This window comes from Pieris napi, chromosome 4 (genome assembly GCF_905475465.1).
Source record: "Pieris napi chromosome 4, ilPieNapi1.2, whole genome shotgun sequence".
Taxonomy (NCBI): Eukaryota; Metazoa; Arthropoda; class Insecta; order Lepidoptera; family Pieridae; genus Pieris; species Pieris napi.
In genome coordinates this window covers 11,079,586-11,582,879 of record NC_062237.1, presented here as the reverse complement: position 1 = coordinate 11,582,879, position 503,294 = coordinate 11,079,586, and the positions used below count along the sequence as shown (strand labels likewise).

Here is a 503,294-nt window from a genome sequence, read left to right as displayed (position 1 = left end):
TATTTCTATAATCTATGTTTTAAAATGTCTTCCTTTTATCAGTCACGATGACGATTTTGCATTTATTTTTAATAGATATAGGTTGTGATTTGTTTGTACTGTGGAAATTACTTTAATATGTTATGTTAATTATAATAAATGAGGATAAGCTTTATTAATAATTGGTGCCTTTATAAATTTAACTAGCAAATAATTATATTATTCATGGGACAATATTATGCCAGTGCTTAAATTTGTACGTAAATTTTATACTACGGCAAAAGACAAACTTACTGCATCTCAAAAAGTTTTACACACTTTTTTATCTGTGGCGTAAAAACCGTTGTGATTGGTCAAATACAGTTTGTGTCTGTGGACTACATATACTGTTGACCAATGACAATCAAACGATACGCTCTATCGGGCGTCTCTATCTCATAACCCAGTAAGCATAAAGACATACAATTTGACATAATATGTGAACGATTTTTCTTAATTTAATTTAAATGTGGAATTATTTTAATGTTAAATCTATAATTGTTTAATTGTACAATTCATTTATTCGAGCATTTTAATAAAAATTTAATTTAAAGTAGTATTTTATTTTAGTTGTAAGTTCCTTACATTGACGACTGATACGTGGAGTGAAGATGGGACAGATTCTGGTTTGTTGGTAAGTGAATCAGCAGCGATAGGATTGTAAGACCATTAGCCTTTGAATTGCACTAATGTCTTGAGTTACTAAATTAGGTATACACTAAAAAATATGCACCTTTTGTATACACCTAAATTCAACACCAATTACAGAGGGAACAGCTTTATAGTTAGGGCGGCGAGTAAGTTTACCAATTGTTGATATTGACCTGTTCGCCTCGAGTGTGGTGTCGGCAAGGAGAGCTCTCTGAGTTCCTCAGTGGAATAAATAGTGTATCACAAGTTTTTATAAGTGTATAAGTTATACTTCTCTAAGTGTTCCTCAACTAAGTTTTACTTAGTTAATTGCTTTCTAAAATTATTTAATTATATGTAAAGATTTATTTAATGGCGTAAACAATCTTTATATCGACGTAGGAAAGCATATTTGCTGTAAGTAGACAAAATACCTAAAGTGACTTTTTACTGCTATTAGAATCAGAAAAAAAAACCGCATCGAATGTCCCGGGTCCTGTGCCTCTACGATGAAAAAAAAATTACATACGCGGTTGAAAACGCCCGTACTTATATTTTTTTTAGCAAGATTAAATGCTGTATGTAGACCAAAATCCAGTCATTTTAGACAATTTGTACTTACAGAAAAAGAAAAACTGCATTTTTTTCTTTACAAATACTTCTTCCCATTTAAAAACTTAACGCTACTTACAACATTTCTGCGGCGTGTGATTTTTACATTCGTTTACTTACAGCAGTTTTTTTTTTACCATTTACGACATTTTATTTCAACCAAACATTACCAATCATAATTATAAACTAATCTTACATCTTGAATTGCAATTGAAAGTACCCAAATACATAAATGTACTGCATACAGCATATTTACCGCCTGTATATTGATAATATTTCCGCGCGTACATTTTTCTTCCTTAGTTACAGCGTTTTAAAGGTTTGTGATTTAAAAAACTGTTTGCTGTAACTAGCCAAACACGTACTTATAGTAACTTTGGATAAAAAGTTTACATTGCAAATGGTGACTGGCAGTTAAATAAATATATGTTTCAAAAATGGTAGCAATATCATGGATAGGTTCGACACTATTAATTTTTTTCCGAAATTAATTAAGTTTTTTGGCTCTGCTGAACAATTGCAATATGTCTACTTACAGCAAATATGCTTTCCTACGTCGATATATAGTAAGTAAGTTATAAGTTGTAAATCTTTCTCAATAAATAAAAAATTAAATGTCGCGGTTTAAAACCTCCCAGTAATGGAATCGCTATTGGAGTTATTGTACCAGCCCTGATCTCGTTAATAACATGAAAGGAGTGAAGCAATACGTAGGTATTTTTAAAAGCACACCCTTATACGGTGTAAATAAAGACACTAACGAAATAACAAAATAAAGAATACATCAATGGCGCTACAACCTTTTTAGGTTTCAGATTTATGTATCTGTTTCATCATAATTTTTAATATAATATACAAGTAGCTGATCACGCTTCTGTGCCTGAGGCACGCCGTCGAGTTTTTAGGTCTAAGGCAAGCCTCCTCACAATGCTTTCCTTCACCGTTCGAGCGAATGTTAAATGCGCACAGAGAAAGAAAGTCCATTGAAGCACAGCCGGGGAGGGAACCTACGACCTCAGGGATGAGAGTTGCACGCTGAAGCCACTAGGCCAACACTGGTGCAACGAAATAACTAGCTACATAAAAAGTGATTTAAAAAATAAGGTTGTCTAAAATTAATTTATGAATCCGTACGATCCTTTCAGGCCATTTTAACCCTCCTATAACCTCGTTGTTGATAAAACTAAATGCCTGAATCTATTAATTTAAAACATAAAAGATTTTTCATATTGATATGGTCACTACAAGATGGTGTTAGATTAGCTAATTACGTAATAACTTAAGACAAAGGGTCCTTTAAATAGGGACTGAATAAATTAACCGACTTGGTATTACATAGATCTCACTACTTTTTACTGTAAGAACTGAGTTGTGAGACTGTACATGTATTTGATGGCATTCAACTTTTTAATAGTGGTAACAAACTCGCGCCCATGTATTACTAGGATATGTCTACTACGTAATAAAATGACCATAAAAAAATATAATCCCCATAACAAAAGACCTTTACGAAGTCAAGGTGGTACGATTACAATGGGCCATTGAGAAAAGATTCGCCAAAAGCTTCCCACAAGATTGCACTTTTTTTCTAATTTTATGGTCAATCCAAACAAGATTAGCTTTGAATTCTATTGATTGATCGGAGTTTATTAAAATTATGTAACTAAATGTTTATTCAATGACCATTAAATAGATTTTAATTTTATTATTGTTTCTAAAATTTTCCTCAATTAGAGTTGTGAAACCTTTACAGGCAAACACGTTTTGTGATTTTCATTCTGTCAACGAATCAGCCTTCTGTGCCTGATAACACAGAATTGTTATATCGCTGGGATCCCAACCTAGGACCTGTGGGTCAAATGACCATAACGATTTCAAAACAAAATCTGCAATTTGTACATAATTTGGTACGAAACAAACGACATGAATCGAATTGGTTGCTATTGTATCGTTACTATTCGGAGTAAGCTTTAGGGACAGTAGTCCCTCATTTCGCTACTCTGCTTAATTTTTTTTTAATTACTTAGTAGAACTTCTTTTAGAAGAATAAATAAAATTTATATTATTAGACGGAAATACGATCATGCATATTTTCCACGTTCAACAACGATCGGTCAATTAATAACCTCCGTCGGTTAAAAATTAAATTCGTCGCAAAAATTCACACGGGCTCTATTAAAATAAAACTATCGAAATGCAGAAAAGAGGTCATTCCATCACGCAATAAAAATTGCATGCCCTATTCAATTGAATTAAGGTTCAATTTCGTGTTTCATTTTACTCAAAAGCACACCTGTCGCCCCAGAGTCGACCGTGAGAATATAGGGCCCTAGTCCTCGGAGGAAGGAGTCGTTTGATTTAATAAATACGTATGACGTATTGCTTAACGGGAAACACCTTATTAGTATGAATGGTTTTTTTTTATTTATATGCAAAAAAATATATATCTATCTCCATATTATGTTTCGAAACGGGGCATTTTTGAGATTAAAAATTCAAAATAATTTATTAATTTAGGTAGCACAATGTACACTTATGAACGTGAATAAATAAATAAATATTAAACGATTCTAATTTTACATTTACTGACAGTTCTCTAATCAAGGGCGTAGAATGAGAAGAACTGGCAATAAACTCTCCGCCACTCTTTTTAATCGCCATTTTACAAAAAAATTGTAAGGAGCTGTAACGATTACACCATGTTCCAAATAACATATTTAAGTAATTAATATCTCATTTATTATAAAAAAAACAAAGATTTGTCATCTATCAGCAGTAGGCATGGTGAAATAGGACGCACTTACTGTTTTGTTAATAATTTTTTTTTGGCAAGCACATGATCCAATCCAGGACACTTTCGATCAGTTAAGCACTAAGCCATGAAGGTGTTTATAATGATAGTCAGTAGCAATATTAGGGTAACATGTGGAGTTCGAAAGCCGATTATATTGTCTTCCGACAACATTAATTCGTCGGAGTAAAATTTTATTTATAAACGTACGTATGTAAAAAAAGACGAAATTCTGCTTAATTTAAAAAATCGTATTCTATAGTCGAGAAACAGAGATTTAATGAACAAAAAACATCTCCAAACCCCTCACTTACTTTCCTTCATCTCATTATATTTTATAAATCCCATAGTTCCCATAGAAACAGGTGTTTACAAAAACTAGCGCCCTATCAACTCGTTTTTATAACGTCGCATCCGCAGTTACATCCGGGGATGGCTTCCGGATAGCTTCAATACAATCAATATTTGTAAATAAAACGATAAAGTTTGTAACTAGGCGGATATGTGGAGTCCTTGAGTGCGATAAGAAATAGTGGGCAATAAAATAATATTTTTTCTATAACACTTTTCAGGCATAATACTATTTACGCACTGCGTTCAATATACTACGTGAAATAGTGGGACAATATAGTTTACTAGGTATCTATGTATTCTATTTAGCTATTACATATTATTAAATGAAATACATAATTGTAGTCTGTGGTTCGATCTTTAAGCTGTCAAAGTACCGCCTTTTGAGTAGAGACTCCTTAGACCACCGTTTTTTTAAGTGCACAGGCGATAATTTAAGATTTCTAGGCTAGATTGACCGGTTACACCAGAGCTGGTGCTTTCCTCGCTCAACGAATAAGTATCGCAATGCAGCGAGGATGCTGCTTTAGTGACCACACTGTTTAAATTTGTTTTAGTTTTCTTTATCAATTTTTAATTATTATTATTATACAGCTTAAGAATCTCTATATTTGTGTGTTATTGAATAAAAGAGAACACAAAAAAGACTTAAATTACTTATATGCGCCATTTACGCGTGTCTTGCGCATTCTGAATATTATTGCGATGTGAGACGGATATATTTAGTTGCATACTGGCTGAATTCACAAAAAATTGCATTATTTATAATTACATAGTTCAAAATAGGTTTAGGTAATTTATTTTTTCTATTTTATGTTTTTAGTTTAATTTAAATATAATAAAATTTTCTATTGTATTAGTATTAAGTTACTGTAAAAATAGGAAATAAGGAAATAAATAAATAAACTACACATTGTGGGAAATATGTGAAACAATAAGGCACAAAACTCATATATTATCACGTAATAAAAATGGCTCTTTCTAATTTTTGTGTTCACCTTAAATCAAAGTCAGTCGAAGATGTATTTTTATAGCTTAAAAGAAATCGCTTAAGCGATTGCAAATCCAAGGGTTTATAAATCTTCAGTCTGTCACTACAGTATCCACGCTTTAGACACTTTCTACGACATTTTGAAACTTTTATTTTTTCTACGTACCTATGAAACTAAAGCTAAAGTAGGTTATACTTTAGATAGAAATTATCGACTAAACTCTATAGTAAACGCATTTTTCGGTTATGACATGATGTTTTGGCAATAACAAAATATTATTAATTTAGACTTTTAAACTATATGACAAAGTCCAGTCTTGTAATAAATTTGTATTCTTTGGTATGAGATAAAGTAAAAATTAAAAAAAATATATTTAAAATGTATTTAGTTAGTTAGTCTAGCCCAGTCGAACCAAAGAATGTTTTTTCCTATTCAAATAAGTTCTTACGGTGAAAAATAATTTGTTAGGAAGCTGACTTCTTATACAAATACAAAAATCAATGTCTATAAATAGATCAAGGTAACTTAAGCATGCAGGATATTCCTTGACATGGGAACTCGGCTATAATCAAGGAAAGCAGGAACATTTTCACATGGCGATCGATTAAGTTTACAAATAATAGTAACAAAAAATAAAATTAACTAGAATTCTTTTATTATGTAAAACAAAATGCGGTGTATTTAATGGTTTGCAAATATAAATCGAAAGCCGTGGAAATGTTTATATGTTGTCGTATTCCTTTTGATTGTATTGTCGCCCTACGGTAGTCCGGAAGAACTAGGGCGAGATTAGTTCGATCTGTCCGGTTCACACGACCCTTGTAAGATATATTGTGAGAAATTGTTTTTATAACAACTTGCATTTTCGATTATACGACGCAGGATGCTTTTTATTATTGTTTTTGTTTCCGTTCTTTAATGAATTTAAATATGACTTGGTTATGTGACATCTTTCTTATCGTATAAAAGACTAGTCCATTGAAATATTACATTTGCTGAACATTTGTTAGAGGACGCAATTTTATTTATGGAATATGTAGGGTGGGTCAATACAAGCTTAAAGCCAAGTTTGTGGAATTAGCGCCATTGTCCCCCCCCGGCCGCCATCTTGGACAAAGGGGCGAAAGCACGATTTTGGCTATATCTCCTAAACTATCCATCGCACGAAAAATTTGTAAAGACATATTTTGCTCTCCGGTTTCTTTCTATTGATTTACGTAAAAATCTTAAGGATTTATCAAGGCGTATTTTTTTAATTTTGTCTATGTTGTGCCTACAGCTATTACATATTGAGAAGGGATGAATAAAATAAACAAACCAAGTATCTCTACAGAAATTTGAAACCCACTAAGTATTTCATAAGAAATAATTTCGATTAACGATTTCTTTTCCATTCTTACACGACTTATACAGAACTCACGAAACACGTATTAAAGAGTTACCCATATAAACCTAATTATTACTGTGCTTAAACGATTAATAAAATCTTTTTGCTTAACAAAATGCCATCTCAACAGGTGTTCTCTGTCCTAAATAATAACTTGCAAATAAATTTAATATAACGATTTTAATTTTTTACAATATTCTTAACCTGCATCGTAATACAGTCGACTCTCGATAATTTGACACTCGTTAAATTGAATCTCTCGTTAATTTGAATTTTTTTACTGGTCCCTTGAAAAATACTCGATAAATTGAATAAAATCAATGATAATTGGTCCCTTCGGTAATTTGAAGTTGAAAAAGTATTATCTTGCTCGCCAACATGCGATAATTTGAAATCCGGTCTTCTCTACTCTCTATAAATTGAAGCGTTTATCATGCACATACCTGTCGTTTGTTTACATACATGCACATACTTGTCAATTGTTTACATAAATAGGTGACAACTGACAAGTGACGATTGCTTTGCAGCTCTCACCACTATCGAAAATTCATTGGACAATCACTCACTCAAAAAAAAGATTACAGACTTCTTTTAGAAATAAAAAATTGTGAATAATTGTTATAATAATTGTTAACACGTTCACTGCGGCAAGTAAAATGATAACTTTTCATCAGGTGCGGCGGCGGGCCAAAATGCGCCCCCAATGATATTTCCGCCGGTGCGTGGCAGGTCTTTCTAGACCCAACAGCACTAGGATAGATTAAATTGCTATAACTTTGTGGAAACATAATGTATAAATTTTTTTTTTATATTGTTAGAATGACCTTGAACCCATCTTCCTTAGGTTTGATTCGCCCCGGGATCTGGCAAACAGGAAATGAGAAATAAAGCAGGAAAAGCGGCAGGCCGATATCGACCTGAACCGCACTAGAATATATTTTTAGTAGTGATGGGACAGAGAAATATCGAAAATAAAACAGAATTATCGTAAAGGAACTGAAAAATGTATTTATTTACTTATGTATGCCTGTCTTGGAAACAGAAATACTTTTTATTTTTCTTAGTGGAAAATATTTCTTCACTGCTGTCACTATCACTGTCAATAACTGCAAGGCGAATTACTTTATTTTCCAAAAAAAATATTTTTTTTGTATTGCTTGCCATCGTTGATAATATCGAGGGCTATGTTAGATCAGTTAGATAGCACAACACTAACTGGTCGGGCGCGCGCTCTGTGCGGTATCGGGTCGCTAGCTGCCTGTTGGGAGGGCGGGCTGAAATAGGCCCACTGCCGCACTCAGCGGATGCAAAGCAGCGTCAGTGCGTGGTAGGTCGATAAAAGCCTGCCGTTATGTTTTGATGGGGAAAACCTACAATTTTGACCGCAAGATGAAATATATATTTGTCCCTGTCGAATTTTTACAAACACCTGAGATAATCGTTACGCACCAGCGAGAGGGACATAGATTTCTTCGTCCGCACCAGCGGAAATACCGCGGCAGGCTGATATCGGCCTGTTACGCAGTGAACGTGTTAATACATAATAAGAATATAGAAATAATATGTAACAAATTTTTATCAAATTCTTATTTCCTTCAGTCGTGGTTATTCAAACACTTGTTATTTTGAACTCTTGATAATTTGAAATTTATCTCTGGTCCCATGAGTTTCAAATTATCGAGAGTCGACTGTAATAATAAACAAAACTGTGTGCTTATGCAACAGAGTATCAGGATCATGAATCGACCCAGAGCTAAAGTAAACAGTTACCAAAGATAATAATCTAATATATAAAATTCTCGTGTCACAATGTTCGTTCCTATACTCCTCCGAAACGGCTTGACCGATTCTTATGAAATGTTTTATGCATATTCAGTAAGTCTGAGAATCGGCTACTATCTACCTTTTAAACCTCTAAATGTTAAGGTTCTAAAATTTTATTTTTTTGATATTTTTTTTTTGTTTTTATTTTTTTATGATATAGCATACAAAAAAACATACAACGCCTTTTTATATTCGTTAATTATAATCTTATGGCTTGAACTCTGAGGTTTATATAGAGAAAAATTAGCAAACCACAATTAAAAAACCGAACAGTCTCTGGGGTAGCATAGCAAAATGTTCTATGTTGGTAGGTATGTACTAAAAAGGTTGGCTAAGTAAAATCACATGAAGGAGAAACGAAGTTCGCGGGGACAGCTAGGTATATTATATTAAAACAAATTTAAAAAGTTTGGTTGGTGACAGTGTATCTTTAATGCCGACAACATTTCGTCGCTGTATTGCGATACTTATTTTCATTTTCTATAGTTTATACGAGTCCAAATTAGAGGGATGACTCAAACCTACCCCAATTTAAAATTTTATCTCATAATTAATTTTAGAATATTCCCATCCCATTAGCACGTCAACGACATATGTCGGTTCGTTAACCTTTTGCGATTTCATCACGCGACTGCGTGAGTCCGTCGCTTCAATGGACGAAAATTCTATTCAAAATCGTAAGAGAAAGAGATCGTGTTACGTATTTTTTTGTTATTCCCAAGGTATATGGTGTCAATCACTGCGGAGTTACTTTTTAGGCACAAAAAAGATTGGGTCGTTTCTTTGTTTAACCAAAAAAAATGTTTCATTAGATTTTATGAGGATTTCTGGTATTTTGCGACTTCGATAAGAGAGATAGGAATTTAAGTTTGAAATAGCCTAGGAAAAAATAAATTGACCCAGATTGGTTATTATAGAGAGTCCCACTGGCGAAAAGTTTCGCTTAGAAGGCTTGACCTAAAAGAGCTAGGTAACCTGCCATTCCTACACGTTGTATTAATTGCCTAAATATTTTTTTTTTTTAAGACAATTCACACCAATTGACCTAGTCCCATGCTAAGCTGGTGAAGCTTGTGTTATGGGTACTAGGCAACGGATATACATACATATTATAGATAGATAGACATCTAAATACATATTTAAACACCTAAGACCTAAGCACAACACCAAATGCTCATCATATCGATGTTCGTCTCAGCCGGGGATCGAACCCGGGACCCATGGATTCGCAGTCAGGGGTACTAACCACTAGACCAATGAGTCGTCAAATTGTTTACGGGAATGAAACGCATGACCTCTGGCAAGCTTAACCATCACAGTGCCACATACATACTTTTCTTGGCTGGTAAGAGCGTTATTTAAGCTGGTAAGAAATTAACCATTATAAGAGGAATAATTTGAAGTCATGCAACTTAATTATTTATTGAAATGTCTTAATAAAATAATGTATACAGCTCTAGGAAAATAAACATGACTCAAACTTAGGAACAATTGACATGATAGGTTTTGTTACCTGTAATATTTATTTTATTTACTATACACTTTTACACAAGACATCATTACTTACACTTACTTACTTATTTAATGACGTGGAATAAGTGATACATGTATCTTATGTTCCATAATAAACATATTTTATTTTATTTTTGTTTACACTACTAACTTTTTATATTATTTTTTCTACTTATTACTTTCTTTTTTTGCGACTGAGGCGCAAACTAGCTGTTGTGGTCTCTGGCAGAATGACCAGCGCTGTTGAACGTAGTGCTCGTCAGCATAATACTGAGCCAGGGCACACACGTATTAAGCACTTGAAACGAACCGAATGGGAAAAGGGATTTTTTTTTAATATCTCTCATTATATTTTTTCTTTGATTATTGTTATTTTGTGCGTTTATGTGTGTGTGTTTTAGTAATAAATGTTATGTCTTTGTCAATTGGCCAAGAAAAGAAAAGCATGTGGCACTGTACAAGCTTTTTTATGTACCAACTTGGTCTTGGGTGCGTTCGAGAAGGTCAATTCAGTTCCACAGATTAAATAATAAAGTTTATGAAAACTAGGTTATATAGGGGAGGACCGTGAGAATTGAAAATTGAATATTAAATGGGACATGTTTCGGTATGTGGGGAACAAACAGAGCCCACCTGGGGTCCGAGGGTATGATAATTAGGGTCATTATTGATGGTTGATATCTAATATTAACTGATAATAAATTAGACACAATATGGGAGTTTATGCGTAACTTTTAAAATACTTTTCTCGTGAAAATTTGTCTTTTATATATGCTATGTTTTATGAATATTAAGAATATTATTATTATTATTATTTAACTTAACACACTGGCAGCTTTTAATAAGCTGATACGCGTGTATTATGAGATTTGGAGAAACTTATCCAGTCTATTTTATAATTTATATCTTAGTAGTTTTTTTTTAATTTTATTTATTAAATAGCCTTTTTGCCGAAGCCGTAGACAGAGACCGCGGATCTCCATTTGCTACAGTCCTGACATACCTCTATCTCTCCATCAACTTTCACAGCATTCGCGCATGCTCGTTGGTTATGCGAACTTTTAACTAGTACCTCTTGGATTTGGTCCAGGTCTTTCTGACCAGACCAGTGATGGGTAAAGTACAACCTGCGGGCCATTTTCGGCTCGCCGAGGTTCCATCGACATGGATATGGCCCTTAAATAAAACAATTTTAAAAAGGAAAAAGGTTTGTATCTACTTCATGGTGAACAACAAAAATTATCATACTTTTATATAAACAAAATCTTATTTGTGAAAAGAACTTAATAACATTATATATAATTTGTCTTCCATATATGTATATATATTTTTTCAGATATCTTGTATATGTGATGTTTTCTTATTGAAATTTTTTTTAAGAGTTATATACTAAAATGAACTAAAATATTGTCTTCTAAATGTTACGATTAAATATTATACTAGTTCTAGTCAAATAATATACATTTCTTAAAAGTCCTCCAAATAAATATAATCGAAGTCCTCTACCTTAGAATTTCAAATAACAGTACATATTCATACAAGTATGAACAAATAATTACAAAAGCAACCCCTTACACCTTGTGAAATTCCCACACATCGTGAGAAACACACCCTAGAACGAAACACGCATAAAAACTGCCTTCACGGTACGGTGCGCGCATGAAGTGTCGAGTTTTGTGTATCGTATTGCAAGTAGTTTTAAGACGCTGTTTCTGGTACTTTATGAAAAATATTTTATACAATTTTTAAAGAGCACATTCCCATGGATTGGGGTTGGTTTATAGTTTACCTAGGTGATTAATTAGGTTATATCGAGGAAATTATTTATTTTAATTTGAATTACAGGTTATATAGCGTAGTATAGTAATTATTTATATTAATTTAATCAACAAAATAGTAGGTATTTCTGGGTAAATATTTCGACAATTAAATATTTATTTCTACACTTAAGAAGTATTAGTAATGTTATGTTGCCTTTGAAAAGTTGCTAAGAAAAAGTAAGAAACACAGTTTCACAAATTACAAATTCGCGTTATTAATTTTATAGGTTATAAAAAAAAATTCACAGCCTCTTAAGAATGGTCAAAACTCAGACAAGCCTTTCAATACAAAAGATTTGTCCATTATGGAACCAAACTACCAAATCCATTAATCACCGGCCAAGCCGCGTTCATTCACTAATATCAAAGTACAGGTTTGCGAGCGACAGAGACAGCACCAAAACAAAACATTCCGATACATTTCCCACCACTTAAAACCCTTAGTTGGAGCGAGATAGAATGAGTTGTTAGTTCAACTTTAAAACAGGATGGAAAAGGACATAGGGTCTTGCTCCTGAATCGAGTACTATATGAGTTCATAAAGTAATCCGACGTTGTCAAGGAAGGACGTGTGTATAGTGACTTAAAATGCAGTACAGTGAAGACGATGATTCTCAAAATGGGTTTTCGGAATCGACTCAAGGATTATCTAAGGCAGAGTTGAGAAAGGTGTGTTTAAATTGTGATATTTAAAAAAATACGGGAACATTAAATGTTTAAAAATGTGCGTCAACAAAAATCAATAATATTTTAAAATAAATTAGAAAGATTATGTGAAGTTTAGTGTTATTTATTGGCTATTTTTTACAGACAAATAAGCCAATAATGGAAAAGAAGCGGCGCGCGCGCATCAACAATTGCCTCAATGAACTGAAGGATTTACTACTGGACTCTATGGACAAAGACGTAAGTATTTGTGTCTGTTTTAATTAATATTTCGTTAATAATAATACTCATATTTCTAACAGCTATTTGTTTTTATTCAATACATTAAAAGAAATGCAAATTTTATTTTATTTATTTGTATAGTTGATATTACTTATAACTACTTTATCATTGGTTGCTTTATAATTATAATAATTTTAACTGTTGTGTGATTAAATACAATTAAAAACAATAACAGAGTATAGCATATATTTACCAAATATTTTTATTTTTACAGCCAGCACGCCATTCAAAATTAGAAAAAGCGGATATTTTAGAAATGACAGTGAAGCATCTTCAGACTCTTCAAAGACAGCAGCTCGCAGCAGCAATAGCGGCCGACCCGGGAGTCCTTCATCGCTTTAAAGCCGGCTTCGGTGACTGCGCAGTGGAAGTCCGAAGATACCTCTCAAGACTAGCAAGCGTTCCAACTGGACTCCGCTATCGACTAGGAAACCATCTCAACTCATGTATCTCCGGAATTGAACACCTACATCCCTCTGAATATGCGCCCCTGGTACCAGACCCTTTAAGACTCGACGATGAAAGACCCAGCGCCTTCCACTATGTCAAATCCACGCGACCAACCAGCCCACCATTGAGCCCCTTGTCGTGTGACTCAGCATGCGATTCCTCAACAGAACTAGAAACTCCTCCTCGCCCAGTTAAAACATATCCCTTCCCAACACCACCCAGCCATTCGGCGTCAGACCAAGACACAAGCCCTGAACAAAAAGCAACGGTGTCCTCAACTACAATTTCCCCAGAAATGCTAAAACAAGAAGCCTTAAGGAATAAAAAGCTTATGGAACCACTGTCAATAGTTATAGATGTTGAGAACTACAAAATCGGGATAGATGCATCACCAAAACGCGCTGTGGACTACTCAATCAGACACAAATATAAACGTCACGCTGACAGTTTAGGACCGCCAGCTAAAGTCTTGCGGTTGGATGAAAAGTCCACGCCACAGAAGAGAGAAGAACATGCAACCTTAGAATCGTTCAGAAGAGTACCAGAAAGGATATTGCGTACTGAAAAGAAGTTATCGCTACCGCAAAGTATTCCTGTACCGATGGAGGTGCCATCTCAAAGCCGATCTGTTATAAGCCATACTGCGGAGTCCTTGGCTCAGTCCAGCACGAGTAAGGTGGAAAAAGACAAGGCAGAAGCAGACACAAGTTCGAAATCTCCTGTTCAAGGCACGAGTACTGAGATGTGGCGGCCTTGGTGAAGTGTTAATAAGATTCCAATTGGAATGGTTTACAAATATGGTTGTTACTTGTGGTGCTGTTTACACTGTAACATGAAAGCTTTAATGTATATTATATAGAGTAAGAATTTATAAAAAGAGAGAATTTACCTATGTGGTATTCTTAGTAAAGATATTATTTTTATTGTTCGCATTTTTTGTTGGCCGTGTATCAAATTATTCTTAAAAACTGACAATTCCTACTGATTGAACTCAAATAAGATTTAAAAATATTTTTATGCTATACAGGCTGCCCCCGCGATCTTCGGTTCGACTTAATATTTTTTTTACTTAGCCTAGGTTTTAGTAGTAACATACCAACATATGGAACATTTTGCTATGCTACACTATAGAAACTGTTCGCATTTCCAGAATAAAAACGAGTTTATAGGTTTATTGTATAAAAACGTACCTCAGAATTCAGAATAAATTTAAAAAATATATTCTAATTGGTCCGCTATCTTCGAGCTTAGATTATTTTGCGTTTAATTTGTATTGAACTAGCTGACCCGGCAAACGTCGTTTTGCCATCTATTATTTCTAGGAAACATTTTTTTAGTTCAATAAAAATAACTATCTAATTCAATTCAATCAAAAAATAACTATCAATTCAATAAAAATAATACAAAATAGGGGATCGATTGAAATTGATCGTAGAGGGATGACAATTAAGGGTTGTATGCTGTATCATAAAAAACAAAAACAAAAAGTTTTGTCTACATAATAAAAATTTTGGGGTGTCCACCCTTAACATTTAGGGCGATGAAAAATAGATGTCCGATTCTCAGACTTACTGAATATGCATAAAAAATTTCATAAGAATCGGTCTAGCCGTTTCGGAGGAGTATGGGAACGAATATTGTGAACGCTAAAACCGAGTATTTAAGCCGTTTTAAATTTCATGAACAAAGCGACCGAACTCCTAAAACAAATTTGATTACCAAAACATTCTGAAAAAGTCATTTACTATGTAGTTAAGATTATTAAATTATCAAAAATGCCTCACTAATTTAATCATTCAAAATAAAATACAAACATATTAAAAAGCTTTATTAAAATAAATAACCACAGAACTTAATAAATTACTTCACACAATATTCACACTTAGTTTCGGACGGAATAATATCATAATTTCATATTTATTTCGATTTGAGAAAATCTTTCCTCTGTTGTTGTAATTTTTGTTCCAGGAGAGTCACCTTCTCCTGATATTTAGCACTTTCTCGAGTTAAGGCCTGGATAGCGGAGTCTTTTCTGGCAACTGCTACTTTCACCCTGCAAAGAGAGATACCCATAAAGGAAGCGTTCAAGTATGTATTACGTCACGGAATTTTTGAAGATTATTGAAACCCCCCCCCCCATGTATCGCGACGTAACGTTTTTCTGTACAGTATAGTAAAATGTTTCGTGACCATTTAGTGACTCTTTACCTAAAAGTTACCATTATGTGGTATAAAGTACTCGAAAGTCGAAAATAATATTAACAATAATGCGTAATTCAATCCCCGCCACGCATCGTAACGTTTTACAAAAAGACCCCCCCTCCCCCAAAATTCGTTACGTAATACTTGAACGCTCCTAAAGGAACAAAAACTAAATTCTTAAAATATTTAAGTACTTTATTATGATGTGGAAGATGTAATAAACTAGACCAATATGGTTCCTATTAATTAAAAACTAACTTGGCATAGAGCTGATGCATCTGCTCTTCGTGTGTCCTCTTCATCTCTTCTATCTCTCTCTGCAATGCTTCTACTTTATTCTTCCAAGCCTCTTCGCAGCTCGACTTTATTTCTTCAGCGCGTCCTTCCAATTGTATATTTTTCTAGATACCAAAATAAGAAATTAAAACAATACAATATTTGAACCTTCGATATAATTAAATTCTAATGACCAGTATCTAATTTATTAAAAATAAATAGCCCAAATTTAACCACCAAAATAAAATCAGAAAAGATATGGTAATATTTTTTCTAAATTTTTGGATTTCTTTACACTAAAACAATTAAAAGGAACATATTGAATATTGCATTATAAAACCTTTCTCATTTTATACAAAGTTCACGCTTAACAAATGTCGGTGAATTTCTATGAAGAAAGCGAAGATTTATTAAAATTATTTCATACCTCTGTCAAAACTCTATTTCTGGTTTCTAATTGGCTTATTTTCACTTCCATCTCAGCACCTAAAACCATACGTTAATAATAAAACCGTTTTTCTTTTGATCTTAATAGTCGAGTATTTAAAATACAATTTTTCGAAATTAAAAACATATTATAATTACTATTTCCGATATATTTTTTTATATGGACTTTGATATAGAACAGGAGTCTTCAATGGGCAGCTGGTTCCACATAGTGGTGGGCGGTGAACTGTGTGTGGCATCATAGATAGATAGATTCAGAGGACTTAATAAGATATTTTCAAATAAATTGTGATAGATTCTCTATTTAACTTAATTTTATGACTTACATTTATCTTCCTGCAATCTAATCCTGGCCTGGGCATCTTGATAACGCTTCAAGGTCGCTGCTTCAGTCTCTGCCAATTCCTTCAATTCAGTCTCATAGTGTTCTTTGTTTCTCCTACAAAAAAGGTCTTTAAGAAATCACGGTTCGTTTGCTCTGGTACTATATTAAACAAAGGTACAAAAGAAGACAATTAGATCTGAACAATGCATAGAGAAAAATCAGAGAAAAAAAGAAAGAGAATGGAAAAATATGGAGGAGGCTTTTACCCTAAAAGGGGCCATACAAATACTAGAACACTAAAAAACAAACTTAAATTTTACAACTTATACTAACGCAACTAATAACTCATATTAAGAAATGTTATCTAACCAATTTTTGTATGGATTCATTAATAAAAATTAATAAAATAAAATGGAAGTCAAATGCCGCTCGAATACGAATTATATCCGAAGAATATTTCCTCAGACAGAGAAAGATTTGTGAACTGTATAGTGTATATTCAGCCTAATACAGAAAAGTGAGGGTAGGATTGAAAATCTAGACTAACCACGAATTATGACTTCCGTCAATAACGTTGGCTAGGTGAGGAGGCGACATCGCCCGCCATTACTAGTCGTACCTTCAGCGAAAACTAAGCTCTCGAAAAGGGCACACATTAGGTACACAATTTATGGAAATAACTAATGAACTGAATAGATTAACAGAAGTTTTAAGCTATCGCGATATAATAGATTTTATCGCGGGCTTTGAGCGCGGACGACCGTATCAAGAAATTCCGTAACGAAATAAACCTAACACACGATGACGTAATATAGGTGCGGCCAATACGCGTTAGAGCGGGACATAACGTCTCATATCGGTTAGCGTGATCGGATAGGCGTGTTAGTCTCAGTCTGGTAGAGTGGTAGATTGAATTAATATCAAAGAAAAAAAAATACTGCAAAAAATAAACAAATAATTATATTGCCTAAGTTGATAAAAAATGCTATGCAATAGCTTTACCGCGGCAGTCCCCGAGTGCCACACGTATTTTTTAACTGTCCGTTGAGTGAACTGACATATTCAGTTCCTATATTGTAAGTAATAGTTAGTCATTTTGTAAATATTTTAATCTATTACTGTTTAATGTTGTGTTGTTTTTAAGTGAAAATTTCTTTAGCATCGTTGTGATTTGAAAGTCGATGAAACGAAAAAGCGACAGTAAACAAAGACAGACATATATTCATAAGATTTAACAAAGGAGAAAATGAGTTAGGAAACATTATACAGTGTATAAACTTTAAATTCGTGAGATTAGCTTTTTAGTTTATTTTATTACTTTTTTTGTATTATTTTAGATTAAGGTTGGTGATTCTTGCACTTTACCTATCATATCATTTTTTTAGTTTTTCCCTTACTCTGCCTGGAAGAGATCGCTTGTCATAAGTCCGCCCGTTGCATCCCTTATAATTTTTATGTATTATGTTATTTGTTTTTCTATAAATGTAACAAAGTGTAAATAAATAAAAAAAATAAAAAAATCGTAATTACTATGATACATTTTTCAGTTACCTTAATGCATCTTGCAGCTCCTTTCTTCCCGTCTGAGCCTCCGCTTCCAAACTCTCTATGGCCTTCTCGATCTCTCTATCTCTCTCCAACTTGTGTTGCGCCGTTAGCTCTGTCACTCTCCTCTTGAACAATACTTGCTGGTCTGCTTCGAATTCTCTTTTGTGTTTCTCAAAATCTGCGTCTAGTTGTAAGCGTTTCTCGTTCATTTGTTCCTGAAATTATGAAAATGATATTTTGACACTTCACAGACGTTTCGCAAGTTATATAATCCAGTCTGAAGCTTGACAGGTGCTAAGATAGCTTTGCATCTGTCATTTCAAAAATAATTCAGTTATTACATAGATTTTTATAGTTATAACTAGTGGTCCCGACAGACGTTGTCCTGCATGATATTTCAAGCGATTAGTAAAGCAAAGTATGAAAGTACCGACTGCAGCGCCATCTGGCGGGCTGATTTGTGAATCTAAACCATTCCCAGATCCCCTTGAACACACACAAAAATTTTTATCAAAATCGGTCCAGTCGTTTGAGAGAAGTTCAGTGACATACACACTCACAGAAGAATTATATATATAAAGATTTAATTGCATAATCTGCCTCTTTTCTCCACAGCGTCATCACAATTTTATAGAAAGGGACAAACAATCAATTAATCAAAATATGTTTATTCAGTTTAGATCCGTCTTAGGGCATGCTTATGAATGTCAAAAACGTTTACAAAATTCGCGAAAGAGCAAGACTACGCCATTCGTTCGCAAAACTACCAGGTCTTGTTCTGAGAAGAACGGGCAAGAAACTCCGCAAGTTTTACCCTCCCTCTACATAACAATTCTTCAAAGGAAAATGTCCTAGACCACAAATTCATTAAAGTTATATAACGAAGAAAGACTGCTTCTGTTAAGAGTGAAATTAAATAAAAGAATTATATTTACCTCAAGTTTTTCTTTTTCCTTCTTTATTTCAAGTTCTATATTTTGCTTCTTTATTTCCAATAAACGCTCTTGCTCCTCTCGCCATTTTTCTTAATAAAAAAATTAAAACTTCAATAAATTCAGTTAAATATCCAAGACAGCTTGGGTTTTAACAAATTTCAGAGATTCATAGCTAAGTGTAAAATTTGCACAAACGCAGATGCGTAAAGTATGTATTAATAATCCAAAAGGGTTCGATTCCCGCCGAAACATTTATTGAAATTTAACTCTTAAACATCATAACTGATTTAATGTTATGCAGGTCGTGGTCATTGAGCGACTGTCACATAAAGTTGACATAACTATTTTATTGCTAAAAATGCATATTAACGCCATCTATTGACACAAAGCGGTATGTCTAAGATCAAATCTCGAAGACGGTTGGATCAATTCGAGTAATTTGTTTTTATTTATTCCTTTAACTCTAAGAATGCAGAGGACAATTGCATGGAAAAACCTAAAAACTAGTTTTTATTCCGGAAAAGCATACAGGTTCAAAAACTCTATGGGATAGCAAAATGTTCCTACTAAATGTAGAATGTAGCTACTAAAAGGTAGGCTAAGTAAAACAATCATATTAAGGCGAAACGAAGTTCGCAGGGCAGCTTTAAATATTATAATTATTTTTTATAATATTTATGCCCCCATTTAGTTTTAAATATAATCAATGGTATAAATACACATTTAGATTTGTATTTTATTTCATGATTAGATTAGACTAAATGACCCGGTGAACTTCTTTTGTGTGTCAAAACTCAATACAAATTTTTTGAAACAGACCAAAGAGATCGGACCTCATACTTCAGCTATTACACACACATTTCTGAAGGCATCTTTAAATATATGAGAAGTAAATGACAAATATTTATTTCTAAACACACATCAAATATTTTCCAGCTACGAACAATTTTTATTGGAAAATTCAATTGTAATTTTTAGTATTAATCGTTACTTATTATTTATGTTTTCCACCATTTAAATCTTCCCTGAACTTCCACAAACATATCAAGATCATATTTAGCCAAATTGGTCCAGCCATTTTCGAGTTTTAGCGCGACAAACGAACATAAATTCATATATGTATAAATAAGCAAATAAAACCTGCAAGTAGACTGTTGCTACGCACAGAATGATAATAAAAAAAGACAAAAATATTTGCCACAAATGTCTAATTCAACTCACCAAACTCCTCTTTCTGTAGTCTATCTCTTTCACTCAACTCGTGCGCAACTCGTTCGTTCTCAGCGCGCAGTTCCGCGACTAATCTCGTTCTTTGCTCTTGATACGTCACTTCTAATTCTAGTATTTGTTTCTCCATCCTTTAAAGACATCAGCAGATTAAAACAATTTTTACTGTCGATTTTTATAATATTCAAAAGTAATATAAATGAATAGGCATTAACTATATGCGTTGCGTAGAGATGTGGGGTCTCTCTGCATCTCCTACCGCATATATCATGGGGAGTGTTCTTGTTAGGAATTTAATTGTCATATAAATATTAAGTGTCGAAAGTTAATACAATAATTAAAAAAAAAAAAATTATTACTTCGATAATAAAAACACTTGACAAAACAATTATTTTGCATAAAATATAAAATACTAATATTTCATAAATTCTCTTTACGAAATTTTAGTTTTAATAATAAAATTTCTATAAGGTGATTCACCCTTCTCACTCTTTCTCAATCGATCTCAATCGCTCTCTTCCTTTTCTTTGACAAAAACGCTGCACATATTCGTGACGTTCCGTAAAAATTTTACCCTCTTGCGCCTAAAGAAGTTTTACTTCAAAAAAACTCGAACCACGACTTAGGAAAAGAGTGAAGTACGAAAAGTTCCTTCAAGAAAAAAGTGTACCAATTCTTAAAAAACCATCACATGGGTATCACTTAATTATAGGGCCTGCTGCCCTGCCTGTTATATAAACAAAAAATACGGACCTGGTACTAGCTAGCTGTCTCTCTTTAACAAGGGCCTCTTCCTTCTCTTTCTCAAGAGTACGCCTAAGTTCTTCCATCTCGTTCGCACATTGCGCTTTAAGTTTACCAATTTGTTCCGCATGAAACATCTTCAAATCCGACACTTCTTTTTGTTGCCTCTCCGCCATTTCTCTTAATTCTCCTTCTAAACCTTTTACAGTTAGTTCCTGAAAGTAAAATTATTTAATTGTTAGATATTTTCAAACGGTTTGAGAGAAGTATATTTGTTCCCGTTGCAATATCAAAGAATAATATTTACGATTTAAATTCGGCAGTTCTTTACTAATACATGATTTTATGCTAGCAACTTGTGGTTTTACTATCGGTTATATTACCGGATTGGGCAAATCAGAAGTTGCGCTCGCACAGCAGACGCTCATGATGGAGACACGGATTAAGGGAATCTGTTACCGCGACTCCCGCCCATAGCGAACGGATGGGGCTGTTGGGTTTTAGTGGGTAGGGGTCCATTGCGCCATTGCGGGGGTCAGCCCCATTCCCCGCGTCACTTTTAATCGTTGCCCCGGCGCGGGGATCAATAAATTGATTTCCCAACAATAAAAATAAATATAGATAGAGAATAAATATAGAGAGCTCGATACAGAGCGCCCCACGCTTTTTCACAATAATACCAGTATTTTTTGTTTATACCATTTTCAGCCTAAATTAGGAATTATTTTTCACTTTTTAGTTTGATGTGCTTTAAAAGCGTAGTTTTTTTTAAACTATATTTATTTTCCACTTTTTAGTCCTAGTATATCCCTATGCATATGATATACGTGTTGTCTCAATTTAATCGTATTGCTTTGTGGACTTTAAAAAAAATTTCATTGTTTTTTAGAGATAAACCTATGAAATTATTATATTGTCGCTGATTCTTTATAAGTGTACAAAGTTTGAATTAAATCTGTCTTTTAAAGTGGGTCAAAATCGAGTCCGAAGGAGTCGGTTACATACATACATACATACAGGTGAAGCTAATATAAAGCGTGTAAAAAAAGAAAGGCAGGGATTGTTTTACGCCACGACATGCTAGCGAGCTGTATCTGGTGGTGCTGGTAAGGCGCGTGCGGGGGAGCATAAACGGCATTCGGTAATAGCGGGAAGGCTGGATTGCTCTTAAATGCATTTACTCTTTTTAATTGTATGATTGAATATACTATAAAGCTAATTAAAATTTAGGACTATATTGATAATCATATGAACTTATGATTGTTTGCTTAAATAAACAAATTATTATTAAAAACGGTAATTATAAAAAATCAAATAAAATGTGTTTATTATGGAACATAAGATACAGGTATCACTTATTCCACACGTCATTAAATTATTAATCCCTACTCATCGGCAAAGAAGACAGAGGGTGTAGGCTGAGAGAAAAAGCCGAAGAGAAGGGGATGACGGGTCTGGGCGTTACTGCATACGATTTTTTGCATTTTCTGAGAAGATTTACTATGGTAATATATATATTTTTTTACCATAGGAAAGTAGAGATTTCAACGAACTGAAAGCACACCAACTTTTTGTAAAAAGCTGATATTTTGACGGGTGAATTTTCGATTGAAAATTAGGGTGTTTTTTCGATATTAATTCAAAATAGGGTGAAAAAATAAATATTTTTAGTCAAAAAAGTTACAGCGTATTTGGGACATAGAAAGGTAAGTTTTCACAAAATTTCGTTAAAAAAAAAGAAATTTGTAAAAGATAAAAATACCAAAAACTTCGTTTTTTGAATTTTTCACATAAATTTTGAGGTTATGTGAAAAATGTGTGAATACAAAAGTTTTAGATCTTTTTATTACCTACAACTTTGCCATTTAACTTTCTTCGATAGGACTTTTAGTTTTGCCGGTATCGAGATAAACCGTTTTTTACCCTTAAAACTCCCATTCCCGACCTCAGATCGCCCGTAAATTATTTTTCCTTTAATTTTTATAATATTATCCTCCCTTTCCAATAGGTTTCATCCTACTATTATTTTTTTCACTTTTTATTAATTTCAAAGGCTATCTGCACTGGTCTATTATAGGAAATCCGATATTGTTTTTATGTCACATCATTCATTGAAGTATTTCCGAACCAAATCGACTACTATACATGAAAACAGGTGCCGAATTTTATAAGGCCGTCACTTACGAGCCCCTTCTGGCCTTATGAGTGACTATGAGCAGCGTCACATCAGCGTCCTGCCCATTTGCCCCCTGTAAATGAATCATGCAATTATCATTTTTATCGGATATTTCGTATGGAAATTTATACCTTGATTTTTTCCGCTTTCTGTCGGACCCAGCGTTGTCTAGCCACCTGCAAAAATAAATTTCACTTATTACTTATCTAGTTGGTGCATTCTAATAGCAATTGTTAAAACCACGAGAATGTAAGTGCGTGCTCCTATTTCACCATGCCTCCTGCTGATAGAGGACAAGTCTTTGTTTTTAATGTATGTTATTATTATTAATTACTTAAGATGTCATGTGGAACATGGTGTAATGATTGCAGCTCCGTACAAACATTGTGTAAAACAAAATACTTGGCGATTAAAAAGAGTGGCGGAGAGTTTATAACCAGTTCTTCAGTCTCTTCCGTTCTACGCCCTTGATTTGAGAACTGGCACTAAATGTAAAATTAGAAGCATTAATATGTATTTTTTTACAGAGGAGTCATAAGTTATGTTACCAATATGATTAAATGATTTTTGACTTTGAATTTGAAAAATGATTTGGTACAAGTCTGGGACTTTCAAAAAGGATCTCAAGGGGGCAACGGAATAAACGCTACTTATTCAGAGCTTGATAATTGGGTTAAATATATCAGCCCTATCTATTTAAAATTAGCGTTATTGAGCGCCTATCGGGTACCAAATCAGCATAAATTACTAGTAAAAACTAAAATGTGTAGTTCCTACTATTGTGTAATATTTTTATTATTTTTTTGTAAAATTTTTTGTTTACCGTAATTTTCATGTATTTTAGAATAGTTATTTTGTAACATATACTGTATAAAATGCATTATATACTCGTATGTACTTTATTAAATAAAAAAAGAACATAGGCCAAATGACAGGCTTATCTGATTAAGTGATATACCACCCATGGACAATCAATGCGAAAGGGCTCGCTGCGTTGCCGGCCTTTCAAGAATTGATAGTCTTTTCTTGAAGGACACTAAGTCGTATTGGTTTAGAAAACAAACGCAGTTGGATTCACATGCGTGTTTTTAGACCTTTTGAGTCTGTAATATCACTGCTTTACCTGTTGTGCGGCGGCCATTTTGTCGTGTTGGTTTTTTAGCTCCAGTTTATATCTCTCTTCGAGTGTTTGCGCAGATCTCTTCCATCTTTCCTCTAGGGATCTTCGTTCGTCAACCAACTCCTCTATTCTGTGGTTTAGTGTTTTCTTGTCGTTTATCAACTGAAAATTCAGTTTTTTTACTTAATACTTTAAGAAGTGAATCTTTCCCTGATTTTGCCTGAAGCAAAGTCCGCGAAAAGCCGAAATTATAAATTTAAAAAAAAATGATTAATGTTGCTTAAACAAAAAATTGCAACCTTAACCAAATCTATCCAAGAAATCACATATATAATATACTAATGATGATACCGTCATTAAAATAAGAACAAAAAAGACGTGTTTCCTAATGTAATTGCAAGAAAGAACTACAAATACTGGATTTTTAAATTAATTTACATCTAAAATTCAAATCCATTGGAGCAGTGTTGGCCTAGTGGCTTCAGCGTGGGACTCTCATACCTGAGATCGTAGGTTCGATCCCCGGCTGTGCACCAATGGACTTTCTTTCTATGTGCGCATTTAACATTTGCTGGAACGGTGAAGGAAAACATCGTGAGGAAACCGACATGTCTTAGACCCAAAAAGTCGACGGCACCTACTTGCCTATTAGATTTAAAAATGATCATGAAACAGATTCAGAAATCTGAGGCCACGATCTAAAGAGGTTGTAGCGCCACTGATATTTTTTTTATTAAAATTCAAATGACTGACTCTCCCTCTACTTCATCAAAATCAGTTCATGCGTAAGCACTTAAAAATTTTAACTTTGTATATATAAAAAAACAATTTAATTTATTGTTTATAAATTACGTAATTTTTTCCATTTCCACGCGTGTCACTTTATTTTTTTTTATTACATTTATTTGAATAAAAAGAGTATTTTAATTACCTGATCAATAAAATTCTGGTGTCTTTTGATGGTCTCTTCACACTCCTGCTTTACCTTACCAATATTGCGATGCGACTGCTTTTCAAGATTACTTATTTTCGAAATCATCTGGAAATAAACGGTTTAAATCAGAAAGCAGTTTATTTGTTTATTACTTCAACGCGAAATGTATTTAAATGTATGTATAATTTTGTGCAAAGTCAAAAAAGCCAAAAATTCCTCGCCTACGCTAGTAAGAAAAACGAAGCTATCCTATTATATAATATTAATTAGATATTAACAGTACTTTCAAGTTTCAACGTTAATATTAAAAAAATCACTAAACATGTCTTAAATTGTAATCAGCGCCACCTGTTGGCAACTAAACATCAACTCTAAATTTGTTTATTTTCACCTGAGTAGAAACAATTTGGCAGAGACGAAAGATTACTTTAGAAAGATTATAATACAATTTAATAAAGTGAATGAATCTAAACAATCTTCAAACATATTGTTAGAACCAATTTATTTCTTTAGATAAAAATGACTTGACACAACAACTGGGTCGTTTTGTTTCGAACGTGACAATGTCAAGAAGATTTTATATACGTTCAAAGACAATTTAGAATCAAAATCATAGCTTCGTTTTTATATGATTTATATTTAGTTGTTTTTGTTTTACTGTCAATTAAAAGAATACCATCACATTTATGATGAAATAGAACTTTGGTTATAAAGTGTTTAAAAATTATTATGGAATAAACTATTAACCATTATTAAGGAAGAGCTGGAAACACAGGTATTTTTTACTTAAAACGATTCCAAAATCTTACACATTGTAATGCATAAACACATTTTTATTTAATAAAATGTCTGTTTTCACAATTTCTGTTCTCTTTAGAACAGAAATTTTACCTTATGTTTAGATTGACATTGAATTTAAAAAAAGTTAAGTAAGTAATTGTGCAGTTCCAACTTCGAAAAAAAAATATGCTTGTCAAAAGTGACAATTGACAAATTGGCTTTTCTATAGATGTTTTAATCAATGGGATAGAACTAAAAAACAACTTTATAAAAATCATTGGCATATCTTGGTATTCATTAATTTGAAATCTGGGTATAGGTCGGTTATCGAAAGCTGGCGCGTTCACAGTACTCACACTAATGCAATTTCACTATACAGTATGTTTAAAAATATGTCTTTTTTGCCAAGCTATATATTTTAGTCTACTCTGGTTTTAGTAAGGTTGGGTGGGTTGTAAATAAATAAAAATGTGTCAAATACATATAAATATTATGTGCATACGTGATACGATGGTGGATCCCAAAGTTGTAAGCCCGACCAAGAACGTAAAAGAGTAGTTTGTGTAAATAATTTTTCATTTTTCGACATAAGCTCCATCTAGCTCAACACACTTCACTTTTACTTCACTAACTATTCTTTCAATACTCCTCTTAGAAACCCCAGTCGCATCTGATGTCAAATTAAATATAACATTTTTTCATTAAACTGTTTTTATTAAGATGCTTAAAATAATTAAAAACATTGTGCACCATTTTACGAGATTGCCCTGGTAATGTTTAAAAAAAAGATCAACATGTACAGTAAAGATCAACATTTTAGTTTGACATCACGTCTCGCGCTTATTCACAGACACTACACAAGCACAAAGTGTAAATGTGTTGAAGCCGCCAGCTTTAGATAACATACCTATAATGTGCATATTATAATGTATGCTGGAAGAAAACCGTCGTGGGATTTGGGCGCAGTGCTAAATGACTTTTTTATGATGACAACACTACGTCATATACTTCGACGGTATCATTTGATACTTAATATGGAAATTAAAAGTATACTTTATAAAAATCTATTAAGAATTATATAAGTTCACGTTACTGCCACGCTCTTTTCTCATACCCTACTCACCTGTTCTTTATGATTCGTAAGGCTTTCCTGCAAAAGAGCAATACAACAAGACCTTTCTTCTAACTGTAAAGAGGCCGTCACTAAGCGCTGAGCGAGCTCCGTTTGTGGCAACTTGAGTAGTGATTCCAGTCTGGAAAGATTCAAGTATTCCACTGTAAAGGTTTCAGAGACGAGATTAAACGTTTGTATCGGAATACAAACATAGACGCTTATTTTGACGTCCATATGTTTTTATAGAAAAGGGGGCAAACGGGAGGCTCACGCCCACTTAATGAGATACTGCCGCCCATGAATACTTACACTGCCAGAAGGCTCGCAATTGCGTAGGCGGCCTTTTAATAATTTTTACGCACTTTTCTTAATGGATTCTATCCAATTATTATATTATTTCCCCCTGTTCTATAAATAAAGGAATGACGGGAAAATGCCAAAAATTTAAAATAAAATTTTCAAAAACAATTTAATAGAACAATACTTACTTAGGCATTGTCTGAGGTGTTGTAGTTGTAACAACGGATAACGCGTCGTTCGCACTTTGTTCAACTTTCTCCAAAAACTGGAATATTTCCCTGAAAGCATAATGTTACCAGAATAATCTTTGAACGAACTAGCACGCAATATATCTCAAAAAAAAAACACAATTACGCAGAGATAAAAAAAAACATAGGTAACATCTTATTATTTTTACTATAGAAATAGAATAAAAAATAGTGCATGGAGTCCCTCCGCGCGGAAGAAGTGAAACTTCTTAATGTAGAAATGAAAATAGGAAACATTCACTCTCGCTCTGTCTCTTTCTATTCCCCCTCCCCAGGAGCGTTAAACATTTAACGCAACCTTGTTGGAAGTTGCATTAGAAGTTCGACTTCAAAAAGAAACTGAAAATGAATTAATCTGGTCGCGGGACACATACTCATGCCCATGTCCCTATAGTACTGGATCCCACTATCTGTTTTGTTATTAATTTACGTCATTTTAAAAGAAATGAAAAAAAAAAATTCAGTACTCAGTCAGCCGCAACATTTTTCCTAGTAAGTATATTATTGGTAGTTATAATTTTAGTACAAAATCAAAGTGTTATAATTCCTATTTACGATAATGGTTGATAGTTAAAATGGCCGCAGAGGTTGCTATGCTTTCAATAAACGATTCTGGCTACTATTATATTTGTATGAAAATAAGTCGACACGAACTGTCATTTTCATACAAATTTTGTTTTCGACTTTCTACATACACTACTGTTAAGGCATCTTGACTAAGCCCCCAGGTTAAGGTGTGAGCGCAAAAGCGTTAAGCGTTCGCGGTATAAATAAGGACAATAGCTACTTTCACAGTTTACGTAAACATATGGTTGCAATTTCAACAAATTTATTGCAGATAATTGCAGCTAATTCTTTATAGGAAACCTATCCCTAATCCATTGTATACTTTCTCAACATTAATTTAAAATAAATTCCATCAGAAAAACAGAAAGCTGCACAATCCAGTAGTGGGATCTTAGACCACTAAGTTTACTTCAATAGTAAAGCTCAAACAGCAAGAACTTACATAAAATTATCCTTTGGACTAAAACTTCTTTCTTCTTCTTTAGACTTCTGCGTATCAGCTACTGAAGTCACTGGGTTGTCACCATAACTCTCTATTTCTTTAAGCATTGAATAAATATCAAGTACTGTGGAATTAGCACTTAATTCCTTTGACTTTTCAATATCAGTATTAATTGGAGTTTCAGTCTTTTCTGCATCAATTTCTTTGGTTAGTGGACTTTTTGGTCTTTGTGCTTCTTCTTTATTCTGTGTTATATCTATTGTATCCTCTTTATCTAGCTCTAGGAGTCTCGGAGATGAAGCAGAGAGTGACATCCAAGATTCTATATCTTTGTCTGTTTGTACACTGTCTATTCGCGCACTTAATGGAGTGCGTGTTGTAAAACCATTGCTCTGTGTATTTGCTGATAAATTTTTCTCTACATTCTTTGCATTTCTGTTATTCCAAAATCTTTTGTAGCCCGAATTTTCTTCATTCTTAGACTGTATATTGTTAAATTTCTTATCGAACTTTTTTGTATTCCTTACGTTTTCCGGTTTATAATCACTCTTCACCTTTAGGTAATTTTGTATTAACTCCTTAGTTGAAACCTTTGCTATATCACTGGTCTTTACGTCTAACAAATTCTTATCAATTGCTTTAGAATCGTCATTATTGGAGGTTGAATTGTCGTTTGTGGTAGAATATTGGTCAAACATTTCATTGATGTTGAGAGGTGTAGGTGAAATTGCGTCGGTTTTTATATCTTTTAAAGTAAGCTCGTGCAATGTATTTATAGCAGCTATTTCTTTTTTGTAATCTTCAATAACTTTAGAAGTGTATGCTTTAGTAGAACTATTCAGGAGATATGATGGATATTCTAAATTAACATTATCATCTAATTTTGAGCTAGTGGAATCTTCACTTGTACTTGGTGCATTGTCTTTTTTAGGTGTATTTTGTGGCGGTAATGCTAAATTACCTTCTTTCTTAAGAAAAAAATCTTTGTATAGTAATCTACTGTGGTTTAAAGGCTCCGCCCATTTATCTGAATTTTCTTTACTATTTTCTTTAGATGACGCACTATCAAAGCTTCTTGGTTCTTTGATTTCCTGTGATATCAGATTGAAGGATGTCGAAGGCAGTGAATAATTTTGATAATACTGTTTATCTTCTTTGACAGCACTCTCTGGGTAACCAGAATCCTTAGAAGAAGAATCTGTGTGAACTCTTGAGCTTGTTTTACTTTTGTCAATTAAATTTTTATGGAAATCATTCAAAAATGCTCTGTAAGTGTGTGATTCATTTGTAAAATCTTCTTTCTCTTTATCACTATTATCTAAACAGTTTGTTGTAAATTTAAAATCATTACTGTCATTTTGTTTTAAATCCTTATTGTCTAGACAACTGTCACGTGGCAAGCTAATCACATTTTGTGAAACATTACTATCGAGATCTTGTGTAGATTCTTCCTCCACTAAAGACAGTTGTGGTTTTGTTTGCATCTGCCGACGGTCAAAAACATCCAATGCATTAGCCTCATCTACACTCAGGGAAGATGTATAGTTAGGCACATAAGTGTTTTTATTGTTTTCATTGAAGGCTAAAAAATATGAATCATATTGGTTCTTTAAAGGAGGTGAAAATGATCTATGTTGATATATATCCCTATATCTAATTGGTGATGTCGATCTTGGCCGTTCTGTAATGGTTATTTCCATTCCATAATTGTCTTTAGTCAAACAATTATTTGTGTCATCCATAATTTTGTTTTTCTTAGCTATGCTTCTGTATCTTAAAGCGTTCTTTGGATTCGAATTTCTGTTCTTTGGTCCTGATTGTGCTTTGGCTTTAATTTTAGTACCTAAGCTTATAAATGTATCCTCTGAACCAATATCCGAGGCATTGCTACATATCTCCTTATTCTTTTTAAAAGCATTTTTTCCAAATGTTTTAGAAGTTCCTAGCAATTGCTCTGTGGGTGGCAACACTTTTACAGTAAGTGGGGAATCTGAAAATAAAATAGGAAGTAACATAAATAGTTACAATGTACAAAAATATAAGGTACTACAGATTCTTCTAATTATTTTATGCCAGCAAAATTTTATCCATACAAGTATACAGTTTCGATTTTATTTTGTTGTGACAGCATATATGGCCTTTTATTAAATTTTAAATAAATTAACTGATTTGATCAATTGCTCTTCTGGTTAAAAACTAATTCCAAAAACATATAGTTAAGACTAACAATGTTGTCATGCAAAAATCCTTTTTAGAAAGCTTACTTAAATTACGGTTTCTTTGAGTTTTATAGCAAATATTATCAGAACAATAAATTATCTTCAATAAAATACAATAATTTATTAATATTCTTTTATTGAACTTTAAAAACTTACTACTGTATGACTGAAGCAGTTCAGCACTAAAAGCCTTGAAAAAAGACCTAGTTGTTGGTGCCCTATCCTTTGTGTCAGCAGAGAAAGGTCTCTTGTAATGTTCCTGGTTATCCTGTAAAAGAAATTAATTAATAACCCTAAGGGTTTAAATAGATTATTCGTCGGATATAATAGCATTATTTATTTACCGAAACAGAGGAATTTTGTAGAGCTGAACGGGGCCGGCCTTTATTATTCTTCTTATCTTCTCGCTTTTTATTTCTATATGATAAATTAACAGGTGAACCAAGTAACCGCAAATTATTATTTTCTTTCGACATTACAAACTCTAAATCGTTATTTAATAAAATTTTCACCATTCACATGTTCAATAAGTGTTTTTACAAAATACTCGCAAAGACCAAAGTAACGATTTTATATTTCATTTGTTTGGTGTTTATCGAAGTAAAATATTGTTTAGTTGCTAAGCAACCGTTCGCAGGACACAGTATCACTGTGAACTGTCAATTTGATACTTTGTTGACATTTACGTTCCGTTACGTCGTAGATAGAATTTATAATTTTCAACATATCATATTCAGTCGTATATTCAATACAAATATTAACTTAAAATATAACGATGAGCTATTATATACTACTACTATATATATAGTGGTTTGATTTATAATACAATACCTATTTTATCCGTTAAAACGAAACGTTTTTAGGAATGACGTCAGAGATAAAAATAACTGGAATTGATCATCTTGGTACTTGCCCAACTTGCCCGGCTCGTCCTTGTGGCTTGTGTGTTACTCAGTCAGTGAACAAATAGTGCTCGAATTCCATACTCTGAAGGTTAGGGATTTATTTTTGTAAAATCTTAACTAAGCGTTTATTATAACTTATATTAATTTGTGTTGATTGTGATTTTTGCCCAGGCACAATTCTTTAAAACTAGAAAAATGTTCAGCGGAATCGCAGGTGAGAAATGTTTAATTTTAATATTGTTTATTCGATTAAATTGTATTTCATGCAAATATTGATTGAAACGGTGAGTTAGCATGAATTCTTTAAAATATAAATACGTAGTTAATTATAGTAATTACTGGTAGTAATAACTTTAGAAGTAGCCACATTTTTCAAGTTTGAAATGCATGTCAAATATGTAAATATTTCATAATAACGATGTCATGCAGACTCATATTTTTATTTTATTAACGCGAATAACTATTATACCTTTCGTTACAGTTGTAACGAATTTTTACTTTAAAATAAGCTAGGATTAAAGATAAAAGTTTAACACATTTCGTAAAACTGCGACATACTGAGAAGAGACTAGTTACAATATACGAAACTTAAATATTCCTAGCAAAAGTATCATTAGCTATAATTTCTAAAGCATCTCTATCGGGAACTTTTTATATTAACTAACCAATTATGACATCTCTTCTTCTTATTTTACACTTCTACGCAGACAAATTCGTGGACAGCCAATAAAAAACACATCATTTTATCGGTAATTAAGTTTTAATAGGTAGATCAAACTATCATGCCCAGTTTACGTGACAAACTAACTATTAATTAATTGATATTTACGATGTTTATAAATAATTTTATTATTATCCCATCATACTCATTATAGAGATAACGCGTGAATTCATACTTACACATCTGGAATTCTATAAATAAATAAATTTTATGTTTAGGTATCACATGTTAAACTGATTTTTTTTCGTAATGTTTTTCTCTATGTCGTTATAGACAATTTTGTATAGCTATACTATTTAAAAATATTCGTTTTTTTTATTCGTAATTGTTTTGTTTACCCACCGGCTGTGATACTATTTCACTTTAGCTCTTATTCCTCTTATAAACAATTGCGCAAAATGTAAATATGTTGTATCTATTTTTAAGTCAATAGTGAGTGGAGTGATCCTTGAAAATAATTTCGGTTTCCACAGACGCGAGCTTTGGTATTCTGAAACGCAATAACCCATTTGCGCAGTAAAATTACAATTAATGAGTTTATATCAACATAATACAGCATTCGGATATATTGTTTAGAAATCAGCTTAAAAGAGTTAAATACATAATAAAAATTCATATGATAATATTTCGAAATTAATTTACCGACATATTTAATATTAAAACATTAGTCGTAAAGATAGCATAAATTAGGTATATCTAACTCTATATATTGTAGTTTTTTTATCGACAATCAGGTTGATATATTGCCTAAAATATATATAATAATCCTACTTTAAGAAAATTAATAATTTTATCGTTTTTCTAATGTAATGTGGAAAACCATAGATTTTAAACAATTACTGTTCTGCTATTTAAAATCAAAATATTGGACTCTACACTCTATTCTGAGTGAGGTAACGCCAAGGTCGCCCAGTCTATGAATCACATAGCTATATCCTTTTCGAACTTATAGTGTAAGAACGAGATGGGCTATTTAATTATTAGGTTCGTTATGTATACTCCATACTTTACGGTTTATGTTAATGATTAACGGGTCGTTAGCTGGAATGTAACCTATTACCGAACATTCTTGACTCAGTGTAGCTGTATGCAGTTCCAGCGTCAAATATCTGTTATCAACAGGGTTAATGTTAGTGCAATTTAGCATTTTTGCTTAGGGAGCGTTCAAGTATTACGTCACGCAATTTTTGGAGATTATTGACCAATGTAACGCGCCGTAACGTTTTTCTGTACCCAAGTATAGTAAAACGTTTCGTGACCACCCAGTGAGTCTATTCCTAAGAGTTACAATTATGTGGTGTAAAGTACTGAAAAGTCGAAAATAATATTAACAATAACGCGTAATTCAATCCCCGCCCCGTATCGTAACATTTTACAAGAGAACCCCCCTCCCTCCAAAATTCGTTACGTAATACTTGAACGCTCCCTTTTCAAAAGAAGGATTTTGACAAAAGAAGTTAGTGGAAGTTTCTGGCAAAAAGTATGTTAGTAATTATAAACAGAATAATTTAATACCAGATTTGTAATCTGTTATTTTCATTCGCGTGTTTATAGTCTATTGGTCGCAGGTGACTCAGAATTATTTTAGCAGCTGACTACGACCTTACGAGCAGTGTTGGCCTAATGGCTTCAGCGTGCGACTCTCATACCTGAGGTCGTAGGTTCGACCCCGGCTGTGCACCAATGGACTTTCTATGTGCGCATTTAACATTTGCTCGAACGGTGAAGGAAAACATCGTGAGGTAACCAACATACCTTAGACACAAAAAGTCGACGGCGTGTGTCAGGCACTGGAGGCTGATCACCTACTTGCCTATTAGATTTAAAAATGATCACGAAACAGATTCAGAAATCTGAGGCCAAGACCTAAAGAGGTTGTAGCGCCACTGATTTATTTTTATTTATTGACTACGACCTTAGATCTTGGGCCATAGATTACATACATCTTTGACTAAATTAGATGTGCCTTTAAATACAATACAATTGTTAATTTAACACTTCGTTGGGTAACAGAACTACAATGAGAAAAAAAATACTCCATTAAAAATAAATACGCTACATTAATAAACCGTCATAGTCGTAGAATAGTGACGGATCTGACAAATAGTAAACTTTACAGGGCAGCAATTTAAAAATAATATAACCATTTTAGTTTTTGTCATAATTATTTTAATTCATATTCTGTTATTATGAAAATTGGCATACAAGCAAACAAATGGGTTTTTTTTTAAACAAAATAAAAATAATAAGACTAAATTACTTAGTTTTCTAGAAAAATCACATGTTTCTATCAGCCGTTTATAAGCCGTCACTTTACCGACTGATTAATTTGAAATTTAAAACACAGAATTTTTATGTAGACGTAGTAATGTTTAGGCAATGTAGTATCTAAATATGATAAAAAGTGGATTTTGGATTTTTTTCAAATCCGACGTTGTTCTAAGATCATGACGAAACGTTCTATAAGCGTCAAATACATAAACAGTGTTTTTCCTTATCACTCTTGTATATGAATAAATGGAACAAAACAAATTAAGGCTAATGATGTTTAAGAATAAGCATTAAATTCTAATTAGCTTAGTCCAAATAGCCTTATTCATTCTAAATTTGGTCGCCATTTCGTTTCTCCGCTGCACAAGCTATTAAATTTCATACTATACGTATATGCAGTTGTTTTTTTCATATCACGAATTAAATAAATGAGGAACAAAATTATCTATGAAACAATGTTTTTGGTTATATGTAGTAAAATAGTATGTACGAGTAAATAAATATTAAACAATATTCATTTAGGTAACACAATGTACACTGACATTAAATATATATGAATAACTTTAATAATAAAATAAATAACTAACCTTAACATAAACTAAAATATATTATTAAAAGGAGTCCCTTTAGGTAAGGTTCCGAAGATACTGGCAGCGTTCCCCCTTTGAATCACTAGACTAATTCTTTGTCCGAGGTAGCTAAACAAAAATAAAAAATTTAAAAATATGATTATATTTTTTTTGTCAAATTTTAAACAATATTATTTAAATTAACAGAGCAGTGTTGAGCCTAGTGGCTTCAGCGTGCGACTCTCATCCCTGAGGTCGTAGGTTCTATCCCCGACTGTGCATCATTGGACTTCTATCAATCGCTCGAACACTGAAGGAAAACATCGTGAGGAAACCGGCTTGCCTTAGACCCAAAAAGTCGACATGTGTCAGGCACAGAAGGCTGATCACCTACTTGCCTATTAGATTGTCAAATGATCATGAAACAGATACAAAAATCTGATGCCCTTAAAAGGTTGTAGCGCCAATGATTTATTTATTTTTATACGAATACTTGGCAAGTTCTAGAACATTCATGATTCATGACTTAGCGATAGTAGGGCCTTCCCAATGCGCCTATTGCTGTAATTACTTCACTAGGTTAATATTGACGGTATTATTTACAAAATATATTTGGAATATTTTGATTGTGCTGTATTAATAAAAAATAACAATGGCGCTACAACAATTTCTCTTGGTCTGATATTTCACTGTGTTTCTTGTTATTTGTGCTGGACCGTTGGATGTAAGGGTCTAAAAGCATGCCGGTTTAATTACGTTTTCTTAATACGAATGTTAATTGCCCACATAGAATGTCCATTGGTCCTTGATTAGAACGTTCGACTTCAAAGTTGACTTTATAGTCAGCCAGTGTTTACTTTTGTGCCAACGCGTACAACTATTAACATACATAATTTATACATAAAAAAATTGAATTATTCACTTGATAGATTTTAGGAAGATATTACTAGGAAATTGTTATCGAAACAATAAGTAATGAAAAACTATAATTCAAATTCCAACTAATTTTAATAAAGATTTTCTATATTCATTTAGCTTGAGCTTTGAGATCCTTGCGCTTTATGCACAGAGATCAGTCTCAAGTATCTACGTTGTGTTAAATCCAGCTGATTTCGATTGCCCCCCTTAACAATCAAATTGCCCCATGGCATGGGCCCCACGTTGGGGAACACTGCGCTAGGCCATTACTTCTGCTGTACTTTATCTATTTTTCTTCCTATGACTACACAATTACGCAGTAGGCGAACCAAGCTTCCTAATGGCCGAATGACATCATTCACGTGTAGTCACTATTTATTAACCTAATGTCTTTATTGTTATTTATTACATTCTTACTTATACACCTAACTGAATTATATATACCAAAAATAATTATACTAAAGCCAAAGAATACATATATATATATACAAAAAGGTTCATTTATTAACGTTATATATTTTGTTCGTTGTTAATAGTTATTGTGAGTTTTACAATTGTATTTTATATAACGTGTATTCCTAAACTTTATTAAGAATAACTAAATTGCTTATTTTTTTTCTGTTAAAATGTATGTATGCTGTAATGTAAGGAGACATAATATATATGTTCTTTAATGAAAACTGTAGAATTCATTTTCATTAAAATTTTCTCTAGAATAAATACAAATAATTATTTATGATAGACTATATTTGCAACATAGCTAACAGCTATGGCGTGGAATTCCTAGAACTGAGGAAACACGATCGATATTGGAACTAGACCAACTGGGTCATAAAATCGCCAGACAAGGTGACGACAAACAATTTGAGAACGTTCGCGTCAAAAACAATTGAATAACGAATAATTTTTTCTTTATGCTGCTAAAAACAATTGAAAAAGGTATTGTTTTTGAAGTTATACTTCTTTAGGCGCGTTATGAAAAATTGATGAGAGTGAAATTGTACGATGCGCGCGCACCGTAACACAAAATTAACAGAATGAAGTTGCTTACGGAAGATGCTACGGCATTGGCATTTGAAAACAACATTCGAATAATAATAGAATTTATGTTACACTTAATGTAAGAGAATAATAATAAAAATTTAATTTTTCAAATGTAAACTGAACTTTATTGACTATGACTCCTTTTCCAGTCTTTGATTATTTAATTGTAATTAATTATTTGCATGCAATCAAAAACTATTTTTAATAATGCCAAAGAAGTATAACTTCTTACGCGCGTACATAAGTACACGCACCCTTTTTTTCTAGTTGTTTAGCCTCTTCCATTTGACATATTAATGATTTTTCTTAATGGTAATTGACTTAATAAATTTTACATAACACTTACAATTTTATAATTGAACTACTGATGCACAAGATACTTTTTGTGCATAGGACAGGTTGAGAAGATGTTGCTTAAAATTGTTAGTGAATGTCGAAAGTTTTAAATTAAGAAACTGGTTGAACGAAAGGGCAAAGAGAAAAAGCATTGAGCGAAAAAAGTGCGTTTTTTGGCGTATTTTGGTATAGTTGTCGAACCGTTGCTCAAGTTTCATCGTACAACTTTGAAGTTTAGTAGCGAAAAGGTTTCATATCATCTTAAGGACATCTTAATGTCATGGTGTAATGGTTGCAGCTCCTTACAAACTTTGTGTAAAAAAAAACATGGCGATTAAAAAGAGTGGCGGAGAGTTTATTGCCAGTTCTTCTCTTCCATTCTACGCCCTTGATTTGAGAACTGGCACTAAATGTAAAATTAGAAGCATTAATTTGTATTTCTTTACTGACGAGTCATAAGTGTACAATGTGCCTATAGGATTAAATGATTTTTGAATTTGGAATTTTTAAGAATGGCGTGATGGATCAGAACAGAAGAACTTTTCAATTCGAACCAGTTTCTTTAGTACAAAAAATCTAACGCTGAACGGTAACTTGTGGGTTAATCATTTATTCAAAGAATTTGCAATTATTCATGTGAAATGTATCAATTGTTATGAAACAGGAACTCTGGTATCATTTTACACGCAATAAGTAAGCTAATACACTGTTTTGCATTGACTAACCTTCGACTATTTTATTTATAAACTTACATTTAACTAACTTACAATTAGATTTATAAATTTTCTGTAATTAACATTTGGCAAATGTAACTTTGTTGTAAGTTTATTATCAAAATATTAAATTATATCAAAACTGTTTTGCGCATTCAAGTAGGGACGCCATAAGTATTTGATAACGTAATAAATTATATATGATAAAGTATTAGTCTCACTTGATTTAGTCCAACGGTTTCTGGTGTACCATAAATTGTATGTCTCAAAATAGACTTTTCCTTTTGGACTTTTGGTGTTAGCCTAAAGATACCATTTGATAGCGACTTAGATGATACAAAAATAAATATTAAACTTTTAAATGAGCTTGACAATATATAAAAATCAATATTATCTGTTTGTACTTCGTTACGTAACGTAAATACAAAGCAGGTAATATAGTTTATTAAGCAACGACCTTATTGCTAACAAACAATTTCTTCTAGACAACCCTAGCAATGGGAATTAAATACCATTACCACTCATAATAATATTAATAAATCGTTACAAAGTCATAATAAAAATAGTTAAAAATTATTTAAAAGAAAATCAAAACAAATTTAAAAAGTTTGGTACCTGTGGCAGTGTACCTTTAACGCTGGCAGCATTTCCTCGCTGTATTGCGATACTTATTCGTTGAGCCAGGAAAGTGCCAGTGCTCTGGGGTCACCGGTACTATCTACTAGGTTAAGAAAATTGTAAATAATGTATACTTCATTGTAAATAAAATAAATAATTCAACATTATATAAATTGTTTATTTTCAAAGAAAGTGGTACATTTAGATAGATTGATTATAAAATCCGCACAATCAGCCATATAAAAATAGGCGTGCAAATGTCATATTAATTTTTATAATAATATTAACATAATGTCATAATAATAAATATTTATAATTGTTACCAAACTACTCGCCCACGCTATAAAGGCACCTTGGGATAATTAATATACTGTATAACCAAATTAGCAAAATATAAAATTATAAGTAACACTAGAATTATAATATACTAAACTATATTATAAAAAAATTATAATAAATAAATTTAATCCTAAGGATACTGAATCAAATTAATATAGTAAGCTAATTACAAGGTAGCAAGATAAATGCCCAAGTATGAGATTCTTTAAACAATTAAAATAATTAAATTAAAATTATTAATAAAAAGCGCGAAAGCGATTGTATATTATATTTAGGCACATAGATCCGAACTCACTTAAATTTTACATGTACAAGCCAAGGCAGTACATGGCTCACTCAGGCTTTCTTAGTTTTATAAGCGTAACTAAATCATGGGAGTTACGCCCCGAGAGTATAGCCAGTGGCGTAGCTACCAAGGGGCTAGGCGGGGCAGTGCCCCGGGGCCCTCAAACTCAGGGGGCCCTCGAATCCTCACCAGAAGTTCCGATCATTCTGAACTTTTGGAAATTTCTCCCATTTTCAAAATAAATATGACTAGTTGCAACCCCACTTTAATCAAGACATTAATTTGAGAGAAACTCAAAAGTTATGCCTAGTGATATGTGCATTTTATTATTCTTCGATGTTCGTTTAATAAATCGTGTAAATCATTTTTAAAGTATTTGTATATTTCATATTTTTATTTGATTAAACCTAATAAACATTGATTAAACATAGCAGTGGGCCCCCATTTTTTAATTTGCCCCAGGGCCCTTGGTCACCTAGCTACGCCACTGAGTATAGCCTGTTACATTGCATTCATTCGTTACATAGCAATTAAAATTTAATTAATTCGCTTATATTCAATTGTACGCGAGTGCTTTATATAGAGTAAATTTAAAATCCTCTTATCTAAACCACCCGATGACCAAAGAACCGTACACTACAAATAAAATAAAAACATGCATTCGGTTTACGCAATATTCAATGTTTAGGAACTTACAATGTTCCTGTATACATTCCAATGAAATGAGTCGGCTGTATTTATAGTATAGTTCGAGTGGCCTTTGATTCGGGCATATGTTATATATAACGGACGTTAATGACTATATAATTGTAAAAAATTCTATTAATTTAAAAAACAGTAGCGCTCCAAACTTTGAGGTCTGGGCCTCACACGCCATCGACTCTGGGTCTAAGGAATGAATCACGATTCCTTCGCCGTTCGAGCGAATGATAAATGCGCTCATAAAGAAAGTCCATTGGTGCACAGCTGATCGAACCTACGACCTCAGGGATTAGAATTGTGTAATCATTATGCCTACACTGCTCGGACTGCTATTTATAATATATAATTACGATTATAAACGTTAGAAGTTATATAATTTTATTTTCCAGTACCTCATAGTTATGAATAGGTATCACTTTCTAAGTCTACTTCTTTCTCTAATATATATACATAGCCTTCTGTGTGACACATGACACACACATGTTTTTTTATTTATTGGTGTTATAAAATATTTTGACGAATTATATACACATATAATTTATACGAAAAGAATAGCCTTTTTTCTTTCCTAACCTTTTTTGTGCCATGCCTTACCTATTATACGTATGTAACATACATAATTTATATATATAATAATACTAGCCGTTTCGCGCCCGCTTTGCTGGACGAATTAAAATAAATTTTATGTTTCATTATTTTATTTTTTTTCATATTTTTATTATTCTTCTTTTTAACTTCCCGCTAAGAAAATTGAAATATTTCGAAAATCGAGTTTTTAACAGATGTTGACGTTTTGCGGTTCTAGGAAGCCTTATTTGTTTTTATTAGCGGGAAAAATTTTCATAAAAGTAAAACAGAAATAAAAAAATGAAAGAACGTTGGAATTAAAAAAATAAATAGCCATAACCCATCTAGGAAAAATTTCGCATCGAATGGTGGTAGTTTCATGTCGATACGATCAGTGGTTTAGGCGTGAAAGAGCCTCAAACGTACACCATTTTCTTTTTATATATATAGATATATAGATAAATTAAATTGTTCACTTAAAACATTTAAATGATAGGTTTAAGGAAGAAATCACTAGGAAATTGTTATACATATTTAGTAAATTTTCAAAACATTATGAAAAACTTCAAATTTTAATAAAGATTTTTCTATATTAGTTTAGTGAGATGCTTGATGCTTGCTGGACAGAAATTTAATATTAGGTTACAATTTGGTTAGCTTCAGTCTCAAATCTCCACGTTGTTTTATACCCAGCTGATTTCGAACAATCAAATTGCCCCCCTGTGGGGCGTGGGCCCCACGTTGGGAAACACTTCTCTATAGCATATATGCTACAGTCACATTACCTCCTTAGTAAACACTCTCCTAGAATAGAAAATTAATTCGCTTTAAATACTCCTTAGGGAGCGTTCAAGTATTAAGTAATGAATTTTGGAGGGAGCCCCCTCCCTTGGTGTAAAGGCCTTTTGTAAAACGTTACGATGCGGGGAGGGGATTGAATTACGCGTTATTGTTAATATTATTTGACTTTCCAGTACTTTACAAAACGTAATTGTAACTTTTAGGTATAAAGAGTCACTAGGTGATCACGAAACGTTTTATTATACTTCTTACAGAAAAACGTTACGGCGCGTTACACGGGGGGGGGGGGGGGGGGGGTTGTCAATAATCTACAAAAATTACGTGACGTAATACTTGAACGCTCCCTTATTCATAAAATATGAATAATTCTAATTACCCCGTATAAAGTATGCGTCGTATTACAGCGTAAATACAATTTGACAAAAAGGGACATTTTAGTTTGGACTTTTCTTATAAAAACTTTCATTGTCAACAATATTTTGCTACCATGTCGCCCCAAATTATGCTTATCTCTGAGTAATCTTGGCTAAAATCAAGGTCGGCTTATTAAAAACTGATTATGATAGATTATAATCATTGTTAATTTGTCAGTTTTTGAACCGTCTCCGTGTCATGGTTAACGCACATGACGTCATTTTCGAGTTAACTAATAATTATATTAAAATAAATTCAGTGGCGTTACAACCTCTTTAGGTCTGGGCCTTAGATTTCTGAATCTGGTTCTAGATTTTTCAATCTAATAGGCAAGTAGGTGATCAGCCTCCTGTGTCTGACACACGCCCTCGACTTTCCTCACGATGTTTGCCTTCACCGTGCGAGCGATACTTATATTAATAATAATTAAGCCTCATTAATTCCTTGAAAAATTTACATTAAATACGCATAATCTTAATATATATATTTCTTGTGTGCGTGTGTATGTGACTGAACTCCTCCTAAACGACTGGACCAATTTTGATGAAATTTTTTGTGTGTCTTCAAGGGGATCTGGGAATGGTTTAGATTCACAAATCAGCCCGCCAGATGTTAAGGGTAGTCCACCCCTAAATTTTTATTTTTAGTTTTTAGACAAAATTTTTAATTTCTATTTTTTTATGATACAGCATTAAAAAATACATACAACCCCTAACTTTCACCCCTCTACGATCAACCCCTATTTTTTTATTATAAATGATATACATGGCGAAACGACGTTTGCCGGATCAGCTAGTATATATATATATTTTTCAAGGACCTCTTATTGAGTATAGGCCTCCTCCAATTGGCTCCATCTCTCTTTACTTAATTACATACTGCCTTTAACAACAAACAAACTTGCTCTTCTACTGTAAAAATAAAACCACTTCCATCAGTCTTCCCAAACTGCAATTCCCAAACTGCAATATATCCAGAACTGGATATATTGCAGTTTGGGAACCTTTTTACATACTCTATGTACAATGAAATGAATATTTACTTTGTAAAGTATTACTTATACTATTTTTAATTATTGTGAATGTGAAGACTACGTGGATCATTGTTTTTTATTTATTGTATCCTTTTCTCAGTTTTAGTCATAGTCTGACAGTTTGAGTAATTTATGCGGCCTACCCAAATGTCTTGTCTTTGGACTTGACAGGTCCACTCAATCTGTGTGGTTCTTTCCTCAAAAGACCATTTCAGACTACAATCTACATGGTCTTCACATAATCTTGTTAGTTATGTCTGGACTTTAAAAGAGACTGTGACCTCTGAGTTTGTTTCGGCGTTTCTTCTCAGAGTAGTCAGATAGGAAACGTCGATCTCATCTAGTTTAAAAAAAATGTTTGACGTGTAAAAGTGTTTGTAAAAACCTACTTACAGAAATAAATCATTTATCTGGTGGAAACAGATAACAACGAGCGTATTCGGAATCGGTGACTGCTGACGGAGGGCATTTTGTGAGCTCCACTGAGCAGATGCCTTTGGGATCTGAAACACTTTTCAGCCGCATTGAAGCAATCATTTCTTAGAGAGAAAGGATTACCGCCTACTTGCTTAGAAAATCAAACAAACTTCAAATTTGTAATAATAATAATAATTTATTTTTTGCAAGAATATGGTACAAAATGTTAAGGTGATACAATCGTAAATCGTTCACATATTCTGCCACACACGATGGCGCGCAAATTTGTCTTAAAGAATTTCACATTATTATTCAAAGTCAATTCTTATATTAACTAGTCTATTATATTATATACATCATTGGCTTTATATCAATTACAGTGTTTCATGCAAATAATCATTTATTGAATAGTACATTTTTTCTAAAAGTAGTTCACTAAGTCGCTTTTTAAAGAATCTAGACGGAAGATCTTTTAATTCTTTTGGTAATTTATTGTAGACTTTAATTGCCATACAAAAGCTGTTTTTCCGAAACAGTTCCAGATTGATTTTTGGCACAGCCAATTTCTCCTCATGTCTACTTCTTACTTCAACTTCTACATTCGACTTAAAAATATGTATGTTTCTGTGCACGAATAAGGATATCTCTAAAATATACATGGAAGAGATAAAATTTTGAGCTTCTTAAATAAAGGTACGCAACTATCAAGACAGTTTGCTCCACAAATTGCTCTAATACATTTCTTTTGAGCCTTAAATACCCTATTTACTTCGATATATAGGTACTATAATATATCGAAGTAAATAGGTATAGGTACTCATTTTAACATGGTTTTAAAGTTTTAAGAGCTTTTTTATGACATACCTAAACCTAATTGAATATTTTCGATGCGGAAACTTATTTACAACAGTTATTGAATTAGATTGATCTATTTTAACCAAGACAATCTAGATCATTGCACTAGTATGACCGGTCACTGGTCCATACTGATCTGCGTAGGTGCAATAGGAAGAAACCAATAAAATCTAATATCACAGCCAAGAATCTTGCGTCGCTTAAAAATACAAATAACCTGATTAACTTGTATTAAATAAGTAAGTTAAATAAGTCTGTTCGAAGTATTTTACGTTAGTGCTAAGAATGATTGTATCAAAAACTTATTGGTATATGTTTTTGTTCACTTATTGTTCACTCTTGTCAATTTATGGTCGCCTGTTAGGGCAGGAGTGTTCTTATAAATAAATAAATAAATAATAAAATAAAAAATGTTAAGCCACAAGCTAATTGAAATTTGGCAATGGGCTTGTCTTGTAACATTAAAGACAACACAATGGAGACCACCCCTGAAAAGAAGAGTGAGAAAAAAAGGTGGACTTGATAGAAATAGCAGGAAAAGACTGGCAAACTATTGGCAAAGATAAGAGATATCTGAAAAGGGTTGGAGGAGGCCTTGACCCATGAGGTTTCCATATCCACAGGCGACTAACATCTATCTCTTTCAGCAGAGCGTAAACACTATTTGACAGAAAGAGAAAAAGAGCAATTAGAGCGATACACTATTGCTAAATACATTATTAATTAGGTATGTCCCATTTATGCCAAAATTTTAAAAATAAATTTCCACCCGTGCGAAGCCGGGACGGGCCGCTAGTAAATGATATTTTAATTTGATATCATCAAAACTCTCTCATTATTAGCTCTGACAATATATTTTTATATAAGGTTTGCGTCTGTTATTACGTTTTTTACGCTTTATGAACACAATAACGTCAATAAAAATTTAAATAGTATCGTTGCATGCTTTCATATCTTAGAATAATACCATAATAATATTTACCACTGAAGTTTAATCAACAATAATTATTGAGTAGTTTTAGTGCTAGTTAGATTAGTAACAAATCATTATTTATATATTATTAAACTCACGTAATCATCATAAGCTCATAAAAATCAGGAGAAACACGTGGAAAACCAAAACAATCATAGTATAGTGATACCCCGACGTCCGGCGTTCCAGAACAGCCCTGCGATTCTGTAACTCACTCTCACTCACAAAGCGACCGCCGATGCGAAAACCGCTGTGTGAGTTCGAAAAGTGAGTTACAGAATCGCAGGGCTGAGCGTTTTAGCAATTTTTGCCGCCCACCACCATGTGGAACCAGCTACCCGCTTCGCATCGCTTCAGCATTAAGGCCCTATCCCAGCACGAATTGCTGTGCCAGTGTCTCGGGGTGGACAGCGGTGCGCAGTAGAAAGCTGGAGCACTGAGGCGCGCCGGCCCGTAATAACAATTAGTTATGTAAAACATTAAATTAATGTGATTTTATCAAATTTTTTAAATGACATGGATACTTGGCTTGCGATAAAATGTGTCGTGTAAATTTCTATATACATTTTCGTCATAAAATGAATTCAAAGTCTTAAGAATTGGCTATGTTTGGATTTTTTTTCTATCGAGCGAAGTTATATCGTGTATCGATCTTTCAAAATGGATAAATAAATTACTCAACTCCACCATATATTTTTTCCATTCGCCCTACTTCAAGAAACAATGACGAAAAATGGAAAGAAACAATGTACTTTTTTCGAGTTTGGCGACCGGATAGAGCCTTAAGGCTTAAAAGTTAAATCTATGTCACTTTGAAATAAGACATTTAATTAAGGCAATTAGACGACAAGTCGTTTTAAGGCACGTAGTTGCTACTTTATCATAATTCTCACAAAGTAGATATCGTAGCATGATTCATATGGCATGGTATTTAGACTTAATAAGAATATAATTAAATTATATTTTCTATGTTTCAATGCTGACAGACAAGAACCTTGGTGAGTGCGAAAACCAGTATTTAATTTGTTTGTCTCCTTCTTCACCACCAATTTGTACCATAAACCTTGAAAATAATTATGATAGTTAAATGGTAACATTATTTCCTGTTTCAATTAAACGAAATCTTTATATATATAATTCTTCTGTGAGTGTGTATGTCACTGAACTTCTCTCAAACGATTGGACCGATTTTGATGAAATTTTTTGTGTGTGTTCAAGGGGATCTGGGAATGGTTTAGATTCACAAATCAGCCCGGCAGGTGGCGCTGCAGTCGGTACTTTCATACTTTAATATCCTAATAGCTTGAAATATCATGCAGGACAACGTCTGTGGGGTCCACTAGTAAATTTATAATAAAATAATTTTTGCGTAAACATGAAAACTGTTTCTTCTGAATTATTTTTTTTTAGGTTTACATACAAGAAAAAGAACTCGGATTTAATTGTTCTTTGACTTTCTTAAAAGGATCCAAATAGAATGCATCTTTTGGATGTTAATAATCAAATCAGGGCCAGTATATTGATATTAAATCATATCAGAGGGCTGGATGAATCTATAAGTGTGAGATTCTAAACGAAACTATGATTTAGATCCAATTATAGTATTTTCCAATTCGACTTAGGGTCAGAAAAGAGCGTACCAATTCTTGTAAGGCCGGCAACGCACTTGCGAGCTCTCTGGCAATGTGAGTGTCCATGGGCGGTATCACTTAATCAGATGAGCCTCCTGCCCGTTTGCCTTAAAACCAGCATGACTACGACCTGAAACAAACTGCGATAGGCGTGACGCCAGACGAGTTCTATTGCTCAGGTGCTGCGTGAGCTTATGTCATTCCTATACAGGTAGTGCGTCACGCCGTCAAAAACAGGTCGTCAGGGTCAATGTTTACTGAGGTTTCACCGATATGGAGGTACGATTTGAAAATATCCCTTCTTCGATGAAAGAAAATACTGAGCATAATTTTTCCACACTGTTCATGTATTCTCAATAAACGATCGACTTATATTTATAAAACCACTATCAGACCGGCCAAGCGTTGCTGTGGCTAAGGTTTTAGTTATATTCGATAGTAGTAACGTATTCAAGGGAAACGGTAGAACACCAGTCATGGGGACCACCATGCTTTTTTGGTGGTTATGCCATTAAATTGTAGCTTATGTGAAACGTTGGTACTTTCTACACAGCGCCATCTGTTAGAATTGTATCAAATAATAAACAAATACTTGCAATCAAATAATATTGCGGGTATAAATTAAGATGTAAAGGATAGCTTAAAAGGAGATCTTTTAAGGTAACTACATACGGTGTGCAAATTTGATTGATATCGGTTCGGTAGTTTAGGAGTCCATAGCGGACAAACAACGTGACACGTAATTTATATATATTAAGATATACCTCATCTTAAACCTTCAGGGTTGTGTTACCAGGGCCTCAGCAGTACAGGTGAACCATTCTATTAATAATCACTAACTTATTACCTAGTCAATATAACAGAGATAAATTTTGTGTAAGCAATTTAAAACTAAAAAAACATGTCCCAAAATACATTTTTGATATATACGAAGCCTTTTAAGTCGGTAGCGAGTTCGTAAATGCCTGTTTTTACTGACAATCGCAAGTCACCTTGACCGCTTGAGGTAATCGATAACCTGCACTGTCTGGGAGACTTATATACACTTGTATTTTTATTATTATGATTGTTGATGTGGAACATGGTGTAATGGCTGCAGCTCCTTACATTGTGTAAACCAAAAAACTTGGCGATTAAAAATAGTGGCGGAGAGTTTCTTGCTATTGTTCCATTCTACGCCCTTGATTTGAGAACAGGCAGTAAATGTAAAATTAGAAGCATTTAATATGTATTTCTTTTTTGACGTTCAGAAGTCTTTGTGTTACCTATATGAATAAATGATTTTGACTTTTGATCATATTTATTGTATTGCGAGTAACTTCTTTTGGTTTCCTCTCCGTAACTGGAAGTTGGCCGTCTCCCAATTAAATCTTAAAATGTTACTATATAAATAAAAATGATTCGCAAAATATGTTGCTGTTCAAAACTCGTAGACGGCTGGGCCAATTCGAGTATTTTTTTTTATTCCTTGTATTCTGAGGATTAGTATTCTGAGTGATACAAATTGGAAAATCTTTGTTCCGGAAATAGAATAACCTCTATGGGGTAGCAAAATGTTCCATATGTTGGTATATTGTAACTTCTAAAAGGTATGCTAAGCCAACATATTAAGGCGAAACGAAGTCCGCGGGGGCAGGTAGTGCTCCTATGTAATTTTATGTAATAGATCTCGGGTATTATTAGAAATATAATCATATAATCGTATTCTGTTAATTTAATAGCATTATATAATTTAATTAATGAAGTTGTATTATAATTATTTTAATAAAACATAGGATATAATCAAATGCGCTATATAATCTTTAGAAATAAATATTAGAACAATTTTTTGGTACTTACGTATTAATGCCACCACGGCGAAAATTCTGGTATTTTTTTGGTTAGGTTAGTATATTAATATTTTACTTAATAACTGTTTCCGGATACCAGAATTTTTGCCCTACCCAGTACCCATTTTTTATTTAGATACTTGTTTCATCATATATATAACTTCTAGGTGCGTTCCGAAGCATCGGAGAGAAAACAGCATCCCTCTTCGAGAGGAAGAAGAAGGATGCTGAGCAGCTCGCCCAAGAGAAAGCAGCTGAGGCCGCCCACGTTGTCGAAGAGCAGGTGAAGAAGACTGGTGAACTGATCGCTGGTGCTGAGAAGAGCGCTAATGATGCTGCTAACTCAGGTATCTGTAGTAATGTAATAAATTTCCATACAAACATTATATTTATTATTCATCCCAAAACTTCACCTGCATTCAATTCATCAAAATCTTAACGGTTTTCTGATAAGCTCCGCTGGCTCTTTGACCAAAGATGTGTCCTGGTTTTCGAAACCAGAAACTTTCCCTTTACTATAGGATTTTCGGCCAGTTCTTGGCTTTCAGCTGCATCAAGCTCTCCTCCATTTGATCCAGCGATAACATATAGCTTTATATGTGTTTAATTTTTTAATTGTATAAATTCCTTATCCGTTTAAAAAATCACACCGTTATTTATTAACAACAGTCTACTGATATCCGTGGATTAATAAGCCATTTTGAACTGTATTTTGATTATTATTACGAGTTTATAATACTTCGGATTAAACGAAAATCTCACGATTTCTTTTTTAGGTATGCTAAAAATCTATGCAGATTGCTAAAAGTAGTAATGTAAATAATGTATTTATATTCGTTAGTCATATAATGAGTTTAGTGTAATAAGAAGTTCCAATGATAGTTTTGTTTAATATTAAACATATATTATCATAAATCCTGTCTACGCTATCTATAGTTGTATTATTCCATATTTATTTCGTAATGAGTAACTAATGTTGAGCAATTATCGGTGACACCAAATATTATGATAATTCAAAAGTGTATTAACACGTTCGTATGTTTTTAATATTCATATTACGAATAAAACAAATGAGTATTTCATTATAGTAAAATAGTACATTATCTTCGATGTTCCGATTAAAGGTATAAATATTAAACAATATTATTATTTAAGCTTATTTACCGGAAACAGTCTTACAACAATTCTTTTAATTAAGTGTTATTTCGTCTCTTTCTGGTGTTTGATGTAAAGAGGAACGTTATATACACAAGCTTTTTTCTTATGGTGCCTCTATTACTGAAGTCCGGCTGTCAGTCTCGTGAAGCGTGTCTTGTCCTGTGCCAGATGCAGCAACTCTTCTGCAGTCGCAATACCAGTAACATATCCTTCTAACAACACGCCGTTTAGGGAGCGTTCAAGTATTACGTAACGCAATTTTTAGAGATTATTGACCCCCCCCATGTAACGTTATTTAGTACCCAAGTATAGTAAAATGTTTCGTGACCACCTAGTGACTTTTTAATTACTATTATGCGATGTAAGTCGAAAAAAATATTAACAATAACGCGTAATTTAATCCCCGCCCCGCATCGTAACGTTTTACAAAAGGACACCCCCCCCCCCCCTTCCAAAATATGTTACGTAATAAATGAACGCTGTCTTACCCTAGATTTTACCCATTATAATTATTTGAATGGGGTGGTAATGCATGGCGTAATATATGACACATAAGGTTACAGTTTATTAAATGCCATTTTCTAGAGATCACGTAATAATGGGTGAACCGAGTTTGGGATTACCCATCCATATCGTTTTATAAAATTACTAGTGGACCCGACAGACGTTGTCCTGCATGATATTTCAAGCAATTAGTAAAGCAAAGTATGAAAGTACCGTACATCCGGCGGGCTGATTTGTGAATCTAAACCATTCCCAGATCCCCTTGAACACACACAAAAAATTTCATCAAATCGGTCCAGTCGTTTGAGAGAAGTTCAGTGACATACACACTCACAGAAGAATTATATATATAAAGATTATGGATTAAATACAGCAGCTGATAAAGTGAGACATACTCGCTAATTACAAACATTTCCAGCATCTGAAACGAAGCAATCGGCTATTGATGCTCTTGACAAGGAGCTGTCGAAGGTGTCCTTAGCTGCTGGTGAGGCCAAGGACGCGGCAGCGAAGGCAGTAGCTGACGGCAAGAAGGTCGTTGACACCACCAAAGGTAATTTAGGATATAGGTTGAAATACATTCATTCTAATAGGTTATATGTTATGAAATATACGTAGTAATATCGGTTTGAAAGTCAGGTCTCAAGCATGGAAAAATGTACTGGGTTAAATTGTGAGATATAAGCTGGGGTATTGTAAAAATGATTATAATAGGTTGGGGAAAAAGATTCTTCGCATTTTTTAAGAAAATTCAAAACATTTTTTAATATAGTTTATTTACATTTAACTAAAGTATGTAGGTACCATTTTGTTCGATAACTTTTTGCCATTATTTAGGTAGGGACATGATCCCATTGCTATATAAATTTTGGGGCTTCTGATCAAAATACTGCGATAATTGGTTTTGGCAGTCCTCTCGTGATGATAACCTGACACTGCCTAAAGAATACTGAAGAGACTGAAACAGGTGGAAATCTGAAGGTGCAAGGTCAGGACTATACGTCGGATGCATTATCACCTCCCAGCCAAGCTCTCTTAGTTTTTGCTGAGTGGCCAAAGATGTGTGAGGTCTAGCGTTATCATGATGAAAAACCACACCCCTTCTGGTGATTAATTCTGGCCGCTTTCGCTCAACTTCTTGCTTCAATCTCATCAGTTGTTAGCAGTAGAGTTCAGAATCGATGGTCCTGCCTGGTGGTAACAGCTCATAATGAATAATGCCCTTCCAATCCCACCACACACACAGCGTCACCTTGTTGCGAGTTATGCCGGGTTTCGCCACAGTCTGTGAAGCCTGACCGGCCTTTGACCACGACCTTTTTCGCACGTTCTTGTCGTACGTGATCCACTTTTCATCATCAGTTATCAGCTTCTTCAAAAATGGTTCGGTTTCATTAAGTCGTAATAAAGAATCAAAAATGAGTACACAGTTCATTAGGTTTCTTACAGTGAGCTCGTGAGGTATTGAGCTTTTTTGTGTACCCAGTTTTTTTCAAATGCGCCAAAACTGTTTTGTGGTCAATTCCCCGTTCTTCAGCTACGTCGTAACTACTGATATGCCGATCTTGCTCCACTTTTTCAAAAATTGCATCCATTTTATCTGTCATAGGGCGACCAGAGCGACTTGGATCTTTGACATCAAAATTTCCGGATTGAAAACGCTTAAACCAAATTTGTGCTACTCTCACAGACACTGCACTAGGTCCATAAACATCGCAAAAAAATTTGCGGCTTGTGTTGCATTTTGACCTTTTTTGTAGTAAAATTTTAAAACTTATCGAATTTCTTCATTCGATTCACTCATCTTGACGGTTAGAAAAATAAATAAAAAACAGTCATTATCCTAATTTGATTTTGAAATTATCTTCTTTAAAATCTCAACTTTCCTTGATAACAAAACCAGCCAGATACATATAGTATAGCCAAAGAGATTTTCATACAAGTTCATACATACTATAATGCGAAAAGACTTTTTCCCCAACCTAATATATAAAAATAAATCGGGTTTTCCTTCCTGACGCTATAACTCCAGAACGCACGAACCGATTTCCACGGTTTTGCATTCGTTGGAAACGTCTCGGGCTCCGTGAGGTTTATAGCAAAGAAAATTCAGGAAAAATTTCATCAGAAAAGCGGGTTCACCAAACGAAATGTTACATAAAACGAAGCCATCTGGAGGCGAAACGGAGTTCGCCGAGTTTGCTAGTGATTATATATATGTTAACGTAAAATTGTAAACACCGTTAGATTGTAATCTATCTCGCGAGATTATAAACTGTCGAAAGATTGTGAACCTCAACGAACTGCTTACAATTTAACGTATTATTATTCGGTAGATTGTACTACACTAACTTAGTTATCATTCAAACTTCTTTGGTCAATTACAGATTAATTTTACTTCCCAACAATTTCATATAACTACCGAATAATAATACGTTAATTTGTAAGCAGTTCGTTGAGGTTCACAATCTTTCGACGGTTTACAATCTCGCGAGATAGATTACAATCTAACGGTTTTTACAATTTTACGGTGACATATACAGAGTTTTATATGTGGCTATTTGATGTACAAACTTTTAGATGTACTATAACTTTACGACAAGAAGTGTTGGTTAAAACAGTGTGGGACTTGTGACTAAACGATTTCTTCAGGGTCTGTCACCGCTGGAGTATAGGTCTCGATTTCAGATATATTCTTGATCATTCAATTACTTGACATAGTGCGCGGACAATTAAATGTGTTCGCTTTAGTAGCGGAAGCAGCATGAGTTCGCGAACAACGAGTGTGTGCGCGTCGACACGAGTCCACTAGTGCCGTGTGCGCGTACATAAGTTGACAGCGAATATTTTAGCAAAGTTCGCGCACTATTTGTTATTGTTCGCTTGAATGAGTCGACCAAAACAAACATTTCGTCATAGTCGTAGAATCGTGACGGATCTGACAAATAGTAAACTTTACAGGGCAGCCATTTCAAAATAATATAATCATGTTAATTTTTTTGTCCTCACCGTTTAAACTCATATTCTGTAATTATGAAAATTGGCATACAAGCAAGCAAAAGGAATTGTTTTGAAACAAAATAAAAATAATAACAAAAATTACACAGTTTTTTTAGAAAAATTACATGTTTCTATCAAATACGTCACATTACCGACTGATTAATTTAAAACACATGGATTTTTTAAAGTAGCCGTAATATTTAGTCAATGTAGAATCCAAATATGATAAAAAGTTTTGTTTTTTTTTTCAAATCCGACATTGTTCTACGATTATGACGATTTGTGCCGTACGAATTACGATGTGCAACAATGTGCCGCACAGTTTAGCATTAAGGTGGAATCGTACCGTTAGGTAGAATGCCTAGAGCGACACCTGACGGCTTTTTACAAAGCTTTGAGTGGATTTGCATTTGATAGGTACCAGTGAGGTTCTACAATTCTCTATAATGTTGCTGTAATACATAATTATGTTTATTACTTAATTTAAATAGCATAACCATGGTCCAGAAACGAGATGCTGACGATATAATCGATTGGTAAATCAATTTATTTACTCACGGTAATACCATTTGTAGAGTGATTATTAATGCTTTGTTTTATTTAGCTATTATCGCACCAATTATTGAGTGAATCATTTTATTCAGGGTCAATTATTAGAGAGATTTACAATTTATGTTTTCCATGCACCATTTTTTTATTTCGCTTATTTCTTCCTTAGATACGCTAGCAACGACAGTTGATAACACAAAGAAAGCAGCGGAAACAGCACTGAACACAGCAAAAGGTAAGTACTTAAGATATCATTTAAAAAGCGCTATCTTTAAGGATTTTTCCTATAGACCTATAGGCTAGGAGCCGGATTTGTGCAGGAAGATAGAAGACAATTTGGGTTACCTATAAATTGACACCCTTATTCAGTATAATCCTTTATAAAAGTTGAAAATAAACTGTTATTATTAATAAATAAAAGCCATTAATGCATCTTAAATTAAATGCTTAGAAAAATGAATATGCCTGAATAATAAATTAAAAAATATTAATATTTAATATCAATCTTTAATTTTATTATTATTATCAACATCAACTAAGGCCCATATCCTAATTCGTATGACAAGTGACAACCTCGACTCTCTGTCAAATGTGTCAAACTCATACTGAAAAAGGCTTGACAGTACTTTGAAAGACCAAAATAACCACTAAGTAAACCTCTTGCTGCCTGAAGGGCTACACCATAGTATAAATTCCTTTCTAAATTCTTTATATCTATCGGCTACGGCTATTTACAGCTTGCAGCAGCTCAAAATTTTTCCATTCTTGGCGTACTCTAGCGAGGCGAATCGGCATAGGATACGCTATTTTTGTTATATCGTTCTATGCCTTCTATAAAAACTTCTGCGCAAATAAAGCATTATTTTACTAATAGAAGCTTTCGTATCAATTCAACTACGTCGAATTAAATATATATTTTACAATAATAACACCATTAAAATCAAAAAACTAAATATATAAATATGAGTCAAAGGAAAATTACCGGTTAATTTGGTCCTTTGTGGAGATTTTTGTTGTGATGACAAATTTATAAATAAGTTCATATAGATAACGTGTGTTTAAATTGATGTTTGTGTACAGACCTTGAAAAGTTAGCGCTTTTTGACCTTGTTTATCATATAGGACCTAAAAACAATGCATGTATTGTAGATACGCTCAGTAGCACAGTAGACACTACTAAGAGCACAGCACAGTCTGTTGTGGATACGGGAAAGAGTTACGCAACTGGGGCAAAAGGTATTTCTATATAACTAATTATGCTTTATATAAAAACTCTTTGTTTAAGCTATAAAGTTCGATTTTCAAACATTTCTATAACTTGCATGACTCTTCTTTCTTTTGTTTTATACTTCCAAATTTGAAATTAGCACAGTATAGTAATTTTTTTTAAATATTACGTATTATTTGTAATCAGATAATTCTACTGTCTGAATTGAGCTATAATTACAGAATAATCTGTTTTTATCGTTATCATAATCGAAACAAATCTCGTTTGGCCCAATCTATATTTAAAATTGAATACATGGTAGAAACAGGCAGATTGTCGTAAAGATCGGTCGTGATATATTAAAATAAATTAGTATAAAAGCAAAATAGTATTTTAATTTGTATTTTATTGTAGAAAGTTCTGATAATTCAATAGAAATGTCCAAGGAAATTGGAGATTCGTTTTTAGAGACAACTAAACAATATGTCTCTAGTGTTAAAGGTAAGAAAGAAATAATTATTTATTACCGAAATTTTACAATATCTAGATTTTTGAGCCACAGTTTTCCAAAGCTTATGTCAATGACTTCAGATAGCCATTTCCATCCGTCTAAACTTTTCAAAGAATTTTCTTTTATACACATTTAAAATTAGTAATACTATATAAATGATACTCATATTTTTATGTTGAACATGAATACTTCGGTTTTGCGTTAGTTTTAGAATTGTGAAGTTTTTTCTAACAAATTGATATATGTATAAATATTTTAAATACAATTGTAAATAAAGTAGAAGACAGGCAGAACACTGCACAAACGGTATTCGAAACTTTACAAGTCTTAATACGTATTTAATATAAATATTTTCATATATGTACACATAACTCACATTCTTAACAAACATAGTAATAATAGTAAAAATTAATGGTCCCTGTGACAGTGTAGCTGTAATGCTGGCAGAATTTACTTGCTGTAGTGCAATCCTTTTTGTTGGACGTTGAAAGCACCAGCTCGGGTCACCGGTATTATCTACCAAGCGCCAACTTAAATCTTTAATTAGCACCTGTACACTTCAAAGGGAACAAAATCAAAGTTAAAGGAAAAAAACATATTATTTTTTGCCCGCGTCAGCTTTTGTGCTTGTCCGGGAGAGCTGAGACGGGTCTAACCGGGCCCGTTTTGATATTAAATTTTATACGCAGTAATTAAAATAATAATATACATTTTTATAAAAAAACCATTAAAATATATTTAGTTGGTACATCATATACAGTGAAAAATACTAAGGATGATAATAAAAGTTATTTTGATACTGCTAAAGGTATTTCCATAGCATATTGAACTTTAGCAACAGAAAGATAAAATAAATATAATTAAGTAATCTTATCACTTAATTATATTTAGAATTGATGATAAAGACAGACAGACAGACGGGTATGCGGGGTCAAAGGTAAATAAATATAAACAAACAATGTTTTGAAGTTCCTATAAATATAAATTCAATTTATTTATTGTAACAGTTGACGATAACTGCGGCAAAGGTTACTTAGATAGTGTGAAAGGTAAAACTTGGAAAGTTATTCAAAATATATACATAGTGATAGAATTTAAAATAAATTTATTGAAGTGAAACTTCTTTATCGGGGTTGGAAAAAAATTTAGTGTAACATTTTTCGGTTACGCGTCACATGTTTCGGTTACGCGTCACATTTGACCGTTACGCGTTTCTTTTTCTCGTCGGTTGATTCGAAGAGATTCTAAACCATTAATAACAAAAAATTATAATAACTATAACAATGATACTAAAAATGATATTACAATTTATGAAATTCTGTAATAATCTTAGTGGTAATAAGGTAAAATGAAATAATTGTATATTTGTATTCAAGTCTGTGATATTAAAAGCCTTTTGTTAAACTTTATCTAATTTAACTTTATTTAACCAATTTCTGTAAAGTTAGTTGCATATAGATAATTTTTCGAAAAATAAGGTCATAAAGAAGTTTCACTTCTAACGTGTGTACACTAGTACACGCACATTTTTTATTATTTTACATACATCAAGTACTATAAAAGTTGCTCAAAATACTGTCCACTCGGTGTTTAATACTAGTTAAAGTTACTTAGGTCCGAATACAAGTATAAAATAAATTTGGTTGTCTGTTAATTCGGTTTACGGACGATAATTTTACGTAATAACGTCAATTTGTGCCAAAAATGAGGTTTTATTAACGGTACGGTGGTATATTTATATTTCCGGAACGAAGTGTGAAATATTTTATAAGTGTTTGTGCTGTACTGTGCTAATATCAAAATCCTGTGTCTTTATATAATCCTAATGCGTGCTTTATACTCTTTTACTATCCTATCCTAATAAAGGTACGGTGATTTTTGTTAAGCGTTTTTTCACCATAAGACCATCAATATTAACTGTTTAAAACGATTCTTGTATCGCTCCATAGATTCTGTATCAAGTACTGTAGATAGCACAAAGATGTCCGCTCAAAGTACCTTAGAAACAGGGAAATCTTACTTCGATTCCACAAAAGGTAACACAGATTCTATTTACATTTCCATTCATAAACTTTTTAACAATTGGAACGGAACTGGAATTAACAGAATGAAGTTGCCCACGGAAGATGCTACGGCATTGGATATAATTTAAAAACAACATTCGAATAATAATATAATTTATGTTACAATTAATGTAAGAGAATAATAATAAATATTTATTTATTTAATTTTTCAAATGTAAACTGAACTTTACTGACTATAATGACTCCTTTTCCAGTCTTTGATTATTTAATTGTAATTAATTATTTGCATGCAATCAAAAACTATTTTTAATAATGCCCAAGAAGTATAACTTCTTACGCGCGTACATAAGTACACGCACTCTTTTTTATATCCAGTTAGAGTAGAATACCTAGTTCTATTATGATTAATGTGGGCAATGGCCCGATTAACACTAAGCTTATCACACACAAAGACTTTCTTCTTTACAAAAATTTCAATAGTAGAATAAAACAAAATTAATATTTTTTAGACTCCGTTACAAATACTATTCAATCAACGGTAGACACGACAAAGCAAACGGCTCAATCAGCCGTTGATACGGGAAAATCATATGTCACTAGTGCCAAAGGTAGTTATTACACTTATCCAAAAAATAGTAATAAAACCATAACATATCTAAGTAATTATGTTATTCTAGATACATTATCAAGCACAGTAGAAGCTGCACAAAAATCAGCACAATCTGCTTTTGATACTGGAAAGAGTTACGTAGATACAGCTAAAGGTAATACAATATAAATGAGTTAATAAACAAAATAGATTTGTTTATAATAATCGAATCTTTTAAAGAATCCGTAGGGGTGAACAAAAATGCAAGCGTCGAAGCAAGCAAATCGTATATAGATTCTGCCAAAGGTACTGTTGAATGTGGAAAGTAGTTTTCAATGCATCTAACGTAATAAGTTTTTGCTGTATCTTAACATGTTGATGGAGCTAGTATAAAATAGTGATTTATTGTGTAACGTTTGGTTTCTGCTGCTAACAATATTTATTAGGCACGCTAATTACATTACATATCACAGTTGTCGTCTAAATCAATGCCAAAGTCATCTTCTAACATAAAAAAATCATAAAATAAACACCGACTCCAATTGTTTTTGTTCTAATTTACCTTGAGTGTTCTTTTGGCATATTGTTTTATATTTTGCCATTTATGTTATTAATTTTGTTACATTTTCGTTGGCAATTCTTAGAGATATCATTTCTTATGTTGCTGTAGATACTGTTACAAGCACTGTTGATAGTACAAAGAAAGCTGCTCAAAGTACAATGGAAACCGGAAAATCTTACGTTGACTCTGCTAAAGGTAATAAACGTACTTAAGAGTATCTTGTTTCATTCAAAAGCTTGCTTAGGCTAATCCATTTATGTCTCATAGATACCGTTCAAAGCACATTTAAGAGCACAGTAGATACAGCAAAAAGCACAGCCAATTCTGTAGTCGAAACTGGAAAATCTTACGTCGATACAGCTAAAGGTAACCTGAAAAGACGATCATGTAGTTGCCATATTAGAATTAGAAATTAAATATCAATTAATTTTCATAGACTCTGTCACCAGCACTGTAGATTCTACCAAAAAAACGGCCACGTCAGTTGTCGATACTGGGTCATCATACATTGGTGCAGCTAAAGGTAGAGTCGACGTAAATTAAATGTTTTAAGCAAATTGTTCATTACGCTTTATCACGTCTTCATTTTAGATACTGTGACTAATACCGTACAAAGCACATTTGATGTAACAAAGAATGTTGCCCAAGCCGCTGTTGAAAAAGGCACTGCTCTTGTAGGCACCGCTAAAGGTATTTTTTTGTGTGCGTTTGATTAAACTCGATCGCTAGCCCCTAACATTTTATGTTCGCTTTTAGACACCGTAGTACATGCCGTAGATACGACAAAATCTGTCGCACAAGGCGCAGTAGACACAACTAAAACTGCAGCACAAAGCGCAGTGGACACGACCAAATCTGTAGCACAAAATATTGTAGAAAAGGGCACGTCATTAGTAGGCACTGCTAGAGGTATTCGTGTGTGCTTATCTAAGTTTTTGCTGTTTCAAAATCCATTTATTTTGCCAAAGCATTAAGTTTTATTATTAATTTGTAGACACCGTAGCAAGCACTGTTGATTCTACCAAAAATGTAGCAGCATCAGCAGCTGATAAAGGATTTGGCTTAATTAATAGTGCTAAAGGTACACATTATATTTTAGTTTTTTCTTCCTTTTTTATTATTTGTTTAGTTTTTTTTAAGATTTATCAATTATTTATACTTTGATTTTTATTTGTAGAATCAGTTACAAATTCAGTCAATTCTACTGTAGATACTTCTAAATCAGTAGCAACATCTGCGTACGATAAAGGAACTTCATATGTTAGCTCCGCGAAAGGTACACTCAATTATGAAACTATTAACATAGATTCTCAAGAATATTTTATTCATGTATTCTCATTATTTTTAGACACAGTATCTAGCACGATAGATAGTACTAAAAATGTAGCAGCGTCAGCTGTCGATAAAGGAGTTTCTTTAGTAGGAAGTGCTAAAGGTAGATATTTTATAGATTTCGTTATTTTGTTTTATATTTTTTATTTCACTTTTATCATTTTTGTAGATTCAGTTACAAATACATTGTACGGTACAGTAGATGCTAGTAAGAACGTGGCTTCATCCGTTTATGAAAAAGGATCCTCATTAGTTGGTGCAGCAAAAGGTAGCTGAACATTTTATATGTCGTATATTTTTGAAGTGAAACTTCTTTTGGCGCATGAGGGTAAATTTTTTACGGATGAAACTCAATAGTAATATTAGCTTCAAGAAGATGTGCATGTGTCGAAGAAAAGGGAGAGAGCGATTGAGACCGATTAAGAGAGATATAGCCATGGAGCGAGAGTAGGGAGCGAGCCAGTGAGAACGATTGAGAGAGAGAGTAAGGGAGATCGAGAAAAAATACACGCTCTTGGTTGATGTATTCGTTTAGTAGTTACATATTAGAACTTTAGATGGCAATTCCGTCGCATAACGTCTTGTGCAGTAAACGCAGATTTGTTATTTATTCATATTAGCACGTATACAGTGTGAATATAGATATACAAATACATGGAGTGATCATATACTGGTACATGATCATCTATTGGGGCTTTTACCTTAGTAATAATTAATTTACAACGAAGTTTCACTTCTGACATGTGTTCTTTTTTCTATCATATGCTTATTAGTTAATTCATTTGTAGATACGGTAGCGAGCACTCTTGATACTACCAAAAACGTAGCGTCATCGGCAGTAGAAAAGGGCTCTTCTTTAGTTGGTAGTGCAAAAGGTATCCAATTTGCGTTAAATCGTCGTTTGTTATTAGCTCAATAAAAACCATATAATTGTTTATAGATTCAGTATCAAGCACAGTTCAAAATACAGTAGACACTACCAAGAATGTAGCTAGCGCAGTTTACGACAAGAGTGCGTCACTCGTTACGGGTGCAAAAGGTATTTCTTTGAAACCGTTATCAGGTTCTTGTTCCCCACTTTGCACAATGATAAACTTAGTGTTTTTATTTCTTTTCCTTTTATTTATTTTATTATTCTTCTGCATGCGATCTAATTAATGCTAACTCTTTATAGATACGGTCTCAAGTGTGGTGTCGGGTGATTCCAATGGTAAGGTTTTGGTTTATTTTAAATGTATTAACACAGGTGTCGCTGTTGGCTTTATAGTGTCTAACCCGATTTGTGTCAATTTTGTTGGAATTAGTGTCTCTAAAATTGTGTCCAGGTACGCTTAGTGTGTAGGAATATCAAAGAAGAGTGAAAACTCTATGGTTTTATTAAATACCGATTGTGTTTTATTTCTAACATTGTATGTGTTTGTGTATTTGGGTGCATAATCGTCGCTTTACATGTAGCTAAAATTTTGTGACGTTCAATAGATACCATTAACACGACGGTAGATCACACCAAGAAGGCTGCTGAAGATGCAAAAGAGAAGGCAAGGTTGGCTGCGGAGGCAGCAAAAGAAGAGGCTACACGAGTTGCTAGTAAGTTTTATGTGCTAACAATGAATGTTGCTGTCTTGGATTTTCTGGAAATGGTCATTGGTTATATAATTAGATATATATATAGGGTCAGGTGGGGTAAATGCGAGTACCATAACTAGATTGACTTGTTATTTTATGGTCTTTTACAATTTACAAATAATTTTTACTGTGAATATTAAACATGTTTTAGGCTTTTGTTTGATGTAATTACTTATATTTAATTATGGATGATTACAGATTAACTCTCTATTGCATTTTCCCGGTGTAAAGGGGTAAATGTAAAAAATATGTTAAAATTCTAATAGTGTAGATAGTTACTAATAGCAATAAAATACGCAAATTGAAATATACTTTGGTTTTTATAGCAACGAGATTGGTGAAAATCTGTCAATCCATCAGATTCAATAAGTTGTCAGAGTGTAGTGCAAGAAGTACTTTACGTGTATAAGAGATGCCAGCACTAGTTTCTTTTCTGTGAAAACAGTTAAAGTTATGGTATTACATTTGCCCCGTTCATGCATTTACCCCCACCTGACTATAGTTTGTTTGTTTTACTACATTTTTTACAATATGTTAAATAAAATTACTATAACATGTGCCCCTTGCCCTATTATATCTACCTATTCCTAATTCAAAGGACGTTTGCTTTCATATTTGTTTAATCGGTAGCAAATAACGAAATAAAACTTCTCTTTACCTAACGTCAAACTAGTCGCTGTCAAACAAATTTTTTGTCTATGACGTTTGACATTTTTGACAGCTACTTTGTCTAAAGGTTTTAATTTAGATGTCAAATTTTTGTTCCAATTTAACAAACTGGAGTTTAGCGCTAAAACTCAACTCTACCAATCACCCTAAATGTTGTCTTAATGTGTGAAGATAATATAGAAACAAGTTAAAAATTCTTTCCTTATATAACATCTACTAGCACTCCTACTCAAACGAGACAATTATTATACCATTACATACCATTGAACCAGATGCAGCAGTAGAAGAATCCAAGAAAGCAGCAGAAAAGGCTGCAGCAGATGCAAGCAATGCTGTTCACAGTACTGTCGACAACACATTAAAACGTATGGAAGCAGCCGCTGATGAAGGACTGAAGAATGCTGGCCACGTCGTTGATGGGAAACTTAAGGATGCCGACAAGTACCTCAATGAGAAACGTGAAAATGTAAGTATCAAATGTATGACGGAGGTTAAGAGGATATGTTCCTAGACAAAAAGGTTCTATAGGGAAACTAATTGTGGATGATTTCCTTTTAATCTGCTACTGTATATTAATTACATTATTATAGTTATGTTCCAGATTTTTTAAACTTACTTTATATTAAACCGCGTTATGTATTAGGGGCCGTTCAAGTATTACGTAAGCAGATTAACTGCAATTTATCCCCCTCTCTTGTCAGCAAAAGTAAGCAAAACTCTCAAAAATAATAGTACATAAATGTACTAATTTTATTAGTACGTATATTGTAGTAATCCTCGGAAATGCATTTCGTTTTCAAGCATAGACAATGTGTCGGTAATATGTGTAATGCCAAATAAGAAAAACAAAAAATTTGTGACAAATTGGTCTATAGCTTATAAGAGGTCCAACGCCCATGATAGCCCTAATACATTTTTTCTGAGTAATAAAAACTTAACTCACATTACCGAATTTCCCCATAAAAGGATACCATAGCGCAAAACTGAGGCAACATAGCCGTGATAAGCAATAATTGCCGCGTGTTTTGAAGCCACTTTGCGAGTTCGACTCAAAGCAAAAACAAATTTATTTAGGCGCGTGCATATCGTTAAAATGTGTTGTTTCCAAAGACCCACTTGCCCCTATAGTGCTTACGTAATACTTGAACGGCCCCTAACCCGGTGTACTTGGATTCGATACCAGGCAGAGTTAAAATTGTTTCGGATTGGCGCTGCTGCGCCATATATCTATATAACGTCTATAAAACAAAAATATTTGATAAATTTCAAAACCAAAAACCTTGTAAAGCTATAAATTTCGAAATAAACCAAAATTTTACATTTCCTATTACAGCTGGTCTCAAACTTGACATCAACAGCAAATGATGGCGCCGACGCGGCAGCGGGACTTCTTAGCAAAGGCCTGACTCAATTCTCTAAGTAAATCTTGTACTTGTAATCTAAATGTATTCCTTTGCTATATTCATTCGGGAAACTGACAGACTGCATTGTAAATAAAAATAATTATACACAGATTATATATAAACCACAGAGGCCCGCACGAACGTTACGTCAATACGATACTGTCAGTTTTTGACAGCTCGAAATCTATCTTACAATTTTCAGTTTCTATACAATAGCTATTCGATTTTGCGTCAGTGATGCCAACTTGAGGGTTCCCACCAAATTAAGGGAAATCCAAATGTGTTTTTTAGGGGTTACATTTATTTAGGTTTAAAGAATATGTATTTCTTTAAACAAACGATTCTATGTAATTTATTTAGCCTCGAACCCAATCAATAAACTATATTATATTAAAAAACAGCTATTTTATACTATTTAAATGTATTTTTACTCAAAGCACAACAAAAACTTTCTTTAATATCTATTAAAAACCTCTAAAATACAACTAGTATTTGAAGTTCTAGGGGGGAACATTCTGTAGAAGTTTGCATCACTGTTTTGAGTATTGTTCTTGCCTACAAAGCACAAAACCTTTATAATAATTTATTATCTGTTAAAGATACTTCAGACAATTTAATGTTGCAATTTGTTAGATTTCCCTTTGTGTCTCAATTAATTTAATCTCTACGTGTTAAACATTAGTTACTCAGTTTTGGCCTAACATATTGACGATTAAACGCTGTCAAGTCATATTTTAAGCTAGTTATAAGAATCTGTAAGCATTTGTATGCATTTTATCCATTTGCTTGGCTTAAGAAATGCCGTCCAATGATGCCTTTCCGATAATTGCACAATAGTCATAACATACAAATTACAAAATATGAAAAAATAAGCTAAGAGCTAAATTACTGTATCATGCTTTAATCGTGTGAAATTAATTTTTGATATTGAAACATTTCGCAAACTATATATTACCTATATGCGTCTATATCTTACTATTTATGCATACAATTATGTATCTTATGTTAAATTTATATGTTATATATTTTATTGGAAATTATTTAAGCTAAGTTAAGCAAATTTCATTGATCTTTGTTGTTGAATAAATCATTGTCACCCCAATTTAGTTTTATTTGTAATTATTCTGTTCGTAGTGGAGTTTTTAAATGAAATATATTTCCTAAGGTATTGTATAATATTATGTCTGAAAATTTGGATCAAAATTTAATAAATAATTATAAAAAAACATCTGGATGAACGAATATGAGATTTTTTTTTTAAATTTACTTCAAATTAAAACGAAGTTTTAAAGATGTACATTTCTGTCATACATGATGTTTGCATACGTAACTGTTTACGAAGCGCAGGCAAGGGAAGCCCAAATTGTTGATTTGGTTGTTGCATTATACTCAAAAGATTTTTTTTTCATAATATTTATTTCCTTATTTTCTATTTATACAATAACTTAAAGCTAATACAATAGAAAAGTAACATATAAAAATTTCAACTAAGAACAAATACAAATTACATATAAACAAAACAAGAAAACATAAAACCTAATGCAATCTTAAGAATTCACTCAGAGTTCAATAGGTCAGACTCACATCACACATGCATAGGATTGATCCTGTTAGCTCACTTCCGCTGCGAAACTCAAACTTTGAAACCGCATTACTTTCGCGAGAAACTTATACCACCAGTCAAAATTGACCAGATTTGTATTTACTTAATCACCCTGATTACAAAAAGAACACAAAAAACTAAGATTCAAGAATTGTTTATATTTTTTAAATAACATTTAAGTAAGATTAGTTCCGACTCCGAAAGCGACGACATTTTCGATTGTTATTTCTCTACTGGTCCGTCCTGGAGGTTACGCTAATAGTTTTGCGTAAATGATGTACTGTTGCACAGCGACTCTCGCGCAGCGGTTTCGCAGCTGAGGTGTACCTACAGCATGAGGGTGCGCAAGACGCGCGTAAATGGTGCTTTCCAAAGTAAATTTGTACGCGCTCGCGGCACTGCTAGCAATTGCGATCGCTTACCACGCCGAGTGTGGTTATTTGGTATTTGCAGATCCAGTCTCCAACATTTCCCCATAATATACCTATATACACCACCTTTAAGGATCTGAAACAAATATATGTGATACCTCTAACTATCACCTCTAACCTCATCGGGTAAGGATGAGTGCACCCACACTCCATACAACCTCACGGAATGAAGATAGCGTAACCTAATATACCTAACGTAAACTCAAAAAAAGATTTTCTATAAAATGCTAAAAAAATTATCGTTGGCTTCACCGCGTTATTGATTCGGTGTATTGCAAGTCACATGACAGATAGGGATTGCGTTGCATTTCCCCCTATTCATATATATTTCCCCCTTAGTTTGGTGGTGAAACCGCAAGTTGGCGATCTGTTAAATTTAGTAAATTTTTCGCCGCGGGACTTCTTTAGTGGCGCGGACCAGGGTTCACAACCTGAAGCCAGGCAGTTATCGTACCAGGGCCGTAAAATTATCGTATATGTGATCCATATACGATAAATTATCGTACAGTCAGGAAAATGGCTAAAAATACTTTAAAAAATCATATGAAACGTGAAAATAAAATGTTGCAAACGATTTATAGTTTAAATCTTGTAAACTTGTGCTTTTCAAATTGAAAAAAATAATAATAATTAATCTCTTCCGTCAAAGAGGAACAAAAATACGCAATATTTTCTCGTTGAACAATATGGTGTTCGCTCTAAATATACCTATTGTCTGTAAACATCGCATATTATTTTTATCACTTAAAATTCGTTAGGTATTAAAATATTATCGAAGACTTCCAAATCTGCGTCACCATACAAATCGTGAATTTTTTGGCTGTGCATCTGATGCGTTTTTGTGTTTTTACTGTGTACATTAACGCTTTGTTCATCTGCTGTAGTTGCCTTGTGACAGCATAAGTTCCTAATAGAAAAATAAGCCAATAGATGGCACTGATACTAAAAACTGTAATTGTTATTGGGCTATCTGTGTAATCATCAAATTTTTTATCAGACTGGAAATTATCGTACAATCTGCGTACGATAGTCATGTACCATCGTACATCGTACGTATAGTCCTTTTCATGAAAGAAGTCCCCCAGACGCGGCGCTGCAATCGCATAACGTAATGTTGCCATTTATGAGTAAAAAATATACCTATTTTATTTACATTTAGCAGATGTAATTTATCAAATATTATTTTCTATATACTTCGATGAAACAATATTTCTGTTATGTAAAAAGCATATTTTCATTTACATATTATCGGTGTTCTTTATATTAGCGGTGTTCTACCTACTTACAGGGAAAAGATGAGAAAATAGGGTAAAGAAAAGCAATACAATTTTTTATTCAGAGTTTTATTGCATAATTGTTGGGTTACAATTTTTTTCGAAGTACACGCCGCTATTATACCTTCGTTTATAATTCTTGTTACAGTTTTCTCTGACGCACCTGCAATTAAATTATGAACAGTTAAAAATAATAGTAACTTTAAGTTTATAATGCATATGTAATAAGTATATGTTTTAATTTCAGTTACCTAGTTTCATCACGTTATGTATTTATTCAATTTTGTCGCAAAAACGAATTTATATCATAAAAGTCCCATTAATACAGCAAAAAATTATTAAATGGCAACTCTAAAAAGTACCCGTTATGGCGCCGACTCTCTTCCGAACATTGTTTAGTGGTATTAAAACACCTTGATTCTTATGTTCCGCTTCACAGAACTCTTTCACCTTTAATATCATTTCTCGAGCCGAACTTATTACAACTTTTGGCATTGTAATCAATCTTTAAAATGCACTAAGCTAGTTAAAAATTCACAAAAATCTACCACAACAAACGAACTTCATAACATCGACGAATGACAACATTGCCGACCTGTCAAATTTAGTTCCAAAAATCACCGCGGGACTTCTTTCATGAAAAGCACTATAGTTATGAAATTATCGCAAATGTACGATAATTATCGTACGGTTGTGAACCCTGGCGCGGACTCTAATCAACGTCATTTACAATAATAAACCACAGATGCGATAAGCGGTATGACAGCAGACAGCCCGTAAACATAATTCAAACTTCAATTTAAGATTTTGAATCTGATAAACTTGTACAATTATAGTTCTTGGTATTTTTTATTATCTTGTTGAAAATGTCTTTACTATCAACTAAAGCATTTTCTATTCTTAAAAATGCAGTGACTTCTCCCTACATTCGAGCATTATCAGTGACTAGTAAATTAAATATAAAAGAACGTAAGTTGCAAAAATTAAAACCTATATAGTTGTGTAGTAAATCATAACCTTATACTTTATCATTTCTTGCAGTACGTGAATACAAAGAGGGAAATAAATTAATTATTGAAGGTGTAAGCTTGCCGTCACCGAGATCAGAACTGTTAGTTAGAGCAGAGAAGATTCCAGATTTAGTACCGACCAAAGACAGTGAAAAATCCTTATGTTACATGTGTAAATTAGATCTGGATGTTAAACACACAGATGTTCTGATACTTAGCCAGTTCGTTCGCAGTGATGGATGTATGTTACCGCGTCGAATTACTGGGTTGTGTCGTATGCAGCAGAAAAAAGTTGGCAAAATGGTTACAATGGCTCAAAAAGCAGGTTTGTTTTAAAACATTACCAACATGTAGAGGTTTTTCAAGGGTTGATGTCAGACCTTGATGGCCTATTTTTAAGGAAATATCAAAATGGAAAAGCTTAGTTACTATACACTTACAGTGGTAATAGTAGTAATAGTTTACTTATTTATTATTGATTTTTTCAGGTCTTATGATTAACCTTACACCATCTTATTGCAAAAAAGACCCGAGAAAGAGGTATGGTTATAAAAAATTTAATACTTACTATGACGAGAAGACCATTTTTTGGAAGAGAATTCCAAACCAAAATGACAGGTTTAAGCGTTAAGGATAGAAATTATTGTATGTAATAACTATTTAGTTAATTAGGATATAAATTATACAGAAGATATAAAAATGTATGTAATGTGTCATTTACAGCCTAAAAGAAAGTGTTTGAAAAAAAATTTCTTTAGATTTTAGTTTAATTTTGTTAATTCTTTATGCACTTGAGCTTTACTCTCTGTAGGTGTTTCTTTTTTATTGTTCCATATTAGGGTTGCCTGGAAGAAAGCGCTTGTTAGCTATAAAGCCGCCAGTTGCCTTATAACTTAATATGTAACCTGCTTCCTTTATACGTATGTTTTTGTATAAGGTAATAAAGTGTAAATAAATAAATAAACGCTTGGTAAATGAAATCATGAGAAAACTGGCAAGTCAAAGATCAATATAAACAATATCTCAGCACAGAAGTGATCATCCCTTACATACATTTAAGCCATAAAGGGCATTCCCACTTGATTATTACTTAGAGTAATTAAAAGTTTTATCAATATCAACTATTTGTTGGTAAATAAATTTAAAAAAAAATCAAATTTAAGACAATAATTTATTTGTTGTTTTTACATACGATTCTGAAGTTAATATAGGCAAACTTTATATAAATAAACCTATAAAATACAGTTATACAATTCATGTTAGTATTATTATTTAAAAGCTCAAAACTTGTGACAACTATAAGTATCAGACTTTTCAAATTTAATTTTATTGCCAACTTTTGTAAAAAAAATATAGATTCCAGATCACACTAGTGGCATATTTTTGCATAAGAGAAACAAAAATAAATATTTTTAACTCATAGAAAAGACTAAAGTACATACAAATAACAGAGCAAATGGATAAAAACAGTTGAAAATATATTAATAAGTACTTTGGTCACAGCACAACCTAGTAATTATCGGATCTCTTTCTTTCACATTGTGATTACGCTGTGATGACAAATGACACATGAGTACTTTATTTAAAAAGGTATAGTATACTGATTTAGTATTTATGAATACGGGGGTAAGTATATTACTGTTATAGTTCACATTTAGACCATGTTGGATTATTGGACCTGTTATTTCAAGTTATACAAAGGATAAAATTTTGTTTATACAATGTAGTGTAACACAATGCAGTGATACCGTTAGAGGCAAAAAAACATTAGAATTTATTAGTATTTTTATTTTAATACACAAATGCATTATAATTGGCATGAGTCAATTTTTATACACATAGTAAAAACGTTTTTTTTTTGCAATACCAGAGACAATACTTTACATGACTGATTTGTATCATAGCAGCACTGCAAGTAGATTTATAAAAGTTAAACATTTTTTTGGCAGCGTCAAGTAGAATTTATTTTTACATTTGTTCCCAACACTGAATTTTATGTCAATCGAATTATGACATTTGAAGAATACTAGACGAAGCGATTGTCTACAGATAAATCACTTCTGGAAAATAAATTCACATTTTTGCCCATTTAAGTTATATTCAAATGCGGTTTTTGATCACATCATATCACTTAAGTTAAGGCTCAATACGCTGGTATAGATAAAGATATCCAAGATTTTTGGGTGCATTCAGTGACAACTCCACCTGGTGAAAGAAATATAATTAAAAAATATAAATGTTCTTCTGTTCTCAACAGATTAACTGAATTTGCATAATTGTGACTTGATTGATTTATTACAATATGCTTTTAGATTGTTGAATGGTTGTAAAATAACATTATTAGGGACGTGACTATTACTAGATTAACTAACTTATTCGCCTACATGAAGTCCCGGGTTCAAAGCCTAAGGTAGAAAGTTAGTGTTTGTTGTAGGTCGGGTGAGCACGTTAATACTGCGGCTGTGTTCAATATTATTACTAGTCCATATTAATAATATAAATGATTTTTAAAGCACAAACTATATAGTAGTTTTAAACTTAAACAGAACCGAATTTAAAAAAAATGTTTCTTTAAACTAAATTATCATTTAACATGGCTATAATGAATAGGAGCTAATAATATTTTTTTTTTAGAAAAAGCAGGGAAAATTGCTTTTGATTGCTTTTGATAGCTTTCCTCAATTTGAATGCGCTTGCTGGGTAGTTTAATTAATAATGAAGTCGTATATGTTTGTCTATGGTGCCATTATTAATTATTCCTTAACTTTTTATTTGTGTCTATTGTTCTTTTTCTTACAATACACATTTTAGATACTTATTGCTTTTTTTTCTTCAAAATAACATCACGCCTTGCTTTCATTATTAAGATATAACTATCCCAATCTTTCAACAGCTTTATGTAAATTTAACGGTTAAACTGAAGATACTTGCCTTATTGTCATTATATATAACCCATGCGTCTTGACGTAATATATGACATACGTAATGGCCGACAGTTGTCGATGTGCCCATGTGAGATATGAACGCCACCAGTTTGTACCCTTAAAGATATAGAATACATATAGTCAGTCCGGATTGAGTCATGAGTTATAATAATAAAAATTAGAACATCATTTATTCATATAGGTCAATTAATTTATATGAATCTCAGTAAAAATTACATTAAAAATTTACCGCCAGTTCTTAAGAGCCGCAGAGCGTAGGAGAAGAACTGGCAATTAATTCCCCGTCACTCTTTAAATTGCCAAGGCATTTTACAATGTTAAATTACTGTGCTAAATTACTTTTTTATGTTCTGTTACGTTATTCGACATCATCTTGGTACTAAATATGAATAAATGAAATGCCGGGTAAATAAGAATATAGTTCATGATCTGGTTATTTATATAGAATAGTAGTTGACCTAGCAAACGTTTTGAAATGTATATTATTTCTAGGAAGGATTGATCGTAGAGGGGTGACAATTAAGGGTTGTATGTATTTTTGTATGCTGAAATGTTTTGTCTAGAAAATAAAAATGTAGGGGGATGAAAAATAGATGTTATCCGATTCTCAGACTTAATATGCATAATGCATACATATATGAATGTTTCGGAGGAGTATGGGAACGAACATTTCGACACGAGAATTTTATATATTAGATAGATTATGAAGAAGTGATACCACCCTGGTTCTCTTTTTAGGAAAATCGGAAGTTTTATTAAGAAATGTAATCAAATATACATTAATCCAGTGTTGCCTTTAGCGCTTCTCATCCTTGAGATTGTATGTGTGTAATGAACTCTCTATGGGCGCATTTAAAACTAGCTCATACAGTGAAGGAAGATATCGAAGAAAATTCGGCTTTCCTTAGAGCCAAAGAGTCGCCGTGCAGGCGCAGAAGGCTAATCACCTACCTACCAACATTAATATGTATTGGTAAAAAAATTAAGACAATTTTTTTTTTAATTCTCTTCACTGAGACATTGGATATTACAATCTAGCCTGACTTAGTAATTAAACCTAAGTCTGTAAACAAAATTACTTATACTTTGATTGTTAATTCCATAGAATTCTGTCAGCTATCATTTTTGAAATGTCAGAGATGGCAAACCTTTTTGGCCGGTCACATTTTTCAATTTCAACACTACAATAGTCTGAACATCTGAGTCTATACATACATTTTATTTGTTAGTGAATGTATCCATTTTATTAAGTGCGGTGCTCCACATTAAAGTGGTTTTACGGCGACTGATAATTACGTCCCTTTTCATCACTAACAGTAAAAAACGCACAAGCTAAGATAACATTTTGTTTTATTAAAAAGGACCTGGAATTAGTAGGCCGTGATGCCAGCTAAAGAAACAAATAAAGAAATTAAGTTAATTCGACATATTGTTCGTGATATTGAAATATTTGTTATTTTTGTATAATGTCACATTTTTTTTATTGCATTCAAATAAGTCAAATTTTTCCCTTTTTCGGTGAAGAACTTTTTTCACTAGCAACACTTATGAAATGTCAGAATTCTATGGAATTAAACATCGTAGTAGTGATTAAAAGATCTTACTCGCTTCACCATCCCTGCATCCGAAATTATTGTCTTTCGGGACACTTTCTTCGTCAACATCCAGTTGTTCTGCCCGACTGAAGATCCAGTCCAGAGCTCGGCCAACGTCCCCTTCCGTGGCCTGGAGAGCTTTGGCCGCTTGGGCTGCTGTGAAGCCCATGCCAATTATCTGTTCCACGCTCGCTGGGTCCACTGTCACCGCATTGTCTATGAGTCAAAATAATTGTATGTCAGTCTCGACTCTCGAAAACGAAGTGCGATACAAAAAAAAAACGTTTTTCAAAATTTAAAGATAAAGAACGAAAAAGTCGGACGATTTTATTTTATAAGTTAATAGGCCAAAAATAAGCTACAAAAAAAACTTATTTTCCGAGCTATACAAAAATATTATTTATTAACTAGCTGACCCGACAAACGTTGTTTTGCCATGTATATTATTTCTAAATATTTTTTTAAGTTCAATAAAAATAACTATCTGCTATAATAAATATAGGGGTTGATCGTAGAGGGGAGAAAATTTAGGGTTGTATGTATTTTTGTATGTTGTACCATAAAAAAAATAAAAACAAAAAAATTGTCTAAAAATTAAAAAAGTATTTTTTTTTGGATTGGACACCCCTCATCACTAAGGGGTTTGAAAGATAGATAGTAGCCCATTCTCATAAGAATCAGTCGAGCCGTTTCGGAGGAGTATGGGAACGAATTACACGAGAATTTTATATATTAGATTGCCATATTACCTGATTTAAATCCGGGCGGCTCAAACTTGTTGGCAAAGTCCCAGTCAGTCATATGTTCCATGAGCCAGTTAGACGCAGCCTCCATGCCGGAGTTATTTGTAAAGTAGAGGGACTTCTTACACGCCTCTATTGGGAAACCCATGTCCAACTAAAAATAATGAACACATTAAAATCTAAAGAAAACACTTTTTTACCGGATTGAAGTTAAGTATTATTTGATGTAGAGTTGTGGCTCACGGTGTCCTCCATTTCTGCCAAAACCCTCCATCTTTTAGTCGATACCAACTCCGGGGAAATAAATACAGATAATGCCACTTTTTCTACAGCTGTGATACTTTTTGACATTCAACACCTTTTGTCTTCAGTCACCGTGACCACGCACGCTCTAAAGCACGCGAAACGTCGGTTAAATTTAAAATTATGTAAAATAATTGTAAATTTATAATAATACATAACTTCAATCCGGTAAAAAAGTGTTTTCTATAAATGTGTAATGGTTATGTCAATAAAAGACAATACTATATTAAAATCTGAAAAATTTATTTAAAAAAAAACAAATTGGCTTTTATTAATACGTCAGGCGTTACTAGGTTTAAATGTTAATAAAAATATAATCAGATAACATTTACGCGTTTCTTGCGCACACTGGCTGAATTCACAAGAATTGCATTATTTATAATTACATAGTTATAAAAAGGTTTAAGTTTTTACTTGTTTTATTTACATTGTGTTTAGTTTAACTTTTACATTAATAGCTTTTAATTGTATTAATATTAACCTTCATAAGGTCTTTAAACACACGTTGCTATTTTTTGGGTCAGATTTGACCCTGAAGAATTATACTGAAGAATTTAATTATACTAAAAGATATGTTTTTATGGATTTATTTGGCATGTACAATATTTATTTCCATAGAATTACTTTTTATGTTTATATGAATTATAATTTTATACATCTAATAAAAAAAATCAAGGTTGTTAAATTACTGTAAAAATAGGAAATAATGAAAATAAATAATATTGAGGAAAAGAAATTGAATTACTATGACCAGTAGGGCTGGGCTAACTTTTTAAAGCCCGTATTCCAATTGGCATCTCAAGTAAAAACCGTTTGGGCAATGTCAAAAAATCTCTTAAAAGCACATTTAAGTTAGGTTGATGTGCCTTAGTTCATGTGCCATTTATGACCACAGGGGGCCGTGATTTAAACAGCTGATCGCGTGGCGGAATGAGGTCAAGGCCTCAGTCACCGTGTCCTGCCTCGGGCTATTTCTGGTGGAGCCGTGGGGAAACTATCACTAATTCTTCATACTCACTAACTGTGCCAGCAAAGCTTCATCGTAGACCGGCGCGGGAGTGTCTGGACTCGATTCCGGTAAAAGGGTCTCATCTGGCTGTGGTCCATGACCTCGCAAACTCTTTAGGTCTATCTAAAAACATTAACAAGGTAATTATCTAAAATTAAAGGCAATTTAGTGGCACTTTCAGGTTATAGGCCAAAAACTACTTAAATTAGGCTTTCGCTACCCAATTAGAAAATTGTTCGATAAAACAAAACTTCTAATATTTAACGCCTACTTTTGGAAACATCCTTTTTGAAGTTATACTTCTTTAGGCGCGTTATGAAAAATTTATGAGAGTGAAATTTTACGATGCGCGCGCACCGTGACACAAAATTAACAGAATGAAGTTGCCTACGGAAGATGCTACGGCATTGGACATAATTTAAAAACAACATTCGAATAATGATAGAATTTATGTTACATTTAATGTAAGAGAATAATAATAAATATTTATTTATTTAATTTTTCAAATGTAAACTGAACTTTATTGACTATAATGACTCCTTTTCCAGTCTTTGATTATTTAATTCTAATTAATTATTTGCATGCAATCAAAAACTATTTTTAATAATGCCAAAGAAGTATAACTTCTTACGCGCATACATAAGTACACGCACCCTTTTTTTTATTATACTTAAAATCAATGGCTGATATTCGGGGTATAACGGGGTATCGTTATTACATTTCCGCTAAACTTTTCTGCTTTTTACTAGTGTATTGCATTTTTTAATTTATTAATATTTATTTATTTCTTGAAGTTTACCACATAATACTATATTTACATTATATGTTACAAGGTTTATTTCTAAGATATATGACAACTTTAGTAAATATAAATGTTACAATAAAAACATTAAAATTATATATAAAATGAAAATACTAGTAACTTAAAAAAAACCCAAATGAATAACAGATTAGGTACTAGATAGGCACTTAACAATGCTTTCTTTAAAACCGATCAGCCTACTACCGAATATATCCAGCTCCTGATAAGTACTGTTTAATTCGTTAAAATCCTGTGCCTCCTAGTTTTTTAAAAATTCTATCAAAAATATTTGAAATGTAAATATATTACAATTGAATGGTTATAATATCAGGATCTAATAAAACTACACTAACCAGTGCATACAAAAATTACCAGTATTCCATAGCATATAATACAAGATGACCTAGTGAACTTTGTATCAAGAACATAATTTGATTTGTGTCAAAACTTAATGATTTTTTTTATAACAGACCAAAGAGATAGGACCTCACAGTATGGATATGAAACACAAATTTCAAGGCATCTATAAATATATGACAACCAAGTAACAATTTTTTATTTCTAAAAGACAAATAACTAGATCTCTTTACTTATTATTTTTATCCATTTAAACCTTCCTTGAACTTCCACAAATATTTCAAGATCTAAATGAACTAAATCGATCTAGCCATTCTCGAGTTATAGAGAGACAAACGAACAGCAATTAATTTATATATAGTTAATTAATTTAATTAATAAATTACCTCCCACGGCATATCAACTTCTACATCAAGCTTTGCGGGCGTCCAGTCTTCTTTGATAGTGAATTTCTTCAACTGAATCCACAAGAAGTCCGGGAATGTCCCTAAACGAGTGATCCTGGAAATATTTTTGAAGTTATACTTCTTTAGGTGCGTTATGAAAAATTGATGAGAGTGAAATTTTACGATGCGCGCGCACCGTGACACAAAATTAACAGAATGAAGTAAGTGGCGCATGTTGGCACGCCACCTCTGTTCACTGTGTATTTATATTTATAATATTTATCCACATGGTTTGAGTTTCTACATTTAAAACACGTGTTTTCATTTTGTTTTCATTATACCTACAAGTGCGAATTTTATATGTGCGTCTGAATTGTAATCAGAAGTGATTTAAATTGAATATTTAAATCAATACTAATTAATATTAGAAAATATTTGTGATAAAACTGTGCTCATCAACCTTCCTAAGTGCTTCAATACAATTGAGATTAACTATCCGCATGTATTATTAATAATGCCATTGAAGTATAACTTCTTACGCGTGTACATAAAACTTTATGTTTGCTCTCACACACACATGTTAAAATAAGGACAATCAAATACAGTGTAAACTCTATCTCTCGCATATTTTGATGTTATAAAGAGTAGTCGTTAAATGGAAAGAAGAAAAATCTGTATTGGAAAAAGAAATTTTTTTTTCACACTAGTTTTAGTTATTATATAAAAAACAGTTCTTATTTGAACGCTATTTGCGTGTAATCTGATATTTTCGCCTGACGGCTTTTGCTGCACCAAAAATTATGTTGAATTTTTTTACTTATTTTATTCATTTTGCGATATCAAGGCATCTTCATGATAAAACCCGTGCAAGTAATACCAATTAAAATTGAAATAATTTAAAAAACAAAGAATTTTGGCACATATAATGCCGATAGAAAATAAAGAGACAAAATAACGTACACAGCACTACAGTTGTAATCTTAAAATTAAATATATTTATTTTTGTGTAATGTAAGTTTTTTAACAGAAGGCAACCAGGCAGGAGGCTCATCTGATGTTAAGTGATACTGCCCATGGAAACTCACACCGCCAGAAAGCTTGCAAGCGCGTTGCCGGCCTTTTAAGAATTGGTACGCTCTTCTCTTGTACGTAAATAAAATATGGATAAATAATAATTTATTTAAACAGATTAACTAATCATAATTGACTTACTTCTTAGCTGTGACCTTCTTATTAACAGCGGAACTGAAGAATTGATCAATGGACTCTTCCCTCATGAAGCTGTCGAGGCAAGCCTTGAACGGGATGTTCGGACGGACTGTTTGTGATGGGTCTCTGAAATAGTTTATTCTTGAATTGTGGATTAGGCGATAAATATTGGACCTTTGAAATGTCCAACCCTAAAAATCACTCTCGAATTTCTCTGATAAATTTTCTGGAAATTCCCTCATACATCTCAAATTTTTTTGAAGTCCTTTTGAGTCTCCGATACAGACCCATGATACCAACTCCGGGGAAATAAATACAGATAATGCAACTTTCTCTACAGCTGTGATATTTACATCCAACACATTTTGTCATCAGTCACCGTGACCACGCACGCTGTAAAGCACGCGAAACGTCGGATAAATTTATAATTATGTTAAATAATTGTACAATAATACATAACTTTAATCCGTTTAAAAAGTTTTTTTCTTTAAATATGTAAAGGTTATGTCAATAAAAGACAATACTAAGCTACCCTATTCTAGAACGTCAAAAACAACTTAAATCTTGTTAAAAGAGCTGTCAATTTTTTTTTCTGTATGATGTTTGACATATTTAACAGTGCTCGAATACGTATTTGAATATAAGATTAAACATATTGGTTATTTTAATAGAGAAATACTCATAGTTGTTTACTCTTTATCCATATAGTAGACAAAGATTAAAGAGTTTTTTTAGTACATATGTTAATAAAAATTAAGAAAAAATGCTAAGTTTGCTTACAATCTCTGTCCGCTAGCTTCTGCCTCCACCCGTCTTGCCTCGTATTCCCTTACTTGAGCGGCATTAGTGGCCGCCGCGACTGGAACGGGCAAAGGCAAATAATGTTCCGGTCTTCGAACGTACTTCACGTTGAGGGACTCCGTACATTGTATGCGTTCCTCGACGACTAACTTGAGACAGTCGGAGGGGTTTGGTTTGTGCCTGCTGTTGCGCTGTAAATAGTTATTTTAATGCTGAAAAATTCAGTAGCAATGTTTCTATAGATTTAATATTAGTAAAGTTATCAAAATCAATAAAATATATAAGCCGTGTGTCCCAAACCTATTTACATTCCCCTGTTTAAGTTTATTTATGTTAAATAAAATAAAAAATTCTATGTGTTTTAAATTTCAAATTAATCAGTTGGTAAAGTGACGGCTTTGATAGAATCATGTGATTTTTCTAGAAAACTAAGTAGTTTAAACTTATTTTCTTTCAAAATAAACCCTTTGGTTTGCTTATATGCCAATTTTCATAATAACAGAATATGAATTAAAATAGTTATGACAAAAACTAACATGATTATATTATTTTGAAATGGCTGCCCTGTAAGGTTTACTATTTGTCAGATCCGTCATCAAAGGTTATGTGTACATTAATTCAATTTAACTAAGGTTCAATTTGCTAAGCAGTTTAAAATTTAGTTATAATTATCAAAGATTTTGCCCAATCGACTTGTAGCCAGATCAACAAATTAAAAAGAATCTATGGCGTGGTGGTCTGTGATTGCATAAGAACACTCGAAACGTCAAGTTATATAAATAATGTTGACGTATCCACAATAAATTTTTAAAAATCGATTTCTAATGTCAATTCACCACATCGCAGTAATTTTAATATTTTAATTTAAATATTGTAAATTTACAATTTATTCAAGTAATGCCCCACAAAAGCTGCAATATTTGCGTAAGCATAGAAAAATCGAAATATTAATTGAATTATAAATATAATAAAAACAAATCAGTTCAATCAAAGCACTGTTTATTTTTCTTTTCATTACGTAAATTGAAAGAATAATTGTAATTTAAGTAAATCTTCTATTTGTATAAACATTAATTGCACATTAATTAAACTAACTGTTCGTTAGTTTCGCTAAAACTCGAGAACGGCTGAACCGATTTAGCTAATTTTGGTCTTGAATTGATTGTGGAAGGCCAGAGAAGATTTAAATTAGTAATAATAAAGAAAAATACTAAAAACTACAGTTGAATATTCCAATAAAATCTGTTCCTATGTATTTTTAGAAATAAAGAGGTATCACTTGGTTGTCATATATTTATAGGTGCCTTCAGAAACAACAGACACAAAAATATGAAGGTGATACGAAGTTCACGAGTTCATCTAGTTTTAAATAAATTGTTCCGTAACTTTGAAATAATTGTATGTGGTATTACCTCCAATAGAGTAAGGAAATGTAGATAGAACTCGTGCGCATCCTGTTGCCTCTTGGTCATAAACTCAGGGTGACCTTTGCCAATAAGCTGTCTGAACATATGGAGTGATATTCCTGGCTGGAACCCGCTATCATCACCGGGAAAGGAATACCGACCTGATATCAGGCCTACGCCAACTTTTGCCCTAGAAATTACGAAACATCAAAATTAATCTCCAAAGTGATATTGTTGCAATTGAAAAATATTTATCTATTAGGCGAGTGTGACGTGTATGTTTGTTCATAATTACTCGTAAACTCGTGTTGTGGTCTCTGGCAGAATCTCTCTGTGGAACACGTCTGCTCCACAGCAATGCTGAACCAGGGGTTTTGTAATGTGTGTTACAACACACACACACACATTACACACTTAAAATGTACATTATTCCTTTTTTTTCATTTTCTTTTTTGGCTACTTTTTTGTGTGTTTCTGTATGTGTGTTTCGTGAGTAATAAATGCTATGTCTATGTCTAAACTTAGTCATATAAAGATCGTCGATTGATTAGTTTCCAATCATATCTTTATAATATAAGTATTAAAATTATATATTTCATAAGATAAGCCACAGTCGCGTAACAATAGGGTGATAGGGCTGGCAAATTGCCACGGGCCCCCGACCCAAGAGGGCCAAGAGATATTATGTTCTATGGATGAATGTGACGTCTCCAATACGCATTGGGCTAGCGTGGGGACTACAGACCATTCCCTCGCCTAAGAGAGGAGGCCTATGCTCATTAGTGGGACATATACAACTATATACAAATCTCGAAGTTTATTGAAGTTAAACTGTGTAGGGACGATTTTTACTCATAGGGCCCATTGCCCAATCATAAGAATTTCCACGGGCCCTAGATGGTATAGTTACACCACCGATAAGCCATATGACTAGAATATTTAAAAAAAATTACGCATTATTTAGTTTTAAACTATGGTATGTTTTGTAAATTGTCAAAATTTTTGACATTGACATTAAGACAATGACAGGTTTTAAAATAACGTGAAAAACAACTAACGTCTGTACATTGAAGTCGTTGACTGGATCTTCGGGGAGATTTGAGAAAATATCCCCAACGCCATCTACGAAATGTTGGACGAAATCTGGCATCCGGAATAAAACCTGGAATTAAATAATGATCCAGCGTTACACATTAGAAGATGTTATTTTCCAGTTAATAGAGATATATATCGCCTGTCTATGGTCCATATTCTAATTCGTATCTCAAGTCACAATCCCGTCGTCAGCGCCGTCAAATATGTCAAAATTTACGTTTTATAAATTTGCCTGTAAACTGGTTTTTTTTTCGATTCGGATACCAGTACGGCCGAGATTTTACCTAAACTACTTTTGAAGTTATACTTCTTTAGGCGCGCTATGAAAAATTGATGAGAGTGAAACTTTACGATGCGCGCGCACCGTGACACAAAATTAACAGAATGAAGTTGCCCAAGAAAGATGCTACGGCATTGGACATAATTTAAAAATAACATTCGAATAATAATAGAATTTATGTTACACTTAATGTGAGAGAATAGTAATATATATTTATTTATTTAATTTTTCAAATGTAAACTGAACTTTATTGACTATAATGACTCCTTTTCCAGTCTTTGATTATTTAATTGTAATTAATTATTTGCATGCAATCAAAAACTATTTTTAATAATGCCAAAGAAGTATAACGTCTCACGCGCGTACATAAGTACACGCCCACTTTTTTTTTATAGAACAGAGGATAACGGGTAGGGGAATCCAAAGTGCTCGCAAATGCGTTGCCGGCCCTTTAAGAATGTTTCCTTTTCCCAAAGGACCCTAAGTCAACTTAATATAAAAGCAGCGATTTTACAAGAAGGTTTTTTGAGTACGCTTAGATATTTTAAATATCTTAAATTTTGTTTAAAAAAAAATACATAAATTGTTACGTATAGGTCGGTTATCGAAAGCTGGCGGGTTCACAGTACTCACACTAATGCAATTTCACATACAGTATGTTTCAAAATATGATTTTTTTGCCATGCTATACATTTTAGTCCACTCTGGTTTTAGTAAGGTTGGGTGGGTTGTAAATAAATAAAAATGTGTCAAATACATATACAGTCAAAACCGGTTATAACGACATTGAAGGGACCGTATAGTTGCCGACGTTATATCCGATAGTCGTTATAAGCAATGTCATATATTATATATACACAAGTATAGTTCATATGTATGTACAATACATACAAGTTATATTATCATAGTTATCGATCTAGAATAGGTAGGTATGGGTTATAATATGGTATGTTAATATTATAATATGTAAACGAGTTAAAAAAGAAACAAAAATATTTATTACGAAATAATTAGGTATTTCATACTCCTCAAGGTATGAGTATCACCAGTATCAAACTGTTCGTTAAAGGCAACAAAGCGTTAGGAGCCTCCGAAATTGTTGTTGGCTGAAACTGTTCGTTGGGAGAAAGTGCGTAGACAATAATATGCCTAAATATTCATTCAACGTCCCTAAATAAGATTTAAAATCGTTTGTATTGTTTTGTTTTGCTGAGACAAGAAGCGTTTGGTCGTTATAGCCGATGAATATCGATAACATTTCGTCCTTGTAAGCGATATGTCGCTGTATCCGATGTTGTTATAAGCGGTTTGTTTACTGAATAGTTTACTGGGGATTCGGACGGGACCGTACAATCTGGTTGTAATAACCGATAGGTCGTTGTAAACGATGTCGTTATAAACGGTTTTGACTGTATATATATTAGGTGCATACGAGGGTGGATCCAAAAGTTCTAAGCCAGACCAAGAACGTGAAAGAGTAGTTCGTGTAAATAATTTTTCATTTTTCGACATAAGCTCCATCTAGCTCAACACACTTCACTAACTATTCTTTCAATACTCCTCTTAGAAAACCCAGTCGCATCTGATGTGTAATTAAATATAAAAATTTTTCATTAAACTGTTTTTATTAAGATGCTTAAATAATTAAAAATATTGTGCACCATTTCACGAGATTGCACTGGTAATATTTGAAAAAAGATCAACATGTATAAAATAATAATAATATCAAACAGTAAAGATCAACATAAACAGTAGCAAAAGAAAAACAATAACTGTCTCATTTATACTCATAAGCTTGACCGAGCGCGAGAGAGACGGACAGTCTTTTCATGATGTATTTGTGATTGTATTTCAGTTTGACATCACGTCTCGCGCTTATTCACAGACACTACACAAGCACAAAGTGTAAATGTGTTGAAGCCGCCAGCTTTAGATAACATACCTATACGGTACGTTTCTAAGCCGAAGCAAAAAGTTTATCGTTCGAATCATTCGTTCACTCACCTGCATCACACAGTTGATATAACACGAATTTCCCAGGTTATTCAATCCGGTTAGAGCTGGCCCGTTCAGAGGTTGCAGTTCACTCCCACTCTCTTGAAGCGTATTCCATTCACCGGTTTTCTGGTTCAATTCTAATTCCAATTCCACCATTGATTTCTCAGTCTGAACAGAAAACGTAAATATTTAAATGTTGATGTGTTATGTTGCTAAAGTGACCCATTTTTAAGTTGTTTAGTTTTTTTTTTTTTTCAAAAAAAGTATCAATTTAAATCTCATTTTTCACAATATTTTTTTATCACAAACAGTCATCTAACGGGAATACATTATAAAAAGGGCTAGAGCAGTGTTGGCCTAGTGGCTTCAGCGTGCGACTCACATCCCTGAGGTCGTAGGTTCGATCCCCGGCTGTGACTTCCTTTCTATGCGCGCATTTAACATTTGCTCGAACGGTGAAGGAAAACATCGTGAGGAAACCGACATGCCTTAGACCCAAAAAGTCGACGCCGTGTGTCAGGCACTGGAGGCTGATCACCTACTTCCCTATTAGATTTAAAAATGATCATGAAACAGATTCAGAAATCTGAGGCCAAGACCTAAAGAGGTTGTATCGCCACTGATTTATTTTTTTATGAAAAAAAGAGCTATTGAGATACTGGTCGAGGATCTTCACTTTAGGGTGTAGAAACATCACACCAGTGGCTGTATCTAATATGTCTATGGTTTATATTTATTCAAACATACCTTCTGCAATTGTTGTACATTAATACCGAAGTGCTTCAAATGATCAGCCAAGTACGGGTCTTCCACCATATCATCTTCAGCATATGAAAACACATCTCCCTTGCCATCTATTGTTATAGTTCCCAATTTGACCGCTAGAGGGTAGCCGGTCTTTCGGTAATGCTCCACCTGATCGATAAGCACTCAATATTTATAAGGAAATCACTAACAAGTACAAGGAATTTAGTGAATTAGTTTTTATTATTAGTAAGGTGTAATTTGTTTTTTATAGTCTGTGAATTGTGCAAACTCTATGCTCTGTGAAGTTTGACAGTTGGAAAATTATATGTCGGAAGTGAGTGTGAATATGTGTAATTAAAAAAAATATTGGTTGTTTGTAAAGTAGGTTTACGATCGAGATGTTTACGTGATAACGTCTTATTGGTGATATAAGTTTTTGGGAAGTAAGGAATTAATGAAGATAACAATTTTTTCAAATTTTAAATTACATCTATCGTTTTATTCACACTTTTGATGATAAATTTCGGGTGTAAAATGACAAGTTTACTTATTCGACTATGATATACATTTTTCTTCATACATTCACGGAATGACTGGCAGCGCTCGAGATGAGACGGGAGATCGGTCCGTCTCTCTCTCTCGTTATACCTGCGATCGCGCTCGTGAGGTTTTGGTGTGACACAAGTTTCTGAACATGTCACCCGACTAAAACGATTTTAAAGACGTTATCACGTCAAAAAATGTTTTAAATATCAAATAGCAAAAAAGGAGTTTTTTATATATACGTATTTCATTCGGTCAAGTTTAGTAGGTCCTTAGTGAAAACTTAATAAAAAAAATTGACACCTCATTTAAATCTAGAGTAATAGTAAGCTGTGATGCCAAAGAAATACAATTTTACATGAATAGCATCAAGGATGTCGCTAGTAGATTGTCAAGGCCAGTAAGTAGGTATAGAGAAGAATAAAAGTACGAATTCAAAAAAAAATAAAAAGTGTCCTTGACAATCGATAAAATGGAGCGTTCAAGTATTACCGAACGCATTTATTGGAATTTTTTAAGCCCCCCTTGAACCACGCTGTAACGTTTTTCTAAATCCCCCTCCCCCCAGTACGTTACGTGCCCACCAAGTGACCTTTTTTACCTTAGTCACGTCACAATTATACGCGTAAGTCGCTAAAATAACTTTGTTATTACTTTAATCACGTTAATCTTATTAAAAACATTTAATTAACACGTAGTTTAAAACCCCCCTTCCCCCTGTAACGCTTTACATGACTAGAAATTCGTTACGTAACACTTGAAAGTAGCGTTAAAACTCACTGCGTGGTCATTTCCGCCGGAACCGTCAAAGAATCTTCGGCCACACAGAATAGATCCATCTGTTAGATTTAGCCACAAATTGGTAGTGAGGTCACATTTTTCACACTTCCAACCCGACGGTGGTATCTTCACACCGTTGTCTAGCTGTTTGAGGTTGACTGAGTGTCTGAAATTGAAAAATTATATGAAATGGTTGGCTATTGGCTAAGCACTGGTCGAATTATGAATATAATATAAATGTATATATAGAAAAAGTTATTTCACTTGACTCATGTTTTAGTGGGTGCGTTGCCGGCCTTTGCGGGTGTACTCTATATTAAAGGATTACGTCATAGACATTTTAAAACAAATTAAGTCAACAATTCCATCACATTTAATTGATAGTCGTATTGATTCCTGATTTTATATAGCATCCAGAATAAAAGTTGTTCAATCCGAACTAGTAATCCCTAGAAACTTCTACTTCTTAACAATTATTCTTATTTTTAACATTTAATTTAATTTACATTTTTATTAATTTTACTATACACCTTTACACAAGACTTCATTATGTACACTGGTAACTTTTTTTTTCTACTAAGTATTTTTTAAATCACTTTTCCTTCTTTTTTTGCGACTGAGGCGCAAACTAGCTGCTGTGGACTCTGGCAGAATGACCAGCGCTGTGGAACATTCTGCTCCTCAGCATGATGCTGAGCCAAGGCATTACACACTCGAAACGAACCGAATGGGAAAAGGGATTCTTTTTAAATTAAAAAAAAAATTTTTGATCTCTTTTTTTTTTTTTTTTTGAATATGTGTTTGTGTGTTTGTTTTTTTTTGCAATAAATATTATGTCTTATGTCTGTCTAGAAACGTTAAGAAATTTACTTACACGGAAACCTCTCTTTTCTCTCCATCCCAAGTGCCTTGCAATGCAGCCATTTCGGCTATTTTGAAGGGAGATTGCGCATCTATGATTCCTTGAACCGACATCTTGACCTGAAGATTATGGCTATGTTCAGATGGCAAAAACTTGACGCGCGTTTTCAAATCGCGCGACTAGAGATTATAGTATTTTCATACAACTGTTCACATGTACGCGCGTTAACGCGCGATAACGCGCGTCAACGCGGCGCTCAGAGAAAAAGTCTCTAGACGCAGGTGATCGCGCGTTGACGCGCGCTTTGATATTAATGTAATGTCCGTTTGCTGTTCAGATGAGCGCGCGCTTTCATCGCGATCGCATGTAATTTTCTTAATTTTCGTAATTATATTTTGTTTTCGCTTTTAAAATGAGTGAAATTGAAGATATTGACATCGACTTACTAATCGATGAAGTAGAAAAAAGGTCAGCAAGTTGGAATATAGCAAATTTGTATAAAAAATATAATATAATTTGTATTTTTTTTCAAAATTGGATGAACCATTGGGTTCATCCAACATACACATTGGTGTACGTTTTCTTTTTCTATATTTTTCTTTATAATATAACCACAAAATAATAGCCTCTTCCACGTCCATTTTCTACGTTCTACCGAACTAGACTGACGAGTACTCTCGCAACGCGCGTTAGCGCTCATCATCTGAACGCTCTTCAAATTTGATCGCGCGTTGACGCGCGTTAACGCGCGTTACATGTGAACATAGCCTATGTTTAGTATTTTATGCCGTCCGCACATAGGTTAATTTTCAAGTACATAGGTCACATAGTTAATTTAAAAAGTAGAATACTATAACAGTTGCATACATATTATATACATATATTGAGTACATAGTTCTGAATTGGAATTCTTATAACCATTCAATGGGATTTTTGATAAATATTACTTGAAATATTATTGCTTGAACATAAGCACATTTTGACGTGACAACGTCTTATAATTCGAAGGAGCCGGCTGCACGCACTAAAAAACATGACGCATGCGGCGTTACCTCGCTCTGAGGCGTTCCATTTAAGGCTTGAAGTGCAAGCGAGAGCGCGAAACAAGCGACAAAGAGGCACAATCGGCCTCCGCGTTTGGCAGCGTTCAACATCTTTAATGTATATAAAGTATATATCGTATTACATCAATTATATCGTAATCGATCAATTCAATTGTGATTTCTCTTTACCTTCTTTATATCCATACAAAATATCTATCAAACAAATAGAATTAATATTTTATTTTAATAATACAACCATTCCATCAGTATTTTCTTATGACGTTGTCACGTTCAACTATCGTAAGTAAACCGACTTTACAGAAAACCGATTTTTTTACCCAAGTAATAGCCCTGTAACTACCATTACAGTACTATTACAGTTTACTGATAGTCTTTGGACATGAATAAATTGTAATTATTTTTTAACTTTCTCAAAATTTATAGTCCATAAACAAGGGCATAAACCGGCAAAAAGAACTGTTTGTTTCGAGTAGAATATATTGACCAGATAGTGTCAAAATATTAAATTCCTTAAACTTATTCCGACTTCAACATGCAAAAAGATATTAAAAGTTTTTATACTAAATGAAACCTAGCCTTCCGACTTACCACTTCAGGTAATGCATCATTAGGCCACGGGAACACGTGGTAGTCAGGTAACACCACCACATTATAGTGGTCTGTGTATATGTACTTCCGTTTTCCATATTCGGGGTCAAAACCTCCTTCAACACCAATCGCGAGTCGAGTTATTTTCTTCTCAGGTCCATCGCCTGTTTCCTCTGCATCCTCATGAGCTGCTAGAGCCTGAAAAGTTGTGGAAATATTAATTTGTGTATCTCGTAGTCACGGTAGAACTGCCCCGAGGTCTCTTTGAGGCAGTCGTTTTGGTATCTAAGGGTGTCCAGAAAAAGGTGAGCTGTAGTTGGTGTCAACCCAGTTTTCTGAGTTGGAGCCGTTCAAGTATATAGGGGGGAGGGGGAGGTCTTTGATTTTCTTATTTGGTGTTTACGTCAACAGTAATTAGGTATTTACTTTTTAACATATATTGTCATACGTTTATGTACTATTATTTTTCAGTACTTTGCTTTTTGCTGAAAAGAGGAGGGTGGGGGGGGGGGATAAAATACAGTAAAAAAACGTCCCGTTGCCGAGTGCGTGTCTCTTTTAATACGAGGATACATAATCTATAAGTTAGCTTAGTAACCAAAAAAAAATCTAGTAACTACACATTTCAATATTTTAAATTGAAATAAAGCAATAAGCAGTCATTGCCCAAAAAATATCGTTTGAGAAATCCAGAACCTCCAGCTGAAGATTATTGTAATAACAACAATTGACAGTTGTGATATGTGGTAGTTCTTTTAAATTATGCATTCTAATAGACAGTAAAACAATGTGTATGTATTAAATTATATAAGGGCCAGCAGCAGAGAGGTGTAAAGATTGCATCAAAAGTTTTAATTGATATGTGTCAGGCACAATAGGCAGATTTGAAGCCCCATTATTTTATTATTATTTTAGTATATAGCATATTAACATAAAGGTAACAGGAGGTACTATGTATTTCCAATTTGATGAAATATAAATGTGTACGTAATTGTATAAGTTGATAGTTATAAAAATTGACAGTTTGTGTTGTTACTTACTTTGCTTCTAGTAATATGTAGGAACACAGCATTTTTCGTCTTCTGATAGTAATGATCCACATAATTACGACCAAAGCCAAGGAAAGATGTCAGTGAAACGTAAAGTCCTGTTTCAGACTCCTGCAATAATAGAAATAAAATTTGAAACAATTTGAGAAAATATAATATAACAATACCCTACGATTCTGATGTTGTCAGACTGAATTTAAAAGCAATTTTACCAAAATGTGTGATAAGTAACTTATTCATTTGAATAAGGATTAATACGACTTGAGCTTAAATGTAAATGAGTAATTACTGGTCCGGATCACAAAAGAACCCAACAACAAAAACCAAGCCAAGCTTATAATAGAATTCACAGAATAGAGAGAGACAATAGAATCCTGCAATGTTAGCCAGTGGTTAAGTTACTCTTAAACCTATAAGTTGAACTTTGAGTGTACATCGGTAGATTTTCATTGTATGTGAGCAAAAAACACTTGCACATATGGTGAAGGTAAACAGTAAGAAAACTGCCTTGATTTGGCACTGATTGCATATAAATTATCAATTAAATAGATGCAAAACTGTGTCTGCCCCTTTTGGTATTGTTATTAAGGGGCCTTGTACAATGAGACAAACTCCAATTTAAAAAATTTGAATGGCCTAATATACTCTTGCCACTTGAATTAGGCCATTTTAATCAAGTTTAGTACAATTTTTACCATACAAGTACCATAAAACTATTAGATATTCAAGTAGAAAAAGTTACTTGATGATTCAAAAAAGCCCCTATAATTTGCATACTGATAAGCTTATCACTGGCAAGAAACTTTGCAAACTATGGGGGCTACTGTCGGCATATTTAAACAAACTGTCACATTAACAACATGTTTCAATCTGTTGACTTATATCTAGGAATACTTCTAATTTTAAGTGGTGTTAGCATTGCATTATTGAATTTAAGAAGAGTGTTAAGAAGAAATGGTAAATTTTACCATGTGTTACTATCACAAAATATTATTCTTATCTGTATTGGATTGGCATTTTTATGTCGGGCAGTCTATTCTCTAGAACCAGCAAATTTGAACATGGAAGAATTTGATACAAGAATGCTGAAGCCATCACATACTGAAAAAATCCCATGTGGATTCTCGGCTTTATTACTTGGCTATGGACCTTTGGTTACATCTCTGGTGAATAGTTTTTTGAGCCTTGTAATTGATAACTATATGCACTATCAAAACTTAAAAGAAGAAAAAAATAGAGATAGTGTTCAGGATTTAAGAGAAGATTCAAGAAGTCAAAACACAAATTTAAATTCAGTTATAACATTTGTGAAATCTAATTATACCTACATAACAATATTTTTACAATGGATCCTGCCTATAGTGACAGCATTAATGTTATACCCAATGAATGCTCATGAAGTATCTCTGAATAAAATGAGAAACCTTCATGATAACTGTATTGCATTATTGGACCTAACAAATGGGGACTGTGAATCAAACTATACTCTACCTATTCATAAATATATTCTAAGACCAAATATTTCACAGGCGCTGGATCTAGAGTTTAACAAAAATACAACAGGTGAAATAGATGTAGTATTAAATAATGTGTTCAACATATTAAACAACTACAATAATAATTCAGATTTTTACTATGCACAAATGAAATCAGCAAGAATTCCAAAATCTGATGAGTGCATGAGAATTTGTATCATTAATAACAAGAATATTCTTCTATACATGGTAATTATATCTTTTATATGCTTTTTTGTACCAATTACTATATCTTTAGTAATTTTGACTAAAATACATACAATGAATGTAAAGAAAGGTGCAGTAAAAAAATATGTGACTCAAGATATACTGTATAATGTGCTTTTTTGGTCACCAGTGATGTTTGATACATTTTTGTCATTGATATTATGTTCATTTTCAATGCAAGGTACCAGGACTTCTTTATTTAATACAGTTGCAAATTTATATCAAGCAGTGAAAAATTTTATGAACACTAAACATTTTAATGATAACATCATAGTTCCGGCGTAACAAAAACAAAACTTACGGTACAAATTTAATGTAGTAGGAATATTTATAAGAAATAAAGATGTATTTTTCATGTTAACACAATTGTAGTTTGCTTTGGTTTATCTAATTCTTAAAATAGTATGTCTCGGCAGTTACTCATGTATTTGGATATAATAATACATATATGTAATTTGTTTTTCAAACTAAAACTAAGGAGGTTAGAAACAAAATGCAACTCACCGGGTTGTCGAACGAAAGAACACATTCATCTTTATAGACTAATTGTTGGGATGTTGGGATTTTTATTGTGGACAAATGCGGAGTTAAAAGTTCTATTGGCACCATCCTTTCTTCACAAGATTCATACATAGGCCAAATATAGAGCAATAATGGTAATATTAATTAACAATAAGAAATGAGAATACAGTAATTGTAATTTGTGAATTAGAATTCAAATTTGACAGTATAATGTATATAGAACTTAGAAGTGACAACAACAATTTATATAAATTTCGTATAGTGATGTGATGATCAAAAGTCAAAACTGACTTTCAGGTTGATCGAATCCATACAGATTCGAGCGATCTGTGCGATGAATTAAAAATAAATGGTTTGAAGTTTGAACACATTTAATATGTAGGCTTTAGGTACATTACAATCAGTTTTAATATATAGTTTGTTTGTAATGATATATTATAATTATATACTATAATATTATATACGAATGAAACAGAAAAGTAATTAGATTTATAATTTGTGGTGTAATGACGCTTTGACGTTTATGATGCGCAAAAATTAAAAAAAACTAACTAAACTTTTCTGTCAAAACTGTTAAGTATTTTTGGTTGGTGGTGGATTGTTTACACATAGAGCCATTTGAATTTGACCTCTTCAGCGTATTCAATGATGAAAAATTCGGACATTTACTGCACGGCTAAAATTCTCTAGCATAGTTATTGTTACAGGGTAAAGTCTAGACTCTAGGGTACTGCTGCGGGTGTTCAATCCATATTTATGCAGGCTATTGGAAGAATTTGTTGTTTTATTCACTCATGACTCTCGAGTCGATTTCTATTACTTTAAGGAATTAAACATAATGAGGTAACATGTAAATACATATTTATATTTATTAAAAAATTTATTATATGTACAGAATGTAAATAAATGGTTTTTAAACAAACTGTGCTATTCACCTGTATAGGTAATATACGGAACCTTTCAGAAACTGCTAGTATATGTATTTAGAACCTTTTTTTGATATTAATACATGTACACATACCTTTGTAAATTAATTAATTTAGATAAGACTATGCTCGTACCTTAATTAACACTGTATAAGCCATCAATCTTTGTAAATAATTTTTTATCTCGAAATTGGTGTTAGGGTAAGGTCATTTTGTCAAGTTCTTTTAGGTTGCGCAGTGAACTCGACTATACCCCAAATTCAGTTCGGATCTGTACATCACTAATTAAAACACAATTGTCATTTCCCATATGTCAGTTACTTAGAGTCCGTGCTTAGCGACATACAACGGTACAAAATGTTCTGTGGACATACTTTATCGATGAAGCTAGCGCCACTCAGCGCCAGACCATAATAACCTTTAAATCAAGAAGACGTAGCTAAGAACAAGATTTAAACCATGGAAACGGTGTAGAGATAAAGATTGGTCGCTATTCTATATATGATTGTTCATATTCTTACGGTCAAAATTAATTATGTATCCTCAATCTAAGATTATGAACAATCTTGGATTGATTTATATCTAATAATAATCTTAGACCGATCTCCAAATTAAATTAGTGGTCGTAAAGTCATTTATCAAATTCTGTTGCTTGATGCAATGCCATTGCAATGTAAATATTGCTTCATTTTCACGGTGACAGAGAAATGTAACGCTCAGAAGTTCAGGTTAGAATGAGCAATGAGCATTTATTGATTTTTGGTGGATGAAGTCAAATACATACTCGTACGCCTTTTTTGTTTCCTCTACTCTAGAGACAATGCTGACGTTGAGTGAGAACGAATGGCTATATTTAGAATTAGAATAAATTTTTCCAGCTCAGTATCATGTTAACAATTTATGAAAACAGTTCTTGCGTTAGTACGTAAGATCAAATTAATAAATAAATAATAGTTTGTTTATTTATTAATTTTTTTACGACTTTTGCATCTTCCCACAACCACAAGTCACAACCCACCGCTACTTGGGTCTTGGGCAGCTGACGGTCGGTTCGCTAATCGCTTATAGACCACAAGCCCATGAACAAAAAATACCTGTGAAATGACCCAACCTGAATTACGCTTAGAAGGCTGTTACTATATCTGAAAATAGCTCTGAGCACTATGCCGTCATTTCTGAGCGGTACATGTGAGTACGTGAGTGAATGGACTTTCTCAGGTACAATGGGGGAATTTCGACTAATTATTAATGTACGGCTTTGTTATAAGTGTATAGATGATTAAAAATAAATGTCGAAAAACATAGTGCCGTACAAAAGTGATGGTGCCGGAAGTCGGTGCAAATTTTTAATTCGACGACAGTTGCAGAAGCAATATAGGTCATTTATTACTGTACGGCATTTGTGTGATTCCTTTTGGACACATATACAGATACTTTACCCGTAAACGCCGTACATATTCCCAGCGGAGCGGTCGAAAGCCAAGGGTCGGAACCCTACCCCTACACCCATATACCCTAAGGTCATTGTAAAATGTACGGCAACATGTTCAAAATATTATTTAACACGGACAATAATGTTTTATAATTATGCCGTCCAAATATTATAGTTAATATTTGTGTAATTAAATATTTATCGAAATTTCAGGATTTACCAAGTTCTTACTGCTGTAAGATCAGAGAATAATGTACGGCAACTTGTTTTTTTACATAATGTTACTAAATATTACCGTTGTACATTATAGCCGTTCATTATAAATGGTAACAAATAAAAATATTATGATAAAAAATATATGAAATTTCCGAAATTTAGATGACTTTTCAAATACTCCTAGAGTGATATGGGGAGTAATATTTTCAAAGATTATTGTTAATTTATATGTAACAAATATAAATAAACAAAAAAAACCAGATGCCGTACATTTTACTCCAGATTATTCTTTACAGCTGATAAAAACTTCGACGACGTTTGAGGTGTCCCTTAAGGTCATTAATAACTGTACATATCTGAGTATACTACCATAAGGCTGTAAAGTATATTTACAGCCTTATCGTACTAGCAGAGAGAGGTAAAGGAAAAATATTTTTTACAAAAATAAAAATATAATACAGGGCGTCCCAAAGTTATGGGACATGAAGGGAAAGTACCTTAAATATCGCAGATAGGGTATTTTAGTAAAAGAAGACTTTATATTATTTTTAAAAGTTAGTAATTCTGCATTCAAAGATTTTTTTTTAACTACTTGCCTCGTCTGGAAATCGAACCGGCTTAAATTAAAAAAAAAAAACCCTACTTTTATGATGCCAATCGAAAGAATGGCCAAAACCTAATAACTTTTCTAAAGTAACAGACTCGTAGGGGATTTTTTTAGGCCGAATACGATAGATAATGTTTTTAATTTGATTAAAAATATATATTCACGCTGTTACTTTCTTTTAAAATACTATGTTACTTAAGAAGAGTTATTAGTTTTTGGCCATTCTTTCGATTGGCATCATAAAAGTAGGGGTGTTTTTTTTTACATTTAAGTCGGTTCGATTCCCAGACGAGGCAAGTAATTTTTAAAAAATCTTTGAATGCAGAATTAATAACTTTTAAAAATATGATAAAGTCTTCTTCTAGTAAAATACCCTATCTACGATATTTAAGGTACTTTCCCTTCATTTCCCATAACTTTGGGACGCCCTGTATTGGTAGGCGGTGGTAGCGGACTATCGAAAGTGTACGGCATTTATCTTTTATTGAAGATTGTCTAAAGTATTAATAACCTGTGTTATTGCCGTACAGATAAAAGTCACCGGAAAATGACTCTTTTCTGAGGAAAGTAATTTACCCCATACACCTATGTGTTCCACAAAAAATGTACGGCATGCTGAAAAATGTTATCTATTTGTGAAGTACTCTCAAGATCATTTAATTTTATGTTGTTTCATATCATCATCACCTATATGCTAATCAGACATATGTTGCGACCCTTGGCTTTCGACCGCTCCGCTGGGAATATCTACGGCGTTTACGGGTAAAGTATCTGTATATGTGTCCAAAAGGAATCACACAAATGCCGTACAGTAATAAATGACCTATATTGCTTCTGCAACTGTCGTCGAATTAAAAAATTGCACCGACTTCCGGCACCATCACTTTTGTACGGCACTAGGTTTTTCGACATTTATTTATAATCATCTATACACTTATAACAAAGCCGTACATTAATAATTAGTCGAAATTCCCCCATTGTACCTGAGAAAGTCCATTCACTCACGTACTCACATGTACCGCTCAGAAATGACGGCATAGTGCTCAGAGCTATTTTCAGATATAGTAACAGCCTTCTAAGCGTAATTCAGGTTGGGTCATTTCACAGGTATTTTTTGTTCATGGGCTTGTGGTCTATTATTACAACTATCGATGTCAATATCAATTATCAGCCGGCTGACGCCTGACAGCTGACTATGACTTTTATGTTTGCAACGCTACTGTCGCCACCTCCCGGACTATACGTAATTTGAAACACGACAAGCATAGTTTAAACTTTAAACTTTGAACTTATATCTCGTTTTTACAGCAATAGAGAATAAAGTATAAATATCACCATATTTTTTGGTTTACTAGTTTACCGGTTACTGATAAACTAGTAGTAAAGTTTCTAAGCTGTTTTCTTAATTTAAATAAAAAGTTGTATAATATTATAAGTAAAAAAAAAGCAAAACATTAAAGTTTAAACACAAATATAATATAATGAAATTAAAGTTGTACTATGATCTTATGTCACAACCATCTAGGGCTTTGTATATTTTATTAAAAACATCTAAGTGTAATTTTGAACCAAAATGTTTAGATCTGCGACAAGGTAACGTTTAAAAACAAGTTGCAGTGTACTCAATGTATCGAAAATATATGTTTAATAAATTAAACTATACAAACAACATGTGTTTCAGGCCAGCACTTCACAGATGAATATCAAGATATAAATCGATTCAAAAAAGTTCCTGTTATTGATCACAATGGCTTTATACTAACAGAAAGGTTACAAAAACTAAAATTATTCATAATACTAATTACTTAACGATTTCGATAATAAATTAAGTGATCACTACTTGTAATATCAACATTAGCTATATTATAATGTTTACAGTGTGGCAATAATACGGTACCTAGCTTCTGAAAATGTGATACCAAGAATGTTATATCCAGAAAACAGCAAAGCCCAAGCGAGAGTGGATGAGTACTTAGAATGGCAACATATTGGATTAAGATTACATTGTGCTATGTTTTTCAGGGTTAAGGTACAAAGTTTATATTTCTTTATTTATTTTTTCTTGAGTTTAGGAGTCTATCCTTAACCTCACACTGGCAAAGGGTCTCTGGGTGTATGTATTCCTCATTTTTATTTAGAAAATTATCAGCCTTCTATTTCCTCAAAAAAAAAATTAATGCTCAGCTGCTGAGTCAGGACCTCCATGTTATTACTTGTACTATGATATAGAGAACTTGAAGACTTGTACTTTTTTAACTCTAGGCTTATTGAATTTTATATTTTTTAGTACTTAAACCCAATAATAACAGGCAAACAGCCAGACCCCAAGTTAGTTCAGAGCTATGAAAAGAGAATGATAAATGCTGTTGAAGAGTTGGATACTCTATGGCTAGGACGGAATCAGTTTGTAACAGGAGACAGTATTACTGTCGCAGATCTTTTTGCAGCAGTTGAATTGGAGCAACCAAGTAAGTATTGGGCCATTACATGCAAGAAATATAATAATAATTGATTCGCTGACATGTGATTTATAAACAGACAAGTGGAATGAAGTATTAATAATTGTAAAGTAAAACAACTAAAAAACTAAACTAAATGTGAAATTACTTTGCAAGTTTAAACTTATGTTAATATATTTTATGTCATAGGAATGGCTGGTTTTGAACCAGCTGCTAGATACCCGAACATCGCAAAATGGTGGCCAAAAGTCAAACAGCATTTCAATCCATATTATGATGAAGCACATGTTATTTTAAATAAAATTGTGAAGAAAAATATGTCTAAATTATAAGTATAAAGTTATTTTTATATTCCATTAGGTATGTAAGAAATTAATAATTATTTTTTTATGATACAGGTGTAATCAATTTTTACAAAATTATATATTTAATGGTTGTTGAATAATGCATTTTTCATTTACCACTTACTGTAAATTGCAACTTAATATAAAATTTTTGCAAGTTAATATAGAATGAAGAAAAACCAATTGCGATTGCAAACATTGGTGAAGCTATTAAACACGTAGTCTTAGTAGGTTGGTACATAGTATGTAAGATTATAAAGAACCCTCCAGTTTATTTATTATTCTGTCTAGTAACCAAATGTATGCTCTTCCATTAAATGGAAAGGTGTAAGAGCAGATGAAACTGTAATAAAAACATATTTATAGTTTCACTATCTGCTCCTGCAAACTTCGTTCCTTCTTAATGTGATTTTACTCAGACTATCTTTTAAGTACACCAACATGGAACATTTTGCTATGCTACCCCAGACTATTCGGTTTTCCGGAATGAAAACTTTTAAGGTTTTTCGGTGAATTTATCTCTATATAAACTTCAGAGTTCAAGTCATGAGTTTTTAATTAACAAATAAAAAATAGGGGTTGATCGTAGAGGGGTTAAAATTAAGGGTTGTATGTATTTTATATGCTGTATCATAAAAAAAATAACAAAAAATTTTATCTAAAAAATAAAAATTTAGGGGTTGACCACCCTTAACATTTAGTGGTTTGACAGATAGATAGTTATAGTCGATTTTCAGACTTACTGAATATTCATATAAAATTTCATAAGAATCGGTCGAGCCGTTTCGGAGGAGTATGGGAACGAACTTTTATATATTAGATGTGCTCTTAAGGTTCTCATGCGAGAATTTATGCTATGTACGACTAATGGGAGCCATACATATAACAAAGCGATACGTCTTGAGTCTGAATCTTACCCCTAGCCCCTTGGGGCTTTTAATGAAACTGTCAAGACCGTATTCACCAAAAACCTGTCATTTAAAAAGAACGTGCACTGCAATTTATTGATGAAATTGGTGATATAATAATAAGGGGAGGAAATGGAAAATACTCCGTCAAATTTTTTTAAGTTCTCCTTCCTTGTTCAATCTGTACATTAATGGACTGATCAAGGAGTTCAGTAAGCAGCATGTTCGCTGTTACATAGACGGTATTTGTTTTAATAATATAAGCAAGTGAATGACATGGTGTTTTTGAGCGCCTCGGTCTGTCAGCTTCTCTTGAAAATATGTGAGATACCGCTACGGAGACGGCTGATCAATACAATGGTAACAAAGACAGTAGGTACAGTACCGTACAGTAGACCTACTAATATAATTTAGGACAATATTGTAACTAACACAATAATGACTTAACGGACTTTAGTTTTTTTATTTATTTAATCTCCTCTAATGTACTAAGTAGCTTTATATGATAATAATAGTGGCGTTACAAATTTTGAACTAACTTTTACTAGCGAGAAATACAAAGTTAAAGTCTCCGAAAATCTATATGCTGATGATAGCTAATTTAACGCAAGAGGTATTACATTGGGGTATTACCTGTTTATTGTCTACTTTAAATTTAATTGGAAATTATATTTATATGTAATCTATAGATAAATATATGTAGGAATGTTGTAATTAATATTATCTATAAAAAAACAACCGATAGTTTCAAACAAATATTAGGTATCTGTGGGCCTAAATTGCAATGATTTTTTTAAGTCCATAGTCCATAACTCCATAGTTCCATACTCCATAAGTGATAAGTCCATAGTTCCAAACTTGAACTTTTTACTTCTTAGTTCTTACTTCTTACCATCTTCTAACTGCATTTAACTTTTTATTTCAAAATAGTTAATATAAAATGAGTTTAAAATTGTACTATGATTTTATGTCACCACCCTGTAGGGTTTTGTATGTTTTGTTAAAAACATCAAAGTGTAATTTTGAACCAAAGTTGTTAGACATGGGAAAAGGTAATCAGAACCTTTATATATCATTAAAGTTTATTTATTTTAATATCTAATTAATTTTATTTAGGACAGCAATTAAAGCCTGAGTATGAAGCCATAAACCGGTTCAAAAAGATTCCTGCTATTGATCACAATGGCTTTATTTTAATGGAAAGGTATTTTTTTACTTCTATATTAATATAATTTAATTGCTTTTCAATTTTTAATAAGCAGCTTGCAATTTCAATAAAAAAAACATTAAGTTCTATGAATATGATGAGGTTTTTGATAAGACTTATTAAGAGGATCTTAAGAACTAAATTGGTATAACAGAGTCCCTGTTTATAAAGAAAGTTAGATTCCAGAGAAACAATTAAAAGTGAAAGTCAAATCAATTTCAATTAGGCCTCTTAAAAAGGCACTTTAAAAGTCAAAATAACAAGTTAAAAAACTTAAAAAAGACTAGTTGCCCCTTCCAGAAGGTAGTAAGGTAGCCCCTTCATATTATGGAGAAGAATTGTTACATGTTGCTAGATATAAAAGTCTAGTCACCTAGTACTTAATGTCCCAAAAAATATTAATAAACAAATGCAGATATATACCAGCCGTATTAAAATGTTAGAACTAAATTACTAGATATATTGTTTTTGTCCAATCTGTTGACATACATCAGCTTATTAAGCTTCTAGCATGTTAAACTACATAATAATTTCTTACAGTGTTGCCATAACAAAATATCTTGCTAGAGAGAACATGATATCCAAAACTTTATATCCAGAAGACAGCAAAGGACAAGCAAGAGTGGATGAATATTTAGAATGGCAACATGTTGGTTTAAAATTACCTGGTAACCTGTTCTTCATGACTTCGGTATACATTTGAATTATTTCACTATATTTTATGCATTGGCTTTTTTTTTATTTGATGCATTTTTTAGTTTATAAACCCACTTATGACCGGGAAAACTCCAGACCCCAAGCAAGTAGACAGCTATAAACAGAAAATGATAAATGCCCTAGAAGAGTTTGATAAACTATGGCTTGGATGCAATAAGTTTGTGACAGGTGACACTATTAATGTGGCTGACCTCTTTGCTGCAGTGGACCTAGAGCAACTAAGTAAGTCTCAGAATAGGACAAAATGTTTTAGGTTATAAGCGGTAGTATATTAGTGTTGTTCTAGTGTTTTAAGCATGCAAATCTCAGATGCCTGAATTTTTTGTTCAAATTCCAGCTGTGCCAGTAAATTTGTATGGTTAACTTTGTAATGTCCCTAAGGCATGCATTAGTCTGAAATACACAATATTTTTAGAATCAGGATACTTGTCCATAATAATTAATATTATCAAATAAATTTTAATCTAATCATTATCTTTGGTAGTTGGTTCAAAAAGGTGATAAATGATATTATACACAAATGCTTTATAGTTTGACTTACACCTACTTACTATAGGTACTTCATTTCTTTTTACAGAACTACCTGATTTCGATCCGACGGCGGACTTTCCGAACATTGCAAAATGGTGGCCTAAAGTTCGGGAACATTTTAATCCGTGTTATGACGAAGCACATGTTATTTTAAATAAAGTAATTAAGTTAAATGCTTCTAAGTTGAATAAAAATATAAAATGACCTGTTAAATGAGATAGATTGATTATATTTCAAGATAATCTAATATATTTTTTTAAATGTTATATATTTTATTAAAGTTTTTGGGATTTAATCGTTTTTAATTTGAAACATTACTAAAAATTGTCGCCTGCAATTTTCTGCTACAAAACCCAATACATATTTGGGTTTGTTTGATCACAAAAATAGTCGTGCCACGCACTATAATACGTTAATTAAACTTAAATCTAGTTTCAACTTTCAGCAACTTTCAAACCATTTTATTGTATGAAATTTGACATAATGACAGCGCTCAAGACGAGATTTTGACATAATAATTAGTATGTGGACCTAATGTTCATGTGGCTGAAAGAACCGTAATATGTTTGACACGTTTTTGTCTGTTTCATTGCTTAATTTTAGTTCAAGTGGGCGGGCTTACTATTACCAGTTATACTATTTTAATCAGAGGCATCCATGTCCTAATTTGAAAAAAATCTTTACACCAGATTTTATTAGATTAAAATTGGTCGCTGACCTACTAATTAGGTCTTTTAACAACAATATTTGAATATGGGTCTGACTTTTAAATGAATTTGCCCTAAGAGAGCGTTCAAGTATTACGTCACGCAATTTTTGACAATTTTTAACAATAACGCGTAATTCAATCCCCGTCCCGCATCGTAACGTTTTACAAAAGAACAAAAATTCGTTACGTAATACTTGAACGCTCCCTAATCCAAATAGACGCATACAGTAGAGAGGAAAAAGAAATAATAAGAGACACTACTACTATTAATCTATTTCTACAAATTATAAACTACCTACGAGTCGTTGATGTGCTACGACGGACGCTACGAAAAACTTCTTGACTGTATTTTCATGTTTGTAAGTATTACAAGTTAGCCAACCTACACCTTTGATGTGGACACTTCAGTATCCATTTTTTCCATATTCCAACTGACTGTTGGATCATTTGAACTCAAATGATTGTTTATTTTTGCCTGACACATATTTCGGTCACCGTGACCATGCACGCTGTAAAGCACGCGAAACGTCGGTTAAATTTAAAATTATATAAAATAACTAGCTGATCCGGCAAACGTCGTTTCGCCATGTATATCATTTATAATAAAAAAAGTAGGGGTTGATCGTAGAGGGGTGAAAGTTAGGGGTTGTATGTATTTTTTAATGCTGTATCATAAAAAAATAGAAATTAAAAATTTTGTCTAAAAAATAAAAATAAAAATTTAGGGGTGGACTACCCTTAACATCTGGCGGGCTGATTTGTGAATCTAAACCATTCCCAGATCCCCTTGAAGACACACAAAAAATTTCATCAAAATTGGTCCAGTCGTTTAGGAGGAGTTCAGTCACATACACACGCACACAAGAAATATATATATTAAGATTGTAAATTTATATATATAATCCGGTTAAAAAGTGTTTTCTTTTAATGTAAAGGTTATGTCAATAAAAGACTACATATTTCGGTTTCAAGACAAGTCAGTTTTCTCACGATATTTGCCATCAGATTAGGTGCAAATATTAATTGTGCACCTAGAAAGAAAATAGTATGACCGTCGAATTCAGAGACGCACTATGTCACTGGGTCAACGCTGTTCATTGTGTCAGGAATGTCTATTATCGTTGAATTTCAATCTTATTGGATTTGAATGATAATATCATAGTAATATTTCCTAAATTGTGTTTAAACTACGTTTAAATATGTATTTTGTTTAACGACAAGTATGCCATGTTTAATATACATACAGTCAGTCGTTTCTGCAGTAATTTCTTATGCGATTGCAGAATGTAGAATATTACTTTGGTCCATCTGAATGTCCTGAAACTTAAGCATGGGATTGAGAACAATATTATTAGGCTATAATAGTATCTATCTATACTTCGTCTATCACATCTATAGGTACAATTTTTCTATTTATCTCTAGCTCACTCTAGCTGTTATGTAATTCTATTGAAATCAATAGCTTACATTCGCATGTATATAACATTGAAAATAAAAACATTTCTTGGAATGGGTTGGGTGTGAGAGGCGTGGCATTGAATGGGCGTGGTAGCTAGCCACGCCTACGTGTGGATTTTCATAATCTGAAAACTGTTATATACAATATATATATGTAAGCTTTTACCAAGAAATGCTTACAACATTAATCAAAAATCAATAAATGGCGCAGTTGGTATATCGTTATATATTTAAGGGTTGTTGCATATTTTATATTACTTTGTTCACGTATAAATAATGTAACAAGACAAGATACATTTCTGCATTTCTTTGACAAGCAACTGATCAGTTAATCTGTCAAGATAAAGTAGTCGCTGCAATTGCGAATATCGTGTTGTGTGCAACAAGTGCTTTGAATGATACATTTTATCTATATATTTAAACTAGCTGACCGGCCAAGCGTTGCTGTGCCTAAGGTTTTTGTTACATTACATAGTAGTAAACTATTCAAGGGAAACGGTAGGAGAACACCAGTCATGGTGACAACCATGCTTTTTCGTGGTTATGCCATTCAATTGTAGCTTATGTGAAACGTTGGTACTTTCAACACGCCGCCATCTGTTAGTATTGTGACTATCAAATAATAAACAAATATTTTGCAATAAAATAATATTGCGGGTATAAATTGAGATGTAAGCTATCCTATCTTTTAAGGATCAATAAATGTGCAAATTTGATTGATATCGGTTCGGTAGTTTAGGAGTCCATCGCGGACAAACAACGTGACATGTAATTTATATATATTAAGATTTATTAAAAACGTAACAAAATGAAGTACAAATTATACATATTGGATATCATATGTATAATTTGTACTTGATTTTGTATAATACTCAGTTTCTTTTAATGAAAAGCCTCATACCAAGCGATATATCTTGGAAACCATTAAAAGGTATACGCTTCTTCAATAGATTTTCGTACACCGACCCTTCTAAAAATATACGTGATTTATAGACGATTTGTTTACACAATACTTTTTCCTTTTCCCAATCTGACACGTTCCGTTTCCATGGTGTTGTAATTCCTACTAATTAGCTATCCGCCATTACCAGTATCGTTAAATATTTTGCTGTTGCTATGTTTTAAAAATCTTGAGAAATCAATACTATGATTGTTTTGATTCTATCTGTTTTAGTTTTATTGTAATGGAAGTTTAAAGTTTTAGAGAAATTACCACTGGTAGCAAAAGACTTGCAACTCAGTAAAGTATATATTTTATAAGAAATTATATTTTAAGGTTATTCTTATCTCGCAAAGCGTTATTTCAAAAGTGTGTTAACCTTTAGGATTATATTATCGCTACTTTGGTATATCATATATAAGTAAACTTTTCTATTTAGAGTCCATTAAGCGATGAATTAATCAATCAAGTTATTGACGAAAATGCTAATATTAAATATGCAATCTGCATAAATGTAACAGATTTAGAGAAATTATCGAATTGTATTGTCTTTTATTGACATATCCTTTACACATTTAAAGAAAACACTTTTTAACCGGATTAAAGTTATGTATTATTATAAATTTACAATTATTTAACATCCACGCACGCTGTAAAGCACGCGAAACGTCGGATAAATTTAAAATTATGTTAAATAATTGTAAATTTATAATAATACATAACTTTAATCCGGTTAAAAAGTTTTTTCTTTAAATTATTGAATTGTAAAATGATGACTAGCAACCCTATGTCCAGTGGGTGTATAAGGGTGGCCACCCTGAAATCTGGGTGCAATGCTACAGGTTGGGCGTGTAATTACCTCATCCCTCCATAGATGCAACTATAAAAGCTAGCTTTGCCCGGTCTCCCGCCAGTCTATCACAGCTCCTCAGACACCAAACAACTTATTACTGTCAATAAGTCTCCTTTGTTCCAAACTTTGTACCCAGTGAATATTAATTTTTGGAATTGAGCTAACTATTTAGCTATTTCTAATTCATATTATTGTGCGGCCATTTTAATTTTGCGGCGTACAATTTTGATAATATTAAAGAAATCAATTAATCCCGCGTAAGCTTTTGTGAAATAAGTTCCTGGGATCAAGTGGTAAGTATTTTCCATTGACTTATTTTAATAATATTATAAGTTGTGTTTATTTCTTTAGCGTAATTTTTTCCTTTCTTCCTTTTGATTAAAAGCTTAAAATTTTTTGTTTTTTTACAACAGCCTTTAATTTATTCTATTATTTTTTAAACTGTTTTTTTAAATATTATTTTAATTTTAGTAAAATTTATAAAATGTTAAGTTTAGAAAAAAAATTATTTTGCGTCGATTTAAGCGAATAATGTCGCATTAACGTTCAGTTTCTTTTAAATTTGTGCTTTTTATTTGAGTGAATCCAAGACTTTGAACCTAGATTATTCATCACTGAATAAATAAAAATAAAATCTTGCCTCCATTTTTTATTATATCCTATTTCGTTTTTTTTTATAAATTTGTTACGACTATTTTGATTATAATTGCGATTCAAAATTACAGTTAATGAGTAACTATCAGCATAATTAACTAATAAATATCGAAAAATCGTCAAATAAAAAGTTTATCGAATAATTCCCAGCAATCAAACAGGCAATCACTATTCACTCTCAAAAATCTTCTTTGTCTCGGTTTTTGGGTCAGCGCGTAAAACTCAAAGGTTGGGTTTGGCTCCCGACAAAACAATTTTTTCGTATTTTTTAAAAAGTTAGTTTTTATTTGAAAATAGCAAAGATTGTTATTGAAGTGAAACTTCTTTATCGACGTATGGGAGAAATTTTGTAGAAAATCGTCACGTTTTTCGGTTACGCGCCATGTTATTTTTGAAGTCAAACTTCTTTATCGGCGTTGGAAAAGAATTTACCGTCACATTTTTTGGTTACGCGCCATCTTTTTCTTGTCCCTACCACGGTTGATCCGAAGAGATTCGAAGCCATTAATAACAAAAATATATAATAACTATGATAGAAATAATTCTATTACAATTAATGAAATTCTGTAATAATTTTAGTAGTAATAAGGTAAAATGAAATAATTGTATTTGTATTCATGTCTATGATAATAAAAGCCCTTTGTTAAACTTTATCTAATTTAACTTTATTTAACCAATTTCTGTAAAGTTGCATAATATAGTAGATAATTTTTCGAAAAATAAGGTCATAAAGAAGTTTAACTTCTTACGTGTGTACACCTAGTACACGCACACATTTTTTTGAAGTTGTACTTCTTTTGGCGCGTTAGTAAAATATGATGAGCGTAAATTTTAGCGATGCGCGCGCACAGCGTCACAAAAAACCGACACCCTGAAGTTAGCATAGTCGACATTTTAAAATAAAAAATTGCCATTTCTTTCATTATGTAGAAATATTTTTTTGTGATATTTAAATAAACTTTATTCAACTAGATAATGCGTTATAATAAAATTTTCAATGTATTAAATACTTTTTTTCTATTGTTAGTGTCGTTTTTACTACAAACGTAGTATAAGGCGAAAGATAAAAAAAATTATCTTGGTACGCCAAAGAAGTATAACTTCTAACGCGTGTGCGTTACATATACACCCACATTTTTTATTACGTTTAGTTTGAATTAATTTTTTTATTAGTATGTAACCGTAATTATTCTTACAGGTTCGGCTGCTAAGGATGGAGCGAACTAGATACGACATTGCTAGCATCGAGCGAGAACAGATGATGGAACTAGCTCTGTTTCATCGTGCGTGGCTGACGTTTTATTCAGCATATATACCTTTTGTATACCTTTTGTATACACCTTTTGTATACACCTTTATGTATACACCTTTTGTATACAGGTTGTATACCTTTAACGACACTATTAATATTATTATTTAAACGGTAAGTTTATAGAAGAAATTTTGTTATATTCGACTTCTAAAGTAATATTATATATAAAACCTTTTTAAAATATTGTTAGAAAAAGTAATTATTTCGTTTTATACAACTAAAGATAAGGAAAGTGGCAGCTAGGTGAGGGGTACCGGGTTCGATTCCCGGTTCGTGGGCAAGTTTTAATTTAAATTTGTTCTCGGCCTTTGGGAGTGTTGTGCGGTACCGGGCGAGTGCCTAAACCGTACATGGAGGACACTGTCGAATTTCTAAAGACAAGCGCGAATTATAAAAAATCCTATACTTGACGCTGGCTAATGCACAAATCGTGCCAGAGCCATAAAAAAAGAAGATAAGGAAATAAATTGTTATTAACAGGAACAAATAAATTAACGTTAACAAACTCACAAAGTTTTGCAAGACTGAAGTTTACCAAGATCTCATATGAAAATAGTTGATTTAAAAACAATTACTACAATAACATTCATGTATCGTCAGAGATTCACGTACTCGTATTAATATTGCGTGTTACAAATATATAAGTTAGTACATTAAAATATATTAGTAGCTGACCCGGCAAACGTTGTTTTGCCATTTATATTCTATATATTATGCTAATTTCTAGCAAACATTTTTATTATTTAAAAAAAAAATAACGATCTACTATAATAAAAAATAGGGGTTGATCATAGAGGGTTGATAGTTGTATGTATTTATGTACGCTGTATCATAAAAAAAATAAAAACCAAAAAACTTGTCTAAAAAATAAAAATAGGGATGGACCCCTCTTAACATTTAGGGGGATGAAAAACAGATTTTGTCCGATTGGCAGATCAAACCGATATGCACAGAAAATTTCATGAAAATCGGTTGGGCATTTCGGAGGAGTTTAATTACGAACACAGTGACACGAGAATTTAATATATTTAATTAACATATTATAATTTTACAGGTAAACAGTGACGGAAGAAATCAGGTCAGTACACATTTTTATTTTCATTAAAACCCAAGAAGATGGCCCGAAGGAATTTTAATTTAAGTATTACCAAATTTTTTAATGTTTAAATATTGTCTAGGCGTTACTATTAGGAGGTGCGCTCGCGCATATAATGTTATTAGCTTAAATATAAGACAACGTAGCCTATCTTTCACCACAACTTTTATAAAATGAAGAATACCGATTTTTTTGTATATTTCCAAAATTTTTGAATCTATAAAAAGACAATTTTTTAAATTTTTTGCTCAGGTAATAATGCAAGGTAAGCTGTCCATTCGTCAATTTTAAGGTTTTTAAATGCTTCATGCGCCGTACGCGAGCAAGCAAATCGCATATATAGAAACTACAATTTGTTAGAATCACGTGTTTATCCACTAACACTGTACCATGTAAAAACATAGTCAAGAAGAGCACATTAACAGGAAAATGTCTTAATTTAAGGTAAATAAAAATCAAGGTTGGCAGAAAAAAATAAACTCGTATAAAAAAAAGTCATATTTAAAATTTATGGTCACGATTTTTTTTTTTGAACAATTCACACCAATTTTTTTAAATAGTTAATATCCTCAAGTGATCGCCGTGATCGGTAACTTTACGTCCACGATAATTTAGGAAATGTAAATAAATTATTATAAATATATTATGTGGTATGTACAATAAATAATACGGGAAAAACAGGAGCTTAGTAGAGTAGACGCACGTGCATATCGTGTATAGTATATGTGTAATACAGTAGAATATCGTTACTGCGTTTTATTGTTCCGTTCATTAATTTTAATTACGAACATTAATTTTAATGATTTGAAAATGAATATGAAATAAAAAGGTTGCGTAATTTTTCGGCTGATAATATTTTTTTTCTATTTTTTCATATAATTCTTACGGTGAATTTATAAAACAGTCAAAAATCGGTTCAAAAAAACATTTCTTAGATTGCACAAAACCAAGATATCCAAAACTTTAATACTAAAACATTATCAATTAAATAAACACAATAATCAAAATTATGAAATAGTATAAATTATATATTAATTGTTGAACTTTATTTCTACAGACATTATTTTTGAGCCACACAAAGCTTTCTAATCTACGAAATTATATTACTCTACGCTGCTACGCGCTACGCACATACTATAACTACTACGCCGTAGCGATGTATTATGTGCGTAGATGAATATAAGAACGACTTCAATGTTTTAATTTTTTTTACAATTAATAATGTAGTAGCAACAATAGTTTCATAGGATTTTATTTTTACATTTATTTTGTTTATAAAATGTGTATATAAATATAGTTGTGAATTGTATATAAGGCACTAAAGGACTTATGGTGCTCTTGCTTAGCTTGCTATGGTATTATTAAATTATAGACTGGCATTTGCGAACAAAATCCATTTAACGCTTAAAAAACAATTCCACTCCTGCTCAACGCTATTTCTCAAATGTACTTTTCAAGGTATTATATAAACATCAGTTATTGAAGAATTGGTTAGATAAAAAAAATAATATGAACGAGTTTAGCAGTAAAATCCAACCAATACAACCGCTACAAATTAACTGCGCATTAATTCTTATAATAATATGAGTAAACCTAAAATTACATATAACAAAACAAAATTTTAAGTTCAAACAAGGTATTAGGGTAAAAAATATAACTTTATCAGTACCAAAAAGTCATCTTTAGATTAATATGCTCATATTGAATAGTGGTATTATATTCATGTAAATAATTATAAAAGCTTCCGTCAGTTCATCTGTCATATTTATTAGGAAATTAATTCTGACATTAAATGTGCGCGCTAAATACCGACAATTATTTTCTAATTAAATTTAAAAATTAATGACCACATAATGCAATTTATTTAAAAACCAAACTTACGGCGTTTCAAGCTTTGGGCCTCAGATTTCTGTTTGTTTCGTAATCATTTTTCTAATACTACTACTTCTAGTAGGGGTATATATTCTATGCCTGAAATATACCGTCAACATTTGGGTCTAAGGCATGCTGATTTCCTTCACCCTACGAGTGTTAAATGCGTATATAGTCACAGAAAATCAATTACACCCCATCGTAAATAGACAAAAATTCACAAAAGTAACATTAAAAAATTTAGTTAAAACATAAAAAAAATCTAGTTAATTAACTATATATTATTCATAAACTATTTTTTATTATATATAGTATTTTAAAGTAATTAAACTTGTTACAAACAGCAGTTAGAAATTTAGTTTTTTTAAAGATATAATCGCGATTTTTTTACATCACTTACATAATCCTCTCGCTTATCTGAATTGCTTAAACCCACAAATATTAAGTTATGTATCAATGTTTTTTTTGTCGCATCGTGCTATCAGTCTTCTGACTATGAGCAGATGAGTTGTAGGATGATTTGCGGGTGTAGATATTCCTCATTAGGAATATCTACCATAATAATATTAGCTCAGTCAATGCTGCTGAGCTCCAGGGCGATGTCTATCCATGTACCAATGTAATAATTTTATTACAAAAACAGTATTTTTCAACCAATAAAACATAAAAAAATAAAAATGAACATAAACACTGTAAACTCTGAGCTCAGCGTGAATTATTAGTTAATAATTTAGCAAATATAAGATGATGTCAGGATTAACTTACATAATAAACCATCTGTGCGTGCACTCGTAGGCTATAGGTTGTGAATGTATTGAATAAATGGCTGAAAAAGCATTATCATTTGGCTGTGATTCGCTATAGTAAAATTATTGTACCTCAGTACAACTATTCTTTAGGATTAGGCTTTGTATAAATGCGTGCCAGTACATTGTAACTTGCAATAGCGACTTTTGATTTCGTGCATTCTATTTGCATAGAAGTTATACCGGCGTGGGAGTTATTGGGAATACTATTGTCTTTTATTGACATAACCTTTACACATTTAAAGAAAAAACTTTTTAACCGGATTAAAGTTATGTATTATTATAAATTTACAATTATTTTACATAATTTTAAATTTATCCTATCAAATTAACATCTAGTATAATAGAGATAACCGTTTTTCTATGAATAAAACCCAATGGTAATAATTACTTTGCAAATATAATGTGTAATTGGAGTAAAATAATTTTACTCCAATTACACATTATATTTATATTTATTTTGTTACCAAAATAATTTTTATACTTTTGAATAAAAGGGGAAAAGCTACTTGGAATATACGCTTTAAGATCTAATTAAATATCTATCATGACGAATTCACACTTATTACGTCACCGTCTGTCGTTCCACAGTTGTTTTTTAATTCAACACCTCAAAAGTTTCCTTTTTTTAAACACCCGCGTTAAATCTGAGTTCTTGCAATAACTGTGTGCCAAGAGGAAAAGTACGAGACACAATAACATACCACTTTAATAAAAGGAATGAATTTAGGTTATTTTTTAAATATTGTATCGTAATGTTATTTTGACAAGAATTAATATTGTTAATGTAAATAAAAATTAAAATGGTCAAGCTTTAATTTCGTTTAGGTATCATATTATAACTTAATTTAGATGCTATAAGTCACAATAGATTTGTAAAGAAAATATAATACTCAATAGTAATTACATATAAGATGTGATAATAAATGAAGATGATCACTAGATGTGTACACTACATAAAATAAAAACACAATAAAAATTACAAAAAAAAACAAAACTACAATAAATTAATAAAAAATAACAAAAAATAAAAAAAATTACAAAAAATATATAATAAAATAATATAATATATAAAAATAACAAGAAAAATATAGTCCGTAGAAGTTATGAGCTATCTTGTATATAATATTGCAAAAAACAACAGTACCTCCTAAGAGTGACCAATACTCCCGGGGAGCTTATTCTATGGTTGAAGCTCACGTTAGGAAGCGGGACGCGAGCTTCCTAAACCTTCTCATGAGCTATTTACATTGAGTTCATGAGAAGGTGGTGTATATGTCACCGTAAAATTGTAAACACCGTTAGATTGTAATCTATCTCGCGAGATTTTAAACTGTCGAAAGATTGTGAACCTCAAAGTACTGCTTACAATTTAACGTATTATTATTCGGTAGATTGTAATCTATCGAAGGGAAACCGTCAAATTACTATCTTAAAATTGTCAAATTGTTAATTGTCTGAAGGCTGTCCCTGATTGGTCGGCTTTATTGTAGACCGTTCTATGTCCATAGAGTTAGGAATGAAACACGGGTATCAGTCAAATAAACTAAATGCACTTCAATAATTATCAATAATTCTTCAAAAAAAATCAATAATTCTGACATCACATGGTAAAAAAAATTGTATCAAAATAAAAAATCAGAAACGTAACAATAGTTTCTCCTCTAACAATTTTCTTTCACTTCATTTCCAACACTAACTTAGTTATCATTCAAACTGCACTTCTTTTGTCAATCACAGATTAATTTTACTTCCAGACAATTTCATATAACTAATTCTAAAGCTGTGAATTACTTTCAACACGACATCAGTTTACATTCATCAAAACAATCAATTTACATTCGACTACAAACGAATTAACAAACAAATATGGTGCGAACAACCAATCAGCGCGCGAGGTGCGATTTGTTCATGCATAATTTGACGGTTTCACTTCGATAGATTACAATCTACCGAATAATAATACGTTAAATTGTAAGCAGTGCGTTAAGGTTCACAATCTTTCGACAGTTCACAATCTCGCGAGATAGATTACACTCTAACGGTGTTTACAATTTTACGGTGACATATATAAGGTCACTTGTATATATCGGTAGAATTCGTTCAGTTTCAAATAATAAGCATTCGAACTAAAATTGTGATTTTAAAATTTAATTAATTTGATATCCAAGAATGATAAGAAAGAATGAAGAATTTATATACTAGTTTAAATAAGATTAGTGGTTAATTTAGAAGATAAACCTACACAAAATATTAAAAAAAATATAAAATACAAAACAAAAAAAAATATACAAAATCATTAAATACTAAACCAAAAAAAATATAAAAATCTTCATTACCTAAAGACTAAATATCTTACCTAATTCCAGCTTTGCATACATGGTTTAACAGCTGTAAATATTGCATGAGCTTAACACAGTTGCGACGTGAAGGACAAAAAAAAAACCTTAATTTTTAACTCATGATAGTAATTTTGGTTGGAGTTCCCAGTAAACGAACGATGAAAATTTGGCTCATTACATCCCTCATATTTGACATAATAATTTTCACCTATAGTAGAAGACGTGTAAATAATCATCATACATTCAATCATAATATTATGTACATAATAGGATTTAGCTTGAAAATTTATCTAAAGTCAAAAACACTGTGATATTATATTTTAATCCGTTTATTGTAAATTGTAATTTTTTTTGCCCCTTTCGAATTAGAACTAATTTAAATCTTTATATATATAATTCTTCTGTGAGTGTGTATGTCACTGAACTTCTCTCAAACGAGTGGACCGATTTTGATGAAATTTTTTGTGTGTGTTCAAGGGGATCTAGGAATGGTTTAGATTCACAAATCAGCCCGCCAGATGGCGCTGCAGTTGGTACTTTCATACTTTGCTTTACTAATTGCTGGAAATATCATGCAGGACAACGTCTGTCGGGTCCACTAGTATATTTATAATATTTTAACGACCAGTGTACTCGTACATATGTTTTTTATTTTTTTTATCTACAGAAGTGTAATATAGTTACAGTGCTTTAACAATTGTACATAAAAAGTTAATTTTGGTATATGCACTTCGTAATACACTTTCTATCTTATACTAATATATATGTATATTTTTTTCATTTTGTTTCTATTTCTCATTAAAATTGCTGATCGATAGAAATAGGTTCATTAATATGTGTACTAACTTTTGGAGTACCTCTGTCTCTGTCGTCAGCCGTAGGTAGTATGTTGGCACATATAAAAATGCTTGTAGATATTTGTCAAGCGATTAGCGTAGTATCTAAAAATAAAATAGGATACTTTAAATTACAATTAGCTAACCTCTCAAGAACTGCCTAGAATTTTTAATTAAAATACTAATTTTAGCTCACTTTGTATGGTCCATTAGGAGTAGCTCTAGATAAACATGTGATCGTTTTAATCTATTCTGTAGTCAAAAAACGATAGTCATTTTTTTTGTTTAATTCCACAGATTCTGTATATTTTATTAATAAAAAACCAACGTTATCTTTAGTTACCGTTGGACACGTTATTCATAAAAAACTATATCAGTCAAATTACACTTATGTATTTTTAACTAAAGTACACATCTCTTACTATCTATTTATGTTTAAGCTGCAATGAAAATGCAAATGAAAAGAGATAGATGCTACAACGTTTCGGTTGATTGATTTATTTTTTATCAATACGGTGAAAATTGTCAGAATGGCTATTTGATTTTTTTTCTTCATTTAAACCGTCTTGTCAGTTCTCATACATCAAATAATAAGATGATATGCATTTTAAAGCAATTATAGAAAATAATGTAAATTTTCGGAGATCATAATTAAAAATATTTGAATTTGAATTTTTAATTTTATATTAAAACAAATAATCTTTAAATAAATTTTGTAATAAAATTATTTAGGAAAGTTTAGGTTATTAAATACCAGTTGTATCGATTGTGCTTATCCACGAATACTGTACTATGTAAAAAAATAGTCAAGAACAGCAAATTAACAGGCAGATATTTTAATTTAAGGTCAATAAAAATTTACTTTATTAGTTGGCAGAAAATTTTTATAAAAATATGGTAATTCAATTAATAATTTAGGAAATTAAAATAATTGTAATTTTTATTTCTATTTAATTTTTTTTTTGTGACACTTATGCTTACATTAATTGTCACACATTTTAGATGCGAGATTTTTTGTAAAATAATTAGTAATTTTAGTACTGTGTGTGATGTTATAAGCTTAATGGATGTGAATGGATGATCCATGTATTATGGATATAAAATGTGTATATAAATAATAGTTGTGAATTGTATATAAGACTCTGAAGGGCTTCCTTATGGTGCTATAGCTTAGCTTGCTATCGTATTATTAAATTAAAACTGGCATGGGCGACCAAAATCGTTTTAACGCTAAAAAAAAATCCACTCCTGTCCAACGCTTATTATAAAATTTACTCTTCATATAAACATCAGTTATTGTAGAATTGGTAAGATAAAAAAAATAATATCGTAAAATCGATAGTAAAATCCAACTAATACAACCGCTATAAAATAACTGCACATTAATTCTTAAAATAACATGCGTAATAGTGAAATAACATAAAACAAAACAACATTTTAAGTTCAAACAAGGTGTTAGGTTAAAAAATATAACTTTATCAGTACCAAAACATGTAAATAATGCATTCGAATTAAAATTGTGATTTTAAAATTAAATTAATTAGATATCCAGTGATGAATTTATATATTAGTTTAAATAAATTTTGGTGATTAATTTAGAAGATAAACCCATAGAAAAAAAGAATAAAAAACTAAAAAAAAAATACAAAAACATAAAATACTAAACCAAAAACTCACTTGTAAATATTAGTATAATTTGCTCAGTCTTAAATCATAAGCATTGGAATTAAAGTTGTTATTTTAAAATTTAATTAAAAAAATATAGGTATCTATCTACCTATATTTTTGTTTTCTGCAAGTATTTGCAAAAAGCCCTAAGGCTATGAGCGAGTTTATTCTGTGGTGCTGTCATGTAGATAACTATCGTAATAAGATTAATGATTAATATAAAAGATAAACTCCCAGAAAATACAAAAAAAATATATAAAAAAAAAACAAAAAAAATAAAAAAAGCTCGCTTCGCTTAAATAAGGGAGAGCATTTTTAAGGGAGTAGATTAAGTAAGTATTGAGGAGGACTCTTTGCAGTGCTTTGGGATGGGGTTCACTGTGGGGGGCGAGGCTGGGGCTCCCTATCAAGTTTAATGAGAAATAAAGGCACAATTATTTCATTAAAATATATATTATATACTAAATTATTCAACGCTTTAACACGATATATATATTTAAAAATAATTTTTATGAAATTGGTTATTTGCTTTTCTTGATACACTTACATATTTTATAATAATATATATCTTAATTTATTGCATCGTGTTTCTAATTCTCATTAAAATTGCTAATAGATAGAAATAGAGTAATGAAAAGATAGAATATACATATAAATACCATTCTTTGTAATTATAAATTTTTTTTATTTATTATTCACTAGACTGCGAGTATAATATGTGTATGAATTAAGAAAGGTAGCTAAAAAGAAAATCTTGGGTAAATCTCACTGATCACTGTGTAATTGTGTATATGTTACTGTAAAAGCTGGAACTACGGTTAATCTTAAGATTTAAGTGTAAATCTTAGGATTTACCGACATGAGTTGGTAAATGTAAGTATTTCTGAAAGTACGACGATTTTTTCGAGCTTTTACCATTACATTCGAATTCAGTATATGCTAGGTTTTACCACTGTCAGCTGGTAGATGTTGGTTTTAGGAATAAAACAATGAGTAATTCTTAATTATTTACTTTAATGAACTATTAGACAAAACAGGTACATACTATTATTCAGGTATCATATGATAGTAATAAGTACAAACTAATACCAACTTTTTAAAATTATTTTGAAAAACACAACGTATATCTCTGAATATCTCAATCTCTATCATATCTATCTAACTGAATCAGTATTTCTCTATTTGGAATTTAACAACGAAATACAAACATAATGCTTACATAAGCAAGTCTAACTTAATAATTATTTTTCTTATTATTTGGTTTAGAAGTAAAAAAAGACAATCAAATGTAAATAAATTTTTTAACATTTACCGTGCCATTAATGTAAATCCTAAGATTTACCAACGGAATGGTGGTAAGAGTTCGATCCCAAACCTTTTGTGACATTTACCATTAGGAATTGGTAGATCTTAGGTTTTACTGGAATATCTTAGGATTTACTGCAGTTCGAGCTTTTACAGTAACATATATACATAAATAGATTAGTGTCGTGGAGGATTCATGATATGTTGGTTGGAATTCACTGTGAGGGGCGGTAGACGGGGCCCCTTTGCAACCTTTATAATACCAGTTATCATTTAACTTTGGCGAAAATTGTTGTCAAAATTCATACCCAGTAATCTTTTTTTTTTTTAAAGACAATTCACACCAATGACCTAGTCCCATGCTAAGCTGGTGAAGCTTGTGTTATGGGTACTAGGCATCGGATATACATACATATTATAGATAGATAGACATATAAATACATATTTAAACACCCAAGACCTAAACACAACACCAAATGCTCATCACATCGATGTTCGTCTCAGCCGGGGATCGAACCCGGGACCCATGGGTTCGCAGTCAGGGGTACTAACCACTAGACCAATGAGTCGTCAAAACCAAATCTGTAATCTGTAGTAGTAGTGTATCAAAATCTGTAGCAAAACTATACATATATTTCCTATGTATAAAAAAATAAAAGAAAATGAATTATGTAAATAAAGTTTACTCTATAATTCTTTAGGATTAACAGGGTTTTAAACTTTGTAATACCTTAAAGATAACTTAAGCGTTGCTTTGCTTATGATTTCACGCTGAGTATGACTCATTTGTAGCGGTTGGCGAGGACCAAAAATTTTCTGCACTCTTGCGCTTACGCTTTAAAAGTCGTAACACAAAGTTAGTACAAGATCAATCGAATTTGTTTTAAGATTTAAATCATAAACAATCATCTTAATCGAATTTTAGTTTCCGACCAATTTGCTGATTACACTTACGAAATCGGTTCGAAAAATAGCAGTCTTAGGTCAGCAACGAAGCATCTGGAACGGACTATAGTTTTACACCGCTTTCTGTCCAGCGCCTCTCTTATGACAGAGTACAGATTTGAGGTAGATGAGTTTTTCACTTGATCGGTCCATCTGGTTGGTGAACGGCACGTGATCTTTTGATTTATGTGTTCCAACCACGATCAGTTTCTTCAAGTTCTCATCGCCCCTGCGAAATTGTATGGCCGAAATAAGATTAGTCTCTCTATATTAACCTCTGTCTCTGTATGAAGTTGTCTAAAACGCAGTCTATCCGTCATCCGTAGATAGTATGTTGGCACATGAAAAAATACTTGTAGATATTTGTAAATCGTAAAATGTCTCATAACTAAAATAAAAAATAGTATATAGAAATAAAATAGGATATTTTAAATTCCGACTAACCAATCTCTTAAGCACTGCCTAGAACTATTAATTAAAATACAAATTTTAACCCACTTTCTAGGAGTAGATCTAGGTAAAAATAAAATGTCAAAGCAGCAAAAGTTGTATAATCTGTGATCTCTATAATCTATTCTGTAGACAAAAAACAATAGTCATTATTTTTGTATATTTTTCAAACTTAAATCCATTTCTATTTATAGTCTCGTTACCTGAGGCTGCCGTTGGACACCTTTCTTATAAAAACTATATTAGTCTAATTGCACTAAAGTATTTTATATATAAAGTACTCATCTCTTTCCATCTAATTGTGTTTACGCTAAACAACAATGTTTCGGTTGATTAATTTATTTTTTTATCAATACGGTGGAAATTGTCAGATTGGTTATTTGATTTTTGCTTTTGCCTTTATAACTTATTCTTGTCAGTTCACATACATCAAATAATAATATAATATGATAGGTATTTTAAAGCAATTATAGAAAATAATGTAAATTTTCGTAAATCATAATTAAAATATGTGTTGTAATATGATTATTTGTATATTTGTAATTTTATACAAAAATTCGGTAAAAAAACCATTCTGTCTTTTAGTTTGTGTTATTCGTTAAAATACAAAACTTTTCTTTGTAGATTGCAAAAAAAACAATATATTCAAAACTTTAATACTAAAACATTTATCAATATTAAATAAACACAATAAACAAAATCGTGTAGCTTAACTTTCAGACAATTTATATTAACTTTCTTTCTACAAACATTCTTTTTATTCTTTTTTAGCCACACAAAGCTTTCTAAGCTACGACATTACGTATATTACTCTACGTTGCTACGAGCTACGCCGTAGCGTAGTTTTAAGTACTTCAATATTTTAGTTTTTTTTTTACAATTAATTTTGTAATAGTAATAATAGTTTCATGGGATTTTATTTTTGCATTTATTTTGTATATAAAATGTGTATATAAATATAGTTGAGAATTGTATATAAGGGAGCTTTCTTATGGTGCTGTAGCTTGCTATGGTATTATTAAATTATAGACTGGCATTTGCGACCAAAATCGATTTAACGCTAAAAAACAATTCCACTCCTGCCCAAGCTTATTATAATTAAAACTAAAAAAAAATATAAAATTACAAAAACCACCACCAAAATTAATAAGAAATTCCTTTAAAAAAAAACTGTTTATTCATTTTAAGGTCATATGTTTAAATATTCAGTTATCGGAGCCCCATAAAAATATCAATGCAAAATTAAACTTGAATTAGGAAATTTTAATTGAATTGGTTTTGTTTTAATTTTCAATACATACATTGTCTGAAATGATTTAGTTTTATAAATTTTGAACATACAATTGATAATTTTGTGATAATTTGTGAGATTAAAGAAAAATATAGTCCGTAGAAGTTATGAGCTATCTTGTATATTGCAAAAAGCCAACTGTACCTCCTAAGAGTGACCAATACTCCCGGGGGGCCCATTCTATGGTTGAAGCCCACGTTAGGAAGCGGGACGGGAGCTTCCTAAACCTTCTCATGAGCTGTTTACATTGAGTTCATGACAAGGTGGTGTATATGTCACCGTAAAATTGTAAACATTGTGTTTACATTTTTACGGTGACATATAATATAAGGTCACTTGTAAATATCAGTAGAATATGCTCAGCCTTAAATAATAAGCATTAGAATTAAAGTTGTCATTTTAAAATTTAATTAATTAGATATCCAGTGAAGAATTTATAAAGATTAGTGATTAATATAGAACATAAACTCACAGAAAATACAAAAAAAAAAATATAAAATACTAAACCAAAAAAAATATACAAAAACATAAAATACTAAACAAAAAAAAAATACAAAAACATAAAATACTAAACCAAAAAAATATAAAAAACTTCATAAACTATAGACTTAATATCTTACCTAATTCCAGCTTTGCATACATGGTTTAACAGCTGTAAATATTGCATGAGCTTAACACAGTTGCTACACACAAAAAAACAATAAATAGAACCTTAATTTTTAACTCATGATAGTAATTTTGGTTGGAGTTCACAGTAAACGAACGATGAAAAGTATGGCTCATTACTACCGTCCCTCATATATCAATTAATGCAATTTTAACTATAGTAGAAGGTCACGTGTAAATAATCAACATACATTCAATCATAATAATATGTACATAGGATTAACCATAGCTTAAAAAATTATCTAAAGTTGACTGAGTTGTTTAACTGTGATACGCAATTTTTTCCGTTATAGTAAAATGTATTTTTTTTGCCCCTATTGAGTTTGACCTGATTTAAATATACGACGTCCAGTGTATATACGTTTTTATTTTTTTGTTTGTCTACAGAAGTGTAATATACTTACTGTGCTTTTTAAGGTAAAATATTAATTTAGTATTGAGGAGGACTCATCGTAGTGCTTATGGATGGGGTTCACTGTGGGGGGCGAGGCTGGGGCTCCCCTATCAAGTTTAATGAGAATTAAATCCACAGTTATTTCATTAAAATATATATCATATACTAAATTATTCAAAGTTTTCAACATGATATATATATATTTAAAAATAATTTTCATGAATTTAGATATTTGCGTTTCTATGTATAGTGTATCAACATTTATAATAATATATATCTTAATTTTTTTCATCGCATTTCTAATTCTCATTTAAATTGCTAATAGATAGAAATAGGGTAATGAATAGATGGAATGTTCCTACACATAAAATTAATTAGATATATTAAAATAATCATAAATAGGATTTAAATGATCACTGTGTATATACATAAATAGATTAGTGTAGAGGAGGATTCATGATATGTTGGTTGGAATTCACTGTAGGGGCGGAGGACGGGGCCCCTTCGCAACCTGTATAATACCAGTTATCATTTAAGTACCTAATGTGCAGTGTAAATAAAGTAAAGGGTTAACAAGGTTTAAAACTTTGTCATTCCTTAAAGTTAATTTAATTGTTGCTTTGCTTTTTTTTACGCTGAGTATGACTCATTTGTAGCGGTTCGCGAGGACCAAAATTTTTCTGCACTCTTGCACTTACGCTTTAAAAGTCGTACGACAAAGTTAGTACATGATCTTTTTTGGAATTTGTTGAAAGTAAAGTTTAGGCCACGATCGACTTAAATTAAAAACTACTGAACCGAGCTTTATTTTTTATTTAAATCATAAATAATCATCTTGATACGAATTTTAGTTTCCGACAAATTTGCGGATTAAACATATATACACTTACGAAATTGGTTCGTGCTTATCGCCAGGTGAACATTTCAAAGAATGCAAATCCAAAGTCCTTTATACAGATCTATTATTTATCAATGGCAGTGATAGGCGTCTCGCGGTCCCTCTTTCATTGGCAGCTCATGTCTGAGCGTCGTGGTCAGCAACGAAGCATCTGGAGTGGACTATTTGTTTTCACCGGTTTCTGTCCAGCGCCTCTCTTATGACACTGAACAGTTTTCACTTGTTCAGTCCATCTGGTTGGTGAACGTCACGTGATCTTTTGCTTTATGTGTTACCAACCACGATCAGTTTCTCCAAGTTCTCATCACCTCTGCGCATTGTATGACTGAAATAAGATACGTCTCGCGGTACCTGAATCCATAAAATCAGAGTGTGATGATTCAAACATTTACAATTAATTTATTCGATGAAATATGTACTAACTTTTGGAGTACCTCTGTACCGTAGATAGTATGTTGGCACATACAAAAATGCTTGTAGATATTTGTAAAACGATTAGCGTAGTATCTAAAAATAAAATAGGATATTTTAAATAACAATTAGCCAATCTCTCAAGCACTGCTTATAAATTTTTAATTAAAATACAAATTTTAGCCCACTTTCTATGGTCCATTTGGAGTAGCTCTAGGTAGCTATTCTGTAAAAATTACAGCAGTATTCTGTTAAATAGCACAAGAGGTAACGCGGGTAGCGCCGGTCAGCGGGCCCCGACTCGCCTATAAATATTATGATAATATTTCCGGAGTAGTTGTCGCCCAGGCCCGGCGCGAGACACCAACCCTTTAAGATAATAATGTCCCTTTTTAAGAAAGGGGAGATTTCGACACTCCCCTGCTGCTAAGCCACTCGGTCACATATCTGCTTGATTGCGTGTCTGATAGGCTAGGATGTAGCCTGTATATATATATAAAAAAAAAACTATTCTGTGGTCAAAAAGCGATAGTAATTTTTTTTTGTTTAGTACCATAGATTTTGTATATTTTATGAATTAAAAAATCCTTTTTCATTTATATTCTCGTTGCCTTTGGCAGCCGTTGGACATCTTATTCATAAAAACTGTTTCAGTCTAATTGCACTAATGTATTTATTTCTATGTATTTATGTTTACGATGCAATTAAAATGCAAATAAAAACAGCGATATTAACGTTTCAGTTGATTGATTGATTTTTTATCAATACGGTGGAAATTGGCGGATTGGCTAATTGATTTTTTTGTCTGCATTTATAACTTATTCTTATCAGTTCTCATACGTCAAATAATAATATAATATGATGTGTACTTTAAAGCAATTGTAGAAAATAATATAGATCATAATTAAAAATATTTGAATAATTTTATACAATAACAAAAATTCTTTAAATAAATTTAATAATTATTTAGGAAAGTTTATGTTATTAAATACCAGTTATATTGATTGTGCTTATCCACTTACACTGTACCATCTAAAAAAATAGTCAAGAATAGCATATAAATCGGCAGATATAATTTAAGGTCAATAAAAATCAAGGTTGGCAGACAAAAAAGATATATATAAAAAAGGCAATTCGAGGCATATTTCAGATTTATGGTAAAAATTTTTTTACCAGGAAATGTAAATAAATTATTAAAAGTATATTGTATGGTATGTACAATAAATAATATGGGAAATACGGGAACTATAATAGAGGCTCTGGCATTTGGCTGTGATTCGCTATAGTAAAATTATTATGTACCGAGGTACAACTATTACATTGTAACTTCCAATAGCGACTTTTGATTTCTTGCATTCTATTTACGTAGCGCTGTTACCGTTAACAAATATCGTGGTACAAAATTCAAAATGGAATTTGGTGTTACTATTAGGAATTATACCGGCGTACTTATACTTATATATATATATATACTTAGAAATGTTATTTATTTAATTATTTTTTTAGCTTCTCAAGTTTTTTTTGGAACAACTACCGAATTTTAAACCCATGAAAAATAGGCACAAGGTCAAAATATTTAAAGAAAACCCTTTTTACCGCATTTAAAATGATATAAAATAATTGTAAATTTATAATAATACATAACTTCCATCCGGTAAAAAAAAGTGTTTCCTTTAAATGTGCAAAAGTTATGTCAATAAAAGACAATACTCTGAGGTCAAAATAATTTAAACTAACTGAATTTTTTATGTAGATCCAATTAACAGCTAGTACATTATTGATAACCTTTTTTCGATGAATGATGAAACGCACACGCACATACATTATAAGGAAAAGGGGAAAAGCTGCTTTGAATATACGCTTTGAGATCTAATAAAATTTCTATAATGACGAATTCACCCTTATTACGTCACTGTCAGACGTTCCACAGTTGTTCTTTAATTGACCGCCTCGCAACGTTTGATTGTATCGTTGCGAAACGTAACGACTGGCCGTGTCGCGTAATTGGGGGATTATTGACAAGTCACAATGAAGTAAAATTCAAAGTATACCTTTTTTTAAAACTCCGCGTTAAATCTGCGTTCTCGCAATAACTTTGTGCCAAGAAGTAAATACGGTGTTCAATAACATACCACATTAACAAAAGAAATGGGTTAAAGTCAAGTTTTTAAAATCTTATGTATTGTAATGTTATTTTAAATAACAATAATTATTGTTGTAAATGTAAATAAAAATTAAAATGGTCAAGCTTGAATTTTGTTTAGGTATCATATAATAACTTGATTTAGAGCATCTAAAGTAAGTAAGTAAGTTACAATAGATTTGTAAAAAGAATATAATACTTGATACTAGTTAAATGTAAGATGATTACCAGATGTGTTCACTACATTAAATAAAAAACAAAATAAAAATTACAAAAACATAGTAAAAATACAAAAAAATATTGGCTCTTTACTACCGTCCCTCATATATCAATTAATGCAATTTTAACTATAGTAGAAGGTCACGTGTAAATAATCATCATACATTCATGTACATAATAAGATTATAATATATAATAAATATAAACATAGGAAAGCTGATGTTATGTGCTTTTCCCTACTCTGATACTCTGTCAGAGGTTGAAAATAATCATATTTTTAAATTGAATAATACTATTCACATGTTGACATGTCGTCATAGTGACAAATTATTATATTTTGACACTAATAAGTTTGTTAGTGGTTCTAAGTTAACTCAGAGAACTTTATCTCTGTCTTTGGAATGTAGACGGTTGATTGCTATGTTAATAGCATACAATATTAACAAGGTTATAGCTAATATAACAAATTCTAGGATTAGTGACGAGACTGTGTTGCCTAGTTACACTAACAACACAGTGATTGATAATATATCTTTATGTTGTACGAAGGAGGGTCCACCTATAATACCAACATACTTGCAGGCCAATACCAGTCAGATAGAGTATACTCTTCCTGCTGGAACACATACCTTAGGTTATTCTACAACTATAGAGGTCACTCCGGATAGTACTTTAAACTAGGCTGTAAGACAACAGAAGTTAACCGTTTAAATAATCAATTATTATTTGTGGATAATAAAAAGGTAGCTTCTGGCAATTTAACATGTTTTAATAAACCAAAAGGAAAGCAACATACTTTAAGATTATTTCATCAGAATATTCAAGGTTGCTCTTCCAAATTACTGGAAATAGAAATGTTTTTAGAAAAAACCAAGTTCGATATTATTTGTTTAACTGAACATTGGTTAAATGATCATCAGATAATGTCTATTAATTATGAAAATTATTGTGTAGTTAGCTATTTCAGCCGGAAGTGTATGATACACGGTGGATCATTAATATTAATCAAAAATTCTGTTAAATCTAAAGAAAGTAAAGACATTATCAGATTGTCAGTTGAACATTCTATAGAATTGTCCTGTGTCGAGCTCGATAAGCATGTTGTAGTATGTGTTTACAGACCTCCGGGCTATCAGAATCTATCTGTATTTGATTCTGTAATGGAAGATGTGTTAAAAAAACTTAGTACTAGTAGTAAATCAATCATCATAAGTGGTGATTTTAATATTAACTTATTAGAAACAAACTCAAATAGTATCAGATTAATAAGTCTTTTTAAATCATTTAATCTGTCTAATGTTTTTATGGAACCAACTAGAGTGACAGCTTCTTCTGCCACTTGTATAGATAATATTTTTTGTAATTGTGATTACTTACATAAAGAAATTGTTAATAAATTGCCTTCTGATCACAGTGGACAAACAATAACGTTTTGTGCCTACATACCTGTACAAAAAATTCAAATAAGGTATAGGCCAATTACATGTAACAATTTAGAGAAATTAAATAATACCTTGACCAGTAAATTGTGTGTTCAAAACTTTAATAATATTTGGGACCCTAATGAGTTCTATGCGGAGTTTTTTACCTTGTTAAAATCGCAATTTAATGACATTGTTCCACAAAAGACAAAAAGTATTTACACCAAGTTCTTATTTAGTGATTGGGCGACTCCAGGTATTCGTAAGAGCAGGGATAAACTTTTTGAACTGTATGGCCTAAGGCAACATGTAAAAAATACAAACTTTCATCAGCATGTTGCGAAATATTCAAAAACTTTTAAAAGTGTGTGCAAAATTGCTAAAGCACTGTATATTAGTAATAAAATAAAATCAGCGGATGACAAAATAAAAACTACCTGGCAAATAATAAATAATGAAACTGGTAGAAAAAAACAGCGTAATACTGAATTTAACTTAGAGACTGCACATGGCCCAATAAACTCAAATGCAGAAATAGCTCAGGAATTTGAAAACTTTTTTATCAATATTCCCTTTAAAACTACCGAAGCTTTAAGTTCATCATCCGCACTTTCTTTTGCGTTACTTACGAAGAATGTAAGGGCATGCCCTACGGAGTTTCGATTTCAATATACAAACCCCCAGGCTGTTATAAAAGCTTTTAAAGATCTTAAAATTAAATCTACAGAAGATCTTTGGGGATTGTCTGTAAAAGTCTGTAGTTCTATCATCGAAACTATTGCGCCTTATTTAGCTTTCATATTTAACACCAGCATAGACCAAGGAGTCTTTCCGGATCTCATGAAACACAGTAAAGTAGTTCCGTTGTTCAAATCCGGTGATAGTAAAGAACCCAATAATTATAGACCTGTGTCAATTCTGCCAGCTCTCAGTAAGGTGTTTGAAAAGTTAATGCTCAATCAAATGTTATGTCACTTTAATAAAAACTCCATCTTTCATGAACAACAGTACGGTTTCACCAAAGGGCGTTGTACAACTGACGCCGGTGTCTCCCTAATCAAGAACATTTTTAACGCTTGGGAGGAAGCACAAGATGCCATTGGAATCTTTTGCGACCTTTCGAAGGCGTTCGATTGCGTAGACCATGAGACTCTTCTGCTGAAACTTAATCACTACGGGATTAAGAACAAAGCTCTGGACTTACTAAGATCTTACTTGAAAAACAGACAGGTTAAAGTTCAGGTTAACGGCATAAACTCGTTAGGGTCTGAAATTACAATGGGCGTTCCTCAAGGTTCAATATTGGGTCCATTCCTCTTTTTAGTATACATAAATGATTTACCCCAATTAGTTCAGAATAAACCGAAGATGGTGTTATTTGCAGATGACACATCATTGATTTTTAAAGTAGATCGACGGTCACAAAATCGTGACGACGTGAATAACTCTATTCTTCGGGTCCAAAATTGGTTTACGGTAAACAATTTGGCACTGAATGATAAAAAAACTAAATGTATTAGATTTACGTTGCCAAATGTTAAAAGTAAGGAATGTGACATAATGTTGAATGAAGGAAAACTGGAATTTATTAATCAAACGGTTTTCCTAGGCATTACGCTGGACGAGAAGTTACAAAGGGGACCTCATATCACATCTCTTGCGGGGCGGCTGAGCTCAGCCGTTTATGCGGTTAGAAAGATAAGATATTTAACCAATGTAGAAACTGCGCGTTTGGTCTATTTTAGCTACTTTCACAGCATAATGTCTTACGGCATTTTACTGTGGGGTCGGGCTGCTGACATAGAATCCATTTTTATTTTGCAAAAGAGAGCGGTCAGAGCCATTTATAATCTACGTCGTTGCGAATCACTCAGGGAACTATTTAAAAAGATTAATATTATGACAGTACCTTGCCAATTCATTTATGAAAATATTATGTATGTAAGAAAGAATCTACATCTTTTTTGTAAAATAAATGAAAGACATAATTTTAGTACTAGAAATAAAGATAAAATAGCTCAACCATCTTTCAGATTAGCCAAAGTTCAAAATTCATTTATGGGGTACTGTGTGAAATGTTACAATAAAATACCTTGTGACATTTTAAAACTAAATGAACGAAAATTTAAATGTTTTATTAAAAGTACACTTTGTAAACAAGCATATTACAAATTAGATGATTATATTCAAGATAAGAATGCTTGGAAACATGCTGGTCCTGCTCCATAGGACAATCCTATGATTGGCTCTATAGCCTGGACAAAATCAAATTGGTTGCTGATTTTTTGCTTTAATGCTACAAATGTAATTATTATTATTATTTTTTTTTTGTATCTCACACACTGTTTTGTTGTGTTTTTTTTTAAAATATTTTTATTACTCTTTAATGTTAATATTCTACGGTTTCGATATTTGTAAATATGTGAGGAACATGTATACTAACTTTTTTAGTATAGTAGTTTATTCTAAGAGTACATTGTCTTCACATATAATTATTTAACAAATGTAACAAAATATTGTAAACCTATTTTAAAAGAGTAAGTGTGGAGTTTCTTGCCCATTCTTCTCCACACGAAACTACCTTTTGGAAGGGGCAACTAGAATCATCTTTATATTTTATTTTCTTTTTGACGTTCAAAAGTGCCATTTTAGATGGTCTAATTGAAATAAACGATTTGACTTTGACTTTGAATATATATAAAATATGATAAATACTAAAAAACATACAAAAACTAATAAAAATTACAAAAACCACCACCAAAAATGTAATAAAAAAATGAGCAAATTTAATAAGAAATTTCTATAAAAAAATCTGATTATTCCTTTTATGTACTTACATATGTTTAAATATTCAGTTATCGGAGCCCCATAAAAATATCAATGCAAAATTAAACTTGAATTGGGAAATTTTATTTTAATTTTCAATACATACATTGTCTGAAATGATTTAGTTTTATAAATATTAAACATACAATTGATAATTTTGTGATAATTTGTGAAATTAAAGAAAAATATAGTCCGTAGAGTTATGAGCTATCTTGTATATATATATTGCAAAAAAACAACAGTACCTCCTAAGAGTGACCAATACTCCCGGGGGGCTTATTCTATGGTTGAAGCTCACGTTAGGAAGCGGGACGCGAGCTTCCTAAACCTTCTCATGAGCTGTTTACATTGAGTTCATGAGAAGGTGGTGTGTATATATAAGATCACTTGTAAATATCAGTAAAATTTGCTGTATTATTTAAGACAAAAGCATTCAAATTAATATTGAGATTTTAAAATTTAATTAATTAGATTATATCTAGTGAAGAATTTATATACTAGTTTAAATAACATTGGTGATCAATTTAAAAGATAAACTCAAAGAAAATACAAAAAAAATATATAAAATACTAAATACAAAAAAATACAAAAACATAAAATACTAAACCAAAAAAAAAAATCCAAAAAAAAAAACTTCATAAACTATAGACCGAATATCTTACCTAATTCCAGCTTTAAATACATGGTTTAACAGGTGTAAATATTGCATGAGCTTAACTCAGTTGCGACGTGAAGGACAAGAAAACAATAAATGAAACTTAATTTTTTTGAATCAATTAATGAAATTTTAACTATAGTAGAAATTCACGTGTAAATAATCATCATCCATTCAATCATAATAATATGTACATAATAGGATTTAGCTCAAAAATTCATCTAAAGCTAGAAAAAACTGTGATACGCAATTTTAATCCGTTATAGTACTCGTAAATTGTATTTTTTTGCCCCTATTGAGTTTGATCTGATTTAAATATATGTAGTTCAATTAATTTATAATATTTTGACGCCCAGTGTACATACGTTTTTATTTTTTTTGTCTACAAAAGTGTAATATACTTACAGTGCTTTAAAAATTGTAGAAGATTAGGTTAGTATTGAGGGGATGGGGTTCACTGTGGGGGGCGAGGCTGGGGCTCTCTATCAAGTTTAATGAGAATTAAATCCACAGTTTTTTTATTAAAATATATATCATATACTAAATTATTCAATGTTTTCAACATGATATATATATATATATATATATTTAAAAATAATGTTCATGAATTTAGGTATTTGCGTTTTTATGTATAGTGTATCAACATTTATAAAAATATATGTATATCTTAATTTTTTTCATCGTGTTTCTAATTCTCATTAAAATTGCTAATAGATAGAAATAGGGTAATGAATAGATGGAATGTTCCTACACATAAAATTAATTAGATATATTAAAATAATCATAAATAGGATTTAAATGATCACTGTGTATATACATAAATAGATTAGTGTAGAGGAGGATTCATGATATGTTGGTTGGAATTCACTGTGGGGGGCGGAGGACGGGGCCCCTTTGCAACCAGTATTATACCAGTTATCATTTAAGTACCTAATGTGCAGTGTAAATGGTTAACAGGGTTTAAAACTTTGCCATTCCTTAAATTTAATTTAATTGTTGCTTTGCTTTTTTTTACGCTGAGTATGACTCATTGGTAGCGGTTCGCGAGGACCAAAATTTTTCTGCACTCTTGCGCTTACGCTTTAAAAGTCGTACGACAAAGTTAGTACATGATCTTTTTTGGAATTTGTTGAAAGTAAAGTTTAGGCCGTCATCGAATTAAATTAAAAACTACTGAACCGAGCTTGATTATTGATTTAAATCATAAATAATCATCTTGATACGAATTTTAGTTACCAACAAATTTGCTGATTAAACATATATACACTTACGAAATTGGTTCGTGTTTATCGCCAGGAGAACATTTCAAAGAACGCAAATCCAAAGTCCTTTATACAGATCTATTATTTATCAATGGCAGTGTTCGGCAGCTCATGTCTGAGTGTCGTGTTCAGCAACGAAGCATCTGGACTATCTGTTTTCACCGGTTTCTGTCCAGCGCCTCTCTTATGGCACTGTACAGTTATGAGGACGATGAGTTTTCACTTGTTCGGTCCATCTGGTTGGTGAACGGCACGTGATCTTTTGCTTTATGTGTCCCAACCACGATCTGTTTCTCCAAGTTCTCATCACATCTGCGCATTGTGTGACTGAAATAAGATACGTCTCGCGGTACCTGAATCCATAAAATCAGAGTGCATGATTCAAAATGATTCAAACATTTACAATTAATTTATTCGATGAAATGTGTACTAACTTTTGGAGTACCTCTGTCTCTGTATGTAGTTGTCCAAAACGCAGTCTATCGTATGTCGTCAGCCTTGGATAGTATGTTGGCACATATAAAAATGCTTGTAGATATTTGTAAAAGGATTAGCGTAGTATCTAAAAATAAAATAGGATATTTTAAATAACAATTAGCCAATCTCTCAAGCACTGCCTATAAATTTTTAATTAAAATACAAATTTTAGCCCACTTTCTATGGTGCATTTGTAGTAGCTCTAGGTAGCTATTCAGTAAAAATTACAGCAGTATTCTGTTAAATAGCACAAGAGGTAACGCGAGTAGCGCCGGTCAGCGGGCCCCGACTCGCCCATAAATATTATGATAATATTTCCGGAGTAGTTGTCGCCCAGGCCCGGCGGGAGACGCCAACCCTTTAAGATAATAATGTCCCTTTTTAAGAAAGGGGAGATTTCGACACTCCCCTGCTGCTAAACCACTCGGTCACATATCTGCTTGATTGCATGTCTGATAGGCTAGGATGTAGCCTGTATATATATATATAAAAAACTATTATGTGGTTAAAAAGCGATAGTATTTTTTTTTGTTTAGTTCCATAGATTTTGTATATTTTATGAATTAAAAAATCCTTTTTCATTTATATTCTCGTGGGCTTTGGATGCCGTTGGACATCTTATTCATAAAAACTGTTTCAGTCTAATTGCACTAATGTGTTTTTAACTAAAGTACTCATCTCTTTCTATGTATTTATGTTTACGCTGCAATTAAAATTCAAATGAAAAGAGACAGATGTGTTTTTAAAGTACAACGTTTCAGTTGATTGATTGATTTTTTATCAATATGGTGGAAATTGTCGGATTGGCTAATTGATTTTTTTGTCTGCATTAATTCTTATCAGTTCTCACACATCAAATAATAATATAATATGATGTGTATTTTAAAGCAATAAAAATATTTGAATAATTTTATACAATAACAAAAATTCTTTAAATAAATTTAATAATACAATTATTTAGGGAAGTTTATGCTATTAAACACCAGTTATATTGATTGGGCTTATCCACTTACACTGTACCATGTAAAAAAATAGTCAAGAACAGCAAATTAATCGGCAGACATAATTAAAGGTCAATAAAAATCAAGGTTGGCAGACAAAAAACATATAAAAAAAGGGCAATTCAAGGCATATTTCAGATTTATGGTCAATTTTTTTTTAATAGTTTATGTCCTCAAGTGATCGCCGTCATCGGTATCTTTACGTCCTCGATAATTTAGGAAATGTAAATAATTTATTATAAGTATATTATATGGTATTTACAACAAATAATATGGGAAATACGAGAGCTATAATAGGGGCTCTGGCATCTGGCTGTAATTAGAGATAGTAAAGTTATTATGTACCGCGGTACAACTATTCTTTAGGATAAAGCTTTGTATAAATGCGTGCCAGTACATTGTTACTTCCAATAGCGACTTTTGATTTCTTGAATTCTATTTGCGTAGCGCTGTTACGAACAAACATATTGGAAATTATACCGACGTATTTATACTTATATATACTTAGGAATATTATATATTTAATTATTCTTTTAGCTTCTCTAGGTTTTTTTGGAACAACTATCGAATTTTAAACACATATATATCAAGGACAAGGTCAATATAATAAAAACTAACTGATTTATTTTTATTCAGGTCAAATTAACCGCTAGTACATTATTGATAACCTTTTTTCTATGAATGATGAAACGCACACGCACATACATTATAAGGAAAAGGGGAAAAGCTGCTTTGAATATACGCTTTGAGATCTAATAAAATTTCTATAATGACGAATTCACCCTTATTACGTCACTGTCAGACGTTCTACAGTTGTTCTTTAATTGACCGCCTCGCAACGTTTGATTGTATCGTTGCGAAACTTAACGACTAACCGTGTTGCGTAATTGGGGGATGATTGACAAGTCACAATCCAGTAAAATACTAAGTTTCCCTTTTTTTTTAAAATCCGCGTTCAGTCAAATATTTAAAATTTTATGTATTTTAATGTTATTTTAAATAACAATAATTAATGTTGTAAATGTAAATAAAAATTAAAATGATCAAGCTTTAATTTTGCTTAGGTTTAATATTATAACTTGATTTAGATGCTGTAAGTTACAATAGATTTGTAAAAAGAATGTAATACTTAAGTATTACTACTAATACTACTACTAATACTGGTTAAATGTAAGATGATTACCAGATGTGTTCACTACATTAAATAAAAAACAAATAAAAATCACAAAAATATAATTAAAACAAAAAAAAAATATAAAATTATAAGAACATAATAAAAATTACAAAATCCACCACCAAAAATGTAATAAAAAAATGAGCAAATTTAATAAGAAATTTCTTTAAAAAAAAACTGTTTATTCAGTTAAAGTACATATGTTTAAATATTCAGTTATCGGAGCCCCATAAAAATATCAATGCAAAATTAAACTTGAATTGGGAAATTTTATTTTAATTTTCAATACATACATTGTCTGAAATGAGTAAGTTTTATAAATATTAAACAAACAATTGATAAATTTGTGAGTTTTCAGAAAAATATAGTCCGTAGAGTTATGAGCTATCCTGTATATAATATTGCACAAAAACAACTGTACCTAAGAGTGACCAATACTCCCGGGGGGCTACTTCGATGGTTGAAGCTCACGTTAGGAAGCTTCCTAAACCTTCTCATGAACTGTTTACATTGAGTTCATGAGAAGATGGTATGTATATATACGACCACTTGTAAATATCAGTAAAATTTGCTCAATCTTAAATAATAAGCATTTGAATTAAAATTGTGATTTTAATATTTAATTAATTATATATCTAGTGAAGAATTTATAAACTAGTTTAAATAAGATTGCTAATTAATTTAGAAGATAAACTCACAGAAAAAAAAATACTAAACCAAAAAAAGAAAAATACAAAAACATAAAATACTAAACCAAAAAAAAAAAATACAAAAACATAAAGTAAAAAACCAAAAAAAAAACTACCTAAACTACAGACCAAATATCTTACCTAATTCCAGCTTTGTATACATGGTTTAACAGCTGTAAATATAGCATGAGCTTAACACAGTTGCCACGTGAAGGACAAAAAAAACAATAAATAAAACTTACATTTTTTCCGTATTTGCCAGGAAATGGAGAACTCATGATAGTTATTTCGGTTGGAGTTCACAGTAAACGAACGATGAAAAGTTTGGCTCATTACTACCGTCCCTCATATATAAATTAATGAAATTTTATCTATAGTTGAAATTCACGTGTAAATAATCATCACACATTCTTGTACATAATAGGATTATAATATATAATAAATATATATATATATATATATATATAATACAAAAAAAAATTACAAAAACATAATAAAAATTACAAAAACCACCACCAAAAATGTAATAAAAAAATGAGCAAATTTAATAAGAATTTCTTTAAAAAAATCTGATTATTCCTTTTAAGTAGGTACATATGTTTAAATATTCAGTTATCAGAGCCCCATAAAAATATCAATGCAAAATTAAACTTGAATTAGGAAATTTTAATTGAATTGCTTTTATTTTAATTTTCAATACATACATTGTCTGAAATGATTTAGTTTTATAAATATTAAACAGACAATTGATAATTCTGTGATAATTTGTGAGATTAAAGAAAAATATAGTCCGTAGAAGTTATGAGCTATCTTGTGTATAATATTGCAAAAAAACCAACTGTACCTCCTAAGAGTGACCAATACTCCCGGGGGGCTTATTCTATGGTTGAAGCTCACGTTAGGAAGCGGGACGCGAGCTTCCTAAACCTTCTCATGAGCTGTTTACATTGAGTTCATGAGAAGGTGGTATGTATATAAAGACTCTTGTAAATATCAGTAGAATTTGCTCAGTCTTAAATAATAAGCATTGGAATTAAAATTGTGATTTTAAAATTTAATTAATTAGATATCTAGTGAAGAATTTATATACTACTTTAAATAAGCTTGCTAATTAATTTAGAAGATAAACTCACAGAAAATACAAAAAAATATATATAAAATACCAAATCAAAAAAAAAATACAAAAACATAAAATACTAAACCAAAAAAAATAATACAAAACAAAAAAACTTCATAAACTATAGACCAAATATCTTACCTTATTCCAGCTTTGCATACATGGTTTAACAGCTGTAAATATTGCATGAGCTTAACACAGTTGCGCAAGAATGACAAAAAACAATAAATGAAACTTAAATTTTTTGCGTATTTGCCAGGCAATGGAGAACTCATGATAATTATTTTGGTTGGAGTTCACAGTAAACGAACGATGAAAAGTTTGACTCATTACTACCGTCCCTCATATATCAATTAATGACATTTTAACTATAGTAGAAATTCACGTGTAAATAATCATCATCAATCATAATAATATGTACATAATAGGATTTAGCATAGCTTAAAAATTCATCTAAAGCTAGAAAAAACTGTGATACGCAATTTTAATCCGTTATAGTACTCGTAAATTGTATTTTTTTGCCCCTATTGAGTTTGACCTGATTTAAATATAGTTCAATTAATTTATAATATTTTGACGCCTAGTGTACATACGTTTTTATTTTTTTTGTCTACAGAAGTGTAATATACTTACAGTGCTTTAACAATTGTACATAAAAAGCATTCAATTTTTCAAAAGCATTTTAAGGTAGAAGATTAAGTTAGTATTGAGGAGGACTCATCGTAGTGCTTATGGATGGGGTTCACTGTGGGGGGCGAGGCTGGGGCTCCCCTATCAAGTTTAATGAGAATTAAATCCACAGTTATTTTATTAAAATATATATCATATACTAAATTATTCAACGTTTTCAACATGATATATACAATATATATTTAAAAAATAATTTTCGTTTCTTGATACACTTACAATTTATATCAATATATATCTGCATTTTTTTCATCGTGTTTTTAAATCTCATTAAAATTGCTAATAGATAGAAATAGGGAATGAATAGATAGAATGTACATACACATAACATAGTTTGTAATTATAAAAAGGTTTTATTTATTATGCAAAACTTAGGAATTAAATGATCACTGTGTATATACATAGATTAGGGTAGAGGAGGATTCATGATATGTTGGTTGGAATTCACTGTGGGGGTTGGAGGACGGGGCCCTTCATAACCTGTATAGTACCAGTTATCATTTAAGTAATGTGCAGTGAAAATAAAGTAAAGGATTAAAAGAGTTTAAGTATTTTAACTTAAGTACTCGTCCCTTTCTATCTAGCTACAACGTTTCGGTTGTTGATTGTTTTATTTTTTTATCAATATGGTGGAAATTGTCAGATTGGCTATTTGATTTTTTTCTTTTTGCCTTTATAACTTATTCTTGTCACTTTTCATACATCAAATAATGATATGATACTATTTTAAAGCAATTATAGAAAATAATCTAAATTTCGTGGATCATATTTGAATAATTTTATACGAAAACAAATAATCTTTAAATAAATTTAATACTACAATTGTTTAGAAAAGTTTATGTCATTAAATACCAGTTGTATTGATTGTGCTTATCCACTGTACCATGTAAAAAATAGTTATGCTGTTCTTGACTATTTTTAATTAATTAACAGGCAGATATTTTAATTCAAGTCAATAAAAATCAAGGTTGGCAGAAAAATATTGTCTATATATTCTTAAGTATTCGTCATCAAATCGGTATTCTTTAGAATGATGAAATTAGGTAAATTGTTAAACTATTAAAAAAAAGATATTTCTTTGTTTAAACAGGCTCTGATTGGTATTTATAATAAAAGTTATTGTAATTAATGTGTAATGTTATACTCTTATAATATGTTAACAAAATTAATAACTACATTCTCCTTTATTATTTTGTATAATTAATAAACCTATTGTGTTAGTTCTAAGTTATAAAAGGGAAAAAGGACTTTAAAGTTCGTTAAAGTTTTGCGTTACCTACATCTAGTCTAGAATGTAATTTGGAGTTAGTGTCGTCATAATGACATTAAAAGAAGTTGAATCACCATTTAAAATATCTCAAAGACCGAAGACTATTTCCAATTTTTGATGTTACTTAAATTATTGTCAGAAAATGTACGGTCATTGTAGTCTGTGACAGGAATAAATAATATTGTTGTGCTATCACTTAAATGTATGTTATATATTGTGATTTTCATAATCATGTATGTGTTTCTAGAGTAAAAACCTGTAATCCTTTAAAGAAAACACTTTTTTACCGGATTGAATTATGTATTATTATAAATTTACAATTATTTTACATAATTTTAATTTTTTCCGACGTTTCGCGTGCTTTACAGCGTGCGTGGTCATACGATAACTTCAATCCGTTAGTTAATAGTTCAATCCGAAAGTTATGTCAATAAAATCTGTAATCCTGTCATTTTAACAGCACAGATAAAATACTTTTTACTCTTGTTTTTATTGTTGTAAATAAATAAATGTTGTGTTGTAATAAATAGATGTCACCAAAAATTTGTTTTATTTAATATATTTTATTGCACCCATTATTTTTAACAATTTGCTGTCCCCGCAAATTTCGTTTTGCCTTAATATGATATGATCAGCCTTTTTAAAAAAAATCTCCCATTAAAAATCTTCTGCAGAGTCCAAGAATTTTTAAAATGTTAGTTCAGCCATCTTTGAGTTTAGTGCTTAGCAATAGATGCCATGCCAATAAAATCTAAGTATTGGATAAAGAAAGGTATGCTGGATGTTTTAATTAAATATTTTTGCTCTTTGAATCTATACCAACATAAACCTAAATAAAATAAAATAAAATATGTTTATTATGGAACATAAGATACATGTATCACTTATTCCACGTCATTAAATTTAAATTTGTAGGCAACCCTACTCATCGGCAAAGAAGACAGAGGGTGCAGGCCGAGAGAAAAAGCCGGCGTAAGAAACTCTCGGTACTCTTTTAAAATAGCAATATACTATTATAAAGAGATATGAATTTTTGTATGTTGGTGTAAAGAATAAAACAGTACCGATTAAAGAAAAAAGCTAAACCCTACCTTTTCTATTGTTGCATTATTTTACAGACGCTACATTCACAATAATATAACAAAATCTTAATACTTAAAAATATACAGTAAAAGAAAAGCAATGTTAGAAAAATATAAATGCTTTTTTGCCCCGTCTCACCTCCCTCGGACAACGGACCTCGGCCGCGGAGAAGGCGGAAAATAATAAACGGCTCGAATATAAGAGTCCTTTAACTTCGATTTTGTTCCCTTTGGAGTAGAGATTCTTGGGCCGTGAGGTTCAAGTGCACAGGCTAATTAAAGATTTAAGTCGGCCCTGGTAGGTAAGTACTACCGGTGACCCCAGGTGCTTTCCTCGCTCAACGAATAAGTATCGCAATACAGTGAGGAAATGCTGCCAGCGTTAAAGATTTTATTTTTATTGTTACTATGTAGGTTAAGAAAATATTAGGTTTGAATAAACATTTACTATTACATTAATATAAAAACATTGCATACATCTGTGTGAAATGATGTGTATGCAAGTGTGTGCGTGGTAGTCCCTCAGTATAACTCAGTATCTATCGAGGTCTGATGGCAAGCAGTTTGTCATTTCCAGTACTTTGTATCTCCATAATTGAACCACCTTGGATACCAATAAGCCCAATTTAAAATTTTGTTAAAAAGGGGACTGTATGAAGTGGATAATGAGTCAAAAACAGCTGACTAATTAAACATCAATCATCAAGACAACGCCTTGGTAAGTACGCCGATAAGCTATCATTTTGGTACCTAATTATAAGGTCGTAAAAATTTAATATACATAACGTAAAAATTTAATAACAAAGAATTATTTTTAAGAAAACAATTATTTTTTAAAATAATTATTTTTTAAGACAACAATTATCCATATATATTTTAATCATAGAATTTTTAGTAAGTCTATTTTGTGTCAAGTCTATACGTTAAGGGAACAATAACTGCCTTAAAATATTAATAAACGTTTATATAGGTTTAATGATATAAATACGTCATCCCACGTGGACCTGAATTCCCGTATTGAACATTCTTTTTTAGATATCGACAGAAATTCTAGAACTCTAATTATCCCCAGTACTCCGCTTTGAGCACAGGATGTTTATTATTACAGGATATGATTCACTTTTGCAGTGCAGCCTCCGGCGGAAGCTTTAAAAACATTTTACCAGCCGTCAAAACATTTCAAGTAACCGTACTGTACCGACAAGCCACCCGAGGGGCGGAAGGGTGGCGAATGGCACCTGTTGATATAAACTTTGCCAGGAAATTCAGGGCAAGACGTACTTATATTTAAGCTTGGATTTTAGTATGGCTTCTTCACTTGGTTCGTTGCATTTTCTTAGTTAAGTTTAGTAGTTTGATTTTAGAAATGTATATCTTTTTACACGACTTTTAACTCAACTTTTAACACAACTACTATTTCGATTTCGTTTGACAACCCGATATAATGATCGTGTTAGCATAGTCTTGAAGATATCTTTATAGTTAGGTTCTGCAAGGAAATCTTCCAGCATTAAGGATACTCGTTTATTGATTTTTTTTTTTTAAAGACAATTCACACCAATTGACCGAGTTCCATGCTAAGCTGGTGAAGCTTGTGTTATGGGTACTAGGCAACGGATATACATACATATTATAGATAGATGGACATATAAATACATATTTAAACACCCAAGACCTAAGCACAACACCAAATGCTCATCACATCGATGTTCGTCTCAGCCATTCATGTTCATTTTCTCTTCAGTAAATGTTAATCAGTTTTCATTGATTATTTATACTTTAAGCATCTTGTGCTAATGATTATAAAATTAAAACTAAATATGGGATGAAAGGGAAGAGAATATCATAGGGAATCCACGAGATAAGTCCGTAAATCTTATACGTGCGTTTTTGTACATTCATTCATTGTTCTCATTTATCCATTTGTACTTAGTCTGTAGCAAAAGTAAATATTTTACAACCATTTTATATAATTTATGCTATATTTCGTTTGCACTTTGTTTTGAAATTGGAGGTAATTTGAAGTTTGGAATTTGTAATTTGCAATTTGAGGTCTTTTGTTTTGTGATCCCATAGTAATGTTTGTCACTATGGCCTCATTGATTGTGAACATTGGTACGCTGTCCGCATCTGTTATCGAGAACATACAATGGTTGCAAATTTATAATTTCTATCCTGTGTTTTGGCGTACGTTGTTAGCACGGCTATTTGTAGATAAATTAATGTACAATGGCCTTAATTATTACGCTTTCCTGGACTTAATTTAAATTTATGCATAGAAAAAATATTCTGCGACAAAGTTACAAAAAAGACGTTGCCTGCAGGATGCGGCGGCTTCCTGTAAGGAAAAGAAATAATTAGAAAAAAGCTAGCTAATTGAATTAAAAAATATTGACTGCGTTCGAGTCCATTTTTTTCACAGCCCTATACTTCTACGTACAAGCATCCTTCCGGATATTTTTTGAAAACGTATTTCACACTTTTGTTTTGGTTGAACGCGCTGATTTCATGAATAGATTTTATTAATTATTTCGACTATGTGTTTGCGTGTTGTTCCCACGAGAATGTAAGTGCGTGCTCCTATTTCACCATGCCTCCTGCTGATAGAGGACAAGTCTTTGTTTTTTTTAATTTATGTTATTATTATTAATAACTTAAGATGTCATGTGGTGTAATGGTTGCAGCTCCTTACAAACATTTTGTAAAACAAAAAAATGGCGATTAAAAAGAGTTGCCGAGAGTTTATTGCCAGTTCTTCTCTCCCGTTCTACGCCCTTGATTTGAGAACTGGCAGTAAATGTGAAATTAGAAGCATTAATATGTATTTCTTTACTGACAAGTCATTAGTGTACATTATGTTACCTATGTGATTAAATGAATTTTTACTTTTTACTTTTACTAGAGAAACCTGCCATCACACACAGAGGGCTACTAAAAAAAAAACATAAACCTATACATATCTATTTATATACATATATATATTACGTGAAATAAATTTATTTAAATTGGTTGTCTATGTTATTTTCGTAAGTCCCATTCCTATCTATTAACAGATCAAACTGCCTCGGAGCTTTGTGGTTTATATTTTCGTCATTATGGCAAAATCTATTTTTCTAAGAATAATTTTCACAGTTTAGAAGTTTGATCCACGGTACTCGTGATACAGTAACATCCCTCCCATACGGACTTTGATTTTATTATATATAGAGAGCATTTTTATTGCTACGCACTTAAAGACACACTTACACACTTACGCACGCTCTGGGCCTCAAGTTTCTGTATTCGTTTTGTGACTGACACAAGTTAAGTGCCTGACACACGCCGTCTACTTTTTTCTACACATTACTGTCGACACGGTCTAATCATATCGATTTAATCACGATTTTTCTTACCGTACTAGCGACTGTTGAATGCTCATAGACCTAAGTACCATTGGTGTTCAGCCGGGGTTTGAACCTACGACTTCAGGGATGAGAGAGGCTGAAACCACTAACACAACATCGCTATTAACACATACAGACATTATCTATATAATAAATTCAAACACAGGGTATATTCAGAATACTAAAATATGAAGAACGTATCTAAAAAACGTATAAAGAGAAACAAGAAAGGTAAATTACTGTCTGGCTTGTTATACAACTCATTGAGGATGTGTGCGTTTATATCTCAAGATCGCATTACGCTATCAAATTTACAGGAAACTTGTTCGAACAATTTCACGTAGTTTCCAGCATTTGCAATGCCAGCGAGTTAAGGACGTCTTATTTCAATGAGCACTGTTTATTTCGTACTCCTACAGATAACTGTATGAAACAAAAAACAATTATACTAAAGATGGATAATACAAAAAGGTTCAAACATTTAAAAAACTTAGGAAATCTATATATATAAAAATGAAACCCGTTTTCCGTTGTCACGACATAACATGAAAACGGCTTTACCAATTTGTCTGATTTTTTTTTAATAATATGCCTTGAAGTACGAGGATGGTTCTTACGGAGAAAAATTTAAAAAAATTGAGTAAAAAAGGCTAAAAACAACACTTTTCTATATTCCCATACAAAAGATTCGTAATAATACTTAAAAGTCAATTTGAACTTTAATACCATATCATAAAGTTTAAGTGTTAGTGGTGGGGTTCCAGGAAGGTACATTTTTATTTTTTGACATAATGTATTTGTTGTCTTATCAACTTTTTTTTTATCTTACTAGCTAGACCAGTGTCCCGAATAGCAGAATAAGTATTTTAAAAAAAAATAGAGAATCGACTGTTAGGCGGTACGATGTTCGCCAGGCCAGCTAGTAATCAATAAATATTATTAAATACATTCAACTAAGTATCGCTATAGCAAATCTAAATGCGGTTATTGTAATATCAATGTGACCACAAAATTTTGATACAATAACTGACTGATCTGCTAACGTTTAAACTATTTCTAATGACGGAGATTATTATAGTACTAATATAAAGCGGGGTGTGCGGTCGAGGTAAAAGTTTAGGATATACAGTCAAAACCGTTTACGACGACATCGTTTAGAACAACATACCGATTATGTTGACCAAAATCAAAGGTCCCGGCTGAACTCTATTGTATTAGGTACTTAATAACAACTTCATCGGCTGTTACGACTATCGGTTTTAACGACCAAATTTGAGTAGTCCCTTCGATGTCGTTATAACAGATTTTGACTGAATTTTTTTTTGCCAAACCATAAAGAACATTGTCTAAAAAAATCGAGGTGAGCCTATTAAAGATCTTCCTACTAGAGATTTTAAAAATCGACTTAGACATAGACATTTCATTTATTGCAAACAAAAACACACACACATACACACACAAAATAACGATACTCAAATTACAGATATAATGAGATATATATTTTTTTTTCCTTTTCCCATTCGGTTCGTCTCAAGTATGTAATGCGTGTGTGCTGTAATTGACTTAATGGAATAATACTTGTGGAAAAAATATTAATCTATAAATGATTTGTGTGAAACATTATAATTCATATTAACTTGATAACGTAATAACTAACACTACAAATAATATAGGAATTGACAAATTGATAAGCCTCATAATGTATGTAAAATTACTATTAAGACAAATTTGCACGCCATTATGTGTGGCACAATATGCGAACTTTCAATTGTAACACCATAACATGTTTGTACCATATTCTAGCAAATAAATTATTATTATTTGGAATATAAAAATCACTGTTTTGGATGTGTATAACCATACTATATAGTATACCATACTTTAGTAACTACAAATACTGTGCCACAAGAATGTATGGTTACTATAACAGACAAAAGGATCAACAGATATACATTTAAATTTAGCATAAAGGTAAGTACTTAGAAGCAAAGTCGATTTTATGGCTTTGATGCCAGCTTTCCAATTAATGTTTTCTTCGCTAAACGAAGCATATTAATTATCGCTATATACATATAGCAATATATTGTTGCATATCCGGAAATCGATCGCACACCCTTAGGGTAGAAATTTTTGGTAGATAGACATTGATGACGTGTATAATACAAGTGATATGATATGTTGTAAGTTTAATGTTTTTCTTAAATATGTATACTATTTACCTTTTTACACCTATATTACTATACTATACAATCCGCGTGCCGTCCATAAAGAAAAGTACTTCAAGATTGTAGACGATTTGATTTGATCCCTTAAATTCATATTTTCTTTTATAAGTTCTATCTATATGTGGATATAATGTACACACACCGCAAACCCTTGGGGTTGAAAATTACAGGCTGTATTATTAGACTGTTATATTAATAGCAAGACAGTCCGCAATCCAAAATCAAACATAAAAGTAAAATCAATTTAGCGAGCTGTAAATTAAATGACATTTTTAATCAATCGAATTTGTTTAATTAAAATTTCATGCAGTCTGATTCCACAAATAAGCCCACACATCCTTTGTTAGAAAACCCCTCACATTGAGATAAAAACGAATTGCAAAATGATCACTATAATTATGCATTCATTTCGGTTGTTTGGGCTTCGTAGCCATTGTGAGGCGTAGCATTTCGTAGCTGATGGCACTAGTCATTGAATGCCGATCGATTTTCGTGATATATCTAGAAATGTAAAACATGTTATGAGAAGGGAGTCCCGTATTCGTTAAGTAGCAAATATGTTATATAATACAGAGACTTAAAGACAATGAAAATGTTACTTTGAGACCACGATACTTAACAAGTATAATAAACGGCTTAAATATAAGACTCTTTCCTCCAACTTCGATTTTGTTCCCTTTGGAACCCTTGGGCCGTGGGTTTCAAGTGCACAGGCGCTAATTAAAGGTTTAAGTTGGCACTTGGTAGATAGTACCGGTGACCCCAGAGCTGGTGCTTTCCTCGCTTAATGAATAAGTATCGCAATATAACGAGGAAATGCTGCCAACGATAAAGGTACACTGCCACAGGGACCAAACTTAGTAATTTTTTTTTCATTAAATTTCAATAATTTTTATTATTCCTATGTATGTATGTTATCTATGTTAAACAAATTGTAAATTCTGTATATTTGATTGTTATGTTTAGGTTTTATTTAAATAAAATATAGTCGTACCATTAGTTACAAAAGTAATCAGATACAAACAAGCCTTTAGTTTTACTTCAATACGTACCCGCATAACTAATCACATCAATAAAAAATCAGAACGAAAGAGGGTTACAAAAGCATAACGCATTTAGAACAATAGAGTTCAGGTGCGAGAAATAATTGAATAGGGCACGTCTCTAATACGTCTGCGATAGTTTTTGTTAGTTAGACTTTGATGTAATTGTAATATGTACATTTAAATATAGCATAAAGGTAAGTAATTAGAAGCACACGTCAAGCAAAGTCGACATATATATTTTCTTCGCTAAACGAAAACGTTTTGCATATTAATTATCGTTATATGATATTGTTGCATATCCGGAAATCGATCGCACACCCTAAGGCCCTTTCTCCACTGCTCCGGTCCGGCGTCGGAAACCGGAATCAGTCATAAGAAAAATATCGGAAGGCCGGATTGTGCTTCTCCACTTTATCCGACAATAATCGATCAGTCATTTCTAATATGAATTAAAAATACGTTGAAGTAGTAAAAAATAGCTGTTGTATTTATGTGAGTACATATTTATATGATATGTTAATCAATGACCGAATAATATTAATGAGATGAAACGATTCTTATTTTTTATTTCTTAACATTTCTTTCTTCGAATTCAGTTTTTCTTAACGTTTCTTGGCAGACAATTTTTGCCTTTTTGTCATTTTCTTTTCATACATTATTTAGCCATTATTCGTTCGGATTAAATTATTGTTTTTCTTATTTATTGGAGTTTATATTTGGTTTAGTTTGTTCGAAGCTTAATATAAATTGTATAGAATCAAAATCCCCCAAAATAAAAGTAACCCTTGAACATCTTGTTTCCCCCTAAATTTGGGGGAAAACACCCAAGTTGGCATCACTGTCGATCACTTCGGACCGATAAAACACCGCGTTCCGATCTAGCAAATTATTGGATCGTTAAAAACCGGATGCCGGACCGGAGCAGTGGAGAAAGAGCCTTAGGGTAGAGGTTTTTGGTAGATAGACTTTGATGATGTAATAATACGAGTGACATGATATGTTTTAAGTTTCATTTTTTTTCTTATATGTGTGTATACTAGTTAACTTTTTTAAACCTATATTACTATACCATACAATCCGAGAGTTGCATTTACCTTTAAGAAAACTTCAAGATTGTAGACGAAATTTGATTTGATTCCCAAAATTCATATATTTTTTTATTAGTTCTCTTGTTCTATTTGTGGATATAATGTATTAAGTACTTATTGAAATCATGCTTCAATTAAAAGAATTTATATGTAACTGATAAAAAAAACAGTGGCGCTACAACCTCTTTATTTTTTGGCTTCAGATTTCTGAATCTGTTTTATGATCATTTTTAAATCTAATAGGTGATAAGCCTCCAGTGCCTGACACACGCCGTCGACTTTTTGGGTCTAAGAAATGTCGGTCTCATCACGATGTTTTCCTTCACCGTTCGAGCAAATGTTAAATGAGCACATAGAAAGAAAGTCCATTGGTGCACAGCCGGGGATTGAACCTACGACAGGTATGAGAGTCGCACGCTGAAGCCACTAGGCCAACACAGCTCATACGTAAATGATACGTGAACTTTAATCAAAATACCAATACTTTACCTCATATAAGTTATTTTACAAATGCATTGAAGCGGAAACGTACAATGAAAATATTGAAAACATTTTCCCTTTAATATCGGACAAAATTCATATTCAATAATGGAGTGTACAATTTTATTAATAGACTGAGCTCACCCGCTCACAAGGTCCGGGCAAATGCATCCCAGCTGTTACCATGGCAACTCCAGGCTACGAGCGTACCTGCCTCCCCATTCTAGGAACCCTGGATGTAGTTCAGTACACAACCGTAATCCTTTATTACAACATTGCCTACATGCCAGTCTCGCCTTTATTATTTACGCTTTAAGCCTGGTTTCGTATGCGGGTATTCGAGTTACAAATTTCACGTAAATCAGGACTGTCCAATATTGTATTTGATGAATACCTTTGTATAGATTAATATTTGCACTGGAGTTTCGGGGTATGTCAATGACGTTATTAAAGTTTACCGGAACTGATAAATTCATTTTAGAGTGTTGGGGAAATTAAACATTTCATTAATGTTAGCTATCAATTTGATATTACAAACAAAGGATTGTCTAAACACGAGTCTTTGTGTTTATAATAGTGGTCTGAAACTACTCAAGGTAACATTTAATTCCATCTATTATATTGAAGATCTCAAGTCTCTTTTTGTCTCTCGTTTTCATTTTAGCAATTAATTTCTAGTAGTACAATTTACAAATAAAAGTAAAAAAAAACGTTTGTATAAAATAATATAAAAGTTGACAAATGGGTCAATTTAGTTACCACATTTATAAATATTCAGAAGTGTGATTCAAAAATGTGTCCAAACGTAGAACGAGCCAGTACCAATTTATTAATACATTTATCAAACAAGACGCAAGCAGTTTGTTTGTTAATTAATTGACATATGCATTTAATATGACAAAACTTTAATTCTATGAAAGCAAAGCTTTGCTATTACGGCTTGTTGGTGTGGAGCTTAAATACAAAGTTTGTTTGATGTACTCGGCTAAAGTAACAAAATCAAATAAACTAGATATGTGGTAGTTGTGTAAACATATGGAACACGGAATGCGGTGAGCGAATACTAAATCAATATTGCGTACTGTAATTTTTTTGTGAATGTTAATGAAAACTCCAGTGAGGGGATTTTCTTTTAATTAGAATTGATTTGGTTCGATGTTCACTGCTATAGCTTCGGCCGGCGTGGGTTTTGTGTACTTCAAGGCAATTTGCGACCTCTTTAATGATTTTGAATTCCTAAATCAGCTTTATTTGTGAAACCCGTACGAATATCATTCGCATAGGGGATATCAATTTGTATTGTGTAGGGCTCGCGTAGCAGTGTGTTAATTAGGGTCGGAAATTATTTAGGTACTATAATGTAAACTAAATTGATACATCTATCCAGTATCTTTTACTAATCCTATCTCTTCATACTTAACCTCAAATGTATCCGTGATAATTTCTTTATAGGTTAGTAGATCAATGCCAGACATGCGTCGCCCAATTTTTGATGTACGATCAGCAGGTCTTCTCACGCATATGAGAATTTTCTTTGTCTTGTGAAAATTCTATTGGTGGTGGTGGAATAGTTTCGAATTTTACATACAAATCCATAAATTTGTACCCATTAGACATCAATAATATACTTTCAACATTTTATCAACATAATTTTAAAGCGAGTTGGAATTTAAATACCGGCCCAATAATTCCATTAAACAACTTAATGTACTTATAATAAATAAGCGGATGAAATATAGTTTTAGTTCGGAATATTAAGGTTTTATAAAATATCATTCCCATCACAGGCTTTTGCTAGGATATTGCACAAAGAAATTTAATTATGGCTTGTATTAACAGGAGCTAAGTCATATTGCAAAGGGAGGGTATTTTTGATTAACTACAAGATTGTTCGCGTCAAAACTTAAGAATCTCTTATATTACAGCGAAAAAATCATTTGTTTATGTATTAAATAACATAAATGGTACTGCTTTTTAAAGAAATTATTGTCAAAATTGAAACATCAAAGTTTGTGATCGTCTTTTGTCTGTCTTTAAAACGCGTGACTAAAAACTAATATATATAATGTATAATAATTACGATTAGTGTGCGACGCAGAGCAGTGTTGGCCTAGTGGCTTCAGCGTGAGACTCTCATACCTGAGGTCGTAGGTTCGATCCCCGGCTGTGCACCAATGGACTTTCTGTGTGCATTTAACATTTGCTCGAACGGTGAAGGAAAACATCGTGAGGAAACCGACATGTCTTAGACCCAAAAAGTTGACGGCGTGTGTCAGGCACTGGAGGCTGATCACCGACTTACCTATTAGATTTTAAAATGATCATGAATTCTGAACAATCAATCTTAGGCCAAGACCTAAAGAGGTTGTAGCACCACTGATTTTTTTAGTGACATAGAAATTAACTTGGAAAATAAGGAACTGCGGTAAATATACTGTATATTATCTACTATATAGTTCAAATAGCATACAAATGCAAATGTCCTTATGTTGAACCTAATGTCACCCGTAAAGGTGGGAACTGACCAACGTTACGAGGCGTAATGTAACATGTAATGTAATGTTACACAGCGAGCATTTCTGCAGTCAGTACGTCGTGTTACGGGGAAACCAGCGAGCAACGAGCCGCTCGTTGCTCGCTTTAAGGTGGGAACTGACCAACGTTACGAGGTGTAATGTAACATGTAATGTAACATGTAATGTAATGTTACACAGCGAACATTCGTGCATTCAGTACGTCGTGTTACGGGGAAACACGACGTAACACGACGTACTGACTGCACGAATGCTCGCTGTGTAACATTACATTACATGTTACATTACACCTCGTAACGTTGGTCAGTTCCCACCTTTAAGTGCTCCACCCGGCTGTCGGTTTTTTGGCGAATCCTTTGGGTGGTACGCGGTTCGGTCAGTACGCTCTTTGTCAAAAGTCGTCCCGAGCGCACGCGCGTCGCGAATAATCACACGTCAATCAATCAAACATGGAGTGGAACAAAGAAAAATCTCTGTATTTTTCTATAAAATGGAAGAAAAGAGGAAGTGTTGTGGAACCCAGCTCATCCAGAGCAAATAAATTCAACAGTTCTTCAAAATCGATCGGAGACATGCGTACAAAGTTTTTATACTGTCCAGTAATCATTTGGTTTTTCAAAGTTGCTATCAATGACAAACCACCACATATGCCTCTGTTTTTAAATAAGTTTGATCTCCAGTAACGTTTTTTCTTCTTCTTAATTTGTATGAAACAATAATTAAGTAGAATCAAAGATACCAACGCGTCCTCGCTGTCGGCCATCTCGTGAACACTGGCGGCGAAAGCGGAGCACAGACGTTTGACGAGCATGTTACGCCGATTTTAAAACACAGCGTAACATGCTCGATGCGTTACACGCTCGATGCGAATGCTACATTACACATCGTAACTTTGGTCAGTTCCCACCTTAAAGGTGGGAACTGACCAACGTTACGAGGTGTAATGTAACATGTAATGTAATGTTACACAGCGAGCATTCGTGCAGTCAGTACGTCGTGTTACGTCGTGTTTCCCCATAACACGACGTACTGACTGCACGAATGCTCGCTGTGTAACATTACATTACATGTTACATTACACCTCGTAACGTTGGTCAGTTCCCACCTTTATGATTCAATTCATAGTGTAACAGACTCTATAATCTATATTTTCCCCATTAATTAAACTGCTACGTACACTCAGATCACTAGCAACCTAAAGCCGACCAGGAAAAACCTAAATTGAAAATCGAATTTCACTTCCAATTAGCCGACATGATAAGTCAATTATTCTTTTCGCTCGCGGGTGTACCGCGCAGAGTCCATTTCGATACCCCATGGTGGTCTCGTCAGCTTCAGCTAAAATCCAGTCAAGTAATTAAGTCATGGCTCATACACAGTATGGCATCGTGTATATTATTAAAGCAAATCCTCAAAATAAGTGTAATATTTAGATATTTGTGTACGCTCGAATATAAAGAAATTGTCAAATGTAATAAAAACTATATATTCCTTTGTATTCTTAGAAGATAATATATAATTACTAGCTGACACGGCAAACGTCGTTTTGCCATGTATATTATCATTTATAATAAAAATAGGGGTTGATCGTAGAGGGGTAAAACTTAGGGGTTGTATGTATGTTATAATGCTGTAACATAAAAAATAAAAAAAAAAATTATTTAGGGGTAAAAAATAAATAATAAATTATTTTTGACTACCCTTGACATTTAGGGGGATGAAAAATAGATGTCCGATTCTCAGACATACCCAATATGCACACAAAATTTCATGAGAATCGGTCAAGCCGTTTCGGAGGAGTTTAACTACAAACACCGCGACACGAGAATTTTATATATTAGATAGATTGGCAATAAGGAGGTTTATAATACTGTAGAAAATAATGATTTTATTTCGGTATAATGTTATGTTTTAAATTAATTTGAGTAAGTAAAAGTCAGTGAATCAAATACGGCACGCAAACGAGAAAACGGCTGGTATTTGACAAAGGAGACCGGAAAACGAATGATTTTTAATAAAACGGATTTGGAATCCTACTAAGTTTAATAAGTTCTTTACTGCGTCCCTGCTGTCTATGCGCCTTTTGATATCATATTTGACGTATTTCACGTTGGCGTTACATGCTAGGTGTAACCTAATACCAGCTTTAATGATAGACTTACTAATTAGTTAATGGCCGAGTGTCAATCACAGTAACAATGAACCTTATAACAATGGCGATATAGTTCTTCTAATATTAGTAGATGTCGCTTGAAAATATGCGCTACAAAAATCGATATTAAAATCGGAATCGCAACGGAAGTTATGTAGCTGGCTGGTAAATACAAAAAAAAAGAAATATCGGATAAAGGAGAATGTATGTTGTAGAAACTTTTTACAAAAGCACATGTATTCTGTGAAAGCGTTCCTACACGTAACAAACAGTTTTATCCTTATTAGAGTCGCATAATTTGAGTTCAAATATTGCATTCGCGAGAGTGAATTGAAACGCACTTTATAAAGGCACAAAGGGTGGGGTGGATTTACAGGAAAGGGTAGCTGATATCTCAATTATGAAATGAAATATCATAAGCTGGTCCAGTTCAACGCGGCAACACCCCGACAAAGCTATGGAGCGAGCGATTTAGCATTTTTGAAGTTATACTTCTTTAGGCGCGTTATGAAAAATTGATGTGAGTGAAATTTTACGATGCGTGCGCTCCGTGACACAAAATTAACAGAATGAAGTTGCCCACGGAAGATGCTACGGCATTGGACATAATTTAAAAATAATGATACGTTGATAATCACGTTGTGGTTTATGACATTTTCCTTTGAATAATTGTAATGTAAAGGGAGGGCAAAACTTGCTGAGTTTCTTGCCCGTTCTTCTCAGAACAAGTCCTCCTGGTAGTTTTGCGAACGGATGGCGTAGTCCTGCTCTTTCGTGAATTTTGTAAACGTTGTTGACATTCATAAGCATGCTCTAAGAAGCATCTAAATTGAATAAATGTATTTTGATTTGATTTGATTTGATTTGATAGAATTTATGTTACACTTAATGTAAGAGAATAATAATAAATATTTATTTATTTAATTTTTCAAATGTAAACTGTACTTTATTGACTATAGTGACTCCTTTTCCAGTCTTTGATTATTTAATTGTAATTAATTATTTGCATGCAATCAAAAACTATTTTTAATAATGCCAAAGAAGTATAACTTCTTACACGCGTACATAAGTACACGCACCCTTTTTTTGTGTCTCTGTCTGATGTCTTGACTTCCTATGATATAAAAAAAGAATTGGAGGTTAAATGTGCGTTTCTTAACCTTGAGAAAACGTTACAATATACGTAAGCATTTTCAAATTAATTTTTTTTATGTTTCATTAAGGTTGCCTGAAATTATATAGAATTCGAGAGTTTTAGATGTATAGAACTCATTGATTTAATATGTAGAAAGTAGAATTAGGTATTTAATATTTAGGTAATTAGCAATTATTTCATATTCGCGTGTTTCATAGCCGCCTAGCAAAGGCTACACTTTGTAACAATAATGAGACATGTACGCTTGTGTAAAAAGCATATTAATTTTTGCAAAATGAATTTTACAAAGTTACAATATAGCTTTGAAAAAGTTTTTGTAAATATTGTCAGTCACTCGTAGAATCGAGATACTTGTTTTATGTATTCTGTCTTGTTTGATTCTGTGAATATGTATGATATACTGTGATAGACATAGTCGAAAACTGAATTACATAATATGAATGTTTGTCGACACGAACTGTCATTTTCATTGTGTTGCCATATACAGATCATTAAACTACTAAGATCGCTATTAAAATAGTTGCTATTAACAAATTCGCTCATTAAAATTTCTATAAAACTAATTTAAAACAATAAAAATAAACAAATCAGTGGCGCTACAACCTCTTTAGGTCTTGGCCTCAGATTTATGAATCTGTTTCATGATATTTTTTTAAATCTAATAGGCAAGTAGGTGATCAGCCTCCAGTGCCTGACACACACCGTCGACTTTTTTCGGTCTAAGACATGTCGGTTTCCTCACGATGGTTTCCTTCACCGTTCGAGCAAATGTTAAATGCGCACATAGAAAGCAAGTTCATTGGTGCACAGCTGGGCATCGAACCTACGACCTCAGGGATAAGAGTCGCACTAGGCCAACACTGCTCAGAATTTAATTTAAAACAATACCAAATGTTTAAAAACAATTCAAAGTATTCCGCATCGCATTTGCTCCGTAAATAATTCTTGTTTGGAGTTCTTTCGCGGATGGCACAGGCAAGAAGTTGTAAACTAGAGGGAGCTTAAGGTAAGTTCAGTTCGAACTTCCGCTTGCTTCCTTTGTAATCATTTTTTTTTCAGTTTCTTTGAAATAAGTTCCTGGTTATGAATTGTTGGTGAGCTTAGACATGCATGTCAAGTTTCATAACATATTTTTTGTTTTTAAGTCATATATTGCAGCTAGGTGAGGGGTAACGGGTTCGATTCCCGGTTCGAGGGCAAGTTTTAATTTAATTTAAATTTGTTCTCGGCCTTTGGGAGGGTTGTGCGGTACCGGGCGAGTGCCTAAACCGTACATGGAGGACACGGTCGAATTTCTAAAGACAAGCACGTTATAAAAAAAAATCCTATACTTGACGCTGGCTAATGCACAAATCGTGCCAGAGCCATAAAAAAAGTCATATATTAATAAATCCCAAAAAAATATCGATTTTAGTTAATATTATAGCCAGTATTCAATTGTTTTTATAATTCACAAGAAATACATTTAAATATATACTTTTTTAAATAAATTTTTGATGTTTCATTTTGTGAATATTTTTGTACAAGCCTTAAAAAATTATAATTCAAAATGATCCACTATTGCACAATGTATATGTATATAGGGTCACCCCTTCCACTTCCTAACAGGACTTAACAATAGACCCATAAAAAACTAGAAAACATACGAAATCGTTTTTTTATTTCTAATGAATAAACTTAAAAACTACTGGATCGATTTCAAAGATTATTGTACTGTTAGGATACTACATTAGCCACAACCCTAAGAATTCGTTATTTCAAAAATTCTTTTTAAAAAAGCCGTGTGAATCCGCTACAGACCGCTAGTATAACCAAGCTTTCAATATATGGTCAACATTTCAGAATCAACATTTTAAAATACGTTTTATATTGTTAATTGCTTTTAATTAAAATGTTACGATCAATTAACTACATATCATGTGCTTTACAGTGTGAAAGTTTCATGCTACATTTGTATTCCATCGATAAATATTATTGATATGTTTTTGTTTGATATCAGTTTTAGATAGAGATTATAATAATTTTTTTGAGGTGAGCGGCTGAGATATTGGAGATCAAGTCTAGGAATAATATTGTTAGAAGGTTTCTTTGTTAGACCTGCGTCGTACCTGTCTACGGAGGCCCTTAACATCTCAAACTTCGATCGTATAGCGTCAGACCACAATTAGTATAATTGTCTCACTTCGATTTCATGCTAATTATAATACGATTTTCACGGTACATTGCACAGACTAGTAATATTGTATTAGTTTCACGATCATTACTACATACTATGCTATTCTTGAAATATTAAATTATCATTATTAGGTCTTCTTTACAGTTTTTTTTTTTTAATTTATGGCTCTGGCACGATTTGTGCATTAGCCAGCGTCAAGTAATAGGATTTTTTATAATTCGTGCTTGTCTTTAGAAATTCGACAGTGTCCTTCATGTACGGTTTAGGCACTCGCCCGGTACCACACAACCCTCCCAAAGGCCGAGAACAAATTTAAATTAATTTAAAACTTGCCCTCGAACTGGGAATCGAACCCGGTACCCCTCACCTAGCTGCCACTTAATAAGACCGCTAGGCTAACAGTTTTAGTTGTATGTTATGAAAGTAGCTTAAAGACATGATAGTAAAATATATAAACGTTGAAACATTTTTATATTTATATAAACGGACTTGTTTACGTTATTTAATTAACTATCTAAACGTAGTAAGCGAATGACACATCAAGTTCACAGACTATTTTTTTTTGGCAATAGTTTTAAGTTTATGCCAGTTTCAAGTAAAAGGTAGGGAAATTACACGCGAAAAAAAATAGACAAATACATCAAAAGGAAATTAAGGGATAAGCTAACAAAATAAGTACATAAACATATTAAATCCAATCATTATTACTGATTATGAAAGAAAATAATACATTATAATACAAAAAAAGGATAAAGCAAAAGGCAGGATTTTAGTTGGAAGTATACGTGAACGTTTCTTATAAAATGCGTTATCTTCTGGTGTAATTTTTGTCAAAATCCATTGGTTAGTTTTTGAGAAAATTACGTTTATGTACATATTTCAGTCACTTATCGTTACAAATATAAGAAGTATACATGACAACGTTTCTTATAAAATGCGCTATCTTTTGGTGGAATTCAGAAAGTAGGTGCGGTGCGGTCATATTGGGACCAAGAAAAGAAAATATGGTCGATGTCACCAATATCTTCTCCACAATCACACTCAACAAAACGAAGCCTTGCTAAATGATGAGGTGTACACTGTACATACATGTCCTAAAGTTCACAGACTATTCGGCAATATGATTAAAGCTTGTTAAAATATAGCCAAATTGTAAAGTTGCATATAGCAACCTCGCGGCAATAGATTGCGTTATGCCGACGGACTTGTATCCATGTAAAAAAGACAAAATCACCGTAGCGCAAATTCGTAATGTTATTATTGTAGTAAAATCGCTACATAATATATTATTTACATAGCCAATCCTTTCAGTAAGACTGTGTGTGTCTGTGACGGTTATGAAAAATAAGGTTTTTCAAGAAAATACCTCTAAATGGTACTTTCCGCTCTTGACGCTCTGGAAATTGTGGCCGGAGATTAAAACTATTCCTACAAATCTATTGACAAATAAGATTTCACATCAGACATACATTTAACTAGATTCCGCCGTAGCTTTCATGTAATCGTTTATTTTAGCATAAAATATGATTCTGCAACCTCTTCAACAAAAGTTTTAAAATTCAGTCAATTTATATAAGTATATTGAATTATATGTTACCCGTTCTCAGAAATCACACTATCTATGGTGAAACTATACTAAATCCGTTCAATAGTGTTGGATTATATCGCGTTTATAGCCAGACGCTATTGAGGGACTTATTTTCCAATTTAATTGAAGGTAATAACTCCTATTTTTATCAATTCAAAGAATCTTATACATCGATCGGGCACCTACGCGCCAATTATAAGAGGATTTGAAAATACTTTTATGTCTTCGTCTGTAAAAATGATCTCCCGTCGACGTTAATTAATTCACGATTCTATTTTGTTTTCTAAACAAATATTTTTTTCAGTAATTTGATTACACAAAAACATTTTCTTGAATCAAAACCGTCGGCACGAAGGGTTATTAAAATGTTATATCTGGGTCCTATGGAAGAATTTTTGCGCTTCCTCAGACCTAACGGTATGATCCTCGATCAGCCTACCAGACTCAGGCCTAAGGATCCTTAGCGGTCGGAGTAACTTTGTAAGCGCGTTTCAGGGTCTAACGTTATACCAGTGTAGCCGTAGATGCAGTAGGTGTTGCTTCAGTTTTAACTGCACCTATTTTTTTTTTTTATATAATAGGGGGCAAACGATCTTGACGACCAAAAAGGGCAGTCTGCGCAGCCCATAGACACCCATGTTTAGTGGGTGCGTTGCCGGCCTTTGAGGGAGGAGTAGATTCGCTTTTTGAACATTTGGAGGTCGTATCTCTGAGGGAAGACCCCCCGGGAGCCGATTCCACAGTTCGCTAGTTCGCAAAAGAAAATGCCTTATTATTTTTAGTGTACTCCTTAGTGCAGGCCCCCAAAGCGCCACCAACATTCGCTCTAGGCAGGATGCGCTAGCCATATCCGCTTTTATTACACGCCCTTCACTTAGACAAAATATGTACTTAAACATCTGTATGTTGTACAGATGAGTGTAAGTTTCACTAATGACGCCAGTATGGACAACACAATGAAAATGTTGTTGTCGATAGATCACTATGTAATTTGAGAAATTTCAAAAAGCGAATACGCTTTTATTAAAACCCTAGTTCACAGAATTCCCAACAAATACTAATTCAATATTCCTCTTTGTAAACGGATTTCCAGGAAATCTGTCCTTTGTGTTTTATGCAGTTTCCGCTTCGTGGAAATTCACGTGAAACGCACATCAATTTTGCTTTGTATGATTTTAATAAGTTCGACGAACGCCTAGATTAATTTACCAGTCGCCATCCCCAAACAATTACACTGGATGTCACCCACACTGTCCATTTAATAATTTGATTTTGACGTTACTAAAACAGATCAGACGGAAATTGAAAATTAAATAGTAAAAATAGATGAATTTTAAGTAATGTTCAGATTTCATTATTTGAACATTAACAAACTGCTGACATGGATCCGGTGTTTGCTAAATATTAGCAGCTGAATAGCAATTTTAATTATATTTGATTTAAATATTGATCAGCTGCTGACACGGCTCATATGTGTTCCAAATTATAATAGCTGAGGTTGCGGGATACACCAACAGCTCACTAGGAAAATATCATGTATGTGTGAATAGGTGTAATTAGTATTTAAGAAATTGTTTTATAACAATAAATCAGATTTGAATATTTACTCTGCCTTACGTCTCACCCTCTCATATATTTAGTCATCTAGTGCAGCTTGCTCATACATACATTACATAATATACTATTCAGATACTCCTGACATTGAACACATATACTGCTCAAAACAATTAGCGGAACAAGATTTTTCTCCTTTCTATTGCTTAAACTAAAATTAGATTTAAATTAACTTGTACAATATTTTTTACCTTGTTAATTTGTTAATTACTACAATTAATAAGCAATAGAAAGGAGAAAAATCTTGTTCCGCTAATTGTTTTGAGCACTATAAATTTTAAACACACTTTTCACAGTCCACTAACTAGCAAGCTGTTCAAGTAATATAATAAAACAAGTTCGTATCAGAAATATATTTATCCCATAAAATTAGGGCGTCCGGAACGAAATTCGCTTATAAATCTAAAGTTTTTCATTTTTAACCGGAATTTCCCCTTCTTCTTCAGTCGACCCATGCGTTGGAGAGTACGTATTGCTGGTAAGAATCTGTATAAGGCATTCATTTCGTCTCCCATACAGAATAGGAAGGAGGATTCGATGTAAGCTGAAAACAATTGCTATCTATACTAATATTATAAAGAGGAAAGGTTTGATTTTTTGTTTGTTTGAAATGAATAGGCTCCGAAACTAATGGACCGATTTTAAAGATTCTTTCACCGTTGGCAAACTACACTATTCCTGAATAACATAGGCTATGTTTCATTTTCAAAAAATTAGGGATGCTTACTAAAACTTGAATAATCTAACCCAAGGTGTAAAAAAATAAACAAAAAACTTCCTTTAATCGTGTGCGCTGCGAAATCTATTAATGATAGAACAAAATGATGTATTAAAATTTTTCAGGACACATCGCTTATCTATAAAAAATGTCTCGACAGCATGTCTCTATCTTTTATAGTTACGTCACAATAAGCGTCCTTTTATTATTATTTTATTACAAAAAACCACCGCTAGAAAAGGCTCTTTATTCGTGCCTAAGTATTGATTCTTATCAAAATAATTACCAACTTTCACATAAACTACAATTTAATGGCATAACCACCAAAAAAGCATGGTGGATTGGTGTTCTCCTGCCTTTTCTCTTGAATATTTTACTACGATGTAATATAACAAAAATCTTAGCCACAGCAACGCTTGGCCGAGTCTACTAGTCTACAATAATTTGTCTAAACCTTGCCATAGTCTTAATTTAACATTTCATTCATTTTCATATTATCTTTATATTATATTGTTAAATGGACTACCGAACGTCATAAAAGGCGTGCTATTGCGAGGGATATTTCATTACAGGCCGTCGGGCTGTGCAAAAAAATAGTTTCGGAAATCGTGTAAAATGTTCTGTAGGATAGATTTTTGTGCTAGCCGTAATAAAGATCATTTATCAAGTTTAAATGTTTGTGGTTGTAGTAACACTTAGCTACTGAGAGGTGAATATGACCTCTTGATACAGCTTAATATAGGCTTAGAACAGATCGCTTAATTTCAATAAGAAAGTAAAGTAAAGTAAAAAATCATTTAATCATGTTGGTAACATAATGTACACTTATGACTCGTCAGTAAAGAAATACATATTAATGCTTCTAATTTTACATTTACTGCCAGTTCTCAAATCAAGGGCGTAGAACGGAAGAGAACTGTGGCAATAAACTCTCCGCCACTCTTTTTAATCGCCATATTTTTTTACACAACGTTTGTAAGGAGCTGCAACCATTACACCATGTTCCACATGAGATATCAAGTAATTAATAATAATAACATAAATTTAAAAAGAAAAAACAAAGACTTGTCCTCTATCAGCAGGAGGCATGGTGAAATAGGAGCACGCAGTTACATTCTCGTTGAAAACCCGTTGCACCATGTAATTCAACAAGTGCTATGAGAAGAAACTAAAGAAAATTCTCGTTTCACAATGCCTCCGAAACGGCTCGATCGATTCTTATGAAACTTTTTATGCATATTCAGTAAGTCTGAGAATCGGCTACTATCTATCTTTGAAACCCCTAAATGTTAAGGCTGGTCCACCCCTAATTTTAATGTTTCATTTTGAAATACATTTTTTTGTTTTTATTTTCTTATAATATAGCATACAAAAATAGATACAACCCTTAATTTTCATCCCTCTACGATCAACCTAATTTTTATTTGTTAATTAAAATCTTATGACTTGAATTCTGAGGTTTATATATAGACAATGCACAGAAAAGCCTAAAAAGTTTTCATTCCAAAAACCCGAACAGTCTGGGGTAGCATAGCAAAATGTTCCATGTTGGTCTGTACTAAAAAGGTAGGCTAAGTAAAATGACTTTAAGAAACGAAGTTCGCGGGGGCAGCTAGTCTGTGTATAGATAATTCTCGACAACAGTATTTCAACCAAACGTCTTAGCCATTACCTAACTCGATTTATTTCCTCTCTACCACTTACCATTTTAACAGTGATAGGTATTAGAAGTGTAATGTACTGTATATGCCAAAAGAAAGTCAGTGGCGCTACAACCTCTTTTAGGTCTGGGCCTCAGATTTATGAATCTGTTTCATGACCATTTTTAAATCTAATAGGCAAGTAGGTGGTCAGCCTCCAGTGGACACGCCGTCGACTGTTTGGGTCTAAGACATGTCGGTTTCCTCACGATGTTTTCCTTCACCGTTCGATACTGGTCCTGCTCCATAGGACAATCATAGAGCCTGGACAAAATCAAATTGGTTGCTGATTTTTTGCTTTAACATATTTTTGGTATTTTTTTTTTAAATTTATAATGCTACAAATGTAATTATTTTATTGTATCTCACACACTGTTTTGTTGTGTTTTTTTAATATTTTTATTACTCTTTAATGTTAATATTCTACGGTTTCGATATTTGTAAATATGTGAGGAACATGTATACTAACTTTTTTAGAATAGTAGTTTATTCTAAGAGTACATTGTCTTCACATATAATTATTTAACAAATGTAACAAAATATTGTAAACCTATTTTAAAAGAGTAAGCGTGGAGTTTCTTGCCCATTCTTCTCCACACGAAACTACCTTTTGGAAGGGGCAACTAGAATCTTCTTTGTATTTTTTTTTGACGTTCAAAAGTGCCATTTTAGATGGTCTAATTGAAATAAATGATTTGACTTTGACTTTGAGCAAATGTTAAATGCGCACATAGAAAGAAAGTCCATTGGTGCACAGCCGGGGATCGAACCTACGACCTCAGGTATGAAAGACGCACACTGAAGCCACTAGACCGACACTGCTCTATATGCCAAGCCTATACTTAAATAACCAAGAACATTTACAAATAACCATTTAATAATGTCGTATCAACAAAATAACCAGTCATTACACGTAGTGGTCAATAGCAGCTTATATTTGTTTTCGAAGCGTTTGATGTTACTATAGTTATCGATGTGTCAAATTAATATCCGATATTCTACCTTTGACGTTGACATGTTACAGGGAGCTGGGATTGAACGATGTGTCAACATGGTTTTGCCTTCAGGCACAGTATCGTGTAATAGCATGGGGGATATACAAATGGTATGAGAGGGTACTATGAATTAAATGCAATTAGCGAATAGAAAAACTAGTATTTTATGTAATTTATGTTGAAAGTTTGATGAATTAAACAATACAATTGGTATAGTATGAAACCTACATCAACAAGTTATTATTAATATTTAACATTTAATTTAATAAATATGACTTGTCTAAATTAATTAATCATCTAGGTTTGTAAATAGTGTCTTAATAATAACACGTTTTCTTAGATGTTTTGAAGAAGTCTATTATATTATTTTTGCATTATCCCTGTACAATTATAATACTAGCATACCATATATATCTCTTGTATCATACGGCTTTGAGATAAAACATCATAACTATATGTTTGCACCACTGCATTTAGCCAAAAAAGGGTTGTGATGGAACTTTTCTGTTTGTCCTTTTGTAGCTGCTACCTAATAACCACCTTCATGATTCAGTGGTTTCACATTGCATTTTACCTGCGTTACCGTAAAATTAGTTTCGGGTAGGTATAACTGCAAATAGGTCTACACTTGGCCATTGGGTAAATAATAATCATCTTATAAAATCACAAAGTGATGCCATTCACCTACAGATTAGACTACAGACTATTGATTTCTAAGAAACTTTGCGAAAGATTTTGTCGTCTTGTTACTTATTTTTATTTTCAGACTTGAACCGCCTACGCTTTATTTTGACTAAATTACCACGTATTCTATTGTATTAATAATCAGTAGCGCCACAACCTCTTCAGGGTCCACAACCTCAACCGCCTCAGATTTCTGAATCTGTTTCATGATTCATTCGAATAGGCAAGTAGGTGATCAGCCTTCTGTGACTGACATACGCCTTCAACTGTTGGGTCTAAGGCAGGCCGGTTTCCTCACGATGTTTTCCTTCACCGCTCGAGCGAACATGCGAACATTAAATGCGCACATAAACAGAAAGTCCATTGGTGCACAGCCGGGGATTGAACCTACGACCTCCGGGATGAGAGTCGCACGCTGAAGCCACTAGGCCAACATTGCTCATTCTATTGTATTATTATTATATAAACGCATGTTAGCAGCAGTATTATCCCAGTGGCTCGCAGCGACCCCTTAAACTGCGCGTCCGAACACGGCGTTGCACTAATCTAATTGTCTATATGCGCAATTAAAACTTGTCGGCGTATCTCAAAACCAAAAATTTACAACATGTGTGAGGCACGGAAGGCTGATCACCTAATTAGCCAGCCAAATAGGGTTGTAACGCAACTGGGTTATTTTTAAAATGTTTTTAATTCTTTTGTAAGTAGTGTTCGTGATACAGGTGCAAAAAGGTTAATATTGTTTAAGAACCTTCTAATTACTAACTGTTGAGACTAAAAAGTGATATTTTTAGGTCTCCAACGTTTTTGGAGAAACTTTTAACTGAAGTAGAGAAACATGTGCACGTACAAATTTTTCTCTCTTTTTTAGCTCTTTTCTTGTCCCTAAGTCAAATTGGTTCGAAAATACTTCAGTGGGCAGCTGGTTCCACAAAGTGGTGGTGTGCTGCAAAAACTGCCATGAAAAACGTCCAGTTGTGAAACGGCGGACGTCGAGATGATACGGGTGGAATTTCGTACTCTGCCTCGACGTCCAATGACGAAACTCAGCTGCAGGTATTAATCCGAACAACTCAACTTCAGTCTTGCGTCATTTATATAGATGTGTCTTACGCACACTGACTAATATTGTATGTGAGATGGATATATTTAGTTGCACATTGGCTGAATTCACAAGAATTGCATTAATTATAATTACAAAAAAGGTTTAGGTTTTATGTAGTGTTCCTTTTATATTCTTGTATTAATAAGTTTTCTATTATAGTTACTGTAAAAATAGGAAATAAATAAATGTATTTCGATTTTTACAGATAATTAAAGAGGTACGGGGGTTTCAACATTTTATCTGAATCTCTTTGAATTTAATTATTTTTATGTGTGTAATGGATAGAAAGAAACGGTCGAAAATAGGACTATGTCAGAAGACATCTTGCCCACAAAACTGGTTGGTAAAAAATACTGTCATTTGTTTTTTACATGTTCTTTGTCTTATAAATAAAGACTTCATTCATTTGTTTTTGTAAGGGATAAACTTAAAAACTCCATTATCCATGAGTTACATGAACATAGTCCTAAGTATAATTTTATCGGCATCGGTTAATCAGTACAGTGCCACGATTTTATAGCACCACGAGGCGAAAACTTTGCATTGTTGCCGTCCTTTTAACCGACGAGCCTAGGCGTTAATTTAGAAAATATTCTATGTTATAATATTCATATATAATGTCTATGATCAGCAGGAATATTTTCTAAATCAACGCCTAGGCTTGGTCAAATATAAGGTAAATTCATAATAATTACATTACTTATTTAGCATGAATTTTGTAAATAAGAAGGGTTAATTACAAAGAACTCTACTGATGTAAAATCAGCAACTATCAAAATATAATTAAATATTATATTACTAAAGGACTATTCTTGTAAACTTAGTACAAAAGAAATCCCCAGTAATGCAGCTTTGCCTTTGAAAAATTTAATCAGCGTTCCTTTGAAGGTGTTATGAACAAGAATTATTTTTATAGAATTTATAATACATTAACGTCAGGTATATTTTGTCTACAGTAATCACTGAATCAAATTTAATTTTCTCTTACAGTTCCAAATCAATTTAATGTTTTTTATCGCGAGTAATGCCTTTGTGTCTGCCAACACGATGTGGCTCTGGCCACGACAGCCCTGCGATTCTGTAACTCACTTTTCGAACTCACACAGCGGTTTTCGCATCGGCGGTCGCACGACTGATTTGAGAGCGACCGCCGATGCGAAAACCGCTGTGTGAGTTCGAAAAGTGTTACAGAATCGCAGGGCTGCAATCAAAACATCGAGGTATATTTGCGCTTTAATACCTTTGTAATTCACCCTTTATAGCCTAGCGGTGTCATTAAATGTCCGCTAGGTGAGGGTATCGGGTTCGATTCCCGGTCGAAACGCAAGATTATTTTCATAAATTTATTGGTACCGCATTTCTAAGGCAAGCAGGGAGTACTTAAGAAAAGACTGTGAGGTTTAGGTTGCATGTTCTAGGCCGAGGATGGAAATTGCAAGTGGTAATTCAACATTCCTTTTTTAGGCGCGGAAAAGCGGGAGCCAAATCTACCATATCACGTTATATGTGCGAGCGACTACATGCCGGCGGCACTCTGTGCGGAAATGCATTCCCCTCAATAAAAATAAAAGAAACGTACTGTATACGTAGTATAATAGCAGGTGAATTGGGCGATGATAAGATAGCAAACCTATGGTCTTAGACAGTTAGACAGTGTTAGATATGCTTTTAAGACCTAGTATGTAGTTACACGCTTCTTTCATTCACTGACTCACTCACTCACTTACACATTTGCAACTACACACTCACTCATGCGCTCAGGCGTGTTGATAACAGTTGAAAAGTAAATTAAATGAAGGAGTAATTGGATTATATATAAATATATTTTAAGGAATTTATATTTAAGTTGTTATGGAAGAGCTGGGAACCCTGACACAGGTATTTCTTAGATACTTTAAAATCTTACACATTGTAATGCATATCTACTTAAAATGAATAAAGACTTTTGTATGGTAATTACATGATTTGATATAACTGATACTTACAAGAGCTATGTGAAGTACTACTTTTGTTCTCCCAAAACATCTTGCATTGTGCGACATCCATGAAACAGTGGTTTTTGAACATCAGGGCTGGTTCCCTCGCCATGATGCCGGCTACACCACACACGGGAGCATAGGTGTCTGGACATTTCTGGAACAGAAATCTTATCACTTAATTAATATTTAATATACATATATTCACAAAGAATTAGTCTAGCTATTCAAAGGGGGAACGCTGTCAGTATCTTCGGAACCTTGCCTAAAGGGCAATTTTTATTAATATATTTTAGTTATTATATGTTAAGGTTAGTTATTTATTTCAATGTATAATGTATTAATTAGTTATATATTTTCTATATTATATCAATTTAATTTCGTGTGGTAATAAAGCATTATATTATCAAATCAATGTATATATATTAATATTTATAATGTTCCGATCATTAATCCATATTTTGTTTTAAGGTATTTTTATCTAATATCCGGCAAAACCGGCAGGAGGCTCTCACATTGCAAGAAGGCTCGCAAGTGCGTTGCCGGCCTTTTACGAATAACAATTAAGTCTGAGTAGCGTATATTAGTAATGTCTAGTAAACAAAAGTACTTATGTTGGAGGATGTATTATAATAGAGTTGTATGAATGGTCGCGTCTGAAGGGTGTTATTATATATATAGAATATCAGGTCTCATTTCTATATTTAGAATTTAATACGATTACTTCGGAATCTTTTGATGAAGAATATACTTTTTGATGCCGTGGTAATTAAGAAATGGACGATTCAATCGTGATTTCTAAGAAGATTGAAGTTTCTTTTAAATATAGATTTTGACTTTTGAATTTGAAATTATTAACGTGAGTTATTGATTCGCTAATTCGTGATTCTGAGAGAGGAAAGACTGTACGTGTTTTTGTTCAATAAATAATATCCAAAATAATAATACCACGGAGAGTGTTCAGAGGAGATTTGCAGATAACCTGCAGCTGAGTTTCATCATCGGACATCGAGGCAGAAAACCAAATTCCACCCGTATCACCTCAACGTCCGCCGTTCCACAACTGACCGTTCTTTAAGGCAGTTTCTGAACTAACTGCCCACTGAACCAATTCGACTAGGGTCCTTCAAGAGAAGAACGTACCAATTCTTAAAAGGCCGGCAACGCACTCGCGAGCCCGCTGACATTGATGTTGTCCATGGGCGATGGTATCACTTAACATCTGGTGATCCTTCTGCCCGTTTGCCCCCTGTTCTATAAAAAACCAGCTTCGAGGTTAAGATGGTTTTAATACATCAATATTTAAATTTTAATCATCCCTATTAAATTTTTGTTTACCAAACGATGTGGTTGTGTGTTTTTTTGGTGCCTAATCATTCAAAACGTCGAGTTAAATACTTTTTCCGCGTTATACACATTTATAATTATGCCTTATTGATTTACTTACAGTAGGACAAGTATGATAGCACGTAGAAAGTGTTGGGCGATGGTACGTATCATTTTTCTTCTCCTTCGGTATCATGATCAATGGTACAAATATTTTTACAGGACCTGCGTTCTTTATTAAACGTCTCCTTGTGTTAAACGGATCCATTTCTTTCACAGGCAAATCAAATACATGGGTAGCAGCGAAGAAGCTATCTATACTTTCATTGACATTATCTGTACCTAACATACCACCATTGATTATAACTAAATTCTTTATATCATTAATTTGGCTTTCTCTATTATCAATATCATTAATTTGGTTTCCTCTATTATCAATATCATTAATTTGGTTTCCTCTATTATCAATATCATTAATTTGTTTATCTATAAGTGCGGATTCACAAATGAATAGTTCTGTCTCTGTATATTTTATATTCGTTTTGCAGTTGTGTTTATGCAGCTCGCATCTATTTGGAAATCTTTTTACTATGTATCCTTCCCCTTCTTCCCGTATGGCGCAAATTTCTGTATTATTACATATTAAATTTACATCGCATTGGTGATTGTCGACAGTCAATTGTTTTATATTAAATTCGTTCAGCGAGTTATTTGGTAAGGCATTAGAACAATATTCCATATTTATAACTCCATATGCTGTAAAATATTAATATTATAATATAATAATCTATATTTAAAGTTTATTATTAATGTCCAATCCAACCAATCATTCTTATAATACAACATAATATATAAGATGCATTATCGTGTGTGTAAATATCGTAGATCGGAGATCTCTAGCCGTTGTTCTTATACAAATTGTAAAATGGTCAAACAAAAACAAACAATAAAAAAGGGTGCGTGTACTTATGTACGCGCGTAAGAAGTTATACTTCTTTGGAATTATTAAAAATAGTTTTTGATTGCATGCAAATAATTAATTACAATTAAATAATCAAAGACTGGAAAAGGAGTCATTATAGTGAATAAAGTTCAGTTTACATTTGAAAAATTAAATAAATAAATATTTATTATTATTCTCTTACATTAAGTGTAACATAAATTCTATTATTATTCGAATGTTGTTTTTAAATTACGTCCAATGCCGTAGCATCTTCCGTGGGCTACTTCATTCTGTTAATTTTGTGTCACGGTGCGCGTGCATCGTAAAATTTCACTCTCATAAATTTTTCATAATGCGCCTAAGGAAGTATAACTTCAAAAATAATTGTTAAGTGCCTATCTGATACCTAATCCGCTGTTGGTTGTGTTAGCAATGTAGCTAGTAAAAGCAAAAAATTACTAGTAAAATCTAAAACTAGATGTTTAATGTTTTTATTGTATTTTTATTATATTAATTTTTTATAACATTAAGTTTACCACAAATAATAAACTCTCCGTCACTAAGTCACGTCGCCAAGTTTTTTGTTTTACACAGCCTTTGTTAAGAGCTGCAACCATTACACCATGTTCCACATGACATCTTAAGTAATAAATCATAAAAAAAACAATTAAAAACAAAGATAGCTTAGGTTTCCTTACAACGCTTACCGTTACAGCACGTCTCAATAGCGCACATAAAATAATATTTATTGGTTAAAAGCTAAGGTTTAAACGCACGAACTTATGGGACCTCAGACCTCCTTATAATGTATATAATAATTATATATATATATATAATAATAAAAGGCCTTTATTTACAGACAGATATTACATTACAATTATGTGTTTTTGTCCCTTTTACACTTGACAATTCAATACAATGTAAATAGGTTGTTACCGTCGCCTACCCGTCGCTTTCAAAAGGATTCCGACCGGATTGTATAAACGCCAAATCAATAATGATACTGATAGATGGACAAAAGCAATAAAAATGCTATTCCTTTTTTATTTACGAATATTTGAAGTTGTGTTAATAAAACTGTGTTCAAAAAAATTAAGTATTTAAATCTACATACGATTTATATTAATTTTAATCAACAAAATAACATTCGTGCAGACCAAATAATATTTTTTATATCTTTTTTCCTTTCGAAATGAAACCATAAACAGTTAAGATAAATTAAACAATACTAAAAAAAATTGTTTGAAGCTGAGTGTCAACTGGCTTTAGTCGTTTATACATGAACTTATAACTAACATAAAATTAGGGGTATTGGGGTTGCGACGCTGGATTAACAAAAAACTAACTTGACTTATTTAAGGGTTCGTAAATCTAAGTAACACTTCTGTTATTGGACATTATCGGAAACAAGTATGATATATTACAATTTATGAATGTTGGAAAAACTTAAGGGCACATTTATTACCTACTAAACTAACGTATTACAACTTATTGGCAACAAGTGTAAGATGATTGCTTACATTTGGTTTGCGCTTCTAATTATTAAAATAAATAAATCAGTGGCGCTACAACCTTTAACCAGATATTTAACCAGATTTCTTTATTCCCCACGTTTTCCTTCACCGTTCGGTGAATGTTAAATGCGCACGTAGAAAGAAGTTCTATTGGTGAATAGCCGCGGACCGAACCCACGACCTCAGGGAAAAGAGTCGCGCTGAAGCCTCTAGGCCAATACTGCTCTTCTGATTATTAACTAAAATATATATATGTAACTTAACTAATATTAGGTTACATAATTTCTTACACATTTGCGTTGCCGACCTTCTAAGCTGACATTTCTTCTTAAGGATGGAAAGTTACATCGCCCACGAACACTCAAGGTAAGAAAGCTTGTGAGTGCGTTGCCTGTATAAATATATAGATACATATATATTTATCTGCTCCACTAAGAACTGTACCCGCAGTTACCCATGTTTTTTCCGTAGTGTTATAGTGATTGTTCGATGAATGGACAACACAAAAATAATTTAAATATTCAACTCAAAAGTTCTTGAAATTTGAACAAACAATTGAAGATCGTTTTTGCTAAAGACGATTTTCGTGTGTCCAAAATCCGGATTTGTCAAATCACTTAGCGGTAAGTCTAGACTCTCGAGATGTTTATTCAAATAAAATCTAATATTTCACTGCATAACGGTTCAGTGATTTTCCTTGAGTATTTATTAGATTACCTGAAGCTTCGACAAGGGATCACAATTAATAATTGAAGTGCTTGAAGCGTTATAATGTACTAGTAGACTCGGCCAAGCGTTGCTGTGGATAAGATTTTTGTTATATTACATAGTAGTAAACTATTCAAGAGAAACGGCAGGAGAACACCAATCCACCATGCTTTTTTGGTGGTTATGCCATTAAATTGTAGCTTATGTGAAACGTTGGTAATTATTTTGATAAGGATCAATACCTAGGTACGAATAAAGAGCCTTTTCTAGCGGTGGTATTTTAATTTAAAAAAATAATGATAAGACGCTTATTGTGACGTAACTATAAAAGATAGAGACATGCTGTCGCGACAATTTTTATAGATAGTGGTGTGTCCTAAAAAATTTTAATACATCATTTTGTTCTATCATTAATAGTTTTCGCAGCGCACGCGATTGAAGGAAGTTTTTTTTGTTTATTTTTTTACACCTTGGGTTAGATTATTCAATTTTTAGTAAGCATCCCTAATTTTTTTGAAAATTAATGTATGTCACTCGGAAATAGTGTAGCTTGCCAACGGTGAAAGAATTTTTGAAATCGGTCCAGTAGTTTCGCCTATTCATTTCAAACAAACAAAAAATCAAATCTTTCCTCTTTATAATATTAGTATAGATAATATTATGCCGTAATGTGTCTATCATTTTCTGAAAATGATTTGAAAACTCCTACACACGTGTACATCCTTTGATAACAAATAATATTTCTATAATAAAAGTCTAGAACCCGTGGGTAGATTTAATACGGCGTAAGTAAGTATTTTATTAGATATTCAGGTTGCTTGTGGAACATTTCTATTTCTGTTACATTCATAATTTTGAGGCAAGCGTTCCGATATATCGGAAACTATTTTATTTATAAACGTACCAAGTTTACGCCACGTTTAGCAATTATTTGTAAAGGTTTTTAAGTAAATAATAAACAATAGTAACAGAATAAGCTAGTAAAATTATTAATTTATTTTAATATTATTTATGGTACAGACCTAGCTTCGAGCAGTGTTGGAATAGGGGCTTCAGCGTGCGACTCTCATCCCTAAGGTCGTAGGTTCGATCCCCGGCTGTGCGCTAATGGACTTTATTTCTATGTGAGCATTGAACATCAGTGAACGGTGAAGGAAAACATCGTGAGGAAACCGGCTTGCCTTAGACCAAAAAAAGCCGACTGCGTGCGTCAGGCACAGGAGGCTGATCACCTACTTGTATATTTAATTAACAAATGATCATGAAACAGATACAGAAATCTGAGGCCGAGGCCTAAATATTTTTTTATAGGCCTAGGTATTTAGGAATCACGGCTGTGTACTGATGGAGTTTTCAAAGACATTAACACTCCGTCATCATGAGTACGTTAGACCTAAAAATCATAGGCTTATATCACAGACGCTTGGCCTACTAAAAAAAGGGTTTTATTTTTATTTTTTATTATAGTGTTCACAAAAAAGAGTGCGACTTTGCATGAATAGCAATCTAGCCTATACAATAATTATTGCAAATAAGTTATTATCTTGACTTAATTTTCTACAATATTAGTAAATAGCTTAAACTAAGGTAATGATGACGTTAACAGTCTTAGTGTTCTATAATGATTAGACACTAGTATGTTTGTGTGTCCGAGATACCGCACTTGCACTTTTATTCTCTACACTAGGTTTTTTAACACAAAAGGTTCAGTTCTCTTTGTGCGTTCTATTCCTATTGTATCAAGAAGTTTATAGCAGCATTCACATGGCTAGAGTCTGGCCGAAAGAAGATAACGAAAAAGCGCGGCAACTTAAAAAAAAATAGTATGGTATCCCTAAAAGTTTTATATATTTTGTGGATTAAACTTACTTGATTTTATTTTATTATTTTTTACATTGATAGTAACTGTATAGCCTGTTTAAGTGAGCTAAATATTTAAGATATTTAATTAGGCCGTTATGTATACATATATTAATATAAATCAAAATACAAATTATTCTGAAGACTTGTTGCTCCAAAGCTTCTTATCTCGATAACTTTAGCCGATAAAAGCTTTTGTTATTCTAAGAAATCTTCAATATTGTTTTTCTCGTTTATGATTTCTAAGAGCCGCTCTAATTAGTCTGAGTGTCTGCGATTATTTTACAAGATTTATATACTATTATTATGTTTTATTGTATAAAAGATTTTTTAAATATGTATATATATATATATATATATATATATATATAAACTCAAATGTGTTGGAAAAATACTTACTTTAAGAAACAACATTTAGAGTTTGCTATTTCAGTTGAAAATCACTTCCATCCTATCTCTCTTATAATAATCAATTATAAATTTACTCACAACAAACACTTCGTATTCAAATTAAAAATGACACATACATAGACAAACAAAACTAATGTCTTTTCCACGGACTTACAAACAAAACTAAATGAACATTTATAAAAACAAAATAGAAAATGAATAATCTAATTTAAGAAATATAATTATTTATTTACATATATATCTAAAGGCCGATTTACATTATCTTAGTGTTTAGGAGAGTGCTTTAGGATAGTACTTTAGTTGAAACATGTAAACGCTACTTGCTTTAGTAAACGCTACGCTAAAGAACTTGCCTTTCAAGTTGTACTAATGCACTCTCCTAAACACTAAGATAATGTAAATCGGCCTTAATAATTAGTGCGCAAAAGTTTAATGTCTACTTAAAAAGGTAGGTGAGTCCAGTGCCTGACACACGCCGTCGACTTTTTGGGTCTAAGACATGTCGGATTCCTCACGATGTTTTCCTTCACCGTTCGAGCGAATGTTAAATGCGCACATATAATGAAAGTCCATTGGTGCACAGCCGGGGATCGACCCTACGACCTCAGGGATGAGGGTCGCACGCTGAAGCTACTAGGCCAACACTGCTCTACTACTTTAACACTATAAAAAAACACGTGCAGATTTTTTGGTAAAATAATTACTTTTTTCACCATATTTGTAATATGCATATTTAAAAGTAATTCGCAAGATATGCTTTGACTAAAGTTTCTGAAGTATTTCCACGGAGACAAAGTTCTATGCTAAAGCTCTAGCTCCAGCATAAAGTTTACAAAAGTTGGTAAGTCACCGAGCTAAATAATTCAGTCAACTGAGTTCGGTATATAGGGAAGTATTCAAACCCTTCATATATGCGAACCCTTTAAAGATCAAAGATCCATAATCTTGTCCGCTTATATCGAATATACTCAAATAGTACAGGACTGGTTTGAAAATTCTATACCTGACTAACATAGGTTATATTTATATCCTGATTTAAAAAAAAAACAAACGCCGTTACAGGTGCTTGTTGTATAAACAATATATTTTTGAAGTGAAACTTCTATAGGCGCAGGAGGGTAAATTTTTGCGAAATCGTCACGAAGATGCGCAGCGTTTTTGTTGAAGAAAAGAAAGAGAGAGATTTACACTGATGGAGAGAGAGTGAGAAGGGTAAATTTATAGAAAGTCTATTTTTTTAAATTAAAATTTCGTAAAGAGAATTTATGATATATTAGTATTTTATATTTTATCCAAAATAATTTATTGAAATCTCAAATGACAAATTGTAAATTAAAATGGCACGTGTTTTTATTATCAAAGAATTTTATTTTTATTTTTTTATAAATTTTCGACACTTAATGACAATTTAATTCATTAAATTCCTAACATATCTACCTTTTCCCTCTATAAGTCTCGGATAATCCTTAGAGGAATAATTACCGTGCCTGATATACGCATGTCAAACCTGGTCACTCACAAATAAACAAGAAAACAAACTAAGAGTATGTCAGAATAGTATCGAAAGGAGTGTTCTAGGTCTTAAATTGAAAGATAGAGTTAAACTAGAAGAAATAAAGGACATGACAAAGTTTAGAAATGCTGTTACTTCTAGTAAAATATTGAAATGGAACAGGACACATTATGAGAGAATATAAAGATAAATGGACGAAGAAAGTGACGGAATGGCTTCCTCTCTATGACAAAAGAAAACGAGGAAGACGAATAAAAAGATGGGAAGATGATGTGGGAAGAGTAGCTGGCCCTATGTGGCTACGTAAAGCTAGAAACAGAGAAGAGTGGAAGCCCTTAGAGGCCTATGTCCAAGATCAAGCTGTAGAACAGAAACCAACCAACCGGCTTGCCGATTAATTATTAGTATTTTTATTTTTAGTGTTAATTTTTTGTATTTCACATTTGTATGTACTAGTAGGTATAAGTAGTTACAGCAATAAAGGCTTTTATTATTATTATTAAGTCTCGGAAATCTAAAGTTTTAGATTTGTATAAATATGAACAAGACTTAACAATTAGTTTGCCAAAGAAGTTTCCCTTCTGCCATGTGTACTATTTTTTAAATTAATTACAGATTAAAATTTGTACAAGTAAGTATGAGTAACGTATTTGCGGTATAGCATTTTAATCTTCAAAGGGGTTCTAGTTAGCTAAGAGACATGAGTACGCCGTATGATACAACCGGAAACAGGAAGTTGTAGAGTTAATTTACCTAGTGCTACTAAGTAGTCGTAGCTGGTTCTATGTATTTGTGATCCACCTCAATGGGATTAACGTTTCCATTATATTAAAATATGTCTGGAATACTGTTTTAATTAGATACGTATCTAATCTTAAATATATAAAACAAAGTCGTGTTAGTTACACCACTTATAACTCAAGATCGGCTGGACCGATGTTAGTTATCTCTTTTTTGGTGGATTCTTCTCCGCTTCGAATAGCAGAATACGTATTGTCGAATCGAAATATCTGCGAACCTGGCTTAATGACGTCATACAAACTGGAGAGATAGCAAAAAAATTGAAGATGTAAAAATAAAAAATATTTTATTTGTGTACTTATTTTTATTGATACTTATTTTTATTTATACTTATTATTTACATTATTAAAAATTCAAATTATTTACAAATTTACAAATAATACAAAGAATCGCTTCCATACTCGCATTCCAGCGAGGTTCGCAGATATTTCCGACGGCTTGTAAAATATCGGATATGTTATCGAATAACAATAAATTAATTTTACGAATGCAAACAACATGTGCCATCTATTGACAAAATAAGAAAGTCAAATTCCATCAAATATATCTGCAAATATGTCACGAAAGGGAGCGATATGGCGGTTTTTGGCATCCAAACCTCTAACGCAAATTTTTTTTTATTAATGTTATTACCATATTGAAATCCTAAATTAAGTTTAACTAAAGTTAACACGATATTATTAGACTGTTCGGCGGAACGAAGTTCGCCGGGTCAGCTAGTTTGTAATAATGATAAGTTAATAAAAACATTATTAAATATTTTTTTATATATGGGGTAACGAGCCTACGCGACGCCGAAAAAGGGCAGCCATCGCAGCCCATGTACACGAATTTTTAGTGGGTGCGTTGCCGGCCTTTCATTGAGAAGTACACTCTAACTTTGAATAGTTGGAGGTCAAATCTCTTAGGAAAGAGTCGGAGTCGATTCCACACATAGATCGCAAAAAGTGCCTTGTGGAACGGACCGTGGAAGACATCCAGCCAAGGTGATGATGATGAAATTTTGAATTGATACGGCTCGTACGATCTTGAAACGAGGCACGAGGGATCAACCCAATTCTTCAAAACACTCACCATAGTACACTTTGTAGAAAACACATAGATGATAGAGGAGCAATGTCTCTGCGTATACAGAGAATCAATCCGATCAGTAATACATTAGATATTGACAATTCGACAATCCCTTTGCTAAATATGGTCAAAAGGAAGAAACTGGTATTTGGGAGCACCAGCCCAGATATGAGAGCACCATATGAGGTCGTACTTGAGCATTAGGCTCATAATACTTAGCCTATTACTATAAATGAATACTATATTATGAATATATAGAAGTAAGATTTTATTGAAAGAAAAAACTTTTTAACCGGATTACGGATTTGTCACCGTGACCACGCACGCTGTAAAGCACGCGAAACGTCGGATAAATTTAAAATTATGTTAAATAATTGTAAATTTATAATAATACATAACTTTAATCCGGTTAAAAAGTTTTTTCTTTAAATGTGTAAAGGTTATGTCAATAAAAGACAGTACTAAGATTTTATTTAGCATATAGCTATATAGAATACAGTAGTCATAGTCGTAGAATAGTGACGGATCTGACAAATAGTAAACTTTACAGGGCAGTCATTTCAAAATAATATAATCATGTTAGTTTTTGTTATAAGTACTTTAATTCATATTCTGTTATTATGAAAATTGGCATACAAGCAAACAAAAGGGTTTGTTTTGAAACAAAACAAAAATAATAACATTAAATTACACAGTTTTCTAGAAAAATCACATGTTTCTATCAAATCCGTCACTTTACCGACGGAATTATTTGAAATTTAAAACACATAGATGTTTTTTAACGTAGCCGTAATATTCAGTCAATGTAGTATCCAAATATGATAAAAAGTGGATTTTGGATTTTTTTCAAATCCGACATTGTTCTACGGCCATGACGCAGTGTTACCTCGACATACGAGTTTAATTCGTCCCGTAACATTGCTGGTATCTCATAGCAATTTTCCCCATTGAAATGTCATTAATCCGTTCCAGCACCCAAAACACCACCATTTGTTTTTAAGTGCTTTTGAATAAGAAAACGATTTCACGCTTTTAATCAATAGATAATATGTCCTTCTTCCAACCCATGGTTATAAAAATAAATATGATAAAGTTTTGTAAATGTACAAAAAGAAAAAAATGCTTCGAAAACGAGGGAAACAATTAAACAGATTGAGGTCTAGTCTAGTGGGAGAAAATCTTTGTGTAGAGTGCGATTCCCCGCATCTAAAATCTTGCTCTCATGTCAAAGCAAAATATCGTTCGATCGACTGCACTCGTATATCTAGGTTTCACATTTCGAGTGCAGTTATGGTCAGCGACAGAACATATTATATTCCCTGCAATCGAACCCGAGACATTCAATATTAGGTTAAACCGAAAGAGTGATTACATCTGTATTTAACAATTAGCCATCAATATAAAAACTGTTACTAATTAATGTGCTAATTACCTAATTGTTGGGGCGGCCGCAGAGCTGGCGGAAAATAATAAACGGCTCAAATATAAGAGTCTTTCCTCCAACTTTGCTTTTAATCCCTATAGAGTATGGGGTTCAAATGCACAGGCGCTTGTTAAAGATTTAAGTTGGCGCCTCGTAGATAGTACCGGTGACCTCAGAGCTGGTTCTTACCTCGCTAAACGAATAAGTATAGCAAAACAGAGATCAAACTTTTTAAATTTGTTTTAATTTTCTTTTTTTTAATTTTTATTATTACTATGTAGGTTAATGAAATTGTAAATATTTTATATTTGATTGTTATGATTACGAATAAAGAAATATATTGTTGCATTGGTGTTAATTCGTTCGGGTTTCATGTGATATTTCTTAATAGCAATAAGGTCGTAATTTTGTAGTAAAATGCTAGTACACTGGAAATTCATATAATAATATGCTCAGTTAAAATATTAATATATTATCCTACCTTGGTCCTCGGTAACATTACATCCATAACGTAGTAAGTGGCACTCGTCTTCAAAGACCTTTAATCGGAAACCATCACCTTCCTCCCTAACCCCACAAACCCTTTCGCCTGTATATAAGCACTCGAGATTTCTGCAAAATAATATTTTCTCAGAATCATAGCTTGCAAGTGATGTGGATAGGAATAGAATAAAACGATGCATGTAATTGAATTTTCTGCTTGAATGGCATTTACAATTTATGTTTGAATGCAATATTTAATTATAAGATGTTTACATCTGCGTAAAATTTGCATATATGAATATAATATGTATAAATAATGTGTTTAAGTTTTACGCGAAATAACGTATTACAATTCGTATATTATAGAACTGAACCCTATATATAATAAATATAGTTTAATTGAAAAATTCTAAAAACAAATGACTCCAGGCTTTACTCTAAGCAATATTTATTTCTATTTGCTGAATAATACTTATATTTTTTATTTATATAATTTAATGAAAAATACAATTCCTTTTAGTCTAAATCTTGTTAAGATTTCATACTACAAAATTACTTTTAAAATTTTGGTCACGATAAATTTTCCCCATTGGCTTTAAAACTCCCTCAATTTTGAGAGAATTTCTCATAGTCTGGCAGCATTGTGCACAGACTTGACACTGGTTTTTGACGACTTGTCTGGAGAGGTTGTCAAATCAAAATCACATGACATTCAATTTAACGTCAACTGTCAAAAAATGCTATTTGTCAATTGTTGTTGCAATTAATGTTGCTCAGCTGCTGAGTCTGTCGTCAGTAGTCAGTGCTCCAGTGTGGCCAGATCAGAGGATTTCCCCCTAGATTTAGGGGGTTTTCAACCACGTTAGAGCAGAATAGGAGGAATGAATATTTGGGGGTTTTTAGGGGAAATTTCAAAAAACACGCCAAACACAGTTTTTTGCTATTGTATATAACGTTCCTGATTTTGGGACAAAATTGAAGTACGGACATATCGTAAGAATAGGATCCGTGTGGCTAATCTTACTAATTGTAAATTCGTTTGGGCTGTCAAAGAACGATGTGATTTTAATTAAATAAAAATTCTGAAATAACATGAAAATTTAGTTATTAATTTATTATTAACACTATACAAGAATTATTATTTTTTGTGTTTGAAGGAATCCTAGGATTCTTAGGGGATTTCTGGGGGGAAAGCAAATTAGTTTAGGGGTACGTCGCCGAGAGCATCTCGCAACACTTTGATTTGTAGCGGAGCCGGTTGCCAATGGACTTTGTATCCGGCTAATAAATAAATTTAAAAAAAAAATAAAAAAATAGCGGAGCCGGAGGTTATGTTTTGACTTTTGGCCTTTGGGAAATGGGAAGTGGAAGGTGGAGCAGCGTTGCCAACTCTACGTCTTTTTACGTAGATCTACGTATTTTAGGCCTTTTCTGAAAACCTACGAACTTCAGTCACAGAATCTACGTATTTTTAATCAAATTGAAAATTTTGCACAATATCCAAATTCATTAGGCTGAATAGGCATAATATCTATTACTTTCGAAAAAAAAAAGTTAAAAACAATCAGACCGGGAATGGAGAACTTTAAGAAACACATTCTACCATTTCAAGAGGATCAGATATTCAAAGCAGATGACTTTTGGCGTCATATTGCCAAAATAAAAAAAATGAGATGCAACTCAGCAGTTTCCCCTCCTAGCCCAATTTACACAAAAGTTATTAACATTACCTCATAGTAGCGCAAATGTTGAACGACGTTTTTCTTTAATAAACTTGATGAAAACTAACATCAGAAACGGACCTCAGTCTACTGAAACCCTCACAGGGTTACATTTTACAAAAAGTGATCTGAAAAGTAATCCTGGGCCAACGCAAGATCATATTAAACTTTTTAATAAAAACATGTACAAATTTAATTTACCAGAAAATAATAATGAATATATTTTTTTTTATTTCCATTTCAAAAAAATAACACTCTTTTTATTCAGTTTTACCAACCCTACCCTCTTCATTTCACTCATAAAAAAAAGTACGTAGATCTACGAACTTTTCCTATACAATTTTTGCTAAATCTACGTAATTGTTTAATCTGACCTACGTAATTTTCAAAATCCGAGTTGGCAACACTGAGGTGGAGTGTAAAAATTTAAGGAAATTATTTAACAATATTAGAATTTAGAAGACATCAGCAGAAGACAGGGAATGTACATTACGACCTTGATTAATTAAATAACTGTGTGTTCAATTATTGCATTGCATAATATATTGTCCAACATTTGATTTAAATTAAGTGATGTAATTATATAGAAAATGTCTTCTAAAACAGATTCAATAAAACCAAAAACGGTCCGAGTCTTTGATTTAGACGATTACGAAAAGCTACTTAAAGGCATACAGATAGCATCATGCATGATAACGGAGTCACACCAAATTGGTAAGGGATTATCTTATTAGCACTCTATAGTCCATATGGTGAATGATAAACCTATTGAGTATTGATTATATATGGAGGGTGACATACATGTAACTATTGATTCTTATTTCATTTAAGTATACTGTCCCGAGAGACGGCTATGATTCACAGTCAAGATTTATACTAAGTCTCTAAGTCTAAGTCTAATCTGAGGGTCAAAGTTTGGTTTTGTATCAGTTTTTAGCGTAAGAAATAAATATAACTAATAATATAACAATTGTAAATGACAATAGTCACAATTATTAGTCACCAGTGATAATATCAATTATTGATAAATGTTATGAAATTTTCAGTTGATGAACAGAGTGTTTTAAAGCGTCTCAATGCCTTAACTATTAATGGAGCTAGTGATGGGAATTGTTGTTCATGTTGTGGCGTGGGTCCATTTGAGACAAGAGCCCAGCAGACTGCACATTATAAACATCACTGGCATACACATAACTTGAAAAGGAAGTTATTTGGAAAGTCTGCATTGTCACTCGGACAGTTTAATTCACGGCAAGGTAGAGTTACTGTTTATCAAAACATAAATAAGTAGATACACATAATAATAATTTTAAAAAAAATGTGTGCGTTCAAAGTACACGTGTCAGAAGTGAAATGGCAAATTAATTTTTAAGTATTGTTCATATTTATACAAATCTAAAACTTTAGATTTCCGAGACTTAGAGGGAGAAAACAAGATGATATTTTAGGAATTTAATTGTCCTGAAAATATTAAAAGTGTTGTAAAATTAATACAAATTATAAATTTTATTTTTTTCTTTGATTTTAAAAACATGTAGCATTTTAAATTACAATGCGTCAATTTGCAATTTCAATAAATTATTTTAAAATACTACAGTTTGATAGATACTTCATAAGAACATGTAATTCTATACTAATATTATATACCAAATAAGTGTTATATTATTATGGATATTGTATTTAATGAGTTTATAAAATTTATTTTAGATGACTCCAGTGTATCAGGCAGTGATTCCGAAACTGAAAGTACAAACTCAAAACCAGCTAGTGATCTGTTTGCAGCAGCAACAAGGCATTGTAAAGCATTTTTTACCAACAAAGCTGGTCAAGTTTACTGTGTATATCGATGTATATTGCATCATAAAAAGGTTGGTCAACTTTACATTTAGTTTTTGCAAGCATTGATCTAGTTTATATTGTCTTTAAACCAAATATTCTTTTGGGTTAGCAATTATTCAAGCCTGATCAACTGATGCTGTTTGAATGTGTCTGTGAAGTATAGACTGACATAATTTCAGGAACAAAGTAAAACTATGTTGCATACCGCGTTTTTATATAGAGATGTGTGCACTCACTCACACTCCGCTGGCTCTGCAACACAGAAAGTGTCTTTCCGAAATGAGAATCTTCCAGCGCTCTCTGTGCCACCAGGCTTACAACAGTATTGTATATACGAATTTTCTTGTTTCTGCTTAGAACCTTGGATACTAAGACCTTATGCAGGGCGGCACTGAATCGCACGGTATTTTGAATGCGGATGTCAATTTCGTCTTCTCTACTGTTGTCATCTTTTATGGTGCAACCCTAATACCGAAAGCGGTTTCTTTATATGTAGTACTAGCGACCCACCCCGGCTTCGCACGGGTGCAATGCTGATACTAAATACACTACAGAAAAACTGTGCGGCCGGCCGGTACCGCCGCAAACGCTACGTCCCGCAATTTTTAAATCTGTAATATCTTCGAAAATATTCACTTAAATCATACGGTGTAAAGAGCCATATAGATCTATATTAAATGAACAATGTATTCAAGGTATTTAATTGGTTAAGGATTAATGCTGTATTTGTTAAAATTGCTTTGAAAATTAGCCATTATTTGTCGTAAAAAGAAAATGACAAAAAAAGTTATTGTGGCTTATCCATAAGAGATAGACATATACCATCATGGACTTTTCTGTAGACCTTTTCAATGTGTACAATACTTAGTACATTATTTTGATAAAACTCGTAGGGTTCAGCCTGCGTTTGCAATGTAAGCGGAAAAAATGTAATTATTTACGACATCACATTAGAAACCTCAAAAATAACAGTACTTCTCCTCTATTTAATGGATGTTATTATACATATAAACCTTCCTCTTGAATCATTATATCTATTAAAAAAAACCGCATCAAAATCCGTTGTGTAGTTTCAAAGATTTAAGCATACAAAGGGAAATAGGGACAGAGAAAGCGACTTTGTTTTATACTATGTAGTGATTATTGTATCGTTTTATGTGGAGATTCGGTTTTTGGTTGATCCTGAGTCCGACTTTGCGTCTACTTCCAACACTAGCGATCTCCCGGTTTCTCCACCGTTATCTCCTAAAAGAGCTTGATCGTCTGCATAGTCCACCACCTAGTTTTACTCCTTGTGACGAGGCTTTCGTTAAGACGTGTTCTAAAACCAAGTTAAGGAGCACCGGCTATAGTGCGTCCCCTTGGTAAAATCCAGAGATAACTCACCCCCAACTATCACTTGCATTTTGCTTTCTGATGTGGCTACCATGAACATCCTTACTAAGTATTTGTATGTGGAATCCCCTCAGGATGTTGTATATCGCGTTTGCTATGCTATCATAGGCAGTCAATGCCAGTCTTGGAGAAGTCAACTAACAACGAATGAACGCTTTGGAACGTATTCCTATTTTTTCCATGATCTGATATTTTATTACTTATCCTAAATGTATTTTAAATAGACAGTTACTATTGCTCAATAAATATAATTATACTAGCTGACCCGGCAAACGTTGTTTTGCCATGTATATTATTTATAGGAAATATTTTTAGTTCAATAAAAATAACTATCTACAATAATAAAAATAGGGGTTGATGGTAGAGGGGTGAAAATTAGGGGTTGTATGTATTTTTGTATGTATCATTAAAAAAAAAATTTATGGTTGACACCCCTTATCACTTAGGGGTTTGAAAGATAGATAGTAGCCGATTCTCAGACTTACTGAATATGCATAAAAAATTCATAAGAATCGGTCGAGCCGTTTCGGAGGAGTATGGGAACAAACATTGTGACACGAGAATTTTATATATTAGATTAAATTAATTTTAGGAAGATTTGTCAACTGATGGCGAAGGTTATGCCTGGATAGAGCGGTGTCAACGTCTAACAATACCAGGATACCAGCGCTGGGCCGTGTTGATGGTATCTGGTGGACATTTTGCTGGGGCTATCTTCTCTGCGGCTGTTCCAGTGGTTCATAAAACACACCATTCGTATGTTACTAGACGTGGTCAGGGTCAAGCACAAAGTGCTAGAGATCAGCATGGGAATATGCCTAGATCTGCTGGAGCAAGTTTGAGGCGGTATAATCAAGCCCAGTTCTTGGAGGTATATTGTTTGTCTCTTTTTTTTTATAGAACAGGGGGCAAACGGGCAGGAGGCTCACCTGATGTTAAGTGATACCGCCGCCCATGGACACTCTCAATGCCAGAGGGCTCGCGAGTGCGTTGCCGGCCTTTCAAGAATTGGTACGCTCTTCTTGAAGGACCCTAAGTCGAATTGGTTCGGAAATACTATAAATAAATAAAAAAAAAAATAATAAATAAAAAAAAATCTTATTTAAATTGTATGATAACTCCAAAAAATATGTAATTTTTATAAAAATAAGAAATTTAAAAAAAATATTTTTTATCACCTGGCTGCAAAGAGGTGCGGCCAGGTGGGCAACGGCAACCGTAATTTTTAGAATCTTTATATTAATTACCGTGATGTAGACGTTATTTTATTTAAAAAATAAATAAACGAAATTTTTTACCAAAAATCAATTAAAAATAATGGCGGCCAAATTTTGATAGGCACCCTTGTAAATATATATTCTCTTAATTATAAATAAACATAAAAATTTGGTTTTAAACAAAAAGTCGATGAGCACACCAATCCTGCAGCGGGATCTTAGACCATATCTTATTACCTACCTTATAATAATTTCTTTATCAGATGAAAGTTGATAATAGTAATATGATCCTAGCTTGTACATTTAATTCTTTATACAGAACAAATTGATAAATTTATTTTGTCTACTTGTATGAAGCTTTGATAAAACCTCACTCCCAAACAAATATATTGTGAAATTCATAAATTTCGCATTTCAGCATGTGCAAGAAATAATAGCGAGCTGGTCAGAAGACCTAATAGGTTGTTCTCTAGTCCTATACAGGGCTGTGGGCTCAACTAATCAAGCAGCGTTATTTGGCAAGAACTCACCGCTTAAGAGAGAGGACCTAAGGGTTCGGGCTTTGCCCTTCCCAACTCGGAAACCAACATATAAAGAGGTCAAGAGAGTCCACGATACAGTTGCCAGTATTGAGGTGTATGGTAAGTTGTACTGTGTATAATTCTAAAGATATATGGCATGACACTGTTTAAATATAATATTAATGTTGTTGATAATATCAAACATAAAAAAACACAAAATATGAGGTACTTCCCTAGTATTAGTACCTCTTAATTAAAATATGGTAGCTAGTGTATTGATGTAGGTTATATTTCTTGGAAAATAGAAAAGCTACAGAGAACCAAAAAAACTAAAATATATTAGGCGCGTCCACACAGAGCGAGCAGCCTCGCGAGGAAACTTATCGGGAGGTGGCCGCGCGCGGCAAACCCGAACCATTTTGTTCGTTCGTTTAGTTGGCAAATAAGACATCACGTCACCACACGTACGTGTTGCGGTAGCAGCTCTTGCATTTATCCTTATAAATAGGATTATAAAAAAAGAAGATAGCAAAAACTTAAGCGAAGACGATATTGGATCCAGACAATATAAAAGAACAGATTATTACATAACGGAAAGCCAGGTGTTAACACCACAGAGAGATACATATTAATTTCAAACACTGATCTTTATTCATAATTCGTAATATGCTCGAGCGAGGCACGAAACAGAATACGTGAGCGTCCAGAGTGCGCCCGGCAAACAAATGAGGCGCCTTTGAGCAAATCAAAAAGCCGACACTCGATGGATCGGTCGCTCGGTCGCTCTCCCGCGGAAGCGTGCGCGCTTGCCTCAGCCGAGGCGCGTCCACACTGACCAAGCTGCTTCGCGCAAATGCCTCGCGAGGCTGCTTGCTATGTGTGGACGCGCCTACTGAAAAATTAGCTTTAAAATAAAAGTTAAGTAGGAATTCTATGAGTATTGTTGTATTTATATGTAAAATACACTTTCCAGAGACCATGGAATTGTTCCAAAAGGCGCTTATAGCGGCGTCGGGCAAAACTTCAAAGACGACCGACTCGACAGTTTCCAAAAAGCCGCAAAAAAGTCCGGGGAAGCCCATAGATAGGGCGAAATCGAGGGAACGAATTCCTCGGGAGCTTCCAACTCAGATGATGTCAAGTGAAGACGAAGGTCCGTGTTTCATTGATTCAGAAACTCCAGTAGGTATGAAATTTGCTTTTTTGATCGGTGATGGTGTGGTCTTGTTTTAATTGTTTTTTTTTTTTTTTGAAAATCACGTTTAGTACTGAATTTAAGTAAAAATATGCAGTATTTTTTTTAATTTTTTTCATATTGCATGTATGTATTTATGTGGCTTACGCATTTAATATAATTTAGGTTTATCCTTGATGAAAAAAATAATACCAAATGCCGAAAAATAATTTTGGTAAAAAAAAATGCTTTTTGGTAGCGACATCATAGATAATATAGTTTTCTTTGAGCTTCGTAGCAATTGTGTATTTTTGTACTGTGTAATATAAAGTACCAACAAAAGTAGAAACCTTAGGAGGTTATCAATTTGACTATTACGAGATTAGATCATTTCTCATAGATTCATTTTTGTATAGGCTGGATAAAAGCGCTATCGGAACAAAGCTCGAAAGGTATTCTAACGAATTCTCGTAAGGACCTGCTTATTGACAACAATTCAATCAGTGCGCGCAGCTCCTGCAGCGAACAAGGCGTATTAGAAGAAAAGAAGACAAAGAAGAAGAAGAAAAAGAAACCAGAGGAGAAACAAGAGAAGCTGAAAAAAAATGAAGTTAAAATACCAGCGAATGTTAAAAAGGTTTGCACTAACTCATAAAATATATTCTGTACATTTACGAAGAGGCGACGTCTATACCACGACTTATATTTCGATTCCACATTTGACATTAGCTACTGTCATTTTGTAATAATGATACCACATATAATAGTGTAGTGATGAACACAAAAATTGATAAACAATCACGATTTATGTTTATGTAATCATAACATTGGGGTGCCAATTAAAAACTAAATTATTGATTTTTATTTAAATAAATACATAATTATTTATTAATTAGTAACCGCTGCTTTATTTTATAAAAAGTTAATATTTTTCATGTTCCTTCATGATCACATTTTTTTATTCATTTCACACACAATTATTAAAGAAAACTCTCAGATCCTTAATAAAATTAATCGTCATAACGAAATTATCCGTTCAGTATTATTTAATTTCCTAATATACTTAGTTTCTATTAAAGTAGTAGTTCTTTAGATATACTACCATAAAACAGAGGAATCGATCCGGAAATATTCGGTTTCCGTATCGAATAATTTCGCAACGTCACTATTTAGTACTTGTCATAACGTTGCAACACTGAAATTGTCAAATCTGGAATCGAATTAAAAGTTTTAGTATAAATGATGACTTCTCTTATATATACGTTTGAACGCGTTTAATATCCGCAAAATTCAATAAATAATATCTTTTATTTATATATCAAAAAATTCCTTTAAATTTAGATTTACTCCAATCAAGGATGTAGAAAACATGACCATTTTTTTACATATTTGTGAGAAACCATACACCATCATGCTCCTATTACATCTTAAAGTACTAATTAATTATGATAATAAAAAATATATAAGAAAAACAATTGTATCACTATCAGCAATAGGCATGGTGAAAGTAGCATGTACATATATTACTGGGAACAACACGCAAATACATAGGTAGTGAATTAAAGCGGAAAATAATTAATATATACCTCTATATACCCAGATTCAGGTCCAACCAGTAATAAGTAGTATGATTACTCATGTATGTATGTATGATTATGACTCACCATTTTCCAATCCAATTCCAATTATTACCTGTATTTTGTCATATTGTCTGCCATCACTTAGAGGTGTCAAACAAAAAATATGGCTCTCATTTTATTTCCTTTTACTCAGTTAATACATGCACATCATTCTTAAACGAAAAAAACTTGATGGGGATTTAAAAAATAATAATTACATATTTTTAATTTTAGATGTGGAAAGCAATATCTGGCAATGAACAGAATTCACTAGAGACAATAATTGAGACTTGGGAAGGTGATTTAGAAGAGGCTTGTAACACTCAAGATCCGACTGATGGCAACACAGCCCTTCATAAGGCTGCGATCGCTGCCAAACCGGATATGGTTACGTAAGTTATTTAGCTGGTCTATTTTATGAGACAAATTTTATATTTTAATAAAAGGATATATTATTTTCTTTGCTATCAATTGACTGCTTTTCGGCGATGGACTAGTGACGGAAAGAAATTTAATTTAATTATTTAAATCAAAGTAAAGAAAATAAAAGATTTTTTTCTTTATTATATTTTTTTACTGGCAACTTAATGAACACGTTTCTTTGTAAAATTTCCTTTTATAGACAAATTTATCACCTAGATCAACCTTCTGCAAATATATTGAAAAATGTATAGTTGTGATTCGAATTCACGAATGTTACCTACATGAAAAATATACTTATGTACAGTACCTTTAGATTTTAATAGTAATATCTTTATAGATTTATTTTGTATCAAAAATCTTTTAGTCAAATCCTGACAGCGGGTGGTGACCCGTGTATAAAGAATCATCAGCTACAAACTCCATACGCGGCGACACCGCATCACGATACTCGAGTCGCATTCAGAATGTTCCAGGCTAATTATCCAGAGAAATATAATTATAATAAGGTATTTAATTATTTTTTATTTTAAGGTAACGTATATGTATGTCGCAGATTCAACGCGATTAATAATTACAAAATTGGTGTCACTACCGTCGTCCGACATTATTACTTAATTACTTATATATAAAATTCCCGTGTCACAATGTTAGTTACCATACTCCTCCGAAACGGCTTGACCGATTTTTATCAAATTTTATATGCATATTCATTAGGTCTGAGAATCATGAGAGTGTTAAGGGTTGTTGTTTTGGATAAAATATTAATTTTTTTTTTAATGTGCCATACAAAAATACATACAACCCTTAATTTTCACCCCTCTACGATCAACCCCTATTTTTATTATAGTTGATAGTTATTTTTATTGAACTAAAAAAATGTTTCCTATGAATAATATACATGGCAAAACAAACATTTGCCGGGTCAGCTAGTGTAATATAAAAATATATCTTTCTTTATTTGCAGTCACAAATACCGGGTCCGTTAACACCTGAAATGTTAGAAATAGAGAAAGAGAAGAAGTTACAACAGAAACGCGCGAAGAGATTAAGAGAGAAAGAGAAACAAGTGGAGAAGAATAAGACTAATCACTTTTTACATTTAACGGACGCCCAGAAGGTATGTTGATATATTTTTTAAAATTATAAGTACAAAGCTATACATTTCTGCTTGCTTAGATTATCTGTATACAGTACGTTATAAAACTAACAAAATGAAGTACGAGGAATTAGAATTGTGTTTCACTGGAATTATTGAGTAAAATTTATATCATCTGTCAAAGTATACATTTCGGTCCTTCGATCCGGATTTGAACGTGTCTATCGATCCATATCTTGTGTCCTCAATGTCCTCTTATATATATGTCGTAGCTGGATAGTTGAATTAATCACTTCATGATATGGCCAACTATTTCAAAGACCAGGCCAAAAATCGGGGAAAGTAATTTGATTTGATTCTTTGAAAACAAATTTATTTGGCATCTTGTATATATTTCGATTAAACGTGATTATTTTTAAGTATAATATTAATAATTTCTTTTAGCGGTTTTCAATCTCTTAATAACTTATGTTTTTCCATTCGTACACGGTATCAGTTATGATAATTGTAATAAATTTAACTATTACTGATGATTGCGCCATCTATGGTTAGAATTAGCTAACTTGCAACAAATACAGGCGACATCTGGTTTCAAAATTCAGTTTTGTATCGCGCAGCCCGGACATGCAACGATTAATATTTTAGCCTTGCCTTGTTTAAGCTTTCGCGGGATATGGTTTCAAGGAGTATTAAGAATATTCGCTGTAGATGATAACCTCGTATGTCCAGAGAACCAAACATAAAACGATAAAAAAAATCGTCAATGTTCGTTAAAATATTATTGTTTTTGTTCATAGTTTTGGATGGTAAAAAGGACTTATTTATTAATAACGTAAATAAGTCCTTATAGTCTAGTCGACAAGTTAAAAATGGAACAAAATAGAGATACTACTCCTAAAATTATGTGCGATAGCTCATTGGATCCGGAATGACGTCTAGAAAAATGTGCTAAAAGCGTGTATTAGCACATAAAAAATTGCAAAAGTTATAGACCATTAAAGATGAAAAAATAATGGCATTTAGTTTTTTGACAATATTTAATAAACTATTAATATTTAAGAAATTTCAAATAAAGATTCTGAAAGAAGAGGAAATTTCTAATAAAAAACTCCTGACTCCCAGAACTCTATCTCCATTATTTATAATGTTAATTTAACGCTGAAAATAGGTCTGCGGGTGACATTTTTAGGATTCGCGCGTGGCGTCAAAAGCGACTACGGCACATTAATTAATTTATTTAAGGTATTGAATATTTTTTTTTAAATTTGAAAAAATTATGGTGTGTTCTGAACACTATAATTAATTTATTCCCGTTGAAAATTTTACTTAAAGTTAATTTTTCAACAAGTTAAATAATTGTTAACTAACGAAATTTTCTCGAACGACCGTCTTAATTGTAAGTGAAAAAAAATGTTTAAATAATGGTCGTAAAAATATTTCGCTTCGTAGAGCCTTTCTTACATACATACTTAACAAGATCGTGCCATAAAAGTTAAAAAAATATTTATACTTTGTTTATAACAATTTTTTTACTTAAACAAAAACTGAAAAATCCATGTAATGATGTTAAAAAAATTTTTTTTTTCTCAATCATCATATAATCGTTTTTTTATTAATACAAGATATTTATTAATTTGCAAAAAAAAAACTCCCGCCATTTGTTGATAAATTTTTTTTAAACAAATTGATTAAATCAATATTTTTTAAAAAAAATTTAACTCAACTTTATTACATTAAAAATTTTATGATTTTTTAAAAAAAAAAATTCCTTAATAAACAATTTTTAATTGTTTATAATCGTTTTTTTTAATTTTCTATTGTTTAAATAATTAGTTAAGAAATTTTTTTTTTCCTAAAAATCATAATTGACAGTCTTCTATAAAGTAACAGAAAAAAAATTTTTTTTAATCAACAATTCTATTGTTTATTAACTTACCAATTTGTTATAAACAAATATTCAACTTTTGTTTATTTTTTTTTCTAAAACTTCTAAAATTAACAAAAACAACCATATATAACAAAGTATAGAAAAAAAAAATTTAATTTTAAATAAAAGTAATATTCATGATAATCAAAAAATTTACAAAAAAAATTTTTCTATACTTTGTTATATATGGTTGTTTTTGTTAATTTTAGAAGTTTTAGAAAAAAAATAAACAAAAGTTGAATATTTGTTTATAAAAAATTGGTAAGTTAATAAACAATAGAATTGTTGATAAAAAAAAAAAAATTTCTCTTACTTTATAGAAGACTGTCAATTATGATTTTTAGGAAAAAAAAAATTTCTTAACTAATTATTTAAACAATAGAAAATTAAAAAAAACTATTATAAACAATTAAAAATTGTTATTAAGGAAAATTTTTTTTTTAAAAATCATAAAAATTTTAATGTAATAAAGTTGTGTTAAATTTTTTTTTAAAAATATTGATTTAATCAAATTGTTTAAAAAAAATTATCAACAAATGGCGGGAATTTTTTTTTTGCAAATTAATAAATATCTTGTATTAATAAAAAAACGATTATATGATGATTGAGAAAAAAAAAATTTTTTTTTACATCATTACATGGATTTTTAAGTTTTTGTTTAAGTAAAAAAATTGTTATAAACAAAGTATAAATATTTTTTTAATTTTTATGGTACGATCTTGTTAAGTATGTATGTAAGAAAGGCTCTACGAAGCGAAATATTTTTACGACCATTATTTAAACATTTTTTTTCACTTACAATTAAGACGGTCGTTCGAGAAAATTTCGTTAGTTAACAATTATTTAACTTGTTGAAAAATTAACTTTAAGTAAAATTTTCAACGGGAATAAATTAATTATAGTGTTCAGAACACACCATAATTTTTTCAAATTTAAAAAAAAATATTCAATACCTTAAATAAATTAATTAATGTGCCGTAGTCGCTTTTGACGCCACGCGCGAATCCTAAAAATGTCACCCGCAGACCTATTTTTAGCGTTAAATTAACATTATAAATAATGGAGATAGAGTTCCGGGAGTCAGGAGTTTTTTGTTGGAAATTTCCTCCTCTTTCAGAATCTTTATTTGAAATTTCTTAAATATTAATAGTTTATTAAATATTGGCAAAAAACTAAATGCCATTATTTTTTCATTTTTAATGGTCTATAACTTTTGCAATTTTTTATGTGCTAATACACGCTTTTAGCACATTTTTCTAGATGTCATTCCGGATCCAATGAGCTATCGCACATAATTTTAGGAGTAGTATCTCTATTTTGTTCCATTTTCAACTTGTCGACTAGACTATTACATCATGATTATACCAGTTAAATGACATAGAATAAAAAATAAATGGTTTTTTGACATACAAGGTTATTATTCTACAGTGACGATATCTTGATCTTATATTATTATGTAAAATAATTAAATAAAAAAAAAATTGAATCCAAATTAATCATAATTATTTGTAAATACCGTGAAAATACCTTAAGCAATTTTAGATTATAACATATACAAAAAAATATATAAAAATATTTTTGGTCAAATGTATTAATGCGGTTTCTACTACTTTAGTATTGGTATTTTTTGTCTTAAATATGATGATAGACTCAGGATTTTTTGACAGGTCAAAGCTGAGGTGCCAAGATGTTTTCTCTGTGCTTCAAATCTTCCAAAGGTGCCGTTTGAGTATGACTCATACAAATTTTGTACAGTCAAGTGCCTTCAGAATCACAGAAATGTGCGACCTCTACATAAAAGTGCTTGAAAATATATTTTTTTTATAGTTTTGTGTTTTATTTGTGGTTAGACTAAAACATTGCATGGAACTGTTGTAAGAAGATAATAATCAAATAATGAAAATAGCTTGTATTTGAGTACTACATATTATTTAGGATTTTATTATGGTAACATAATGTACACTTATGAACGTCAATAAACAAATACATATTAAATGCTTTTAATTTTACATTTACTGCCAGTTCTCAAATTAAGGGCGTAGACGAGAAGAACTGGCAATAAACTCTCCACCACTGTTTTTGATCACCAAGTTTTTTGTATTACACAACGTTTGTAAGGAGCTGCAACCATTACACCATGTTCCACATGACATCTTAAGTAATTTAATTCTTCTCGCACGAATCATGTTTCTTTGTTTTTAGTTTTTTCTTTAACTAGGGTTGCCTGGAAGAGATCGCTTATTAGCGATAAGGCCGCCCGTTGCATCCCTTATTATTTTTTTGTATTGTGTTTGATTTATTGTTTTTAGCAACGAAGTGTTAATAAATAAATAAATAATTTAGAATAAAAAAAAATTAAAAACAAAGATTTGTTATCTATCAACAGTAGGCATGGTGAAATAGGAGCACGCATTTACATTCTGTGGCAACCAAATCATAGTCGAAATAACTAACATCACCGCATACACTACCGTCCGATTCAAGTCCGACCAGTCACCACAAGCACCACCAGTTCATGAGTATGACGCACTCCAAATCTCTCTCAGCATCGCAACCATTTTCCAATCCTTCTTCGCTATCCCTTTTATTTCATCTTCCCAGGTTTCTGGTGAGCGTCCTCTCTCCCACAGAGCGTACCCACATTTTTATCTGTTCGAAGATATTTTTCATTACTATTCCTATCGTACATTCCTTTTAGATCATATCTGTAACTATTACCAATCCCTTTTCACCATATTTTTTGTCAAGCGAGCAGCACTTATTATTATAGGGATTTTCAAAAACTAATTGGAATCTTAAATTCTGAATACCTATGTTACAAGCTTGTCTTTACAGAAGAAATTTAATGAAATACACAAACAGACATTTAATTAGGAATAAGCTAATGTTAAAAAAACCTGTGTAGATAAAAAAATAACTACAGTGATAATAAATAGAACTTTAAATAGAACGTTAGTTCACTCACACTTTTTACAGTGAAAAATAATATATATATAGGTAAACAAGTACACTTATGAACGTCAAAAAATAAGTTAAATTAATTGTAAATCTACATTTACTACCAGTTCGCAAGTCAAGGGCGTAGAGCGGGCAAGAACTGCCAAGAAACTTTCCGCCACTCTGCAATCGCTAAGTTTTGAGTCATACAAATTGTTTGAACTGGAGCAAATCAATACCAAGGATTAGGATCATTTAAATATTCGTTTCTTTTAAACGAAGACGTGAAATCTTTATATATTAAGATTTGTACGGATATCCGTCTCTACCAAAGCATCGCAAGAACAGGTGTAGGACAATTTAACGTGTTCATCTGAACTATTTTTCTAATACGCAACATTTCAGAGGGATTAACCTGGGATTTGAACCCAAGACCTTACCTTCTGCTATCCCTATTACTTTAGCAATGAGCATGAGCTTCTAAATGAACTATTGATATCTTATGCAAAAATGGTTTTATAGACATGAGAATAAATGTGACTCGGGCCTAAATGAGAGTCTCAACGATCGATAATTTAAACATTTTTACATTTTTTGTTTTTTATTATACATATAGACCACAAGCCCATGAACAAAAAATACATGTGAAATGACCCAACGTGAATTACGCTTAGAAGGCTGTTACTATATCTGAAAATAGCTCTGAGCACTATGCCGTCATTTCTGAGCGGTACATGTGAGTACGTGAGTGAATGGACTTTCTCAGGTACAATGGGGGAATTTCGACTAATTATTAATGTACGGCTTTGTTATAAGTGTATAGATGATTAAAAATAAATGTCGAAAAACCTAGTGCCGTACTAAAGTGATGGTGCCGGAAGTCGGTGCAAATTTTTAATTCGACGACAGTTGCAGAAGCAATATAGGTCATTTATTACTGTACGGCATTTGTGTGATTCCTTTTGGACACATATACAGATACTTTACACGTAAACGCCGTACATATTCCCAGCGGAGCGGTCGAAAGCCAAGGGTCGCAACATATGTCTGATTAGCATATAGGTGATGATGATATGAAACAACATAAAATTAAATGATCTTGAGAGTACTTCATAAATAGATAACGTTTTCCAGCATGCCGTACATTTTTTGTGGAACACATAGGTGTATGGGGTAAATTACTTTCCTCAGAAAAGAGTCATTTTCCGGTGACTTTTATCTGTACGGCAATAACACAGGTTATTAATACTTTAGACAATCTTCAATAAAAGATAAATGCCGTACACTTTCGATAGTCCACTACCACCGCCTACCAATACAGGGCGTCCCAAAGTTATGGGAAATGAAGGGAAAGTACCTTAAATATCGTAGATAGGGTATTTTACTAAAAGAAGACTTTATGTTATTTTTAAAAGTTATTAATTCTGCATTCAAAGATTTTTAAAAAATTACTTGCCTCGTCTGGGAATCGAACCGACTTAAATGTAAAAAAAACACCCCTACTTTTATGATGCCAATCGAAAGAATGGCCAAAAACTAATAACTCTTCTTAAGTAACATAGTATTTTAAAAGAAAGGAACAGCGTGAATATATCTTTTTAATCAAATTAAAAACATTATCTATCGTATTCGGCCTAAAAAAATCCCCTACGAGTCTGTTACTTTAGAAAAGTTATTAGGTTTTGGCCATTCTTTCGATTGGCATCATAAAAGTAGGGGTGTTTTTTTTTTTAATTTAAGCCGGTTCGATTTCCAGACGAGGCAAGTAGTTTTAAAAAAATATTTGAATGCAGAATTACTAACTTTTAAAAATAACATAAAGTCTTCTTTTAGTAAAATACCCTATCTGCGATATTTAAGGTACTTTCCCTTCATGTCTCATAACTTTGGGACGCCCTGAATTATATTTTTATTTTTGTTAAAAATATTTTTCCTTTACCTCTCTCTGCTGGTACGATAAGGCTGTAAATATACTTTACATCCTTATGGTAGTATACTCAGATATGTACAGTTATTAATGACCTTAAGGGACACCTCAAACGTCGTCGAAGTTTTTATCAGCTGTAAAGAATAATCTGGAGTAAAATGTACGGCATCTGGTTTTTTTTGTTTATTTATATTTGTTACATATAAAATAACAATAATCTTTGAAAATATTACTCCCCATATTACTCTAGGAGCATTTGAAAAGTCATCTAAATTTCGGAAATTTCATATATTTTTTATCATAATATTTTTATTTGTTACCATTTATAATGAACGGCTATAAGGTACAACGGTAATATTTAGTAACATTATGTAAAAAAACAAGTTGCCGTTCATTATTCTCTGATCTTACAGCAGTAAGAACTTGGTAAATCCTGAAATTTCGATAAATATTTAATTACACAAATATGAACTATAATATTTGGACGGCATAATTATAAAACATTATTGTCCGTGTTAAATAATATTTTGAACATGTTGCCGTACATTTTACAATGACCTTAGGGTATATGGGTGTAGGGGTAGGGTTCCGACCCTTGGCTTTCGACCGCTCCGCTGGAAATATGTACGGCGTTTACGGGTAAAGTATCTGTATATGTGTCCAAAAGGAATCACACAAATGCCGTACAGTAATAAATGACCTATATTGCTTCTGCAACTGTCGTCGAATTAAAAATTTGCACCGACTTCCGGCACCATCACTTTTGTACGGCACTAAGTTTTTCGACATTTATTTTTAATCATCTATACACTTATAACAAAGCCGTACATTAATAATTAGTCGAAATTCCCCCATTGTACCTGAGAAAGTCCATTCACTCACGTACTCACATGTACCGCTCAGAAATGACGGCATAGTGCTCAGAGCTATTTTCAGATATAGTAACAGCCTTCTAAGCGTAATTCACGTTGGGTCATTTCACAGGTATTTTTTGTTCATGGGCTTGTGGTCTATATATTAATATACGGCAATTGTTTTATATTTGAGAACAATTCGCTATAGTCGTAGAATTGTGACGGATCTGACAAATAGTAAACTTTACAGGGCAGCCATTTCAAAATAAAATAATCATGTTAGTTTTTTTGTCATAACCTTTTTAATTCATATTCTGTAATTATGAAAATTGGCATACAAGCAAACAAAAGGATTAATATTGAAACAAAATAAAAATAATAACATTAAATTACACAGTTTTCTAGAAAAATTATATGCTTCTATGAGCGTACCTATCAAATCCGTCACTTTACCGACTGATTAATTTGAAATTGTATTTAGTCAATGTACCTAGTACCTATCCAAATCTGACGAAAAATGGGTTTTGGATTTTTTCAAAACCGACATTGTTCTACGATCATGACGAATTGTTTGTGACGTAGAATGTAAAAAGTTCAGAATAATTGTTAGATATATGACTGTTATTAATAAATGTTATTAAAAGTTTTAAAAAACGTAAATTTTCGGCGATTAAATTTAACGAAACACCTAGAGAAAAGAGTACCTACCTAAATTCTTAAGTTTAAAAGTGCGTTTTGGTCTTGCTAAAGCTATTGGTCATAGTTAGTACTTCCTGCTAAATAAACGACATAATATCGTATCGGGTACCCATCCAGATACTAGCCACATACAGAGTTACTTAACCTCGCTGATCTGTCGATGTACTGCACTTACCATTTAGCCCTTTTGATGAATGTTACTGATTTCACATTAATTACTACTATCTAATGTTTTTAAATCGTAACCCGGGGCAATGGTGACGGTGTATAATTTGAAGGCATATTCTACACGAACAACATCATTTAAATTATAGTCATTATCTACTCATTATTGTTTATGCTACAATACGGAACATCACTTATTATATATATACATAATATATATTATAAATAAATACAATTTAAAACCAAGCGACACTATAATGTATGTGTACCATGGTGTGTTCTGAAGCATCTGTGTTCTTGCCTCGTTTCAATACCGTACGAGCTGTATTCAAAACTTCATCAGCATCACCTTGATGGCTGGAAATCTTCCACAGTCCACTTTACAGGACACTTCTTTTGTGAACTAGCGAACTGTGGAATCGACTTCCGGTGGGGGTGTTCCCTGAGAGATACCTATGACCTACAACTGTTCAAAGTAAGAGTGTACCTGAAAGGCCGGCAACGCACCCACAAATAATGGGTGTCCATAGGTTGCGACGACGTCTTTTTTTTGGGCCCGTAGCCTTGTTTGCTCCGCTATTCAATAAAATAAATAAATAACAGAAAAATATTTTCCTGTTAATAAGTTATACCTAATTTTATAGTTAGTTTTTTAAACAATTTAATTCTCCGTGCTTGGTAATTATTGTAATAGAAAATATAAATACATATAGGCCTTTGATTTTTTAACTTCAAATCTTTTTTTTATGTATTCCTACAAAGAACTCAAACTAACGTGATTTATAACTTAAACATTTAAATTCCTTACAACTGCGTAATCTTTATCTGTCCTTTTTTTACCGCACTCATTGTTTTTCCGATCACTAACAATACCAACAATAGAACGTGCTTTTCTATGCGCGTACGCTCTACAAAGCTACGAATTTACCACTAAAATAATCGCAAAACTTCTGAATTTATATTTTAGCCCGTATTGCGTTGTAATAGAGTTCAATAGGCCGCCGGGCGCCGGTAAGCGGTAAGTTGGGAAAGGCGCGTTTCGGTGCGCTGCACATGGAGTCGGCAGTCGCGAGCCCATTGAGTGTGGTTCCGGTGGGGTCGATCACCACTGCGTCCTATACGCTATTTCAAACTTACTCGCGTTCTAATAGAACGCTTACGCGCGAACTAAATTTAAAAATATATAAAAACTTTTTCGAAATATGAGTGTGACATGACAAGTAAATTAGATGTCATTTATGGCGGCAATTTTTTTATGTGAAGTGTGAATAAATTTATTGCAAAAATGAAGAATTTAAACTGTGACTGTTTTGTGCGAGGTTTTATATTTTTCGTGAGCGCATTTGGAGTTGGTATGTATTATTTAGATTTAAACATTAATTAACGTAAATTTAAATTAATTACAGAGAAATTGTCATATTTATGGTCTTAAAATTAGGATCTTTTTACCAGCCATCGTGTTAACTCATTATTTTCTGGTCAAACAAAAGTAATTATAAAATAAAATGCTGAAATTTTTAATTTTAATTTCAACTAACCGAATTAAACATTTTTAATTAATTCCACACACAGTAGTATATCGAGCGTTAAGGTTCGCTTAAAAAGTGTTATGCTTATGCTTAAAAAATTCAAAAGTAAAGTATGCATATTTGTGACAATTTTATTTACTAGAATATTTTCCTGTTTAATAATTTTTTCCGTTAAAATATTACGAATGTAGAAAATACAATATATTATAGTAAAATCGTAATTAAAATAAAACTGTTTACTAGCTCCTACAATATTACTATACTATAATATAAATAATCATAAGATATATATACATGTTCATATTATTTAATGACAATATGCCGTTTCGTAACATTATGTCGAAGTTCACATCGGCTTTTGTTACCTTTCGGGCACATACTCGGCTTCTCAGACGGTACTATAATTATCCTTAATTTGACCAAATGATATTTTTTGTATATTTTTTCTATAACGGAGCTACGGGCTATTAAGCCGAAGTTCCGCCATACACATATGGTTCCGCTTAAACGAGCAAAAAATTTAACAAAAAAACTGTGGACTGCCATTTGGCAAATACATCGGGTACCATTTTATGACTATACCTTTCCTTGTGTTTGAGGTACAGCCTCCCAATGGAGTACAACTTTGTGTCTGTTTTGTTTATATGAATTTATGGTTACCCGCGATTTATGATAACCGAAAACAATGTTTATATTGCTGGATTGTTTTTAATTACATCATCTGTTACATTACGAGTTTACTACATCGTTCACTGAGGAAATGAGTATATGGTTTTATTTAATACTAGCTGATCCGGCAAACGTCGTTTTGCCATGTTTATCATTTACAATAAAAAATAGGGGTTGATCGTAGAGGGGTGAAAATTAGGGGTTGTATGTATTTTTTAATGTTGTATCATAAAAAACTAAACAAAAAAATTTTATTTAAAAATTAAAAAAAAAATTAGGGGTGGACTACCCTTAACATTTAGGGGAATTAAAAATAGATGTTATCCGATTCTCAGTTATACCCAATATTCACACAAAATTTCGTGAGAATCGGTCAAGCCGTTTCGGAGGAGTTTAACCACAAACACCACGACACGAGAATTTTATATATTAGATATATTTTTAATAAGAAAATTATATGTAAGAAAATATAAAAGGAAAAAAGTCCCTAAACACTATAGTAGACAGGAATATAAGAAAATAAAAAACCTTGAGGTGGAGTGTTCGAATCGCGGCTGTGCACCAGTGGACTCTTCTGTCTATGTGCGCATTGCTCGCACGGCGAAGGAAAACATCGTGAGGAAACCGGCAAGCGTTAGACCTAAAAATCGACGGTGTGTGTCGGGCACAGAAGGCTACATACTTATTATGAAATATAAATACAATTATCACGAAACAGATACAAAAATCTGAGGTCATAAGAGCTGTAGCGCCACTGTTTTGTCTATTCCATTATGATTGTTAGTATATAGATAGATATCAGTTAAATTCCTACTCGCGTTAACATTCTTTTGTTAGCTGTTTCATGAAAATTGCTGGAAACTTCCGCAGCTGCTGCTTCTGTCTAGAACGGAAAACCTTGACGTTTAGTGCAAGAAGATTGTTCCACTAGAATTCGTATTTTGACAGCAAAAGGCTTACCTATTATACCCCACCACCCCAAGACTAGACCATAAGTAATCGCCACCCGTAGATTGACCATAAACCAAATTATTCTGTAGACATATATTTTTCGGCATGCGTCGACCCCTATCGTTATAAAAAACTATAGCTTGTTCTTGGGATTATATTAGTCGCCGAAACTGAAGCCTATTTTGTGGCTAAAGACAAATCGTACTATAAAAATGGTATCGTGGTATCACTCTCGAAGGCATGTATTGAATAATCAAATCAAATTCTATTGAAAATAGTTTTTCTATGTTAGCCTACGAGCCTACCTGGTATTAATACTAAACGTATTGAAAATATTTTTGTTAAAATAATTAATCTATATATATAAAAATGAAACCCGTTTTCCGTTGTCACGACATAACATGAAAACCGCTTGACCGATTTGTCTGATTTTTTTATAATATACCTTGAAGTACGATGATGGTTCTTACGGAGAAAATTTTAAAAGATTGAGTGAAAAAGTCTAAAAACAACACTTTTCTATATTCCTATACAAAATATTCGTAATAATATTTAAAGGCAATTTGAAATTTAATACCATAGCATAAAGTTCAAGTGTTAGTGGAGGGGTTCCGGGAAGGTTAATTTTAATTTTTTGACATAATGTATTTGTTGTATTATCAATTTTTTTTATCTTACTAGCTAGACCGGTGTCCCGAATAGCAGAATAAGTATTTAAAAAAATAAAGAATCGACTGTTAGGCGGTACGATGTTCGCCAAGCCAGCTAGTAAACTATAAAAAAGTAATTTTTAAATTTAGAATAACGTTTTAACGGCACACAATTTATCTATTCTTCCTAAACGTATTGCGAAAGACGTAATTCGCATAATTTCGTCTATAAATACGCAATTACTACGGTACATGGCCAAGCGGGGCGCGTGCACACCTATTGTTTTATCCTACGATTTGTTAGGGTCACCAAAATCACCATATATCAAAGAAAAATAAATATTTCGTGGATAGAAGAGCCCAGAATTGTGATTGTAACAAAGTTATTTTATTGAGTAGATAGGGTGATATTCAAACATGAGATTGTACATCAAAAATGTATTGGATTTTGACGTACTAGATATACTATAGTTCGCATATGTATGCGTCATAAGAGTGGGATATATGTACAAATTTTTGCACCCGAACTGCCAATAACCATTGTTACACAACTTTTAATTAACTACTGTATGACCCAATAACTCGCCTGCATAGATCAATCCCTGTAGCTTTATTTCTTTGTATTCGTTTTTAATAATTGTATTATAATGAGTCGTGGTGAAGATGTATTTTATAGTATAGAGTTTTCCTATTAATTTGGTAGCCCTAGATAACATCGTGGTTAAATTGAAGCTCCAATGTGCAGTTATTTTTGAATTTTGGAACAATACACAATCGAATGATTGTTATCTATGCTTGAACCGGCTCTAGTGTCGATGCCTGATAGCATCATCGGATAAATAATTACGAAATATATTACCTGCGGAATATATGGAATATAAAAACACTTTTACGAGTTGAAGTTTAATAATTTATTTATATAAAAACTAGCTGATCCGGCAAACGTCGTTTTGCCATATATATAATTTATAATAAAAAATAGGGGTTGATCGTAGAGGGGTGAAAATTAGGGATTGTATGTATTTTTTAATGTTGTATCATAAAAAAATAAAGATTAAATTTGGTATCTAAAATTAAACAAAAAGAATTTAGGGGTGGACTACCCTTAACATTTAGGGGGATAAAAATAGATTTTGTCCGATTCTCAGACATACCCAATATGTACACAAAATTTCATGAGAATCGGTCGAGCCGTTTCGGAGGAGTTTAACCACAAACACCGCAACACGAGAATTTTATATATTAGTTACTTATATTACACTTATTATAAATACCAGCTTTTGCCTTTTGACCAAATTCAGCGAAGGGCTTGTCGAATTGTAAATCTCCAACGTATTACTGATCGGCTTGATTCTCTGTCTATGCAGAGACATTGCGGCTCTATGCGTATTCATCTATCACCTTGGCTGGAGGTCTTCCACGGTCCGCTTCATAAGACAGAACTAGCGAACTGTAGAATCGACTCCTCCCCTGAACCCCCCGGGATATACGACCTCCAGTTGTTTAAAAAAATGTGAGCCGTCACGGGACGCCTGGCAGATGTGAAACATCGACATTATTTTGTAAAAGTAATATGCAGAAAAGAACACTGTGATAGGAACTAAATATGTCATAATGATAAAATAAAATATTACGATTTTTTTCCAGATAACAATGACTATTTATTGAATAAACATTTATTTTCATTAAATACAAAAATTTACGAATTTATTTCAAATCGTGACTACTTAATTTGTTTAATCAGTGACTTCCGTACACACTACTGCATATTGACTGTATACATATACCATCCTATAGCGTGGCGACGCGTCGCCACGGCATGCGTCGCCACGCCAGAAATCGGTTTTACGTGCGGCTATAGATGTTTCACATCAATAAAACGCAGGTTATGTGTACCGTAGTAAACAACAACTGAAGCGAAGCGAACTGAGCGAGAAGCCACACCGTACACTCTACTACATATAAAATATATATATGTATATGTATACCTCAGTATAGCGTGGCGACCCGTCGCCACGGCAAGCGTCGCCACGCCGACAATTCGGTTTACAAGTGAGCCTATAGAACATCAAAAAAATCTTCCTCAAAGACCAGCAACGCACCCACTAACAGGGTTTCGTAGTCTCGTTTGCCTTCCTATTCTATAAAAAAAACTCTGGTCATAAAGACAATACAAAGTTAAGCTATACATAATGCCATGAATATTAAACTAAAAGAAACAAGAGAATATTGCACAATTTATATAAGACGACCTTCAATTTGTTCTTCCAGTTACTTCGATATCTCGTCGAAATGCTATTTCAGATATTGAAGTTTACAGTTTCGACTTCGTTCGACAAAGTTCTTGTGATCCTTCTTCATTTTCGTGATTTATTGACTTTTATTTATTGCTTTCTTAATATACTATAGACTACCATACATATGGTCCCGCATAGTTAACACTTATACTTCAGCAAGAACTGACCTTGTTTAATCTCTTCAAACACGATTAAAAGATTTTCTAATTGGACTCATATGTGCACGTAGATTTCTAATTAAGATTTAATTTTAATTTCTGTAAGTGCAAGCGTACGTGAACATGTCGACAGCAAACCGGCATCTCTTTAATGTAAAAATCCAATGTTTTTGACATACTTAGCGCTAAATCCCAACCCCTAAATCCAATAAATTACGTGTATCAGGACACATACTTCTTGACCGAAAGTGTACAAAACCATACCAAAATTGTATCACAAAAACTGTTAGTAATTAGTGCTTATTACTAATAAAAATTATGACTATTCCGCGTATTAAGCAAAAACTTCCGGCCACATAATCATGAAAGCAACATAATAAAGTTAAACTCTAATTAAAACACATCGCACTATGATAATTTTATTCAAAGAACATTATCTGTTTAAAAAGTCTAAAGAAAATTCTAATTATACAAATGTACTGAGGTGAGGTTTTATATTTCTCAATGTGACTTTCACACATGGAGCACGTATTTGCAGTGAAAATCTTTTGATAACCAGTCCGGTGAAGACTTTCCATGTCCGTTTCTGTATGGTTTAAATTATCGTAACGAGTTCTTTGAATTTTATTATCTATGTTAACGTAAAATTGTAAACACCGTTGGATTGTAATCTATCTCGCGAGATTATAAACTGTCGAAAGATTGTGAACCTCAGCTTACTGCTTACAATTTAACGTATTATTATTCGGTAGATTGTACTACACTAACTTAGTTATCATTCAAACTTCTTTGGTCAATTACAGATTAATTTTACTTCCCAACAATTTCATATAACTACCGAATAATAATACGTTAAATTGTAAGCAGTTCGTTGAGGTTCACAATCTTTCGACAGTTTATAATCTCGCGAGATAGATTACAATCTAACGGTGTTTACAATTTTACGGTGACATCTATACTAATATTATAAAGAGTAAAGGTTTGTTTGTTTGTAATTAATAGGCTCCGAAACTACTGGACCGATTAAAAAAAATTATTTCACCGTTGGCAAGCTACACTATTCCCGAGTGACTTTATAGTTTCGTCACAATAAGCGTCCTTTTATTAATTTTTTTTTATTAAAATACCACCGCTAGAAAAGGCTCTTTATTCGTACCTAGGTTTTGATCCTTATCAAAATAATTACCAATGTTTTACATAAGCTACAATTTAATGGCATAACCACCAAAAACGCATGGTGGGTGGATGTTCTCCTGCCGTTTCTCTTGAATAGTTTACTACTATGTAATATAACAAAAATCTTAGCCACAGCAACGCTTGGCCGAGTCTGCTAGTAAATAATAAAATTGTCTACTTTCTTCTCTTGTAATACAATTTTCTCAAATATTATTCTAAACTAAAAGAGCAGTGTTTTCCATCTTGAGTCATCTCTGAGGTTGTAAGTTCGAACCCCGGCTTGCCACTAATGGTCTAAGTGCATATTTAACACTCGCTCGTACGGTGATGAAGAACACGCGGGGATAGACATCCTGACCCAAAAAGTCGGCGGCGTGTGTCAGGTACAGAAGGCTGTTTACATACTTGCCTTTTAGAATATTATCACGAAACAGAGACAGAAACTCTGAGGTCCAGATCTAAAAACCGACGTCACTAGACCAATAAGACGACTCATTGGTCTAGTGGTTAGTACCCCTGACTGCGAATCCATGGGTCCCGGGTTCGATCCCCGGGTGAAAAAAAAAATAGCACACTGGGTTTTCTAAGCTAAAGCTATTTTACAATAATTTAATCACAAACACAATTTAATTGGAACGGGGATTATGGTTTTCAGTCCTTAACATAGTGTATTTTTATGCTAACCGGATGGCTCCATAATAGTTATGTCATTCCGGTAGCGAGATTTTTGATAAACAAAAGAATTGAGAATTTGGCTAATTGTTGAAATCATTGTAACTATTTTGATGTTAGTACTAATTTGTAAGTAATTTACTACAAAATTTACCGAAAAAGATTCCATAAAAGTATTTTAAAACCATTTTCTGAGTTATATCCACAGTGCTAACGAGGCAGTAGTCGTGTTCGACTTTTTAATTTTCCCCAGTAATCATATAATTTTCAACGTTCTTTGCTATCCTTTTATGTAAGAGTACTTACCAGCAGAGGATTTCTAGTCTTGGGTAAATATAAAGAGCTAGCAGGAAGGACTTTACTTAAACCTAGGACACTTTAAATAAAACACTAATTAATTATTAAAGAAAACCTTAAATTCAAAAAACATGAGAAGCATATTTTCGTTCACAAAATATAAATATTTTTAAGTCAACGGGAATGGACAACTGCCGAAGTAGACATGGGGTGAAATTGATATGCCAATAAAGTATAGGAAAAACACTTTATGTATGGCAATCAAGCTTTATAATAATTTACCAAAAACATTTAAAGATCTTTTACTAGAGTTTTTAATAATCGACTTAATAAACTAGTTTTGGAAAAGAATATTATTCTATTATATTATTTTATTTGATTATTTCGTGCACTGAGTTTGGTACAAACGTCTCGATATTAACAAGACCTCGGTATTAAGCAGCATCTGTTCTCAACAGTAAAATCTCGCATCCTTACATTTTTCGGCCACGTATCACGGATTAGTTCATAGAACGCCTTGTCGTCCAAGGGAAGGTGGTAGGCAGGTGGTAGACCGCGCGGAAGGTCACCTACACCATCTACTGAGCAGATCAAATCTGACGTAGGATAAGTGAGTGAGTGTACCGGATAAAAAGATTATTTGAGTGAAACATTATAATTAATAGTAATCTGATAATGTAATAACATATTTGAATAATGTAATAATAAAAACAATATAAGAATTGAGTTTGATGATATGATTGATGTTATATGTAACTGCTATGTAAAATTCAACCTTTAATCATTAGACAAATTTGCACGCTATTATGTGTGGCAGAACATGTGAAGTTTAAATTGTGACCTTTAATTTTTGTGCCATATTCTTGCAAATAAATTATTATTATTATAAAATATATGTTTACGATAATGGGCTGGTTTTCATGATACACTATTGCATCACCATCAAGTGGCGATGAAAGGACACCAGTTTACAGTCTCTTCTCAATCTTAATTTAGCATTTAAAAAATGGGCTGGGCATTAAAAAAATGGGCTGGGCAACCTTTGGGTTTAACTATTGACACAGCTAAAAACCTAATCTTTTATTATATAATCCTTACTTGATGTGCTCTTTCGATCGTGAGAAAGTTCAATAGATCAAGGAGCGATGTTCGACTGTCGATAAAAGTCAAGGTGAGAATTGTACATTACCGTGATTACGTGTAATTGCTATTACTAAATGTTTAACTTTTATAGAGTTGCGAAATTGTGAGTAAATAACTTCTAGTAGAATGCCGTATTGCGTGCGAGAGCTGTGTTGGTTCTCATCAAATTGTACTTACCGAAAATCACGTATTACAAAATGTTTCGATGTCTCCAGAATCCCATCGTGATAATATAGCCTTAATAAGATCCAGAAAATATGGTTTTTAGAGTCGGCTAAAGTAATTACACGCCAAAACAACAGTTATTTATATAGTTGGCATGATTTATGTATTCCAATTGTATGGGATATAAAATTCTAGGCACGTCAATATGTTATCAAGCATAGTAAAATGGAAAAAAGTTTCATAAATTTTTTATACGATAACTCTCCACTTTGAAACGGGTATTTGTGTTTCACATATGGTATATTGATTTATTTCGATAGAAGTTAGGCGGTAATAAAAACGTTCAATGTTTTATAACTTCTGTATTGATGTCGGAATCAATTTAAATATGAACTACCGGAATAAATAATATTTTTCCGTTTAAAAAATTGCTAAATAACAATGACACATATATTATAATCGGCTCCCGGGGGGGGGGGGGGGGGAGTGGTCTTGCCTCAGAGATACGATCTCCAAATGTTCAAAAAGCGAGTCTACTCCTCCCTCAAAGGCCGGCAACGCACCCACTAAAAATGGGTGTCTATGGGCTGCGCAGACTGCCCTTTTTGGTCGTCCCGCAAGCTCGTTTGCCCCCCTATTTTATAAAAAAAATTAATATTGGAATTTGTACTGTCATAACAAATTTTTGTGTCATCTCAACAGATATTGCTTTACCAATTCTTAAACGGTGCCGCACAGGCATTGTAAGTGTCCATGGGCGGTATTACCTAACATCATGTTAACCAGCCCCTTTGCCCCCTGTTCTATAAACACAACACTTCTTTCCTTTTAGTTAGCGTAAATGCATCGCCAGCGAAACTGCAGGAATAAGATAGAAAAGAAATATTGCGTCTGGCCCATTATTCACTATTAGGAGCCCGACTTCGGTTTTCACACCTGCAGTAAAATTTTATTAACACTTCCGACACTGTTGGTCTGTTCTCTGCGGTCAGCGAGTATTTCTCAATGAAATGAGGTCGAGAAAAGTAATTAGAACTAAAAACAGTTTTGCTTGTATCTTAAAAATATTCTAATACAGTCAAAACATAGTAAAGAACATAGCGGTTATATTGACCAAAATCAAAGGTCCCAGCTGAATTCTATTGTATTACTTAATAACAACGTCATCGGCTCAAACTCAAACTCAAAATATATTTATTCATATAGGTAAATAAGTACACTTTTGAACGTCAAAAATAAGTTAAGTTAATTGTTAATTTACATTTACTACCAGTTGGCAAGACAAGGGCGTAGAGCGGGCAAGAAGAACTGGCAAGATACTTTTCGTCACTCTTTTTAATCGCTAAGTTTTGAGTCATAGAAATTGTTTGAACTGGAGCAAATCAATCCCAAGGATTAGGATCATTTAAGTATTCGTCAAATTAAAAAACAGCTCTTTTTTAAAGACAATTCACACCAATTGACCTAGTCCCATGCTAAGCTGGTGAAGCTTGTGTTATGGGTACTAGGCAACGGATATACATACATATTATAGATATATACATATTTAAACACCCAAGACCTAAGCACAACACCAAATGCTCATCACATCGATGTTCGTCTCAGCCGGGGATCGAACCCGGGACCCATGGATTCGCAGTCAGGGGTACTAACCACTAGACCAATGAGTCGTCCATATTCTATTCTACTATTCGTCTTTATTGATCAATTTACGTTTAATGAGGAATATGAATTTATTTAGTGATAATTCTCTAAATTCGACGATAGGGTGTTACGACTATCAATTTTTACGACCAAATATGAGTAGTCCTTTCGATGTTATAACAGATTTTGACTGTATATATGTCCTATTTCAAATAGATTTGGTAGCGATGAACTTGTTTTTAAAATATGATTTATTATCCGCAGGGGATCAGCCTTAATTTATTTTCTTTCACCGAGAATCAAACCCACGTATTTGTAAGCGCAATGATTGACCTATGAGTGCGTTTACATGACTATGTACCTAAATCATGAGTTAAATGAGTGTCTAGGAATATCCAGTTCTCCTATCTTCTAGAAAATCTTCATAATAATACCTTAATAAACATAATCTCAATGGAGTGGCATATAATAACTTCAATTATATTTCGTCTCCCCACTCGTAAATGTCCTAATATTTTCATAGATTGCATTAAGTGCGCCCTCATGAAAATAAATCAAATTCCTCTAAATTATAAGGGACACTGCTATTTGGTGATGACATAATGGATAGGGTGCCATGCGAGCACAAAAAAGTACCTGACAATGTCGACAAAGAAAATAATTGAACAATTTGTTCGACCCTAATATGTATGTGTTGCCATCAAAAAGAATCGGAACTGTAATATTTTTTATGTATACTTATTTAAGTAAGTTAAGTTTATTTATTTATACAAAAGCTTGTCAATGTCAGCAATACTAATACATTGACACATCATGAGAAAAAAATACAAGTTTTAATGTGGCAAAAACACTAAACGGCAAACATATAACATTCTCAAAGGGGAAAAAACAGAAATTACAAAAAGGAACATTGATTTTGATATCTTATATAATACATATTCTAACCGATATAACTATAAATATACACATATATAATAAACAATACTGAGATATTGTATATAAATACGTTGGCTCCAAGTTCTTGCGATTATATCGCTTTAATAGTACCTACGTCAATTTCAAATTATAAGCTTCTTCACAGCGCCATTGCTTGTTTGCTCATCGCCTTAGAAGGCCACAATCCTTGCTCGTGAGCTGCCAAAAACGACGAATTATAGAAATATGTAACTACTTTGAGGCAATTGATTTTAATTAACATTTTATATCTGAGAAAATTGTAAATAAGCATAATTAGAAGAAGAGAATAATAAAATAAGAAGAAGCTTATTAATTATAAAAATTAATTAAATTTTCCTATCTCTTTGTTTCTTTTTAGCTTGAGTTTGATATAAATTCGTATCCTTTTAATTGACCTGTTTAATTAATTATTTAATAGAACGGTAATTTTATAAGCATGTTTTATTTTAATTCTAAAGTGATGAGTTTGAGAAATTAAAGATATAAATCTCCGAGCGATCATTAACGGGTCAAGTGGCGTGCTTAACGATAAAAAAACTCGAGTATCGGTTATGCTTCGGTTTGAAGATCGTTAATCATTTTATAATTGCGATCACGGAAATATGTTTAAATGATTTAATGATATCCTAATGATTTAATTTATATGTTACGAGGAATAAAATTATTATATATGTCGGCGCAATGGCATTACTGTCAGCTGTTGTCATTATATGCCACAGAGCTAATAAATTACCACCGTTAAAAAATTCCAAAATTAATAGATCCCAGATATTTGATAGTAAATACTCCATAGACATCATTATTATTTAAAGTAATGTATTATGTCGAAGCAATGGCGTCACTGTCAGCTGCTATTGTCGTTGTGTCAATTGTCATTGAGCTCGTAAATTCACAATGTCAAAGTCAAATCAGTTTAAAACCATTAATACTTGTACTTTATTCGATTTGCCAGTATTATGAAATATTGACTATCAAAGTGTTGTTAATTAGTAGATCTAGCATTCTTGTTAGATTATTTGTTTTTTTTTTATTTCTGTCTTATGTATATACAGAATAACAGAGGTTCTATTAAATAATGTAAAAATATGTATCTTTAAATAAATAAAAGGAAGCAAATATTTAGGGTGCGTCATACAGATAGTATAGACATTTGTACAAGATAGCCTTAAGATCGCTTATCATTGGGGTTGATAAGTGAACACTTAGTAAACGATTACTCAGGTAAAAATACGGTCATTTTGACCATACAAGATATGTAAATAAAGTCTTTAAAAAATAAATCGGATGTCAAATAGATAATACTTTACAAACAATTAACTAATTAGTATGGGTTATCAAAAGTTAGATAGAGATATCATTGACTTTTAATTAAACTAAAGGATTTTGATATACTATATCTAATTATCTAATCTATATATCGATATGCAGCAGTGTTGGTCCAGTGACTTCAGCGTGCGACTATCATTCCTGAGGTCGATGTTCGATCCCCGGGTTGGTTCATTGGTGCACAATGAACTTTCTATGTGCGCATTTAACATTCGCTCCAAACCAGCTTGCCTTAGACCCAAAAAGTGCGGCTTCTATTAGGCACAGGACGCTGGACAAATGGTCATGAAACAGACATAAAAAGATTGTAGCGCCACTGTTTTTATATCTAATCTATATCTTTGTATAAATATTTATAATATGTAAATATTTCATAATTGAAAACGATACTTTAGAAATCATACGCAAGCGTTCACAGACCATGTATTGTACAAAGATGGATAAAAATGTTTTTTTTTTGTTTCAAGGAAATAACGTTTTTTCTTGTCTAAATTGTTCATAAAAAACGATACGTTCTTTCTGTCCGTCAAATATTTTAAATTAATTAAAACATGAAGTTCATAAACACTTCTATTGAAAGTGTCAATCTATTAATGGCTTTTTACGAGCTTTCCGTTTTAGGTAGCTAACGCCTGAACAAATGTTTATTTAGTTCCGGATTGTTAAGCTGTCGCAGTCAAGTTGTTGGTAAACTGGTGAATTGGACGAAAAATAAAATGTTCTGTATACGAAATAGTCTTTGCCAAATCTTAAAATTTAGGAGAATGTGTTTTTCAAGGCAGTTTTTGCCGCGCTCCTTCAAGAAAAGCGTACCAATTCTTAAAAAGCCGGCAACGCACTCGCGAGCCCTCTGGCATTGAGTGTCCATGGGCGGCGGTATCACTCAACATCAGGTGAGCCTCCTGCCCATTTGCCCCTGTTCTATAAAAAAAAAATATTGGAGCATTGCTATTACGTTGTTTCCGTTTTGTTGAGATTTGATGCTTGCCTAATTGTGTTGTTAAGGTTAAAATAATTTTGATGATTAATTAAAGATTTGAATAATTTTCAGCTCAGTAACATTTTTCGACACATATACTCTTTTGTATTTATTGTCCGTCCAAATACCCAGATATTGCTTCCAATCTTTTTTATAAATAATCTTTGCACAAAGACACAATTTAACATTGCGGATCCAGACTAACATAAGACTAAAAAGTAATTTAAAAAGAACCTAATAACTAACATAATTAACTAAAAAATGTCCAATAACACTACTTACAGTCTCTATTAGCACTTAAGACTAACGTGCACTAATAGTAATAAAAGTTTTTGATTTGATAGACGTATTTCAATAATTCATTCATTAAATCGTTTTGAAATTTTGCAGCGTATTTGTGAATAAATAATGTTTGCTCTAAAACTACACACGAAACGTACGTATGCCAGAATAATCCATATTAATCATTGACTTTTTAAACCGACCAAATATCACCAGTAACGGAAATCGACACCCCTCGAAAGGTAGTTTGATAAAAAAATATTGTGTGTAGTTTATTTTATTTATTGACACTTCGTTACATTCATAAAAAAACAAATAACATAATACATAAAAATTATAAGGGATGCAACGGACGTTGATAAATTTCAATAAATTACACCATATGATTCTATTTTCTAATACAAACACTATAAACCATAATTATACTTAATAAAGCTATGTTATAAAATATTGTTAAAACTTATATGTTCGAATTTTAAAAATTGTGTTTACGGTCAAAATAAAAATGATTTTATTTATATTTTGATTATTCTTTGCCGGAGCTGGTCACCATAAAAATGGCTTTGACGAGTTAAATATGCTTTTAATGCTAGAATTCGTAACTTTATTTCGAAAGCTAACCTTATTTCAAAAAAATAAATAAAATTTAAAAATGGAACTCGATAAAAAATGTACAATAGCATATTCCTCATAACGCATTCCTTTTATCGCGCCAGAATCGTTGATCAAAGCGGAGCCTTCGAATCATAGGCTGCCCTGTAATTATGCGAGGTACGCCGAAGGGTTAAGGGTGTGGACAAACAATTATCGTCCGCCCCCGCACTGTTCCCACGGGATGGTAAATTGTTGGGTACATAGTCATGTGTGACTTTACACCTCGTGTTTAGAGCTTTGCAGCTGATTTTCCAATTTCGAATTTTACCTAGCTATTGATGAAAAGTTTGCAGTTTTAATTAAAATTTACCTTGCTGAATTTCATAGTAAATAGTCAGTTTAAAAGGGACGGTGTAATCTACTAACAGTATTTGATATTTTCGTCATTATTTGTTCCAATTTCAAATTTTACCTGTCAGAAGGTGTTAAAATTTAGATATCCTCGAATTTCACGCATAAAATTCTCGAAAATCGAATTTTGCTAAACTTATAATAATTTTACTTTTAACCTTTTGAGATTTAATCACGATAACGATATTTTAATTACCCATTGTATGCAGCTATAAGAAAAAGCATTAATTATATTTAATAATTTATGCTTTTTCTTTTTAAGCATTAATTATTTATAAATGATTTTATACGGAGTAAAGGATGTATTAAATATCTTTTTATCAGTTACAACAAAATTGTATAGAATTAGGTAAATGTAATTTTCGAAACTAACAAGAAACGATAAAGATACAATCTCTGTTTTGCAATATAGTTACTGACATCTCAATGTAATGAAGCGCTACCGAATGATACGAAAATATCATTTACCAATACAACGAGTATTCCCAAACGTATATACATTGCCGGCAAACGGCACGTCCAATATCCTATCGCCGCTAAGACCCGGTAATGGTTCTTGAGAAGCGATAAACGATCTTGTAGTATCATCTTACATAGCGTGGTACAGGGTTTTATTTGTTCAGACCGTGAGAAACTACGACCTGCATGAGCGTGACATTGGATGCTTTTTCTAGTGATTTTTTACAAAGCCAAGATGCGCTCCGTGATCGTGACAATGCAGTTTGGATTATTTTGCTTGAAGTATGTAAATACTACGACGACCCTAGCAATTTAACGCGTTTAAAATTGTACTGGTTAATATAGCGTTCTTACGTCGGATTTTTATGGTAAAGTAGATTCAACAGGTTCATTATTGTCTTTAAAAAAAAAATATGTTTACTATGGAATATAAGATACAGGTATCACTTATTCTACGTCATTTAACTTGTATCGGTAGACATTCCTACTCATCGCCAAAGAAGACAGAGGGTGTAGGCCGAGAGAAAAAGCCGGCGTAAAAAACTCTCGGTACTCTTTGCTTTGGACGATATCATAAATTTGTTTGTATATTTATTTTAATCATCACAGTTTTTTCTTCTGATTAAGCAGATACCATGGATCTCCACTTGCTACGGTCCCGGTATACCTCTCTCGCTTTATCCACTTTCATGACATTCACCATGCATGCTCGTCGGTGACTTTTTACTTGTCCCTTCTCATTAAAAAGATTTTTTTAATTAAAGAATTCCGAAATATTATTACATAGGAAATCAAATTTAATTATCTTTATTTAAGCATAACATACACAGACGGTAACAAATATTAAAATTATATTTATCATTTCGTCTATTGTTAAAAAATAAAAATTAAATGTCATATATATATATATATTTACTACTAGCTGGCCTGGCGAACACCGTACCGCCTAACAGTCGATTCTTTATTTTTTTTTAAATATTATTCTGCTATTCGGGACACCGGTCTAGCTAGTATGATAAAAAAATAAAGTTGATAAGACAACAAATACATTATGTCAAAAAATAAAAATTTACCTTCCCGGAACCCCTCCACTATCACTTGAACTTTATAATATGGTATTAAAGTTCAAATTGACTTTAAATATTATTACGAATATTTTGTATGGGAATATAGAAAAGTCTTGTTTTTAGACTTTTTCACTTAATTTTTTTAATTTTTCACTCCGTAAGAACCATTCTCGTACTTCAAGGAATATTATAAAAAAAGAATTGGCCAAATTGGTCCAGGCGTTGTTGAGTTATGCGCTTACCAACACATTTTGCGATTCATTTTTATATTATAGAAGATTACATATATGTAATAGAGAAAGTGTATAGCCTATAGGCTTATAGGGGCGCCCAATAGTTAAGGAATTGTTCCCCTATGATTTTTTCCGCATCCCTATTGTAATATGTCCTGTAATCCTGACGTAATAGGGAAGGAATAAAGAATGAATGATTGAACATTGGTATAATAGAGGCTTAGTAGGTCCTCAATTCCATATCCGGTTAGGTTTAAGGACAAATGTCTACTTAAGGCTTCGAAAATCGGGGTTTCACATCATCTTTTATACTTTATGTACCTATACATATATGGTACCCGATTACTAGACTATGTCTGGACTTTGCTTTATTGGGTGATAAGTATTCCTAATGGTTCTATAACTAGCCTTTTCTGACTAATTCCCTGATCTACTGTGATTCTCGGATTTCCGATCTTCTGATTCTGGAGAACAAAAATTAGACTCATATGATTCATCTTTTTCATATCCACTTATAAAATTAATGTTAATACATTATTTTTTAACATATTTAGTATAATGACTTGTCTACGTACTCGCCTCTGTCTTAGTTCTAATACATTTAAAGTCGGATAATTAAAACAAATATATTTTCCAATAACAATACGCGTGGAAGATATGAAAAATAATTGTAGACCATTTTAAAACTATGTACATTTGACGCGTGTCAGTCGAGCCTCACATCCAACCTATAATTTGTGCCGCTATTAAAATTTCAAAGTTCACAACTTTTTGTTTTACGAGGCTATTTTCCCCGGGGCGTCTCATGAGGAATAATTTCCCAAGGTATCCTATTACGAACAAGACAGCTGCTAAAATCGTACAATTCTAATGCGATCGCAGTTCCTATAATCATATGTTTAAATTAAAATAATAAACAAATGAATACTTGTAATCCAGCCAATTTCATACTTTATTCTTTTTTGAATTGGAAATTAAAACTCTTTTTTCAAGGTCACGTGCATTGTAAGTTGATTACCAAAGAACAACACAATTAAGGCAAATTGTACGATATAATCATAACAACTGATTTGATTACACTGTTTTAATTAAAGTTGTTATTCACCTTCCACGTTACTATGAAAAGAACTGGGGACCTTAGATTTGTTTTGACACATACCTAGTTAGTAGGAAAGTACTTTTATACCGCCAATAGCTATATATCAGATATTTATAACTCTAGTCACTTGATAAATAAGTGTGTCAAAAATCCTTAACGAATTTATATATATGAAAGTAACTAACTCCCTTATACAAAAAAAAAGTGTGAAAAGAGTTCAATTTACTGATTCAGTTTATATTAATATATATATATATAGCACCATAGCAATAGTAGCAGTAATACCTTTCATAATTGTACGATTATGCTCCCTGTGTTCATAATAATCCTATGGGACTGCACTCACACCTCTTGAAGAGAACGAAATGTCTTGATGTTTGCTCTTTACTTGACTTCTAGTTTACTATGACTTGCCGTATTCCAACTTTTACTTGCCAAAAAGGTTTAAATTTAATTTATTTGTCGCAAACAAATATTGTCTTTGTAGAGTTTCTCTAGTTTGCATCTACTTGACGTGAAATATATGTAGCTTTAATTTTTATTGTATTTCGTTATCATATTTTTATAGAAGAGTGAAACTGGACAGTTTTTATAATCGTCGTTATAGAAACTTTGCTGTTAATTATTATTATATCAATATTCCTACATAATTATGTGTTTACTGTGTTTATTCGCGGATACTTGGCGGACCCAAAAGGATGAGGAAGTTCCATAGATCTGTTTTGCGCTTCTTAAATTCTCATGTTATTTTCACACACGTTTCTATAATATATTTTCATAAGTACCTGATTGCTCTTCTTGCAAGGGTTTGATGTTTGAAAGCAAAAAATTATAATAAAACCTCCTTATATGTATGAATCATTACATATTTTTTCTGCTTTTCAAAATAAAACTTTGAAATTATAACCAAACCGGAACTCGCTGCCCACTGTAGTATTTCGAACCAATTCGACTTAGAGTCCTACAAGAACGTACCAATTTTTAAAAGGCCGGCAATGCACTTGCGAGTCTTCTGACAATGTCCATGTATCACTTAACATCAGATGAGCCTCCTGCCCGTATGCCTCCTATTACATTTTAAAAAAAGAAAATGTACCCACAAAATTCGTAAATCTTTACACATTACAATTTTTAATCCTCAAAGTTTGTTGTTGAAAATCAATACTATTGAGACATAGAGTTCACACAGCTATTCAAATGGTATTCTGTATCAGCTAACTTTCTGTGGTATGTGGCGTGTGCTGGCTAAATTGTGTATTGTTCGAGAAATTCTCCAGTCAGTTGCTGAAGTTACAATTCCTACAAGAAATTTGAAACAACTTTTTTTACGATCTTCGATTCTCTTCTATCATTAACAAGATTAAACCAAATAAGATTTTGTAATTTAACTGATTTTATATGATGATTTTTATTGTGTATATTAATACGTTTAGAAAGGACATTCAAACGTATTAATATTTAATATACACAATAAGCAATTTTTGAAGAGAATTCCGCCAACGGCTAAACGAACTTTGACACATTTAGACTTTATATGGAGAAGAATTGTAAATGTACTTTATGTATGTTTAAACCCTAATAAAGTCTCTCATAATTAAATGGTTTCTGGTCAAATTTAACTAATATAAAAAAAATACTTAACAGCTAGTGATTATTGTCAATATAAACGTTTTAAGTAAAGACATTAGTAGGTTATGTTAGGTGTTAAACTATAACTGTTTCTTAGACCGGCAACGCACTCGCGAGCCCTCTGGCATTGAGATTCCATAGGCGGCGATATCACTTAACATCAGGAGAGCCTCCTGCCTGTTCTATATAAAAAAAACATCAGCTTCATTTGGCTACATTACAGTGTAAAAAAATATATAAAAAATGTTATATTCAGATAGTATTTTAATTTCTTGCTCATTTATCCGTATAATTTATATATTAAATAGTGAATACATTGCAATATATGTATTATGTAATTAATATCCACAAAGGATTTGTTGCCCACTGCGCGTGCGCATCTTGAACAAAGATACAGTATACAAATTCCGCGAAGAGCGATCAGCGTTATTTAATAGTGAGAGTACAGGATATCGTCTTACGGAAACTATATACTGTGACCTGGAGCGCGTCGGATATATTCTTTGGTCATTACGTTACTTCGTAAGTTTCTCATTTGAATTGTATTTTTGGTTTCACATTTTTATTTTTGTCATATATTCCAGGTGACTACTACTGACAGTACAAGGTTACGAGGGCCTGAACTGACCATGCGAATTCTTTGCTGTACTGGATAAATAATACCTACTAAAACCTATTTCACTGCTAGCCGTTCTGTATAACATGCACCCGAGCTAATTTAATCCAAACTTTTTAGTTTACTGAGCTGAAAATGAATTGGTTTATAATTGTATAATGATTTGGGTAATGATAATGATGATTGGTGTGAATTTTTTGTTACCTAATCTTTTAAATACATTTTTAGTTGAATTTTCCACGTATATATAATGTTAATCGTTAACCGTATCAAGAGAGTATAAAACCAATTTTCCCTCTGACTGCGTAGCATGACCTTTACTCATAATTTTTGAATATTCGTTTCATAATTCTAAACCGATAATCGCAAACCATCAAAACCAATGTAAGCTATAGTATACTCTATGTATCGTTATTAAAGTCTAGTTTCCAAACAATAATAAATCAGATTATACAAAGACAATCGAACGGCATGAAATTTCATTTCAAAATACATTTTTCAATGCATTTTTAAATTCGAAACAAAAGAGATGGTAGCGAAGGAAGCGGGTATAGAATGTATAGTTTCCGAGCCGAAATTGATTGCCCGCTGGGCGCCATTAAAAATACATTACGATAGAACCGCTGCACTGTTTTATGACTAGGAATAGGGTATATCTTTTATGTATGACGATAAATATAGCCTTTGTTGTATTGATTGAATTGACGTCTAATGACATTGAATAAGAAAGCCTTTGTGACCAAAGATTGCTTATAAAGAGGTCTGGCATTCTGAAAGGGTTTGACTCTTCAAAGGGCTTCACAATTACAAATATGGTTTCTTTTCTTCATGTCAGAAGTAAACACGCGAACGTTGTTATTCGATTGTATCTTATCAGTTCTTAAAGGGACATTTGAAATAATAAGACTTTAATTGTCAGTAATTCTTATAATGAAATAAATAAATATTTCAGTGGAGCTACAACCTGTTTAGCCTTGGCCTCAGATTTCTGAATCTGTTTCATGATCATTTTTTAAATCTAGGCAATCAGCCTCCAGTGCCTAACACACGCCGTCGACTCTTTGGTTCTAAGACATGTCGGTTTCCTCACGATGTTTTCCTTCACCGTTCGAGCAAATGTTAAATGCGCACATAGAAAGAAATTCCATTGGTTCACAGCCGGGGATCGAACCTACGACCTCAGCTATGAGAGTCGCACGCTGAAGCCACTAGGCCAACACTGCTCTTATCGCTCACAATTCTTATAATTAGTAGTTCTTAAATATTCGATATGTTTAGTTTATGATGGACTGGAGTAGGAACCTAACATGTAAAGGCCACAAAGGTAATTTTTGTCTTTCGTAATCCAAATGGAGCCAGCGAGAGAAAGCAATTGTCATAAAGTCATCCCTCGTCACAATTCAGACGCTTTTAAAGCACCTTCAAAAACCCAGGGTAAGATTATAAAACAGAAGACGACTTTGACGGCTTTGACGCCTCAATGGTCTAGTGGTTAGTACCCCTGACTGCGAATCCATGGGTCCCGGGTTCGATCCCCGGCTGAGACAAACACCGATGTGATGAGCATTTGGTATTGTGCTTAGGTCTTGGGTGTTTAAATATGTATTTATATGTCTATCTATCTATAATATGTATGTATATCCGTTGCCTAGTACCCATAACACAAGCTTCACCAGCTTAGCATGGGACTAGGGCAATTGGTGTGAATTGTCCAAAAAAAAAAGAATACGAACGAATGTCAAATGCTTAAATTCGTCTTTTGTTTTGCACTGCTACTCTGGTACTAGTTTTGGTGACTACATCCAAGAATTAGTATACTCTCATTATATATTGTATGTTAAAATTAGTGATTGTTTCTTATATGATATTATCTAGTATTTTTACTAGTGATACTAGGTTAATTTTATTGTTATACTTTGATGGTGTACAGAAAATATAGCGTGCCTTGACTATAATTTTCTTTTATTTAAAAATAAATATACTTATCTGTGATTGAAATGTATTCCTAATGTATTAGGCTATTATTTGTTTATTAAGTGATTATTGTCTAATGAATTCATTATGTGGCAATTATATTTCGATTTGGTATATTAGACACCATTTCTAGATTTGTATCATTAAGTACAAATATAGAAAGATTATAAGGCAGGAATTTTACACTATATATCACATAATATGTCTATGATCTAGTGTCATTTCTATAGTATCATACTTACCATATACATTTTTAAAGAAGGAAGAAATTGTTCATTGATACACCATATAAAATATTAAAACGAAAAGTTCATGGTAAAAACATAGATTTACTTTTGTCAAGTGATTTACATACTTGGGCTAATCTTATACACAATACTGATTAACCTCCACAAGCCACTATTTTTTTAAATTAACAAAATAAAAGTTTAAATATAAATAAATAGAATATTAAATCAAATTTAAAAAGCTGTGTCCCTGTAGCAGTGAACCTTAAACGCTGGCTGCATTTCCTCGCTGTATTGCGATACTTCTATCTACCAGGCGCCAACTTAAATCTTAAATTAGCGTCTATGCTTTGAACTCCACGGCCCAAGACTCTCTACTCCAAAGGGAACAAAATCATAGGCAATAATAGGCAAGTCACACGCCGTCGACTTTTTGGGTTTATGGCAAGCCGGTCATCACGATGTTTCTTTCATCGAGCTAATGCATAAGAAAGTCTGTTGGTGAACCTACGACCTCAGATATGAGAGTCGCACGCTGAAGCCACTAGACCAACACTGCTCTACGAATCCCCTAATCTTCGGCTTATTGTACTATTTTGTTATTTATAGAAAAGCCTTTTGCATTTCATATACCGTACAATAGGGGAGCAAAAAAGGCCCAAAGGATTTTATTTGCAATAAAATTTAAATATTTCATATCGTAGGAAACCAATAATTGACAACGTCGATAACAAAAGATATTGTTTGAAGCAGCGTGATGAATTATTCATGTTTTTATTACCGTTTGGGTCCGTTGATGCATATTTTTTACGTTGATAAATAGTGTATGTTTTTTCGCTGCAAAAACCAAATTCGATATATTAGAATTTTGCGGTTTTTGTAATGCTGGTAATATATTTACTAAATCAAATACAAAATCATCAATGTCATCTTTGCGGCTTCAAGAACGCCTGCCCTGCGATTCTGTAACTCACTTTTCGAACTCACAACAGCGATTTTCGCATCGGCGGTCGCACTCAAATCAGTCGTGAAGCAGTCATTTTATGATTTGGCATTCTGATAAACAATAAACTATGAGCTCCCACCTTTTTGACTGAGTTGAGAGCGACCGCCGATGCGAAAACCGCTGTGTGAGTTCGAAAAGTGAGTTACAGAATCGCAAGGCTGGTCTGGGAATAAGCTAAGAACCTCAGCTGATTTATTCCGTCCATGTTTATAATAAAGTCTTTATTTGGCATGAAAGTGGTATATAAATTGTATGAAATACAAATAAATGCACAATCGGCTATGGTAGCATGCAAATGATAAAATATAAAAAAGAACAATTTAATGATTTATGTCATTGTAGGTCAAAACCTTGTCACCTAATAACTCCATAGGACTTTGCCTTAAAAAATCGAATTACCTTCTATATCATTTTTATGTAGAACTAAACTAAAATAACTAACACTAAACCATCGGAGATCGGATACTCCACTACTGCGACCAGAGTTTATTCTATATTTCTAATATAGAAGAAATCCTGGCAGTTTCATCAACGGACGTCAAGGCAGAATACAAAATACCATCCGCATTACCTCGACGTCCGTCGTTCCACAACTGAGCGTTTTTTAAGGCAATTTTTGTCGCGCACCACTACTATGTGGAACCAACTGCCCACTGAAGTATTTCCGAACCAATTGGACTTTGGGTTCTTCAAGAACAGAGCGTACAAATTCTTAAAAGGTCGGCAACTCACTTGCGAGCGTTCTGGCATTGAGAGTGTCCATGGGCGGCGGTATCACTTAACATCAGGTGAGCCTCCAGCACGTTAGCCCCCCCCCTGTTGTATAAAAAAATAATTATTGATATTTTCTATGTTCGCGGAGTGCGTTCATAGTAGCGATATCGTGTATATATATTGAATATCTTAATATATATAAATTGCGTGTCACGTTGTTTGTCCGCTATGGACTCCTAAACTCGGTAGTTTAGAGTCGGTTCGGTAACCGATAACAATCAAATTTGCACACCGTGTGTAGGTTGATCTAACTTAAAAGATAGGATAGGTTACATCTCAATTTATAACCCCAATATTATTTTATTGCAAAATATTTATTTATTATTTGATAGTCACAATTCTAGCAGATGGCGCTGTGTTGAAAGTACCAACGTTTCACATAAGCTACAATTTAATGGCATTACCACAAAAGAAGCATGGTGGTCCCCATGACTGGTGTTCTCCTACCGTTTCCCTTAAATAGTTTCCTACTATGTAAGATAACAAAAATTTGCCACTGCAACGCTTGGCCGAGTCTGCTAGTATTTTATATTTAATTGCGACATATTGTCTTAGTACTTTACAGATAGTGTATGTATTTATTAATAAATAAATAATTACCGATGTAGAAATAAATAACATAGTTATTGCCTTATGAACACTTATCCTGGGTGAACTAGAACACATAATGTTAATAAAACGCTTATATTAAAGATATAAATCATAGGTTGTGCCCTACTCTAGGTCATAGACTCCAGAGATAAGTAACTTAAATACGTTGCATACATGCGGCCCCATTCCGAGAGAACTCCTCTTCCAACTTCCAGCCTATTTAATTGTTTGCCGTCTAATAAGTTGTATAAATAAACGCTAATTATCATTATAATACGTTTCATAGGCGCTAATACAGATTGCAAGAAAAATAATTGCGCAGTAGTTATTATACGCATTTTATGCTCGTAATCAATTAATTGTTTTTCCCACGGTCACTGCATGTGAACTATACTGTATTGATAGGTTTCATTAAAGATAAAATGAAATAAGCAAAGATTTTATTCTTATTAGTATCACAATACGTATTGTTATAATAAGTCAATTTTATGTTATGGAAAAAGTTCTTATGAACATAAAATAAAAGTAAAAGCGTACATTAATATGGTTTTATTTTGGAAAATTAAAACCACAGACTTTGAAAAATATCGTTTCGCTGCTCCTAAATACAAAAGCAAATTTTTTCGCCTAATTACGACCCAAAATATCGAAAATTATGCTTTAAAAAAAATCCGTGGCGGTACAACCTTTTTAGGTCTGGGCCTCAGATTTCCGGATATGTTTCATGAGCATTTGTCAATCTAATACGTAAGTAGGTGGTCAGACTCCTATCTAGCATACGTCGACTTTTTGGGTCTACTACGGTTTGCTCACGTTGTTTTCCTTCACCGTTCGAGCAAATGTTAAATGCGTACATAGAAAGAAAGTCCATTGGTGCACCGCCGGGGATCGAACCTACGACCTCAGGTATGAGAGTCGCACGCTGAAGCCACTAGGCCAACACTGCTCTGCTTTGTGCGTATTTTCCAGATATTTCTAGTATCGCCACTGATTTATATTATTTTATTACGCACAAAGTTAGGAATCATTCAACCGGAAGGTAATTTCATCTCAGAGGTGAAAGGTAACAAATCAATATCCGCAATGATGGTCTGCATCAATTCCCACGAGGTCCATTATCGTACAATAAGCACACGGTACCGAAAATTGGTACTTTATGTTTATAAATTACGATAAACAGGGCTGTCTTCTGGTATTTTGTCTAACTTAATTTATTTATTTACACTTCGTTACATTTATAGAAAAACAAGTAACATACATAAAAATTATAAGGGATGCAACAGCCTTATCGCTAAAAAGGGATCTCTTCCAGGCAGTAAGGAAAAAAACGAAAAAAAGAAATATGATGGGTAAAGTGCCACAACTGCATGACCAATTCTTATAAGAAATTATAGAACCACCAATAGTAACGAAACGAAACGAAAGTTTTACTAAGTTTCGCTATTGTTTGGTAGTTATGTGTGGTCGTAAGATGAAATATAATATAAAATACTTTTAATAAAGCTAAGAAATGTATCGTTGGGTGTTTAAGTATGTGTCATAGAAAACATAATTTAAAAAAAATAATTTAACCAGTTATAGAAACTACATAAGTAATACTACATATTACGTATATAATGTAAGACTTTCAGCTATAAAAAGTGTTTTAAAAATATAATAATTAACAAAACCGAAAACATTTTATAATTTTAGAAACTATGTTTTTATATAACAGGCTGGAGGATACCTCCGCTTATGGACGTATTGCCAGAAGGCTCACGACTGCGTTGCCAGCCTTTTAAGAATTCGTTCGCTATTTTCTTGAAGGACCCCTTTGCCCCCTGTTCTATAAAAAATCCTAAGGCAACAGTTTAACTACTGCATTATGTTCGTCTACCTATTACTATATAGATAGGTATCTACTCTATGTAACCCAGTTGATAATTTGATAGAGCATTTTAAAATAAATAACTTTAATCAATGTTTATTCATCATAGTCGATTACAAAACTATGAGATTCCCACGACATCAATTATCACACAATGAACGCTAGCACGCGGTGTCGAAAATTGGGACTATATGTTTACAAATTACACGATAAGTGTCTATGACAGAGCCGGACTTGACCAAGTCTCGGAAATGAGAACGATATAAATATAACTAAAAACATTATTAGTATTTTAATTATGCGCTTTCCGTTCAATAATTAAATAAAATCTTAGAAAGTATTATAAAAGCCGTGAAGCTATTAATAACTACAAATGTTATGGATTGAATTATTAAACTTTAATTTGTCAAACTTAGCATTTTTATAATTAAAACTTTGATTGTTATAGGATACAATTAATATATTACCAAATGTAATGAACAATCAATTTTATTGTAAGTATAACTGTTTGAATCAAAAGAAACAAAAGAAATGACGTAGTAATGAGATAGGTGGTATAGCCGTGTGGAACGAATGAATGAGGAGCTTACTAGTGGTATATACACTGCCCTGAATGGTAAGTCAGGTTGGGTAGGCCTTGTTGTAGCCTCGTTGGACTAAACAATGTGGTCGAGCATGCATGGTAAATGCCATGAAAGTGGATGAAGCAAGAGAGGTATATCAGGACCTAGCAAATGAAGATCCGTGGTCTCTTCTTTTATGTAAAGCTCATCTGATGTTAAATGATAGACACTAAAATCATCAGATAGGTTTTTTTAAGAATTGGGGAAAAAAGGCGTGAAGATATAATTAAATATAATCTTTTAGAGAAAAAACTTGTAAGATTGGAAGTTATCTTTAGAATAAAGAAGACTTAAACCCTAAGGCAAAAGTTTAATTAATGCATTATGTTAGTCTGTTTGTCTCTGACACATTAATTTATAACAAACCTCATTACTCGTAAGTACGTCCCTGTCGGTACTGGCCACACTTAATAGCGAAATACAAAAGTATTTGCCTGCATTTTCAAGCTTCTTTGTCCGATGATTGATGGGGCCTTATTGTCGAGTTTACTTTGAAAAATGAATGCCAGGATTGTGCTCACTTGATTGCACTCTGTCATTTGGGTCAGACGTTTTTGCCCGGCAGGTTTAATACACGCTACGCCAGACGGGGCCAGGCTGTAATTGAAAGTGGTATTGTTTACATTTCCAGGGTAATTTCGGAGTTATTTCGATGTGAACGATATGATTGTGGTTTTAAATTATAGCGTGTGGCATGCTTAGGAACGATTGTCAACTGTTTATGTCTGGTTACAAAGGGGTGCTAAAAGTTACTTTATGTAGATATATATGGCTTTGGAAATGACTAATAGCTTTTTTCACGCATTCTTGAGTTAATGCTTATGTTACAAATCAGATCTGCCTGTTCTGCTTTCGATTGTGATTAAACTACTTAATAATTTTAAAATTAATTTAGCACACCATGGTACTTTTTGTCATAATTCAGAACAGATAAGGTCGATGCGAGTTATAATATTACGATTTAAATATATGTCGGAGCAATGGCGCTGGTATCGGCTAACAATTTCATTCTTTAATAACTTCATAGTCAAATTAGTTCAAATCAGTTATGCCTTATGTGATTTTCCGATATTAATACATCTGCAAATTAATAAACTATTTGATAGTCTGTAGTAATTTAATGTATCAATTAAAGTAATCTTTGATATTTATAGTCATTGCGTTGGTAATATTTAAAATTATGATAAATAATTTTTAGCAATATTAATAATGACTCCATAGTCATTATTCATCGACCATTGAATAGTCGTTAGTTTTTAGATCTAGCAAAATTGACAAATTAAATAAACCATTCGGATTAACGGTTTTGCTCTAATTTGACTTTGACGTTATTAAATGATAATGACAATGGCAGCTGACACTAACACCATTGCTTCAACATAAATAATAAAGACTATTAAATTACTACAGACTATCAAATAGTCTGCTAATTTGCAGATATATTAATATTGGCAAATCAAATAAACCATATAGCTGATATGAACTAATTTGACTTTGAAGTTATTAAATAATGAAAATGGCAGCTGATACCAGCGTCATTGCTCCGACATATACATATCTTATTTTAGTCTTTAAAAAAAAAGAAAGAAAGAAAACCTTCAGCTAAGATAGAAAAATAGCTACCACTAAGATTCCGTGTGTCGTGGGCAGCTAGTTTCTTCCATTTGACATATTAATGATTTTTATTAATGGTACTTGACTTAACAAATTCTACATAACACTTACAATTTCCAGTTCAAACAATTTGTATGACAAAACGTAGCGATTAAAATCAGTGGCGGAGAGTTTCTTGCGAGTTCTTCTTACCCGCTCTACGCCCTTGATTTGCGAAAAGATGTTAAATTGATTATAAATGTAAATTTAGAATCAATATAAATCATCAATATTAATATCAATTTCTTAAAATATTTATATGGAAACATTAAGAGCACTTTAAACCATTCCATTTAATAATATCGTCTAATGCAAAACTCCCTAACAAATCATACAGTCTGCCAAAATATAAGGTAAAATCGTGGTTCGGCCACTCAGCATACGTAATATCGCAAAATTCATACGGCAAGCAATATATATTCTGTTTGCAATCACTGTAACACACATGGCTTCTATGACTTTTCCGTCGCCGGCATTTCCTATGCAAATTTCATTTGTACTGATTTCTCTTTGTTTGTTTTCTTTGTAAGTGCACCTTGATGGCGGATTTACATATCAAAAGGTTAAATTATTGATTGGAGATTGGAGACCTTTTATGCAATAGAATTGAGATGTTGGGCCCAAAAAAGCATTGTTGTTATGAGTGTCTAGTAAAAATTAAATTATTAATTTCTTTATAACACATTGTTGTATCTTTTGTCACCTTTTTTACGTTTTTTAACTTCCAGAAGATTTTATTTGTAATATATATATATTTAATTTTTATTTTAAATTACGCATATTTTTTTTATGGATCCATGGGTCCCGGGTTCGATCCCCGGCTGAGACAAACATCGATGTGATAAGAATTTGGTTTTGTGCTTCAAGACCTAAGCACTAAACTAAGCAGGTGTTTAAATATGTATTTATATGTCTATCTATCTATAATATGTATGTATATCTGTTGCCTAGTACCCATAACACAAGATTCACCAGCTTAGCATGGGACTAGGTCAATTGGTGTGCATTGTCCAATCTAAAAAAAAAAAATTTACTCTCTGTAGAGACACTCGTATATTTGAAACATTTCTGTGTTGTCGATTCTCTTCCGTGGTACATTTATAACGGCTTGTCTACAACTAATTTTTTTATAACTACGGTGCATTATGCGCGAACGAAGTTAAAAACCGTGAAGATTCAACTGATAATGTTTTATTAACCTGCTCTGTATTTTACGAAAGTAATTGTGTAATAAAATTAATTTTTATGTTCTTTTGAAGAATTTTTTAAGCTATGTCCAGTAGTAATATATTAGCAGTGTTGGCCTAGTGGCTTCAGCGTGCGACTCTCATCCCTGAGGTCGTAAGTTCCATCCCCGGCTGTGCGCATTTAACATTCGCTCGAACGGTGAAGGAAAACATCGTGAGGCATGCTTGCCATAGACCCAAAAAGTCAACGGCGTGCGTCAGGCACAGAAGGCTGATCACCTACTTGCCTTTTAGATTAGGCAAGTACATGATCAGCTTTCTTTGCTTTTACAATTATTATTAGTTGCTGCAAACCCTAAGACTCATTAATCGCCTTTATCCAATAAACTACAAAGTTAATTAAAACACTACTATATTAAAAATATATGTAATATTGTAAATTTATAATAATACATAAATTTAATCCGGTTAAAAAGTTTTTTCTTTAAATGTGTAAAGGTTATGTCAATAAACGACAATACTACACTACTATATTTTACATATAAACATATAGCCAATAGAATAAGTTGCGTTTCTTACAGTGAAATAATAAATACGGCATTTAAAAATTATTCCATTAACCAAGTTTATAATAACAACCTTAAAAAAAGGTTTATTTTTAAGAGGCTTAAGGCATATCGTCGCTGTAGAATGATCTCCTCGTGTGTTCTCTACACAAAATCCAAATTTTACAGAAAAAAAAAAGTTTTCATTTCGTCACTGTTCGTTATATTGTGCTTTCCATAGTTTTGGATGGTAAAAAAGACTTATTTATGTTATTAACCAATCCCTTACTTCATTATAATATAATTTCCAAATCTATGCATTCTGAGATCCTTAAACTATCCAGATATAAACTCGCAAGTCACATAGAAATTACTCTAGCCAAATTGGATTTCGAATCTACAGAGGCATTACTACGTATCTTGGTATGACTTTGAGGTTTCAAAAACTAACACAGACACAGTGCACGATCATAACAACTTTCAGCTACACTCTCAAATACATGCGCATACACACCCATTCACACACCCACTCATTCACTTTGTACTTTGTACCACTAAATTTATTATTTTTATTTTTTATTATGTTTTTTGTAACCGGTTTAAACATGTAAATATATAAATAATTGTTTTCTAGTTACCCACAACACAGGGCCTCCCTAGTGTGAGGACTAGCGATACTCGTATATGAATTCTGTCACAACCCTTTTGTCATAAATAAAGTTTTATTTATTTATTTTTATTATTATTATTAGATTATACCAGTTTAATGACATAAGAGTCTAAGAATAAAAAAACGACGGGTTGCACTCCGGGACACCCGTCGTTTTTTTATGTTATAGTTATTGTATTCTAAACCATAAATGATAGTACTTTTTTAGTTATATTTATTCCCTAACCATTCCAAAATATCAAAAATGCTCAACGTTAATATTTTTAGTTTTCACTTCAAAAATAAATGTTTTTTTGACATACGAGGTTTTCATATACGGTGACGATATAGGATAAATATGATGCAAGTAAAAATTCTAAACCCAGCCAACTAGTACCAAGAATACTTATCGTAAATAAGCCGCGCGACGTTTGGTCAATTCCACGTAAATCCCGACCGTCCAATTTTCCCAGTGAGCTTGCATTGTGACTTGTGCATTTCCACCGAGCGATAGCGATTAGCTAAGCTATTGATGGATTATAATGTATTAGATGCTTCCCACGGCTTTATTCTTTAGATCTAAGAGAGGAGTAGCTCGGGATTTTTCATGGATAGCGTAACTTCTGAAAGCCAACATATTCAAACTTAAATACACTATAGACATTTCTGTGTCTGTTTCGCTATTTGTTTTTAAGTTATGAGGTGATCAGCCCACCTACAATATATCGATGTTTGAATTGCGTCGTTTTATTCGAAAAATGTTATGTCATACTACATGCTGACCCGGCAAATGTTGTTTTGCCATGTATATTATTTCTAGGAAAAAAATGTTTTTTCTTCAATAAATATAACTATCTACAATAATAAAAAATAAGGGTTGGTCGTACAGGGGTGACAATTAGGGTTTTATGTATTTTTGTATGCTGTACCATAAAAAAAATAAAAATTTAGCGAGGGACCACCCTTAATATTTAGGGGTTTGTTGAAAGATAGATAGTAGCCAATTCTCAGACTTACTGAATATGCATTAAAAAACTCAAAGGAATCGGTCGAGCAGTTTCGGAGGAGTTTGGGAACGAACATTGTTATATATATAAATAAACTTTGAAAGCTCAACATATTTAGCCATGTTATATATTCGGTATACAATATGCTGTATATTGTATACCGAATTATTTGTTTATTTATTATTATAGTACGCCGCCGGCCATGGACATCCAATGACATATGGCTAGCGAGTGCGTTTCCGGCCTTTTAAGAATTGATATGCTCTCTTCTTAAAACTCTATGTCGAATTATGCTAATATGTCAAAATATTTGTTGATAAAAAATATAAAAATTATATCGTAGTAAAGCTTGAATTACGATTGACGTTTCTTAGTAATTAAACAAATTTAAATTTAATTATTTCAGTACGTGCTTGGCGTAATCAACATAATGTTTAAGTATTTACTAGTAAAGTGTGACTTGTGAGTGACGGTAACGCATGAGTTTCTGTAATTAACTGAATGCTATTTCCAGTTCCATGTAAGTGCTTTTAAATGTGAAATCATTGGACTACACGAATTTCATATAAAACCCTTTAAATATAATTGACATTTTATGCATTTTTCAATATTGAGGCTATTTATTTATAGCATGCCAGTATGTTATATATATTTATTATGTAAAGGCAAACACAGTTAATGACTACCTAGAAGACAAAAACGCTAGGCAATAGTTCTAGTTATATTGTTATAATTTGTTTTGTTATCTTTGAAGTGTTGTGTGGACTTAACAATGATTTGTTTAAAACCGATCTAGAAGTACTGTTTAATCCTATAAAATCGCGAAGAATTCGAAAGAGAGGTGTCTGAACTCTGAATTTAGAAAATTGTGCTGATTTTAGTTATAATAATTGACAACTTCTCAAGTCTTAAAGTTATTAAATTATCACTATTATATAAATGATTTAACGTGAAATAAATAATCTTTGACTAAGTTTGACGCTATTAAAAAGCTCCTAAGTTCGAAATTATAAAAGTTAAAATCCTTATGTTTGTAAGAAAAAAGGAAGGTATGTCTAGAAAATGCTAATTTCATATTGGTGTAGAGAATGTTCTGTAAGCAGTGTAGATGACTCTTAATCCTGTGGTCATGCGTTCAAACCCCTACTGTGAATTCTCTCTCTGTGGACACAATTTGCAAACAAGTGATACGCAATATAATATGAGTTTGACGACTCATTGGTCCAGTGGTTAGTAACCCCTGACTGCGAATCCATGGGTCCCGGGTTCGATCCCCGGCTGAGACGAACATCGATGTGATGAGCATTTGATGTTGTGCTTAGGTCTTGGGTGTTTAAATATGTATTTATATGTCTATCTATCTATGTATGTATATCCGTTGCCTCGTACCCATAACACAAGCTTCACCAGCTTAGCATGGGACTCGGTCAATTGGTGTGAATTGTCTTTAAAAAAAAAAATATTCTCTACATACTGCTGCATCCAATCCAAAACATGAGAAACGACCTACGCGTGTACACAAGCTAAAACTTCTAGAACACTCGAATAAATAAACCGCTGGAGTACAATAAAGTAATATTTATTCCCCGCTGTGAGATGAAAGAGATTTTAATTCATTTTACGGTACGGACCAAGTCAAATATTTACACAACTGAATGGATACAAAAAATGTACCAACTCATTCCCTGTCCTGTCTCATTCCCACTGAATTTGAAGCGGTGTTTTAATGTTGAGAATAGTAATTATTGGAGACGGGTGTCGGTGAATTCCATTGATAGTTTCATTTTATTTATAAACTTAGCGATGTAGTGCAGGTATTAGACTAATAAAGCGATGATACGTAATCTGGATTGTTAAATGAAAGTATTCCTACAATGCGCTAAAACCTTTTTAATTTAGGTCTGGGCCTCAGATTTCTGTAGTTCATCATTTGTCAACCTAAATGGCAAGTAGGTGATCAGCCTCCTCTGCCTGAAACACGCCGTCGAGTTGTGGATCTAAGGCAAGCTCACGATGTTTTCTGCTAGAAGAAGCTAAACGGCCCACTGTTCTATGCTTCAGTCAGGCGAAATTAATATGACAATAAATTTCGTATTTTAATCTAATATATAAAATTCTCGTGTCGCGGTGTTTGTTTAAACTCCTCCGAAACGGCTCGACCGATTCTCATGAAATTTTGTGTGCAATATGAATGCAATTCAGTATGTCTGAGAATCGGACAACATCTATTTTTCATCCCCCTAAATGTTAAGGGGTAACCCAAATTTTTTTTTTTTTAGATTTTTTTTTCTGTTTTTATTTTTATGATACAGCAATAAAAAAAACATACAACCCCTAACTTTCACCCCTCTACGATCAACCTCTATTTTTTATTATAAATGATACACGGCAAAACGACATTTGCCGGATCAGCTAGTATAACTATAAAATTAGATTTTGGACATTAGATTAACAGAAAATATCTAGGATATGTTCTAATAGTCAGTAACCATCTTCGGTAGGCACAGAAGAACTATCATCCATTAGAAAAATTCTTCTAACGAATGTGAAAATGTACAAACTCGAAAGAGTCCTGAAACAACAAAGCAATATATTTAATAGCCCTTATATACAAAGTCACGTTAAAACTGTCAGGTAATAAACTTCGCAATAACTTTAATTTTCCGTTCACACGCAATATGGAGCTGTTTAATAATATTCATAAACCAGTGTTGCTATAACCCTATATTGGACTCTCATGTTTCTATATATTATCTCTTTCCATACATCTATTCTCAAATATAGAAGATTCTAGCATAGAGTTACTAAGTCACAAGGCTAACACTGCTCTTAGACTATGGACAAAAAGGGCCAATGATGGACATTCACAATACCAAAAGACTCGTGAGTGAGTTGCCGACTTTTTACAGTTGGTTCACTTTTTTCTTGAATGATCCTAGGTCAAATTGGTTTGAAAAACTTCGAGAACGTTGGTACGCGGAACAATTAATTGTTTACAGAATAAAATTAACTTCCGACTTAAAAATTAATAACGACGTTTTTATTTTCACCAAGTACAAGATTAAGTGTTAGAACACTGAGGCTTTCACGCGTGCTGAATATAAATTTCACAGTAAGAGAAACTTACTGCAAATTGAAGTTGTATGAAGATCCGAGAGCGTGGTCTTATCCTTACAGTTTTGCTTTTAGACGACTTATTTAGTTCTTGTAAACTGAAAACTATATCTACGTTTTTCTATGTGTGTATTCTTTGGTTTGAAATAATGTAACCTTGTGTTTTGTGAGTGGCTTTATAACACTTTTAGGGTGGTTTTAGATTTTGTTATCTCTTTTTTGATACTTACACGATATTTGTGTATCTAACTATGTTTTCGTATGAGAAAGTAAATGGTGTATTAGGTTGTAAACATGCTGGTCCTACTCCATAGGACAATCATAGAGCCTGGACAAAATCAAATTGGTTGCTGATTTTTTGCGTTAACATATTTTTGTTATTTTTTTTTAAATTTATAATGCTACAAATGTAATTATTTTATTTTATCTCCCACACTGTGTTATTGTGTTTTTTTATTATTTTTATTACTCTTTAATGTAAATATTCTACGGTTTCGATATTTGTAAATATGTGAGGAAAATGTATACTAACTTTTTTACTATAGTAGTTTATTCTAAGAGTACATTGTCTTCACATATAATTATTTAACAAAATTTAAAATTAATGTAAACAAAATATTGTAAACGTATTTTAAACGAGTAAGTGTGGAGTTTCTTGCCCATTCTTCTCCACACGAAACTACCTTTTGGAAGGGGCAATTAGAATCTTATTTGTATTTTGTTTGACGTGCAAAAGTGCCATTTTAGGTGGTCTAATTCAAATAAATGACTGACTTTGACTTTGACTTTAACAAACCTGTAGCAATTGGTGTATTAGGTTTTCAACGAAAGTTACTGAACAACGGAATGGGTTGAGATTCGTTATGGCAACTACTTGGCTTCCACTTTTAACTTCGATTATTATATTAATACTTTGATAAAAGCGATATATTCGGATTTTTAAATATGCGTAAAGCCCAATATTATTTTGACATTTAAACATATAATAACGATAGTAGATTTCAAATTAAACAGCGGTTTTTCATTTTCAATTGGTAGTTAAATACCTGCCGGTTAAAATAATACAAGGATTTCTGAGTATGATTAAATCAATTTCACGATTCAACTTGTGAATGCTAGCGGAAATGAAACCACGGCATTGCAACAAATAAGTATCGAATATAGGCGACCTTTTATCGCTACGAACCGTATTAAATCTAACAGCGTATGAGTTACTCATTGAATTTTCATTTGTATAAAGCAAAGTTTAGGACAGACACAGAAATGTATCTGATTGTTTATGCTGTCTTATTAAAAGTAGGTCTTGTGTGGGGAGTGATATCTGAAATTAATGTACTGATTTACTTTTTAGCTTTTTATAGTATTACTAGCTGACACGGCAAACTTTGTTTTGCCATGTATATTATCTCTAGGAAACATTTTTTTAGTTCAATAAAAATTACTACATATTACTACTATAATAAAAAATAGGGGTTGATAGTAGAGGGGTGAAAGTTAAGGGTTGTATGTATTTGTGTACGCTGTATCATATAAAAAAAAGTAGATGCTGTCCGATTCGCAGACCTAACCAATAGGCACAAAATTTCAAGAAAATCGGTCGAGCCATTTCGGACGAGTTTATCGTGACACGAGAATTTTGTATATTAGATTAAAAAGTATTTTTTATACCAAGATATTAATTAATGTAGACAAGTGCACCATTAATTTTCCCATCTCTTCATTTCCTTAATCCATCAGCCTGAAGGAAATTGATAATTAAAAAATCTGTCTTGACAATTTTTATTCCTGATAAACTCGTAATAAGTTCTTTTAATTTTGTTTTAATAACAAACAAATACCGTGCTATTGCTCATATTAAAAGTGGTTATAATTAATTTAATTTAAATTTGTTCTCGGCCTTTGGGAGGGTTGTGCGGTACCGGGCGAGTGCCTAAACCGTACATGGAGGACACGGTCGAATTTCTAAAGACAAGCACGTGTTATAAAAAATCCTATACTTGACGCTGGCTAATGTACAAATCGTGCCAGAGCCATAAAAAAAAAGTGTTTATAGAGGTTTTGTTCTGTAAGTTCAGGCTTCGTTTTCCGGCGAAACAGTTTTTAGTTTGTAGGCACTGAAGGCTGATCAATTATACGGGATATGATTTATAAATCTACCTCTATGGTGTATTAAAAGGGAATTAAATGTGGTTTAGAGAAACATAATAAAAACGTGTTTATTTCAGATGCTGTCCAAAGATTCGTGGAATTTCCAACGTATACAGAAGTGAACCCAGGTGAAGATGCTCTCCTCAAGTGCCGGATATCAGACAAAAAAGGAGTTTGTTCCTGGCAGAAGGACAATAAGGTAAGATTCTTTGTTAAATATTAAATTCGTACAATATATAGTTATTTTACAATAACTACAGCTATTTGTACGCTGAGATTACGAGATTTATTTGCATTTTTAAGCTTTTGCATAGCTTCTATCGCGGGCCTCGAGCGTGGAGACCGAATCCAGAAATTCCGTAACGAAAAAAACCTTACGCGTTAGAGCGGGACAGAACGCATACTGCGTAATCACATATCTCTGACGAGATCGATGCACCGGTGCGCGTTAGAGTGAGACAGACTATATAGGCGAGTTAGTCTGGTAGAGTGGTAGATTGAATTAATTTATCAAAGAAAAAACTTGAATTAATATCAAAGAAAAAAAAATATTGGTTGTTTGTAAAGTAGGTTTACGATCGAGATGTTTACGTGATAACGTCTTATTGGTGATATAAGTTTTTGGGAAGTAAGGAATTAATGAAGATAACAATTTTTTCAAATTTTAAATTACATCTATCGTTTTATTCACACTTTTGATGATAAATTTCGGGTGTAAAATGACAAGTTTACTTATTCGACTATGATATACATTTTTCTTCATACATTCACGGAATGACTGGCAGCGCTCGAGATGAGACGGGAGATCGGTCCGTCTCTCTCTCGTTATACCTGCGATCGCGCTCGTGAGGTTTTGGTGTGACACAAGTTTCTGAACACTGTCACCCGACTAAAACGATTTTAAAGACGTTATCACGTCAAAAATACTGCATAAATAAATAATTATAATTGCATAAGTCGAAAAAAAAATGCAATAGCTTTACCACGGCAGTCCCCGAGTGCCACACGTTTTTTTTTATATAGAAATGCCTGAAGGAAATACTCGCTCATTCTTGATTATTCGTAATATAACGCCACTATTGATTAGATTAAATACTGACTTTTAATATACGATATACTACCTTTAAAATAATAAAGTTTCTTAAGCCCAAGCACGTTACAGAAAATATCATAAAACCTGTCGAAATCGTCGCCAAAAAACAGCTTCACCTGATTCACGTATAACGTTTTTAGAGAAAGTGAAAATCTCATTGAATTATTAAAACTCATTTTTAGTTTTTACTAAAACCAGTAATTCTTCAGTTGCGGTATGACGCAAACATTAGAATTTCACACAATTATTGAAAATTATAGAAGCTTGAATTATCTATTTAATGTTTTATCTTAATCACTTTTAACTTAAGAAGAGACTCGGCATTCTTTAAATTATTATATACCTTTTATAAGACTACTATATTTGTGTTAAAACTTAAAACATAATTTTTAAAACATACCAAACAGATACCTCAAACATAAACACAAATTTCTTAAGGCTATAAATTATAATATTTGACGGCTCATTGGTCTAGTGATTAGTAACCCTGACTGCGAATCCATGGGTCCCGGGTTCGATCCCCGGCTGAGACAAACATCGATGTGATGAGCATTTGGTGTTGTGCTTAAGTCTTGCCTGTTTAAATATGTATTTACATGTGTTAGGTCTATCTATGTACAATATGTATGTATATCCGTTGCCTAGTACCCATAACACAAGCTTCACCAGCTTAGCATTGGACTAGGTCAATTGGTGTGAATTGTCCAATCAAAAAAAAAATATATATATGATAACCTAGTGACAATTTTGTATTGCCAAAAAGACATCAAATAGATCCCAGCTAGAAACAGTTTTTCTTTAGTTATTATTAATGTTCCCAGATCTTCCTCTAATATTTCAAGATCATTACCCAAATCAGTGCAGCCATTTTCGAGTTTTAGCTAGACAATAGAACAGTAACTCATTTTTATTTATATAGCATAATGAATAATTTTATCTAACTTTATCACGTATAATAATTTCACACTCATTTTCTCATATTCGATTACTAAGTATTGTTATTGTACACTGTATTTCTTAGTTTATAGCTTTTTCAATTTTTATAATATTTTCTTCCAATGTTCGTTCAGTAGCTGTGTCTAAATGATGTACCTATGTTTTTAAAAGACAATAAACTAATAATTTACCTTCAAATGCGGATATATACGTATAATTCAACAGGTTCACTGGGAAGTTCTAGAAAGCTAAAAAATATGGTTCTTTAAACCTTAAATCCTGGAAAATCAGCCGTGCGATTCTGTGAATCCGTGAGTTCACCTCGCACTAACAACGCTCCCTTCGTCACTCACGTCATTTTTGGAATCTCATGGTATTCTGTTAAGCAATTTCACATTACGTCTTGACAAGCGGAGGGAGCTTGTAGTTTATTGTTTATCAGAACGCCAAATCGTAAAATGACTGCTTCACGAATCACGACTGATTTGAGCGCGACTGCCGCTGCGAAAACCGCAGTGAGAGTTCGAAAAGTGAGTTACAGAATCGCAAGGCTGCTCTGAAAGAATTTTTAACTCTAACTAATATTGGAAAAATGAACATCAATCCTAGTCCTTCAAAAACTCCTTTTGATTAATACATTTTGATAGCGCTTTTAGGCAAATATAGTAAAAATTCTGATGTAATTCATAGTTTTCCAGAGCTTTCGTTAAAAATATAAAACGTCATCCACGGATTAGGTGAAATGCATACGTTTGCAGCTCCGCATTTTCATATTCTTGCGTATTTTTCGTATGTTTATTGTGTGCGGTTGTAAAAGTTAATTACGCTGTTTTGAATAATCGCATTAGTTTTGCCTGACGGTAAGTATTCATAATCACAGAGTTTAAATTAAAAATAATAAAGTTATAACTTTACTGCAAAGTCTCAAAGCATTTTTACCAATTATTTCGAATTTTATTACTATTCATTTAATATTAGGTATACTTATTTCGTTAATCCGAGTGAGATAAATTATAGATTTAATATAAAATTTTATAATAAAGTGAACGAGCTAAGGTCAACCGTGAGGTTGTAGGTTCGATCCCCGGCTGTGCCCCATTGGACCTACCTATGCGCATATTTATCACTCGTTCGGTGAAGGAAAACATCGTGAGAAATCGGCATGCCTTAGAGCCAAAAAATTGTATCAGGCAAAGAAGATTGATCACCTACTTGCCTTTTAAAACAGATAGATAATAAGGCAAGGCAGCCAAGGTTCCGAAGATACTGGCAGCGTTCCCCCTTTGAATTGCTAGACTAATTCTTTGTATCTTCGGAACCTTGCCTAAAGGGACTCCTTTTAATGATATATTTTAGTTTATGTTAAGTTTAGTTATTTATTTCAATGTATGTTATTTTATTATTAGTTTTATGTGTCTATATGATTATTAGCGATATTATAATAAATATTTATTTATTTAATTTTTCAAATGTAAACTGAACTTTATGGATTGTAATGACTCCTTTTCCAGATAACACAACATATAAATAAATCAAAAGCCCACTGATATTTTATATAAAGTTATGATATGACGTTGCAATTAGTAAGCTATAATATGAATATCAATTACAAGATTTTGATTTAATTTTTTATAGCGATCTATTTACCTAACAGTTAACCTTCAACAGTATTTGAATTCAATATTCGACCGCAAATTTCCTAAAAAACCAATAATATTGTTCTTATTGCCTTCTTTTTCACAATGTTTAAAGTCCAATGTCAAATTTCTAGAGCAGCCAACTACAATGGCGACCTATTTTTCTTCAGTAAGATATAAAAACAATAACTGCATAGCGGTATTTACTTTTATATAAACAGTTTGTTCGTCGGTCGTATTTCCTTGCGGAAGTAGAAATATGTATTACTGTTTATTCTGTCATACGACAGATAAATAAAAGAAAACGTAACTGATTCAGAGAAAGAAATTCCCTTCTGTTTGTGCGGTTGTGCATGGACAAAAGTCGTGTGAAAAGGTTTTATATCTGTTCATTGTAGGTCTGTGTATTAAAAAATAATAATAGGCGTTACAACTTCTTTAGGTCTGGGCCTCACATTTCTGAATTAGTTTCATGATTTTTCAATCAATAGGCAAGTAGGTGATTAGCCTCCTGTGCCTGACACACGCCGTCGGCATTTTTGGGTCTAAGACACGTCGGTTTCCTCACGATGTCTTCGTTCAGCGTTACAGCGAATGTTAAATGCGCACATAGAAATAAAGACCATTGGTGCACAGCCGGAGATAGAACCTACGACCTCTGCATGAAAGTCGCACGCTGTAGCCACTAGGCAAACACTGCTATATTATCCCTCAAAGGGTAGCAGCCCACTAAAATGGATATCGATAGGCAGCTATGAATACTCTTTTTGTTGTCGTCCCTTAGGCTTGTTTGCCCCCTATCCTATAATATATGTAAACATATAATATATTATGGTTAGCATTTTATATTTAAAGTTAAACTTAAAAAAAACCCTCCCATCTGTTAAATGATTATAGGATGACGGATGGGCGAGCTGGGATGGTAACTAGACTGTGTATTTATAATCATAGCTTAAGTGAAAGTACGAAGACTAAACCACATCGTAAATTGCCATACTATTTTTGACATTATTGTCTAGGCTAGTAGGTGTTTGAAAGTTAACATGAACGTATATACATGAGTATATAATGTCTATGCTTAACTTAACATTTAAGCGACTTTTTGGTCCTTCAAAGTACAATAATGGCATTTTCCAGTGCCGTCAAGGTTAGTCTCGATAATATATGTAAAGTGGAGTTTCGTGTTAACAGTTAACTGATATGGTGTTATCAATTAACCTAATAAGTTTAAAAAAAATACGTTTTATAAAAGGTAGATAATAATATAAAGAGATCAAAACATGTTATGCTGGAGGCGAATATATGGACGATTGCTCGCTATACCTATAAAGATACTGAATCTTATATCTATATTTTTAATGCCGTAGAATATGTGTGATTCTGGGTATAATATACACTTTAATACGATCTTTTACTCTACGGATTTTAATGCGGTTTTTATCAATGGACGGAGTGATCCGAGGTTTATATGTATAACGAATATTTAATGATTACATAGTATAAAGCAAGTCGCTTTCTGCCCACTTAGATATTTACCAGTCTGTTGCACAGATCCCAGTTATCAAAGTTGCGCCTACTGTATCAATCAATCAAAATTCGTTTATTCAATTTAGATGCTTCTTAGAGCATGCTTATGAATGTCAACAACGTTTACAAAATTCACGAAAGAGCAAGACTACGCCATCTCGACACTATCGACATCTATATGTTCGCAGAGTGAATTCACAGTAGCGATATTGTGTATATTACGTGTTTAAGTACCTTTATAATAATAACTAGCTGACCGGGCAAACGTCGTTTTGCCATGTATATCATTTATAATAAAAAAATAGGGGTTGATCGTAGAGGGGTGAAAGTTAGGGGTTGTATGTATATTTTAATGGGTGGTTATTACGGGGTGGATTACCCTTAAAATTTAGGGGGATGAAAAATAGATGTTGTCCGATTCTCAGACATACGAATATGTACACAAAATTTCATGAGAATCGGTCGAGCCGTTTCGGAGGAGTTTAACCACAAACACCGCGACACGAGAATTTTATATATTCGATGTTTAGCTAGTTTGTGACACCTTGCTGGCATCGTATGTTTTAATTGGCATGCTTGATATTCTATATGTCAGGCGATTGTTAACAATGTAATGTCATAGAGTTCATCATGGGTTCGCCATTAAGCTTAGTCAATGGAAGTCACAACTTTGAGGGTTAATTGAATGCAGCAACAAATTTTTCATCGCATATATGACGTCGCTGTAGAATAATAACCTCGTATGTCCGAGAACCAAACATTACAGGAAACGAAAAAATTGTTTATTTATTATGTGCCAACTATGTGTCCATAGTTTTTGATGGTAAAAAGGACTTATTTATTAATAACATAAATAAGTCCTTACTCCATGATTATACCAGTTAAATGACATAAGAGTCTAAGAATAAAAAATAAATGGTTTTTTGACATACGAGGTCATCATTCTACAGTGGCGATAAGCAATTAGTATACGAAACTACTTGCGATGTTTTTACGTACAAAAGTACACCGTCATCGAAAGTACACAGTCATCCTCGGGCCCTAAATTTGACATGTGTCAGGCACAGAAGGCTGTCTATAAAAACAGGTCCAGCAATATCTGCCCTATACCCTGTAAGAAATATTGGAAAATAGTAGATAGGGTGAGATGGAAGAATTTAGAGGTTGCCTTCATATCGGAGGATTTCTATAGGCAATTTTTTTTATTTATTTAAGTGAAACTTCTTTAGCATGGAGGAGCGCATGAGGGTAAATTTTTACGAAAACGTCACGAAGATGTGCAGCGTTTTTGTCGAAGAAAAGGGAGAGAGCGATTGAGATCGATTGAGAGAGAGTAAGAAGGGCTAATTACCTTATAGAAATTCTATTTTTAAAATTAAAATTTCGTAATGAGAATTTATGAAATATTAGTATTTGATATTTTATGCAAAATAATTTATTGAAATCTCAAATGACGAATTGTAAATTAAAATGCCACGTGTTTTTATTAACGAAGAAATAAATTATTTATAATTTGTGTTAATTTTCGACACTTTTAATATTTTAATGACAATTAAATTAATTAAATTCCTAACATATCTTCCTTTTTACCTCTCTCTAAGTCTCGGAAATCTAAAGTTTTAGATTTGTATAAATACGTATATGAACAAGAGTACGCATGCACTTTTTTACTCATCCTAAGTTACGGAAGTACTGTATAATCCGGGGTCTCAATGCAAACTCATTAATCGTGTTTTCGCAGATAAATGTTCAACCACAATGGCGACACGATCGCGTAATATTTTTTATAAAACAAGTGAAAGTGAATTATCGATCGTGTCGAGTAATATTTCAAGCTCCTTTGTTCGGCATCTAATTGGATTTCTATGTTCATTCATCTGCTTTTTATATAGTTTTGTGATAAATGGTTGAGGCGTTTCCTATGACAGCTACTAGAGAGCATGGAGCATTTTGTTTTTGGCGTGTTTGTATGTATTTAAGATAATGTATACTAGCCAGTGAGCTGATGATTTTCTAGTTACTTCTATTATAACAAATTAAATGGCGGTATAACCTTTTTAGGTCTGTGCCTCAGATTAGTGTATAGATCTATCACGATAATTTGTCAATCTAATAGGCAAGTAGGTGATCAGCCTACTGTGTCTGACAAACTTTTATGACGTGTTTTTAATTTTAGCTTTTTGTATTCAAGATAAATCTAGCCATTGTGCTGGATGTTTTTTGGTTACTTATGATATAACAAAATCAGTGGCGCTAGAACCTTTTTAGGTCTGTGCCTCAGATAAGTGTATTTGTATAGATCTATCACGATCATTTGTCAATCTAATAGGCAAGTAGGTGATCAGCCTCCTGTGCCTGACAAATTTTTATGGCGTGTTCAAAATTTGTGTCTTAGGGTAAAGGAATGGAGACAATCAAGGGCTTAAGGAAAGATAAGTGACGTGATATATAAGGCGCAGAAAAGTATAAATTAAAAAAGTAATACATCTCTTACAAAGTGGGTCATACTTGGAATTGGAAAAACAACCAAAATCTACATACATATATTCGGAAGCAATGCAATAAAGCGTTTGAATTTTCATTTAATTTTCCTTCTGGCGTTTTAACATTATTAAAATGTGTTTAATGTGTTATTTGGTTAAGAGCGTCGAACAAAAACTTAGCCAAGCGTACGGGAAGGCTTTGTTACCGGTAATATATTTTATTCTTTCAAGTTAACTCTTTTGATAGTTCGCTATGCTTGATTAAACTTTTTATAAATTCCTTTTTAATTTTCATTTAATATTTTTAAATATGGAATAATATTACTGCATATCACGCGTTAATAATATATGTTGTTGTTATAATCATTTAAGTTTATCAAATCTTATACATTCACACACAAATACAAATCTATAATTTTAGTGCATCTACATGTTTTATTTTATTAATTCTATTTGGTGCCTATGTCCTGATATTCTTGGCACGAATGCTTGATAACACTGTCGTGGGTCACAACATACTTCTTACATACAACTCGTTTTTAAGTGTCATTCATGTAAAATCCAATGACACACTTTTGCAACATAGAAATCGACGATGTGTGTCAAACACCTACCCGCATTTGGAAACCTCGATAAATAAGGGCTCATCTGATGTTTAATTATACATGTACATGGGCACTTAATGCAAAAGGGTACGCGAGTGCGTTGCCGGCCTTTTAATAATTGGAAGAATGTATCATCTATTTGATGAGACATTTGGTTAAATGAATTATTTGATAGTAAATCAATGCCTACCATTTCTCAGCGATAAGTTGCGTTGTCATTATAGATAAGTATCAACAATGTTCACTAAAGGAAAACCACACAACAATTCATGGCAACTTACATTATGTTTGATAGCTCATGAATGCCAAAACAAAAGGTCGCAGTCTATAGAACTTATTATAGTAAGGTAATTGTTATCTGTACGTTGGTTAAATCCTCAGGTCTCGGGAGAATTCTGTGCTTCTGGAAGGAGCTAGGCTGGCTTAGTTAGCCAGAACATCAGTCAGTTACGCACATCGGACCTAGTTAGAGTCTAACTGCGGAATTTGAGTCCACCAATCTGTAACCTTTATTAAAAAAAACTCTATTAATTTTTAATTATTTTTACTATTACTATGTAGGTAAAGAATATTGTAAATTTTAGTGTGTTTCTGAATAAAGACAAAATATACGTATATTACTGCACAATAAACATCTGTCTAATATTCGGATAATAAATGAGTTTAAACATTATTTAACTAAATTAAGATCCGTTTATCTACTTAAAGGAACTTTATTATTTCCTTACTATAAGTTAGTTTACTGTGGTAAAGGTGCATCAGTGAATGTTAACCGATAGAGCACAGTCACGGTATTCGTGATTCAATACGATGAGTCCTGGGAACTCAGTCTCGCCTAAGGCTGCGTACATTATTAACCTTCTTCACCAATTACGTTTTGCTTATTTAGCGATTATTATACGATATCTCATGTGGATGAAGCCTTAGTTGCTGAAAATCGGAAATCTCTCCTTGTTCATTGCAATGACTAACCTCAGATCATTGGTAGGCATTTTGCGTCTACCCTCAATTTCCAAACATCAAAAATAAATATCACATGATCAATTCGAATATTACTTAAGTTGGGCTGTCAATATTCCAAATCTCTCCTTGTTCATTGCAATGATTAACCTCAGATCATTTGTAGGCATTTTGCGTCTACCCTCAATTTCCAAACATCAAAAATAAATATCACATGATCAATTCGAATATTACTTAAGTTCGGCTGTCAATATTCCAAATCTCTATTTATTCATTGCTAGTATTGACTAACCTCAGATCATTTGTAGGTAAGATTTTGCGCCTACCCGCAATTTACCATCATTATGGTCCTAAACAAACATCGCATGATCAATTCAATTATTATTAAGGTTCGGCTGTCAATATCCGTTATCTCGTCATTGCAGGAGTTGATTAACCTCAGATACGTAGACATTTTGTGCCTACCCGCAATTTACCATCATTACGGTCTGCAAAGCATACACCGCTAATTCGTATCACTGACTAATCTAATATGTTATTCGATTAGAGTATATATGTACATTTGTATATAGGAATTATTATCTTGTACATGTCAAAATAATGTTTCTCATTACTATACCTTAATATAGTACGCAGTTAAATTTATGCTAGATATGAAGCACAGCATAAGTAAAAGCCCAAAGAATTCGTCACGAAAGCTCACCTTAGAAAAGTCATCAGTTATTTCGCAATGGTCATTTACTAAAGCAACAATCTTAACAATAGGCCTCGTACAAGGAATTCATTACCATAATTACGAAGCCATTAAAGCTTTCTATTCTAGTACCAGTATAAAAGATAAGCTTTTTAAATGAAAAACGTTTTCATAGTCATAACTCTGTTTATTAACTTTACAAGTTATAATAAAACCTTTATTCATCATTAATTGTGATAAAAATATCGTTTTGTCCAATTTAGGAATTGCCACAAATAATAGAACAATGAGATAAAAAAAAGAATTTTACATTCCAAATTCGAATATCAGTCTCCAAAAATGACAGTTGCTTCAGTTTACTCTATGCATTTTTCTAGTTAAAAATTTATGAATGATGGAAATGTTTACGAACTGTGGAGTGTGTGTGTTTGGGGAGGAGGCCAAGACCAAGAAACGATTGTAGCTCCACTAGATATTGTAAGACATACAAAAATACTATGCACACATCGTACACATCCGCTAGTGTCCAATATACATATAAACTTAGGGTCCTTCAAGATAAGAGCGTACCACTTCTTGAAAGGCCGGCAACGCACTCGCGAGCCCTCTGGCATTGAGAGTGTCCATGGGCGGCGGTATCACTTAACATCAGGTGAGCCTCCTGCCCGTTTGCCCCCTTATCTATAAAAAAAAAAAAAAAAAAAACGCCATTTGACCGAAAGAAGACTGAAGACATCAGAAGGTAGTTTAAGGAATCTTTCCCATATGCGGCAACAATACAATTATCTATCCTGTCTTTGAAGTAAGGGTAAGATTCAGAAACGCAACTAGGCGCGAACTATGGTTCTTATATGTCAAAATCCAATTCATTTTTCACATACGGAAATCAAATATGTAAACCTTTCTCTTAGAAATAAAAATCCCGGAATTTCCAACCGGGAATAATATTAAAAGTTCAAGCCGATTTTTGAACCAATAAGTAACGTATTTGAAATTGGAACACGTTGAAAATTTAAATATAATATTTATTACTGCAAATCCTCTGACCTCATTTCGCGTTTCCTATGCCTCACCGACGGTAAAAATTATCGTGAGTAAGGCTAGTTTAAATTCTGTACGCGATGCGATTGTTCATACTGTTCATAGTTAAAACGTGAGGGATAGATATCGGTTAACGCCTTTGCTAAATGCACGTAAATAGGTAAGGAAAATTTATTGTATACGTTGTGTTGGAATTTTAGTCGCAAGTGGCGAATGCAAATTTAGATTATAAACGTCATTTGTGTCATGGACATAGATGTAACTTTTTATATGTATTCAAAATGTCTTTGATCCTTTGGAAAATGGGACGGGCTTTAGAATGGGATGCTACTTGTGTGGACACATATGCCCCGTCTCACCTCCTTCGGACAAGCAAAAAAGCTAGGGCGGCCGCAGAGCGGGCGTAAATAATAAACGGCACAAATATAAGAGTCTTTCCACCAACTTCGATTTTGTTCCCTTTGGAGTAGAGACTATTGGGCCGTGGGGTTCAAGTGCAAGTTCAAGTGCTAAAAGATTTAAGTTTACGCCTGATAGATAGTACCTACCGGTGACCCCAGAGCTGGCACTTTCCTGGCTCAACGAATAAGTATCGCAATAGAGCGAGGAAATGCTGCCAGTGTCAAAGGTACTCTGCCAGAGGGACCAAAATTTTTAAATTTTATTGAGATTTTTAATAAATAATTTGTATTATTACTTTATAGGTAAAGAAAATTGTAAATACTGTATACTTGATTGTATTCAAAATGATATTATAAAGGGGAAATACGTTTATTTAATAAATAAACTCAATTTCGACAATTATTTCGCCATTGAGATGCTAGAGCAACAAAGGCAATGATTATTTCTTAATTATGAAAAAAATATAATATATATTCGTTTATATATTGACAAGTAATTGGCCGAGATAAGGTAATTAAATGGCTTTTACTGTCACCAGAAAAGATATGTAGGAAAAGATATGATATATATTTCAGGCATGTAATGTTACGTTACTTATAAAATCTGTAATTATCCATCATGTTTTCTTTTTAATATAAATACATAGAGCTAGTTTGATTTTGTTTCGTAAAATACTGTCTAAAGTTCTTTCCAGATTCAGAGATAAATTTAGGGAAATGATGTGTCAAATATTTGTCTTTTGAAGTTTTGTGCTCATAGAATTTTGCATATGCACTTAAACTTGTCTCGGTAAGACTTCCGATTGTCAAATCGAATACGTTTTTGACAGTCGGTTGTCATAACTCACACACAGTTTTTCATTGACAAATAATGTAAGATTAATATTTACATAGACCCAAAGGTAGCTAAAAATAAATCATGCGTTCAAAAATGTTTTTGGAATTGAATTTTGTGGCTACATTGCACCACACCTAGGCACCTTGTTCAACTCTTATCCTTATTACGAATTAAGCCCTGTTATTTTAGTGCATGAATTTATGCTTTCGTCATATGCGCCAGATCCTACTTGCAGCTGACGATGCTCAGATATGAGTTTCCAATAAAGTAAGAGAATGTTTCTCTAAGCTTTCTTTCAACACGCATAGCAAGAGATCTATAAACAATAAATACTGCCTTTAGATTATTTACCATGATTTATAATACTCTCAAAAAGTACAGACTACCGTGCCTTATTGTACTTGTCTAAAAATAAAACCAAAGATAAGAAAACTGGTCTAATTAAAGAACACAAATGAAAAGGCCTACCCAAATGGCCCTAGCTGAAAAGGCATACAAATTGTAACAATAATTATGGCAGTTGCATTCAGCCAAGGTCGGGGGCTGTACGCTGTAGGGCACTTCAAACGGCTAAATACCTACTTGTAGCCACCGTGTTAAACATTGGTAATTGGGGTGCTTTTGGTTTGACTAAATTATATCTGTCCTATAATAAACGCAGTGTTTGCTTAGCCATATGGTGTGCAATTCTCAACTGTATGGGTATAATTGGATGTGATATATTTCTTTACTTCGTTACATATAAAAACAGGTTACATTAGTTAATAGACAACTTCCTTTTTTTTTATCTAATATTTAAAAATTCTCGTGTCGCGGTGTTTGTAGTTAAACTCCTCCGAAACGGCTTGACCGATTCTCATGAAATTTTGTGTGCTTATTGGGTATGTCTGAGAATCGGACAACATCTATTTTTCATCTTCCAAATTTTTTATTTTATTTTATGCATTAAAAATACATACAACCCCTAATTTTCACCCCTATACGATCAACCCCTCTTTTTTATTATAAATGATATAAGCGGCAAAACAACGTTTGCCCGGTCAGCTAGTAATTATTATAAAGTTCACAAAAAAGAGTGCGACTTTACAATAAATATGGCTTATAAGTAATATTATGTTGACTTAATTTTCTACAATACTAGTGAATAGCTTAAACTAAGGTAATGTTCATTAACAGTCTTAATGTTCTATAATGATTAGACACTATGTTCGTGTGTCCGAGGCAACTAACGCTAGAAATTCTAACTAAAACTAAACTAAAATCTAAAAAAGTAATTAAAATAGTATTATTAATATGTAAAAGTTAATTAATAAGTAGCTAATTACGGAAAAAATGTCTCAGAAAGAAGTAAACAGACATTTTTTTTCGATTCAAAATGTCTCCCAACAGGGGGTTCACTTAAGAAACTTAGGTGATAGGTTTGAGGAAGAAATTACCACACGAAGAACACACAGTCTGAAATTCAAATTCCAATTATTTTTTTAATAGTCCCCCTTACTATTAAATTGCCCTTCTGTGGGGCGTATTTAATGATGATCCAAGATCATAACAAGTAGTACTGTACTCTGAATGCCTTTTTTTCGTTCATCAAGTATTAACGGATGTAGATATCGTACATGACTCCACGGTTCATATATCAAGTTACTTTCTAAGAAATCTCTTTGTGATACGGATACGTAATCCGAATACAGAGGTACTGTACTGTCGATGTGTGCTATGAACATGTGATGTCTTGAGAAATTTATTTGCTTTACATCCTTGAATTCAAGGTTAACGGGATTTATTAATATTTAATCTAAACAGCAGTGTTGGCCTAGTGGCTTCAGCGTGCGACTCTTATCCCTGAGGTCGTAGGTTCGATCCCCGGCTGTGCACCAATAGACTTTCTTTCTATGTGCGCATTATCATTTGCTCTAACGGTGAAGGAAAACATCGTGAGGCTTGCCTTAGTCACAAAAAGTCAACGGCGTGTGTCAGGCACAGGAGGCTGATCACTTTCCCAATGATCATGAAACAGATACAGAAATCTGAGGCCCAGACCTAAAAAGGTTGTAGTGCCACTGATTTAGTATATATATTTATGTTTTTCAATACATGATATAATTATTATTTAATATTTTACATACAAATATAATTTATGTCAGTATTCCAATATTATACCAGATATACTTTTATTATTTTAAAATAAAGTCCTGGATTGTTGGGGTTGGGTTTGAGTCAAAGGCACCTGAATTTGATGATACTGATTGTGCAGGAGTCTCGGGGACCCTTGATTGGAACACCTCCAAGTGATTTTAGCTTTCGGATAGGCGTCAAAGTATTTTTTAAAAATTTTTTTAACTTTTGTGAATTGTATTGAAATTTATAAACAATCCGCCATTATCTAAACTTTTCTATTGGTTACAAGAGATGTGACATTCTCGATTTCTATTGGTTATAAGTGATGTGTCATTGTCGTTTTCTATTGGTTATAAGTGATGTGACATTTTCGGTAAATTAATCGATTATTTTCTCATTTGTTATTTTTAAAGTTGAACCTAATCGAATCGATTATTTCCTCATTTGTTAATTTTAAAGTTGAACCTAATCGAATCGATTATTTCCTCATTTGTTAATTTTATAGTTGAACCTAATTTAAGCATTACTTGTGAAATGTACATACATTACATTAACTTCATGTTTTAATTAATGTATGGTTCCGAAAATTATTAAATTATTCAAATAGTACCCAAAACCGAATCAGAGCACCCCACTATCCACGTGGTCTTGTCTGCCTTACCCCTAGAGTGTATATAAATAATCGGAGGCGCGGAGGAAGAGCAGCCCCCACCCGCCGTAACAAAGCACAGGCATTATGAAAGCTGTAGCGGCTGAGGCTGGTCGCCGAAGGCGACCAAAAAGCCGAGGTTGCGGAGGCTTGAATAAAATGCCTGTGTTTTGGTACGCAAGGGTGGAGGGGCTGCATTTCCCGTAGCGCCGGAGCTGTCCACAAAAACAAATATTATTTAGATTGGTTAGGTTAGAGTTAGTATATGAATATTTGGTCGCCGAAGGCGACCAGTACGCCGAGAAGCCGAGGCTTGAATAAACAATTACTATTTAGATCGGAGCTGTTCACAAAAAAAATATTATTTAGATTGGTTAGGTTAGAGTTAGTATATGAATATTTGGTCGCCGAAGGCGACCAGGACGCCGAGAAGCCGAGGCTTGAATAAACAATTACTATTTAGATCGGAGCTGTTCACAAAAAAAATATTATTTAGATTGGTTAGGTTAGAGTTAGTATATGAATATTTAGTCGCCGAAGGCGACCAGGACGCCGAGAAGCCGAGGCTTGAATAAACAATTACTATTTAGATCGGAGCTGTTCACAAAAAAAATATTATTTAGATTGGTTAGGTTAGAGTTAGTATATGAATATTTGGTCGCCGAAGGCGACCAGGACGCCGAGAAGCCGAGGCTTGAATAAACAATTACTATTTAGATCGGAGCTGTTCACAAAAAAAATATTATTTAGATTGGTTAGGTTAGAGTTAGTATATGAATAATTGGTCGCCGAAGGCGACCAGGACACCGAGAAGCCGAGGCTTGAATAAACAATTACTATTTAGATCGGAGCTGTTCACAAAAAAAATATTATTTAGATTGGTTAGGTTAGAGTTAGTATATGAATATTTGGTCGCCGAAGGCGACCAGGACGCCGAGAAGCGAGGCTTGAATAAACAATTACTATTTAGATCGGAGCTGTTCACAAAAAAAAAATTATTTAGATTGGTTAGGTTAGAGTTAGTATATGAATATTTGGTCGCCGAAGGCGACCAGGACGCCGAGAAGCCGAGGCTTGAATAAACAATTACTATTTAGATCGGAGCTGTTCACAAAAAAAATATTATTTAGATTGGTTAGGTTAGAGTTAGTATATGAATATTTGGTCGCCGAAGGCGACCAGGACGCCGAGAAGCCGAGGCTTGAATAAACAATTACTATTTAGATCGGAGCTGTTCACAAAAAAAATATTATTTAGATTGGTTAGGTTAGAGTTAGTATATGAATATTTGGTCGCCGAAGGCGACCAGGACGCCGAGAAGCGAGGCTTGAATAAACAATTACTATTTAGATCGGAGCTGTTCACAAAAAAAAAATTATTTAGATTGGTTAGGTTAGAGTTAGTATATGAATATTTGGTCGCCGAAGGCGACCAGGACGCCGAGAAGCCGAGGCTTGAATAAACAATTACTATTTAGATCGGAGCTGTTCACAAAAAAAATATTATTTAGATTGGTTAGGTTAGAGTTAGTATATGAATATTTGGTCGCCGAAGGCGACCAGGACGCCGAGAAGCCGAGGCTTGAATAAACAATTACTATTTAGATCGGAGCTGTTCACAAAAAAAATATTATTTAGATTGGTTAGGTTAGAGTTAGTATATGAATATTTGGTCGCCGAAGGCGACCAGGACGCCGAGAAGCCGAGGCTTGAATAAACAATTACTATTTAGATCGGAGCTGTTCACAAAAAAAATATTATTTAGATTGGTTAGGTTAGAGTTAGTATATGAATATTTGGTCGCCGAAGGCGACCAGGACGCTGAGAAGCCGAGGCTTGAATAAACAATTACTATTTAGATCGGAGCTGTCCACAAAAATAAATATTATTTAGATTGGTTAGGTTATATAAATATTAATATACTAACCGTATATTAATATTTTTTTTAAATAACTGTTCAACTGAAACTCAAAATCGAAAACAAAATCGGATTTAAAATCGGATTAAAATCGAATACTAAAATAATCGATTTTTTCACTTTCACAGAATAGATTATTTTTCACATCTCTATTCTCTACTATTCATTGTTTAAAGTATAAACGCAATCGGCCATTTCGAATTTGGATTTTGCCAGAACAGTGTGTGTTCACAGTGATCAAGTGCAAATTATAAGTTAAAAAGCCGTTACTTTTTAGGGTTTTTATTTTTGCGTGAATGTGCGTTATTTTATTAGCATTTTTTCAAAACTTGGCTTTATATACTGTCTGTAATATATGTCTAGTACAGACACTGATTTCTTGCGATCATTTTCAAATTTCGTGTGCGAATGGCGTCTAAAAATAGTGGACATCTTAGGTTAGTATATTAATATTTTTTTAAAATAACCTGTGTTACTTTTTACGTGAATGTGCGTTATTTTATTATCATTTTTTAAAACTTGGCTTTACATATATACTAGACACTGATTTCTTGCGATCATTTTCAGATTAAGTACTGTAAAAAAAAAAAAAAAAAATATTTTTTTTTTGGTTTCCGACACCCAAAACTTGTGGGGGGTGATTACTACACCCCTCCCCCCCCCTCCCCCTCCCCTCTCACCCCAAATTTAGGTACTTCTCTTTCACATCTTTACCGATTGTTGCTTTATGAATTAATAAAATTATGTTAAAATAAATGCGTTTTAATGTTATTATGTATCAATGTCTTTGGATGATAAGTAACCCAAGTTGTTGTTATATTTATAATTGAAACATATGCATATTTGTGTGTTCAAGCGTAGTATTTTTAATATATTTTTAGTGTGTAAAACTATGTAAATAAATAAACACAAATATTTAGCGTAAAAACAAAAACTCCAGACCGGATAAAGACGTCAATCTTATTAACTACTGTTTAAAACCGATTTAAGTGTCTCTGTAATTACTCAAATCGACGGCGAGCTTTCAAAGGCAGTTCATTAACACTGAATAATCCTTTGAGTTAACGGACAGACGATTTACCACGATATTAACGGCACCCGACGAAATTTTATCTAGTATCAAAACTTTGAAATATGTCAAGAAAAATCTTGTTCACGTTTCACACATTATACTTTAGGTAAGTGATAGTGCTGTCACTACTACTGCAATAGAAAACTATGTTGCCATATTAAAATATAATTATAGATACAATAAATAAAATAAAAATAGCCTGTACAAACAGTCATTAACACTGAATAATCCTTTGAGTTAACGGACAGACGATTTACCACGATATTAACGGTACGTGCGACCACGATATTTTATCTAGTATCAAAACTTTGAAATATGTCAAGAAAAATCTTGTTCACGTTTCACACATTATACTTTAGGTAAGTGATAGTGCTGTCACTACTACTGCAATAGAAAACTATGTTGCCATATTAAAATATAATTATAGATACAATAAATAAAATAAAAATAGCCTGTACAAGCAGTCATTAACACTGAATTATCCTTTGAGTTAACGGACAGACGATTTACCACGATATAAACGGCACCCGACGAAATTTTATCTAGTATCAAAACTTTGAAATATGTCAAGAAAAATCTTGCTCTCGTTTCACACTTTATACTTTAGGTAAGTGCATAGAGAGTGCTGTCACGACTACTGCAATAGAAAACTATGTTGCCATATTAAAATATAATTATAGATACAATAAATAAAATAAAAATAGCCTGTACAAGCAGTCATTAACACTGAATAATCCTTTGAGTTAACGGACAGACGATTTACCACGATATAAACGGCACGTGCGACCACGAAATTTTATCTAGTATCAAAACTTTGAAATATGTCAAGAAAAATCTTGTTCACGTTTCACACTTTATACTTTAGGTAAGTGCAGTCACGACTACTGCAATAGAAAACTATGTTGCCATATTAAAAACAAATTATAGTAACCATAAATAAAAAAAAAGCCTCTATTCGAGTGCTACATAATCAGGATTACAGTAAGTTTATGTTATGTTTAATAGTAGTACACGAGCTCTGACATGATACTCCAAATTCTTCCATTTGTCTCTCATCTTCGCTACTATTTTCCAATATTTCCCCGGTATCTCTTTCTTATCTTCCCAGGTTTCTGAGGAGATATTTATTCAATCTAACCATGTTAAAAATGCAAATCTCATCTAAAGATTGCATAGTTACCAGGTAGTTCACCTCATTGTTAAATTTAGTTTGTTATTGTTAAAACCTTTCGAAACATTACAACTTTGGTTTTATCTAATTTATAAGTTTTCAAAAAAGCGGCTTTAAAAACGTTTCTAGTTATAAGTATGTTACATTCTAGGGAATAATGTAAACTGAATTTTTACAATACTCAACACATAAATAGTGTATGGAAAACATAGTAACTTAATACATTATTGAACTAATATCTTCTGCATGGCCATTCTCAATACCCGATTTATGTTCAAAGCCAACGATGTCACCTGTATCAGATTGATAATAAATTAATAATAACTAATTATAATTCTTTATTTTCTCCCATACAAAATTTGAAATAGACAGTACGATTACAATTAAGAAGATATTGGGAGACTGCTTTCTAAGCTAGGTAAGAACCTGTCATTTGGATAATACAGCAAAGTACTGAGTCATAACAAAAAACTACATATATGAGTAGGTAAACAATAGATAAAACACTTTAATCTTTAAACCTATTTATGTTCATACAAGGTCATAATTCATACGGAATAAAGTAATACAGCAACAGAATGTACTCTGTGTGTGTCTGTGCCCATAGACACTCACATTGGCAGAGGGCTCGCAAGTGTGTTGCCGACCTTTTAAGAATTAGTACGCTATTATCTTGAACGACCCTAAGTCGAATTGGTTCCGAAATACATCGTTGGAAATATATGCAACCTTAACGAACGAGGTACGATGCGCTAAAAGTACGTGAAAACATGAAAGTTTATTGGAGCATATTATATCTATCTCTTTTACTCGTGACAAATGGAGAGGCGTTTATAAACATTATACAGATTTAATTTATAAAGCTTGGTTAAAGTTTTTCGTCTGAAGTACACATTTAAAAAACATGTCGCCCCTACCTCTTGAATGAAAACAATTGCGAATTAGTCATGGTTCACACTCATTATAGGCCACATAGATAGCTGTGTGAGTGGCATATCGCACACAACGGTATGAGCAGTCACGGGTTTATGGACACGCTGAGGTAGCGCATTGTACCGTGCGCCAGAGTGTTTCAAGCTATAAGAAAAAGGCGATGTAATACCCTCATTTTTCACATATTTTCAGACATTCCTCCATCCGTCCTTTGGTTACTCCATCCCTTATCCCAGCTCTAGTTACATAGATATTAAGAGTTAATCCATGCCTAAGTATACAACAAAAACAACATTGACAAACGTAAAATTAAAAAATTCATCGTTTTGGTCCAGTCCAGTTCATACAAAAGAAATACATGTTTAAATTCTATTATTTTTGTTCAAATCAGTGGTGCTACAACATTTCTGTCCGGGCCTCTGATTTCTGTATCTCTTTCATGATCATTGGTCAATCGAATCGGCAAGTAGGTGATCAACCTCCTGTGCTTGACACACGCCGTCAACTTGCGACTAAGGCAAGCCGACTTCCTCACGATGTTTTCCTTCACCGTTCGAGCGAATGTTAGCGCACATGACAGAAAGTGCGTTGGTGTATAGCCGGGGAACGAACCTACGACCTCAGGGATAAGAGTCAACACTGCTGCGCTAGTTTAAGTAGCTTAGTATAAGTATATGTTTTCTACAATAATATTTAAGTGAGAATAAAATACATGTAGTAGTCTAAATATATTATATTGACTTTTGTGCATTGATACACGTAAGTTTTTACGCATCCAAGGCTTTGTTTTTGTCTTTTTAAAAGCTACCGCTGCGCTGCTAACCAACAAAAACCAGATATTCGAACCGAATAAAAGCTAGTACGAATCGCTTATCACTTGTAATCCCCACCGGCGACGCCACGTAGCTGACATTTTGGGTTGGTATAGTGTGCACTGTAGTGTTAAAATGCGTTCTTTGCATAGCCCTCTTTTAGTCGTCGTTGTAAAAATTCTGTGTGAACTTGCACTTTACGGCCGCTACGTTTTATCTCTTGTATTTTATTGTTATATCACATTTTGCATAGTTTTACGTTCATTATAACCTCCAAGGTTCAGTTGGTCACACACTTTGTTTTTTTTTGTTTTTTTCGTTACTCGAAACAATGATCATTCATTTTTGGAACCTGAACTAATTACTTGGCTCTTATTAAATAAATTTGGTTTCACTAATATGAAGACTACGTTCAAATGTGTCAGCTGCTGGCTGTTTGTATGAAGCCCGAATGAGGCATGAAAGAAACACTCTTTTATTTCATCTTTTCAGCCAAGTGGGTGATTAATTTTGTTTTTATATGTACCAGGGGGCAAACGGGCAGGAGGCTCATCTGACGTTAAGTGATACGCCCATGGACACTCACATTGCCAGAAGGCTCGCAAGTGCGTTGTCGGCCTTTTAAAAATTGTTACGACCTTAAGTTGAATTGCTTCGAAAATACTTCAGTGGGCAGCTGGTTCCACATAGTGGTTGGTGGTTCGCGGTAAAAACTGCCTTGCCTATGGACACTCATATTTACAGAAGGCTCACAAGTGCGTTGCCGGCCTTTTATGAATTGGTACGCTCTTTTATAAGAACCCTTAGTCAAATTGCTTCGAAAATACTTTAGTGGGCAGCACGTTCCAGATAGTGGCGGTGCACGCCAAAAACTGCCTTGCCCATGGACACTCACATTTACAGAAGGCTCGCAAGTGTGTTGCCGGCCTTTTAAGAATTGGTACGCTCTTTTCTTGAAGGACCCTAAGTCAAATTGGTTCGGAAATAGTTTAGTGGGCAGCTGGTTTCACATAGTGGTGGTGCGCGGCAACTGCCTTAAGAAACTTAGCTTTGTGTGCTCCAACTATTGTTTCGTCAAGATCGAACCCAATACTACTTACAGGCGATTCATATATTCTCCTATAAAGAGATCTGCTATAGTGACCGACTTGATCTAGATCAGTTTTTAGAACTAAATTTAATCAAGTTTATTTAGCAGCTATGGGCCAAAAAAGCTTCATTGACTTCTATGAAAAATATATTAGGATGCCAATGTAACAGTCGATAAATAAAAATAGCCATTTAATTACGTATTTTTAGTATTCTCAAACATTGAGGAACAGCATTAACTATTGAACGATTTAACTGAATTCTCTTGTCCAGTCTAGGCGTACACACTTGGAAAGTCTGTCGGCTGATTGCTTTTCCTTGTGAAAGGAAATCATCTTATGCACTCTCCGAAATGAAACAAATATTATCTTGTACTCTGTATGTCATTCAAATTTTTGTTTATTTCGTAATCCCACAGCGAACAAAGTTATATATAATAACAAACAATTACACTGAATATGGAATACATAATATTTACATACAAAAAGGTTCAAATATTTACAAAAGGGAACAAAACAATCAATACATTAACTAAGAGATACCTAATTTGGCTGTGTTGTGTGATGGTGTAAAAGTGAGGGTAAGTATATGAAGGTGTGTATGTGGGGTATCCTCATGATGCAGGTGATTTTGCGCTATGGATATTAATACAGTATGTATTAAGATCCATTTGGTATTAATACATACCTACTCCTTTTAACCATATTCCGCGACAGCTTAAACAAGTCATGTCAATATTGGTCGATGTATGATACAAAACTGAGTTTTATTTTTACTTTAGTCAAAAATGCATTGGTTTGTTTTTATTTATAGAGCAGTGATGGCCTAATGACTTCAGCGTGCGACTCTCATCCCTGAGGTCGTAGGTTCGAGCTCTGGCTGTGCATCAATGGACTTTTTTATGTGCGCAATTAACATTCGCTCGAACGTTGAAGGAAAACATCGTGAGGAAACCGGCTTGCCTTAGACCCAAAATTCATGCCTATTAGATAGACAAATGATCATGAAACCAATACAGAAATCTGTGACCTAAAAAGGTTGTAGTGCACGTGATTTATTTATTAATATTTTGTATTTATTTCTAATCTGTTATAATCAACATAAGATTGCTTAAATGATGGTGTATAAATGAAATACCACAAACAATAAACTTTGGACATGACAATTGTAGAGGCAAGGGCGGCAAAAACTTCACATCATATACCATGAAAAAGATTAAAACTGTGTAATTAAACGTCTTCTTTCATGCTTGCGTAATGCAACGAGTATGTTAGTCGATATAAATAATAAACAATGAGTGTGATGTTCGAAAGACTGTTGTTGATTAAACATTTGTCAGAATTATTAAACATAGTGAGAAAGTGATTTCATGAATATTCAAGGCCTGACGTTACGTTACCGCTCCTCCTAAAAAGATATTTTTTTTATTTGAATTTTTTATAGAACTAGGGGCAAAAATAGGCTCACCTGTTAAGTGATACCACCTTTTGCTTTTGAAAATGGGCACGGTCTTTTCTTGCTCCCTAAGTCGAAATCGTTCGGAAATGATTCCTAAAGTGTGTTAAGAAACGCCCAATTGTGGAACGCCGGACGTGGTGGTGATAGGGAAGAATATGGAGTATCTTTCGCAGGTTAAAATTTAACAATTAGGTTTTGCGTATGCACTTCATGATATAATGAAATTTATAAAAATTTTAGACTTTCCAATCGAAAGGTTTATATTTTTATAATATCACTGTACGAGCCAAGGCTATATATTTTGCTTACTCAGGCTTTCTTAGTTATATAAGCGTGGCGATTTCCTAAATCGTCGGAGTTACGCCCCGAGAGTATAGCCAAACGCAGGCTCTCTTCAACTGTAACATTGCATTCATTAATTACATAGCAATTAACATTTCATTATTTTGCTTATATTTGTTGTATGCTTGGTTAATATAGAGTAACACCAAAATCCTATTTAAAGCATCCCGATGATCCAGGAACCGTACTATTCCCAAAATTTACAAAGAAAATCCAGTAATGGCTGGGACAGGGCGTTTATTATAAGTGCTAAGGTAAAAATCAAAGCATGACTAAGCTCTTTAATTACGCACAAAGGTTTAATAAATCTCCAATCACACTATTCAAATATGAAGCACAAATAAACCCTTACATTAGCAAGGAACGCCATTGTTACAATCAAAATACATTTAATACCACTAATAATACTGAATGGAAACTATATTGTGTAAATAATTATACTCAAGAACAAATGATAGTCTTCGCGAAAGGTATTGTTCATATCGGCGTATACGTTCTACAGTTGTAATACTTTCAGTAAAGGAACTAATACAAATCTAATATATAAAATGCTCGTGTCACGGTGTTTGGAATCAATCTCCTCCGAAATGGCTCGATTGATTTTAGTGAAATTTTGTGTGCATATCGGTTAAGTTTGCACATCGGCTAACATCTATTTTTCATCCAAAACGTTAAGTGTCCACTCCTAATATTTTTTTTATTTTTTAGACAATTGATTTTGTTTTTTTTTATGAACAGCATACAAAATACACACAACCTTTAATTTTCACCTTCTCTACTATTAACCCCTATGTTTTTTAAGTTCTGTTTATTGAACTAAAAAGCTAAGCTAAAAAAAAGGCGTTAAAAAAGAGTGGCAGAGAGTTTATTGCCAGTTCTTCTCTCCCGTTCTACACCCTTGATTTGAGAACTGGCAGTAAATGTAAAATTAGAAGCATTAATATGTATTTAAGTCATAAGTGTACATTGTGTTACCTTTATGATTAAATGATTTTTTACTTTACTTTACTTTACTTCAAGCTTTGCCGGCTATTATTTCTATAAACTTGTTTACTTAAGGCCCTATCCCAGCACGAATTGCTGTGTCAGTGTCTCGGGGTGGACTGCGGTGCGCAGAGAGGCGCGTCGCGTCGGCCCGTAATATCAATTAGTTATGTAAAACATTAAATTAATGTGATTTTATCATTTTTTTTCTGAAATGGATTACTTGGCTTGCTATTAAATATATCGTATAAATTTCAAAATTATGTTCTATATACATTTTCGTCTTAAAATGAATTCAAAGTGTTAAAAACTGGCTATTTTTGGATTTTTTTTCTATCGAGCGAAGTTATTTAAATCGTGTATCGATCTTTCAAAATGGATACATAAACTACTCAACTCCACCATATATTTTTAACTTCAAGAAACGATGACGAAAAATGGAAAGAAACAATGTACTTTTTTGGAGTTTAGCGATAGGACAGGTCCTTAAGGCGCTAACAGTTAACCATTGAAGTAATTCATAATGTTACATAATGTTACTTATTACCTTTTCCTTTGATTTCCTCATAAAAACGAAAGTACTCTATGGTCCCTTCCTGTTGAATCGTGTTTATGCTGTGGTGTGGTGCGGAAAGGGCGGTAGGGTGATATTCTGAAACGAGACTTAACGCTAAATCTGACTTGCTTACGTCAAAAATGTATTGGATTTTGATTATACCTGTTTACCTGTAACGTATCTCTATCATACTAACTACTAACTAACGTGAGACGGATCTTAAACTAAATTATCATGATTCAATTGCACTTTTTATTTTGCATGTATCCTTTATTAGTTTAGTTTTGTTTTCGTTCCTGTGTAGTTTTTTTTCTTAATAACTATATGTACCTAATATTATTTTTGCACTTATATATATTACGTATATCTTTTATTACATTTTTTCTTTTCTCCCAGTGGTTGCCTGGAAGAGATCGCTCGAAAGCGATAAGGCCGCCAGTTGCCCTCCTTTTCATTTAATTATGTTCAATGCTTATATTGTAATGCAGAAGAATTAATTAAATTTAATTAATGATAGTAATTGAATTAAGTCTCTTTTGGCGCTTTTGAAACTTACCCTTAAAGATAAGGGCTACATCAAAAACGCGCGGTAAAACTTCGCTGTTTTAGGCCGGCAATGCACTCGCGAGCTCTCTGGCATTTAGTGTCCATGGGCGGCGGTATCACTTGACATCAGATGAGCCTTCTATAAAGAAAAAAACTTAGTTCTTTTAATACCTTTTTGTATAATATTTGCAGCACATTTTGTACCTGTCGTAGCCAAAGTCAAATTTTACCTATCTTCATAAAAAAGTGTGTTCATTGGTCGCGAAGTTACGGCAACTATGATTAACAATTATTAAATCTAAAAATAAATCTATACCCCTTATTTCTAATCAGATCTTCATAAATTACCTAGTTTATATAAATTTCATTTAAACAATCTTAAAATTATTTTATATATATATAATTCAATATTACTGTATGTTAGAACTCTGTGGTACTCAAATCGGTAAATAGGTTCGGTGTCGTATGCCCTAGATGACGGCAATTTGCTGCCAAGCTTTCTTGCGAGGGTTTCAGAGCGTGTAACATTGATGTTGTTTCAGTTATAAAAAAGCTTTTTGTGTCTAAATTTCCGTGTCAATGTGTGATTTTTAGAATTGCCTTATTAATCATTTATAAAAAAAGTTCTAACCAAAAGTACAATTATTATAATTTTTTATTTAGATTAATTTAAAAATAAACTCAAACTAAAACTCTAAATACTTTTATTCATATAAACAAGAACACTTATGAACGTCAAAACAAAATTTAATTAATTGTAAATTTACATTTAGGTACTAACATTTCACAAGACAAAGGCGTAGAGCGGGCAAGAAGAACTGACAAGAAACTATCCGCCACTCATTTTAATCGCTAACTTTTGAGTCTTACAAATTGTTTGAACTAGAGCAAATGAATCCTAAGGATTAGGATCATTTAAATATTCGTCAAATTTATAAAAAGCTTTATTGCTTAATTTACGTTTAACGAGGGATTTGAATTTATTTAGGCATAGACATAGACATAACATATATTACATACGAAAACACACACACATAAACACACAAAATAACAATACTCGACGTAAAAATAAAATAAGACATATCAATAACAATAAAAATTAAAAATTCCCTTAAATTTAGTGGTAATTCTCTAATTTCGCTTGGGAGTTTGTTGTATAAACAAATACAATTTCCATATAAGCATTGGAGTGGACCTTCTGGAGCCTGGTTGGTAAAAAATAATGCAACAATTATACCCCGCTCTGTCACACAATACCATAAAGGCTATAGTAATCATTTTCCAATTGGATATATGAAACTAAAAATAAATAATTTAAATCGCAGAAGCAATTCTCAAATCCTAGAAACAATAGAAGACATTTATTTTGTGGTTACGCTGCACTTTGCTCGGATTTAGCAAAAATGTATGAACAATTTTTCATAACATCCATTTTCTGATATTGCGTCCGCACACGTGTTATGCGAATGAAAAATATTTCAGTTTTGTTTAATATTTTATGCCGTACGCTGTGTAAGTGGAAAATTATATTTGGAAAACTTTGCATTAATAATAAATGCGCCATGCGATGAAAATAAACTATAATTATCTCTTTTGTTGCACGTGCAGAATATTAAAATTGTAAAATTAATATATTTAAAATAATGTAATACTCTTGCGTATCTGGACCACATGTTGCACCATGACCGCTACCACCTCTTTGAATTAATTATAATGGCTAAAATCCGGTGTAACTGGCGTATAATATTAATCTTATATATAAAAATGAATCGCAAAATGTGTTGGTAAGCGCATAACTCAACAACGCCTGGACCAATTTGGCCAATTATTTTTTTATAATATTCCTTGAAGCACCATGATTGTTCTTACGGACAGAAAAATTACAAAAAATTGAGTGAAAAAGTCTAAATACAACACTTTTCTATATTCCCATACAAAATATTCGTAATAATACTTAAAAGTCAATTTGAACTTTAATACCATATCATAAAGTTCAAGTGTTAGTGGAAGGGTTCCGGGAAGGTACATTTTTATTTTTTGACATAATGTATTTGTTGTTTTATCAACTTTCTTTTTTTTATCTTAGTAGCTAGACCGGTGTCCCGAATAGCAGAATAAGTATTTAAAAAAAATAAAGAATTGACAGAATACCGCTGCAATATATACTTGATGTGGTTCAAAGTAATGTATTTTTTATAGAACATTAAAAAGCTAGCAGGGTTGTATGTAAATTCAGGGTTGTCTACCAAATTAGATTCGGTTTGAGTGAAGTTAATGATTTATTTATGCGGGATAATGGCGTGTAGCCGACTTGTGATATGTTTTGACAGCCTTAATTGTGGCTGTAATAGATACAGTTGTAATCAGTTTAGTAACTATATTTAGATAATAATTTAGCTGATAGTAAAGAATGCCGGTATGTTTATTACCGGAATCGCACTTGCGAGCCTTCTGGCAACTTAACATCAGGTGAGCCTCCTGCCCGTGAGCCTTCTTTATTTAAATTACGAGTTCTTCTGATTGGTTCATGATTAAGAACAGTAAATGTAAATTTACAAGAATTTTAATTATTTCATTGACTTATTTACAAAAAATACATACACTATCAACCAATATGATAATTGTGAAAATAAAATATATTAATTACATAAGATACACTATGTTAATTACATAAGAAACACTATCGCTACCGTGAACTGTGCGAACATATAAAGAAGTCGATTGTGTCGGAGACAGCATTCAGTGAGCGCAACGTCTTTGTTAAAGGGGATCTGTGCAACAGCGAGATTCCTATAAAAAAAGCACATATATCTTACGTACAAAGAACCTGATTTCTCCTGCAACACTTTAAGTACATAGTATGATTTTAATTAAGGATTTAAATAAATGACACATGTTTGCCTGGGAACCATAATGCTAAAAGTCTATTTTTACTCGTCTTTTTTTTTATCAAAGCGTAAACAGGCAGGAAGAGCCGAAAGAGTAAAGAGTGCAATTAGACTGATTTGTTTTGAATAGGAGAATTATTCTTGACGACTCATTGGTCTAGTGGTTAGTACCCCTGACTGCGAATCCATGGGTCCCGGGTTCGATCCCCGGCTGAGACGAACATCGGTGTGATGAGCATTTGGTGTTGTGCTTAGGTCTCGGGTGTTTAAATATGTATTTATATGTCTATCTATCTATAATATGTACGTATATCCGTTGCCTAGTACCCATAACACAAGCTTCACCAGCTTAGCATGGGCCTAGGTCAATTGGTGTGAATTGTCTTTAAAAAAAAAATATCTACAGACAATATCGCGTCATGAGCTAGTGTACGCTTTTCAGTAGAGGTATGTTATTTCAATAAAAATGTTCCCAATTTCAAAAGTCCAATTGAATTTTAATAATTGTTTTTGTACAACCATTGATGTTAAAATAAACACGCGGCAATCAGTCAAGTCTTGCTGAAAAATATTCTGAATTATAATTTTTATGTATAATGTGAATATGTATCAACTTTTCCACAAAAAATGGTCTACGAAAAATTACGTTCTAGGGTCGATTTCAGTTAATTAAATGTAATTTAATTAATAATATAAAATCTTAATTATTCAATTAATGCGTGAAGTGCATTCTGGTAATGTTTGAATACATTTTTGATTATCGAAGGAAATTTACAGTCTAAGTTCAGATCACAAATAACAAATATCTGGGAACTAATAATAGTAATTGCAGAAGAATGGGAACGCATTGCTCAAAATGTTTTTAAAAACATCGTGCAAAGCTTGCCCAGAAGGATTCAAGCTTTGATTTTGGCAAGAGGAGGTGATTCTTGTTATAAGATGAAAAAAAGAAAATTTTCTTGTCTTTTGGCCGACCAATTCTTATTGGCCATGTACATCGGTTTTAAAAAATTCATAAAAAAGAATTTTCTTGACACGTTTACAGTTCAGACAGTTAAATTTCATTTAATGAACTAAAATCGACCTTAGAAAGTGTAAATAAGTGCCTATTTCTTTACAAAAGAGTTTATTATATTTAAAAGTTTAAAGATAATGGTCGTTCGCGATGTGAAAATAAGAGGCGGTATTAACCTTAATATATTTATAAAATGTGTTTTACTACCGTTTGGCTTAGTGGTCAATTCTCCTGCCTTGCGATTCTGTAACTCACTTTTCTGTAACTCTGTAACTCTCTTAACTGCTTCACGACTGATTTGAGCGCGACCGCGGCTGCGAAAACCGCTGTGTGAGTTCGAAAAGTGAGTTACAGAATCGCAAGGCTGATGAAAAATTAATAATATTGGGGGTTTTGGGTACCGATATTTATATGATGAAAACACGTAAACTGTATGTTAAAAGCGTTATATATCCATATAAAAAAGCAAACAATTGTTCACAAACGCAGAAAGAAGCAAAGATTTTCGTATTACCTAATATCGCAATGGCGTTTATACTTTTCGACACGGTATTTAAACCTGAGAGTGTTGGCCTAGTGGCTTCAGCGTACGACTATCAGGCCTGAGGTCGTAGGTTCAATCCCCAGCTGTGCACCAATGGACTTTCTTTCTATGTGCGCATTTAAGGCTCGAACGGTGAAGGAAAGCATCGTGAGGAAACCGGCTTGCCTTAGACCCAAAAAGTCGACAGCGTGCGTCAGGCACAGAAGGCTGGTAACCTACTTGCCTATTAGATTAACAAATGCTCATGAAATAGATACAGAAATCTGAGGCCCAGACCTAAAAAAGGTTGAAGCGCCGTTTTTTTTTTTCATTTCAACCTTTGAGACTTTTGCAGTTCATAGAGTAAAGACATTAACGTGACCGCCCTCTACGCCTACTAATAACTCCATTTGCATAAAATCCTTTAAAATTAGGTTGTAACACCGAAATTTGCAATACTTCGGTGATAATAAGACATTAGTGTGGCCATAAATAATTTTTCCCCTAACACTACCTGAAGGTTCGTAATTAAGTCTTTAATAGACCCGAGAATGGCGTTAAGCTCTGTGATAAAAGCTCCCTAGGAACTGATACGAAAATTATCTTCAACGTTCTGGAAATGCTAATTTGAACTTTATTCCATTAAATTACGGTTGATTATTATGGTAATTTTTTTAAAGAAAACATAAATAGGCTACTTTGGGGTGTTTTAAAGACTTGGCTTAGGCAATTCGTTTTGGTTATTTTTAAAATATTCAGTAATTATAATAAAAGGTTTAGTATAATTTAAATAAATGTTAGTATATTTCATTGGATGAAAAGCCCGTTACGCGCAATTTCGCTAGTCTATGATCCAGATATAAATTGTAGATACAACCATGAAGCTTCTCTAAAGTGGACGCATTTTTATTTTTGAAGTTATACTTCTTTAGACGCGTTATGAAAAATTGATGAGAGTGAAATTTTACGATGCGCGCGCACCGTGACACAAAATTATCAGTATGAAGTTGCCCACGGAAGATGCTACGGCCTTGGACATAATTTAAAAACAACATTCGAATAATAAAAGAATTTATGTTACACTTAATGTAAGAGAATAATAATAAATATTTATTTATTTAATTTTTCAAATGTAAACTGAACTTTATTGACTATAATGACACCTTTCCGTCGTTGATTATTTAATTGTAATTAATTATTTCCATGCAATCAAAAACTATTTTTAATAATGCCAAAGAAGTATAACTTCTTAAGGTGGGTACAGACTGGTGAAATGTAACATGAAATGTATCATTCTGCCTTTCATTGCATGTTCGCTGCAAGCGTGGACGCATAGCGCGCTCTTAACGCGCATTCACTACGAACCTACCGCGTTCGTTTGATCCATTCTGCCGCGAACACGGCCCTTCGATATACGTTTTTAAACCGGTAGATCACACGAAGCATGGAGTCCGAAGTCCACGTTCTTGCTATGACGATTATCAGTACCTCATTATTAATAATACATCAACTCATGAAAACACGCCGAAGACCCCGACGTTGGTGGCGGACAGAATTGTATAAACGGAGAGAAGGTAGAGAACTGCTTACTGATATGAATTTTCAGCACATAAGTGGACAATACAAAAACTTTACAAAGATGACGCCAACAGACTTTGAAAATTTACTAATTTGTTGCATTTTTCTATAGTCATTGACATCAACTTTGCGATTTCCGACCACGCATCTTGCTTAAGATTTTTCTTAAAATAGTTTTCATTTTGCGGATTCCACAAAATTTCATGAACTCTGTACGCATCTATCAAGCAAAATGCCTTTTCCTCACTCCACGCAGTGTCGTCCTCCATGTTCGTTGCGTGCACGTGTTGATTTCAAAACGACCGTCCACGTTGGCGCACCGCGCACACTGCGCGCCCCTTTGTGTTCGTTCGAAAAACCGACAAATCACGGATCGCTCCGCGCGCGGCTTGTAATGCTCGTAGCGTGCGCGTGAAATGCACATTTCGCGCGCACAAGACGTCCAAACTATGAGAAATTGTTACAAAGTGTGTTACCTTTCATCATACATTGCAGCAATGTGTATGGTGAATTCTTTCATTGCATGACACATTGCATGTTACGTTTTACCAGTCTGTACCCACCTTTACGCGTGTACGTGAGTACACGCACTCTTTTTTTTTATTACGCATTATCGATACTTAGCTACCTGCTCACGCGTGATCTTAACTATCGTGATCTATACAGTTTCTCTATGATTACGTCGCAAATAAAAAAACTTTTATTTTCATATAGCGAAAAATTATTCCTATTAATACTTAACATAATTTAGCATATCGATCGTATCTATCTCATTATCGATATGCACCTCTACATTTCTTACTCACACCTATCCATTAGTCCTGTAAGTGCGAACGAGACAGATAAATATTATTAGGACCCGAAGCCTCAGTTCGATGCGTTGACAATAGTAGTTTTAGTTCTTGACATTCTATGATACTCTATGTCGCGGTTTCATACGTGGTAATTGTTGCGTGCCACAGCCGGAGATAGACGCCTTCGTCGATAAATGTACTATCCTGACAATTGTCTAATATCAGCGCGTTCTTAAAAACTAATAACGCTTTAGAAATATTATTAGATTGAACCAAAGTACATCAGACAAAGAAACAATAAAAATTCGGATCTTTCACTCCTTTCCCCTTTGGGAGCTTTCAATAAAAATACTATATATATACTAGCTGACCGGGAAAACGTCGTTTTGACATGTATATCATTTACAATAAAAAAATAGGGGTTGATCGTAGAGGGGTGAAAATTAGGGGTTGTATGTAGTTTTGTTTTGTTTGTTATTTCTGTATCATAAAAATAGAAATTAAAAATTTTGTCTAAAAAATAAAAAATAAAATTTAGGGGTGGACTACCTCTAACATTTAGGTATTATAGGCATTATAGATGTTGGCCGATTCTCATAGATACCGGATAAGCACACAAAATTTCATGAGAATCGGTCAAGCCGTTTCGGAGGAGTATGGCAACGAAAACTGTGACACGAGAATTTTATATATTAGATAGAGAGTTTTAGTAATTTATAGGCGATTACAAAAAAGCGAGGGACAGGAGACTGATCAGCTAATTCCCTAATAGATTGACAAATGATCATGAAACAGTTACAGAAATCTGAGGCCCAGACCTAAAAAGTTGTAGTAGCAATAGTCATCAACTTAAAACCCACCGCTGACACAGTTTTAAAAATACATTTTCTAACTAGCAAAATTCCCGTGACGAGGTTTTCACCAACTTTTTTAGTTTTGAGCTTATCACGGCTCGTTTTCCCTTCTGATATATTTACGACACAAACTTTACTCATTAAATTCTGCTGACATATTTCCTGGAGATAATTGTATGAAAGACAGGTGTTCTGGAAAGTTCGAAATGAAAGTCTTACTGGTTAAAAACACGCCATATAATATTTTATTAAAACTGGCTGTTCCCGTTCGTTTCGCCTTAATATGTTTTTTTACTTACCTTTTTAGTAGTTACATACATATGGGATATTTTTCTATGCCCTATAGGTAGAGACTGTTCGCCTTTGCGGAATAAAAACCTAAGTATTAACAACTTATTTTTTACCTGCCTTTATTTATGGAGAAAATAAATGAAATGGAAATGAAATAAGAAATGGGTTGACTTATAGCTCAACCTAATAAATTGAAAAAAAGAAACCACTTTGTCTAGCCGTCTTCGAGTTTTTCGCTTAGCAACATATTTTGCGATTCATATAGCATTTCAGTTATAGATATCAAATTGACTACAGATTTCAATGGAGTTTGTATATAAAAAAAAAACTAATTTTGCCCTATGCCATACAAGTGTTGATTGCGCATATAATGAAAAATGCAACTCAGATTTGAAGCCATGATCGCACGGTTAAAACAAACGCATAACAACGAGTCAATATTTTATATTTAGTTATAATAATAATAACTTTATTTACGACATTTAGTGATAAGTTTCGTTTGTAGTATCTTTTATATATCAAATTCAACACATTTTTAGGTTATTACACACAAGGTTATTACAACCTAACCTAACGAGTTAAAAGTCTAAACCTAGAGTTAAAAAAACACAATTATTACCAAAAAATGGTAAGACCTCTAAGAAAAATGTGTTGAATTTGATATATAAAAGATACTACAAACGAAACTTATCACTAAATGTATGGATGTCAAAAACGTATTCGATTTTGACATACGAAAAATATAGTTTCTTTATGATTCGACTTTGTACATTACCTAAGCTGTACAATTACTAATATTTTCGTTATTTCTGTGTAAATTAATTAACTTTAAGTACGCCCTCATATAAAAAGATTAATTAAGTTTAAAAGCTGTGTCTTTTTACGACACCGATAATATAGAAATCGTAAAATTTTATCAAAAGTTGACAGGAATACTTATTTAAAAACTCATTCCGATAATAGAGTCATACATTTTATGATAACTCACAGACATCATTCTTTAAGAATGCGGTGATAAAACTTCATTAACTGACAAAGTAATTTAACAAAGAAACTTTTGTGTTACTTTGTTTACGAACTAAACCTTTTGAGTTACTAAAACTTGGGTAATGTGATAAGCGCAAGTGCGGTAGTGCCAAAACATTATAGAACACTAAGACTGTTAATGAACATTTTGTTTAGCTATTTATTTACACTTCGTTACCTAATAAATACGTATAAAAAACAGGTTACGTAAGGAATTAAGCAACGGGCGGACGTATCGTTAACAAGCGACTTCTTCCACGCAATTCAAGTATGCAAAAATGCATAAATAAGTGATATTTACTAGTATTAGTATAAGTACGAAATTAAGTCAATATTATATTAATTATTAAACATAATTATTATATAGGCTAGATTGTAATTTATACCACACTCACTCGTGAACTTTATAGCTAAAAATATTATAGTTTAGTATAAGATTTCCTGGAATCATTCAACAGTTTGATAAAATTCCATAATCAAAGGTCATCTTATGGCTTAAAAACAATTGAATTCACGTTCCTTAAGACCAGATACTGAATTTGACTCTTAGATTTTAAACATGACGTTTAAACTCGGCTAAAGCAACTCATGTCAATTTAAGAAAAAAAGTAAAAAGATTATGGCTTATGAAGAACAATCGTGTTCTTTGACACAGTTTACTATTTATATATTTTGAATGAGATCCATATCAAATACTTTCCACACGTAATAACATTTATATTAACATTAATTGTGTAATTATTAATTATTATTAAAGATTGAAGTGGCTTGTAGATCTTTCCTCACTCAAACAAGTGTCGCAATACAGCGACGAAATGCAGAATGCTAGAATTAACACTGCCACAGTGATTTTTTAAGTTTATTTCCATTTCCGTTTTCTATCTATCCATTTTTAATTATTACTATTTAGGCTATTGTAAATACTTCTATATTTATGTGCTTAAATATAATCTGTATTATATTATTGTATAATTTTATTAATGTAATTTAAATATTACCTTGACAATCGATCGTTCATTATCAATATCTACTAATGAAAAAGTATTTACTATTTAGATTTGGTTTTGGATTATTAACTACACATGAGAATTTGAGGTGTGAGAAAAGGTCATATGAAATATTTAATTAATTAAATCTTTCATAACAATTACGTGGTAATTAGGGCGTTAATAACGACACCGAATATTGCGGGCCAAAACGCTTTAACTTTGAAATAAAATAAAATTTGTGAACTGTAATTTGCTGGTTTGTTTAATAGTAATAACGTTTAGTGTATATAAAGATGATAAAATGTAATCACGAAAGGTAGGAAATGTTTGGTATGAGCGCTCTACTGTCTGGAGGATGACCTGGTCGGTAGCCGCGCATCGCAAAAAAGTGAGGGTAGGCCAGTGGATAATTAATTATATATCCACCAAGTCTTGCAATGATTGTACAGTAAGAGTTATTGGTTTTATTTTAATATACGAGTATACAAACTTATTACAATATTTAAAAAGGTATCAGGATAGTACAGAGTATCTTAATGACATCTGCCTGGTTATTTATGTATTTCTTAGTAATCTTACAACTAACATACATATTATAAGACAGTATACAAACCCAAAAATTATTACGTAGCGAAACAATATATATGAAACAGAAAACATAAGTTGTATGAAATTTAACATAAAACAAACGACAATTAATACTTAATATTTCAAAGAAAAAACTAGATTGTTACTGCTAAACAAAGTCAGTCTTCCCGCCTCTTCAAATATTTCCTCCCATCCTCTTTGGTGAAATGGAAAATATCAACATCCTCATAAAGTGTCATAGTTAGATAAAACCCGAAACAACGGCGAATTATGCAGGTAATTCGTGTTTGTACGAGGCACATGAAACAATTATGAGTATCTCGATTATCTAGTTGATTGCTAATCATTTAAATTTATGATTAAACAACCTTCGGCTCATAGAAAACAGTGCTACAGTCACTAGGTCAACCCGTGTGTCCTATCTTTGATTCAATTCGATATCGGAAGTCTATCATCTGAAATTAGGTGAAACTGATCATGAAAGGGACACTGGACACATTCTTAAAATCCGTAGAAAATTCCCGCACTGCAGTATGGGGCAATATCGTATGCCCATTGCAGCGAAAAATTGTCCTCCAGCGACGCCACATATTGAAAGCCGAACAGAGTTCACAATCTGGCATTTGAGAGAGAAATAACTAGTGCAAGATCTTAGAAGACTGATTCAGTAATAGAAGAGAAATAGAGCGAAAAAGAAGTTATAGCACAAACGCAGAAAAGCATAATGTAAAATACGATTGAAGGTGTATTAAATAATATGCATGCAGTGTTAATACATAATTAATTATGTAAATCTGGCGAATACAATAGTGGCTAAAATATTATAAATTAAAATTAAAATGCAAAGCAGGTGAAAAGACAAATATTAATATTACTAAATAATTAACAAATTACTTAAACGTGTAGGTAGTACTTGGCGAAAGATTCTTCTATTATTAAAAGGCCGGCACTCGCAATATCGGTCTCTAGCATTATCAAATAACATAAGGTGTGCAACAGTAAGGAGTTAGAGGAAGGAGAAACAAGAACTGTAAGATTAGCACTTTAAACATATTATCTAATTAGATATAAAGATACATAAACCAGTCTTTAATTATCCTTTTTTCAATACATAAGTTACATTTCTGTTTGCATCTACCCGCAGAATAACGAATCTCCATAAAAGATTCAAGTTCAAACCCATTAACATCGTAAAATATAAAAAACTTAAACAACTTAAAAATATTATAGTGTATAAAAAGGTGTTACGTGGCTAAAATCACAAGGTTAAGTAAACTACAACTTAAAGACGGTAAGTTGAAGTTTGCACTTTAGAAAATCTTAAAGCTACAGAGCGGTGAATATTGGAGTAACATGAAGACGTGTTTCTTTTTTGGTATTCATAGTTTTGCAGCTCTTTTTTGCATTTAACTTTCACGAGTGTGTCCCAAAAAACAGATTCTGTTTTCTTAATACGCAACTAGGTGATCAGCCGGACACGGCACGAGTAACTTTTAATTGCTCATAGAATTATCCATCGTGTACTGCCACGATTCGAAGGTACCGCCTGAGAGTAAAGACTTACCCCCAAACGTCTATGTACAAAAAAATACTTTTACTTTTATAGAACAGGCGGCAAACGGACAGCCACCCATGGATATGGCTCGCGAGTGATTTGTATCGTGCGATACACATATAAGTTTGAGTTTAATAGATAGACACCACACAACATATGTTACAAACTAAAATATACTATTATTAAAGGAGTCCCTTTAGGCAAGATGTCGAACATACTGGCAGCGTGCACCCTTTGAGCTAGACTAATTCCTTGCCCGAGGTAGCTGCCAGCTCTTCGGTCTTCTGTGATGCCGACTAACCTGCTGCTGCTGGCAGCAGCTGCTTTTTTTGCTGTTTCCTAAAAAACTAATAGATAAACTGTCTTAATATATATACTAAATAACTTTCTTAATGAACATTAAAAAAAGCGAAATAAAATTATATTTGGCACATAACCAATTATTTAATCATACATTATCGTGACCACGACGAAGGTTCGTATCGTGATGTCCAATCAAGTCGTGACCACGTTGCAATTTGCACATACGTAAAATTGTTTCTATCACGAAATACGTTGCAATTGCGGTTGGGATGGGCAAATATTTGCCGCAATATGGTAAAATGAGAATCTTCGGCATTTATGCCCAATAAGCTCATCAGTGATTGATGTCGTCATACTAATGTATCATGTCATATGTAGAAAAGAGGAATTTAATTGTGCTTTAATGTATATTCGGTGTTGTAGCAAAAAAAATATCAGTGGCGCTACAACCTCTTTTTAGGTCTTGGCCTCAGATTTCTCAATCTGTTTCATGATCATTTTTAAATCTAATAGACAAGTAGGTGATCAGCCTCCTGTGCCTGACACACGCCGTCGACTTTTTGGGTCTTGAGGTAGTAGGTTCGATTAGTGTTGCCCAAAATCGGTCTTGGTCTTGCAGTCTTGGTCTTGTTCTTGCGTTTTTGCAAGACCAAGACCAATACCAAGACCGCCTTATTATAGCAAGACCAATACCAAGACTGAACCCTGCAAGACTTGAGCAAGACAATACTTAAGCCTGCAAGACTCTTGCGTCTTGCAGTTAAGACAAACTGAGATTTGGGCGTTATTAAGTAGGTATTTGGTTTCAATCCCGATTTTGAGAAACGTTCCCCAGTATCAAAACCGTAGGTATCACAAATCATAACACTAAACTAAGGGCTGCAGTTGTATTTGTAATTGGCAACGTGCCGCTCGTCTGAAAGCACCCTGAAACGTATTGTATTGATTAGGTAGGTAAGTACTTATTATATTTCAACAATTTATTAAGTAGGTAGCGTGTTAATACTCACAAATCTGTTCCCTAATAACTTTCTAGCAAAGTTCATACCTTGTAGGTATCTACCTATAATAATATGTTATGCTTGTTTATGTCTAATGTGCAGATCTAACGTTAGTACTCGTAGGTTGGTATGTGCTTAAAATTATATAAACATCATGTAGGTGTGAAACTTATGTTTCAAAGTTTATATTATTCTTCTATTTAGCAAAATTTAAAACTAACAGCGAGTCGAGTAGGTCTAGTAACTGTTTCTACGGCAGCCAATACTATGGTACAGACGCCAGCACATCAAGCTACTACAATCTATCAAATTTCTTCAACAGATTTTCAAGTTTATCGCTAAAGAATTAAGGTTCAAAGTTGATTGGGGAAATGTGACGTTCTGCGAATAAACTGTTGGTCGGTCGGTGTATTAAATACCTACTTATTTGATAATTTACCGACAAAGACGCCGCGGTTTGCAACAAGTGTAACACAGCATTTGACACTGAGCGCCGCATTCGCCGACAAAGATTACGGACAGAGGCACACAAATTTTTACCTATTTTGGTAGGGTTGGTATAGGAGTATAAAATTAAATGACCTTGAAGATGTCCTAGCAGTAGGTAGGTATAAATTGAATGCTTTGAGTTTTTTTTATTTAAATACATTCTCACACTGGCTTGAATTCGAACACTACAGCGTTAAAAGCTGTCGGGCGAGATGATAATTAATAACTAAGTAGGTATTGCATCTATTGAATTGCGAATATTTTGATTTCGAAATAATCATTGTTAATATCGGTAAATGATAGATAGTGAGTGATACCTAGGTACTAAAATGTGAGCAGCAAGATTGAAAAGTGTATATGCCATGTCAGTGCTTTCAATAAGTTCATTTTAAAAAAGCTCTCTAGTAAGATTTAGAGTTTACCATTCAATTACACACAACATATTATTGAAAAACAAAAATTATGAAAAAGATATTTAGACTGAGTACTTAGGGTCGATTCGACCAAACAAGAGTAAATCTTAATCTTAGAATAAATCGTCAGTTAATCGAGAGTAAATAAATTTTACGTTTTACCAACTACAAATTCTAAGAATAGTGGGCTTATTCGGGAATTGCAACTATACCGCCGTTTCGCACGGAATAACAGCTATTCCTAGAATAATTTAATGGCGTCAGTCAGTCCAATCAGCTGATTTCTGTCATTTCACAAATATGTATTCTGTGTTTTAATTTCAAGTCAACGCAACGCACTAAATTAATAGTCTGGCATTGTATAATGAAACGTTTAAACAATTTAGTATTTATTTATTTATTAATTATTTTTAGATTTTTTTATTTTCTATAATATTAGAATGAAATTCAACTAGGCTCAACAGAAGTTCCTTTTTAGACGAAAGCCTCAAACTAACAAGAAATAAAAACTTTTTGTCGTCGTTTGACACCTGTTAAAAGCTACTTTTTCACACTATAATACGGCAAAATCGAGTTGACATGATGTATGCTCTTACACTGTCCCGTTGTAGAACAACATTTATTTGCCGAGTTTTATTTTCGTTCACCATTTTCTTGCTATTCGCGTATTGTTATTCCTAGCGCAATTATACTATTGATTACGTGGACAAACGACTATGGATTTACTCGAGATTAAAATCATGGAATAGATTATTCTTGGTATAGTTACTCGTGTATAAATTGAAGTTAGGTCGAATCGACCCTTAGGAAATTAGTAGAAAAAATATTCTATCGTGGATACCTAGTTATTAAAAAGTGGATAAACGTTGTGTTTACTTAATTTTATTTTTCTGTGCTAATGCCAACATTGACAACCCCACCAAAATAGGTAAAAATTTAGTCCGCTTCTAGACTTTGTGTTGCCGCCGTCGCTTTCATGTCAAAGGTCGCCGCCACTGCCCATGTTCTACAGAAAAAAATAAGTTTCCGGGTGCTCAGAACGGACGCAAATAGATTATGTTGTCCTCGCAAGGAAGAATGTAGTCGTAAGGATAGGTAGATTTTATAAAAATTGTAGTAAGTAATAAAAATATACCTAGTTTATATTATTACTAGCTGGCCTGGCGAACATCGTACCGCCTAACAGTCGATTCTTTATTTGTTTAAAATACTTATTCTGCTATTCGGGACACCGGTCTAGCTAGTAAGATAAAAAAAGAAAATTGATAAGACAACAAATACATTATGTCAAAAAATTAAAAATTTACCTTCCCGGAACCCCTCCACTAACACTTGAACTTTATGCTATGGTATTAAAGTTCAAATTCACTTTTAAGTATTATTACGAATATTTTGTATGGGAATATAGAAAAGTGTTGTTTTTAGACTGATTCACTCAATTTTATTTTAATTTTTCTCCGTAAGAACCATCTTCGTACTTCAAGGTATATTATTAAAAAAAATCAGACAAATCGGTCAAACCGTTTTCATGTTATGTCGTGACAACGGAAAACGGGTTTCATTTTTATATATATAGATTACCTATTATACCTTTTTAAAGGACATTGCACTGCAAAATTGGAAGTGGGTGATTTTAACAAACTTGAAACGTGGAAAAGCTCCAAATATGAGCGACGTCATATTGAGAATTGCAGTGTCGGTTTATCAACTTCTATCGTACCTACTCTAGTAGCGACTATTGTCTTCAGCGATGATTTACTAAATAAATAAAAATAATCGTCGTGTAGGTACGACGATTATTTTTCTAAGGAATACAATTTTGTTGTAGTAGGTACCTACATCGTTTCTTACTTACACATACTTTAACGACAGTACCTACGTAGCAAAGCGCGCCAGTCACGAGTACGACAAGTTGCCTAAAAAATGTACCTACGCACACTGTAATGAAATCTGCTAATCTCAACACAATGCCTGTAGCCTGCCTGCTATTATTGGTTGATGAACATTGTACATTGGTGAATGCTCCAGGATAGCCCGCAAGCCCCCACAAATAGCAATAGGCTAATAGGTATTTGCAAGTCTTGCGAGACTTGCAAGACTCTTGCAGCAAGATCAAGACCAAGACCAAGACTGAGAGCGCAATACCAATACCAAGACCGAGACCAGGTGTATTGACGCAAGACAATACCAAGACTGGCCTAAGTCTCGTCTTGGTCTTGCATTTGGGCAACACTAGGTTCGATCCCCGGGTGTGCAAAGGACCTTCTAATGGGCGCATTTAATATTTGCTCGAACGGTGAAGGACAACATCGTGAGAAAACCGGCTTGCAACAAACCCAAAATGACGACGGCGTGTATCAGGCACAGGAGGCTGATCACCTACTTACCTATTAGATTAACAAATGATCATAAAACAGATTCAGAAATCTGAGGCCCAAATCGAAGTATATATATAATAATATAATAGCTATATATGTATTCAATTTTGAAAGCAAAATATGATGCCTATATTACCATAAGCCGTTGCGTACGCGCAACTATGTAACGACATATTAATTCAAATCACGGCTTAGCTGATCACACGCTGAGCTATTCAATGGTAAATGCCGAAAAGCGAGATCGATTACACAATCGTCTCGTACATCAAAGAAAGTAAGTCCCCCTTTTGAGTTGCTACCTCGATTTAAGCTGATGTTAAGTAGGGTTGTCGCCTTTAAGTTTTTGACACCGCTTCTTACTGTAGGGATTATAATCGTATCGTGTTTAGTTAGGCTTTTCACCATTGGAGTTCTTTTGAAAACGTCTTTTTATCCTCTAGAATCTATAGAACTTCAACTAATAATAATATAGCCTTTTTATTCCAAAACTCTGTGATCTGTGATCTTTAATATATTTTCAACAACAGTATAGGTATATCGGAATTCGGTGTGCCTCTTGGCAAAGGCCTCCTCTAACGCTTTTCACTATTCTCTATCGTTTGCGACTCTTCCCCAGTTGTAGCCTGCTGTTAATTTGAGTTCGTCCTCCCATCTTAATCTCCTAATTAAGTATGGTATAGAAATAATGCTTTCAACTCTAAAATAATTTTAATATCCGCTAATAGTGTCGAAATTACTTGCGTTATAAAATTTGTTAATGCTCCCTGGTACATTCGCAATGACGAATTCCATCGGAACATTGTAGAGTACGTCACCAAAATTATCAAAACAAAGGAGCCACCAATACGTGAATGTCGAGAAGATTAAGAAGGACAAAACCATTCATATTAGTGAATTAGTGTGAATGCACGTTACTCTTAAGTACTAAACAGTTGTAAGTGGAAATTTACACAAGAACAGAGTATGACCCTTTAATAGACTGTAAGTAGTGTTATTGGACAATATCTTATGTTAAATATCCTTTTTAGTAAATTAGATTACTTATTAGTTAGACTATATCGTATTGTTAAATTGTGTCTTAGTGCAGAGGCAAATTATAAAGGAAAAGTAGAAAAAAAGTTTATAAACTATTTTATTTTTATTAACTGGCAACCCTGTGCTTAAGATCGAATGAAAGCTCTTTCTAGTACATTATCGATGTTAATATGCGACTTAATCGATTCAATGCATTGGAGTGAATGGTACCCATTCAATGAATACCTCATTTAAAACACGTGGATCATTCAGAATTGTGTGGAACCATGCGGGTAATCCTTTGATTTTTCGGGAAAGGTAGGACTGTTTTGATCATTCAAATAGCTGACATCCTTTTTATAAAGACTTGTTTGATATTCATCCCTCTGTTTATGAACAGACATGAACATTCTAAATGAACACGAAAGCTCTTAAATTATTTATTTACACTTCGTTACATTTGAAAAATCGGGTTATATAAATTGGCAACGGCCTTATCGCTAAGGCTATTTCTTCCAGGCAACCCTCTATAATAAAGAGGCACCTGAAGATAATGTACAGGAAGTTTATAATGCCCAAAATAACATAAAATTACATGTAACACTTACTAACTTACGATTTGGCATTCTTATAAACAATAAACTACAAGCTTCTTCCTTATCAGAATGCCAAATCGTAAAATGACTGCTTCACGACTGATTTGAGCGCGACCGCCGCTGCGAAAACCGCTGTGAGAATTCGAAAAGTGAGTTACAGAATCGCAAGTCAGGTTATCTTTTCGTATTAAAAATGTCAGTAAGAAGCTATATTTTATTGACGTTCATAATAATATATTTGCAAGAATATAGTACGACAAAATTATGGAGGTACAATCTGAGCTTCGCATATTCCTCAATGGCGTGCAAATTTGTCTTAAAAAGGTAGAATTTTACATAGTAAATACATTATCAATCATAACATCAAAGTCAATTCTTATAATATTATTTGATCACTACATCATAACATTGTTAAAATAAAATATTACATTATCAATTTCATCTTAATCTTACCTTGATTTAAGAAGCTCAAAATTTAAAACTAGACAGTTTGCTCCTCAAATTGCTTTAATAAATTTTTGAAGCCTTATCTAATATAACATATTAGATACATATATGTATAGCATAGCATGATAACGAGCTAATACCGTATTATGGTTAACAGTGTCCCTTAAATGTGTATGAATAAATGATGTAAAAAAAACACGTGGTAATAATTATAATCTTAAAAGTGAAACCTTAAATTATGGTTTTAAGATAATGAGACGAATTTATTTTTAATTTTAATGTTTGATATCAATTATTAATTTTGATAAAAACTAGAATGATTAAATAAATTTTTATAATTAATGATATATAAATTAGACTTTTTTTCACTATCTATTTGAGGTATTAGACTTTTCTTTAAATTACTTTTTAATTTTGATAAAACTAAAATGATTAAAATTTGAAAGTCTATGAATCGAAAAAGCGGCAATAAAAAGAGACACACACATACATTCAAAAATTTAACGTGGGAGAACATAAGACAGGAAACATTATACAGTGTATAAAGTTTAATCAAATCCCAACGATACTAAAGAAGTTTTCACTTCAAAAATGCACTGTAATAATTGCTAAAGAAGCATTCGTGGAAATTAGCTCATATTTTCATCAAAACACAATGATAAATCTTTAAATTAGCCTCGCTCAAAGTTTTTACTATTAAAGTTCATAAACCATTCGTGAGTAAGGTGATAAGGCTGGCGTGCTTTCATACAACTCCTCTTTTTCTGTTGCCCTGGTGATACAAACGCGCTCTATTGATCAAACTGCCGAAAAACCTGGTAACGATTTGAGACATGTACGGAGAAGTGATATTGGTATTTTTAGTTTTTTGAACGTTAGCAGAAATCAATGTTTTGATCCGTTGTATTACTTTATCGAATTTAAACAAGGAGGTTGTTTAAGGTGATATTGTCGCAATCTTGGTGATATTATTTTCAGCCTCAATTTCGTTACTTGTGTGTATCTGTTTATCTACAAATTTCTCGGAAACCAAGGGCCTTAACGAGATGATAAATTTATTTAAATTAAAAAATATTCAAATTTAAAAAATCATTTATTCATATAGGTAACAAAATGTACACTTATCAACGTCAAAAAATTAATATATGTATATGAAATGCTTCTCTCTCTCTCAAACTCTCCGCCACTCTTTTTAATCGCCAAGAGCTATTGGTTTCTTCGCATTTCTAGAAACATTCTATAAATAGGCAAATAATGTTGCTATTTGACACTTGAATTATTCTTACGTTTTCTGTCTCATTACTAAATTGAGGTATTCGTTTAGTCAAATTCTGTTTGCAGGATGCAAATGAAACTTGGAGTAGTTAAAACAGTTGAATGTTTTATTTTTTATGTTGCCTTTGGTTAAACCTAAGAAGAGTTAAACGCAGTTTTAGTTAACCACGACAGCTGAAAATCGTAGTAAAATTTAATGTAAATATAAAATCACTCACACACAAGTCAGTCTCTTCAACATATAGGATATTATGCAGACTCAATATTTGAATAGCATACAAAATCAGCTCACGGCCCGTCCTTGAACATATCGTTAACTGAATGGGCGTATTGAAAATTCACAATTTAATACGGCCATTCTCACTACTGTTGGTGCCTATCGATTACTGGAGATTGGCATTCTCGTGACGCGTGTCTTTTTCTGTGTCACATGCAGCAACTCTTCCGTAGTACCGCAATACCCGTCCACTCCCTTATGTTACAAAGCCATTATTTTTACACGCCGTATACTCAGGATTTTACCCATTATAATTAATTAAAGTGGTAGCTGTCATGGCGAAACACTCCTTACACGTACGTACACACATAAATTATCATTTACAGTAGTACAAGTAGTAATAGTATGTACCTTTAGAAACTATACAAAACAAAACAATATCCCAAAGTGTCAAATTATTTTGAAACTTGTAAGAAAAGCTAGTGAATTAAAGAGAGAAGCTGGTCTATCATATATCATCTCCTCGGACTATTGTAAGTAGTAAGTAAAAGTAGAATATATAGATTACTTTTTTTTTTGCTAGTTATCCTAAATATCCTATATCCTAGCTACCTTCAGTACCGTCGATCGGAAGGATAAAAGCCTCCTCCAGCCTTTTCCAACTATCTCTGCCCTTGGCTTTCTTTCTCCTTCCTGCTAACGCTTCTATATTTTCTATCCACCTTTTTAAGGGGAAATTGGCCTTTTTGATTTTCTTCAGAGACCAAAACTTTGATGACATAATGACTAAACTAAAACGTTATAAACAAAACAAAATAAAACTGAAGCATGAGCGGTTGTGGGTGTGTTAGGGTAAATAATTTAATTTAAAGTCTTACGTTATTGCATGTAACATGAGACGAACTTCAGAAAATACATCTTTAATAACCCATAAAACAAATCTAAAAACATTTCGGTTCCATTAAGCATCGACAGTATACGAACGATTGAAGTTATTGAAATCTTCAAGTAAAATACAAAAGTAATCACTCTTTAAATTGTAATATCTTTCCCTTCGTTTAAGCGTCCGCTTCTTTGAAATTCAGCCCAAGTCAAAATAATCTTTTAATGGGAGGATGAGAAATCCAATATAATACGTTCGCCTCTGTTTACGTTTCATTAATTTTCCCATTCGAAAGGATTTTACATATTTATATAAAGATCTGTGGAATATAATAATTTTCAAATTTCCCGAATGGAAAGATAATATTCGTTACATGGTGTTAATTTATGCTTAATTTTCCTACACGGGCTATTATTCTAGCTTTAGGAATCAGACCAATGTGTCGCCTCCACAGAGCGTTTTCCGGAACTTTTGGCTCATAATGTGGAACCAGTAGCCCATAGAAGTATTTTCAGGATTCAGGATGCGAAAATAGAACGTACCAATTCTTAAGCAAGCTGGTGAGGTTCTATATACGGCCGTATCACTATATAAGGTAGGTAAATTACATCAGGTACCACGGCTAGAGTGTGAAGAACCTTTGAAGCATTTTGTTCTAGAATCAATGCTTTGACTTCCACCAACATACTAACTTAAAAGTGTTTCCTTTTGTGTAAATTGTAAAATAGTTATATATTATATAATTTTTATTAATTCTACACTTCTAATAATTAATAATTTAATTGAAAATTATCCCTATATTTAAGTAACTAACTGTATTTAAGTATAATTCATTACCAACATCAAAAGACCGAAAGTTCTCCTTGCAATACGATTTCTACTATTTCGATTTAGTTAAGTTACTTTTAACTGACGACCAGAAACTAAATAAATAAAACTAACTAAAAATAAGTAAATTTAATTATTTTAACTTCATCCATCTTAATCAAATTACACCGCATCAATACTTTAATCCAACAATATTTCCACATTAAGGCCGACAAAGGTTTAGGCGCTGTTTTAATGAGTCATTGTTTATACCGCACAATAGAGTATGTCCGCGATTACAAGCAAACATGGTGAGCCTAACGAGTTATCAATTATACGTATAACGTATGTTTAAATATGTATTATTAACGAATGAGAAGTAAGGCTATTTATCAATTTGAATGGCAATTTGAGTGGCAAGTTTGGGGGAAGAAGTTTTGATATGCTAGATTAACCCTTCCGTGAACTACCATTATGTACGTACTAATATGAATTTGAATCATGCATATTATAGGGTATGGGATGATGGAATGTTGAGTTTATTTATAAGTAAACCTCATCAACGCATTTACTACAGTAGAAGTTACCTATTCTAAAATGACAACTATGGTGAACGTATATTTTACAAAAAATTGAATAAAAATATTACACATCCAACAACTAATAATTTCCTATTTATAAATACGTATTCGCTTAACAATGCGGATTAGGTATCCGATACGCTTAACAACGTTTTTTTTTTCAAATTGATCCACCCACTACCGAATATATTAACCTCTGAAGAAGTAGTGTTTATGCTGTTGTATTCGCAAATTTGACTAAGAGGTGCCTGAACTCCTAGATTGGTTTTTACAGACGGATTTCATTCTGCTGATTTTGATCTTGGGATTGAATAAAACGACAATATTAATATTCTGTAAGAGGTTACTGTTCTGTATTTGACCATTAAACAATTTGTATAAGTAACACCGACTAGAGATCTTCGATCGTACAGTGCCATCATTAAAATTCTTAAATTGCTGATAGTACCTATGAGAAAAGTCTGTAGTAATGAATGCAAGGTTGCGAATGCATTGCATATAAGGGATCGCATATATCACCTGTTTAGGAACAGGCCTACCATAGCGTCTCATCATCTCCTATTGCATGAACTAATGTTATACATGTGATAAACGCCGGTCTGCGGTGACGTGTATCTCTTTATTTTAAAGACAAGTCTTCTGTTCTTAGCACACCAGGTTTTGGATTAGACCTGCTGGTACTTTACCTGCGGGTTCTTTACGTTTTCTTTCAAAGCAGTGAGCGGAATTAATGAGGTAATTGGTGCACAGTTAGGGTTTGAACTGACGTTTTCAAGTCATGACTGAGACACTAGGCTAACATTGCTCTTATTGTGTTGTGTTAAACTCTTATTTTTGTCGTTTTCTTTCTAAAATGTTCATGTGAATTTTTGCGTATGAACTTTGCATTTGGAACGAGCGGCGGCGATAAATCACCAACACTGACTGTATCTGATGAATTATTGGCCAAACGGTCGGCGCGGACATCCTTAAATATGTTTGGTTAATGTGTTCGAGTGTTCAAACACATTAATAAATGGATAAAAGCCTCTTCCCGAGACAATGAAGGGATCTATTGATTAGGGAAATGTTTGAAATTATTGAATAACAAATATCGCATACAATAAAGGATATACTTATACGATTTAGTGGTTGGCGGATTTTAGTAAATATTAAAATAAGTTTACCATATCCGCAATTGTTTACTATATAATTATAAAACAGAGAAGCGACTTTAAATAAAAAAAAATGAATTTTAGCAGGTAATATTTTAAGGGTTTATTTGAAAACTCAAGAATGGCTGGACAGATTTGGCTATGATCTTGAAATATTTCTGGAAGTTCAGGGAAGGCAATTGAATTCTCAAATAAAAAATATTCCTAGCTAGGTAGCCTTTTGTCTTTTTAAAAATAAAAAATTGACACTTTTTATTGGTTGTCATATATATATCTATAGATTTTAAGAAATTTGTGTGTGCAGCTTTCATAGCTGCAGTATGAGGTCCGATCCCTTTGGTCTGTTTAAAAAAAATGTATTAAGTATTGACACAAATATATTATGTAGGGAATATTAAATTCAGCGGGTCATCTAGTATTAAAATATTCTAATAGTGTGTAATCAATTGGATTAAAATGCAGATTAGTTCCTTTTTAAAAACGTTCTTAGTTTACTAGTATGTATATACTTTCCAGTGCCATTCAGGGCGCATACAAATATTACTCCCTTACTAAGTTTAGATTTGACCCAACGTTTTCTATGAACGTATCAATGTTTATATAGTAATTAAGTCCAACAAAAGCCCATAATTAGTATACTCCATACATTTAATGTATGAAGTTTAAAATAACTATAAAGCGGCAGGAGAAACGTCTTTGAGACATCTGGTCTTTTGAACTTAAAAACTGTAAATTACATTCATTCATGCATTGAAAATGATAGAACTTACTCTGAATATATTAAGACTTGATGTGAAATCTTATTCAGTCTTTGAGCCTTAATTTTGAGTTTTCTTAAGTTTCGTTTTAACGGCTTTGTGTAAGCTCTAAGCTTCTGGAAAGCTCTCAGATTTAAGAGTGTTCTTATACTATATAATCTGAGAGATTAAGGTAATTTTTTACATATTATAGGTATTTTAAAATATGTGAAAAGGTTAATAGAAATAATGGACGTCAGTAAAAAACAATTTTTTACTGATGTAATTAGTCACCGTGACCACGCACGCTGTAAAGCACGCGAAACGTCGGATAAATTTAAAATTTTGTTTAATAATTGTTATATACATAACTTTAATCCGGTTTTTTCTTTAAACAATTTTTTCACAACAATTGTTTAAACAAAAAAAGTTTTTTCTTTAAACAATTAAAACCCTCCAGAATGCACCAAAGACAATGAAAGATATTATTTGCCTTTGTTACTTTATAAAGTATAGACGAAATATATATAAGAGGTTATTTTTATATTTCAATATCTTAGCATTGTGAAGATTCTTCTAGACACCGCTAGTAACTTGAAAAACTCCAGTATTAACGTTTAAAAAACAACAGTTTTACTATAATATAGTGCATATTAGTGCTGACTGTTCTATCACATCATCTGTACCAATAAGCATCAAGGTTTAGTATTACCCACAACCTTGCCAAACAATCCCATATTATTGGGCAACCCATATTCATTGAATTCGTAGTGAAAATAGCAGATGTTCATTCGGTCCATAAATCGCAAGACCACACCCAGGATGTTACATTGCTATTGTTCTTTAAGATACGTTGCTTTATATTATATTATAGATTTAGTCTTCGTGTGGTAACAGGAAAGCATAGAGATTTAAACGGATGATGACGAGAGCCATTTTCTTTTGTACAAATAATCTATGAAATGTTGATATGCGTTATGAAAAAATGGATGAGACTGAAATTTTACGATGCGCGCGCACCGTGACACAAAATTAACAGAATGAAGTTGCCCACGGAAGATGCTATGGCATTGGACATAATTTAAAAACAACATTCGAATAATAATAGAATTTATGTTACACTTAATGTAAGAGAATAATAATAAATGTTTATTTATTTAATTGTTCAAATGTCAACTGAACTTTATTGACTATAATGACTCCTTTTCCAGTTTTTGATTATTTAATTGTAATTAATTATTTTCATGCAATCAAAAACTATTTTTAATAATACCAAAGAAATATAACTTCTTACGCGCGTACATAAGTACACGCACCCTTTTTATCAATTACAGAGAGCCCACGAGAGCGTTGCCGGCCTTTTAAGAATATACAGTCTTTTCTCTCCCTTAGTCGAAATGGTTCGAAAATACTTCAGTGGGCAACTGGTTCCACATAGTGGTGGCGCGCGGTATAAACTGCCTTAAGAAACGCTCAGATATGGAATGAAGGACGACGGTGGAATTTCGTATTCTGTCTGGACGTGCGATGATGAAACTCAGCTGGTAGAAGCTAGCTGTGTCCTGCGGTTTTCCTGCGTAAATTCATTCGTAATGTGATTGTTGCCATCATCGATTGGTGGATTACACAATATAAAAGTTTTAATTCGGCCGTTCTTGTCATTAGAGATCCCTTTTAACCAAACTCCACAGCTATACCTAAACATAAGAATGTTAAAAGTGTGTTTTAGAAACTTATTACTTACTAGCAGACTCGACCAAGCGTTGCTGTGGTTAAGGTTTTTGTTATATTACATAGTAGTAAACTATTCAAGAGAAACGGCAGGAGAACACCAATCCACCATGCTTTTTTGGTGGTTATGCCATTAAATTGTAGCTTATGTGAAACGTTGGTACTTACAACACAGCGCCATATGTTAGAATTTTGACTGTCAAATAATAACAAATAATTTGCAATAAAACATTTTTGCGGCTATAAAATAAGATGTAAACTTCTAAGTTAGATCAAACTGCACACGGTGTGCAAATTTGATTGAAATCAGTTAAGTAGTGTTGGAGTCCATTGCGGACAAACAACGTGACACGTAATTTATATATATTAAGATTATGACACAAAGAAATATCAATTAAATATGCAAAAATATAAGTGAGGCCCGTATACGTTATACAGACCAGCCGTTGGGCGGTGCGCTGGGCCGAACGGCGGTTTAGATTAGGGCCAAACCTATGGATTAGGAGAATAGACACGTAAAGGACGGAAAAATTATATAATGCTATTCTTAGTCCAACATTTTCCTCTCTCTGTGTATACGTATGAACCATTGATCGGATTTAATGAAATTTCGTTGCTAAGGATGTATAGGGTTTCGCAACACGAACGACGATCATTGAGAACCTTTTTAATAAAAATGCTTGGGATGTAAAACGACTGATTTGCAGTGTACAAAAAATCAGTGGCGCTGCAACCTTTTTAGGTCCGGCCCTCAGATGTCTGTAGTTGTTTCATGATCATTTGTTAATCGAATAGGCAAGATCATCCCCCTATGCCTGACACGCCGTCGACTTTTTGGATCTAAAGCTAGCCGGTTTCCTCACTATGTTTTCCTGCACCGTTCGAGCTAATGTTAAATGTGCACATAGAAAGAAAGTCCATTGGTGCACAGCCGAGGTTCGAACCTACGACCTCAGGGATCAGAGTCTCACGCTAAAGCCACTAGGCCAACACTGCTCAGTGCAGTGTACAAATGTGTTAAATCTTCCTTTATCTTTAAACAGGATAACAATTACAAAATCTTCAATATAAGTTGTAATTTTGAATCGTTTTGTAATGAGGCCGCATATCTTTTAATTAGTACTTACCATTTGAATAATAAAAGAATTCAGAAATAATAAAAAAGTCGCAAGCAATTAAATAAAACCCGCACAAAGCATTAAAAGAAATTAGTATTTAATCTGTTCTAGAAAACCAACAAATTACAACTTTACGAATGCTTTTTGCGGTCGCAAAGCGCCTCTAAGTTTAATTGCGTTACACAGCTTTGTAACTGTAATTTAGAATAATATTAACTTACCTATTTGTAACAATGTTCGGGGAATTATTTTAAACATACTTGTACAAGGATCACGTACAGTATACAAGTAAAAGTAAGTTGTTCATTACTTCGCTATTTCAAAAATACAAATGTAACTTATTCTTGTAAGTATGTTTTGTTCGAGAGTAGTGGTGGCGGCTTCAGCGTGCGACTCTCATTCCTAAGGTCGTAGGTTTGATCCTTGGCTGTGCACCAATGGACTTTATTTCTATGTGCGCATTTATTTGCATTGAACGAACACATCGTCTTGCCTTAGACCCAAAAAAGTCGATGGCGTGTTTCAATCACAGGAGGCCGATCACTTACTTGCCTATTAGATTGACAAATGATCATGAAACAGATACTGAAAGTTGAGGCCCAGATTTAAAAAGGTTGTAGTGCTACTGATTTTTTTAAGTAATTTTTTTCACTAATGAGCGTTAAAAAATGCCAGTTCTTAAAGGCTTGCAACCGACCAAAAGAACTGGCGAGGTTCCACCATTTCTTTTAATCCCGTTGGTTGTTTTACAATTTACTTGAAACTGCAACATTCAATAAATATATATATGTACAATGTACAATGTACATATCGGATTTAAGTTAAAATAAACAGCTGCAAAACCCGAGGCAAATTTCAAATGCCCTTGAAGAAACTTTTATTCCTTTTTATACTTTGCATAACTCAATTAAATTCCGTTAAAAGATAAGTAAACAGAAGAGAGAATTTGATTAATTTTTTCTTTAGTTCCGGAAAACCTTTTTCATTGCGCCTCGATAAATCGGTGTTTTGATTTAAAAATGCTACGCACGGAATGCAGAATTATATTGCTAATTTTATTTTATAAATGAATGAATTTGAAAAGACTTTGACGTGAAAGAAATTTTTGCGGCTCGAGCAAGTCTGATACAAACTATTCAAGCAACCTTTTCAAATACTTATTATCTACATTTTGTTGAGGGTATCAGAGTTTTGTACCAATTTGACGGCCGACACCACTCATGTCTCAGGTTCAATTGATTAAAAATAAAAATACGAATAATTTCTAGACCCTATATTTGGATCTTGGTGGTGTTTGAACACCACCGTTACACGTAAAGCCGTCCATCCTGCTCTCGTCAATCTGGGGTTGTGTCGGTCATCTCCCTTCGTGGCCTGAGTGTTATGGAATAGAAAGTAAATATATCCTGTATACAAGGCAAGTCTCAATACAGAAAACCTACTATCGCCAAGTCGGCCTGGCAAACGTTAATTATTATTATTTAATTAAGTGTGTAAAACAACTTTATAACCGTTATATTTAATAAGATATTATTTTTGTGTGATAAATTTCTTGGATATATTTAATATTTGCTGACAAATTTCTCGGATTTGGAAATTATTAAAATCAGTTAGTTTTCGGGAAGTCAAATTTTTTAAGTTATATAAAAGACATTGACGTGAATTATATAGATTTTTCATTTTCAAATGACAAGTATTTGAATTTAATACATTTTTGGTTAGACAATCACTTCAAACCCAACGTATAAACTTAAAATAAAACAATTTATTGCACATAACTTATTCCTTCCTATTTGTTCAACCCAATGTTTATTTGAAGTTAAAATTTCAAGTCTAATTCTCAATAAAAACGTCAAAACAAACAATGCTATTTTAAAATCTCATAAGGCATATGTGTTTGAATTCCAGTTCATTTGTAAACAACTGAAATTAGGCTGGGTACTCACTTGGAAGCGTGTAACTATAGTTTTCGTTTTCTCGATATCCTTTGTAGTGTAGTATCGGCTTGCCCCAAGCTTCTCGCGGCTGATTTATTTAAATATTGTGTAATATATAGCCTTACACATCTTCTTTCATCACTTATAGTCATTTTGGTGGTGAATGAATGTTTGACAGCAGTCTGTCAGTAGGTTCGATACAAATTGTTCGATATAGCTCCTTCCGCTTGACCGTATTCAACGAAGAGTGATTCGAATCGTCAACGACCAGTCACTTTCCCTGCGGCTGGATCCCTTGGAGTTGCGTAGAAATGTGGTGTCTCTCTGATTCTACTGAAGGATTTACCATGAAGAGTGTTCTGAAGAGTTGTTTGGACTAACACCTGCAGCTGAGTTTCATCATCGGACGTCAAGGCAGAATACAAAATACACAACACAACTCAGCGTTTCTTAAGGCAGTTTTTGCCAGGCAACTATACCAGAAAGAAAAGAGCGTACCAATTCTTAAAAGACCGGCAACGCACTTGCAAGGCTTCTGGCAATGTGAGTGTCCATGGGCGACGGTATCACATAACATCAGATGAGCCTCCTGCCCCTCCTATTACATGAAAAAAATACAACTTAATATTAGTAAGGTCAGAGATAGATTCTCTCTACGTAACCTACGTAACCATTCATCATAAGGAATACGTTAGATCGAAGAGTTAACGTATTCGAATAGTAAAACTTGTATGGAAACTGACATAGCCATGGTCTGTTGACGACGCAAAATACGGAAGCAAACATTGCTCGACTTCTTCTTCTTCGTAGTCTTAATTACTGAAGGCCGTGCCTGTCATGAAAAACCCTAATCGATACGTCGATTTGCTGCCTCCACACCACTCACACACCACCACATATATACTTAAATATGGAATTGCCGCTGTACCGGGTATTTCGTGATTTTTCGATTTAGAATAAAAGAAATAAAGAAATTAGCATTGAAGTTTAATAATACTTTTTCTTCGTAAATGTTTATGAAACATTGCAACAAAAACAGTTAAATCAGTTAAGCAGTTTTACCAAATATCAAAAAACTAATCTTTCAGTGTGTACTCAGCGCTAAAGTCACCGTGCTATGTGAAAAGAAAATATATGGCGCCGGAGAAATGAGTGATGTAAACTCGCTAAAATTAACTACGGAAATTGGTTTAACACAATCACAGAAAGTTTTGAACTTTGTTACTTGTTCAGATTTCACAAAGGAACGTGAGGGGTATTCCCTAAAGTGGATGGAAGATTGAAAGTTGAATAAGACGCATTCCCGTTTATATTAAAATATATAAAAGAAAACGGTTCGATTTGTTGTATTTGTGTCTGTCCCGAATAGTAGAATAACTTAACTATTGACGAGAAAATTCAGTATAAAATATTCATGTTTCGTAACTGTCAAACATATAATGTTCCGCCGATACGGAAAGCCTCAAATTAAAGAACGTATTTAATTAAAAGTTTCGAATCGTCAAGATCTACAATATTCGGATAATGTCATAATTTAGATTTTAAAAATGTAGAATTTCAGAAATTAACAAAATTAGATTTCAAATACAAAAATGAAAATTTAAATCGCATAGATCATTTGAGTTTAATCAAATAGCATGTAATTCCGACAATAAGAGTTTAAAAGGCCTTATACTATTTCAGATTTTTACAATTTACAATTTACAAGTTTTAAAATTGTCTACTCGAACGTAAAGGTTGCAATAAATTTTCTACCTAGAATTAATTTTTGACTAAAAATGAACTGGTTTAAAAATTTATCATATACGTTAATAAATACGGAAAACCCAACTTAGTACACACTTCATCATCATTTTATCCTGTATAAATTTATGATTTTATTGGAAGCTATGAATAGCTTTGTATTCTATAATAGGTAAGAGCCGCGGCTCATTAGAGAGCAATCAGTGGAATCTGCGATGAAAATTGCAATACAGACTAGACCAAGCTTTGTTTAGCAATTTGAAATCCACCATAAGGTACCTATTAATTACTATTTTTCTTCACAATAACGACTATTGTACAATTAAAATGGTATGCAAAATTACCAATATAGTAGAAATGTATTTCGAAATCTAATTTATTGCTTTTTAGCAAAACATCTAAATTGGTTAAAAAGTTATCATTTAACATAACATAAAATTTATTACAAACGAAACACACACACACAGTAACACACAAAATAAATATAATAAAAATAAAAAAAAATTATAATACCAAAAAATATCGAAAGAAAAATAGGAACGAGGTATATTTTAAGTAATAATTTATTGTGTAATGCGTGTGTGTGCGGTTGTAACTGGCCCTGGCTCAGCATTATGCTGTGGAGCTGACGTGATCCACAGCGCTGGTCATTCTGCCAGAAACCACAACGTTTGAGTCTATAGCGCAGTCACAAGAGTTTTATATTATTTTTACAAGTAGAACCAAGAACAATTAAATACCTAAGATCGCAATGGGTCTGGCTAGTGGATTACTCCTCCATCCAGCCATTCCTCTCTGAACTGTGCTACTCTCTGCCATGTACCACTTGCTGTTTCTTTAATTTGGTCTACCCCCTGTTAAGTTGTCTTCCTTTTTTTTCGTTTGCTGTACCTTGGGCACTAGTTTAGTACTTTTTTGCTCCACTTTTCTGTTCCTCTTCCCATGTACCCCACCTTTCCATTGTAGTTTATTTATTTTTATTGAAACATCTGTTGCTTTATTTGTTTTTCTTAAAGCTGTATTCTTTATTTGGTCTATTCTTTTCTTGCCTATCATACATCGTTCCATCGATCTTTGACACACCTGTTGGGTAGAGATTTAGTTATAAGTAAATAAATATGTGGTGTACTTGTGGTGACTGGTCGTACTTGAATTCGTGTATGCGGTGATGTTAATTATTTCGACTGTGTTTGCGTGTTGTTCCCACGAGAATGTAAGTGCGTGCTCCTGTTTCACCATGCCTCCTGCTGATAGAGGACAACTCTTTGTTTTTAATTTATGTTATTATTATTAATTACTTAAGATGTCATGTGGAACATGGTTTAATGGTTGCAGCTCCTTAAAACGTTGTGTAAAAAAAAACACGGCGATTAAAAAGAGTGGCGGAGAGTTTATTGCCAGTTCTTCTCTTCCGTTCTACGCCCTTGATTTGTGAACTGGCACTAAATGTAAAATTAGAAGCATTAATATTGTATTTCTTTACTGACAAATCATAAGTGTACAATGTGTTACCTATATGATTAAATGATTTTCGAATTTGAATATATTTAAAACAATCTAAATTAAAAGTCACCCAATGCAAAAAAGCCATATTCATAACAACACTGAATATTAGGGAAAAGGGCTAGGGATTAGTCCCTCTAAATACTTTAAAATTACCATTATCATTGAACAAAGCAATATTTAGTCCCGCACAGTATTCGTATGTTGTTAATATCCTTGTATAATGAATTCAACGCATTGTTAGATTCTATGTATAATATGTACTTAAGAACCCTGACCCTTCTCACATCTACCGACATCCTGCTTTTTATCATTATAATGCCCTATTCATTCTAGCCTATTATTAAGCTACTTGTATGTCTCACGTGGAATTTGAGATGCTAAATAGAAAAAATCTTTATTGACGTATTTCCTATTTTGTTCTTAATACCCCTTCAATGTTGCTGTGACCCTGGTAGAAATGCGAAATATCACCCAACTGTTTCGTTGATATCTATCTCTCTTATGATATATACGGATAGAGATTAAGCTCCCAGGAGCTTAATATTGTGGGATTGGAGTTGGATATTGCTGATCTATGGAATAGATTGCCAGATTTTTGCATCTCTTATCATAATCCCCAAGTAGTAAGCACATAGATGGTTAATTCGCTTTAGCAACATAATCTCTTATATATATAAACTAGCCGTTTCGCGCCCGCTTTGCTGGACGAATTAAAATAAATTTTATGTTTCATTATTTTATTTTATTTTATTTTCATATTTTTATTATTCTTCTTTTTAACTTCCCGCTAAGAAAATTGAAATATTTCGAAAATCGAGTTTTTAACAGATGTTGACGTTTAGAGGTTCTAGGAAGCCTCCCCGAATGTTTCCGCGGTGAAGTCCGTATGGATAAATTTTCATAAAAGTAAAACAGCAATAAAAAAATGAAGGAACGTTGGAATTTAATAAATATATAGCCATAAACCATCTAGGATCGAATGGTGGTAGTTTCATGTCGATACGATCAGTGGTTTAGGCGTGATTGAGCCTCAAACGAAGACCATTTTCATTATATATATATAGATTACTTGGCTAAGTAAAAGAATGATCATTACAGCATATAGGATAACATAAGTTCATCAAGAATACTTTATAATATGCACTATAATTAGCATGAGTAAATACCGCGCAATATACACATCAGTGTTCGTTTGAACGAATATAATACTGAAAACAGAGTTAATGAATAAATGCTTGAATGTAATTTAAGTGCCTTCACAGAGAAAATTTTACAATGGCACACACATTGGAATTAACTGTACTTAAATTAAAATTACGATATTCGCACGTTCGATTTTTATTGCGTTTATCGTATATGTTACTATAATTTTCGGTCTTATTTACTAAATAACAAAGAGCAGTGTTGGCTTAGCGTTTAACGTGCGACTCTCATTCCTGAGGTCGTAGGTTCGATCCCTGGATGTGCACCAATGGACTTTCTATGTGCGCATTTAACATTCGCTCGAACGGTGAAGGAAAGCATTGTGAGGAAACTTGCCTTAGACCCAAAAATTCGACGTGTGTCAGACACAGGAGGCTGATCACCTATTTGCTTATTAGATTGACAAATGAAACAGATACAGAAATCTGAGGCCCAGAGCTAAAAATGTTATATCTCTCGGGTCACAATATTACAGAGTGCCATTCCCTGAAACTTATTCTCAGCGTTTCATCAGTTATCAATATCATTAAATGCATTACAATGACACTAATAAAATACACTTTAGATATACTAAGTATTTTAATATATGTTTCAAATTAAAATGATTAATTAACTGAGATGAAATTGAGCTAAAAATATTGTTCCACGAGTCAAAACTGTCATAACCCCAAGGATGAACGAAATGTGCATACAAATTAAAATTATCATGAAAAAGCAATAAATTCCCATCAATCGTGAAAGCGTTTGTGAAGTGGTGAACTGCAACATACAAATTAATTAAGAATGAAATATTGCTATCAGGCTTTTTTTATTTATTTCATATTGCACTTAGATTAATTGGATGCCGTGTATTGATAGTCAATGTTTTTATTTCAAACGTGAAAATATAAATTTTTTGCGTTAGAATATGTAATCTGGTTTGTCGTAAATATACGAGTCTATGAAAACATAAAACCCGTTTCATACAAATGAATTTGTGTGTGAGTTTTTTAATGAATTCGCGTTTATATTAGTTAAAATCCCGGCTGTGTAGCAATGGATAGAATAACTAGGCGTTTGTTATTTTATTACTATGACCAGTGAAGCTTGGCGTAATGCTTGCAGTTCCTTACCATCCCCGTACACCAAAACTTGACTTAAAAAGAGTGGCAGAGAGTGCCAGGTCTTTTCGCCCTCTCTACGTCATATATTTGGCAACTGATAGTTAATATAAATTGAGATCTAAATTATATAATAAAATAAAATATAATTAAATATATTTTGATAAGATTCGATTATGACATATGCACAATTTCTATGCTAAACAGAAATAATTGTCATGATTACATATTATTTTTTTATAAATAAATATTAGCGGATCTTAATTCCTTCAGGTAGAAGATTTTTATATTTTACTAGCTGATCCGGCAAACGTCTTTTTGCCATATATATCATTTATAATAAAAATAGGGGTTGATCGTAGAGGGATTAAAATTAGGGGTTGTATGTATTTTTTAATGCTGTATCATAAAAAAATAAAAATTTATCTAAAAATTAAAAAAAAAAATTAGGGGTGGACTACACTTAACATTTAGGGGGATGAAAAATAGATGTTGTCCGATTCTCAGACATACCCAATATGCACACAAAATTTCATGAGAATCGGTCGAGCCGTTTCGGAGGAGTTTAACCACAAACAACGCGACACTGAATAAGAATTTTATATATTAGATTATTTGTGGGCGAGTATTTAGACCATAAGTTTGACAATTAAATGCCTATTTATATATGGCTGATTGTGCGGATTGTTGTAGTTGATCGATCTAATTGTACCACAAACTAGGCAAATAAATGATTTATTATTATTATTATTACAGCCCGTCGGCATCTACAGAGGAAAGTATGAATGGGCTAACGAAAATAGCCCCATCGGTGGTGACTGTTCCCTGTGGGTGAGGGCTGCTACCCTCCAGCTAGATGATGGTCAGTGGCAGTGCCAGGTTACAGCCAGTAATTATGATGTTCAGGTAATTTCTTAATTAAAATTTTAAAGAATGTAGCGGTCTTATTAGGTATTGAAATATACTCTTTATTTACTGGATTAAAATGCTTTAACAATAATTTAAAATTATGTTAACAATTAGTCCCGGTTACTTATGCTTTAAATTTAGTATAATAATCTAACTGGAGAGAACATAGTTAAATAAAAACGATAAGTTTTTTTGTTCACCCATAATTATGTTTCATTTGCAAAGTAAGGAATGTACGTGTTTTTCGTAAATTTAACAAATTAATTAATCCGAATTCAATTACCGAAAAACCATTTTTTAAATGAATAATAAGCTGAAATCTTTCAAGAATTTACAAAAATTCTGAACAATTCTTGTTTTTTTGCTGTTTCTTTAATTGAGGTTGCCTGGATGGGATAGCTGAATCGAGATACGCCCGTTGCACCATACAATTGTTTTTTTTGAAGTGAATCTTCTTTAAACGCCTGAGGGCAAAATTTTTACGGTTGATAAGCAATAATAATTATTATTAGCGTCACGAAGATGTGCAGCGAAGAAAAGACAGAGATATTGAGATTTATTGAGAGAGAGTGAGAAAGGGCGAACGTAGCATGAAGCAAATAGGCAAATAACAAGAGTAAGCAAGCAAGTGAGAAAGATCGAGGGAGAGTGTGAGATAGAGCGAACGTCGCATGACGCACAGTGCCAGAGCGAGAGATGGGAGAGAGCTATAGTGAGAAAGAGATTAAGGGAGATTGAGAAAAAATACACGCTATTGGTTGATGTATTCGTTTAGTTTACTGTGTAGGCACGCTACTACTACTACTACTTTTTTACTATTTTTAATTTTTGTTTGTGCAATAAAAATAATATAAATTATATTTCATCACGTTTCAGGACGCATTATCAAGTCCACCCGCAGCTTTAGCAGTACGAGTACCACCGCAAACACCTAGGATTCTGTTCAACGGATCCCATGTTCTACCAGGCCAGAACATCACAGTCGCAGCAGGGTCCAGGGCGACTGTGGTCTGCGAGGCTAGATATGGGAACCCACCAGCGTACATCGAGTGGTATTTGGGTAAGTGCTTTCTTCATACAAGAGACAAAACCAGCTTAATAAAATGTCAATTTACGGACAGTTATCATTCAACAGTAACATAAATAGTATTTAAATGTACTTATTTATTTATAGTACTCGCGTAATATAGTATGCACCATAATCTTCATATGATAAGTAGTAGTTAATTTATGCATATAAATGAAAAACTCATGGTTATAATATGTTCAACGTTTGTCTCAGGCGTGAGCACACACACTCTCACACACACTTATGAACGTCAAAAATGAAATATACATTAAATGCTTCTAATTTTACATTTACTGCCAGTTCTCAAATCAAGGGCGTAGAACGGAAGAGAAGAACCAGCAATAAACTCTCCGCCACTCTTTTTAATCGTCAAGTTTTTTTTACACGTTTGTAAGGAGCTGCAAGCATTACACCATGTTCCACATGACATCTTAAGTAATATATGTTTAATAGTCCTGTTAATAGATTGTGTCTGATTTACAATAAAACTGTGTTGAAAAATGACGGACATTTATGGTGGACATTTCCAGCAACGCCTAGATATTTCAATAGAGACCATTCGCCAAGTGGTTTTAGCATTATTTTCTTTTGTTATATTGCTACCTAATTGCTATTTATATATTCACATTGTATATTGGTGGACGCTTAGCGGACCCATGCAGCTTTTTCGATACAAAAAGTCCTACGGGAGTTGTGTGCTGCGATATTGAGGGCTACTCGATTGTGAGGAAGTTGCATGGTTCTGGTTAGTGCTGCGCCTTCGGGATCACATGTTATTTCACACAAGAAAATCCCTTTTATAACAAATTCTCATAAGTTTCCGATTGTCCTAATTTTAACGTGTGTGATTTTTGACAAAAATAACATATAATAAAAGTGGTAGCATAGAAACATTTCTGTAAAAAAAATTGAAAATCGATCTAAATGATTTTTTAATTAGCTTATGTTTTATAAGGAGCACTATCGGAGTACATCAACATTACGCTTAATACTATGTGTATTATGTATATCATAATCTCAAACAACATATTTTAGATATCAACTGAAAATTCAGTTTTTTGCACATAATTTAATACATAAAATGCATGGCTCCACTACAGCGTACTAAAACCACGAATAATTTAACACAGGGCATATTTGAGCATGGTTAGAATAACTAAATAAAGGCTAAAATGACGTACCACTAATTTATATCATATATATAAAATTCTCGTGTCACAATGTTAGTTACCATACTCCTCCGAAACGGCTTGACCGATTTTTATCAAATTTTATATGCATATTCAGTAGGTATGAGAATCGGCTACTATCTATGTTTCATACCCCTAAGTGATAAGGGTTTACCACCCCTAACATTTTATTTTTATTTTTTGGATGAAAACTTAATGTTAATTTTTTTTAAATTGTGGCATTAAAAATACATACAACCCTTAATTTTCACCCCTCTACATTCAACCCCTATTTTTATTATAGAAGATAGTTATTTTTATTAAACTAAAAAAATGTTTCCTAGAAATAATAATATACCTACATGCTAAAAACGTTTGCCGGGTCAGCTAGTATTACATAAATTTTTCCTTGAAAAGCCTACGAAGCAGCCAAATCAGTAATAAGTAATATATTCTTCGTTGGAACTTAAAGAAACAAGTAATAACTATGTAGGCTCCAGTGCCTTGCAAAAATAATATATTATTCCGATTATAGTACTCGAATACAGGCTATTTTTATTTTGTTATTTTTAACTAAATTGAAATCTACGAGCTACTAGAGAATCCTCTTATTAATATTTGTCGTTCTTGATTACACAAATTTTCGTTACACTAAAGTACTAACTAAAATAGACCATTGTCTAGTGATTATTTTGTTGTTTTTGTTGATATTTAAGTTTGAAAAACAATAACTAATATTATATACGTACGTACGTATTTAATGAAGACAGAAGAAATATCACATAATAGGTAACCAACTTAATACAGCATGGATAGTATGACAACATGAAAATACACAATGGGTACATGTGTTTACTAACAGTTTTCGTAAAGTGATTTTGAAAATTTTCTTATTTGTTGCCCTATTTAATTTGATGTTTCTTCTGCTATAAAAAGTACCTTCAGATCCATTTAATTGGAAGTTTGATTGTTTTTTATTTATATTATTCTTAGCATTCGTTCGTTAATTTATATTAAAAATCGACGTCAGCTTTCTGTGGGTACTTTTGACATTAGTCGTTAGAAGCGTCATATAGCGAATGTCAGAAGTACCCACAGAAAGTTGAAGTCAATTGTTAACAAGTTATTGACTAATAAGATTACAATTGACGTATACCTGATGTAAAAAAACAATTTTACTAAAGCCTAGTTCCCTTAATACCCGTACCGCTCATATCGAATACCCTCTTTTTATTAAACTAAAATTTCTTAATTTCAGATAAGGAGCGACTGACTGCATGGAGCCAAACAAATGCTTCAGAAGTTGAGAGACCCAGGGTTTGGGCTGCAAGATCGGTTTTAGAGCTTGGTGCATCCAGATCAGCGCATGGCAGACAGCTGTCCTGCAGATCACACCACCCTTCCTACCCATCGCCATATTACAGAGACTCTTACACCATGCTCGATGTTACATGTAAGATATTTATAATTATTATAATTCAGATATATGTAGCAAATAAATGCCTGTACTTAAAACATTTATGAGCAAAAATAAATATATAATTCAGTGGCGCTACAACCTCTTTAGGTCTTGGTCTCAGATTTCCGAATCTGTTTCATGATCATTTTTAAATCTAAAGGCAAGATCAGCCTCCAGTGCCTGACACACGCCGTCGACTTTTTGGATCAAAGTCGGTTTCCTCGCGATGTTTTCCTTCCCCGCTCGAGCAAATGTTAAATGTGCACATAGAATGAAAGTCCATTGATGAACAGCCGGGGTTCGAACCTATGACCTCACTGCTCTTTTATTTTCGAGCAAACCTTTCATAAATGATTAAAATTTTAGAGCTGGTTGAAATCGCTTATTAGCTCATAGTCTCTTTGCCATACGTCTCTGTATGTTATTTTAATCCTAAGAATTAAAAAGGATATAAGTTGGCAAAAAATTTACTCTTTCTGTTAAAATACGTTAAATTAAAAAGAGCTATTTCTTGAAGTATAAATTTACAAATTATAAGTATAATTATTATATTATACAGTATAATTCGTACAGTTTAGATAGCTAATCCAAAATTATTACATTTTTATTTGTTATTTCCAGTTGTCCCAGTAGTCTCTATAGTTGGTTCAGACGCCAGTAGTCTTGCCAGCCTGGAAGAAGGCTCCAGCGCTTTAACTCTGGAATGCCGTGCTGATGGCAACCCAAGCCCATATGTCTGGTGGACGAAAGATGGACAAGTTATAGGCACGAATGGTCCCCGGCTTATAAGGGCGCCTGTGTACAGGAATCACTCGGGTAAGTTTATTTTTAGCTAATGAATGTATCATTTGTTATACTGAGACACTTTTCGACACTTTTTTGTATATTCGGTTTTTTCTTCAATCTAACTTTATCGAATAACATTTAATTTTATTCAAATATACAATTACCCTTTAAATTATTTCTTAACCAATATGACTTGCGGTATCATTACACGCTTTATATTACCTTCACCTGTATGTATGTAACCGACTCCTTCGGACTCGATTTTGACCCACTTTTAAGGGACAGATTTAATTCAAACTTTGCGCACCTGTCAAAGATCTTTCTCGCTCTGTGCCATATTTTTCGTCTACCGAGCAACCCACGCTTTTTCACAATAATACCAGTATTTTTTGTTCATTACCATTTTCAGCCTAAATACGGAATTATTTTTCACTTTTAAGTTTGATGTGCTTTAAAAGCGTGTTTTTTTAGTTTTTTTTAACTATATTTATTTTTAAAAAGGTTCACATTTGCGACCGTGTCCATGCTACCACGTGTAACTATTTACCACTGAAGTATTTACGAATAAGTTCTCACGAGATTTCTGGTAATGTGAATAGGTGTATCACTTAAAATTAGGTGAGACGTGTACCATTTGTTCTAAAATTAAGAGTAATCATTTGCTGACATAGAATTTTCTAAGCTTACGAGGCCCTAATTTATTTAAACCCTATTTTATATATATATTCATAGAGGAGATTTAGGGTGTCATCAACTATATTTAGCCTGTCTCCTGTATGCAAATATCTATTGGATTTAGACATATAGGAGTCGTAGCTCGGGCTAAGTCTAGGTAGTCCAGTCCTACAGGAGCTAATAAAAACCCATAGAAATATACTTTATACTTCAAATTACGTCACGGTGTTGCATTTATGTTTATTCACTTCTCAATACTAGGTCAACTGATTTAGTAATTTTCCTTAACGATGAATTCTTGATACTACCAATATTTACATTTTCAGGTATTTACGGATGTCAAGCAAGAAACTCTTTGGGTACATCAGAACCTGTCAAAATAGAAATTGATGTTAAATGTAAGTTGTTTCTTACTTTGCAAAAACTTTAACTTTAAATAAAATCCTTTTTTCATTTTGTATGAATTGACTGTTCACTGAGAATTTGGACTTTACGATATTGGCTGATATTCTAATAATATTTAACATAAGAAAGTGTTCAATATCACTACTTACCTATAGTCTCTAATATTTTGGAAAATACACTCTGTTCTTTTTTTATTAAAATATAAGTTTATTTCGTAATCCTACAGCTTAACTACTACTAACATAAATTAATATAACTAACCTTAAAATATAATTATTAAAAATATTATTAAAAAGAGTCCCTTACGGCAAGGTTTCGAAGATACTGCCAGCTCTTCGGTCTCCTGTGATGTCGACTAACCTTTTTGTTATTGTCTTTTATTTTTCGTTTCACTCATTGAAAGGTTATTTCCCCATCTCATGATGATAAATATATTTACAGACCCGCCTCGCGTGATCTGGGTAGGTCCAGATACAGTAGTGGAAGCCAATTTGTTCACTCAAGTGACCTTGGAATGTAAAGCTGAGGGAAACCCACCACCGAGTTACCAGTGGTATCATAAGTGAGTCCAAAACTTTATCTAGAACTAGCAGAGGGACGTGGTTACACACGTCTTTAATACAAAATTGTCAAACAAAAATAAATTAAATGTAAATCTAAACCATTCTCGAATTCACTTGAAAACTCACAAAAAATTCATCAAAATTGTTTTGGAATTTATTACAATTACACGCACAGAATATTTATATATATATCTAGAATAATGGTGCTATAATCATAGCTCAGGACCTCATTAGTTTCATCATTTGTATAGTAGGTGATTAGCGAGTCATGTCTTCGATTTTCAAGTGTACTTTCGATTTTATCACAATGTTTATCTTTATCGCCCTATACTAGCTGTAAATTATACAATTTTAGTTTTTTAATTAAAGTGTTCCTTTTTTAAAATTACATTAGGGATGATAAAAAAAATCAAATTAAAGATATAAAATATGTAAGTTTATAAGGCAATACGATCAATGTAAATAAACTGTAAAGCATTTTATTGCATATCTACTTGCGAACATTAGGAGATCAATAAAATTATCTTTTAATCGTAGATTAATAAACTCATAAGTATTTTTATTATTATACAACTAAATATGGAATGACAGAAAAAAATTATTCGTTGTTGATTATTCAACACGCGTAGGCTTAATATAGATAACACTATAATGAAATGCTTTCCCGGTTTGAACCTTTAATTATAATATTTTATAAATAAATCCTTGGAGCTACAACCTTTAGGTCTGGGCCTCAGATATCTGTTTCATGATCATCTGTCTTATAGGCAAGTAGGTGATCAGCCTCCTGGGCCTGATACACGCCGTCAACTGTTCTAAGGCACCGATGTTTTCCTTCACCGAATATTAAATACGCACATAGAAAAAAAGTTCATCGAACCTTCGACCTCAGGGATGAGAGTCGCACGCTGAAGCCACTAGGCCACACAATTTTTTTTTTTAATGTTGAATACTATAAAGTTAAAAGTAAATTCTACCTTTTTTAGTCCATCACCAGCAATAAGTTCACATCCTGATGAAGGCTATCCGATATCATCAACCCCTCAGCTTCAGCTCCATAATGTGTCATATACGCAACATGGGAGATACACTTGCGTGGCCATCAACCATATTGGACTAGAAGAACGGTAAGAAATTTTATAATAATTTTACGTTTATTTGATATTAATTTGCGCATTTAGTGTATTATTTAGCTCCAACGCTTAAGAATTTAAAAACCCTATTGTTGAAACACTAATGATTTTTTACTGAATTAAATCTTTTGTTTCATCATGCGAATACATAATGGTTATTTGAGTTCATGAAGAACGCACACACACCCTTACACATTCCCACACACACCTCCAATAAACTATTAGTAAATTGTCTTGGTTATATAATGTTTTAATAGTCATTCTTCGTTTATCTGGTATACACCAGGTATATGTAATCCATTTTGTATTGTCAATTAACTGTTAGGCCGCTAGCTCACCAGGATACCATGGCAACGTTGCTGGTTACGTATCCCAAAAAATAGTTTTGAACTGTATGGCAGTAAACTTACTTGGAGAAACGTCGCTAATTTGGAAGCGCAGCTAGCTAGCACCAAAACCTCAAAAACTTTCTTCTTTTCTTTTTTTCCTTTCTAGAACCTTCTCCAAGTGAGTTAACTGCCATACATTTGAATACAAATTATTTGGATACCCGTAACTCACTCTCTCTAACTCACCGAGATGTGCATCCCGGTGAGTTAGCGGGCTTAATTAAAAATTCTATTTTCTTCGACGCCATGCTTTGAAAATAATACGTTCCTATGTTTTAATAATATTTTCTTTGGTTTATAGAAATATAGTAAATCTAATAAGAATAAGAACTGTCTCTAGCCATATTGTAAATGTCACTACATGTAAATATTCATTAGAAATTATTTTGCAGAACCCACCAATCAGAAGCAATAACCCTGAACGTGCTGGGCCCACCCGTTGGTGCTGAGACCGGAACAGCTCACGCATGGAGTGGAGGAGAGGCCAAAGTCCAAGCAACTGTTTGTGCTGACCCTCCTCCACGAAGAGCTGCTTGGCTCTGGGGCAGTTTGCGGCTGGATGTCCCTTCGTCTATTGGTATGTTAACTTAATATGTATTACAGGATAATAAGTATTTTAGGAAATTTAAGTACTCGTATATAGATTAAAAGGCCGAAATTATTAATAAATCCAAGGATAGAAAAATAACCCCATGCCATATTTATTCACAGAAATAAAGCCAACAGTCCTTCGCTAAATAATATAAGATTTGTCAAATAATTTGTCTACGATGAGTCTTTTATTTAAACACAACATCACAATATTTCAAGAAAGAAAAGAAGATTATTCAAAGTAAAAAAGAATAGTGAAAAGAAAATATGATCTACATAGCTTAGATGGTTTTAACAAGAACGTTTGTCAATGAGGTTGAGAAGGAAGGATAGTAAACAGTTCCTTTGACCTAAAGAGAGGATCTTGACCAGTCGGACTGGCCAGAAGGTCTCAGTCAGAAGTCAGCGTCAGAAGTTGTAAATATCTTTAGCGGTCGCAATAACTTCGTTAGAGTATATAAAAAGAGTGACGGAGAGATTCTTGCCAGTTCTTCTTGTCCACTCTACGCTCTTAACTTGCGAACTGTACACTGGTAGTAAATGTAAATTTAAAATCAATTTAACATCTTTTCTGCTAACGTTCATAAGTATACTTGGTTAATGGTTACCTTAATGAATAAAGTTGTTTTGAGTTTGAGTTTGAACAACATCGAAGTGATTTTAGCCGTAGAATTTAGTTAATATTAGGTCCTTACATATGAAATTGGCGTTTTACGTTTTGTCTACTTTGACCTCAAATATCTCCTCTTTGGTTAAGAATTCCAAATCAAAATTTGTACAGCTATTTACTCATGTATTTGTGCTTCGATGACCGTCATTCATTTGTTTTTTTCTGTTTGCGTCACTCATTTTACAAAATGGAAAACTTAAAGTATTGCATTATTTACGAGTACGAGTTCCGCCGTGGCACTAGTGCTGCGGAAACGACTCGAAGGGTGAATGATGTGTATGGCGGTCTTGTTACAAAAGAAAACACAGTTCGTTTTTGGTTCCAACATTTTTGTTCTGGAAATTTCGACCTGCAGAACAAGCCCCGTGGACGGCCTGAGACCCAAGTTGATAATGAAGTATTGAAGGCTATTGTGGAAGCGGATCCATCGCAAACCACGTCCGAGTTAGCTGCAGGCTGCTGTGTTAGTGATAAAACTGTTTTAATTCACTTGAAGCAAATTGGGAAGATTAAAAAGCTTGAAAGATGGGTACCTCACGAATTGACTGAAGCAAACCGGCAAAAGCGCGTCGACTGCTGCGTTACATTACTGAACCGGCACAATAATGAAGGTATTTTAAACCGAATCATTACCTGTGATGAAGAATGGATTCTTTACGATAATCGAAAGCGCTCAGTACAATGGTTGGATCCTGGCCAGCCAGCCAAATCCTGCCTCAAGCGAAAATTAACCCCAAAAAAGTTACTTGTAAGCGTTTGGTGGACTAGTGCCGGTATTGTTCATTGAAGTTTTCTCAAATCTGGCCAAAATATTACGGCTGATGTCTATTGTCAGCAATTGCAAACCATGATGGAAAAGCTAGCGGCTAAACAACCTAGGCTGGTCAATCGCTCCACGCCACTGCTACTTCACGACAACGCTAGACCACACACTGCACAACAGACGGCTACCAAATTAGAAGAGCTTCAATTGGAATGTCTAAGACATCCTCCGTACTCCCCGGACCTTGCTCCAACAGATTACCATTTTTTTCGAAATTTGGACAACTTCTTGCAAGGGAAAAAATTTAACTCTGATGGGGCAGTCCAAATCGCCTTTACAGATTTTATTGATTCCCGTCCGACTGGTTTTTTTAGTAAAGGGATCAATAAACTACCTATGAGATGGCAAAAGGGCATAGAAAACAATGGTTCATACTTTGATTAATTAAATTAAAAATAATAAAATTAAATATGCCAATTTCATATGTAAGGACCTAATATAATATTAACACAAACTTTTAAGTAATGCTGACTATTGACGGTTAACTCCATGATTCTGCTTAAAATAGACGTAATAAGTTTCATATTTTAATGTGACAATCGTATATTTTTTTTCTTTATTTCAGGACGCTATAAAGCAATAGACGCAGCGAATATAAACGGGTGCTATCGCTACACGCTGACTATAAGTAGCGTCAGCATGTCGGACGCTCGCGTGTACGTCCTGCACGTTGAGAACGAACGCGGTTTTTCTTCTCATGCTGTCTCTCTTACTGTGCATGGTACGTATTCACTTTGAAACGAGAGTTTTTTTATAAATTATTTCTTTACTGAGACATTATTGAGCATTCGATTTAGACTAAATTAAGAGTAAAAAGTTATTTAAATCTAACCTAATTTACTAAAAAGGATTTAACATAAGAAAGTGTCCAATATTACTACTTATAGTCTCTATTGAGGGAAAGACACTCTGTTCTTGAGTTCTTTTTGACACTTACCACTCTCCCTAACCCTAATTCTAACGGCTTTTCATTTCCTTCACTATGCTCGTAGTGTAATCAAGAGATTTTTTAAATATCTCAAATAAAAAATATTTTATTAAAAAGCAGCGTTTTAATTAATGTTAACTATATCATGACTCAAAAGGAGCTTTTTAAATGTATTTTAAAATTACTTGAAAATAACGCCATCTATGTCAAAGGACTATACCTAAGAAGTTAGTGGTTAGAAGTGGTGTTGTTGGGTTTTCTGGATGCTTCCAATATCATGTCATTGATAATACGGTTCCGAAACTTACTTTTTCTTGTATTTCACAGTAATACAAGAAAAACAAATCATTTTTAATTAACCTGAAAATATTGTTTTAGTTAAAATCTTAATGGGTACCTCAAAGCCCAGCAAAGCGTTTACACCTTATTCTAAAATGTACTGTTTTTGCAGCTGCCAGGTGCGACCTGGAGTAACAATTTAAAGCTAACTCTGAAGCTAGCAAACGTACTAGACCTCCAGATCGCAGCTGAAAGTCTGTGAAACGTATAAAGCCGTGCTGCCTCTTGTCTGTAAATATTTAATTAAGAATATTGTCGGATAAGAGGCAGGGCTCCCGTGTATCCCGCAGAACCACCATTGTAGGCTTTAAAACATCCATATCAAAATTAATTCCAAATTGTATACTTTCTAATTGGCTTACTTAAAATCATAAACAATTTCTTCTCACAGATAATTTTTCGCTAACAGAGACGGCGCACGTTGCCCCACTCATAGTGGCAGCTCTCCTTATTGCGGCACTCCTTGTCATAGTGCTGTGCCTTATATTGAGATGTCGACGGAAACGAGGTAAATATACTACGTGAGTTAGACAAAACCATTCTGCAACAGGCGTGATGGTTTTGTAAGGGAAAGGTCACGTGACCATTGCCATACAAATTCGTTTTGTGTTCCTGGGTCACGCCTGTCGAAAAATGATTTAGTTGTATAGGATTTCTGTTGAATGTATTCCAATTTCATAAAATCTCTGTGAGATCAAGCTAAACCAAATCTTTACGGTTTTTTTATGTAAGACCTGATATTCGATATTTTTTTATATATTACTGGAATTAAGAGTATTTTTTTTTTACAGAAAGTGTCGAGTACAAAGCTGATGATTTAGATAAGTGAGTATATTTTATATTTAATTAAAACCTTACATATTTCGATGAAGATTTTCGATCTTTTAATATGCGTTGCTAGTTTAGTTAATGCATTTTCTATTTAATATAGATAATACATATAGAAGAATCTAAACAGACGTGCAAAAAAATTAAAACTTCTTTCACATATATGAATTTTTACTACATTACTTCCATAACTCGACGTTTCGAGTGGTTCACATCGGTTGATGTCAGCTATAAAAATAGATAATAAATTTGTCTATCTATTGTGGAAGGATGTGCTCTTCTGACCTAAAGGGAGGATCGACCAGTGTAACGACTGGCCGAACCGAATCTCCTAATATCTAATGTAAAAAAGTTAGCGGTCGGAATAATTTGTTAGAGCGATTCAGACCGTGTCATCATACTGATTTTAGCCTCGGGATTTGAAATACCATTAGTACCGTAAAGAAGTTTTATTTAAATATAAAGTACTCGTATAAATCAAAGACTACTATGGAAAAATTAATACAAAAAAATAAAAATCTGTTTATTTTATTTCAATACATATGCATTACAATGTGTAAGATTTGGGAACCCTTTTTAGTAAGAAATACCAGCCTTGCGATTCTGTAACTCACTTTTCGAACACACACAGCGGTTTTCGCAGCGGCGGTCGCGCTCAAATCAGTCGTGAAGCAGTCATTTTATGATTTGGCATTCTGATAAGGTCCCTCCTTGTAGTAATTATAAATTCCTTAATATATATTCATATATAATTTAATTACATCTTTTATTTTATTTACTTTTCAACTGTTATCAACACGCCTGAGTGCATGAGTGAGTGTGTGGGTGCAAATGTGTAAGTGAGTGAGTGAGTCGGTGAGTGAATGAAAAAGGTTGAATGTATTTAATAGTATCAATCGATTATACTGGGAATAAATAAGGCGCAACTGCGTTTCTCTGTGAATACAAAAGAAACAATATTTAAAGCCTATATTCTAGGTTTTATAAAGTAAAATAATATGATGAAAAAATTAAAATATCTTACATATATTATGTCAAGTGACATAAATTAAACATAGTCGATCAGACGGCAAAGACAACATTACAAATGAGTTTATATAAAATACAATATAGACAAGAGTTTGTATAGGATATATACAAACTCTATATATTATATATTATGTTTTCCTTACATGTATTTAATATAATATTATAATATTTCCTAGTGAGAAGGCAGTCCTCCCAGCGGACGCGGTATACGCCCCGCGGGACCAGACTCGAGTCCCACGTACTGCAGAACCCGTGTCGTCTCGATATTCGCCAGCGGCGTTGCAGGTCCGCCGCGCAGCCGTCGTGCTTCAACCACCCACTACCGTGTGAATCGCACAGGTGTGACGCACTATTAACTGTAGTGGAGTAGATAATGGGTATAAGGAATGCGGTGGGGGTAGTTAATGGTATAAGAAATGTGGTGGAGGTAGTAAATTATATAAGGAATGTGGTGGGGGTAGTTAATGGGTATACGAAATGTGGTGGGGGTAGGTAATGGGTATAAGGAATGTGGTGGGGGTAGTTAATGGTATAAGGAATGTGGTGGGGGTAGTTAATGGTATAATGAATTTGGTAGGGGTAGCTAATGGGTATAAGGAATATGTTGGGGATAGTGAATCGGTATAAGGAATGTGGTAGGAGTAGGTAATGGGTATAAGGAATGTGGTGGAGGTAGTTAATGGGTATAAGGAATGTGGTGGGGAAGTTAATGTTATATTTAGTAATTCTTATAATTGGTATTGATTCGAAATTTGCTTGCAAAACAACATTTCTTCATTATCATTGTTTTAATGGTCTAAAGAAACCGAACTTTATGTTTAAAACCCTTCAAATTTTTCGTTAAATTCAAATATAAAATAAATATTCAATCTAAAACAGTTGAATTATCTGTCTAAAGTCTATTTTAAATTTTTCGAAAAAAATTGAAATCTATGAAATTGGCCATATTAAAAAACTCAATTTTATATATATTTACCATTGCACACTGATAAAAAACTTGACACTAAATTGTCTCAGACAATATTAACATAACACACGCGATTCCATTACCCGAATAGTTTCGTCAGCTCATTGTTTCAACTTGTCACAATGATTCACAGTTAAACCGCGACGTTTAATTACTTTGAGTAGACGCTTTTTAAGGGATTAACCTCAAAGTAATGAATTTTCACAACACGACATATGGTTTTAGAAATTAGATTTTAAGCACCTCTTGTTTGCGTAATGTATTCATAATGTGTCTAAGAGCACACCTAACCTAAAAACTACATTCCTTGGGCACACCCGTAAACCATTTACATGCATATTATAATTTAAAAGTGTGACTTGCTTACAAGGTGAAGTAAAACATCGTAAGGAAACTGATTATCAAGTAATCTAATAGTATTTTGACTAATACATTTAAAAAAATTCATACTTTAAAACTTTCAAAGTTTTTATATTAAGTATCAAGATGATTACAGTCGAATTGTAATGAGATGTTGTTAAGATAACAAAAAAAATAGTTTTGCACTTAAGCGACCGTAAATTCGCGGAATAAGAACCGTCGTACGGTTCTTATTAGCAGACTAGTTGAATACTGTTACGGTATAACCAATTTCTATTCCCTTAAAAGTATTATTGCTATGTCCATGCAAATTTAATTAAAGTATTATTATTTCTCCGTAGGCAGCTTTGTCGTCGCTAGAGAGAGAAGCCAAAGAAAATGTATACGCGGTGTTGGATCCGCATATACAATACGAATTAACGATAAACAAGCACGGCGAACCGCCTAAGTATTTATCGCTGTCCAAGCCTCTAACTCACCAAAGAACGCACGCTTTCGATCCGCTAAATTTTAAAAACGAAGTTAATAATAACGATATTCAGTTTACTACCTTCAAACAAGAACCGCGAGCCAGGCGGTCCGATAGAAGTAGTAAACGAAGTAATAGAAATAAGAATTTTGTTTCTAATAGTAATTTTGATATAGAGTATTCAAGAGATCCGTTTTTTGGCAAAGTTAAATCGGATAAAGAGATACTAAGAAATAAATTACGTAAGAGTAAACAAAGTATTTATGAAAAGAATACAACAGGAAGGAAAAATATTAATGTACAAATTGAAACAAATGAACCAGATTCACAATTGAAAAAAGATATAAGATATAGTGAAAAGGAACGCTGCGTTGAAGATTTGACTGAGTCACATGAAGTACAACATAAGAATATCGATATAGATTGTATGCCGAAACCAGGTAAAGTTAAGGAAATTGCATTGAGGTTTGATAGAAATAGCGTGAACAATTCCCGGCAGTCAATAAGGACTGATAGACCGAAACCTTTGCAAAGTTTTTGTGATCAAAGATACTTAGACCATGTGTTCCCAGATGCTGTAGAGATATAAAATTAGTTTGTAAGTATTGTAAATGTACTTAGATCTCCTAGTGTTCGATTGAAGTTAAAGGTTGGTGGACTCAATTTTCGCACTTAAACTCTCACTAGCTCCGTTGTGCGTAAAGTCCTGGCTAAAGCCAGCCTAGCTCCTTCCAGAAGCACAGAAGTCTCCTGGGCATTACACAGGCGTAACGAAGCGACCTCAATGCTCCGAGGATTTCTGTACGTTGATGATTGAGTATATTGTAGCAACGGAATAAACATGACTTAAGGATTCATTTAAAAAACGGATATACTAAATAATAGCACTGCCTAGTCCAGGATTTGCAACACTAATGAATCTGAAACCAAATAATTTTCTATAATTAATAAACTATTTGATATTTTCGCGAACCGAAAACGTTTTCGAAGGTTACCTTTGTATAAATTGCTAATAAGAATGTGTATGCCATATCTGATAAGTAGATTCATGACAATTTTAACTAGCACAAAATTTTTATAATGCATTTTAACTATATCATAATTAATTATGATTTCTTCCACTTATTTATTAATGCTATTGTATATTTTTATTTACCTGTATAGATTGTATTGTATGTTTTGTATTGTTGAATTTTAACAGTATTAATTTTTTTTAATTGAAACGTTCTTTTATTCCCTTGAGGATCACGCTGTTCATTATATTATGAACAATGTGCAATTTTGAGCATTCAGTGTCTACCAATTCCTCGTTAGTAATGGTGCCTTTTGTGATATTCATAACTTTAATTTTTTCTTTGTCTTCAGTTAGTTCAAATCAGGTTTTAACCAGATTGAATATAAGAAATGCGACTATCTGTAGTGATAAATGTATTAGCAAATGCTGCCCTTTTGGGATGGGATTACAAAAGATATTAAGAAGAATAGGTTGTGTGGAGCTGATTGAGAATGGTGATTTGCTCTTGAATTATCCGCAGGCGATATATTTTCTTAAAGAATCGGTAGAGCTCGTCAATATATCAAATAAATTTCAAGTGATTTTCGGCATAGCTTGTACAAGAAAACATATAGAAAACAATGATTTCTTCCTGCAAACGGTAAGTGATAGTAGATAGTATTTTGACGCAAGTTCTGTTTATTAATATTAGGAACACTTTTAAAATAAAAAACAATCTTATCTTCTTATTATTATTATCTATGTTTATTACTAAAATAGTCTTTAAGTGACATTTCACAAAGAAATATGCGAAATGGTAATCCGTCATCGTCATCGACTTAGGATAATAAATGATTCTAGTATTAATGTAAAGGACCTCTACAACTTCTTTAAATCTTAAATTTTAGATATTAATACAAAATCTGTTTGACCTCAAGATACTTTAACTCAACAACCAATAATTGTGTTAGTAATATTAGAACAGTCATTGGTTTGAAAACTTACCTGTAATGTCTTCTGGGAGTTGGGACTTTTGCCGCTCGCGTCGTCATATCAGAAAAATCACGCCTTAAAGCAGTTTTTTTAATAATATCTCATTCTTCTTTCTCTTCTGAGAGCAATGTTGGCCTAGTGGCTTCAGCGTGCTCTCATCCCTAAGGTCGTAGGTTCGATCCCAGGCTGTGCACCAATGAACTTTCTATCTGCGCATTTAACATTCGCTCGAACGGTGAAGGAAAACATCGTGACAAACCGAGATGTCATCGTGAGGACCCAAAAAAGTCGCCGGCGTGTGTGAGGCACAGAAGGCTGATCACCTACTTGCCTATTAGATTGAAAAATTATCATGAAACAGATTCAGAAATCTGAGGCCCAGACGTAAAGAGGTTATAGCGCTACTGATTTATTTTATCTCATTTCTGACTCATTTATGTTATAAACAGTTAATACAAAACTAGAGGCAATTGCTTACAATTGATGTATTAGCCTTTTTGACGTGATAACGTCTTTAAAATCGTTTTAGTCGGGTGACATGTTCAGAAACTTGTGTCACACCAAAACCTCACGAGCGCGATCGCAGGTATAACGAGAGAGAGACGGACTGATCTCCCGTCTCATCTCGAGCGCTGCCAGTCATTCCGTGAATGTATGAAGAAAAATGTATATCATAGTCGAATAAGTAAACTTGTCATTTTACACCCGAAATTTATCATCAAAAGTGTGAATAAAACGATAGATTTATAAAATTTGAAAAAATTGTTATCTTCATTAATTCCTTACTTCCCAAAAACTTATATCACCAATAAGACGTTATCACGTAAACATCTCGATCGTAAACCTACTTTACAAACAACCAATATTTTTTTTAAAGTCTATCGTTTTGGCGTCCAAAATGTACCTTGTTATACAACTACACTTAAAATCCCAAAATAATATTTAACATATAATAGATATATAACTCACATATACAAGAAACAAATGACGTACATTTCAAATGAGTGAATAACTAATACAAACAGACATGAAATTAATCAAAACTGGCAATTATATTCGTATTTGATGTAGCTCCCATTAATTTTGTACGAAATAATGGATAGTTCTGATATTAATCAATTATAATGGGGTATTATTATTTAGTTTTTATTGATTTATTATATAACTATCTGGCCTGGCAAACATCGTACCGCCTAACAGTCGATTCTTTATTTTTTTAAATACTTATCTGCTATTCGGGACACCGGTCTAGCTAGTAAGATAAAAAAAGAAAGTTGATAAGACAACAAATACATTATGTCAAAAAATAAAAATTTACCTTCCCGGAACCCCTCCACTAACACTTGAACTTTATGATATGGTATTAAAGTTCAAATTGCCTTTAAATATTATTACGAATATTTTGTATGGGAATATAGAAAACATCGTAAATGCTTAATAAACTTGCTTGTAAATGTATTTTTTTCCTTCAAAAAAGGGCGTACCAATTCTTGAAAGGCCGGCAACGCACTTGCTCGCAATCTGACAATGTTAGTGTCCATGGGCAGCAGTATCACATAACATCAGATGAGCCTCCCGCCCCGGTATTACATAAAAATTTACCTTTATATATATATAACTCTACTGTACGTGTGTATGTCTTTGTACTATTCTTAAACGGCTGGACCGATTTGAATTGCTTTTTATATGCGTTTGGATGAGATGATTTGCATAAATCAGCACGGCAGATGACGCTGCAGTCGGTATCTAGGTTATTTATCTATACAATAAACAGCTGGTATATATAAATCTTCTGTGCATGTGTTCTTAATTCTCTAAATAAAACTCCTAAACGGCTGGACAGATTTTGATGAATTTTTTTGTTCAAGTGGAGTCGAGAATGATTTTAGATTTTTTGTAAGACGTGTGTACAGGACAACGTCGGTCGGATTCGCTAGTATATATATACAAATATATCTGAAGCACAGGAATATATGAACTGTGAAGCCAGGTTTAGTCAGTAATTATTTGTAGGAACGTTATACCAATGGGAATTGTACGAAAGTTAATTGATTAATATAGAAAAGAGGTTGGTAAAATTCTGATAGAATTTCGTTAGCCATTTCCCTTGCGAACTATGAAACTATTAAGGAGTGTCAATTTCCGGATTATAATTATTGGACTTTTCCATGTGCGCGACTTTGCCTTTGAAAAATAGAAAATAATAATATATTAAGATACAATAGATTCATATCCTTTCCCAATGATGTATACGCGAGTGGCCGTGAGTAATCGCGTAATATTGGGAAAACCCGCTTTGGTTCGCGGTTTTCTATAAGACCGCTATTGTGAATTGCGAGACCAGCCTTGCGATTCTGTAACCCACTTGTCGAACTCACACAGCGGTTTTCGCAGCGGCGGTCGCGCTCAAATCAGTCGTGAAGCAGTAATTTTACGATTTGGCATTCTGATAAGGAGGGAGCTTATAGTTTATTGTTTGACCGCCGCTGCGGAAACCGCTGTGCCAGTTCGAAAAGTGAGTTACAGAATCGCAAGGCAGCACTCTCTACACCTCTCACCCGTAGCCCTTCAGTTGTTGCTTTTTGTTGGCATAACTGGCAGTCGTTTCAAGGTGCTCCAGGGAATTTGCGAGTCTGCCACTATCTGACGTTTTTACTAATACCGTAGTACGCTCACAACAACGTTTTAATGTAAAGTGGGAACAAACCGTGATCCATGTGGTATCAAGTTGTTTCAGAATAAGTAGTATTATTATTATTATCTCATGTAGCCAAGTTCACATTTCAAGGATCGTCATGCTCGCTTAAATGCCATTGCTTGTGGCGGCGTCCATGCGTCGGGTTGTCTCTCTGGAGGGGGCCGATGGCTGGCCATGCGTCATGCTTGAGAACGGGTGCTGCTTGTGGTGACTGATCGTACTTGAATTCGTGTATGCGGTGATGTTGGTTATTTCGACTATGTGTTTTCGTGTTGTTCCCATGAGAATGTAAGTGCGTGCTCCTATTTCACCATGCCTTCTGCTGATAGAGGACAAATTTTTGTTTTTAATGTATGTTTTATTATTAATTACTTAACATGTCACATGGGACATGGTGTAATGGTTGCAGCTCCTTACAAACATTTTGTAAAACAAAAAAATAGCGATTAAAAAGAGTGGTGGAGAGTTAATTGCCAGTTCTTCTCTCCCGTTTTACGCCCTTCATTTGAGAACTGGCAGTAAATGTAAAATTAGAAGCATTAATATGTATTTCTTTACTGACAAGTCATAAGTGTACATTATGTTACCTATGTGATTAAATGATTTATTTATTTATTTTATAACCAAATATGTGGAGTGGAGTTATCCATAGACTAAGTTCAGATTTTGTGGAACTGTGCACATGGGCTGCGGCTGAAGTTCCACTACACATTAATGCTTTGGTTCCCCGAAACGGCTTCTTCATATTGGACCTGTTACTACGTAAGCCCCCTAAAGGACCGGGCACTAAATCCGAGATATATGCGGCTGAAGTTCCACTACACATTAATGCTTTGGTTCCCCGAAACGGCTACTTCATATTGGACCTGTTACTACGTAAGCCCCCTAAAGGACCGGGCACTAAATCCGAGATATATGCGGCTGAAGTTCCACTACACATTAATGCTTTGGTTCCCCGAAACGGCTACTTCATATTGGACCTGTTACTACGTAAGCCCCCTAAAGGACCGGGCACTAAATCCGAGATATATGCGGCTGAAGTTCCACTACACATTAATGCTTTGGTTCTCCGAAACGGCTACTTCCTATTGGATCTGTCACTACGTAAGCCCCCTAAAGGACCGGGCACTAAATCCGAGATATACAATAATAATTTACTCAATAATGTATATAAACAATATTAATCACTTCCCAGCTTAGAATTTCCTGGGTTTCCAGCCAATTCTCCTCATAAAAGTAACAATTTACAATTTTTTTACGAGGGCAACCCGTAAGATGTGCCAAGCATTTACATAGAAATAACAATTAATATTTAAATCAAATGGGATTAACGTTGGAAATGATAGCCAATTGGTTGGCCACTATTTACAGTAGTTGCAAGAGTTAAGGGTTTCGAAAAAAATAACTTTTTGTACGAATTCTAGTAACATGCTAATTTAATGTATAAATGGACTATATATAGACTATATACAGCAGGCTTATAACAACTCTTAGCTACACGCTCAAATACATGCGCACAAACACCCATTCACACACTCACACATTCACGCATATTATAAGACTTGTGATTGATTAGTTGTACCACTAAACCTACTTTTTCTCTAAAAACATGTACCACTGACTAATTTTTATCTACATACCCATAACACAGGGACTCCCTAGTGGGGGACTAGCGATATATTATTATTATAATTTTGATAATTATTATAGGCTTAAGAAATAATGATTAATACTGAGGATTTAAATGTATCTAATCTAATATCAACAACAACATACAGAATATCCAATTAAAAGCATTATGTAAAATAATTGTAATTGTTCACAAAATATATAGTTTTCCTTATTAAAAATATAAGGTACATTAATTATTTCTTGTGAACAATCAGTTTATAAGCGAAGGTCAGAGGAAATTCCGATCATAATTATTCCCTTTTATTATTAAAAAAATACCGTTACTATGGCAAAAAACACGCTCACAATTTAGCCGCCGTAAGTTTTTATCACCAAAATATTTAGCTAGAAGGAAGTTTGTCTTATAAAAGTTATTATCGAAAACAAAATAATACTAATCAATAGTTTCTATTGTGTGGCTTATAAATTTGCCCGCAGACTCGTCAATATAATTTTTATATTTCAGCTAAATTCATTAAAACCATAAGAAACTTCTCGAATCTTATGGAGAAACCCGTAAAATAATGTTTGGTAGTTTTAATGTTAAAATTCAAAAATCATTTATTCACGTAGGTAACACAATGTACACTTGTAATTCGTCATTAAAGAAATAAATATTAATGCTTCTAATTTTACATTTACTGCCAGTTCTCAAATCAAGGGCGTAGAACGGAAGAGAAGAACTGGCAATAAACTTTCAGCCACTCTTTTTAATCGCCATGTTTTTTTTACCAGTGTTTTAATGAACTACAAACTAGAAACTTCGATTTATAATATGTACGGTATTTAAAATTATTAACCATATACCAGTTATTTATATTAGCTTATTTGAATCGTGATTAGGTACAACGATTCCAAGTACATTGCGTCATATGCATCTAAATCCTGGTTGAATATTCACTAATATGCAAAAGGTTGTACCTAAATGTAGGTATTTTATCGCTTTTAGTGTATATATTTCTATTTACATACTAGCTGATCCGGAAAACGTTTTTTGCCATGTACTTATATTATTTCTAGGACACATTATTTTTGTTCAATAAAAATAACTATCTACAATAATAAAAATAGCATTGATCGTAGAGGGGTGAAAATTAGGGGTTGTATGTATTTTTGTATGTTGTATCATAAAAAAATAAAAACTAAAAAAAAATGTCTAATAAATAAATGTTTGGGGTGGATATTGTTACATAGGGGTTTGAAAGATAGATAGTAGCTAGTAGCTATAAATAGTAGTCGATTCTCAGACTTACTGAATATGCATAAAAAATTTCATAAGAATCGGTCGAGCCGTTTCGGAGGAGTAGGTATGTATTTTCAATCTTCCTATATGGAGCAGAAACGTGGACAAGCCCGAGAAAGGCAAACGATTGATTCTTTTGATATGTGGTGATGGAGGCGGATATTAAGAATACCGTTACCCAGCTCCATATGAAAACTCGTTATCAATCATATGTCGACAACGCATCATTTCGTACTTTGCCCACACAGCGAGTATTAGGGCGACGAGGAGCTCATCACACTCATCTTTATTAGCAACACCGAAGGCAAAGGATCGCGTGCAGGATCGCCAATGAGATGGAGTGATCAAGTCAAAGACTGTTGTAATAGAAGCGCAGGAGCATTTTGGAGGAAAATTATTCTCGCCAGATCAGCTGGCCACGATACGAGCTACCGACTTAAAGAGCGATATACATAATGTGGAAATTCTAAGTATGATTGATGTAACATTAAACTACAGTATAAGGAATCAGTAGCAAACGCGTGTCAGTTAAATGTTTTAAACTTCTAGGCGACCAAAAATATTAGGTTATAATTTTTTGTATAGCATTTTATTATTAATAATAATTAATAGCTTGCCTGTCAAAATTGTATAATAGTATCACTATAATGGTCGCTTCCACAGTTTAATCTATGTACCGTAAGTTATACGTTTATCTGTACATAATAAGCTGTTATTATTCAATTTGTCTAACAATAAAACCAAAGACTATAAATAATATTATAATAATAATAGACTATAACTCTGAATTTTACACAAAGGAAATCGCAGGCTATTTTGGGGGACTTACTTGTTTTGTGTGCGTTTTTAATTTTATATAAATAGGACATTATTTTTTACTTATTGAATTGCAATATATAACAACACATCGATAAATCTCAGAGTTCATTGACCGGTAACTTGTTTCGCATAATTGGCGCGTACTTTTGACATTGGCACAGATAAAAACAGTCACAAATAAGGTAAAATTAGCACTAAGGGATTCCAAATTCAAATTGTATATGGAATAGACATAGACTCGGATTTCAATATTTTAAAATGGTTGTTTTAACATCATCTTACTAATCTGTTTTTTAATGTTAAATTCAATGTTATATCGTAAAATCACAAGACAATTTTATTCTAAGAGCAAGGTCTACAAAAATGCCGCGCACGCTGTTGCGCCGCTTAGTTAAAAATACATTTATACATCACCATAATTCCTAAGAATTGAATATTTCAACACAATTTTCGATATAGGAAGAGCTTTATTCCTTGAAGAGATTTCGAAAACGTGGTCAAGTTCACATCCACTCCCTGGGGTAATGACAGTAACACATCGCATCGAAGCCAGTACACTTGTATTCATAGCGATAGCACGACAACGCGTCATATTTATTGGCAAAAATATAAAAATGTTTATTTTTTTATTAATAAATTTGTTTTGTGTCATAAACGTGAGTGGACAGCTGTGTAGTGCCGATTATAGAATGAACTTGACAGGTTTAGATGTTTTTAGCGACGGTTCGATTGTTAAAAATGGAATTCGCTTCCCGCCAAATGAGATTTTCTCGTTAAATGTCAGCGGCGACTTGGAGACTTTCGGATGCCCTTGCGAATTGAGAAATTGTTTTCGAAAATGTTGTCCATTGGGTCAGGTGATGGTGAACAGAAGTTGTGTTGAAATGTACGATGTTCTTCAGAAGGAATTGCGGCTGCATTATTATGATAATCATGTTGCATCTGTGGCTTTGGAGAAGAGCGAGCAGTTCGCTGTTTTGACGGGAGTTCCCTGTGGTTGGAATGTTTATAAAGAAGACGATGGTCCTTGGTTTGTTCAGCTGGTAAGTTATTTGATTAAAAATCTGAAGAATTTAAATAAAATATCTGCTAAAACCGCGTAAGAATTTAGATAAAGGACGTTTCGGTTTGTTTTAAATCTTGATTTAATAACTTTCATTAATTCGCGTGACATCTTTATGCTAGTTTTTTTTATATAAGTCTTTATCTTGCAATCAGTCAGCTATACTATGAACAGATGTGTTGAGAGCTGTTAGGCGTTCAGAGCAAAATCTCCATCGAGACTGCTCCTCTCTTTCAACCGTGTCTATCATGACTTAGAATTTGTCGCCTTTTAAGCCTATTTATTAGGTCCGGTATGGTTAGTTGCGTGGCAAGCTTATTAGGATGCATTTCTAGCCTTTTTCGGTATTTCATACTCCAGGTCTTGATCTCCTCTTTGATAGTCCTGATTTTGAGGTGCTCATGAATCCGCGATGTTTTTATACACCACGGACAGTTGAATAAATATTAAATAGTTGTGGTTGCCTGACAGGCGGAAAACATTTCTTTGATAGACATCATTCTTCTTACTTACGTGCTACGGGCCTAACAGAGTTGCTGTCCTAAGCAACACTGACTTTCAGATAACCTACTCATATGTTTTTTGTTGAGTTTCGTATAAAATCTTAAAATCGAATAGTTATAATATAATTTTTTAAAAATCACTCGGTAACGTGTGTCCAGCATAAATATCGCTGCACGCGTCTCATAGAAGCTATAAGCAGTGTTCTATGTTCTTTATCTATACCATAATTTATCATTCGAATTCACTGTTTAAAGCGAACGATATAATAATAAATAATATAAAGTAAAAAGAGACATGAGATGATGGAACAAACAGTTGCGAGAAATGCGTGGTTAGCATGCGACGCCGACTGAATTTGCCTTCTAGCGTCAACTTTCAAACGAGCCGGGATGGTACTTTCATCTTTCTATCCAAACTGCCAAGCTTATTACGTCACACCTCAATTATAGACCGCGCAAGTTAGGTGGGAGTTGGATCTAGGGAATTCGATCGTTCGCCAAATACTGGCATCCTTTTGGACCCTGAATCACATCGCATTGCCATCAGCCTTCGCTTAGGAGTGCCCATATGTGCTACCAAAGGAATCCTTCCTCCAACTTAGATTTTGTAGAAGTAGAGACTCTTGGGCCTTGGGGTTTACAGGCGATTAAATTAAAGATTCAATTTGACGCCTGGTAGATAGTACCGGTGACCCCAGAGCTGGTGCTTTCCTCGCTCAACGAATAAGAATCGCAATAGAGCGAGAAAATCCTGGCAGCATAAAAGGTACACTGCCACAGGGACCAACGTTTTTAAATATGTTTTAATTTTCTATTTATCCATTTTTAATTAAATTATTATTATGGAGGTTAAGAATATTGTAAATACTGTTTATCTGTTGGAAATAAATATGTTTTGAGGTTGGATTAATTAAACTAAATATAAACCCGACACATTCTTATTATAAGGACATGTAATATTATTAATAACATGTGCGTGTCCGCTAAAATGTGTCTATGATACATGAATTATAAATATGATGAAAATATTTTGACCTCTGGCTAAATTAAGTATTTGGCGCGATACACCAGGAAAGACATTAGAAAACCGGACATTCTTTACATTTGCTCGTATAGCGTAGGAAAATAATCTTGAGAAAACGTGCGACCAAACTTTAATAACCGTTCATCACACTATGAACAATTTGACAAAAAGGGACGTTTTACTGATTTAGTTAAAGAGTATAATATAATAATATATATATATAATAATATTTATTTTGAATTTATATTACGGTCCAACCTTCCGACTCCCAGAACCAACATTGTGTTCCGTGAGCCTCTTCACAGGATATGTTCTACCTTGGATTCTGCCACTAACCTTGACCCTTTTTCTTTTTAATGCTTCATTTAAGAATAAGTTAAAACTATTAATGTCTTTAGCCTTGTATCTTCCTTGTTTTTTGAAGTAAAACTTCTTTAGGCGCGACTAGGGAGTAGCTCAGATTTTTTTTCTGACGGAAGTAACGCTTAACGTAGTTTCCGCTATTTATATAATACGATAGCGTCCGTCAGTGCCATCTAGTAGTGCATTATTTGAACTGATTTAAGTCAGTTTCTTGGTTTAGGATAACATTCATTCGTTTTATTTGATACTGATTCTTGTAATTATGTTATTATTGGTATATTTATATTTAAAATGAAAATCCATACTAGTAACATGTAACCAAATTTAAATTCCACTAAAGAGGGAAGGTTCCCATCCTAGCTTGCTTTTCTTTTGTTATACATAGGCATAGTAAGTAGGCCAGTTTTTTCGCTTAATTCCGTATTTTACCATTGTGGAAGAAGTAAATTAATACCAAATTATTATCTTAAAAATCGGGTCTATTTTATATAAAAATAACATAGTTGTATAAGAGAATAGAAAAGTGAATAAAAAAAATTCAACAGGTTAAAAAAAATGTTTTAAATTGCAAAGTTTTTTGAGAATCTCTAAATATACTTACTTATTGATTTATTACTTTTAAAATAAGTAAATTAATAATAAATTTTCTGACGATTGCTCCATTCGATAATATTTTATAACAAGGTTATATTGTCAATAATTAAATTATAATATGATATTTATTATTTAAGTTAATATTTAATCATTTCAGTGATATATGCCGTCAACGCCAATGAAGTTTTACTTCAATCGCGCGTTAAGGTTACACGCACACACTTTTTTTTATAGCAGCAAGTTTGTTTGCTCCTAATTTATAAATTTTGTGCTGTCATGTTTTGTCTTGTTTTACTTAGTATTTTATTTTTTATCAGTGAGACTTTTTGTGGATATGTCCAATGTGTTTATTTTATGTTTTACTTTTATTTTATTTTTACTGTATAGAGATGTATCTGTTTAGTTTCCTTAATAAATAAATAAATAACTACTGACAACTGTAGAGTAGAGGTACCTAAATCACGCTAACGAAACTACTATGGAATTTGACCCCTTTCATCATCATTATTCTAAAACAAATGAGCGTCTAAATATCAGCCTTACGCGTAAATATAGTTTTGTAATGTTTGGAGTGGGAGACTTGATTTAAATACCTTTTTAATACTAAAGTTTACTATTGATTCGGTACACACATCACACACTTATTTCAATATAAATTAATAACAAAAGAATGTCTTTTCGTGGTCGCTTATTGCTAGTATAACGACGTATCGTTTCGAATGTACTAACTTTCTTACAATCGCGGAGGAGGTCATTTATATTTATTTATCTACTTTGGGTAAAAAAACAATACTATTAAGGATTTGGGCTGTATCAAACTAAACAACGAACATTTTTATTCTTCATTCTGGAAATGGAAATGTTATATTATATTTATTTATTTTTACATTCTAAGAACGTACAGGTTTACGTTTAGTTATTGCATCTGCAATCTGAAATCTCTTTTCGTGGACGAAGATAAAAAGGATGACCTTGTTTAAATATAACGCTGCTAAACAATTTTACCTTATGTAAAATAAGGTAAATAACATTTACAAATGTAAATGATGTATTTATTTATAATTTCTTAAACAACATGCATAAAATTATACAAGAAAATATGACATCACAAATTTTACACACACATCAATTATATTAGAACATAAGCAAGCTAGGGGAAAAATTAAACAAGCAACCAAAAAAAAAACAATAACTAAAACCAAATAGAAAAAAACAAAACCAATATTGCCTGCATACTTATTTTTTTTTTCAAACCAAATTTATTGAATGTAACAAATCTTTTTCATTTAACAAAATTTGAAACCAGCCTCACAGATTCTAAATCACCGTTTTTAAATTTGACAGCTGTGAAGCTTTTAAGTCAAGAATATCATTTGAGAAGGTATGAAGTACCATGGGACTCAATGAGTATGCGTTATTTTATCAATATTGATAAACCTTTAATTTTGTGTCTAAAAAACGATTTGCTAAGAGATTTTTTCTATATATATCTTTGTATTGATAAAATTATTAAAAGCTAAACCTGATACGCTATCATTGATTGTGTCATATTCATTTTTGGCTTCTGTAGATAATGTAAATCGTAATTTATACACACCTTTTGTGTTAAAATATGACCCAAAAATGTGTGTGTGAAAAGTGTGGCTTATGGAATCTGATGAAATCAAAGACGAAGGTGCCAAATTGTTGTAGTGCCTATATTGACATTCATGACTGTGAATAAATGAATAATGACTTCCCACTGAAATCAAAAACATGATAATAAGCACTTTTTGGATTGGAGATATAGCGGCTTCTTCACTGTAGGAAAAGTGTTGATTGGGTGAAAAAAGCGTTAGTGTAAATCACAGCCTTAACTACCATACCTATATTCAATTGTTTCTATAAATTCAAATTCAAATTCAAAAATCATTTATTCACGTAGGTAACACAATGTACACTTGTGATTCGTCATTAAAGAAATAAATATTAATGCTTCTAATTTTACATTTACTGCCAGTTCTCAAATCAAGGGCGTAGAACGCAAGAGAAGAACTGGCAATAAACTCTCCGCCACTCTTTTTAATCGCCATGTTTTTTTTTATATATAATTATAATCAATTCTATAGCATAAAGAGGAAATATTTGCGTTTTGTTTTTGTAATCACTAAACACCAAAAGTCCGGCACTGCTTTCAAAAATTAGAATCACCATAAATTACCTTACTCCTAAGTAACGTACTTTATTAAATTCGAAAATATTTAAATATATATATAAATTTTAAAAAGCTCATTTATAAAGTGAGTGGGGTGTAATTTCAAAACACCCCGTGTCCGTATAAGCTCTTTGCTTTTGCTCCAATTACCAATAAAGAACTATTAAGTTTTGGATAAGGAATCCGGTTAGGGGCAACGTTTACATAATTAATCTTGTGAAACTGTGTGCCTCGGTGTCTCATTTCTTTCTAGGTTATAAGTTTCTCAATATTAATGCAATGTTAATTTTAAAATATATGTTTACTAATATGTAATGCTAAGTATTCACCGGAAATCTTGCGGAAAGTCTTTCCCAGTTAACAGAAAAAATTTATAAAGATTGTTACCACTCTAATTATTTTTTTATTTTAAAGTTGTAAAATAAATCAGCGACGCTATATGGCAGTGGCAGTAATATGGTAAAGGTTGTACCATTTTAGGTCCAGGTCTCAGATTTCTGTAGTCTTGATCATTGATCATTTGTCAATCTAATAGGCAAGTAGGTTATCAGCCCCTTGTGCCTGACACAAGCTGGATTTCTCACGATGTTTTCCGTCACTGTTTGAGTGAATGTTAAATATGCACATAGAAAGAAAGTCCATTGGTGCATAGCCGGGGATCGAACCTACGACCTAAGGGATGAGAATCGCACGCTGAGGCGACAAAGCCAACTGCTTTACTTTATGTATGAAAATTAACTTTATCTATTGAGAGTTGAGAAAGTTGAGACTTTTATATACTATACGCCTAACTGAATACGGTAATAAAACAATTTTTTACCGGATTGAAGTTATGTATTTACAATTATTTTTCATAATTTTAAATTTAACCGACGTTTCGCGTGCTTTACAGCGTGCGTGGTCACGGTGACTGAAAACAAAAGGTGTTGAATGTCAAAAAGTATCACAGCTGTAGAAAAAAGTTGTATTATCTGTATTTGTTTCCCCGGAGTTGGTATCGACTAAAAGATGGAGGGTTTTGGCAGAAATGGCTCACGGTGTCCTCCTTTTTTGTGGATTGCTTATCTTGAGATTTTAATTTGGATATTATTGCATAAAAATTGATGTCGCAACATACTGCCGTATAATTAATACAATAATAGGTACATTATTATCATCATCAAAGCAGGATGCGGAAGCAGTGGGTTGATTTCATCAGGACCTTGAAAAATACGTTTAAAATAAATTTGTTATCGTTGAAATTGACCTTAACTAATTTAAAATTTTAATATATAATTATTATTTATTTATTTTTCAGTATAATGTAATATAATGATTTTACATTATATTATGTTACATTAGAAAACCGCTGTGGTTTTTATAAATGTGACCATAGATAGCAGTCTTGTTTAGGAACGCGACAAATGCATATAAAATTAGTTTTAAATATACTTTTTATGTTGATTAACGTTAGGCTATCTAAAAAATGACTGGGTAGTCCGGTTATTAGCCGCGGTGGTAAATACCTCAACGTCCTCTAGCCATAGACATTGTTTGCTCTCAATGTATAGAGCAGCTCGGGTCTGTACGTCATGCTCAAATAAAGTACCTCTATTCTCAAGTTCGAAAACATCTGATACACATACAATCAAGATAGTGTAATCTGCATTATGCCAGTCGATATTATCTTACTATCTTGAATATTTGATGAATGTGATGAAAGTTATGCAAATTGAACGTGCCCAATGCGCCATTCTTTTAAAACCTTTTCGCTATACAACTGCAAATTGGTACAATGTAACATATCTTCTAACGGTTAGACAACTATATTAAATGGTAATAAGCCTATATTAACCCTAGAAAGATAACGTGCGCCTCAGAGGCGCCCGCGAAATATATATTTGGCTGCCATTTTGTAACCGACGCGCATACAAGTTTGTGTTTCCGGGCCAATTCAGTCCTTGGTCATCACTTCCGAGAGACTACTGCTTCTGTTCGGTAAGTACCACAGTTTTGCTGTTAGAGCGATGCGTTGCGCTCGGGAGGCGCATGTTTATCTTTTGTGTAACTTTCGCCACTTTCATAGTGATTTTGTTTTTATAATTTTTTACCAATGTACGGTAAGTTTAAAGGTAGGTTTTTTTTATTGGTGAATACTTATTGTAATTAATTGTTTTTAGGAGCGTTTTAGCATCATGGCGAGCAGAAGAGTGTTGGATGAAAGAGAAATTGTTTCTTTATTGAATGAAGAAGATGAAGGCGCAGATGTCGGCAGTGACAGTGAGATCGAGGACCATGTAAGTGAAGACATTGTGCAAAGCGATACTGATGATGAGTACGTAGATGAAGCTATGATTTATGAACATTCGAATGATCCTTCATCGCAGAACGTCACTGAAAATACTGGACATGACCAACGCCGCCTAATGATGTAATCAGGGGCAAGAATAGGCATGTTTGGGCTACTTCTAAAGGACAAAATAACAGAAGAACGTCTGCGATCAATATAGTTCATTCCAATAGAGGGCCTAGTAGCATGTCTCGAAATATTTTAGAACCACTTACATGCTTTGAGATATTTACAACTGACGAGATTATGCAAGAGAAAGTATTGAGAATATCCTCCCACAAACTAACCGAGAGTTGTCTGAAGAAGCTGATGAGAAACCTCCAGCTAAAATTCGACGATACTGTAGCTTATATACAAAAAAAAGAAGAGAATGTCCAAGATGAGTTGCACAAAATGTAAAAAGACAGTGTGCGGAGAACATAAAAAAGATGTTTGCAACAATTGTCTTTAGACGTTGATTTTTCCAGTATTTTTTTAAAATTGAGACTGATTATATTATAATTAATTAATTAATAAGAAAAAACACTATAAAAGTTACATATTTTTAAAAATTTCTACCTAAGTACAGAAGACTTCTAATTTTTGTTAAGGGTTTATAAATACCTACAAATTTTCATATTTTGAATAAAAATTTATGATAATACTTATGTATTTTATTTACTTATTAATAATTCAACAATTTACAGTAGTGAATGAAATAAAAATAATTGACATTCATAAAAAAAATCTGCTATTAAAACAGTGCGCCTCTCAGGCGCATGTTTATCTTTTCAGTACAAAAAAATAACGTTATCTTTCTAGGGTTAAAGGAAACATACACCGACCACACATACACAACGCAAACCAGCCCTGCGATTCTGTAACTCATTTTTCGAACTCACACAGCGGTTTTCGCATCGGCGGTGGCTCTCAAATCAGTCGTGAAGCAGTCATTTTATGATTTGTCATTTGGAAAAGGTGGGAGCTTGTAGTTCATTGTTTATCAGAATGCCAAATCAGAAAATGACTGCTTCACGACTGATTTGAGAGCGACCGCCGATGCGAAAACCGCTGTATGAGTTCGAAAAGTGAGTTACAGAATCGCAGGGCTGTCCTGAATCCGAAAGTATTCTATTTGTGCAACAATAGTTTTAATTATTATTACTATGTAGGTTAAGAATATTGTAAATACTGTATATTTGTGTGCGAACACACACATAAACAAACAAATTCAATAGCTAAAATATATGTACATGTATATCGAACATTCAATCGCAACTTCATATAAATGGTCTAACCCAAATAATCCACTAACGATTATTGACTTTCAATAATCAATTTATAGCTCATAAAATGTTTACGACATAAGATACTCTTTATTTAGTCGACCAATACTTGACATCTAACCCAGTTTTGGTGCTTTACCAAAAAGATTTTAATTTAATTACTTACATACGTATATTTAAACATCAACTTTAAACCAAATTGTATTAAATCATGTAAGTTCACGTTGGATGTACAGCGCCTGATATAGCGATGTATACTTTTCTTGGCCGGCGGCTGAAATTACCGTCGCCATTTTGAAATGTCAGACTGACATTGTCAGTTAGCTCTCAAATAAAAACAATCTGCAAACATCTAATAAAAATCCAACGAAAATTTATTTATTTTTATTCCTTGCATTTTTAATAACATTCTTATAGCATCGCAATCGCATCGCAAAGTTTTAATAATCGAACGGTTCTGATTGCTCAAACAAAACTTGTTCATATTTATACAAATCTCAAACTTTAGTTATCCGAGACTTAGAGGGAGGGAAAAAATGAAGATATGTTAGGAATTTAATTTAATTGTCATTAAAAATTTTAAAAGTGTCGAAAATTCATAAAAATAATAAATTTATTTCTTCGATAATAAAAACACGTGGCATTTCGTCATTTGAGATTTCAATCAATTATTTTGCATAAAATATAAAATACTTACTAATATCTCATGAATTCTCTTTACGAAATGTTGATTTTAAAAATAGATTTTTATTTAAGGTACTTCAACTTTCTCCCTCTCTCTCAATCGGTCTCAATCGCTCTCTCCATTTTCTTCGACAAAAACGCTGCACATCTTCGTGACGTTCCGTAAAAATTTTACCCTCATTCGCCTAAAGAAGTTTCACTTCAAAAATACTGAACATTTACAATGTAATTCAACATGTAAAATGCAAATGCATAGAACATTTATGTCGTTTTAGTTCCTTTTCGCACGCATACTTGATTCCGTGATAAAAATCCCAAAACTGTGGAGAGTTATCGCTATCTAGAGTGACGAAGTACCGTCATACATCACGTGACCCGTATTAATTCTCAGACAGTAGGGTATAGAGGAATGTTGCAGTCCCAACCGGAGCTAACATTTCGAGACGAGTAACACAATTATTTAACTATATTGGTATTAACGTCGCCATTTTGAAATGTCAGACTGACATTGTCAGCTGTCAAATAAAAACAATCTGCAAACATCTAATAAAAATCCAACGAAAATTTATTTCCTTTTATTCCTTGCATTTTTCATAAGAATGGCAAAGTTTTAATAATCGAACGGTTCTGATTGCTTAAACAAAACTTGTTCATATTTATACAAATCTAAAACTTTAAATATCCGAGATTTAGAGGGAGGGAAAAAAAGAAGATATGTTATATACAGACATAGTTTATTAACGATTTTATTATACATAGATGCCCTTAACCTATTTTATTTGGAGTATTTGTTCGCTCAATCGGCGAGATATTTTTGTTCGCGTGAATCGTTTTATTTTATGTGAAGATTCGCGAAAATACTTGTTAACTATAAATCTATCTCCTAAATATTTTAGCTTACTATTGGTTTAATATCGTTACTAAGAAACTATGTAGGCTTAATGGTAAAAGGAAATCCATGATTTAATTTTATGAGAAACATTATTTGACTAAAAATAAATATTACCAGCTTGGTTATTACTGTATATCGTAAGGTAAGAAAGCCCTAACTTTTTAAAAATATTCTATCTTCTTATAGTGCCATCTCCTTGCGAAGGTTTAATTTAATTTTGGATGCCGCGCTTCTAAACAATGACTTGGTGCTTTGACCAAACCATTGTCTCAAGTTTTTCAACCAGGACGTGCGTCTGCGGCTAGGTCTCCTTCTACCTGCCACTTTGCCTTGTATGATTAGTTGAAGGAGCTCATATTTTTTGGAGTTGCGTAAATATTATATAGCCTATGTTATCAGGGATGACAGAATTGAGTCTGTTGAATGCAAACAAATAATCAATTCTCTCCTCTTTATAATATTAGTGTATATTAATAGAGTCGATAAAAATATTTTGTATAGTTCTATGAAGTAGGCGTTTAAGATACTTCAATTAAATTTATGCTCTTTATCTTCTACACGATCTTCCGAAAATGTTCTAGAATTTGGATTTAAGTGTTCATGTACAGTTTTCAATACTAAACAGATCTTGAATGAAGATTAAAAATAAATAGGCTGTTTTTTTAAGTTAAATATTAATGCAATGGAATAATAGAGTAAATAAATGGATGGAAAACTACACGTTGATTATAATAAAATATATTGATAATCAAATGCGTAAGTGATTTAAATATTATACTCGTTTCTGTAGTGTGACAATGTGTACCTACTAGAATAATTCTGAAAACAACTAATGAAGTTATAACGATATTTGTATTATAGTCGGAAATAAAAGCCAACTACAGCCGATAGACATCATTGTCAATGTTTACGTTCCCGGCTTTTAAGGGAGCTGATTTCAATTCGTTAGTGTCCAAAAGCAAACCTAGGAAGATTTTTAAATAGTATCAACAATAATTTATAATAAGTAGTTTGTCTTTTGTATGTAAATCGAGACATGCCGCACTTAACGATATCATACGCCGTTCCCTTGCCACCGTCAACGTGCCAAGTCTACTTGAGCCGAGTGGTATTGCAAGGGACGATGGCAAGAGACCGGACGGTATGAGTTTGGTTCCATGGAAGATGGGTCGGGTACTGGTATGGGATGCAACCTGTTCAGATACGCTGGCCCCTTCCCATCTACATGGAACCAACTACAGAGCTGGTGCGGCTTGTGAAGCGGCTGAAAAAAATAAAGCATGCAAATACAGGGGTCTGGGCTCAGAATATGATTTTGTCCCATTCGGTGTCGAGACCCTTGGTCCGTGGGGTCCTAGCGCTTTAAGGCTTTTTAAAGAAATTTCAAAAAGGTTAGTCGACATCACAGGAGACCGAAGATCTGGCAGCTACCTCGGACAAAGAACTAGTCTAGCAATTCAAAGGGGGAACGCTGCCAGTATCTTCGGAACCTTGCCTAAAGGGACTCCTTTTAATGATATATTTTAGTTTACGTTAAGTTTAGTTATTTATTTCAATGTATATTATTTTATTATTAGTTTTATGTGTCTATAGTTACTACTTTTATTTTTTATTTATACTTTATATTAACAACCTTTAACGTCCTTTCGAAGAGTGATATTAGAGTTAATCGAGAATGTTATAAAACTTAGTGCCAAACATTTTGAATTCAAAACCAAACATGGTGGGTTGTTGCGAACACACGCCCTCTCTGATATCATTGACTGAAACATACCCACATAATAGGCAAATATACGTGGTATTTTGACAATAGCTGTAGACGTAACGGTTCATAGTGGATAACCTAGATGGCGCTTAACAACATTTAGTTTTCGTCTACTTCGCTTTTCCTATAAATTCTTGACTTAATTTATTGTTCTATAGTATTTGTAGTCTTGACTACGGATAAATAAAAAAATCTAACATAATATAATATGACTTTTTTAAAACACATTTCTGCGAGTCAATATATCTACGAAACAATTTGTTTCGTCTTGATTCGAAGCTAGTACGATATTGTTGCATTAATTACTAAGCCACAAAGGCTTATAATGCAATTAAGATCAATTAACATAGTTTTATCTAGAAGACACACATATATTCATATTACACAGATTATAAAGTTAATTAACTTTTCAATTATGTATTAAATTAACGTAACAGACATTTAAATAAAGTTATACAGAATATAATCAATGTTTGTAATATTGATATCGATATAACGTTGAAAAACAGGCTGAGAGAATTATGAATGAAACAAATAATTTATTTGCTAAATTGTAAAAAATAAGAAAATGAATTAAATTAGATTCTAAGGATTACATTACATGCCTTAATTATGTGTTTGCGATGTAATGTCAAAGAACGTTTGTAACCAAATGACATTTTCACGGTCACGTTAATAAGTAATATGACCTATACGTACGATCAACTTAAATTAACTTTATGTTACAAATATCTTTATATATATAATTCTACTGTACGTGTGTGTGTCACTGAACTCTTCTTAAACTGCTGAACCGATTTGAATAATTTTTGCATGTATAGGTGGCGCCTTGGATGGCTTAGATTCACAAATCGGCCCGGCAGATGGCACCGCAGACTGCAGTCGGTACTTTCATACTTTGTTTAACATCCTAATAGCTTGAAATATAATGCAGGAAAATTGGAGGATTTGAATTGATTCATAAGACAATTAAATGTAGATGTTAATGTTATACTAGGAACATGAAGATTCTATGAGGCTAACATTTCAAAGTCGATAAAAAAGAGAAACGTGAGTTAAGTTTTGTGGCGGTTTTTGTATGGACATGTTTAAATAAAAGCTGTTTCTTTGAAGCTGGCTAACAACTGATTTTAATGGCTTAAAATATGAGCTTATAACCAACACAAAAGTTGTATATGTTGTTATAACAACACAAACGCTAACAAAATCAAACTTGGCTTATAGAAGGTTCATAAATTAATCTAAATGACACTTATGTTATTGGACATTATCGTAACCGAGAATGTTAAAATACAATTTATAAGTGTGGTAAAAACTAAAGGGCTCATATTGGCTAATAGTAACTTAAATATATATGTAACTTAAGTAACGGTAGGTTACATAACTCGTGTTTATAAACTACTAGTAGACTCGGCCAAGCGTTGCTGTGGCTAAGATTTTTGTTATATTACATAGTAGTAAACTATTCAAGAGAAACGGCAGGAGAACACCAATCAACCATGCTTTTATGGTGGTTATGCCATTAAATTGTAGCTTATGTGAAACGTTGGTATTTATTTTGATAAGGATCAATACCTAGGTACGAATAAAGAGCCTTTTCTAGCGGTCGTATTTTAATTTAAAAAAAATTAATAAAAGGACGCTTATTGTGACGTAACTATAAAAGATAGAGACATGCTGTCGCGACATTTTTTATTGATGTGTCCTGAAAAATTGAAATCATTTTGTTCTATCATTAATAGTTTTTTGTTTATTTTTTTACACCTTGGGTTAGATTATTCAAGTTTTAGTAAGCATCCCTAATTTTTTTGAAAATGAACATAGCCTATGTCACTCGGGAGTAGTAGCTTGCCAACGGTGAATTTTTTTTTGAAATCGGTCCAGTAGTTTCGGAGCTTATTCATTTCAAACAAACAAAAAATCAAATCTTTCCTCTTTATAATATTAGTATAGATTTATGCTAGTTAAGAGTGTAACTTATAAATAAAAATTAATATCTCTGAGACCTGTTGAATGTTCAACAAAAATGACTTTTACTCTACAATACACGGAACAATGCGAAATATGACGTAACTACATTAAAGTATGACCTCCAATGGAATTCCAGTTCATATTAAAAAACTACTTACGTAGATATCACAGAATACGTATCTGAATACAGAAGTTAAAAAACTTGCTCATTAATGAATATTATTTATTTTAAACCTTGTATTGTGTTTTTTTTATCGAAAAGTACCTACTATTAATTAAGATTTCATGTTGTAAATTGAAAGAATAGATAGTTGAATACATTTTTTCTAGTTCTTTAATCATTTTCATGACGTATTACTAATTTTTCCTCATATTATATTTTAAACCACATTGTTAAGTTTTAAGTATTCAAAGTTTATAACAATAATTAAAAGATATTACGCAAAAACATTACGGGGCATATACAAAAAGGGGCCCCACTGAAGACTTTGGTATTTTATATTCCGTCTAGTAAACAACTATTCTTTTGATATATTTTTATATGTCTGTTTAATACTAAATATATACCCCACTAATACATAGTGGTTGCCTGGAAGAGATCGCTCGGAAGCGATAAGGCCGCCAGTCGCTCGACTTTTTATTTAATTATGTCAATTGTACTATATTTATGTATATGCAACGAAGTGTTAATTAAATAAAATAAATAAATAAAATAAATGAATCTACTTGGTTTTACAGTAAATTATTAATTGAAAAACTGGACTAAAACTTTTATTTTTTATTTAATTTGGAAAATAATTTGAGGCCACTTTTCCACTCCTTTGTTGCCTCCATACCTCTAAATCCGGCAAATCATTAAGCTTGAATAAGTATTCTACGCTTATAATGGCGTGACATAATGAAAAAACGTAAGTTATATAAAATCCATTATTTTACAGAATGGCGTCCGACGTAATTGTAGGAATTACTTTAATTCATACATGTCACACCTTACATTCATTGTTTATAATAATAGTCCTACTGGGAATGCCAATATTACAAAAACATTTTAAAACGTGTACACTTACGTGAAAGTAGATTAAAATGTATCCAAAGGCGTCGCTAGCTTATTGAAGACGGGGAAGAGAAGAAGCAGATAGAGGGAATAAGTAGAGTAGTGTTGCCCAAATGCAAGACCAAGACGAGACTTAGGCCAGTCTTGGTCTTGGTCTTGTGCTCAAAGAGTCTTGCAAGTCTTGCAAATACCTATTAACCTATTATTATTATAAGATATTAATGTGTATGTTTCTAACATAATAAACAGTTTTTTTTTAATTATTTAAAAAACTGGAAAACTGATGTAAGTTAAAATCTGTTAAAATAATTAACTGTTGAAATCGAACTTTCGTCAACTGTCATTTTCATATAGGTTTCACAGACACCGATCCGACCTCCCATGGATAGCTTGTATCGACAGATGGCTATTACAATCCGTCGATTGGTTATTGGTACACTTTTACAACATTTGGTTTAAGATTACTATCTCAGATGGTGCATTATGGATTGAGATAGGTTATTGGGTTCGGGCGTTAATAACGCCCAAATCTCAGTTTGTCTTAACTGCAAGACGCAAGAGTCTTGCAGGCTTAAGTCTTGTCTTGCTCAAGTCTTGCAGGTCTTGGTCTTGCGAAAACACAAGAACAAGACCAAGACCAATTTTGGCCAACACTAAAGTAGAGTATGACTTGTAAAAGTGAGTGAAACCTTAACGTCTAGTCTATACAAAAAAATATATATATTAAAAAAAACCCAAATTAATTATAAAAAATGTTTTTTCCCCCAAGTCACGGCCTTGGTATGATGTGTATGACTAATAGAAATCCTAAAACAATTTATTAAACTATTATATACGTACAAAGGCGGATAATGAGAACGCGATTTTCCACAACTGAGCGTTTTTTTAAGGTATTTTTTGCCGCACACCACTGCTATGCCACCAAATGCCCGTCGAGATATTTCGTACGCAAACCACATTAAGAAAAGAGCCATACCTTCAAAAGACGGCAACGCACTCGCTGAGCCCTCGGGCATTGTGAGTGGCCATGTGCTGTAGTATCACTTAACATCAGTTTTATTAACATAGGGTCAGTTTTACCTCTTGCACCAACTGCGCCGACATATTAACAATCCAAGTTTAGCAATTCTTAGAAGGATTTCTCACCAACATATGGACTAAATTCTGACTAATATTTGTGGATGATAAAGATATTGACCATTCCAGACAAAGCATTTTACTGTGCAAATAACGAGTTATTGCCCAATTAAGATTAATTGGTGCTAATAAATACAACGTCATAAGCTGTATTTCAATAATTTTACAAGCTATACGTAAGAATTGCCAAAAGTTTCCCTTTTGCAAATTTTATTTAATAATGAATACATCGCCAAAGAAACTAGATGAATAAACATATAATTATAAATATACAATACATATATTTCTAGGAAACATTTGTTTTTAGTTCAATAAATATTTATTTATTATTATAGAAATACATACATTATCCTTACAGCCTATGCCAATACGATAATGTCGTGAAACATTAAAAAAAATATAATAAAGTAGGTACATATATAATATTAAACACATAATATACACAACATCGCTACTGTGAAAATATAACTATCTAGTATAATAATAATAGGGGTTGATCGTAGATGGATGACAATTAAGAGTTGTATGTATTTTTGTATGGTGTATCATAAAAAAAAACAAAAAGTTTTGTCTAAAAATAAAAATAAAAATTTAGGTCTGGGATCACCCTTAACATTTAGAGAGATGAAAAATAGATGTTGTCCGACTCTCAGACTTACTGAATATGCATAAAAATTTCGTAAGAATCAGTCGAGCCGTTTAGGAGGAGTATGGGAACGAACATGACATGAGAATTTTATTTATATAGAGATTAATTTCACGTGACACTTTTCTCATTTTATTTTGAATGCAATATCTGTAGAAATCGATCATACGTACGAAATCTATTCTAGCTATAATCTGTCAATCCAAGCAAATAAATATTTTGTTCCTTCTCTTATACTTCTAGCTATCCTAAACCCTTGTTTATGGTACGTATCTGTACAATGAGTTTAAAGTGACACGGTAATTAACGGACATTCCCCTTATTACTCATAGTCAGTCTTATACATAATAGTGATTAGTGAAGTGTATTTAGGAGCTGATTAGATAGAACAAACAATCTTCCGTTACGACTCATTACCGCTAGACCCTAGTATTATTAAAGATCTGTTGATACACAGACGTACGAGATCTGTGATGAAACTGAGATCCGTGTTTATTTATTGTGCTTGTGCTTATAATATGTAAGGCAAATTGAAATGATGTTATCGTCTAATAAAATCAATACCTAAAAATGTACAAAATACCACAGGTATTCCCAATAAACCTGTTTGTATGTTTAAAAATAAATACGCGTGTCGAAAGTTTCGCCACCTCGCCAGTCGCGCATAACATTTGACCATCTTCGAACGCTTACCAAGTTTATTTTTTAATTTTATGAGTTAAATAACTTACGTTTGAGTTGTGTTTCAAAGAACTAAATATTTCTAGTCCAAACGAATCCGGGTCAATTCTACAATGAATTAGCAATTACTGCGTTTACGTGGACTAAAGGAAATCAAAGAAATTAATAATTAAATTGTGTTATTATATGGTCATTCATTTTAAGTACTGCTGTTCAGTAAAGCGTAAAATTTAAAATGTATAAAGTGATAATATTATTTGCAATCCTTGGATGTGTGTGTGGAAAAGTGTGTGATGTGAATGATACTGTAGACATAACAGGCGGTCGTTCAACGGCAAGCAGAATAGCATACGGTGGCATAATCTTTGAAGAATATTTTAATGAAGATGGTAAAGTGAAAGCTTGTCTCGTACCAAAAGGCTTGATGGTATCAAAGTGTTGTCCAGCGGGGGCAGCTTACGATAGCGAGAACTCCGCTTGTGAGAGTATAACAAGTGAAAATCAAAAGCGAAGCCCCCTCGTGTATGTCGAGAAAATATTCAATTTTGAATTTGGGAAACCAGACTGCAGTGCAGATGATGCAAAAGTGCGGATCACTGCTGGACACGTTTACGATATATTTAATATAGGAGAGGTAAGTTGTATTAAAAAAAAAAGAAGCTATCCCTCTATTTCTACTTTATATAAAAATATAATATCAAGATTAGTTTATAAGATAACATTTTATTTTAAGTCCTAGGTTTTAATGAAATACCATTCTATTCTATTATTTATAAAAATTGTATCTATTGAAGGCTAGTTATAAATTGCATCTTAAAGGAATATATAATTATTAAAAACATATAAATTACTTTTAACTAAATACGTAGTTAACTAATTGTATTCACAAATTAATTAACAGAAATTCCTATTAATATTAATTTTGTTCTTTTAGTTTTAATATATTTTTAAGTTATTACTTTGTGTTCTCTCGTAAAATGTTATCTTTCAAAGGTGAGATTTTTTTCGGTGGCGGTGTTTGTATGGAGATGTTTAAATAAAACTTTTTATTTTAACTAACAACAACTGGCTAACAACTGACTCTACTGGTTTAAAATATGAGCTTACATACTTATAAAGTAACGCAAAATTAGGGTAGAGGGGTTGCAACGCTAAACAAACGTATCTAAGGGTTAATAAATCTAAAAGACACTTATGTTTTTGGACATTATCGTAACATAGAATGTTAAAATACAATGGATAAGGGTGGTAAAAACTAAAGGGCTTCAAGTGTGATGATTGTTTACATTTTGTTTACGCTTCTAATTAGTAACAAAAATATATATATGTGTAATTTAATTAACATTAGGTTACGTAACTCCCGCTATCACAAAAATGCAAATTTAAAGTTATAAAGAATCATAAAATCGTATTTTTGATATCTAGTAAACAGCTGTAGGCCACGGTTAATTCATTGAGACACGAGAAGCTTTGGGTTATCGCCAATACTTTATTAACCAAGAGACGATACCAAGATTAAGGAACCGTGATGATTACCGTGAAAAAATTTAGTATTACTAGTAGTATTCTAGGTTAAATAATATTTCAATACAATCTTTTACTTTGACAAAATCTACTAAAAATCATTACAATTGCATAGGTATTCAATTGAACTACTTTATCTCCACCACATCCTTATATTGATGATGATTGAGACAGGTATTTTTTGCTTAAACGGTTCTCAAATCAGAAATGTGTTTGCCTCGTGCTACGTGCTCTACAACAAATATTTTACAATAAGAGCAGTGTTGGCCTAGTGGCTTCAGCGCCTGACTCATCCCTGAGGTCGTTGGTTCCCCGGCTGTGCACCAATGGACTTTCTTTCTATGTGCGCATTTAGCATTCGCACGAGCGCTGAAGGTAGACATCGTGAGGAAACCGATCTTAGATTCAAAGAGTCGACGGCGTCCACCTACTTGCCTATTAGATTAACAAATAAACATGAAACAGATACAAAAATCTGAGACCTAAAAAGGTTGTAGCGCCACTGATTTTTTTTTTTGAAGTGAAACTTCTTTATCGGGGTTGGAAAAAAATTTAGTGTAACATTTTTCGGTTACGCGTCACATGTTACGGTTACGCGTCACATTTGACCGTTACGCGCGTCTTTTACTTATCCCTACCACGGTTGATTCGAAGAGATTCTAAGCCATTAATAATAACAAAAATTTATAATAACGATAACTATGATACTAAAAATTCTATTACAATTTATGAAATAATGTAATAATCTTAGTGGTAATAAGGTAAAATGAAATAATTGTATTATTTGTATTCCTGTCTATGATAATAAAAGTCTTTTGATAAACTATCAAATTTAACTTTATATAACCAATTTCTGTAAAGTTGCATATAGATCATTTTTCGAAAAATAAGGTCATAAAGAAGTTTCACTTCTAACGTGTGTACTGTGTACACTAGTACACGCACACATTTTTATTTTTTATTTTAGAATAAGTTTTAGTATGTGCCTATTTATCAAAAAAGTGTTTTTGGAATCGATAACATATTAATTTCATGCCACGTTGCTTATCTTATCATAAACCATATAGGGTTACGTTAAAACAGACAACAAAAATGTTTGAGTGTTCAAAAACTATCGGAATTGTTTTTCCTTTGAAAATGAACACTATCGCCAGCCAGACAAATTGTACCAACATGTAAATAGCAGGCAAAACATAAATCTATAGTATTGACCTGAAGCCTGTTTTAATAATTAAATCACAGCTAGAAGATATTCAGCCAGTACCGTTAATATTCAATTTAGTTTGTCTAGTTTTTATCTAGACTTAAATGCTCTTGACAGATTTTAATCTGCTCTAAACAAACCCAGTAATGAAATATACACTACAAGGTGCAAAGCTTTTAGCGTTAAAGTTCTTATCTCGCTATTAACTATCGGAATAAATAATTGATATAGGTTGATAAGATTTCTGAAAATACTGAGTAACTGGCTTTGAAAATTTTCCTTTTAGTGAAATGCTAAAAATATTAAAAATGACGATGACAAAACTAACAGTGGTGCTTTTAATGCCTTTAAAGAATCATTAACATATTAAAATCATTGATTGCATATTTATTGGAGTTTGATGAAATCTAGTTATAAGGCCGTCAACGCACTTGCGTACCCTCTGGCATTAAGAGTATGGGCGGTATCACTTAACATCAGATGAGCCTCCTGCCCGTTTGCCCCCTGTTCTAAAAAAAAGTCTACTACTATTACCTAAAATTCGTATTTTGTTTTCGTAAGTTTTTAATTTCCAAGAATCATATACGTATAAAATGATTTTATTAATGTAGAAATAAACATGAATGTTAAAGAAATATTGGAAACAGATAATTTCCGAGAATCTTGTCCTTGGACTTTTTAATTCCCTTTTAAATGCTGTTAATGATCTCGGCTAGGAAAGATACTAAACAACAAAATTTATACTTAGCTATAGAAAACATACAACATATTTATTGAACATGTTTTCTGTCTTAATCAGCTTACACAATTTTGCCAGGCCGTCTCAATGTTTATCATTATTTAAAGATTTATTAATCCAAACAGCAATTGGTAAGTTTGCATTCCTTAATATTAGTAGTGTTAGTATAAGTTTAAAATTTTTTAAGTTAGATTTATTTTTTATTTTTTAGTGGTCTAGGCCACTTTCAGGGTTAAAGCCTCCTCCATATTTTTCCATTTCTCTTTGCCTTGAGCAACATTCATCCAGTTTTTCCCCGCTAGCAAGTAAATATTTACTTTTGTCGAAATGTTTACTTTGTGAGTTCGTCACACAGCGGTTTTCGCAGCGGCGGTGGCGCTCAAATCAGTCGTAAAGCAGTCATTTTACGATTTGGCATTCTGGTAAACAATAAACTACAAACTCCCTCCTTATCACTTATAACTCGAAAAGTGAGTTACAGAATCGCAAGGCAGAGTTGTATTAGCCTCTATGCTATTATCTTAAAATCATAGATAGGGCCATTCGAAGCTTGGCCGTTCTAGAATGTATAATAATGTTTAATTAATGAATTTCTAACGATTCGATGACGATACTATCGTAAAGAACCCGGCACCCAAAAAGAGTGGAGCATAGACCTTATCGCCTATTTAAAAAAAGGGACAGAGTAAAAGACCTCCAACATTGCTGTTATTTTTAAAATAATTTGGAAAATCCAAAAGTGCACGCCTCATAGCGGTCATTCACATTTAAAATTCTAAAACAAAAACTCAAATTTTTTAAAACAAAATAACAAAAAAAATGAATGATTGAAAAAAAAACCAATTATATTATTTAATTTATATAAATATATAGTGGCGCCATAACTCTAAGGTGAGGAAAATACACAGTCGTATTTTAGTTTTTTACAAATTATTATTAAACGACAGTACTTAGAACGCTAATATTAACTAGGAATCAGCCCAGAGTATAACTTTATATAATAAGAAAAAAAGTATTCTGGTACGATAAATTTTTCGACCAATTTCTCTGCCACATACATGGATCCATAAACACAGACTGACGGACGTCCAAGAATGATTGATTTTAATGTTATTATTTACTATGTTAAACAAAATAATTGTTCATAAAAAATACCATTTGTGCTTGATAGATTATTTAACTCGATTTTAGTGCACTCATATTATCCTAAGTGTTATATTAGTGAGAAAAAAGTCATTCAAGTTTCGAAAGACTGGGTTTTTTGACATGTCGAGAGTAGAGCACTGCCAGAGGCGTGCAAGTACGTTGTTAGAGAGTATATTTAGAAGCTGCTTAATTTCTGTCTTCATGTTTATTAAACTTCCAGCCCAATTATGCTAAGATATTCGTGAGAATAAAACATCAGTACGTCATCTGAGTAGAGCAAAGGTATATACATATTGTTTTGTTTGCATTTTTTCCTTATTACATTTGCACTTGTTCGTTTTTTATTGGTTGTCAAGTCAAGTATAAATCATTAAAACATATCTTCATAATAAGTATTTATTTCATCCTCAAAATGTGCTGTTTCATCCAGCAAGCAATTACGTATTTTGTTACTTATATCGGATTAAAAGGGATTTAGGATAAGAAGTTACCATGGTTACCATTTTTAACAGAAAATGCCCAGATAAGACAAAACTAATGCGTATAATGCCGAATGTATTAAATAACAATAAGCCATATTTTTAATCAACCGTGAATAGTGAAGTCGTGTCGCATATGCCTTGTCCTACACCTGGAACAAATCCAAGACGTACTAGAGAAGGGACAGGTCTAAAGTACTCTTTGACCCATGTCAAAATCAAAGTCAAAATCATTTATTCATATGGGTAACACAATGTAAACTTATGAACGTCAAAAAAGAAAACATTAAGTGCTTCTACTAATTTCAAATTTACTGCCAGTTCTCAAATCAAGGGAGTGGAACGGAAGAGACGAACTCTTATTTTTTTCATGCATGTCATGGAAGTAGCAGAAGCGATAGATATGTCAGGACTGTAGAGGAGATCGGTGGTCTCTTCGGGAATGTATGACTAAATATTTTATACGAAAAGCGTATTCCTGATAATGCGACAGGGAATGTTCCAACAACGTCCGACTGAGCACGAACTACGACTTACGGTAGTCACGGTTGGCGAATTTTCGACTCTGAGTTTAATTCTAAGATCATCATATTATATGGGGGGAAATGCGTTACGCATACCCTTCCGCGGCACGGTTGACCTGGTGGGGAAGGGTTATGAAGGACTTGCTGTTGTGCATACCTACTAAAACCCCACGGCGCCACCAGCAATCGCCCGAGGCAGGACACGGTAACAGTGTAGCCTTGTCCGCATCCAGCCACGCGATCAGCCGTTAATATCACGGTCCACTACGCCCACGAATGATGTAGAATGGACTTTGGGGAGCGTTCAAGTATTACGTAACTAATTTTGGGAGGGGGGGTCCTTTTGTTAAACGTTACAATGCGGGGCGGGGATTGAATTACGCGTTATTTTTAATATTATTTTCGACTTTCCAGTACTTTACACCACGTAATGGTAACTTTTAGGTATAAAGAGTCACTGGGCGGTCACGAAACGTTTTACTATACTTGGGTACAGAAAAACGTTACGGCGCATTACATGGGGGGGGGTCAATAATCTTCAAAAATTGCGTGACGTAATACTTGAACGCTCCCTTGGCACAGCAAGGGCCTTTTACATCGGCCAATCAAGATCATCATATACCCTTATTTGCTATTAGACACTATAAATGATAATACGTAAAAAACTTGAAGTTTGTTTACGAGTATACTCGGAATCGTACGTCATGCGGCATGCGCCATCATTTTGCATAAAGAAGCGTTTTGGCGAGTTCTAGAAATTATGAATAATTAATATGATTTGGTAAATACCACAAGAAAAATAACAATTTGAATAGGTTTTTGAGTCACTAGTAAATAATCTTAAATGGTTTTTAGAATCCTTTCAAGCCCATATATGTATAATTAAGTATCATTATTGTTAATGACATACATTAATAACGTAACGCGCAGTTTTGTTGTGATAGTGCAATGAGATTTCCTTCCCGTTTTTATTCACCTAGCATACGTCATACCTAAACAATTCTAGTGCTGCAGAGAACAAAATGATTGCGAATTATAAGTTGATATCTTTATAGTCTATAAATAATAAAAATAAAAATGAGTGGCAGTACATGGTTTTTAGGTCTGGTCCTCAGATTTCTGTATGTGTTTCATGATCATTCATCAATCTAATAGGCAAGTAGGTGATCCTGTGCCTGACACACGCCGTCTTCTTCTTGGGTCTAAGGCAAGGTTTCCTCACGATGTTTTCCTTCACCGTTCGAAGGGATGTTAAATTGAAAGAAACTCCAATGGTGCATTACCTACCTACGACCCTAAAACCACTGAGCCAACAACTGCCCATTGAAGGATTTCCGAACCAATTCGACTCAGGATCCTTCAAGAACGGAGCGTACCTACCCATAAAAAGTCGGCAATGAAAATGCGAGTCCTCTGGCATTGTAAGTGTCTATTGGCGGCGGCCTCTTGCCTGTTTGCCCCCTGTTCTATAAAAAGATACCGTCTTTTACTCAATAAGAATCCTCGTAAGCAAATCAAATAACTGCTTAACAAAAAGCCTTAAATTATAAGCAATAATAATTTTAGCATCGGACTTCAGCCTAAGGATGTCATCAGTGTTACAATTTACAACACTTTGGGATTGTCACCCGCTGGTGGGATCAAGATCAATTTGTTATTTCTTAATGGTATAGTGTATAGTTTTATAAGATGTTTAGTTAACCTTTGGACTATGTGCTGTAAATAAATAAACTATAAAGAGTCTTTAATGCGACTTGTGCAGCTTGCCAGCCAGTGGACTGTGAGATGAGTGTTTAAATTTATAAGTATTAAGTGTCAGTAATATCTGTAAAGTATATGTTGTGTATGTATTAGCAAGGTGCACTTGGTAACTAAATAGAGGGTGAGAATTAAGAACGCTACTGAGTCCTACAGTTGTACCCTAGCACATAGTGAATATAAAAATTAGTGCGGGATGTCTGCAAAGTTCAAAGTGGTGGAATTTTCTCAAAGCTATGGGGCAGGCTCACCACAATAATCAAGGGCTTGAAGGAGGCTTCGCCACTTTGACATGAAGCAAGAAATTAGAAGACAGCAATATTCAAATCTGATTTGTTTATAAAACAACATCTTCAATATAGGGTGTTTCAACGCCGATTTTAAACTTTAAATACAAAATTCGTAACCCGCGGAACTAGCGGGTCGATCGGTGACGAGTTCGGATTTTTTTATCGCTATTTCCTACTTATTTCCTATTTATTTCTGTTTGTTTCTTGTAAAACTTCTCTCGTGAGCTGTAGGGGTATCTCGCACCTTCAGCTGTTAATTGTCAGCTGTCAATGTTCAAATATGAACACCACTGAAAACGTCGGAGTATATCAAGTAATTTCATAATATTTTATCATAAGGAAAATTGCCATACAACTTATTATTCTCACACAACCCCTATTGCGTTGGTATCATGTCAATATTAAAATTACGAACATCAATTTATCATGTTGAGCCAATTTTAACAATTTCCTTGTGCTCTTTACAATAATGGCAAGCCCGTAATTTGTGCTTTAACTTGCGTCCTTACAAGCAATGCGTAAAGCGAATTGAAAGCCTTTAAATTCTTAAGAGAATAATAGCTCCTGATTTACGATCACGCGTAGATCTAATGATAGATATTGACTAGAGGATGAACTAGAGAGACTATAGGATAGAATTTCCATAGAGCAGTCTCAATTTATCAATATATATTTAAAGATCTTTTGGGAATTGGATTCGGATGTGATAAGTATGGGAATTAAAAGAGTTCAATTCCAGTCAATTGGGTTAATTAATGATTCAGTATTGAGTTTGGTCAGGGTAGTATTGAACTAATATCTTAATCAAAATGAATGAGATTATATGAAACATACGTTTCAAGATTCAAGTTTCAACTAATACAAGAAAACAAAATATAAATGTATATAAAAAAAAGTTCGAAGGTTTTGTTGCACAACTGTCCTCTTGTACAGCCAGCTTGTCCTCCTCCAGCTGTTTCCAGTGCCTTCTATCCCTGGCAAGTCTTTGCCACAGAGGACCAGTGGCTTTTTTAAAGTCATCAGCCCACCGCGCACCTGGTCTTCCTCTCTTTCGCTTGGTGTTGTAGCGAGGTGTCCATTGGGTGACTTTTTTCGACCATTTTGCTCTCTGGCCTCTGAGCAGGTGTCCATCTCCATTTAAGCCTTTTGATGAAATATAGGTACGGATACGTAATACGTTAGATCATTAGTCCACTTTTTTATTTATTAATTTTTCAGAGTAATATCATAAAATCATGATATATTACATTAGAAAACCACTGTATTTATATTAATGTAACCGTAGCAGTCTTGTTTAGGAGCATCACAAATGGATATAAAACCAGTTTTTCAACTTACTTTTTATGTTGGTTAGGTACAACTGACTGGCTATCTAACAACTGACTGGGTAGTCCATAAATATTAAGGCCGATTTACATTATCTTAGTGTTTAGGAGAGTGCTTTAGTACAACTTGAAAGGCAAGTTCTTTAGCGTAGCGTTTACTAAAGCAAGTAGCGTTTACATGTTTCAACTAAAGTACTATCCTAAAGCGCTCTCCTAAACACTAAGATAATGTAAATCGGCCTTTAGCAGCGTTAGCAAATACCTCAACGTCCTCTAGGCATAGACATTGTTTGCTCTCGATGTATAGAGCCGAACTTGAGTGACAGCTCGGGTCTGTAGGTTATTCTCAACTCGTCGTATGTCATCTCGAAAAAAGCGAAAAAGAAAACATTTATTTACTCTTTCTGTTATGGGTAGTATTTTGCAGTGTTTAACTACAATGGCACGAACAAAAATGTTATAGGATATATATCTTAAAATAAAATCATGCATTTATAAACGAGTACCTACGACGCATATGCTTTTATACAAACACATTTAAAGCTTTAAATCAACGAATGTCTGTTGTTGATAAAGTTGAAGACTTCCAGGTACTCTAAGATTATCTTCCAATTTGGCATGCGAACTGGTTAGTGTTTGGTGGGAGAAAGTTTGTTTTGGAAATTAGGAAAATACCAAAAACTGTTTCTATCAAAGCGAATTTAACTCCTGCCTACTGCAACCGGGAATTTATTGAATACTTTTGAAAATTTAAGCGCTGCAGTGTTGGCCTAGTGGCTTCAGCGTGCGACTCTCATCCCTGAGGTCGTAGGTTCGATCCCCGGCTGTGCACCAATGGACTTTCTTTCTATGTGCACATTTAACATTCGCTCGAGTGGTGAAGGAAAACATCATGTGGAAACCGAAGACCATAAAGTCGACCTAAAAAGTCGATGGCATGTGTCAGACACAGGAGGCTGATAACCTACTTGCCTATTAGATTAAAAAGAATGATCATGAAACAGATTTAGAAATCTGAGGCCAAGACCTAAACCGGTTGTAGCGCCACTGATTTATTTTATTTTTGGATAATGTCTAAAGGTGAAATAATTTTTAAAATCGTACCAGTAGTTTTTGTTCTAAGCTTTGTACAGATTTTTTTTGAAGATGATATAAAGGTTAAACAATAATTATTGTTGCGGTTTAAAAGTCTTAGACCTTGCCTAAGCTTTATTTTTAATTAGGACTGCTATAAGAATACAATCAGAAAATCTTAATATTAATTTGAACTTAATTTATTCATAATAATTATAATTAACTTGCAAGAATATGATACAAAAATGTTTAGTAGTACAATCTAAAGTTCGTATATTCTGCCACACATAATGGCGTGTAAATTTGTCTTAGAAGAAATTTTACATACATTTTAAGTGATATTATTTCACGTAAATAATAATTAATGGAATAATAACTTTTTCCAAAAGTAGTACATTAGTCGATTTTTAAAAACTCTAGTAGGAAGATCTTTTAAGGTTTTTGGTAAATTATTATAAATCCTGATTGCCATACAAAAGGTGTTTTTCCTATACAATTCCAAATTAATTTTTGGCACAGCCAATTTCTACCCATGTCAACTTCGACAGATTTTTTCCGGTTAATATAAAAATATTTATGTTTTCGTGATCGAACATTTCAAATATGACCTTATTAAACAAAGGTCAAGGTCAACTATCAAGATAGTTTGCTCCACTACATTATTTTTGAGCCTTAAACACCCTATTTACTTCGACTGAATTTCCCTAAACTACAATTCCATGTCTAAGTATAGATACAATTAATAAATCAGTATTATTATACTGTTTTAACTGTAAGAAAACTGCTATCTGCCTTGATTCATCGAAGCGTAACCACAATTTGACAGAAAGAGACAAAAGAGCTAAAATTACTTACTTTTTATGGATAAAGTCTGTAGGTGGCAAGTGTAATTAATTATAAGTGTTATTTACATTTATATCAGGATGGAGCACTAACTGTTTTATTTCCATGATGATTTTATGCTATAAATAAAACGAATAATAATCTATATGTATAAAAATGAAACCCGTTTTCCGTTGTCACGACATAACATGAAAACGGCTTGACCGATTTGTCTGATTCTTTTTTTATAATATTCCTTGAAGTACGAGGATGGTTCTTACGGAGAGAAAAATAAAGAAAAATTGAATGGAAACGTCTAAAAACAATTTTCTATATTCCCATACAAAATATTCGTAATAATATTTAAAGGCAATTTGAACTTTAATACCATATCATAAAGTTCAAGTGTTAGTGGAGGGGTTCCGGGAAGGTACTTTTTTATTTTTTGACATAATGTATATTTTTTTGTCTTATGAACTTTCTTTTTCTTATCTTACTAGCTAGACCGGTGTCCCGAATAGCAGAATAAGTATTAAAAAAAAATAAAGAATCGACTGTTAGGCGGTACGATGTTCGCCAGGCCAGCTAGTTAATTATAAGTGTTATTTACATTTATATCAGGATGGAGCACTAACTATTTTATTTCCATGATGATTTTATGCTATAAATAAAACGAATAATAATAATTACATTAAAAGTAATTTGTATGCTCTGTGTAACGAGTCGAAGTCTTAGTACGTAATAACAATGCTTTATATCTTTATATTTATTCACGGGAAACCAATTGTTTTTATTCGATAAATTGTTATGTAATTGTTTTGTTTAAAGCCGGGTCCAGACGAGTGTAACGTGTAATGTAATCCACCGTGTAATGTAACACGAATTCTACGTGTGGACGGCACTACGAGCATTACATGTAACGCTCGCGCGGCGCTCGGGGTTGATCCATCGGCTGTCGGTTTTTAGCGCGAACACAAAGACGTTCGCAGTGCTCGTTTGGACGGCGTTCGTGACGGTTGTGTCGTATGTACGTTCAAGATGTGGAGTGACGAACAATCGCTTGAACTTATTAGTTTGTATCAAGAAAAACCTGTTATTTGGGATCCAAAAAACCCGCAATATTATTAAAAAAATCTGAAACACGATGCTTGGAGTGATATTGCTCATTCGTTGGAAAGAGATGTAGAAGAATGCAAAAACAAAATGATTAGTTTGCTTGCTTGAAAGAAGATCTTCTTTTATAAAAATTAGTTTTCCACCATCGACGCTTCCGACTTTTGCGGTCTTCAGTTAGTAAATACATGAAAATAAAAGCCGCACCAGCTATCACGACCTTCCTATTCGGCATGTTCGTAGCAACTGAGTGGAAACAGCTTTTGAAATATTTTCGCGTTCACAATTCGCTTTGAGTTCGTGTGCCGTCCACACTGTTGATGCTAAATTACACGTAATCTTACATTACACGTTACACTCGTCTGGACCCGGCTTAAGACAAAAATCGTGACTAGCTGTGACAGCACATGGCACGTTTTAGAAAAACCTGTGAACAATAGTTGTTTTTTCAAAAATAAATTCAATGTTGTATTTTCAGTGGGTCGATTCGTGTCAAAATATTTGGCTTCATCACTACATAGTATAAAACAAAGTCGCTTTCTCTGTCCCTATGTCCCTTTGTATACTTAAATCTTTGAAACTACACAACGGATTTTGATGCGGTTTTTTTTAATAGATAGAGTGATTCAAGAGGAAGGTTTATATGTATAATAATATCCATTAAATAGTGAAGAAGTACTGTTATCTTTGAGGTTTCTAATGTGATGTCGTAAATAATTACATTTTTTCCGCTTACATTGCAAACGCAGGCTGAACCCTACGAGTTTTATCAAAATAATGTACTAAGTATTGTACACATTGAAAAGGTCTACAGAAAAGTCCGTGATGGTATATGTCTATCTCTTATGGATAACCCACAATAACTTTTTTTGTCATTTACTTTTTACGACAAATAATGGCTAATTTTCGAAGCGATTTTAACCAATACAGCATTAATCCTTAACCAATTAAATACCTTTGAATACATTGTTCATTTAATATAGATCTATATGGCCCTTTACAGCATATCATATAAATGAATATTTCGAAGATATTACAAATTTAAAAATTGCGGGACGCAGCGCGTCGGAGGCCGCGGTTCTCCCTATACTTTATAGCACTTTGAATTTAGCATCAGCATTGCATCCGTGCGAAGCCGGGGCGGGTCGCTAGTTAAGAATAAAATAAGCTCGAAGAACAATTTTACATTTATATTATTATGATGTTCCCAGGATGGAAAGCTGTATGTGGAAATCCCGACCAGTGTGAAACCATGGACTGTTTTCACTCCAGATATGTATTGTATCGACAGTTTCGTGAGTGAGGTAGAAGGAAAACAAATTAGCAGATTAGACGCATTAGTTTGCTTTGATCCGCAGCCAGATGAAGAGAATTACATTCCAGGAATAATATGTAAGTTATCCAGCTCGCTTTCCCTACATTTAGTTTCATAAATTTAGTTTGATTGGTCTAAGCGCATTGAAAACCAATCTATAGAATTTTGTTTGAAGTATGCAGCTTGCGATTCACATCATAAGTCTATTTCACTCATTGATATACAAAAAACCCAAGATGCACACTCAACGTCTAAAAACGTCCTCAAAAAATGAGCGCAACATTCTAAATTGTGCGCTCATTTCAAATAGTCTCGCGTCTAATAAGTGGAGTCGATGTTATTTATTTGTGTTTTTTTTTATAAATAAATTTATGTACTTTTGAACTTTTTTGTGTGTAGTTTTTGACAAATATATTTACGCTATATAAAGTGTAGGTCAGGAGGTAGCCAATTTAACTTTTTTTTTTAATTTAAAGAAAAAACCGGATTAATGTTATGTATTATTATAAATTTACAACTATTTAACATCCAACACCTTTTGTCTTCAGTCACCGTGACCACGCACGCTGTAAAGTCGGATAATTTTAAAATTATGTTAAATAGTTGTAAATAAAAAAGTCATGATCGACTCCACTCAATACCTTGTCCTACCGACCACTGTCGGTCGTAAAATTTTATTGCTTTAAGTACGTATACACTGCGTTGTAATAACAACTTTAAGCAATTCGCGTAAGGTTGATTTTGCAATAATATATGCTTGTAACATATACTGTTATAGACATACTGTTATAGAAAGGGACAGAAATAGTGTTTCGGGACACTTTCGAGCGTTACTTTTATTCGAGACTGTGCATCTTGGGTTTATTGTATATCAATGATTTCACTGTTATTTTCTATGAATCTTCTTGTGCTTCCTGAAACCTGAGAAATATAATGTTTTGACGACCCCACTCTCTTCCATTATTCACGCTAACTACAAGATATGATTTAGTTTAAAACAAACACTTTTTTCCATAAAAGAGAAAGCCAATACACATTTTGGAGTCTGTTCTATTTAAAAAAAGGAATTTATATTGAATTATTTTGTTGCAGGTATGTTGATATCATGCGTGTTCATCATCGTCACTGTGGCGGTATACTACTGCCTTCCAGAGCTATGCAACCTTCACGGAAAGGTTCTTATAGCCTATCTCCTTAGTCTTTTCGTTGGCTTCATCTTCCTCTCGACCATGCAGATTCTTCTCAGCATAGATAACATTTCCCGGGAATACTGTATGACGTTTAGTAAGTATTTTTAAAATTTTTAACTCCATTTCGCTTGTTGAAAGCAATGTCATACTTAACGAGTGACGTATTATAATTAATAAAAAAAGAGACGAATCCATTGTGGTATTGTGTGTTTTGACGACTCATTGGTCTAGTGGTTAGTACCCCTGACTGCGAATCCATGGGTCCCGGGTTCGATCCCCGGTTGAGACGAACATCGATGTGGTGAGCAATTGGTGTTGTGCTTAGGTCTTGGGTGTTTAAATATGTATTTATATGTCTATCTATCTATAATATGTATGTATATCCGTTGCCTAGTACCCATAACACAAGCTTCACCAGCTTAGCATGGGACAAGGCCAATTGGTGTGAATTATCTTAAAAAAAAATAATAATAAGTGGCCTTAAAGACTCGTGAGCTTTCTGGCATTGAGAGTGTCCATGAGTTTCAGAATTAATATCAACTGAGCCTTCTGCTCGTTTGTTCCTGTTCTATAGGGCTTTAACCTTTGAGTGATTATAGTTTGGTTAGTACGTCAACCAGTAAGTGACCATGAGTCATAAGTCCTGTAATGGTACAACGAGTAGATAATTATCATATAATTTCACCATGTTATCACTTCCTTGGCTTGGCTTTGAGTTTGTTATATGAAACGTTGGTACTTGCAACACAGCGCCATCTATTAAAATTGTGACTACCAATTAATAAACAAATATTTTGCAATAAAATAATATTGCGGGTATAAATTGAGATGTAAGCTATCCTATCTTTTAAGTTGGATCAAACTACACACTGTGTGCAAATTTGATTGAAATCGGTTCCGTAGTTTAGGAGTCCATCGCGGACAAACAACGTGACACGTAATTTATATAATATATTAAGATTAACATTTTGTATGCATTGCTGATTACATAAGACAAAGAATAAGACAATAGATAATAATGTCAAGTGGATATCTTTGTTGGTAGTCTAGATACACTGAAAAAGGCATTCGCACTTGTTTGACAAATTGAACGACAATCCTTTCGTTTTTAAACTAAACAAGTCTAAAAATTTCTCCATGCTAATTTTAATCTAAAATGCATGATAAAAACTAACAGGTAATTATAGAGACTGTCGTTATGGAGTTTCAGACATTCCTGCGTAGAAATTTTTAATTCAGAAATAATGTGGGTACTCCACATAATAAATGAATTTCTTTTATTACTTGACCTCGCCCCTGTTTAATGTTGTTTTTAGTATGTGCGTGTCAACAGTTTTTATTCTAATTGAATGACAATGTTTATAATAAGAAATCAGAACCTTTTGTTTTGTTTGTTAAATGTTCTCTTTTCTCTTTGTGAAAACTCTTGGTTTCTATTTAATATACAGGGGTATAGATAGGAATGTTAGATAATTTTAGTATGATCGTTCTAACAACGTTACATAAGTTATCAAAACTTTGTATTAAATGCCACCGCACCGTATATTTTAAAATTCTACAAACCAGTAATATCTGAGATTGATAAGGTGGGTTAGCGGTTTTATCGCTTTCTAGCGATCTCTTTCTAGCAATCGTTATAAAGAAAAATGAAATAGGATAAATGCAAGAAGTGCAAAACTACAATTAATAATAAATAAAGATACAAAGAACAAAACAAATATAGTTAATGAATATGCCATATGTTATCTATGGTAGGTACATTTAAAAATGTCGACTTTGATCCGATAATTCTAATTTCATACTTCGGGTTCTACATGTATATGTTCTTCAAAGAATTTTTCGGTATTTTTATTGACTCCATCTCACATTAATAACGAACAAACTCATATGATTTATTTGATTTGGCATCTAGAAAATTCTAAATGTTTTGAGTACATTTAAGAGTATTGTTCACAGTATCAATAATCTAAAAATGTATTGCGTATACAATCAAATCATTTCTTGTGTCCATTTCACACCATTATTTGTACAGTGTACACGTGTATTTCTTTCCTTTTTCTACCATAATTTCATAAGTGTTTGATTGTCCTCATGGTGAAGTGGGTGATGTTTGCATGCATAAAATACAATAAAAACCGACAATCATTTTTTCATAGACTTATAAAAGGTACAATAATAAAAAGGGTCTAAATTTACTGCCAGTTCCCAAGTCATGGGCGTAGAGCGGGCGAGAAGAACTTCACTCCTCCAAAATTCCTTGGATACAGAGTTTTCAATATGAATAACATTTAGATTTCATGCTTATACCAAAGATTAAGTAATGTCCTACACCAGGGAGATCGCGTATATTGTATTTTCCTTAATGAATTCCATTTGTGACTCAGAATAATTCCTGCATATCAATTAGTAAGTTTTAGATCACAATGCACGTAGCACAAGCTATTTGTTCTTATGTTATATCATGACTAGCATATTTTAAAAATAAACCACCTTTTTAGTTTGAAAACGTTGTGATAAATTATCGAAATTTTACATTATTATTAAGAGTTGTGGTAAAAAAATAATCATTCAAAATTAATTTATTAGGTAACACAATGTACACTTATCGCCAATAAAGAAATACATATTAAATGCTAAATGTAGAAGCAATTACAGTTACTGCCAGTTCTCAAATTATTGACGTACAACGGACGAGAAGAACTGGCAATAAACTCTCCGCACTCTTTTTTGTTTATATCCTAAGAGAACTTTTAGCCTAGAGGCGTCGTACGTTCAAAGCCCTGCTGTACAGCAATGGATTTTCTTTCTATGTACATTTAACACTTGGACGATGAAGAAAAATATCTTGAGGAAAATTACATACCTTCGACCCAAAAGTCGACCCCCTACTTGCCTAGTAGAAAATATAATAGATCAATGGTATCATGTGTGACGTTCGTTCGGTGTCATGTTTTAGGTACTCAATTTTAAAACTCGTACGTTTATTATATTTAAAATGTTTACGACTTCAAATTGGAAAATTGGAAAAATAAGATGAGATTTTTATTTTTAGATTTAAGGTACAGAAACAAAACAGATTGGTTAAATACATACAGTTATTACATAGTCGGATACACACAGATGGATGAAGAGAAGGGATTTAAAATTCTAATAGGTCTCATAGAGAATTTAAAATCCATTTAACGAACGCACACAGGTGAACATTATACATATACAATAGCCCTTACAGATAGTCATTATATATCTGTAATACTAACAAAATAGTTAGTGTTACTAACCACTGTACTGTTTTCCTAGTAGTAGGTCGAGTATGATAAAATTAGGCATGAATGTTTTCGATTACTGCGAATCTATGCTAATGTTATAGGGAAAAATTGGTTCTGTTCGACAGAACACGATTTCTGAGTAAAGCCAAGATTGAAAGCGTTAGCAACCGTTTAGTAGGTAAATATGACACGTTCATATTAATTTACAAATAATCGACTCGATAAATGTTGTGTTCAAAGCGGTTTACGTAATTTCCGAAGCATGAAGGACGACAACTAAGATGGCATGATAATTTAATGACTACGCGAGATTACAAGTGTTGCTATTGTGTAATTTTTTTTTTGTATGGCTCTGGCACGGTTTGTGCATTAGCCAGCGTCAAGTATAGGATTTTTTTATAATTCGTGCTAGTCTTTAGAAATTCTACCGTGTCCTCCATGTGCGGTTGAGGCACTCGCCCGGTACCGCACAACCCTCCCAAAGGCCGAGAACAAATTTAAATTAAATTAAAACTTGCCCTCGAACCGGGAATCGAACCCGGTACCCCTCACCTAACTGCCTGTGGTAAGACTTACTCAAATAAGTAAGTACTAAATACTAAGAAACCTCCAATTGCAGGCAACACTAAAAGCTCAAAAGTATGCAAATTATTCTGATGAAATCGGTTTTACAAAATTATAGTTATTTGATTAAGACAAACGTGTTCATAGACACTGAAGTATTTCCGAACCAATTCGACTAAAAGTCTTGAAAAGTGCGTACCAATTCTTCCAAAAGGCCAGTAACGCACTCGCGAGCCCTCTGGCATTGGGAATGTCCATGAGCGGCAGTATCACTTAACATCAGGTGAGCCTCCTGCCCGTTTGCCCCCCGTTCTACAAAAAAAAATACCGGTAACGCACTTGCGAGCCTCTTCGCGATGTGAATGTCCATGGGTATCTTCAATCGTTTACAGACGATATAACTATTTTTTTGCCGTCCACATACACCTCAATGCCAGAGGGCTCGGGAGTGCATTGCCGGCCTTTTAAGAGTTCATACGCTCGTTTTTTGAAGGACCCTAAGTCGAATTGGTTCGGAAATACTTCAGTGGGCAGCTGGTTCAGTTGTGGAACGACGGACATCAAGGTGATACGGGTGGAATTTTGTATTCTGCCTTAAGAGCGCCCTTCCCCGTCCGACGAACGTCAACGTGAGCATGGCCAAAAAGCTTGTTGTTTCATCCAGCGCAATGTCAGCAAGTGAGAACGCGATAACATTGAAAGAAAAATAGTGTGCGGAAATTTCATAAAACATGTTCCAAGAAATACGTGTTTTTTCGTAAGCCTTAGAAGATTATAAAAAAAAAGTTTTACATTTAGAAACTCCATTACATTTGCAAGGTTTCTATGCAAATATTTCTTTCCGGTTACAATTAATGAGTACAATTTAAACGCCCAAACTTCATAAATAAATTTGTGTAAAAAGGCTGATTTTGGAGGTTTGTACTGAATTTGTTTCTTAAAATTTTGATTTCGCGTTTTAATAGAAACCTAGATATAGTGCACAAGGTGCCTATTAGTTCATAAGTTTCAAAGAAATATCTGTTACAACGCTATAATCACGTACGAGCGTTTGTATGAAAAGATAGACGGGTTGGCCGCTCTTAACGTCCGATAATGAAACTCAGCTGCAGGTATACTTTAAACTTAAACTACGCAGATTTAATGCGGATTATATGTACCTATCTAAAATGCTAGATGGTATAAAAAAATTGAATTGAATTGGGCCTGGAAAACGCATAGCATCTTTCACGCGGTAAAATTTGTTTATAATACAAAAGTAGAACAACACATAACACTATTACTTTTTTAGCGAACGTTTAATAAACAAATCTAAACTCCGATGTTTAGAAAACAGATCTAAAATTAAAAACAATGATTCGCATTTTGAGTCTGAACTTTCAAAACGTACCTTCATAGCCCAACGCTTTCTCTCATTCAGAGGCCCTTTCTTTAACCACTTTATTAAAAACAATATTTTTACTAACAATTATAAACTCACATTACATAGGTACATTCACTGACAATCTTCGACAACATCATCTCAACATGTCCTATGATGAAAACATTGACTGATTGATTATTATCAAGTACCGTTAACATGTCAAAAGGAGGAGACAGGCTGCCCACGACACATGGAATCCTAGTCTGGGGGTATATTGTGTATAATAAAGATTTTTCTTTCTTTAAAAAAAGAAATGAACATGCATACTATATCTATCAGGGCTGCTCTGGGAAGAACAGTGATGTACACTACAAGGAGGTTGTTATAGTTGATAAAAATATTTATATTTTCACCAGTGCGATAAAATTAAGTGTTCCATTCGGCAATTAATAAACCAACAAATAGATTTTTGAAGAAGATTATTTACTTAAAAATGGAGGGATAAAAGATGGACATTTAGAACAACAAAATCGACTGGACCTACTGGAAAGAGATACATAGGACGACAAAAGAAAAGATGATGACGTAATAGAACTAGCGGGCAAAAACTGGATGAATAGTGCTAAAGAGAAATGGAAAAATATGAACCCTATAAATAGGACCCCAAAAGGGGCCCTACCTAACTAGAACACTAACAACTAACCATAGTGAAAGTAACAAAGAAATGTAAACTAAACAATTATTGTATGGATTAATTATTACAGCTTTAATAATAATTTACTTTAAATTACTTTAAGTCAAAATTTTCAAGACCATAACGAATGAATTGACCCATCAGTAAAGTGTTAACAAAAATAACTAGAATTACGAAATTTAACGGCTTGGACGCGCCTTGGATGTTTACGGTCGTTTCACAATAAATTGATGACATTCGGAATATTTTTCTCAGATTTTTCGATGTTAAGGTTAAAATTAGAACTCATTCTGCTGCGATGATCCCTGGAATTGGGATTTTGTTCGAAATAGTTCTTATGGTATGCCGAGGATGCTCGTGTGGGCATATGGCGTTTGTCTGCGCTGGTATTCGGCGATATATACCGTCCTATGTGACCTATGTGATACCGTCTTGTAGTTTTTAATATTATATTTCCAATACACAAATAAACAGTATTTACCTACATAGTAATAATATTAAAAAATTGATAAATAGAAATTAAAACAAATTTAAAAAGTTTACTTCCTGTGGCAATGTACATTACGTTTCCTTGCTGTATTTGTTGAGCGAGGAAAACACCAGCTCTGGGGTCACCAATACTATCTACCAAGCGCCCACTAAAATCTTTTATTAGTGTCTGTGCACTTGAATGCCCAAGAATCTCTACTCCAAAGGAAACAAAATTAAAGTTGGAGTCTTAAATGTATTTGAGCCACTCCCGTATCTCAAAATCCAATAAATTTTAACGTAAAGTAGTTAGACGGCGCTAAGTCGTTCTGAATCCTTAATAGGAACAAATAAACATAATTAACTCAGACAAAACATGAACAATGAACGATAAAACTTAATATAGAAACAAAGATGTCCAGCTTAATAGCAAGTTAATTTGGCGTCACGCAGTAACGTACTGTTGTGGACACTCCATGTGACGATAGGACATTCACTTACACTTGTATAATATATTTCACTCAGTCGAAGGCCTGAGTTTTTAAATTTACCAGCTAAAGTCAGTTATCAATTTTTAAATAACGAGGATGTTTCGATTATCATATAAATATGCGGGCAGAAAAATTGTATGCTAAGTCATTGCTATCGCGCAGTTCTAATTTCTATATAACCAAAGTACCTCCTTTGAAAACAAAATAGGGCATTATTTATTTCCATTGCTAGATTTGTGACTATATATGTGTCTGTATCTTTTTATACAACTTTAGATTATACACGATGTTTTCCTTTACTGATTATATAATAGTTATATAATCAAAGATTAAAGTTATTCTCGATAGTACTCGGCCACTATCTCTCATAAATTAACAGTATATTATTTTCTATTCCAGCCTTTATCATCTACTACTTCATCCTGGCAGCATTTTTCTGGTTAAATGTCATGTCTTTCGACATCTGGTGGACGTTCAGGTACGCACATTAGTTTTAGCTAAAAGAGTTGTTTTCGAATTTCAAAATTATATGGCATTCAATCTTGTTAGCAATCTATTGTCACTTATAATACCACAAGAGTCGTCATGACGACTTATAGTCGTCGACTATATTAATTGTTTGCAACGAACCTATCGGGAAATACCCGATAATTTTGAAGCTCGTGTGGTATTCGGGGGATTATTTTTCCGACCCAAATGTCGGCCAATAGAATTGCACCATGAGACGAAATGTACAGTTAACAAATAAGAATTTCATAATGAATAAAACAACTACTTAATACTTTTCTTGAAGCAACGACCAGAGAAAATTTTCACAAAAAAATTTCAGTATAATACCATGTAGGTTGTACCACGTGACGTGGAATGGTGCAATTCTATTGGCCGATATTTGGGTCGGAAAAATAATCATTAATATTTTTTAAAGGGAATGGCTCTTTAATTAGAAATATTATATCATTGACTCTAGTCTCTAGGATATTCGTTTTGTGCGATGACCAGTAAACTTCGTTACATTTCAGTGCAGTAGCACTTAGTACATATTTTGTAGGTGTTTTGTGCTTTAAATGCTTTATGACTTATGACTAGATTTGTGTGTTATTTGTTAAATAACTTGTATTTATCATACATTGTTGTTGTTCTTTTGTAATCTTTTATGTTGATTTTCTCATTTTATGTTGGTAACTATTTATAATAATAGTCGGTGCAAAAGGAATAATATATAAATGTTTCTGAGTAAAAAAATGTTTAAAGTTGTAACAGAAATAAATTATCTATAATATAAATATTATATATAAATAATATAATAAAACTATCGTCTAATATGTACTACTGTATCTTGTTATAGAATCCTTATTTATTCATGGACTTTGTTGGTGGGTTCTTAGTGGGGGGTTAACACGCCTGGAGATAAGCTTATGTGTTACTTATAATAATGTGTATTTGTTATCCCGCGAAAACCTTATAAGTGTGGGGCAGGGAAAATTCATACAATTTAATTCCGTAGTTATAATTATTTAAATTTTTACTTGTTTGAAATTTCAGCGGCAACCGAGGAATTTCTATTGAAAGAATGTCAGTGAAATCCAGATTCAGAGCATACTCGATCTACGCGTTTGGAGTCCCCGCGCTGTTCACAGCATTGGTTGCCGGTTTGGAGTTCTCACATCTGCCACTGAACTGGTATCTGCCCCTGTTAAGACAGCAAGGATGTTTCATAAGTGGTACGATTTTTATTGCATCCCTTTATTCGGGTTAGCGCATTCTACTACACCCTTTCAATATATTCATATAATTTCTTTTCTTTTAATATATTCAAGAAGCCGTAAACAAATATAAACGATTTTAAAACAAATGGTGACTTCCACCAATATAATACTCGAAACAGAACAAATCTAAGCGTACGATCAACCAGGCTCCAGAAGATAAACCACTCCTTATATGGAATGTATTTGTTTTTACAACAAACTCCCGAGCGAAATTATAGTATTATCACTGAATAAATTCAAAACTCTCGTTAAACGTAAATTATACAGTAAAGGTTTTTATAAATTTGACGATTATCTAAATAATCCTAATCCTTGGAAAATTATAAATAATGGAGATAGAGTTCCGGGAGTTAGGAGTTTTTTATTGGAAATTTCCTCCTCTTTCAGAATCTTTTTTTTAAATTTCATAAATATTAATAGTTTATTAAATATTGGCAAAAAACGAAATGCCATTTTTTTTCATCTCTAATTGTTTATAACTTTTGCAATTTGTTATGTAATACATTTTGGCACATTTTTCTAGACGTCATTCCGGATCCAATGAGCTATCGCACATAATTTTAAGAGCAGTATCTCTATTTTGTACCATTTTCAACTTGTCGACTAGACTATTATAATAATATACCTTTAGTTCCCCTTATATAACATTTAAAAAATCAGTGGCGCTACAACCTCTTTAGGTTTGGGCCTCAGATTTCTGAATCTGTTTTATGATCATTCTTTTTTAAATCTAATAGGCAAGTAGGTGATCAGCCTCCAGTGCCTGACACACGCCGTCGACTTTTTGGGTCTAAGACATATCAGATTCCTCCCGATGTTTTCCTTCACAAATTTCCTTCGAGCAAATGTTAAATGCGCACATAGAAAGAAAGTCCATTGGTCGAACCTACGACCTCAGGATTGAGAGTCGCCACTGAAGCCACTAGGCCAGCATTGCAATATAAACATATTTTTCTAAATAATATCTTTTCCTTTGTTATTTATAATCTGTGCAATACTGAATGGTTTTCTGTACTTACACAAACTCACGTTTCAGGAAAGAGCAAGCTCATATATTTGTACGGGCCGATGGTAATCCTTTGCGTTGCGAACTTGGTATTTTTCATCTTGACTGCGTTGAAAATTCGAGAAATAAAAGAACAGACTGCTGTACTGAAGTCCAGGGAGAGTGCTACACACGACAAACATAATAAAGACAAACAAAGGTATCGTTTATAATCGAAATAATAATTCCCTAGTAAGGACTTCACTTTTTTTGGCTTTAGCGAAAAATCAAGCCTTTTTGAGAAATATAAAATAAAAGAATTTTACGTTGCTTAACGAAATAAATAAAGGAATAAACGAATATTACTGTAAGCGTGGCCATACTTTAAATTGAAATACATGAAGAGTATGATTATGATGGCTTTCAACTTTTTACTTATTAATACAAAAATGAGTTTGCTAAATATCTTTAATTACTAAAATATATATTTTTTTACAGTCCTATAGTAATACCGACGAAACAACAGTAACGTCAATTATATAATAAACCATTTATTCTTCCAGGTTGCTGCTGTATGTTAAGCTCTTCATCGTTATGGGTATTAACTGGGTGCTAGAAGTGATCAGCGCTTTGTACCCTAAGGCTAACAGTATATGGAAGTTCACAGACGCCTACAATGTCCTGGTGGGTCTGATCATCTTCATTCTCTTCGTGTGTAAGAAGAAAATCTTCCGGCTACTAAAGAACAGGTAATTTATTATTTCTAAGACTGGATATTGCAGATTCTTATAGATCTACTTACTTGCCTTTGTGACACTTTATCGACTGAGAAGTTAACTACGCTTTATTTATAAGTTAACGTCATCTAGATTCACAATGTTACAGGTTAATTTATGTGTTTCTTTACCCATTGCTTAGCTATATACTATGTCATGTTTTAAACCAGTTGGTGATTTACATAGGATCAAAGAGAAAGTTCACAGAAGAGATACAGAATTAAGAAGTACGGTCCGGACTGTTGGAAGTCGAAGCAACATAAACATGGATCAAAAAAGAACAAGCTTAGAATCTATAAGAACCTCTAATGGAGGTGTACAAACTACTGTTATATAAAGACTGATAAACGTAAAAATAACTTTAAGGACACAAATGAAACGAAGACTAAAAATAATGATTTATATCATCAAGGTACGGATTTAAGTTTGGGAACAGCCTAATGAAAGACTAACGCAAGCTTTAATTAACAGGCTGTGGTTTAAAAGGAGTATAAGTTGCACATGGTTTTAAAGCACTATGGGACAGATTAATGATTCTAGAATAAGTTTTGTTTTATATCTTGAGGTGTTTCTTGGTTTGGTTTTTCATTTTCCTTTTATTCGTAGATTTCTCTTTTATTGGGGTTCTCTGGATTTGGATAATTTCCGGTATACAATTTAACTTACTATTAGCACTTTGGTTAGGTTCATTATACTCCATTTTATTTTTTATTTCATTTACTGACTATATTCACTCCTGTATCATTTTAGGATCGGTACGTATTTTGGCATGTTATCGCGCGGTAGAGTGTAATAGGTGAGAAACATAGATTATAAGAATTACGTGCTCACTCTCACTGTGCTATAGTTATTAGATTTTGACAGAATGAAGAGAGTTCTCTCTTATTCTTGTCTTAAAGTCCTATTAGCAATACATCTAAAAACGTCTCGTCCGTATCTACAGTCAATAAATGATCCTAATCCTTGGGATTGATTTGCTCAATTACAAACAATTTGTATGACAATATTTGGCGATTAAAAAGTGTGGCGGAAGGTTTCTTGCCAGTTCTTCTTACCAGCTCTACGCCCTTGACTTGCGAGCTGGTAGTAAATGTAAATTTACAATTAATTTCTGACAACTCTGAGTACTTGTTTACCTACATGAATAAAGATATTTTGAGTTTGAGTTTACAGTCTTGCCAATTTACACTCCGGGTGTAGTTTCGAATTGTTATACTATCACAATTGTTGTTAAAAAAAATGAAGGGCACAGTTAGGAAATTATTCTAGAGTGTTCCATTTGGTTTCAAATTATAGATTTTTGTATGTATGAAGTAAAAAAACTCTTTTCAGGTGGTTTTCATGTTTGAGCTTATATTTTTCTTTTAGCTTTAGAGAGCTTTGCTTTTTATAATCTAGTTTTAATAATTGAAAATGTTTTAACAATTTTTCAGTATAAATTTTGTAGCCTATGCCTCAATAATTATAATTCTAAGCTAAATGTAATCTACCAAACTGTTTCTTAGGCCAATGTATCGCTTCTATAAACTTAAGTATTGATACAATATTGTCGTCACATACTGTTTAAATAATTGACTTTAAACTCATTATATTCACAAATATAATGCAGTTGCTATTTGGATTGATTTTTGAATAACCGAACGTGTGCCAAACGAACTTTCAAGTAAGGCTTCTAAGATATTAACCTGATTCTTAATTAATAAATTAGTCTAGACTACCATTTTCACTCCGTCTCTTTTTATCACAGCGTAAACACAATGTGATAGAAAGAGACACTTCTTGATGGGTTTTTTTCAAAAAAATTGAGGTTCAACTTGCAAATTAAAATCAATTAAAATTACAGACTAAAAGTTAATTTAAAGTTTACAATATTAAACAGGTACAGGCAGGTACGCGGCAGATCCATGAACAGAAGTCACACCACGAGCTCTCGGACTATGTCAACAAAAGAAGATGTGGCATTAGCAGCACTGACGAAACACTAATCTTTTAACACAAAGAGTATGTCTACGGTTCAGTTAGATTCAACACATCATATGCGACAGCGATTTAATCTATAAGCTTTATTTCACTACTACATATTAGAATGTTTTATTTGCCGCGCTTGGTAGCTTGTATATTCTATATTTAAAAAAATAATGTTATCATTAGACACAAACAATTACGGCCTTGGTTTTGATCGTCAAAGCGAGACTAGAATAACATCAATTAAAAACTCCTGTATTGTAAAATACAGCTTATTACAAAGCAATAAAGACTATTGCAGAACAAGAGGAAAAATAAAATTAAAAACCACAAATTAATCTTTAACGTAGCCAAAAACAGTGCTCTGTCTCTTTCCATTGGCGATCCAATACAATCTGACGGAAAGAGACAAGTATACCATTATAACAGTGCAATATCATTGAGTTATTATAAAGGGATAGTCTTAGCTATGATATCGGCTAGATCGTCTAAAACTTTTTATATTGTTATATTTACCACTTTTGATAATGCACTAGGATAAATGATTTTAATTAAATTCCCAATCCTTTAGTGGGCGTTGCAAATATAGAAATATTTTGCCGAAAATCAGCTTTTTAGACTTCTATAATTTGGTTTGTTTAATAATCCAGTTTCGTTTCAACCTTTATTCGGTATTCGCCTCAGTCAGTCTTTAATAGCTTTCTTTTGTTTGTCTTTCATTTATATATAGGCACCCTCTATTGATGATTGATGACTCACATTTTCAATTCGAGAATGTACTACTTTCGCACCAAAAGTCATCCACATTCGTGGTATAAACGCAAGTCCAAAGGGTTGAAAGTCGCTAGTTTAGTAGGACCAACACTGGTCTGTGTTTTTACCTCGTCGGATATCTATGGAATTTCACATGTATGATTGCAGTATATATATGTTTTAAGACAAAACCTATGTATATTTTATTTACTTTTTAGACATAAATGATCTCATTTAATTTTATTATTCGTTACTTCGAAAATATATTTACTAGTTATGTACTGCAATATTGCACTTTGTATGCATTTTTATTCTTATAGATGTACTTTTTATAAATGTATAAAAATAAATTGAATAAATGTTAAAAAAATAGCTTGTATCATTATCCCACTATTCAAATTAGATTAAACAAAGTCTTTACTTTGTTTCGTATTTTTGCACCGTTTTAACTAAAGTTCCTACTAAGCTATCTCTTTTGGTCACAGCGTTAACAAAATTTGAAATAAAGAGACAAAAGTTCAAAAAAAATTATACAGATTTAGTTTTTAGCGACAGTTTTTAATTCAACGTTTTGTCCTTATCAGTTTGTAACCTTGAAGATAAATAGAAGTGACATGCATTCCTATATTAATAAAAAACGACGGGTTGCACTCCGGGAGTGTGTCGGCAGAAGTGAAAACTTGAATATTAACGTTGTGCATTTTTGATAATTTGGAACGGTTAGGGAATAATTTTGCACGAATTGCTTTAATTATCAGTTTAAAAGTACTATCATTTATGAGGTAGAACACAAAATACATATATATTTATTGTGCTATTGCACAAACATGACAATTTATATTTCATTAAAAACGCCGCGCCAGCTGTCTATTCTCCATATGTCTTACGAAACCTACACAAAATAATTAAAATTAGTATTAAATAATTCAATCAGGAAATTTCACTATTTTTTAAGTGGCCAGTTTTTATTTGCGTCAGTCAGACCAAATCGTTAATAATAAAGCTTTAGACGTTTCGCAAAATTTAACCTTGATGTATTGACGGGGAAAGGTTAATTTTTAATGTGGATTAAGGTCCAATTCCACATGCATCAATGTATCTGAGGAAAGAGTCAAACGAATCAAAACCGTAACTATATAGCACGAAGGTTTATAATCCTTTAATATAATTTGTATTGACGCGAGTTAAACATTTTTTACCCATTCCAAAAAGTGTACAACGCGGCTAAAGAAGTTTTCAGTTCACAAATATAAACTAACTAAAAACTAAAAAGCTAATCTCGCGGTATTATGTAATGTAAAAAAGTTTGTCTAATAGTTAAAAAAGAAGCTTTAATTATGACATATGGCAGTCCTATTTAGCGCCCATTCGTAATCTGACGGTAGGTTAGGTAAGTTGACCAGCTGGCAACTGAAGTATTTCCGAAGCAATTTGACTTAGATTCCTTCAAGAAAAGTTCGTAAATATTCTCAAAATTCAGCCTTTCTAGCCTCCAAACACACTCGCGAAACCGAAAGCATTGACTTCCATGGGTGGCGGTATCACATCAGATAAGCCTCCTGACTGTTTGCCCCCTGTTCTATAAAAAAAAACTTACGTCTTTGTTCCCAACTCTGAGAGAACTATGGAAATGAGTTAAACTATTCCTTTTTTGTTATCAATAAAATAATAAAACCAATTCATCTGTCATCGTTTTTATTCGTAGAGCATTAATAACTCTTTAAATTATTTAACAATTATGATAAACTGGAGCTAATCTTCGTTCTTTTAACGGATATTCGGATCGTGAACTATAACGTAGATTCCTTGCTAAGATTGTGCTGTCATTGTTTCCAGCATTCTAAGCAAAAAATGGTCTCTCTTCACCTGAGAACTTCCTCTACACTTGGATATGGACACACGGTTGGTTGGGTTTCTTGACTTGGAGTCGATTCTAGAGTAATACATGCGGTCATTGATCTTTTTGGAAGCCTGGCACATCTGAAATTTTTGTACCTGAAACATATTTTGGAAAAGAAAAGAATGAAAAGGAAAAACTTTATTACACATAATAAAAAAGGAACTTTAGTTAAAAGAAAAAGTGCACGACACAGGAAATCCTAGTGTGGGAACAGGGAAAGATTGAGATTAATTACAGTTGTTATTTAATTAAGTAGACAAAAGCGTAGTTTCTTATTCGTTTGTTATATGTCCTATGTTTGTAGACAATGCTCAATGAGAGATAACAGCAAAGAGGGAATTTCTAATGTGCTGAATTTTAATTTAAAAAACTTCATTCACTTCATTTAACGAGCACGGTTTAAGTTTTTTAAATACAAAAGGGTTACAACGGGCAGAATGCCTAAGTGATGTTAAGTGACACCGCCGCCCAGTTGAGTGCGTTGCTGGTCTTTTAAGAGTTGGTACTCTTTTCTTAAAGGACCCTAAGTCGACTTACGTAAGTGGAAGTTACCATGATTGACAGTTGTAGTTGTGCATTGTTCAGGCATTTTGGCCAAAAATAAACACACTTACCTGTTCTTTAGTTTGTTCAAAATAGACTCCTTCCAGATGAAAATGAGAAATATAGTAATTCCTGTGAGCAAGTTGTATGCGCCTGAGATGTACGAAATCTTAAGGTCAGGGTAAAATGAAGCGAAAACATCAAATAACCAGCTAATGCCCATTATTGCTGATAACTTCAAATACACTGTGAATCTGGAAAGGAATCGTTTCAATACAAAAAATATTTATAGAATTTTAAACATTAGAGAAATTAACTTTTCTTTAACTCTTTTGGAGGCAACAGGCATCGTTAGAATCGATGGCAAACGGCTGGATCTGTTAGAGGATGAGACGGGTTTGGTATGAAATGCTACTTGCCTGGACACGTTAGCCGTCTCACCCCTAAGACAAGCACAAAAGCTGGCGGATAGTAGGCGTAAAATAATAAACAGCTAAACTATAAGTCTGTCCAGCATCTTTTTCCCTTGATGTGTCCCAGATGTTTGGAGACTCTTGGGTTTCAAGTGCATAGGCGTTGATGAAAGATGTATGTTGGTGACTGGTCAATGGTGCCACTGTGACCCTACCACCGGAAGCTTTCCTCGTTTAAAGAATCTCGCAAGAATATCGCAATACAGCGAGGAAATGCTGCCAGCATTAAAGGTACATTGCTACACTGCCCACGGGGGCCAAACTTTTAAAATTTGTTTTAATTTTATTTATTATTACTCATATTATCAAGAAACAAAACATAAATCAAACTTTTTCATCTGAATATTGATCATAAGAATACATAGTTATCAATAATTACAGTACTTGAATTATAAGTCTGATGTTGAAGCATGACTTTGCTAAGTGTGACTGCCAAATGTCAAAATGTGATTCTGGCACAAGGGAGTCATCGCGATAAGTCTCTTTTCTAAATTTCACCCTACTAGGGTATTGCCTTTCAAACAGAAATATATGTTTTTGGCCTACATTACATTAAGCGTAATTAGCTTTTACTTGGTATTTTTTATATAATACGGGGCAAACGGGCAGGGGCTCACCGGGTGTTACGTGATACCGCTGTCCATAGACCCTCAGATTGCCAAAGCGCTCGCAAGTGCGTGCATTTATCTACCTCCGTTTCTGTGATCGGTGAGCTGCTGGGTTACCAGCAGCTGGAGAGTTGAGCATTTGAGTGCCTCGCCTTAAACGCCACACGTTGAATGTTGTCATGCCGAAAAACACCCAGTTTCTAGAAATCATTCATCAGCATAGGAAAGTACAAGTATACTAACTTTTGCCCAGCTGAAAATCGAAATGCAAATGTGTTTTTTTCAATATGTTGTAGAACTGATGGTTTGGTTCTAGCATCTCATTTATACGTTCAACTTAAAATTTATTTGACATTGGCATTTCCTACGTTTTTAAATCTATTTTTATTAAGGTATAGACTTACAAGGTCAGAGAGATTTCTCTATAGAGAGGATATATTTGGTATAGTAGTAAAAACAAAGTATAGCAAGCAAAAGTATATATATATAGAATAAGAACAACGGAAATAAGAGAGAAAACAATCTTTCTTCAAAAACATACTAAAACTTCTAGAAACAAAATTAATGAGTCGATTCTAATCTTGTTTGGCGGGTTTTCAATGGCTAGCTACCAAGTTTTCATGTACTTTCTATTTGAGGTTAATTAATCGATACAGAACTTTTTTCTCATTGATATAGAACGTGTAGCTCTAATTTATTACGCCGTTGCTTTGTTTGGCTCGGGACTTCGCTTTAACTCGAATTGTGGTTAATTTATCAGAATTTTCGTGTCGATATTGATTCAAGCAAATTATGCGCACTTAGGGCACTTAGGGCCACTAAGGGCCTCTTGAATAGAGTGATGCATCGCGTACAGCGGAAGAATTGATTACACATGCCAACGTAGTACAGTTATTTATGCGAGTTTCGCGTGTATCAGGGGCCTCGCAAAATTTTTGTTTCGGCACATGCTGATGCTATTAATAGAACTCTTTTTGTTCGCTGATTAGTTGAGCCTGTGTAAAGTTTGAATGTCAGTTATGCTCATTTTATAAATAAAAAGATGCAATAAAACACATTTTATCCACCAAAACAATACATTTCTCATTTTTTTTATTGTTTTAAACTCATAAATTACATATAAATACAGGTTAAAGATACCGTTGTAAGTCATATAAGCCAGTTAAAAACTAAAATTATAACTTATCTATGGTTTATAAATAATTTACTCAAAAATGTTTGTAATATTTACAGAGTGATACTCTGTTTGAGATAAATTATTGTATAAACCAAAAAATTACTCTACTTTGCTTGTCTCCAAGCCTTACATTAAATATTTTCTAGTTTGACAGTTTTTGGCTCCGAAAAAACTATACTTGTAACACTGCAGTCAGTGACAGGAATAATAATAATTAATTTAAATCTTACAACAAAATGAATCAACTTTAAAACATAACATACATATATAATAATTACATACAGATTTAACAACACCACGCTGCTTGGCATCGGCTACTTCTTATTTTAACCAAACTACTATTAATCTACTTGATTGTTCATAACATCTAAACTCTAAAGTTATAATTTATATCTAACGGAAATATTAGGAACAAAAATTAAAATTACAACTACTAATGATGACTATTAAGTCTAACCCGTGATCCCGAAATAATTATAAGAATGTTATTAATTACTCTAATTCTAAGCTTCAATAATTTGGAATTATTGAATATCTTTACTTACATAGCAATATTGTAAGTCTTTGTTTTTTTTTTACGAAGGGAACAACCTTTTTAAGACTCCAAACAATGATGATCGGTGGTGTGGGATTTTTACCCAAAAAAAAACCCCTCGTCTTTACTCCTCGCGCATAGTGCAAAAGAGACTGGGCCTTAACCGCGTTAGCATCACTTCGATCGAGCGTAGGCTGCGATTTAATTCCAGTGTTCTTCTCTTTGCAGGGTTGAGAATCTTGCCTATAGTTGCTTTGATGGAGGAGCATCAATGGTTCAATGGAAGCTTGATTGCTCGACGTCGTCGGTTTAGTCCGGGCAGTACTTTTACAATGAAGTATCGTTAACTTCAACCATTACACCATATTTGATCCGAATCTCTAGCATCTTACTGTGTAAGGTTCTGAGGATAGGTTCTAGATCAGTATTCCAACCACGTTGGAGTCCATGCTCTAAAACTAAATTAAGCAGTACCGAACATGCATGATCATCTAAATCTGGCCTTAAAGTAGAGTCGAGATTTTTAGAAGCCAGCTCTTTCTCACTCATTGATGAACAAATACTCAGTGCATTTCCATTGAAGACTTCTGTTAATAATCTAAGAGCTAATGATTTGCAGTCTTTCGAGACTTGCTGACAGTAATTGAGGTTTTCGGGGCTGACGTAAACACCACTTTGGGGAATAAGTTCTACGAGTCCTGGCAGATTTGTTCGATACTTCAATGTCCATCTTGTATCATAAGCATCATATTCCGGTGGTAGAACGAACCGGTACAATATGTTGTTTTTCGGCGTTTTGTTAGCAATATCATTTCTATGTTGATCTTGATTACTAGAACTAGCACTCGCTGTTACTTTAGAGTGTGTTGCTTCAGGAGACCGTGGACCTTCATGTGTTAAGTTGCTCGAAGGAGAGGCACTGCTAGCTGTGTATCCCGCTGTGTTAAATTGTTCGACGGAACCCAATAACTTTTTATTTATATGGGCAGTATCGTGGATTGAACTCTGTAAGGTGTTGTACATATCAGTCGTATAACGCAAAGTAGAGCCCATATTAGTATAGAGGATAGCAAAGTTGTCCAACATTTGCTGCTCTAAAATTAATTTCGAATGCGTCTGGTTATTCTTTGACGTAGAGTTTTGGTCAGCTGTCGGTCTATCTGCAGAATCATGTCTAGGATCATTAGCAGTGCCATAAATGCTGTCCGTTCATTTCCGTCATCCATAAAGTGACCTCGTTTTGGCTTTGAATTCATTTGTGGTGATTGGTTAACCAACTGTTCCTGCGTGCATAAATTTTGATATCCATTTTCATGGCCTGTTGTACGATGTATTCTAGGTGGTTGGTAGATTGAGCGAATAGTAATTTCTGTGTTTTGCCTATCACTTGTTTCTGACGCTATGATATTCTGCGGGCTGGTTGTGAAGTCTACATTGTTATCTCCAGTAGATCGTGGACTCATTCTTGCTTCCAGTTGTGTATTATTAAGAAGGCAGTTATTATGATTAGTTTATAATGTTTGTCGTACTGATTTCAGTAAATTTGTCAAAATAGATGACAAAGGCTGTGTCTTTGTGACTCCTTGGAGAGAAGAATTTCGTTTTCTCTCTTTACGCTTAATAGAGATGCCAATACGTAGTTTTGGTCTCTGCTGTGAATCCACCTGATTTGGCTTTTGCATATGTCTCTGTTGTGCAAGCTCAGGAGTCTGATACGTTGGATTTGAAAGGTGTGTTGAGTTTTGTTTAAATGATGGAGTCCTCATATTGATAGTTTCAGATGTAGGTCGATGATCGTAAGTGTTGCTCTCTGTAAAACCCCGAAGTCTTTCTTGTTGAATTTCTTGAGAGGTCATTCCGATGCTTCTGAGCCGAGCTGTTTGGTCTCTGCTATTTTGAGTGTGCGTTCCTAAAACTCGTGAATCATTTTGAGATTGATTACGAGTAACCACTAGTGGTTGTTGTACTGAACGCGTCGAGAATTGTCTGGTTTGGTCGATGGAATTCGATGGATTCTGTGCGGCAATGGCCAAATTTCTTTCCATTTTCGTGGGACGTAATGTCTTTTCTACTGGTTTTTGAATCGGTACTAAACGTCGACCCTCGTTCATCTGTCTGTGTAGTTGAGCAGAAATTTTGAGTGAGTTTAATCCCTCATAAAATGTAGGCAGTTTCTGACTTGGAACTTTATTAACGGGTTGTTTGTGATCGTCAAGATTTGCAAGAGATCGAACATTCTCAATCTGTGGTTGAAAGTTTGATAATGAACATCTGTCTGGAATATATTCTTGATGATTATACTGATTCGGCCGAGTGCTCTGTTTAGCTGAAGTAGAAGGTTTTGTTGCTGTCATTGACACATCCATTGTGTTGCTAGAAGAGTTAGCTTGACTCTTGCTATTATTATGATCGGCGGAGATCGGAGCTTTTTCGGTTTGCTCAGTTCGCGGAATTTTAGACCTTGATTCAGTACTTTCGTCAGCATCAGAAGCAACAGAAGATTTTTCTGTCTGAGAAAATTCCATTGATTGGTTATCCTGGATAATAACCGACTGATCTATTTTTGGAGATCTAGCCTCTACTTTGGCATCATTAACAATCGCTCTGGATGACGGAGCAGGTTTATCTTGTTTCAACCGTTTCTCATCAATTTCTTTCCTTGTTTCTGTGTTTGCTGGTCGCTTGATTGATATTGGTAGAGGTTTCCATAAATTATAATATTTCGACAAATTTTGATAGACTTGATAGCCACTGCACAGTTTCTTATTGAAAGGAAGCTTTGGTTGCTTATCTAGAAATAAAAATTCTTTTTTTTATTTGGAAAGCTTGTAATTTAAAATAAGTAGTATTCAAAAATGTATTTACAATGAAAATTGTGAAAACTGATAAAATAATTTGATTCTCACCATAATCATATCTCGCAGCGATCCAAAATACTGCATCATCGTAAGAATCTGAAAAAAATATATCAATATTATTATCTCTTAATTTATAAGATTTTCGGAATTTGAATATACTTCAATGATGTAACGTACAATCTATTAACTAATACATTTACTTAAACTCACCTGATTTATGTTTGATAGTAGCTATATAACATCCCCACTTATCATTACGTCTCTCTTTCCTCTTCACGCGATCTCTTGTATCAGAAGGATCTTCGTCGTTAGGGTACGCAACAATGACCTTGTCATGCGTCTCACTACTTAATATCAGCCACGTATACGGCACGCATACGTAATCATCAATACCTTCAATAGACAATTCTATGAATTGAATAACATAGAATTCTCGCTTATTATCACTTTCACGTGTCATCTAAAAAAAAAACAAAAACACTTCCGTAAACATCAAGTAATTTAATATTGTGAAAACAAAACTAGTCTTGACTGATTACCAATCTACTCTCTTAAAATAAAATAGTATATTTTCACTAATTTGCAGTACAAATTCACTTATTGTCACAGCTATAAGTATACCATGAGAAAATAGTGAATAATCACTGTTTGAACTGAATAAAAATAAATTTTACTATTATAATTAGTGGGAATCATCATTAATGGAATCAGTGGAAACGACCAAAGGTTAAATATGTGAAATCTATCGATACTTTAATAAAGAAAATATTCAAATAAATGAATAATATACACTCCATATTATTTATTGTATCACTAATGATAATTATTCCATGAATTCAGTTACTTTTATTGTAATTTTCAATGCTGAAAGAATAGCAACAAAATATAATTAATTTCATAATATTTGAAAAATTATGAAATTGTGAATACCGTAATTTTTCATTCGAAATGTCTAATAATTGAACAAAAAAATATGATTATCGCACGACTCATGATGCGAAGCATCACAGTGCGTTACGATCGAAAAAATTGTGTTATGATTATTAGCTTCAACGTAAAAATGAAGATAAGATGAGTTAGGTATAGATAAATTGTAATTATCATTAAAACAATTGTATTGCAACGTCAGTGATAATCAAATTGACCTTTACCTTTTATTTCAGTTATGTATCTCTTGTAATAATGAAAATTTTTCGTCACACCTGTTACGCGTTATAGAGTTAGCAAAGCGATTCTGCAACTAACTCCCCGCCACTTTGACCTCAATAATTATAATATACAACTGGATGAACGTATCGGTCCAATAGAGGCGCAAAACGTTTCATATTGCGTCAGCACGTCGATAGTTAAGAGGTGAGTCGTACTCGGTAAAAGACAGCCCTAGTCTTAAGAGTACAAGTACTTAAAAAAACTAGTTACAAATACTAGTTCCACGACTATTTAGTAATTTGCGACTGTGTCCCCTAATTATAGGAATTAGTTAAGTACTCTTTGAATATGCTATTTGTCCACAGAGCACAGAACATTCACTGAGCATTTAATGTTGAAACTAATATAAATAAAGACCTTTTTTAAAGCAATGCACACATAAAAAAAAACAATATGGGTATTTTTAATACAGTAGGACACAGTACACACTTAAACTTTATAATAACTTTTTACACTAAATTTATTTACTATTGTTCAATTTATTTATTTACAATCACTATTAGGACAAAGTTATTATTAATTAATTATAATTATTCTAGAGCTAGGGGCCTACTTGAATTTACCAATTAATATAAAACAATGCGTGCCGTTTATTACATACTAGCTGTTACCCGCGACTTCGTCTGCGTAGAACTACTACTTCGTGTAAATTTGTTTGGACTGAATAGGCTCTGAAACTATAATGAAACGATTCTAATGAAGCCGGCACATTGAATTATTGAGATTAACATAGGTTGACTTTTCCTGACCCTGATCCCTGACTTAACTTAGTTTAATACGTTTTTGTATACGAAATTTTTTGTTTTTCCTTCTTTGGTCAAAACATGTAGGTTTTGTGGACTCGATACTCGTGAGCACGCCACATACAGTTGCCCATGGGAGAAACAGTTTTTTTCTAAATGAACACCAGCTACTTTGAGTGTCTGTCCTTGAGCTTTGTTTATCGTCATAGCGAATGCTGCTTTCAGGGGAAATTGTACTCTTTTGAATTGGAATGGCAATGGCAATTGTTGTTGTAAAGAAGCAGCATCGTAACTCAATTCTCTTATTATATCACTGCAAACTTCCCCAGTTCTTTGCGGCCTGCTCAACCCAAAATCTGACAAATCTTTCCCAGTTATAGTTATGACTTGGTCTTCTATCTTTGTTAGGGCTTCATTAAAAATGAAATCATTGTATGTAACGTTTGGATTATGATGTTGTACTCTGTGTAAAATATCGTCGGCCATTTGAATTTTGTACCTTTCCCACAGTTGTTGAGGGTTTGAAAGCCCACATGTCGCTATTAGTATAGCAAAAAGCATTCTCACCTTGGCCGCTGATCTACATTGTGCAGCCTCTTCCAGTGTTATATTCCAATGATTTTCATCCTCCAATAATCCTCTTGCCTCACATGCCTCTCGAAATGTTGAAAATTCTTGATTGTTGTATTTTTTGAGATCATTGAAAGAGGTTGGCCCACGCACATGGTGTAGAAGCATCCTTAAACAAAAACATTCCATGTTAGTAACATGGACTGTGTAAACCCGTCCTAAGGCATCTCCAGATTTGACACCAGGCCAGTTCTGAACCGAAGTTCCTTGAATTCGGCGTTTCCAAGTTTTTCTGGTTGCGTCCCATGTGTAACTCGGTACCTCAGCATACATAAGAGTTCTTGCAAACTCATCTCTTATGCAAAGTTCAAAAAAAGCTGTAAGGGTGGTTTTTGGTCGAGTAGATAGTCGCTCGTGGAAATTATCTTCTGTAAAATAAACTCGTTCACCGTTCTCTAAGTGTACACTTAGATGTGTAACGGTGGGGTGCCTTTCGTGCAACGGGAACCCTAATAACCGCCACACGGCTTCGTTGCTGCTAACATAACGACCAGATTGATATGTATGTACTTCATTTACGCGATTTGCAAGCTCTGTGCTCCTAAAATTGAAAATAGCTTGGTCACTGCCTTTGTTAATATATTTGCAGATATATTTGATAGCGCGCACTGAACTGCAAGCCTCAACATTTATATGGGCGTTAAATATTTTTAATAGAATAGCGGAATAAGGGACCACCCAACTATTATCAATAGTGACGTAACTCCCATTTCGTAGTTTCACAGATGCCGTTCGACCTCCGTCTGCTGGTGCTCTTCTACGATAGAGTGGGTATCCGTTTTCACTGTGGACAGTGTCTTTGTGTAATTTGCGAGGAAATTTCTTTGTGCATTTTCCATCTTTCATGCAAGGGCACTGAGGATTTTCAGGTCCACATGGACCATGAATCATGTTTTTAACTATAATATCATGAAGTGTCTTGTCAGTGCTTGGATCGGGTATTTCTGCGCTGATAATATTATCAATTTGATCGGGTCTCAACTTGTCTTTTAACCACAATAATATGTGGACATGTGGTAGGCCACGCTTCTGCCACTCTATGGAATACATAAAGCAGATCACTTCTCCAAATATTCTGCCTTTGGAAATAACAGACATAAGTTTTTTAACTTTCAACCTAAAAACTCTTGCGACTACATCATGCCTATGGCGAATGCTACACGCTCGATATTTATCGTGATATTTGGATCGTGATCCAAAATTACGATGTGTAGTACATGCGTATCACGATCCGTGATACGGATCGCTGGATTTCTAGAAATCTAAAAATCCACGATCCGTATCAATTATCGTCGATAAATATCGAGCGTCTAGTCTCTGCTCGATATTTATCGCGTCAGTATTTATTCTGCCAGCGATGGAAGAGGACGCGCATATATGGAGGCGGAATAATATAGAGAATTCATACTTGTATTAGAAACATTACCTATAAGTATAGGCTGATTTACACGTATTAAGTTGCCAAGTCTTAACTAAATTTCAAGTGACTTAATTTTAAGTAACCGTTTACACGTAAAAATACTAAATAATTAGTTAAACTCATTTATTCGCTCAAGATGGACGACCACAGAACAAAATATTATAGGATTTTCTCTTCCTGATTGGGGATTTACTGTATTGTATGCTCCAATACATGATTGTGAAGGTTCTGGGTACTCAACGTAATACGTATTTGAAGAAGGCGAAGGAGTAAAACGGCTACTATTATTCATTGGGGAAGGGGTTCTACTACTGTTCATTAATTGTTGTATACGCATATCGGACAAATAGTTTTGGATATGTTTTTGAGCTTCCACCGCCGAAAGCAAAAGCATAGCTTTGCCAACTCCGCCAGCTTATGCTTTTCACTTAAATTTAACTAAATTTTGCCTGTCCAAACGTGTCAAGTGATTAGCCACGCCCACCAACTTAACCGAAAAATAGACAAAATTCTATTCTACCTTGTTTAGTTGCAACTAAATTTTAACTTGCAACTTCTTACTAAATTCACTGTTTACACGGGTTAAGTTACTTAAAATGAAGTTAATATTTAGTAAATTTTTAGTCAACTTAATACGTGTAAATCGGCCATATGGGACGGGTGCCTCAAATGCAAACTAGGCAAACTACAGAAAATAATTTAAAAAATAACAGATTTGAAACGATCTGGTGCTGCAGCGGAAAATGTTTACAATTCAAAGTCTTGGATATTGATGTATATCAGCATATACTGATAATAATAATAATAATAATGGCAACGCAAGCTTTCTTAATATTGTTACTCATATTGTAACACGAAATGTACGAGTGTACTCAATGAAATTTACCGTCGTACTGACGCGATCCGTATCGAGTGTGTAGTATACTAAAAAAATACAAGATAAATATCACGATAAATATCACGATAATTATCGAGCGTGTAGCATTCGCCTATCAATCGCGCTTTGACCCGGCATTAATTCATTTACTATTTCCGGCCATGCTGGGTTGCAAGTAAACGTAACGAATAAGTCAGGGCGACCATATGTACGTACATAAGCAAACGCATCCTGAGTATATTCGTGTAAGTACCTCGGACTATTTACAAATGAAGACGGTAAAATTATCATTCTACCAATATCATTTGGATTTAGATTAGCGTCATTCGCTACTGCGTCTTGAAGGTGGATATAATTTTCTGCTCTTAATTTAGTTTGATTTAATGTTATGTATCGTAATCGTTCACTTTCTACCTTAACGTACATATCAACATAAAACTGATTGGCCAGTTGCCTGCATCGTGATATAATATTAAAATCATTTTCTCTAATCATGATATGAAAGGCATAAAAGTCCATACATGATACCCTTTTGTTAGGCAAGGGCATACCAGTTACAGGATCGACTTGTGGAATTTGAAAGTGATACCCTTCTTGCCCTTTGCTAAATATTAGCGGATATTGTAACGCATCGTAAAATTTATGTGTATCCGGCACCCTAGTTAGTGTGTTATCACGGGCATGTAAAACTATATCACGGGAAGCAAACTGTTCACCACAAACCATGGCTGCGACTTCATTTATTAAAGGTGCATTATATCGTCTTTCGTGTTCCCCACTTGGTGTACGATCTGGGTGAATCACCAACTTATAATCATCTCCCGGCATTCTTTCTAAGGCTGTTGTGAAAGTGTTTATTAGGCGGTTATGTTCATGCAACATTCTCTGAATCTTTAAGACAATATCCTTTTCTACTAATTGAATGTTTTGACACCTGCGGTCAACCTCGTCGTTTTCATTTCCCATAAAATAAATCTGTAAAAATTTTGGTTGCTCATTATTTGTAGGAAGCAAAGAACCAATCCTATGATAGATTTGACCTTGGATTGTAAAAGTAGATGAAAACCCAGGCATAACCACCTCATTTTCTACACCAAATGACGTCATTTGAAAGCATGAATTATATTTCCTTATTTTGATTAAAAAACGCCGCGATTCGTTGTTATCACCTAAAAGTAAAGACTTCAATGGTTCCTCTGGTTCTCCAAGTATTGGAATTGAAACCTTGCCACCAGAACAACACATACCCGGAGTTTCTTCTTTCCACTTGAGTGCTTCACAATGTATACATTTTTTATCCATTCCACCTATGAGAAGTAATCGATGGTTATTATACTCAATCGATGGGTCATACATAATCAAAAGCAGCATTGTGGAATGCTCCCCATGTATACATTGTAAACGCATTTCTCCTTTCTGACTGCCGTTCAGCATTTAACACACGTCGTCTTTGGGATTCTTCTGGCATCTCTGCAGCTATCAATGATGCGTGTCGCTCAGCATCTAAAATCTGCCGGGCCTGAGTCTGTTCATAGGTCTCGGCAGCTCTTTGCGTTGCGTGTCGCTCAGCATCTATAATCTGCCGGGCCTGAGTCTGTTCATAGGTTTCGGCAGCTCTTTGCGTTGCGTGTCGCTCAGCATCTAAAATCTGCCGGGCCTGAGTTTGTTCATAGGTCTCGGCAGCTCTTTGCGTTGCGTGTCGCTCAGCATCTAAAATCTGCCGGGCCTGAGTCTGTTCATAGGTCTCGGCAGCTCTTTGCGTTGCGTGTCGCTCAGCATCTATAATCTGCCGGGCCTGAGTCTGTTCATAGGTTTCGGCAGCTCTTTGCGTTGCGTGTCGCTCAGCATCTAAAATCTGCCGGGCCTGAGTCTGTTCATAGGTCTCGGCAGCTCTTTGCGTTGCGTGTCGCTCAGCATCTAAAATCTGCCGGGCCTGAGTTTGTTCATAGGTCTCGGCAGCTCTTTGCGTTGCGTGTCGCTCAGCATCTAAAATCTGCCGGGCCTGAGTCTGTTCATAGGTCTCGGCAGCTCTTTGCGTTGCGTGTCGCTCAGCATCTATAATCTGCCGGGCCTGAGTCTGTTCATAGGTTTCGGCAGCTCTTTGCGTTGCGTGTCGCTCAGCATCTAAAATCTGCCGGGCCTGAGTCTGTTCATAGGTCTCGGCAGCTCTTTGCGTTGCGTGTCGCTCAGCATCTAAAATCTGCCGGGCCTGAGTTTGTTCATAGGTCTCGGCAGCTCTTTGCGTTGCGTGTCGCTCAGCATCTAAAATCTGCCGGGCCTGAGTCTGCTCCTCAGATTCTTGGGATCTAGCTACTTGCGCAGTTCGAGCTCTTTTAGAGCTACGCGCTAAATTAGATTTACGCTTGCGAGGCATATTACTTAACCAGTTACCTACCTAAAGTAATAAAAACAGGTAAGTACTTATGCAAAAAAAAATTCTTTAGCTGACAAAAAAATTTAGTTAAAGGTACTGAGTACGAAACTATACTTAAGGTAGGTACTTATACACATGAAATAAAACAAAAACAAAACGAATTGCTAAACTAAAACTAAATGTTAAAAAAAATATACTATCCACATGGAATAAAAACAAAATGAATCGATAAAATTATATGCGAAACTACTGGAATTATTTTATTCACAAAACAACATTACTTACCTATTAATACTCAATAAAAACTATGCTGACCTTCTTAGGTACCGTAACTACTTACTAAATGTGAAAAAACTTAAAAAAACCTGCCTACTAATCTACTACAATTTTATACCTATCCTAAAAAATGAATTAAAGTATTTATTTTACCTATTAACTATAATTCTACCTACTACTAACTTATGCTAAACTAATAATAACAACCAAAACAACTAAGTAAATAACACAAAATGCTTATCCAAGAAACCCTAAACACCAATGAAAACGTAAAGAAAGCGAATACGTTGCAGCTCAAAATTGTAGATATCGCATGCGTCCGCCAACGACGTCTGCCCTCACGTGTCTGCCCGTTCGGGTAAGCATACTTTGTGATCTACACTCCTCCCACCGAGCCATCCGCGTCCCCCGCACGTCTTTGCCGCCGCGCCGCGCAGCGCGCCCGCGCCCGCCAGCCCCGCCACACCACACCATGCATCGTCAGTCGTCACACTCACACATTCATAGTGTATAGGCCGATGGGCCTGATGGACATGTCAGGCAGAAAGTATTCTAAAAGCTGGCTAGGAGTATTTGAATTATGCGATACATAACTGCACCCCGCGTTTTCACCCGCATAATTCCGGGATCGGGATCGGGATAAAAAGTAAAGATGTCCTTTCCCAAGGTTCCATCTATCTCTATACCAAAATTCATCAAAATCGGTTCAGCGGTTTAGGCGTGAAAACGAAACAGACAGACTGTCTATATCTTTCCCCAAGGTTCCATCTATCTCTATACCAAAATTCATTTAGTAGGCATATACGATACATAACTGCACCCTGCGTTATCTATCACTCGCATAATTACGGGATCGGGATCGGGATCGGGATAAAAGGTTGCCTTTGTCCTTTTCCAAGGTTCCATCTATCTCTATACCAAAATTCATTTAGTAGGGATATACGATACACAACTGCACTCTGCGTTTCCACCCGTATAATTCCGGGATCGGGATCGGGATCTGGATAAAAAGTACCCTATGTCCTTTCCCAAGGTTCCATCTATCTCTATACCAAAATTCATCAAAATCGGTTCAGCGGTTTAGGCGTGAAAAGGTAACAGACAGACAGACAGACAGACAGAGTTACTTTCGCATTTATAATATTAAATATTAAATATATTATAGTAGGGATCAATTAACACCCAATAAATTAAACATTCTTCAGTGTGAAACTGAGAAAGAGAACTTTCTTTCCCTATTTGTCTATCCATGTAAAATCTGTCAATGCTTAAAACTTTTAATATAAGGTCTATTATTTTGTAACTAGATATCAGTATTACCTACTCTAACAGACTAACTCACATTTCGTGTTGAGGATTGAAATAGCTGCCGTAAGTAGTGTGGCATAAGGTGGAAATTCATTTAGCGCTTGCAAGGGTTTCACTCACACATTAGTAAAAGAACGCGTCTTGCGCTTCAGAGTATTTCGTGTTGTGGATTGAAATAGCTGCCGTAAGTAGTGTGGCATAAGGTGGAAATTCATTTAGCGCTTGCAAGGGTTTCACTCACACATTAGTAAAAGAACGAGTCTCGCGCTTCAGAGTATTTCGTGATAATAAATAATATAATAGGATGGTATTTCATTAAAACCTAGGACTTAAAATAAAATGTTATCTTATAAACTAATCTTGATATTATATTTTTATATAAAGTAGAAATAGAGGGATAGCTTCTTTTTTTTTTTAATACAACTTACCTCTCCTATATTAAATATATCGTAAACGTGTCCAGCAGTGATCCGCACTTTTGCATCATCTGCACTGCAGTCTGGTTTCCCAAATTCAAAATTGAATATTTTCTCGACATACACGAGGGGGCTTCGCTTTTGATTTTCACTTGTTATACTCTCACAAGCGGAGTTCTCGCTATCGTAAGCTGCCCGCGCTGGACAACACTTTGATACCATCAAGCCTTTTGAGAGAAGCTTTCACTTTATCCGTCTTCTTTAAAATATTCTTCAAAGATTGTGCCACCGTATGCTATTCTGCTTGCCGTTGAACGACCGCCTGTAATGTCTACAGTATCATTCACATCACACACTTTTCCACACACACATCCAAGGATTGCAAATATTATTATCACTTTATACATTTTAAATTTTACGCTTTACTGAACAGCAGTACTTAAAATGAATGACCATATAATAACACAATTTAATTATTAATTTCTTTGATTTCCTCTAACACGTATTTAGACCACGTAAACGCAGTAATTGCTAATTCACTATAGAATTAACCCAGATTCGTTTGGACTAGAAATATTATTATTCTTTGAAACACAACTCAAACGTAAGTTATTTAACTCATAAAATTAAAAAATAAACTTGGTAAGCGTTCGAAGATGGTTAAATGTTACACGCGACTGGCGAGCAGTGTGACCAGATTTTAATTGACGAATCTACTGCTTGTGGAGGTTAAAAACTACTGAATTCTACCGAAAGGAACGAGAAAATCTATTATATTTTTTTGCTGTTGTGTTACAACGTAAAACATGAAAGTTTTCTTTATAAAACGATAGAATAATAAAAATAAGAATTAAATTTAAAAGAAACCAAGTTTTTTTTATTAAATTCTCAATAAAAATATAATTAAACAAAAATGTATAAAATGATACTTAAAGTAAAGATTTTTCGTCTTTATGTTGGGTAACATTGTCATAAAGCAATTTTGAGTCCATTAACTTGAACATACTTCTGTCAGATCTATTGACTAAAGCGGAGTAGTTTTTATATAATTTATCTTCATAAAGCAACTCAAAATGGAACTCATCATGTTTTGTATGTTTGTTTCAATTTTATGAATCACTTTGAAAAATAACGTAAAATTTTGTAGATTTACATAACCAACTTAAAATAAGGGATCTTGCTCCTATTCATTGCGATATCCTTGTGTATATGTAATATTTATGTTTCATTTTAAACTTGATTATATAAATTCTCAATAAAGGAATTCCCACATCACACTCTATGCTCACGGCACGAATGGTAACGAAAAGAATAAATATTAAATAGTTATAATCCAATCAATGAAAGAGGAATACCTCGCTTTTATTCGATATGCCAAAAAAAGTACTAGAATAACTAAAAAGCGTGAATTCTACTAAAATATACCAAATAATTTTTACATACTAAATTCTGTTGACAGTACCTCAAAATCTACCAAAAAAGTAGAAATCTACTAAATCTGGTCACACTGCTGGCGAGGTGGCGAAACTTTCGACACGCGTACCTATTTATTTTTAAACATACAAACTGCAGTAGGTTTATTGGGAATACCTGTGGTATTTTATACATTTTTAGGTATTGATTTTATTAGACGATAACATCATTTCAAATTCCCTTACATATTACAAGCACAAGCACAATTAATAATAAACACGGACCTCTTTTATCAAAGATCTCGTACGTCTGTGTATCAACAGATCTTTAATAATACTAGCGATAATGACTCGTAACGGAAGATTGTATGTCCTATCTAAATTCTAATACACTTTACTAATTACTGTTATGTATAAGACACTGGTTATGAGTAATAAGGGGAATGTCATTTAATTACCGTGTCATTTTAAACTCATTGTATCGATACGTACCGTAAACAAGGGTTTATAGAGGATAGCTAGAAGTATAAGAGAAGGAACAAAATATTTATTTGCTTGAATTGACAGATTATTGCTAGAATATTGGAGAGGTATGTTGAAATAAAAAAAATTTAAGAAGCTATACCTCTATTTCTACTTCTAATATATAAAATTCTCGTGTCGCGGTGTTTGTAGTTAAACTCCTCCGAAACGGCTAGACCGATTCTCATGAAATTTTGTGTGCATATTGGGTATGTCTGAGAATCGGACAACAACTATTTGTCATCACTCTAAATGTTAAGGGTAGTCCACCCCTAAATTATTTTGTTTGAATTTTTAGATATTTTTTTTGTTTTTGTTTTTTTATGATACAGCATTAAAAAATACATACAACCCCTAATTTTCATGATTTATATCATTATTATAAATGATATCCATGGCAAAACGACGTTTGCCCGGTCAGCTAGTTATATAATAAATATAATCTCAAGATTAGTAAGTTTATAAGATAACATTTTATTTTAATTCCTACGTTTTAATGAAATACCATTGTCCGCGCAAATCGGCGTCAGTCAAAGAAGGATGACAATTATCGATCTTGACTTTGAATTTGAATTTTCAATCGAACTAATTTATCTTCACCACCTCCTGATTAACACATATATTTTTTACTTAAAGGGTTCTCAAATCTCAGACATTTTTATTTATTTTAAAGAGTTGCAACAACCTAGATTCGGTTTCGCGAAAAAATATAATTGTTTTGGGGTTGGTGTTTGACTAAACTCATTTAACCATCTTCGAACGCCCACAAAGTTTATTTCTTAATTCGATGCGTTAAAAACTTACTTTGCGTTTCGTGAGTTGGAGTAAGAATTTTAATAATACAGGTACAGTATAGCCTCAATAAAAAAATTACTTGATTCAAATACACTAGTATATCATTAATTAAATTTCTCGGAAGATCTAACCAAATAATCAAATCAAAACAGCATTATAATTAAGTCAACATGTACTGAACATGTAACGTATTATATTTACTTTATTGTTATGTATCTCTACTGATTATTTCGAAATAACAAACTGAGTTCAAATCCCTACTACCGACGTGCTGACGCAATATCAAACGTTTGGCCACTCCATTGGACCAATACGTTCAACCAGTTGTATATTATAATCATTATGGTCAAAGTGGCGGGGAATTAGTTGCAGAATCGCTTCGCTAACTCTACAACGCGCGACAGGTGTGACGAACAATTTTCATTGTTACAAGAGATATATAACTGAAATAAAAGGTAAGGGTCAATTTGATTATTACCGACGTTGCAATACAATTGTTTTAATGATAATTACAATTTATCTTTACCTAAATCATCTTATCTTCATTTTTACGTTGAAGCTAATAATCATAAAACAAATTTTTCGATCGTAAAGCACTCATTGATGCTTCGCATCATGTTCAATTATTTAATGTTCAAAAATTTTGTTCAATTATTAGATATTTCGAATGAAAAATTACAGTAGGTATTCACTATTTCATTATTTTTCAAATATTATTAAATTATTAATTATATTTCGTTGCTATTCTTTCAGTATTGAAAATTATAATAACAGTAACTGAATTCATGGAATAATTATCGTTAGTGATACAATAAATAATATATATTATTCATTTCTTTGAATATTTTTTTTATTAAAGTATCGATAGAATTCACTAACCTTTTAACCTTTGGTCGTTTCTACTGATTCCATTAAAGATGATTCCCACTAATTTTAATAGTAAACTTTGCTTTTCATCAGTTCAAATAGTGATTATTCACTATTTTCTCATTGTATACTAGCTGTGACAATAAGTGAATATGTACTGCAAATTAGTGAAAATCCACTATTTTATTTTTAGAGAGTAGATTGGTAATCAGTCAAGACTAGTTTTGTTTTCACAATATTAAATTACTAGATGTTTACGAAAGTGTTTTCGATATTTTCAGATGACACGTGAAAGTGATAATAAGCGAGAATTCTATGTTGTTCAATTCATAGAATTGCCTTTTGAAGGTATTGATGATTACGTATGTGTGCCGTATACGTGGCTGAAAGTAGTTCATGCGACGTACTGTGACAAAGTCGTTGTTCCGTACCCTAAAGACGAAGATCCTTTTGATACAAGAGATCGCGTGAAGAGGAAGGAGAGATACAATGATGGGTGGAGATCTTATATGGCTATTGTCAAATATAAATCAGGTGCGTTTAAGTAAATGTATTAGTTAATAGATTGTGAGTTACATCATTGAAGTATATTCAGATTCCGAAAATCTTATAAATTAAGAGATAATAATATTGATATTTTTTTTTCAGATTCTTACGATGATGCAGAATTTTGGATCGCTACGAGAAATGATTACGGACCTTTGTAAAAAAGTAACAGGTGAGAATCAAATTATTTTATCAGTTTTCACAATTTTCATATGTAATACCACAAGAGCTTCAAAATTATCGGGAAATACCCGATAATTTTGAAGCTCGAGTGGTATTCGGGGGATTATTTTTCCGACCCAAATGTCGGCCAATAGAATTGCACCATGAGACGAAATGTACAGTTAACAAATAAAAATTTCATAATGAATAAAACAACTACTTAATACTTTTCTTGAAGCAACGACCAGAGAAAATTTTCACAAAAAATTTTCAGTATAATACCATGTAGGTTGTACCACGTGACGTCGAATGGTGCAATTCTATTGGCCGATATTTGGGTCGGAAAAATAATCATTGTAAATACATTTTTGAATACTACTTATTTTAAATTACAAGCTTTCCAAATAATAAAAAGAATTTTTATTTCTAGATAAGCAACCAAAGCTTCCTTTCAATAAGAAACTGCGCAGTGCCTATCAAGCCTATCAAAATTTGTCGAAATCCAATGATAATTTTCGGAAACCTCTACCAACAACAATCAAGCGACCAGCAAACACAGAAACAAAGAAAGAAATTGATGAGAAACGGTTGAAACTAGATAAATCTGCTCCGTCATCCAGTGCGGTTGTTAATGACGATAACCAATCAATGGAATGCTTTCAGACAGAAGAAGATTCACAGCAGAGACCAAAACTACGTATAGGCATCTCTATTAAGCCTAAAGAGAGAAAACGAAATTCTTCTCTCCAAGGAGTCACAAAGACACAGCTTTTGTCATCTATTTTGACAAATTTACTGAAATCAGTACGACAAACATTATCAACTAATCATAATAACTGCCTTCTGAATAATACACAACTGGAAGCAAGAACGAGTCCACGATCTACTGGAGATAACAATGTAGACTTCACAACCAGCCCGCAGAATATCATAGCGTCAGAAACAAGTGATAGGCAAAACACAAATTACTATTCGCCCAATCTACCAAGCATCTAGATATATACAACATACAACATCTAGATAGATACATCGTACAACAGGCCATGAAAACGGATATCAAAGTTTATGCACGCAGGAACAGTTGGTTAACCAATCACCACAAATTAATTCAAAGCCAAAACAAGTACACTTTATGGATGACACTGCTAGGTCATCTGTGACCGGAAGTCATCTAAACGTCATGGAGAATGTGAGTCAAATAGACGAGTACATTGAAAAAGAAACTCTGTTACCGTATCATGTAGTAACTTCAGATTCCGATGCTGTTTCGGATCATGAAGAAATTTCAGATCGCGAGATGTCTGCAGATGAATCACCTGTTGAGACAACGGACAGCGTTTATGGCACTGCTAATGATCCGAGACATGATTCTGCAGATAGACCGACAGCTGACCAAAACTCTACGTCAAAGAATAACCAGACGCATTCGAAATTTATTTTAGAGCAGCAAATGTTGGACAACTTTGCTATCCTCTTTACTAAAATGGGCTCTACTTTGCGTTATACGACTGATATTTACAACACCTTACGGAGTTCAATCCTCGATACTGCCTTATATATAAAAAGTTATTGGGTTCCGTCGAACAATTTAACACAGCGGGATACACAGCTAGCAGTGCCTCTCCTTGGAGCAACTTAACACATAAAGGTCCACGGTCTCCTGAAGCAACACACTCTAAAATAACAGCGAGTGCTAGTTCTAGTAATCAAGATCAACATAAAAATGATATTGCTAACAAAACGCCGAAAAACAACATGTTGTACCGGTTCATTCTACCACCGGAATATGATGCTTATGATACAAGATGGACATTGAAGTATCGAACAAATCTGCCAGGACTCGTAGAACTTATGCCCCAAAGTGGTGTTTACGTCAGCTACGGAGACCTCAAATACTGTCAACTAGTATCGAAAGATTGCAAATCATTAGCTCGTAGATTATTACCATCAGTCTTCAAGAGAAAAGCACTGAGTGTTTGTTCATCAATGAGTGAGAAAGCGCAGGCTTCTAATAACGTCGACTGTACTATAAGGCCAGATTTAGATGATCATGCGTGTTCGTTACTGTTAACTTTAGTTTTAGAGTATGGACTCCAACGTGGTTGGAATACTGATCTAGAACCTATCCTCAGAACCTTACACAGTAAGATGCTAGATATTCGGTTCAAATATGGTGTAATGGTTGAAGTTAACGATACTTCATTGTAAAAGTACTGCCCGGACTAATCCGACGACGTCGAGCAATCAAGCTTCCATTGAACCATTGATGCTCCTCCATCAAAGCATCAAACCAACACTGAAGCAACTATAGGCAAGATTCTCAACCCTGCAATCCTAGTGAACCACTTGATACAAAGAGAAGAACACTGGAATGAAAAAAAATTCAGAAAGACTGGAACGAAGTGATGCTAACGCGGTTTAGGCCCAGTCTTTTTTGCAATATGCGCGAGGAGTAAAGACGAGGGGTTTTTTTTGTGGGTAAAAATCCCACACTACCGAGTCTTAGGGCCGATTTACATTATCTTAGTGTTTAGGAGAGTGCTTTAGTATAACTTGAAAGGCAAGTTCTTTAGCGTAGCGTTTACTAAAGCAAGTAGCGTTTACATGTTTCAACTTAAGTACTATCCTAAAGCACTCTCCTAAACACTAAGATAATGTAAATCGGCCTTTAAAAAGGTTTTCCCCTTCGTAAAAAAAAAAGTGTGTGTACAAAGTACACATGCCAGAAGTGAAACTTCAGTGGCAAACTAATCTTGAAGTGTTGTTCATATTTATACAAATCTAAAAGTTTAGATTTCCGATACTTAGAGGGACGGAAAAAGGAAGATATGTTAGGAATTTAATAAATATAAGTGTCATTAAAATATTAAGTGTCGAATAATAAATAATAAATAAAAAGTGTGTGTGTACAAAGTACACATGTCAGAAGTGAAACTTCAGTGGCAAACTAATCTTGAAGTGTTGTTCATATTTATACAAATCTTAAAGTTTAGATTTCCAATACTTAGAGGGACGGAAAAAGGAAGATATGTTAGGAATGTAATGAATTTAATTGTCATTAAAATATTAAGTGTCGAATAATAAATAATAAATAATGTGACGGTAAATTTTTTTCCAACGCCGATAAAGAAGTATGTCTTCAAAAAGGAACATGGCGCGTAACCGAAAAACGTGACGCGTAACGAAAAAATGTTACACTAAATTTTTTCCAACCCCGATAAAGAAGTTTCACTTCAATAAATAATAAATAAAAAATAACAAATAATGTAACAGTAAATTTTGTTCCAACGCCGATAAAGAAGTTTGACTTCAAAAAGGAACATGGCGCGTAACCGAAAAACGTGACGCGTAACGAAAAAATGTTACACTAAATTTTTTTCCAACCCCGATAAAGAAGTTTCACTTCAAAAACTTACAATATTACTATGTAAGTAAAGCCGTTCAGTAATTACATATTATTGAGGCTTAGTATTTGAAAATTGGAGTAATTAATAACATTCTTATGATATTATTTCGGAATCACTGGTTATTTTTATTTTAATATTTCTGTGAGATATACAGAGATATACAATCAAATAGATTAATAGTAGTTTGGTTAAAATTAGAAGTAACTACTGCTAAGCAGCGTGGTGTTGTTAAATCTGTATTATTATTATTCCTGTCACTGACTGTTTTACAAGTAATGTTTTTCGGAGCCAAAAACTGTCGAACTAGAAAATATTGTTCTAAGCTTGGAGACAAGCAAAGTAGAGTAATTATTTAGTTTATACAATAATTTATCACAAACAGAGTGATAATTACAAAATTTTTGAGTAAATTATTTAATAAACCATATAATATAAATTATAACTTTAGCTTTTACCTGGCTTATAAGACTTCCAACGGAGAGAGCCCAGTATCTATATCATGTATTTATATGTAATTTATGAGTTTAAAAAATTAAAAAAAAAATGAGAAGTGTATTGTTTTGGTGGATAAAATGTGTGTTATTGCATCTTTTTTATTTATTTACAAAATGAGTATCAGCGAACAAAAACAGTTCTATTAATAGCATCAGCATGTGCCGAAACAAACGTTTTGCGAGGCCCCTGATACACGCGAAACTCGCATATATAACTGTACTACGGTGGCATGTGTAATAAATTCTTCCGCTGTACGCGATGCATCACTCTATTCAAGAGGCCCTTAGTGGCCCTAAGTGCCCTAAGTGCGCATAATTTGCTTGAAACAATATCGACACGAAAATTCTGATAAATTAACCACAATTCGAGTTCAAGCGAAGTTCCGAGCCAAACAAAGCAACGGCGTAATAAATTAGAGCTACACGATCTATACCAATGATAAAAAAAGTTCTGTATCGATTAATTAACCTCAAATAGAAAGTACATGAAAACTTGGTAGCTAGCCATTGAAAACCCGCCAAACAAGATTAGAATCGACTCATTAATTTTGTTTCTAGAAGTTTTAGTATGTTTTTGAAGCAAGATTGTTTTCTCTCTTATTTCCGTTGGGGAATATCTATGATGTAAATCAGCAAGTAATTTACTGCGCAATAGCTCAATTTTGTCAAAATATTCTATTAGTAATCCTCTAGTCCTCGTGACTACTATAGTCTCGAATTACCATTAAGTTCGGTGAGTTTTGATTAATTATTATTCTTGGCAATGAAACTTAATTTAATTAGCGGAAAATGTTCGCAGCTCCGTAATAAAGGAAACATTGCGTGTTTGTTTATGTACATATAAACATTTTCCTTATAAAAATTTTACATCGGTATATTATATTATCTGATATCGTACCCAGTTAATCCATTAACATAATTATGACATCACGTGAATTTAAGTTTTGCGTAAGATGTAAGTCATATGTGATTCATATACTATATTTAATATGTTAACGTAAAATTGTAAATACCGTTAGATTGTAATCTATCTCGCGAGATTATAAACTGTCGAAAGATTGTGAACTCAACGTACTGCTTACAATTTAACGTATTATTATTCGGTAGATTATAATCTATCGAAGTGAAATCCTCAAATTGTGAAACGGTACGCACCTCGCGCGCTGATTGGTCGGCTTTATAGTAGACCGTTACATGTCCATAGAGTTAGGAATGAAACAAGGGTATCGGTCAAATAAAATGAATGCACTTCAAAAATTAGTATTTATTACTTAGTAGGTTATCAATAATTCTGATATCACATGATAAAAAAAAATATATCAAAATAAAAAAATCAGAAACGTAACAATATTTTCTCTTCAAACACAAATTAAAATTGAAAAATTAGTTAAATTTTCTTTCATTTCATTTCCAACACTAACTTAGTTATCATTCAAACTTCTTTGGTCAATCACAGATTAATTTTACTTCCCAATAATTTCATAAAACTAATTCTAAAGCTGTGAGTTACTTTCAACACGACATCAATTTACATTCGACAACAAACAAACAAATATGGTGGCGCGGGGCATATTCTGTTCTATTCAGCGCGCGAGGTGCGATCCGTTTCACAATTTGACGGTTTCACTTCGATAGATTACAATCTACCGAATAATAATACTTTAAATTGTAAGCAGTTCGTTGAGGTTCACAATATTTCGACAGTTTACAATCTCGCGAGATAGAATACAATCTAACGGTGTTTACAATTTTACGGTAACATATATATGTATATCACGTAATCATGATATAAGTGAAATCCTTCCGGGAAATTTATGACATGAGCGTCAATAGGTTAAACCCATTACAAAAATGGTATTTTGATTATGAAAATACCAAGTATTGTGATTATCAAAATACTTTTTTCTCAGTGTAGATATAAATTTATTTACAACTGGGCTCCGCTGGGCGCTTCACAGAATTTCATTTTTAGATCTAGATTTGAAATTTAATTACAGGATTGTTTTGACTTGCACAGATTCAAAATTCCAACGAATTGGCATGCACCTTTCGTCCATGTAATTATTCTAGCTAATATTCATTGTAACTTTCAATGTGCAATCATTATAACATTCCCGTGTCTTTCTTACAAAAATTAATAATAATTGATATGAAAAAAATTGTAATGAGCATTGAAAGTTTCAGTTAAAGAAATTGCAGATCTCACAAGTGAAGAAATCTGTCTAGTAAATAAACATAACTGATAGAACTAAAAAAAATGTTTATTTTACACAATGTACTAAGCGAACGAAGAACGTAATGGAAACTGTCCACTGTGTACACGTATAATTAATCCAATGCAACATATCTAATTACCTAGCAATGATATAAATCAATAGAAGTTGCAATGGAGATAGAGCAATGAAGGGAGCGGAATCGACAAAGCGAGAGACACAGCTCCAAACAATACAAGTTATAGCGTATATATACATATCATATTGTGGCTATTATATACGTTTATATATTATATTATTATGTAGGCGGAATCATTGAATATCATTTGGTGAGCAAAACTTTGATGAGCGATAGTTCGCACCAGTAAACACAGGGGGCACTAGCGAGTAACAATTCTACCGATTACTTCGTTCGCTTATTTGGTGAAATAAAATACAAAGGTTTACTGTGTAATTAATTTAATAACCTTTTTCAGTTTTTGTTGAAACGGATTTATTTTTTAAATTTTATTGTATGCTTTTGATTGGATATCGGTATCACTAATATATATATATTTTTTTAAATAATATAAGGCGCCGGTATTCGGTTATATAGGAATACCGTATTGTAGTAGTATTTAATGTTCTTATATTTCCAATACATAAATAAACAGTATTTTACTACATAGTAATAATATTAAAAAATGTATAAACAGAAAATTAAAACAAATTTAAAAAGTTTACTTCCTGTAGCAATGTACAGTGTACACTGTACACCACATTTCCTTGCTCTATTGCGAATCGTCAACGACCAATCCCTTTCCGAGCGGCTTGATCCTTTGGCGTTGAGAAGAGATGTCACATGGTATTTTTACTTTTCATCTTAACTGCGTAAAAATTCAAGAAATAAAGGAAAAGACTGCTAAAAGGTGGGAGCTTGTAGTTTATTGTTTATCAGAATGCCAATTCATAAAATGACTGCTTCACGACTGATTTGAGAGCGACCGCCGATGCGAAAACCGCTGTGTGAGTTCGAAAAGTGAGTTACAGAATCGCAAGGCTGTAGTCCAGGGAGAGTACTACACAGTACACACGACAAAAACAATAAAGACTAACAGAGGTATCATTTATAATTAAAATTTAAAATAATAATGCCCTAGTAATAATAATGATTTTACTTTTTTTTGCTTTAGTGAAAAGTCAAGCCTTTTTGAGAAATAGAAAAAAAGAACATTTAAACATTGCTAATAAATAAAGGAATAAATAAAGATTACTGTAGACGTGGTCACAGTTTACATTGAAACACATGAGGAGTAATATTATGTTGGTTTTCTAGTTTTTACTTATTAATACAAAAATGAGTTAGCTTAATTTTTTTTATTTCATTCAGTCCGATAGTAACCGACGAAACAATAATAACGTTAATTATATAATAAACCATTTATTCTTCCAGGTTGCTGCTGTATGTTTAGCTCTTCATAGTAATGGGTATTAACTGGGTGCTAGAAGTGATCAGCGCTTTGTATCCTAAGGCTAACAGCATATGGAAGTTCACAGCTACAATGTCCACAAAGGTGGGTGATTATCTTCATTCTCTTCGTGTGCAAGAAGAAAATTTTCCGGCTACTAAAGAACAGGTAATTTACTATTTCTAAGACTGGATATTGCAGATTCTTATAGATCTACTTACTTGCCTTTGTGACACTTTATCGACTGAGTAGTTAACTAAGCTTTATTTATAAGTAAACCCTCTACTTAGATCCATAATGTTACAGGTTAATTTATGTGTTTCTTTATCCATTGCTTAGCTATATACTATGTCATGTTTTAAACCAGTTGGTGATTTACATAGGATCAAAGAGAAAGTTCACAGAAGAGATACAGAATTAAGAAGTACGGTCCGGACCGGTGTTGGAAGTCGAAGAAACATAAACATGGATTAAAAAAGAACAACTACTGTTATATAAAGACTGATAAACGTAAAAATAACTTTAAGGACACAAATGAAACGAAGACTAAAAATAATGATTTATATCATCAAGGTACGGATTTAAGTTTAGGAACAGCCTAATGAAAGACTAACGCAAGCTTTAATTAACAGGCTGTGGTTTAAAAGGAGTATAAGTTGCACATAGTTTTAAAGCACTATGGAACTGAATAATGATTCTAGAATAAGATTTGTTTTCTATCTTAAGGTGTCTCTCTTTCTTTTTTCATTTTCCTTTTATTCGTAGATTTCTCTTAATTAATTAATTATTGGGGTTCTCTGGATTTGGATAATTTCCGGTATACAATTTAACTTACTATTTGAACTTTTGGTTTGGTTTATTATACTCCATTTTATTTTTTGTTTCATTTACCTACTATATTCACTCCTGTATCATTTTAGGGTCGGCACGTATTTTGTCATGTTATCGCGGTAGTGTATAATACGTGAGAAACATTGATTCTCAGAATTACGTGTTCACTCTCACCTGTGGTTATAAGACTTTGACAGAATGAAGAGAGTTCTCTTTTATTCTTGTCTTAAAGTCCTATTAGCAATAAATCTATAGTAACAATAGACCAGTACATACTGCTAATACAACATTTACTGTACATATAACGTATTATATTTACTTCATTGTTATCTCTACTGAGTATTTCCAAATAACGAACTGAGTTCAAATACCTACTACCGTCGTCCTGACGCATTATCAAACGTTTTGCCACTCCATTGGACCGATACATTCATCCAGTTGTATATTATAATTATGAAGGTCAAAGTGGTATGGAATTAGTTGCAAAATCGCTTCGCTATCTCTACAACGCGTGAAATATTCATTGTTACAAGAGATACATAACTGAAATAAAAGGTAAGGGTCAATTTGATTATCACCAACGTTGAAATATAATTGTTTTAATGATAAAACAAATATTTTCGATCGTAAAGCATATTCTGATGCTTCGCATTATGAGTCGTGCGATAATGATTTTTTGTTCAATTATTTGACATATCGAATGAAAAATTACAGTATTTACTATTTCATTAATTTTTCAAATATTTTGAAATTATTAATTTATTCTTATTATTAACTGAATTCATGGAATAATTATCATTAGAGATACAATAAAAAAAATGGGTTGTATAATATTATTCATTTCTTTGAATATTTTTTCTTTTTTAAAGTATCGATAGATTTCACTTATTTAACCTTTGGTCGTTTCCACTGATTCCATTAATGATGATTCCCACTAATTATAATAGTAAACTTTATTTTTCATCAGTTTAAACATTGATTATTCACTATTTTCTCATGGTATACTTATAGCTGTGACAATAAGTGAATATGTACTGCAAATTAGTGAAAATATACTTTTTTTATTTTTAGAGAGTAGATTGGTAATCAGTCAAGACTAGTGTTGTTTTCACAATATTAAATTACTTGATGTTTACGGAAGTGTTTTTGATTTTTTCAGATGACACGTGAAAGTGATAATAAGCGAGAATTCTATGTTATTCAATTCATACAATTATTGCCTTTTGAAAGTATTGCTGATTACGTATGCGTGCCGTATACGTGGCTGATATTAAGTGATGAGACGCATGACAAGGTCGTTGTTGCGTACCCTAACGACGAAGATCCTTCTGATACAAGAGATCGCGTGAAGAGGAAGGAGAGACGTAATGATAAGTGGGGATATTATATGGCTACTATCAAACATAAATCAGGTGAGTTAAAGTAAATGTATTAGTTAATAGATTGTGCGTTACATTATTGAAGTATATTCAGATTCCGAAAATCTTATAAATTAAGAGATAATAATATTGATATATTTTTTTTCAGATTCTTTCAATGCAGCAGAATTGTGGATCGCTAAGAGAAATAATAGCGGACCTTTGGTTAAAAAAGAATCAAAAGTAACAAGTGAGAATCAAATTATTTTACCAGTGTTCATAATTTTCATTGTAAATATATTTATGAATACTACTTATTTTAAATTCCAAGCTTTCCAAATAATAATAATAATTTTTATTTCTAGATAAGCAACCAAAGCTTCCTTTCAATAAAAAGCTGTGCAGTGCCTATCAAAGCCATTTGTCAAAATCCAATGATAATTTTCGGAAACCTCTACCAACATCAATCAAGCGACCAGCAAACACAGAAACAAGGAAAGAAATTGATGCGAAAGGGTTGAAACAAGATAAACCTGCTCCGTCATCCAGTGCGGTTGTTAATGACGCCAAAGTAGTGGCTAGATCTCAAAAAATAAAACAGGTGGTTATCGTTCAGGATAACCAATCAATGGATTTTTCTCAGACAGAAGAATCTTCTGTTGCTTCGAATGCTGACGAAATAACTCAATCAAGATCTAAAATTCAGCGTACTGAGCAAACCGAACAAGCTGTAAGGTCGCCCGTAACAAACATTGATAGTCGTACTCAAATCATCAATATTGATGACGAAAATCACTCTCCACATGTTAAGAAGCCCGATCATAATAATAGCATGAGTCAAGCTTACTCTTCTAGCAACACAACGGATGTATCAATGACAGCAACAAAACCTTCTACTTCAGCTAAACAGAGCACTCGGCCGAATCAGTATAATCATCAAGAATATATTCCAGACAGATGTTCATTATCAAACTTTCAACCACAGATTGATAATGTTCGATCTCTTGCAAATGTTGACGATCACAAACAACCCGTCAATGAAGTTCCAAGTCGGAAACTGCCTATCTCTTATAAGGGTTGGAGAGATCGACGTTCAATACTGATTCAAAAACAAGTTGAAAAGATATTATTTCAGATGAAAATGGAAAGAAATTTGGCCATTGGCGCACAGAATCCATCGAATTCCATCGACCAAACCAGACAATTGTCGACGCGTTCAGTACAACAACCCCTAGTGGTAACTCATAATCAATCTCAAAATGATTCACGAGTTATAGGAACGCACACTGAAAATAGCAGAGACCAAACAGCTCCGCTCAGAAGCATCGGAATGACCTCTCAATTAATTCAACAAGACATACTTCGGGGTTTTACAGAGAGCAACACTTACGATCATCGACCTACATCTGAAACTATCATTATGAGGACTCCATCAGTTAGACAAAACCCAACACACCTTTCAAATCCAACGTATCAGACTCCCGAGCTTGCACGACAGAGACAGATGCAGAAGCCAAATAAGGTGAATTCACAGCAGAGACCAAAATCAGGCATCTCTATCAAGCCTAAAGACAGAAAAAGAAAGTCTTCGTTCCAAGGAGTCACAAAGACACCGCCTTTGACATCAGCTATTTCGACTAATTTACTGAAAACAATACTACAAATATTATCAACTAATCATAATGACTGCCTTGTGAATAATCCACAACTGGACGCAAGAATGAGTCCACGATCGACTGGAGATAACAATGTAGACTTCACAACCAGCCCGCAGAATATCATAGCGTCAGAAACAGGTGACAGACAAAACACAGAAATTCCTATTCGCCCAATCTACCTACCATCTAGAATACAACATACAACTGTTACGGATCATGAAGAAATTTCAGATAGACCGACAGCTGACCAAAATTCTACGACAACGATTCACCAGACGCATTCGAAATTTATTTTAGAGCAGCAAATGTTGGACAACTTTGCTAAAATGGGCTCTGTTTTGCGTTATACGACTGATATGTACAACACCTTACGGAGTATAATGCTCGATACTGCCGAGACATATAAAAAAAGTTCCGTCGAACAATTTAACACAGCGGGATCCACAGCTAGCAGCGCCTCTTCTTCGAGCAACTTAATACATGAAGGTCCACGGTCTCCTGAAGCAACACACTCTAAAGTAACAGCGAGTGCTAGTTCTAGTAATCAAGATCAACATAGAAATAATGTTGCTAACAAAACGCCGGAAAACAGCAAGTTGTACCGGTTCGTTCTACCACCGGAATATGATGCTGATGATACAAGATGGACATTGAAGTATCGAAAAAATATGCCAGGACTCGTAGAACTTATGCCCCAAAGTGGTGTTTATGTCAGCTCCGGATACCTCAATTACTGTCAGCAAGTATCGAAAGATTGCAAATCATTAGCTTCTAGATTATTAACAGAAGTCTTCAACAGAAATGCACTGAGTATTTGTTCATCAATGAATGAGAAAGCGCAGCCTTATAATAATATCGAATCTAATATAAGGCCAGATTTAGATGATCATGCGTGTTCGGTACTGTTAAATTTAGTTTTAGAGCATGGACTCCAACGTGGTTGGAATACTGATCTAGAACCTATCCTCAGAATCTTACATAGTAAGATGCTAGAGTTTCGGTGCAGATATGGTGTAATGTATGAAGTTATTGACAGAAAGTGAGCCTACGATACTTCAATGTGCAAGTACTGCCCGGACTAATCCGACGACGTCGAGCAATCAAGCTTCCATTGAACCATTGATGCTCCTCCATCAAAGCATCAAACCAACACTGAAGCAACTATAGGCAAGATTCTCAACCCTGCAATCCTAGTGAACCACTTGATACTAAGAGAAGAACACTGAAATTAAATCGCAGCCTACGCTCGGCGCTTTTTAATGGAAACAATTTCAGAAAGACTGGAACGAAGTGATTCAAACGCGGTTTAGGCCCAGTCTTTTTTGCACTATGCGCGAGGAGTAAAGACGAGGGGTATTTTTTGGGTAAAAATCCCACACTACCGATAATAATCATTATAAAGGGTTTCCCCTTCGTAAGAAAAAAACAAAAACTCACAATATTGCTATGTAAGTAATTCCAAATTATTGAGGCTTAGAATTAGAGTAGTTAATAACATTCTTATGACAGTAACGTAAGTATAACAGTCATCAATTATAGTTGTAATTTGAATTTATGTTCCTAATATATCTGTGAGATATATACCTTTAGATGTTATGAACAATCAAGTACATTAATAGTAGTTTGGTTAAAATTAGAAGTAGCCACTGCTGAGCAGCGTGGTGTTGTTAGATCTGTATGTAATAATTATTATATATTATGTATGTTATGTTTCAAAGTTAATTCATTTTGTTGTAAGATTTAAATTAATTATTATTCCTGTCACTGACTGCTTTACAGGTATATTTTTTTCGGAGCCAAAAACTGTCAAACTAGATAATATTTAATGTTCTAAGCTTGGAGACAAGCAAAGTAGAGTAATTTTTTGGTTTATACAATAATTTATCTCAAACAGAGTGATGATTACAAAATTTTTGAGTAAATTATTTAATAAACCATATATAAGTTATAATTTTAGCTTTTACGGCCTTGGTTTTGATCGTCAAAGCGAGACTTAAATAACTGTATTGTAAAATACAGCTTATTACAAAGCAATAAAGACTATTGCAGAACAAAAGGAAAAATAAAATTGAAAACTACAAATAAATCTTTGAAGTAGCAAAGACAATATTTTTAACAAAAACAGTACTCTGTCTCTTTCCATTATGGTGTAAATACAATTTGACGGAAAGAGACAAGTGTACTATTATAACAGTGCAATATCATTGAGTTTTTATAAGAGAATAGCTATGATATCGGCTAGATCGTCTAAAAGTTTTAATATTGTTATAGTAACCACTTTTCATAATGTACTACACACAATGTACTAACACTTTTGATAAATGCTTTTAATTAATATAAATCCATAAATCCTTTTATGGGCATTTCAAATATAGAAATATTTTGCCTGTTTGCGTTTAAGTATTACGTGACAAATTTTGTCCTTTTGTAAAACGTTAGGATGCGTAGCGCGGATTGAATTACCTACGCGTTATTGTTAATATGATTTTCGACTTTCCTGTACTTTACACCACATATAATAAACCACTTTTAGGTATAAAGAGTCACTAGGTGGTCACGAAACGTTTTATTATACTTGGGTACGGTAGAAAAACGTTACGGCGCGTCATGGGGGGGTCCATAATCTCGAAAAATTGCGTGACGTAATACTTGAACGCTCCCTTAAGGCCGATTTACATTATCTTAGTGTTTAGGTGAGTGCTTTAGGATAGTACTTTAGTTGAAACATGTAAACGCTACTTGCTTTAGTAAACGCTACGCTAAAGAACTTGCCTTTCAAGTTGTACTAAAGCACTCTCCTAAACACTAAGATAATGTAAATCGGCCCTTACACAATCGACTTTTTAGACATCTATAATTTGATTTGTGTAATAATCCAGTTGCGTTTCAACCTTTATTTGGTTGCTTCAGTCTGACTTTGATAGCTTTCTTTTGACGACGTGTCCGACCTTCTGTGCCTGACACGCGTCATTCATTTGATGATTGATGAAAGCGATTTCAATTTGAGAACGTGCTACTTTCGCACCAAAATTCATCCACATTCGCTAGCTTAGTAGGACCAACACTGGTCTGTGTTTTTACCTCGTCGGATATCTACAGGACCTCACATGTATGATTTCAGTTGTTGTATGTTTTAAGACAAAACCTATGTATATTTTATTTACTTGTTAGACATAAACGATTTTTTTTTTTCAAAATAATTTAAGTAAGTTGGTTGTACTTATTACTATCATATGATACCTTTATAATATCTACTATGTACCTGTTTTGTCTAATAGTTCATTAAACTAAATAATTAAGAATTACTCATTGTTTTATTCCTAAAACCAACGTCTACCAGCCAGCTGACAGTGGTAAAACCTAGCATATACTGAATTCGAATGGTAAAAGCTCGAAAAAATCGTCGTATTTTCAGAAATTCTTACATTTACCAACTCATGTCGGTAAATCCTAAGACTTACTTATCTTAAGATTCACCGTAGTTCGAGCTTTTACAGTAACATTACACCGTTTTAAATAACGTTCCTACACATCTATCTCTTTTCGTGACAGCGTTCAGACAATTTGGAAGAAAGAAACTAAAGTTCAAAGTAAATTGTACTGCTGTAGTTTTATGCGACAGTTTTTAATTCAACGTTAAATTGTCCTTATCAGTTTCGTACTACCTCGAAGATAAATAAAATTGACATGCATTCCTGTATTAATAAAATAATTTTACAGTAGCAGTTGTTCCAGGTTTTTCGTTAGTTAATTGAAGGATATAAAAAAATATTATGTATGTATACAAAAATAGTGATAAGTTTACTAGAATAGAACATACGCACAATGTTAATACACGGAACAAACGCAGGCTGCAATTTCCCCGTACTAGACTATCTAAAGTTAGTCATTATCTTTTTTGGGAAAAGGGATACTCTTCTTTAATAAAATCCCAGAGGCTCTTTTATCTCTGCCTTTTAATCAATTTAAGAAATTTATTAAAGAAAAGCTGTGTAAAAAGGCTTTCTATAAAGTTACCGATTATGTAGTTGATAAAAGGGCCTGGGACTAGTGCTAGACAGGCTACTTCTAATTAATTTGCGATTTTTTTTAAAAAATAAGTGTTGTTTGATGATTTGCTATTTTAAAAGAGTACCGAGAGTTTTTTACGCCGGCTTTTTCTCTCGGCCTACACCCTCTGTCTTCTTTGCCGATGAGTAGGGATGCCTACAAATTCAAATTTAATGACGTGGAATAAGTGATACACGTATCTTATGTTTCATAATAAACATTTTTTTTTAATGAATAATCATTATATTATCTAAGCTTACTCCAACTCAAAGTGAACCTTTTTCGATCGCTTCCCAATCGGGCACTTTGAAGCTCGTGCTCGGTCATTTCCGGCGTGCTTCCGATTTCTGGGCCTTTTTTTATATAGAACAGGGGAGGGGGCTAATCTGATGTTATGTGGTACCGCCGCCCATGGACACTCTCAATGCCACAGGGCTCGCGAGTGCGTTGCCGACCTTTTAAGAATTGGTACGCCTGCGGCATATTGTATATAATTCTTATCTTACAATGCAATTATTATCGTTATACTTATTATTATAAAAGCCCTGCGATTCTGTAACTCATAACTCATAAACAATCACATAAATCATAAACAATAAACTACTAGCTCCCACCTTTTCAGAATGCCAAATCATAAAATGACTGCTTCACGACTGATTTGAGAGCGACCGCCGATGCGAAAACCGCTGTGTGAGTTCGAAAAGTGAGTTACAGAATTGCAGGACAGAAGGAACAATTAAAACAATAACTAACCTTAAAATATGTAACCTCGGACAAAGAATTAGTCTGGCTATTCAAAGGGGGAACGCTGCCAGTATCTTCGGAACCTTGCCTACAGGGACTCCTTTTAATAATATAATTTACTTATTAGGTATATTACAATTTTTAAGGTTTTTAGTTTTAGGTTCATTGTTTTAGTATACATTTTTTTATATGTCTGTATGAATAAACGTTTTATTTGGAAACTAACGATATTACATATTATCAATTATATCAAATTAATTTGTGAATTAATAGTTTCTTATTTTTTACTATCTATTTAATTAGGGGACTTTTTAGCTTCATTTAGGTTACCACAACGCTATGGATATCCTATTACTAGTACGGGCTAAAAAGAGGACAGAAGAGAATTGTGGAGTAAATGATTCTTCGATTGTAAGGGACTCCTTCTAAATGGTTGGTATAAATCGTATTATGTAATTAAAATAATATTCACTTTTCGAGATCACCCTTTATTAAACTTTATTGAAATGTTGGTGACCAACAGGAAAATTTGTATTAATTAGTCTAACAAAGTTGACTTGAATCAATATCCCTATGTATAAATAACACAGTTTATTACGAATTAGACCTTAAACCAAATCGTACCGATTTTAATAAAACTTCAACAATGATCTGATCATCTGAATTAGTTAGTGTACGGTTCCTGGATCATCAGGGGTTCAAAATAATAGAATAATTTTAACTTACTCTATATTTATCACTCGCGTAATACAATAGAATATGAGCGAAATAATAACTTTTATGTTAATTGCTATATAATAAGTGCAATCTAACAATCAGAGAGAGTGCCGACGTCTGGCTATGCTCCCGGGGTGAAACTCCTATGACTTAGTTAATTACGAATGACTGCATAGTAACAGTCGAAGAGAGTGCCTGCGTTTGGCTATGCTCCCGGGGTGAAACTCCTATGACTTAGTTAATTACGAATGACTGCATAGTAACAGTCGAAGAGAGTGCCTGCGTTTGGCTATACTCTCGGGGCGTGACTCCGACGATTTAGGAAATCGTCATGCTTATAACTGAACAAACTGTACAGCCAGGACACGTACTTACATAAGAAAAACATCACGCTTGTAGATGATTGGAATGTACGAGCCCTGGCACGTACTTACATAGGAAATCATAACGGTTGTAGATGATTGGAATGTACGAGCACTGGCACGTACTTACATAGGGAATAATTAAGCTTATAAAACTAAGGAAGCCTGAGCGAGTAAAATGTACAGCCTTGGCTCGTACATACCCCCCCAGGCAAAAGAGTAAAATGTACAGCCTTGGCTCGTACATACTCCCCCAGGCAAAAGAACAAAATGTACAGCCTTGGCTCGTACAGTTAGGTTTCCAGAAATAAAAAACTACATACACTTTTTTATAAAACAGAGGGCAAACAGGCAGGTGGCTCACCTCACAAAGTGATTCCTGCGCCCATAGACACACAATTTGCCAGAGGCCTCGCAAGTGTGTTGCAGGCCTTTTAAGAATTGGTACGCTCTTTTCTTAAAGCCCTAAGAAAGGCTATTCAATGCATTCGGTAGAAGATGCAGATAGACCCCACATCTCTACGCAACGCCAAAAGTCAACGATTCAAATCGCTCTTTGTTTAATACGGTCAAGTGGAAGGAGCTCCACTCCTCCTGAGTACTGTTCTCTGTAACACCTCTGGCCGGGTGCTTCCCAGTACCAGCTACTTCCACTTGACCGTATTAAACAAAGAGCGATTTGAATCGTTGACTTTTGGCGTTGCGTAGAGATGTGGGGTCTATCTGCATCTTCTGCCGAATGCATTGAGAAGCCTTTCTTAGGGCTTTAAGAAAAGAGCGTACCAATTCTTAAAAGGCCTGCAACACACTTGCGAGGCCTCTGGCAAATTGTGTGTCTATGGGCGCAGGAATCACTTTGTGAGGTGAGCCACCTGCCTGTTTGCCCTCTGTTTTATAAAAAAGTGTATGTAGTTTTTTATTTCTGGAAACCTAACTGTACGAGCCAAGGCTGTACATTTTGCTCTTTTGCCTGGAGGAGTATGTACGAGCCAAGGCTGTACATTTTACTCTTTTGCCTGGAGGGGTATGTACGAGCCAAGGCTGTACATTTTACTCGCTCAGGCTTCCTTAGTTTTATAAGCTTAATTAAGTAATTCGTGGCCGAATTTGTGCTTTATATAGATGCACAAGCGCAGACGGAAGCCTTGCCTGAGCATACCAAACTTTTAGTGGCTAATTTAGTATTTCCTTCTATTTAAACCGCAAAACTGAATGTCATTCGATATGTCACACCCAATATTCGGGTGATAGCTGACAAAGAGTGTTTTGTTGCGGAAAATGCCCAAACAATTGGGGTTAAATTGGACTACATAACTATATCTACCAGTCCGAGACTCCACGTAGCTGAGTTTCGACTTCAGACACAAGCTTGTTCCGGCACCGATCGACAACTGCCTGAGAAATACATCATATACACTACTAAAATTGAAGCATAAATGAAGCACTCCCTTCACTCAAGTATTCTATTTACCTCCGCTTGTGAAGTTGGTTAAATTGGCTTTTCCTGAAGTGTGTACATAAATATTACATTTTAAAACAAAAAATATAACAGGCGCTAATATTCATAATTGCTTTGCATTGCTTTGCAGTAGTTATTAAAAATAATAGAACTTAAGTCAGTTCATTAAACGGACAATAGAAAAGGTCTGTTAACCTATTAAGTTCCTTAACTAAAGTAATACAGAAAATCATATGTACCCTTTTCAGAAGGTTAGACCTAACCGTGGGCACATGAAGTAACGGCGGATTGTAGAGTTATGTGTAAACTTGCTCATTATGTTTTAATAGCACATTAAACGAAATATACATGGTTCATAGCCAAGATGTGAACGCATAGCTGCAGACTACCGCTGCATATGATATAAAAAGAGGCAATTAAATATACAAACCTATAGTAATATAATCGTTGCTTTGAGCGATTGAACCTGAGTAGATAACCCAGAACGCAATTGCTACATCTGTTCCGTTGGCATAGTCCAAACAAAACTCTGATTCTATTGGCGTCCATCTTTGATAAGAATTTGGAAACTCGAACTCGAAAAAGGAATAGTTTAACTCATTTCCATAGTTCTCTCGGAATTGCTAAGAACACACGTAAGTTTTTTTTTTATAGAACAGGGGGCAAACAGTCAGGAGGCTTATCTGATGTGATACCGCCACCCTTGGAAGTCAATGCTAAAAGGCTCGCGCGTGTGTTTGGAGGCTAAAAAGGCTGGTATTTTAAGAATTTTTACGAACTTTTCTTGAAGGAATCTAAGTCGAATTGCTTCGGAAATAGGTACTTCAGTGGGCAGCTCGTCAACTTACCTAACCTACCCTCAGATTAAGAATGGGCGCTAAGTAGGACTTCCATATGTCATAATTAATGCTTCTTTTTTAACTATTAGACAAACTTTTTTTACATTACATAAATCCGTTTTTAGTAATTTAGTAGTTTTTAGTTTGCTTATATTTTTGAACGGAAAACTCTTTAGCGGCGTTGTACACTTTTTTGGAATGGGAAAAAAATGTTAAACTCGCGTCAGGACAAATTCGTAAGACGGATGTTTTTTAAAGGATTATGAACCTTCGTGCTATATAGTAACGGTTTGAATTCATTTGACTCTTTCCTCAGATACATTGATGTATTTGGAATTGGACCTTCATCCAAATTGGTTTCGTAAGACGGATGGACAGTAGACAGTTAGCGCGGCGTTTTTAATGTAATATAAATTGTCATGTGTGTGTACGATAGCACAATAAATAAATATTGTGTTCTACCACATAAATGATAATACTTTTATACTAATAATTAAAGCAATTCGTGCAAAATTATTTCCTAACCATTTCAAAATATCAAAAATGCACAACGTTGATATTCAAGTTTTCTAATAAAATGTTTAACGGTATCTAATGACGAGATCCGTGTCCGTGACCATCGCGATGCCTCTGATATGTAAGGACCTATATCTGCTCGGTGTTCTCATCTCAAACTCGGGCACTGCTGTGCCCTCGGAGTTTGAGGGCCATGAACATGAAAGTGAACTTGTGCTCGTGCGCCCCGCCCCAAGGAACATCGTTATACAATTTAATTTAATTTATTTAATTTTTGTCGAGAAAATTATACATCTTGAAGATGTGTCTGTAGATGATAACTCAGAGGCAGATCTATTTAATTTACTAAGTAAAAATGTTGTGTTTATTGGCTTTAAGAATAGTCATAGGAAAAATCTCTTTACAGCCCTGCGATTCTGTAACTCACTTTTCGAACTCACACAGCGGTTTACGCATCGGCGGTCTATCTGAAATCAGTCGTGAAGCTGTCATTTTATGATTTGGCATTCTGATAAACAGTAAACTTCAAGCTCCCACCTTTTCAGAATGCCAAATCTTTGAAAAACTTTGAAGAAAAAAAACAGTGCGCCTATTGTTCTTGTTGTATGTTTCATGATCATTTGTCAATTAAATAGGAAAGTAGATGATCAGCCTCCTGTGCCTGACACACACCGTTGACTTTTTGGCTCTAAGGCAAGCCGGTTTCCTCACGATGTTTTCTTTCACCGCTCCAGCGAATGTTAAATGCGCACAGAAAGAAAGTCCATTGGTGCACTACCGGGAATCGAACCTAATAGCTTTGCAATGCTTTTCAGTAGTTGCCAAAAATAAGTACAATAATTGAGTTTCTTTGTAACAATATACTCTTTTTATTTTTCCCCAATTCATTGTTTGGTTTCAAATTAGTGGTCGTGAATTTAAATAATCAGTTTCATATGTGGTTTCTTCTCATACTGTTTTCTTGATAATTTTTCTTCATAGCCAACTAAGTGATCAACCTTCTATACTTACACACTATCTCAAATTTTGGATGGATCCTGAAACATGCTACATGCGGTGATCCAGAAAATTTAGTAAACATATCGTAACTGGTGAGGGCACCAGACCTCGAGGCCGATCCCCTACTCACTGAACCTATCAGGCGCAGAGGCTGGCCGAACAGAGGAGGGTGGAGGAAATTGTGCGGCGCGACTAACCTGACCTTCAGAAATGAATAGTACGACTGAAGAAGAGAATGACAAGAGACCAAATAGATATGCTATGTTTCAAAATATTACGTTTAGCATAGTATTCTGGGGAGTGAGAACTTGAAACTACACAAGGTGCAACGAAACCCAAGACGTTCGTTCTATTGTGATTGGTCGAACGGAAATGACGCATAACGTCCCGTATTGGGCTAGAAATGCTGACCAATGACAATCTGACGAAACGCACAATCGTTTCGTCTTTTGTTTTATATTTACTCTATTGATTGTTATTTGGTGAAAAAGTAATCATTATAATATTTATGTTCGAATTTGTTTTATTTGTGTAATGGTATTTTTTAACGAAGATTTATTTATTTTAATAGTATGAAGCTAATTACATATTATTCTCGTACAAACACGGTATAACCCACTTGATAAGCAAACCACAACCAGATCAACCAATTCTTAAAGTAAGTAGTCATTTACAGGAGCTCGGTGTGTATAGACAATGTATTTAAAAATAATTTTAATTATTTTCGTGGCGAGAGCACAATCACAAATAATTATAGATGATGAGAACATAGATTTTCTTTGCAAGAATAATAAGTGTTTATATAAATGTTGTAGGAGAGACGAATATGTGAGTAGTATAGATATAAGTGAACCTCCTAAGTGTGTGAAATATGATGGTGAGAAGAAATTGGACTTTTCTAACGTACAATTGTACGATGATGAAGATCATTGGAGACCGGTTAGCAGGAAATTCGGAGACACGTTTCTACTGAAGCAAGGGTTGATACTAAATGAAACCTTCGCGATTCAATGTTTTGTACCGGAAATCGCTGGAATGAGCAGTTATATAAGTCAGGTACGAGATATTTATGACCTGTAAGCAAAAAATCCTTTCATTGATTTCAAAAGTTTCCTAAAAGTTTATTAAAAACGATTACATAAATTTCTGTAACTTTTTTGATTAAAAGCATAATTATTAATTAAAAGCTTATTTGGGTCAACCCTAATATGTTAAACTTAACATTTCTGTAAATTTTAAGACCAACAAGTCTTCATATCCCTACCCGAAAGACTTAGTTCCGCTGGATATCGAATTCAGCCGTGTGATTCTGATAATCCGTGAGTTCACCTCACACTAAAAACGCTCCCTTCGTCACTCCCGTCATTTTTGGAATCTCATGGTATTCTCTTAAATTTCACATGACGTCTTGACAAGCGGAGGGAGTTTGTAGATTATTGTTTATCAGAATGCCAAATCGTAAAATGAATGCTTCACGACTGATTAGAGCGCGTCCGCCGCTGCGAAAACCACTGTGAGAGTTCGAAAAGTGAGTTACAGAAACGCAAAGCAGGACATTCACTCTATCCCCTTTGTGAATTAACCATATACCTAATGTACTAAATAAAAACGCTTAAAAGATATGTCTTTTTATGACAAATTAAGCCCTCACTTATCAAAGAGCTTGATAAAATAGTTATGGATGAGGGAAAAAGTGTTTGCCTTGTGTTTGAACACTAGTTGTGCAGTTCTGAAGTTTTCCACATACTCATACGATATAGGACAAATCATCGACACGTCAGACACAGAAGTCGGACCCTTGACTTGGTTACATATAATAAAAAAATTAAATGAGATGGACACATTAATGGTCCCTAATCATTGCTTCCTAACTTCACACATACCGTTGATATAAGCAAGTATTAAATTAATATTTAAATGTTCCTGTTATTTATTGAAAATGGCAATTACAAATAGCTATTTCTGGAACTTTGTGGTTAGTTTATCTTCTTATACTAATGATTCTATGGTCCAATAAATAATATTGGAAGTGACACGATCATCACCGTTTATGTTCAGAAATAATCATAATTCAATGAATTTGATGGCATTGTATGCTATAGCGAATCAGATTTTTACTAGTGTTGTCTATTATTATCTATGGTTCTTATTCGATATTTACTGTACTGATTGTACTTTGTAAATTGTGAAAATTGTACCTACCGCTTACATTTTTTGGCCGCGTGATTTTCTTCCAGTTTATAAGAAGCCAAGTCCTCGATAAAATACAAATTTATTTACGTCCGAATGGTTATATCAGGATATTTAATGTATATGTTACTGTAAAAGTTCGAACTACGGTTAATCTTAAGATTTAAGTGTAAGTTTTAGGATTTACCGACATGAGTTGGTAAATGTAAGTATTTCTGAAAACACGATGATTTTTTCGAGCTTTTGCCATTCGAATTCAGTATATGCTAGGGTTTACCACTGTCAGCTGGTAGATGTTGGTTTTAGGAATAAAACAATGAGTAATTCTTAATTATTTACTTTAATGATTGTACTTTGTAAACTACTGTACTATTAGACAAAACAGGTCATAGAATTATAAAGGTATCATAATATGATTGTAATAAGTACAAACTAATACCAATTTATTTAAATTATTTTGAAAAAACACATAACGTATGTCTCTGAATATCTCAATCTCTATCATATCTATCTAACTGAATCAGTAGTTCTCTATTTGGACAACGAAATACAAACATAATGCTTACATAAGCTAGTCTAACTTAATAATTATTTTTGTTTTTCAACATTTACCGTGCCATTAATGTAAATCCTAAGATTTACCAACGGAATGGTGGTAAGAGTTCTAATCGCAAACCTTTTGGGACATTTACTATGAGGAATTGGTAGATCTTAGGTTTTTCTGGAATATCTTAGGATATACTGCAGTTCGAGCTTTTACAGTAACATATAGATTCCTAAAATAACCCCTTTTTTAGAAATCTATAATACTGATTATAGGTGTTAGATATATATTCAATGTTTAATTACAGAGTGGTATACTATATTTGGAGTTTCCAAACGCTTACGATAGATGGACGCCAATAGAATCAGAGTTTTGTTTGGACTATGCCAACGGAACAGATGTAGCAATTGCGTTCTGGGTTATCTACACAGTACCAATCGCTCAAAGCAACGATTATATTTCTATAGGTTTGTGTATTTAATTGCCTTTTTTATATTATATGCAGCGGTACTCTGCAACTATGCGTTCACATCTTGGCTATAAACCATCTATTTTTCGTTTAATGTGCTATTAAAACATAATGAGGAAGTTTACACCTAACTCTACATTCCGCCGTTACTTCATGTGCCCACGGTTAGGTCTAATATTCTGAATAGGGTACATATGATTCGCTGTATTACTTTAGGGAATTTATTAGGTTAATGGACCCTTTCTATTGTCCGTTGAGTAAACTGATAAAAGTTCCAAATTTGTTAGTGCCTATAGTAGTTAGTACATATTTTTTTGATTTTTTTTATTTTGTTTTTCCTAATTAATTTCTTATGTTGGTTGTTTGTATCGTGTATGATTATTTTTCATCAGTAATGCATTATTGTCGATTAAAGGGTTTAATGGATTAAGTCGCCGCCCATAGACACTCACCGCTGGAGGGCTCGCAAGTGCGTTGCCGATCTTTAAATCTTTGGTCTACCGATCCAAGAAATTGGAGATTATATTATTTTTTTCCAGCCCTTATCACATCGTCGTTCTTCCTGGCTCTACTGCTCGTTGTGTACGCGATCCTACCAGAGTTGAGAAATATAGGCGGGATGGTACTCATGGCATATGTGTTCAGTTTGATGGTCGCCTTCCTCGCCCTGGCTGCGATACAGATTGGTTCTTATGAGGCAGATACTTGCGTGAATCTAAGTAAGTTTTTTCTTAAACAGATTTACTGCAATTTATCACCCCCTTCTCCTTTAGTCGGCAGTACATAAAGGTGTTATTTTTTTGTAGGTTGTTTTGGAAGTTTTGGATGTATTTTGTAGGTTAGATAGTTTGTTTTCAAGGATAGACAATGTGTGGGTACTATGTGTAAAAAGTAAATAATTACTGTTGATGTAATATCCAAATAAGAAAATCAATCTGTCGGCTTCAAAAAACGCTTTTGTTTCACTTCTTCTCCAAAAATCACATCAATCCATCTACTAATTCTGTTCTACATTTTGTTACATAATGTGAAATATTTCAGTTTAGTAGTATTTAGTAAAAACAGTTCAATAAAAGCCTGTTTAAAAAAAAAAATTGTATGTTTAGGAATTAATTTTCATCTTTTTCATGTTCTTTTTTAATATTGTGTGTAGTTTTTTTTTGCAGTTCTTGCTCACCTTATCTAATTTTTTTTTCTCCAGGTGGTTGCATGCTTATTAACAAAAATTACATAAATTACAGCAAAATTGTTTATATTTTTTCAGCAATCGTTATCTACTTCTTCTTTCTGGCTGCTTTTGCGTGGATGAACGTTATGTCTTACGATATCTGGTGGACATTCCGGTATGTTAACAATTCTTTGATGCGATGTTATGATATATAAAGACAGTTTAATGAAAGAAAAACGCGAATATTAAATTTTACATAGTTTGACTGACGAATATACAGTAACAACACATCGATTAAAGTTTTATTTCTGTGTGATATTTTGTACAATTTACCCATTTCCTTCATTCAGAGGATACGCGAAAGCTCGTCCAATTCATCGCAGAGGAGAAAAGTTCAAGTTTTGTATGTACTGTATGTATGCTTGGGGAGTTCCCTTAGCAATGGCTTTAGCATTTATGAAGGTAAATGAAGCAGATCTGAGTGACCAGCCGTGGATTATCAAACCTCTCGTACCGACACTTGGATGTTTCTTAGAAGGTATATTTATTTATTTATTTATATGTACATAAGTTACGATACATGGTTAATGGTTATTGCACACGTTGAGGTCCACAAAATTGTGGTTGGTAAACTATTTAAAATAGTGTCATATAAAACTGAATTTAACTGTATAAAAAACTAACAACCTAATATTCTTCTTCCTCTTTTAGTGCCTCTCCATTACTGTTGCTTGGCCATCAGTCTCGTGAAGTGTTTTCTCCTATGCTGTTTAATATTATTAAACAAAACACTCACTTGTTTAATATTATTAAACAAAACACTCACTTGTTTAATATTATTAAACAAAACACTCACTTGTTTAATATTATTAAACAATACACTCTTTTGTTTAGTATTATTACCAATTGATATTACACTTCCACTTTATTATGTATGCTGTACTTAAAATATTTATTTTTTATTTTATTTATTGAGAAATATTGACAGCCAATTACTTACTTACTTGCTAAATATAATCCTTTTTACACCATTGAACAAATCTTTACATATAATTTTGAATTTGAGTTTGAATTTTATAACTTATGCACTTATAAAACTTATAATACACTATTAAATACACTGCGGAACGCAGGTGTCAGAGCTTTCCTTGCCGACACCATGCTTGGCGAACTCGAATCATCAGTTCAATTGTAAACTCGCCGCCCTAACCATAAAGCTGGTTCCCTCTATAATTGGTGTTGAATATATCTACTATACCAAGTATATATCTCTATAGAGAAATCTCTCTGACCTTGTATACTACAAAATATTGAAAAAATCACATTTGCATTTCGATTTTTAGATGGGCAAAAGTTAGTATACTTGTACTTTCCTATGCTGATAATGATTTCTGGAAACTGGTTGTTTTTCGGCATGACGACATTCAACGTGTGGCGTTTAAGGCGAGGCACTCAAGTGCTCAACTCTCCAGCTGCTGGTAACCCGGCAGCTCACCGATCACAGAAACGGAGGTAGGTAAATGCACGCACTTGCGAGCCCTTTGGCAATGTGAGGGTCTATGGACAGCGGTATCACGTAATACCCGGTGAGCCCCTGCCCGTTTGCCCCGTATTATATAAAAAAGGTAGTACATATAAAATGCCTATAACGAATTAAATATTTGTTATAGAAAATAAATACTCGTAATGTAGTAAATGAAAACCATCGATCATGGCACAGAGCTGCCAAACGAACACTAACATACAGCACTCATACTTCTCCAAACTTCTCTCTCGACTCTCAATCTTGCCCTAAAATTCTAATTCCATGTGCCAGAATCCCAATTTGACATTTGGCAGTCACACTTAGCAAATTCATGTTTCGGAACATCAGACTTGTAAATCTAGTACTGTAATTATTGACAATAACGTATTCTAAATATCAATATTCAGATGAAAATATGTGATTTATGTTTTGTTTCTTGATAATATGAGTAATAATAAATAAAAATTGATAAAATGAAAACTAATTTAAAAAGTTTGGTCCCTGTGGTCAGTGTGGCAGTGTACCTTTAACAGTGGCAGCATTTCCTCGATGTATTGCGATACCTATTCGTTGAGCGAGGAAAGCTTTAGGTGGTAGGGTCACAGGTACTATGCACTTGAAAACGTTGAGTCTCCAAACATCTGGGACACATCAAGGGAAATAATGCAGGACAGACTTATATTTCAGTTGCTTCTTATTTTACGCCTACTCTGCGCCAGCTTTTGTGCTTGTCTTAGGGGTGAGACGGCTAACGTGTCCACGCAAGTAGCATTCCCTACTAAAGCCCGTCCCATCCTCCAATGGATCCAGCCGTTTGCTCCAAAAGAGTTAAAGAAGGGTTAATTTCTCGAATGTTTAAAATTCTACAAAATACTTTTTGTATCGAAACGCTTCCTTTCCAGATTCACATTGTATTTGAAGTTATCAGCAATAATGGGCATTAACTGGTTACTTGAAGTCGTCAGTTCATTTTATCCTGATCTTAAGATTTGGTACATCTCAGACGCATACAACTTGCTTATAGGAATTACTATATTTCTCATTTTTATCTGGAAGGAGTCTATTTTGAACAAACTAAAGAACAGGTAAGTGTGTTTATTTTTGGCTAAAATGCCTGAACAATGACGAACTTCAACTGTTAATCATGGTAACTTCCACTTACGTAAGTCGACTTAGGGGCCTTTAAGAAAAGAGTATCAACTCTTTAAAGGCCAGCAACGCACTCGCAGGCCCAACGTCATTGAGTTAGAAACTCAATGGGCGGCGCTGTCACTCAACATCACTCAGGCATTCTGCCCATTTTTCCCCTGTTGTATATTAAAAACATAAATGGTGCTCGTTAAATTACGTGATTGATTAATGACGGTGATTGTCAAAACAATTAAAGTTTTTTTATAAATTAAAATTCAGCACATTAAAAATATTTGTTTGTACTGAGTCCTCTCTTTGCTGTTATCTCTCATTGAGCATTGTCTACAAACATAGGACATATTACGAACGAATAAGAAACTACGCTTTTGTCTACTTACATTAAATTGCAACTGTAATTTATCTCAACCTTTCCCTGTTCCCACACTAGGATTCCATGGGTCGTACACTTTCTCTTTTAACTAAAGTTCCTTTTTTATTATGTGTAATAAAGTTTTTTCTTTTCTTTCTGTCCCTTTTATTTTCCATAATATTTGAAAATATGTTTCAGGTACAAAAATTTCAGACGTGCGAGGCTTCCAAAAAGATCAATGACCGCAAGTATTACTCTAGAATCGACTCTAAGTCAAGAAACCCAACAAAATGTGTGTCCATATCCAAACGTACAGAGGAAGTTCTCAGGTGAAGAGAGACCATTTCTTGCTTAGAATGCTGGAAACAATGACAGCACAATCTCAGCAAGGAATCTACGTTATAGTTGACGATCCGAACATCCGTTGGAAGAACGAAGATTAGTTCAGGTTTATCTTAATTGTTAAATAATCTAAAGGTTTATTACTTATTAATGCTCTACGAATAAAAACGATGACAGATGAATTGGTTTTATTATTTTAATACAGATGATTATAAGACGGATGCTTTTGAAGTGAAAACTTCTTTAACGGCGTTGTACACTTTTTTGGAATGGGTGAAAAATTTTAAACTCGCGTCAGGACAAATTCGTAAGATGAATGTTTTTAAAGGATTATGAACCTTCGTTCATAATCTCTTTCCTCAGATACATTGATGCATGTGGAATTGGACCTTAATCCAAATTAGAAATTAACCTTAACCCCGTCAATACATCAAGGTTAAATTTTACGAAACGTCTAAAGCTTTATTATTAACGATTTGGTCTGACTGACGCGAATAAAAAATGGCAACTTAAAAAATAGTGAAATTTCCTAATTATTCAATTAGGAAATTTCACTATTTTTTAAGTTGCCATTTAATACTAATTTTAATTATCTTGTGTAGGTTTCGTAAGACGGATGGAGAATAGACAGCTGGCGCGGCGTTTTTAATGTAATATAAATTGTCATGTCTGTGTACGATACCACAATAAATAAATATTGTGTTCTACCACATAAATGATAGTACTTTTATACTAATAATTAAAGCAATTCGTGCAAAATTATTCCCTTACCGTTCCATTGTTTAGTTTCAAATTAGTGATCGTGAATTTAAAAATCAGTTTCATGTGTAGTTTCTTCTCATATTGTTTTCTTGATAATATTTCTTCATAGCCAACTAAGTGATCAACCTTCTATACTTAAACACAACCTCAAAATTTGGACGGATCCTGAAACATGCTACATGCGGAGATCCAGAAAATTTAGTAAACATAACGTAACTGGTGAGGGCACCAGACCTCGAGGCCGATCCCCTACTCACTGGACCTATCTGCCCTGCGATTCTGTAACTCACTTCACGAACTCACACAGTGGTTTTCGCATCGGCGGTCGCTCTCAAATCAGTCGTGAAGAAGTCATTTTATGATTTGGCTTTCTGAAAAGGTGGGAGTTTGTAGTTTATTGTTTATCAGAATGCCAAATCATTAAATGACTGCTTCACGACTGATTTGAGAGCGACCGCCGATGCGAAAACCGCTGTGTGAGTTCGTGAAGTGAGTTACAGAATCGCAGGGCAGGCGCAGAGGCTGGCCAAACAGGTGGAGGAAATTGTGCGGCGCGACTAACCCGACCTTCAGGAATGAATAGTACGACTGAAGAAGAGAATGACGAGAGACGAAATAGATATGCTATGTTTCAAAATATTACGTTTAGCACAGTATTCTGGGGAGTGAGAACTTGAAACTACACAAGATGCAACGAACCGCAAGAAGTTCGTTCTATTTGATTGGTCGAACGGAAATTACGCTTAACGTAAGAAATGCTGACCAATGACATCTTACGAAACGCACAATCGTTTCTTCTTTTTTTTTATATTTACTGTATTGATTTTTATTTGGTGTGAAAGTAATCATTATAATATTTATGTTCGAAGTTGTGGTATTTGGGTTCGAAAGGGTATTTTTTTAACAAAGACGTATTCATTTTGATGGTATTAAGCTAATAACATATTATTCCTGTATAAACACGGTATAACCCAGTTGATAAGGAAACTAAAACAAAATCAACCAATTCTAACAGTGAGTAGTCATTGACAGGAGCTCGGTGTGTATAGACAATGTATTTAAAAATAATTTTAATTATTTTCGCGGCAAGAGCACAATCACAAATAATTATAGATGATGAGAAAATAGATTTTCTTTGCAAGAATAATAAGTGTTTATATAAATGTTGTAGGAAAGACGAATATTTGAGTAGTATAGATATAAGTGAACCTCCTAAGTGTGTGAAATATGATGGTGAGAAGAAATTGGACTTTTCTAACGTACAATTGTACGATGATGAAGATCATTGGAGACCGGTTAGCAGGAAATTCGGAGACACGTTTCTACTGAAGCAAGGGTTGATACTAAATGAAACCTTCGCGAGTCAATGTTTTGTACCGGAAATCGCTGGAATGAGTAGTTATTTAAGTCAGGTACGAGATATTTATGACCTGTACGCAAAAAATCCTTACATTGATTTCAAAAGTTTATTAAAAACGATTACATAAATTTCTGTAACTTTTTTGATTAAAAGCATAATTATTTATTAAAAGCTTATTTGGGTCAACCCTAATATGTTAAACTTTAGATTTCTGTAAATTTTAAGACCAACAGATATCTTCATATACCTACCCGAAAGACTTAGTTCCGCTGGATATCGAATACAGCCGTACGATTCTGATAATCCGTGAGTTCACCTCGCACTAACAACGCTCCCTTCGTCACTCACGTCATTTTTGGAATCTCATAGTATTCTGTTAAGCAATTTCACATTACGTCTTGACAAATATCCAATATTTTTTTGAACACTAGTTGTGCAGTTCTGAAGTTTTCCACATACTCATACGATATAGGACAAATCGACACGTCAGACACAGAAGTCGGACCATTGACTTGGTTACATATAATAAAAAATATAAATGAGATGGACTCATTAAAGGCCCCTAATCATTGCTTCCTAACTTCATACATATACCGTTGATATAAAGCAAGTATAAAATTAATATTTAAATTTTTCATTGTTTATTGAAAATGGCAATTACAAACAGCTATTTCTGGAACATTGTGGTAAATTTATCTCCTTATACTAATGATTCTATGGTCCGATAAATAATATTGGAAGTGTATCATCACCGTTTATGTTCAGAAATATTCACAATTCAATGAATTTGATGGCATTTTATGCTATAGCGAGTCAGATTTTTACTAGTGTTGTCTATTATTATCTATCGTTCTTATTTGATATTTACTGTACTGCCCTGCGATTCTGTAACTCACTTCACGAACTCACACAGCGGTTTTCGCATCGGCGGTCACTCTCAAATCAGTCGTGAAGCAGTCATTTTATGATTTGGCATTCTGAAAAGGTAGGAGCTTGTAGTTTATTGTTTATCAGAATGCCAAATCATAAAATGACTGCTTCACGACTGATTTGAGAGCGACCGCCGATGCGAAAACCGCTGTGTGAGTTCGTGAAGTGAGTTACAGAATCGCAGGGCTGATTGTACTTTGTAAATTATGAAATTTGTACCTGCCGCTTACATTTTTAAGCCGCGTCATTTTCTTCGAGTTTATAAGAAGCTAAGTCCTCGATAAAATACAAATTTATTGACGTCCGAATAGTTATCTCAGGTTATTAAATGTATAGATTCCTAAAATAGGGGTTCACTTCTAATACTGACTATAGGTGATTAGATATATATTTTAATGTTTAATTGCAGAGTGGTATACTATATTTAGAGTTTCCAAACGCTTACAAAAGATGGACGCCAATACAATCAGAATTTTGTTTGGACTATGCCAACGGAACAGATTTAGCAATTGCGTTCTGGGCTATCTACCCAGAATCAATCGCTCAAAGCAACGATTATATTTCTATAGGTTTGTATATTAAATTGCCTTTTTTTATATTACATGCAGCGGTAGTCTACAACTAAGCGTTCACATCTTGGCTATAAACCATATATTTTTCGTTTAATGTGCTATTAATACATAATGAGCAAGTCTATACCTAACTCTACATTCCGCCGTTACTTCATGTGCCCACGGTTAGGTCTAACCTTCTGAAAAGGGTATATATGATTCGCTGTATTACTTTAGTTATGGAATTTATTAGGTTAACGGACCCGTTCTATTGTCCGTTGACTGAACGGACAAAAGTACCAAATTTGTTAGTGCCTAATTAATGTTAGTTGATTTTTTGTATTTTTTTATTTTGTTTTTCCTAATTGATTTCTTATGTTGGTTGTTCGTATCGTGTATGATTTTTTTTCATTAGTAATGCATTATTGTCGATTAAAGGGTTTAATGGTTTAAGTCGCCACCCATAAACACACACCACTGGAGGGCTCGCAAGTGCGTTGCCGAACTTTAAATCTTTGGTCTACCGATCCAAGAAATTGGAGATTATATTATTATTTTCCAGGCCTTATCACATCGTCGTTCTTCCTGGCTCTACTACTCGTAGTGTACGCAGTTCTACCAGAGTTGAGAAATATAGGCGGGATGGTACTCATGGCATATGTGGTCAGTTTGATGGTCGCCTTCCTCGCCCTGGCTGCGATAAAGATTGGTTCTTATGAGCCAGATACTTGCGTGAATCTAAGTAAGTTATTTTTTTTACGTACTTTGGGACCAACTGAGTGCACCAGACTTTGTGGCAGGTCGAATCATTTTTAGTACTCTTGGATACTAAGGGGCCGTTTAAATATTGCGTAAGCAGATTTACTGCAAATAATTAATTTTTTATAAATACATTTTTGGTAATATTAAAAATTTTCTCAGCTATTTTTTTTATATTTTTTTCAGCAATTGTTATCTACTTCTTCTTCTTGGCTGCGTTTGCGTGGATGAACGTTATGTCTTACGATATCTGGTGGACATTCCAGTATGTTAACAATTCTTTGATGCGATGTTATGATATATAAAGATGAATACTATACAAAATTTAAAAGTACAAAAATGTATATTAACAATCCTCCAACATACAGTAGTTTTTTGTATCACACTCTTATTGAGGTTAAGTTTCTATTTTGGTTTAGTTTATTTGCCTGTGTTTACATTTTTCTAAATATTCTAATATAATTTATATGTATGTGTGTAAAATATGTGAAGTCATATTTTCTTGTATATTTTAAGCACATGTTTTTGGGACTTATAAAAAATTAATAAATAAAATCTCTATAAGAAATAGTAACCATTTCAAATAAATGAAAGGTTCCAAATATTATTTAATAACGTCATTTTATAAATTCACCCAATATATTACTTGTTTAATGAAAGAAAAACACAATTATTTAAATTTACACAGTTTGACTGACGAATATACAGTGACAACACATCGATTAAAGTCTTATTTCTGTGTGATATTTTGTATAATTTACCCATTTCCTTCATTCAGAGGATACGCGAAAGCTCGTCCAATCCATCGCAGAGGAGAAATGTTCAAGTTTTTTATGTACTGTATGTATGCTTGGGGACTTCCCTTAGCAATGGCTTTAGCATTTATGAAGGTAAATGAAGCAGATCTGAGTGACCAGCCGTGGATTATCAAACCTCTCGTACCGACACGTGGATGTTTCTTAGAAGGTATATTTATTTATTTATTTATATCTACATAAGTTACGATACATGGTTATTGCACACGTTGAGGTCCACAAAATTGTGGTTGGTAAACTATTTAAAATAGTGTCATATAAAAACTGAATTTAACTGTATAAAAAACTAACAACCTAATATTCTTCTTCCTCTTTTAGTGCCTCTCCATTACTGTTGCTTGGCCATCAGTCTCGTGAAGTGTTTTCTCCTATGCTGTTTAATATTATTAAACAAAACACTCACTTGTTTAATATTATTAAACAAAATACTCACTTGTTTAATATTATTAAACAAAACACTCACTTGTTTAATATTATTAAACAAAACACTCACTTGTTTAATATTATTAAATAAAACACTCACTTGTTAAGTATTATTACCAATTGATATTACACTTCTACATTATTATGTATGCTGTACTTAATATATTCATTTTTAATTTTATTTATTGAGAAAGATTGACAGCTAATTACTAACTTACTTGCTAAATATAATCCATTTTATACCATTGAACATATCTTTACATATGATAATAATAATAATTGAATATGAATAATTTTGAATTTGAGTTTGAATTTTATAACTTATACACTTATAAAAACTTATAATACATTATTTAATACACTGCGGAACTCAGATGTCAGAGCTCTCCTTGCCGACACCATGCTTGGCGAACTCGAATCAACATTTCAATTCTAAACTTGCCGCCCTAACCATAAAGCTGTTCTCTCTATAATTGGTGTTGAATATATCTACTATAATAAATAGATATCTCTATAGAGAAATCTCTCTGACCTTGTATGTCTGTACCTTAATAAAAATAGATTTAAAAACGTAGGAAATGCCAATGTCAAATAAATTTTGAGTCGAACGTATAAATGAGATGCTAGAACCAAACCATCAGTTCTACAAAATATTGAAAAAATCACATTTGCATTTCGATTTTTAGCTGGGCAAAAGTTAGTATACTTGTACTTTCCTATGCTGATAATGATTTCTGGAAACTGGGTGTTTTTCGGCATGACGGCATTCAACGTGTGGCGATTAAGGCGAGGCACTCAAGTGCTCAACTCTCCAGCTGCTGGTAACCCGGCAGCTCACCGATCACAGAAACGGAGGTAGGTAAATGCACGCACTTGCGAGCCCTTTGGCAATGTGAGGGTCTATGGACAGCGGTATCACGTAACACCAGATGAGCCGCTGCCCGTTTGCCCCGTATTATATAAAAAAGGTAGTACATATAAAATGCCTATAACGAATTAAATATGTGTAATGGAAACCATCGTCGTCGTCTGAAAAGGTGGGAGCTTGTAGTTTATTGTTTCAGAAAGCCAAATCATAAAATGACTGCTTCACGACTGATTTGAGAGCGACCACCGATGCGAAAACCGCTGTGTGAGTTCGAAAACTGAGTTACAGAATCGCAGTGCTGTGGTCAGTGTGGCAGTACCTTTAACAGTGGCAACATTTCCTCTATGTATTGCGATACCTATTCGTTGAGCGAGGAAAGCTTTTGATGGTAGACCCTAGGTACTATGCACTTGAAACCCAAGAGTCTCCAAACATCTGGGACACATCAAGGGAAATAATGCAGGACAGACTTATATTTTAGTTGTTTCTTATTTTACGCCTACTCTGCGCCAGCTTTTGTGCTTGTCTTAGGGATGAGACGGCTAACGTGTCCACGCAAGTAGCTTTCCTTACCAAAGCCCGTCCCATCCTCCAATGGATCCAGATCCGTTATCCACTGACTCTAGCAATGCCTGTTGGATGCAAAAGAGTTAAAGAAGACTTAATTTCTTAAATGTTTAAAATTCTAAAAATACTTTTTGTATCGAAACGCTTCCTTTCCAGATTCACAGTGTATTTGAAGTTATCAGCAATAATGGGAATTAATTGGTTACTTGAAGTTGTCAGTTCATTTTACCGTGATCTTAAGATTTGGTACATCTCAGACGCTTACAACTTCCTTATAGGGATTACTATATTTCTAATTTTCATCTGGAAGGAGTCTATTTTGAACAAACTAAAGAACAGGTAAGTGTGTTTATTTTTGGCCAAAATGCCTGAACAATGCCGAACTTCAACTGTCAATCATGGTAACTTCCACTTACCTAAGTCGACTTAGGGACCGTTAAGAAAAGAGTACCAACTCTTAAAAGGCCAGCAACGCACTCAACTGGGCGGCGGTGTCACTTAACATCACTTAGGCATTATGTCCGTTGTAACCAATTTGTATATAAAAAAACTTAAACCGTGCTCGGTAAATGAACTGATTGAAGTTTTTTCTGTAAATTAAAATTCAGCACATTAAAAATATTTGTTTATACTGAGTTCTCTCTTTGAGCATTGTTTACAATAATAGGACATATTACGAACGAAGAGAATTACGCGAGAAACTACGCTTTTGTCTACTTACATTAAATTGCAACTGTAATTTATCTCAACTTTTCCCTGTTCCCACACTAAGATTCCCTGGGTCGTACACTTTCTCTTTTAACTAAAGTTCCTTTTTTAGTATGTGTAATAAAGTTTTAAGCTATTGCATAGCTTCTATCGCGGGTCTAGAGCGTGGAGACCGAATCCAGAAATTTCGTAACGAAAATAAAACCTTACGCGTTAGTGCGGGACAGAACGCATACTGCGAATTCACATCTCTCTGACGAGATCGGTGCAGCCGGTGCGCGTTAGTGTGAGACAGACTATATAGACGAGTTAGTCTGAGTCTGGTAGAGTGGTAGATTGAATTAATTTATCAAAGTAAAAACTTGGATTAATATCAAAGAAAAAAAAATACTGCATAAAGAAATAATTATAATTGCATAAGTTGAAAAAAAAATTATGCAATAGCTTTACCGCGGCAGTCCCCGAGTGCCACACGTTGTTTCTTTTCTTTTCTTTTCCATAATATTTGAAAATATGTTTCAGGTTCAGACGTGCCAGGGTTCCAAAAAGATCAATGACCGCAAGTATTACTCTAGAATCGACTCTAAGCCGAGAAACCCAACCAAATGTGTGTCCATATCCGAACGTACAGAGGAAGTTCTCAAGTGAAGGTCTCCCATTTCTTGCTTAGAATGCTGGAAACAATGACAGCACAATCTCAGCAAGGAATCTACGTTATCTACGAACATCCGTTGGAAGAACAAAGATTAGCTCCAGTTTATCATAATTGTTAAATAATTTAAAGAGTTATTAATGCTCTACGAATAAAAACAATGACAGATGAATTGGTTTTATTATTTTATTGATAACAAAAAACTCATTACCATAGTTCTTTCGGAATTGCGAAGCACAGACGTAAGTTTCAGGGGGCAAACAGTCAGGAGGCTCATCTGATGTGATACCGCCACCCATGGAAGTCAATGCTAAAGGACTCGCGAGGCGTTTGGAGGCTGGCATTTTAAGAGTACGCTCTTTTCTTGAAGGAATCTAAGTAAAATTAGTTCGGAAATACTTCAGTGGGCAGCACCTATCTTACCTAACCTACTTGTTAGACTCCCGTATGTAATATTTAAAGCTTGTTTTTTAACTATTAGACAAACTTTTTTTACATTAGGTACATAAATCCGTGAGATTTTCTCTCTACTTTGTTAGATTAATATTTTTTTGTATTATTTTAGATTATAGTTATAGAATTTTTTTATAAGATTTGGTCATGCGCTTCTTGCAATTTTCCCATAATATTTCTTTTTTAGTATTTTCCTTACTGGAATTGCTTGGAAGAGATCGCCTTTTAGCGATAAGGCCGCCCGTTGCATCACTTATTATTTTTGTGTATGATGTCATCTGTTTTTGTATTTAAATGTAACTGAATTGTTAGCGTGGTACTCAAACTAAGTAATAATATAATTCCATTAGTCTAGTAGTTGAGCTGCAGACAGCATGGTCTTCGGTTTAAATTTAAAAAAAAATAACATTAATTATTCTAATAATGTTAAATGACTAATGACGAGAGCCGTGTTGACCACCCCGGTGCCTCTGATATGTAAGGCCCTATATCTGCTCAGTGTTCTCATGGTGCTGTGCCCTCGGAGTTTGAGGGCCATTGACATGAAAGTGCACTTGTGCCCAAGCGCCCCGCCCCAAGGTAAATCGTTATACAATGAAATTTACTAAGTAAAAATGTTGTGTCAATTGGTTTTAATAGTCATAGGAAAAATCTCTTTACAGCCCTGCGATTCTAAACCCGCTGTGTGAGTGTGTGTGAAAACCGCTGTGTGAGTTCGAAAAGTGAGTTACAGAATAGCAGGGCCGTAAAGAGATTTTAGTTCTCTTTTTTTAGTAGATTTTTTCAGTTCTTTGTAATTTTTAATTCTTGTCATTTTGATGAGACCACTAAAGCCGTAATTACAATAGCTATTAGGGTTTTGGAACGAAGTTCCTTATCGCGCGTTGTGAAAGGGGGCTAGACGGAAAAAATTCTTACGAAAAGTTTTTTGCTATTTGCTATTGTAATACACCGGTTCTCGTCCGATCACCAAAGTTAAGCAACGCCGGGCGAGGTCAGTACTTGGATGGATGACCGCCTGGAAACACCTCGTGATGTTGGCTTCTTTTTTTCTTTTCGTAGGGACAAGAAATTAAAATTATTTTTGGAATCTCTTAACTAAATTAGTCGTAGTAAACGTACACCAGAATCCCTGTACAATAAATGCGGGGTCCCTAGTTTCCTTGCAAAATACAATACCTTTAAAAAATATTCATTGTAATTCTGCGAATTCAAAACTTAGTGAACTAATATAATAACGAGAACACCTTATACAAGGAGATGAACCAGATGAGACTGAATTAAAATATCTGAACCACGAAATACGAAATATGCTTATTAATTGTGCCACTTAATTTTATATTTAGGTTATTTTACTATTTAATCCCAGCGTTGCACAAGGACATCATACTTCTTCCTCTTCTAGATTCCTGGTCTCTTAAAACTTTAATAGACAATGAAATATAATATTGGTGTCGAGAAAATCTATCATACTGTTATGATACCGTTTAAAATATAAATTAATCGAAAGGAACTTCGTTCCATCCGGGTGTCCCATGACACTTCTGAAGTTTTTTATATATATTTCTCTGGTTCGTGAGAAGTATAAAATAAGACAAAATTGGTCATGGTATAATATTAGATTTAAACTAGCACCTAAGACAAAAGCCAAGCCAGCACTATTAAATATTGTGTATCAAAATTTACAAGGTTTGGCTGGCAAGGAATTAGAATTAGAACTGTTTACAAAAAGTCGCGAAATTGAAGTTATTTGTATTACAGAACATTGGCTAAGAAGTTATGAAACGATTGTTATTGACAACTTCCAATTGTGTAGCGTATTCATGAGAAGTAGTTCTATTCGTGGCGGATCATTAATATTAATAAATAGTACTGTCAAATCGAAAGATCGTAAGGATATTGTAAGTCTATCAATTGAATGTGTAATTGAATTATCTTGTGTAGAACTGGAGAACTATGTTATAGTATGCGTGTACCGGCCCCCTTCCGGAGATTATTTCAATTTCGAGTCAGTAATGGAAGATGTACTTAAAAGACTGACTAGAAAACGAAAGTCGGTCATTATTTGCGGAGATTTTAACATAAACATACTTGAAAGTACTTCAGTAAGCACTAGATTTATTTCAATGTTTAAATGCTTCAATTTAGTAAACCAATTCTCTGAACCAACAAGAATCACCTCCCATTCAGCAACTTGTTTAGATAACATATTTTCGAGTGACAAACCTATTTCTAAATCAGTAATAACAAACCTGACTTCTGATCATTGTGGTCTGATAGTTGGCTTCTCTGACAAATTATTTGATGAAGCCAAGCACGTTAAGTATCGCCCCATCACAAAAAGTCGCATCGAAAGTTTTAGGCAAAGTATTAATTCTAAGGTTTGTGCAATAGATTACTCTGTTCTAAATAATTCGGAGAGTCAATACAAAAGATTGTTTAATGTTATTCAAAATGAGTTTGATAGTATTTACCCATTAAAGACTGTAAAGTGCAACAAAAAAATCAAGTTTGATGACTGGGCCACGAGTGGTATTTTTAAGAGTAGGAATAGGCTTTATGAATTATATGCATTAAGAAAATATAATCACAACGCAGTGTTTATGGAATATGTCAGAAATTATTCCAAAACTTTTAGAAAAGTTTGCAAATATACAAAAGCATTGCATATACGTGAGAAAATTAAGAATTCAAGTAATAAAATCAAAACTACTTGGAATGTTATAAATCGAGAAACAGGAAACATTAAATCCCGTAATAATTCATTATTTTTAAAGGTAGATGATAAGATTATTGTTGAAAGCTCAGAGATTGCTGGTATTTTTGAAGATTTCTTTACAAACATACCTGTAATTACTACATCATCTCTAAATTCCTCTCCCAAAGAGGCTATTAGTTTTCTTAAAAGTCACGTACCGGAATGCAAAATAAATTTTCATTTTAAGCACGTTAGCGCTGGTGATGTAGTTAAAACTTTTAAATCTTTAAAATTAAAACATTCTGGAGACTTGTGGGATGTTTCTGTACGTATTATTAAGGACATTATAGATATTATTGCCCCAGATCTTGCGTATATTTTTAACAATTGTATTGATGAAGGAAGTTTCCCAGATTTAATGAAGCATAGTAAAATAATACCTTTATTTAAATCTGGATGCAGGACAGATCCTACTAATTTTAGACCCATCTCAATATTGCCAACTTTAAGTAAAGTTTTTGAAAAAATTATACTAGAACAATTAATTACATTCTTTAATACAAACAGTCTTCTACACAACGCACAATACGGTTTTACTAAAGGTCGCTCCACTACCGATGCTGGAATAGCTCTGTTACGACATATATTTGATGCATGGGAGAAAACTCAAAATGTACTGGGAGTTTTCTGCGATTTGTCCAAGGCGTTTGATTGTGTTGATCATGAGACTCTGCTTTGCAAACTTGACCACTATGGTATAAAAAATGTAGCTCTTAACTTAATAACCTCTTACCTAAGTTGTCGAACTCATAAAGTTGATATAAATGGAACTAAATCTTCGGGATGACACATTAAAATGGGAGTCCCGCAAGGATCAATATTGGGACCATTTTTATTTCTTATATATATTAACGATTTGCCTTCTTATGCAAAGCCATTATGTGATATTGTATTGTTTGCTGATGACACGTCCTTGATTTTTAAAGTAAATAGATATAAGACAAATTTTGACGATGTGAACAATGCACTTTCTGAAATAGTGTGCTGGTTTTCTGCAAATAATTTACTATTAAATGCCACAAAATCAAAATGCATAAGATTTACTTTACCTAATGTTAAAACTACAACTATAGAGCTTAAATTGAACAATGAAAAACTAAATTTAGTTGATTCTACGGTATTTCTGGGCATTACAATAGACCAAAAACTTCAATGGAGTCAGCATATCACTAAACTTTCTGACAAGCTTAGTTCTGCGGCATACGCTATTAGGAAAATTAGGCAACTCACAGACGAGAAAACTGCCAGAATAGTATATTTTAGTTACTTTCACAGCGTTATGTCGTATGGAATTCTTTTATGGGGCAAAGCAGCAGATATACAATCTATTTTTATCTTGCAAAAACGTGCTATTAGGTCAATTTATTGCTTGAAACCAGGCGCTTCACTTAGAAATTTGTTCAAGAAAATCGATATTTTGACGGTACCTTCCCAATATATTTACAACTGTATAATTTTTGTGCGTAGTAATATTAGTTCTCTTTTAAAGAACAGCGACATTCACAATAGGAATACAAGAAATAAGGGAAAACTTTTCCAGCCGTCTTACAGGTTGCAGAAAATAAATACTTCATTTATGGGCCTAAGTATACGCTGCTATAACATGATTCCTAGTGAAATATTGGAACTGCCTTTAAACAAATTCAAAACACATATAAAAAAAACCTTAATGTGTAAAGGTTACTACACAGTCAATGACTACCTGGAAGATAAAAACGCTTGGCAATAGTTCTAATTATATTCTTATAATTTGATTTGTTATCTTTGAAGTGTTATGAATATGTGTGTAATGGTGAATGTGGTAAATCACAGAACAGATTTTTTTTTTTACTTATGTAACTTTAATGACGTTGTGGTTTATGACATTTTCCTTTGAATAATTGTAATGTAAAGGGAGGGCAAAACTTGCTGAGTTTCTTGCCCGTTCTTCTCAGAACAAGGCCTCCTGGTAGTTTTGCGAACGGATGGCGTAGCCCTGCTCTTTCGTGAATTTTGTAAACGTTGTTGACATTCATAAGCATGCTCTAAGAAGCATCTAAATTGAATAAACGTATTTTGATTTGATTTGATTATTTAAAGTAATAAAACTTAAAATGTAAGTAAATCAGTCAAAACTTATTTCTAAAACTCGACAGTGCTTAAAGAGTTGTCCAATCTCTTCATCGCCACAGCTTGCGAATCGTTACTCGTATTCTGATTGAAAGATTTCGGGTGATGCCATGATTGAAATAAAGTAATTTCAGACAGGAAAATAAACGTAAATTAACCTGGGCAGCTCTTAAATTTAATTAAAAGTACCTTCTACCAAGTAAAAGACAAGTGAATCTCAGGCCCATATTCCAATCATGTTGCATCTCCAGTTTGAAAAAAAAACAGTACGGCGATTGTTGTTGTTGTATGTTTCATGATCATTTGTCAATTTAATAGGAAAGTAGATGATCACCGTCGTGTCTGTGAAGTTAGCAGAGCACTTACCAGCAGAGCACAAAAAAATTAGAGTTCTGGCAGCACACTTAATAGTTCTATAGTTCCTGATAGTTTTTAGAAAGAGTTCTGGCCTTTTTAGTCCAGAAAATAGTTTTTTTTTAAATCGTAAAATGCTCTGCCAGCTTCCCGATCACAGCAGAGCATTTCTTACCGATTTCGATAAATAAGGTCTCATTAAAACAATCATTTCAATTGTAACAGTTCCCTATCATTTAAATTCAAAAATAAAAAGGTTTAATTAACAAAAAAAAAATGAGAGAAAACGAAATAATGAGCATTTTTGAAAGATTTAAAAAAAACATATTGTATAGACATGGGAACTCCGCGGTTTCTATTAGATCTTTTAGATGTCTAGGCATCACAATTAAATCCTAGGCCAGAACTCTCCGCTTTCTCTCAGCAGAGCATACCTTTATGATGAAAATTGGCAATTTTTTCACTTATTGTAGGAAAATTCAAAAAAATAATAAATGTTGGTTCTAGACATGGGAACTCCGTGGTTTCTATTAGATCTTTTAGATGTATAGGCATCGAAATTAAATCCTAGGCCAGAACTCTTCGTTTTCTCTCAGCAGAGCATACCTCTATGATGAAATTGGCAATTTTTTTCACTTATTTTAGAAAAATTAGATGTGATGCCTAGACATCTAAAAGATCTAATAGAAACCGCGGAGTTCCCATGTCTAGACCCAACATTTAATATTTTTTTTAATTTTTCTAAAATAAGTGAAAAAAATTGCCAATTATCATCATAGAGGTATGCTCTGCTGAGAGAAAGTGGAGAGTTCTGGCCTAGGATTTAATTGTGATGCCTAGACATCTTGTGCTCTGCTGGTAAGTGCTCTGCTAACTTCACAGACACATCACCGTCGACGTTTTTGGTCTAAAACAAGCCGGTTTCCTCACGATGTTTTCCTTCACCGTTCGATCGAATGTTAAATGCGCACATAGAAAGAAAGTCCATTGATGCACAGCCGGAAATCAAACCTACGTCCTCAGGGATGAGAGTCGCACGCTGAAGCCATAACTGCATCTCCACTTTAGTACTTTTAATTATGTCAAATTTCAAAATAGTCATATCTACTAGTTTTCAGTTCTAATCTCGTCCAGAATACGAGACAGTTTAATTAATAATAAGATCTAGCTCTATTATGAGTAAATTAGTTCACTTATGCTGGAGGCGAAGTCGTGAACTTAGCAAAAAGTTTAGTCGACATCTCAGGAGACCGAAGAGCTGGCCGCTACCTCAGACAAAAAATTAGTCTAGCTATTCAAAGTATCTTCGGAGACTTGCCTAAAGGCAATTTGATTTGTGCTTAAACGCATCAATATTTTCTCATGTTTTACTATCTATTTAATTAGAGGACTTTTTAACTTCTTTTAGCTTACCACAAAGCTATGGATATCCTATTACTAGTACGGGCTAAAAAGAGGACAGAAGAGAACTGTGGAGTAGATGATTCTTCGATAAGATTTGTTCGATTGTAAGGGGCTCCCTCCAAATGGTTGGGGTCAAGCGTGTTTTGTAATTAAAATAATATTCCGTTCCGAAATAATTATCCTTTATTTAGTTTTATTGAAATATTGGAGGGCTATATGACCCACCAGGAAAATTTGTATTAATTAGTCTAACAATGGTGAACATTTGACATAAGCACACATAACATGGTAACAATAATTAACGAAATAAGAAATAAGATTTAAAAAAATATATAATAAGAGATATAAAAAAAAATCCCTTTTCCCTTTCGGTTTCTCTTTGTGTAAATAACTCAGTTTATTACGAATTAGACCTTGAACCGATTTTGATAAAACTTGAACTATGTGATCATCTGGATATGAGTTAGTTTTCCAGAAATAAAACCTTTCAAATCTTCTTTTTTTGTATAACAGAGAGCAAACGGGCAAGCGGCTCATCTGGTCTTAAGTGATTCCGGCGCCCATAGACACTAAATTTGCCAAAGTTAGCACGCTCTTTTCTTGAAGGACCCTAAGAAAGGTTTATCAACACACTCGGTAGAAGATGCAGAGACCCCACATCTCTACGCAACGCCAAAGTTTCAAGTCGACGATACAAATCGCTCTTTGTTAATTAATACGGTCAAGTGGAAGGAGCTGGTACTGGGAAGCACCCGGCCAGAGGTGTTAACAATAGATGCACAAGCGCAGACGGAAGCCTTGCCTGAGCATACCAAACTTTTAGTGGCTAATTTAGTATTTCCTTCTATTTAAACCGCAAAACTGAACGTCATTCGATATGTCACGCCCAATATTCCGATGATAGCTAATAAAGAGTGATTTGTTGCGGAAAATGCCCAAACAATTGGGGTTAAATTGGACTATATAACTATATCTACCAGTCCGAGACTCCACGTTTCGACTTCAGACACAAGCTTGTTCCGGCACCGATCGACAACTGCCTGAGAAATACAGCATATACAATACTAATGAAATTAAAAAAACTATACACAATAGACGCTTATATTCCTAATAGCTTTGAAAGGCTTTGCAGTAGTTGCTAAAAATAATTACAATAATTGAGTTTCCTTGTAACAATATACTCTTTTTATCCCCAATTCATCGTTTGGTTTCAAATTAGTGATCGTGAATTAAAAAAAACAGTTTCATGTGTGGTTTCTTCTCATACTGTTTTCTTGATAATTTTTCTTCATAGCCAACTAAGTGATCAACCTTCTATACTTACACACAACCTCAAATTTTGGACGGATCCTGAAACATGCTACATGCGGAGATCCAGAAATTTAGTATACATAATATGTTCGATAAACATGATATTATCGTAACTGGTGAGGGCACTACACCTCGAGTCTTATTCCCTACTCACTGGACCTTTGACTTGACTTGACTTTCAGACACAGAGGCTTGCTGAATAGAGGAGGGTGGCGGAAGATGTGCGGCGCGACTAACTCGACCTTCAGAAATGAAGAGTACGATTGAAGAAGATAACAACGAGAGACTTAGATATGCTGTTTTAATGTATTACGTAATAAGTTTAGTACAATGTCCTGGGAAATGAGAACTTGAAACTACTCAAGATGCAACCAAAGTAAAGACGAAATGTTCGTTCTATTGAGATCGGTCGAACGGAAATGACGCATTACGTCGCTTATTGGGCTAGGACCAATGACAATCTAACGAAACGCACAATCGTTTCGTCTTTTGTTTTATATTTAATACTTTATTGATTGCTATTTGGCGTGAAAGTTATGATTATAATATTTATGTTGGAAGTTACCACAACTTCGAATTTGGGTTCGAAAGGGTATTTTTTAACAAAGACGTATTCATTTTGATGGTATTAAGCTAATAACATATTATTCCTGTATAAACACGGTATAACCCAGTTGATAAGGAAATTAAAACAAAATCAACCAATTAAGTGTGCGTGAGTAGTCATTTACAGGAGCTCGGTGTGTATAGACAATGTATTTAAAAATAATTTTAATTATTTTCGCGGCGAGAGCACAATCAGAAATAATAATAGATGATGAGAAGATAGAATCGCTTTGCAAGAAAAATACGTGTTTAAATAAATGTTGTAGGAAAGACGAATATGTGAGTGATATAGTTTTAGGTGAACCTCCTATATGTGTGAAATATGATGGTGAGAAGAAATTGGACTTTTCTGACGTACAATTGTACGATGATGATGATCATTGGAGACCGGTTACCAAAAAATTTGGAGACACGTTTTTACTGAAGCAAGGGTTGTTACTAAATGAAACCTTCGCGGATAATTGTGGAGTAGCGGAACTGGTTGATTTGAACAGTTATTTAAGTCAGGTAGGAGATATTTATGGCCCCTGCCCTGCGATTCTGTAACTCACTTCACGAACTCACACAGTTGTTTTCGCATCGGCGTTCTCTCTCAAATCAGTCGTGAAGCAGTCATTTTATGATTTGGCATTCTGAAAAGGTGGGAGCTTGTACTTTATTGTTTATCAGAATGCCAAATCATAAAATGACTGCTTCACGACTGATTTGAGAGAGACCGCCGATGCGAAAACCGCTGTGTGAGTTCGTGAAGTGAGTTACAGAATCGCAGGGCTGTATTCAACAGCTCTTTCACTGATTTCAATAATATCGATTATAAAAGTTTTTGTAACTTTTATTATTAAAAGCATATATAAAAAATGATTTATCAAAACTAATTGGGGTCAACTCTAATAAGTAAAATGATACATTTCTGAAAATTTTACGACCAATAGATATAATTCTGTCTCTACCCGAAAGAATTAGTTCCGCTGGTTATCGAATACTGGACATTCACTAAGCCATCACCATGATTATTTAAATAAAGAGCTTGATAAAATAGTTATGGATGAGGGAAAAAGTGTTTGCCCTGTGTTTGAACATTAGTTGTGAAGTTCTGAAGTTTTCCACATACTCATACGATATAGGACAAATCGACTCGTCAGAATCAGAAGTCGGATCCTTGACTTGATTATATATAATGTCAAATATAAATGAGATGGACACATAATTGGCCCCTAATCATTGCTACCTAACTTCATACATACCGTTGATATAAGCAAGTATAAAATTAATATGTACCTATTGTTTATTGAAAATGGCAATTACAAATAACTATTCCTGTTATATTGTGGTTAATTTATCTGGTTATATTAATGATATGGTCCAATAATTAATATTGAAAGTGACACGATCATCACCGTTTATCTTATGAATTTTTCGTAATTCAATAAATATATATTAATGCTATATCGAACTAGATTTTTACTTGTGTTGTCTATCTATGGTGCTTATTCGATATTTACTGTACTGATTGTACTTAGTAAATTGTGAAAAATGTACCTACTGCTTACATTTTAAGGCCGCGTGATTTTTTTCTTATGCCCATGATTTCAATTAGCTAAAAAATAAGTTTTACGAATTTATAATAAGCTAGGTGGCATAGGTCCTCGATAAATTACAAATTTATTTACGTCAGAATAGTTGTATAGATTCCTAAAATAGGGATTGACTACATATACAGGTTCTTGGTGATTAGATATATATTTTAATGTTTAATTGCAGAGTGGTATACTATATTTGGAGTTTCCGAACAATTACAAAAGATGGACGCCAATACAATCAGAATTTTGTTTGGACTATGCCAACGGAACAATTGTGTTCTGGACTATCTTTCCAAGTTCAATCCAATACAGACACGTTTATATTACTAATGGTTTGTAGATTTAATTGCCTTTTTTATATTATATGCAGCGGTAGTCTGCAACTATGCATTCAAATCTTGGCTATAAACCATATTTTTTTCGTTTAATGTGCTATTAAAACATAATTTTACACCTAACTCTACATTCCGCCGTTACTTCGTGTGCCCACGGTTAGGTCTAACCTTCCGAAAAGGGTACATATGATTCGCTGTATTACTTTAGTTAAGAAATTTATTAGAGTTAGTCATTTTTTTTTGTATTTTTTTATTGTGTTATTTTGTTTTTCTTAATTAATTTCTTATGTTGGTTGTTTGTTTGGTGTATGATTTTTTTATTATAAATTCTTTTATTATAAAGTCAATTAAGGAACAAAATGAATGAATGTCTCTAAAATGTTCAATCAATTGGAGGAATCAGCTTCCACCGTGAGGCCCTTTCTCCACTGCTCCGGTCCGGCGTTAGATACCGGAATGGATCATGAGAAAAATATCCGATGGCTGGATTGCGCTTCTCCACTAAATCCGATCCGACAATAATCGATACTTGTATATTTATCATGCAACACTTATATTAACTAAAACCCATTTACTTACTAAATTATAATTAAAACGTTCTAAATTCTGAATATTTTATTGCCCTGGCAAGTTTATTACTTTTTATATTGTCTATCTTAAAATATTATAATCTACTTAATAAAATTAAATAGTTCACTAATACTATGGTATAAAAATATAAATAAATAGCAACTTAATTTGGTTTGGTCCAGGTTATCCAGATTCTTTCAAATTAAAGCAACTAGAAATAACCTGTGAATAATAATTTATAACCTCTTAGATATACTTGGACCGATAAAACACCGCGTTCCGATCTAGCAAGTTATCGGATCGTTAAAAACCGGATGAAGAAGTAGTGGAGAGTTGTGAATTTCTAAATCGGATCGGTAATTAACGTTTGCCGGACCGGAGCAGTGGAGAAACGGCCTTAAGGGGTGTAGCGCATCGTATATTATTGATTCAGTTTTAATTATCATACATCTTTTTGTGCGTTGAGACGAAGTAAATAAAATAAAAAAATCAATGGCGCTACAACCTTTTTAGGTCTGCATTTTCTGGGATTTCTAAATCTGTTTGATGATTGAATGATCATTTGTCAAATAACGCCGTCGACATCTTGGTTCTAAGGCGGTTTCCTCACTCCGTTTTTCTTCACCGTTCGAGCGAATGTTAAATGTGCACATAGAAAGAAAGTCCATTGGTGCACACAGCCGGGGATCGAACCTACTACCTCAGGAGTGGCAAGCCACTGGGCTAAAAGTGCTCTATCGAGTCGACATACAGTCGAAATTTTCATAAAATTCGATATTAAATGACAATAAATATATCATACAAACAAACGCTGTATGAATATCCATAATCCAGAAAAGCCTCACATTATAAAAAACAACACTAAAAAAGACCTATTGATATTTATATTCTTATATAACTGGCTCACCTGATTTTAAGTAATTCCGCCATCCATAGACACTTACCGCCGGAGGGCTCGCAAGTGCGTTGCAGAATTTTAAATCTTTGATCAAGCGATCCAAGAAATTGGAGATTATATTATTTTTTTCCAGCCCTTATCACATCGTCGTTCTTCCTGGCTCTACTACTCATTGTGTACGCGATCCTACCAGAGTTGAGAAATATAGGCGGGATGGTACTCATGGCATATGTGTTCAGTTTGATGGTCGCCTTCCTCGGCATGGCTACGATACAGATTGATGAATTCGAAAACGATACTTGCGTGAATCTAAGTAAGTTATTTCTTTTACGTACTTTGGGACTAGCTGAGTGCACCAGACTTTGTGGCAGGTCGAATCTTTTTTATTACTCTTGGACACTAAGAGGCCGATTAAGTATTGCGTTAACAAATTTACTGCAATTTATCCCCCCCTTCTCCTTTAGTCGGCAGTACATAAAGGTGGCAGTACTAAATGGAAGTAAGTTATTTCTATTACGTACTATGGGACCAGCTGAGTGCACCAGACTTTGGGGCAGGTCGAATAATCATATTAAGGGGCCATTCAAGTATTACGTAATCAGATTTAACCCCCCCCCCCCCTCTTCCTCTTGTGAGAAAAAGTAAGCAAAGTTCGCAAAAGTAATAGTACATAATGGTATTTATTTTTTGTATGAATCCTCGAAAATGCATTTTGTTTTCAAGAATAGACAATGTGTGGGTAATATGTGTAAAAAAGTTAATAATTACTGTTGACGTGATCACAAGAAAATCAAACTGTCGGCTTCGAAAACCGATTTTTTTTCACTTCTTCTCTTCTTCCAAAAAACACATCAATCCATCTAATAATTCTGTTATACATTTTGTTACATAATGAAAAATAATTCAGTTTAGTAGTATCTAGTAAAATCAGGATTTATTGAAAGTTAGTCAATAAAAGCCTATATTAAAAAAAATTCATGCTCAGGAATTAATTTCCATCTTTTACATGTCCTTTATTTCATATTGTCCTGATCACTGTTACGTTGCTAACCTTATCTAATGTTATTTTATTTTCTCCCAGTTGCCTGGAAGAGATCCCTCGAAAGCGAAATTTTCATTTAACTATGTCTCGTCGATGCACTTAAACTATTTAACACAAGCACTTTCCACCTCCCATCCCATCCATCCCTTCTATAAGATTATGATTCTGGTGTGTACAAATGTCTCAACCATGTAAACCTGTATCTTTAGTTAAGAAATAAGTCTTAGCTTTCTATTTTCTTAATAATATATTATTTTGGTTCACTTATTGTTAAGTTACTATTTCATTAAACCGTTGGAAGTGCGGAGTACCCTGATGTACAGGTCTCCGACCTATTACTATAATAATTTATTTATGCAGTATTTTTTTTCTTTGATATTAATTCAATCTAGCACTCTAACAGACTCAGACTAACACACCTATATAGTCTGTCTCACTATAACACGTACCGGCTGCACCGGCCGCGCTTACGCTACGTCACCGATCTCGTCAGAGAGATGTGAATGCGCAGTATGCGTTCTGTCCCGCTCTAACGCGTATTGGCCGCACCTATATTACGTAATCGTGTGTTAGGTTATTTTCGTTACGGAATTTCTTGACTCGTTCGCCGCGCTCAAAGCCCGCGATAAAATCTATGCAAAAGCTTAAAAAAAATTGAAACTTGAAAATTCTTAGCAAAATTTAAAATATTATTTAATTATTTTTTCAGCAATCGTTATCTACTTCTTCTTCTTGGCTGCGTTTGCGTGGATGAACGTTATGTCTTTCGATATCTGGTGGACATTCCGGTATGTTAACAATTCATATCTTTGATGCAATGTTATGATAGATAAATACCGTACAATTTTATACAATCTTCCAACTTACAGTAGTTTTGGGTATATTGCTCTTAATTAGCTTTAAGCTTCTAATTAAATTTAGATTTTTTTGCTGTTTGCTTGTGTTTACTTCTTTCATTGCTAGTTTCAATTTTATATGTTTAAATATTATTGATGTGTGAAGTAATATTTTCTTGTATATTTTAAGCATTTATATGTTGTTAGGACTTATAAATAATATAAAATATAAGTAAACAAATAAAATCTATATAATAAATACATTTGCAATAAATTAATCTTTGAGATGGAAGAAAAACGTAACTATTCATTTTTACACAGTTTGACTGACGAACACACAACATTAACAAAACATTTTTACATCGATTAAAGTCTTATTTCTGTGTGATTTTTGTACAACTTACGCATTTCCTTCATTCAGGGGCTACGCGAAAGCTCGTCCAATCCATCGCAGAGGAGAAAACTTCAAGTTTTGTATGTACTGTATTTATGCTTGGGGAGTTCCCTTAGCAATGACTTTAGCATTTATGAAGGTAAATGAAGCAGATCTGAGTGACCAGCCGTGGATTGTCAAGCCTCTTGTACCGGAAAATGGATGTTTCTTACAAGGTATAATTACTTATATACATAAATTACGAGACCTGGTTATTTCACACGTTGAGGTTCCACAGAAATGTGGTTGGAAAGGAACATTGAAGTCGGCAGAAATATTTAATAAAGTCATATAAAAATGTAATCTAAATTGTATAAAAAACTTACTCACAAGTTTAATTTAATATTCTTCTTCTTCTTCTTTTGGTGCCTATATATACCTGAAGCTTGGCCGCCTTAACAATAGACTCACTTGTTTAGTATTATTACTAATTAAACACTCGTTTTATTATGTATGCTATGCCTAAAATATTTATTTTAATTATTGCGAAAGATTGACAGCTTATAATGACCTACTTGCTAAATATAATCCTTTTTACGCCATTAAATTAATTAAGTACGTTAAGTTTTGGATTGGAAACAATAAATTCATTTTAATCCAACTATCTAAATATATCAAAGAAAACCATAAAGTAACTAAATATTAATTGAGGAACACTAAGGGTAGGAAATGCCAAAGTCCAATAATTTTTGAGTCGAACGTATAAATGAGATGCTAGATCAAAACCATCAGTTCTACAAAATATTGTAAAAATCACATTTGCATTTCGATTTTTAGATGGGCAAAAGTTAGTATACTTGTACTTTCCTATGCTGATAATGATTTCTGGAAACTGGGTGTTTTTCGGCATGACGACATTCAACGTGTGGCGATTAAGGCGAGGCACTCAAGTGCTCAACTCTCCAGCTGCTGGTAACCCGGCAGCTCACCGATCACAGAAACGGAGGTAGGTAAATGCACGCACTTGCGAGCCCTTTGACAATGTAAGTATCTAAGGACAGCGCGGCGGTATCACGTAACACCAGGTCAGCCAGTGCCCGTTTGCCCCGTATTATATAAAAAAATCGTTTAAAATGTCTTAAATGTTAAAACGAATCAAATACTTGTTATAGAAAATAAATAATGTAGTAAATGGAAACCATCGAACAGCGTCGTGCTGCCAAACGAACACTTAATATGTGATGATATGATACGGCATTCATACTTCTCCGATCTTCTCTCTCGACTCTCAATCTTGCCCTAAAATACCAAGTCAAAGATAATTACGCTTATATGTAGGCCAAAAACATTATATTTCTGTTTGAAAGGCAATAATATTTAGGGTGAAATTAAGAAAAGAGCATACTAAGAAAAGCCACGTTTCGGAACATCAGCCTTATAACCCAAGTACCTACTGTAATTATTGGTAACTATGTATTCTAATTATCAACATTCAGATGAAAATGTGTGATTTATAATCGGCCTCTTAGTGTCCAAGAGTAATAAAAAAGATTCGACCTGCCACAAAGTCTGGTGCACTCAGCTAGTCCCAAAGTACGTAAAAGAAATAACTTACTTAGATTCACGCAAGTATCGTTTTCGAATTCATCAATCTGTATCGTAGCCATGCCGAGGAAGGCGACCATCAAACTGAACACATATGCCATGAGTACCATCCCGCCTATATTTCTCAACTCTGGTAGGATCGCGTACACAATGAGTAGTAGAGCCAGGAAGAACGACGATGTGATAAGGGCTGGAAAAAAATAATATAATCTCCAATTTCTTGGATCGCTTGATCAAAGATTTAAAATTCTGCAACGCACTTGCGAGCCCTCCGGCGGTAAGTGTCTATGGATGGCGGAATTACTTAAAATCAGGTGAGCCAGTTATATAAGAATATAAATATCAATAGGTCTTTTTTAGTGTTGTTTTTTATAATGTGAGGCTTTTCTGGATTATGGATATTCATACAGCGTTTGTTTGTATGATATATTTATTGTCATTTAATATCGAATTTTATGAAAATTTCGACTGTATGTCGACTCGATAGAGCACTTTTAGCCCAGTGGCTTGCCACTCCTGAGGTAGTAGGTTCGATCCCCGGCTGTGTGCACCAATGGACTTTCTTTCTATGTGCACATTTAACATTCGCTCGAACGGTGAAGAAAAACGGAGTGAGGAAACCGCCTTAGAACCAAGATGTCGACGGCGTTATTTGACAAATGATCATTCAATCATCAAACAGATTTAGAAATCCCAGAAAATGCAGACCTAAAAAGGTTGTAGCGCCATTGATTTTTTTATTTTATTTACTTCGTCTCAACGCACAAAAAGATGTATGATAATTAAAACTGAATCAATAATATACGATGCGCTACACCCCTTAAGGCCGTTTCTCCACTGCTCCGGTCCGGCAAACGTTAATTACCGATCCGATTTAGAAATTCACAACTCTCCACTACTTCTTCATCCGGTTTTTAACGATCCGATAACTTGCTAGATCGGAACGCGGTGTTTTATCGGTCCAAGTATATCTAAGAGGTTATAAATTATTATTCACAGGTTATTTCTAGTTGCTTTAATTTGAAAGAATCTGGATAACCTGGACCAAACCAAATTAAGTTGCTATTTATTTATATTTTTATACCATAGTATTAGTGAACTATTTAATTTTATTAAGTAGATTATAATATTTTAAGATAGACAATATAAAAAGTAATAAACTTGCCAGGGCAATAAAATATTCAGAATTTAGAACGTTTTAATTATAATTTAGTAAGTAAATGGGTTTTAGTTAATATAAGTGTTGCATGATAAATATGCTTTTTCTCGTCCCTACCACAGTTGATTCGAAGAGATTCTAAACCATTAATAACAAAAATTTATAATAACTATAACAATGATACTAAAAATTATATTACAATTTATGAAATTCTGTAATAATCTTAGTGGTAATAAGGTAAAATGAAATAATTGTATTATTTGTATTCAAGTCTGTGATTTTAAAAGCCTTTTGTTAAACTTTATCTAATTTAACTTTATTTAACCAATTTCTGTAAAGTTAGTTGCATATAGATAATTTTTCGAAAAATAAGGTCATAAAGAAGTTTCACTTCTAACGTGTGTACACTAGTACACGCACATTTTTAAATCGGGAAGAATATCGGTCTCGCAAGTGCGTTATCGCCCTTTTAAGAATTGGTTTGCTCTATTCTTTAAGGAACCTAAGATTATTTAATAATATAACATTTCGAGTGATTTATAGTTGAAATCTAAGAGAAGTTTAAAAGACAAGTTCTTGCGTACTGTGTTAGAATAATATAATATACAAAGTATGAAAGTACCGACTGCAGCGCCACTGCCGGGCTGATTTGTAATTCTAAACCATCTCAGGCGCCATCCAAACATATACTAAAAATTCATTCAAATCGGTCCAGTCGTTTAAGAGGAGTTCGGTAACTTACACACGTACAATTGAGTTATATATATAAAGATATTCACTAATATTCTTAATGCCTACACCAGGTTCAAGATATGCGTGCGGCTGTCAGTAACGATGGGTGTGAGTTGGATATGGGAAGTGATTAGTTTCCTGGTACCAGCTGCTGATGAGTTTGCCCTGTACCTTGACCTGTATAATGGCTGCATTGGATTCTTGATCTTCCTCATCTTCGTTTGCAATAGACGCAAACTAGCTCACCTCAAAGCAAGGTAAATTTATTTATTGCAGCAAGCAAGAAAAAATCTGGAGTGGAGTATCTATTTCCACCGATTTCTGGCCAGTCTATTATTACAGTGGACAGTTTTGAGTCTGTCACTTGATGAGTCTATCTGGTCGGTGAACGGTCACGTGGTCTTTTGCCTTCTATATTTCTATCCACCATCAGTTTCTCCAAGTTATCATCTGTGCATGGGCGTAATATGAGATGATTCGTTGGTGTCGAATGGAAGACAGGAAATTTCATATGCGGGGTTGGGTCAAAATGTATTGGTGTTTATTATTAAATAGGCCCGAATTCTGGATGAGACTGACTGATGTTGACTGAGAACTGAGAAGTATATACTAGTTACGACCATATATTTGAAATTTGGCAGATCTAAAGAGGAGATGTCCTTAGGCCCAAACCCATATCCAGATTCACTTGTCTGTTACTTAGTAGAAGGTAGTTGAAATTAAATTCTTTAGCTATCTAGGGGCAGGGAAGACGCAGCGCCCCTTTGATACAAAGGGAACTGAAATGGGGAAAATGGTGAATATTTTCAATGAAAAAAATAACTACAATTAAAAAAGTGCAATCATTAGGTTGGAATTTATGAGATCAATCAACTCATGTGCGATGTCTATCGAACGAAACGGGGACTTCCCCGTTTCTTGTTTTCGGTGGTTGGAGTTTTTCGCGTGTGCGTCTATTACTGACTACTTCCCTTTAATAGCCCAGAGCCCCACAAATTCACGATCCGCCCTTGTATCAAGGTCAATTAATTAATTTTCCTGTCTGAAAAGGCTTTAGTATTTTGTTATTGACGTTTATGTTCTGTGTTCTTCTAGATTTCAATCATGGCGTCAACCGAAATCTTTCAATCAGAATACGAGTAACGATTCGCAAGCTGTGGCGATGAAGAGATTGGACAACTCTTTAAGCACTGTCGAGTTTTAGAAATAAGTTTTGACTGATTTACTTACATTTTAAGTTTTATTACTTTAAATATTATACCATGGCCAATTTTGTCTTATTTGATGCTGCACACGAACCAGAGAAACATATATAAAAACCCTCATAGCTATTGTAATAACGGCTTTAGTCGTCTCATCGAATTGACAAGAATTAATAAATTAATCTAAAATAATACATAAAAATATAAGCAAACTAAAAACTACTAAACTATCTAATAGTTAAAAAAGAAGCATTAATTATGACATGGGAATCCTACGTAGCGCCCATTACGCGAGCCCTCTGACATTGAGTGTTCATGGTTGACGGTATCACATCAGAAGACGTTCACTGCGTAACAGGCCGATATCGGCCTGCCGCGGTACTTAAGCTGGTGCGGACGAAGTAATCTATGTCCCTCTCACTGGTGCAAAACCTATTATTACCTATTATCCTACCTATTATCTCCTATTATCTCAGGTGTTTGTAAGAATTCGACAGGGACAAATATATTTTTCAGCTTGCGGTCAAAATTTTAGGTGTTCCCTATCAAAACATAACGGCAGGGTTTTATCGACCTACCACGCACTGGCGGAAATATCATTGGGGGCGTATTTTGGCCTGCCGCCGCACCAGATGAAGAATTATGATTTTACTTGCCGCAGTGAACGTGTTAAAATAAAAACTTACCTCTGTACATCAGCCTGCGCTTAGCAATTCCGAGAGAAGTACAGAAATGAGATAATTATCTGCTTACGATAAAATAATAAAACCAATTCATCTGTCATCGTTTTTATTCGTAGAGTATTAATAACTCTTTAGATTATTTAACAATTAAGATAAACCTGAACTAATATTCGTTCTAAATGTTCGTATATTCCGTGCTAAGATTGTGCTGTCGCTGTTTCCAGCATTCTAAGCAAGAAATGGTCTCTGTTCACCTGAGAACTGCCTATGTAAGTTTGGATCTCGATACACATTTGCTGGGGTTTCTTGACTTATAGTCGATTCTAGAGTAATGTTTGCTGTCATTGATCTTTTTGGAAGTCTAGCACGTCTGAAGCTTTTGTATCTGAAACAAATTTTTATTATGGAAGAGAAATGAAAAGTTTATTACACATAATATATAAGGATTTTTAGTTAAAAGACAAAGTGCTATCTTTCTTATATGTCCTATATTGTAAAGAATGCTTGATAAGTTAGACAACGGCAAAGAGAGCACTCAGTGTAAACAAATATTATGAATGTGTTAATGTTTCGGCAATCACTGCCTTCATTTAACAAGAAGTTTTTTATATACAAAAGGGTTACAACGGGCAGAAGGCTAAGTGATGTTAAGTGACACCGCCGCCCATAGACAGTCAATGACGAAGGGCCTGCAAATGCAAAGGCCGGCCTTTTGAGAATCGGTACTCTTTTCTTAAATAAGCCTCTGTCGACTTACGTAAGTGGAAGTTACTATGATTGACAGTTGTAGTTGTTCATTGTTCAGGCATTTTAGCCTAAAATAAAAACACTTACCTGTTCTTTAGTTTATTCAAAATAGACTTCTTCCAGATGAAAATGAAAAATATAGTAATCCCTATAAGGAAGTTGTAAGCGTCTGAGATGTACCAAATCTTAAGATAAGGGTAAAATGAACTGACAACTTCAAGTAACCAATTAATTCCCATTATTGCTGATAACTTCAAATACACTGTGAATCTGGAAAGGAAGCGTTTCGATACAAAGTGTACTTTTAGAATTTTAAACATTCGAGAAATTAACTCTTCTTTAACTCTTTTGGATCCAACAGGCATCGCTAGAGTCGATGGCAAACGGCTGGATCCATTGGAGGATGGGACGAGGTTAAGCTAAAATATAAGTATGTCCTGCATTTATTCCCTTGATGTGTCCCAGATGTTTGAAGACTCTTGGGTTTCAAGAGTGCATAGGCGTTGATTAAAGATGTATGTTGGTGACTGGTCAATAGTACTACCACCTGAAGCTATCCTCGCTCAACGAATAGGTATCGCAATACAGCGAGGAAATGCTGCCAGCGTTCAAAGGAGTCTCTTGAGTGGCACAGGCACTAATTAAAGATTTAAGAGCTGGTGCTTTTCTCAGTCAACGAATAAGTATAGCAAAATAGCGAGGAAATGCTTCCAGGATTAAAAATTATTATTCCAGGATTAAATTATAATTGCCACGCTGCCCACAGGGGTCAAACATTTGTAATATGTTTTAATTTTATATTTATTCATTTTTATTTATTATTACTCATATTATCAAGAAACAAAACATAAATCACACATTTTCATCTGAATGTTGATAATTAGAATACATAGTTACCAATAATTACAGTAGGTACTTGGGTTATAAGGCTGATGTTCCGAAACGTGGCTTTTCTTAGTATGCTCTTTTCTTAATTTCACCCTAAATATTATTGCCTTTCAAACAGAAATATAATGTTTTTGGCCTACATATAAGCGTAATTATCTTTGACTTGGTATTTTAGGGCAAGATTGAGAGTCGAGAGAGAAGATCGGAGAAGTATGAATGCCGTATCATATCATCACATATTAAGTGTTCGTTTGGCAGCACGACGCTGTTCGATGGTTTCCATTTACTACATTATTTATTTTCTATAACAAGTATTTGATTCGTTTTAACATTTAAGACATTTTAAACGATTTTTTTATATAATACGGGGCAAACGGGCACTGGCTGACCTGGTGTTACGTGATACCGCCGCGCTGTCCTTAGATACTTACATTGTCAAAGGGCTCGCAAGTGCGTGCATTTACCTACCTCCGTTTCTGTGATCGGTGAGCTGCCGGGTTACCAGCAGCTGGAGAGTTGAGCACTTGAGTGCCTCGCCTTAATCGCCACACGTTGAATGTCGTCATGCCGAAAAACACCCAGTTTCCAGAAATCATTATCAGCATAGGAAAGTACAAGTATACTAACTTTTGCCCATCTAAAAATCGAAATGCAAATGTGATTTTTACAATATTTTGTAGAACTGATGGTTTTGATCTAGCATCTCATTTATACGTTCGACTCAAAAATTATTGGACTTTGGCATTTCCTACCCTTAGTGTTCCTCAATTAATATTTAGTTACTTTATGGTTTTCTTTGATATATTTAGATAGTTGGATTAAAATGAATTTATTGTTTCCAATCCAAAACTTAACGTACTTAATTAATTTAATGGCGTAAAAAGGATTATATTTAGCAAGTAGGTCATTATAAGCTGTCAATCTTTCGCAATAATTAAAATAAATATTTTAGGCATAGCATACATAATAAAACGAGTGTTTAATTAGTAATAATACTAAACAAGTGAGTCTATTGTTAAGGCGGCCAAGCTTCAGGTATATATAGGCACCAAAAGAAGAAGAAGAAGAATATTAAATTAAACTTGTGAGTAAGTTTTTTATACAATTTAGATTACATTTTTATATGACTTTATTAAATATTTCTGCCGACTTCAATGTTCCTTTCCAACCACATTTCTGTGGAACCTCAACGTGTGAAATAACCAGGTCTCGTAATTTATGTATATAAGTAATTATACCTTGTAAGAAACATCCATTTTCCGGTACAAGAGGCTTGACAATCCACGGCTGGTCACTCAGATCTGCTTCATTTACCTTCATAAATGCTAAAGTCATTGCTAAGGGAACTCCCCAAGCATAAATACAGTACATACAAAACTTGAAGTTTTCTCCTCTGCGATGGATTGGACGAGCTTTCGCGTAGCCCCTGAATGAAGGAAATGCGTAAGTTGTACAAAAATCACACAGAAATAAGACTTTAATCGATGTAAAAATGTTTTGTTAATGTTGTGTGTTCGTCAGTCAAACTGTGTAAAAATGAATAGTTACGTTTTTCTTCCATCTCAAAGATTAATTTATTGCAAATGTATTTATTATATATATGGGCGGATGCCCTTCATTATTAGAATCAGCCATGTCTTAATAATTTTAATGTTGGTCACCAAACTCAAAATCTATTTACTATTCATTAGGAAATCTCTTAAACAAGCACTTTCAATTAGTTTTGTAACAAAAAGACACCAGATTATTTAGAACAAAAGCGATTCGTCGCAGACGTGGTGCGCTCGCCGTTGACGTTCGAAACACTCCAAACGATTTCAACATGGCCGCGCTGACCATCGATACGACGCTCCGCCAGACTTGACAACTGTCAAATCTCGTTCCAATATTTGCAGTATTTCTTAACATGGCGCTAGGAATGCGCCGTCACGGCCGGACTGACTTTCGACCGTCCTCGGGCGCATCAGATTGCAGTCCTGTAACAGTGACACAATCAATCGGACAGGTGTCAGTAAATCTACCCGCTCGCCCAACCTGACAAGCTATGACTACTAGACGTAATGCTACTGTCATACAACTATGACTATCAGAATAAAAAAAGCGTGTGTCCTTTCGACCACTCATGGACCGGACGGCACATTTTTCTAATCACTTAACAAACATTACACTCTTTATCTAACAAACATACTCACAGTATCAATTTGGACCGGACGAGTGTGTCCTTTCGACCAGCCACTCGTGCATGGACCGGACGACACTGTCCCTTCGACCAATTAACACCTAAGATTGGACCGGACGGGTGTGTCCTTTCGACCAGCCACTCGTGCATGGACCGGACGACACTGTCCCTTCGACCAATGAACACTTAAGATTGGACCGGATGAATGTGTCCCTTCGACCAGCCGCTATAAGCTACGTGGCCCGGACGACATTATCCTTTCGACCAATGAACACTTACGGTTGGACCGGATGAATGTGTCCCTTCAACCAGCCGCTATCAGCTGCGTGGCCCGGACGACATTATCCTTTCGACCAACGAACACTTAAGGTTGGACCGGATGAATGTGTCCCTACGACCAGCCGCTATCAGCTGCATGGCCCGGACGACATTATCCTTTCGACCACCTTCACACACACACACACACACCACGTTATTCAATGACTCATCTCACTAATCGTGCCAACATAGTTAAGTAAACTTCAGCGCTTACAGATTACACATACCTATAAGTTACGGACTGTCTTGCTCTGCGTGAATTCGGACCTCATGCTCAAAGATTTCGCGATCTGAAATGTTACTTAGGGTATCAGACTCCGCTGTAAGCGTGTCTGATCCTGCGGACAGTGTATCGGAGCCTGCAGTCAATATATATCACAAACATTCGGTCTGTCGAGGTGACTATTATCGAGTTCAACATCGTTCGGCGCCGTCATGGCCTCTTCTTCAGTCATCAAACTAGTAGATATTTCAACTAACCCGTCATGACCCCGAGGTACTGGACGCAAGTTCTCGTGCGCGTATTTGAAAGTACGATGTGAACCGGTTATGCTTTTCAACTCGTAACGGTCATTATCTAATACTGCGATTATTACATAAGGACCCCTAAACTTCCTATCTAACTTGGTTTGGTTGCGTTTACAACTTTTGATGAATACGAAATCGCCTTTAGAAAATGGCTTGATAGTAGCTCGACCCTGGTTAAATCGTAAAGTATCGGATGCGGCTGCCCTTTGTATGTTAAGACACGCATCTTGCCTAGCTGACTCTACGTCAATTCGCTGTTCTTGTTCTGAATCTGGACTTGAACACCTAATTCTCGACATACCTAGAGATTGAGAACGGATACCGAACATGAGTTCAGTTGGCGTAAATTTGGTGACTGTAGACCTAGTACTATTAAGCGCTAATTGCACATTACCTAACTCGTCACGCCACGCTTTATTGGGATCGTTTTCGATAATCGTTAGCAAACTTTTCAAAGTGCGCATCACACGCTCGACTTGCCCGTTTGCCTTGCTGGAGCCAGTTGCGATAAAATGCAGCTTAATGTTATGTTCTGAACAAAAGTTCTTGAAATACTGGCTAACGTAACACCTGCCTTGATCAGCTATTATGCGCTTAGGTGCTCCAAAAAGGCAAACGGCACTTTTAACGGCTTGAACCGCACTAGCTGCGTCTAATGATGAGGTGTGCTCTAATAATACGTATTTAGTGAACGCATCAATAATTACTGAACAATATTCCTTACGGTCACTTTTTCCACTTAGTTTGCCGGTGAAGTCTATATGAATCGTGTGCCACGGTACCGGAGCTTTTGGAATAGAATGTAGCTGCACAGGCTGAGCACCTGAGGGACCTTTTGATGCCTTGCAGACAATGCAAGAGTCAATAAATTTTCTAACGCACTTGGACATCTGAGGGAACCAGTACTGTTCGTACAGTTTGTCCAGTGTTTTGTCACCACCCAGATGTTGTAACTCGTTATGAACGTGATTAATCAAAGTCCATATTAGGGAGCGAGGGACGACTGGCAGCCATGATATAATCTTGTTTCTTACAACCTTCCTATAAAGAATGCCATTCCTAACGTCATATGTCTGACCAACCGTTTCAGGAAAATCGTTATTATTGTGCTTGTTGATCAAGTCTTGGACCTCTGCATCACGTTTCTGTTCTACAGAAAGCCAACCCTGATGTAATTCTACAAAATTTACTATCTGAATTGTAGGTTTTGAAGAGACTTGTGACTCGGAAATTAAGCTATTGGGGTCCGGCAGGGGATTTCTAGAAAGGTAATCCGCGTGTTCCATGCCACGACCTTCGCGATATATGATATCGAAATCGTAGGCTTGTAAAAATGCCCACCAGCGATGAACACGTGGGGTTAGGTCAGTTTTAGATTTCGATGCTTTTAATGAGTTACAGTCCGTGAAAACCTTGAAACGTCGGCCGTATAAATAATGCCGGAAGTGTTCTACCGCTCGTACGACTGCCAGCGTTTCCAGTTCATATGAGTGGTAGCGGGACTCTACTTCAGAGGTTCGTCGGCTAAAGTATTCTACAACATGGGGCAGGTCTTTCTTTTTCTGTATTAAGATCGCCTCATATCCCTCCAAGCTAGCGTCGCAACGGGTAAGTCCGGGTTAAAGATCATCAGAACTGGTTCGGAGGTAAGCATCTGTATAATGGTATTACGGATATGGGCGTCGTTGAACAGTTTTATGGGGTAGACCCCTATCAATCAATTTCTAACTCTCCTGTGTTCACGCGTTTACGGGGAACACTATCCACAAAACTGCTAGCATATTTGTCTAATAGTCTAATAAGGGCATCTCTATCATCAGCTGCCAAATCCGTATCTATCCGAGTAAAGTATGGCTGTGTAACAATCGCCTCACAAACATTAACTTCAAATTATCATTATTAATTTTGACGCTCACACCGTTTTCTAAAATGTCCCTACCTATTATAACAGGGTCCGTAAAACATGAGTCTGGTACTACATGAAATGTCAAGAGTTTTATAAAATTTTCAAAATTAACCTCACTCGAAATCTGTGACGTAGATTTTATTTCATCACCACCAATGCCCGCAAGATACACAAGATCATTGCGCACAGTACTTGGGAACTTAGTATAATAGCTCTCTTTTATCAACGAGCAAGACAATCCGCTATCAAACAAAAAGAAAGGAGACTGACTCACCAGATGACATCCTCAAGGTGCCCCTCGACAGCCACTGTTCGCAGATATTGACCTATTACCTTGCAGTAGATCCACCACCTTTTTCCTTTTCTTTACAAATTGTTGCTATGTGTCCAACTTGACCGCATATATAACAGGTTACGGTAGAAGTTTTCTCGGGGGCACGTGTTGCAGTTGACGGATCTTGCTGCTTAGTCATCCAAGAAGAATCTTCTCAAAGACGCTTGCCGGTGTCCGAGGATTCCACAAAAATGATATTTACCAGGAAATCTTGCGTCCACAATTCTAGGTCGCTTGAAATCAGGCTCTTGGATTTCAGTAACCCCCGATCTTCGCTTTAGGGAAATGCCTCTTAAGATTCTAAACAACTGAGGTTTAATAGTGACAGTATATGCGTTTAGCTCACGGCATATCAAATCATCCTTCTGACATAAGACCGATATGACGTATCCAGTTATAAAATCTTGACATTCGGGTTTTAGGTATAGTTTTGATCATATTCCATAAGCGCAGGCCACTCTGCTGCAGTTTCTTTTGTTCAAATTTGAAAACGCAATATTTCATCAAAGAAGTCTTGAAATAATTTTGGTTTACAAAATCTAGCCATTAAACTTTGTTTTACATTCTCCCATGTCAGCTCATACAAATTTAACTTGCTCAAGAAAGCTGCGCGCCCTTTCAGTACACTGCTAAGAGCTAGAGAAATCTACGCCCTCTAAATGTTTAGTCAGTACTTTAAGCTCTGTAATTAAGACCAACCTTCTGTATCCGCGTCTGCGTCTACCGGATTAAACTCTACGAATTTCACTGAACTATACTGGGCGTTAGCAGTTGCCACCGGTGGTTGCGTTGTCGCTAACATCCGAGTAAGTAAAATTTCCATATTACTTAACAACTTCAAGGCGCTATTTTAGTCAGGTGGTTGTTTTTGCACGGTCAGTAGCGCATGGGATCCCACTTCTGATATGGGCGGATGCCCTTCATTATTAGAATCAGCCATGTCTTAATAATTTTAATGTTGGTCACCAAACTCAAAATCTATTTACTATTCATTAGGAAATCTCTTAAACAAGCACTTTCAATTAGTTTTGTAACAAAAAGACACCAGATTATTTAGAACAAAAGCGATTCGTCGCAGACGTGGTGCGCTCGCCGTTGACGTTCGAAACACTCCAAACGATTTCAACATGGCCGCGCTGACCATCGATACGACGCTCCGCCAGACTTGACAACTGTCAAATCTCGTTCCAATATTTGCAGTATTTCTTAACATGGCGCTAGGAATGCGCCGTCATATAGATTTTATTTGTTTACTTATATTTTATATTATTTATAAGTCCTAACAACATATAAATGCTTAAAATATACAAGAAAATATTACTTCACACATCAATAATATTTAAACATATAAAATTGAAACTAGCAATGAAAGAAGTAAACACAAGCAAACAGCAAAAAAATCTAAATTTAATTAGAAGCTTAAAGCTAATTAAGAGCAATATACCCAAAACTACTGTAAGTTGGAAGATTGTATAAAATTGTACGGTATTTATCTATCATAACATTGCATCAAAGATATGAATTGTTAACATACCGGAATGTCCACCAGATATCGAAAGACATAACGTTCATCCACGCAAACGCAGCCAAGAAGAAGAAGTAGATAACGATTGCTGAAAAAATAATTAAATAATATTTTAAATTTTGCTAAGAATTTTCAAGTTTCAATTTTTTTTAAGCTTTTGCATAGATTTTATCGCGGGCTTTGAGCGCGGCGAACGAGTCAAGAAATTCCGTAACGAAAATAACCTAACACACGATTACGTAATATAGGTGCGGCCAATACGCGTTAGAGCGGGACAGAACGCATACTGCGCATTCACATCTCTCTGACGAGATCGGTGACGTAGCGTAAGCGCGGCCGGTGCAGCCGGTACGTGTTATAGTGAGACAGACTATATAGGTGTGTTAGTCTGAGTCTGTTAGAGTGCTAGATTGAATTAATATCAAAGAAAAAAAATACTGCATAAATAAATTATTATAGTAATAGGTCGGAGACCTGTACATCAGGGTACTCCGCACTTCCAACGGTTTAATGAAATAGTAACTTAACAATAAGTGAACCAAAATAATATATTATTAAGAAAATAGAAAGCTAAGACTTATTTCTTAACTAAAGATACAGGTTTACATGGTTGAGACATTTGTACACACCAGAATCATAATCTTATAGAAGGGATGGATGGGATGGGAGGTGGAAAGTGCTTGTGTTAAATAGTTTAAGTGCATCGACGAGACATAGTTAAATGAAAATTTCGCTTTCGAGGGATCTCTTCCAGGCAACTGGGAGAAAATAAAATAACATTAGATAAGGTTAGCAACGTAACAGTGATCAGGACAATATGAAATAAAGGACATGTAAAAGATGGAAATTAATTCCTGAGCATGAATTTTTTTTAATATAGGCTTTTATTGACTAACTTTCAATAAATCCTGATTTTACTAGATACTACTAAACTGAATTATTTTTCATTATGTAACAAAATGTATAACAGAATTATTAGATGGATTGATGTGTTTTTTGGAAGAAGAGAAGAAGTGAAAAAAAATCGGTTTTCGAAGCCGACAGTTTGATTTTCTTGTGATCACGTCAACAGTAATTATTAACTTTTTTACACATATTACCCACACATTGTCTATTCTTGAAAACAAAATGCATTTTCGAGGATTCATACAAAAAATAAATACCATTATGTACTATTACTTTTGCGAACTTTGCTTACTTTTTCTCACAAGAGGAAGAGGGGGGGGGGGGTTAAATCTGATTACGTAATACTTGAATGGCCCCTTAATATGATTATTCGACCTGCCCCAAAGTCTGGTGCACTCAGCTGGTCCCATAGTACGTAATAGAAATAACTTACTTCCATTTAGTACTGCCACCTTTATGTACTGCCGACTAAAGGAGAAGGGGGGGATAAATTGCAGTAAATTTGTTAACGCAATACTTAATCGGCCTCTTAGTGTCCAAGAGTAATAAAAAAGATTCGACCTGCCACAAAGTCTGGTGCACTCAGCTAGTCCCAAAGTACGTAAAAGAAATAACTTACTTAGATTCACGCAAGTATCGTTTTCGAATTCATCAATCTGTATCGTAGCCATGCCGAGGAAGGCGACCATCAAACTGAACACATATGCCATGAGTACCATCCCGCCTATATTTCTCAACTCTGGTAGGATCGCGTACACAATGAGTAGTAGAGCCAGGAAGAACGACGATGTGATAAGGGCTGGAAAAAAATAATATAATCTCCAATTTCTTGGATCGCTTGATCAAAGATTTAAAATTCTGCAACGCACTTGCGAGCCCTCCGGCGGTAAGTGTCTATGGATGGCGGAATTACTTAAAATCAGGTGAGCCAGTTATATAAGAATATAAATATCAATAGGTCTTTTTTAGTGTTGTTTTTTATAATGTGCTGATGTACAGAGGTAAGTTTTTATTTTAACACGTTCACTGCGGCAAGTAAAATCATAATTCTTCATCTGGTGCGGCGGCAGGCCAAAATACGCCCCCAATGATATTTCCGCCAGTGCGTGGTAGGTCGATAAAACCCTGCCGTTATGTTTTGATAGGGAACACCTAAAATTTTGACCGCAAGCTGAAAAATATATTTGTCCCTGTCGAATTCTTACAAACACCTGAGATAATAGGAGATAATAGGTAGGATAATAGGTAATAATAGGTTTTGCACCAGTGAGAGGGACATAGATTACTTCGTCCGCACCAGCTTAAGTACCGCGGCAGGCCGATATCGGCCTGTTACGCAGTGAACGTCTTCTGATGTGATACCGTCAACCATGAACACTCAATGTCAGAGGGCTCGCGAGTGCTTTGACAACCTTAGAAGAATATCTACCCTAAGTCGAATTGCTTCCGAAATACTTCAGTGGGCAGCTGGTCAACTTACCTAACCTACCCTCAGATTAAGAATGGGCGCTACGTAGGATTCCCATGTCATAATTAATGCTTCTTTTTTAACTATTAGATAGTTTAGTAGTTTTTAGTTTGCTTATATTTTTATGTATTATTTTAGATTAATTTATTAATTCTTGTCAATTCGATGAGACGACTAAAGCCGTTATTACAATAGCTATGAGGGTTTTTATATATGTTTCTCTGGTTCGTGTGCAGCATCAAATAAGACAAAATTGGCCATGGTATAATATTTAAAGTAATAAAACTTAAAATGTAAGTAAATCAGTCAAAACTTATTTCTAAAACTCGACAGTGCTTAAAGAGTTGTCCAATCTCTTCATCGCCACAGCTTGCGAATCGTTACTCGTATTCTGATTGAAAGATTTCGGTTGACGCCATGATTGAAATCTAGAAGAACACAGAACATAAACGTCAATAACAAAATACTAAAGCCTTTTCAGACAGGAAAATTAATTAATTGACCTTGATACAAGGGCGGATCGTGAATTTGTGGGGCTCTGGGCTATTAAAGGGAAGTAGTCAGTAATAGACGCACACGCGAAAAACTCCAACCACCGAAAACAAGAAACGGGGAAGTCCCCGTTTCGTTCGATAGACATCGCACATGAGTTGATTGATCTCATAAATTCCAACCTAATGATTGCACTTTTTTAATTGTAGTTATTTTTTTCATTGAAAATATTCACCATTTTCCCCATTTCAGTTCCCTTTGTATCAAAGGGGCGCTGCGTCTTCCCTGCCCCTAGATAGCTAAAGAATTTAATTTCAACTACCTTCTACTAAGTAACAGACAAGTGAATCTGGATATGGGTTTGGGCCTAAGGACATCTCCTCTTTAGATCTGCCAAATTTCAAATATATGGTCGTAACTAGTATATACTTCTCAGTTCTCAGTCAACATCAGTCAGTCTCATCCAGAATTCGGGCCTATTTAATAATAAACACCAATACATTTTGACCCAACCCCGCATATGAAATTTCCTGTCTTCCATTCGACACCAACGAATCATCTCATATTACGCCCATGCACAGATGATAACTTGGAGAAACTGATGGTGGATAGAAATATAGAAGGCAAAAGACCACGTGACCGTTCACCGACCAGATAGACTCATCAAGTGACAGACTCAAAACTGTCCACTGTAATAATAGACTGGCCAGAAATCGGTGGAAATAGATACTCCACTCCAGATTTTTTCTTGCTTGCTGCAATAAATAAATTTACCTTGCTTTGAGGTGAGCTAGTTTGCGTCTATTGCAAACGAAGATGAGGAAGATCAAGAATCCAATGCAGCCATTATACAGGTCAAGGTACAGGGCAAACTCATCAGCAGCTGGTACCAGGAAACTAATCACTTCCCATATCCAACTCACACCCATCGTTACTGACAGCCGCACGCATATCTTGAACCTGGTGTAGGCATTAAGAATATTAGTGAATATCTTTATATATATAACTCAATTGTACGTGTGTAAGTTACCGAACTCCTCTTAAACGACTGGACCGATTTGAATGAATTTTTAGTATATGTTTGGATGGCGCCTGAGATGGTTTAGAATTACAAATCAGCCCGGCAGTGGCGCTGCAGTCGGTACTTTCATACTTTGTATATTATATTATTCTAACACAGTACGCAAGAACTTGTCTTTTAAACTTCTCTTAGATTTCAACTATAAATCACTCGAAATGTTATATTATTAAATAATCTTAGGTTCCTTAAAGAATAGAGCAAACCAATTCTTAAAAGGGCGATAACGCACTTGCGAGACCGATATTCTTCCCGATTTAAAAATGTGCGTGTACTAGTGTACACACGTTAGAAGTGAAACTTCTTTATGACCTTATTTTTCGAAAAATTATCTATATGCAACTAACTTTACAGAAATTGGTTAAATAAAGTTAAATTAGATAAAGTTTAACAAAAGGCTTTTAAAATCACAGACTTGAATACAAATAATACAATTATTTCATTTTACCTTATTACCACTAAGATTATTACAGAATTTCATAAATTGTAATATAATTTTTAGTATCATTGTTATAGTTATTATAAATTTTTGTTATTAATGGTTTAGAATCTCTTCGAATCAACTGTGGTAGGGACGAGAAAAAGACGCGCGTAACGGTCAAATGTGACGCGTAACCGAAACATGTGACGCGTAACCGAAAAATGTTACACTAAATTTTTTTCCAACCCCGATAAAGAAGTTTCACTTCAATATTATACAGTTATCCCTCCATTAACACGCTGGGTTGGTTCCGCGTTATAGGAAACGCGTTTGCAATCCCCGCGTTATATGGTTGAATATCCGTGTCATACGAGAGACTGAAATAGCGTAATATGAAGATGTGTTACAGGAGTACCGCGTTACCAGGGGAACTTGTTTTTTTCTTCTTTGATTCTAAGTGGCGTTTGTGTTTTGTATGAGCTTATAAGCTTAACAATTATGTTACCATCTTTGTTGCTTGTTACATGGACGACAGTCCTTAATTTTAAATTGTTACAATACAAGTTTCTTGATTGTTTAAAAGTTGTACCTTGTTTACTCGTAGTATAAATATTTTTCTTATAATTCGTATGAACTGTACAATTCAATTGTAATCACGAGTTTAATGTTTGATGGTTCTACACTAAAGCAACATACTAAAAGTATTGTAGGCCTTCTATGCGTGAGACAGGCAGTCGATGGTTGGGTCTAGGGCGTTCCGAATTCCTCACGATATTTTTCTTCAGGGAGCGTTCAAGTATTACGTAAGGGGGGGGGGGGTCCTTTTATTAAACGTTACGATGCGGGGCGGGATTGAATTACGCGTTATTGTTAATATTATTTTCGACTTTCCAGTACTTTACTCCACATAATGGTAACTTTTATAGTAGTCACTAGGTGGTCAAAAAAAGTTTTACTATACTTGGGTCCAGAAAAACATTACGGCGTGTTACATGGGGGGGGGGTATAATGTCCAAAAATTGCGTGACGTAATACTTGAACGCTCCCTCACCGTATAAGTGATACACATAGATTCATCCATTGGCCCACAGTCGGAGTTCAAATCTTCTTATAAGCAATGAGAGTCTCTCGCTCGTTAATAATTAAATTAAACACCAAAACGTACCTTTGTTGTTGTCGCTTAGTCGCAGCCGGTCCAAGCACTTCATTTCCTCTCATTGACTCCCAAATACTGCACGCAGTCAGCAGGAACAATAAACAGTTCCCGCCCACAAGAATCATCATCGGTATGTACATGTATACAAATTGCTGACCGTCTGAAAGTATTTTTTGTTGTTTGAGTATGGACAGTAAAAATACCGAACGATTTTTTTTTTTTTTACGTAATAGGAGGCAAACGGGCAGGAGGCTCACCTGATGTTAGATGCGTTGCCGGCCTTTCAAGAATTAGTAAACTTTTTTCTTAGAAATACATCAGTGGGCAGCTGGTTCCACATAGTGCTGGTGCGCGGCAAAAAGTGCCTTAAAAAACGCTCAATTGTGGAACGACGAACGTCGAGGTATTTTGTATTCTGCCTTGAAGTCCGATAATGAAACTCAGCTGCAGGTTGCATTAGTATGTATGTGAATGTACGAGTACTTTAGTTAAAAAATCCATTTTCGTTTCGAGCTAGAAACTAATAAAATATGCCAACTAAACAGCTTGTTGGGGTACACATAAGATAAAACTTTTCAGAAGCATTACATTACACCAACAAATATATCCAGTTCTCTGGAACTGGACAGTCATAAATATTTGTGAAAGGTTTGAAAAGATATTAGTTTTTTTAATTTAAAATAAAAGAAATTGTCGTTTAAGGTAGTATGTAAATTTATATCTATGGTAATAGATCAGATAATGACAAGTACATTTTTCCTCAGTATGACTTATAAATAGACATAGAATTTCATTTGGTCATATCAGGATAACTACATGCAAAATATTACTGGTGTCTTGAATACTAATATTATACTTTTTTGTTCATATATCGAGTGTTTCATATTTTAATAGTGCCTTCAAGATTTCTCAATAACTTAATTGCTTGTCCTGCCTTGCGATTCTGTAACTACTTTTCGAACTCACACAGCGGTTTTCGCGCTCAAATCAGTCGTGAAGCAGTAATTTTATGATTTGGGATTCTGATAAGGAGGGAGCTCGTAGTTTATTGTTTAGTAAAATAATTAAATTGCATTTATCATATTCTGACCTATGGCCACAGATATATTTGTTACGTATCCATTGCAACACCTTGGCCCCGCATAATCAATACCTGTTTTATACAATACCACCCCTCAGAAGCAACAGCATTATAAAAGGTAGCGGACAACATTCATCGACAGCTTTTATCGGATAACTCATATCGGTCAAATCCTTGAATTAGTGATTAGTCAAAAATATAGATTACTAGCAAACCAGGCGAACTCCGTTTCGCCACCAGATGGCTTCGTTTTATGTAACATTTCGTTTGGTGATCCCGCTTTTCTGTTGAATTTTTTCTTTCTTTGCTATAAACCTCACGGAACCCAAGACCTTTCCAACGAATGCAAAACCGTGGAAATCGGTTCGTGCGTTCTGGAGTTATAGCGTCAGGAAGGAAAACCCGACTTATTTTTATATAGTAGATTGATCGTTTATCTCATCTTGGGGCGATTAAATTTTTCGCCGCTGGCCCTTACTTAAATTATTATAATTATTATTTAGCATCTATGCTGTAAATGAATAAATAAAAACCTAAATAGCCTGAGAATTGACCGACTAGGAAAATTTTAGTCCGCGGCAAAGATTGAAACTAGGTAAAACAATTTTTCTGCGGCAGTAAGTTGAGATCTTTTGATTGAATGAATGAGAACGTTTGAATTTACTATTATTGTGTTTATTTATCAGTCACAATGCCTGTTGTAACATCGATCGATTAACCTGCACTTTTGTAAAAGTATACACTATACATACATATTGTCTATTTTTTTCTATACCTACTTTAGTAAATTAATTTTACACGACAAAGTTTATATTTAAATATTTGCAGATCAACTAATACTTTTATTTTATATTGCTTTTATATAACCTATCTTAAATTTAATCGTTCTCACTAAGTGATTCTTTAAGAAATAAGGTATCTTAAAACCAAATCTTATATAATAAGGAAGACAAATCCAGACCACTTCAGTAGCTTACGTACGCAACGTATAACTCAGATATTCCGGAATCTATTTTTGACTTAATAAGTTTGGTTAAAAGGAAGGCCCGTATCGGAAAGTATAATAATATACCCAAGGTTCATTAACCTCTAGGAAAAGACACGTACCTATTAAAAAGCATCCCCAAGTTGGAATCTGTGGTGTGATGAACCAGGGCAGACCAGAAAGGTCAAGGGAGTTGATTATCATCAGACCAGCGGCCATGCTTAGTGGAATTCCCCATCCGTAACAGCAGTATCGACGGAATTTCCTCTTTTCTATTCTCCGCCTCTCACTAGATCCAGAAAACTTTGTACTTCCTCTAGTTCTGTAATGTAACAATAGTAGTAAGCTAAAACAAGATCTAAACGCTTATGATTTACAACTTACCTAAAAGTTTTATATCAAATTGAAATGCGTTTATAAATACTTTATCTATAAAATAATAGTGGTTATTTGTGAAGTTAAAGCGGTGTGTATAAAGGCCGATTTACATTATCTTAGTGTTTAGGAGAGTGCTTTAGGATAGTACTTTAGTTGAAACATGTAAACGCTACTTGCTTTAGTAAACGCTACGCTAGAGAACTTGCCTTTCAAGTTGTACTAAAGCACTCTCCTAAACACTAAGATAATGTAAATCGGCCATAACGCGTAGTTCCTTGTCTGGTTACCCGCCGAACATTTGTTTGCGTTAGTAAAATAATCCAGAAATGAACCTTTCCTGGGGCTTTGTGATATCCAAAACAGGATAAAAACAAATGCAAGCGTTATTTCAAGGATTTTCCTCTAAAGAGATTACTTTAAATTGTTATATTAATTTCAATTGGTGATGAATATTGTGTCCATTAAAAGTGCTTTGATATTAACATTTATTGTATATTGTAAGAATTTTTATGGTTTTCTTCAAATAAAGTCACTAATTAATATTTGAAAAATCATACCGAAATGTCGACCAGATATCATACGACATGATGTTCATCCAACAGCACGTTGCTATGATGGAGAAATATGCAATGAATGCTGTAACAATTTTTTTTTTAATTAATCAGAAATTCATAGTTTAATTGAAGCGTTAGGGTGAACTGCGCGCGGGCGGCGCAGTAGCGAACATAAATTTACGCGCGCATCTCGCAAACTGCTCGCAGCATATTCGCGGCGCATTCGCCAGATGTGGACGCACCCTTAGATAGAATACAGATGGTCAAATACCCAATTATATCGCATCTTATAGCTAAGTTCAAGGTCATACTATACTACGTATATATGGCCTTTAATCGTTGTAGTCAAAACTGTACAAACATAAATTAAATATTTTTAACAAAAAACCGAATAGATTACAACGTCTTTTTTATTGTTTTTTTTTTACCATTAATTACTCATACCAAAATACTCATACTGTTTATAACCAGAAATAAATTCCATATGAAATATTTGCTAGGCATGGGTGAATTAAGCTTCGTAAGAATGTTTAGTTTTTATTTAGAATGCTTTTGGTTAAGTATAGAAAGATGAATGACACAAACATAATATTGGCGAAATATTTAAAAAGCAAAGTCGAACCAAGTCTTCGTCGAAAATTTAAAAAAAAAATCAAGCAAAAAAACCTACAATAATAAAAAAAATTACTATATTAAAAAAGTTGTATGTATTTTTATGTTGTATCATTAAAAAAAAATTTTTTTTTTGGGTGGACACCACTTATCACTTAAGGTTTTGAAAGATATATAGTAGCCGATTCTCACATTTACTAATTATGCATAAAAAAAATCATAAGAATCGGTTGAGCCGTTTCGGAGGAGTATGGGCACGAACATTGTGTGTATTAGACGATAATTGTATATATTAATTAATACTTACACAAAATTTTGCATGTTGTCTCCGAATGTGAACCCTCCAGAACAACCGCCACAGAAACAAAATATCCAATATAACTACTAACGTAGCACATACGAATCTTGCCTACTAAGTTCTGAGCCTCCGGTAGTAAGATGTATATGAGGAGTACCAGGAAAAGAAATACAGATGATATTCCCAAAGCTGAAAAAAACAAACAAATTATAATTTCCATATTGCTTTAGAGTTTTTAATCATTAATTCGATTATAAGTTTCCTTTGCCATATATATCTAATCTTTTTAACTAGGCAAGAAGGTAAGGATAAATACAATATTTTGCGACCATTGCTTATTTTTATGTATTTTAATAGTTTGAGAAAATGATGCTTAATTGTTCTTTATTAAATCCATCAATCGTAAGTATTTCTATACTCATATTTAAACAATATTTTCAAAACAAAATCATTAATCCATCGTCATTATTTGAAAGCAAGTGAACCATTTCAATAGCGAATAGTGATAGCGATCCCGACGTTTTCGTAATGTTTATGGAATTATAATAATCATTGATTTGTAAGTACAAAAATTTTATGTTGGTACAATCTAAACTTCACATATTCTACCACACATAAGACGTGCAAATGTGTCTTATATATTAAAAATATAGAATTTTCATATGAAAATAGTCAATTGTTATATTAGTTCTCTCATTCTCAATGCAGTGCGGTGGCAATTAAGGATCCCGTGGAGGACCACGCTTGGGTTCCCAGCTTCAATGTTCTCCTGAACATCCCAATCGCTATATCTATTGGGTCTTACTGGTCTATATAGAGAAAAAAATGAGCCCTTACTTATTCCAATAATAAGGTTTGTTTCGCTCGGGAAATCAGCGCTATATTAAGACTACATCAATCAGTCAGTCAAAATCATTTATTCATATAGGTAACACAATGTACACTTATGAACGTCAAAAAATATATATACATGAAATGCTTCTAATTTTACATTTACTGCCAGTTCTTAAATCAAGGGCGTAGAACGGAAGACAAGAACTGGCAATAAACTCTCCGCCACTCTTTTTATCGGACTAACATACAAAAGCGTCGGCATTCTATGTATCTAATAGACGTGAGAGTCTTCATTTAGGTTTACGCAAGCTAATACTTTTTTGTTATAGAACAGGGGGAAAACGGCAGGGACTCTGATGTTAAGTGATACCGCCGACCAACACTGTCAATGAAAAAGGGCTCGCGAATGCGTGCCGCCCTTTAAATAATTGGTACGCTCTTTTATTGAAGGACTCTTAGTCGTATTGATTGGAAAATACTTCAGTGGGTAGCTGGTTCCACATAGTAGCAGCGCGCGGCAAAAACTTAAGAAGCTGTGGAACGCCGGACTTATTATCTTATTTTTATATAATCGACGAAAGAATCTTTAAAGCTGTTTTAGAGTTAAAGCTAAATCCCGGAACCTTCCTGTTTAATAACTCATTATTGTTTTAACTTATTACTTAAGCTATATCTACGCATTAAATTGTGCGGTTCTAGAATGTAAAACTATTCTAAAAGCAGACCATACCTACGACATATATAGTAGATTGCTTTTGTCTAGGAGGCTCTGCTTGATAATTTACGAAGAACTGGGGCGAATCTGAGAGTGTGTCGTTCTCCGTCATCGAGTAGTCTATGCAGAAATCTTTGTTCGTTATCTGTATCCACCTTCTATACTGATTTGGCATCTCCACATATAAACTTCCACTCTGAAATGTAAAGTTTTTATATATTACATTGCCTAAATAATATATTCCCACAGGACAATAGGAGTGGAACACCGGATTGGGGGTAGCCATAAACAGATAAGGGTAAAAAACCGCCTTCACCAGGGAAGGCGAGGACCTTTACTGCGTACTTCGCTCACTCCAGTGAGCTTTCGTCCTGCCCTTCAGGCGATTGACCACCCCGCGACCCCAACAGAGAGATTCCATTAAAAAAAAAGATTGGGGGGTATTCTACGTTTGGCTCTCGGACGTGACGGACGTTTCAGTTGTGTTTAGTTGTTGTTCTATATATTAGTCTCAATTTTAGTGTTAATTATTATGTTCGGTCGATTATTATTTCATTGTTGTAGTTAGTTTAATAAAATCATTATGTAAGGAATAAAACTTCCTAGGTTCTAGTGTTTTGTTTTTTTTTAATATTTACCGCTACTGATCCCTAAGAATATATTATTTTGTCTTGATAATCTTCCTAGGCTCTTTAGTGACTGCGTAACTGAATAAACCAAGGATAAAAAACTAAACCTAAACCTAAAAAACAATTCTTCGGTTTAGTCAATTGTCAATAAAGATAGAAGTATCTCAATACCCTAGGTTCCAATGTAGGACATATTGTAGTCATACAAAAAAATTTGGAAAATATGTGGTTGAAAGTATTTGAGAATTACTGATAGTATGATAATGTCATTTTACAATACAAACCGAACAAATGACTGTAAGCATTTGCATTTTATTTTATTTTTTATATTTATATTTAGAAGAATAGCTAGATAGCACATATGACAATGAAATAACTTAAGTGGAAATGGGCGGGTAACATTGCCAGATAATCAGAAAAGTGGTGCAAGTAAAAATGAATAAAAGGCTGATTGTTATCTGATGAGGACTGATTAGAGTAAAATAAAGAGATTTTTATGATTAATTGTATATTTTTGGTTTTATTAGTAATTTGAAATATTTATATAAAAATTGGTTTGGAGCATAGTTACAGTTTTAAGCTTCTTACTATGCTCCAAGTTCTAAAACAACCGAATTACAGTACAAATAAAATTTAGGAGCAAAGTTACCCAACTTGACGGGTAACATTGCTCCTTAATCATTAGTCTAGTCGACAAGTTGAAAATGGAACAAAATAGAGATACTACTCTTAAAATTATGTGCGATAGCTCATTGGATCCGGAATGTCGTCTAGAAAAATGTGCTAAAAGCGTGTATTAGCACATAAAAAATTGCAAAAGTTATAGACCATTAAAGATGAAAAAATAATGGCATTTAGTTTTTTGCCAATATTTAATAAACTATTAATATTTAAGAAATTTCAAATAAAGATTCTGAAAGAAGAGGAAATTTCTAATAAAAAACTCCCGAATCCCAGAACTCTATCTCCATTATTTATAATGTTAATTTAACGCTGAAAATAGGTCTGCGGGTGACATTTTTAGGATTCGCGCGTGGCGTCAAAAGCGTCTTCGGTACATTAATTAATTTATTTAAGGTATTGAATATTTTTTTTTAAATTTGAAAAAATTATGGTGTGTTCTGAACACTATAATTAATTTATTCCCGTTGAAAATTTTACTTAAAGTTAATTTTTCAACAAGTTAAATAATTGTTAACTAACGAAATTTTTAAATAATGGTCGTAAAAATATTTCGCTTCGTAGAGCCTTTCTTACATACGTAGTTGGTCCCAAAGTTCTGTCACTGCCACATTATTTTTAAATTACGAACATGATTTTATAAAAAAAAAATTGCATTATATTTTTGAATATTTGACTATTGTTTTAAAAGAAAAAAACAATCACTTTCCGTAATTTTTCACGATGGAGTGGACATTGAAAGAGAACGGAATAGCTGTTATTGCGTTGCACCGCTGTTGGCACTCGCCGAGTACCATTTTCAAGTTGCTCAAAAGTTTGAATATAACGCTTAGGTGTGTGTGTCGTACTATTGATAGGTTCAATGAAGTCTCCCGTATTGAGAAACAAGAAAAAAACTGGTCGACCATGCTCCGCAAGAGCACCAGCAGTAATCAAAGCTATCAAGGCGCGGATAGCAAGAAATCCTGTCCGAAAACAGAAGTTGATGGCTTTGCAGATGGGTGTCAATAGGAAAATAGTAAAAAAGGTTTTAAATGAAGATCTTGGTCTACGAGCATACAAAAAAAAAAGTGGGCACTTATTAAATGCTCGTCTAAAAGCAATAAGGCTTAAGAGATCGCGGGTGTTGTTGAAGCGGTATGCGAAAAACCGACACCGTGATATCTTCTTTTCGGACGAAAAAAATTTTGATTTTGAAGAGAAGTACAATAAACAGAATGATAGAGTGTACGCCAGGAGTTCTGAATAAGCTGTATATAAAGTTCCAAGGGTGCAACATGGACGTTATCCATCATCAGTAATGGTCTGATTGGGAGTATCCTAATACGGGCCAAATGACGTTCATTTTTGCGAAAAGGGGGTCAAAACCAGTGCAAAATTGTACCCAGAGACGGTTTTGGATTGGATTGTCAAAGACCTGCCCAGCACGCTATTTGCGGGACATCACTTCGTGTTCCAGCAGGACTCTGCGCCTTCACACACAGTCAAGACCACTCAAGCCTGGTTTGAGCGTCAAAACATCAACTTAATTAGACATGTGGATTGGCCTTCCTCCAGTCCGGACCTTAATCCTTTGGACTATAAAATTTGGCAGGCCTTAGAGAGGAAGGTCTGTGCTATACCACATACAAATTTGGAGAGTCTGACGTCATATTTAAATAAATCAATCACTGAAATCGACATGAATATGGTGCGTGCTGCGATAGACGACTGGCCGCGGGGCTTAAGGGCCAGTATTAAAAATAAGGAAGGTCATTTCGAATAATTTTATGCTATTTCTATTCCTTAATTAATGTACTATAAATTGATATATCACTCATTAAAAACTGATAAGTACTTTTGTTTTTATCATTATTTCTATTTATGACAGAACTTTGGGACCGACTACGTACATACTTAACAAGATCGTGCCATAAAAGTTAAAAAAATATTTATACTTTGTTTATAACATTTTTTTTACTTAAACAAAAACTTAAAAATCCATGTATGTAATGATGTTATTTGAATTTTTTGTCCATTGAATATTTGTTTATATCAAATTGGTAAGTTAATAAACAATAGAATTGTTGATTAAAAAAAAAATTTTTTCTGTTACTTTATAGAAGACTGTCAATTATGATTTTTAGGAAAAAAAAAATTCTTAACTAATTATTTAAACAATAGAAAATTAAAAAAAACGATTATAAACAATTAAAAATTGTTTATCTGGCAATGTTACCCGCCCATTTCCACTTAAGTTATTTCATTGTGATATGTGCTATCTAGCTATTCTTCTAAATATAAATACACACACATAATTTTAGGAGTAGTATCTCTATTTTGTTCCATTTTCAACTTGTCGACTAGACTACACTGTTTCATATATATAATAAAACGCTACAAAATGGTAGTTTCATCACTTAGATTCTGTAGCCAAGGTGTTAAATTTACAATCTAAATTTAAATAGCAATTTTAAATGAAAACGTTTCCACGCAATTTTAATAAGTCCAAGTTTGGAGCAGATTTTGGAGCAAAGTAGGACCAAGTTACGGTACATTAAACGAGACAAGACAATTTAGGTGTATAGACCAGATTAAGGAGAAAACAGGTGATACTCGGAATTCTGCCATTTCTGTCTGCAAATTAACTGAAAGGGCAGAACTTGGAACAGGCCTTTGGACCGTTCAAGTATTACTTAAGCAGATTTACTGCAATTTTTCCTCGCCCCCCCCATCCTCTTGTCAGCAAAAGTAAGCAAAGCTCTCAAAAATAATAGTACATAACCGTAATTTTTTGTAGGAATCCTCGAATTCGTTTTCAAGCATAGACAATGTGTGAGTAATATGTATTAAAAAAAATAATTACTGTTGACGTAATCACCAAATACGAAAATTTAAGCTTCCCGCTATAGTGCATACGAAATACTTTTACTCCTTTGCCAAACTAGGGCACATAGATATCTAAAAGAATCAGATGATAGAAATGTAAATATATTAAAGTATCTCAAATTAAAGGCTTTTCTTACTATACCATTATTATACGTAAATACAGACTTTAAAGTCAAAGCTAATTAGCTAAGCAATTCTCCAAGCGAATCATGAATGTGACATGTTCAGGAAAAACCGGAAGGAGAGATCGTAATACAAGGTTAATTAACATCGTGATACGCAACTCTGATGCAATTAGATCGTCATTTTGTAGGTGTGACATTCGTAAATTGTAATGGAGCGTTCAAGTATTACGTAACGCAATTTTGGAGATTATTGACCCCCCCCCCCCCATGTAACGCGCCGTAACGTTATTCAGTACCTAAGTACATTACTGTACCCAAGTATAGTAAAATGTTTCGTGACCACCTTGACTCTTTACTTACTATTATGTGGTGTAAGTCGAAAAAAATATTAACAATAACGCGTAATTCAATCCCCGCCCCGCATCGTAACGTAACAAAAGGACCCCCAAAAATTCGTTACGTAATACTTAAACGCTCCCATACCACAACGGAAAGAAATGCGTGGAATTTTAAAGGGGCGACTCTCCTTTAATAAGGGTTACGATTTGAATCCCTTCTTAATGAGGCGTCGATAGAAAAATTGCTAAATCGAATGGAAATTCATAATCAAGCCTCTTACGGCATATATCCTTTTTTTATGTAACAGGAGGCGAACGGGCTGAAGGCTCGATGTTAAGGGATATTGCCGCCCATGGACTCCAATCCCAGAAGGCTCTCAAGTGCGTTACGTCTCTTTTCATGAAGGACCCTAAGTCGAATTGGCTCGGAAATACTTCAGTGGGCAGCTGGTTCCACATAGTGGTGGTGCGCTGCAAAAACTGCCTTAAGAAACGCTCATTGTCGAAAGACGTCGAGGTGATATGGATGATATTTTGTATTCTAAAGCTTCTTTTTGATCATTTTCTTTCTGCCTCGTAATTAGCTGCCTCTGCTTATATATATTAATTATTCTGACACTGTTAACCTTTTGTATTGTATTGTATTTTAAATGTTTGTCTATACATAGTTCTAGTTATTATTATTGTTATTTTTCCTTTAGACTTTACTTTATTTTAGTTATAGTAACGGGTTATTTTGAGTTTTTATTTTTATTTTTTTGTTAATAATTTTTGCAATTCTTGTACTCTACCCTCTGTAGGTGTTTCTTTTTTACTGTTCCACATTAGGGTTGCCTGGAAGAAATCGCTTGTTAGCGATAAGGCCGCCCGTTGCCTTATAACTTTTGTAACATGTTTTTTTTTTGTATTTTTGTAAGGTAATAAAGCATAAATAAAATAAATAAATAAATATTCTGCCTTGATGTCCGATGATGAAACTCAGCTAAATTAATGTTTCATATAGACTCATATTATCAAAGAGTAGGTGGTACTCTATTAGCAATTATCTTATCAACCGTAGTATTAACTGTTAATTAGTAATTAATTTCAGACATACAAGTCCGAGCCAGTAATAATACGAAACAAAATATATAATTAATTATTTATCCTGAATTTCCTCGTTGTATTATTTATTTGCTATTTACTATTGGTCGATATCATTTGGGTTTTACAATATATTTTCCTTATGAATCATCTAAGGTTTGAATATAACAACATATTTTGCAATATATGAATAAATATATTTACGAGAAATTAATAGATTGACTCGATCCGGTGGCGAATTAAATCTTTAGTTCCTACTAGCTGACCTGGCTAACTTCGTTCCGCCCTACAACCTTATAATATCGTTGTTACTTTAATTTAACTTATTTTAGGATTTCATTAATGTTAAGTATTACATTAATACAACTCTTTTGCAAATACAGAAATGTTTTACTGCTTGCCATTGCGAAAGAAGAATGGCAGTTTTACACATTAGGCATCTTCTCTCTAGCGTCAATATGGCGTTACTGCATGTTAAGCACTTTCTGATATCCAACATCTTTTGATCAGGATCAAAGCAAGGTTATGCATCTCATCATTCACCTCAAGATCGGAATTTCTTGAACTGACACGAATTCGACGTAAAATGATGCGTAGTTTTGTCAACAGATGGCACCATATGGTTTTTGCATTCGTAAAATTAATTAATTTATTTATTGTTATTCAATAACTTATCCGATATTTTATTGCTTATTCTGCTATTCGGGACGGAAACAAATCCAACAAATCAAAAACCATGGCAATCGGTCCAGCCGTTCTCGAGTTATAAGTGTTGTAACAAACACGACTTTCTTTTATATATATAGATGTGATGACATAACGATAAGACCGAATTACCACAGCCGAAACCGTGCAGCACAGCTAGTTTATATTATAGAAGTGACTTCGCATTTGGAAGATTATATTTGATTAATATATTAAAGTACTTTTGATATGAATCATTATAGATTTTCCTCCTTATTCATAAAAATGATTAGAACTTGTTTCTGGCTCATATCAACATAGCCGAAACGATAATTTACACTATACTAAAAATCTTGTGATATCTAAGTTTTTATGTGCTTTATTACTTAGTCATATACACCCTGCAGACTGCCTGCAAGTTTCCTTGAACTTAATGCCAAATTGAGCGTGAACTTTTGACTTTAAGTTACGAAACTTGTCTCTATCAAGTTTCGATGTCGTTCTCTCAATATCCGAAACACTGTCGCAACCTTCGCTATTGGAAGTTTGAGAGTTATCTCGACGTTATCTAGACGTTAGTCTACAGGAGGGTGAGAATCTTCATCTTCGTTCTATTGTTATAGTCAGCAGTATCTCTGGTCCAATACGCGTTCACGAGCGCCATAATGCGTCATATAACATTTGACTAATCAAAACTTAACGAAAGTTACCACTGTTTTCCATTCTCACCCCGAGAGCCTTCATTATAGAAGTTTAATAAGCCTACTTACTCAGGTAAATAATCTTTAAATGTCTATCTCTTTCTATGTCTATCATATAGCATTCCCTAATACACAATAATTAATAATTTTCAAAGATATACATTGTTAATTTCGTCTATTTAAAAATGAAAACATTCTGATCTTAAAATTTGTGCCAACTTGTTTGTAATGGTAGGGGAGCCCACGATGCTAAATGGGGATTTACTCGAGCGTCGAAGAGACCTATTGGGATGCAAAGCTTAGATAAAAAGAAGAAAAAAATGTTATATGATAAATTCCTTTTCATCGGTGGGGGAAGCGGCTATAGATAGTTAAATATGTAAAAAAAAACTGTTGCATGGACATCCTCGAGCGCGTCAGATATTGATAGCATCTATGCCCTACGTATTTTTAATAATGTACGTATGTTAATCTGATCGTTTGCATGATGCGGGTGGTTGTATTTAAGGGTTGAAAATGAAAAAAAAAAAAATTTTATCGAGCGCGTCAGATTTTCTAAGGGAGTGTTAAGTGCACCAAAAAGAAGCTCTCATTCTCTAATCTGACGATTTCGATGGGACGCAAACCCACGGCCATTTTCATAATATGCAAAAAAAAATCGCAATTTTGAAATATTCAAGCGCGTCAGATTAAGATATATGTGGTTCATCTTTATGTTCTAAACGTACTGTCTCATAATCTGACGATTATCTAGAGGGATTCGCCTGATCTGACAAAAAAAATTTAGAAAAACGATTCACCGAAAGGGCCATCCCTGCAACTTCCCGCTACTTCCATTCCTGGGCGCTTAAAATTGATATTTTGAGCTCGCTGAGTTCAAAGTAATAGCATTTGAGCTCTCCCAGCTCTATAGTCTGATAGAATTTTCACAGAACACTATTTTTGGAATTTTCAAACCGCAATAACTTTTGAATGGATCAAGCAATTTTCACGCGGTTGGCGGCATTCGACGCAGTTTTATCATCATCATAAGTAATTTTGCAATTTTAATTGATAGAACCACAAATTTCGGAGTAATCCCGAAAAAACACTTTTTCGGGTTTCTTTCGTTCACGATATCTCTCGAACTAATCAACCGCTTTTGACGAGCTTGGTGGCGATCGACGTGGTTTTTCAAGCTCAAAGGCGGATTAGTTTTTGAAGTTGATCAATAATGAAACCACTTTAAAAAAAAATATTTCTTATTTTTTTAAGATTTTTCAAAATTTCTCAAAATCTATCGGTCCAAATCGGTTCAAATTCACAGGAAATGTAATTTTGAGGGAAATATTTAAAACGCCGTTTAGTAGATTCCGATCGGTTAAAGGAAATGTAGGCATCACGCAGCTGCACGCATTTAACTTTATCGAACTTTTATGTTATTTCGGCTTGCGGAAATCGTCAGATTATATATTTTTCATTATTCTTGAATTATTTTCTTCAAAATAAAAAAAAAATTAGCTACGCTCGAGAATGTCGAGATGACGGTTTTTTTTTACAACTTTGTTGCCCTCCCCTTTTTTTTCGTCACTCTCAAATTGTCAGATTAGTGGAATATACACTTTTTAGGATGTAATTAACTCACCCTACCTTAATCTGACGCGCTCGGGAATTTCTGATGGTCAATTTTTTTTTACTAATCTGATCCTGTCTCCTTCACGGGCGGCCTTATATATGGGCCTCATATTTTGTGGAGGTACTTTACCGGGTACAAGGTATCCCCCTATATATTAATCTGTCGCGCTTTAGTAAATCCCGAAATCCCCTCTTGGGCTCCCCTACCATAAATAGGTTTGTGTCAACGCTGAATTCGGTGTATCGGTGATTTTTGCAAGCACAAAAAAGTTGAGAGCCGTTTAACAATACAAAACAGGGTAAATAAATATATGAGGTCTACGAGAATATAATATTTCATGGCGCTAGAAACAAATTCTTAAGGGTTATAAGGGTATCTTTGCATATCACCTTTATCATATCTTAGTATCGTTAAGTGAGTATTTTAGTAAAGTTGTTTTGGCTCACATAAAAACAAATTATTTTTTAAGAAATTATCACGAATGTACAAAAACAAAACGACCTTTGTCCTAAAGTTTATTTTATGATGTTTCGGTTAATTCATAAAAACGAAAAGAAAATACCTATTAACAATACTTGGTGTAAAGTTTGCTTTTGTGTTAATTAACCTGTCGTTCGTTAAATTCGTAAAATTTTGCAAAATATCGTTCAATCGATCGACCGACCGACCTAAATACAAAACCAAATGTATTTTTTTCGGCTAATTCTACCTAATCGAAATTTTATACTTTAAAGTCAAAGGTCAAATTGTATTTTTACTGTATTTATATGCATGTATATTTAAACAAATGCATTATACTTATTACATACCAGCCTTGAAATGTACGAAGTATTTTATCTGATTTTCCTTTTTAAAGAAAACATCAACAACAAAACTCACCTCTTCCAAATAAACATCGCCACCGATGAAAATCGCAAGGTATGCACTCTCAGCAAACTCTCTATTCGCGTATTTATTCGTTATCACATGAAAAATTTCATTAAACTTCCTCTTAGCCTTATTCAAGTAATAGTCATACACTTCCACATCAGACAAGTTCCCCGCTTTCGCCTGTACACACTCTGAATAAAGGGCCACCTGATCTCTAGGACAGCACTTGTAAATACAAACTTTTGACGCACACAATTCAAAGTCCACATTCACCTTTTGTTTCGCGCACTCACCGTCTTTATGCGTACAATTGTACGTATACCTATTAATATCATTACTGTCAATAGACGCACGCGACAATGGGTATATCAGAAATAGAATTAAAACTGTTAATCGAATCATGTTAAATCTTTGTTGTATAGCATTCTTTAGGAACAGGTTCTACACGAGTTGCTTGGACAAGCGACTTGATGTGATTAAAACTGAGACGAACAGGAAAAATAATATTATTATCCTGTATGCATATTTTGCGATGAAGTTTATATAGATATTACCTAGTATGAAGGTGGTATTCATTTTTGACCATCTTTTTTTATGTGCCCACGTCATAGTAATAAATTATGACGCCAGTCCAATCTGGGACTTGTGGACTTACCATTCATAACTTAAATGCGTGTTTTCTTTGTTCATTGATTGTGGCATGACGCAGCGGCTGAAGACAAACTAATATCAGACCTAAAATTCAGTGCCTCGTCATTTATTTATTTATTTACACTTCATTGCAAATAAAAGAAACACAATACATAAAAAATATAAGGGATTTAACGGGCGGCCTTATCGCTAATAAGCGATCTCTTCCAGGCAACCCTAGTTAAAGAGAAAAACTAAAAAAAAAAAGAAACATGATGCGTGCGAGAAGTGCAGAACCAAATGTTATATAAAGAATATATATATATATAGAATATATATATATAGAACCTTAATCTAAAGTAATACAAAAAAAATATTAATAACAAACTAAAAACTTAAAAGCTAATCTTACAGATTCATGAACAGCGAATAGTGTTGCAATGCAAAAGGAAATTTGTATATATAAAAAAAGCCAGTCGAATTCATAGCAAATGTATGCTACAGTTTACAATAGATACCTAATTAGCGCCATACGGTTTCCAAAATGATATAATTTCAAAATTACACATGCAAATTGCATTCGCCTAAAGCAAAAATCGTAACACGAAAACCTTGAATAAATGTCAAATCACTATATAATCTTTTTTCATTTAATAAGACTCATAAAACAACATTTAGACTTAATAATTTTAATAACAGAATATTTAAAGGTAACTTAATGTTCACTTATGAACGTCAATAAAAAATTAATTATCCCAAATTAACAGTTATTCCTCAAATTACGGACGGAAGAGTTCTTCTTGCCGATGGACAAGAAGCTTCGCCGCTTTTTAAGCACTAACTTATATTTTACAATATGCTCTACTTTTCGGTCGTTGACATCCTTGATTCCTCGTAAAGTTCTTCTTTACGGAGCAAATGCATTAATTAAGTCCTTTGGCGCACAGCCGAGGCACGAACTTAGGACTGAGAATTACTTTACATACATTCTTGCTCAACATACCTTCAAACGCACGCAATTATAAAGGCGGTTTTGTACAGTCTGTGATATTTTCCTTATTGTAAGTATTATTGAAAATCCCAACGTATTCACCGCATACAATGTATTCATGCATAATGGTTTAAATGTATGGCCGCCTACAGTCTGCCTTGGTACGAATATAATCATTAAATTCTACGATGAAATGTTGACAGCATCATAGGTACATTCTTCGGTCCAAATTACTTCATTTGTTTTTTTTTTAAAGTCAAATCTTACTTGACATTTCCATGGGCTCGGAAGGTAATAATAATAGACGGAAAAAAATCAATATTAAATTTATTAGTATCTTTACGTCTGTAGTTAGATATACAACAACGCTTTATAGGGAACTTTTTGCCGTGTACCAGTTAGTGTGATGTGAGTATGCATGAGCGGCGGTATCACTTAACATCAGGTGAGCTCGTTTACCCCCTGTCCAGGGGACTGTACTTTGGGAAAAAAGCCACTACTCCGATATGAGATGATACTGGTTAGGTGATGACGTAGACACGAACTCATAAAACATCGAAAGTCGGACACATTTTGCATAAGGCCTTAGCCTAGTGGCTTCGGCGTGCGACTCTCATCCCTGAGGTCGTAGGTTCGAACCCCGGCTGTGCACCAACGGACATTCTTCCTATATGCGCATTTAGCATTCGCTCCAACGGTGAAGGAAAACATCGTGAGGAAACCGACATGTCTTAGACCCAAAAAGTGGACGGCGTGTGTCACTGGAGGCTGATTACCTGCTTTTTTTTTTTACCATTCACACCAATTGACCTAGTCCCATGCTAAGCTGGTGAAGCTTGTGTTATGGGTACTAGGCAACGGATATACATACATATTATAGATAGAGATATAAATACATATTTAAACGCCCAAGACCTAAGCACAACACCAAATGCTCATCACATCGATGTTCGTCTCAGCCGGGGATCGAACCCGGGACCCATGGATTCGCAGTCAGGGGTACGAACCACTAGAGCAATGAGTCGTCAAACCTACTTACCTAATATACTTATTCAGAATTGTGGAACCAGACCAAAAAGCCTGTAGGACGACTGATTTATTTATTATACCAAATGTCGAAAGACACTGGTACCATTGTGCAGAACAGTCAATGATGGAACTGGTTGAGGCTCCATTAAGAAGGAAGAGCACACTTTTCTTCCTTGACAAATAATCAGCTAGACTTGCCAGCCAATATCTGACTTATGGTATTATAGCCGTGAGCAAAAAGATGTTTATAAGTTTTCCATTTTAAATCTGGTTTCAGACGTTTAATTATAGAATCACAGTTACGTGTCTTAAACAAGCTACACAGGAAAAACCGCTTTGCTTGAATATTCAGTGATTAATCCCAATTACTCATAATTGTTTCAAATATGTTACGGGAAACACGAATTGTTTTGTTGTTTGCAATGGTATTGGGTCGAAAACAGTTTTTATTGAAAAAGTGTTGTCCGGAGAACTTTCATGTGAAAACTACATGTGTTATAAATACTATTGAGAATAAGAATTTCTCTGATGTACCAGTGTACAATGTTAACGAAGACAACTCGGATTTTCAAGTTAAACAGAAATTTAACAGTATGTTTCGTGTGGTTGCTAATGCGTCTATTACTCCTGGAAAAGAAATAACTAATGCTCAATTGTATGTTGTAAGTAAAATCGCCAAATTTTAAAATCTAAATTTGATTTCTGAATAAAAACAAGGGTCGGCAACGCACCCGCTGAAATGGGTGTTTCTGGGCTGCGATGACTGCCCTTTTAGGCTTAGTAAAGTAGCATTTAATCAATTCAATGAAACATATATAACATACATAAACATATTTATAATACGACCAGCTGATCCGGCAAACGTCGTTTGCCATGTATATCATTTATAATAAAAAATAGGGGTTGATCGTAAAGGGGTGAAAATTAGGGGTTGTATGTATTTTTTAATGCTGTATCATAAAAATATAAAAATTATCTAAAAATTAAATTAAATATATTTTTATTAATTAAAAAAAATATATGGGGTTGACTACCCTTAAATTTAGGGGGATGAAAAATAGATGTTGTCCGATTCTCAGTTATACCCAATATGCACACAAAATTTCATGAGAATCGGTCAAGCCGTTTCGGAGGAGTTTAACCACAAACACCGCGACACGAGAATTTTATATATTAGATAAGGGAATCTAATATAGATTCCCTTTAACGTAATTTAAAAACAGAAGCATAAAATGGTAATTATGTTTTATAGGTAACTTTTATTCAACTTTTTGACATGAGGCAAGAAAGATTAAACAATTTTGTTCGTCAAACAAATTTGTGCAGCAACAGTTCGTCAAAATGTATTACCAATACAACTATTCATCATTATATTAATTTTCTACACCGAATCAAATTAAATAACTAAAAAACATTCAAAATTCCGATTCTACAAGATCGCCGGTCTATATTTCTTTTCAGAATGGCTTAATAATTACGGACAATGACGTCAAAAAGCCATCAAGCTTTTGTCTAGACTATAAAGAAAATGGCAACTCTACTGAAATTGGCTTTTGGTTAATAAATAATGGAACACAACATCAAGAGAAGCCAGTAAAAGATTTAGAACAATCCTACATATCTAGTAAGTATAAAGGTTTAAATCCATTTAAATAACAAGTGAAAAATTAAATAATAACTGCACGTTTGATGCAAGATGGTGCGACACGTCATTGTCCTACGTGCCTTAACCTTAAAAACTTAACAATTTAAATTCCTTTAATTCTACTATATAAGGCAGTTTGTAAATCAATTTGCAAAACAAACGCGGTTTGATTTGCGCGACAATTTCATACCACAGATCCATCCGCGCGAACAGCGTGACTCATTTGTCGCTTAATGTTTTTAATTGTTAATTGAAGTTCTTTTGGCGCGTTATGGAAAAATGATGAGAATAAATTTTTACGATGCGCGCGCACACCGCCACAAAAAACCGACACACTGTAGTTAGCTATAGTCAACATTTTAGTTTTTTTGAAGTTATACTTTTTTTGGTGCGTTAGGGAAAAATGAAGAGAGTAAATTTTTCCATTGTTAGAGTCGTTTTTTTCTACAAACACAAAGTAAAGCTAAAGATAAAAAAATTAAAAAAAACCCATCTTTTTTTTATCCACTGTTTCTTTCCTTCTCGTCGCGTCATATTGCTGTATATATTCGTTTTCTGAACAATTAAATGTTAAAAATCAATATTCTAAACACCCATCCTACCTACATAAAAAGAATTCAGTGGCGCGACAAAGTTTAAGGTCTTCTGTGCCGTCACACACGCCGTCGACTTTTTGGGTCCAAGACATGCCGGTTTCCTTACCTTCCTTCGTTTCCTACACCGTACGAGCAAGTCTTAAATGCCCACATAGACAGAAAGTCTATTTGTGTACAGCCGGGAATGAAGGAAAGCCACTAGGCCAACACTGCTCTGTTCATACAAATACATAGATAAAATGTAAACCTCTTATTTCATACATTACAAGGAAAACCTAACTATTACAAATTCCTCAGTTTAATACAAACTATTTACGTAACACAGTCATGTATCCACACCTTCAGATTATAACACAAATTACTAGCAAATAGATATATTTAATATAACTAAAAATGCTTAAAATATAACACATAACATAACATAAAAACTCTGGTATCCTTTCTTAGATAAAATGGTTTTGTTATTCCTCTTTTATATTAAATATATTATAACGATCAATGCATCTTACAATTTATTATATGTATATTGTATGTTTTTTTTTGTATAATTAGGTATTAATAATTGTGTTTTATGTTTATGTTTGAATGTGAATTCCGTTTTTGGCTCTTGTGTATAATGTAATTGTTCAGATATTATAAAATAAGTAGCTGTAGGAATACTTATAAACATATAAATAAGTCAACCATAAAGTTGTCAATTTTTGTTTCAGTTACTGCATTATTGACATCATGTGTGTTTCTCTCATTGACAATTCTGGTATATGTTTTTCTACCAAAGTTACGAAATCTGAAGGGCAAAATCCTTTTATCGTGTGTTATCAGTCTTCTTGGTGCATTTCTAGCATTGGCGACCATGCAAATAGTGGATATAAGTGGTGCTACAGTACCACCGAGCTTTTGCTACAGTTTTTGTAAGTAGTTATTACATGTAGGTATAATAAGTATCTTAATCTGCTAACAATTAATATTTCAAAAACATCTTATGAACCTAATATTCAGGGCAACAAATAAAATCATTGCTATCTTTCAACCGCTTAAAGTTCAAGACGTAGAAGTTACTAATAAAAAAAGGGAGAAATATCTGGGTCTTAGAATGGATACAAATTTAAAGTGAAACTTTCATATATCACACATAATTACCAAACTAAAATCACTTATAGGCAGATTTTGGTCAATATCAAAATGCATTCAAAAACAAAATTTCTGAGATACAAATACTTGTAATAAATTAATAAAAGCGCTATTTAGATACAACTTTTTAACACCTACTAATAAAATCTACCAAGAAACCAACATTATGAAGATTAAACAACTATATGTTTATAGCACCTGTATCTTAATTTAAAAAAATTAAATAACTCTCTCCATAGTAGCTTATCATTTAAAAAACTCAAATACACTACTACACACAATATTCGTCGAGCTAGTTTGCTTATCTTGCCGTCTCCGCGCACAAATTTTTGCGTACTAATTATTAGAAGAAGTCTATTAAGTATGAGGGTGTGCAATTATTTAATCAATTACCGTCTAAAATTCGTAATATTAGCGTGTTTAATCAATTCAAAAGGGCGTTAAAGATACATATTAGAATGAGCCTAGTAGACTTAAATTGGGACGGCTGATGGCGACGCGTATCTCGTTCGTATATTATATTGTATATTTTTTTTTTGTAATGAGAAATAAAGTTCTTTAAACTTTATTATAGGCTTGTACATACATGGAGTACAGTTACGTTCTAAGTAGCTTGGTATGTTAGCGTTGTGTGGAGATGTGGGGACTCTCTGCAACGGAAAAGGCCGGGCTTACTTGCGAGCCTTTTGGCAGTGTCAGTTGACCTAACATTAGATGAGCTTCCTACCAATATGCCTCCTGGTTTATAGTCAAAAATAAACTTTGTTAATACCTGCCTATTCTTTTATTAGTTGTTAGCTAAGGGCCACTCTCAGTCTTGTCAGGTTTTGATTTTGTATCATGAGTTCATAGGCCACTTTCAAGAATATCACGTAATATTACCCTGCCGGAATTAGTATTTTTATTAAACGCAATACAGCAAGGAAATGCTGCCAGCGTTAAAGGTACACTGCCACAGGGACCAAAGTTTTTAAATACGTTTTAATTTTCTTTTTACTAATTATTTTTATTATTACTATGTAGGTTAAAATTGTAATTGTTATGTTTAGGTTTTATTAAAGGATTAAACTATCTATTTTTATCGACTTTTAATGGCACAAAACAAAGTTCTATCACGGCTCACCGGTTTAATCCTGTGATTATTAAGTTGAGATGCTTTTAATTTGTGTGTTACCTTTATATATTTTTCTTCAACATGTTAAAACGTGATACTAGCTATACATATACATAGATACATAAGTATATAATAGCTTTTTATGTATTTTACCATCGATAAATACAATAAAATAAACATTTGAAATCTAATAACTTTTATATCACACGACATTTTAAATATTTTAAATATAACTCTGTTCTTTTACAGTTTCTTTTTTTTATTTTTTCATCCTGTCGAGTTTCTGTTGGATGAATGCTTTATCTTTCATGATGTGGCGAGATTATCGGTAAGATGTTAGAACATAATTACAGTCGACTTTCGATAATTTGACACTCGTTAATTTGAATCTCTCGATAATGAAATTTTTTTTCCGGTCCCTTGAAAAATACTCGATAAATTGAATAATGATAATAATTGGTCCCTTCTGTAATTTGAAGTTGAAAAAAAATTATCTTGCTCGCCAACATGCGATAATTTGAAATCCGGTCTTCCCTACTCTCTATAATTTGAAGCGTTTATCATGCACATACCTGTCGTTTGTTTACATAAATGTTAATTGTTAATACATAATAAGAATATATAAATAATAAGTAACAAATTTTGATCAAATTCTTATTTCCTTCCGTCGCCTCTCCCCCTCGTGGTTATTCAAACACTTGTTATCTTGAACTCTTGATAATTTGAAATTTATCTCTGGTCCCTTGAGTTTCAAATTATCGAGAGTCGACTGTAGTTTAATTTTAATTTTGTACCATATGTTCTATTAAAACCTTCTGGGTATTGTTTATTTTATCGCTTCCGTGAGCATAAAAAATAAATTTGATTTTAATTATAAACACGATGAATGTAACGTACAGCCGGACCTGATACTATTACAAATAACATAGCGCGTGTCACATTTGTGACCGCTTACAAAGCTATTTCATACATAACTCAAACTCAAACTCAAACTCAAAATATCTTTATTCAAGTAGGTAACTAAGTACACTTTTGAATAGTCAAGTTAAATTAATCGTAAATTTACATTTACTACCAGTTCGCAAGTCAAGGGCGTAGAGCGGGTAAGAAGAACTGGCAAGAAACTTTCCGCCACTCTTTTTAATCGCCAAGTATTGTCATACAAATTGTTTGAACTGGAGCAATTCAATCCCAAGGATTAGGATCATTTAAGTAGTCCTCAAATTTATAAAAAGCTTTGTTGATTAATTTTCGTTTAACGAGGACTTTGAATTTATTTAGTGATAATTCTCTAATTGCGCTTGGGAGTTTGTTGTAAAAACGAATACAATTTCCATATAAGGAGTGATTTATCTTTTGGTGCCTGGTTGGTCGTACACTCAAATTAGTTCTATTGCGCGTATTATACTGGTGAAAGTCACCATTTGTTTTAAAATCGTTTATATTTTTTTGGACATACAACAAGGCTTCAAGAATATATTGACCAGATAGTGTCATAATATTTAATTCCTTAAACTTATTCCGTACCGACTCCCTCGGAGAAACACAACAAATACCCCGAACAGCCCGCTTCTGCAGCACAAATATGGATTGAACCTCTGCAGCAGCACCCCACAATAAAATGCCGTACGACATAACGCTATGAAAGTAGCTATGATACACAATTTTAGCCGTGTCCTCATCAGTAAACTGTCGGATTACATTCTACATTCGTTCAGAAAAATATTTCATTTTGATATTATATGAGGTACCTTCAACGGGCTATGAAACTTTTCATCTATTTTTAAAAACTGAAGGAAGAGCTTATTAATTGGTAGCGTATCTTTTTTAGCAAGTAGGATCAGGCCTTACATGCCTCCCAAACTGAAAAAACTATTCCTTCGCTGATTTTATAAGTATCCTTTTCCAGGCGCATGTTCGATCGAATGCCGAGAGCTAACAATCGAGAGATTGAAAATAAACGCTATAAGAATTATATTGTCTATGCTTGGGGAGTGCCTATGATTTTAACGATTCTACTAAATGTGTTAGATCACGCAGGACTAGAGCGTTTTTCGTGGTTCATGGTACCAAATATTAAAAAACATGGATGCTTTTTACTTGGTAAGGCTAATGTTCGATTGCATACGACGACTTAAGATATTTTATTTATAAGCTGTAATTTATTTGATGATATATAGAAATGCATGTTTATCTATTCTAGAATAGTATCTCTGTATGTTTACGAGTATTCTTACTGACTCATTTATAAATTTCTTCAATTGAACAACAGAATACCGAAGTTTTTTTTTCGGTTTCAACAATAATTGTCATCCAATGTTATTCCAAGTTTGAAAATAACAAACGGTTTTTTTTAATATTTTACAGAACACAGAGAAAATAAAAATAGGTAAAAAAACTTTTTAAGTTAAACGGTTTTATGTTAAACATACATTGCAATGTTTAAGATAAATGTACTAAAAACCAAAAAATAATAAAATAGATACAGTCGTGGGAATTATAAACATATGCATAGACTAGACTAAAATAAAACCGTGGGGCACGTCAATTGTCTACAAATTATCGACTTAATGTGCGATAGAAGAATCGTTTAATTCGTCGTTAAAATAGGCAGTTGGCCCGCAGACGTCCTGAAATTACTTACTATTTTCTTGCTCATGGAAATTCCAATAGTTATACACTCCATGTAAATAAAAGAGATGTTTCAACTAGTTTATCGTTGGACATTCACACTGCTGGCTGGCGAGGAATCGTTTCACTGCTCGTAGTTTGTCTTTAATCGACAAAACATATGATAAAAGTACTACTCGCTCACCACTATGAAACCCTAAAACTCGCTTATAATCGAGCTTGCTAGCTTGTTTCCACATTCTAGCCCTACTTATCACACGTCCATCGTTGTCGGTTGAACAACTGCCTAATTATAGTGTAACATTACAAAACAAACATTTTAATCAACGATTGTAGACAATTGACGTGCCCTACGGTTTTATTTTAGTCTAGTCTATGCATATGTTTATAATTCCCACGACTGTATCTATTTTATTATTTTTTGGTTTTTAGTACATTTATCTTAAACATTGCAATGTATGTTTAACATAAAACCGTTTAACTTAAAAAGTTTTTTTACCTATTTTTATTTTCTAGTTTTTAGTTTTTATTTCGCATTCTGTTTAATTCATTTAGTGCTTCATTATTGCAAGGTTCCTTGCCAGTTAGTTTATATAAATAAATCAATTCTATAATATAAATATAATATATATTTAATTAATAAAATAGATACGGTTTTTAATATAATGTTATATATATATTATATAATAAAAAAATAAATATTATATAATATTTATTTTTTTATTTTATTTATTTAGTTTATTGTATTGTCACCAAAATCCAAAGTGTATACAAAATTTCAGATTAATCGGTTGACAGGAAGAGGGTGAAATTTGAATTACTAAATTTGACCCAAGAATAAAACAAACGGGGTGAGCTAAATAAAACCGTTTAAAAACAGACAGCTTTTAGCTCTGTTCTCTAACGCTTAAAGATTAGGCAGCAAGAAATTAAAATATGAACATAAAACATTTAGATAAAAAAAAGCGCGCGATCATATATTATAGTAATTTGATAAGAGATTCTTACAGATAAAGAAATAAAGAATATGCAGTGCATGACACAGACTATGTAACGTTGATTTAGGGAAACTTTGAGATTATAGATAAAGAATAAATATTGTATGGAAATAATTATTGATATTTTTACAGGATATGAAAGGCTACTTTACCTCGATTTGCCTAGGCTGTTATTGTTAATAGGAAATTGGTATTTCTTTATTATAACGGCATATAATATATGGGGAACGTTCAACGACACTAAAATTCTAAACGAGTCTGCATTGTCTTTAAAAAAACTGTGAGTACCATCACACAATGTCAATAAGTATTATTTCAACAAAACAATCAATTTGGATTGGACGTGAAACTGACGTACGCACACTAATAACATTACAGGTTATTAGTGTATGTAAGACTATCTGTTCTGATGGGAATTTCGTGGGTGCTAAAAATAGTCACATAATACATATCTATAAAAGAGACGCTCTAATACATCTGCCCTATTCCCCATTTGCCCCATTTATATGTGCCCCTTTCCTCGTGTGCCCCATATCATAAGGGGACGTGAGCATTCCTGGAAAGCATGCTAATCTCAGTATATTCATTCAGAAACCGTTTTTAAAACCTTATTCGGTTAAATATTATATTATTTTACAGGTTATTAGTGTACGTAAAACTTTCTGTTCTGATGGGAATTTCGTGGGTGTTAGAAATTGTCGCGCACCTCTTGCCGCCTTCACATCTACATCCAGTTTGGATCGTGGTTGATTTATACAACGGGTTCATTGGCGTCGGCTTCTTCATGGTGCTCGTATGCAAAAAGAAAATATGGAATTCACTCCGACTAAGATGGTATGTAGGTTAGATTTCTTGTGCCCATTAAATCGTAAAGATTATATTTGAAATCTTTTTATATTACGGAAATAAATTTTATTGATATTTTCATAATACTTTTTGTTACAGGCAACACAAAGGCGCTTATAATACTGGTTATTACTCGACTAGATCTAAATCATCAACATTACAACAATCTCAATAAAAATTACGGAAGATCTAGATTAAATTTTTTTAAATTATAAACTACTTATGAGAGTGTGTAGAAGTATGTTTTAGAAGTAGGACATTGCTTGCCCGCTCCTAAGGATATCGATTACATTTCAGATGGATTAAAAAATTAAATTTCGATTAACTTAAATCTTTTATATATAACTAATATATTTTTCTTTAAAGAAACTTTAAAATAACAGCAGCACTTCGAACTTCACTACTCCAATAGAAGAAAACGATACAGCTTACATTCATAAGTACTACAATCTGCAAATACGGCGCCGTAAAAACACATTTCTCCGCATTTTATTAATTATTATCGTTTTAGTCTTTGATATTGACACTCTCTCTTTAATTAAACTGCCTGTAATAACTTTCTCGATTATTTTTTTTCCAAATTTTGGAATCAAATATAGCCTATGATTGACAATCAACCAATGTAGAATAGAATACTACTATTTTATTATTTTTAGAAGACACTTGCATTTTTTAAATACATCTCTTTTAATAATAAGTGTGTTTTGAGTTTGTGTTAAATGTGTATTCCGTGTTTAGCTAATATGTATTGTACGACTATTAATGTTAAACGTATAAGTGATCACTGAGTTTCAAAACATGTCCTCTAAATTAAACGCCATGTGCAACGGAACTTCCAAATTAGTAGTCAATCGTTAAAATAATGTAGCGGTGTATATGTTAATAATTAAGTAATAATAATTATTATAATTTACATGTATCGACGAAATATTGTTTCAATAAAACTTAAATTTATTATATTTCTATAGGTAGTCTTTTAAAATTTTTTCTTATGCTAGTTTATGCTACGCTATGTTTATTCCACTATAATATTTATTTTTGTTGAGCATACAATTTAGTGGAGAGTAGTAACTATCTCTGTATTTACTATATTAATTTACTCTTTGGTCTGCCATCTGTGGAGGAATTACCACAGCCGAAACCGCTAGTTTATATTATAGAAGTAACTTTGCATTTGGAAGATTATATTATATGATTAATATAATATACATTTTGACGTGAACCATTATAGATTTTCCTCTTTATTCATAAAAATGATAGACAAAGAGCCATGAAGAGCCAGGAACAGAACTTGTTCCTGGCTCATATGTGTGTATTTTAAACCGCAAGTTTACATAAATTAAAATCCTTGTGATATCTAAGTTTTTATGTGCTTTATTACTTTGCCATAAACAACCTACAGACTGCCTGCAAGTTTCTTTGAACTTAATGCCAAATTGAACGTGAACTTTTGACTTTAAGTTACGAAACTTGTCTCTATCAAGTTTCGATGTCGTTCTCTCAATATCCGAAACACTGTCGCAACCTTCGCTATTGGGAGTTAGAGATAACGTCTGCAGGAGGGTGAGAATCTTCATCTCTGTTCGATTTTCATAGTCAGCAGTATATGTGGTTCAATACGCGTTTACGAGCGCCATAAAGCATATTATAACATTTGACTAATCAAAATTTAACGAAAGTTTCGACTGCTTTCCATTCTCACCCCGAGAGCCTTAATTAAAGAAGTGATATGAGATTAAGTTTAATAAGCCTACTTACTCAGGGTAAACAATCTTGAAATTTCTTACGCATCATTCCCTAATACACAATAATTTTCATAGACATACATTCTTAATTTAATATTTGAAAATGAAATTATTCTGAAGTTGATCAAAATTATTTTGTCAATGCTGAATTCGGTTTATTGGTGATTATAGTCAAACACAAAAAAGTTGAGAGCCATTTTACAATTTGAAACACTACTTTTTTATTAATATATTAGCCGACCGACCAAGCGTTGCTGTGGCTAAGGTTTTAGTTATATTACATAGTAGTAACCTATTCAAGGGAAACGGTAGGAGAACACCAGTCATGGGGACCACCATGCTTTTTTGGTGACAATGCCATTAAATTGTAGCTTACTTGAAACCATCTGCCATTGCGCCATCTGTTAGAATTGTGACTATAAACAAATATTTTGCAATAAAATAATATTGTGGGTATAAATCGAGATGTAAGCTCCTTTAATCCTATCTTTTAAGTTAGATCAAACTGCACACGGTGTGCAAATTTGATTGAAATCGGTTCGGTAGTTTAGGAGTCCATAGCAGACAATCAACGTGACTCGTAATTTATTTATAATAAGATGAGATCTACGAGAATATACGTATACGAGTATAGTCATATCTTTCATGGCGCTAGAAACAAATTCTTAAGCCGTAGGGATACCTAGTATCGCACAGTGAGTTGTTCAATTCCTGAATCTTAAAATTCTTTTGCTTCACGTATAGTGAAATTATCACGAATCTACAAAAAAAAGCGTGCGTACAAAGTACACCTGTCTGAAGTGAAACTTCTTCGGCAAACGAATTTTTAAATCTTGTTTATATTTATACAAATCTAAAACTTTATATTTCCGAGACTTAGAGTGAGGGAAAAAGTGAGATACGTTAGAAATTTAATTGTCATTAATATATTAAGTGTCGAAAATGAATACAAATTTTCGGTAATAAAAACACGTGGCATTTTAATTTACAATACGTCATTTGAGATTTCAATAAATTATTTTGCATAAAATTTCATAAATTCTCTTTTAATTTTAAAAATAGAATTCCTATAAGGCAATTCACCCTTCTCATTCGGTGTTCAACTCTTCCGTTCGTAATTTGAGAAGTAATAGTAATTGTGAATTGGATAATTAATTTTTTATTGACGTTCGTAAGTGAACATTAAGACAGTGTTGGTCTAGTGGCTTCAGTGTGCGACTCTCATCCCTGAGGTCGTAGGTTCGAACCCTGGCTGTGCACCAATGGACTTTCTTTCTATGTGCGCATTTAACATTCGCTCAAACGGTGAAGGAAAACATCGTGAGGAAACCGACAAGTCTTAGACCCCAAAAGACGACGGCGTGTGTCAGGCACAGGAGGCTCATCACCTACATACCTATTAGACTGAAAAATGATTATGAAACAGATTCAGAATTCTGAACCCAGACCGAAAAGCCTGTAGGACGACTGATTTATTTATTATACCAAATGTCCACAGACACTGGTACCATTGTGCAGAACAGTCAGTGGTGGAACTGGTTAAGGCTCCATTAAGAAGGAATAGCACACTTTTCTTCCTTGACAAATGATCAGCTAGACTTGCCAGCCAATATCTGACTTATGGTATTATAGCCGTGAGCAAAAAGATGTTTATAAGTTTTCCATTTTAAATCTGGTTTCTGACGTTTAATTATAGAATCACAGTTACGTGTCTAAAATAAGCTACACAGGAAAAACCGCTTTGCTTGAATATTCAGTGATGAATCCCAATTACTCATAATTGTTTCAAATATGTTACGGGAAACACGAATTGTTTTGTTGTTTTGTGCAATGGTATTGGGTCAAAATGAGATTTTATTGGAAAAGTGTTGTCCGGAGAACTTTCATGTGAAAACTACATGTGTTATAAATACTATTGGGAATAACAATTTCTCTGATGTACCAGTTTACGATTTGAACGAAGACAACTCGAATTTTCAAGTTAAAGAGAAATTTAACAGTATGTTTCGTGTGGTTGCTAATGCGTCCATTACTCCTGGAAAAGAAATAACTAATGCTCAATTGATGTTTGTAAGTAATAATAATAATAATAATAATAATAATAATAAAATAATAATTTTAAGATCGAAATTTGATTTGTGAATAAAAACGCACCCCCTGAAATGGAAGGTTATGGGCTGCGATGACTGCCCTTTTCGGGCTTAGTAAAGTAACATTTAATAAATTCAATGAAGCATATATAACATACATAAACATATTTATAATACGATAAGGGAATCTAATATAGATTCCCTTTAACGTAATTTAATAACAGAAGCATAAAATAATAATTATGTTTCATAGATAACTTTTATTCAACTTTTTGACATGAGGCTTAAAAGTTTAAAACAACTTTTTATTTAAAATTATGCAGCAGTTCGTCAAAATGTGTACAACTATTCATCATTTTATTAATTTTCTACATCCAATAAATAACTAAAAACTATTCAAAATTCCGATTCTACAAGATCGCCGGTCTATATTTCTTTTCAGAATGGCTTCATAATTACGGACAATGACGTCAAAGAGCCATCAAGCTTTTGTTTAGACTATAAAGAAAATGGCAACTCTACTGAAATTGGCTTTTGGTTAATAAATAATGGAACACAACATCAGGAGAAACCAGTAAAAGATATAGAACAATCCTACATATCTAGTAAGTATAAAGGTTTAAATTAGGGATGCATCGATACGCCTTTTTGCCGATACGATACCGATACTCTTATAGAAATATCGCCGATTCCGATACCGATACCGATACTAATTATTGAATTCAAATTAAATTAAGGTAAAATATATCAAGTCTGGTTAAAGTTTTTAATTTTTATTATAAAATATAAACAGTTACAAACTTTGAATAACATTAAAGGTTTAGTAAATAAAATTAAGAATTAAGAGTAATAGTTAAATTAAAATAAATAACTGTTAATAATTAAAATTAACATTGATAAGATTTTTGTAATTCTGTATTTTATTTAATTTGGTATTGAAAAAATACTACGCGCGATAGCAGTTAAAAACTAACTAAAGTGTCTAGCAAAATGGAATACGCGGGGACTAAGCGGGTGTGAGGGGCATAGATAGTCCGTGCCTCGTTTCCCACGCCCCAGATCAAACAAGATGCGCTTTTACATTACTTTTTTTTAAAGTGCGAAATTTGAAAAGTATCGTTGTATCGGCAAACCCAAAGTATCGCCGATATATCGGTATCGGTATCGGTATCGGATGCATCCCTAGTTTATATCCATTTAAATAACAAGTGAAAAATTAAATAAAAATTGCAAGATGGTGCGACAGTTTGCCCTACGTTATTGTTTGTAATAATTGTTAATTGAAGTTATACTTCTTTTCTAGAAAAACGATGAGAGTATTTTTTCTATTGTTTGGGTCGTTTTTTTTCTACAAACGTAAGCAAAAGATAAAAAAATTTAAATGATTTTTATCTTGTTACAAAGTTGTCAAAGAAGTATAACTTCTAACGCGTGTACATAATTACATAAACGTTTTTTTTTATCCACTGTTTCTTTTCTTCTCGCTGCGTCATACATATTAGTTTTCTGAACGTTTAAATGTTAAAAAACAATATTATAAACATCCGTCACACGTCCATCAACCTTAATAGAAAGAATTCAGTGGTGCTACAACTTTTTAGGTCTTTTATACCGACACACACGCCATCGACTTTTTGGGTCCAAGACATGCTTCCTTACCTTCCTTCGTTTACTACTATAGACAGAAAGTCTATTTGTGTACAGCCGGGAATAAAGGAAAGCCACTAGGCCAACACTGTTCTGTTTATACAAATACATAATATATATATAATGTAATCCTCATATTTCATACATTACAAGGAAAACCTAACTTTTACAAATTCCTCAGTCTAATATAAACTATTTACGTAACTCAGTCATGTATGATACCTTCATATTATAACACAAATTACTAGCAAATAGATATACATAATTATTTAATATAACTAAAAAAATGCTTAAAACATAATATTAAAAAAAAACACTTTATTAGATAGAATGGCTTTTTTATTCCTACTTTATATTAAATATATTATAACGATCAATGCATCTTACAATTTATTAGATATATGTAAATTGTATATATTTATGTTTGTATAAGTTGTAAGTTTTATAGTCTAGTCGACAAGTTGAAAATGGAACAAAATAGAGATACTACTCTTAAAATTATGTGCGATAGCTCATTGGATCCGGAATGACGTCCAGAAAAATGTGCTAAAAGCGTGTATTAGCACATAAAAAATTGCAAAAGTTATAGACAATTAAAGATGAAAAAAAAATGGCATTTAGTTTTTCGCCAATATTTAATAAACTATTAATATTTAAGAAATTTCAAATAAAGATTCTGAAAGAGGAGGAAATTTCCAATAAAAAACTCCTAACTCCCGGAACTCTATCTCCATTATTTATAATTTTAATTTAACGCTGAAAATAGGTCTGCGGGTGACATTTTTAGGATTCGCGCGTGGCGTCATAAGCGACTACGGCACATTAATTAATTTATTTAAGGCATTGAATTTTTTTTTTAAATTTATTACATTAAAAATTTTATGATTTAAAAAAAAAAAATTCCTTAATAACAATTTTTAATTGTTTATAATCGTTTTTTTTAATTTTCTATTGTTTAAATAATTAGTTAAGAAATTTTTTTCTTTCTAAAAATCATAATTGACAGTCCTCTATAAAGTTGTCCTCTATAGTATTTGAAATTTCTTAAATATTAATAGTTTATTAAATATTGGTAAAAAACTAAATGCCATTTTTTTTCATCTTTAATTGTCTATAACTTTTGCAATTTTTTATGTGCTAATACACGCTTTTAGCACATTTTTTTGAACGTCATTCCGGATCCAATGAGCTATCGCACATAATTTTAAGAGTAGTATCTCTATTTTGTTCCATTTTCAACTTGTCGACTAGACTAATATGTAGTATGTAAGTTGTAGTAAGTTAACTGTGTTTTATGTTTATGTTTGAATGTGTATCCGTTTTTGGCTTGTGTGTACAATGTAATTGTTCATATATTGTACCTTTAATAAGTAGCTGTAGGTATATTCATAAACATATAAATAAGTCAACCATAAAGTTGTAAATTTTTGTTTCAGTTACTGCATTATTGACATCATGTGTGTTTCTCTCATTGACAATTCTGGTATATGTTTTACTACCAAAATTACGAAATATGAAGGGCAAAATCCTTTTATCGTGTGTTATCAGTCTTCTTGGTGCATTTCTAGCATTGGCTACCATGCAAATAGTGGAAATAAGTAGTGCTACAGTACCACCGAGCCTTTGCTACAGTTTTAGTAAGTAGTTATTATATGTAGGTATAATAAGTATCTTAATTATAGGCTTATCTAAAAGTAGCCTCTTAGAAACTTAGTCTGCTCAGCAAGGCAAGTGAAGTACCGTCTCACTTCACTCCTGGCTACCGCTTGCAACTCTATAAAGCATACATGGAATACAGTTACGTTCTAAGTAGCTTGATATGTTGGCGTTGCGTAGAGGTGTGGGGTCTCTCTGCAACGTAAAAGGCCGGGCTTCGGGTCAATGTGGGTGGCAGGGCGGTATCACCTAACATTAGATGAGCTTCCTACCAATATGCCTTCTGGTTTATAGAAAAAAATAAGCTTTGTTAATACCGGCCTATTCTTTTATTAGTTGTTAGCTAAGGGCTACTCTCAGTCTTGTCAGGTTTTGATTTTGTATCATGAGTTCATAGGCCTCTTTCAAGAATGTCACATTATATTATTATCCTGCCGGAATTAGTATTTTTATTAAATGCAATACAGCAAGGAAATGCTGCCAGCGTTAAAGGTACACTGCCACAGGGAAATTTTTATATTTGTTTTAATTTTCTTTTTATTAAATATTTTTATTATTACTATGTAGGTTAAAATTGTAATTGTTATGTTTAGGTTTTAATAAACGATTAAACTATGTATTTTTATCGACTTTTAATGACAGAAAACAAAGTTCTATCACGGCTCACCGGTTTAATCCTGTGATTATTAAGTTGTGTTGCTTTTAATTGATCCATTGTATGTCACCAGGACTACCTTTATCTATTTTTCTTGACCATGCTTAAACGTGAGACTAGTTATATTATACATCGATAAATACAATAAAATAAACATTTGAAATCTAATAACCTAAATATTACACGATATTTTACATATTAAACTGTGTTCTTTTACAGCTTCCCTTTTTTATTTTTTCATCCTGTCGAGTTTCTGTTGGATGAATGCTTTGTCTTTCATGATGTGGCGAGATTATGGGTAAGAACGTGGGTAACACTGAAAATGTTTATAACTGACTAGTTAGAAACATTGCTACTGAAAACTTTTTGAATTTCAATTTTAGAACTCTTTGGTATTAGGTATATTGCATTCGTTTGTCATTTGTTTTTGAGAATTGGCGGCAAATCTAAAACTCTTGTTATACGTGAAAATTAACCTAAAGCGAGAAAATTTTCGGTCAATGATTTATTATGACTTTCGTTGTGGGCTTACTCAACAGTAAAGCTATGATAGATTCTTCATGGAGCCCCATCTTGTGCCACTATTTACGATTGAGAAAAATCTTTCATTTTGATATTATATGAAGTACCTTTAAAGAGCTTCTTAATTAAAAGCCTTGCCTCCCAACTGAAAAAACTCTTGCTTCGCCGAGAATTTACGTTAACCACTTAGCCACAAGGCGATATTTTGTTGTTTATATAAGTATTCATTTCCAGGCGCATATTCGAGCGAACACCGAGAGCTAACAATCGAGAGATTGAAAATAGACGCTACAAGAAATATCTTGTTTATGCTTGGGGAGTGCCTATGATTTTAACGATTCTACTAAATGTGTTAGATCACGCAGGACTAGAGCGTTTTTCTTGGTTCATGGTACCGAATATTATACGAAATGGTTGCTTTTTACATGGTAAGACTAAGTTAAGATAAGAGTGTTTTATTTTACTTTTTATGTATTTTTCCTTTTTTTTATTTATAACCTGTAATTTATTTGATGATATATAGAAATGCATGTTTATGTATTCTAGAATAGTATCTCTGTATGTTTACGAGTATTCTTACTGACTCATTTATAAATTTCACGACACAATTTAACGACAGTATACCGAAGTTCAATAGTGATTGCGGTTTTAGCAATTGTCGTCCAATGTAATTCTAAGTTTAAAAATAACAACGTTTTTTTAAACATCTTACAGAACCTAGAGACAAGAGACAGCTTTTAGCTCTGTTCTCTAGAGCTTAAAGATTAGTCAGGAATTAGTCAAGAACCTAAAATACGAACATAAAACATTTATTTATACTAAATACGAAAACTAAATGCAATAAAAGCGCGCGATCATATTTATTAATTTGATAAGAGATTCTAACAGATAAAGAAATAAAGAATATGCAGTGCATGACACAGACTATGAAACGTTGATTTATGAACTTTGATTATAGATTAAGAATAAATATTGTATGGAAATAATTATTGATATTTTTACAGGATATGAAAGGCTACTTTACCTCGATTTGCCTATGCTGTTATTGTTAATAGGAAATTGGTATTTCTTTATTATAACGGCATATAATATATGGGGAATCTTCAAAGAAACTAAAATTCTAAACGAGTCTGCATTGTCTTTAAAAAAACTGTGAGTACCATCACACCATGTCAATAAGTATTATTTCAACAAAACAATCAATTTGGATTGGACGTGAAACTGACGTACGTACACTAATTACATATTACAGGTTATTAGTGTATGTAAGACTATCTGTTCTGATGGGAATTTCGTGGGTGCTAGAAATAGTCGCACAATACTTATGTATAAAATAGACGCTCTAATACATCTTCCCTATTCTCCATTTGCCCCATTCCTATGTGCCCCTTTCCTCGTGTGCCCCATATCATAAGGTGCCGTGAGCATTCCTGGAAAGCATGCTAATCTCAGTATATTTATTCAGAAACCATTTTTAATCCCTTAGAGTATATTCGGTTAAATAATATTATTATTTTACAGGTTATTAGTGTACCTAAGACTTTCTGTTCTGATGGGAATTTCGTGGGTGTTAGAAATTGTCGCGCACCTCTTGCCGCCTTCACATCTGCATCCAGTTTGGGTCGTGGTTGATTTATACAACGGGTTCATTGGCGTCGGCTTCTTCATGGTGCTCGTATGCAAGAAGAAAATATGGAATTCACTCCGACTAAGATGGTATGTAGGTTAAATTTCTTGTTCTATTAAATCGTAAAGATTATATTGAAATCTTTTTATATTACGGAAATATTTTTTTTTTATATTTTCATAATACTTTTTGTTACAGGCAACACAAAGGCGCTTATAATACTGGTTATTACTCGACTAGATCTAAATCATCAAGATTACAACATACTCCATAAAAATTACGGAAGATCTAGATTATTTTTTTAAAATTATAAACTACTTATAAGAGTGTGTAGAAGAAGTATATTGTGCTAGAAGTAGGACATTGCTTGCCCGCTCCTAAAGATATCGATTACATTTCAGATGGATTAAAAAATTAAATTTCGATTAACTTAAAGTTTTTTTTCTTTAAAGAAACTTTAAAATAACAGCAGCGCTTTGAAAAAGACTGCAATCCCAACTGTTTCCGCATGGAAGCCACTACCACAGCAAGTATCGTAATAATATAATTATAGGGTCAGCCAAGTCATTAACGTCAGTGGAATGGATCAATTTCTTTTGATGTTTGTTAAATTAATAAGAAATAAACCTGATTTTGAGATGGCAATTTTTTTTGGCATTAGTACTACTGCTGTTGGGAATATATTTGTTACATGAGTAAATTTTGTTTATGAATTATGGAAAAAATAGATATTCGGCCTAGTCGCTCACTGGTTGATTATTATATTTTGCGAGATTTATTTAAGCAATATTATCCAGCTACCAGAGTGATAATAGATGGTACAGAAATACGCATATCAAAATCAAAAAAACCCTACAACGCAACAAACAACATTTAGTAGCTACAAACACCACAACACTAAAATATTATTGGTGGGCGCTACATCTGGTGGCGTTTGTTCAGTTCATCAGTCATCTTGTATCGTTTTGATCAGATGGATATGCAGGCTCTACCGGTGACCGTCAAATAACTGAAAGTTCCCTTTTAGCTGGTATTGATGAAAAAGTTGCAATAATGGCTGACCGTGGATTCAATAATTGTGTTATGCTGTGTAATTAAATTAAAATAAAAGTCAAAAGTAATTAGTGGGTTTTATTGTTTCTTAGTAATTCTTATAAGTATATTTATTCAGTAGGTCCTTTTTAAAATATTCCACATATAATTTGTTCAATACTTTTAACATATGATTGATAAAATTCTTCATCCCTTACCTCATAAATTTTTTTAAATGGATTTTGAAAAATATCCAATGTGATTACTTCGTGACAAGATCTGCCTTTCTTCCTTTTAAAGAGCCGCCCCGGATCTTCAATTCTACTTTTAATTATGGAACAGTCCATGTTGAATACATTATTCAGCAGTTTTCACTTATAAACACCTTTTAAGATTCACTAAATCGTACCTAAGATTTACGTAAAAATTGCTGAAAACTGACAGCGTATTGTTATAGGTCAAGCGATGATAGCGACATCAGCTGCTTGGCGTTTTCTCCTCCATTTAGTGGAGAGTAGTAACTATCTCTGTACCTACTATATTAATTTCCTCTTTGGTCTGCCGTGTGTGACTCTGTGGTGAATTGTCATCTGTCAATCATGTCAACTGAGCGTGATGTATAGCAAGATTGATTTTTGTTGCGATTCCTAAAACCAGCTGTTCGCTGCAACGATCAAAGACTGCATTGCGCCTGCCTGAACTTTATGCACTAGGAAAGCTACCTAACTTCCACCGAGCCCCGGATAAAATCTAGGCCAGTTTGCGCTGTGCTATCATCATGTCGGTCGCCGATGTTGATGAAAGGTTTGTTCTTTGCTTATAATATTATTGTTTTAAATAAAAACGGACGTTTTAACTTATAATAATCGTATTTCAGAGTTTTTGAAGAATTACAGGCACTTGAGGCAATATTTTCTCCAGATATTATAATCAAATGGGAGGATGGTGTTCCAAAGGGTATTGAAATGAATGTGCTGCCTTCGACGTGTGATAAAAGTGATGAGCAGTATGTCCGTTTGACCTTAGAGATTTATCTATCTCCTGACTATCCTGAGAGTAGCCCCAAGGTCATCATGAGAAATCCTCGAGGCCTGGATGATAGGATCCTTTCATGCATTCAAACTGATATAGAAGACAAGTTAATTGACAATATAGGACATCTTATTGTTTATGAATTGATAGAGGTATGTTATAATTTCTAACATTTATTTCTACTCATTTGAGTTCTATACACCTCAGTTTCATGCTAAACAAATTGAGAATTAAAACTTATTTATTTTAAAAATAAAATAGGTGGAAACTACTAAAACCTGTTAGTAGAATTTATTAAATGCAATACTTAACTTATACAAGTAGTACTGGAAGGTTTAATCACTAACAAGCTTTGATATAAAATTACCAAAAGAATAATGCCTCATTATGTATACTTAAATGTAACTCTACCCATCCTTTAGTGTAATCTTCTATTGCAACAGGTTCTGTGCGACCCAGTTATATGACAAAGAAATTTTTCCCTTAACCTAGCTATGCTCATTGTCAGCAAACACTAATGAATAGAACTCAAAAGAACTAGGAGTTTGATTCAAGACTAGACATTAGTGCTGTTTTGTGTTTAAAAAATTCTTTTGAATCTAAAGTTTATTTAACATTTATTTATCACTATCCTGCTTGGCTATACTTTGTCTTTAAAAATTTTTTTAGATGGTACGGGAATGCCTAACTCAATGCAACCTACCACGAGGTCAATGTGCAATTTGTCTGCATGGATTTGTAAAAGGAGATATATTTATAAAGACTCCTTGTTTCCACTATTTTCATAGTCAATGTTTGTCTAAGCATTGTATTGCTGGCAAGAAGTACTATGATGAGGAGTTTGAGAAATTACCGATGTGGCAACGGATGGAAGCAAAGCCTCATCAGGTTAGAAGGTTCATACATTAATGTGCATGCTTAGTAATAACACAACATTTTAGCACCATTTACTTTTAACTTAAGTGTAATTGTTTTACAAAACTTAACTTTTGAGGTGCCGAAATTTCTAAGAAAGACACCTGAGGTCATAAACAGCAGTCTCGCCTTTGTTATTGTTAATTGCATTAACATGTGTGCCATTATTCTAAGATTACATTGCCTGTAGGAAATTTTGGTCTCAGTTACTAAATGCACCACTGTCACCTATCATGTATGATGAACAAGACGGCCAGTAAAAGAAAAGCGTTATGTGTTTAGGATAATTTACCTATATACATAGTTGGTTAAATTTGTTTTTTTTTCTAATTACTCTCTATAACGGAAGAAAATGCTTGGTCCCTTGAAATTCGTTATATAAAGAGATACACTATATTAATAAAACTAGTAAGGGCTTTTAATGAAAGTATCTTTAATTACCTATCCATTTCAACAGAAAACTAATGTAAATAAATATTGCAATAAATTTATGTTTATTTAAATGTGTATTGCGTTCATTTACCAAAGACAATATTTTATTTTTATTATTTTATAGGTATTTAAACACTTATTACTTTTTACAATAACTAAGTAATATTAATTCCAGCAAACCTGTCCAGTATGTAGGTCCACAGTTCAATTCAATGTGGATGATCTGAAGAAAGCTCCGCCGCCAGTTGAATCCATTGATGCCCAGCCTTTCCATCTCACTGATGAAATTAAGGTACAAAAAGTCTAATACTGATTGATTTTTTATTGATAAAATGAAAATCCTAATTTGAATCATTTCTAAGTTGTAAGGGTCTATATAATGTTGTCATTATAGTGATTGTAGCAAGGCAACTTTAAAGCGAAGACAAAATTTAAATGACTAATAATATACAATGTTGGCAGTGGTGACCTGGCTTCATCATGTAACTCTTATCCCTGAGGTCGTAGGTTCGATCCCCAGCTGTGCACCAATGTAGTTTCTTTCTATGTAACATTAAGAATTTAACTCGAACGGTGAAGGAAAACATTGTGAGGAAACCGGTTTGCTTTAGACCAAAAATGTTGAGGCAGATCACCTACTTGCCCATTAGATTGACAAATGATCATGAAACAGATACAGAAATCTGAAGTCTAGACCTAAAAAGGTTGTAATGCCATTGATTTATTTATTTTTTAATATTAAATGGGTCATACCTACATCTAAAATTATGATTATATTAGTATGTATATTGGACTCATCATACATTAAGAAGCAGTCTTTCAGAAGTTTTGACGACTCATTGGTCTAGCGGTTAGTACCCCTGACGCGAATCCATGAGTCCCGGGTTCGATCCCCGGCTGAGACGAACATCGATGTGATGAGCATTTGGTGTTGTGCTTAGGTCTTGGGTGTTTAAATATGTATTTATATGTCTATCTATCTATAATATGTATGTATATCCGTTGCCTAGTACCCATAATACAAGCTTCACCAGCTTAGCATGGGACTAGGTCAATAAGTGTGAATTGTCTTTAAAAAAAAAAAGAAGTCAGAGCTTCTTTAAATTTTGCTAATTCCTGGCATTTTTTTTTCCTGCATTTTTTCGATCAATATGATCATGATGATTTATATTATTTATTCTTTATTACACAATTTTAACATAAATAAAATTACAAGACACTTCTCTTCTAGATAGCCTGAACCATTATGTAATTTCTTGTAAAAAAACATTATTTAAGTATTATATTTGTATCAGGCTATGCAAGAACGTATGGCAGCGCTCATGGCTCACCAGATAGCTCGTGGGGGAGTCATTGGAGTAGGAGATTCTGAACCCCCACCGCTCATCATCACTGATCCCACTGACCAGCAGGTAAGAAGTTTTTTATGAGTTTTCATATAGCTAAAATTAAATGCAATATGACATGAATGAAAATAATTTTGTAAACAAAATGTATGGTTGAGTCTCTAATCGACTTCTTATACAGTAGAACCTCGATAACTTAAACCTCGGTAACATAAAAACCTCTGTTACTTCAAAAAATACTATGTTCCCTTCCCATCAGAGCCCAAAACCTCTATAACTTAAAATACGCAACCTCTATAACTTCTAAATTCTTCAAAGCTTTGCGGCGGTTAGCTTTGTGACAACGACTTACTTGCATCATAAGTTTTTGATCGTTGTTCTGGAAACATCGCTTTACTTTATTCTCCTCTCTATTTGTCATTAAAAATCAAATCGATTTAGAAACACTGAATTTTTTAAAACAAAAGAAAATCACTGATTTTTTTAAGTAGACTAAACCTTTAGTTGTTGTTTTATTTTTATGTAATGTAAGTAATGTGAATAAATATGATTACATATTTAATTTTCAGTATTTTATTGAACCCATCCTTCTGATGCATTCAAGTAAAAATGGGAGCAAGGGTACATAGAAACATGTACATACCTCTATATTAACCTTTACCTAACATAGAACCTTGATAACTTAAAACCTCTATAACATAAAATATTTTGTGTTTCCCTTGGACTTTATCTTATCGAGGTTCTACTGTATTTTAAATATACCTATCATCATTGCAGAGTATTTTGAGTAAATTGACTAAAGAAGAAAGCAAGTATTGTTTGGTAAAGTCAAATCATTTATTTCAATTAGGCCTATTAAAGAGGCACTTGTAAAATCAAAATTACAAGTTAAAAATGTAAAAAAAAAATCACTAGTGCCCCTTCCAAAAGGTTAGTTTCATATGAAAATGGGCAAGAAACTCCATACTTACTCATTTAAAGTAGTTTTTACAATAATTTGTATACATTGGATAATTATATGTGAAGACCATGTACCTAAAATTAAAAAAAACTACTATACTAAATTAAAAGATAGTTAAGTAAATTCATGAAGCTCGTTCATGAAATCGTAACTATATTCAATAGTTACGATTTTCCATGTATACGAGAAATTATACATGGTAATAACGAAGCATAACGAAATCTTTATCTATTTCTCCATCTAAAATTATGTTTACAAAATAATAATATAATACAATTATAGTAAACAATATTTATATGTCAAGAAAAATACAATTTCTTTGTCAATATTGATTTTAAATATTTCTTTAACTCTAGCAGCCAAAATCATCGTCTAGTGGCACCCAAAACCCAAGACCTGAAACATCAAGCAGTGTTCGTGGTATGGGCAATTCCGCTTCCGGTGCGCCTGCTTCGCCTACACGCCCGCCCTACCGTGGACCTTACAGGTAAGTCATAGTCTATACATGTCTGACAAAAAGTCTCGTTTAATAAAAAAAAAGGGTGCGCGTACTTATGTACGCGCGTAAGAAGTTATACTTCTTTGGCATTATTAAAAATAGTTTTTGATTGCATGCAAATAATTAATTACAATTAAATAATCAAAGACTGGAAAAGGAGTCATTATAGTCAATAAAGTTCAGTTTACATTTGAAAAATTAAATAAATAAATATTTATTATTATTCTCTTACATTAAGTGTAACATAAATTCTATTATTATTCGAATGTTGTTTTTAAATTATGTCCAATGCCGTAGCATCTTCCGTGGGCAACTTCATTCTATTAATTTTGTGTCACGGTGCGCGCGCATCGTAAAATTTCACTCTCATCTATTTTTCAAAACGCGCCTAAAGAAGTATAACTTCAAAAATTAGAATATAAATTCCAATCTAAACATTCCAATATTAAAAAGAAATTGAAACAAATTTATTATAATTGGCATAAACACTCGTGACTCATAGTAATTTGACATTTTTACGCTATGACACCTAGACCATTGACAAACTCTATGGTAGCGTGGTCTATAATCACAAACAACTGCAAAAAAAAACGCTTTAACCATTTTATGTCTGTGCCTCAGATTTCTGTATCTGTTTCGTGATATTTTTTTATCTAAAAATCAAGTAGGTGATCAGTCGATACACGCCGTCGACTCTTTACTTTCTTCCTTCATATAATAGGCACAAAGGACAGGTGCAAACAAGTTCAAACCATTTTATTTTCTTTAAAATATCTCTCTATCTCTTCATTTGTGTAGATATAAAACTGCAAAGATAAAAATGATAACCATATCTGTGGTGCATAAAATGAATTGTTTAGATTTGCTTTAAAAACATTTTTTTTAAGTAGTATTATTTGTTAATTTCAGGGGATTCAATCGTCGCGGTAAGCCAGGTAGGCGTGGTCGCGGCGGTTCGCGGTGACCCGCATCGCCAACAGAACCGCCAGCCATACCCTAGCGACCTCTCTCTCACACGCGCCCCATCCCACTCGCATACCCACATCTACCCTCAATAATAAATTGCAACTACCCTCCGTTAGGTAAAGTTTTAAACATTCTGCATCAATTCAAAATAATACAGGTTGTCGAGGTTAAGAGCTTTAAATGTGTTTTAAGGAAATCAATGCTCAATTCGATGACTTTTGAAGTCGGATCGAAAATCGATTATAATGTGCTAATAATAAGTTCCTATACAGGGTCCCTTGTGTTAACCGACTCGGTCGGGTTATACAGACTGACGATTTACCTTATATAACGTTTTCTACATAATATGCATGAGCTTTTGTGCGAACTAAGCTTAATATTATTTGCTTTTTTAGGCCCGTATTCTAGAACGTTAATCGCACTTAAACAACAGCAGATTCAAGACGATCTTGTGAGGAGTATGAATTAGAATATGGACATTCGAATCATTAGTTTATGCTTGCTCTCGACAATATTGCATTTCTTCGTTCAACTTCTTTAAAAAACTAAATTGTTTTATTGTTATTTTAATAAATATTAATAAAAAAAATTGTTTTGGTAATATTGGTCCTTAAAACACCCTATTTGAAATAAAATTAAATAGTATACTGGCTCGTAATTTTATTTTTTGTTCTGTAATTTTGTTGGAGAGCAATCTTAATTATAAATTATAATTTGTTTCACTAAAGGTACTATTCCACCCAATCCCAAAGCGCCAATGTGTCGGTTAATCTGATGAATTGATAATTACAAATATAATCGGTTTTTGATTCTACGCAGAATGTTTGAATCGTTGTCAAAATAATTTGATCAAATAGGGCAGATGCGGTTCTACCCTCAAAACTAATGTAAAAAGACCCGCAGTATAAAAATGTATTTAAAAAAATCTGTGAAAAAAACTGCGTGGTCTGATATTCAAAGATGACTTAAAAATAGATTCCAGCAGCTAACAGAGTACTGCTTAGGAAATGTGTTAATTTTAGTTTATTTAAAATAAACTAAAAACAAAAAAACACATACTCCATACACTTGAAAACAATCCATACCTGTCTCTTTCATTTGACGTGTGTTAAAGAGAGACAAATTGCCCATTTTGGAACTGTTTAGAAGTCATCTCCGAGCTTATGTCACGATGGGGCGGCACAAATAATATATGTACTCGTAGTGTAAGGTACATTTCTGTGACGAATCCTAGTCAAATAGATTACAATTTAATGTAACGTAAGATTTTTTAAGCGGCGGATGCATAGCTATTGGAAAACCAGTTTCCAAGGGTTTTCTTACATGTAGCAAGTTTTACATGTAAAAGGTCATAAGGGAGCGTTCAAGTATCACGTAACGAATTTTGGGGGGAGGGGGTCTTTTTGTAAAACGTTACGATGCGGAACGGGGATTGAATTACGCGTTATTTTTGACTTTCCAGTACTTTACATCACATAATGGTAACTTTTAGGTATTAAGAGTCACTAGGTCACGAAACGTTATACTATTCTTGGGTACAGTACTGTAGAAAAACGTTACGGCGCGTTACATGGGGGGGGGCAATAATCTCCAAAAATTGCGTGACGTAATACTTGAACGCTCCCTAACCTAATAATATTAGAAGTTGTATTGTAAAAGTAAAGGCACGTTTTTACGGGTTCCCGGTCGGAATATAAAGAGTATATAAAGCGACACCCCCATGGGCCGTTTTAAGTTATACATCTTCTGAAGCGTTGCAATTCTCTGGCCACCACAGTCATTCTATGTAAGTATGAAACAGCATCACTACTATAATTTCTATTGAGTCTATAGAACTGTTTACGTGGCTGTCAATTTGACGCAATTGGTGAACTGTCAAAATTCGTGACATGACATTTCAAATGCTACTTAAAGTAAGTACGAAATGCATCCGTCAATCATTTGTGGATCGAAAGATATAGATGGGATTTTGATTGATTTAAAATGTTGCCTGTACCCAAATTAATATTAAACTAAAATATACTTATTCTCTTATCCTTGTTTGAATATACGCTCGCTTAGTGAAATAATATATAGTAATTTCTTTGGAAGCATACTTTATATATTTGGTCTATGGGCGAATAAACACAATAACCTTTCAAACAATTGTTATAAGTTTGTGTACAATATTTGTATATTTATTAACAACAATTTTAATTATATATTTGATGTACTAAACGTTTTACCCATACAAGCCCAAGGGCAAATATTTAATTATTTTTATTTAAGATTGCATTTCGCGGTTATGTAAATATAGACTTTTAAGTTTTGTACTTATTTAATTGTAGAATAAGGAATAAATGATTTT

The 503,294-nt window shown here is 33.4% G+C and overlaps 19 protein-coding genes and 2 long non-coding RNA genes across 91 annotated transcripts; 15 read left to right on the top strand and 6 right to left on the bottom strand.

Annotated features, from left to right (window-relative positions):
- The first annotated feature begins 12,467 nt into the window (after positions 1-12,467).
- Positions 12,468-14,271, top strand: LOC125048931 (hairy/enhancer-of-split related with YRPW motif protein 1-like). The gene is made up of 3 exons (XM_047647907.1): positions 12,468-12,606; positions 12,748-12,843; positions 13,100-14,271. The coding sequence occupies exons 1-3, from the start codon at positions 12,526-12,528 to the stop codon at positions 14,093-14,095; spliced, it is 1,173 nt and encodes a 390-aa protein (XP_047503863.1). The 5' UTR covers positions 12,468-12,525; the 3' UTR covers positions 14,096-14,271.
- An 879-nt stretch (positions 14,272-15,150) lies between these two features.
- LOC125049046 (centrosomal protein of 131 kDa) lies at positions 15,151-31,734 on the bottom strand. Its single transcript, XM_047648062.1, has 16 exons — positions 31,284-31,734; positions 31,096-31,207; positions 28,721-30,710; positions 27,652-27,741; positions 27,173-27,302; positions 25,267-25,374; positions 24,339-24,497; positions 23,347-23,391; positions 21,049-21,254; positions 20,290-20,426; positions 19,069-19,157; positions 18,137-18,348; positions 16,587-16,699; positions 16,241-16,299; positions 15,796-15,938; positions 15,151-15,388 (listed from the first exon to the last, which is right to left on the bottom strand). The coding sequence occupies exons 1-16, from the start codon at positions 31,452-31,454 to the stop codon at positions 15,253-15,255; spliced, it is 3,900 nt and encodes a 1,299-aa protein (XP_047504018.1). The 5' UTR covers positions 31,455-31,734; the 3' UTR covers positions 15,151-15,252.
- Positions 31,735-31,821: 87 nt separating this feature from the next.
- Positions 31,822-65,117, top strand: LOC125049047 (perilipin-4). 50 transcript variants are annotated; one of them, XM_047648063.1, is made up of 27 exons: positions 31,831-31,932; positions 32,016-32,058; positions 46,408-46,419; positions 49,049-49,228; positions 50,962-51,096; positions 54,262-54,327; positions 55,242-55,328; positions 55,714-55,800; positions 57,760-57,846; positions 58,344-58,442; positions 58,512-58,598; positions 58,664-58,729; positions 59,094-59,180; positions 59,253-59,351; positions 59,422-59,508; positions 59,577-59,675; positions 59,715-59,894; positions 59,980-60,066; positions 60,163-60,261; positions 60,334-60,420; positions 60,487-60,585; positions 61,106-61,192; positions 61,258-61,356; positions 61,492-61,527; positions 61,797-61,904; positions 62,885-63,078; positions 63,946-65,117. In XM_047648063.1, the coding sequence occupies exons 2-27, from the start codon at positions 32,040-32,042 to the stop codon at positions 64,033-64,035; spliced, it is 2,463 nt and encodes an 820-aa protein (XP_047504019.1). In that variant the 5' UTR covers positions 31,831-31,932; positions 32,016-32,039; the 3' UTR covers positions 64,036-65,117. The 50 variants fall into 50 exon arrangements, with proteins under 50 accessions (XP_047504020.1, XP_047504019.1, XP_047504034.1 ...); XM_047648064.1 differs by lacking the exon at positions 46,408-46,419 and having other exon boundaries at positions 31,822-31,932; XM_047648065.1 differs by having other exon boundaries at positions 31,851-32,058; positions 59,742-59,894.
- Positions 65,118-68,134: 3,017 nt separating this feature from the next.
- Positions 68,135-69,092, top strand: LOC125048718 (28S ribosomal protein S18a, mitochondrial). The gene is made up of 3 exons (XM_047647552.1): positions 68,135-68,292; positions 68,365-68,658; positions 68,822-69,092. Exons 1-3 carry the CDS (start codon positions 68,190-68,192, stop codon positions 68,962-68,964), a joined length of 540 nt encoding a protein of 179 aa, XP_047503508.1. The 5' UTR covers positions 68,135-68,189; the 3' UTR covers positions 68,965-69,092.
- Positions 69,093-69,490: 398 nt separating this feature from the next.
- Positions 69,491-91,396, bottom strand: LOC125048717 (ubiquitin carboxyl-terminal hydrolase 5). The gene is made up of 17 exons (XM_047647551.1): positions 91,142-91,396; positions 88,887-89,006; positions 87,847-88,044; positions 86,207-86,313; positions 85,333-85,498; positions 84,010-84,177; positions 83,269-83,430; positions 80,948-81,051; positions 79,896-80,079; positions 78,463-78,674; positions 77,686-77,808; positions 76,474-76,588; positions 74,938-75,051; positions 73,623-73,770; positions 72,883-73,089; positions 71,265-71,374; positions 69,491-70,538 (listed from the first exon to the last, which is right to left on the bottom strand). Exons 1-17 carry the CDS (start codon positions 91,268-91,270, stop codon positions 70,470-70,472), a joined length of 2,436 nt encoding a protein of 811 aa, XP_047503507.1. The 5' UTR covers positions 91,271-91,396; the 3' UTR covers positions 69,491-70,469.
- A 4,216-nt stretch (positions 91,397-95,612) lies between these two features.
- On the top strand, positions 95,613-97,547 carry LOC125049168 (glutathione S-transferase theta-1-like). The gene is made up of 5 exons (XM_047648309.1): positions 95,613-95,933; positions 96,022-96,109; positions 96,219-96,369; positions 96,628-96,808; positions 96,989-97,547. Exons 1-5 carry the CDS (start codon positions 95,822-95,824, stop codon positions 97,129-97,131), a joined length of 675 nt encoding a protein of 224 aa, XP_047504265.1. The 5' UTR covers positions 95,613-95,821; the 3' UTR covers positions 97,132-97,547.
- A 1,306-nt stretch (positions 97,548-98,853) lies between these two features.
- On the top strand, positions 98,854-100,801 carry LOC125049158 (glutathione S-transferase theta-4-like). Its single transcript, XM_047648291.1, has 5 exons — positions 98,854-99,103; positions 99,168-99,255; positions 99,799-99,949; positions 100,017-100,197; positions 100,553-100,801. The coding sequence occupies exons 1-5, from the start codon at positions 98,992-98,994 to the stop codon at positions 100,708-100,710; spliced, it is 690 nt and encodes a 229-aa protein (XP_047504247.1). The 5' UTR covers positions 98,854-98,991; the 3' UTR covers positions 100,711-100,801.
- Positions 100,802-157,233: 56,432 nt separating this feature from the next.
- LOC125048904 lies at positions 157,234-176,289 on the bottom strand. The gene is made up of 4 exons (XM_047647856.1): positions 176,107-176,289; positions 165,503-166,137; positions 164,065-164,212; positions 157,234-157,421 (listed from the first exon to the last, which is right to left on the bottom strand). The coding sequence occupies exons 2-4, from the start codon at positions 166,118-166,120 to the stop codon at positions 157,234-157,236; spliced, it is 954 nt and encodes a 317-aa protein (XP_047503812.1). The 5' UTR covers positions 166,121-166,137; positions 176,107-176,289.
- Positions 176,290-177,425: 1,136 nt separating this feature from the next.
- Positions 177,426-190,866, top strand: LOC125048907 (ankyrin repeat and zinc finger domain-containing protein 1-like). 2 transcript variants are annotated; one of them, XM_047647871.1, is made up of 12 exons: positions 177,426-177,479; positions 178,241-178,543; positions 178,876-179,085; positions 179,537-179,697; positions 181,656-181,934; positions 182,699-182,921; positions 183,775-183,954; positions 184,392-184,612; positions 185,829-185,986; positions 186,382-186,523; positions 186,982-187,134; positions 190,708-190,866. In XM_047647871.1, exons 2-12 carry the CDS (start codon positions 178,420-178,422, stop codon positions 190,846-190,848), a joined length of 1,992 nt encoding a protein of 663 aa, XP_047503827.1. In that variant the 5' UTR covers positions 177,426-177,479; positions 178,241-178,419; the 3' UTR covers positions 190,849-190,866. The 2 variants fall into 2 exon arrangements, with proteins under 2 accessions (XP_047503827.1, XP_047503825.1); XM_047647869.1 differs by having other exon boundaries at positions 183,775-183,987.
- Positions 190,867-196,697: 5,831 nt separating this feature from the next.
- Positions 196,698-310,775, top strand: LOC125048974 (irregular chiasm C-roughest protein). Of its 2 annotated transcripts, none has more exons than XM_047647959.1 (15): positions 196,698-196,974; positions 234,068-234,189; positions 295,343-295,492; positions 296,372-296,555; positions 298,992-299,186; positions 299,814-300,008; positions 300,980-301,051; positions 301,500-301,620; positions 302,608-302,748; positions 303,536-303,720; positions 305,793-305,948; positions 306,904-307,002; positions 307,286-307,319; positions 308,528-308,690; positions 310,020-310,775. In XM_047647959.1, exons 1-14 carry the CDS (start codon positions 196,908-196,910, stop codon positions 308,679-308,681), a joined length of 1,875 nt encoding a protein of 624 aa, XP_047503915.1. In that variant the 5' UTR covers positions 196,698-196,907; the 3' UTR covers positions 308,682-308,690; positions 310,020-310,775. The 2 variants fall into 2 exon arrangements, with proteins under 2 accessions (XP_047503915.1, XP_047503914.1); XM_047647958.1 differs by having other exon boundaries at positions 306,886-307,002.
- Positions 310,776-311,586: 811 nt separating this feature from the next.
- Positions 311,587-398,440, top strand: LOC125048614 (probable G-protein coupled receptor Mth-like 3). 12 transcript variants are annotated; one of them, XM_047647381.1, is made up of 9 exons: positions 311,587-311,802; positions 349,940-350,120; positions 351,136-351,327; positions 358,479-358,557; positions 359,622-359,800; positions 360,882-361,050; positions 361,394-361,579; positions 361,793-362,018; positions 363,486-364,603. In XM_047647381.1, exons 1-8 carry the CDS (start codon positions 311,602-311,604, stop codon positions 361,941-361,943), a joined length of 1,338 nt encoding a protein of 445 aa, XP_047503337.1. In that variant the 5' UTR covers positions 311,587-311,601; the 3' UTR covers positions 361,944-362,018; positions 363,486-364,603. The 12 variants fall into 12 exon arrangements, with proteins under 12 accessions (XP_047503337.1, XP_047503332.1, XP_047503333.1 ...); XM_047647376.1 differs by lacking the exon at positions 311,587-311,802 and adding an exon at positions 319,096-319,608; XM_047647378.1 differs by lacking the exon at positions 311,587-311,802 and adding an exon at positions 336,491-337,364.
- On the top strand, positions 326,205-327,278 carry LOC125048623. The gene is made up of 2 exons (XR_007116849.1): positions 326,205-326,283; positions 326,466-327,278. It is a non-coding gene; the product is annotated as an uncharacterized LOC125048623 (long non-coding RNA).
- On the bottom strand, positions 366,003-453,410 carry LOC125048621 (G-protein coupled receptor Mth2-like). Of its 4 annotated transcripts, none has more exons than XM_047647390.1 (6): positions 453,165-453,410; positions 451,649-451,727; positions 446,088-446,275; positions 445,318-445,486; positions 366,839-367,021; positions 366,003-366,304 (listed from the first exon to the last, which is right to left on the bottom strand). In XM_047647390.1, the coding sequence occupies exons 1-6, from the start codon at positions 453,262-453,264 to the stop codon at positions 366,187-366,189; spliced, it is 837 nt and encodes a 278-aa protein (XP_047503346.1). In that variant the 5' UTR covers positions 453,265-453,410; the 3' UTR covers positions 366,003-366,186. The 4 variants fall into 4 exon arrangements, 3 of the variants coding, with proteins under 3 accessions (XP_047503346.1, XP_047503345.1, XP_047503344.1); XM_047647389.1 differs by having other exon boundaries at positions 366,003-366,319; positions 453,165-453,399; XM_047647388.1 differs by lacking the exons at positions 366,003-366,304; positions 366,839-367,021 and adding exons at positions 443,304-443,599; positions 444,049-444,231 and having other exon boundaries at positions 453,165-453,395.
- LOC125048616 lies at positions 368,922-382,350 on the bottom strand. 2 transcript variants are annotated; one of them, XM_047647382.1, is made up of 4 exons: positions 381,684-382,350; positions 372,629-372,878; positions 372,467-372,514; positions 368,922-372,351 (listed from the first exon to the last, which is right to left on the bottom strand). In XM_047647382.1, the coding sequence occupies exons 1-4, from the start codon at positions 381,891-381,893 to the stop codon at positions 371,072-371,074; spliced, it is 1,788 nt and encodes a 595-aa protein (XP_047503338.1). In that variant the 5' UTR covers positions 381,894-382,350; the 3' UTR covers positions 368,922-371,071. The 2 variants fall into 2 exon arrangements, with proteins under 2 accessions (XP_047503338.1, XP_047503339.1); XM_047647383.1 differs by lacking the exon at positions 381,684-382,350 and adding an exon at positions 373,570-374,001.
- Positions 407,737-423,376, top strand: LOC125048618 (G-protein coupled receptor Mth2-like). 2 transcript variants are annotated; one of them, XM_047647386.1, is made up of 8 exons: positions 407,737-408,126; positions 410,112-410,271; positions 410,813-410,992; positions 411,538-411,616; positions 419,950-420,137; positions 421,096-421,264; positions 422,001-422,183; positions 423,075-423,376. In XM_047647386.1, the coding sequence occupies exons 1-8, from the start codon at positions 407,767-407,769 to the stop codon at positions 423,220-423,222; spliced, it is 1,467 nt and encodes a 488-aa protein (XP_047503342.1). In that variant the 5' UTR covers positions 407,737-407,766; the 3' UTR covers positions 423,223-423,376. The 2 variants fall into 2 exon arrangements, with proteins under 2 accessions (XP_047503342.1, XP_047503341.1); XM_047647385.1 differs by lacking the exons at positions 419,950-420,137; positions 421,096-421,264; positions 422,001-422,183; positions 423,075-423,376 and adding exons at positions 411,792-411,979; positions 412,785-412,953; positions 413,869-414,051; positions 414,666-414,991.
- On the top strand, positions 432,134-438,958 carry LOC125048620 (G-protein coupled receptor Mth2-like). Its single transcript, XM_047647387.1, has 6 exons — positions 432,134-432,706; positions 433,961-434,111; positions 435,716-435,895; positions 437,334-437,412; positions 437,882-438,069; positions 438,671-438,958. The coding sequence occupies exons 1-6, from the start codon at positions 432,347-432,349 to the stop codon at positions 438,841-438,843; spliced, it is 1,131 nt and encodes a 376-aa protein (XP_047503343.1). The 5' UTR covers positions 432,134-432,346; the 3' UTR covers positions 438,844-438,958.
- Positions 441,083-442,599, top strand: LOC125048622. The gene is made up of 2 exons (XR_007116848.1): positions 441,083-441,586; positions 442,425-442,599. It is a non-coding gene; the product is annotated as an uncharacterized LOC125048622 (long non-coding RNA).
- Positions 453,411-454,266: 856 nt separating the features above from the next.
- On the bottom strand, positions 454,267-472,700 carry LOC125048617 (probable G-protein coupled receptor Mth-like 4). Its single transcript, XM_047647384.1, has 8 exons — positions 472,221-472,700; positions 462,633-462,813; positions 461,078-461,257; positions 460,162-460,240; positions 459,349-459,548; positions 457,170-457,320; positions 455,280-455,465; positions 454,267-454,441 (listed from the first exon to the last, which is right to left on the bottom strand). Exons 1-8 carry the CDS (start codon positions 472,611-472,613, stop codon positions 454,333-454,335), a joined length of 1,479 nt encoding a protein of 492 aa, XP_047503340.1. The 5' UTR covers positions 472,614-472,700; the 3' UTR covers positions 454,267-454,332.
- Positions 472,701-475,178: 2,478 nt separating this feature from the next.
- Positions 475,179-485,186, top strand: LOC125049137 (G-protein coupled receptor Mth2-like). Its single transcript, XM_047648259.1, has 8 exons — positions 475,179-475,523; positions 476,323-476,485; positions 477,813-478,013; positions 479,597-479,675; positions 481,257-481,450; positions 483,109-483,256; positions 483,616-483,810; positions 483,922-485,186. Exons 1-8 carry the CDS (start codon positions 475,248-475,250, stop codon positions 483,995-483,997), a joined length of 1,332 nt encoding a protein of 443 aa, XP_047504215.1. The 5' UTR covers positions 475,179-475,247; the 3' UTR covers positions 483,998-485,186.
- Positions 485,187-486,898: 1,712 nt separating this feature from the next.
- LOC125048956 (G-protein coupled receptor Mth2-like) lies at positions 486,899-494,862 on the top strand. Of its 2 annotated transcripts, XM_047647934.1 has the most exons (8): positions 486,950-487,637; positions 488,100-488,262; positions 490,741-490,941; positions 491,835-491,913; positions 492,372-492,565; positions 493,142-493,289; positions 493,659-493,853; positions 493,963-494,862. In XM_047647934.1, the coding sequence occupies exons 1-8, from the start codon at positions 487,359-487,361 to the stop codon at positions 494,036-494,038; spliced, it is 1,335 nt and encodes a 444-aa protein (XP_047503890.1). In that variant the 5' UTR covers positions 486,950-487,358; the 3' UTR covers positions 494,039-494,862. The 2 variants fall into 2 exon arrangements, with proteins under 2 accessions (XP_047503892.1, XP_047503890.1); XM_047647936.1 differs by lacking the exons at positions 493,659-493,853; positions 493,963-494,862 and adding an exon at positions 493,390-493,643 and having other exon boundaries at positions 486,899-487,637.
- A 528-nt stretch (positions 494,863-495,390) lies between these two features.
- Positions 495,391-502,981, top strand: LOC125048957 (E3 ubiquitin-protein ligase RNF25). 3 transcript variants are annotated; one of them, XR_007116916.1, is made up of 8 exons: positions 495,392-495,600; positions 495,674-495,980; positions 496,498-496,716; positions 497,351-497,467; positions 498,471-498,587; positions 499,839-499,969; positions 500,891-501,063; positions 501,343-502,981. XR_007116916.1 is itself a non-coding variant. In XM_047647938.1 (7 exons), the coding sequence occupies exons 1-7, from the start codon at positions 495,575-495,577 to the stop codon at positions 500,943-500,945; spliced, it is 969 nt and encodes a 322-aa protein (XP_047503894.1). In that variant the 5' UTR covers positions 495,391-495,574; the 3' UTR covers positions 500,946-502,981. The 3 variants fall into 3 exon arrangements, 2 of the variants coding, with proteins under 2 accessions (XP_047503894.1, XP_047503893.1); XM_047647938.1 differs by having other exon boundaries at positions 495,391-495,600; positions 499,842-499,969; positions 500,891-502,981; XM_047647937.1 differs by having other exon boundaries at positions 500,891-502,981.
- The last annotated feature ends 313 nt before the right edge of the window (positions 502,982-503,294 follow it).

What these genes read in the sequence shown, in the direction of transcription:
- LOC125048931 (XM_047647907.1), top strand. Translation starts at nt 12,526, where the DNA reads ATGCAGTACAGTGAAGACGATGATTCTCAAAATGGGTTTTCGGAATCG. An exon ending in CTAAGGCAGAGTTGAGAAAG is followed by an intron (nt 12,607 to 12,747) that starts GTGTGTTTAAAT and finishes TATTTTTTACAG; the next exon opens with ACAAATAAGCCAATAATGGA. An exon ending in TGGACTCTATGGACAAAGAC is followed by an intron (nt 12,844 to 13,099) that starts GTAAGTATTTGT and finishes TTATTTTTACAG; the next exon opens with CCAGCACGCCATTCAAAATT.
- LOC125049046 (XM_047648062.1), bottom strand. Translation starts at nt 31,454, where the DNA reads ATGGTGAAAATTTTATTAAATAACGATTTAGAGTTTGTAATGTCGAAA. An exon ending in TTACGAATCATAAAGAACAG is followed by an intron (nt 25,375 to 27,172) that starts GTGAGTAGGGTA and finishes GTTTATTTCCAG; the next exon opens with ATGATTTCGAAAATAAGTAA. An exon ending in GAGCTGCAAGATGCATTAAG is followed by an intron (nt 16,700 to 18,136) that starts GTAACTGAAAAA and finishes CCTTTTTTGTAG; the next exon opens with GAGAAACAAAGAACACTATG.
- LOC125049047 (XM_047648063.1), top strand. An exon ending in TAATGATGCTGCTAACTCAG is followed by an intron (nt 49,229 to 50,961) that starts GTATCTGTAGTA and finishes AAACATTTCCAG; the next exon opens with CATCTGAAACGAAGCAATCG. An exon ending in AGCACTGAACACAGCAAAAG is followed by an intron (nt 54,328 to 55,241) that starts GTAAGTACTTAA and finishes CATGTATTGTAG; the next exon opens with ATACGCTCAGTAGCACAGTA.
- LOC125048718 (XM_047647552.1), top strand. Translation starts at nt 68,190, where the DNA reads ATGTCTTTACTATCAACTAAAGCATTTTCTATTCTTAAAAATGCAGTG. An exon ending in TAAATTAAATATAAAAGAAC is followed by an intron (nt 68,293 to 68,364) that starts GTAAGTTGCAAA and finishes CATTTCTTGCAG; the next exon opens with TACGTGAATACAAAGAGGGA. An exon ending in TACAATGGCTCAAAAAGCAG is followed by an intron (nt 68,659 to 68,821) that starts GTTTGTTTTAAA and finishes TGATTTTTTCAG; the next exon opens with GTCTTATGATTAACCTTACA.
- LOC125048717 (XM_047647551.1), bottom strand. Translation starts at nt 91,270, where the DNA reads ATGTATGAATCTTGTGAAGAAAGGATGGTGCCAATAGAACTTTTAACT. An exon ending in ATGTACAACAATTGCAGAAG is followed by an intron (nt 83,431 to 84,009) that starts GTATGTTTGAAT and finishes TTTTCTGTTCAG; the next exon opens with ACTGAGAAATCAATGGTGGA. An exon ending in ATTTCCTTACTCTATTGGAG is followed by an intron (nt 78,675 to 79,895) that starts GTAATACCACAT and finishes AACTATTTACAG; the next exon opens with CGCAACAGCAGGCACAAACC.
- LOC125049168 (XM_047648309.1), top strand. Translation starts at nt 95,822, where the DNA reads ATGAAATTAAAGTTGTACTATGATCTTATGTCACAACCATCTAGGGCT. An exon ending in ATGTTTAGATCTGCGACAAG is followed by an intron (nt 95,934 to 96,021) that starts GTAACGTTTAAA and finishes CATGTGTTTCAG; the next exon opens with GCCAGCACTTCACAGATGAA. An exon ending in AGTTGAATTGGAGCAACCAA is followed by an intron (nt 96,809 to 96,988) that starts GTAAGTATTGGG and finishes TTTATGTCATAG; the next exon opens with GAATGGCTGGTTTTGAACCA.
- LOC125049158 (XM_047648291.1), top strand. Translation starts at nt 98,992, where the DNA reads ATGAGTTTAAAATTGTACTATGATTTTATGTCACCACCCTGTAGGGTT. An exon ending in ACCTGTTCTTCATGACTTCG is followed by an intron (nt 99,950 to 100,016) that starts GTATACATTTGA and finishes TGCATTTTTTAG; the next exon opens with TTTATAAACCCACTTATGAC. An exon ending in AGTGGACCTAGAGCAACTAA is followed by an intron (nt 100,198 to 100,552) that starts GTAAGTCTCAGA and finishes TTCTTTTTACAG; the next exon opens with AACTACCTGATTTCGATCCG.
- LOC125048904 (XM_047647856.1), bottom strand. Translation starts at nt 166,120, where the DNA reads ATGGAATATTGTTCTAATGCCTTACCAAATAACTCGCTGAACGAATTT. An exon ending in GCTATCATACTTGTCCTACT is followed by an intron (nt 164,213 to 165,502) that starts GTAAGTAAATCA and finishes TTTCTGTTCCAG; the next exon opens with AAATGTCCAGACACCTATGC. An exon ending in TAGTACTTCACATAGCTCTT is followed by an intron (nt 157,422 to 164,064) that starts GTAAGTATCAGT and finishes AATTGTTTTCAG; the next exon opens with CTTACATCGAATCCTCCTTC.
- LOC125048907 (XM_047647869.1), top strand. Translation starts at nt 178,420, where the DNA reads ATGTCTTCTAAAACAGATTCAATAAAACCAAAAACGGTCCGAGTCTTT. An exon ending in GCCAAACCGGATATGGTTAC is followed by an intron (nt 185,987 to 186,381) that starts GTAAGTTATTTA and finishes AAAATCTTTTAG; the next exon opens with TCAAATCCTGACAGCGGGTG. An exon ending in ATTTAACGGACGCCCAGAAG is followed by an intron (nt 187,135 to 190,707) that starts GTATGTTGATAT and finishes ATTTTTTGACAG; the next exon opens with GTCAAAGCTGAGGTGCCAAG.
- LOC125048974 (XM_047647958.1), top strand. Translation starts at nt 196,908, where the DNA reads ATGAAGAATTTAAACTGTGACTGTTTTGTGCGAGGTTTTATATTTTTC. An exon ending in CCTGGCAGAAGGACAATAAG is followed by an intron (nt 234,190 to 295,342) that starts GTAAGATTCTTT and finishes TTATTATTACAG; the next exon opens with CCCGTCGGCATCTACAGAGG. An exon ending in AAAGCTGATGATTTAGATAA is followed by an intron (nt 307,320 to 308,527) that starts GTGAGTATATTT and finishes AATATTTCCTAG; the next exon opens with TGAGAAGGCAGTCCTCCCAG.
- LOC125048614 (XM_047647369.1), top strand. Translation starts at nt 336,966, where the DNA reads ATGTATAAAGTGATAATATTATTTGCAATCCTTGGATGTGTGTGTGGA. An exon ending in ATATATTTAATATAGGAGAG is followed by an intron (nt 337,365 to 395,527) that starts GTAAGTTGTATT and finishes TGATTTTTTCAG; the next exon opens with ATGACACGTGAAAGTGATAA. An exon ending in AAAAGAATCAAAAGTAACAA is followed by an intron (nt 395,977 to 396,091) that starts GTGAGAATCAAA and finishes TTTTATTTCTAG; the next exon opens with ATAAGCAACCAAAGCTTCCT.
- LOC125048616 (XM_047647382.1), bottom strand. Translation starts at nt 381,893, where the DNA reads ATGGTATCAAAGTGTTGTCCAGCGCGGGCAGCTTACGATAGCGAGAAC. An exon ending in TACTATCAAACATAAATCAG is followed by an intron (nt 372,515 to 372,628) that starts GTGAGTTTAAGT and finishes TATTTTTTTCAG; the next exon opens with ATTCTTACGATGATGCAGTA. An exon ending in CGCTGCGAGATATGATTATG is followed by an intron (nt 372,352 to 372,466) that starts GTGAGAATCAAA and finishes TTTTATTTCTAG; the next exon opens with ATAAGCAACCAAAGCTTCCT.
- LOC125048618 (XM_047647385.1), top strand. Translation starts at nt 407,767, where the DNA reads ATGTATTTAAAAATAATTTTAATTATTTTCGTGGCGAGAGCACAATCA. An exon ending in TGAGCAGTTATATAAGTCAG is followed by an intron (nt 408,127 to 410,111) that starts GTACGAGATATT and finishes GTTTAATTACAG; the next exon opens with AGTGGTATACTATATTTGGA. An exon ending in CAACGATTATATTTCTATAG is followed by an intron (nt 410,272 to 410,812) that starts GTTTGTGTATTT and finishes ATTTTTTTCCAG; the next exon opens with CCCTTATCACATCGTCGTTC.
- LOC125048620 (XM_047647387.1), top strand. Translation starts at nt 432,347, where the DNA reads ATGTATTTAAAAATAATTTTAATTATTTTCGCGGCGAGAGCACAATCA. An exon ending in CGATACTTGCGTGAATCTAA is followed by an intron (nt 435,896 to 437,333) that starts GTAAGTTATTTC and finishes TTATTTTTTCAG; the next exon opens with CAATCGTTATCTACTTCTTC. An exon ending in GATATCTGGTGGACATTCCG is followed by an intron (nt 437,413 to 437,881) that starts GTATGTTAACAA and finishes TCCTTCATTCAG; the next exon opens with GGGCTACGCGAAAGCTCGTC.
- LOC125048621 (XM_047647388.1), bottom strand. Translation starts at nt 453,264, where the DNA reads ATGGTACTCATGGCATATGTGTTCAGTTTGATGGTCGCCTTCCTCGGC. An exon ending in AAATGGATGTTTCTTACAAG is followed by an intron (nt 445,487 to 446,087) that starts GTATAATTACTT and finishes TTCGATTTTTAG; the next exon opens with ATGGGCAAAAGTTAGTATAC. An exon ending in TTGAATAAACTAAAGAACAG is followed by an intron (nt 443,600 to 444,048) that starts GTAAGTGTTTTT and finishes AATTTGTTTCAG; the next exon opens with ATACAAAAGCTTCAGACGTG.
- LOC125048617 (XM_047647384.1), bottom strand. Translation starts at nt 472,613, where the DNA reads ATGATTCGATTAACAGTTTTAATTCTATTTCTGATATACCCATTGTCG. An exon ending in GACAACATGCAAAATTTTGT is followed by an intron (nt 460,241 to 461,077) that starts GTAAGTATTAAT and finishes AAATTGTTACAG; the next exon opens with CATTCATTGCATATTTCTCC. An exon ending in TTGGGGATGCTTTTTAATAG is followed by an intron (nt 457,321 to 459,348) that starts GTACGTGTCTTT and finishes AAATACTTTCAG; the next exon opens with ACGGTCAGCAATTTGTATAC.
- LOC125049137 (XM_047648259.1), top strand. Translation starts at nt 475,248, where the DNA reads ATGTTACGGGAAACACGAATTGTTTTGTTGTTTGCAATGGTATTGGGT. An exon ending in AGAACAATCCTACATATCTA is followed by an intron (nt 476,486 to 477,812) that starts GTAAGTATAAAG and finishes TTTTTGTTTCAG; the next exon opens with TTACTGCATTATTGACATCA. An exon ending in ATGATGTGGCGAGATTATCG is followed by an intron (nt 479,676 to 481,256) that starts GTAAGATGTTAG and finishes ATCCTTTTCCAG; the next exon opens with GCGCATGTTCGATCGAATGC.
- LOC125048956 (XM_047647934.1), top strand. Translation starts at nt 487,359, where the DNA reads ATGTTACGGGAAACACGAATTGTTTTGTTGTTTTGTGCAATGGTATTG. An exon ending in CTAATGCTCAATTGATGTTT is followed by an intron (nt 487,638 to 488,099) that starts GTAAGTAATAAT and finishes ATTTCTTTTCAG; the next exon opens with AATGGCTTCATAATTACGGA. An exon ending in GAGCCTTTGCTACAGTTTTA is followed by an intron (nt 490,942 to 491,834) that starts GTAAGTAGTTAT and finishes GTTCTTTTACAG; the next exon opens with CTTCCCTTTTTTATTTTTTC.
- LOC125048957 (XM_047647937.1), top strand. Translation starts at nt 495,575, where the DNA reads ATGTCGGTCGCCGATGTTGATGAAAG. An exon ending in TGGAAGCAAAGCCTCATCAG is followed by an intron (nt 496,717 to 497,350) that starts GTTAGAAGGTTC and finishes TATTAATTCCAG; the next exon opens with CAAACCTGTCCAGTATGTAG. An exon ending in ATCTCACTGATGAAATTAAG is followed by an intron (nt 497,468 to 498,470) that starts GTACAAAAAGTC and finishes TATTTGTATCAG; the next exon opens with GCTATGCAAGAACGTATGGC.